Below are 576,716 nucleotides of genomic sequence, written 5' to 3'. Positions count from 1 at the left end.
TAAAACAAATTTCAAATTTGGGCTTTTTATTTATTAAATATCACGTTCATCGCACGTAAACCATAAAATTCAGTTCAAGAGCAATATCGCAAAATAGTTTTAAATTGAGCATATCTTTAGAATTTTCGATAAACACTCTCACGCGCTGGAGATGAAAATGTTTTTTTCTGTACAACGTTGCCATGGCTCGCTTTGAAATTCTTGAGTTTGTTAATCAAAAATTCCTTAAAGATTTACAAAATATGAAATCGATCATAAAACAAATTCCAAATTTCAAATTTGGGCTTCCACATGCCCATATTCGCAGTAGGACGACATCGTTCAAAATTGGATGGCTCTAGGTACCGTTGTTTTATCACAATGCGAAAAACATACATACATTTATGCAGATTCTTCATTATTTAATTTCTTCAAATATAATGCAGGAATCTAAATATAATGCAGGTGACAACAATTGGAAAAGAGATACTCGTTTATAGTGGTTCGACGCAAAATCGCAGAACGAAAACAATAGTCCTTCAGAGACAAAACCCCTTTGGACTAAAAATAGTCCTTTTCCCCCCAACAATTTATTAAAAAAATTTCCATTTTTTATCAATTTATAGTTTTTCATTTTATACCAAACAAAATATGTAATGAAGTTGCTAGGAACTGATCTTCTACTCCAGGTGCATCATTTTTAGAACAAAGTTGCATTAGACCCAAGGGGCTATTAGTCTCAAAGTGCATTTGGGTCGTTTTACTTTCTGCGTTGCTTCACTTTTCAAACTTTTGCCACCAAATATTGTCGCCCTGTATTAAAGAAACTAAATAGTGAAGAATCTGCGTGAACGCATGAATGTTTCTCGCATTGTGAAAAATCAACGGTACCTAGAGACATTCGATTCTGAATACCGTGATCCTCCACCCGAACATGGGTACTTGGAAGCCCAAATTTTGACTTTCGAATTTCTTTTATTATCTATTTGAAATTTTTTAAAACTTTAACGAATTTTTGAATAAGCCATTTAACAATTTCAAAGCGAGCGATGGCAACACTGAACGAAAAAAATATTGTATCTGCAGCGCGGGAGACTGTGTATCGGAAATTCAAAAGATATCCTGTTTTTAAATATTTTGAGATATTGCTGTTGTACTGAATTGTGGTTTAAGTGCGAACGTGATATATAATAAATAAAGGTAACACACAAAACGTTAAAGAATCGTCCTTTCGGGCGTAATATAAAATCGCTTTCAGATTTTATTCTTTTTTTGTAATCGCGAAAAGTTTCAGGCAGCATATTTCAACAAAAATATCCATTTTGACCATTATCGAATGCAATTTAACGATGTTTTTGCGTGATATCTGTACGTACGGACACAATAAAATACTCTTTTCCTTCAAAAAAATTATAAAACTGCTTTAAAATTAATTCTGAAGAGAATTTTTCGTGGCGTCTGTACGAACGTATGTACGTACGTGCGTACGTACGTATCTCGCATAACTCAAAAACGAGTAGCCTCAGAACGTTGAAATTTTGTATATAGACTGCTATAACATGGAGATGTGCACCTCGCATTGTGCTCGTATTTCGGTTGCAATCGGCCGCACCAAACGTATATATATATATATATATATATCCTATATCCACTCTGTTACCCGGCTCAGTGATCTCCGTTTCTTTACTCTTATATGTTGGTAAATTGTACATTTTTTTGCTTTAAAAATGATTGATTTATGTTGTTTTTATCTTCCGGTTAAGGATTTTATGCCTTTAGTAAATCTGTGAGCAATATTTTTAGAATTATCAGCAATTTTAAAGTTGTTTAATTGCCGCTAAGCCTGTTTTTAATGGCGGCCATTGATGTTTACATTTGAAAGAGGAGACTAGTGGATTCGTTGCCAATCTAGAGAAACTTAGATTCCTAACAACAAAGATAACGCTTTCATTTATTATTGCCGATTAAATCATGCTTAATTCTTTCTCTAATTTTTTCGAGGAAATAAGTGTTTGAGATTTACTTCGTAATTTTTAATATAGATATTTTGAGTTTTTATGTATTTTTGCCTTCTCGCGAAGTGAGAACTGAATTAATTAAATGAGAAATACTCAATCGTCTGTGAAAAACTGTTTCTTTTTTGTTTTGTTTGCTTAATTTCTTTTATACATCATTCTAGCTTTATTATAGTATTTGATTAGAACATACGGCAACGATTAGATAATTCTATTCTTTAAATGATATAATTAAATGATAAATTTTGTGCATTATGAGTTATAATATGAACGAAATATAATACTGTTAAGTGAATCTAGTGTCGCTATGCTATACAAATGGTAGAGTGAATTTTAAAGAATGCAATTATTCTATTGTATTTTATGCGTTGTCAGCGAAGTAGATTTAATTGAATCGAATAAGTTTAAATGAATAAGTTTAAGAAAAAATCCAATACAAGGAAGTCATGTGGTGTACACATCAGATTTTTTTCTTTTGACAGCCGTCGGACTTCTTACTTGAAGATTTGTCCTCGATGTATTTATAGGTCAGTTATGATGCCGAGCTGAACAACAGGTGCATAGAAGAGATGACCACATAAAATAAAGCTTTGACATTTATATTTAAATTTTCTGACGACATGTTATTTAATTAGCATCAGAGATGCTATTAGTTTCGAAAATCTCTTTTTGCCCGAAGCCTTTTCAAATTGCTGAGACCAAATGTTACCGCCATGTTTTATTTACGAAAAATAAAGAAGAACCTGCATGTATATTCCTCGCACTGACGAAAAACAACGGAGGCACCGAATTTTTAATACAGGGACACCTCCACACGAACATTGTTATTTTAAATATTTTAGTTTTGCATATTCTTTTCCAATGAAGGTGGCTTTCCGAATATTAATATTAGGAATACAGCATCGGTTAAATAAATAATTTCCAGAAATATTATAAACAGTTCATAAATGAACTTTTGCATTAAAAACGTTATGAGCAGTTCATAAGGAAGTTTTTGCATTTTATTAATGAGTATTATTCTGTTAAAGTACTTATTTATTACATTTCTTGTTGTATTTATAATAAACTGATTAAATTTCATTGTTGTTTCGAAGAATATTTTTGCAATCGTTTAATTTTATCAAAGCAGCGGTGGACAAGCGTTATCACACTAATCGGTGACTACTGTACCTCAGCCTCCAGTACTTTGATCAAGACCTAACAGCCGAGAGAAACTTAATCAGTATTATCTAAGTGTAAAGCGCACGTAATCAGTTCTGTGATTCCATCGTGTCATGTAGTCAGTTCTATGAATACATTGTGCTGCACGATCGTTCATGCAATTCTCCGAGGTCATATAACCCATTCTAGAATAATCTATGGTATATGGTGAATCTCCAATTATTCAGTTTCGTATGATGAGTTAGTTCTGTGAGTGACGATCAGGATACAATATCACATTTAACTGTTTAAATACTCCTTGATTTGGTTAGTGCCATGTTGTTTGGTAGACTGCCAACGGTTTATACTAACAAACTCAAACATAGATTCTGCCCATGTGCTATTGTATATTTTTAGTCTTTTGATGCCCAGATGGTAAGTGGTTAGGAGAGCCGACTACGATACCGAAGTGCCCGGGTTCGAATCCCGGAGTTAGCATTGTCCGTCTCTTTACAGGAAGTGGTGGTAGCCGCTTATTAAGTGCCTCCACAATAAAACGGCCACCACTTCGGGCCACTGGCCAATGTCGAAAAAAGATAAAATAGTTTCTGTCGTTCGGAAAAAAATTCTTTCGGTTAATCTTTGGATTATGGTAACTTGGCGATTTTTTTGGGAAAATTTGGCGATTAACCCTGCTACAGCAAACTTTTTTTTTTTTTTAACTCAACATTTTTTTCTAACAATCTGCTAGCCGAATTACACTTATGCTAGAACTTTTATGGAACAAAAGTGGTTCATGACAAAGATTAGGTGCGAAATTGGGAGAAAGTGCAGAATCGCAAACTGTTTGTCGCGTTTTTAAGAATTGCACATACACGGTATCCATGTACACGTCGACCTATTTTCACTTAAAAAATATCCCAGAATTGCACAAAAATGGCATTGCGCACACTCTTGACTTTATCCATGTACACTGCTAAAGTCCTAGCTAGTAACCTCTATCGTCTTACCAAAATGTCGCCAAACTACCTGTTACCATATTCCAAAGATTAGCCGAAATATATTTCTAATTCAATTAATTCAGTTCTCACTTCGTGATAAGGCAAAAATACATAAACCCTCAAGGTAGCTTTGTTAAAAGTTGAAAAGTATAGAATAATATAAAGCACCCAATACAGTTAAAACAATTAAAAAACAATTTTTACAATTAAAATTAAAGTTTCTACGCAAAAACAAGAAATTCGGCCTGCGGGCAAGAAAGCAAATTTTTCGGTGCACTAACCTTTCAGTTTTGTGAACCGAAAAATTTGTCCACTGTTTTGTGCACCAAAAAGTTTACTTTTGGTTCCATCCGGCAAAAAGAAGCTACTAAAGGTGCAGAAACTGACTTAATTCACTATTAAGTTTCAAATTTAACAAATGTGGCTGCTATGGCAAAAAATGTTTCCATGTGCTTAGCTGCATTTAAACAATTTTGAAATTGTTGATAATTCTACAACTATAGCATGTAGAGCTAAAAGCATAAAAACCTTAACCGGAAGTTAAGAACAAAATTTGGCGACCAACCCTGCTACAGCAACCTGCTAGTTTTTTTTTTTTTTGGACGCCATTTTGTTTTCATGGAGTAAGCGCAATTTTTTTTTTTTTTTTTTTAACTCAACATTTTTTTCCCAACAATCTGCTAGCCGAATTACGCTTATGCTAGAACTTTCATGGAACAAAAGTGCTTAATCATGACGAAGATTAGGTGCGAAATTGGGGAAAAGTGCAGAATCGCCCACTGCTTGCCGCGTTTTTAAGAATTGCACATACACGGTATCCATGTACACGTCGACATATTTTCACTTTAAAAAAACATCTCAGAATTGCACAAAAATGACATCGCGCACACTGTTGACTTTATCCATGTACACTGCTAAAGTCCTAGCTAGTAACTTTTATCGCCTTACCAAAATGTCGCCAAACTACCTGTTACCATATTCCAAAGATTAGCCATTCTGTCTTAGTTTTTCAATTAAATATTACATTTTTAATTTCATCAGCAAAGCGTTCTTAAGATGACCATCCACAGTTTGGTACTTCTCTTATCACCTGCGAAGGCGGTGGACTAAGAAAACAAGGCCGAAAGAGATAATCTTGAAATAATAATCAATTATCCGACACCGAGTACGGACCAATTAACAAACACCGAGTACGGACCAATTAACAACTCTTATAGGTTCAAATAGGTTCAAATAGGTTCCCCGACTTCAGTAAATTAATTTTAATGAAACATATTTAAGTACATAATACGACAACTGCAACAAGGAATCTGTTAACCATAAAGGCGAAGCTGGTGGACAATTTTGTAAAAAAAAAAAAAAAAAAAAACTGAAGAATTTATTTAAACTTCCTGTTAGAGTGTTAAACTAAAACAGTTAACTAAGTGAACTTCTTGAAAAATTCAAGAACGACAGAGATTCAAAGTATTTAAATTGCTAGCATAGCAAACTATTCTACAACAGTTAAAGCCCATCAACGGCGGAGTGGTACACTGGTAGTTCGGTTCGAGGTTCGAATCCCGCCAGAGGGCTGGCTGCATGGGCGTTTTCGTGGTTTTCTGCGTGCGTAACGTAGCCGTCGAGAGCTTTGGCATAATTAAATAAACCAAACCAAATCACAATAGTTAACGTAATTTTCATTTTTATTGGTTCCGATATTCCGCAACAGTTAATGTAATTTTCACTGAAAGGTTTGGTTTGGTTTATTAGATTACGGCAAAGCACTCGAGGGCTATCCTCCTTAAGAGAGGGATGCCTTCGTGGAGCACTTTTTAAGGGAAACTGGCTCGTATACTCGCTTTACATGGGAAAAACCACGAAAACACCCATGCAGCCAGCCCGTTCGCGGGATTCGAACCTCAAAACGAATTTCCAGTGTTCAGCGACGTTACCGCTCGGCCGCTGGTGGGCCACATTGAAAGGCAAACTCATCAGCTGGTAGTAGTGTCACCCGAGGTTGACAATAATTGAGGAATAATGAGTCATCAAGACATTCTGATATTGACAAACCATTCCCTAAAACTTCTGATCCCGTTCCTATTTGAATTGCATTTTAGAAGTAAAGGCAAAACAACAGAAATTCGGAACAGATTTTTACACAAAAAATAAAGTGTTAATAATTAAAATAAATCTTACAGTTTAAACATTGGTGGAATGTTCGCCTAGAAAACATTTCCTTAGTTAAGGTTTCAGTGAAAAGGGAAATGGTCTTGTTATGGCATTTAATCTAAATATAGATTTATAAAGGGTATTCCAATAAGAATGATATGATTTTAAAGCGAAATATATAAAATAAAATCTCTTTCAGATACTACAAAACTATTTATATTATTTTGAAGTATAATTTATGACATTATGTTTTGAATAAAACATCATTTACGAGTCCACTTCGATTTAATGCAAAACGGAAAATTCCATAAAAACAACTTTCGAATGACTGTATGGAATAACTCAAACTTAATGTTACGAATGCAGAGTTCGGTGTTTATTCTAAATGCTTCGAGAGTTTGTGGTTTATTCTTACAGGCCATTGATTTCAATAACGTCATAAATGCGATCTAAAGAAGTTAAACCACAACGTCTGGGAAGCCAAATTATCAGTTGCATTTCGTAAAATTATTTTTTACTGAATTTGTTTTGCAAGTGAGCAGTTGAACATGTGGTACTGTCTTGTTGGAACCCCATCCCCTCCAAATTTGGTCATAAAAAATTTGTTATCGTCAATCGATATCGCTCACCAGTCGCTGTAACTGTATCTTCTTCTTCGTTTTGAAAAACCAAAATGGTTTGATGATGCCATTATGTCAGAAACCGCATCATGGAGTGACGTTTTGCAAATGCGAGGGCTTCTCGAGCACTTCTTGTGGATTACTTTCACATTCGAAATGGCAAAACTGTTTGTTAATGTATTCATTCGGGCAGAAATGAGATTCATCAGAGAAGATATTTCGCCCAAGATTAACTTTCTTGAAGCGTGTGTTAACCATCATGAATTGACGCAGATTAAAGTTAGTGATCAGTAGTAATATTTTAAGCATTTCAGGGGTTTTATTTTATTTCGCTAATGGTTGTTTTATTTTTGAACGAGCCTTTCTATTATCTTCTAAACTTCCCACCTACGTTTTTCTGCTAGAATGAGTTTTTTTAAGTATTGCGTTTTATGCAAATAAGGTAATACGAGTATTTAAGCTGAAGTCTGGGTTACTTTGGTAGGAAAACGTGTTCTGCCTTTCGGCCACCTTGTTGCTATTAGTTAAAGCTTTCTATGCTACGGCCGTACTTAAAACGTGCCAGCTAAGGCCGAACTCTGCGAGTCTGATTCTAGGCAGCTACCGCTGAATAAATTTATATCTATCTGGTCGCTCAGACGGTATAGTGGTTAGAGGTGCCTGACTGCGATACCAAAGAGCCCAAGTTCGAATCCCGGAGAAGGCATGGATGTAAAATTGTCTGTTCCTTCATAGGAGGTAAAGTGGGCGCCTATTAGGTGCCTTTGCAATAAAATGGCTACCACTTCTGGCGTTAGTAGTGGTGGTGGTGTATTTAATTATGGTAAAGCACACTAGGGCTATCTGCCTAAGGGAGGGATGCCTTCGTGAAGAACTTTCTAAGGGAAACTGGCTCGTATACACGTTACACATGGGAAAAATCACGAAAACTCCCATTCAGCCACTCCGTTCGCGGCATTCGAACCTCGGATCGAACTACCAGTGTTCAGCGACTTTACCGCTCGGCCCTGGTGGGCCCGGCGTTAGTAGTGGCCAATGCCGTTATAGGCAAGTGTCCGCCATTGGAAAAAAATATCTGGCATTAATTTAGTTTTCATATTTTGGACGGCAGCGAACCCCACCGGCGGCTCTGGATAATGGCAGACGTGGTGCTGTACTGATTAACCATTAAGGTAAAGGGACAGTGCCCACGTCCTCCGTCACTTATCAATTATCACTTTCTATTTTGAATCACAGCCGAAGTGGAGGCTTCTTGTACGTCCAAAAGGAGCCATCTGTAAATGCATTTTGACTTAGAATAAAAGAGTGTTTTAATTTTTCTCTGGAGTTCAGAACTGAGTTCTGGAGTACAAGAACTCAGCGTACAAAAACTCCTGCAGTACATGAACTCAGCGAATAGTTGCTACATAGCTCTTCAATACTCTAGCTTTCAAGGAACTCTATTTTAGCTAGGTTATCACAAACTAACTGCCATTTCGTTTTAAATTAACATCATTATTATCGGAATACCCTTCATAAATAAGAAATAAACATTTTCATAAAATTAAGAGCGTTGCTATTTAACTTTTATATCATTTAAAGCACTAATAACTATTAGAAAATTCTCGTAGTTAAACATGCAAAAAATTCTTGTTATATCAACAGTGGTTATATTAGTCACAACGAATTCATTACTCCTGTTTAGGAGGAAAAGTTACTGACAGCTATTATATAATTTTAAAAGAAAGTTACAAGAATAGCTAATTCTTAGGAAATATATTCAAATTTTGTTGAAAATATTTTTATTTATTTTATACATATATGTTAATCTTGAAATTTTTATGCATCCCATGCTTACACAAGAATACTCTTAACTTTTATTTGTGTTTACTGAGTTGATAAAGGCAAAAATCGCAAAGAAAGTTCATTTTAAAAAATATTTGTAATAATTTTCGATTAAAGAAAATCCCTATAGCATTTTGAGATAAGACGATTGCAGAAAATTTTTGTATTTTACCGTCAAACTTTATAAAGTATTGTTATAATTATCATCTTAAACTGTAAAGTGGTATCATAATTATAATTTAAAATGCAATATTATTCTAAAAATTTTCACTTTTTATTTTAATTTCTGGTGTTTTCTAGAAAATTGATATCGAGTTATATACTATAAAATCTCGACAACTAAAAAGCAAAAGAAAGGTTCATATTTATAAGAACACTTTTCTTAATCTATGGCTGCTTAGAGAAATTTCGCGAAATCTTTTATTAACTGAAGTTTTTATAAATATGATTTGCGGGAAATCTTGAAAGTGTTATACGACCCCTAGGCATATAAGGTTAGCAGAAGTAGTATGGGAGGTCTTAATAGCTTATAGAAGAGCGTCAGCCAAAAATAAAACTTTAATCTTTTTTGTTCATTAAGAGGGTAAATGATATGAGGGAGCCATGCTTATCACGAAGGAGAGAAAGGGTTGCCATGTTTCCGATGGTCCACGCCAAACCAATTATAATTTCATTGTGGGAAAAGCGCGCCAAGGTGTCTCTCCTTGGCGACTTTTTCAAAGGATGAAATTTCTTTTGACGCTCGGAACCTAAGTAATGGATTTAAAATAAAAATTAATCAGCTTTCTTGAAGACCGAACTGAACACATTATTATAATTACAGCTTGGCGTCAGTATGTTTTGTAACAGTGTGTTACATATTGGTAAATAAACAATGAACTACATGTTTCATTTGCGCTATATCGTAAATAAGACAGTTTTTAACAAAGCAATATAATAGAGTAGTAATTCTATCCCATATAGCCCACCAGCGACCAAGCGGTAAAGTCGTTGAACACTGGTAGTTCGGTCCGAGGTTCGAATCCCGCGAACGGGCTGGCTGCATGGGCGTTTTCGTGGTTTTCCCCGTGTGTAACGCGTATAAGAGCCAGTTTCCCTTAGAAAGTCCTCCACGAAGGCATCCCTCCCCTTAGGCCGATAACCCTAGTATGCTTTGCCATAGTTAAATACAGGGGTTGAACAAAAATATGGAAACACCTTTAAAAAAACATGTTTCCTTGCTTAATATGGTGTAGGAAACCCGTTGGCATCCAAAACAGCTTGCAGTCTTCTCGGAATGAATAAATACAGTTCCTGTATGTTTCCCAAGGGAATATTATACCATTCTTCCTGCAAAACGGTGGCAAGTTCAGGTAACGATGTTGGCGGTGGATAACGAGAACGCACTTTCCGTTCCAATGTAGACCACAAAGGTTCGATAATATTCAGGTCTGGTGACTGTGGTGGCCAGGGGAGATGGGACAACTCATCCTCGTGCTCAGAAAACCAGTCCTGGACAATGTGAGCTGTGTGAACAGGGGCTTTGTCTTCTTGGAAGACACCATCACCATCGGGGAACAAAGTTTGTACCATGGCATGAACTTGATCGGCCAAAATGTTCACATAAGTCTTGGCACATAAGTCGTGTGCCCTGACACAGTTATCATGGGGCTAGCAGAGAACCACGATATGGCTGCCCAAACCATAACAGAACCCCCGCCATGTTTCACTCTTGGCAACAAGCAGTCTGTATTATAGGCTTGAGATGGCGTTCTCCAGACGTAAACTCGGCCAGAAGTGGAAAACAATGTGAAAGAAGACTCGTCAGACCATATTACTCGCTTCCACTGCTCTATAGTCCAGGCTTTCTGACTTAAACACCATCTTTTCCTGTTACGGGCATTAGCATCACTGATAATGTGGCTTCTCAATTGCAGCACGGCCAGCAATTCCCTGTTTATGAAGCTCCCTTTTAATTGTTTTGGTACTCACAGGGTTCGGTAACACAACATTCATTTCAGCAGTAACTTTTGCAGCTGTGCTCTTTTTATTTTTCGTCACAATTGCCCTTAATGATCGTCTGTCACGATCACTCAGGACACACTTTCGTCCGCGCTGTGATTTAGCAGATGATGTTTTTCCGCTTTTCAAATATGCGGAATAAATCTTCGATAGAGTACCTCTTGAAACACTAAACACCTCGGCTACCTTGCTTACGGAAGCACCTACCAAACGTGCTCCAACAATTTGCCCACGTTCGAAGTCTGTTAACTCTGACATAATGCAATGACAACCTCACATAACAGAACTCCGACAACAACTGAACTGTTTAGCACATTTACGAAGTTGTATAGGTGGCGTCAGTAGTCAAAAACGCCAGCGCCACCTACATGTTTCATTAAAATCAATCTTTCTTTTCAAACATGAATTTCACAAGGTGTTTCCATATTTTTGTCCATTCACTGTACATAACACCATCTGTCCCGGAGAAACAAGGCAAAATTCGCTGCGCGGTAAAGTGCCGAGAATTCACGAAATTGTGTGGCCTAGGATTTATACTAATTATTTCAGAAAAAAAAATTGTGGTAGAAGCTTATATTAGCTCTTCGTTGAAAGATATACCTACAGAAAAGAAGCAAAACAAAACAAAATAGCACATTAATTAAAGAAGCATTATAAATTATTATACATTTAAATGGAAATTTAGATTTAAAATTCACTCAAATTTTGAAAACGTTATATTACACACTTTTAATTGAAAATTAGATTTCAAATCACTAAAACTCTGGAAACTTATTTCTAGGAACATTATATTATATATTTTTTAACTGAAATTTCGATTTAAGAATCACTAATATTCTGGAAATATTATATTATACTTTTTAATTGAAACTTAGATTTAAGAGAAAATCTTAAAGCTTTTAAGATCTTAATCGCCTTAAAGCTCTTAATATCTTCAAATATGTTACTGTTGCCAGAATTGGGATAATTTATTTATTTAAAAAGCAATTACTTCCAACTTTTTACAGCTCATAATATAGCTCCTTTGGGAACTAGTAACCAAAACATTTGTGTTGCCACAAATATTTTTATAATTTAATCTGCTTTGTGACAAAATGTTTTATGCCTTACCACCTTGAGCACACAGTTTAAAACATTCTGTTGCTTAATTAAATTCCATATTTAATATGCAGCTTTTATAATAATTGAAAGCTACTGTGAACCAAAAATCCTAAGAATTTCATGTTAAATTCTTATTTTATTTGGAAATGAGCTTATAAAATGTATTTCATTAAAAAAATCTGTAATACTTTCATGAATCAAAATTTTTAATATTAAATTCAGTTAGAAGATAGTGCCAATATAACGAATTCTATGAAATTTCAAGTATGTACCGTTAGCCATTTTTAAAATATCATGCGCGCAAGGTGGAAACATGACGTGAACGCATAAAATATTTTGTTGCAAAGCAGATTAAATTATAAAAATATTTGTAGCAACACAAGCTTCCTGGTTACTAGTTCCCAAAGAAGCTATATTATGTAGTGAGCTGTAAAAGGTTGGAAATAATTGCTTTTAAAATAAATAAGATAGCCGAAGTCTTGCAACAGTAACATATTCGAAGATCTTAAGGGTGTTAAGGTGTAAGAGCCTCCTTAAGAATCACTAAATTCTGAGTGTTTCTGAAAACATTATATTATGCATCCTTTAATTGAAATAGAGATATATAAAAATCACTTAGATTCAGGAAAACATTGTATTATTTTTTTTTAAATTTAAATTTAGATTTAACAATCACTCAAACTCTAGAAAGTTATTTCTGGAAACATTACAGCATTTTCAATTGAAATTGAAATTCAAATTTAGCCCCCATCAGCTGCAGAGCGGTAAAGTCGCTGAACACCGGTAGTTTCGTCTGGGGTTCGACTCCATTGCACGGAATGGCTGCATGAGTGTTTCCCTGGTTTTTCCACTATGTGTAACATGTACACAAGCCACTTTCCCTTGTAAAGTTCTCCACGAACGCTCCCTTAGGCGGATAATCCTTGAGTACTTTGCCGTAATCGAATAAGCCATCAAAAAATCAGATTGAAATTTAGATTAATAATGACTCAAATTCTAGAAACTTATTCCTGGAAACATAACATTATGCATTTTAAACTGAAATTTAGATTTAAAATTTTCTAAAATTTTCAAAACATATTTTTCTGGAAACATTACAATATTATGCATATTTTAATTGAAATTTAGATATAAAAATCACTTAAATTCTGGAAATGTATTTCTGGTAACATTATATTATGTATTTAACTGAAGTTTTGATTTAAAAATCACTCAAATTCTGGATATGTATTTCTGGAAACATTACATTATACACTTTTCAACTGATATTTGTTCTGATTAATTCTTGAAAATTGTTCAGATTCTGAAAACGTATTTAGTACTTTTATTTTAGATCCGAAAATTACATTTATTTTGAAGACGTTTTTGAAAGCGTTACATTTTCCTAAATGCATTTTTACATTATATGTTCTTTATTAAATAGCACGTTTCTAGGAAGGTTTTTGTCAACATCGAAACTGTTTACTGGCAGCGATAGGTACTGGAAAGTAACTTTATATAATTTCGGGAAACTATTTTTATCTCGTGCTTTGTAAAATGTTCAGAAAAACTTGGGATAATTCATCCTTCTTAATATCCAGGGTACTGGATATTATCATCAGTTATGTAAAAATTATTATTACCATATTATTAATACTAACTACAATTACTGTATTGAATACAAAACATTTTGAAATCACTTTAATATCTGCAAAATGTGTATTAAAAGCGTAATACATACTGAAAACGTGTGTGTGTGTGTATTTAATTATGGCAAAGCACACGAGAGCTATCTGCCTAAGGGGAGGGATGCCTTCGTGGAGGCCTTTCTAAGGGAAACTGGCTCGTATACACGTTACACATGGGGAAAACCCTAAAAACACCCATGCAGCCAGCCCGTTCGCGGGATTCGAACCTCGGACCGAACTACCAGTGTTCAGCGGTCCGGTACAGTGGACCGAACTACCAGTGTTCAGCGCTCGGCCGCTGGTGGGCCCTATGTTCTTGAAGGATTGTATTTTATATTTCAGGACTTAATGAACAATATATTCAATATATTTGTGTGAAATGTAGAATGATGCAAAGGACCTTAATATACAAAGCTTTAACCAATAATATGAGCGTTTGGACTTCGAAACTGGCCTTTTTTCAGTCATAGTTTGTAGGGATTGAGGAATACAAGTAAGGCTGAAGCAAGGACGGTGGCTTTGCATCCGAATAGGTATATTAGTAGATATTGCAGGGCTTTGCTAAGTTTATGCCTAGATGGAATTCAGAAGGAGAACACCCCGGGGTACGGTTCAAAGCTCTTTCCCCCCTCTTCCCCTGCCATCAACCTTTCGAGAGGATTTCGGCTTACTTTGTATTTTGAGTGCACTCTTGCCGCACACACACTAGGCGTTTACAAAGATCCCTCCCTTCTCCGGGATTCGAACCCAAGTCTTTCGGTACGGGATTTAGCGTCACTAACCACTATCTCGCGTGGATGGCAGTGTGTTTAATATGGGATAGCATACATAAAACTATCACGAAAAAAAATTTTTATATTTTCGTGAAAAAATACTCTTAAGAGACGAAGAGATTATTCAAGGGCAGTTTTGTTTTCCCCACCTGTGTGAATGAGCATTTAAAAGAGTTTATGCAGTCTAGACCTTCGGTATAGAATTTGGTCATTTTCTTCCGGCTCCTCCTGCGCGATTAAGACACTCTTAGAAACTGAGCTATCCAAAGTCAGCAACAATCCTCTAGGACATTTGAAGGTTATATTATTTCAGTTCTGAAGAGAAGGTACATGTGAAAGAGGCCATACTTAATGCAGCGTTTTAATTCTAGAATTAAAGCATTGACAAGATATATTCTTATGGTTCTAAACATTATGAGTTATTCTGAGAAAGAGTTCCGCTAGTTGGATTTGTAGATAAAAGGAAAATAAAATAAAATCTGGTTTAACAAGAATTTAAATCAAAGTCACGGTTTAACAATAGTTTAAAAAAAAGCATAAGAAAGATGAGTAACCCATATTATTATTATTATTATTTTTACTAACAAAAAAATTCTTTAGCCTGTTATTTTAAAAGGGAAACTTCAAGGTTATTTTCACCCGGTCGATTTGACTTGTAACCAAGGAAACGATAAGGTGCAAAAAAAAAAAAAAAAAAAAAAAATGTCGAGTTTTTAAAAATGTTTACCCTACCTGACTTCCGTTTAACGTATTTCGCTTCATGAAATGCAGACGAATGAAGGCTAACTTGAACTACAGCCTCAAATGAGGTGCAGAAAATAAATGCTGGGCGGTGATGGAGACATGAATTAAGATCGCAAATGGGGGGAAGTCAATGGCCTTGAAATGCCTATTTTAAAGTAACAAGCTATAATAACAGAAAAATTTATTTGTATTTTTATCAGTTAATTTAGAAAATAATTTGATTACGTAAATTAAATCAGCATTCAACACAAGGACATTTAAAAACAAAAATAAAAATATTTTTGTTTATATTACTCATATATGTCGATATATATCAATAAGAAACAGAACATTAATTACTATACATTTAAATCATTTTTTACTATTTAGTAATATATTTAACGGATGGTTTAACAATATTCACAGATTTCAGGCTGTGAACAAGTAAATTAGGCTCTGGTATATATAAAAACAATTTTTTAAATTTTATATGTCATCTGTTTCCACTTTCCTTTGCGAAAAGTATTTATAGAAACTGAAAGAACTCTAAAGAAATTCCTATAGAATAGGATTGGCCAAACTTCATGTCAGTAAGAGCCGCATGTTCGAATTCAGGAATGTTCGAGAGTCGCATCTAGGTTTTATAAAAGCCACAGGTTCATATTTACTTCAATACAGAAGTAGTGGAGGATGTTTTAAATACAAAGAAATCCCTAATAACTTTGTAAAAAGAGTCTAAACTAATTAATTACTTCTTTTTGGCCACAAGAATAGTTTTAGTTTACCATATTTCGTACATACAGTGGTGGCCAAAATTGTGGACACTTTTGGAAATTTTTATGTTTTTGAACTTTGTATGCTTATAGAAAATGTTACATTTCTCAAAGTGCAAACTTCTATATATCATTTTAAAGAGAATTTATTACTGAATTCAATACAAAACACAAAATTCAATTATTTGCAATACAAAAAAGTTATATGTACTTTAATATAAATAAAAAAACACAGTTATGAAGTGGTTTGTAATGTCTAGCTTTCCTGGCCAATCAATGTTCTTGTTCTGAGAACCAATCAAATGTTAGTAACTGCCAGTAGAAGCTGACATCATGTTTACACTTGAAGCAATTCATTATTTTCCTTTGTTCTGTAGAAGGAGGACCTGTTTCTTATACACTGCAATTACAATTAGGAATTTTTGTAAAAATTTTTAATATTTAGTCAAGAAGCAACGACATCAAATAAAAGAGTAGATTGGACACCTAGAAAGAGATGTAATATTATTGTGTTACGAGAAAGTGGTCTTTCCTATGCTGAAATTGCAAGACAGGTGGGTGGTTCAGTGACTAGATCTGGAGTCCGAAAGTTTTGTTTACGATATCAGGAGACAAACTCAATAAAAAACAAAGAAGGAAAAGGCCGAAAAAGGTGCACCACATCTATTGATGACAGAAAAATAAAACGACTATGTCTCCAAGATAGAAAAATGTCATCAGCGGCCATCAGAAGTGATCTGAATGATGCTGGTGTTTCTGTCAGTTCAAGAACAATCAGGAGAAGATTAACAGATGTTGGACTGAGAGGTAGAATTCCACGAAAAATGCCTCATCTTAATTTTCAGCAACGAAAAAAAAAAAAAAAAAAAAAGACTACAGTGGGCAAAGGAACACATTAATTGGACAGATGATCAGTGGTCACTTATATGGAGTGATGAAACTAAGATATCGTTGTTCGGTAGTGATGAGCGAAAATATGTAAGACGTAGAATAGGAGAAGAGCTACATCCTGACTGCATTCAAGCAACTGTGAAGAACACAGTTAGTGTTATGATTTGGTCATGCATGTCAGCAGATGGTATTGGTCGCCTTCATGTCATCGATGGGACACTGAATGCCAGAAAATACATAGACACTATTCTAGAACCAAAACTTCTACCTTCCATCAGAGATCTCTTTCCCAACAATGCTTCGTTTATTTTTCAGTAGGATTCTGCTCCTTGCCACACGGCCAAAATATCGAAAGAGTGGTTTCGTACAAAGAGCATTAAATTGTTGTCACGGCCAGGAAACAGTCCTGACCTCAATCCTATAGAAAATTTGTGGCACCGTTTGAAAACTCTTGTCCGAATGAGGCGCCCATCAAATAAAAGGGAACTAAATGAGGCTATAATTATTTCCTGGCATCATGTAATAACGAAAGAAGAGCTTAAAACTCTTGTCAACTCAATGAAACGTCGATGTGAAGCTGTAATCAAAAATAAAGGGTACCCTACTAAGTACTGATAACTCACTATCTAATGTACATCGATAACTATTATCGTTTAATTTTTTTGTATTGCAAATAATTGAATTTTGTGTTTTGTATTGAATTCAGTAATAAATTTTCTTTAAAATGATATATACAAGTTTGCATTTTGTGAAACGTAACGATTTCTATAAGCATACAAAGTTCAAAAATATAAAAATTTCCGAAAGTGTCCACAATTTTGGCTACCGCTGTATATTTTATATGCACGAGCCGCACAAATTGCCTGCGAGAGCCATATCAAGCTCGCGAGCTGCACTTTGGCCACCCCTGCTATAGAATTTAATACGTGATCGCCTACAGAGTTCCTTCCTTATGAAAGTCTACACAAATTTTATGAAGGTTTTGCAGAGCAGATTTCTATGTAAATGTTGCTTTGCAAAATCATATGGAAATTTCATAAATCCGTTATAGGATAGTATGGTAACGAATTATGCAAAATATTCAATCTTTAACTAAAGCATCCTATACATTATACTGGGTAGAGAAAAGTAAAAATAAACATTTTGTATTCATAATTATTAAAGTATTTTTTAATAGAAATTTTTGCCTTTTTTCCCTAACGTATTTTTAATTTCTGTATTTATGTAACGTGTTCCACAATCTTTTTGTACAATATTGCTATTTAATGCAATATTGTAATCTTATAAAAGAGCAAAGTAAATTTAAATCGTAATATTAATTAAAATATGAAATTTATGTTGTTAATTACAAAATTGTACTTCCTCTAATTATAGCTTGTAATTAATATATGCATAATTCTGACAGCAGAAATAGCGGTTTTAATTTTAATTAAATTTAACTATTGTTTGAAATGTATTTATTTTTATTAAGTCACATCTGTACTAAAAGTTTTTTAATCCCTCCTCCATGACACAGTCCATCTCAAAATTTAGATAAGGTTAAAATATTCTGTTCAAAAATGAAAATTTTATTCATTTCCCTTAAATCCCCAAATAAATTTTTTAGCCCAAAGGACGTTAGCAAGAAGAGCTGTTAATTTCGTTTTGGCATTTTACATCGAAAACGTAAAGAGAATCACTTCTCAAATTGTTGCCATCAAATATTTGTGCCCTGTATTTTACTTAAAGAAATTAAATAATGAAGAATCTGCGCGAATGTATGTATGTTTCTCGCACTGTGATAAAACAACGGCACCTAGAGCCATCCAATGTTGAATAACGTACGTCTCCACCCGAATATGAGAATCCGAAAGCCCGAATTTGGAATTTGTTTTATTATCCATTTCACATTTTATAAAGCATTTATGAGTTTTTGATTAAGAAACTCAATGATTTCAAAGCGAGCAATGTTATCACTGTACGGAAAAAAAAAAAAAAAAAAAAAAAAAATTAACCCCAGCGCACGAGACTGTGTATCGGAAATTCTAAAGATATGCTCTTTTTAAATTACTATTTTGTGATATAATATAGAATACTTTTATGATCTAATGTAAAATTATTTTGTGACGTAATATAAAATCTGAGAGGTTTCAGATTTAATATTAAGCCCAATCTGAATACTTTTAGATTTTAAAAATTTATTTATTTATTTTGGATTTTATAATCTTTTCATCACAAAAAGTTTGTATAGGAACTTTTATAGAAATCTGTACGCATTATATAAAATTCTATAGGTGGGAGTTTCAGAAACTCTGCTCAAATTTTTAGAGAATCCCTGTACAAATTCGCATAGAATATCTACTCATGATTATATATTATGGACTCATTATAGAATCTCTGCCCAAATCTGCATAGAATACCTACTCATTTCTTTATAGAATCTAGGCCCACCAGCGGCCGAGCGGTAAAGTCGCTGGTAGTTCGGTCCGAGGTTCGAATCCCGCGAACGAGCTGGCTGCATGGGCGTTTTCGTGGTTTTCCCCATGTGTAACGTGTATACGAGCCAGTTTCCCTAAGAAAGTCCTCCACGAAGGCATCCCTACCCTTAGGTAGATAGCCCTAGTGTGCTTTGCCATACTTAAATAAACCAAACCAAACCAAATTTTATTAAATCTACAAACATAATTTTGTAGAACAACGTCTAAAACTTATAGAATTTTATAGATCTTTGAGTTAATTAACATAAAATTAGATCGCAATTCTAAAGCAAAGGCTTTTAAATGTTTTCTTATATGGAGCCTTTACAAAAACAGGGGGTTCATCGACCCTTTACATGAAGTTTTTTCTATAACATACAGTATAATACATAATCATAATACAAATAACTGTACATAAATAATTTAAGGATAAAAATTACTCGTAAATTAAGAACGTGAAAAACATTTCCCGAAAAAATAGTTTACTAGATCTACGTTTAAACGTATTTATCACTTTTTGCATTACTACTATTAATTTAAAGTTTACAAATATAATTATGTTTTCACAAACAAAATCATAGATTCCATTTTGCACAAAAGTTCGATTTTAATGGATGTGATGGCTGCATTTGATTGTACTGATGCAATAAATTGAATATTTGGCCTAAATTGTTTAACCCTTTGACTACGAATCTAAAAACAATTACCCCGTTTTCTATCCAAGTGAAAACAATATGTCATAAATAAGGTAAATTTAGCATTTGGCATTTGACAAACGGTTTTAAAACCAAAGACGGGATACATATGCCCACACGTAACGATCAGCTTACTATAAACACACCTATTATTCTGGAAAATTATGATGTAAAATAGATTTGCATCGTATGGTAAGAAACTGGAAAGAAGCCCACCCGCCTGGCATTGCTGCCTTATGGTTATAAGAACTTCTCCCATCAAACCACAAACGACGGCAACAAGCGTCCCAGCCGTGCTCAAAATCAAATTAAAGATTAAAAAGAACTTTAATAACGCTCCGAGAAACCAAAGGATGGGGCCGAGTAACTAAAAAGTTTAAAAAAAGGAAACTAAAGTAAACCTAAAAATTACAATTTCATCAGGAATTTTGCAAAAAGAAGGAATAACATGGCGTATGTTACACTGTATTATCCATCAGCAGGCATTATGTGGTTTATCCCTACAACTAAAAGACGTAATGAACAAGGTTTATCAGGACTTGTATTCCTCTTTACTTGCTTTGGAAACATGAATTGTCTTGACTCGGAACAGGGAGCTTACTAAAGCTATGTTCAATAAATTGTGAAGTAGACAATACACACAGGAAGGGTATACGAAACCCTATATTTTTCTATCTTTACAGAGATTTCCGGACTTCGGAATACAGAGACCAACCACTTGTGGTCTGAACGTAAGGATATAAAACTACTAACTAAACTAACTTTGGATTAATATACAAGTGCTTAACTTTAAGATTGGCCGTTATTTAACAAAATCCGTATGTAGTACAGAGAGCTGCTAACACTACGATACGTTTAAAATTATCAAGAAGATTAAACCTCTGGCCTTGAAGGCAACCAGCAACCGAGTAAAACTACTATGGCAAGGGGCCTGCTTCTAATAACTCCTTCCTCTCTCTTGCTTGGCTAAAAGCCACAACTTAAGTACTTGGCGTTAGCAAGACAAATTTGCATAAATAAGTTAAAGCTTTTAATTCTGGCCGGAAGTAGAAAATAAGAAGTGATAGTAAAGATTTAAAATAAAATAAACGTTAGTAAAACTTAGGATCCTTACAGATTTGCAAAATTACTAATTTAATTCGCGGTGGAAATCGTTATCTTACACACCGAAAATTTAAAACATTTTTGGATGAATTGGAAACTGACTATGGAGATCTGCTTTTACAAAGTAACGTTCGTTGGTTAAGTGCTGGAAAGTGCTTGAGGAGGTTCTTTACACTTCGAAAAGAAGTTCATCTTTTTCTCACAGAATTTGCCGTTGATGAAAATTTAACAGCAATTTTAGTTTGTAAGGTACCTCACTTTGGAATTCTAAGTTAATTTTGGAAGTGAGGAACCTAAGAATAATCGCTAGAGTTCGATGACAGGAAACAACAAGAGAGAAGGGTAACTAACCCTTTATTATTTCGATAAGATTCAACAAAACTCCGCCTGGGAGTGTACAAGTAAAGCCCGCACTTTGGACTTGAACTTAAAAGACTAAGAATTAAACTGAAACTAAGATTAACTAACTAAGTATAGCCAAAGCTATCAAGGTTCAAAGAGAGTTGGCCCCTTAACCTATTTTACTACGAAGCATAGCAAGGGCCTGAGTACGGCCGAGCGTAAAAACAGCTTTGAGAGAGAGAGCGGCCAAAAAGGCAGACGCGCGTAGTTCAGAAACTCTGATTCTCTCTCTCTGTCTCAGTAAGTAACTTCGTGGTTTAAATACAGCTCCTTCTCATTAAATATTCAGCAAATTCCAAAACTAGGTTCTGGCCGGAAGTAGTAAGTTGAAGTTAAGAATTTGACAGGAAAGGAACTTTAACTTAAAATTTAACTGTTAATAAAATTAACATACAGTGGATGGACAAAAATATGGAAACACCTTGTGAAATGCATGTTTGAAAAGAAAGATTGATTATAATGAAATATGTAGGTGGCGCTGGCGTTTTTGACTACTGACGCCACCTATACAACTTCGTAAATGTGCTAAACAGTTCAGTTGTTGTCGGAGTTCTGTTATGTGAGGTTGTCATTGCATTATGTCAGAGTTAACAGACTTCGAACGTGGGCAAATTGTTGGAGCACGTATGGTAGGTGCTTCCGTAAGCAAGGTAGTAAGCTTCATAAACAGGGAATTGCTGGCCGTGCTGCAATTGAGAAGCCACTCATCAGTGATGCTAATGCCCGTAACAGGAAAAGGTGGTGTTTAAGTCATAAAGCCTGGACTATAGAGCAGTGGAAGCGAGTAATATGGTCTGACGAGTCTTCTTTCACATTGTTTCCCACTTCTGGCCGAGTTTACGTCTGGAGAACGCCATCTCAAGCCTATAATACAGACTGCTTGTTGCCAAGAGTGAAACATGGCGGGGGTTCTCTTATGGTTTGAGCAGCCATATCGTGGTTCTCTGCTAGCCCCATGATAACTGTGTCAGGGCACAGGACTGCCAAGATTTATGTGAACATTTTGGCCGATCAAGTTCATCCCATGGTACAAACTTTGTTCCCCGATGGTGATGGTGTTTTCCAAGACGACAAAGCCCCTGTTCCCACAGCTCACATTGTCCAAGACTGGTTTTCTGAGCATGAAGATGAGTTGTCCCATCTCCCCTGGCCACAACAAATATCAATGGGGACATAAAAGATATTGTTGCTAAACCATTAAAACGGCCGCAATGTTCTCATTAGTATATTACGAATATTTTAAAGTTTTCTTTTTAGTATAAACAAAATATTTTTTAATTAACATAAACTGACTTTTCATTTATCAACATTCGTGGCCCCCGAAATGTTTGGTGAAGAAAATATGGCCCGCGAGCTATGATAGGTTGGACAGCGCTGTCCTTAGATAGCTATCTCTTGAGCTTACCGGACGTCCCGCTTTGACCGGGATTGTCGGAACTTGATGATGTGCTCCCCGCGTCCCGACCAGTTTGCATTTTGTCCCGGTCACTTGTTAAAATTTTAAAAATGGCGAATATGCAATAACTAAAAATAACGCAGCCTTGGGTAAAACGGTGATTTGGGAATTAAAATATTTCCTCGGTTACACTCACTGTTGCCAAGATAAGTATTTCGTATCTAGACTTATTATTTTGAATGTCGCTTAGATCAGCGGCAACCGTTTAGATATTATGGACCCCTAAATTCGCAAGTTAAAATTTCGCGAGCCATTAACATAATTTTCACATCCAAGACTCTAGATTTTGCCCTCCCCCCAAATGATGACAAACGTCTTTTTTGCACTGAGCTCTGAGAAAAACTGTATTGGTGGAGCAGAATCTTTTATTTGAATAAACAAACAACAGCGCGTTAACATAGTGTGCAATTGAACCTTTATGTAAAAAAAAAATAATAATCATGCTGTCGCAAATAAGACAATAAACATCGATTAATCTTTTGATGAAGTAGTGACTGCAAATTGTTTTGGTCACTTTGTAAAAATAAAAGTTCTGAAGAAAAATAAATTTAAAAAAATTGCTCAGAATTGAATGCGAAGCAATCCTAAAAGCTTTGCAAAGCTGAAAAATCAATAGTGACTGCAGTGACTAAATTTCTTGATGCCAGTAAAAAAAAAAGTGTGAAAGCTTTCAGATTTTATATTACGCCCAAAAGGGCATTTTTTAAAATATTTCCTGTGTTACTTTTATTTATTAAATATCCTGTTCTTCGCACTTAAACCATATTCCATTCAACAGCAACATCACAAAATATTTAAAAGAGCAAATCTTACCCGATACACAGTCTCCCGCGCTGGAGTAAAAAAAAAATGCTTCGTGCAATGTTGCCATTGCTTTCTTTGAAATCGTTGAGTTTGCTAATAAAAAAAACTCATAAATTCTTTCGAAAATATGAAACAGCTAATAAAACAAATTCCAAATTTGGGCTTCTAGATGCCCATATTTTGGGTGGAGGCGTACGTTATTCAAAATTGGATGGCTCTGGGTACCGTTGTTTTATCACTGTTAGAGAAACATACGTACATACATGCAGATTCTTCACTATTTAATTTCTTTAAATATAATTAAAGGCTCTACCACTTGGTGGCAACAATTTGAAAAGTGATTCGACGTAAACTTTCAAAGCGAAATTTATAGTCCTTCTGTGCTAACATCCTTTAGGTAAAAAAAGAATTCTTGAAGGAAGTTTATACTAGTAATAACTGCTAATAATTTCTTAATAATAAGAAATATTCAGCTGAATTATTAAAAGTTTATTTTAATTGACTAGTGTTTCCTGTTAAGGACTTTTTTGTTTAGATTTTTCAGTTGTAGATGTTTATCCTAGTAGGTTTAAATCTCTATTGCTAATATTTATTCAAAATTGTTTCTGCATGAGCCAAGAAATACTGTGATAAGCTTACCAATTCATATCAACATTTGCGGAAGTGTTTTACGTTAATTAAATCTCATTTTTTATTTTCTGACACTAACAATGCTCTGATGGGCGATAAGTCGCCAAATGTTGCAACTCTCTCCCTCTGCTGAGGAAGCTCTTAAACCCACCTAACACAAAACGGGACCATTTTACCGGTCGCTTTTCCCCGCAGTTGTTTTCGCTACTAACACACGCCGCTCAAATAATTAAATTGCTACGGGTTCCTTATTTGTCGCCCTCCTTAATTACAAGAAAAGGGGGGGGGGTTGCTGCTAGGAAATTCCGAGCTCACCTTTCATTGCATCAGAGGGGAAAGGATGAGAGGTGGGTTGCAAGGGGAGAGATAGAGAGAAAGAGAGAGAGAGCCTTTGTGTGCGCCATTAGAGAAATTGAAATTTATCTATTGACAGAGGCGTTATTAAGGAAATTGGCAAGCCGACGGTAATTGAACAATGTTGGGTAATGAACACACACACACATCTCCCCTTTCGTTCATGCACCGCTCGTTCGCTTGCTCTTGCCAACAGACGAAAAGGAAGTCGCTTGTGGCAGAAGAAAGGTTCCATATATCCACCGGGACTATCAACATATTACGCCCTCTGTTCTTTTCTCTTTTCTATCAATATATTATCTTACAGACATATAAATGCCCCATTCGTTAAAATAAACACATACTTCGATACGTACATGTATAACGTACGCCTATAGCATACGATACAATACAAGTGACTGGTAACATAAAATGGTCCGAGTCTGGCAATCTAAAGCAAGCAGGAGAAATTCAGAATTGAGTAAGAATCAGGCTATGTTGTTAAACGCTCTCCCATAATCTTTGAAACTTGAGGGTTATTTATCTTTTAACCTTCTAATCGGCACGGAGTTTCGCTAAGAAAGCCCCCATTTTCAAAAACTACCGTGTGCCTTAATTTCTTGGACATATTTCAAGGTATACGTATATATATATACTTTTTTAAAGACATCTCGAAACCATATTGGTACGGTTTTTGTATTTACTTAGCTATTTTTAGTAGAATTTGTAGTTAAAATTGTTTTATATTCCCGTCCATGGCAGCACGAGACTTATTTGGTTACAGCCGAAAACATCGCGGCAAAAACATCGCGGACGAAAACGTCGCGGAGAAAACAACGCAAGGCGAAAACGTCGTGCTACAAAACATCGTGGGAGAAGACATCGCAAAGAGAAAACATCGCAGTTCTAAAACATCCTGGTACAAAACATCGTCGTCGAAAATAAAGCGGTTCAAAAACTTCGCAGGTTAAAATCATCGCCGTCGAAAATATCGTGGTAAAAAATAAAGTATCTACAAATCATCGCATGACGATAACATCGCAGACATGCTTTTTTCAGGCTTTAATAACTGTAAATGGATATTCCCATAATGATTTGTGAACACAAGTGATGTAAGGAAGGATAATTTTTACTTTCACATTTTTTAACTAATAAATTTTTGCTGAAAAATAAGAAGGAAACTTAAGCATAGAAAATTAAATGCAACTTAATAGTTTTACTTTTTATGAAAAATTACCTGTAAAAACTTTATAAAAAATGATTTATTAATGGTCTTTGTTAGTTAACTATGTCGGTTTAAAATTCTATTAAGTGCTATAAGTTGCATTAATTTTCTATGCTTAAGTTTCTTTCTTATTTTCTCAGCAAAAATTTAATATTTAATAAAAAATATGAAAGTAAAAATTATCCTTCTTTACATCTTGCGCTCACAAATCATTATGGGAATATCCATTTATAGTTATTAAAGCCTGAGAAAAGCATGTCTGCGATGTTATCGTCATGCGATGATTTGTAGATACTTTATTTTTTACCACGATATTTTCGACGACGATGTTTTTAAACTGCGAAGTTTTTGAACCGCTTTATTTTCGACGACGATGTTTTGTACCACGATGTTTTAGAACTGCGATGTTTTCTGCCACGATGTTTTGTAGCACGACGTTTTCGCCTTGCGTTGTTTTCTCCGCGACGTTTTCGTCCGCGATGTTTTTGCCGCGATGTTATCGGCGGACACCGACTTATTTAGAGGAAAGCTACCCCCGGAAAAATTAAAATACAGAAGCACACGCATTTAACATTTTTATAAATAGATATCTTGTAAATGTACTCTTGCAATTCAGAAAAATCGACAAAATACGCATTTGAATAGCTTATAAAAGCTGGAGCAAAACATCTCAATTCGGTTGTTTACTAAGTTTTTGTTATTGATTGTAGCGAATTCACGGTAAGATCGGATTAGCTTTCTCTACTTTGAATTCGCTTTAGCAGTTTAAAATATAACTAGATATTACGGTATTGAAAGAATATCTCTGAGGAAATTTAAGCATTTTGTATTTATTCTTTGGATAATAATAAATTTTATTCACATTTCATCGGACTTGCGCATTCAATTTATTACGAACCCGTACCGCACGCAATAATATATTATGTATAGCCGAGTATATATAAACGTTATACACTGAAGTGACAAAAGTCATGGGATAGCAATATGCAAATATACAGATGGCAGTAGTATCGCGTAGAAAATGTATAAATGGGAAGTGCTTTGGCAGGGCTTTCATTTGTGTTCAAGTTATTTGTTTTGCACAGGCACTACACTATAATTCAATAAACTCAGGAACAATGGACTGTATTATATCTCACTTTAATTCTCATTAATTTACATCGTTCATGGCCACTCGAAGCCACGAATTCTCTCACACGCTCTTAGCTCACAATCTCATGTCACAAAACTCTAAGAGCTCAAGACGCATGCGCCGACGTTAGTAATGAAATGCGCGCGCAGGCGCAACATACCGCCCGCCTTGACATGATGTAATCATTCAAAATTAAATCTTACAATAAAAAATTACACAGAGTGACAATACGAAATACAGGTAAATAATTGTAAACATCAAATAATAACATCAACAAATCAAACTACTATAATAAGAAAATACAATAATTAATTACAAACATACTTTTTGTTTAATTTGGCATAGGTAAAAGACAAATTTTATTAATTGATCGCTTAAAAATACCTCCTTTCGTTTTCACTGAAACTACTCTAACCTTATTGTCTTTACCTAAGAATATCTCTACGATTCTCCCAAGAGGCCAATTATATACAGGAACATTATCAGTCTTTAAAATTACCATAGTTCCAACCTTGACATTGTCTTTTTCAAAGAACCATTTAGTTCTTCCTTGCATTGCACTCAAATAGTTATTTCTCCAATACTTCCAAATTGTTTGTACTATTTTAGTCAATTTTTGCCAGCTCTTTAATCTATTATCGTTAACGTTTAAAATATTAGGTTCTACAATAGCCGTGATAGGTCTGCCTATCAGGAAGTGGCCTGGTGTCAAGATATCAAAATCCTCTGGTTCGTATGATAAAGGTTGCAAGGGCCTAGAATTCAAAATGCCTTCAATTTGAGCAATTACTGTAAGAAACTCCTCATAGGTTAGTTTCAAATTGCCTACTACGCGTTTCAAATGAAACTTAACAGATTTGACACCTGCCTCCCAAAGACCTCCATGATTGGGAGCTCTAGGGGGAATGAACGACCAATCAATACTCTCACTCGATAAATAATTACCTAATTCATCATCTGGTTTGCTGACTAGCCTATTCAATTTCTTTAATTCTGCGTTACTACCAACGAAATTGGTTGCGTTATCTGAAAATATGCGTGCACACTTGCCTCTCCTGCTGAAAAAACGCTTTAAGGTTGCAATTAATGCTTGACTAGACAGGTCTGTTACCAACTCAAGATGACAAGCTTTGGTAACAAAACAAACGAAAATGCACACATACACCTTGTTAAGGCGACCTTTTCTCTGATGTGGGTATTTTATAAAATAAGGACCAAAAAAATCAACTCCAACACAATTGAATGGAAAATTCGGGCTGACTCTTTCTTGAGGGAGTTGACCCATAAGTTGTTGACAGGGCACTGGTTTTGCTTTGAAACATACGACACACTCATGTACTATTTTTCTACAAGTGTTACGCCCGTTTAAGGGCCAAAACCCTTGTCTAACAATAGACAGTAAGCCTCGTGGACCAATATGCATGTATTTCTTATGAAACATCACAATAATTAGATTAGTCAACTTATGATTCTTTGGTAAGATTATAGGAAATTTCCTATCAAAATTCAACTTACAATTAGCTAATCTGCCTCCAACTCTTAAAATTCCATATTGATCTAAAAATGGAAAAACACTTCTTACCTTGCTATCTGGAGGTATCTTACCCTCCTTTTCAAGGCTTGAGATTTCTTTTTTAAATTCACTATCTTGAATTAGCTTAATCAGTTTGAATTCAGCTAATTTTAATTCTGAGCTCTGAAGAGGACCTGAAACCTTGTCCTTTCCCTTGCAGTTGTTTACAAACCTAAAAATAAAACTTAAAATACGAATAATTTTAGTGTAATTTTTACTTAAATTTAAGAAATCCTCAATGAAAGGGTTAGCTTTCACATTAAGAAAAATATTAGAGTCACTAAGGATTTTAAGTTCGTCTGGAAAGTCCTTCACAATGACTTCTACCGGAATCTCTCTATTTGGGTAGTCGTCGTATCTCAGGAACAGAGGGCCTTTTCACCACATATCATTTTGTAGAAGTTTACTGGGATCCAAACCTCGGGATATAAGGTCACTCGGATTCTCCTTTGATGACACATGACGCCATTGATGACCATTAGTCAACTCTTGAATTGTTGCCACTCGATTTGCAACAAATGTCTTCAACTGGTAAGGCTCCTTTTGTATCCATGAAAGCACGATCATGGAGTCACTCCACAGATAAACGTTGTTCACAGAAATCTCTAATGCAGATATTACTCTAACCATCAACCTTGCAAGTAGGACTGCCGCACATAGCTCCAGTCTCGGAATAGTAACTCGTTTAATAGGCGAGACTCTGGATTTACTCGTCACTAGCCTTGTCTTCACTTCTCCATTTCTCGAACGGCACTTGCAATATATGGTTGCTCCGTATGCTACCTCAGAGGCATCTGCAAATCCATGAAGTTCTACACAGTCTTTTTCTGCAATAAGAATAAACCTTTCAATTTCTATTTTACTTAAAACTTCCAGTTCAGTAGAGAACTTCTTCCACTCATCAGCTTCCTTTTTTGGTAGTGGTTCATCCCAATTCAGCTTTAACAACCACAACCGTTGGAGGAATATTTTGGCTTTACTTATGATTGGCCCTAGTAAACCAATCGGGTCAAACAATCTTGCAATTGTGGACAATATTTGTCGTTTGGTAGCAACTATGTCATTATCGAGTTTCTCTCTAAAACAGAAACAGTCTCTTCTAGACCTCCAAGACACTCCAAGTGTTGTAGATTCTGCTTCATTAGGAAAGGAATAGGAGTGATCATCTTCCGCAAGTTCAGCATGATTACTGCACCACTTGTGCAGTGTCATTCCTGCACTCTTCAGTATTGCAGTTAACTGAGATTTAAGTTCCTTAGCTGTACTCAAAGATTCCGCTCCACTAAGCACATCATCCATATAAAAGTTTTTAAGTAAGACTGGCGCAGGTAATGGAAATTTTGGACCTTCATCAATCGACAATTGTTTAAGAGTTCTCATAGCTAAGTATGGCGCACTAACTGTACCGTAAGTCACGGTATTAAGCTCGTAGATTTTCACAGGTGCATCATTTTCTTTTTTCCACAGGATTCGCTGCAAGCATCTCTGTTCAGGGTTAATTTTAATCATTCTATACATTCTTCTAATATCCGCCGTAAATGCGAATTGGTACTTTCTAAATCTAAGCATGATTGAAAAGAGATCATCTTGAATAACCCCTCCATTACGTTGTAAAGAATTTAGCGAAATTCCATTTGATGTTAAACATGATGCATTAAACACTGTTCTCAATTTAGTTGTTGTTTTTTGAGGACGGTATATCCCATGATGTGGCATATAGTACACTACCCTAGGCTCATTTTTCTCTTCAACCTCAGTCATATGCCCTAGCTTTTCATATTCCTTTAAAAAATCCTGATACAGACTCAAATATTCAGGGTCTTTAATTAATCTTTTCCATAGGGAATTTAATCTCTCAAGGGCAACATCCTTTGAATTTCCTAAGCAAATAGGATCTTCCTTTAATGGCATTGTTACAATGTATCTCCCTTTTTCATCCCGCTTATGAGTTTGCACATAATGTTCTTCACATATTGCTGTTTCTTTATTTTTTGGAATGGCTATTTCAACATTCTCTATTTCCCAAAATTTTCTCATTGTTTGTTCTAAGTCATTAGATGTTTTCATTAACCCACAATGTACGCGGCTCTGTTCTTCTGATGTAACGCTTCCCGACACTATAAACCCGAACACGCTGTTTTGTAAAATAAGACCCGTGTTTTCATAGCGAATTTGTTCAGATTTTAATATCTCAAAGAAAACCTCTGCTCCTAAAAGCATCTCTATACGTTCTGGAACATTAAAATTCTCATCAGCTAATTTTATGTTACAAAAATCCTGCATTTTAATATCAATTTTCCTTGAAGGAATCATGTCTTGTGTGATTTTTGGTACTACTAATAAGTCTAAATGTCTTACGTAACTTTTATCTTTATTGCTAATGCATGCCGAAACTCTTTTCCGAATTGTAAACAAGGCATCATTTAATCCGGAAATGGCAATGTTTACCTTCTCATAATCAAAGTTGAATTTATTCGCACAGTCTCTGCTTATAAACGATGAAGTACTGCCGCCATCAAGTAATGTTTTGACTGGATGTAGCTTACCCATACTATCACTAATAAAGCAAATAGCCGTGCTCAGAAGAACACTTTTTTTGGATCTGTTTACAGTAGTCGCTGTAAGTAGAGTATTACCGCTGTTAGGCAGAAAGTCTGGCGCTAGGGGGGAAAACACACTGGAACTACTCGCTGTTTCGTTTTTATTTTTTTCCTTCTCTTTCGATGATTTATTTTCTACTGGAAAATGCAATGTCATGTGGTGTCTTTTCCCACAAACGGAACACGAAAACTTTGATTTGCAGTTTTTGACGGAATGGTTTAATGTTAGGCAATTAAAGCATAATTTATGACTTTTGATGATTTCAACCCGATCATTCACCGGTTGTCTCAAGAAATTTGGGCATTTTGCCAAAAAATGATTCTCCTCACAAAGAACACACTTTAAGCCTTTTACATCGGCAAGGAATACCTTTGAAACATTTTTCGACGTTTTGTAATTGTTGCGGGATTTTTGAAAACTGTCCACACTTGCGGCAAGGGACTTTCCGCGAGATGTGAAAAATAAATCTGCTTCCTTTGCCATTTGTTGAGGCGGAAACCAACTTTCAGCTTGCCTTATAGAAATATGGGCTGACGTTTCTCGATCTAATGTTTCAAACAATTTGTCTGATATTATTAACTGCTTCAGAGTTTCAAAATCAGACACTTTCATCAATTTTAAGTAATATTCGAAATTTGTGGTTAATCGCGACACGAACTGCACATGGGACTCATTTAGGCGTTGAGCCTTTTTAAAATTTTCTAAAACAATTTGTGGTGTAGGTTCGAATTCTTTTAGAATAATAGCTTTTACTTTTTCATAGTCACTTAGCTCCTCATCTCTAATATACACGATAATGTTCGAAGCCCGTTCCCCTAACAAGTTTAACAATATTTCCGCTTTAGATTTCTCAGGCACATTTTTTGTCACGAAAGCTCTTTCTAAAGACGAGAAAAAATAACTCCAGTTTTCAGGTTTACTCGGAACCTTCAATGTTAGTGTTCTTATACTTTTAATAAGAGAATCTAAGGAATCGGAACTTTCTCCTTTATTTTCGCTTTGATCGTTATTAACACTTTTGGTTTCAGCTCGCAATCGAGCAATTTCCAGTTCTGTTTTACATCTCTCTAATTTAATTTGTTCTAACTGTAATACTTTAGCTTCTTCAGATTTACGATGCTCTACTATGGAATTACCCAATTCTATTACCGAATTGGGATCGGATTTAAAAGCTTCACTACTTTTAATCGCTAAATTTAAATCTGTAACAGTTATCTTTTCACTTAACTCTATATTCAGTTCTAAAGCCAATAGCTTTAAATCCTCTTTAAGTGCACCTTTTATCAACATTGTACTCTTAATGAAATAACACAAGATAATAAGTAATTCTTCTCAATTACTTAAACACAGTAACACAGTATATAAATTTTCTCAAAACTCTTACACAGTATCTCAAAATAACAAAATGACACTTTATTCTTAAATCGAAACTGCTGACTTACTTGTAACTTGTAACTAACTCTTAATCCATAGATCTCCGGCTCGACGGACCACGATGTTTTGCACAGGCACTACACTATAATTCAATAAACTCAGGAACAATGGACTGTATTATATCTCACTTTAATTCTCATTAATTTACATCGTTCATGGCCACTCGAAGCCACGAATTCTCTCACACGCTCTTAGCTCACAATCTCATGTCACAAAACTCTAAGAGCTCAAGACGCATGCGCCGACGTTAGTAATGAAATGCGCGCGCAGGCGCAACATTATTCATGTGAAGAAGCTTTGACGTGATTATGGCCGCACGACGAGAATTAACAGACTTTGAACGCGGAATGTTAGTTGGAGCTAGACGCATGGGTCATTCCATTTCAGATATCGTTAGGGAATTCAAGATTCCGAGATCCCCAGTGTCAAGAGTGTGCCGAGAGTATCTAATTTCAGGCATAACATCCCACCATGGACAGCGCAGTGGCCGACCACCTGCACTTGACGACCGAGACCAGCGACGTCTCCGTAGAGTTGTCAATGTTCACAGACAAGCAACACTGCGTCAAATAACCTCAGAAATCAATGTGGGACATACGAGGGACGTGTCCGATAGGACAGTGCGGCGAAATTTGTCTTCCTTGGGCTATGCCAGCAGAAGACCGACTCGAGTGCCTTTACTGACAGCACGACATCGCCTGCAGTGACTCTCGTGGGCTCGTGAGCATATCGGTTGCTCCCTAAACGGCTGGAAAACTGTGGCTTGCTCAAATGAGTCACGATTTCAGTTGGTAAGAGCTGATGGTAGGGTGCGAGTGTGGCGCAGACCCCACCAAGCCATGGACCCAAGTTGTCAACAAGGCAGTGTTCAAGCTTGTGGTGTTTCCATAATGGTCTGGGCTGTTTTACATGGCATGCAATCGGTCCTCTGGTGCAACTGAACCGATCATTGACTGGAAATGGATACCTTCAGCTACTTGAAGATCACTTACAGCCATTCATGGACTTCACTTACTCAAACAACGATGGGATTTTTATGGATGACAATGCCCCATGTCACCGGGCCACAATTGTTCGCGATTGGTTAGAAGAACATTCTGGACAATTCCAGCGAATGATCTTTTCACCTAGATCGCCCGACATCGAACATTTATGGGACATTATCGAGAGGTCAGTTTGTGCCCACAACCCTGCACCGTCAACACTTTCACAATTATGGACGTCTATAGAGGCAGCATGGCTCAATATTCCTGCAGGGGACTTCCAACGACTTGTTGAGTCGATGCCACGTCGAGTTGCTGCACTTCGCCGGGCAAAAGGAGGACCGACAAAATATTAGGAGGTATCCCATGACTTTTGTCACTTCAGTGTATATATTCGGATTTGTCGGACAGAGAGCTAAACCATTTGCATTATTTTTGAAGCTGGCGAACGTAGAACTCAAACTGAAGAAATAACAGCTTTTAAAAAATTCTTTAAAAAAAAATCTGAAAGGTCTCAGGTTTTAAAAGAGGCGTTTTCTTAAGGGGGAATTTTTGAAAAGAGCTTTTTTTAGCATTTTGTGTGTTACCTTTATGTATTAAACATCATGTTCTTCACTCTCAAACCATAAAATTCAGTTCAAGAGCAATATCGCAAAATAATTTTAAATTGAGCATATCTTTAGAATTTCCTATACAGTCTCACACGCTGGAGATAATTTTTTTTTCTGTACAACGTTGCCACGGCTCGCTTTGAAATCCCTGAGTTTGTTAATCAAAAATTCGTTAAAGTTTTACCAAATACGAAATCGATAATAAAACAAATTCCAAATTTCAAATTTGGGCTTCCAGATGCCCATATTCACTCTGGATTTACTTCAAAAATTGGATGGCCCTAGCTACCGTTGTTTTATCACAATGCCAGAAACATACATACATTTATGCAGATTATTCATTATTTAATTTCTTCAAATATAATGCAGGACTCTAACATTTGGTGGCAACAGTTTGAAAAGTGAAACGGACATTTATAGCGAACCAACGCAAAACAAAAACAGTAGTCCTTCAGGGACAAAGCCCGTTTGAACTAAAAATGTCAAAATTAATTTGAATTGTTATCAGAAATATGTTTTGAAGATTCATTTGATACATTCAAAACGATTCGACGCAAAATCGTGAAACGAAACCAATAGTCCCTCAGAGCTTTTGGACTAATAAAAAGTCCGAAGGGGCTTTGTCCCTTTGGACTAATAAAAATCTGAAAGCTTTCAGATTTCATGTTATGGCCAAAGGGCCTTCTTCCCCCCATTCACACATACACATGAACGTTTCAAGAACCTTTGAGCTAAAAATATTTAAAAGCACTATATCTTAAGAATTCTCGATAGACTCTCGATAGATAGTCTCTCGATAGAAGCTGGAGATAAAAATGTTTTCCCCGTACAGCGTTGCCATTGCTCACTTAGAAATCGCTGAGTTTGTTAATCAAATATTCGTTAAAATTTTACAGAATGTGAAATAGACAACAAAACAAATTCCAAATTCGGGCTTCCAGGTGAGCATATTCGGGTGAAAGACTACGTTATTAAGAATTGGACGGCTCTAGGTACCACTGTATTTTCACAATGCTATAAACCATGTAAGGTTTATCCTAAGTTTTGAGCAGTTATCTTTAGTTAAAGTTGCTTTCCTATCCCTTCTAATTTCAGCTTCTAATTTCCGGCCAGAGTGAGTTTTTAGAATCGCGGTTAAATGCAAATGAATGGAGAGCAGTACTTAAGTCGAAGTTTAACTGTCGCCGTTTAGTTATTAACATTTAGAGGCCAACTCTTGTAAATTTTGATAGCTTCGGTTATATCTTTAGTTAAGTTTTGTTTCTTAGTATTCTTAAGTTCACGTTCTCTACTTCCTGAGAAAGGACTATCTGTAAAACCTTATTTTGAGCCATAAAGGGTAATTAAGCCTTATTGAGTTTACGTTTCTGTTTCCTGAGCTAAAGCCATTATTCGCTTACCAGTTCTCGAGGTTCCACACACTTAACTATAAATTCTAGGTAGGAACCTTATAACATACGTAGATTCATGTAGATTCTTCATTATTTAATTTCTTTAAATATAATACAAGGCAATAATATTTGGTGGCAACAGTTTGAAAAGTTGAACGGACATTTATAGTAAAGCGACGCAAAATGCCGTTTCGAAACTGATATGCCTTCTGGGCTTGTGCCATTTTGGACTAAAAATATTATTAAATCAAAAAAATAAATTACTAACAAAATTTTATGAATTACAGAGGAGTATTATAAGTATTAAAATCAATTCTACTAGCTATTTTTGAGCCTCGCCAGAAGAAATAAAACAGACATTTGGTTATTGTAATACTTCTGCCAAGCAGTAATTAACTTATGGTCAATGTTCAAATGGTCTTTAGGCTCAATTCTGTTTTGGTTAATAACTGCGCAACCATAATTGTTTTATTTATAGCAAGTACTATATTCAGTAAATTACACGTCAAAACATCGTATAAAGTTGGAATGGCATTAAATATTTTTTCTCCTGTTTAATATGATTTAAAATAAGCTAGATTTAATTGTGATGTCTGATGCTTGGTATGGTTGAATGTTTTGTTTCGGTTAGATTGATGCATAAGAGTGCTTAAGGGAAGGAATGCTTTCCAGATGATTTCAAGATTTCGTTATTTGTAGTCCTAGTTTAGATTGTTTCTATGACCACTAGAAAGGAACACAAATATCTCACCAGAAAATCTGTAAATGGAGATAATTAATTTGCTGTGTAATTAGCGTAATTTACAGTAAAATCTTATTCAAAGATCTGAAGATACAGATTTTATTAAACTTAATCGTACTTGTGAAAAGATAATATAAGCCCAGTAACGAATTTTTGCACTAAGAATAACGGGTTAGTTTGGGAATACATTTATATGTGAAAAGCTTTGTTCACAATTGAAAATTAAAAACACATGAACCTGATTGACCAAGAAGCATCTACCAAGTAATTTCTAGTAATTTATCTTACTAGAAAATCTAGAGAAAGTCTAGTAATATCTTTTACAGACTGCAAACTTTATCGGAATCAAGCTGTGATAAGAAATAAAGAAGTTTATAACTATTTACATACAGTGGTATGAACTTGTATTTTTATTCACAGATAAAAGATAAAATTTAAAAAAATTTAATAAGTTTTTAATTGGCCAAAAAAATCTGAAAGTTTTCAGTTTTTAAATTACGTCCAAAGCGGCGTTTTTTTAAAACGTTTTGTGTGTTACCTTTATTTATTAAATCTAGTGTTCTTCGCACTTAACTATAAAATTAAATTCAACAGCAATATCACAAAATATTTAAAACAGCCTATCTTTAGAATTTCTGATACACAGTCTCTCGCGCTGCAGGTAATATGTTTTCGTACAGTGTTGCCATCGCTCGCTTTAAATTGTTCAGTTTCTTAATAAAAACTCATAAATTCTTTACAAAATATGAAATAGGTAATAAAACAAATTCCAAATTTGGGCTTCCAGATACCCTTATAATTCGGGTGAAAACGTACCTTATTCAAAATTGGATGGGTTTAGATACCATTGTTTTATCACAGTGCGAGAAGCATACATACATTTATGCAGATTCTTCATTATTTAATTTCTTTTCTTATAATACAAGGCTGTAATATTTTTGGTGGCAACATTTTGAAAAATGAATCGAGATTTAAAATTTTCAACGCAAAATGCCAAAATGAAATTAATAGCTCTTCTGCGTTAACACCCTTTGGGTTAAAAAAAAAAAAAAAAAAAAAAAAATCTGAAATTTTTCAGATTTTAAATTACGTTCAAAGGGGTGTTTTTTTAACGTTTTGAGTGTTACCTTTATTTATTAAATATCATGTTCTTTGCACTTAAACCATAAAATTCAGTTCAAGAGCAATATCGCAAAATAATGTTAAATTAAGCATATCTTTAGAATTTCCGATATACACAGTCTCGCGAGCTGGAGATAAAAGTATTTTTTTTTTTATATATAACGTTGCCATTTCTCGCTTTTAAAGCATTGAGTTTGTAAATCAAAAATTCGTTAAAGTTTTACAAAATATAAAATCTATAATAAAACAAATTCCAAATTTGGGATTTCAGATGCCCATATTCGCAGTAGGATTTCGTCATTCAAAATTCGATGGCTCTATGTACCATTGTTTTATCACAATGCGAGAAATAGACAATCATTTATGCAGATTTTTCATTATTTAATTTCTTCAAATATAATGCAGGACTCTAACATTTTGTGGCAACAGTTTTAAAAGTTAACCGACGTTTATGAGTCCGACGCAAAATGCCAAAACGAAAGCAATAGTTCTTCGGGACTGAAATCCCTTTGGACTAAAAAAAAAAAAAAAAAAAAAAAAAAAAAAAAAAAAAATTACAATTTGTTTATGTTCAGTAATTAAATGAAATGTATTTTAAATTCTGAGTAATTCAATTCTTATTTAAACTTAATTTCAATGAGCAAGCGTCAGGACAGGTTCTTAATACTTCTGTTTAATTAAGCACTAAAATTTGTTGCAATGAAAAGGTAATTCTTGTACATCATATGTACAGGTATTTTTATTTTCTAAATCATAATGACTTACCTTATAACATATAGATACTTTGCTTTCTATTAATACACATAATTTATTTCTTAGTCTTGAAAACAACGCAAAGGCTGATTCAAAAGAATTGAGATTGTATCTATTTCTCTTTTCGATTTCAGTCGCGGAAGTTCTGCGTTATGTGAAAACTGAATCGATGTGTTTGAACCTCTTGTTGTCAGCCCGGCTTGCGAGCCTCTTGCAGCCTTCGCAAGTGAGTATTCTAGCTGTTATGGAAGTAAAATATACAGGAGATGTTCGAACATATTTAAGACGAATTTCATTATAATTACAGAAATATTTTACCTAAAATTTTTATGTTTTTTAAGATAATAACGTCTTTTGTAGCATTGGAAGAGATACTTTTTACTTCCTTGTACGAAGTAAAAATGACGTAATGTAATCGCGAAAAGTTTCAGGCATCATATTTCAACGAAAATATCCACTTTGACCGCTATCGAATGTAATTTAACGATGTTTTTGCGTGATATCTGTACGTAAGGACAGAATAAAAGACTCTTTTCCTCCAAAAAAATTATAAAACTGCTTTAAAATGAATTCTGAAGAGAATTTTTCGTGGCGTCTGTACGTACATATGTATCTCGCATAATTCAAAAACGAGTAGCCTCAGAACGTTGAAATTTTGTATATAGGACTGCTATAAGATGTAGATTTGCACCTCGTATTTTGGTTGCAATCGGCTGCACCAAACGTATATAAATATATTTGTATATATATATCCACTCTGTTACCCGGCTCAGTGATCTCAGTTTCTTTACTCTTATATGTTTGTAAATTGTGCATTTTTTTGCTTTAAAAATGATTGAATTATGTTGTTCTTATCTTCCGGTTAAGGATTTTATGCCTTTAGTAAAGCTGTATGCAATTGTTTTAGAATTATGAACAATTTTAAAGTTGTTTAAGTGCTGCTAAGTGAAATAATTTTTTTTTGATGGCAGCCATTACTTGTTTACATTTGAAACAGCAGAGTAATGGATTTGTAGCCAATCTAGAGAAACGTAGCTTTGCAACAATAAAGATAACGCCTTCATTTATCATTGCGAATTAAATCATGCTTAATGTTTTCTAAAATTTTTTCGAGGAAATAACTGTTTAAGATTTCTTCGTTCATATAGATAATTCATATAGATATTTTGAGGTTTATGTATTTTTGCTTTGTCGCGAAGTGAGAACTGAATTAATTGAATGAGAAATGCTGAATGGTCTGTGAAAAACTGTTTCTTTTTTGTTTTGTTTGCTTAAATTCTTTTATACATCGTTCTAGCTTTATTATAGTATTTGAATAGAGCATGTGGCAACGATTAGATAATTCTTTAAATGATATAAATTTTGTGCATTCTGAGTAATGAACGAAATATAATACTGTTAAGTGAACTTAGCGCCAGAGTGTCGCTATGGTAAACAAATAGAGTGAATTTTAAAGAATGCATTTATTCTATCGTGGTTTATGCGCTGTCGGCGAAATAGATTTAATTCAATCCAATAAGTTTAAATGAAATGCAAGAAAAAATGCGTATAATTTAATATTTCGTACAAGGAAGTCATGTGGTGTACACACCAGATTTTTTTAAATTATGAAATCAGTCGTCAATTAACCAGAATTAGTTTAACAACGTAACAGACAAATATTAAAATAGGAAACACTTATCGAAATTATTCCGGGAATAAAACGTTAATTTCTAAAACTTGCAGTGAATATTTACACCCATAAACCTAACGTGTGGACTTTGGAGCCATTAAAAGAAGACCATCTGGGATGTAATATCATCCCATCCGGAAACTTTGATAATCAGAAACATGCTGAGTAGCAAAGAGTCTCGCACATTCCAGTAATAACTGAACTTCTATCGTAAAAACGTTGATTTAGCAATACTAAACCTTATGCCTGTGTCATTCGTCCGCTTTCGATTAGAATGAAGCAGACATACTGTAAGCGGAATCTGCTCATTTAAATATCAGACAGACACAACAAATCGAAAGAGATTTCCTAAACGGTCACTTATAAAAGCGACACTGACTTGCATTAACCAGATGAGGATAGTTTGGGGAAGTTTTTATTTGGGTAATATATAATGATCTCTTCTGGTTTCTTTTCGTATTCAAGGTTTGATTTACGTAAGTTACCCTTTAGCAAATCCTGTATGAAATCCTGCAGAGCATGTGCCCTGGGTTGTAATAACTTTCAGATTTTTAAAATATGTAAAATTAAACTTATTGTCAAGTTCAGGTTTTAAAAATGTAAACGCCTGTTGTCTACGCCTTTCTGAATCATATTGACCAAGATGCTGATGTCAGTGCAAACGTAGAAGTAATTACTAAAGTAACAATAAAAACAAATCTGGGTACTCTTCTGTTTTGAGGGCCGTAAAAAAATTGCAGCGAAAATGTATGCGCAAAAGCGCCAAATCTAGCGTACGCGGTGGTTTCAGATTGCGTAAGTTTATATAGTTCTATATTTTTTAAGACGCCATTGAAATACTAGTTTAATTTTTAAATCCTTTTTTGATATCCTATGGATTTAACAATTTGGGAATTGCCCATGACGAAAAGTCGGCAATAGAATTTTGGGTAAAGTGCAAAATCACTCACTGCTTGACGCGTTTTTAAGAATTGCACATACTCTGTATCCATATGCACATCGACATATTTTCACTTAAAAAAAAAAAAAAAAATCCTAAAATTGCACAAAAATGGCACTGCGCACACCCTTGACTTTATCTATGTACACATCGAACTATTTTCACTTGAAAAGTAAAAGAAAATTGACAAAACTCCAATTGTTTTTACCCTTGTAAAAAGCGGCGAACAATTAAGTGAGCGATTCTGCACTTTACCGAAAATATATTCAAAGAAAAGGCATCATTCATTATAGAAAATTACGTTTGAACAACCAACAAAATGAAATTATGCTTTAACGATAAGTCGGTAGCGAAATAGCGATGCAGGCATCCATTCAGTTATGTTTAGCAATTTTTATATAAATTATAATAAGGATCTGAAATAGTTATTTACTCTTTTGCTTCCATTCAGTCATGTTTAGCCTTTTTCATAAAAATTACAATAATAAAAAAAGTATTATATGAAATTAACCTTTCATCTAAATTAAAGCATCAATCTTAAATAGTTATTTACTATTATTCTTCCTTTTTTGCTTCAATTATTAGGGTTGCCGCAATTATTTTTGGCAGCATTGGCATCAAGAATAGTTTGGCGATTTTTTACGGCCGTCGAAACTACCAATTTTTCACTAGTGAGCTCCCAATTCCGGTAATAATGTATTCCAGCTGAAGATGTTAAAATAAATTAAATAATTTTATTTATAGAATTTATGTACAGTTTTATATTAAAATCTGGGGGCGCCCATGGTAAATTAAAATAGATAGTGGCTAATAGGCTTACAAAGCAATTAGATTAATATATTTCGTTATTTAAGCGTCCCATGTAATTACAGTAGATCTACAATTATCCGAATCAATTGGGATCCCATTCGGATAATCGAAAATTCGGGTAACTGGATTTTTTCAGAATGTACTGCATGCTGAAAATGGGAGAAAAAACTATTTTTAAAGAAAAAGAGGTTTTAATTAATAAAAATGGAAATGCAACACTTTCACGTACATGTTGTACTATAGCGTACTGTACAGTACTTACAAGTGCTGAAAGGCATGCTGAACATCTCGGTCAAAGTAAACTGTTTGACGGACACCGTGACTGCACTTAAAATTTCTTAGACAGCCGTTACTTACTTTAAAAGGGATAAAAAACCAAGCCTCTGAGTTAAGATCTTAGCTTTTTCACAAAGAATCGGACACGAAATTGGGTTGAAGAACTTCCATCCTCGTTTTCAAGCAGTGACACGAAGTTTAAAAGTGTAGGTTTGCTTCTTTTAATACCCGAAATCGTTGACTGTCCAACATTACGTTTCCGTTCTAATTTTCTTCTTAAATGCTGAAAGCGATTCGGATAATCAGCGATTCGGATAATCGGAGTTCGGATAATTGGAGCTGTACTGTATTATGCATCGTTCGTTCTTTCAAATAACTTTTAACAAAGTGCGTGAGCCACATTTAACGTTATTATCGCTTATAAAAAATATGTGAAATTTCGAAACACGCCTATATCTTCACTCACATCAACAGATATCAAGCCCTGTTAAGTACATCATGTCAATTCGCAGCCGCCTGTTGAAAGGTAGGGGAAAGTCTTAAGCATTTTTGGCCAAATTTGGCCCTCGTGTACACACTTCTGAAACATTTTTCGAGCGATTTTAAATTCGTGTAAATACGTCTCAGGCATTGTTAAAGAACTCCGAAAACGTTTAAACACGTCTTAAACGGTTTGGCAGTCCTTTCCTTTGAAAATGTAGCAGCTAAAATCATACCTTTTGATGAAGCTTTGAAACCATTTTCAGAAGTTAAAAAAAAAAACAGTTTTAGCTTTTTGTTGACAAAAAAGTTAAAAGCATTTTTTTAATCATCAGAAATGGCAGATTAATAAGCTTTTTTAAATATATCTTTGTTTGCCTGGTGTAATTTTTTTGCCTTTAGTCTTAAGATTTTGTGTTTTCCAAATCATTTGAACTATTTAATTTTAATTAAATAAATTTTAATAATATATTTGTGCTGACGTTTTGCATAATGATAATTACAATAAGAGGTGATCCTGGAAAATTTCTGCCCGGGCTTCATAGTTACAGATCTATCTCTGTGCATTTACTCTAACTACACTGTATTAACTGTATACTATAATAAATATCGCATTGTAAATGTAATTTTCCCTCTTTAGAGTTTTCTTAGAAGATTTTGTTTAATTGAAAATTTTAAATCCTTGTGCACCACCACATAATACTAACAAGGCTTACAGAGATAAGTAAAAAAAAAAAAATACAACAACACAACACAAAATAAAATAAGCTTACAAATTCACAGATGACACGTAAAAGATAAATTTACAGAAGAAAGAGAAAGCCATTTTGTGTTGGACAAATACGTGAAGAGGGGGAGGAAATGTAATATTCACAGAGTTTAACCTAGAAATGAGTTCCTTTCGTCCTTGAGCTTTGAACAATAGAACAACAAATGTTCGACATTTTGTACTCCCCCGAAACTGCATGAACACAAGTCTGTACTAGATAATCTAAATCTCTTCAGATATGAATTGAATTTACCATGTTCAGTTAGAAATTGAGTAACTTCAAAATTGTAGAAAAAGTGTTTATTATTCAGTCTGTGAGGAATGGAAGGAAAATATAGTTTAGTCAAAGAGGCACTAGTAGAATTTCTGTATAGTTCATTCCACTCGAGTATTGTATCATCCCTACTTTTATTCTTGTAAAATTACTTGGGAAGTATCATTGGAGTAATTACTTGAAGATGTGTAGCTTGTTTTGCCAACCAATCAGCCCTTTCATTTCCTAGATTGCCAGTGTGGCCATGTACATGAGAAAAGATAACATCAACACCTTTATTATTAAGGTCTTTAAGAAGAGCATGGGAAGTGACAATTAATTTATTATATGAGAAGATATTTCTAAGAGAATATAATTTACATTTTTGTTAGAACACTACTGAAGTGTCCGTTGTATAAATAACGTACAAAATAGTTTTTTCCAGTCAGACACACACTTTTACCAAAACTATATATATATAAATTTATACTTTTAAAAATTTAATTAATTAATTAATTACACATAAAATTAAATTTACAATTTTATTTAGTGGTAGATAATTAGTATGCAAATGTACGCTGCAATAAAATATCTCCTGTCAAAGGTATGAATGTTTGCACAATGTTTTAAAATCATCTTTAAGAACATATTTTGAAAGCAATATATTTTCATATAACTTCGTTTATTTATTCATTTAAATTAAAGAAAAGTCGTAAATTAAACATAATTAGTTTCCCAACGTAACAGACAAATATTAAAATGGGAAACACGTATCGAAATTAACCGAGAATTAATGTTCATGTATAAAACCTGCGGTGAATATTTACAAAAGTCTTCGCAGATTTTGAATAAAAATTCTAATTGTTTGTGGATATGCTAAAAATACATCCTTAAAGTGATGGTAAAAATTTTATACGTTGTGAAAAAAAATGTTCGAAACCTTAATAAGAATTTCTAAAAGAATGAAAAAACAAATTTTAATGATAAATCAGAAAATATCTGGAAATTTCATTTGAATAAACCCAAATTTCGAATTATGAAAGGAGTCAAGTAAATTTAATGAATAAAGAGATATTAGTAAACATACACTAAATTCAATTAACGTTAAGAAGCTGAAATTTTAAGAGCTAATTTTTTAAAAACTATTTGTGCGTGTTTTACATGAGTTGGCACTTTGGCATAATTTGAGCTGTTGGGAATCGAAATATGGGAAAAAAAAAAAAAAAAATAGGAATTCCATTTAGGAAAATGTCGCAAATTTCTGACACAAATTTTCGATTTTGTGTCAGAATACCTATGCTAGAACAATGCTATCTATAAATCTAATATATATCCTAAATCGCTGTTTCAACTCATGAAAAACGCAAATTAAATTTCATCAATTGGCCGAGTACAACGGGAGATCTAGAACTGCCTTCTACTTTTTTTACTTCCTTGTACGAAGTAAAAAGGAAGTATTGTAATCGCGAAAAGTATCAGGCAACATATTTCAACGAAAATATCCCATTTTGACCTCTTTCAAATGCAATTTAACGATGTATTTCCGTGATATATGTACGTAAGGACAGAATAAAGCACTCTTTTCCTCCAAAAAAATTGTAAAACTGCTTTAAAATGAATTCTGAAGAGAATTTTTCCTGGCGTCAGTACGAACGTATGTACGTACGTACGTATCTCGCATAACTCAAAAACGAGTAGCCTCAGAACGTTGAAATTTTGTAGGACTGCTATAACATGTAGATGTGCACCTCGTATTTTGGTTGCAACCGGCCGCACCAAACGGATATAAATATATTTATATATATATCCACTCTGTTACCCAGCTCAGTGATCTTGGTTTCTTTACTCTTATATGTTTGTAAATTGTACATTTTTGGCTTTAAAAATGATTGAATTATGTTGTTCTTATCTTTCGGTTAAGGTTTTTACGCCTTTAGCAAATTTGTCTGCAATATTTTTAGAATTATCAACAATTTTAAAATTGTTTAAGTGCCACTAAGCCTAGTAATGTTTTTGATGGCGGTCATTGCTCTTGTTTACATTTGAAACAGCAGGATAGCGGATTTGTTGCCAGTCTAGAGAAACTTAGCTTCGCAACAACAAAGATAACGCCTTTATTTATTATTTAAGTCATGCTTAACCCTTTCTGGAATTTTTTCGAGGAAATAAGCGTTTAAGATTTAATTCGTAATTTTTAATACAGATATTTTGAGTTTTTATGTATTTTTGCCTTGTCGCGAAGTGAAAACTGAATTAATCGAATGAGAAATACTCAATCGTCTGTGAAAAACTGTTTCTTTTTTGTTTTGTTTGCTTAATTTCTTTTATACATCGTTCTAGCTTTATTATAGTATTTGAATAGAACATGTGGCAACGATTAGATAATTCTTGAAATGATATAAATTTTGTGCATTCTGAGTTATAATATGAACGAAATATAATACTGTTAAATGAACCTAGCGCCAGAGTGTCGCTATGGTAAACAAAGTGAATTTTAAAGAATGCATTTATTCTATTGTGGTTTATGCGCTGTCGGCGAAGTAGGTTTAATTCAATCTAATAAGTTTAAATGAAATGCAAGAAAAAATGCGTATAATTTAATATTCCGTACAAGGAAGTCATGTGGTGTACACATCAGATTTTGTTTTATGCAAGGGGTACACTATGGTTCATTTTAAATTATCACAATGTTTTAATTTCCTGTAAATTTCTTTCAAATTAGAGGTTAAAAGTATTTCAACAGCATTTTCTAGCGGTTGTTAAAAAGAAAAATACATGTTACCCATAAGTGTCACATTTATACTCTAGTTGAAAAACTGCGCATTAAAAATGATAAAAATTGCATGAATCTCATTACTTGCATAAATCTAAAATTACTGTTGAAAATTAAATTAAGAAAGAGCTAAGCGCACAGTACGTATGGAATCAAAAGTTTCTTTTCTCTCTAAAAGGAACTTGGCAAAACATATCATATGGGAATAAGTCGGTTAGCAAATATGCAAAGAAGATGATGACTTATTTATACATATATTCATTACTCAAAAGGGTATTTTTGTCCTTGCGTACAAAATGTCATCCCGAATAAAGGGCGCGTTTCCATTTTCTTAACAAGCTCAAGTTCGACTTGCCAGCTTCGTTGTAAATATTAGATTTCTGTATTCCCGTTAGAAAGTTTTCAGTATATATAGGATTTTTAGAAAGCTTCCAATTCCCTGTTGGAACACACTGCAAGCACGTTCCTGAGTATAATGATAAAAGAAGAACGTTTTGAAATTTATGGTATGTGTTAGATTTTCTTTAGAACAAACCAACTATTTCTAGTTCATAAAGCGGAAATAATACACTTTTCCACCAAGGTATGTACCTACATACAAGGCACTTTTTTTAAATACATGAAATTTTAATTAAACACACATGCTTTTGAGTAAGATGGGATATAAAACTATGAATTTAAATGGGATTTTATAGAACGTTCCATTAATTTTTTAAATATAGGCAATGCGTAGTAAAATTTTAGTGAACATTTTCATTTACGCCAGATCTCCTATAACAGATTCTAATGAATATACTTCAATAATCTTTACACAGTATATAAATAACATACTTACCTGTGTTCTGTAGCAAAAGATTTGCTGTACTTATAAAACTTTTTCAAATATTCAAAGCTTGCTACAAAAACTCAAAATTAAAACAAAAAAAAAAAAAAAAAAATCCTCTTTTCTTCAAAATATTGTCAATAAAATCAATTAATTAATTACAAATTAAATACAAAGAGGTCAGATTTTGATGCAGAACACAGCTAAAGATGAATAAAACATTTTGGCAAAATTTTATTTCAATATTCTTAATACATTTTGAGAAATTAACGAAATCGCAATCAAAAGTAACGAAAAACACAATTTCTCAGAAAATGCATTTAAAGATTTTAATACAGCACAAAAAATTTTGTAACCACTTTAGACCTTTAAAATTCGCCATATTTATATGTTAGGTCCTCTTTTGCTTCATTCTTAACTAATTTTGACTTTCTTTTAGCATTTTTCTGGATAACTTTGTTTCTTGTAGAGATTGACGTTTCGATTTCTGAATTCGCTTTTTGTCTATTCAAATGTATCTTTCAAGCATAATGGGATTAATTTCTATTTCTATATACTTGAAAATAGGTATAGTCCTACATATCTTGAATTAAATAATAATATAGCAATATATGCAGCTAAAAACAATATTTTCAGTTGGACAAAAGTTTCTTTAGGTAAAATAGTCTTCAAAAGGTTATTAAAACTCTCATTATTGTTTTGAGTCTTCCCATGTAGTCATTTTATCAGCAAAGTGTCACACAATGACAGATGTGTTGCTTTCACAGCTTTTATACTGTTTAATAATTAGAAAATAGTTGTTTAAACTTATTGTTTACATTTATACGACCATTTAAATGCCAACTTCTGGCATCCAAAAATTCACTTCCGGTTTATTTTTTATACTATAACGTTGCTTCTATTTATCGTAAAAACTAAAATAAAGCATTTTTGGAAACCTAAATGTATGGCCTATAAAATGAATAAATAAAAAAAATTTCGAAAATTTTCATCAAAATGACGAATTTAGGGTAGGCACATACTTTAACTCTTTGAGGGTCAGGAAAAGGCAATTAACTTTTTCAGCAAAACTCTTGTTTTATTTACAAATGGTTTTATTTGCAAAACTCTTGTTTTATTTACAAGTTTATCAGCTGTTACAATGAAATTATTTGCGACAATTACACATACTTTGTCCAAGACACGTGAAAAAAATGACCACTTCTAGTGGTTAGTACCAGTGACCATCGCCCACAGAAGACATCCCTAGAAATCATTTTCCATGGATCATTTTCATGGAAACAGCTTTTCTTTTTCAAGCAGAGTGCAACTTTGCACGTGCTGCATTCCCACACTGTTCTTACATGCTTTTTCTTGGTTCTTACATGCTTCTTGCCAGAGTCATAGCTAGGGTTTTCAGCGCCCAGGGACAACTGAAGATTTCGCGCCCCGTACTGCTTTCCAAGGATGGAAAACATTTAATTCTAAAATGTCGTAACATCAGTTTGGCGCCCCTTGGATTCTGCGCCCGGGGAGAGAAGCCCCCTTTGCCTCCCTCTAGCTACGCCCCTGTTTCTTGCTTGGTGTCCATCGAAGACATCGTCTTGTTGTCTTCGATGGCTGATGCTTGTTTTCTTGAAGACGAATTGTTGCACCAACTACTGGCTTACGTTTCTCGACTGGCTTATGTTTCTTGATTGTCATCTAGTGAGCTAGAAGGTAACTACAGAAACGGTTAGTCTTGAAAACCACTCACGAGTAAGATGTTCAATAGAAAAGTGAAAATGGTTACGGTAGGTAACCATCGCCCTTCAAAGAGTTAAACTAGTGATCTCAGTCTCAAATTGCATGCAGGCCAAATGCACAATCAGAATACAACCCACGTGCTGAATTTGTTTTTAGTTTAAAATTTCATTTATTAAATATTTATCAAAGCATACATAAAGGGTAAAGTAATACTGCAAAAGAAAAAATTCCAACTTACATTTACTATTTTCTGTTTAAAATCTTAACTTCGGGATTTGCAAGAAATTTCTGTTGGTTACACTTGGTTAGTAAATCAAAACCTATCGATAGCTAAATATTCAGTTTTTAGACTAACAATTATTTCAAATAATTCTAGATACTGTTCTGTTACCAGAATAGGATCTAAAAATGTATCTACACTGCCCCCCCCCAAAAAAAGGCGGTGGGCAGTTCTATATCTCCCGTTCCAATGCCGATTAACGAAATTCAACTTGCGTTTTTCAGGTCTCGAAAGCGCGACTTACGATAGGTATTAGATTTATATAGAGAAATGCTCTAATATAGGTATTTTGACACAAAATAGGTTTTCTTCTGAAATGACATGTCATTTTTTTTCCATATTTCCATTCTACGACTTAAATTATGCCAAGCTGCCAAATTTTATAAAAATCGTACAAGTATTTTTTTTTAAAAAAATTAACTCTGAACATTTTAGCTCCTCAATGTTAATTGAATTTGGTAGGTATTTATTATTCTCTCTCCCCCCCTTTTTTTTTTTTTTTATTAAACTTATTTGATTCTTCCTGTCACATTTCGAAATTTAGGTTCATTCCAAATAAAATTTGACCAATTTTTAAGATTTATTTTAAAAATTTGTATTTTAAAATAATTTTTATAAATTTTTCGAAAAAAACATTTGAATTATAACCTACAAAATTTTTACCATCATCTTAAAGTAGATGTATTTCTAAGTATACCTGCAAAAAATTAGAGTTTTTTATTCAACATTTCCGAAGATATATGTGAATTTATATATTGGCGCATTTTGAAATTTGGCATATTTGTTGAAAGCGATAATAACATAAAATGTGGTTTAGGCACTTTTTTAAAACTATTTCAAAGTAGGAACGATGTCACTTTTTTCCGCTCATGCCCCCAATGTAAAAAGGTAAGAACGATGTAACTTTTTCCCCACTCCTGCACGATGGAAATGAAAGGTAAAGGTAAAGGTAAAAGTATGGGGGACACCAGCGATGTACCATAGCTCAACTGGTAATGCCTTCCTATACTAACTCTTTGGGAGAAAAAAAAGGGGGGGTAATTGCAAGTTTTATAAGAATTTGCATAGACTGAAGCTTTTCAAAAGGTCTAAAGTTTGCCTATTATGGTACATCGTGCAATTCCACAGTACGCCCCGCATCCAGTATTTATTAAAAATAATGGTGTAGGGCATAAGTAGATTACAAAATAGTAGGAATACAATTTGAGATTCACAACATAAATTGAACATGTGATTTGGTGCAACAAAAATAGGAGATAAACATAATTAATAAACAAATAATCATAATGAGATAATTATAATTAGTACTGGAAACACAATATTAAATGAATTGTTATAATAATGCTAAAGAGGTAGGTGTCCATAGGTTATTTCAGATATATTGGTTTATTGCAGTTTATAAAGTTCACGAGCGGATCCATTTTGTCCATAATCACAGCATATAAAAGTTCACTAAGTTTAAACTGTATGTGGACTTACACTTGACAGAGATCTAGGCCGTAGGAAGAGAGTCGTTGCACAATTTTCTGAAACTTTGGATATTGATGTTTATCTTTAATTAAAAATCTTTGGAATGCCAGGAGGTCAGTTCTTGGGGATTTTATGTTAATATCCTCAGTTAAGGGGCATGAGAAAACGTAGTGATCTGGAGTTTCCTGTTCCCCACAATGTCAGAATCATTCATTCTGACATGTCAGATGTCAGAATTTGCCAAATTTCTTGCGTAGAAATATGTGGGGAAGGGTCCATGTCCTGTTATAAAGTAATTTAGGGAAGGGTTCGAGTTCAGAGATGCTAAGCTTACATTGGGCATCAAGTTATATGTGCATCTTCCCTGTGGAGCATTGTTCCACAAATCTTGCCAAGATTTTGAAGCAAGTTGTTTTAGTTGGTACTTGAAATTTGAGCGAGGCCACGGAATGATGATTTCAGTACCATCTTGATTAATAGCTGCTTCTTTGGCTAGTTCATCTGCCTGATCATTACCAAAATGGCCACTATGTCCTTAATAGGTTGCCATATATTAAGAAATTCGCCAAGTGAATTATTCTTGGGGCAAACGGAAAAAATGTTACAGAAAACAAATGGCTGTTAAATAAGACAAGGCTTTTAGTAAAATTTATAATTTTGACAGTGTTCTGAATCACTGAAGTATATCGCTCAATTCCATTAATGTTTTTACTGCAAGGGCCTCTCAATAGATCAGACAATAGTGTAAAAGTTGTAAGATCATGTCATGAATCATCTATCAAATCACGGAATTGCACCAGTTAACTTTTGCTAACTTTGTAAATCTCTTGCACGAAGTTTAATTTGATTAACCTTCTGCTCACAAGAAATACATGTGAAGCTATTAGTCTGTTACCCTCCGTAAGACTTATCAATTTCTTTTAGAAGTGGTGGGGAAGGTAATAAGATGTAACTACCAAATCCATACAGAGTAAGCCCCTGTCTGTTTAATGCATAAAAACAACATCCATGGCAGTGACAGCTTTAGTTTTGGTGAGCTCAATATATGTGGCAATATCTCTGATCACTTTCCAAGAAAGCTTTCAGTACTCCTCGAGTCTCCTCACAGATGAGGACCGAAATAGTCTTTATTTCATCACGTATCACCAAACGTCTGACTGTTGGCTTGGTGATACTCTGGATATTATCTCTCAAGGCCTTGCGATGATTTTTTGCAAAACTTTGCACTTGAAACTTCGTCCTTCCTTTCTGGATACCACCCCTGGCTGAGTATTATGCAATGACATACCCGTACACAGGCTGAGTATTATGCAATGGCAGTAGGCACTTTGGGAGGAACAATAACACAGACTAGGTTTCTATGGCCAGAAAGGGCAGCCAATGCTGTTAACAGTCGTGGCTTCGGCCATCCAGGTGGGCTAGCGGGATGGCCAGAGCTGCAGGTTTGTAGTATGCTTCCCTCAAGGCCATCGTGAGGTGGCCCTCGGCTTTCCGAATTTTCATGGTGTCCTGCGCGCCTGGGAGTGATTAACCTGAAATGCTGGTTCAACGTGGGATGCCGAGAGAAAATTTTGAAATTCGGCGGCAGTCGAATGGGACGTCATTGCGAACTGTTTGTGAGTACGCAACGAGGACTTCCTCTTGGGGCCTTTGGACGATTTTTCCAACCTTCCGCCTAATACAGAGGTGTGGAGTTCATCCGTGTAGTGCCAGAATCAAGCAGATGGCGGAACACGTATTTGTAAATAGATTTCTTTCTGGATCAAACACCAGCTCCTCTGTACTCGATTTTTACGACGGCCAGATGTTTCTGCTACTTCAAAAAAGATATGATATTTTGTATGCTGTAATGATGACAGGATAAATACGGCAAAACTGCATACCATTAAATATTAATATTAACGTACTATTGTACAATATTTCAATGTCCTCGTTCCAAAACTTATAACAGAGTTTTTAATCATAGGTAATATAAGAAAATTCAGTGCTAGGTTTCATTGAATCAACTCCAGACTGTTTGGTATAATTAAAAAGAAATATTTCATTCATTTTCCTTTTAACTTATAAAGTTTCCTCACCTATCCAATTCCATTTAGTAAATATTTAGCTAAAATTCATGTTAATCAAGATAAAATCCAAAAAACACCGATGCAGCCAACTGTATCTTTAACTGTAATCTGCATAATCGCAACAGGATTCGCGGAATTCGATTTGAGTTTCAGAACTCAATATGGGGGTGGTTCCCCTTGCAAAAAGGAAGGTGCTTAATGCGCGGAATGGAAACAAGGATGGACTTGCTTCGCTTGTGGAAGGTCTTCAGCTAGCAACTTCGAATGGGCAGAAAGCGGCTATCTACAGAGAATCTAAATTAACGCTCTTTCCTCTCTCCTAGTCACGAATGGTTGGGGGGGAGGAGAAGCTTTGTTACAAACTAAGGGGCTGCCCCGAACTTAAAGTTGCAGTTACTTTATCCAGGCTGCTGTCAGCGCAATCCGATGTTTTCGTGTAATAATACACGTGAAAAATGTTTTGAAGCTTATGCAAGGCAAGAGTATATAAATATCTGTTTATGAATATCTACGTTTTTGATTTCTGAAGCAATTTTGAGGTTTTAAAACTGGTTTCTAAAAGGAGGTTGGGCATTCATTTCATTCTTCCTTCTCTGCATTCCAGGATTTAATTTAACTAGCTATTTAATTGTGCCTGGTTAATATTCTCTTGCTATGATGCATTATTATTTTGGTAACTTAACAGAAGTGTCACTAAATTTCAGCAACTCTGACAAATGGTAAAACATTTAGAGACCATACGTATTTTTGAAGCAGGAGTACAAGAAAAATGTGTACTGCAGTCGCCGGGAGTCGGACTCTGGGCCACTCAAATACGCATCGAGTGTGCTTACAGTACACCACGAAGGCATGCAGAAAGAGAGAGAGATACCTTATATATCCCCCCCTTTTAAAGCGCGACTAGAGATTAGGGGACCCAATCACAAATCCTGGTGGTGAAGAATCATCATCTGTCACCTTTTAGTTCGGGCCCACTATAGATTGATTAGCATTTTTGAAGGAGGAGACCTATAAAATGAGCAGCCATTAACTAAAATATTTATTTAACTCATTAACCGCCAAAACTACAAGGAATGTTTCTTTTCTCATGAAAATAATAACAAATATTAAATTAAGCATTTATAACATAAATTTACATTGAAAATAAAAAAAAATGCTCTTACTTGTGGAAAAAGCGAGTGTTGCGTTCGCTCAACGTCAGCGGAATAAGACTACGGATGTTTAGTGAGTACGATTGTACTCGTGTGATGTTTCTTTTGAGTGGAGTGCAGGATTACTTTTTAGCTGTATAACGTTTTATAACTCTACAAATCACTTTACTTGTAATTAATTTAATATTAAAATATATATTGTATTTCTTTTACAAATGCAGATTATTTCATTTGAAAGATTCAAGCGTGAAAAGCTTCATTACAATCATGATGTAAAGTTACATTACATACTTTGCATCTATAAACAGTCTGGCTATGGTACTCTTTACAACAAAGTCTTTTGTTATCAAAGGACTTTACGATAAAATGTCCATCATCTCCATGCAATGGTTTTTGAACGCTGAATTTACTAGGTCTTCCTGTTGCTGATCTATTTCTGGCTGAGTCTACGCTCTCAATAGGAGTTTGCAAAAGGAATAATGCATTCTCGCGTCTGAAATCTAAAAGAGACATTATATTTCCAGTAGTAAAAAATGGTGATATTTAGTAAGTTTAGATACGGTCTCACCTCATGTAATTTATCTGTATTGTCAAATGCAAATTCTGCTTCATATTCCTGTACTGCAAACGTGATATCAATTCTCGTACAACGGGAACAGAAATGTCCTTATCAAAAGACGAAAACATTTTTTCTTGAAGTAAAGAATGATATCCTGTAAGCAATAATATTCCAATAAATCTTCTTATATAGGCTTCAGATGCGATGCAATAAATTCGGTTTTTTTTTTTTTTTTTTTTTCCTTCTTTCTTTCTTTCTTTTTTTTTCTTTTTTTTTTTCTGAGCGTATATATTTGTCTGTTCAACGAGAAGAGAGTAAATTTCTAAACCAAAAAGCACATTATCATCATCTGTTTCTTCATCAAAAAACCTTTGAAGGGCTTCTTCTAATGTAATATACTTCGTTCTAGGCATTTTTAAACAACCAGAACATGAACCAGAACATCGAGAGAAACGAGTGAAAAAGGAGATTGACTACTCGTTTCCTGCTGACGTTGCGTCAACGCAACACCTGTTTTCCCTTCCTTCTCAACACAAATGTAAACATCTGACTGATGTAATGTTCTGATAAACGGTGACCTTGAATAAAAATAGATCACTCATAAAGACGGCGATTCTTTCGTTAAATATTTTCAGCAAAAATACCCGGTCGAAATTTTGCTTAAATTTTGCTTAAAGTATGAGATTAATTATTATAAACAAAATGATTGTTGAAGGCAAATATTTTTTACAGAAATAATCTTCATAATATTCCCTACACAAAATCATCTGCTGGTATAAAATATCTTAGGTAGTTATATTTATATACGCATTTATTTTGACCGTTGCGTCAACGTAACACCAGCGGCTAATGGGTTAAAACCAGGTCATATGGTACAACTAGTAATTACTCGTAGCAGCTACTTGCCAATTCTATTTGAGGAATTTCAGTAATTCAAATAGTTAAATAAATACGCAGATCACAGATGCTAAGGTTCACGTACTAACTAGTACTCAGCTAATGCAGATTTTAGCACTATTCTGTAACTGATACACAATTCTCTCGCCAATCCACATACTGGCAAGGTGGCAGTCTCTTTGTTTTTAGACTAAATAGTATACTGGGTGTCATAGTTTGCTCCCTAAATTAAAACTCGGTTGATATTTGAACTCAATTTGCATTTTGGAGAAGGCTGAAGGAAGGAAAGTACATAAATGGATTTACATAAAAATAATGTGTTAACTAAAGTAAAACTTGTAGTATAATATGACGCACATCCGAATGAAATATTCATAAGATACTATTAGGTATTTTTTCCCTCTTATCGGTTACAGCCGAAAACATCGCGGCAAAAACACTGCAGACGAAAACGTCGCGGAGAAAACAACGCAAGGCGAAAACGTCGTGCTACAAAACATCGTGGGAGAAAACATCGCAGTTCTAAAACACCGTGGTACAAAACATCGTCGTCGAAAATAAAGCGGTTCAAAAACTTCGCAGTTTAAAAACATCGTCGTCGAAAATATCGTGGTAAAAAATAAAGTATCTACAAAATCATCGAATGACGATAACATCGCAAACATGCTTTTTTCAGGCTTTAATAACTATAAATGGATATTCCGGTAATGATTTGCGAGCGCAAGATGGAAAGAAGGATAATTTTTACTTTCATATTTTTTATTAATCAATAAATTTTTGCTGAGAAAATAAAAAGGAAATTTAAGCATAGAAAATTAATGCAGCTTATAGCACTTAATAGAATTTTAAACCGACATAATTAACTAACAAAGACCATTAATAAATCATTTTTTTAAAGTTTTTACTGGTAATTTTTCTTGAAAAGTATAATCTGTAAGTTGCATATAATTTTCTATGCTTAAGTTTCCTTCTTATTTTTATGGGAATGTCCATTTATAATTATTAAAACCTGAAAAAAGCATGTCTGCGATGTTATCGTCATGCGATGATTTGTAGATACTTTATTTTTTACCACGATATTTTCGACGACGATGTTTTTAAACTGCGAAGTTTTTGAACCGCTTTATTTTCGACGACGATATTTTGTACAGCGATGTTTTAGAACTGCAATGTTTTCTCTTTGCGATGTTTTCTCCCACGATGCTTTGTAGCACGACGTTTTCGCTTTGCGTTGTTTTCTCTGCGATGTTTTTGGCGCGATGTTATCGGCGGACACCCTCCTATCTCCATGCCTTCGTGGTGTAGCGGTAGCACACTCAGCGCATATTCGACAGGTTCAGGTTCGAGTCCCTCCGAAGGCATTTCTCATTTTTCATGTGTTCAAAATACCTAATGTCTCTACAATGGCGCCCGAACTAAAAAAAAAAAAATGATGGATGATGGGTCTTCACCACCGGGATTTGGCGATTGGTCCCCTAAACTCCAGTCGCCTTTTAAAAGCAGTTGTTTACTATTATTTCTTTCTTTTAAAAGCAGTTATTCTGCATACCTTCGTGGTGTAACGGTTACCACACTCGGCGCATATTCGAGAGGTAATCACGCTACAATGCAAAGGTAAATTTTATGTATTTTTTGTACCACATATAACTCTCAAAGTTTGCACATCACATACGTTCATAAAACTCTTAATAAATATATAAAATTGCACGCAACTTGTGTGGTAATAATTTATAATATCATTTTTAGAGCCAGTGCCGTATTTGCATAATAAATTATTTTGCAAATTTTGTATTACTTAACAAATTCAGCATCGTTCAGGGCATTAATATTTCAAATTTTAAATCGAGTATTCATTATAATTTGATGTTTAGAGCTTCTTTTCGAAAACATAATATTCCTTTTCCTTGCACGGAAGAAACTGATTAGCTAATTCAGAAATCAAACAACAAAAATCAGCGTTATATTTTCAAAATTTTCACAGGACTAGTTTCGATGGTTTTACCGAACCACCATCCTCAGCTGCAAAACCGCAAATGAACGAGATAGGAAATAGTGATTGGATAAGAAAAGAAAGCCTGGGCAAGAATAAGCAAGTGGCGCCATCTGTTGGTGGAACCAGAACTAAATAGATTTTTTTGAATTTTTTGAATGAACGGATTACCTGTTTTTCTCATCATGCCATGTTTATATAATTTTTATGGAACAATGAATTGTACTCTTAAGATTTTCTATAGAATATTTATTATAATAGCTGTTTATAGTAACACTACTAAGCCCTTGAGTCTCAGACGAATCGAATAATTCTATAAATTAAAATGACCAACCAGCGTATATGTTGTCTTGTACAAATTCAACCCTTATTTTCAATCATCAATGTTAATCTAGAATAATTTTTTTGGTTTGTTAATATTGATGTTAACTCGTAGACTGCATGGAGAGAGCTGCTCAGTGTTGATGTTAACTTACCTAACCCACACAGAGAAGTAAATGTTTTTGCTCAATAATCTCCCTCAGATTGTTTTTATTTATTGTTATTTTCGAAAATATTACTTGTAAGCGTGAGCATGGATCATCTGAGTGCATCCACTTCACGTAAGTGTCTTTTTCCTCTCTCTGCATTTTTTGTCTTTCGCCATCTGTTGTCTACGCCTTTCTGACTCATATTGACCAAGATGCTGATGTCAGTGCAAACGTAGAAGTAATTACTAAAGTAACAATAAAAAAAAATAAAAAAAAAAAAAAAAAAAACTGGGTACTCTTCTGTTTTGAGGGCCGTAAAAAAATTGCAGCGAAAATGTATGCGCAAAAGCGCCAAATCGAGCAAATGCGCCCATTTAACAGCGCGCCAAATCTAGCGTACTCGGTGGTTTCAGAATGCGTAAGTTTATATAGTTCTATATTTCTTAAAACGCCATTGAAATACTATAGTTTAATTTTTAAATCCTTTTTTGATTTTAAATCCTTTTTTGATATCCTATGGATTTAACAATTTGGGAATTGCCCATGACGAAAAGTCGGCTATAGAATTTTGGGTAAAAGTGCAGAATCACTCACTGCTTGACGCGTTTTTAAGAATTGCACATACTCGGTATCCATGTGGACATCGACCTATTTTCACTTAAAAAAAATCCCGGAATTGCACAAAAATGGCACTGCGCATGCCCCTTGACTTTATCTATGTACACATCGACCTATTTTCATTTAAAAAGTAAAATAAAATTGACAAAAATCCAATTGTTTTTACCCTTGTAAAAAGCGGCAAACAAACAAATAAGTGAGCGATTCAGCACTTCTGAATTCCGATTCTGAATATTTTCAAAGAAAAGGCATCATTCATAATAGAAAATTACGTTTGAACAACCAACGAGATGAAATTAGGCTTTAGCGATAAGTCGGTAGCGAAATAGCGATGCAGGCATCCATTCAGTTATGCTTAGCAATTTTTATATAAATTATAATAATGATCTGAAATAGTTATTTACTCTTATGTTTCCATTCAGTCATGTTTAGCCTTTTTCATACAAATTATAATAAAAAAGTATTATATGAAATTAACCTTTCATCTAAATTAAAACATCAATCTTAAATAGTTATTTACTATTATATTTCCTTTCTTGCGGCAATTATTAGGGTTGCCGCAATTATTTTTGGCAGCATTGGCATCAAAAATAGTTTGGCGATTTTTTACAATCCTCGAAACTATTTAAATTACTTTCAAAGGGTCGTTTATTTTAACGTTTTGTGTGCTGCCTTTATTTATTAAATATCATGTTCTTTGCACTTAAACCATAAAATTCACTTCAATAGCAATGTCGCAAAATAATCTTAAAATGCACATATCTTTTAAGATTTCCGATACACAGTTCCGCACGCTGGAGATAAAAAAGTTTTTTTTTTTTTCCCTGTTGAGCGGCTCACCAGCGTTGGAGCGGTAAAGACGCTGAACATTGGTAGTTGGGTCCAAGGTTCGAATCCCGGGAACGGGCTGGCTGCATGGGCGTTTTCGTGATTTTCCCCATGTGTAACGTGTATACGAGCCAGTTTCCCTTAGAAAGTCCTCCACTCCTTAAGCATCCCTCCCTTTAGGCAGATAGCCCTCGTGTGCTTTGCCATAATTGAATAATCCAATCCAATCCAATCCCTGTTGAGTGTTGCCGTTGCTTTCTATGAATTTGTTAATCAAAAATTCGTTAAAGTTTTATAAAATATGAAATCGATAATAAAAACAAATTCCAAATTTCAAATTCGGAAAATACTAAACTGAGACTGAAAATCGGTCTGAAATTGTAAAGAGATTTGAAAGTTATTTAATTCTGAGATTAAGTTCATTCTTCTGAACATGTTTAAGGAAAGGATTATTCTCCAAAACAGATGTTTTGTGAAAAAAGAATTATTTTGTCACCTGACAGGCAGACAGTATAGACAAAGGTTTCTACTAATACTTGACTGATATCTAAGGCAGTAAGTTTAGCATTGCATGAATTTTGGGAAATATTTTCGCAAATTTTAGAAGACTTTTTCAGTTTTACCGAATATCAGATATTTCCATAAATATTTCTTTTAGATTCTTTTCATGTTTGAATAATTTTGATTTTGCCTTTATTAGAATTTATACAGAAAATTTTTACGCAGTAATCGTCGGCTAAAATGCATTTAGAACTTTGAATGTAAACTTTTCGAGGTTCCAAGTTATTGTTACTACGAATATTAACTACACTTCTGGAATTAGAGAACATGCTAGAAGAAGGAAGAAGTACCTTACAGTTTCCAGATTTGGAGAATTAAAATCTCATTCTGAAACTTTAAACACATTCTCTTATAAGATTTATTGGTACTTTTCTGTTTTGCCGGCGCAAGCGATAAAGTCGCCAATAATGATACAACCGATGCCAAACAGAATATTCTCGCTGGTAACCTTTTACGCCTCATTTTCGAAACAAGTCGCAGCTTTTTCTTATCAGATTGATTGTTTCTTTCAATATTGGCATATAATTACATAGAATTTTTATCAGACAGTTCAGTTTTATGTCTAAGGCCATTTTCGGTAATTAAGTAAATTAGGATGCAATCACAGCGCTTAACCGAAGCCGAAAATATAGAAAAGGAAAGTCAAGGGTTAAATTCATCAATTCTAATAAGAATGCATTCGCGAAGTAAAGCACTGCAGTTTTACATAATTTCTGAGTAAGCTATTCGTACGCATTGAAATATTTCTTGCATTTAAACTTGTGTTCCAAATTAAAATTTAACTTGAAATTAAGATTTAACTTAATTACTGAGAGCATTAGATTTTTGTAGAGTAGTTTACGTGAGATGAGATCGCTTGGGGTCACGTGATATGAACCGGGGAATTAGGATGTTGAACCATGAAAGCATAGTAAATTCTTAAATTAATGTCTTTTTACAAATTTATTGTCTTTTTATTGGCTTTTTATAAAGTTTTAAGCGATATTAAAATGTTTATGCCTTCAAAAAAAGATTTCTTAGAACTAAAATTTTTTTAATATTTTTTATGTCTTTACTGTAAGTTGTCGCCAATAAAGTCTGCTTGGCGAGATTTGCGCCGGCGAAACGGAAAAGTACCGATTTATTTTAACTGACACATTATTTTTATGTTAAATCTTTTCGTACTTTTTGTTTTTTCAATTAATCAACTAACACATTATTTTTGCGTTTTTTTTTGCTATATATTGTTGCGTGCGTACGGGTTCGTTATGAAATGAATGCACAAGTCCGATGAAAAAGGAAGAAAATTTATTATTTTCACAACAAAAATGCTTAAATTTCCTCAGATATTCGTGCAATATTACAATATCTCACAGTAGTTATCTTTTAACTACTCAAACGTTCAAGAGAACTTAATTCAAAACAGCTAAAGAAAACTAATCCGCAAATTCGCTACAGTCAACAAGAGCAGTTTTAAAAACAAACTCTTAAAACAACAACAAACTGACTAATCATCGAATTGAGAGGTTTTCCTCCTTTTTATGATTTTTACATCGCGCGCGAGAATTTTCTGGAACTTTCTCGAAATCAAAAAGAGATATTTATTTATTAAATGTTAAATGCACGCGCTCTTGTATTTTAATTTTCCGGCTTAGCTTTCTTTTAATATTCGTCACGTGCTGCACTGCACGAGGAATAAAAAACAATTTTATTTATAATTCTACTAACATTTGCTATTTAAATACCAAATCCGTAACACTATTAAAAAAAATCTGAATTTTAAAAAGGTGCTGTAAAACAACAACTACTCTATTAAAGGGAAAAACTTATGTTCGTATGAAATAGGTCAAACTTCATGTACGGGAAAACCTACTAGCAGCTAAGCGAATGAGGCTAGACTATTTGAATATTACAAAGCACATCAGGGCTATCTGTCTGAGGGAAGGGAGGATTTTGTAGAGCACTTTCTAAGAAAAACTAGCACCTTACACAGGAAAAGAACGATTGAACCAACACTGCAACCAGCCGTTTGCTTAGGACTGAACTCAGGTCGAACTTCCAGTGTTCAGCGTGCTTAAATACTCGGTCACTGATGGTGTGCTAAGCGGATTAAGACAGCCTAATATTGGCAGATCGATTTGAGTTCAGATCTAGTGAGAGGGTTGCTTGCTTGAGCATTTACATGATTTTTCTTCTTATGTAAACTGAATATGAGCCGGTTTCCTCAGTAAATCCTCCATGAAGACATCTTTTAACAAAGTAGTATTCGCATACTTTGCCGTTACATTATTCAATGCCATCCAACAAATGGCCCGCCAGCGGCTGAACTATAAAGTCGTTGAACGCTGGTAGTTCGGTCCAAGTTTTGAATTCCGTGAACGGGCTGGCTGCCTGGGCGTTTTCGTGGTTTTCCCCATGTGTAACGTACAGTGGATGGACAAAAATATGGAAACACCTTGTGAAATGCATGTTTGAAAAGAAAGATTGATTATAATGAAATATGTAGGTGGCGCTGGCGTTTTTGACTACTGACGCCACCTATACAACTTCGTAAATGTGCTAAACAGTTCAGTTGTTGTCGGAGTTCTGTTATGTGAGGTTGTCATTGCATTATGTCAGAGTTAACAGACTTCGAACGTGGGCAAATTGTTGGAGCACGTATGGTAGGTGCTTCCGTAAGCAAGGTAGCCGAGGTGTTTAGTGTTTCAAGAGGTACTGTATCGAAGATTTATTCCGCATATTTGAAAAGCGGAAAAACATCATCTGCTAAATCACAGCGCGGACGAAAGTGTGTCCTGAGTGATCGTGACAGACGATCATTAAGGGCAATTGTGACGAAAAATAAGAAGACCACAGCTGCAAAAGTTACTGCTGAAATGAATGTTGGGTTACCGAACCCTGTGAGTACCAAAACAATTAGAAGGGAGCTTCATAAACAGGGAATTGCTGGCCGTGCTGCAATTGAGAAGCCACTCATCAGTGATGCTAATGCCCGTAACAGGAAAAGGTGGTGTTTAAGTCATAAAGCCTGGACTATAGAGCAGTGGAAGCGAGTAATATGGTCTGACGAGTCTTCTTTCACATTGTTTCCCACTTCTGGCCGAGTTTACGTCTGGAGAACGCCATCTCAAGCCTATAATACAGACTGCTTGTTGCCAAGAGTGAAACATTGCGGGGGTTCTGTTATGGTTTGGGCAGCCATATCGTGGTTCTCTGCTAGCCCCATGATAATTGTGTCAAGGCACATGACTGCCAAGACTTGTGTGAACATTTTGGCCGATCAAGTTCATCCCATGGTACAAACTTTGTTCCCCGATGGTGATGGTGTCTTCTAAGACGACAAAGCCCCTGTTCACACAGCTCACATTGTCCAGGACTGGTTTTCTGAGCACGAGGATGAGTTGTCCCATCTCCCCTGGCCACCACAGTCACCAGACCTGAATATTATCGAACCTTTGTGGTCTACATTGGAACGGAAAGTGCGTTCTCGTTATCCACCGCCCACATCATTACCTGAACTTGCCACCGTTTTGCAGGAAGAATGGTATAATATTCCCTTGGCAAACATACAGGAACTGTATTTATCCATTCCGAGAAGACTGCAAGCTGTTTTGGATGCCAACGGGTTTCCTACACCATATTAAGCAAAGAAACATGTTTTTTTAAAGGTGTTTCCATATTTTTGTCCAACCCCTGTATATAAAAGCCAGTTTCCTTCTGAAAGGTTCTCCACGAAGGCACTCCTTTCAATAGGTAAAATAGCCCTCGAGTGCTTTGCCGTAATTAAATAAACCAAACTAAACCAACTCACAGTTCTTAAATGAAAATTTTGCATATATGTAACTGCATTGCCTACATTAGCAGAATATTATTGACAGATGAAAAGGGTAAGCCATCAGTCGGATAATGCAATGCAAAACGGATAAATCGGTCGCATATAGTTAATGTTAAGGTTGCGAAATTTTTGTCGATTAACACAATATTCCCCGCTATCCTCCCATGAATTTTGCACTTTATTTTCACCACAGTTCACTTCCCTGTTTATAGAGTTTTTATAACAGGAATATACGGTTAGCGTAAATGAATAAGATAACTTTTTTTTAGTGAAAATTATCTTTGATCTCACAACAGGATAATTCAGAATAGTGAAGTAAAATCTATTGGAAAAAAAGAAAAACAGCTAAAATAAATATAGGTGCTGAACATTCTTAACAAAAGCTCTTACATATTAATATATTCAATAAAATCTGTCATGAATTATATCTTAAAATAATGCTGTAAGAAAGGAACTTTAAAATATGAGTATTACGATTAAGAAATATTAACTTAATTTTAAAAGCATTTTAATCACACGATGAATTTCGTAATTGAAAATGTTACATTTAAATAAATAAAGGTAACTAAAGGAAATGAATAAGATCTGAAATTTTATTCTTCTCAAATAATTTGTTACTTAGTGCAGTTATGATGAAAGAGCTGAAGATCTGAAGATACTGTTTTATAAAAATGGAATGACATTTTAGTTTTTCTTTGCTACCAGAGAAAAGAAAAGTATAATTTTAATCCTTTCTGATATACTGCCAATAATTAAATTCTGACTTCATTAATCGTAAGAAATGAATTAAAATGAAAATTCACTTCCCTTCAGGTAATATATAATAATTACATACAGGGTGATCAGCAAATAAGCCCTGATTTCAAAATTAAATATCTCTACAACAAAGATCGATAGAATTATGCGGTAAACTGTACGTTTATTAGCAAAGCTGTAAAAATGGTGTCCAAAAGTTTAGAAAATTTAGTTACGAAAGCCGTTAACAGATGGCGCTCTAATCGCAATGACCTATCAATAACCTTTAAAAATGGGCTTCGAATTCGAAAGTGATCAGTACGAGCGTTAGGTAGTGAAAAAAGGCTAGCGTAGAAAGTGAAATAATGTATTCCATTGAACAACATGTTTTTTTTGGTTCTGCAATTTCACCGATTAGAACACATCAAAACCGATTCAGTGTTCCATTTGAACCCGATGCGAAACCCATTCGCATGCTCTTCGTGAAATTCGAACGGACTGGCAGTGTGGCTGATGATTGAAAGGGAAATGTTGGGCCTAGGCAAACTGTAGTCACTCCTGAAAATGCAGCCAAAGTTTCTGGAATTGTAAAGTAAAATCCTAGGAAAAGCATCCGACGGATTGTATCAGAGACAGGTTTGAAGTACACGAGCACGCAAAAATTATTAAAAAATAGTCTATTAAAGTCTATTAAAAAAGCTTCTTTGTTAGGAAGTAGAAAGGATGCCGTTTGAAAGCATCTTCCGAGGCGAGACTTTTGTCTCTTTGATTTTGTATGGCTGTTTCCATACAAAATCCAAAGTCATCAGGCCATACCCATGAAAGCTGTGCAACAAAGGGTTGACTTTGCGAATCAGATTCCAACAATGGTCGAAAACGGCAGATTTCATGTGAGCTGCATCTGGTTCACAGATGAGGCACATTTTCATTTGAATGGAATCGTTAATAAAAAAAACTGGAGATTTTGGGGTTCCGTAAATCCTCATTCGTGTGAAGAAAAAGCACTGCATTCGCCTAAAGTTACTGCATGGGCTGCGGTATGCGTTAGAGGCATTATCGGACCCTTTTTCGTACGAGAACGTTACGTTACAATTTTGGAACAATTTGTCAGCACTCAACTAGCATTGGAGGATCGACCAGGTATCGACTGGTTCATGCAAGATGGGGCTCGACCACATCGAACAGATAAAGCTTTTCGCTTTCTTCATGAATACTTTGGGAATAGAGTAATTGCGTTAGATTATCCGCAATTTACTGACACAGGAATAGCTTGGCCTCCATATTCTCCCGATCTGAGTCCTTGTGACTTCTTTCTGTGGGGCGCATTGAAAGACCTTGTCTATCGAAACAATCCCGCTACTCTAGATGAGCTTGAATCGTTGATTGGTGTTGCATGTGATTCCATTTCCGTTGAGACTTTGCAAGACGTGATGTCAAATTTCATTGTTCGTTTACGCCACCTCATTGTTTCGAACGGTGACCATTTTGGAAAAACTTGTATTTTGATTGAAAAGGCTGCTTCACTTTATTTATTTATTTTTACTCTTTTCAGGAAAAGAGGTTTCAGCGCAGAGCGCCATCTGTTAACGATTTTCGTAACTAAATTTTCTAAACTTTTGTACACCATTTTTACAGTTTTGCTAATGAACGTACAGTTTACCGCATAATTCTATCGATCTTTGTTGTAGAGATATTTAATTTTGAAATCAGGGCTTATTCTCTGATCACCCTGTATGTAAGTTTTTATTTTTAAATAGCCAATTACATTATTGTTTTATATACCTTTTACTTTCATCAGGTTCCACCAGAATGTAAATTAGTTTAAACCTGTGAAGGCCAAAACGCCCGAGATGGCCTTTCATTCAAACAACCGCAACCACCCGAAACGGACGAGGTTGCAATGTTTTCTTCCCTCCCCCTAAGGTATGCAGTAGTAGGTGCAGTTTTCCTAACTGCATTGCGTCAGATTATTGCAGACGGATTGTCTTAAAAGGCTAATGAAGCTTCTTTGTTAGGAAGTAGAAAGGATGCCATTTGAAAGCATCTTCCGAGGCGAGACTTTTGTCTTCTTCCACCTGATCGGTACTCTCGCAACTCAGGAAAAATTATCTATCCACCTTTATTACCCTTTCCTGACAGTTATCGTAGTTTAGCCTGACCTTGTCAATGTCATGTGACTTTAGAGGCTTACATTTCTTTGCTAATTTATTAAGGCTTCTTCTCGGGCAAAATTGGCAACTTCATAATCCGCATACATATCTGTAAGCAGAGGAAGCTAGTCGTCTAGAATATTTAGTAGGGATAGCTAGTCGTTATCCCATTTCTGTTGCAAATTAAAGTATCAGCAAGGACTTTTGCTTGCTGTGACGTCTTAGAGCTTAGTCATGTGAAGCCAAGGTTTAGACTACGGTTTGTTCATATTATATTATTTATGTTCTCTTAACTTTGAAGATTTGTTAAAAGTTCTTTGTCCACTCATAATTTAGCGAAGATTTTTCTCCTGTTAATTTTTAGTTTTGCCTAACCCGTCAGATCAAAATTTTACTTTGACAAAAAATCAGACAGGATAGAAAATTCTAGGACAGTCTTCTATTACTACCCATAAAGCTACTTTAATATTAATAGCGTAACCATGCATTAATAGCGTCAATGTAAACAGTCATTAGGTTATTTGGAAGCAGAAGACGTGAAAAGTGGGCAGTGCCTTTGCCCAGACTCGAACCTTGGAGATATCGCGTCGAGAATGCTTTCAATTACACCACGAAGGAATGTGGAAAGAAGAAACAAAATAATTTATATATCTCCCCTTTTAAAAGGCGATTGAGATTAGGGCCTCAATCGCCAAATCCTGGTGGTGACGAATTACTGTCCACCACACTTTTAGTTTGGGCGCAACTTGTAGAATCATTATTTATATTAATATTCAATCCTTTATATTAATATCAATTATTTATATTAATATTCAATCTTCAAAAATATCAAATAGGATATTATTGAAGTATTGTTGTTGCTGAAGCAGGGAATGAAAATGTTCAGTGCCCTCGCCGAGACCCAAACCCTGAACACCTCGAATACGCGCCGAGTATGCTTACACTTACACCACGAAGGCATGCGGAAAGTAGGAAGATTATATCTGATAAATGCCGATGAACAATTTTCAGGTCGAATGATTCTTTTTTTAAAACGTGCTACATAATAAGGAGAATGTATGAATGTACAGATTAATACATAAAAGCACCATCTAATAAAATGGTAATCTGAATTAAAATAACGGTGTTCAATAATTTTCCAGAACTTAATCAATTGTAAATGCAGATTTCAATTAATATGCATAATGTAATTTTTATTTAATTAGCGTATTAATTATTTGCACTGTTGTTGCGTTTTGGGTCTGCATTTCTCTGTACTCGAAATATTAATGAAAACCTCTGCAGGGAAATTTAAAAGTGTTCACCCTTATCGCTCACATCTTATACTAGTGAGATCTTACTGCAGATTTTTTGGAATGATGTAATCAAATAGGTGGGTGGAATCTTATCACTTGCACAGAGCTTCACATTGTTATGAGATCACTTTCCGTGAGAATGCTTTCTCCTGTCACATTCTTCTCGACAGATACAATTGTATCGGCAGGGCATCGCGGTCAGAAAGTGCCAGACCCTTTTTGACCCCCGGACAACACTGGTTTGATCATGGAGAAAGATTTTTTTTAACGTGGAAATCGGAGATTTTTTTTAATTGAGACAAAAATGGCAACAAGTTGTTTGCCAAAAAATTGGAAATGTAAAATTATTCGAAAATTTCGATCGCAGAAACATCGAGGATTGTTCGATGGCGATTTGACTGAGCCGGACGTTTAATGCTCGAATGATGCGGATGTCCTTAAAAATATCCCAAAAACCGAAGAGGCAGAGAGTGATACTGAAAATACAAGCGAAGAAGATACTGGCAATTAATTACATTAGCCCTGAAGAAACAATGACTTCTTTTGAAACTCTACTGGACTTCGTTTATCAAAGGAGATTCGAATAAAGTGATAAAACAGCACTTCGAAAAATACGCAGAGAAATTCGACAAATATTTAAATGTTCTTAAAACAAGGTTTTCGAGAACTACTGATTTTTTTAAAGAAATGAACACTTATATTATGCATGAAAATTGACAGTTTGGATTACCCGTGTTTTCCAATTATCCATGTCCTGCTTCCACCGCAGTAGCCTGGATAATAAAGAGTTTCGGTTTATAAAAAAGAAGTACCATATCTGGTAACCTTAAAGGGGCTCATACACCTTAAACCCCTTATGATCTTCGAATATGTGACTGTTGCAAGAATTGGGATAACTTATTTATTTTAAAAGCAATTACTTCCAACTTTTTATGGCTGACTACATAATATGGCTGCTTTCTGAAATCGTAATCAGAAAGTTTGTGTTGCCACAAATATTTTTATAATTTAATCCGCTTTGTGACAAAAATTTTCGTCATGTTTTCAACTTGCGCGCACAGTTTAAAATTATCTGTTGCATTATTTAATTCCAGAGTTTATATATACCTTTTATAAGGTTTGAAAGCTACTGTAAACCAAAAAAACTGAGAATTTCATGTTAAATTTTTATTTTATTTGGAGTTGAGTTTACAAAATGTATTTTATTAAAAAAGTCTGTAATGTTTCCGTGCATGGTTCAGTTAGAAATTAGTGCCCATATAAAGAATTCCATCCAATTTCAAGTATGTACCATTAGCCATTTTTAAAATATCGTGCGCGCAAGGTGAAAAAATGATGAAAAATTTTGTCACAAAAGCTGATTAAATTACAAAAATATTTGTGGCAACACAAACTTTCTGGTTACTAGTTTCCAAAGCAGCTATATTATGTAGTCAGCTGTAAAAGGTTGGAGGTAATTATTTTTAAAATAAATAAAATATCTCAATTCTTGCACCAGTCACATAATTGGAAGCTCATAAGGGGTTTAAGGTGTATGAGCCCCCTTAAGGCCATCCATCTGAGACTGAATTTTTAAGCTAGCAAAATTACTCGTTATTTGTTGGTTTACAAATACCTTGAATTGATTCAGCCTCACTAAATTTGCATAGTATAAATTTATAGAAGGCAATTAAAATGCTTACAGGTAAACTCAGAAGACAGCAAACGCCTAATCTCATTATTTCACGACTCAGTTTGGTTAGTGAAAGAAAAATGCGATATAAAAGGGACGACGAAAATCCTTCTCAAATTATTTTGCACACGTTCCCCTTTTTCATCCTCTGAATTCCCCTTTACCGCCACCACCCACCGCCCTGGAGAGGGCGGGAGGCACCCAAGGGTGCCCACTAAAAGCTACAAGGCAATTTCTCGCTTCAAGAACTCAGACATGGACGCTGTAATGGACAACGGGCTGCAATTTCCGAGGGCCCACAGAAGCCCACAGAAGAAAAGGAACGATGTCGGCAGCGAAGAGGGAGAGAAGGCAGGTGGAAGCGGGGGGGGGGAGGGGAATGGACCTGGATCCCGTTCCTTCCTTCTATGAGGAGGCCTGGTCTCTACCTGGCGTGCAATCTGTTAAAGGACTGAGGCTGAAATTGATGAGATGTGAGAGGTCCTTTCAGCGGAAACGGGGAATGAGCAGAGGAGACCTCCCGGCGTTCTGCAGGGGATTCGCACGCAAATAGACTCAGGGAATGGATTTAGTCGCTTTGATGCAAATGGTCACAGTTGGGGTGGATGCCTGATGCCCGCTATTCTGGATTTTTATGGACTAAAAGAAAGGCCTTACATTCACAGAATCGACACTGCACAAGACAGACACTTCCTAGAAGTAATATCGACACAACATAGTATCGATACTGTTATGTAAACGAAGCTAATTACTGGCATACAATCTATTGGGTCAGTCCATAAATTCGTGCGCATTTTTTGGTAAATTTTTAAATGATATAAAAACACAATTTACCATTTTAATCAATTATACATTTTCCTCCACTATCTACAATGTCTCGCCATCTTACAGGAAGCTTTTTTACGACATTGCTGTAGAAAAACTCTGGTTTTGATGCAAAAAAACTTGAAAGTTCATTGCGTCCTTCCTGTTTAGAATTTAATTTTTTTCCAGTAAAATATGTTGTAAGACACGAAATAGTGAACATCACTCGGGGCAATATCTGGGGAGTGAGCAGGATATGGCAAAAGCTCCCAATTAAATTCACTCCTTTTTTGCAGCGTTGTTCGAGCCGTATGCGGTCTAGCGTTATCATGATGAAACAACATTTTCTCGATATTCACCCATCGTGGGCGTTTTTTCATCCATTCTGAGTTTAGACGGCAAAGTTGTTCACTATGAACTTCTGAATGAATCGTTTGATTTGGTTCTAATAGTTCAAAACGTCCTGAACGGGGCTCATCATCAATGCTGCTTTTTCCAACTTCAAATTTTTTAAACCATTTCTGGGCAGTCCTTACACTAACAGTGTGTGTTCACCATGTACATTATTAATTTTTATCGCCGCAAACCTGGCAGATTCACCACACGAAAATAAAAATGTAGCACGGAACGTTTGTACTGATTATCTATAGTCATCTTCTGTGGGTACTAAAATGCGTTCGATAATTACGAAAATTGGTGATGAACTGAATAATATGTTAGTCAAACGATGACAAGTTTCAACAGGTTCAAAACTGTATTGTTTTAGTAAATGCGTCATAGTGAATTCCACGCATACTCTTAATGTGCACGAACTTATGGACTAACCCGATATATATCCACTAAAGTGAATTTGGGTAATGATGTAATCAAACAATTATTTTTCTAGTATATACATATACCTACATACTTTTCTGTCTTGAACAGTACCTATATTTCACTTATAATTTCATAAATGAGCAGTTTTCTTGTATTCGTAGCCATCCTGTCAGCAAGATGACAAGGAGGCGACCATAGCTTTGGCTAGGTAAAGTTATTTGAATATGGAAAAGCACGTGAGGGATACTTGCTTAAGGTGAAGGATGCCTTCGTGGAAGACTTTCTAAAAGAAACTGGCTCGTATGCATGTTGTACACGGGAAAAACGCGAAAACTCTCATGCCGCCAGCCCATTCACCTGGAATCAAACCTATGTCGGAACCACCAATGTTCTGATTGGCTAGCCGTGACAGGAAGGGATACTATAACTTCAGAATTCGTGCTAAGAACTGCTACTTTTATTAACTAGAATAAAGTTTATACGAAGAAAACTGCTAATTTTATTAGCATGACGAAAAGGACCATCTTTGCGGGGGACTTGTGTTGCCATAAATACAAACGTAAAATCGGAAATTTTATTTAGCTTTCCAAAAACGGAGCATTTTTCTGTAAATAAGGAGCATACGTTTTCTGGGATTATTTTCAATACATAGCAAAAAATTTATTATTTTAAAGAAAAAGTTTCTTTTCTTTATATTACCTGCAGGTTTCTCACAAATTATTCTTTTATTCGAGAAAGAAAATAAAATGAATAATTTCCAAAGCAGTTTTAAGTGTTAGATAATTATTATTGAAGATGCATGCTATAAAAATTTGAAGCCCATATTTCTTTAATAAATATCAAATTTCTGTAGAATTATAGTTGGAGCAGTGGATTTACACCACCTATTTCATTTATCACACAATAACTGAAAAATAAGTCTCTTTATGTTTTCCTTGTTCCTTTTTATCTTTTGTGAGCGAAATGACATGCAAGAACTAAGCACATTGTTTGCGGCCTTAAAATCGTTACTCTTTGAGATGTGTTAATATTTCTTCGCATATGTTCTATATGGCAAACAGAAGGGTTAAAGCTAAATTAAAATGTAGTTTTTTGTAAAACGAGCGTAAGTACGATCTATACAAAAAATATCTTTTCCACTCATACGCTAAACAGGAAGAAATGATATCGTTCGATTAACATTTTTACAGTTGAAGTACATTTAACGACTTCTTACAAAAAAGATACTTGCTGCTGGTAGTTTCCCCTTTTTACTTCCTTGTACGAGTACATACGTAGGTATCTCGCATAACTCAAAAACGAGTAGCCTCAGAACGTTGAAATTTTGTATATAGGACTGCTATAACATGTAGATGGGCATCTCGGGTTTTGGTGGCAATCGACCGCACCAAATGTATATAAATATATTTATATATATATCCACTCTATTAACTGGCTCAGTGATCTCACTTTCTTTACTCTTATATGTTTGTAAATTGTGCATTTTTTGCTATAAAAATGATTGAATTATGTTGTTCTTATCTTCTGGTTAAGGGTTTTATGCGTTTAGTAAATCTGCATGCAATATTTATGGAGTTATCAACAATTTAAAAGTTGTTTAAGTGCAGCTAAGCCTAATGAATTTAGCGATGGCGGACATGTTTGTTTGCATTTCAAACTTGGCAAAATAGCGAATTTGTTGCCAAGCTAGAGAAACTAAGTTTCGCAACAACAAAAATAACGCCTTCTTTTGTTATTGCGAATTAAATCATATTTAATCCATTCTGGAATTTATTAGAGGAAATAAGTGTTTCAGATTTACTTCGTAATTTTTAATAATATAGATATTTTGAGTTTTTATGTATTTTTGCTTTGTAGGGAAGTAAGAACTGAATTAATTGAATGAGAAATACTGAGTCGTCTGTGAAAAACTGTTTCTTTTTGTTTTGTTTGCTTAATTTCTTTTATAAATCGTTTTAGAGTTATTACAGTATTTGAATACAACATGTGGCAACGATTAATAATTCTTCAAATGATATAAATTTATATGCATTCTGAGTTATAATATGAACAAAATCTAACGCTGTTAAGTGAACCTAGAGCAAGAGTGTCGATGAAGTAAACAAATATAGTGAATTTTAAAGAGTGCATTTATTCCATTGTGGTTTATGCGCTATCGACGAAGTAGATTTAATTCAATAAGTTTAAATGAAATGCAAGAAAAAAATGGGTATAATTTAATATTCTGTGTAAGGAAGTCATATGGTGTACACATCAGATTTTTTAAATCTCAGTTTACGATCTGACTGAACGGGCAATTTTATGGTATCCGTTACGTGTAACGCAATTGCGAAACAAGTTCCGTAAAAAAGTCCTCTACGAAAGAATCATTCCTCAACGGTTGATAGTATTGTGTGATTTGCCGTAAGTGATAAAAGAAATTTAAAGAAAAAATTCTTAAGATATGGATGAATTGAGCATATATATCTTTTATACATAAATATGGCAATAAAAATCGTTGACAAATGAAATTTCAGCTGAAATATATCTCAAAAAAGATACAGAATACTACGACTGTTAATACGACAAAGCCAGAAACTAATATCTAATCAAAAATACCATGGAATTTTAAAATCAATCGGGAAAAAAAATAATACTTTTCCCCATTAACTATCAAATAGGATAGCGGTCCTTTTTACACCAAGTTAAAGGGATATAACTTTGAGTGTATATGACTAGATATACATATCTAGTAAAAATCATATAGTTTGGGTGTCCAATGGTTCGGTGCACTAGATAATCCCTTTTTTGGCACCCATTTTTTTTCATACTCCTGTCGTTAGATGGCGCCACCAACATTTCATTCAGCAATATTTAAACAACATTGGCAGTTGCTTCATGTCTTTTTGCTATTTTCTCTTAGCCTTTTGTTTGAAGCATGGCATTTAAATAACATTTGATTTCTTTATCTATTTAGAATATTTCTAAAACTTGAAAAAAAAATGTTGATAATGGTTGGAACAGAAACTTGTAACTTTATGGTATATCAAAAGGTGAATAATAATAATCCAAACTATGGCTCACGAAATTATTGGAAACGTTAATTGTAAATATAGTTACACGTTGAGAAAAATGTATCAAAATCTATTGAGATTCAAGGGTTTTTGTTGAGACTTCAGGTTCTTTTTGAAGCAGGAAAGATGAAAAATGAGTAATGCCCTCACCGGGACTCGAACCACGGACCTCTCGAATTCGCGTCGAACGTGCTGACCGCTACATCACGAAGGCATGCTAAGAAGGCAAGAGACATACCCTTTAAAGGGGAATTCGGGTTTTATGGGACCCATTCGCCAAATCCTGATGGCGAAGAATCATCATTCACCACCTTTTAGTTGAGGCGGCACTGTAGAGACATTTGGTATTTCCAAACAGGAGAGATGAAAAATGAGCAATACTCTCGCCGGGACTCGAATCACGGATCTCTCAAATACGCGTCGAGCGTGCTGACCACTACACCACGAATTCATGCTAAGGTGTTTGGTGTATTTAATTATGGCAAAGCACACTAGGGCTATCTGCCTAAGGGGAGGGATGCCTTCGTGGAGGACTTTCTAAGGGAAACTGACTCGAATACACGTTACACATGGGGAAAATCACGAAAACGCCCATGCAGCCAGCCCGTTCGCGGGATTCGAACTTCGGACCGAACTACCAGTGTTCAGCGTCTTTACCGCTCGGCCGCTAGTAGGCACCTAGCAAAGTGAGAGAAATACCTTGTAATACTCTTGAATCAATTCTAAACATACTTTTAAATAATATTGCAAATACACCGCCTAGATTGCAAAGCTTTACATTTAGATGTTTTAGACAGGATGAAATTCATTTACGCAAATGTTCTGGAAAGAACTGGGGAAAATGCTAAAAATACACAAAAACACTCAGAGAAAGATTGGGCACTGTTTAAGAAAAATCATATCAATGAATCATACTGCTGACTGTTTGTTTCTGTCAGGATGTATGGTCTTTATTCATTAAAAATGAATCTATTTACTCAAAGCGCGAAATCTTCTCGAAACACAAATAGAAGGAGAGGAATTTTAATTTGATATTATTTGAACTGAAAGATTTTTTCGTCATCTAAACTTTCTCTCTATACAGATATTGTTTATTTTCACAAATAAGAGAGAAATGGGCATTATAGAGTCGAATTTTGTTTTCCTTTCATATAGTTTATTTAATGTAATAGATTTGAAATTTAAAAAAAATCTTTTAATATGCGTTTTCTCCTCTTCGGTGTTTTAAATCTGCGCCCAAAGAGTTCATCATTTTGAAACGAAAACTTCAAGATTACATTCAGTATAATAGTAAATAACGTATATTCCAGTGTATATAATGCGCACTTTTTATACAAAACAATAAGATCGAAATTTAGTTATACGCCAGGGATATAAAAAGAACATATTTAAAAATAAGACAAAGATAAGAAAAGATTTTCTAGGACCAAGTCCTCAAATCTTTTTCTCTAGTACAGACCATTTCATTGCTCATTGACGCATTTATTCTTTGGCATGTTAATTATCGTCATTTCATTTCTTTTTTACTCACTCATGGAGCTTTCACCACCCCCAAACGTCCTTGCTGCAGCACGATTTCCAGTTTCTCTTGCAAACTGAATGACTTTGCATTTGAAACCAGCACTACGTTTGTTTCGTTTGCCAGAAGCCATATTTAATATCAAAAGGAACGCTAAATCAACTGCATTTCCACTGAAACAGATACAGTTTACTAAAGCCTTTGATGTTCACTTCAAAATCACGAATTCAAATGAGTACAGAAAAGGTAAACATCTGATTCTTGGACTAGAAGAGAAACACGCTAATGTGACAATCAAAATCGTAAAATCAACCTTGTATTTAGCGAAAGTATAATGAAACACTCAATCGATTTCGAGGGCAGCTAAAGGTCCCTCCTCATCAGGAGAAAGAAATATCTAGAAAGAAGAAAATAAAGGAGAAGAAGTCTCAGAAACATGTGGTCCTTATCAGCACTGCACGTGGTTATAACTAGATTTTTAATCAGAGTTGCACTGGCCGCCTACTTTTACTGAGCCAGGCTAACTGATCAAGCATAAAGGACAAGAAAACTTAGGGAAGTTAAAATAGGGAGCGAGGGGCAAATGCACCTTCACGCTCAAAATCTGAACTTTTCTTGTCCTTTATGCTTGATCAGATAGCCTGGCTCAGTAAAAGTAGGCGGCCAGTGAAACTCTGATTAAAAATCCAGTTATAACCACGTGCAGTGCTGATAAGTACCACGTGTTTCTGAGACTCCTTCTCCTTTATTTTCTTCTTGCTAGATATTTCTTTCTCCTGATGAGGAGGGACCTTTAGCTGCCCTCGAAATCGATTGTTTCATTATACTTACGCTAAATACAAGGTTGTTTTTACGATTTTGATCTGATTCTTAATTCTTCAAATTGATTGGGGGTAGGAAGTGTATATTTGTATCCCAAAGTATGTCCCCCTTTTCTCAAAATCGTAGAATAACATTCTGGTGCACAGCTGCATTGAATACAACTCACCCTCTTTTCAGAATTATTTACTTCTTCAAGCATTTCCCTCTCCCACACATTTTATTTCCAATATCGCTTGTCATTTCAATATACCTTTGTTCGAAAGCCTAGGAAAAGGTCTTCGAATGAATGACTTCAAAAGATAAGAGCATTCATTGCACACGTTATCTTTCAGGTTTTTTTTGGCAAGAAAAGGGTGTGCGTTAAATACGGCGAATAAACTAAACTCAGCGGCGCAACAGCCTAAGTGTGCCAGGGCCTGCAGTGCCCCGAAATCTGTTGTTTTGACCATGGGCCCTGGGGTGCTTAAGCATATGCCCTGAACAAGTGGTCAGCTTGTCGCAGGACCCCCGGTGTTTAGTTCCCAAGCGAACTTGGTACTCATTTTATCGACAAACTCAAGGGATGAAAGGTTGAGTCAACCTTGCTTAGCCCGGAGATCAAACCCAGGACCTGCTGCGCGATGCGCTAGCCACTGCGTAACCGGCCCTTTTATATGGCGAATATACCTAAAAAATAAAGAATGTAGTTTGAAATTATAGATGCGAGATGTACGCTGGAATCTGTGGTAATTGTAACAATGTAATGTAGTTAGTAAATGCTAACTTCTCTACACAACAGATGCTGCAAACGCAATCATAGATGACATTCTTTACTTTTGTCAATCACAATGAAGGAAGTTCCTCAGGAACGATATTATTATCTTAAATGTCTTTATATGCTACGACAAATCAAAATTTAATTATCGTTTATGATTATGCCTATGGCTGTTTAATAATGCATTGATCGATTAGCACTTAAATGCATTTTAACATGGAACAAATAACAAAGCAACGGCACAGAGATTGGCAAACAAATTGGTATAAGGTAAATTGGTATAAACAATTGGTATAAGAAAAATTGGTATAAACAATTGGTATAAGAAAAATTGGTATAAAAATTGGTATAAGGTAAATTGGTATAAACAAATTGGTATAAAAATTGGTATAAACAAATTGGTAAACAATTGGTGTAAACAATGATTCGTATTTTTAACAAAACAACGGCACAGAGATTGGTAATGAAAGGATATTTTTTCATTCAAGACGGGACGCATTTTAATCAACCTTAAGTTGATTGTTAATGAGAACTAACAATCCTATCTTGCGAGCAAATACAATATTTTCGTAACTGTCATTTGCTCAGTTATATCTTATGCGTCCTCAGCTTGACAGTCCATCTCTAACAGGTAACTGAAGTGACTTCAAGCGCACAGGTAATCAAAGTGACTACAAGCACTTCAAAGACTATAAGAGTTTTGAGGATTATTACACCAGCATTTTTTCTTCACGAGGAGCTTCGGGGTTTCAAAAAGATCCAAAACTGAAACTCCCGAAACATTATCTTCATCAAATCAACAAGCAATTGTTAAAGGAAGCTAAAGTTTGTGTTATCTTCAATTGCGGGAATAATCACGTCTGAGAGACACTACTCGGAGTCTACACGTTCATACGCTGATAACTTTAATCGCAGACCTCATCATCACGTAAACTTCTCATTTATGCTATTGTCTGCTAATCTCTTCATGATTGTGTGTGTGGCAATTAGTTTAAATTATTCCCTGTACTTCCTTCAAGCATTTACTTTCTTAGTCCTAAAATTACAGTTCTGTTAGGCTTCATCATCTTATGAACTCGTCGTTTATGGCACTGTTTTTTACTTATTTCATTTTAGCTATGAGACAAAAAATCTGAATTAATAATGTATTTATTTGAAGCCATTGCATATTTCCTCCACTCTTCAAATGCCAGCTTTCTTATTCTTAGGGAATCCAAATTTTATGAAATGCTAACTACCAGATCCTTCTTAAATGATTACACTGAGTTAACAGTAGAAGATGCTTTTAGCCATAGTCTAACACAACAATTATGTACTGAGGTGTCATGACGAGAGAAGACACAGCATCTTTCTATTAAATAGAGAGCATGCCAATTAATGAGCTATTCAGATATTTAAGATATAAAAGGTATTTCTCCCGTCTTTTTGGCATGCTTTCGTGGTGTGGTAGTCTGCACGCTGGGCGCATATTCCAAAGGTCCGCGGTTCGATCTCCGGCGAAGACGTTTGCTCATTTTTCATATCTCTGGCTTTTCCAATTAACCAAATGTCTCTACAATGTTAGTGTCGAAAGCAAGTTCTTCTTTTTTTTTTTTTTAGCCCAAAAGGGGCGTTATCCCAGAAGGATAAGGATAAGGAACGGGGGACGTAGGCACTATGCCTCTACCATGCGGTTAATTAGTATAGCACCACGTCCACCATGATCTAGAGAACCCTTAAGACAACATTAATTCAAATACGTGAGTACATAATTGAAAATGAATGATTGATTACAAACAATTGTGGTATACCTTGGCAGTAATATTGTTGCATTTGTGTAAATAACAAGTTACGATACCTTTAACATAATACAATGTAAATACGAAGTCTTATATGTTATTGCAATAGACTTCTAACAAGTGATATATCATTATACTTAATACATGACACAGCGCGAGGATAAACTCCTGAGGAAAAGTCAAACATATAACTCTAGAGAGATTATAATATGATAAAAATACGGATCAGTATGATAAAAATCCAGTATAGGATGACAAAAGTACAGTAGTTTAGAGCAGATTACAGTAATGATGAATACAAAGGTATGGACTAATATGTTTGAGGTAAAATACATTGAAAATTTTATGCCAGTTAAAAATAGATGTGCATATGATTATACAGTTTAAACAATTGTAGTATACCTTGGCAATAAGGAATCGTTGCATTTGTGTAAATAGCAGATTACGATACATTTAAGGGGGCTCATACACCTTAAACCCCTTATGATCTTCGAATATGTGACTTTTGCAAGAATTGTGGTAATTTATTTATTTTAAAAGCAATTACTTCCAACTTTTTACAGATGAGTACATAATATAGCTGCTTTGGAAACTAGTAACCAGAAAGTTAGTGTTGCCACAAATATTTTTGTAATTTAATCCGCTTTGTGACAAAAGGTTTCGTCATGTTTCCCTCTTGCGCGCATGATATTTTAAAAATGGCTAATGGTACATACTTAAAATTTAATGGAATTCTTTATATGGGCACTATTTTCTAACTGAACCAAAAATTTGAGGAATATTGTAGTATTAGAAAAATTTATGCACGAAAACATTACACATTCTTTTAATAAAATACATTTTATAAACTCAACTCCAAATAAAATAAAAAATTAACATGAAATTCTTAGAATTTTAGGTTCACAGTAGTTTCCAAATGTTATAAAGCCCTGTATTACATATTAAATATGAAATTAAATTATGCAACATAATGTTTTAAACTGTGCGCGCAAGTTGGAAACTTGACGAAAAGTTTTGTCACAAAGCGGATTAAATTATAAAAATATTTGTGGCAACACAATCTTTCGGATCAGTATTTCAGAAACCAGCTATATTATGTAGTCAGCTGTAAAAATTTGGAAATAATTGCTTTTAAAATAAATACGTTATCCCAATTCTTGCAACAGTCACATATTCGAAGATCTTATGGGTTTTAAGGTGTATGAGTCCCCTTAGCATAATACAATGTAACTACGAAGTCATACATGTTATTGCTTAAGACTTTTATCCCAGAAGGGCTGTTAGTTACGAAAGGCCATTTTGCGTCGAATCACTAAAAGAATTGAATCACTTTTCAAATTGTTGTCACCAAATACTATCGCCCTGTATTACATATAAAAAATTAAATAATGAAGCATCTGCATGAATGTATGTAAAAAGTATTTTCTAAAGATATACTTTTATTAATTTTGCTTTAGCCCAAATGGTCCAAATGCTCTCGAAACGTGTATGTGTGGATAAATGGAGAAAACCCATCTTTGGGTATATTATACAATCTGAAAGCTTTCAGATTTTTATAAATTTCATTTTATTATCTTTTTGAAGCCCAATAGAGGCGTTAGCCCAAATAGGTTGCTAGTCCCGAAACGAGATTTTGCGTTGAATCACTATAAACAGAGTATCACTTTTCAAATCGTTGCCACAAAGTATTATCGCAGTGTATTACATTAAAAAAAATTAAATAATGAAGAATGTCCATTGAATGTGTGCATGTTCCTCGCATTTGGAAAAAAAGACGGTACTTAAAGGCCATCTGATTTTGAATAGCGTAGTCCTCAACCCAAGCATGTCCACCTGGAAGCCCGAATTTTGAATTTCGTATTTACTTTATAATCTATTTAATATTTTTTAAAACTTTAATTATGAGTTGTTGATTAAGAAACACAAGGATTTCAAAACGAGCAGTGGCAACAGTCTACGGAATGAAACCTTTTCATCTCCAGCGCGCGAGACTGTCTATCGAAAATTCTAGAGATATGCTGTTTTTAAATATTTTGCGAATTTGCTGCTGAATTGAATTTTGTGCGACGTAAGTGCGAAAAACGTGATATTTAAAGAATAAAAACATACAAAACGTTAATAATAAAACGATAAAAAAAGTTTTGAAAGTCCTTCTTACTAAGGAAACTCATCATTGAAATGATGAAGGGAGAAGAGACTAAAAGAAATAGAAATATATATACTGACACTTATCACTCCATCGGAAATTCTAAGCGTATACTAATATGCTGTTTTTAAAATTCTTAAAATTTTGCTGTTGAATTATGTATGGCCCAAGTGCGAAGAAAATGATGTTTAATATGAAAGTTAAAAAGACAAAGAAAAAAAAAAAGGTTAGCAGGAGCTAGTGAAACAGCAGGCTGACAGACAGTAATCTCAGCAACACGTAAAAAACCATAACAAACTCTTTCGGGCGACCGACAAAATCTGAAACCTTTATTTTTGCTGCCAGATCATTTGAACAGAATTAAATTTCATAGGGAAGTGCGTAATTAGTGTTCTGATTTCAGTAGTAAATAACTTTTTTATCTTGCACTTTTTTACTTCTTTGTACGAAGTAAAAAGGAAGTATTGTAATCGCGAAAAGTTTCAGGCAGCATATTTCAACGAAAATATCCATTTTGAACACTATCGAATGCAATTTAACGATGTTTCTGCGTGATATCTGTACGTAAGGACAGAATATAATACTCTTTTCCTCCAAAAAAATTATAAAACTTCTTTAAAATTAATTCTGAAGAGAATTTTTCGTGGCATCTGTACGTACGTACGTGCGTACTTACGTATCTCGTATAACTCAAAAATGAGTAGCCTCAGAACGTTGAAATTTTGTATAAAGGACTGCTATAACATGTTAATGTGCACCTCGTATTTTGGTTGCAATCGGCCGCACCAAACGCATATAAATATATTTATATATATATCCACTCTGTTACCCGGCTCAGTGATCTCAGTTTCTTTACTCTTATATGTTTGTAAATTGTACATTTTTTGCTTTAAAAATGATTGAATTATGTTGTTTTTATCTTCCGGTTAAGGACTTTATGCCTTTAGTAAATCTGTGTGGAATATTTTTAGAAGTATTAGCAATTTTAAAGTTGTTTAATTGCCGCTAAGCCTTTTTTAATGGCGGCCATTGATGTTTACATTTGAAACAGGAGACTAGTGGATTTGTTGCCAATCTAGAGAAACTTAGCTTCGAAACAACAAAGATAACGCCTTCATTTATTATTTAAATCATGCTTAATCCGTTCTGGAATTTTTTCGAGGAAATAAGCGTTTAAGATTTACTTCGTAATTTTTAATATAGATATTTTGAGTTCTTACATATTTTTGCCTTCTCGCGAAGTGAGAACTGCATTAATTAAATGAGAAATACTCAATCGTCTGTGAAAAACTGTTTGTTTTTTGTTTTGTTTGCTTAATTTCTTGTATACATTATTCTAGCTTTATTATAGTATTTGAATAGAACATGTGGCAACGATTAGATAATTCTATTCTTTAAATGATATAAATTTTGTGCATCATGAGTTATAATATGAACGAAATATATAAGTTAACTGTTATAAAATTATTGGATTATATAACAGTTAACTTAGTTTCCGTTATAAAACTATTATATAAGTTAACTGTTATATAATTATTAATACTTTTAAGTGAATCTAGCGCCAGAGTGTCGCTATGGTAAACAAATACTGGAGTGAATTTTAAAGAATTCATTTATTCCATTGTGGTTTATGCGCTGTCGGCGAAATAGTTTTAATTCAATCCAATAAGTTTAAATGAAATGCAAGAAAAAGTGCGTATAATTTAATATTCCAATACAAGGGAGTCATGTGGTGTACACATCAGATTTTTTAATTTTTATTTTTAGAACTACATACTCAATACTTTGAGGCTTTATTATGAAAAGATTTGCCATAAAGTAAAGGATGAATATCATTAATTTTTTTTTTTTTTAAATTTTTTTTTCTCCTTAAACTCAACATTTTATTATTCTGACGCCACGATCGTAGCGTAACTTCGACGTTGGATACTGATTGTATGTCGACTTTTTAACTGATTCTTCTTACTTTATATATAACTTTCTTTATGATCTTTTCCAACGATCCTATCTCGACTCTTTAAAAGTTCGAAACTGCTCCAACACTTTGAAAAATAATGTTCTCTGAATTAAATATTTAGAATTCGTATTATAATTTTCTGGTTTTTAAATTTTGAATCTTCATAACGATCGCCATGTTTAAATGTCGCAGGTTTTCATTTCTCAGGGAAGGTCGACCAGTGGCCAAGCGATAAAGTAACTTAAGGTTCGATCTTGGTTCGAATCTCAGTGAGTGGGCTGGTTGCATGGGCATTTCTTGATTTTTCTATGTGCAACGCGGATACAAGTGAATTTTCCGTTAGAAAGACATCCACGAAGGCATCCCTCTTCTTTAGCAGATAACCCTCTTGTGTTTTGCCATAACAAACGAAATAAAAAAAAAGTTTTTCGGGCTTACGTAAAATGGAAAATGTTCCCAAATGATCAAGGAATCCTTGAGCAATTTAGTCAGTATTATACAGGTATAAGTTGAAAAATGTCAGCATTTCCTTGGTTAAATTAGGTATCGCCGGGCCTTAACTGTTCAGCTTCGATTAAATTTGCATTTAAATTCTTAAAGAAGCTATTACTTCTCCCGCTTTCCTAGCATGCCTTCGTGGTGTAGTGGTTCTGCACGCTGGGCCGGTATTCCAGATGTCCGGGGTTCGATTCCCGGCGAAGGCTTTTGCTCATTTTCCAATTAACCTAATGTCTCCACAGTGGCGCCCGAACTAAAAGGGTGGTGGATGATGATTCTCCAAGGCCAAGCAGGCAGCCAACTGCACGGATATATTCGAAAGACCAACTAAACTTCCTTGGTTTCATATTAAGCGAACAACTTTGACAAGTCTGCTACAAAATTGGCAAAGTAGATGGACAGAGGCAGAGGTAGGACGAAGGACATTTCGCTTACTGCCAAAAGTTAACATGGAAATAAAGACCCACTGTACTAGCCTAACACAGTTCTTGACAGGTCATGGACCATTCGCAGTATACCTGAACAGATTCAGACTTAGGGATACTCCTTTCTGCGAATGCGGAGAGGAAGGCGACACGGACCATTATTACTTCCATTGTGTACATACAAGAACCTGGCACTTGAAGAAACCAGCGGACTGTGCCTGGGCAATGTGGACGTCTAACACACTCAAAAACGGAGTAGCCCTTGATAAAATAGAGAAAATCTCAAGACGCAAGTAGAAACAACCGTGAATAATATGTTTCAAATGTTCAGAACTTAAAGCAGATAACCAGAATAACGCTTAGTGCCTGCAGTTATCAAACTGTAAAAACTGTTATTAGTATGTGATATTCAACCTTGTTACTTTGGAGTCTTCCCCGCCATGATGGTATATAATTCCGTTTGGTTCATGTCCGTGGTCGGAAGCCATCATAGCGGTGCACTCACTCACTCACCCAGGATTTGGCGACTAGGTCCCCTGAAACCCTAGTCGCCCTTTAAAAAGGTATTTCTCCCGCTTTCCTAGCATGCCTTCGTGGTGTAGTGGTTCTGCACGCTGGGCCGGTATTCCAGATGTCTGTGCTTCGATTCCTGGCGAATGCGTTTGCTCATTTTCCAATTAAGGGGTCTCACGACCTTTAAATCCTCAAAAATATCGATTTTTTGAAAAACGTATATGTTTTAGTTTGAACATTTCTGCGCACTTAAAAAAAAAAAAAAAAAAAAAAAAAAAAAAAAAAAAAAAAAAAACCGTTTTAAAATATTCCGTGTAGTTTAGGAGATATCATTAAAAACGTAAAGGTCACTGACACGAGAATCCTTCATCACGTATCTAAATAAACATTTAACCTAATATCTCTACAAAGCTTAAGCATAGAAACTAACTTTTTAATCCAATTTCACAAGTTACCGCCAGAAAGCTTACTCAGTCAACACAACAAGCTCCTAAATTTTCTGTTAGTTACTGTTACTATTACTTACTGTTACTTTGAAATTATTCCGCTTGCCATTCAGTTTGCAAAATCCGTTTCTAGTCTGAACGACTATTTGTGACCAGGGCCAAGAAAAACAAGATACATTTTAATTCAAATTAGCTATTAGTAATGCTTAGGAGTAATTGTCACAACTTTAATTATGATCCACCTCGAAAACTGAGTCAATAATGTTTTAGAAGTCCTTTACCGTATATTTAATGATATGGACACAGCCCCCTCCAAACACTCCGAAAACCTCAAGATCTAGCAGAAAGAGAGAATGAGAGAGCTCCACGTGATGAGACTGAAAAATCGTCTGTTCTCCTGCTGCTGCAAGGGAAAGAAGGGGGTGTCCTCTCCTCCTGGAATGTCCCTTCATTTGTGAAGTCCCGGAGATTAGTTTGATGGAAAATTCCTGAGGACACCTTCATTTGTTGGTTCCGGCCAAAAGTGTGGATCTTCCGGAATTTTTTTATTTTTTATTTTCATTTTGCCAGAGTCTTTTTACTTGGACCCAAGTTTCTCTGAAGCCGAGCCGCGCTTTTGAAAGGAATGAATTAAAGTTGGCGTTTCTCTTTTCGCTTGCTCTCTATAGACAGAAGGAAATGATGAAATGGGAAAATTTCCCCGACCCCTCTTTCCACCCGCCCTTCGCTCATTTCACATATATGTCGTCGGAGTTAATTTATTTCTTCTCAGATTTACCACAGGGAACATTCGACAAAATCTTACACAAATCGCTGTCTTTTGCACGTTAATGTTTGCACGTTTGGGACAACGTTTGGATAATGCAGATTTTAAAAGTACGAAAGGACAAAAATTCATAGGTGACACATCGGGAGATTTAGGAATATTAGTGAAGGGTATGGGCCTTGATACCAGTTTTTTGTTCCATTTCTTTTAGGAAATTTATAGTGGATTGTGATGTGTGACTGCTAACTTTGTCCTGATGGAGTCTCACAGATGGATGGCACTGTGGGTAAAGCGATGGTATTTCGTTCAGAAAAATTTGGCGATAAAATATGTTCCTGATAGTATTTGGAGTTAATCTTGACATTTTTTTTTTTTTTTTTTTTTTCACTCTCTTTATTTTTAACTTGCCTTTATAAGAAAAACCAGCAACAATCATGAATCCCTTAGAAAAACTTTCTTTGAACCATGTACTTAAATATTTTTCTCCCTTTTTATGATAATAAATGGCTCTTGATTTTGTTACAATCATTTATATACACCCATGCTTCATCTATTGTCACAATTGTTTTCCATTTTTCTTTGGATAAGTGTTTCTCATATAGAATCCTGCAGCGTGTCCTGTGTTGAGCGATATGCTTTGGAAGAAGACGATGCCCATTGCGTTTTTTCGCTTTCATAAGATTTAAATCAACGTATATCTCTCCCTCCTTTCTGCACGCCTTCGTGGTGTAACGTTTAGCACACTCGGCGCGTATTCGAGAAGTCCAGGTTTAAGTTAAAAAAAAGTTAAAGTCCAGGTTTGAGTCCAGGTTTGCTTTAAACCTATCTTACACGTTTAATTCTCTCCCTCCTTTCTGCATGCCTTCGTGGTGTAACGTTTAGCACACTCGGCGCGTATTCGAGGAGTCCAGGTTTGAGTCTCGGCGAAGGCACTGCTCATTTTCCACAGTGGCGCCCGGAATAAAATGATGGTGGATGAGGATTTTTCACCACCAGGATTTGGCGACTGATCTCCAGTCGCCCTTTAAAAAGAGGAAGTATATAAGGTCTGTTTGAACACTTAGCAATCACCGGACCACTTCCCTCTTTTCTGCGTGCCTTAGTGGTGCAAGGGTTAGCACACTCGGCACGTATTCGAGAGGTCCAGATTCGAGTCTCGGCGAGGGTATTGGTTATTTTTCATTTCTTCAGCATCAATATTTTGATGCTGGAGGTTATTACCTAATTAGGTTATTGTCTAATGACTCTACAAGTTCTCACAATCACTCACTCTACAATTAGAGCGTGTTCTGCCTTCGGGCGGGCCACGTCGTTGCTTTAAGCCTTTCTTATTACGTACGGCCGTAGCCTTACGTACCTGTTAGTGTTTGCTGGTGAGGTTTAATTACGTGCCAACTCGATTAATTATCTTTGTACAACTTCGGCTGAAGTTTAGCTAGTTAAAATTAGTTAAATTTCTTATTTTCTGTCTTAGGTTAAAGCCCATGAGGAGGCTTCCCTGTAAGCCCGGGAAAGGGGCCGTCTATGAGTGTTTCTTTGAACGAATAAAAGGGTATTAACCCTTCTTTGTACTTATATTTTATAGTTGGAGGGATAGCAGCGAGTAGTAGCTAGACCCCCACGTAACGTTCTAGTGCCAAGGACACGTAAATTAAGTAGAACGTTATAACAGTTTCAAAAAAAAAAAAAAAAAAAAAAAAAGTCGTTGCTGTTTTAAGATTAATGTAATTGTTAGTATCTTCTTTAATTGTATTTGCAGTATCACTTTCTGTCATACTCTGTTCTTGTGACATTTGAAACGATATTCGAATCACTCAAGCATCGAAAACGCACCCTTCCAAATTAATCCATTTCATGTTTTCTTATGGAACCATGCTGTAGTGCGAACGGCTCTCGTTCAGTCAGATTAACCCCTTGCGGCACACCTAAAAATTTCCTTCTGAAATTGAATGAAAAAGGATTTATAGGTTACTATAGGTTACTCTGAACCTTCGTTACTTATAGTAGATGGCAGCTCAACACAAACCAGTCCATATATTTTAGCCATGTTTAGTGTTTTAAGACCCTCATTTTCAAAGAAATCCAGATTTTTTTAGGGTATAAAAGGAATTGTTTGAAAAGAAATTTCTATGCTATTTTTTTGGCTGTATGCTAATCTCCTTATTCTATATTAGTTTTAAATTTTTACCTTGAAATCTTGCCTAACATATAACGGCGAACCCTAGGTGTGCCCACATCGGGCTCACCGATAATCTAGGACAACTGAGAGTCTGTATTCTTTGTTTCTCCGCATCTAATCGGTCAGTTCATTGACAACAATGCTCGTTTTAGCACTCTTTTCGAAGCTCTATTCAATCAATGTGCCACTTTGGACACACCCACAGAATTAAAACGATAAGTGTTATCTTAACAAAATTTTACTTATGTACTCTTCTAGGCCTAATTAAGACTCCCTACTTTTTTTTTTTTTTTAATCAAAACTCCGACTTTAAAAGTTAGCGTGCCGGGAAAAAGATCAGACTCAACAGACACAACTGCCTACCTTTTTTTTAAAATCAAAACTCCAACTTTAAAAGGTAGCGTGCCGGAAAGGGTTACAGAAATGTTTAACTACCTTTTTCACGTTTTAATAAATGCCTGCTTTCTTTACCGCTTTCCTCTTCTAGTATATTAGCATACATCGCTCTGTTCTTCACTGTCTAGAAATGTAATAGGTTATGTAAAATTGTGTGGTACATAGCGTACCTCTAATAATGACATGGGATGATATTTGATCTGGTTTATTTGATTATGGAAAAGCACTAGAGGCCTATCTGCCTAAGAAGAGGGATGCCTTCGTGGAGGACTTACTAGGGGAAACTGGTTTGTATATACGTTACATGTGGGGAAAACCGCGAAAACGTCCATGCAGCCAGCCCGTTCACGGAATTCGTACTTCGGACCGAACTAACAAAGTTCAGTGACTTTACCTCTCAGCAGCTGGTAGGGTACATGGGAAGATGAATATGTGTTCTAAAAATTAGTTATCAAATAATAAAATTGTATGGAAATTACTGCCACGTCTGTCTTCAAGTGTCATCATTCTAACTGCGCAGTTAAGCCTCTCCATGTTATTACGACGCAAAGAACCATCGCCAGTTCATTGCAGCTAATTCCAAATCATGCCACTACACATATACAGCGGTTGGACAAAAATATGGAATCACCTTTAGGAAAACATGTTTCTTTGCTTAATATGGTGTAGGAAACCCGTTGGCATCCAAAACAGCTTGCAGTCTTCTCGGAATGGATAAATACAGTTCCTGTATGTTTGCCAAGGGAATATTGTACCATTCTTCCTGCAAAACGGTGGCAAGTTCAGATAACGATGTTGGCGGTGGATAACGAGAACGCACTTTCCGTTCCAATGTTCGATAATAACCACAAAGGTTCGATAATATTCAGGTCTGGTGACTGTGGTGACCAGGGGAGATGGGACAACTCATCCTCGTGCTCAGAAAACGAGTCCTGGACAATGTGAGCTGTGTGAACAGGGGCTTTGTCGTCTTGGAAGACACCATCACCATCGGAGAACAAAGTTTGTACCATGGGATGAACTTGATCGGCCAAAATGTTCACATAAGTCTTGGCAGTCATGTGCCCTGACACAGTTATCATGGGGCTAGCAGAGAACCACGATATGGCTGCCCAAACCATAACAGAACCCCCGCCATGTTTCACTCTTGGCAACAAGCAGTCTGTATTATAGGCTTGAGATGGCGTTCTCCAGACGTAAACTCGGCCAGAAGTGGGAAACAATGTGAAAGAAGACTCGTCAGACCATATTACTCGCTTCCACTGCTCTATAGTCCAGGCTTTACGACTTAAACACCACCACCTTTTCCTGTTACGGGCATTAGCATCACTGATGAGTGGCTTCTCAATTGCAGCACGGCCAGCAATTACCTGTTTATGAAGCTCCCTTCTAATTGTTTTGGTACTCACAGGGTTCGGTAACACAACATTCATTTCAGCAGTAACTTTTGCGGCTGTGGTCTTCTTATTTTTCGTCACAATTGCCCTTAATGATCGTCTGTCACGATCACTCAGGACACACTTTCGTCCGCGCTGTGATTTAGCAGATGATGTTTTTCCGCTTTTCAAATATGCGGAATAAATCTTCGATACAGTACCTCTTGAAACACTAAACACCTCGGCTACCTTGCTTACGGAAGCACCTATCATACGTGCTCCAACAATTTGCCCACGTTCGAAGTCTGTTAACTCTGACATAATGCAATGACAACCTCACATAACAGTACTCCGACAACAACTGAACTGTTTAGCACATTTACGAAGTTGTATAGGTGGCGTCAGTAGTCAGAAACGCCAGCGCCACCTACATATTTCATTAAAATTAATCTTTCTTTTCAAACATGCATTTCACAAGGTGGTTCCATATTTTTGTCCATCCACAGTATTTCGCTTTATTAACATTCAATACATTTTTACATTGGCTGACATTTGTTTTGTGACACTTTTATTATTGAAATTTGCTTGGATCCTACGCTAAGTATTGAAACATAGCCGCTCACTCGGCATAGCGGTTACTGAACTTGACTGGCGTAGCAATGGGCCTGGGTTCGAATCTCGGAGAAGGCATGGTTGTAACTGTCTATTCCTTTATAGGAGGCAAGAGTTGCCACATATTAGGTGCTTGTATAATAAAATGGCTACCACTTCCAGCCCTTGTGGCGTAAGGCTGATGGCGATTATTAGTTTGTTTGTTTGTGTAATTATGGCAAAGCCTCGAGAGCTATCTGCCTAAGGGGAGGGATGCCTTCGTGGTGGACTTTCTAAGGAAAACTGGCTCGTATACACGTTACACATGGGGAAAACCACGAATAGATGGCAATTATTAAAAAAAGTATTGAAATATGGACTCCAAATTTTTTCTAATCTGCTGTTTTTTCTCTGTTTTAAGCCTCTCTAGCTGCAAAATAAATATCATTCGAATATTTCCTGTAATATACTAACTTTTGAATAATTGTTAATAAGTAACTTGCATAATAATTTGAATACTCTAAATTGTTGTTGAGATGTTTTAATAGCAGATGTTTCTCGTAATACATTGTAGCAATACTAGGTTATTTCCGATGTCAGGAAGTTGAAGAAAATGACCTTGTCGGGACTCGAACCTGGATATTTAGATTAGTATATTACAGGAAAAATTCTAATCGTTACACCACGAAGGCATGCTGGAAGGAAGGAGAAAGCACCTTGTATAGTCCACTTTTAAAGAACGACTGGGGATTGGGGGACCCAGTCACCAAATCGTGGTGGTCAAACATATCATATTCTTAGTTCGGCTCCACTGTAGAGACGTTATGTTATTTTCGATGTCAAGAAGCTGAAGAAAATGAGCAATGCCCTTCCCGGCACTGGAACATGGACCTCTTGAATACGCGCCGAGTATGCTAACAGTTACACCACGAAGGCATGCTAGAAGGAGGGGAAAAATATCTTAAACCATTTTTGTTTGGAATGAAAATGCTTAACAATCAGTCTGCATATGAAAATTATTACTTATTTAGCAAAATATATTAACAGTTCCATATATGAAGTAAGCATGGCAAATAATTACAAATTAACGACATTCTCTTATAAATTTAAATATTCATGCTTTTAAAGATTGTAAAAATATTCGAAGTATTCAAAAATTCCTCGATGTGAAGCAGAGTTTCCTAATTAAGAGTGCTCTCCCCCTAGGGGTTGCGAAGTAGCATTCTAGGAGATGTGAAATAATTTTTTTTTTTTTTTCTGTGTGTGTGTGTGTGTGTGTGTGTGTAAAATTAAATAAATAACTTTTTAAAAATTGCACGTGCGATTTTTGTGAGCAAGCAAAACATATTTCCTGCGCATGCGTCGACAACAGATTTGCTGCATATGTTGCTAAAGTCAGTGCGTGATATGTATGTGAAGAAATTGTGGATCATTTGGATATGTTATTGAAGTCCTTTTTATGTGTATTTTAACTCTTTCGCATCGAGAGAGGGCAAAATCTCAATTCCCCAAACATCGAAAACGCCGTATCTAAGAATTTCTCCTGAAATGCTTTTCCTTCCCCCATGACAAGTTGAATACTACAGCGCTAACAATAGCCTTACTTAAGTAACGAGAGAACTTCTTTTTTCGACGCTTTGACACTGTGTGAAGTTCCCCCTTGGGACGGGATTGCAACTTCGGGCATCAAAAGCTAAACACTGACAGTAAACAAAGGAAAAGAAGGAACAAAGGAAACAAGGAAGCTACTTTTAGTAGCTTCAAAAGAATGATTGACATGTGATTTAACAACACCTGAAAGCAATGAGTAATGCAGTAACGTGATGGGGGAAAGCACTGGGTAGGAAATTATTCAGGCGTTTCGGGCGTCCAGCCGATGTCTGAATGCTCGGGCGTTTGGGGCGACTTCGATGCGAAAGAGTTAAAGGCGAAATTCTGAAAACTTATGGATTATAAGAGTATACTCTTTTAATTTGGGTAATATGTCCGATGATGAACTACTGAAGAATGATTTTTTAGAATTGAGCTCAAATATTGCTCTTGAAATGCAGTTTGAAAGCAATACTTTGGAACAATGTTGCCATTCAGCAATGAATGTATTCCCAGAATTCAGTGTAAAGGCACTGACTAACCTCATCCCATTTGCGACGACATACTTATGCGAGTCAAATACAGTGTCCTTTTGTCAATCAAAACAAAATTCACAAATCGCTTTAACAAACAAATATTGAATTGCTATTAGCAGAAAATGTCACGATTTTAAAAACTTTTATCCAGTAAACAAGGACGTGAATGGCGTTTTCTTTTCATTTATGCGAATGTTAATTTTTGTAATATATTCATATACTTCTATACTTCATTCTTTGGTTCTTTACTGTTAAAATTTGGATCCACACTTTTGTTTTCATTATAGAGGCTGTTTTAGGGAGTGAGAGTTCATATTAAAACATTTTAGATGTGTGAGAAAATATTAAAACTTTTAGAAATGCAGGACAAGAAAACATTTGGGAATCCATGATGTAAAGCTTGAACTATCTTTAATTTTATAAAACGATAGAAAACGCGTGAAACTGTTGAAAATGCATATGAATTATAAATTTTGGTACAGAAAATACAACAAAAATTCGAATATTTCATTATATTTGTGATTTTATTAAATATACGTTGTCTCACAAAAGTGATGGGACACTTGTGCTTTACAAAATGAAACTGTAATAAAATAAATTAAAAAAATATGTAAAATTTTTTGTGGATGTGTTTCATACTTAAATTTAGAAACAATTATTACATAACATACATTATTTTTCAAAATATTAAAATATTAATTTAATAAAAATACAACTGTTTAGATCGAAGCAAAAAAATGGCTCACATAAATGATGGGACACTTACTTTCCCATCAAATATTTCTTCAAAAATTTTACTTTTTAAAAGGTTTTAATATTTTATTGGATTTCCTTTTACTTTTAAAACATGATTTAATCTTCTTGGGATGGATTCGACTAATTTTTTTGAGATTTCTGGAATGATTTTACCCCATTCTTCTTGAAGCACCGATTTTAATTGTTGTTTTGAACAAATGGTGTGTTTGCGAATTCTTGATTCCAATCTTTGCCAAATATTCTCTATGGGATTTAAATCTGGAGATTGTGGTGGTGTTTTTATTATTTCAGGAGAGTTATACAGCAGCCAGAGTCTAACGGTCAAATCAGTGTGCTTCGTGCCATCGTTCTGGTAGAATTTAAAATCATTATGAAGGTTCAATTACTTACGAAGAATTTTTTCCTAGCTGCTCTACCGTGATATCCAGCAGATCGAATTGCTCTTCTAATAGTCTCAGGATTAGCAATTACTCCATATAATGCTTGCAAATCAGCAGCAACTTTAGGAGCACTCATTCTTGGATTTTTTTTTTAATATTTCGAACGATAATTCGCTTTATTCCATTGGATAGCTTTGATGGTCGGCCAGGTCTTCTTTTATCCTGAATCATATGATTCCTTTTATATCGTTTAATGATATTAAAAATTGTTGAATGACTCAAGTTAACTGTTTCAACAGTTTCTCTAATAGATTTTCCACGTTCAACATGCAAATTAATAACTAATTTTCGAATTTCAGCAAAGTTTCTTTTCCTTTAGCATTCATGGCTGCACAGAGCTAAAAAACACAAAAATTTCAAAACAAACTGGAGAGAAATACTGCAGACGATTTTATAAATTATTGCCAATTGCTTTTGAGTAAAAATAAAAACCCCCAAAAAATATTTTTATTGTAGTATCTAATGGTGTCCCATCACTTATGTGAGCCATTTTTTGCTCCATTCTATACAATTGTATTTTTATTAAATTAATATTTTAATATTTTGAGAAAATGTATGTTATGTAATAATTGTTACTAAATTTAAGTATGAAACACACCCACAAAAATTTTTACATGTTTTTTTAATTTATTTTAATACAGTTTTCTTTTCTAAAGCACAAGTGTCCCATCACTTTTGTGAGACACTGTAAACCTTTTGTTCAAAGTTTCCGAATAGTTATGTGAGTTTATTTTCAGAATATTTTAAATAAATTATTTTTTTTAGCTAAAAAAGTTTTGAATAAATTTTTTCAAAATAAACAGGTTTGGAAAAAGGAGATCGACAGTATATGTAAAAAAAGATAAAAGTTGTTTTGATAATATTTAGTAACTGATATTTGCAAATAAAACTGGGGGAAATAATTGTCCGAAAACAAATTCGAGCCACTGCCTGTGACAACACAAATTCATTCAAGTAAGTATAATTCCTTTTAGTAATAAAAACTTCAGATTAAATGCTGTTAGATAAGACTGTAATATAAACATGAAATAAAAACAAACTGCTCGTTTTTTTCCCTTGAAATAAAAAGAAAAACATATCGATTATTTTTATGTACTACGTTTCTTAGTTTTGTTATCGTAATCTAATATGTATAAGACCATAAATAATTCTATACAAATATTAGCATTCTATGAATTTAGCTTACAGCTAAATTTCATTTAATATATAATCAAAAAGCTTTTTTTTCGTTGACTAACTTCATTTCGAAGCATTATCATTATTAAGTCACTGCAAGGCAAAACTGCACAAGGGAATGAAATTATACGGAAAACATGAAATCATCAAGGAAAAATGTGAGTTCAAATTACGTCTTCTTCTTTTGTAATGATATTAAATATTTCATAGCTCGACATAAAGTCGTAGGGATAATATAATCAAATGGAATTATCAAATGTCTAATCTATAAATGCCTTATTTAGCATTTTTCTTCCTTGCCGTCTAACAGAAACATCATTTAGAAGGTTTTGATGAAGGATACCTTTTAAATAAACTTATAAATCTACTGTACGCTTGCTTAATAACGTCATCTTTCTTTTAAAACCAGATTAAAAATGGAAGGAATATAATTTTCATGTTTATAATTTAGTTAGTTTCTTATTAGAAAGATAAAAATCTCCCGAGTATTTCTTCATTTAAAGTCAATTTAGAATTCCACGTTTTTACAGAGAATCATAGATAATTTAATGGATTCATTCAAGTTCTTTCTGCTTCGTGCTTCTTACTTAATGGAACAAATAGTTGAAGTCAAACTTGTTATTTCGGAATATTTATTAGTCACTTTTAAAGTGTGTAAAATGTATGCACTTTAGAAATTCTTTTTATATATTAAAGCAGGGAAAGTTTTCTGATCAATTACTTGAAACTGCAAGCTAAAAGTTGCAATTTATTCTCTCATTATGCCATTAAAGTAAAAGTATTTTTTAAAGTCGTCTGCTTTCTTAGTGATCGATAGAACGCACTTCACTAGTACGAATTCAAAACATTAAACGATATAACATCGCTCCTTTTTTTTAACTTTCGAACTTTGAAGTCAATTATTCATTAAATGCAAAACAAGCGTAAAATTTACATCGCTATAACCTCTCGAGTAAATCGTTCTTTTTTAATGTTCGAAGCAGCTGCAAGATGGCTTTTGAAAACTCTTATTTATCAATTACGGCATGATCTACCGAAAGTGAGTTCGCGGTAAAGAAAAAGAAGGCAAAGACAGGAAACAATCATGGGTAATTTTAAATGCATCATCATATGAGATTTTTTTTTCTTTTTTAATGTGTAGTCATTAAACACACATTTCCGGCTTGAGAGTTATATTTCTTTTATTTAGTTTCTCGCATATATCAACATCTGAAGCGCTTCTAGCTTAATTATGTCATCAATTTATGGTAACACAGCGATGGCTTAATTAATATTTAGTTACTCCACGCTTCATATACGATAAACTCGGATGAATGCGTTTTCAGCAGAGCCTGTAGTGGGTCCGCCATTTTCCTTCATTTTTATTACTATAGGCGAATATGGCAACACGTTGCGACTGCCGCTTCGAAACGCCATCTATCGTGAGAAACTTTTTTGCCCTTTCGCTGTTTTGAAGAGTATCGAGTATTAATTATTTCTAAATTTCCTGCATCGAATAGAAAAATAGCGTCTTGACAGATTGCGTCAAATTTGCCTCATTCGATTGAAAAGTAATTACTAGAACGTGTTTTTTTTACGGCGTCTTTTCCCTAATTTGATTTCAATTCCGGTTGATGTATTGATTGGATGGCGTCACTAAGTTTTTCCCCTCTCTCGTGATCGAAAATTAATGACATTTTGATAATTAGTAATTTTTGAAAACATGCTTATGTTTGTTTATTCTTCACTTTTGATCAATGATCCTGCTGATGGCATTGAATTTGTTTCATTTTATTAAAAGCAGGTAGAACTTTAATAATTCAGCATTTTCCTGTGTTTTTGAAGCGGCTTGTATTTAAGGAAGAGGAAAGCGGGAGATTTTTTTTAATGAATGAGGCCATTTTATCGCATCGTAAGCAGCGATAGATTAGATCGTACTTTATTCGTTCGTTTTACAGAAGTGTTTTTTTCCCCAAAAATCAGCAAAAGTAATTTTTAAATAAAAGTAATTTTTAATTAATTATTAATACGATCAGTACCAGATTAACCGTCGGTGGATTAACTGAGTTGAGGATTATCTGGGACCTATCTAATAAATATAAAGATTTTTTTTATTGCACGGCGATGAAAAAATTACCATCGCAAATCATCAGCGCAAAACGCAAAATACAAAAAGGAAACTAATAAACCGTGGTATAAGAATTATGGTGTTTGGTGTATTTAATTATATCTGCCTAAGGGGAGGGATGCCTTCGTGGAGGACTTTCTAAGGGAAACTGGCTCGTATACACGTTATACATGGGGAAATAAGAATTATGATAGCAGATGTTATCTACCAAAAAACAAAAAAAATTCTAATCGACATTTTTACACTAGTTTGAACTAAATATTTTTCTTAAATGCCATTTATAGCTTAGTGTTCTCATTTTACGGTTTTATTTTTCTAACTATTTCTTATTACTTATACAGGATTTATTTTTAGCCCAAAAAAGGCTATTATTTTCAAACCAGGATTTTGCGTTTTTTCCCTTTTCATTTGAGTCGGAAAAACGTATGCATATATTTATTAGCCCAAAGATGGCTATTAGTTTCGTAACGGCATTTTGGCATCGACTATCTATAAACGGCAGTATCACTTTTCAAATTGTTGCCACCGAATATTATCGTTCCGTATTACACTTAAATAAATTAAATAATGAAAAATCTGCATGAATCTACGCATGTTTCTCGCATTGTGAAGAAACAATCATTACTACAACTATCAAAATTTGAATAACGTTGCCCGAACATGAGCCCCTGAAAGCCCAGATCTTGATTTTCGAATTTCTTTTATTATCTAATCCATATTTTGTAAATCTTTAATGAGGTTTTGATTTAACAAAGTCAACGATTTGACACAGACGGGCGGTACATGCAGCTGTCGGTTAATGATGCACCATTCAATGATCTTCTTCATTAAGCAGCCTGCTCTACTCAGGAAACGTAAACTCAAAACTTCAGGCCTTGGGACAGGACGTTTGCCATGTCACCTAGCGCACTACTGATTCCTGCCCAATCTTCAGTACTAACTGTCTTACTCGTGGGTGCTCGTTGTATCTATCGCATTGTGCTCTTGTGCCGCATGTTAGTGTGCTACTTTGTGGATGATGGAACCCTGTACAGGAACACTCTGAAGGAACTAACTATACATGTAACTATACTAATTCAGAAGTCAAACAACAAAAATCAGCGTTATACCTACAAAATTTTCACAGGACTAGTTTCGATGGTTTTACCGAACCATCATCTTCAGCTGCAAAACCGCAAATGAACAAGATAGGAAATAATGATTAGATAAGATAAGAAAGCCTGGACAAGAATAAGCAAGTGGCGCCATCTGTTGGCGAAACCAGAACTAAAACATAATTTCTCTAAAAGCCGAAGGCAAATTTGGATTGGAATTAGGATCGTTAACTAGAACAGAAAGATTTTTATGAATGTGAAATGCCTCTAGAAAATCCAGTTCTCCAATGGAAGATGTTTTTTGAATAATTTTGGCAGCAGAAAAATTGAAAGTGTGATTTTCGGACCAACAATGTTGAGCAACAGAAGACCTCTGTGTTTCCTTTTTTCTAACATATGCCTCATGTTCCTTGACGCGAAATTTTAAGGCTCTCTTAGTTTGGCCAATGTAAATTAAACCACACTGGCAAGGAATCCTATAAATACCCCAGGAATTCATATCCGGAATGGGGTCCTTGAGTATGGAACTCGGAATTTTATTGATGGGAGAATAAACAACCCGAAAGTTAAATTTCTGCAAAATATGTGCAACTTTATAGCTAATTGATGGAAAGAAGGGAATGACAACAGAATTTTTATAATCTCCTAAAACAAGATTGTGCCTTTTAGTGTGTTGAGATGAGAATTTTTTAACTGCTTGATTAATAATGTTGGGTGGAAAGCCCCTGTCAATAGCCACCCAACATTATTAATCAAGCAGTTAACGTAAATCGCCAAAAATCCGTGCAACCGTCTACCAAAGTAGCACCTCGGTTTGCCTTCCACCACACTTTAAATCATGTCATCTGACTAAACAAAAGTTAGCTTCATTTTATTCCTATGTTTTCCGTGCTCTTCAAGTTTGCTCCTCCAAACTAGCCCTTGATGAAGAACTAAATTATTTAAAAGCAATATCTATTAGGGGCTTTAAACCCAACATTATTAATCAAGCAGTTAAAAAATTCTCATCTCAACACTCTAAAAGGCACACTCTTATTTTAGGAGATTATAAAAATTCTGTTGTCATTCCCTTCTTTCCATCAATTAGCTATAAAGTTGCACATATTTTGCAGAAATTTAACTTTCGGGTTGTTTATTCTCCCATCAATAAAATTCCGAGTTCCATACTCAAGGACCCCATTCCGGATATGAATTCCTGGGGTATTTATAGGATTCTTTGCCAGTGTGGTTTAATTTACATTGGCCAAACTAAGAGAGTCTTAAAATTTCGCGTCAAGGAACATGAGGCATATGTTAGAAAAACGAAACACAGAGGTCTTCTGTTGCTCAACATTGTTGGTCCGAAAACCACACTTTCAGTTTTTCTGCTGCCAAAATTATTCAAAAAACATCTTCCATTGGAGAACTGGATTTTCTAGAGGCATTTCACATTCATAAAAATCTTTCTGTTCTAGTTAACGATCCTAATTCCAATCCAAATTTGCCTTCGGCCTTTAAAGAAATTATGTTTTAGTTCTGGTTTCACCAACAGATGGCGCCACTTGCTTATTCTTGTCCAGGCTTTCTTATCTTATCTAATCATTATTTCCTATCTTGTTCATTTGCGGTTTTGCAGCTGAAGATGGTGGTTCGGTAAAACCATCGAAACTAGTCCTGTGAAAATTTTGTAAATATAACGCTGATTTTTGTTGTTTGACTTGTACGAATTAGTATTTATTCGGCGTGTTATTGTGTCTTAGTTAAATAAAGTGTGTTTCGATACTTCATCAAGTGTCGTCGTTTTTCACTCCAAATCCATACAAACCCCGTACGAACGTGAAGGAAGAAAATAACGCAACAACTGGTGTCAGCAGAAGAAAGAAAAACGCAACAATATATATATATATATATATATATATATATATATATGCTATAATGTTGATGCGTAGTCGTGCTGGCAGAGTGGCAAGAAGAGACGAAGATGACGAAACTAGATTCCGACAAATCACCAACCTTTATTTTCAGACATATCCAATTAATTTGGCAGGCACTTATTCAATCATAATTAAATATGATAAATTTCGATGTACATTGTTTTTTTTTTAAAGAAACGACGTAGGCATTCCGGAGGAGGAAAGAAAGCAACGTGGATGTTCGCGTGGCGGAAGCTAAGGAAAGGAGTGACGTTGTTTTTTGTGCCAAAAGTTTTTATACCAAGTCTGATGTAGCTGTAGAGACAAGCTATGATTGGTTAATCTTAAGTTGTTACATAACATAGAAGGATCTCGAATTTGAGAGAACAGATGAATTTAGGGGGAGAGTACCAAATCTAGAATCGTTAATTTTGAGGTCACCAATCATTTCTAAAGTAGCTATCGTATTTTCTTATATCTTACATATATGTATGTATGTATCCTTGTAGAACTGGTCTATATAATAAAGAACAAAATCAGTATAAAATGTTTAACTATAAGTGTGAAATGTTTACGTACGCGCAACAACGTACACATGTGTGAAACAACTATTATTGTAACAATATATTCCCAGTATCTAAACCTAGGTGCACATTTGATTGATGCATAATATTTATGTAAAAGCTACAGTGTGTGCATCAATATACAATTACTGTGTGAGGCTCCAACCTTTTCTCTTATAGCTAAGTATGTGGGACCTCGAAGAATTGGTAAGCGAATAATCGCTTTAGCTCAGGAAATATTGGGTCAGTCCATCAATTCGTGGGCAGTTTTTGGTAAATCTTTAAATAATATAAAAAAGCAAAATTTAATATTTTAATCAATTATATATTTTCCTCAATTATGTACAATGTCTCGCCATCTTACAGGCAGCTTTTTTGTGCCGTCGATGTAGATAGACTCTGGTTTTGATGCAAAAAAACTTGAAAGTTCATTGTGTACATCCTGTTTAGAATTTAATTTTTTTCCCAGTAAAAAATTTTGTAAGGCACGAAATAAGTGATAATCACTTAGCAATATCTGGGAAGTAAGCAGGATGCGGGAAAAGCTCCCAATTAAATTCACTCCTTTTTTGCAGCGTTGTTCGAGCCGTATGCGGTCTAGCGTTATCACGATGAAACAGCACTTTCTTGATATTCACCCATCGTGGGCGTGTTTTGATCCATTCTTAGTTTAGACGGCAAAGTTTCTCACTATAAACTTCTCAATGAATCGTTTGATTTGGTTCTAACAGTTCAAAGCGTCCTGAACGGGGTTCATCATCCATGCTGCTTTTTCCAACTTAAAATTTTTTAAACCATTTCTGGACAGCCCTTACACTAATAGTGTGTTCACCACGTACACTATTCATTTTTATCTCTGCAAAGCTGGCAGATTCACTCCACGAAAATAAAAAATGTAGCACGGAACGTTTGTACTGATTATCTATAGTCATCTTCTGTGGGTACTGAAATGTGTTCGATAATTACGAAAGTTGGTGATGAACTGAATAATATGTGAGTCAAACGATGACAAGTTTCAACAGGTTCAAAATTGTATTGTTTTAGTAAATGCGTCATAGTGAATTCCACGCATACTTTTAATGCGCACGAATTTATGGACTTAGAAACGTAAACTCAAGAAGGGTTAATTACCCTTTATTTCTCAATATAAAAATTTACAGTCGGCTCTTGTCTTAGAATGTACTGGAAAGCCTCCTCTTGAGCTTGAACAGAAGAGTACCAAGAAATAAACTAGTTAGAATCTCTGGCTGTCTAACGCATTGGAACTTAGACATATCCATTGCTTTTCCTCAGTTGCATTAACCGCGATTCTAAAAACACACTCTAGCAGGAAATTGTAAGCTGAAATTAGGAGAGATGGGAAAGTAGCTTCAACTAAAGATAACTGTTAAGAGCTTACGATAAATCGTTGTGTTGTGTAAAATGTTTAAATACCAGCTTAAAATACTTAAATTTCAGTATACAGCGACAACAGTAGCTTAAGCTTCTGATGCCGTGCGTCTGGGGCGCCAAAGTCTTCTCGCGTTGTACAATTGCGGATTCCGGAAGACACCCGAATAGTCCTAGTAAGCCACCCTGGTGTCCGGATCCGCTCTCATCCGTCACTTGCAATTCTCTATTATTTGAAAGCCTCCATTCTCAAACAAATCAAATAAGCGACGCATAAACCTAGCTACGGTGTGGGAGTAACTCTGGAAATAATTACTAAACTAAGAATAAATAATAACTAAAATAAACAATAACTAAAGTAGATAACTTAAGCGTTAAAACTATTTACTTCATAATACCTTAAAACCATTATCAATATTTTTTTATAATCAAGAATAATACTGTTGTCAGACATTGTTACTGAGGGGTTTTTATAATCAATTTTGAACTTACTATCTGGCGACTGTACTTCAATTTAAAGAAAATTTATAAGGTACTTCTCCCGCTTTCCCAGCGTGCCTTCGTGGTGTAGTGGTTCTGCACACTGGGCCGGTATCCAGATATCCGCGGTTCGATTCCCGGAGAAGGCGTTTGCTCATTTTTCATCTCTCTGGCTTCGAAAAAAAAAATCCTAATATCTCTACAAATTATACTATAATATTTTGATAATATTAACCAAATCGCTGATCACAATAAGCTTTCCATGTTTTCCTATATAAACGGGCGGGACTTAATAACTTGAACAAAATTTGATAAAAATATCCGAATGATAACATTAATCACGATTACATTAAACGACGTCTACTGTATAATCAATATTGTTGCGTTTTACGGATTCTTGGATTTCGAGTAATTGATGATTACATTTGATTAAGAATCAAAACACAATTTATTCGCCAGTATTGCACAGGACAGCTCCAAAGACACGTTTACAGAGTCGTCTAAAAACTACGATAAACACGCTGAAGAAATCAGCAACACAGTCTTCAGGCTATAACGGTGAAGACAGCTTCACGGCAAAGTGTTAAGTACAGGTCCCGACTCGTTCGATCGCCCCCCCCCGCCCAAGCTTAATTTCTGAACTACTACTACTATATTGCTGACTACACTACTACTACACTATTGAATTCAAGCTACTACTACTCCGCGTACAGGCAGGATATATATATAGCTTTAATCTACCTTCGAGTATAGTCTCGGGGCAGCCGCTAAGAATGCGTTGTAGAATGTTCTCGCTCCATCTTTGGTTGATCACCCATTTTGTAGCCCACCAGCGGCCGAACGGTAAAGTCGCTGAACATTGGTAGTTCGGTCCGAGGTTCGAATCCCGCGAACGGGCTGGCTGTATGGGTTTTTTCGTGGTTTTCCCCATGTGTGACGTGTATACGAGCCAGTTTCCCTTAGACAGTTCTCCACGAAGGCATCCCTCCCCTTTGGAAGATAGACCTAGTGTGCTTTGCCATAATTAAATACACCAACACCCATTTTGTAGCCAAATGGGCGTTTTTACGCAAATATGGCCACCCTGCCATTCCCTGCCACTTTCTGGCAACCCTAAACTCGTTTTGCAGGGAAGCTACCTTACCGCAGCTGGTCATTTTGCAGTATATATGTATCTGACACCAAAAGTCAGATGTTTTGTATTGATGAGCGGCGATTCATACCCCAGATAAAAGTGACTGAAATATCATTGCATTAAATTATAAAAATCTAATTTCCTCATCACAGTATGCACCAAAGTAATGCAAAAAGATAAAAAGAAAGAAAGAAATGAAATGATGAGAAATAAAAAAATAATTTTGGCTCTTAAAATAGGATAAAAAGGGGCACACGGTTTGACATGAAAGAGTTATTCAATCAACATTTTGTAAAAGGATTATGCTATTCTAGATTGCTTTAACTTGACTTGTCATTCATTGCTTTATTTGCGAATGAGCATTGATACAACTTAATGGAAGTTTTTTTTTTTCAACATTTACAGCTATTCACCGAATGTGATGCGGTTACATACAGAAACATCACTTCAGGTTTACTAAAGCTGAAGAACAGGAAAAGTGACTGGTTTTAGCTTCCAGCCATTTAGGCGTTGAATTCGTTTGCAGTTAAAATGTTACTAGCTCTCTCTCTAGTCAAAAATTACTTCGAGAAAGTATTGAAGTATTAAGGCGAATGGTGGGGATAATACAATTAAGTTTGTAGGGACATTAGGATTTTTCGAAAGCCAGAGAGACGAAAAATATGCAACGCCTTCGCCGGGAACTGAACCGCGGACCTCTGAAATACCGGCTCAGTGTGCTGACCACTACACCACGAAGGCACGCTAGGAAGGCGGGAGAAATACCTTACAAGTTCTTCAAAAACTTGGGTTTGCTTTTATTTAACTGCACATACTTCTACAGAAGATTGTAGAGTCATTAGGTGAGAGATGAAAAAGAGACAGGAGAGATGAAAAATGAGTAATGGCCTCGCCGGGATTCGAACCTAGACCTCTCGAATACGCGTTGAATATGTTACCGTTACACCATTAAGGCATTCAGAAAAGAGAGATAAAATATATATACCCCCTTTAAAGGGCGATCCAGTCGCCAACTCCTGGTGGTGAAGAATCATTATCCACCATCTTTTAGTTCGGGCGCCACTGTTACGTTATATTGAAGTAGGAGCCACGAAAAATGAGCAATGTCCTTGCCGAGACTCAGCACCTCTCGAATACACGCAGAGTGAACTACTATTACACCAGGTAGGCATACAGAAAGAGGGAGGGAGTATCTTATACGGTTTAAACACATTTAGAAGGGTTTCAAAGCAATTTAACTAATGTTTAAAATGTAAAGAATACTTTTTTAAATGCTCGATCTGATAGCCATTTTTCTGTAACTGTACTCGTACATTGTGATTTCCGTGATAAGATGGGTTTTTGTTCAAATTTCAAGGGATATCCTATGAGTGTAAGATGTGTAATTTTAATGCAGGCAAGTGAGGATGCACTAAGAAGTGGTGTGGGAAAGATAAACAAGTTTTGGTTTCAGTATAAATATTCGGATATTCGAGATAATTCCCTGACGCGCAAAATATCGTATATCTGAATCGTTAAGATGTAATTCGGATAAGTTAAAATTGGAAAGAATTGTAAAACTGAAGGGAGATTTTTTGAAAATATGCCATTTTTTCCAGATATTCGAAATGCGATTTTAATGCATTGTTGATGGTTGCGTAGAGAGAGACAGGACAGGAACAAGTACAGGGGGCACCACGCCATCGCCATTGATTAAAATGGTATAGCCCCCATGCACTACCTCTCTAGCGCACCGCCCCTTCCACAGGGGACCTTATTACGGTATACATAGGACATAGTATTAACAACAAATAAAACATAGCACATCATACTGTTACAACATACTTCGACACATAGGACATAGCATTAATATATTGTTCCAGATTATTTACAGTGCAAAAAGTTATGTTCATTATAGAGCTTGTTGATTTTGGCACCGCCCCTTCCACAGGGGACCTAATTACAGTAAACATAGAACATAGCACTAATAACGTATAGAACATTGTAGATAGAGACATTAGGATTTTTTTTTTTTTTTTTTTTTTTTTTTTTTTGAAAGCGAGAGAGATGAAAAATTAGCAACCGCCTTCGCCGAGAATCGGGCCACGAACCTCTGGAATACCGACCCAGCGTGCAGAACCACTACACCACGAAGGCACGCTAGAAAGGCGGGAGAAATACCTTATATATCACCCTTTTAAAGGGTGACTGGGATTTTTAGCGGACCCAATCGCCAAACCCTGGGTGAGGAAAATCATCATCCAACACCCTTTCAGTTCGGGCGCCACTGTAGAGACATTATGATATTTTTGGAAGCAAGACAGATGAAAAATTCCTTATAGTTGAATGGAGAGATTCTAATTCCCTTTGTTAAGCTGTGATCTTTCCATGGAATCAGCAATAATTCTCTTATTTTATTCTTCTCTTTTACGTTTTAATTGGCATTTCAGTGCATTTATTTATAAATTTCAATTAATTATTGCCATAATAGTGCACATTAGCTTTCTAAACTTAATTATGGTAAAAAACATTTGCATTTTGAATTTCACCTCGAATTTCCTAGCAGATATCTACCATTATATTCTCTATAACTTTATTAAATTAAATATTATTTTTGCAGCAATAGCGCCGAATTAGTTTGTCCTTTTGAACAAATTTTGAAATTCACTAAGTTTTTCTTCTTGTTTTGTTTTATATACAAATATATGCATGCATAGAGAGAAAGAGAGAGAAATGATCTGCAAATTTATATTTTACACTATTATTTAATTAATTAATTTTTTGCATTACTTATTTATTTCTTAAAATGATTTTTTTTCATTTAAATTTCCCCTTTTATTTCTCTGTCTGTGTATATGTGTGTATATATATTTTCCCTTTCGCATTAATATTTTTAGAGTTTGTTCTACAATGAATTCTTATTTTAATTTTGATTTGTTTAGATATTGTGTTAAACCTTTTTATACACTGTTGCAATTATTAATATTGTTGAAGAATGATTTCAAATTAATATTAATTTTAGATGCTCTAAGTTTATTCTACTTCAATCCTGCAGCTATAGCACAGGACGGGTTTTAGTCTTTTTTAATTTTTTGCCTATTATTATATTTCTTTTGTATATAGAGTTATAGAGAGAAATGAAATCCAATTTTTTTAATTTTCACTTACGCTATTATTCAGTTAATTCATTGTTTTGCATTGCTTAGTAGTCCAAAGAGGCTTTGTTCCTGAGAGACCCTTGTTTTCGTATTGCAATTTTGCGTCGAATCACTCTGAATATCCGTTTCATTTTTCAAATTGTTGCCACCAAATATTGTCGCCCTGTATTATATTTAAAGAAATTAAAGTATGAAGAATCTGCATGAGTGTATCGTACTGTGAAAAAACAAGGGTACCCAGAGACATCACATTTTGAATAACGTAGTGCTCCACTTGTATATGAATATCTGGAAACCCCAACTTCGGAATTAGTTTTATTATCGATTTCATATTTTGTAAAACTTTAAAACGAATTTTTGATTAACAAACTCGAGGATTTTAAAGCAAGCAATGGCAACGTTGCATAGAAAAAAACATTTGTATCTTCAGCGCGTGAGACTGTGTATCGGAAATTCTAAAGATATGCTCAATTTAAAATTATTTTGAGATATTGCTCTTGAACTGAATTTTATGATTTAAGTACGAAGAAGAACATGACATTTAATAAATAAATGTAACACACAAAATGTCAAAAAAACGCCCCTTTGGACGTAATTTAAAATCTGAAACCTTTCAGATTGTTTTTTGTTCTATATTTATTTATTTAAATTATTTTTTATTTAAATTTCTCTTTATCTCTCTCTTGTCTGTGTATACGTGTTTGTCTTAGATAGATAGACACAGATATATTTGTCTGTGTATATATGTAATTCCAAACATTTTTCATTGGCATTGAATAAAGAAAAAAAAAAAAAAGAAAAGAAAGACATGAAGCAGCAGATATTTTACTCTAAGTAGCTAGTTGAGGGTCTAAAAACAAAGTGGAAAAAAAAAGTTCTCCTGAATTATAGGTCGTACCATTGCAAGGCCATTATAAAAAGTCCATTAAGTGGAGAATAAAGGACGACAGTTAGAAACGTGATATAAAACAAACAAACAAAAATGTGTAGGCCATCTTAGGGAGCTCCCTGACCGGCTCCAGGGTTCCGAACTGTTTTTGCCACCCTCCTTCCGTCTCTGAGCTCGAAATAAACCATGGGGGGCTATAATCACAACTTTGAATTCAGAATCCTCAGGGGTGCAGTAGAAGTTGGAAGGGTTCTTCTTTAGGTGCAGGAGTAAAAGGTAGCCCGAAGTTAAGAGTTGTGCGGGTGGTGTTTAATGACTTCAGAAAAAAGGGAAAAAACATACAAGAAGTAATGTAGGGCTACTACGAGTCAGTTCTGGATGAATGGAGTTTCCGGTTATTTCGTCATTCGATGCTGGCCATGGACAGAAACATTTAGTCCACAGTTTTCTGTTCTTTTGAAGTTTGTAAATATATTTTTTCTTATGTACATTTTGTATTAAATTCATTTCTCTTTCATCAAAATTAATTTAAAGATTAAAAATATTGTTTCAACATTAATTTAAATTATAAATGCGTATTTTTTAGTCCAAAGGGGCTTTGCTCTTAAAAGAACACTGTTTTCCTTTTGCGATTAAAACTTTAAGAGGCTGTATCACTTTTCAAATCGTTGCCACTCAATACTATCGTACTGTGTTATATTTGAAAAAATGAAATAATGAAGAATCTGCATAAATGTGTGTATATTTCTCGCACTGTGATAAAACAACGGTACATAGAGCCATCGAATTTTGAATGACGTAATCCTCCTACGAATATAGGCATGTGGAAGCGCAAATTTGAAATTTGGAATTTGTTATATTATCGATTTCATATTTTGTGAAGCTTTAATGAATTTTTCATTAACAAACTCAACGATTTAAAAGCGAGCAATGGCAACACTTTACGGGGGGGGGAAACCTTTTGATCTCCAGCGAGCGGAACTGAGTATCGGAAACTGTAAAGATATGCTGATTTTAAAAATATTTTGCGACATTGCTGTTGAACTTAGATTCATGGTTTAAGTGCAAAGAACATGGTATTTAATAAATAAAGGTAACACACAAAGCGTTAAAAAAACGCCCCTTTGGACATAATCTAAAATCTGAAACCTTTCAGATTTTTTAACTAGTTTTATTTATTAATTTCTTTCTTTATTTTATTACGAGCTTTGCTATTAGGCACTACACCAAAAGGGGAGGGAGCCCCCTGAAGGACATTTTAAGGGAAACTGGCTCGTATCCCCATTACACATGTTTTTTTTTTTTTTTTAAATTTATTTTGTTGTTGTTGTTTTGTTTCATTATAGCAAAACACTGTAGGGCTATCTGCCTAAGAGTAGGGATGCCTTCAAGGAGGACTTTCTAAGGTAAACTATTTCGTATAAACATTACACATAGGGAAAACCACGAAAACTCCCATGCAGCCAGCTCCTTCGCGGGCTTCGAGACTTGGATCGAACTATCAGTGTTCAGCGACTTTACCGCTCCATCTCTGGTGGGCCTTACTCATGCGGAGAAACACAAATTAGTCTATGCAGCTAGCCCGTTTGCCGTAATTCAAACCCCGGATCAAACTACCAGTGTTCACCGGCTTTTACCGCTCAGCCGCTGGGGAGCCTTAAGTGCTTATTTGGAGTTTCTTCTGTTTGCTCTATATTATTTGTTATTCTAAACTGGCTGATTAGAGTTTCAGGGAATTTTTGTGAGTTGTGTAAACATCATATCTGTATAAAATGACTAAGTATTGTGTTTCTGACGTTAGAGGGTGAAGAAATATAATTAAATTTGAAATCGTATGAAAATTTGGCTCGTCATTTTTCATTGCCTTTAATTAAATTATTACTGTTATTTAAGCAGTATTGTTTAAATATGTAATTATAATGCTTATAAATATTAATTGACAAATATATTGATGGTTTTTTCTTTATTAACATTGAGAAAATAATGCGCATTTCAGGATTTGAAGGTGATTTTATTTTCAAGTCAAGGTTTTCCATAACTGTATTTTTCCTAGTTGCACACATGATTTTTCTCACATTCTTGGTAAGTAGCTGAAGAATTTTTTTGAATTTAATTTGATAATCACTGTGTGAGTATACAGTTACCATTTATTATGATTCTCACGCAAAACACTTTAGAAATTACGTTTAATTTTATATTTAAAGAAATCTGATGTGGATACCAAATGATTTCCTTGCACGGACTATTAAGGGGACGGTGGACTTTAAAAATTAGTTTTTTAAGTTTTTGTCTTTTCAAGAAGAAATTTTATACATATACGTATTACACTGACTACCAATAAGTATTTGGACACCTATGCAAATGACGATATCTGCGGTCCCAAGGTACGTCACGGACTCCGCCGGTATATATCGTGTAGGAAACAGCATCGGCTTTAGTCGCATGCAAGATGCCTCGCAGTTCGGAGCTCTCTGATTTCGAGAAAGGTATAATTATCGGGTATCACAAATGTGGCCGATCCTTAAGGGGCATATCTAGCGATCTGAAGTATCCAAAATCGACAGTGGCCTATGTGATTAAGAAGTGGAAGGTGAGCGGTGATTGTCGGAATGTGCCCCGAGTCGGCAGACCAACGAAACTGGGAGATACGGACCGACGAGTGCTGTCCAGAGAAATTCGGAAGAACCACACCCAACCGATGGCCCTCATCCGCGAGAAGTTTCAACAGGCATCCGGGAGTATTGTTTCAATGAATACCATCCGTAAGGAAGCACATCTACTTGGTTTTCGTGGTCGTGCTGCTGCCCATAAGCCTTTGATCACAAAGTCCAACCGCGCTGCTCGGTTAATGTGGTGCAAAGCACATCGAAATTGGACCGTAGATCAGTGGAAACGGGTTCTTTGGGGTGACGAATCAAGGTTCACCCTCTACCGTTCGGATGGCAGGGTCTAGATCTGACGTCTACCTGGAGAACGTCTCCTGCTAGAATGCATTGTGCCAACAGTCAAGTTCGGCGGAGGAGGAATTATGGTCTGGGGGTGTTTCTCCTGGTATGGGCTGAGACCCTTAGTCCCCATTCATGGTAAGCTCAACTCCGATGCCTACTGCACTATTTTGGATGACAATGTGTTTCCTACGTTGTGGCAGTTTTACGGGTTGGACCCCTGTTACTTTCAGGACCACAATGCCAGTTGTCATGTTTCGACGTTAACCAAGGCTTGGTATGGTGCCAAGGGAGTTCATCGAATGGACTGGCCTGCCCAGAGTCCAGACCTGAACCCTATCGAGAACCTCTGGGATGGATTGCATCGCCGAATTCAGGGGTGCAAAACCCGTGCAAAATCGGTGAAGGAACTTGTACGTCTTCTCCAAGCCGAGTGGAAGAAAATACCACTAGCTGTCATACAAAGACTTGTGGAAAGTATGCCCCGGAGGATCCACGCTGTAATTACCTCTCGTGGAGGCTTTACCAACTATTGATTTTGAACAAACTTACCTTTTCTTTTCTATCACAGGTGTCGAAACACTTATTGGTAGTCAGTGTATAACATCAGTTTATAAAATATATGTTCAAAATTTCAATTTATTTTAAATTAAAAATTTTTATAATTATTTAATTAAAGATTTAAAATGCTCCTCGCGCTCTAATTTTCAATATATTTTCCTAAATTTTCCTTTTAGTTACAAAGACTTCACAAAAGTGTTTGTATACATCCGTTATTGGATATGATGGATAAAAAATGTTTAAAAAAGATTTTTGTGAACTTAAACCCAGTTTTCAGAAAAATGTCACCTTTTGTTAAACATTATCGCAAGTTTAAACTTCTTAATAACCTCATATCCAAAAATGCATACTTAGATCTACTGTAACATATAACAAGATAATTTCTTCTAAATATCATTCATTTTTAACTAAAAATGAGACGCATGGAGCATTTTCAAGACAAACGAACTTCGAAAGATTTTGTTGTGAGAAAATCGAATTTAAAGTTTTTCTTCAAACTTAACTTTAATACAGGGTCATAAGAAACAACAAATCAACTTTAAATATGAATATGTAGACACTAGATAACATTTTCGTATCATTTAACTATTTTTAATCTCATAATATTAAATATAAGAAAAATAAACATATCACAAATTGGTATGTCATTCGAAGTTAGACGTAGAAATAATTTATGCATTATATCCAATGAAACTTTTAAAATTCACTCGCATCGTATGTTTTATCTTCATTTGTTACATTTACATTACTTTTAATGGTTTACAATATTTTTTACTATTTCTATTTTTTTTCAAGCAGGTAAACTCTTCTTTTTGCTTTGGTTCAAGCAACGTTGATCAAGCTTTTTTGCAACGAGAAGGGAAAACGAGTTTGTTTCCTCCCGTTCTACGCGTATAGCATTCACATAACCAAACTTAAATTCATTAATAGTTGTCAATACTGACATTTCTAGCCTTTTTTTTTAGAAATAAACACTTCTTTTGGGCAAATATATAAATTATTACATCAATAAATAACTGTTGAAACACATTTTTTTTTTTTTTTTTTTTTAAACATTTTCTCCAAAATTTAAAGGGCAAAGTTTACGTTGTTTACATATTTGAAATGCTTGTAAATTCTTTAAAAATTAAAATATTTTAACTCGGTTTTTTGCATACGATGTAGATCTGTATATGGAATATTATGAGAGTAAAAAAACAAATTAAATATTTTGGCTGACTTTTAGCTATTTCAAAGTCCACCGTCTCCTTAAATTATACACATTTTTGCTGCACTTCATTTAAACGTATTTCCTCCAGTTTTATTAGAGATATATTTCTCATTCAACCAATTCAACTCTCACTTCTAGGCAAAGCAAAAATACATAAAAACTGAAAATATCTTCATTAACAATTATAAAATACAGAAGAATATAAAACACCAAACAGTTAAAAAAAGAAGTTTTCACAATTAAACTTGAATTTCTAAGCAAAATCAAGCAATTTTGGCCAGCGGGGAGGAAGACAGATTTTTCAGTGCACAAAACTGAACGCTTACTTTTGATTCCACTCGGCAGAAAAACACTGAAACAGCAGAAACTGATTTAATTCACTGTTCTACTAAGTCTCAAATGTAAACAAACGGCGACTTTGTTAAGTTTAGAAGCACATTAACAATTTTTAAATTGCTAATAATTCTATAACTGTTGCATGTAGATTAACTAAAGGCGCAAACGCCTTAACCGAAGCATAAGAACAACATATTCAATCACTTCTAAAGTAAAAAATGTGCAATTTACCGATATATAAGAATAAAAAAACTGACCTCACCGAGTCTGGTAACTGAGTGGGTATATATATATTTATATACTTTTGGTGTGGTCGATTGCCAACAAAAAAGGAGATGCACAACTAAATGTTACTGCAGTCGCATATGCAAAATTTCAACGTTCTAAGACTACTCGTTTATGAGTTATGCGAGATACATGCATACGTAAGTACTCATGTATGCAGAGACGTCACGAAAAATTCACATCTTCTGATTCCATTTTACAATCTGTTTTGGGAAAAAGAATCCTTTATTCTGTCCGTACGTACAGATGTCACTCAATCTTTCAAATGGATTCGAGAGCTGGATATTTTTGTTAAATATGACACCCGAAATTTTTCGTGATTACAATACTTCTTTTACTTCGTACAAGGAAGTAAAAGTGGATTTTGTGGCCTCAGATAAAGAAACGTTTTTAAAAAATATTATTTGATTAATTTTAAGTAGATCATTATAATAATATATTATTATAATTATATATTTTTATTGAAAATAAAATAACTGGTGATTTGTTTAACCTTAATGCTGAGCTGAAAGTGTGTTATAATTTTATGAGGATGTGTGTGTGTTATTTTTAATTTTATTGAAAATGTTTTAATATCCTGAACATTAAGGAAATGTCTCGTAACCATTATATTTGATATCGAAATACGTACACAAAACTTCTCGATCGTAATCCATTTTGGTAAAAAGATACTGAAGCTTCAAAGTGTGTTAAATTTTTATGCATATATGGCATTTTAAGCGTACCTGACCTCTTAAACATCTTCTTATCATTCTTCAATTCCATTTGTCATTATATCCGTTTATAAGATCCTACCAAAGTTTGAAGAAATGTATAATAAAAGAATTGTATTTATTTTGAAGTTAGGATGCTATTATTGCTTTTTAAACTCCCTTAAATGAGGTTATGGCAGGAGGCATTTAATAGTTTCACTTACAGGAAACATGGACAGCTACTTTTGACCTCGCCGGAATTTGAACTATGTATCATATATTTGATATCTGGATGTGCTAATCACTTACACCGCAATAACAAGAATAGGGAATGGGTTAATTCCTTATATTCTCTCCTAGTTAGAGGGCGACATGAGAGAGGCCAATCGACCAAGCATAAATGTTGACGAGTTATCGCCCAATGCACTTTAACTCAACCTCCAATTCAAAATCTAATCATCGTTCAGTGCAAGAAACATAAAACAACAGCTTTAGATCAGGCTCACTAGTGTCCAAGTGATAAAGTCGCTGAACACTAGTAGTTTGACTGCGTTCGATTTCAAGCGAACGGGTCGGCAGCACCAGTGTTTTCATGTTTTCATTATGTGTAACATAGATATGAGATATCTCTCAAATAGTCCTTCACGAAGGTAATCATCCCGTTATGTAGATACCCCTTGCATGTTTTCTCATAATCACATACACTAGATCTTGAACCGTGGATCTTCCATTTGTCAGATGAATGCATTAACCACATACTTCACAAGAGAAGGCATGAGGGATGTCGATAATTCTTTACACCAGAGAAATACATTTTACATGAATTCTGAAACTAAAAACAAAATAAACTCAAGTAATTTTACAATAAAGTAATTTAGGCTGCTTGAATAAGAAAAATAAGTTAATTATTTTTACACTGAGCAGTTGGTTACGAACAGCATCAACCTCTAAGCGGCAAGGCCGTATATATACGGCCTAAAATATTTATTGTGATATCTGTAAGAACGTATATATACGTGCATATTAACCCTTTAAGCGTGTAGCGTTTGCTCCTGCGCGTGCACTGATGACGAGGTGAGTTCGTCAAGCACGCTTAAAGGGTTAAAATATGTCAACGAAATTAAGGCAATATTTCAAAAGTAAACAAATCCAGGTATGAAATACCAGGAGAGGTTTTGCATTAAAGTCAAAAAAGTAATTTGTTCTCACAGTGGTTTTGGGAAATTTGTGCTTTCTTAGCAAAAATCCTGGCCACCCAGAGTTTTAATCAAAATTTGAAACAAATAGCAAAATGAGGGAAATATAATTGAAAGTTGTTATTAAAAGAAAGCTTAAACAAAAATAGATCCAGTCACATTAATCAACAATTAATTAAAGAAACAACATCCAGTTAACATTAAAGTCAACTGTTTTCATCCGTTTCAAATAAAAACGTTTAATTTGTTTGACATTTTGAGAGCTGAAGGTTGAACTGAAGTGCAATTTATTTAATATTATGACGGCCTTTGTTGATTAATTGGTTATACCTTGAGTTTCAATGTTTTCTTAGTTACTGACGAGTAGAAATCATTTATCATTTTTGAAATATATTTAGTTACTTTACGTAATGCCACTTCAGGCATGTTTAGTTTTATTTGACTTGAATTACGTTGCCTATATTTATTAATTCACATACTAAAATTCAACTACTACGAGTCTGAAACTCTAAAAAAAGAAGAAAAGAATATAGAAAAAAAGCACTGTGTGGAAATGACGATAGTCATTGCAGTTGCAAATACGAAAGACTGGCAACGACACTAAAGTGCCTATTAAAAAAAAAAAAAAAAAAAAAAAAAAAAATCTGAAAGCTTTCTTGTTTTATATTATGTCCAAAAGGGCGTTTTTCCAACGTTTTGTGTGTTAGCTTTATTTATTAAATATCATGTTCTTCGCACTTAAACCACAAAATTCAATTCAACAGCACTATCACAAAATATTTAAAAGAACATATCTTTAGAACTTCCGATAGACAGTTATAAGGTATTTCTCCCACCTTCTTTGGCGTGCTTTCGTGGTGTAGTGGTTCTGCACGCTGGGCCGGTAAAAATTCTAACGTCTCTACAGTGGCGCCCGAACTAAAAGGGTGTTGGATGATGATTCTCCTCACCCAGAATTTGGCGATTATATTCCGTAAAAACCCAATCACCCTTTAAAAGGGGGAGTATATAAGGTATTTTCTCCGCCTTCCTAGCGTGCCTTCGTGTAGTGGTTTTGTACTCTGTGCCGGTATTCCAGAGGTCCGTGGTTCGATTACCGGCGAAGGCGTTTGCTAATTTTTCATCTTTCCTGCTTCCACAAAAATACCTAATATCTCTACACGGTCTCTCTCGCTGGAGATGATTTTATTTTCCGTACAGTGTTGCCATTACTCGCTTTGAAATCGTTGAATTTCTTAAACAAAAACTCATAAATGCTTTAAAAAATATGAAATAGATAATAAAGCAAATTCGAAATTTGGGCTTCCAGATGCCCATATTCGGATTGAGACTACGTTACTCAAGATTGGATGGCTCTAGTGACCGTTGTTTCATCACAATTCGAGAAACATACATAGATTTATGCAGATTCTTCATTATTTAATTTCTTTAAATATAATACTGGGCGATAATATTTGGTGGCAACAATTTAAAAAGTAATTCCCCGTTTATAGTGAATCAACGCAGAGTACCAAAGCGAAATTAATAGCACCTGGGCAAATTGCCGCTTTGGGCTGAAAAACAGACTACAATGTGCGCGATCGTACAGTAAATTCTCGAAATTTTCAGAACTTACTTTTAAGGTAAATGGGACATAGTATCGATGCTGCATAGGATCGATAACTTTTTATTGGCCCATGATTTGTACGACAGCTCAAAAACTGATGTGGATGTCTCTTTCTATACCGGTGTCGATCATATGCAAGTACTCACAAAAATAAAAATTTAATCTAATTCTTTCTTGATTATTTCCTTTTCTTGTTTAATTCTTCCATTGCTAATTATAAGCCTTTTTAATGCTATGCCAATTACATATTGCCTATCGGAATCGACTCTCCGTTGTATTAGTTATATACTGGAGTCGATATCTTGCCATATGGATGGTATGCCGTGTGGATTTTACGCGATGTCGATGTTGTGTCAGATGTATGCAGGTGTGAAAGCGGCATAATTCCTTTCATTCAACATTCTATGATTATTAAAAGAAGTGTCAGTCCTACATCATGTCGATTCTGCACAGGTGTCGATCCTGGGTGAGGTAGAGAATGCTATGCCGGTGACGAATGCGAGCAGGTGTCAAATGCGCAATAATCCAATAATCCTCTTGTAAAGTTGCGCGCTTCCAACCTGCACGCAACAAAGTGGTGACTGCTGAGAACTGGAAATAGACCAAAGTCTTGAGAAGGGTTTAAATCCCTTTTTATTCAACTTTAGAAATTACAAATGCGTGCTCTTGACGCTCACAAACTACGCCGACCCGGCGGTAAAATAAAAATAAGAAACTAAAAAGAGATAATAACAAGTGACTAACTACGAGGCTCTCTAAACGTAACTAACCTCACCGCGTTCTAAAATACCGCTGATAATTCAGCAAACTTCTGAATATTACGTTGAAAGGTTAACAAACTGACGAGGTAAGCACACAAGCCGAAACGCGTGGTTCTTCAATTTCTAACTAGCCACCTCCACGCTCGTGAAGCAAGAAAGCACACCTTCGAACTCGTTTCCCTTCTATTTAACTCAGAATACTTCCGCTGATAATTTGAATCCTTGCGCGTTCTACTAAAATTTACATACTCTGACATTGCAATTCCAGGGGAAAGTAAGGCTTGACAGGAAAGATAATTTAAACTTAAAATAAATGTTAGTTAAAATAAATATAAACCCTACACTCTTATTGGACATTCCACAATTATGAAAAAATGCTTCGATCCTATGGTGATGTGGACTGTCTGCCATGCTACACAATGTCGATGCTATGCCTACGATAAAAGTATGCAGGTGTCCCATTAATCCTCTTATTCAAATCTGCTTGATTATAAAAAAGTCGATCCTATATCTTGCCGATTGGGTACAAATGTCGATTCTGTGGTTGAAGAGGCAATGCTGATGCTGTGTCTATGATAAATGTACGCAGGTGTCAAATATGCATTAATTCTCTTATTCAGTATTGCTTTATTATAAAAAAAAATGTGTCGATTTTATGTCGTGTAGATTTCGTACAGATGTCAACTCCGTGGTGAAGTATACAGTGTTCATGCTATGCCTATGATAAAAGTATTACAGAAGCCAAATATAGTAGATTAATCCTCCTATTCGGCATTGCATCAAAAATATGTCAGTTCTATGTCATGTCGATTCCGTAAAGATGCCAGTTTTGGGTAACATACTCAGTGCCTGATGCTATGCCAATGATAAAAGCATGAAGTAGTCAAATAGTCATTAAATAGCCTTATCCAGCATTGCTTGATTATCAAAAATGTATCCATCCTATGTTGTGTCGATTCCGTACAGATGTCGACTCTGTGGGGAAGTACCCAGTGCTGATGTTATGCCTATGATAACAGTATGCAGGAATCAAATATAGATTAGTCCTGTTAGTCAGCATTGCATGATCAGAAAAAAATGTGTGGATGCTATGTCGTGTCGATTCCGTACCGGTGTCGAATCTCTGCCGTGCTACACAGTGTAGATGACGTGCCTGTGACGCATGAGTGTAGGTTTGATGTGCGCATTAACCGTCTTATGCAAAATTGCATGCATATAAAAAAAGTCGATTCTCAGCAAGTGTCAGTTTTGTGGTAAAGTGCGCAGATGTTAAATAATCCTCTTACTCAGCATTGCGTAATTTAAAAAAAATGTGTCGATCCTATGCTTTGTCGATATTATGCCTGGGACGAATCTGTGCAGGTGTCATATGAGCATTAATCCTCTTATTCATCATCGTAAGATTCTCAAAAAGATGCCGATCCTATGCATAATTATCAAAAAAAACGTTGATCGTATGTCGTGTCGATTGCATTCCAGTTTCGTACGACACTACGACGATGACAATGAGCGGAAAAATGCCCACATGAAAAATGCTCACAGAATAATGCTCACAGGTACAAATGCCCACTGGAAAAAAGCCCACACAGAAATATGCCCATATAGAAAAAAGGTCACATGGAAAAATGCTTATTTAGAAATACGCTCACACGTAAAAACGCTCACATAGATATATGCTCACATAGAAATAAGCCCACTGAAAAATAAAAGACGTGGAAATATTCTTAGATTTTTATTAATCAATAAATAATTAATCGATTTGAACATCGCACACCTACTTCAATAATTCAAAGAAAAATTATTTAAATTATATATATATATAAACTGTATAACTTATATGTAGATTCAGTTGCTATATAAGATTAGTAAATGGGCCGTTTTAAATTAGGAAAAGGAGAAAAAGAAGGAAGAAAAATAACACAGAATTTACAGTAATAAATTATTATAATTTTAATCGTTAAAAAATAAAATAATAGTAAATATAAGTTATACATTTTATAATATAAACATTTAGAAGAATAAACAAACATATGTAATTATTTTATTTAAATTACGTAAAATACCTTATTATATATAAATCGTAAATATATATTTCAAAAAGTTATAATAAATATTAGCTAATATATGTATTATTATGAATTAGCTAATATATGTAAATATCATATACTGATATTAGCTGAATATTAGCTAATATATGTAAATATCAAATTTTATCGTCGATTTTATCATGGTTTCTTACATGATTCGAGATTACCAAATGTAAGTTTTCATATTTTTGCCCCCTTCAGTACGCCATGTATTTACAATAGCTAATAATAAACGTTGACAGGCTAAATCTTTTTTTCGGTCCGTCAAATAAAAACCACATACTGGGATGGCTACAATTAAGTAATGAATTTAGTACCTTATGAAAGCTTTCGTAACAATTTGTGGTTTTAGGAGATTTTTCGAAAGCTGCTTCATAATGATTCCACACTTCGATTAGAAATTGTGGTTTTCTAGAACTTTTTTGGTTCCAAACTTAAATAACCACATTCAAACATCAATTTCTGTGAGATACACATAAAAAATATGCAAAAATAGAGTACATAAACAAAAAAATTACTATTGCAGTTACAGGAATAAAAATGTTGTACAGGGGCAGTGGTATAAAATATTAAAATACATGCAAAATTTTACTATAGTTTTCAATCTTTTATATACCTCCCCTGAAAGTGTTTATGTGAGCATTAATTCGATAATTTTTTTAAAAGATCAAATAAGTTTTCTTTTAAAAATTATGTATGTGTACAATGTTCAAATCAATTAATTATTGATTAATTAATATAAGGATATTTCTACGTATTTTATTTATCAGTGGGCTTATTTCCATGTGAGCTTTTTTCTCTGTGGGCATACTTCTATGTGGGCTTTTTTTCCTGTGAGCATTTATACCTGTGAGCATTATTCTGTGATCATTTTTCCTGTGGGCTTTTTTTCCTGTGGTTTTTACTTCCTAGTACGAAATAAAAAGGAAGTATTGTAATCGCGAAAAGTTTCAGGCAGCATATTCAAAAAAAAAAAAAAAAAAAAAAAAAAAAAAAGAAAAAAAAAAGATATCCATTTTGACCGCTATCCAATGCAATTTAACGATGTTTTTGCGTCATATCTGTGCCTAAGGACAGAATAAAAAACTTGTTTCCTCCAAAAAAAATGATAAAACTGCTTTAAAATTAATTCTGAAGAGAATTTTTCGTGGCGTCTGTACGAACGTATGTACGTACGTGCGTACGTGCGTACGTACTTACGTACGTACCTCGCATAACTCAAAAACGAGTAGCCTCAGAACGTTGCAATTTTGTATATAGGACTGCTATAACATGCAGAAGTGCACCTCGTATTTTGGTTGCAATCGGCCGCACCAAACGTATATAAATATATTTATATATATATATCCACTCTATTACCCGGCTCAGTGATCTCAGTTTCTTTACTCTTATATGTTTGTAAATTGTACATTTTTTTCCTTAAAAATGATTGAATTATATTGTTTTTATCTTCCGGTTAACGATTTTATGCCTTTAGTAAATCTGTGTGCAATATTTTTAGAATTATCAGCAATTTTAAAGTTGTTTAATTGCCGCTGAGCCTGTTTTTAATGGCGGCCATTGATGCTTACATTTGAAACAGGAGACTAGTGGATTTGATGCCAATCTAGAGAAACTTAGCTTCGCAACGACAAAGATAACGCATTCATTTATTATTGCCAATTAAATCATGCTTAATTCTTTCTGTAATTTTTCGAGGAAATAAGTTTTTAAGATTTACTTCGTAATTTTTAATATAGATATTTTGAGTTTTTATGTATTTTTGCCTTCTCGCGAAGTGAGAACTGAATTAATTAAATCAGAAATACTCAATCGTCTGTGAAAAACTGTTTCTTTTTTGTTTTGTTTGCTTAATTTCTTTTATACATAATTCTAGCTTTTTTATAGTATTTGAATAGAACATGTGGCAACGATTAGATAATTCTTTAAATGATATACATTTTGTGCATTCTGAGTTATAATATGAATGAAATATAATACTGTTAAGTAAACCTAGCGCCAGAGTGTCGCTATGGTAAACAAAGTGAATTTTAAAGAATGCATTTATTCTATTGTGGTTTATGCGCTGTCGGCAAAGTAGGTTTAATTCAATCTAATGAGTTTAAATAAAATGCAAGAAAAAATGCGTATAATTTAATATTCCGTACAAGGAAGTCATGGGGTGTACACATCAGATTTTTTTTCCCTAGAACTGCCTATGACGAATCTGTGCAAGTGTCATACGTGCATTAATCCTCTTGTTCATCATTGCATGATTATCGAAAGATCATCGATCTTATGTCGTGTCGATCTGAGTCGACAGTGCCAAGAATCAGTCCAACATCTAGTCGATTTTATGCAGTTTGATTCTAGGCAATGTCGATCTTATGAATGTAATGCTTTTGAGGCACGCAGTCAACTAGCTGCTAAACATTCGTGTATTTAAATATAGTCTGTATCTGTAAATATTGTACAACTGTTTAATCACATTTGAGTGTTTGGTTCTGCATGATAAGCGAAATTAAATGAACGTGGTCTTTATTTCATTCGCTTTCCAGAAAACAATTAAAACGATGAATAGCAAATGGCGCCTGCACTAAAATATGGCCTCGGTAAAGATCAGTAGAGTCGTAAAGGTCACTTTCACAAGAATCCCTTCGAGAATACGATGCATAAAAAATTAACCGCGAAGCAATAGGTTCTACTTCGGAGAGATGACGCACTGAACGGCCGAAGAGGAAATACAACCTTCCGAGATCCACTCTAACGGGCCTCGAATTTCTTTTAATATCTGTTCGGTGCCTCGTATATGAGGCTCAAGTGTTTTTGATTGCTGGCCATTTGCCTCGCAGAGGAAGTGAGCTCAATTTGTCTTTGAAAGGGTATAAAAAGGGTTTTTCTCTTTATGGAAAGAAAGAAAGAATATAAAAGCAAGAGTAATTTTCTTTCAGCTTTATTTCCTGCTGTTGGAGTGGTTTCTAAGTACGTATCATGTTTTTATACTGAACAGAACTTGTCATCGAGGCAAGCTTATGCCATGGTCTCTACCTACGATCAAAGCTGCTGGATGATTGACACTATTGTCAAAGATTTGTTTGGAGCTGGTTTTGAAGCGTTATATTGGATCAAAGATTTTAGGGTAAGATGGGGGGGATGGAAATTGGTTAAGGATATTCACTGAGGCAATGTAGAGATGCCATGAAGTTTTTGATGACTAAGTGCTTCATAAAATGCTAGCGTCTGCGAGTTAATATGAATTTTAGATGCAATAAAAATGGCTTTCCGTTAGAACTAACCTCTTTCTTGCATCGATCCTTTTTTTTAAAAAGGATTCTTTTTTAAAAAGGATTTTTAAAAAACCATTCTTTTAGAATGGTTTTTCTTCACTGACCCTCTTTACACTTCTCGTCATACTACAAAACGTTTTTCCACATTTTTAGAACGAATTCGCGGCCGTTTAATTAACTAATGCTTAAACATGTACCAGTATTTTTTTAAATATTCGATATGATAGCTTTTTCCTGATCTATAAGCCTGTATCGTGATTTCCATGATAAAAGGGTGTAAATATTATTTAAATTTTCTAATAGTTATTTATTTCGAAACGCTTTCCTTTAGATTCTTGTTTCCCACCTACGATTCCATGCTAGAATAAGTTTATAAGGGGGCTCATACACCTTAAACCCCTTATGATCTTCGAATATGTGACTGTTGCAAGAATTGGGATATTTTATTTATTTTAAAAGCAATTACTTCCAACTTTTTACAGCTACAAAATATAGCTGCTTTAGAAAATAGTAACCAGATAGTTTGTGTTGCCACAAATATTTTTGTAATTTAATCCGCTTTGCGACAGAATATTTCGTCATGTTTCCTCCTTGCGCGCATGATAATTTAAAAATGGCTAATTTTACGTACATGAAATTTCATAGAATTTTTTATATGGGCAGTATTTTCTAACTGAAAATTTTGATAATATTTTAGTATTAAAAAAATTTATGCACGAAAACATTACAGATTTTTTTAATAAAATGCACTTTATAAACTCAACTCCAAATAAAATAAAAATTTAACATGAAATTCTTAGAATTTTAGGTTCGGTAGTTTCCAAATGTTATAAAAGCTATATATTAAATATGGAATTAAATTATGCAACAGAATGTTTTAAACTGTGCGCGCAAGGTGGAAACATGACGAAAAATTTTGTCACAAAGCGGATTAAATTATAAAAATATTTGTGGCAACACAAACTTTCTGATGACTATTTCAGAAAGCAGCTATATTATGTAGTCAGCTGTAAAAAGTTGGAAGTAATATCTTTTTAAATAAATAAGTTATCCAAATTCTTGCAACAGTCACATATTCGAAGATCTTATGGGTTTTAAGGTGTATGAGTCCCCTTAATATCGCGTTACATGTAAATAAAGTAGAAAGTGTATTTAAAGGAAGTTTCGCTTACTTCAAGAGAAGAGCTTAGGGGTCTTTAATGGCGCATGATTACCGTTGGGCTGCTTCGTTGTTTAAGCTAACTACGCTCCTCCAGCTTGTATTCGCCAGTTTATTTAATTAAGGGCCAACTACGTTAGACAATTTTGTACAGCTTCGGCTAAGTTCAGTTTACTTTAGCATTAGATTAGTTTCTTATTTTCTTATCTTGATTTAAAGCACAAGTGGAGGCTTTCTGTAAGCCCGAGAAAGGGGCCACCTGTACTTTTAGTTTGAGATGATAAAGGGTGAGTTTAACCTTTCTCTGGACTTTGTCGTTTACACAATTGGACTCAGTGATAAGTCGTTACACAGCTCAACCAGGTGTCTACGAAGTCAAGCATTGATAAAGTAGTTAGAAACATTGCAAAGGTTTTTCGTAAAATTTCCAGAGTTATTGATTTCCATTTCTCTTTCACTACTTTCCAGAGTCCTTTAAGCGTGGCGATATTGCGCTTAAAATTAGCTCTTTTGAAGAAAGCAAAGGCACAATAGTCAGGAGACTTCAGAAATTCGTTGAATATATATATATATATATGCAATACCTGTATCAGTCTTCACTTTTTCAAGGAATGCACTGGTGCTTTTAGAGTATTACTTATTGCTTTGTTTTCATGGAGTTTTACTCTTTTAAAGTCAATAGGGTAAGGAAATGGAATTTCTTTTGTAAACATCGAACATAAAACTTTCTCTTAATAGTACTTTGATTTGATTTTAACATTTTTAACAGTCATTTTATTTTTAATTTCTCACTGTAAGAGAATCCCTTTGCTGAAATTTTCTTTGCATTGACAAAAAGCAATCTGTGCAATTTTTTTCTCTTTATAAGGTATTTCTCTCGCCTTCTTAGCGTGCCTTCGTGGTGTGTGGTCTGCGCGCTGGGCGCGTATTCTAGAGGTCGGATATAAAGTATTTCTCCCGCCTTCTTAGTGTGCTTTAGGGGTGTGGTGGTCTGCATGCTGGGCGCGAATTCCAGAGAACCGTCGTTCGATTCTCGGCGAAGGCGTTGCTCATTTTTCATCTGTCTTGCTTTAAAAAATAACCTAATATCTCTACATCTTCGTTTTCGATAAGCAATTAAGTAAATCCACATTTTCTCTAAGGTCACAATATGTTTCCATTCATCTCTCGTTAAATGGCGGGATTACTGTGTTAAAACACGAAAGCCACCAAATTTTGAATAACGTAGTCCTCCACCCGAATATGGACACCGGAAGTACGAATTTGGAATTTGTTTTATTGTAAGTTTCATATTTTTAAAACTTTAATGAGTTTTTGATTAACCCGTGGGAAAGCGCGTGGGGTGTATCATACCCCAACGCTACATAAAAGTGTAATATTCCTAACTTGTGAAACTGAAATTCTGTGCTGCTTTCAGTAGCTGAGTTTCTAGTTGTGGTTCACTTTCAGAACCGCTTTTTCTTTGCCTGTGTGTTTCAGAAAAAGATTTATCGGTATTTTGTTGGAACTGGGGTATGACACACCCCACGCGCCTGTCCGTGTAAGTGTTTTTCTGACTGAATATTTAGTTCAGAAATTTATTTCTAGAGTGCAACAATAAATATTTCTACTCGCAAGTGATTTTAAAGTACTCGACATTAAATTCTTAAAAATTTCTAACTGCATTATGGTAAAAAGAATGCGTCCCTATGAACTGCAGATGCAACGCATGTGAGATTTATTAGAAATATTTGAAAGCGATGAAGATTGCATTTCGCAAACTGAAGATGAAACGAAGAATATTTTCTACAATGTTTTGGTTTTGAGAAAGATAAAACATTAATTCCTGATGTTCCTAAAAAAGGAAAAACTGTTCTTATGCTTTCAACATTATATAACGATCATACTATAGATGATACTATTGGAGAAAATAAAACGTCAGGAATTATGTTTTAATAATAGGACTGAAGGAGCAGTGGATATGGGGGATGAAATGTCAGCCAATTATTCAATTGCCAGAATAATAAGGAGGTGGTCAATGGTAATTTTCTTTCCTGCACTGAATGTTGCTGTAATAAATGCTTGAATTATATTACATTCAACTGCTAATCCACCAACCAGAAACAGGAGTCTGTTTTTGAAGGACTTAGCATTACAATTAATGAAAAAAAGTATTGAATAAAGACCAGAGATTAATACTTTTCCAAGAAACTGACGTACTGCATGCAAAACAAAAGCAGAAGTTTCGACGAAGAATTAAAACGAATACATGAAATTCGAAACAACTAAGTATGAAAGATGTGATAAATTTTTGGCCCTCGCGCCAAGGACAGAAGAATGGAATGTAATGTTTAAAATGTGAAGACATTCTGTGCCAAGAACACATGAATGTATTTCGTTCAAAGTGCGAAGTAATAAAATAAGCATGAAGTATTAGAGATGCAATGAAACTTAGAGGCATGATGTTTATTTTTTTATTATTTTCATTTATCTTAATTTTAACTGTAAGACTATTTTGGAAATTAATTTTTTGAAACCCAATTATTATTCACTTATTTATAATACACGAGAACAAAAAAAAAACAGTTTTAAAACTAAATAATACTATTTTTATTGTATTTTAAATATTGGGGTATGTGATACCTCACGCGCCCACTCTAGTAACTTTTCTTGGTGCGACTTCCGCCGGGTTAACAAACTCAACGATTTCTAAGCGAGCAATGGCAACACTGCGCGGAAAAAACATTTTTATCTCCAGCGCACGAGGCTGTCTATCGGAAATTCTTAAGATATGTTGTTTTTAAATACTTTATATTTTGTAAATTTTGAACAAATTTTTGTTAACAAACTAAATGCTTTCAAAAAGAGCAATTGCAACACTACACGGGGCGAAAAAGACATTTTTATCTCCATTGCGCGAAACTGTCTGTCAGAAATTCTTAAGACATGCTGTTTTTAAGTAGTTTTAGCCCAAAGGGAAGGTAGCCCAAATGCTCTAGAAACCTGTACGTGTGTAAATGGGAAGAAACACTCTTTTGGGCACAAGTAAAAATATTACAACCTCGATACAATTCGAAATTATAAAATTATTACAAACATAAAAAAAGATTTTGTTTGAAAATATGCATATGTATGTAGGAAAATGAATATAAACTGGTCATTTCTATTTTGAATCTCTATAGATGAATTCAGCTGAACAATGTTTATGTTGACAATTGTACAACTAATGTTCTTCAAAATGGAGAGTCATGTAATGCGAGAAAGCTCATATAGCTATAAAAAAATGTTAGTTCTCTCTGTGTGCTCCAGGAGTTAAATTCAACAATGAGCAGCCAAAAAAAGTTTAGTTGTCTGTATCCAGGACGGGACTTAACAAAAATAGTAACAAGTCAAAAAAAATTATTCAAGGCAGATCACTTGGGACTAAAAACAAAAGTTGAACGTTAGACAGGGCACAGGTTTCTCATTTTAATTTAAAGCATTATTCGATTACAAAATAGCGGTTCTAGTTCTATTCTATATAATACATAACACAATACATATCGAATGTACTTTTTAACATAGAAATGTGCATAGAGAATTACTTTCCTTTTGTTCGAGAGAGAATAAGCTAACAGAGTTTGTAGTTGTGTATTTTCCGAATTCTTTAATACACTAAACTAAAAGATTCACAATCAATATTTTAGAATGAATAGTTACGAAGAGTTAATTCCAATTTTTTGACACAAAGCGAATGAAGAAATTCCATACTTACAACAGAAGCACTTAAATACGTTCCCCTAAGTAATTCAATATGGAATTTAATTTTTCTTGATTGCCAAATGGTGGTCGTTCATTTAATACTCATCTTTTAAAAAATAAATTAAAAAAAAAACTAGAAGCTGTATAAAATAATTTAACTAATACCTTCGTCATTTCAAATAATCTCATAAAGATCAGTTTTTAAGAGAAATTTACATCACCCCTTCATCTTTAAAAAATTATTTCGCGATAATATTAAAATTTTATTAATTATGCATAAAAATGATATTTTTTCATATTACACACGCAGATGAAAAATTAATTTTTAACTCTGAAGTTATTTTTTTAAATTAAGACCTGAAAATAATTTATAGAAACTACGTTAGAAAATGAGCCCGAAACTATTGGATTTCAATTAATTTTACTTCAGATTTAATAACTTCATATACTTAATTCACTCGAAATTATTTTGCTCCATTGTTAATAATAATAAAAAAGAAAGAAACCTTTTTATAACGTCACACGCTCTGAGAAACGAAGAAAAAAAAGAAAATAATAATTTGCTTTTTAAATTTCTTCATGCTAGCTAACGGAATTAAATATCTTAATGGTTTGCTCGCTTTAGATTAAATTAAACATTCGGGCATAGCTTTAAAAAATCAGTAAAAAAATGGCGCTGAACAAAAGGTTGTTCTCTTCTTTCTTTCGCCGTTAACAACAGACAGCTATTTTGGCGACGGTTTCACAGTTTGACTTCCAGTGGCGAAGTTTTTAATGCGCCAACATTCATAAAAGTAATAAAAAAAATATCTTCGCCTTTCACCGCCAGATGGCAGTTTCGAGTTCTTGAGTGGAATGATACCAGTCGCGTGTCATATATTTTTTAGGACAACCATTTTTGGCAGCGCAATCGCCATATTTGAGATTTCAAGCACCGAAAAAGTTAACAATTTTTTCTCAGAATTCTGAATACTTATTTTTATATTTGATAAAATTTGTCTTTTAAGACAGTAACAAAAATACATTGACGTTATTATTAGCATGGTATTCTATTATTAAACAAGTAAGCTTTATTTCAATAACACTATGAGTTCTTTGATTACTTTAACATTCTGCTTAAATTAACTTACCATACGTTAAATTATTTCCCTTTTCCCCCTCCAAATTGTGTTTCGCAGAATCTTGGGTTCCAACCGATTTTTCTTAGTATTCTGGAAGTCAAAATTAAAATTCGAAGGAAACTTTTAATACCATGTAAACTGCAAAAATAGCCTTCTAAAAATGTTTCTTACACTTTTTTGGTCCCTTGTCCCCTTCGAAAGCAATTATTTTAGCACATGTTACTACCGGTATACTTATATTTTTAGAATACCATTAAGGAAAATCAGTTAAAATTTATACTGGTATTAAGTAATATAAAGTAATAGAAACAAATTTATATTTTTTTGTAATAATTAATTTTTATTAGTGTTTGGATAAGTTAACTTTAATTAACTTGTAGAGATATTAGGTATTTTTTGGAAGCAGAATTGAAAATTAGCAACCTTCGCCGGGAATCGAACCACGGACCTTTGGAATACCAGGCCAGCGTGCAGAACCACTACACCACGAAGGCATTCTAGGAAAGGTGGGAGAAATATTTATAAACTAAAAATTAAATAAATTTTTTTTACTCATATTAATGAGATGGATCGGTTCACCGATTGTTTTGCATAGCTGTTCTATGTTTGGATATATGCTGGTAAGAAGCACCACAGTCATGGTGCTTTGAATTTCTCTTGTTGTTAAGATTAAGTCTCGGGAAAAAAATGTGATAGACGAATGCCATGTGTAATTTCCAAACTCTGTGAGTTTCAGCTATGGTGTGCGCAATTAATTTAAATTTTATTTATTGTCTTTTTGGAAATCTACAAGAGCAGAATTAAGAAACCACTTGTGGCGATCCTCGAAACCACATAAAGACTACTCAAGATTCGAAATTCATTGAAACTATAGACTGAGAAACGCTGATCTAAAATAATTAAATGAATAATATCGTTTAATAATGTTATGCCTGTTTCCTAATGTAATACGAAATCTTTTTTATGAGTACAGCTGTAACGAAATATTGATTTTCTGTCATTTTCTACATAAAGTGCAAACAGAGTTTCTAAAGTTAAGCATTATTTTTACTTAAACTAAAGATTAATTAAATATCCATGAGCTGTGGACAAATTATCGTTGTTGTACATTAAACAAAAAAAAAAAAAAAAAAAAAAAATACTTACTCCTCTATTTGTATATGCAAAGTAACTTCATCAATGCTACTTGTTTGGTCCCGAAATACAAGTTTAGTTAGATACAGCACAAATTTTAAATTGAATATTACCAACCGTCTTCTAATTTTTCGGGATTTTTAAGCATATTAAATACTTGTAAATACAGAAAGGCAACGAAATCAGCGTGAATTATAGGTGTTCGGGAATCCCAGAGAAGTAACATTGATGGTTGTGTAATCAAACGCTCATTTCCTAAATCGTATTTTTGCTCGATGCCTAATTTACAGTTCTGGTAAAACTGGTGTAGGAAATAGAAGAGCAGGACAGAATGAACATAAAAAAATGCACTGAGGATCGATGATAGATTGATAAAATTTATTGTCCCAAAAGACATTTTCCCTTTACATTTCTGGAACTTTTAACTAATGTGCACGTACACCTGTTCTCAACATGACAGAACACAATTCTAAATAGTTACATTCTTAGTGACAGAACACAATTCTCAGTAGTTGCATTCTTAGGGACAGAACACAATTCTTAGTAGTTGCATTCTTAGGAACAGAACACAATTCTTAGTAGTTACATTCTTAGTGACAGAACACAATCCTTAGTAGTTGCATTCTTAGGGACAGAACACAATTCTTAGTAGTTACATTCTTAGGGACAAGACACAATTCTTAGTAGTTACATTCTTAGTGACAGAACACAATCCTTAGTAGTTGCATTCTTAGGGACAGAACACAATCCTTAGTAGTTGCATTCTTAGCGACAGAACACAATTCTTAGTAGTTACATTCTTAGTGAGAGAAAACAATCCTTAGTAGCTGCATTCTTAGGGACAGAACACAATTCTTAGTAGTTACATTCTTAGTGACAGAACACAATCCTTAGTAGTTGCATTCTTAGCGACAGAACACAATTCTGAGTAGTTACATTCTTAGTGACAGAACACAATCCTTAGTAGTTGCATTCTTAGGGACAGGACACAATTCTGAGTAGTTACATTCTTAGTGACAGAACACAATCCTTAGTAGTTGCATTCTTAGGGACAGGACACAATTCTTAGTAGTTACATCCTTAGTGACAGAACACAATCCTTAGTAGTTGCATTCTTAGGGACAGAACACAATTCTTAGTAGTTACATTCTTAGTGAGAGAAAACAATCCTTAGTAGCTGCATTCTTAGGGACAGAACACAATTCTTAGTAGTTACATTCTTAGTGACAGAACACAATCCTTAGTAGTTGCATTCTTAGCGACAGAACACAATTCTTAGTAGTTACATTCTTAGTGAGAGAAAACAATCCTTAGTAGCTGCATTCTTAGGGACAGAACACAATTCTTAGTAGTTACATTCTTAGTGACAGAACACAATCCTTAGTAGTTGCATTCTTAGGGACAGAACACCATTCTTAGTAGTTACGTTCTTAGTGACAGAACACAATTCTTAGTAGATACGTTCTTAGTGACAGAACACAATTCTTAGTAATTAGCGATTCCAACTATTAAGAACGCCAAACAAAGACAATGTAAAATTTTCAAAGTGTCAATTTGCACAGTGATCTAGAAATACTCTCAATACTCTGAGCTAATCTCTGACTCAAGCATGAGTTAAAATGAGGTGTGATGCTCCTCAGTTTAGCTCATAGTTGAGTTACAGTCCCCCCGTCCAGCAACAAAGACGGGGGACTGTATAAGTCTCCCCCGTCTTATACAGTGCCCCCCGTCCAGCTAGAAAATTCCAGTACCTTCGATCTTCGATTTCTCAAAAATGTTGGATGACACGTGCATTTACAGTTGCATAGGGCCGGGTGTAGGTACAGTTACATAGGAGTTGGACTACATACAGTTATAGAAGATCTGACCAAAATATCGCCAAGTTTGGCGAGTTTGGGCGAATTTTTTGCCAAATTTTGTGACAAAAGTAGTCGCCGAACCTTTGCTTGCTTGGCTCTATCTAGTCGAATTGGCGCGATAACCATTTACTTCAATTTTAAATAGACTTGCCCTGTAACCTTATTTTTTCGACGGAGCTTCGTTTCTTGAGAACTTTCATGTTACATTCTACGATAGATACTGCATCTTAAATATAATTTCGCTTACAAGTATATACACAATTTGTAACAATATGTATACATAATTTATTTTCTACAGGATTATGGAATATATTGGCTCCTTTGAAAAAAATGTTGTTAGAATTCTATTGAATTGAATAAACATATTAAAAATGGAATAGTTAAAAGCGAAAATGCAACTAACAAATTAAGCAATTATCGTCATTGACCGGAAACTAGTTGACGTTTCAAGGGAGATAACTAACTTCTGAGAAAATATATATTTTTAATACATATCGTAATGTAACAAGAATATGTACAATATGCTGAATTCTGTCTAATCTCCTTGGAGTGGACTCTTGCCTGACAGTAATTCGCAGAATGGATGAATCAGTAAGCCATGACTGCAGCATATGAAGAGGGAGTTCAAAATTAAACTACGAAATGAGTGGATAAAGTATGCTGTACATCAGTGTTTCTTAGACTGTGGGTCGCGGGACCTGCAGCACGGGGTCTCCAAAAATTTTAGCAGTTTTTATATTTCTTTAACTTATTATAATAATTTTACAATTACCAAATATTTTTACACAATGTAGCTATCTGAAAATAGATAAAGATAAGACAATACAGACAAAGAAAAAAACAAAAAACCTTTCGACGCATTTCTTTCTATAATATTAGCGTTCATTTTCCTTGCTTTGCACGTCACGCTGACATTTTGTCTGTCACTTATTTAAAATTTTCACATGGTTCTATGTCTTAAAATTAGAAATTAAAGTTAATGACCTAAAACTGCGATATTATACAGGGTATTTATAAAGTCCCGGACCCATTTTGATGTTTAATAACTCATAAAATAATGAAGATATAAACAAATTTATGGCATTTATTATTCGTTTTTACAGAAAAGACGGTCTCATCAGTCGTACACTTAGACATGTTTTAAAACTTCGTATTTTTCACAACTAGAAGAGCTTCAGCCACATGTCGTTTTGCAACAAGATGATGCACCACCTCATTGGGGTACCATCGTTCGTAATTGATGACCATTTTACAGGAAGATGGATTGGGCGAGGAGGTCCAATTCCTTGGCCACCCAGATCACCTGCTATAACGCCGCTGGGCTTTTTCCTTTGGGTATTTGTAAAGGACAACGTTTACAGGAGGAGAGTGTCGAACACATGGAGGTAGGAATCTCCATATGTTCGACCTACCTCCATGGTCGAACATGAATGACTTTAAAGCCAGAATTACAAACGCAATAGCCTCTGTGGATGACGACATCGTTGCCGGTACCTGGTGTGAAATTGAATATCGACTTGATATTCTCCGTGCGACGAAGGGGGCACACGTGGAAGTTCATTGACAAGGGTCAGGAAATGTTTTGAGTCTATCTAACCATTTATGTTATTAATTTTAATCTATCTTTATTATTTTATGAGTTATTAAACATCAAAATGGGTCCGGGACTTTATAAACACCCTGCATTTCAGTACAAGTGAAAAAATTGACAGTTTTATTCACACGTGTGTGGGATCTGTGCAATACTTATGGGGTCCTGGGGGTCGCGAAAAAATCTCAGTGTTGAAAAGCGGTCGCGATTGAAAAAAAGTTTAAGAAACCTTACTGTACATAAATGAAGTACTTCACATGATACCGTACATAAAATTTCGTCTGCTCTCTAGAATTAAAGCAATTTTTCAACATGCTATATGTAATTAATGTTCTATGTAATTAATGCTATATGTAATTAATGTTCTGTGATCTTTATCAATCAAATTAACACTCCTCGCAACGTTAGTGTCTTTTTTTTTTTCCACAATCATAAACACCATCGTACTGGGCCTACGGTATGCAATGGCCAAGTCCCGAATACGCATGCAATCTTCACACTTTTTAAAAATTTCCACATTTTTCATAACTGCTCCCCCCCAAAAAAAAATTAATGACTCTACAATATATATATTCCTCCACCTTTTTTTTAAATGTTCCTGAAACAAGGGATCTGGGATTGATCGTCTGCGAAACTGATAGATATTTATTTAAAATCTACGAGAAACCAAATTTTACATTGGTGTGGTTATGTGGGATTCTGCTTAAGATCACTTCGTTTAAGCTTTTATTTACTGCTGCAGAGGCGATAAAATAACTGTAATTTACAACATAGAAATACTCTACTTCAACTATATGTCAGAAATTCCTTACAGCTATCTTCATTTCCACGTTGACATGCCACCCTTCAGGGAGCGGATCAATACAGATTACATTTGGTTTTAAAGAAAACGAGCAACCAGTATTTAAAAATACCGATATTATATATTCCATGCATTTTCCTTGGGAAATACATATTCCTAGTTATTTATTTCCAGCATTAATATTCATAAACAATTCCACTTTTGCATGACGAAAATGTCCTCTTCTTCGTTCGATTCTGCCAACGCCGTATCATAAGAATTTTAGTATTTGTTTATTTCGAAAACATTGGCTGCTGCCTGCTTCTTCTTCTTCTTCTTCATCATTTACTTTACATTCCTAATCGATTTCTTTGTTCCGATTTGCATTGAAATTCTTTGTATGATCATTTGCAATTTATGAGGTATATTAAATGAGTTTGGCAACATCATCAGTGTATTGACGATGACTTATCTTTCTCTACAAGTTCCTGTTTTATATCCCAGATGAAAGAAGGAATAAAGTTCTTTTTTTTATTTTTAAATTCTGAGTTTCCCTTTCTAACGCTCTATAAATGAAGGGAACGGATTATTTTAAGTTATATCATTTGGTCCAAAACCCTTAACGATGTCATTGTGAATAAAATTGAATTTTTTAGGATGAAATAGATGTGTAGAAAGCAGTGAAGCATTAAGTTAGTAAGTTACTAAATATAGCAAATATGTAATTAATATGTTGACAAAATATGTGAAGATTCTGAAGTCCAGTACAATCTACTATAAATTTTTTTTTAAAATTATTAATGTTAATTCATCTCTAAATTCATTCTTTTACACATATAACATTCCATAATATTTTATTACAAACTGCGTTTTAATTATTTGCAATTTAATATTTGAGATAGACTCATCAAGGGGTAATTAGCTCAAAATTTAATAATTAAGGAATTCCAATATCTGAAGAGTTCTAAAAATGCATTTCATTCTTCTTGACAATTTGGGGTAACTAAATAAATACCTATAAAAAACCTTAAAAAAAAATATATACGAAAACGTTTTTGCACCGCATTCCCAGAGAGTCAAGAATATACCCCTGTACGTATATATGTACAGAATAAGTTTTAGGTTTTTTGAGTTAAACATTCTTTCCATAGTAATATAGTTTCTTATACATAAAGCACTTGATTTTTCGACGGCAGAACTGGAAGAAATATATTGTGTCTTCTCCAGGTTACGCACCAGGGATTCCATTTGTTAGAAGGGCATGTTAACCACTTACAATACGCATGGGTGAAGACAATGCATTTTTTAGCTTCTCATTCTCTTAAAGAGCGATTGCAGGGTGGCATGAAACCCAGTCGAATTGCCTGTGATTTATGTGGTTAGTTAGTCATGCTAATCACTTACACCACAAGCGCATGTAAAGGCCAGTGCGATAATTTCTTACATTCTTCCCCATTTAAAAGGCAGCTGGAAAAAAGGGAAGATGCCTAGAACTAAATCCAGGCGCTGACAAATTATAGTCCAACAGATTTTAATTCGAGAACCACTATGGAAAATATTAAATTTTTCGAATCATTTAACAGGAACAGTCATCTGTTATAAGGTATTTCTACCGCCGTCTTAACGTGCCTTCGTAGTGTAGTGGTCTGCACGCTGGGCGCGTAATACAGAGGTCCGTGGGTCGATTCCTGGCGAGGGCATTGCTCTTTTTTCATCACTCCTACTTTAAAAATAACCTAATAACTCTACACTGTGAAATCCCCAAGATTCGAACCCCGGATCATCAGCTTGCTAGCTGTATATGTCAACCACACCTACAGCACGCAGGTAGGAAAGGCTTATAACTCACTATAAATACGAATCATCATTTTTGATATAGCCATTTTAAAATGGAATAATTCAAATGAAGTTTCATTTACCAAATTAACTTAATAATCAGCTATGTTATCACACCTTAAAAAAATCAACGAAACGTAACTATGAAAAATGAACAGTAAAAAAGGATTTCTTAGGTAGCTGAATATTCTTGGTTGCATTTCAAATAAATATAAAATCACGAGAATTCTAAAACGAAGAATTTTAAATGAACAAAATTATGGGATAAGTGATTTAAGTGAATTAAATGTAATAATCTTTATGTACTTTTGTGTTCTGTAACTTCTATCGCTCTCGAAAATACTTCTAATATCTTGAAACCAATTCGCCTGAGGATTTAATTTTTAGTTGCATATGATCAAAATTCGTCATATGCGACTCAAGATTATTATTGGCATTTTATTGCATTTAATTGAGACTTGATAATTTTTAAATATTTTATATAGCTTATTTATATACATTTTAGTCCAGAGAGTATGGAGAAAATAATCCAGGAAAAAGTATTTACTCTAAGCTTTGGAAATATTTTCTTTTTAATTTGCGTAGCAATCAAGTGTGCGTGAAGTTATATTTCCCCCCCCCCAAACGTTTTTCAAATTTATTCGTAAGTAAATTTACATTCAGTTCATTAAATTTACAGTGGTGGCCAAAATTGTTGACACATTTGGAAATTTTTATGTTTTTGAACTTTGTATGCTTATAGAAAATTTTACGTTTCGCAAAATGCAAACTTGTATATATCATTTTAAAGAGAATTTAATACTGAATTCAATACAAAAGACAAAATTCAATTATTTGCAATAAAAAAAAGTTGTATGTACTTTAATATAAATAAATAAGATAGTTATGAAGTGGTTTGTAATGTCTAGCTTTCCTGGCCGATCACTGTTCTTGTTCTGTGAACCAATCAAATGTTAGTAACTGCTCGTAGAAGCTGACATCACACTTGAAACAATTCATTATTTTGCTTTGTTCTGTAGAAGGAGGACCTGTTTCTTATACACTGCAATTACAATTAGGAATTTTTGTAAAAATTTTTAATATTTGGTCAAGAAGCAATGACATGAAATAAAAGAGTAGATTGGACACCTAGAAAGAGATGTAATATTATTGTGATACGAGAAAGTGGTCTTTTCTATGCGGAAATTGTAAGACAGGTGGATGGTTCAGTGACTACATCTGGAGTCCGAAAGGTTTGTTTACGATATCAGGAGACAAATTCAATAAAAAACAAAGAAGGAAAAGGACGAAAAAGGTGCACCACATCTATTGATGACAGAAGAATAAAACGACTATGTCTCCAAGATAGAAAAATGTCATCAGCGGCCATCAGAAGTGATCTGAATGATGCTGGTGTTTCTGTCAGTTCAAGAACAATCAGGAAAAGATTAACAAATGTTGAACTGAGAGGTAGAATTCCACTAAAAACGCCTCATCTTAATTTTCAGCAACGAAAAAAAAGACTACAGTGGGCAAAGAAACACATTAATTGGACAGATGATCAGTGGTCACAAGTTATATGGAGTGATGAAACTAAGATATCGTTATTCGGTAGTGATGGGCGAAAATATGTAAGACGTAGAATAGGAGAAGAGCTACATCCTGACTGCATTCAAGCAACTGTGAAGAATGCAGTTCGTGTTATGATTTGGTCATGCATGTCAGCAGATGGTATTGGTCGCCTTCATGTCATCGATGGGACACTGAATGCCAGAAAATACATTGACACTATTGTAGAACCAAGACTTTTACCTTCCATCAGAGATCTCTTTCCCAACAATGCTTCGTTTATTTTTCAGCAGGATTCTGCTCCTTGCCACACGGCCAAAAATGATGCAAGTGTGAGTAAACATTACAGTACAGATCATCTTAAGTTACAATGCCGAATGACGGCCGGTATTTGGCAGTAACTGCCAAAAGAAGCAGACGGAGCACAGCATCAGACCTGTCTCGGCAGCTATCTTCGGTCACGGGTATGACAGTTTCAGGACAAACTGTGTACAAGCGTTTGGGACAGATTGGTCTACTAGCTCGCAGGCTGTCAGATGTTTTCCCCTCATGGCAACTTACTGTCGCCAGCGGTTAGCCTGGAGTACAGAACATGCAATGTGGACAACGTCACAGTGAGCTTGTGTGGTATTTTCCAACGAGTCCAAGTTTAGCTTGCAGTCTGATTCACGTCGGACTTTCATATGGAGAACTCCAAGTACCAACTACCACCAAGACAACATCATTGAACGACACCGTTACGGTGGTACGGAATTGCTCGTTTGGGGTGGAAATATACTGGGCTCCGGAACAGATCTGCATGTTCAGATCGGAACCATGACAGGCCATATTTATCGGGACATCATTCTGGAACATACAATATATTAACCATCATATCAACTATGTAATGTTAAGATTTTATAAGGGAGATATTTTTTGCAATTGCTCCCGGGAGCAAAAATCGTAGTTTTTATAAATGGTATCATACGTACATCATCATTTTTGTTCTTTATCCTTTGTTTAATAAACAGGCTTTATGAATAAGTCACGTTCGTTTTGTTTCTGAACCCTTATTGGCCGGAGCTGGCGTTATTTATGAACATGAGTGTACACGGGCTTGTGGATTGCAAACATTCAAAAACACTGTTCGTAGCGAATCAAGGCATCTGGTTATATGATTCACGTTAAAATGGCTCGATTATTACCGCTTTCGAAGCATCACAAATGAATGAGATTGCAATGGGACCGTAAGAAGGTAACATGTCATATTGTGGCAAATGGATCTTTGTTTATTTCAGTGATTAGAAAACATGGAATCAAAATGCCCTGACGGGTGTTCATATTACTGGCATGTGTTACTAAACGATCCTCGAAGCTATTTCAGTAGGAACAGTGGAGGTGAGTCTGTTATGGTGGAGACAGCTTTCGGGTCCAACGGGCGGTCGGCAAGATTCGTCTAAATGCATAGAAACACTAAGAGGTCATCTTACGTCATTTGTTGAAATCCGTGGAGGACAAAACTGGGTGTATCAGCATAACAATGCTCCCGAGATATGAATAATTACTTAGACATGGAAAATGACTCTGTTCTTAAGTGACCACCAATGAGTCCCGATTTTAACCCGATCGAGAATGTGTGGGATATCGTGTCTCGGAGAGTTTACAAGAATGGAAGGCAGTTTCCTTCCGTTAATGCGTCAGAAACAGCCATCGAGAGTTCATGGCACAATTTAGTTCTCTCGCCGGAGAAACGTATATTCGACGCCATACGAAATAATGGGGCGACTTTGAAGTATTAAATAATATGATATTGATCACAAGTTGTTAAAATGTAAATATTCTACGTAGGTGGGGGCAAAAGTCATGGCAACTATTTTTTTTCTTGAAGATACCAGTCCGGTTGGAAGATGTGACATATACAGACGAAAGGACAAGTGTGTGGACAATGAATAGCACTGAAATATCGTAACACACGAATTTATTACGGTAGTATGCAGAGCAATATGGCCTTCACCGTGCAAAAGAATGATAACACAATGCACATAAAGTTGACATGACAAACCTGGGCCTAAAGACCCTCAATGTGGTCCCTTGCTACTGTCACCACACGCTGCCAAGGATTCTGACGGACCTTCTGCTGCCTTGGTGATCCAGGATGTCGCCTGACGCGGACTGACGTTTCAGTTCTGGTTCGTATGCCCTGGTCCAAAATTCATCGATGGCGATTATTCGTGACAAGAATTGACCGCCGTTCTGTTGCCAGCTTGCGAAGTAGTCGGAGCATATTTCATAGCGCACCCACCTTTGAACTTCCGTCTGTGTATGTGGTACCCACTGCGAAGCGATTTTGCATAGCTGTAGCTCATTACGCAATATACTGTGAACAGTATGTTTCTCGATGTCATTTGCCCTCTCTAACTTCAGTAACGTCCATCGTCTGTCTTCATCCATGAAATGATCGATGACGGCACTTGCCAAGTCGGTCCGCACCCTCACCTGTCGTCCTGAACGTTGCGCCAAGTCGTCCTGAACGTTGTACCAAGTCGTCCTGAACGTTGCTCAACACTGGTTGACACTCGTCCTTGCTGAAACTTTCCTACCCACTGTGCTACTGTGCGATATGGTGGGGCATTATTCCCAAGGGCGTCTACTAATTCACTGTAACATTCCATCGAATTTCTCCCTCGGAGAACGGCTGTTTTGATGTAAGCGCGCTGCTCAATACGGGTTACTTCCAACTTGCACAACACTCACCAACTGACTGATTTCAGAGCTCTCTCTACCACAGAGTCAGCTATCACAGAACAATTTGTTGTTCTGCATACATATTATGCCTGCAGAACTTCCACACGAAACATATACGTTTTGTGATCCGTTCACATATCTACAAGAAAAAAAATAATTGCCATGACTTTTGCCCAAACACTCGTATAAACGTTTGGGACGCATATTCTTCCGTGTTTTTATTTTTTTCTAAAATACAAATTTCTATTTTAATCGAATATTTTCTGGAATGCCAGTCGCATATTACGTAAATAAATAGATTTTTCTTTGGTGTTTCTGTTCCTTCCCATTTTTCTAAAACGCGTAATATAGTTGAGTCTATAAACTTTTGGGACAGGCTGCACATATCTAACAAATAATTTTTTATTATCCCAAATAGCGTTAGCCCAGAAGGGCTATAAATTTCGGTTTGGCATTTCGCGTTGAATCATTCTAAATGGCGTATCACTTTTCAAATTGTTGGCTTCAAATATTATCGCCCTGTATTAAATTTAAAGAGATTAAATAATGAAGAATCTGCATAAATGTACGTATGTTTCTCGCATTGTGATAAAACGGCAGTACTTAGAGCCATCAAATTTTGAATAACGTAATCTTCACCGAATATGTGCATCTGGAAGACGTAATTTGGTATTTGGAATTTGTTTTATTATGGATTTCGTATTTTGTAACATTTAACGAATTCTTGATTAACAAATTCAACGATTTCAAAGCGAGCATTGGCAACAGTGTACTAAAAAAAGTCATTTTTACCTCCAGCGCGCGAGACTGTGTATCTGAAATTCTAAAGATATACTCATTTTTAAATTATTTTGCGATATTGCTGTTGAATTGAATTTTATGATTTAAATGCGAAGAACATGATATTTAATAAATAAAGGCAACACATGAAACGTTAAAAAACGTCCCTTTGGGCATAATGTAAAATATGAAAGCTTTAGATTTTTTTATAGTGAAGTGTTTTTTTTTTTATCTTATTTATTTATTTACTTTTTGCTCGTATGAGCTGTCCTTGTTTAAAAAATTTCAGTTACCTACGTGTAAGCGATATTACACTTGCCATATCATATAGTTTATTAGTTATTAAACTCCTGTCGCCCCAATGTATGAAAAAAAAAAGCGTCTCGCACTTTTTATTACCCGTACGGTGGCATCATAATTGAATGTAAAACTTATTCATCGAGGTCACTTCGGCTGTTTATTTTATACCCGAGGTGCATAAGTTTGTGGCATCCCATTTAAGTAACGATTTCTGCCTCTGAATTTAGTGGAGAAATGCGCATCACCTGTCAAGAAAATAAGCGAATGAATACTGATAATAAAATAATATTATTCATCATGGCTCCATGCATCATGACCAACAGCAGGTGTCATGATGTCATATTTGACGTTTCACACTCTGATGTCAGCTGGACAAATACGGGTTGTTTGTGCGAGTACGAGTTTTACTTTTATTGGAAAACTATTTTCTGTGTTTTTGCGACTTGAAATTTATTACAGTCAAAGTTCCAGTTTATTGCAGAAATGTCGGGGTAATGCCTGTTTCGATCTGAACAGACAATTTTTATTACCACCGAATAACTATGCAGCAAATACCGCATTTCCTGGCATATTTTTCACTTTAGATTTTTAGCGCTAGATTCTAAAAATTTTAAAAATATTCGCATAATTTTTGCCTTCCTCTGTCGTACGTAATTTTTCCCTCCGACGATTACTTTATCATTAAACTGAATTACCTTGATTTTTTTTCTTCTTTTATACAGTTAATTGAATTTGCATTTGCGTATTCGTATCAGCATTTTGCCCATTTTATTTTTCATTTCATTATTACTTGAAACATATTTTTGGAAAATTATTTGTTTCAGAATTTCTCCCACTAAAGAAACATTCCAAACATGTGGTGATTTCACCTTACTTCTGTTATTTACGTTCCAGCTTGATAGAGTCTTATTTACTACGGATGTGCTCGAGCTTTCGAAACACGGGTCTCTTTCCCTTCTCCTTCCTTCCTCCGATGTCCCACTTAGGAAATGAGGTCAAAGCTCATTCATGCGAGGTGCCCCTGAGGTTTTTACTGGGTAACTGAGGGAAACAGTTCATGATGGGCGAGATCTGCCAGATATCGGCGCATATATATATATCGTACTTTTTATATTATTATATGTTCTTATTCGAATGTAGGCTTCTTTTAAAAAAAGAATTTTGTGATTGTTATATTCGCATTATTTTCCCCTTCTTCAATGCTTTGGAAGAACGAGCTCCCATAAATTTTAAGAATGGATTCGTCCTTGTAGTGATTGTTTTCGTCTTACTAACAAAGACTAACTCCCGCAAATTGCCTGCGAAGGCCACGTCCAACCTTTCCTTTCTAACTGTTGAACTTCATATCATCCTAATACAAAAACAGGCCCATCACCATCACAGCGAACCAAATACAAACTCGCATTCAATGTACGTTTTCTATGCGTCAGCTGCACATTCTCTTTCTTTAATTATTTATGAATGACTTGAGGCTTAAGGAACAGCAGGGACAACAATAAAAACGAGGGATATTCAGGATGCAGGGAAATAGAAATGAAGATATCTTATTGGATATTGTAATGTTAATATTACTATGCATTCTTATTAGAATGTGAGTTTCCTTTAAAGAAATTATATTGTGATAATTACTAGTAGTTTATCCATGACTTCTTTTCTTTTGTTATGTTCTTACTGTAACCGTGCCCTTGAGAAATCAAATTATTTCTATAATTTTTCTCTCCCGATTTTCGGACGATAAAAAAAGTGATATCAGAGGAAATGCATTTTACTATTTACCAGAAAATTTCTATTAGTAATTTACCCTATTTATCCGTAACAGTGTAAGTTGAAGAACATTGCATAGTTTAAATCCGCGTTCAAAACAAAGAAAGAAGCAAAAAAATTGACTGTCAAGAATGGAAACAACGGAAGAAAAGAGTCAAAAGAAAATATGAAACTAGGATATAAATGTTATTAAAGAAATAACTATTCACAAGAGAACTTGAATAATGTTATTCAGTTCAAACACGCGGAAAATATTCAATTAGAATTTTATGCCTTTATAAATTGCTTATAGAGTTTGGATTACGTCCAATTAAATGATGTCCTATTCTGAATAAAAATATTTCTCAAATATGTCTTTTTTCTTTTCCCCTTCCATTTTTTTATAGTATTTTTTGCACATAATTTTGTTTTACACCCATTTTTTATGACAGTAATTTTTTTTATATCACCGCAATAAAATAATCTTTTTACTTCCTTGTACAAAGGAAAGGAAGTACCGTAATCGCGAAAAGTTTCGGGCATCATATTTCAACGAAAATGTCCGTTTTGACTGCTCTCGAACCCATTTGAACGATGTTTTTGCGTGACATCTTGTATGTACAGAAAGAATATGAGTCTTTTCCCCAAAACGGGGTGAAAAATGGATTCAAAAGAATTTTTTTCATAACGTCTATACGTACGTATGTATCTCGCATAACTTAAAAATCAGCAGCTTCAGAACGGTGAAATTCTGTAGTGGAATTACTATAACGTGTAGTTGTGCACCTCTCTTTTTGGTTGCGATTGGTTTAATAGACCGTACGAGGAAGTACTGTGGTTCCTATATCAGACGTTTTTACTTCCTTAAGTAAAAAGAAAGTATCGCGAAGTTGTAATCGCGAAAAATTTCGGGTATTATGTTTCAACGAAAATATCCCTTTTGACCGCTATCGAATGCAATTTAACGATGTTTTTGCGTGACATCTCTAAGTAAGGACAGAATAAAGGACTCCTTTTCATCCCCAAAAAATTGTAAAACTAATTTAAAATGAATTTTGAAGATATTTTTTCTTGGCGTCTGTACGTATGTATGTATGTAACTCGCATAACTCAAAAACTATTAGCCTCAGAACGTTGCAATTCTGTATACAGGAATGCTATAACATGTAGATGTTCACCTCCTATTTTGGTTGCAATCGGCCGCTCTAAAAGTATATAAATATATGCATATATATATATATATATATACTCTCTCTGTTACTCGGCTCAATAAGCTCAGTTTTTTATTCGTATATGGTGGCGAATTGTATATTTTTTGCTTTAAAAATGATTAAATTATGTTTTTCTTATTTTCCGGTTAAGGCTTTTATGCCTTTAGTTAATCTGCATTCAGTAGCTGTAGAATTATCAACAAGTTTTTTGAAGTGCGGATGCGTCTAAGTTTTGTTTAGCATGGCAGCCATACTTGTTTACATTTGAAACTTAGCAGAATAGTGGATTTGTTGCCAATCTAGAGAAACTAAGCTTCGCAACAACAAAGTCTTCTTTTATTATTGCGAGTTAAATTATACTCAATTCATTCTGGAATTATTATTTAAGTTATTAGCTTGTTTTTACGTAAAAACGTTAATTTTAATTATTTTAACTGTACTTGGTGTTATATGTTTTTCTATACCTTTCAATTTTTAATGAAAATATTTTAAATTTTTATGTATTTTTGAACCGAACCCAATAGTCTTACATTCGCCTAGTAATGTATATTTGACACTTTCTGGAACAGACTATAGCGCCGTTGGATAATCAGTTGGTTCATATTTGGGGATTGTAGGTTAGGATACTGCCCATGAATGTGATCCTGCTTTGATCAGAAGATAATGCCGTATTATGCGACGTGATTTTGAGAGTTCTATGGTAACTACTAACGAACTAAACTTTATACGTGCCTGGTCAACTTGTTGACACTACACGGCTGGTACTACCCAACTCAATCCACCGATATTAGGCACAAGACGGGTTAAACAGCAAAAGGCCACCTTGGAGATGGTCGTACACTCCAACTGAGGTCCCAGTGCCCACATCACCAGGAACGACAGCTTCAGAAAGAGCTCCACCTGCAAAGCAGGCCCACCGCTACAGTGGTCCACCAAGACCTCTGTCCTAGCAATCAGAGACCACAATGGGGTGGGCTAAATGCCTGGAGCTATGACTGGTCGTCAATGATGCTACCCACCAGTAAGTACTACAAGGGCTACCCCTCCTTCCAGGCCTTACATGGAATACTAAGGACAACGGTGACTGGACACTCAATGGCCCAGGCTCTATTTGGCTATGGATGCCCAAGTTACGGGAATTTACGCCACCCGATCCGTGAAGAGTGGAGATACGCCCCACCCCACAGATCATCAGGAACCGCCAGGCTTGTAATTATTATACCCCCGTGGTCGAGACTGTCTAGGTACAGATCCTAGTAGCCAGTACTTCGCAGAGTAGTCTACGTCGACCCCCGGGGGGGGAAGTGTTCTATGGTAAGTCGTTCTGCTCTGAAAAAAGTGAAATAATCATATAAACAGCCGAATGAGACGATCTGTCATGAAATATTACATCTTGTTTCTCTAACGTTAGACCTTACGAATGCTTATCATTGGGGGGAAGGGAGACATAAGAACTTGTTGAGCTCAGTTATTGAAGCAGATCCCGCGTCCAGCCATCGTAGAATAAACCAGGTACTACATTCGTCACGGAGCAAGAGCATCTACAGAACTTCTGGAATGTCTATTCATGCGGAACTTAGATACCACCAGGAACAGTCAATTCACAGTAAGGTCCAATATTCCTCCACCAAACAACTCCTTAGTCAGTAGGCAGAAAAAGGAATTTCCTCATTGAATTGTCATTGGAGATGATAAATAATTTCTGTACGTTAACACAAGAGCAAAAGTTAATGGGTTTCATCAAGTCAGAGGCCAATTGCAACACTTAAGTTTAAAAATTCAAACAGTGGTCAAGTAGCTTCAAAAATAACTCAACCTTCTTGGGCATGATCTCAAGCAAGTAATTTTTTATTTTTTGTTAAGTATTTGAGGAATACTGAAGGCATTAGAACCCGATCGGACTATTGTTGAAGACCTCTGTTGTTAGCAGGTATATCGTCTAAATCAAATTCTTTGTGATTAGCATCTCGTATAGGTTAACAAAAAAAGGAGCTATCCTGCTCTGTGAGAAGACAGAAAAGTCTGTATTTTGCACAAAAAGACTGCAGCAGAAAGTTAGAGAATTAAGTTGAGAAGTTTTATCTCATTCAATCTATGCATTAAACTTTTCTCATACAAATTATGGTTTGTCCTGGAGTTTAGAGCGCATTTTGAGGTGGGCATGGTTCCGAAATATTGATCAGATTAAAGCAGTTTTGCGAGCATATTCTCAGAGTTCTCTTTTTCACAAAGAGGGCATTGAGTAGGTTGTTTTAGATGAGTGAGCAGTTATTGACACTGGTTGCGATTGTGTAATTTATTAAGGCATTGAACATTTTATGTTAGTGCGTTTTTTTTTTCTGTTTTTCATCCAAAAGGCCATTTATGGGTAGCGTTCTAGTGTTGAAATATTGGTGAATCTTCGAATTATGGTAACTTGGCGATTTTGTGGCGAAAATTTGGCGACCAAACCTGCTACAGCAACCTGCTAGTTTTTTTTGGACGCCATTTTGTTTTCACGAAGTAAAGGCATTTTTTTTCCCCCCTAACATTTTTTCCAACAATCTGCTAGCCGAATTACGCTTATGCTAGAATAACGAAAGTGGTTTTATGGAACAAAAGTGCTTAATAATGACGCAGATTAGGTGCGAAATTGGGAGAAAGTGCAGAATCGCTCACTGCTTCGCGCGTTTTTACGAATTTCACGTACGCGGTATCCATGTACACGTCGACCTATTTTCACTTGAAAAAACATCCCAATATTGCACAAAAATGGTATTACGCACACTCTTGACTTTATCCATGTACACATCGACATATTTTCACTTAAAAAGTCAAAGAAAATTGACAAAGATCCAATTCTTAATTTTGTAAAAAGCGCCAAACAAATAAGTGGACGATTCTGCACTTTAGCAGCGAAATTGTTTCTAAGTGCTTATAGCTAAAATCACAATCGAAATTTTCCGGAAAATGTCACATGACATGTCTCATGATTTCTCATTTCTCTGAGACAAAATAATCTGTGATTCGAAATGTGTACTTTATCGCCTTACCAAAATGTCGCCAAACTAACTCTTACCATATTCCAACGATTAGCCTATAACATTTCTCTCTCTTCTCCTGTAGACGTTTAACTGAGTAAATGATGTCAGTTTGTTCTTAAATCCATAATTTTCATTCCTCAATTATGTTTACTTTTCATAACTTCTACTAAGAAAGAAATGTTTTTCTTTGCTTAAAATAATTTTCGTTTGTATGCGATGTTATTGAAATAACTGACGCATTTCTTTATAGAGTGAAGGAAGTATTTTAGTAATGAAAAATTTCGCGTATCATAATTTCAACGAATATATCCATTTTGACCGATCTCGAATACATTTAAACGATTTTTTCGAGTGACCTCTGTATGTACGGACAGATTAAAGGACTATTTTTTATGTAACGGATTTAAAATGGATTCGAAAGGGATTTTTTTCGGGACGTCTGTACGCACGTACCAATGAATGTATTTGGTATAACTAAAAAACGATTAGAATGTAGAACGTTGAAATTTTGCATATGGGATTCCTTTAACGTCTAGTTGTGCCCCTCGTTTTTTCATTGCAATCGATCGCACCAAACATAAATTATATATGTATATATATGTGTAATAATTTAAGCTATAGTCAGCTTAAATTATCAGACGATAGTTTTAAAAAATAGGATCCATTTATTATTATTCACGAGAAATAGCAGTTACAAAATCAGATATCCGGAGTAAATAAAAAAGAACTACTAATAACCTTTTGTATGAAGGATTTCCTGCATCGTGACATTTAAGAAAAAACCCCGATATTCCTTCGCGAGTGTTTTTATAGCCTCTGGAAAGGCGGAGCTTCCAAGAAATGACGTCAGCCTCTTCAGCCAATCCAGTTCGCTTTAAATACTTCCAGAACATTCTATAATTATTCTATATATTCTACGTGTAGAAAAGGCGGGAAAAACAACTTGACTACGGGGCTGTGGATTTAATTCCACGTACTTTCAAATAAGAGAACATCGCCATTAAAAATCAAAAGAACATACAGTTACTAGTTTGACTATGGAATTTTATTATTACATATATATATATATGTGTGTTTATGTGTATATATCCTACTAGTTTAAATTTCTTTTTTACTAATTCACAACATTTAGTTTTACTTTTGGTTTTGAATTTTACTATACCTTTGCCTATATGGATGACGAAACACGAATTGAGTAATCGAAGAGTTAGCTTTGGAGGCAACTTCCCCTTGATAAGTCTATCTCTCCTGCCTGCTCAACAATTATTCACTTAATGCAAATTAATTTGGTCTTAAAAATTCATTAAAATAATTTTTGAGATTAATTTTTTAGAATATTTAATTTTTTCATGGTTTTTGATATGTGCACTTAATTTACATATGCTTTTAAAATTTAAATGATAGCGTAAATTAGTTCGCAGCAATTATTAATCTTTAATTTTTTATTTTTGCAATTAAAATTTCTTAATTAAATTTAAAATTTATCTTAGCTTTTTACGAAGAGAGAATATATATGTATACATACATACACTCTGTTACCCGACTGCGTGAGCTCAATTTTTTTATTCTTATATGTTGGTAGATTGTGCATTTTTCGCTTTAAAAGTGACTGAATTATGTTATCTTAAGTTTCGGTTAAGATTTTTATGCATTTAGTTAATATGCATGCAATAGTTGTAGAATTATCAACAATTTAAAACTTTAAGTGAACAGTTAAGCGTAACAAATCGCTATTTGTTTACATTTCAAAATCAGTAGAATAGTGAATTAAGTCAGTTTCTGCACTTTCAATGTCTTTTTGCCGAGAGGGATAAAAAGTAAGCTTTCAGTTTTGTGCATCGAAAATTTTGTCTTCTTGCCGTTAGCCAAACTGCTAACTTTTGCATAGAAAATCTAATTTTAATTGTAAAAATTTTGTTTTCACTGTTGTTAACTGTATTCAGTGTTTGAGGATTTTTTGCATTTTACAATTTTTAATGAAGATGTTTTGAGATTGTTTGTATTGTGGGAAAGAGATAACTAAATTTCTTTTATTGAATGGGTAATATATCATCAATGAAATTCTGGGAAACATGTCAAAATTAATTGCAGAAAAATATGTATACCCCAGGACGTGGCACATTTGACTTTCTCATGCCCTACATTTGATGGCCCTAGATTATGTTTGCAGAACGATTTGAAAATGTTCGGAGTGACTTGGCCAGTGAACTTATCTGTTTTCGTGAAATCCAAACTGCTCGGCTTCTGTTAGCTTTATTTATGCATGTAACTAACTTTAACTGTTTTAGTTAACTTATTTCTGCAAGCCCCGTGTTGTGCATATGTGATGCACGGGGATTCTGTATGTTTTCAATTTAAAAAAAATCTGATGTGTACACCACATGACTTCCTTGTACAGAATATTAAATTATAAGCATTTTTTCTTGAATTTCATTTAAACTTATTGGATTGAATTAAATCTACTTCGCCGACAGCGCATAAACCACAATAGAATAAATGCATTCTTTAAAATTTACTCTAGTATTTGTTTACCATAGCGACACTCTGGCGCTAGATTCACTTAACAGTATTAATAATTATATAACAGTTAACTTATTATAATAATCATATAACGGGAACTAAGTTAACTGTTATATAATCCAATAATTATATAACAGTTAACTTATATATTTCGTTCATATTATAACTCATAATGCACAAAATTTATATCATTTAAAGAATAGAATTATCTAATCGTTGCCACATGTTCTATTCAAATACTATAATAAAGCTAGAACGATATATAAAAGAAATTAAGCAAACAAAACAAAAAAGGACAGTTTTTCACAGACGGTTGAGTATTTCTCATTTAATTAATTCAGCTCTTACTTCGCAAGAAGGCAAAAATACATAAAAACTCAAAATATCTATATTAAAAATTACGAAGTAAATCTTAAAAACTTATTTCCTCGAAAAATTACAGAAAGAATTAAGCATGATTTAATTGGCAATAATAAATGAATGCGTTATCTTTGTCGTTGCGAAGCTAAGTTTCTCTAGATTGGCATCAAATCCACTAGTCTCCTGTTTCAAATGTAAGCATCAATGGCCGCCATTAAAAACAGGCTCAGCGGCAATTAAACAACTTTAAAATTGCTGATAATTCTAAAAATATTGCACACAGATTTACTAAAGGCATAAAATCGTTAACCGGAAGATAAAAACAATATAATTCAATCATTTTTAAGGAAAAAAATGTACAATTTACAAACATATAAGAGTAAAGAAACTGAGATCACTGAGCCGGGTAATAGAGTGGATATATATATATAAATATATTTATATACGTTTGGTGCGGCCGATTGCAACCAAAATACGAGGTGCACTTCTGCATGTTATAGCAGTCCTATATACAAAATTGCAACGTTCTGAGGCTACTCGTTTTTGAGTTATGCGAGGTACGTACGTAAGTACGTACGCACGTACGTACATACGTTCGTACAGACGCCACGAAAAATTCTCTTCAGAATTCATTTTAAAGCAGTTTTATAATTTTTTGAAGGAAAACAGTATTTTATTCTGTCCTTACGTACAGATATCACACAAAACCATCGTTAAATAGCATTCGATAGCGGTCAAAATGAATGGATATTTTCGTTGAAATATGCTGCCTGAAACTTTTCGCGATTACAATACTTCCTTTTTACTTCGTACAAGGAAGTAAAAAAATGAAAAATACGCCATACAGTGAAGTCATCTCGTGTCCATATCAACTGTTTTTGTTTGTTTTTGTTTTCTGTATAGACTTCTGTATTTTAATTTTATCTAAATTAAATTATACAGATCTCTTAGAAACCGGTGTATTTTCTTTTGGAACAAGTCCATAACATCATGGAAGAATTTCGTTCGATAGCTTCATCAGAAAATGTTACTGGATTTTTTTTAAGGCCTTCAGAATAGCTTGGCTTTCGAACATTTTTCTCAATAAAAATCCATAACTCAGTTACTGAATCCTATTAATAGTTTTAAAACGGAGGCCCAGTATTAAAAAGTTAAAAAGGTAAAATAAATTTATTACAGTAATTAAAATAAATACTGATGTTAATTAAAAGAGTGAAATTTCAACCAAAGTACAAGCCCGTATTCAAGCCGAAAAGATTAAAAGTAAACTTTTTCCTTGCGTAATTTGAATTTTTCGTTGCATTTCTAATAAGGCATCTTTAGCAAAGCCCAGAATTCAACTCTAAATGAATAAAAAATGCAAATGCCACTTCATATCTGAAATATCTTTCTAACGAAAGAAAACAGAAACATGAAAAAGTAAAATAAATAGAAGAAAAAAAAAAGGAATTTTTATTAACGTATTGCGAAAGATATTAATAAATGATTACAACTTTATATTGCAATTTATATTTTTATTTGAAAAAATTAATTAGCCGAAAGGAGAAACGTAAGACATAAATGAGAATTTTTCGCTTTTTTTTGGTAAAATAAATTTTTAACGTCCTTAATTAACTATTAGGGCATCCACCGAATTTCAGAAATGATAGCCAAAAAATAAATAAACAAATTTGAAGTTTAAAAGAAGATATCTTCAAGTAAGGGAAAAAAATGCAAAGCAAGATGATAAGCTGAATGTATTAAAAAAAATTAAACGTTATATAGAACGAGATTTATTGCAAATGTTATCAAATAAGAAACAAAACAACTTTGAAGTCTTCTTCAAAACTAACGTTTAATTAATCTAGAAAGATAATTAAAACAGTGTTGTTTTTACGAAAATATTATTTTAAAGGCATTTTTAATCTTTGTTAGATAGTTCCATAACGATTCGTGGAACTTCTACGCCTTATTTTCTTGCGTGCGCTTGCGGCTAAATTAAGTTGTTAAATTTTATCTTCGAGAATAATAAATTACCATTAAGTAAAAAATTCTAAAATGATTCTTTCTGTTCGTTTATGTTTCCTTCTTTTCGCAAAGGAATACACGATTTAAACACATACCTATGTAAGAAATGAAATTTCAGCTATGATTTAAATTTCTGAGTTTTGAAGTTGTTGATTTTATTATCTTTAAAGATCTACTGAGTAAATTTAGTGATTTGAGTATAGATTTCTTACTGATTTCAGTTTACCTGTAGGTAATCGTACGTTACTTAAACAGTTTTTTATAATTTCAGTCTTTCCTGTAACTTCTCTTTTTTGTGTTCTTCACCAGAATGGAATTTCGAGTGGGTATTTAATCTGAGGTTTTTGGATTTGAGATAAATGGTGTTTCTCGCATGTCGTGCATGCTAGCTGGACAGTTTCCTGCGAGCTCTAATTGTTGCAATTATTCGACAATGCGGTTTCTAGCTGCCGACGCTTTAATTCTGATGCTCAGGTAGAGTTAGTGAGCCAGCTTCTAATAGTTTAGCGGTGCTGTCTTTGACTACAATTCAATGTTTCCGTTTATTTCAGCTTTCTGTTTATTTTTTATCAGCACAGTTTGTGGACGTAGTAGCATAACAGCGGGCATTTACGATCCTAATTCTGTTTAAACAAAAAATGTACTTTAACCGTCTCAAGGACAAGCCCGCAAGAAAAAGATTTCCAAAGATCCAATATATCAGCAGTAGATAAGGTAACAATGGCATGTAACGTAAATAACAGAAGTAAGGTGAAATCCCACGTTTGAAAGTATACTTAAATGTGAGAACATCTGCCACGTCTCGGTAACTTAGCGAAGAATTTGCACAAAATATTTTTGAAATAATAAACGCAAGAAATAATAAAATGGATGAAATGTTAAGGGGGCTCATACACCTTAAAACCCATAAGATCTTCGAATATGTGATTGTTGCAAGAATTGGGATAACTTATTTATTTTAAAAGATATTAATTCCAACTTTTTACAGCTGATTACATAATATAGCTGCTTTCTGAAATAGTAATCAGAAAGTTTATGTTGCCACAAACAGTTTTATAATTTAATCCGCTTTGTGACCAAATTTTTCGTCAAGTTTCCACCTTGCGCGCACAGTTTAAAACATTCTGTTGCATAATTTAATTCCATATTTAATATATAGCATTTGGAAACTACTGTGAAACTAAAATTCTAAGAATTTCGTGTTAAATTTTTATTTTATTTGGAGTTGAGTTTATAAAATGTATTTTATTAAAAAAATCTGTAACGTTTTCGTGCATAATTACTTCCTTGTACGAAGTAAAAAGGAAGTATCGTAATCGCGAAAAGTTTCAAACAGCATATTTCAACGAAAATATCCATTTTGACCGCTATCGAATGCAATTTAACGATGGTTTTGCGTGATATCTGTACGTAAGGACAGAATAAAATACTCTTTTCCTTCAAAAAGATTATAAAACTGCTTTAAAATTAATTCTGAAGAGAATTTTTCGTGACGTCTCTACAAACGCATGTACGTACGTACGTTCGTGCGTACGTACGTATCTCGCATAACTCAAAAACGAGTAGCCTCAGAACGTTGAAATTTTGTATATAAAAATGCTATAACATGTAGATGTGCACCTCGTATTTTGGTTGCAATCGGCCGCACCAAACGTATATAAATATATTTATATATATATATATCCACTCTATTACCCGGCTCAGTGATCTCAGTTTCTTTACTCTTATATGTTTGTAAATTGTACATTTTTTTTCTTTAAAAATGATTGAATTATATTGTTTTTATCTTCCGGTTAACGATTTTATGCCTTTAGTAAATCTGTGTGCAATATTTTTAGAATTATCAGCAATTTTAAAGTTGTTTAATTGCCGCTGAGCCTGTTTTTAATGGAGGCCATTGACGTTTACATTTGAAACAGGAGACTAGTGGATTTGTTGCCAATCTAGCGAAACTTAGCTTCGCAACAACAAAGATGACGCATTCATTTATTATTGCCAATTAAATCATGCTTAATTCTTTCTGGAATTTTTTCTAGGAAATAAGCGTTTGAGATTTGGTTCGCAATTTTTAATATAGATATTTTGAGTTTTTATCTATTTTTGCCTTCTCGCGAAGTAAGAACTGAATTAATTAAATGAGAAATACTCAATCGTCTGTGAAAAACTGTTTCTTTTTTGCTTTATTTGCTTAATTTCTTTTATACATAGTTCTAGCTTTATTATAGTATTTGAATAGAACGTATGGCAACGATTAGATAATTCTTTAAGTGATAAACATTTTGTGCATTCTGAGTTATAATATGAATGAAATATAATACTGTTAAGTAAACGTAGCGCCAGAGTGTCGCTATGGTAAACAAAGTGAATTTTAAAGAATGCATTTATTCTATTGTGGTTTATGCGCTGTCGGCGAAGTAGGTTTAATTCAATGTAATAAGTTTAAATAAAATGCAAGAAAAAATTATAATTTAATATTCTGTACAAGGAAGTCATGTGGTGTACACATCAGATTTTTTTTATACTAAAATATTCATAAAATTTTTGGTTCAGTTAAAAAAATAGTGCCCTTGTAAAGAATTCAAATTTCAAGTACGTACCATTAGCCATTTTTAAAATATCGTGCGCGCAAGGTGGAAACGTTGTAAGGATCTTAAGTTTTACTAACGTTTATTTTATTTTAAATCTTTACTATCACTTCTTATTTTCTACTTCCGGCCAGAATTATAAGCGTGAAGGAGTTTATGCAAAGTTGTCTGGCGAACGCCAAGTATTTAAGTGTGGCCTTTTTGCCAAGCAGAGAGAGAGGAAGCAGTGAGTTCGAAGCAGGCCGCTTACCTTAGAAGTTACGCAGTTGCTATTTGCCTTCCAGGCCAGAGGTTTTAATCCTCTTGATAAATTAAACGTATTGTAGTGTTCACAGTCTCTGTGCTACATACGCTTCCTGTTACTATAAGGCCAATCTTATTCTAAAGTTAAATTAGAGTTTAGTTTTATTTTAATATCTTTTACGTTAGACCCCGAGTGGAGGGTCATTGTATTCCGAAGTACGGAAGTCATTGTATATAAAGAAAAATAAAGGGTTTTGTATACCCTTCGTCTGTATCCTGTCTACTTACTACAATTAGTGAACATAGCTTTAGTAAGCTCTCTGTTCCTAGTCAGGTCATTGTATGTTTCCGAAGAAAATTAGAAGAAACATTGAACCTGATAACGTGACAAAATATTTTGTCACAAAGCGGATTAAATTACAAAACTATTTGTGGCAACACAAACTATCTGGTTACTAGTTTCTAAAGCAGCTATAGTATGTAGTCAGCTGTAAAAAGTTCCAAGTATTTGCTTTTAAAATAAATAAAATATCCCAATTCTTGCAACAGTCACATATTCGAAGATTATAAGGGGTTTATGGTGTATGAGCTCCCTTTATACAAAAGTGCAAATATAAATTCAATACACTGAATAAAATTAAAAATAATCAAGAACACTTTATTAATAAACAGTGCTCACAGGGGAATACTATGTAATTAGAGAAAAGGAAAAAGTTATGCTAATAATTAGAAAAATTTTAGAACCTAGCGCTAAAACGATAAGGGAAAAATATGCAAGGAGGTACAGATATTTGATTCATAGCAGAATTGTATGAATAGAAGAAACTTAGCTCACAAAAAATTTCAGTAGAAAACGCGGAACATTTCTAAAAAATCACCCTGGGGTCACATGAAAAATAAAGACAAATAGGCGGGTTAGGTATAAGAAAAATCTCCCTTCATTGAAGCGTAGAATTTCCAGGACCCATCGGACACGTTATAAGGTTCACATGCATTGGTAAACATTTCATAGTTTCCATGACAGCCGATATTTCAAGATCTTTTTTAATGTTGACCATCATCCATCAACTGCATTTATTAAACTTGAAACTAACATTTATTAATCCATTGCTCAAATATATATCTATGAGAAACAAGCCTTCATACATTTATATACTTTTTATGTCTTTGTACAACTGAGAAGTAGTATCTATTTAAAGCGCTGTTCGTCGTGTTTCGAATCATCCATTTTCTCAAATGGATTATATACGTATTCTCGATCAGTTCCAACAAGAAATTCGTGTGAAACAGATTCGGGAAATATGATGAATTGGGCCAGATCTCCTGAAAAGAAGCTTGAATCATATTTTAAGAACTACAGGATTGTGTTGTAGGTAACAAATGTACTTCTGTCATGAACACGGGGAAAAGCACCGAAATGTGTCTCTTTTTTATTGAAAAAAATAACAGTGATGAAAGATAGAGTTAGATACTCACAATCTAATTACAAAATTGTACCTATTTATAAATTACTAATCATCATTAATATATCATTACAGTAACAAGAAAAATTATCCAGTTAAAAGTTTTTTTTTCCCGTGAAATTACGATGGCCGTGCAACAAAGATGAGTTACTCTTTTAAATTTTTTGCCTTGCATATTGTAGAGGTTTTAGATTTAAAGAAACCGCACGTTTCTTTGATTCAGATACAAATTTTATATTTATTAGTAAAAATCTCATGTTTCATCAGCCAGATGTATGATATTTTTCCTAGCAGTTTTTGTACACCTTGCACAAACATGAACATGGAACAGTTATTTACCTTCTGTCCTACTCGGTCGATTGAAGAAATTTAAAACTTTCGTTTTTCATGTCTTGAAAGCGGGGCTTATGATATATCCACCAGGATTTGGCGATTGGGTCCACGAAGGCACGCTAAGAAGGGAGAAATCTTTCATTTCTCGTTGTTATTAGATTTAATATAGCATTATTCTAACGTAGGTATTCTAACACAAAATCGGACTTTTCTGAAGTAACATAATTTTTTGTTTTCCATATATAGGATTAGGATTAGGAACGGGGGACGTGGGCACCATCCCTTTACCGTTATGGTTAATTGGTTTAGCGCCACGTCCTCCAATATCCAGAAGAGGCCATAGTTGAGACTCGCACCAGACCCCCAGACCCAGCACCCTATTCATCCGGGTAGCAGTCCAGCCGACCAAAGTGCCCCCGAGGACTACTCTAGGCTAAAATACTGGGTCCAGTATTAATTTGTTTCCAGGAATAAAAAGTACAGTGCCAAACAAGGGCAGAATATTTACATAGGTTAACATACAATTACATAGTTGATCACAATAAGATTATAGAATTATGACATTATAAATACCTGGAATTATCCGTCAAACAGTAGGTCTATTACAATAATATACATATGCAAAATTTGGTTAAGAGTAGTAACAATTTGTGAGGATTATAGGCTACTCGTATTTGACAAACTACCTTTTAAGTATAAATATTACAATTGCACTCATATATGTCATGCTGTTTAGAAATAGATTACAAAATACAAATATGCAGACATTGAATATGAGTTATACAATTAATACATTATTCTGCAAATTAAGGGCTATTCACTTTGTACATATTACCGTTTGAAATTCAAATCCTACAAGTACGCTTATACATTACGTATTCAAATCATGCATGACGCTGCAAGGATACTTTACAAATACTTAACTTACCATTACATGTACACAAACACATTCACATGTAAACTCCTGTTAAGAATATTAACAATTTGTACAGATTATGGGCTACACGTGTTTGACGTATTACCTATTTTTAAAACTAAGCCTTACAATTACATTTAATTATGTCATACAAAATGATAAAACATTACAAGATACAAAATGCAAATATTGGTAATGAGTAGCAGCAGTTTTATACATTATTCTGCTGATTATGGGCTGCTCACTTTTACATATTACCGTTTTAAGTTTAAATCCTTCAAATACATTCATACTTTATAAATTCAGAACGCACAAAATGCTACATAGATATATTGCAATTACTTAATCAGTCATTGCATATAAATATACCAATACATATGATAACGTTTTGCTAAGTAAAGGGACAATTTGTACAGATAATGGGCTACTCGTATTTGACATTTTTCTTTACAGGTAAAAATTTTACAAGAACACTAATTTGTGTCATACAAATTAATTAAGAAAATATTATACAAATATGTAAACATTGATAATGAATAACGACTTAGATTCTACGACTCAAATTAGGCTTAAATATTAACTTTTGTAAGATTTGGTGAGAAACATATCGAGAAATTCTAAAATTTATCTTGGCGCACATTTTTATGTCTGCGCCAAGAATAATTCACTTGGCGGAATTCTTAATTTATCGTACCTACTTTTCTTTCCCCTTTCATTGTGCACAAAAAGAAAAAAAAGGTTTATCGTTCATTCTTTTAAATAATTTTTTTTTATTGATTAACAGAAAGTTGTCAAATTTCAAAACGCGGACACATGTAAATTCACGTATATCTTAGGAAATTTTGATTAAAAAACTTTAAAATTTAAAATTTTAGTTTATGTTAAGAAATACATCTACTTTAAGATGATGGTAAAAGTTTCATCTAAAAACAACTAAAATATTTTCAAAAAATTTATAAATATTACTAAAAGGTTCAAATTAAAAAAATAAATCAAATATCTGCGACATTTATTTGGATTGAACCTAAATTTCGAATAGTGAAAAGAAGAAATTAAGCAAGTTTATGAAATATATACGAAATTCAATTAAGATTAGATGCAATTTTGGAGCTAATTTATTAAAACTTGCTCGTGCAATTTTTACAGAACAATGCACTTTGACATAGTTTGACTCATTAAATCTAAAAATGAAAAAAAAAATCATTATTTAATTGCTTTTTGGTGAAAATGAGTATGGCATATGCACAAGAGAATACGGAAATGAAAAAAGTTACACAATTAGCTACCTATATGAAGAAGAAAGTCTGTGTGTTTGTTCGCTAATAACTCAGCTCTTCTATAGCTATCGTCACTACAATTCTTTTCTGGGTCCTGAAAGAGATCGACATCCACTTTTTTCCAAAAAAAACGAAATAGCTAAAATCAGAGCTATTGATTAAAAATCCTTAAAACGCTAATTTTCGCCTTCATTTTTCCGAGTGGCAACAGTGCTGATATCAGCAACAACGGCAGTAGTGATATATCAGCAGCAATGGCTGCGTGCCTTTGTTGCGGATATAATGAGAGAGAAATTAGTTTATTTTTTCTATCGAGATTTTTATGTGGGTTCCTTATCGCATCAGACTAAAAAATGCATGACTATGAATCGCATTTTTTGCTCAAAATAATGATGTATTTGTTTTTATTTTTGCTGGCCCAAATGGCAATTCCATATGTGATATGGGTATATATATATATATTTCTAATAATAAAATTCCATAGTCAAGAATACACTTAAATTCTAACTGTATGTTCTTTTCATTTTTAATGGTTCTCTTTTTCTTAAATGTCACGATGCAGTAAACTTCATACAAAAAGTTATTAGTAATTCTTTTTATTTACTCCGGATATCTGATTTTGTAGCTGCTATTTTCTCCTGAATAATAATAAATGGATCCTGTTGTTTTTAAACTTATCGTTTGATAATTTAAGCTACGACTAAAGCTGGTCCACCACATATATAATCAATTAATCAATACTGTTTAGGAAATAAATTATTATATATATATATATATATATATATATATATATATATATATATATATATATATATATATATATATGGATTCTGTTACTCGGCTCCGTGAGTTCAATATCCGTGTTATATATGTATATATATATATGATGAGTGAGTTATATATATATATATATATATATATATATATATATATATATATATGATGTACCAGCTTTTGTCAGGAATAAATAGATTGTTGAAGAATCATAAATGTAGTCGTAGCTTAAATTATCAGACGGTAAGTTTAAAAAAAAGGATCCATTTATTATTGGTCAGGAGAAATAGCAGTTACAAAATCAGATATCCGGAGTAAATAAAAACGAACTACTAATAACATTTTGTATGAAGGTTTACTGCATCGTGACATTAAAGAAAAAGCCCCGATATTCTTTTGCGAGTTCTTTTATAGCCTCCGGAAAGGCGGAGCTTCCAAGAAATGACGTCAGCCTCGTTAGCCAATCCACTTCGCTTTAAATATTTCCAGAACATTCTATAACTGTACGTGTAGAAAAGACGGGAAAAACAACTTGACTACGGGGCTGTGGATTTAATTCCACGTACTTTCAAATAAGAGAACGTCGCCATTAAAAATGAAAAGAACATACAGTTAGAATTTTAAGTGTATTCTTGACTATGGAATTTTATTATTACAAATATATATATATATATACCATATTATTCTATGATTACGTAGTCAGTCGTGGTACATGTATTGAATATTACTTTATTTCTTTGACATTTTTTACGCATTACAATGAGGCATCATATTCTTGACGACGTGTAATATTCTACTATACTAATTTTCAAATGATTTCATAAGTAAAATAATCCATTACTATCAATGTAACTTAAGTGGCATCGGGTTTGTACCGTTAGTAACTAATAAAAGTCACAGACGTAATAGACGAAATAAATATTTTTGTTAAGGTATGAGATATAACGACAGCTTATTAAACCTTTTCAAACATATAAAAACGCACGTGAAGGAAAAACGGCTTACAGTGTCATTAAAGAAAGTCACGGCTGGTTTCACTGATTAAGAGCTGTTGTACTACACCAAGTTCGCAAGGTATAAACCCCAGTTATCTAGATTTTATGCAGATATGCAAAGTGCTTATCTGCGTTATATCTATTTGAGTAATACTTCAAGCGACAACCTTTTTAGGTATTATCGGAAAGTAATTCTTGATCTTATCGAAGCTGTATTATTGTGATCTTATCTTAGTAATTGTGATCTTATCGATCTACGCCTTGTAAGTAAAATTAAATTAGTTGCCTTTGGGAAAAGTTCCTGTGAACAGAATACATACCTGGAAAGGCTGAAAAGGTAAACCGGATGGGATATGTTTAACGACAAAGAGATGTTCTTTCTTGGAGTTAAGGCATTTATCGAGGAGAAATAATAAACCATTTTTACTTCCTTGTACTAAGTAAAAAGGAAGTATTGTAATGGCGAAAAGTTTCAGGCAGCATATTTCAACGAAAATATCCATTTTGACCGCTATCGAATGCAATTTAACGATGTTTTTGCGTGATATCTGTACGTAAGGACAGAAAAAAAGACTCGTTTCCTTCAAAAAAATTATAAAACTGCTTTAAAATTAATTCTGAAGAGAATTTTTCGTGGCGTCTGTACGAAAGTATGTACGTACGTACGTATCTCGCATACCTCAAAAACGAGTAGCCTCAGAACGTTGAAATTTTGTATGTAGGACTGCTATAACATGTAGATGTGCACCTCGTATTTGGTTGCAATCGGTCGCACGAAACGTATGTAAATATATATATATATCCACTGTGTTACCCGGCTAAGTGATCTCAGTTTCTTTACTCTTATATATTTGTATATTGTATATTTTTGCTTTAAAATTGATTGAATTATGTTGTTTTTATCTTCCGGTTAAGGTTTTTATGCCTTTAGTAAATTTGTGTGCAATATTTTTAGAATTATCAACAATTTTAAAGTTGTTTAAGTGCCGCTAAGCCTAATACTTCTCTTGATGGCGGCCATTGATATTTACATTTGAAACAGGAGACTAGTGGATTTGTTGCCTATCTAGAGAAACTTAGCTTCGCAATAACAAAGATAACGCCTTCATTTATTATTGCCAATTAAATCATGCTTAATCCTTTCTGAAATTTTTTCGAGGAAATAAGTGTTTAAGATTTACTTCGTAATTTTTAATATAGATATTTTGAGTTTTTATGTATTTTTGCCTTCCCGCGAAGTGAGAACTGAATTAATTGAATGAGAAATACTCTATCGTCTGTGAAAAACGGTTTCTTTTTTGTTTTATTTGGTTAATTTCTTTTATACATCATTCTAGCTTTATTATGGTATTTGATTAGAACATGTGGCAACGATTAGATAATTCTATTCTTTAAATGATATATATTTTGTGCATTCTGAGTTATAATATGAACGAAATATGATGCTGTTAAGTGAATCTAGCGCCAGAGTGTCGCTATGGTAAACAAATACTAGAAATAATTTTAAAGAATGCATTTATTCTATTGTGGTTTATGCGCTGTCGGCGAAGTAGATTTAATTCAATCCAATAAGTTTAAATGAAATGGAAGAAAAAAATGCGTATAATTTAATATTCCGTACAAGGAAGTCATGTGGTATACACATCAGATTATTTTACTTATCAAGGCAAAAAAGAAGTAAAAACACAGGTCATAGAACTTCACCCTTAGTTAGACGGTATAGTCCCATTGCTTAACAATAAATGCATTACAAGGCGTAATAGTCCGTATTAGTCCGCACAGAAAATTAATTAGCACGCCTTGATTGTACAATGAATTACCAGAATGATATTCCGTATACTGTTGCATCAGGTCAAAGATGAGTGATTTTAGGTTACAGTATAAGAAAACAGCCTTGTTTGCATAGTGGTAAGAGAACGGGCTGCTTGTAGCCTTCTGTCCGTCTTCGAAAGCCAGAAAAAGTTTGTTTATTTATCAGTGGAACCTTGAGATACGGACACCTCTATATACGCGAAATTCGAGATACGAGGAAAGCATGAGCGAAAAATTCGACTCTAAATACGACCATTGACTCGAGCAACGAGCCAGGCTGTTGGTATGCGTGGCACGTATACCGATCCGGCTCGAATCGGGGAATCCCCTCGTCAGATCACTCAGTGTTCTTTGATCTTCGTGTTTGTACGCTTGCTACTTAATTGTTTACTTTTAATGTGAAGATAATTATTTTACGATGCCTACCAAGAAGATTGGTGCCTCAGATAGTTCTGCAAACAAAAAGAAGGAAGCCATGGGCCGTTGAAATTAAGAAAGAAATCATAGATAAACATAAGCGTAGTGTAAGCGTGACGGAACTTGCGAAGACTTACAGCCGTTCAACATCAACGATCGACCCAATTCTGAAGAAGAAGGAAGAAATTAAGAAACTTGATGTGGCCAAAGGAGTTACCTTTATAAGCGATAAGCAACGGAGGACGTGGGCACTGTCCCTTTACCAAAAGGTTAATCGGTATAGCACCACGTCCACCTATATCTAGAGCCTAAAGAGGAATCACAAGACGCCACGCACCAGGTGCCCAAACCCAGAGCCAAATTCAACCAGCGGGCAGTCCAACAGACCAAATGCCCACGAAAGACAGTCCCAACAACCGCCCAGGCCCCACATTTATTAAATAAAATAATAAAAAAAACATGCAGGGCCAAAAAGGGCGAGTTTTGACAATAAGCAAAAATTTTACAAAGGTGTAATACACACAAATATAGAATATACATAAGCTAAAGTACAGTCTGATGTTGGGCAGCCCAATAATATACAATGAGTAAAATATAGACAGTAGAATTAGACTTAATGACAATATAACATAAAAATAGAGAACATAGTGACATAATGAATGTAAATGATTACAGCAATACACAGAGGATATACCAAAAGAAATAAAAATAAAAGAATACAATATCCATCAGTGTGTGACTGGAAGTACTGATACATGGGAAATGCGTAAAGCATTCAGAATTCGACTTAATTCAGAAGACTAACAACTGGATCGGGATACATTGCATAGCCAAGTACATATATTTGACAAAGCAACGTATTGAAAGTCAGTGTAATAAACTAGATATTCGCTATGACAAAGTCATGTTACAATACCGCAGGTAGTGATGTCATACAGAAGAAGTAGGTAGCGTACAATATAATTTGATCTCGGTACGCATTCAATCCCTATAGTACAACAATAGTTAGGAAAAAGGAATATGTTATACAAAATATATTTAGCATGCAACTGTGTTTAAGATATACAAAGGTCGATACATTGGTTACTACCAATTATGGTACAGGATTCGTACCAAACTTAGTAACAGAATGCAATAGCGGTACAATACAGTTGATCACGTGGTATTGTGGGTAAAACATGCAATAAGGCTAATTATACGATTGTGAGGAATAAAATAACATATTTAGCCTGCATAAAAGTTAACGAATATGGGATACCATACAATACTATACAATATTACAATACAATGCAATACAAAAAAAAAAAAATTAACATATTTAACCTGAACTAAAAGCCAACTGATATAAGATACTATACAATACCACAATACAATACGATACAGTAGATACAATACCACAATACAATACGATACAGTAGATGCTATACAATACTATACAATGAAAATACAAAATACATTCAGTGTTCGTGACACAAAAATACATTTAAAATTGTCATGACACCAGTGATCCTAATGCAGCAAATAAATTGATGCAGTTACCTGCATAAAAGATAATATAAGATACTATACAATACTACAATACAATACAATACAAAAGCTAATTAAGCGATTATAATGAATAAAAATTAACATATTTAACTTGTATAAAGCCAACTGATATAAGATACTATACAATACTAAACAATACCAAGCACCGTCCAAAACTCCTAGAAGAGGCTGGGAAGCTGTTGTTGGTGTGGATTAACGAGAAGCAGTTAAAAGGCGATTCGGCGTCGGAAGTTATCATTTGCGCTAAGGCTAAGAAGCTGTACTTGGTTCTTTTCCGCAAAACACCAGGTACGTCGACTGATGATGAGATGGCAATGAGATTTTTGGGGGCGCGGAACGGATTAATTGAATTTCCATTATTTTCAATGGAGAAGTTTGTGTCTAGACACAAGAACTTCACTATACGAGCTCAATGCTGGAACAAATTAAACTCATATCTCGAGATTCCACTGTATGCAAGTTCTTTACGGCATGGCGACATTTGCAGAACCGTCGAGCAAAAACTCCTTTCGAAAGCTTTATGGTAGAGTAACAAAAGTATGGGACACTTGGATCCGTTCCTCGGAATATCCTCCACCAAAAGAGGGGTGGATATAGACAAAAATTGGTCTGTCAACTATTATAAGTTGCCCAAGGACCCTCTTAAATGAAAGAATTTCACTACTTGTTGACCATGATGAATTTATGTGCATGGTCAAGATTCTCTTAGGTCTGTAGAATAAGAAAGAGTAATAATAATACTCTATGAGAATGTATTAGAGTTTACGAAAATAAATGCTTAAAACAATTCTTCACGTACATATATTTGCGATTTAACAATTGTCTAATTAATTTGTACAAATTGGTACTTCATCATATGGAACTTCATTGGACACTTTGTTAGTGCTTGGGCTTCGTCGGTTTTTGTCTCAAACGTCGGTTTTTGTCTCAAACGAAAACAAAACCGTTTGTTTTCGTTTTGCGATTTTGCGTCGAATCGCTTTGAATGTCCGTTTCACTTTTCAAACTATTGCCACCAAATATTATCGTCCTGTATTATATTTTAAGAAATTAAATAATGAGGAATCTGCATATACGTATGTATATTTCTCGCATTGTGATAAAACAACGGTACCTAGAGCCATCCAATTTTGAATGACGTAATCCTCCTGCGAATATGGGCATCTGGAAGCCCAAATGAGAAATCTGTAATTTATTTTATCATCGATTTCATGTTTTATAAAACTTTAAACAAATTTTTGATTAACAAAATCAAGGATTTCAAAATGAGCAATGACAGAAAAAAACATTTTAATCTCCAGCGTGGGGGGACTGTGTATCGGAAATTCTAAAGATATGCTCCTTTTAAAATTATTTTGCGATATTGCTCTTGAACTGAATTTTATGGTTTAAGTGTGAAGAACATGATATTTAATAAATAAAGGCAACACTCAAAATGTTAAAAAAACACCCCTTTGGACCTAATTTAAAATCTCAAACCTTTCAGTGTTTTTTTCCATATCTTTTATAAAGAAAAGTTTAAAAGAAATTGAAAAAAAAAAATAATAAATGCGAAACTCCTTGTGAATATCCTGAAATATGATTTTATCACATTAAAATAACTACGGAAACGAAATTCCAAAAACTGAAATGAATTATACTGTTACGAATTTGGCATTTAAATAATTAATGTTAGTTGAATTGTAAATTAAATGGTTTTATTTCCCGCTCAGTGCAGCGCGTGATGAATATTAAAAGATAGCTAAGCTGGAAAATTGAAAATACAAGAGCGCGTGCATGTAACATTTAATAAATATCTCTTTTTGATTTAGAGAAAGTACTAGAAAATTCTCTCACGCGATTTTAAAAATCTTATAGAAGGAGGAAAACCTCTCAGTTCTTGGTAGTAGTTAGTTTAGAAAACTGCTCTTGTTGACTGTAGCGAATTCGCGAATTAGCTTTTTTTTTAGCTGTTTTGAATTAAGTTCTCTTGAACGTTTGAGTAGTTAGAAGATAACTACTGTGATATATTGTGATACTGCACGATTATTGGAGTACATTTAATCATATTTGCTGTGATAATCATAAATTTTTGTTCATTTTTCATCGGATTTGTGCATTCATTTCGTAACGAACCCGTACGCACGCAACAATACATTGATAATTTTTTTTCCAATATTACTATTCTTTATTGAAATTATTTCACATTAAACTGTTCAACTTAATCGATCTTTCCATGTTTAGTGCAGAACCCAGGCATTCACATTCGCTCAAGTATATTTTACTTTATATTACAAATTTTATTTGAAAATACGTAATAAAAATATCATAATCGGTATCCGAAAAATTGTCAATTAATCTAATATTTTTAATAATGATTGTTAAACTTCAGTTATTGAACGTAATATATTGGTCGTTCTCAATTTTTTGCTCCTTCTTTCCTAACTTGAAAAATACATACATACATTAATTTAGATTCAGCTTATTTTCTAATATTGGGAGTAACACTAATTCCATTTTTCCGAGTGGCAACAGTTTCGCAAGCTGAAGATGAAAATCTGCTTTATTTCGAAAGTTGTTGCCACTGCTCGCTTTCAAATCGTAGAGTTTGTTAATAAAAAAAATAAGTTTTACCATTATATATAAATAGCATTGCCAAATATTAAATACATTTTTCCCGATTCCAAAAATTCGTGGAAAGCCATTTCGAGTGAGTACGACATTATATTTCGAGTGAGTACGAGATATTAATTAAAAACACCGAAAACATTAATTTTCGCACTCATTTCTCCGAGTGGCAACAGTTTCTCGCGTTGGAGATTAAAATGCTTTATTTAACACTTTTCGAAATAAAGCTCGCTGTCAAATCGTAGAGTTTGTTAATCGAAAAATTTTTAAGTTTTACAAAATCTATACATATAAAAAAGAATGTCTGCTTGTGCGTTTATTTGTTTGTTCGCTTTATTGATTTATGATCAATTACGATCAAATTTTTGCCACATTTAATCGACTCAAACTGAATATAAGTGAAATATTGGATGGAACTTCAGCTTTTACGCCCATTTCATTAGAAAGACGAAAATCATTAAAAACTGCCTGCCATTGTTGCTGATATAATGAGAGAGAATTAGTTACTAATTTTTCTATTGAAAGTGTTTGTGTTAGATGCATTACTTCCAATCTAATTTAACTGCCATCGGGTACCTTCGCTAGTGTTTTATAAATTAAAAAAAAAAAAAAATATATTTAGAAATTGTTAGTAACTCCCAAAGCCTTATAAGATATTTCTCCTACTTTCCTTTCCTAGCGTGCCTTCGTGGTGTAGTGATTCTGCACGCTAGGCCGGTATTCCAGAGGTCCGAGGTTCGATTCCCGGCCAAGGCGGTTGCTAATTTTTCATCTCTCCTGCTTCCAAAAAAAAAAAAAAAAAAAAAAAAATACCTAATGTCTCTACAGCCTGAATAAAATAAGATTTTTAAACTCAGAACTAAATCTAAATATTTAAGGGGTATCAGAAACTCCTATACCGACAATAATAAATTGGCCATTTTCGATGTACTTTTTCTCAAAATCTGCTGTAGATACAATCTTGAATTTTTTTCTGTAATTAAAGTATACCTATCTGATTATACTGAAATGAGCTTCTGAAACATTTGAATTTTAGAGTAAATTACAGAATATTTTGTTAGGCATAGTAAAATTTAGCACTTTTCTCACACACACACAAAAAAAAAAAAAAAAAAAATTAAATTTTTTTTTCTAATTACAAAAAGTTCATTTCGGTAAATATTAGGGAACCTAATAAATAAACCATAAAAAGTTTAGATACCTGTGAGCAGTAGTTCCTGAGAAAAGGTAATCGAGTATAAAAAAATCACGTTTGGAGAAAAACGCGTTTTTATGTAAAAATCCCCATTGATCAAAGCAGTAGATGACAAATTAAAACTAGATTTCCTACAGTTCTAATTTTCATAGAGATTAAAGAATGGTATTTTTAGAAAGACAAAAGTGTAGAGAATTTGAAAATGCAAAAATCCGAAATCACAATTTTTTGAAAAATTTGGGGTTCCAACACCCCTTAACAGCTAAATAAAAGGCTGAGGTATTCCTGAAACTATAAAAGGGGGGGGAATTCTTCCTTGTTGAAAACCCCTATAGTACATCAAAGGTTATATGTTTCATTTTGTATTTTCAGAACAGTCCCTGTTGGCGAAGATTTTGGCATCCAAATTTGGCGACTTTATTTCTTCCTCATTGGCAACCCTGCCTTCGTAACGCAGTGTATCGCCGCTCGCAGCGCCGTTCGGAACACGCGGATCGCAGCCAACCAGAAAGCGGGAGATCACCGCTTGGGATGTTGTTTTTTCCAAAGCAGACGATCCGAGCAAATATCCATCGTTTGATCCACACCTAAATATTCAAGAATCTCCCGACCTCCTCCACCAAATCTCCAGTTCGTTTGTGCCAACTAATGATTTCGTGGACATTAATTCCTGCGTCACTGTAAATAAGAAGGAAGGAGTTTTTCCCCTTTCCAAATCGAGAGAGAAGATCAGGTAAGGTTTCTTTTCATCGTTTGACCGCTTACCACTGGTCAGTTCTTTGCGCTGCTGCTTACTAGCGTTGTAAGGTTGCTCTTTTTCAGTGCCCGTATGGCAGTGTTATGGTTTCTTCACCACGGTTTATACTAGATTCCATTTACGTCATGTTGTTTTTAAAGTGTGTTACTGTTCGTAACTCGTGGTTTAGCAGCTGGGTTTTGTTTATATATTTGTTTGTTATTTCTAGGAAGGAAAGTTCGCTCAACACAAACCCTAGCGGCTTATGCTACAATTAAATGGATACTCAGCAGCAATCTGTTTCTACATTCTTATTGCTTTCGTTTTAGATTTCCCCCTAAATTATGAATTAATACTGAATTATAAAGTAAGGAATTATTTCACTTGAAAGTTACATGAAGTGGGAAGATAATTATCGTTCCTTTAATTAACAAATTAATTTATATTTATTTATTTACTTAAATCTAAAAATAAATTTTTGTTAGATAATTAATGTAAATTAATGTCTGTTTGTATATATATATATATATATATATGTAATTAAAAATAACATTAATTAATTGCTAGTTTAATATTAATGGTAGTATATTTTAAAATGAAATGTAACTTGTTTATATATAATCTAACATAAAAAAATTGAATAATTATCAATTAATAATTTCTAAGAACTCATTGTGCGTTAGTATTTAGTGTTAAATAAATATTTAAACATCAGATATTGAAAAAATAAAAATATATCTATTCCTTATGCATTTTTGTTCAACTGTGTCTGTAAACTCGCTTGTAAATTTTAATAATCTTTTAACCCTAAACTATTTTTCATGATGCTGAAAATATTTTAGTGGCTTTAACGAGGAAATTTCTGTATTTTTCAAGCATGGTTTGTTATCTAAAAATGAGTTAAAAAATAAAAAATAGATAAATAAAACTAGATTAGAAAATTATTTTGAATTTATCACTTGTTGTATTAAACGCTCTGTAGAAGTCTTTAAAGCTTTACCAATATTCTGCCGCGAAAGTTTAATATTAAAACTTTCTGCTTTATATTTTTTATTCCTAGGGACTACTTTTTACTTAAAAGTAATTTTCATGTTTTAATATAATATTGTAAATGAAATTTGACTGATTGTAATGATATATGGCTTTCATGGAGATAACCCGAATTTTAAAGTAATATATTATATATATGAAAATAATTTGCATAGTAAAAGTAATAATATACGACATTTATGTAATTAATAATAATTAAAAACTGGATTGGTAATAGTTAAATTTCTTATGGACGTAATATGTTATGTTAATTAGGCTTATCGCTGTTGAAAGTATCGTAGAAAATATTTAGAAATTCTAAATTTGGTTAAATTTTTAAATTCTTATCCAAGTTAGAGAGTTCGAACTATTCTAAAATTTTCTATGCTGAAAAATAAACACCAGTGCAAATATCATCTATAAATTCAGAAAAATTTATTGATGTTATTTATATTACAACCATTGGTATTTTATCTTTCCGCGTGAAAATTTTTAGAATAGTTCGAGCTATGTACATATTTTAGCTTTATATGTATATATGTGATAGAAGAGTTGGCGGATCAAAACATTCGAACAAAAATTTCCAGTTTTTGTTTCTTTTTCTAAACATTTCTTTGCCAGGAATTTGCATATTTTTAGAAGATGCAAGATTTCAATTTTTTTTAATCGTAAATCTAATTTATACATTTTAACTGTAAGCGAAATTTGAGAGTTTAAATAATTTAGTATCTTAAAATGATTGTGGGTTGGGTTATATGAAAACTTATAAAAATGAAATAATAAGATATATATATATATATATCTTTTTATTATTATTTGAAATCAACGAAGCAGTTATAAAAGTAATTCTAAGCTATGTTTTACAAAAATGGCGCGCCTTTCGAATCTACACAGCAGCCAACTTTGCCTACATAAGTTTTTTAATGGAAAAATCAGAGCATATAGATTTAAATTAAATAAAAATTAAATGCAAGTCATTTCATTTGCTGAAAATTCTAATTTTATATAAATTACAGAAGACTTACAATCATGTAAGTTAATTTGTCATTTCTCTTTGTCAACAGGAAAAAAGACTGTCAAAAACGCAACGTACACTCAACTTTATCGTCTGCAGCATATACAACTAATTTCTTCTAGGGATTTTATGTTAATGTATCTTACCGAAACATATTACGACAACTATACTGGAATAAGATTCCAATTATCCGTATATATTCTGTTCTTTCCAACATAATATACAATGTAAACTTGTGCTGATGCAATTACATATTAGAATTTTCCGCTGATTTTGAAGAAAGGGAGAACAATGTAGTATAGATAATTTTAAGAGCTTTTAATTTAATTTAGATGAATATCTATCTATTTCCCAACCAGATGCATGAGATTTGCAGAAAATCTATATATTTTATAATTCATAAAATGCAAAAATAAATATCTCGTACCTTTAAAGTTATTTTAATGTTTTAAAGCAATAGTATTTAAGCTATGGGTCCATGTGTAACGTTTATACGTGCCAGTTTCCTTTAAAACGTCCTCCACAAAGGCATCCCCAGCTTCAGGCAGATAGCCCTCGTGTGCTTTGCCATAATCACATAAACTAAATCAGATTATGGATTGCAACCCCGCTTGGGGTCGCAAAAATTTATAATGGGGGTAGCAAAGTGGATAAAAATCCTAAAAAGTCTGAGTTTATTGTATATAACTAAAGATCAACGCTCTGACCGGGGTCGTTTTCGAATGTTTATGGGGTCGTACGTCCATTAAGTTTGAATAGCACTATTTTAAGGCAAGAATAAAATATAAATTTTGCTAAGAAATATTTGTATTATTAAACAATAAAAATATTATTGAGGGACATTGAAAAATTAGCCTGAAAGGTATGGAAATCTGGGCCGACATTCGATATAAGTTCTCACGAAACTATAATTTCTCCATTTCAAAACCTATATTTATCAAATATACTTTTAGTCTTTGACTATACCTAAAAGTATAAAAAATAATTAAAGAAAAGAGAACAAACGATAATATTCAAGTGTTTATATTGTTTATTTAATCTTTATTACACATTTTATTGCACTTTATTTTACTTATGTTAATATTTTCACGGAACCACAGTATCTAAGCAACTTTTTGGGCGTACGAAGTAGGAATTTTCTTTTAACTAAAGTATAAAAAACGTATACGAATTATATATATAAGCTGGAATGTAACAAAAGTGAGACTTTTCTTAACCAAAACACAACAGTTACTCCTTATTTTTGTAAAAGTTTAAGGATATTTTGTGCAAAGAAATTTTATAGCTCAAGTGCACTTGTCAGCTCTTGGGATACTCCTGGAAACAGGTCGGAATCCTGAAATCATTTTTAACAGGCGTCCCCAACATGCTCAGTTGGGTTTTGTAGCGCAGAGGTTTTGGTTTGGTTATATGAGATTACAGCAAAGCCTCGAATCTGTCGAAGGAGAAGTATCACTCCGTGGAGGACTTTCTAAAATGGCTCGTTTACACGTTCCCACGTCGGGAAAACCACGAAAACCACCATGCAGCTAGCCAGTTCACGGCATTCGAACCTTGGACCTAATTACCAGTGTTCAGCGACTTTACCGCTTGGCCACTGGTGGGTTGTAGTGGAGAGGATCAGGCAACCTTATTCTCTGAGTAATAATTATTTTTCGATTACTTAAAGGGGAGTATCGTTAGTTGAGGTCATGGATTATATACCGTCTATTAAGTAAAATTCTAGCAGGACATCTTTTCTCAAATATTTTATGTATGTTGTAGCATCCTCGGTATCTCTCAGAATTTAAAGAACCGTTTTAAACAATAAGTACGTGTGTGCGTCTACTTACATAAAACTGGTTGAAATCGTCGTGTTCTCTGCCCTTTTATCTATGTCATTCAAAGACATTATTGCAAAATACGTCTTTGTTTCGGCCTTTCTCCAAAGAAATATACGTCTGGGAAGCAAATACATGAGACATATTCCTAGCAGCACCCTAATGAGACAAGATACTTTCCTTTCTAGGACATTATTGCAAAAATGCTTTATCTTTAGTTGTTTCCGAAGAAATATATGTCTAGAAAGCCAAAGATGCAAGACATATTCCCAGCGGTATCCCAGAAAGGTATGGATTTGAATGTGGAGAAATTATCATTTGGATCTGTGTTAAATGCCCATAAAGAACAGCGTATTTTTTAAGGTGGCTCTTTAAATATTCAGAGATATAATGATAACATCCGTGATTCATACGGAAATCTTTCTAGGGGAGTTACTGAAGATGAATTCTTTCTGGTGGATGTTGATGCACAGTTAGAGGCTGGTTGGTATTTGTTTCTAAAGAGATTCAGAGAAAAGATTAGTGGGCAATTTCTTCTGACTTTGTTTCTAAGGCAACGTATTAGCTTGAAAATTGCATTTACGGACCAACAGAACTTTTCTCAGTAAAATCTTTTCACAATTATGTAAATAGGATGAAAATCTGCCACTTCTGGTCTTTCTGTCAGGACAAATTTTGTTTCTTTGATTCTGATTTTTTTTCATATTTTTCGAACAAGTTACTTACTTAATAATTTTGTTCTTTTTGTTCTTGAGTTGTAGACCTTAATTATGTTGAAAATTCTATAATGTTTATATTTGCATTCCATGAATTAATAGAAATTTAAAGATCTTGTGAGAAATTACCCTAGTTCGCTTCACATTAAATCAAAAATCTCGTAAACTGTAAGCTTTATTGATGTTGGATCCAAATACAGACGTGTATTGTCTTGCTAATGGATAATGTTGGATTCACAAAAGCTGGTTTTGATATTTGTATCCTACATATATATTTAACAAGTGCAATAATACTTCTGAAGTTTTAAAAGTTGAGATTTCCTAACTAACCCTTTATTCCAATATGAAATGTAGCTCTATTGTTCACGCACATGTCTATATCTTTATTACTTACGTATTAAGCATTCACTAATTTAGAAAGGAACCAGTTAAATCTCAGATTTTATTTCACGAATGTTTACAAAATGGTGTCAGCAGTGTTTCTATGTTAATCTATGTATTTTTGAAATAACAGAAAGCAAATACAAAAAGAGAATTATACAAGTAATTGCGCGCTGAACTCATTCTTCAGATTCCTTCTGTATAACTTTATTGCTCTGTATACCGTCTTTATCTTTATTCTCTTCATCGTCATCATCATCAGTTTTCTCTTTTCCCAGTACATGACCAATTATTTCGTCGTCATATTGAGAGAATTTGATGGAAACCGCACTGTTTACATTTTCATCCAATCTGAACATCCTCTTCACTAATGTTAAATTTATCATACTAACTTTCATTATTATTTGAACAATTTATATTTTATAATATTTGAATTTTAGCCCATCATACATTTTTTTATCTTATAGGTCTAAGTTTCGATTTCAATTTAAATCAATAATGCCATAATTTTGATATTGCCGTTTATTTGGGTACCGTATAAGGTATTTCTCCCACTTCCCTAGCGTGCCTTCGTGGTGTAACGGTAGCACGCTGGGCCGGTATTCCAGAGGTCCGTGGTTCGATTCCCTGCAAAGGCGGTTGCATATTTTTCATCTTTTCTGCTTCCCAATTAACCTAATGACTCTACAACCGATTAAGAGAAGCTTTGCTGTGTATATCACTTCTACTTGTAGAATAGTAAGGTTTATTGGATAGGTTAGGTTAATTGATTAAGGTAAAGCAAATTGGGTACATATGGGGAGGGATGCCTTCGTGGAGGGCATCTAGCCCATTCGCCAGGATTTAAACCCTCGTCAAATTTAAAGCACTCAGCAAATTTTTTGCTGGTGAACTCGATACGATTTCTTGAAATTGGGAATACAGAGACATCAACTGCACCCTTCAAGTTTCAGACCGACGTTTTGACCGCAATTAAGCACGGGAGAGTATTTAATTTCTTACATAATCAGTTGCTGAATACGTCACAAAAACCCGTTAAAATATTTTTGTTATTTAAATGTCTGAAAATATTAAATTATTGACTTTAAGCAGTTACACTACTTAAATTCTTCATAAACACGTTTTTATTTAATTTAAACTACTGTGTGTATCCTTGATCAATTACTATTTAACTATGGTGGTCTATGCCCAAAATAACTGTAGCTATATAGTTTTTACGATGCCTTTCCGTAATATACTTTGTTACTGTTAAATTTCCAGTATTATTATGTTAAATTTCAAGTCATCGGTATCCTTTCATAGTGAAATGTGATAAAATTGCTGAGATAAATGAGTATATATTTTTTTTAAGAAACTGCACATTCGCTCTTAAAAATTGCAACATAGTTTTTCGAAAATGTCGAAAATTGCAGTCTAGCTTGTAAACTAAGATAACTGAATATATATTTTAAGAAATGTAAATTTAACATTATTGCTTGTACATTAACTCGTGAAGAACAGTTCGTGAAAGAACAGTTTTATCAAGCTCTTCTCTCACGAAGAGAATTCTAATTAAATAACATTTTGTGTGTCACCTTTATTTTTTAAGAAGTATGTTCTTCGCACTTAAACCATAAAATTCAATTCAACAACAATATCACAAAATAATTTAAAAAGCGCATATCTTTAGAATTTCCGATCCCTAGTCTTGCGCTCTGGAGATAAAAATGTTCTGTTTTCGTACAGTATTGCCATTGTTCGCTTTGAAATCATTGAGTTTTTAATCAAAAACTCATAAATGCTTAACAAAATATGAAATGCCCATATTCGGGTGGAGGCTTAAGTCATTCAAAATTTGATATCTCTAGGCACCGTTGTTTTATCGCAATGCGAGAAACATACATACATTTATGCAGATTCTTCATTATTTAATTTCTTTAAATATAACACAGGGCGATAATATTTGGTGGCAACAATTTGGAAAGCGAAAGGGACATTTATAGTGAACCAACGCAAAATGCCAAAACGAAATTAATGGCCCTTCTGGACTAACAGGAATCTGTGGAAGAACTGTTTACCATTAAATCTGTTCCTAATAATACTGTAATATTATTTAATGGCGTATTAACAAAAGTGTTAGTTACGAAATAACTATTACATAGTATTATTTAACGATATCAGTATAAAACTATAAAGGGGATTATATATCTGTAATATATTTACTCTATAGTATAAATTATATGTTACTGCTTAATGGTTTATGAACAAAACTATGCCATGCTTTGCTTATACAATTGTACGAAATAACATTGTTTATAAAGTGCAGAGGCTGTTCGCACATTTTTTAGACGACTTTGGTAAGCGGTAATAAAACATCGTTTGCTGCAACAGAAGTAATTGCAATTGTACCATGTTTTTAAAAGTCAAAATTATCGTCTGTGGCTTGAAAGTTTTGTTTTTATTCAAAATGGCGTATTTAACAAAGCAGTGGTTCGAAAGCTACATTTACGTTCTTTCCGAAGAGAAATATGCATACTCCGTTATCCAAAAACGATGTGAGAGTCATGGTTTTGGGATATCTAAAGGCGTCGATAGGTATTATCATCAACAAGAAAGGAAAAACACGTCAAATTGGAGCCTCACGTGGGACAATAATTCCAAACAAACATCCAAGGAAAAAATGGACATCTTCGACTATTGCAAAGGTACGTTGTTTAATGCTAAAAGAAAATCCCCCTAGTCAAAGGACAGTTGCAAAATCATTAAAATGCTCGGTTTCCACTGTAAACAAAATGATAAACCTTGATTTAAATCTTAAGAAAGCGAAAAAACGCAATGTGCATCGTCTTCTTCCAAAGCATATCGCTCAACGGAGGACACGCTGCAAAATTCTATATGAGAAACACTTATCCAAAGAAAAATGGAAAACAATTGTCACAATAGATGAAGCATGGGTGTATTTAAATGATTGTAACAAAAAAAAAAAAAAAAAAAAAAAAAAAGAGCCATTTGTTATCATAAAAGGGGAGGAAAAAAATTAAGTACATGGTTCAAAGAATCGAAAGAAAATTTTTCTAAGGGATTCATGCTTGTTGCTGGTTTTTCTTATAATGGCAAGTTAAAAATAAAGAGAGTGCAAAAAAATGTCAAGATTAACTCCAAATACGATCAGGAACATATTTTATCGCCAATGTTTGTGAATGAAATACCATCGCTTTACCCAGAGTGCCATCCATCTGTGAGACTCCATCAGGACAACGCTAGCAGTCACACATCAAAATCCACAGTAAATTTCCTAAAAGAAATGGAACAAAAAACTGGTATCAAGGCTTACCTTTCACTGATATACCTACTAAATCTCTTGATGTGTCACGTATGGATTTTTGTGCTTTCGGACTTTTTAAAACTGCATTATCCAAACGTTGTCCCAAAACCCTAACAGGAAAGCTTTTCGGGAGGAATGGGATAGAATATCTCTTCTGCCACTTCAAAAGGTATTATTATCATGGAAATTGCGGTGTCGAAAGATAGTTCAGAATAAGGGATGTCAAAAAGAACATTTAAAACACAAGAATTTTATGTAATTTCGTTTTGTGAATACAATATACGTCGTCTAAAAAAATCTGTGAACAGCCTCTGTATAAAACATTAAATAAAAAATTAAGCATAACTTTATCTTTTAGTGACATGCTTTTGAAGGAATTAATTCGAATCATATTTTTAAATTGCATACATAATTTTAGACATACGGAGGTTGTTATTTTTCATAGAAATGAATTAATGTAATAACTAATGACGCGAGTAATGTTACTCAAAGAATAGAATTGTCAAAGTGATTACTCAGTTTATTTATAGATTTTGTGAACATTTTCTCCTTGTGCAACCAAAATATATTTTTTTTCTTAAAGAGAGCGAAAAAAAAGAATTTACTCTTTTATGTTCTTTCAACGAGAAAACTAATTCGGTGGAAATTTTCCTGGCGACAGTTTTCCGTCGCCAAATATTGACGTCGGACTTAGAATGGCGTTGGAAATAGGCGGCGAGTGGCTTTCACAGGTGAGCACACTCTTCGTCTGAGTTATGAGAACTCCCCCTCCCGCTTCCTTCTCTTCCCTTCTCACCCGAGGACAGATTGAGAGCGTAATTGCGGTCTTAGGGATGTTGTACAAATTGCAAAAAAATAAAAACAGCTACTTGAAAAAACCATGTTGCGGGCATTACGCGAAAGTTAGATAATTTAGTTGTTTGACATCGAGTCGTGTTACAATCGCAGCCATTATTTTTAAGAGTGTTATGTTATACGCAAGTTATTAAAAACAAATTATTAAATTCGTTAAGTGACGGATGTTAATTTATGTTGCATTCGAAACCATTACTTATGAGAGTCGGTAAAAATTATGCAAAAATTATCAAATCTAAATCATTAATTTCATATAGTGACTAACGATAATTTATGTTGCAAGTTATAGATATTACATTTGAGAATGGTATATATCATTCGAAAGTTTTCATATCTAAATTATTCAATTCATTTAGTGACTAATCGTAATCTATACTAGTAGATGAAGCCATTATTTGCAGAGTGGTAAAAATTATACAAAATTATCAAATCTAAATTGTTAATTTCATATATTGACTAACGTTGATTTAAGTTTTAACTATAAATATTATACTCGAGAGCAGAGTAAATTATTCGAAAGTTTTCATATTTAAATTATTCAATTTATTTAGTGACTAACTAGAATCTACAATACTAGCTGAAACCATTATTTTAAGAGTGATAAAAATTATCAAATCTAAATTATTAATTTCATATAAATACTAACATTAATTTATGTTGCAAGTTATAGACATTTGAGAATGGTGTAGATCGGGGTTTCTTAAACTGTGGGTCGAGACCCCCAAGGGGGTCGCAGGATTTATAATATGTATTTAATAAAAATAAGTGGCAACAGTAAGATAGAGATCTAAAGATTTTTAAAGTGTATGGAATTAAAGAATTGTAGTTTTATACAGATGCGGATGAAATTAGAAGCGGATGTAATGTCCATTTAGCGAAAGTTCTCCCCATATTTATGTGTTAACGTGCTAATAATATATGTTTAAAATATAACCCTTTAAAATGCCCCTTGCTTCGCAAACAAAGAAAGCGAAAAGAAACTACAACACAACGCAAGCGACGATTAGAGAAAGAATTACATTCACAATGTAATTATTGACAATGAAACAAAAGTAGATTATGCGGTAATTTATCTAGGACGAAACCTCTTCGCAGCAGGTATGTTTATACGTCGCCTTGAGTCGTGTGAAATCATTAGATGGAATATTAATTGAAGAACTGGACTGCTCGAAACTCATTGGAAAAGATCCTTGCAACAATGAAGCATTACAAGAGATGGATAATATGATAAATTATAGACCACCATCAGCTGCATATATTAGAAACGAAAAAATGTTGATAATATTAATAAGAGTAACTAAAATAAAATTTTTCTTTGTTACGTAAGTAGGAATTGACTATATTTTTTTATATTACTTGTTTTTTACATTTTGTCACCTATTCTACGGCTTCTGCACACATCGGTTTGTGCCCTGGGGTTTGTTGTTCTAAACGCAGACGACAAATTTTCCAATGAGAAAAACCATGCTTTCTACTTCAATGGCCTCACTAACATGCGTGGTATTCTTCGTTGCGAGAAATCCATTAACATGTGAGTATGACGTATACAGGTGGATTGGAGATATCTGGGGCGATTCAGGAATTGTGGTTGCTGTCATTTCTTTAGACTGTCTGGATGCTATCCAGAATCCTTGATTTTTAGGGTATTTCCAATCTCTGTCATGCAATTTGACATTCGAACAGAAGTTTTTTTTTAATCAATAAATTCCAATAAAGGCAACACGTTTTGTCACCAAATGTTCTTTCAGTTGCTTGTCTTCTACTCTTGTCTAAATATTTAAAACGCAGCTGCATCAAATATGAGCTTTATTTGATGGACAGAATTTAAATAGATGGGAGGGTTTGTTTTAAGAATTCACTCGGAGATGGGTAAAAATGTTGTAGTGATATTTTTATTACATAGCAGGAAATGTGGTTATATTCTTGAAGAAGATGGGATGTAACTGTATGGTAATAATTATTATTTTTGGACAACTTATGAAACTTTGAAGATTATGATGTAGTTTCTCGTGTTTTAAATATTTGTGACTGTCATAAAATTATTAATCTTTTAATCGAAACGTAATGTTGCTTATAGAAACCTGTTTTAAAGCTGCAGGGGTTTTATTTTAATTCGCTTATAATTATTTTTATTTTTTAACAAGCCTTTCCTTTACATTCCTTTACATTCTAATTTCCTACATACGTTTCCCTGCCAGAAGAGTTTTCAGTATTTCGATTTAGGCAAATAAGGTAGTTTATTAGATTACGGCAAAGCACTCGAGGGCTATCTGCCTTAAGGGAGGGCTTTTTGAGGAAAACTGGCTCGTATACACGTCACACATGGGGAAAACCACGAAAAAACCCATACAGCCAGCCCGTTCGCGGGATTCGAACCTCAGACCGAACTACCAGTGTTCAGCGACGTTACCGCTCGGCCGCTGGTGGGCCGCAAATAAGGTAGAAACGCGTTTATAAGCTGAAGTCTGGGTTACTTTGGTTAGAAAGGCCGTTAAGGGCAAACTCCGCAAATTGTATTCTGTGCAACTTCGGCTGGTTAAATTTATCTAGCATTAAATTACTTTATAATTACTATTTTGAGTTAAAGCCCAAGTGGCAGCTTCTTGTACGCCCAAGAGTAGCCACCCGTAAGTATGTTTTGAATTGGAATGGTGGTGGCGTCGCGAAGAAACTAACCTTCCCTCTCCCACTTTAATTTTCAATCAAATTATAAATATGGCGTACAGTGAGAGGTAGCAAGCATAACGCTAAGAGAGTAACAAGCGCTCGTTTATAGCATACTGTTTAAACTACGATTAAACATTCAATAACATCTACAGTGAGCTCTGGCGTCGCGACCACCATTCCTAGATGACCACTTCTGAAAGTGACCAGTATTTCTGAAAATTTTAAAAAACATCAGTATTGAATCTCACTTCTCTTGGACGACCATCATGTAGAGCAAGGATGTCAAACTCGCGGCCCGGCCAATATATCGGCAAATAATAATATATAATAATAAAATAACATATCGACGAAGAAAAAATGAAATGTTTACTGCTAAGTAATTAACGATAATTTATTCAGTGTTGTTAGATTACTCACAGCGAGCTGACACACACACTAATTAAATTACAAATGCGTGTGAGTAGCAAATGTAGCTACCTTCGGCTTTTGGGGGACACGACAATACAACAGGCAAATGGAGGTGCAAATGCAAATGGAGGTGATCGAGATTCAATGCAACTCAAATTTGAAAGCAAAATTCATTGAAGTGGGCGTGCCTGAATTTTACAAATATTTACCAGCCAGGTTTGAAAATACTCGAAAATTCGCATATGAAATTATTTCCATGTTTGGTAGCACTTATCGGTGCGAGCAGTTATTTTCAGTCATGAAAGGTAATAAGTCTCCTATTAGAAACTGTATTAATGATGCTCACCTTGGGTCAGCGTTGAAAGTTATCACTGCAAACAAAATTTCTCCCGAAATAGGAAAGATAATAGCAGAGAAGAGATGTCAAGTATCAGGACGTAAACATTAAATTTTTCTTGTTCTTTTCTATATAAATATATATATATATGTTTATTATTGTATTATTCGAAATAAATCTACGTTTCTATAAATATTGATTTTTTTTTTTTTTTTTTTTTTTTTTTTTTTTTTTTTGCGGCCCGCCTAAAGTTAAACCTTGTTTGTTTGGCCCAAGTGTACCTATGAGTTTGACATCCCTGATGTAGAGACTTCAGGTTTCTGGGACAGAAAAAAATTAACGATTGGGTACTCTTTCTCTACGACAAGAACTATTCTCACGACTCTCATAATCTATTGCTTTAAAATAGACGCTTCAAGGTCGCAGCCACCCTCCTGTCATTTACGATTGTAGATTGTGTTGTATCTCCACTCGGAAAATTTAGGGGTTTTGACAAATTATAGGATTCGACCATTTTTCCGCAGGAATGGCCATGAGTCACGGTTGGCGGGGGAGGGGAAGAAAGTGACTTTGAAGTACCTTTTTTTTTTTTTTTTTTTTTCAAAATAACAGACTATAACTGGAGGCAGTCACTATAGAATTATATCTTAAACATTTCAAGTGAGGGTGAGTCAAATGAAGGTTTTGTTAACATTTTAATTTTTGACGAATATTGTAGGCGGAAAAGCATTTTTATAAAGAGTATTTTATTTAAAGCAAAAAATCAAGAAGCATATATTATCAGTTCGTCGTTAAATGCGTAAATTTAAAAGCATTTTTGAAGATACTGCCGGGAGATGTTCTTGTGGTATACAGACAGTGTACTCTTGCCAGGAGTCGAACCTCCCATTTACGATCGATTGGATCTCGTGCCTTTCCCATCCTCTAAGTAGGGATATGATTATAATATATTCCGCATTCTTCCGTCCACGATTTTGCATGCAAAAGGGTTTATCTGGCTGGCAACTGAAACATCCGCGGTCCAAGGCATAGCTGACACTTCATATGTTTGTTCAAGATTTAAAGTATATTGCCTCATTATGCAAGCAGAAGGATTTGAAGCGTAGCTTATTATTCATGCAGAGGAACTGTTTCATTCTTCATACACAGCGATTTGATAAGAATCATTATTTTGTTTCTAGGCACGATATTTACATGTGGTTTCAAACTGGTTACAGCCGAAAACATCGCGGCAAAAACATTGCGGACGAAAACGTCGCGGAGAAAACAACGCAAGGCGAAAACGTCGTGCTACAAAGCATCGTGTGAGAAAACATCGCAAAGAGAAAACACCGCAGCCCTAAAACATCGTGGTACAAAACATCGTCGTCGAAAATAAAAAGCGGTTCAAAAACTTCGCAGTTTAACAACATCGTCGTCGAAAATATCGTGGTAAAAAATAAAATATCGACAAATCATCGCATGACGATAACATCGCAGACATGCTTTATTCAGGCTATATTAACTGTAAATGGATATTCTGCATAATGATTTGTGACCGCAAGATGGAAAGAAGGATGATTTTTACTTTCATATTTTTTATTAAATAATAAATTTTTGCTGAGAAAATAAGAAGGTTTGGTTTGGTTTATTTAATTACGGCAAAGCACACTAGGGCTATCTGCCTAAGGGGAGGAATGCCTTCGTGGAGAACTTTCTAAGGGAAACTGACTCGTATACACGTTACACATGGGAAAAACCACGAAAACGCCCATGCAGCCAGCCCCTTCGCGGCATTCGAACCTCTGACCGAACTACCAGTGTTCAGCGACTTTACCGCTCGGCCGCTGATGGGCACGAGAATATAAGAAGGAAACTTAAGCATACAAAATTAATGCAACTTACAGCACTTGATAGAATTTTAAACCGACATAGTTAACTAACAAAGGCCATTAATAAATAATTTTTTATAAAGTTTTTACTGGTAATTTTTCATGAAAAGTATAATCTATAAGCTGCATTTAATTTTACTATTTAATTTTACTAATGCTTAAGTTTCCTTCTGACTTTTTCAGCAAAACTTTATTAGTTAATAAAAGAATGTGAAAGTAAAAATTATCCTTCTTTACATCTTGCGCTCACAAATCATTATGGAGAATATCCATTTACAGTTTCTGTAGCCTGAAAAAAGCATGGCTGCGATGTTATCGTCATGCGATGACTTGTAGATACTTCATTTTTACCACGATATTTTCGACGACGATGTTTTTAAACTGCGAAGTTTTTGAACTGCTTTATTTTCGACGACGATGTTTTGTACCACGATGTTTTAGAACTGCGATGTTTTCTCTTTGCGATGTTTTCTCCCACGATGTTTTGTAGCACGACGTTTTCGCCTTGCGTTGTTTTCTCCGCGACGTTTTCGTCCGCGATGTTATCGGCGGACACCTTTCAAACTTAATCCGAAACCGTGTTATATAAATTAGTATTGTAACGCATACCGATCGTATGCCAGTATCAATCTTTGCCAAAGTCGATTCTGCATTGTGTCGATCGAAGCCTTATCCTATGGGAGGCAGTCGATCATTCTGATATTCACTTGACTTTCTTTTACTTTTGCGAAGAGCTAGGTATTGTTTTTCAAACGGAGTAATTCCTAAAATGGCCGTTTTCTTACCTGCGTCTTCCCACGATGAGTGAATGAAATTGTTATTACACAGTTACTCTCAGAAAACGTCATACATTGAGGTCCTTGTTTGACTGAAGAAAAGGAGTGATCCTAAAATGGCCATTTCCTTACTTGGTTCTTACTATGATGTATGAATGAAATTGTTATTACAGAGTTACTTTATGAAAACATCATATACTGAAGTCCTTGTTTGACTGAAGAGAGTTTTGGATCTTCTTCATAATTTTCCTTAGGCTGCGTGGTTATATATCAGGAAGGGTTATATTGGGGAATGCCTCATAGCATACACGAATATGTTCATGACCTTTTAAAGCAAGCACAAATTAAAAATTCTACGTATTTTCAAAATCCGTCAGCCATGCATTCTGTTTAATGCTAGACAAGAGAAATGTTTCATTCCACAAATAACCTGATCCGACGTTTTTTGAGCGCATCGAATTCTAGTGTCATTCATCAAGCATTGCATGTCACGGGAGCGAATCATAGAAATTGGATAAGCGGAAATTCGGAGATGAATATTTTGCCATAAGCTGTTATGGACAAGCATTGCAGCAGGAAATTTAGCACGGATGGGTGCATGCATACCTGAAATACTCAAATAAACGTCGTTTCGAAAGAATTAACCCATAGCAGATGTTTTTTTAGCTGTATTGTGATTTTAGAGTGGAATATTAAACAATGATGAGTTTTAATTCTATTTATTGGCAAATAATGTAGCTTTAGCAGCGGAATAAATTTTCTGCGGATGAAAACTTTAAAATTATCACAAAGAATTCTACGTCAACGATATGTTTTTACCTATTTAAAGTTCTTCTTTTTAATGTGTACCTGTTTTTGTGTGCGCAATCTAATATTTGTAAAGCATATCAAAACATTCTATACCGTCGTCCATTAATTGTGACGTTTATAGAAGTCACATACTTCATTTCCTCACTTTTTCGCCTCCTATGTAAAAATAATGGCTGACAGAATAATTTAACGCGCAGGAAAGTCTCTGGTTGGTATGAAACCGGCGAGACAAAGCTAAATGGCTTGAAGCGTTCAAAGCCACAGAATCAAATCTCTAATAATCAGGACACAACGTGACTTGGAATAGGCAGACACGCTGTAAAACTAACTTTAGCTTAAATAGTACTTCTTTCTACCTTAATCTTAATAAACGTTCGCTTTGATATTCTGGCATGAAATGAGAGTAATAAGAAAGTCTAAAACTTAAATTTAACTATTAGCTAAAAATAAATAGATAAACCTCACAAATTCTATTTAAATATTTTTAATATACAAAGAAAAAATTAAGGACATTCCACAGAATATGTTTACATATTTATCATAAATTTATAAATATATTTTTGAATAAATATGTTTGTAAATTCAGGCGTATTAATAATGGTGAAATTGTTTTTAAAATTAAATAAATAAATGTCCAAAAATAAATACAAAAATTAATACAAAACGTAAACAAGAAAATGTAATTTAATTAAAACATATTGTAAAACACATCTGAAAGTTTTCAAAGTTTATTTAAGCCCAAAGGGGTGTTTATTTAACATTATGTATGTTACCTTTATTTATTTAATATCATATTCTTCGCCCTTGAACCACAAAATTCAGTTCAATAGCAATGTCTCAAAATAATTTTAAAAGAACATATCTTTAGAATTTCCGATACAAAGTCTCGCGCTCTGGAGATATTTTTTACCCATACAGTGTTGCCATTGCCTCGCTTTGAAATCGTTCAATTTCTTAATCAAAAACTCATAAATGCTTTACAAAATAAGAAATGGATAATAAAACAAATTCCAAATTCGGACTTCCAGATGCCAATATTCGGGTGGAGAAGTACGTTATTCAAAATTTGATGGCTCTAGGTATTTGGTAGGTAAAATTTGATGGCTTGTTTTGTTACGTTGCGAGTATAATACATCCAGTTATGCAGATTCTTGATTATTTAATTTCTTCAAATACAGTACAGGGCGATAATATTTGGCGGCAACAATTTGAAAAGTGATTCAGACTTTTAAAGTTTTCGTTTCAAAATGCCAAAACGAAATTAATAGTCCTTCTGGGTTGACGCCATTTGGGATGATAAAAATTGCCAAAAATAAATAAACAACGTAAATAAAAATAAGGAAACATATTTAGTAAATATATATGTAGTATTTTATATAGATATATTTATTTATTTAATAAGCTGGTTAAATAAAGTGGCTGAGAGTAAAGTTAGCAAAAATATAAATTTTTAGAATACAAACTTGCTTTACTGTAAATTTTCTGCGTACATATGTTACGTGAAAGACCGAAATTGGTGAATGTCGACGATCAACGGAGAATATCAACATTCACCAAATACGTCGGTGAAAGACCGAATATTTCACTACATTCTTGTATATTCGGACTCTCACCGGTGTATGTCGACAATCATAGATATGCTCTGGTGAAAGTCGAAAAGAGAGGTCATAAAGTGCATACTAGTTTAAGTTGTTGCAATAAATACGATTAGAATCACATAATTTAGTAAGTTTTTTATGACTGTTATTTTATTTTCTCATTTAGAACGTACTGTATAATTAAGTAAGATTTTAACTTCTATTATTTTCCTTTCTCATTTTGAATGTATTGTGTGTTTTAGGTTCTCATGTTCTTAAGTTCTTATTTCAAGTCTCAAGTGCGTTTATTCGCGACTGAATTACGGAGAAGAAAATATAATATTCTTATATGTTCAACATTCACAACATACATGGTGAATGTCGACATTGACCGGTGTAAGTCAGAAATAAGAGTATTTGGAAAATGCACTGGTGTGCAAAAATTAAATACGAAGTCGAAAAATTACCATATCAGCTGAACGAAGAGGCAGAGCGGACAGAAAGACCAATCAGGAGATTACGTAAGGTGATGTACGGTAGCACACGCGCAGATATGCAGGTAGACGTAATGGGGGAGTGTCTGAGTAGTATAAAGCATGTTGTCGGTGTAAGATCAGTATTTCTGGCAAAGCGATTGCACGCCGTATAGCAGTTAAAATCACACCGAGTTGCTGCCTCAGCGAGAAATGCGAATAATCAATCTGTTAGACGACATCTGGATGCTTTTACCCGAGGTCGAATCATTGGGAAGTTGGAGGAAGGCCGCAGTGTGACAAGTGTGGCTGCAGAGTTCGGAATTGCTCAGAGCCTCGTTTCAGGACTTTGGAGACAATTTCAAACTACAGGAACAGCTATCCGGGGGTTTAGTAGTGGTCGTCCACGAGGAACCACACCCGCAGATGACCGGTATATTGCCTTACAGGCCAGAAGAAACAGGCGGCAGACAGCGGGAGAAATCACTAGACACACGACACAGGCGACTGGACGACCGATATCGCGTTTAACTGTGGCCAGAAGACTGCACGGTGGTGGTCTGTTTGCACGACGCCCTGTACGGTGTGTACCTCTAACGCCTGCCCATCGGAGAAGGCGTTCTGTGTGGTGCCGGGAACATCGGAATTGGAGAGACAATGAATGGAGACGAGTACTCTTTACAGATGAGAGCAGATTCAGTCTGAGTAGCGATTCTCATCGCATACTCATCTGGAGAGAGCGGGGAAGCCGCAATCATCCCTCGAACATCATTGAAAGGGACAGGTATGGAGGTGGTGGTGTTCTCGTTTGGGAAGGCATCATGCTTGGTAGTCGTACAGACCTTCACATCTTCGACGCAGGTTCAATCAACGGGACCCGTTATTGTAACGAGATTCTTCTTCCATATGTGCGTCTTTTTAGAGGCGCTATGGGTCCGCAGTTCCTTTTCATGGACGACAATGCACCATGTCATCGCACAGTAGCTGCCGAACAGCTCTTAGAGAGTGAGGATATTGAAGGTATGGATTGGCCGGCACGATCTCCGGATCTCAATCCCATCGAGCATGTATGGGATTTTCTAGGCAGACGCTTGGCAGCTCATACCTTACCACCAGTAACGATTCCGGAGCTTCGATTGGCGCTGCAAGACGAATGGGCAGCAATGCCTCAACAACTCATTGACATCCTCATTCTCAGCATGGGCAGACGCTGTGAAACCTGCCTAGCCAGTCAGGGGAAATCATATCCCCTATTAAAGACCGGATGTTTCTTGCTGGACACCCATCACAGGGATGTTTCGGCCTTCAGTCACATTGCGCTCCTTGCTACTTTTTCAATAAAGCTTCTTTTTATCTCTCTGATTTCTCTTTTAGCAAGTGTTGCTTACATTACTCATGTCCTTACGTATTGGGGATCTTACGGTATTAAATGTGTTGATTTAGAAAGCTTTTGTACAAAGTTATATTGAAAATACCGTCTCGTCCTTAATTTTTGCACACCAGTGTATTTCGGACATACACCAAAAGACTATGTGAATGTTGACATTCACCGGTGAAAATCGACATTCTCCAGATTCCGGTGTTTCACCGTAATATACGTTTATATTAAACGCACTTCAAAAATTCATAAATTAATAGATTTTTAACTTTGGAAAAATATTATACCCTTTGTTATCATGGCTTTTGCCAGTTACAGATTACGAGTCGATTCGAAATAATTGCTTCTTTCTTTAGTTTTATCAGATTAGAAGGGTTAAACTCTCCGCATCATAAATGTCAATGAAATGTGTTCAGAAGCGCGAAGTGCCGTCAAATAATAGTTTCCACGAAACAAGCACACTTCGCCAGTCTCGCGTTGAAAGACTTGCTTGGGTAATCGGCAGCGTTTCCTTGCTATTGAGCGTCTCTGTCTTTCGTTGGTGACTGAATTTCCTTGATTTATGCAAGCTTATGCAGATGATTCTCCTATTGGGGTGATATCAACCGCGTAGGTCTTGTTTTCTAGTTGTTTCTGTTTCTTGTTTTACAAATGGGTAAATCTGAAATATTTATGCTTTCTGTTAAGCATTTTGCGGATGCTCACAACACGGTGTTGCCTGAAATGTCGTCGTTTGTATCACGTCATCTTTATCTGATTCGTGAAGCTTGAAAATTTCATGTCTAGAGGTTGTTTCCATGTGTGTTATTGTGAGTTCAGTAACGCTTCCCGCCTCCAGGATTGGCTAGTTAGCGACGAGACTTTTCCTTCAGGTGTTATATTTATCGAAATGATTTAACGTCTTTAGGCAAGTGACCTCAGCAGGATGGCGTAAATCATGGCAGGTTTCTGGATGACTGTAATCTTAGTCTTCGGCATGGTGGCTTTAGGACGTTGCCTAGTTTGCGACATGAGCGATTGTTTCTTAGTTTGTGACAGACATAGTAAAACGTAGACCAGTGTTACGAATTTTGTAATTACATATTTAATTTTAGCAGAATTATAATTAAAATTGTTGTATTTTCACGGGCAATGCAGCGCGAGACAAATTTTAAGAGAAAGCTATGCCGGAAGACTAACAATGCAGGGGCACGTGCATTTAACATTGAATAAAAATTCGAGATGATAATCCAACTAAACAGCTAAAATCTTTCCAGTATTTTTACCTTTTACTGTTTACTATCTAAGAATAGGTCTAGGTTTTTGTATTTGTTTGTAATTACTTACTTATTTTGAATTTCAATTTTTGTAATTGGACAGCTGAAACAGGTCGGGGAAAAAAGACAATTCAATGATACTATAAATTATTCTAATTACCTTAAACGATTTAATTACGTTTCTGCGTGCTAAAGCTCAGTGAATTAGTCGGAACGAAACTTGTTTTAACTTGTCTAGTTAATCAACATTGTTTGATGCTTCAAAACACATTTCCCTTGACAAGTTCTGTTTTGAAGCTCTGAATAAAGGAGATTAACCTATGTTTTGATACTACGTGTTTGCCATTTATGTTCTTCAACATTTTAGTACTTAAAAAAGTTTTTATACACTTTTAATTATTGTTGATTACCTTTCTATTATGATGTATTTCGGAAACAGAGCTAGGTAGGATCCAGATATTCTTACTGTGAAGTTGGATTATCATCTCGACTTTTTAAATTTATTTAAAATTAAGCAGCACTTAGCGATAATTTTGTACTACCGTACTTTTTATTAACGGAACTTCGACTGCATTCTAGCATTGAATAAAGAAATATCTCGGTAATCTGTATTTTAATTGAATAAATAATTAACCACTGTGTTACCATATATATATATACATACATTTATATACTTTTGGTATTTCTGATTGCAACCAAAATGGGAGGTGCACATCTACATGCTATAGCAGTCCTACGTACAAAATTTCAACGTTTTGAGGCTGCTCGTTTTTGAGTTATGCGAGATACGTTCGTACAGACGTACAGACGCCATGTAAAAATCTCTTCAGAATTCATTTTAAATCAGTTTTATAATTTTTTCGGGGGAAAAGGGTGTTTATTCTGTCTTTACGTAGAGATGTCACGCTAAAACATCGTTAAGTTGTATTCGATAGCGGTCAAAATGGATATCCAAAATTACTAAATATACCCAAAATTTTCCGCGATTACAATACTTCCTTTTTACTTCGTACAAGGACGTAAAAACATAAAATGAGCGTATTAACATGTACCAAAACGTTTCAAACAATTCAAATACAAACTCTTAAATATATCCATATAATAGAAAATGGACTTACACCACTTTCAAAGAAAACGGCTGAATTATAATGATGTATGTATATGTAATCTTAATTAATCATTAAGCCTAAAGAGCACAGAACTGCTCCCCAGAATGCATATGTATATATGATTTATTCTGAAACTGTTAATCTTACTTTACTACTCATAAATGGCAAGCTTTTGATTATCTGCTCCATATTGTATCGAATATAAAAGACGATTTAGTAGTCTGTGTATGGTAGATAAGTATTTTAAGGGATTATTTGCTTTATAATTGTGTGACAGACAGCATGTCAGTCTTGACTGTCTAGTCGTCTACTCCGTGAACACTCAAAAGTACCATAATCCGATTACGATTACGATTATCTGGTTAAGATCTTCAGCGATATGTGGCGTTAAGTTATGTTATTCTAGGAGCTTCTGGTTTCTTCAACAGAATCAATGAATCATGTGAAAGAAAACCATAATTTTAAGGCTAATTGGATCTGAGATTGGTCTTCTTCTGAGCTTGATCTTGAACTTATCATAAAGTGTATCATAGTGAGAAGCTGTAAATGCAATTTCGGTTTTGTGCTATTGTTGTACAGTAGAACTCCAATTGTCCGAATCAATTGGTACCGAACCCCATTCGGATAATCAAAAATTCATATAACTAGACTTTTTCCGAAGAAAGGTTCTACGCACACTTTAATTAATTACTATATGTACTGTATGTTGAAAATGGGAAAGGGAAAACTATTTTTAAAGGAAAAGAGGTTTTAAATGATTAAATTGAAAAGGCAACACTTGTACGTACATGTTATATAACGCACTCTATAGTACGTACAAGTGTTGAAAGTCATTGCTTGCTGAACATCTCGGTCAAAGTCAAAGTAAGCTGTTTGACTGCCTTCATCCGTTTTCGCGCAGCCAATTTGCGCGTTCGCTTGACAGTGAAAAGTTGCATGTGGTCACACTCAGGCTGATGCTCCATCCAGGCTGACGCTCCATCCACTTCAGTTGGCCCACCAGCGGCCGAGCGGTAAAGTCACTGAACACTGGTAGTTCGGTCCGAGGTTCGAATTCCGCGAACGGGCTGGCTGCATGGGTGTTTTCGTGGTTTTCCCCATGTGTAACGTGTATACGAGCCAGTTCCCTTAGAAAGTCCTCCACGAAGGCATCCCTCCCCTTAGGCAGATAGCCCTCGTGTGCTTTGCCATAATTCAATACACCACCATCCACTTCAGCGCAGTTTCAAGGCCGGCAAACGCTTCACTAGCGGATGGTCCCGTGTCTACTTCAATTTCAGCATTAAGGTCATCATCTCTCACACTTTCAATAAGTTCATCATCATTTAGAATTTAAAACCCAGGGTCTCTCGAATCACGCACCATCCATTCTGCTGTATCCTCATGACTAACTTTTGAACATCCAGGAATTTTCAAAAGAATAATTCTTAATTCGTCAAGTGACACGTCATCCTCGTCTTCTGTCTCTCTCCTTGCCTTTGAGCTTCTTTTCCCTTTTTCTTCTCTTCTTCAGTTGAAATTCTGAAAGCGATTCGGATAATCAGCGATTCGAATAGTCGGAGTTCTGATAATTGGAGTTGTACTGTATCTGCTTATCATCCTATTCTGATATTTTATTAGATCAGATATTCATCATATTCAACAGGAAGACAGCGCCTGCCGTTGGCCGAAACCTTAGGCACTGTAGGGTAACAAACAACACGGTTTTCGCTCGTTTCCATTTGAATTTTGATGGAAAACTCCATGGAGGACGGAAGTCATATTTGTATTGTGTCCTGCCGCATCGATAAGGGCACTTACACGGATTGACCCCTTGCGTTCGTATTAGGGGGAGGGATTTCTTGTTCAAAAGTTCCAAAGACCGAGAAATAGGAGCTATAAGCCATTATCTTCATATATATATATATTTGTAATAATAAAATTCCATAGTCAATATTACACTTAAAATTCTAACTGTATGTTCTTTTCATTTTTAATGGCGACGTTCTCTTATTTGAAAGTACGTGGAATTAAATCCACAGCCCCGTAGTCAAGTTGTTTTTCCCGCCTTTTCTACACGTACAGTTATAGAATGTTCTCGAAATATTTCAAGCGAACTGGATTGGCTGACGAAGCTGACGTCATTTCTTGGAAGCTCCGCCTTTCCAGAGGCTATAAAAAGACTCGCAGAAGAATATCGGAGTTTTTTTCTTAAATGTCACGATGCAGTAAACTTCATACAAAAAGTTATTGGTAATTCTTTTTATTTACTCCGGATATCTTGATTTTTGTAACTGCTATTTCTATTGAATAATAATAAATGGATCCTGTTTTTAAACTTATCGTCTGATTATGTAAGCTACGACTAAAGCTGATACATCACATATATATATATATTATTTTCATATGTAAATATATTCAATAAGCCATTATTCATCTTATACTTATCTTCCCGCACGTTTTATTTTTCCCAATAAAAAATCATAGATAAATTTTGTAAAGAGAATTGTTAATATATATTTCATATTAAACTAGAAGATGTGTTTTTTCCTACTTTAAGATCATTAATTATTTTATGAGTTTTAAATAAAAGCTTATTTTTTTAAAACCCCTTTTTTAAAAAATATTCTTTCTAGAGATGAGTTTTTAATGAAGAAAGTGTGTGTATGCTTCGAAAAATATATCAAAATATCTTCCAATCTTTATCTAAAAGAATGATGTTGAATAAATCTACAGAATTTGATTTGCCTATAAATATAATTTTAATACATGAAGATAAGCTATAATTTTTATTTACGTCGATTTTCGAAAATTTTTAGTCTAAAGGGACGTTAGACCCAAAGCGCGCTATTAAGTCTCAAAACGGCATTTTTTCACTTTCTGCTTTGGTTCACTTTTCCAGCGTGTGTGTGTGATTATGGCAAAGCCTCGAGGGCTATCTGCCTAAGGGAAGGGATGCCTTCGTGGAGGACTTTCTAAGGGAAACACGTTACACATGGGGAAAACCACGAAAACGGGCATGCAGCCAGCCCGTTCGCGGGATTCGAACCTCGGACCGAACTACCAGTGTTCAGCGACTTTACCGCTCGGCCGCTGGTGGGCCCACTTTTCCAGCTGTGGCCGCCAAATATTATCGGCATGTATTCTATTTAAAGAAACTAAATAGAGGAGAATATGCATGAATGTATGAATGTCTCTTGCATTGTGAAAAATCATCTGTACCTAGAGCCATCCAATTTTGAAGTCCTTCATGTGAACATGGGCACTTGGAAGCCCGAAATTTGAATTTCGAATTTCAAATTTGTTTTATTATCTATTTCAAGTTTTGTAAAATTTTAGCGAATTTTTGATTAACAAACTCTCCGGTTTCAAAGCGAGTAATTTATTTATCTATTTGTATTGCCAACGATGTATTTTATTTATTTATTTATTTTTTCAGGTATGCATTCTGCGTATAGTTAGTTTTATATATTCTATATATTTATATATTGTTAGTTCTGCGTATAGTCTGCGTATAGTTCTTTTAATCTTAGGCCGCGACATTTTCGCGAATTTTCGCCACTTTATCTTAATGGGACAGACTTGTGAATTTTTTCTCGCGACAAAATTACTGCCCTAACTATATGTTTCACCAAACGATTCCTTTTTGTTAAAAAAAAAAAATTGTTCTAACTTTTGGGTTCATGCGACACTCTAAGTGTTTCAGACATACATCATGAACGATTCAATGACTAAGGTTGTTTCTGTTTGTTGGATGTATTCAGTTCCCAGGAATCTGGGCCTAATAGTTTGTTTGGGGTCTCACGCCGCGTCAGTTCAGAAGCATTAAAGTTTTTTTTTACTTGTTTTGTCTTTGGCTGTAGTTCTCATGATTAGAAAAGAGAGAAAGAAACTATCGCATCAACTCGAAAAAGAAATCAGTCCGGTATCATACTATCTGAGTAGTTTTTACAGGAATAAATTTTGTGTATTTTTCTTCTAATATGTAATTGTCATTTGGTACTATATGAAGAACTGATATTTTATAATTACTTTGAAGTTAGCAAAGTCAACTACCACCACATATTTCTTAAAAAAGGAAAAAATATATATATAAAGAAATCTGAAAATTTTCAGATTTTATATTACTCCCATAGGTATACTGCGAAAACACGGGGGGGGGGGGTGCAGTCCTATATCGTTCTAGTGCGCCGATTGAAGAAATTCAACTTCCGTTTTTCATGTCTAGAAAGCGCAACATTGAAATTTGGCGTATTTATTATAAGCGATAATAATGAAAATGTGGTTCACGCACTTTCTTAAAATTATTTGAAAGTATGAACGGTGACTTTTTTCCTGCTCGCAAGACAGTGAAGAAAAAGGAAAGGAAAATAGGTTGCTATAAATTAAGAAGTTCGCCAAGTGAATTATTCTCGGCGCAAACTGAAAAAAATTCGCCAAGATAAATTTTTAAATTTCTCCATACATTTCTCACCAAAAATTACAAAATTTAATATTTAGGCATAATGTGAGTAGTAGAATCGAAATATGGAAAACAAATTGGTATGTTATTTCACAAAATGTCCGATTTTGTGTTAAAATACCTATGTTAGGAAAAAGCTATATATAAATGTAATATAATCAATGCTAAGTCGTGCTTTCGAGATTTGGAAAACGCAATTTCAATTTCTTCATAACCTATGTTGGAAAAAAACTATATATAAATCTAATATATATATCCTAAGTCGCGCTTTCAAGCCATGGAAAACGCAATTTGATGACGTCGCATTTCCCCCCCCCCGCAATGTATATTTTTTTTAACGTTTTGTGTCTTACGTTTATTTATTAAATATCATATTCTTTGCACTTAAACCATAAAATTCAATTCAACAGCAATATAGTAAAACAATTTTGAAATGAGCATATCTTTAGAATTTCTGATACACAGGCTAGCGCGCTGGAGATAATGTTTTTCCCTCCCCCCCATAGTGTTGCCATTGTTCTCTTTGCAGTCTTTGAGTTGGCTAATCAAAAATAAAATATGAAATCGATAATAAAAAAATTTCAAATTCCAAATTAGGGCTTCGAGATGCGCATATTCGACGGAAGATTACGTTATTTAAAATTCGATGGTTTTATCACAATGCGAGAAACATACATACATTTATGCAGATTCTTCATTATTTATTTTATTTAAATATAACACAGGATTCTAATATTTGGTAGCAACAATTTGAAAAGTGAACCGACATTTATAGTGAACCAACGCAAAATGCCAAAATGAAATTAATAGCTCTTTGGGCTTTTTAAAAAAAAAAAAAAAAAAAAAAAAAAACTTTGTATAAGTTTTAAAACACACTTCTGCGTTTGATTCCAAACGAACAGATTGGCTGTATGGCTGTTTTAATGGATTTCCCCATGTGTAATATAGTATATGCCAGACAGGTTTTCTTAGAAAATTCTCCACGAAGGCATTTCTCTCTTTAGGCAGATTGCCTTAGTGTGTTTTGCTATAATCTATCGAAACAAACCAAGACACTGTTCAAATAAGAACGTGTCGTGACCTGATGAAATACAGTTCCTTAAACACTCCTAAAACTCTCTTCTCATCGCGGGCCCACCAGCGGCCGAGCGGTAAAGTCGCTGAACACTGGTAGTTCGGTCCGAGGTTCGAATCCGGCGAACGGGCTGGCTGCTTGGGTGTTTTCGTGGTTTTCCCCATGTGTAACGTGTAAACGAGCCAGTTTCCCTTAGAAAGTCCGGTTTAATGGGTGTGACTTCTTGGGGGGCGCTTTTAGTCGGTTGGAACTGCACATTTGATGGTCCGGGCACTGTGTCTGGCCACCTTGTGCAAGGCCCTAGTGTGGCCCTACCATCGGCTCTGCTCTGGATAAGGGTGGACGTGGCGCTATACTAATTAACCTTAATGGTAAAGGGTTAGTGCCCACGTCCTCCGCCACTTTTCACTTGTCAGTATGCTAAAACATGAAAAATGTGTAATGCTTCAAAACACTTGACAAGTTCTGTTTGAAGCTTGGAATAAAAGAGATTAACATATATATGTATTTGAAAATCCTATGTTTCCAATTTTTATGTTTTTAGCATTTTTGGTTCAAATGTTGTTTGTTGAAATTTGTTTATTAAACATGTTCTTTTGCGATGTAATTCGGAAATTGGGATAGGTGTAGAGTCTAAATATTCTTACGGCTTTTAACTAGGTATTTTAATCTTGACTTTTAAAATTTATTTATAAAATTCAGCAGCAATAGGCACTAATTTTGAACGTGTTAGTTCTTTCGTAATTTTTATAAGTTGCACTTTATCTACTTTTCTAATTTCTTATATTTTATATATATATATATATATTCTCACTCTGTTACCTGGCTCGTTGAGCTTAGATTTTTATTCTTATATATTGGTAAATTGTGCATTTTTTGCTTTAAAAGGTGATTGAATTACGTGGTTTTTATGTTCTGTTTAAGGTTTTTATGCCTTTAGTTAATCTGCATGCAATAGCTGTAGAACAACCAACAATTTAAAAGTGGCGAATGACGAACCGCCATTTACATTTGAAACTCAGTAGAATAGTGAATTAAATCATTTTCTGCACTTGCCGATTTGGATCAAAAGTAAACTTTCAATTTTATGCACTGAAAAGTCTGCCTTCCTGCACGCTGGCCGAAATGCTTGCTTTTTGCGTAGTAACTGTAATTTTTATTGCAAAAATTGTTTTCTTAAGTGTTTTATGTTTTTCTTGTATTTTACAATTTTTTAATGAAGGTGTTTTCTGACTTTTTATGTTATTTTTGTTTGCTGCGAAGTGAGAACTGAATTAATTGAATGAGAAATCTACCTCTAATGAAATTCGAGAAAATGTGATGGAATCAAATGCAGAACAAAATGTGTAAGGTTAAATAGGCCATAGGACGGAGTCATATGCTGTTCACATAAGATTTTTTTGAAAGATATTGTACAGGAAATGAATACCTTAAGGGATTCTTAAAATCTTTGTTCTGATTCAAATTTTTTTTAAATCTAGAACTGAAAAAATACAAAAAAAACCGGACATATTTTAAATAATTTAAGAGTTTTGGGAGGCCCCCTCTGAGAGGGAAAGCCCAAGCGAAAACCAGGCCATTAATGGGCATTCATGGGCCATTCATACCAATGGGCCATTCATGGGCAGTTAGTTATCTGTGCTAAGCTGCTTGAGGATTGCAACTGATTTTCAAATTTGTAATTAAATCGTAGAGATTATATAATAATCGCGTGGCTTATTTCCCATATCATTGAATTCAAAAGCATTCCATCGTTCGATGCAAGTTCCACGGCCAACAGCATTAAAGCAAATTATTTCCTCGTCCAGGCTTCGCGACTGGACAAAAAGGATATTATTAATGCTCATTACTTGGACAACAGACAATTAGTTTCACGCCTCCAGCATAATAGATACCTCTCATATCGCCGAAATTAAAAACCAGTGGGCGTAACTGTAACCGCAACGGTGTAACTCTGGAAGCTACACCCAACTTCTATTCACCCGCGCGCTCGAAAATGACGCGCAAGGACGATTACGTGTCGTCGCTTTTAATGCTATGCGCAGGTGTTTCGAAGTGATCCATTTTTCGCACCTCTACACTTTTATGCAAATTGCACCCGCATGTTCCCGTTTCTGAGATGTAAAAGAGAAAGCATCTTAAGGTGAATAAAGGACACATTTTAAGCAATGATATCGAGAATACTTCCGTTCTTCCGTCTGGTGCTATTAAAAACATCACGATTTTTTTTTCCGTTGTAGCACAACAAGCGTCACATAATTTACTACAAATAATCTATGCTTCAACGGGGCCTATTAACTTCACCTGATTCAGTTCTTGCACGAATGTTTCTTACACTAATTCAAAATAAATATTTAATTCCCTTTTTAGAGGAGCCATTTTGAATTAACACCGAGCCAATTTCGAAGAATTTTTTGGCTTAAGGGGACTCATACACCTTAAAACCCATAAGATGTTCGAAAAGGTAACTGTTGCAAGAATCGGGATAACTTATTTATTTTAAAAGCAATTACTACCAACTTTTTACAGCTGACTACATAATATAGCTACTTTCTGAAATAGTCATCAGAAAGTTTGTGTCGCCACAAATATTTTTATAATTTAATCCGCTTTATGACAACATTTTTCGTCATGTTTCCAACTTGCGCGCACAGTTTAAAACATTCTGTTGCATAATTTGATTCCATATTTAATATATAGCTTTTATAACATTTGGAAACTACTGTGAACCTAAAGTTCTAAAAATTTCATGTTAAATTTTTATTTTATTTTGTATTGAGTTTATAAAATGTATTTTATTAAAAAAATTTTTAATGTTTTCGCCCAAAAAATTTTTCATTATTAAAATATTCATCATATTGTTGGTTCAGTTAGAAAATAGTGCCCATATAAAGAATTCCATCGAATTTCAAGTATGTACCATTAGCCATTTTAAAAATATCATGCGCGCAAGGTGGAAACACGGCAAAATATTTTGTCACAAAAGAGGATTAAATTACAAAAATATTTGTGACAACACAAACTTTCTGGTTACTAGTTTCCAAAGCAGCTATGTTATGTAGTCAGCTGTAAAAATTCGGAAGTAATTGCTTTTAAAATAAATAAAATATTCCAATTCTTGCAACAGTCACATATTCGAAGATCATGAGGTGTTTAAAGTGTACGAGTCCCCTTAAATTATAATAAAAACAATTTGTATTTGGCTCATAGTACTATGCAGCCGTAGATTGCTCAACAGCTAGTGGAGGAGAAAGGAAGTTTTGATTTAACCCGAGCAGGTCAAGCCTGTTTCTAACAATTATTAGTCCAAAGGGGCTTTGTCCCTGAAGGACTATACTTTTCGTTTTGCGATTTTGCGTTGGTTCACTATAAATGTCCGTTTCAGTTTTCAAACTGTTGCCACCCAATGTTAGAGCCCTGTGTTATATTTGAAGAAATTAAATAAGGAAGAATCTGCATAAATGTATGTATGTTTCTCGCATTGTGATAAAACAACGGTACCTAGAGCCATCCACTTTTAAATGGCGTAATTCTACTGCGAATATCGGCATCTGGAAGCCTAAATTTGAAATTTGGAATTTGATTTATTATCAATTTCCTATTTTGTAAAACTTTAACGAATTTATGATTAACAAACTCAAGGATTTCAAAGCGAGCAATGGCAACATTGTACAGAAAAAACATTTTTATCTCCAGCGCGCGAGACTGTGTATCGGAAATTATAAATTAAAAACCAGTGGGCGTAACTGTAACCTCAACGGTGTAACTCTGGAAGCTACACCCAACTTCTATTCACCCGCGCGCTCGAAAATGACGCGCAAGGACGATTGAAATAATGTTATTTTGTAAAACTTGAACGAATTTATGATTAACAAACTCAAGGATTTCAAAGCGAGCAATGGCAACATTGTACAGAAAAAAAAAACATTTTTATCTCCAGCGCGCGAGACTGTGTTTCGGAAATTATAAAGATATGCTCATTTTAAAATTATTTTGCGATATTGCTCTGAGACTGTATTTCATGGCTTAAGTGCGAAGAACATAATATTTAATAAATAAAGGTAACAGACAAAATGTTAAAAAAACAGCCACTTTGGACGTAATTTAAAATCTTAAAACTTTTCAGATTTTCTTTTCCTTTTTCTTTCTTTCTTTTTGTTTGTTGTTGTTGTTTTCGAGGCTCGGTGGCGTAGGACGTGGTAGCTAGCGCGTTCCTCAGCAGCACCATAGGTCCAGTGTTCCATCCTCGGGCTGGAGAAGGTTGGCTCAGCTTTCCGTTCAGTGGGTCGATAACATGACTATCAAGCCCGTTTGGGGACTAAACACCAGGAGGCCTGCGACAAGCTGACCACTTGTCCAGGGTCCACTTGTATATGCTGAGGCACCTCGAGGCCAACGGTAAAGAAAGTGGATATCAGTGCACTGCAGACTATAGCTCACTAAGGGCTTTTGCTCCACTACTGAATTTAGTTTATTATTGTTTTCTAGCAGGGTGTGTTCAGAATTTGGATTTGAAACCGAAGTTTTGTAAACTTAGCGGTCATTTAGTATGTGTAGATGTTTCAGAGTGAAAGAATCTTGAATGAAATTCGTGAACATTCTTTTGCAAAAAAGAATGCCCACGAACTCTTTTGCAAAAAAATCCTTTATACTCTTTTTCAAAAAAATCCAAGCACCATGAAGAGAGTAACTGTTTTTGATGAAATTGAATATGTATATAGCTCATACACAGATAATAAAATGATTAAAAAATCAAGGTCATAGTACCTGAGGGCTCACAATCACCCATTGAGTGTTCAAATTAGTAGTTGGTCGAACCACCCCTGGCAGCAATGCATGCTTGAATTCGGTGAGGCAAGGAGTGGTAGAGGTTCCTAATGTTATCCTGCGACACATTTTGCCAGGCATTGATCAGTTGTTGCTCCAAATCTGCGATATTTTGTGGTGCCCGAATCTGACGGCCTACCATGTCCAAGACATGTTCGATTGGTAAAAGGTCTGGTGACCTTGCTGGCCAAGGAAGAGTATCAACTGCACGGAGACAGTCCACAGATATGCGAGCGATATATGGCCTGACCTTATCTTCTTGGAAAATGGCCCCAGGATGACGTGCCATGAAGGGTAATGCAACCGGCCGCAGGATGGTATCAACATATCGTTGAGCTGTTAAAGATGTACGGAGGATGACTAAAAATGACTATCTGTCATAAGAAATAGCACCCCACACCAGGGATTATGCCTTTGTAAAACAAACGCTGATTGGGATCGCTGCTCCCACGACCTTTCCAGACACGCACACGGTGGGCATCTGCATTCAAGAATGAAGCGGGATTCATCGCTGAACACTATACGTTGCCAGTCTGATGGAAGCCATGATGATCGGCTGCGACACCACTCCCGAAGACTCCGCCGATGTTGTGGGGGTCTAAGGCAAACGTCTTAAAGGTCTCTGTGAGCCTCAGACAAGCGCCGTGAGATGGTGGACGGTACCATGGGAGGTATAGACGTGGCTGTAGTGAGTTGAATTGTCGACAGTGATACTGTTGGGGCGGCTCGGACCTGGTGAACAATCATCCTATCTTGCCTCACATTTTTGCTCCTTCGCCTTCCAGAGCTTTGATTTCGTCAACAACTTCCTTGTAACAAACATTGCTGCCATTATCTTTGCACAGCAGTGTCTGTACGCTGTAGGCGGCGGCTTATTGCTCGGTATGACCACCTAGCTTCAAGCAACTCTACAATGCGACCACGTTCGAAGTCGTTTAGTTGTCTGTAAGGTCTTCGATATCGTCGTAATGGCATCTTTAGTTGCTCCGTTACGGAATTGCAATGTCAGCAACAAAAAAAGATAAATTTTCCGCCTCTGAATATAGCATCTTTTTATTCAAAAAAAGATAAATTTTCCTCTAGATAAATTTTATACTCTGCAAAATGCGCACTAGAAATGCGCGCGCTATAATTGCAATTTCTGTTCATTTGCCTTGAAACTTTGATCATTTGCGTGTTCGATCAAGATTTTTTTTTTTGGGGGGGGGCATATCAAATTTCGTCACGATCACAAATTCCTTCTTGGTGCTTCGATTTTCTTTTTTGCAAAAGAGTGTACATTTATTAATTTTGCCGAAAACTAATCCTGGGAATTTTCTACGTGAACTGAAGTTGTTGACAGCTTTTTGCAGAGAACTGTGTAACTGTCTAACCAATAGACAAAGTCAAAGATTAATAACTGAATTCGTTCGTAAAACCGATGAAACATCAGCACCAGAAGACTCTCGTGTAATTTTGCTCGAGAGATAATGCAAGTTTTCATCTATTTTTCATGCAAGTTTCAAAGAGATTCATTTAGTTTTCAAGTAAGGATTTCAACATGGAAGTAGAAAGTTGTAGTATAAGCATTTTCAGTGACAATGCCATGTATTCCTTTAGAAACATTTTAAAACCGACAGTAACAAATCTCATTGGAAAAATTTACCTTAGACACCTTAGTACCTAGAAGCTTTAGACACAGTTTATAAATGAACTTTTGCATAATGCTTGCATGATATTTTTCACAGTTAAAATGGTATGAAAATAAGCATTTATATGTTTCTACTTTAGCGAAAGTACCCGATGCCAGTTAGATTGAGAATAATGTATTGTTGCGTTTTGCTTTTCTGACACCAGTTGTTACGTTATTTTCTTCCTTCACGTTCGTACGGGGTTAGTAGATTTGGAGTGAATAACGACGACACTTGATGAAGTATCGAAACACACCTTATTTACCAATATTTTCAGGACAGCTCTAAAACACGTTTTTACAGTCGTCGATGAACTACTATAGACACGCTGACACGATCAGCGACACAGCCTTCACACTATCAGGCAATAACAGTGGACACAGCTTCCTGCAAAGCACCCGACTCTGCTTGGTCATTCTCGAACTCCACTTGATACTCTCCACGCTACAACTCCCGATGCACTCGACGACACACAGAGTACAGCTCCCGACTCTACGGTTCAGTCGTTAACGGAGCTTAACACACTCTCTCGACGATGCACTAAAAGCGATAGACTAAGGGACTCTTCGATGCACTCGACTACCCACTCGGCACTCGCTGCCCGGCTGTTAACTCGATCGACTCCGCACAGACTGACTCGCTAGATGAGACCTGCGGACCAGCAGGGTTTATATAGCTTTCGGCTTGTGTTCAAAAACATTCTGGGCTAAACCGGTAAGAATTCGTTCCAGAAGGTTCTCCATCCGTCCATGGTATATTGCCAATTTTGTCACCCAAATGGGCGATTTCTCGCCAAATGTGGCAACACTGCCTTACATTGTCATTTTATGGCAACCCTAAAACTGCTTTGCGGGAAAGCCATCTTACCGCCCCTGTACATTTCGTAACAGTATCTAACTACAAAATGAACGATACCGCTGTAATCCTTCTCTAATAACGACGCGAAAAATACGAGTCATACATTTTTCAGTCTGCTGCGATACGGAACTCACATAAAAAATTTTAATAGAAAAATAAACTAATTTTCTGTCATTATATCATCAACAATGGCACGCAGTTTTTTAATGATTTTCGTCTTTCTAATTAATTGGTCTTAAAAGCTCAAGTTCCATCCAATATTTCACCTATATTCAAATTTAGTCTATTAAATGTGGCAAAAAATTGATCATTATTGATCAGAAATCAATAACGCGAACAAACAAACACACAAACAAACAGACATTCTTCTTTACATATATATAGATTTTGTAAAACTTACAAATTTTTGATTAACAAACTCTACAAAAAAGCGAGTGGTAGCAAAAAGTTTCGAAATAAAGCATTTTCATCTCCAACTGTTGCCACTCGGAAAAATGAGTGCAAAAATTAGCGCTTTCAGAGTTTTTAATTAGCATTTCGGCTGATTAAAGTCGAACGAAGATGGGAATAGTCGAAATGGCTTCCCACGAATTTTTGGAATCGGGAATAATGTATTTAATGTTTGGCAATGATATTTTTATTGCATCGTAAGAATTAGAATTTTTGTATTAACAAACACTAGGATTTGTAGGTGAGCAGTGGCAACAACTTGAAATAAAGCAGAATCTGCTTCGTGAGAAGCCATTTCGACATAAAAATGGTCGAAATGGCTTCTCACGAATTTTTGGGATCCGGAATAATATATTTAATGTTGCCAATGCTATTTTCATTTCATATTTTATAAAACTTAAAGTTTTTATTAACAAACTCAACGATTTAAAAGCGGGCCGTGGCAACACCTTTCGAAATAAAGCAGATTTTTATCTCCAGCGCACGAGACCTGCTACCACTCGGAAAAATGAGGACGAAAATTATTTTCAGAGTTTTAAATTAATATCTCGTCTAATTAAGGTGGTATGAAGATGAAAATGGTTGAAATGGCTACCAACGAATTTTTGGAATCCGGGAGGAGGGGGGAGAACTGTCTCTAAACACAACTTCCCCCCCGTTTCGGAGGAGGTAATTCCACAAACAAGCAAACAAAGAGATGAGCGCAGATTTTAATAGTACAGATATAAAGATTTTGAGTTTCCAGGAAGTTCGAGGCGCATGCTCTGTTTAACCTTCGGCTTTGGAGGGTAACCAAAGGTTAGCTCCATCTCTGAATTATGGAACTGCCCCCACGAAAGTCGATGCGCCATCCTTGCAATTTGTGCTTAACAAGTGAAACTAAAGAAGGACATACTACAAAAACAAAATCCTCTTCTCAAAGCATCTCCTGGATTTGAAAAGACCAATAAAAACATATAAAAAAATATCATTTTCTGAGAAATAAAATAAAAGCCAGCAGCAAAGGCAGCTAGCTCTCCTTGCTGTTACAGAATGAAAATAGAGAGCAAGAAATATACCTTCTCACAAAATGTTGAAAGCAGAAAAGAACACCACTCAACAACTACCGGTAACAATTGTTTTTCCTCTTTTTTTTTTTCCACCTCTCTCTCTCTCTTTCCATCCTTTGCTTTCTCGGCATTTCTTGATGGAAACGTATACTATGTATAAGTTTCTTCCAATCTATTTTCTATATCGCCAAAAAAAAAAAAAAAAAAAAAAAAGGATGCTGAACGTAGAACTGAGAAAGAACTCACATAAAATACTACTAGAAAATAGGCTCTCAACGTGCGGGCATTGAAAAACACGTTTTCCGTAGATTTCCGAATCATAGAAAACAGGAATATACACTACGGTCAACGAAAAGTAGAGGAATTTTTTATGTCCACAGAAAATCGAACCTATTTCTGCGTAGCATTTTTCTTTCTTCATCTTCGAATGCGATGTTATATCCATAAAAAGCTGTTTTCAGAAGTACTTCCTTGTATTAGTCTTTACATTTTGCAATATTTGCAAAAGTGTTTTCCTCCCTCATCTTATTCCGTTATAAACATATATAGATATATGTATTCGAGTGCGTATATTTTTTGAAAAAGGAAGGACATTTATATTATTTCGTTTCGTGTTTTGAAACATTTCCCAGAATGCGTCGTGTTTTACAGTGAGAGAGCATTATAATAAAATGCGCCGTCGATAAAAAGTGCAAGGGGTCCATCCCTAATTGCAAAGGCAAAAATGTTTATATACCAGTAGAGAGATTTTAACACAGTAAGCGGCGCTTAGCATAATTTTTATAACTTTCACTGAATGATAAAACACTAAACGATGCCTCAGAATAACAACAGGATTTAACTAATCTCTCTATATATAAAGTCTGTGTGTTTGTTCGTTCGCCAGTAACTCCGTCACTACTATAGCTATCGTCACCAAACTTCCTATTCTTTTCTGGATCCTGGAAAAGGTCGACGTCCACTTTTTTTCAAAAACATGTAGCTAAAATCAGAGATATTAATTAAAAACTCGGAAAAATGATAATTTTCCCTCACATTTTTCCGAGTGGCAACAGTCTCGCAAGCTGGAGATGAAAATCTGCTTTATTTTCTTATTCGTGAGATTCGTTTTATTTTCTGATTCGTGAGAAGCCATTTCGACCATTTTTATCTTCGTATAACTTTAATCAGCCGAGATATTAATTAAAAACTCTGAAAACGCTAATTTTCGTCCTCATTTTTGCGAGTGGCAACGGTCCCGCGCGCTGGAGATAAAAACCTGCTTTTTATTTGTTGCTAAACGTGTTGCCACTGCTCGCTTTCAAATTGCAGAGCTTTTTAATAAAAAATTGTAAGTTTTATAAAATATGAAATTAAAATTGCGTTGCCAAACGTTAAATATATTATTATTATATCAAACCATGTTCTGACGTTGAAGAAAACACGCGATTTCACGTGACGTCATTGTATGTCAAAACATTTTCGTTAATGTCAGCATTTTTAAATCATTAGTTACTGTTGGGAACTTTATTGTTTCCAATTAAGACAATTGACACGGTATGTTATTTTCATGTTAATTCTTTCATTGATATTGAAGAAATCTTCTTATACTATATTAAATTTAAATCATGACATCATACGTATATGTATTAACCTGAAGTGTCCAAAGATTTTATTTCCTGGTTTGGCAACAAAATTATTTACGAATGCGTTCTTGCCTGGAAAGAATGAACTACAGGGTCTCACAAAAGTGATGGGACACTTGTGCTTTACAAAAGGAAACTGTAGTAAAATAAATTAAGAAAACATGTAAAAAATTTTTGTGGGTGTGTTTCAATATTTTGTGGGTGTATTTCAAAGGTTTTAAAATTTTTAAATTTGAAAACTTAAACTAAAATTAATTAATTTAAAAACTTATATAACTCACAGTTTTACAGCACTTATACTCGCTCAATATTTTATAGCGAAATTGATAAATATCTTTACAATATTACTTTAAAGTATATATACAATATAAATAATAAATAAATTAATATGCTTTAAAATATTATGTGGTATATAATTGTAAGATTTTCTTATATTACAATTAAATCCAAAATAACAGCTTCATTAAAAACACTTCTTTAATAAAACCTTAAACTTCTATAATAAAAAAATATTTTTATAATTAATAATTTTTTACGAATAATTTTATGGATAATAATAATAATCTCAGATTTAATTATAATTCGAATACTTTTTTGTTTGGGATTTTTAAAGAATTGATGACGCTTTTTTCATCTTTCCGTAACAGTTCAAAATTTCATATACAGTGTCTCACAAAAGTGATGGGACACTTGTGCTTTACAAAATGAAACTAGTAAAATAAATTAAGAAAACATGTAAAAATTTTTGTGGGTGTGTTTCATACTTAAATTTAGTAACAATTATTTAATAACATACATTTTCTCAAAATATTAAAATATTAATTTAATAAAAATGTAATTGTTTAGAACGGAACAAAAAATGGCTCACATAAGTGATGGGACACTTACTTTTCCATCAAATATTTATCCAAAAATTTTACTTTTTAAAAGGTTTTAATATTTTGTTGGATTTCCTTTTACTTTTAAAACATGATTTAATCTTCTTGGGATGGATTCGACTAATTTTTTTGTGATGTCTGGAGTGATTTTACCCCATTCTTCTTGAAGCACCGATTTTAATTGTTGTTTTGAAGAAATAGTGTGTTTGGGAATTCTTGATTCCAATTCTTGCCAAATATTCTGTATGGGATTTAAGTCTGGAGATTGTGGTGGTGTTTTTATTATTTCAGGACAGTTATACAGCAGCCAGAGTCTAATGCTCAAAGCAGTGTGCGTGGGGTCATTGTCCTGGTAGAATTTAAAATCGTTATGAAGGTTCAATTTTCGCGCTGAAAATTTCAAATTTTGATTTAAAATGTCAATATACTTGTACTAATCCCTTATGCTGTTAATAAAAACAAGAGTACCACCTCCAGCGGACGACATACACCCCCATACAATAACTCCTCCTCCACCATGTTTTACTGTTGGCACCAAGTTCTGTTTTCGAAATTCTTCCCTGGGTTTTCTCCACACCAAGATTCTACTGTCAGAACGAAATATATTAAATTTACTCTCATCAGCAAATATAACTTCATTCCAGTAATCAAAATATGTTGGATTTTGCGAAAGCCAGTCTGAGTTTTCTATTCTTTTCCCTTACGAAGAATTTTTTCCCGGCTGCTCTACCGTGATATCCAGCAGATCGAATTACTCTTCTAATAGTCTCAGGTTTAACAATTACTCTATATAATGCTTGTAAATCAGCAGCAACCTTAGGAGCTCTCATTCTTGGATTTTTTTTTTTTTAATATTTCGAACGATAATTTGTTTTATTCCATTGGATAGCTTTGATGGTCGGCCAGGTCTTCTTTTACCCTGAATCATATGATTCTTTTTATATCGTTTAATGATATTGTAAACTGTTGAAAGACTCAAGTTAACTGTTTCAGGAGTTTCTCTAATAGATTTTCCACGTTCAATATGCAAATTAATAAGTAATTTTCAAATTTCAGGCAAAGTTTATTTTCGCTTAGCATTCATGGCTGCACAGAGCTAAAAAACACAAAAGTTCCAAAACAAACTGGAGAGAAATACTGCAGACGATTTTATAAATTATTGCCAATTGCTTTTGAGTAAAAATAAAAATCCCAAAAAATATTTTTATTCTAGTACGTAGTAGTATCTAATGGTGGCCCATCACTTATGTGAGCCAGTGAGCCGTTTTTTGCTCCGTTCTAAACAATTGTATTTTTATTAAATTAATATTTTAATAGTATTTTGAGAAAATGTATCTTATGTAATAATTGTAACTAAATTTAAGTATGATACACACCCACAAAAAATTTTTACATTTTTTTAAATTTATTTTATTACAGTTTCCTTTTGTAAAGCACAAGTGTCCCATCACTTTTGTGAGACACTGTATTTTAACTCGTACTGAAATGTTTTTACGGACTTTCTTTTCAGGTGTACAGAGAAATCAAAAATTTTGCTTTGTGAGAGCTAGCAACTTTGTACACAGTATATTAAATGAATAGTTCATCATTTTATTTTCAGTTTTTCAGTACAGAGAATTTATAAATATATCTTTGGCCGTAGTCCACTCATCTAGCGAACTCTCCTGCTAATATTTAAAATGCTAGTATTATACTGAACAAACTCGAATTTCTTTTAAGAATTTAAATTTCAGAAACTCAAAAATTAATATAAATGATAAGTGACGGTGGACGGGGGCACTGTCTCTTTGCCGTAAAGATTAATCAGTACAGCACCACGTCCACCTTTATCTAAAGTTGGCTACAGAGGAACCTCATGAGAGCCACATTTACATGTATACTATACTTTGTACTTGGCATTACTTGGTAATACATTAAAAAATAAAACTGTACACAAATTCTATCTGTGTTTACATTGTTGGGAGTGAATTTACATAAAGCTGCGTATTGGAACATTATAATTGCTCCGGCAATTATGCGAATGTGAAAAATTAATATAGCAGCATGTCTTGTGATTATGATTGAAGACATCATTTTCAGTACATTTTTAGTTTTTGTCAAAACACTTTTGGTTTGTAATCTTAGCGCTGCCGTCTATTTTGCATGTTGGCCAATCAAACGATATAATTGTTATAGGAATCTGATGTCGATAACTCATGATTTCCTTGTATGGCTTATTAAATTCCACACATTTTTTGCTGCACTTCGCGTAAGCTTATTTTCTCAAACTATTCGAACTTAATTAACCGATCTCTTAAACCAAGTAGAAAATGACATCAAAAGTTGCAAATTGTGAAATTAAATATTCCGGTTAATTTTTATTTTAGTCAAACTTCCTCCGCTTTATTTTTTCAAAACGATTCTAAAGCTTTCCCAAATATAGGTAGGAACTGGGAAACTACATTATAAGTTAGATTTCGTTATCTGTCGAAAAAAAAAAAAAAAAAAAAAAAATTTAAACAGGTTTTGAATACAATGATAAAGTAGCACTTCCAAAAATTTTTTACTGAAATTCAGCAAGTATTTAAACGTTCTCAGAAACAAAGATTACTGATTTTTTTAAGAAATAAGCAAGTACCATAAGCATGAAAACTGATAGTTTGGATTATTCCGTGTTTTTCAATTATAACTACTCCCGCAACATTAGCCAGGATATTCGAGAGTCCACTGCACTGTATTTATTTGCGTATTTTCACTCCTTCCATTTCCTTGTACGAAGTAAAGTAAGTATCGCGAAGATTTCGGATTATATTTCAAGATACTGGAAATATTTTTCAACGGAAATATCTGTTTTCATCATTCCCGAATCCATTTTGACTATTTTTTTTTTTATTTATTAGCGCAGAAGGGCTATTAATTTCGTTTTGGCATTTTGCGTTGATTCACTATAAACAGCGAAGCATTTTTTAAACTGTTGCCACCAAATATTAAAGCCCTGTATTATATTTAAAGAAATTAAATAATGAAAAATCTGCATAAATGTATGTAAAGTGTTTTTTTTTTTTTTTTTTTTTTTTTTTTTGCATTTTGATAAAACAACGGTACCTAGAGCCATCGAATTTTCCATCGAATTTCCCGAATCCATTTTGACTATTTTTTTTATTTATTAGCGCAGAAGGGCTATTAATTTCGTTTTGGCATTTTGCGTTGATTCAATATAAACAACGAAGCATTTTTTAAACTGTTGCCACCAAATATTAAAGCCCTGTATTATATTTAAAGAAATTAAATAATGAAAAATCTGCATAAATGTATGTAAAGCGGTTTTTTTTTTTTTTTTTTTTTTTTTTTTTTGCATTGTGATAAAACAACGGTACCTAGAGCCATCGAATTTTGAATAATGTATATCTTTAATCGAATATGGGCATCTGGAAGCCCAAATTTGGAATTTGTTTTATAATCTATTCATATTTTGTAAACCATTTATGAGTTTTTGATTAAGAAATTCAACGATTTCAAAGCGAGCAATGGTAACACTGTATGGAAAAAAATAACATTTCTATCTCCAGCGCGCGAGACTGTGTATCGGAAATTCTAAAGATATGCTCATTTTAAAATTGTTTTGCGATATTGCTGTTGAACTGAGTTTGGCGGTTTAAGTGCGAAGACCATGATATTTAATAAATAAAGGTAACAGACAAAACGTTAAAAAAAGTCCCTTTGTGCGTAATATAAAATCTGAAAACTTTAAATTTTTTTTTTTTTTTTTTGTGAGGTCTGTACGCAAGGACAGAAAACGTACGTAAGGACTCTTTTTTTCTAAAACAAATTGTAAAATGGATTTAAAATGTATTTTTATGTATGTAATGTGTCTCTACCTATGTACGTGCGTATGTATCTTGCAGAACTCGAGCCTTAAGAACGTTGAAATTTGTATGGTTATGCACCTCCCCTTTTTATTTCAATCGGCATAACCAAACGCGTATCATGTATATATAATATATGCATACATATATTTGGTTCATAAGTGTTATGAAAGGCCCACCAGCGGCCGAGCGGTAAAGTCGCTGAACACTGGTAGTTCGGCCCAAGGTTCGAATCCCGCGAACGGGCTGGCTGCATGAGCGTTTTCGTGGTTTTTCCCATGTGTAACGTGTATACGAGCCAGTTTCCCTTAGAAAGTCCTCGACGAAGGCATCCCTCCTCTTAGGCAGATAGCCCTCGAGGCTTTGCCATAATCACACACACACACACATAAGTGTTATGAACAAAATGTAAGTTTCGTGACTAATCACACACACACACATATAAGTGTTAGGAACAAAATGTAAGTTTCGTGACTAATCACACACACACACGACTAAAGCACCTCTGATGCTAATAATGATTTCATAGTAAATTAAAATAAAACCAGCTGATACAAATATTTTGGAAGCTATGTGAGCGGCTAAGTTGTACAGTCAGGGGCGCCATTGAGCAAAGAAATGCAAATACTGAAAGAATTTTGACCATTTACCTTCAGAATCATTCGTTCCTCATTCAGAGAACATAAATTTCTCCCAATGAAAAGAAAAGAGGCAAATAGCAGTGTTAGAGTATTAGATTAAACTCTAGCATTCCGAATTATCTTAAGTGAGTCTAAACTAAATACTTTTTCATGGCAATGCTCACTTTCGTCTTGATTGATGCTTGGATTCTTATCAACCTCTTATTTTTCAACTTCAGTCATTAGATGCGCTGATGTATGCAAAGAATGGTACTAATGAAGGTTTCTATATGAAGGGGAGGGGATAACAAAAGAAAACAATGTTGGTGTTAATAAAATAGAATTCATTTGCATTTTACTGTAGATAACACGTGCCGCATATTTCTTTAGATTCTATTTTATCACCAAGACATTGTTTAATCACCTTTGAGCACTCGCTGTGTGCCCTTTTATTTTTAACATTCTGCCATGGGTTTAGATATTATTTTAACATTCTTCTATTTTAGCACTTTGCATATGGTAACTGTATATCCAAAGTGTCAAATTTAATTTAGACTGCACTTAAGTAAACATAATTTCGGGTTAGTTTCCATGAATGTGGCGCCACTTAGCGGAAAACATAAATATTGGCGAGGAAGCTGATCAAATGATGGCAACCCTAACGATACGCAAACCTTTATGTAAAAAATGAATTTGTAATAACAGTGATTATATCATAATATATATATTGTTTAACGCTTGCAGTGTCGTATCTGTGCCCGATGCGTCATTCTCCCTATGTACACAGCGATTTGTTTTCGATTAAAAAAAACAGAGAATTGCAGAAATTTGGCAGCGCATGCAGCCTTGGCATTGCGCATATTAAACATTCCGCAGCTATTCTTAATTACATGATAAACTACTCGTGATAAACAGACTACCACATTTGGCGCTTTGGCCCACATTTGGCGAGTGTCGCTGTTTAACAGAAAGGTACCTAATTTTGTGCATGTGCTTTCAGTGATTCTAATTCCTACATTGTTCCGTTATGTGTAAGAAACTGATATACAGGTTTGCTATGGTAAGAATGAATTCTTTCAGAACCACAAAGTAATTTCTTGAGCGTTTTCTAGACAGCAAGTTTTCAGCACTATCATATTATGTGCCACGTGTTTGGCTATTGTTTCGTAAGTGCTTTTTCAGTTTACATTAAGTGTTTTGCATAGATGTTTGTCTTTCTGACTATCTATCTCTAAAGCCAATTTGCATCAGTAATATACCAGTAATGTATCTTGAATATTAATCTGTAACTCTGTAACATGTTATATTGTATGTCTTGCCGTGCACGTTGATTACCTTTCAGGTGGCATTTTGTATTTTGAAGGGTTGCTATAGATAGTACAATAGTACAAGTAATGTAACACTAGTACATTCATTTGTGATATTTTAATTCGCAATATTTTGAGTCTCTGTAACGTAATATTTCGTGGATTTATTTACCGACTTATGCAAAATCATTCCCATTTAATCAGTAATAATATGCAGTGTTATATCAATGTATCAGTACTGTAGCAGTATTAATCAGTGTTGATATTAGTATTAGATATGCCTTTTATCAGTTCAGCATCTGTCATGTTTGTATCAGTAATGTACCAGTAATGTATCTTGAATATTAATCTGTAACTCTGTAACATATTATATTGTATGTCTTGTCGTGCACGTTGAATACCTTTCAGGTGGCATTATGTATTTTGAAGGGGTGCTATAGATAGTGGTGGACGTGGTGCTATACTAATTAACCGTTTGATGAGGGGATAGTGCCCACGTCCTCCATTCTCTCTCTCTCTCTCTCTAAAGCCAACATTATCCAAAATGGATCTCTTACAGTTTGCAACTTTTTATCGAGTGTCTTCGCCATCTTGCTAAAACTAACGCTTAGTGTGCCTATCGAGGCGACGAATAACCAGGTCGTTGTGCTTCTAAACAATCATAGATGCTGAGAACTATCAAGAAACTGTCTAGAGGTCCATTGCTTTACCGCACGAGGAAGAATTTCAATCTTGTATATAGGAAGATGTACAGCACATAACACAACAGATTCTGCCATGAAGATGTTGGAGCAGTTTTTTGGTGAATGAATAATAATTAAAGCCATTTGTTACTGAGATCAGTTCATACTGCTCGAGAGGCTACTTAAAACAAACTGCAACAAAACATAAATATTATGCACGTACCTTGAAAGATGTGAAAATAAACCTCGCTACTGGCGAAGGGTGGAAATTATCCTTTATTCTGATACTCAAAATGACAGTTGTTTGTAAAGCAGTTTAAAATGGAATCCTAAGTTTTAAAACTTTTGTTTCGGAAAACAGGTAAGATATTATTTTTAAAGTCCTGAATTTAAAGATTTCAGTAGTACAATCAAAAGGATTATATGTCTTTTCATTACTTTTTCTTTCTTGCTGTCTTCGAATTATTTTGATGTTAGTTTTAAGATATTATGAAATGCCTGAGCTTCAGGCAAGTCTTGAGGAGTATTTTAGTTATTGTTTACTTTAGTTATTATTTGTTGTGTCTTACCGTATTTTTCGCCATATAAGACGCACCCAATTTTAAAGGAGGCAAATCTAGAAAAAAAAAGATAATGAACCAAATTCTGTAGTAAAATATTTTATATCAACTGTATAAAGTTAACAGCAGTTTAAGAAAAATTTTATGTCAACCATGTAACATACTAAGAGCTATCTTTACTCTCATAAACAGTCAGCAAACAGTGAAAGTAACAAAAATAAGGCTGTCATGTTTTTATTCTAACCCCAAGAATTCCTCTTCTTCGCTGCTATCAGAAATGAGGAAGGACAGATCCACGCAGTCATTGTCATCACTTTCTTCCTCACTGGTGTCAAATAAGACGTCGTCTTCTGTTCCATCCAAGGCATTACTACTGCCACACTTCTTGAATGATTTTACAACATCTTGAATGATTTTTCTCTTCTGCTTCGACATCTTGATGGGGTGGTATGAAATATGATATATTTCATTCAGATATACCATACTATATCACATATATCACACATATATCACAGCTCACAGCTATCCGCGCCTCCGCTTGCTCCCGCACTGCGATTGGCTGAGCGAAGAGACGCGTGCCTTCACCCGCTCCCGCGCTGGCTTACGAGACTCTACAAAGTGCACAAAGCCAGCGCGGGAGCGAGCGAAGGCACGCGCCTCTTCGCTCAGCCAATCGCAGCGCGAGGCAGAGACCGTCCAAATACAGTGCGAGGCAGAGCGGGGCTTCCTGTTCTCAGACGGCGCCAAGAGGTGGAAGGGAACGGAGTGGCCGAGTATTCCTGCGGTAAGGTATGTATGCAGAGGTGGAGGGGCAGCGGAGGGCCATGGTGGGCTTTTGTATTTTTAGGTTAACCTTTTAACTGTCATGCCCGAGATTATCTCGGGCACAGCACTGGTGTTCGAAAATGTCACGCCCGAGTATTTCTCGGGGTAATTTTTTTTTGAGTGCATCGTATTGTCATACCCGAATATATATCGGGAGATGTTTATTTCGGCTACATTTGGTTTTTCCAATAAAAAAATTTGACAATTTGTGTACCCAAATCATCAAAATAACTTGACAGTTAAAGGGTTAAGTTAGGTTACGTTATTTAATTACGGCAAAGCCTCGAGGGCTATCTACCTAAGGCGAGGGATGCCTTCGTGGAGGACTTTCTAAGGGATACTGGCTCGTATACACGTTACACATGGGAAAAATCACGAAAACACCCATGCAGCGAGCCCGTTCGCTGATTCGAACCTGGGACCGAACTACCAGTGTTCAGCGACTTTACCGCTCGGTCGCTGGTGGGCAATTTGTGTTTTTAAATAATTCTTATGAATTTTTTTAAAAACGTTTGAGCCTATAAAATTTTTACCATCATCTTAAAGCGGATGTATTTCTAAACATGTCCATGAAAAACTAGTTTTTTGTTTAAATGTTTTTTGTTTGTTAAAAATTTCCTAAGATACATGTGAATTTACATATTCGCATGACTTGAAAGTTGGTATATTTGTTACAAGCGATAATAACGCCAAATGTGGTTTACGCAGTTTGTTAAAAATTACTTGAAAGTATGAACGATGACCTTTATTTTTCGCTCGTGTACAATGAAAGAAAGGAAAGGAAAATAGGTTGCTATAAATTAAGAAGTTCGCCAAGTGAATTATACTTGGCGCAAAGAAAAAAATGCGCCAAGATAAATTTTAAAATTTCTCCATAAATGTTTCGCCCAAAATTGCAAAATTTAATGTCTAAGCACAATTTGAGTCGTAGAATCGAGGTATGGAAAGGAAATTGGTATATTATTTCAAAAAAAAAAAAAAAAATCCGATTTTGTGCCAGAATACCTATGTTAGAACACTGAGTGCTATATATAAATTTAATAGATATCCTAAGTCATGCTTTCGAGACATAAAAAACGCAAGTTCGTATTTCGGCAATTGGTTTAGTAGAATGGGAGATATGTAACTGTCCCACTTTCTTTTTTTCCTTTTTTTTTTTTTTTTTTTTTCTGCAATGAGTACGTTGGTTGGTTATTATAATTTAGAGTTATTATTCAATTCGTTGGAGAATTGAGGGCTGACTAGAGACTAGATTTAGATGTAATGTGTTTGTTCTGTGATTGATTGAACGTCTTGGCAAAAGTTAAGAATAAGAAAAGAAATCTATAACTTCGTTGCTAGATACAGCAATATGTGTGCGGAGGAAACTTTTGAACCAAGTAGCAATCCCAAACTTAAGATGCATGCCCGAGTAAAAAATAGAAAAAGAGGGCAGCGATGTGCTTCGTCCAATCACTTTTACAGAAAATCGTAAAAAAAGGAAAGGAAAAGCTAAGTTTCTTCGGTGAAAAATGATGGTTTGAGTACATAAAAAAAATATTTCAACTTTCTATTTCTCATCTATAATATTTCTTTTGAAGAGAAGCAAGCGGCTGAAAAAAAATAAATAAAAATAAAATAAAAAAGAGTGCTTCTTCAAATCGCTAAGTCACGACAGTCAATAGTGAAAGGACCGTATTGTATCGGGATGTTACGCACAACACGCACTTATGTAATATAAGGTATAGCAGGAGAGGAGGAAAAAAAGAAATGGTTTCTTCTTCTTTACGTATATGGTAGTTTCCAGATATAAAACTTGATTGAAAACTTGGGAAGTTTACGATTGTTTGTTGGCGAGTTGTAAGTTTGTCACGTTAAGAGTTGATTTGATGATCGCTTATTGCCTTGTTCTTTTGTTTAAGTTGTACAACGTGGGGTGTTCGTGAGGCTTGTGTCTTACGGGCAGAAAAGAGATTTATCGAACTATATGCTTTGGTTGCTGCTTTCAATTTCTTTCTCTCACGACAGTATTCATCGATAAGTTCTATTGTGTTTTCGGTCAAGTACGTAACATAGTTTTCTGAAAACAATAAATATAAATATTTTCGTAACTGTGATTCTACTTCGGTGAATTCTTTGTTTCGTGAAATATTTTTACTAGACTTTTATTGTAATTTTAGTGTTACATTTTAGATCGAAATGACTACATTGGAATTGGATTCTTTTAAAGAATATTATCAAAGTCATAAAGTTTCAAAAAGAAGGCGGGAATTGTTTGGGAATAAGTTCAAATTGCTTTAGATCGTTTTGATTTTTTAAAAAATGTATATTGAACTTAATTCTTTTTCCAGTGTTACCATTTTTAAGAAATACGTGGGGGTTTCTGAATTATTGTCAGTGTTTCTAATTTGTATTTTCTTATTTTTACCTTCAACATTTATATATTTGATTAGAAAATCTTTCTGCTTCCCTTCCTCTATGAAATCCACAGGACACTCGGAATTTTTGCCGTTTTATGGTACAGAAATCTATATTTACAGCTATTTATAATTTGTTTTCTTACAAAAGAATATTCATCATTTTTCTGTCGTTGCCACTACATCTCAATCAACTCATCCGCAAAGCGGTAAGAAAAAATAATAAACAAAAAAATCTGGTGTGTACAAAACATGACTTCCTTGTACGGAATATTAAATTATACGCATTTTTTTCTTGAATTTCATTTAAATTGATTGGATTGAATTAAATCTACTTCGCCGACAGAGCATAAACCACAATAGAATAAATGCACTCTTTAAAATTCACTATATTTGTTCACTATAACGACACTCTGAATGCACAAAATTTATATGATTTGAAGAATTATCGTTGCTACATGTTCTATTCAAATACTATAATAAAGCTAAAACGATGTATGAAAGAAATTAAGCAAACAAAACAGAAAAGAACAGTTTTTCACAGACGATTTAGTATTTCTCATTCAATTAATTCACTTCTCACTTCGCGACAAGGCAAAAACACTTAAAAACTCAAAATATCTGCATTAAAAATTACGAAGTAAATTTAAACACTTATTTCCACGAAAAAATTCCAGAAAGGATTAAGCATGATTTAATTCGCAATAATAAATGAAGGCGTTATTTTTGTGTTGCGAGGCTTAGTCTCTCTAGATTGGCAACAAATCTGCCGTTTCAAATGTAAACAAATATGTCCGCCATGTTATTTAAAACTTAACCGCACATAACAGCTTTTAAATTGTTGATAATTGTACAAATATTGCTTCCAGAATTACGAAAGGCATAAAAACCTTAACCGGAAGATAAAAACAACATAATTCAATCATTTTTAAAGCAAAAAAATGTACAATTTACAAACATATAAGAGTAAAGAAACTGAGATCACTGAGCCGAGTAACAGACAGAGTGGATATATATATAAATATATTTATATACGTTTGGTACGGCCGATTGCAACCAAAATACGAGGTGCACATCTACATATTATAGCAGTCCTATATACAAAATTTCAACGTTCTGAGGCTACTCGTTTTTGAGTTATGCGAGATACGTTCGTACGTACGCACGCACGTACATACATACGTTCGTACAGACGCCACGAAAAATTCTCTTCAGAATTCATTTTAAAGCAGTTTTATAATTTTTTTGGAGGGAAAAAGTCTTTTATTCTGTCCTTACCTAGAGATATCACGCAGAAACATCGTTAAATTGCATTCGATAGCGGTCAAAATGGATATTTTCGTTGAAATATGTTGCCTGAAACTTTTCGCGATTACAATACTTCCTTTTTACTTCGCACAAGGAAGTAATAAAAAAGATGCGCCCTCTCATCACCAGCAACATGAAACTGTAATAAGGGTAACCGGTTCTTAATGTTGTATATTAATTAAATTCAAAACTAAAATTGCAGAGAAATTAGGTTATTTTGAAGCAGGAGATGTGCAAAATGAGCAACGCCCTCGCCTGGAATCGAACCACGGACCGCTGGAATACGCGCCCAGCGTGCTGACCGCTACACTACGAAGGCATGCTAAGAAAGTGGGAGAAATATCTTATAAACTGTAATAATGGAAGTTGTAAGAAAGTAGAAAAGTTAGTTCTACCTTCTAAACTAAATTCAGTATGGCAGGCAATAGCCCTTCGTCAGCCATGGCCTGCAATGCCCTGATATATTCTTTTTTGATCGAGGGTTCCGAGGTGCATGAGTGTATACCCGGACAATTTTCCAACTTGTGGCAGGATCCCCGGGGTTTAGTCTCACGGTAAACTTGGTATCCATTTTATCGACCTACTCAAGGGATGAGTCCGCGCGCCGGGATCGAACCCCGGACCTGGTGGTGCTGTCGACGCGCTAGCCATTGCGCAACCGGGCCTCTGATTCTATCTTCAGCTATTTCATAGCTGCATTCCCATTGCACGAAGCACAGCACACGAAGGAACTCCATTTATTCTAACCTCCTCGTAATAGCCCACTTGCGTAAACACCTTTTTTAGGCTAATAATAAGTGCCGTTAAATATCGCTTGGTAAATATGCTGGAATTTAAGGAAGATTTTTTCTAAAATTTTGTAGACGCATTATGTATATTCATTCATACACAAATCTGTATGCGTAAAGATGTATACAGGTGTCATTTGTCAATGCGCTAATATAAAAACAACGCCTGTAATATTAATATTACGGCGGGAGCATAATTGGAGCGGCCAAAGATTAAAAGCCGGCTCATTTCCTTATTAAAAGATGGCTACTCTTTCACCGACGGCATGAACGAGAATGAATGTACTCGGTTCCTGTATCTCAAAGAATTCTTCCTATATTCTGCCCAGACCGGGTAAATTTACTCAAACTAACATCACTTAATGACAAGGGCGCCCCGAGTGGCCCCTGTGTCTCTAGAAACACAGGATACCCAGTTCTTATCTTATTACAGCTCGCTGAAAGAACACGCATTAACGAAATTCTTTCATTCGTCCCATCTCTTGTTATGTGTTAGAAAAGAGGATATGTGACTAAAAATGATGGTGTTAGGGTTGCTGCGCGTAAGTGGGTTACTTATCGCCAATTGGCGATAGCGGCGGTATATTTAGTTGAACCTTCTTTTAAGTATTTTCGTAGATTATTTTAAGATGAAAGGTGTTATTTATATTAATAGGTTGGGTGTAAGCAGACAATTAGGCACTTGCTACAGATGATTTTGACAAGGCTGCAGTTTTTGGATCCACTTCAAAGTTATTACATAAGCATTATGCGCTATTAGGGAATATCTAAAGACGATTTTTGGTATTTTTCAAACTTTTTTCGAATGGAGGTTGTGTAACACAACAAAGTTTTAATTTGTAGGTCATTTAGGTTTCACTAGTTAACAAGCATAATCTTAGTCTTCTTAAAAATTTCATATATAACTTTATTTCTTTTACATCGAATGAAAATTTGGTTGTATTAACCGTAGACATTCGTAACATTAACTGACTTCTTGAACTTTTCACATAAGCTTTATTTCGTTTACATACTTTAGATTTTGCTTAGCTATTAGCATAAGTAATGCTATAGTTTCATCTTAAAATGTTCACATAAACTTTATTTCCCTTAATAAAATTCATTATCTCCTTAAACTTTAATTACCTCTTTTTACTTCCATTGTACGACGTAAAAGGAAGTATAGAAATCGCGAAAAATTTTGGGTATCATATTTAAAAGAAAATATCCATTTTGATCGCTTTCGAATTAATTTGAGCGATGTTTTTGCGTGACATCTGTACGTAAGAGCATATTAAAGGACTCTTTTTCCCAAAACGAATTATAAAACTAATTTAAAATGGATTCAGCGGAGATGTTTTTCGTGACGTATGTACGTGTGTATGCATGTATCTCGCATGATTCAAAAACGAGTAACCTCAGAGCTTTAAAACTTTGTGCACGGGACTGCTATAACATGTAGTTGTGCCCCTCCCGTTTTGGTTGCAATCGGCCGCAGCAGTTTCTTTATATATGTACTCACTGTGTTACCCGGCTGGGTGAGCTCAGTTTTTTTATTCTTATTTGTTGGTAAATTCTGCATTTTTTGCTTTAAAAGTGTTTGAATTATATTGTTCTTCTCTTCCGGTAAAGGTTTTTATGGTTTTAGTCAATTTGCACACAATAGATGTAGAATAATCAACAATTTAAAAGTTGTTTAAGTGCTACTAAGCCTAACGTAGCCGCCATTTGTTTACATTTGTAACTCTTTAGTAGAACAGTGAATTAAGTCAGTTTCTGCACCTTCAGTGTTTTTTTGCCGAATACGACCAAAAGTGAACTTTCAGTTTTGTGCACCGACAAATTTGCCTTTTCGCGGGCTGGCCAAATTGCTTATTTTTTTGCATAGAAACTCCAATTTTAATTGCAAAAATTGTTTTTTTTTTTTTAGTGTTTTAATTGTATTTGGTGTTTTATGCTTTTCTTGTATTTTACAATTTTTAATGAAGATGTTTTTAGTTTTTGTGTATTTTTGCCTTTCCGTGAAGTGAGAACTGAATTAATTGAATGCGAAATATATCTCTAATGAAATTTGATGAAATAAGTTTAAATGGAGTGCAGGAAAAAATATTTATAATTTAATAGGCCGTACACGAAAGTCATGGAGTGTCCACATCAGATTCTTTTCATTTTTCAAATAATTGCATTTATTATCTCCTTTATTAATTTTTAAGGCGACAGAATTAATTATATCTCCAAAATTATCACACAAGCATTATTTTTCTTAATAACCTCAGTTATCTTCTTACAAGTTTTTACCTTCTTTTTAAATTTTAAGGATGTTTTATTAGTTGTATAGTTTTTTTTAATTTTACGAGCTAACATTAATTACCTCTTTAAATTTTTAACATACGCCCTTTTTTCTCATTAGCATTAGGCACTCCTTAAACTTTAATTAACTCCTTATTTAATTTCATATGAGATAACATTGCTTATCTCTTTTTTTAAAGGAATTACGTTAATTATCTCCTTAAATGTTAATTACTTCCTTTTCTACGTTGAAGGAGCCAACATTAATTATCTTATTAAAATTTCAGCTTTAGCTTTATTTTTTTCTTCTTAGTAAAGTTTATAAAGTTTGCCGTATTCGTGCATCTTAATATTAACGTATAGATTGTGCAATTATTAACGTATAGATTGTGCAATTATTTGTAGTTCTTTATCGCTTTCAAATTAAGAGATGTAGCACTTACTCTGTATTATGTAAATTATAGATTATAACTGGCTTCACGCGAATTTTCAAATCTGAACAAATGTTTTGCTGTATGAAATGTATAAAATGAAAATTTTTGTCATCGTTATGTACGCTAATGGGCAGTGCAATTTCTAGATTTATGGCTACGGAAATCACTAATGGTATTTTAAAAGTTTATCTGCAAAATGCAAAATATGGTACATGTTATGTTAGTTGCGCATTCTGTGAAAGAAAAGAAGTGAAAAGAAATTATAAATTTTAAACAGGAAAGAGAAAGATCTCATTAGAACTAGACATTTCTTCCATGATGATTATGTAATGTAATGATCAACTTATAAATTCGGGAATATGAAATCCTTCATTCTAGTCCAGGTTAGAATACGGTAATTTTTCAATACATTTTGATTTCATAAATCATAATTTCTCCTTAGTGCAGCTTGAACCATACCTAGTTTCCGATAATTCGTCTATGGGTTCAGAGTCGTAGCTAGGGTTTTCAGTGCCCAGGGACAACTGTAGGTTTCGCGCCCCCTACTGCTTGCGAAGAATGGAAAACATTTAATTCTAAAATGTCGTAACATCAGTTTGGCGCCCCTTGAATTCTGCGCCCGGTGACAGATGCCCCCCTTGCCCCCCTCTAGCTACGCCCCTGTATGGGTTGGTCTGCTTGGCGTCGTTTCTGATCCGAATCGACTTCTAAAAGAGTAGGGCTTACCACCGGTTGGGTAGTCACTGAACATGGGTAGTTAAAATCCCGAGAATCTGTTGGCTGCATGGACGTTTTCGTGGTGTTCCCCATATGTAACGTGTATACGAGCACTTTCGCTTAGAAAGTCCTCCTCGAAGGCACCCCTCTCTTTACGGAGATAGCCCTCGATTGCTTTGCCATTATCAAATAAACCAATCTAAAAGTGTGGGCAATACTTTGTCCTTCTATGTTGTTGTGCAGTGGCCAACATATTAGCTTGTCAAACTGCAGACTTTGATTCGATTTTTACCAAAAACCTAACCATTTTCTTAAGATTCTTCCCCTATCTGTTTATAATATTTTCATATCATGGCTATCTGACAGCTATTTTGTACACAGTACACCAAAGTACGTCCTTATTTTGAAAAGAGCATTAGGAAAAATTATCCACCAATTCCATGCTTCTGAATAAACTGCTTGTAATATAGGAAGTTTAATGCAGAACATCAAACACTATATAAAAAAATTCACTGAGCTTCATAGTTTGCTCCAGGTTTGAAAAGGCCTTTCGTGAAAGCCTTTTAAAAGAAAATTAGATCTTAGTGTCTTCTCACAATCAGTTCCTTCAGTGCTATATAATTCCATAGCTTGTGGCTTCCTAAAAGATAAGTTTTATTAATTTTGTATGCAATTGTTGTCACTCTAAAAGATCATTAGCTGCAGAAACAAAGACTTAATTTTCCAAATTAAGAAATGAAAAGAATTCGTAATTGCTTTATAACTGTATTAATGTAAAATTATGTTTTGAAGTTGGCTGTTTTGTGTACTTGTAAAGCTACAGTTACACAGCTATTCAAAGGCTATACCAAGTTTGTTCGAGATTTAAAGACTTTGCTTTAGCTTTCTGTCTCATGTGTTTAGGAGCCTAAACGTTAACTTGCGTAATGACTTAAAAAATTGGGTATTGAACACAAGTTGCTGTAAATTAGCCTAGTATTAAGGTTCTCAGTATGAGAGGGATGTCCTCGTCTCTGGGGCGAGAATACGTGACATGCGACGGAGGACGTGGGCACCACCCCTCTGCCAATACGGTTAATCAGTATAGCGCCACGTTCACTTTTACCTAGATAACCATACGTAGTCATTGTGATAATACACTAAGACATAAACATACATACAAATTTGGTACTTATACCGGGGTTAAAGCTAATTAATGTTAGACACTAGATAATACATTGTGCCATGCTACAAGGTGCATGCAAAAGCATGGCTACGGTAGCATATATACATGTGTATTATATGTTGGGCACACTATGATCCTTTGAAGCATTATCATTAGATACACAAGACATGCATATACTGAAACATTAGGTGCACAATGTTATGCTAGAATAAGTAATTAGTACAGTGCATTAAAAGTTAGACCCTAGATCAGTACTGTGTGGTGAAGTGTCTTGCTGCTGGATTATTTGTGCTGTTTTCTAGGTACATTAACCTATGTACAAATATATTAATACACGTGTATTAGGTACACAGTAATCAGTGGGTACCCAAGCGTTAGGTACGTGCTACTTTAACATACATTAACAATACTATCAATTACGTACCAATTATCTGTTCAGCATTGTATTTAATACAATGCTGAACAGATAATTGGTGCAATTAATTTTAGAGTGGGAGTCTAGTTTGATTTTTGCAGTACGGTGCCGTGTTACAGGATAAAATGTGCAGATGCATAGTTACATTATCATATGTAAAGTACATAAATTCATATACATTCTATTTTGATTTTGATTTTAATTTTACATTGCTCGGAGTTGCAATAGCTTTTGACACCTTAATGTGTATTTCAGCGGACGCGTCGGGAAAAAGGAACAAAGCAGTGAAGCTCAAAAAAAAAAAAAAAAAAAAAAAAAAAAAAAGGATTTATTCCAAAAAAGATATATTCGGAAATACTAATATTCTTTTATAAAAATTTTTTCGCATTAAACAAGAGCTTCAATGGTCTGTTTCGGCGAAACGCGTAATGGTATTTAACCTAGTTCGACAATCAGTTTTTTTTCCCTTGAATAGCCAATTGAGAGTATGAGTGGGTTAATTTACCATTTTCCGCTATTTAATTAGAGTATATTATATTGTTGCATTTTGTGTCTTCATTTTAACTTTTAAATTTTTGCTTTTTATGTATTGGCATTTTTAATCTATGTTTTTTGTACTTTCCTTATATATTTTTTTCCGTCGATCTATTTTTCATGTGAGTTAACTTTTCACATATCACAACGGTCAGATTAATTTTTTCGTGCATTAGCAAGTCTTCCAGCATTAATTTTGGCTGTTTTTTTCGCGTGTTTACAGTTTTTTTCCAGTTTTTTAAGACAAATTTCTTCTTATTTATGTAATACTGCGTTAAAATATTTCGTGGAGCTACAGCTCCTGGTAACTTTTTAGCAAGATCGTTGCAATGTTTCTACCTACTACTATTAATTCATATACATGTATACAGACATTCTGGGTACACGCACATTAGATACATGAGAGAATACGTGACAGAATTCCTAGGAAGGGAAACAAAGAATGTCTCGTATCACTGAGTAAGGAATCACAAGGCTTATTGTCATGTTGTTACATATGGATATTGGAAATATCAATCCAGACATATAAATGTTAAATGAGTAACAGCTATGGCTAAGGAGTTCTTTTTTATTATTTACCATTGTTCGTGTGTGTTACTAGAGGTGTTTTATATGTTTATTGTCATTATTATTGGCTATTGATTACGATGTGTTTTCTTCTTCATCGTGGAGAATGTTCTACGCTGTCATTTTGAATACACAAATCTGTGGAGTATATTCATGTGGAATAAAGCGGAGTGAAGTAAAAGCCAAGCTAAGTCATATAAAATATGGAGGATATATCGTGAAATATAGTCATAAAGGTCATATGGGATATACAGAGACATGGAATATAATCATGTGGAATAAAGTAAAAGTGAAGTTGTAGATATGTTACCGTGAAAGACCGAAATTGGAGAATGTCGACTTTCACCGGAGAATACCAACATTCACCAAATACGTCGGTGAAAGACCGAATATTTCACTACATTCTTGTATATTAAGACCCTCACCGGTGTATGTCGACAATCACAGATATGCTCTGGTGAAAGTCGAAAAGAGAGGTCATAAAGTTCCATAATAGTTTAAGTTGTTGCAATAAATAAGATTTGAATCACATAATTTAGTAAGTTTTTTTATGACTGTTACTTTATTTTCTCATTTAGAACGTACTGTATAATTAAGTGAGTTTTTAACTTCTATTATTTTCCTTTCTCATTTTGAATGTATTGTGTGTTTTAGGTTCTCATGTTTTTAAGTTCTTATTTCAAGTATCCAGTGCGTTTATTCGCGACTGAATGACGGAGAAGAAAATATAAGATTGTTATATGTTCAACATTCACCATTAGTACATGGTGAATGTCGACATTGACTGGTGTAAGCCAGAAATAAGAGTATTTGGAAAATATTTCGGACATACACCAAGAGACTATGTGAATGTTGACATTCACCGGTGAAAGTCGACATTCTCCAGATTTCGGTGTTTCACCGTAACAGATACATTAGGTTAATTGGAAGCAGAAAAGATGAAAAATATGCAACCGCCCTCGACGGGAATCGAACCACGAACCTCTGGAATACCGGCCCAGCGTGCAGAACCATTACACCACGAAGGCACGCTAGGGAAGTGGGAGAAATACCTTATAAAGTCACATATAATAAGCATGAAAAATATGTCGTGAAAAATGTTGTGGAATCACATGTCATAAAAGTCGTTATGCCATATGGAATATACACAGCCATGGACTATAATCATGTGAAATAAAGTAACGCGAAGTAAAGTCATAAACAATATTCGTGAAATGTCGTGGAATCGTACGGCCATAAAATTCGTATGGAATATACAAAGCCGTCGAGCATAATCATGTGAAATAAAGCGAAGTGAAGTCATATATAATATGCGAGAAATGTCGTGGAATCATATGGCCATAAAGATCATATTTAATATACAGAACTGTGGAATATAATCTTATAGAATAAAGGGGGGTAAAAGAAAAGCGAAATAAAGTCGTACAAAGTAGTGTCGTGAAAAGTCATGGAATCATATGGACTTAAAAGTCATGTCATGGTCATAGGGTGAAAAAGTGATGCATATGTTTATAAACGTCGTAAAATTATATATATATAACACGTCACAGAATAAAGTGATGTTGAATATACTACCAATATACGTACTACGTTTGAATAATATCGTTTTCGTACATTATACAAACAAAACTCAGACTTTTTCTAAGGTTGTAAGGTATAGGAAAGGTTGGCGTCAGGTTTACTGAGTTATTTCTGTAGTTTAGAAAACCTTTACTTCCGCCTTTCGCAATGGAAGCAAGTATGCAGGTTTGATTTTAGATTGCTATATATTGCATCGCTGCTAGCTAATGTTTACATTAGGGTTAACGCAATAAATTTGTATCAGTTGTGCTTGAGATATTAGAGATATGTTCGATATAAGAAGCGTTTTACCATGGCAAGGAATTCATGTGATATAAAAAGCTGTTTGCAATTGTGAAAGAGGAAGACTTGAAAGAAAAGATTTAAAATTTAGCTCACCAATCTTCAAAGACATTACATGAGAAGGGCGATACTTCGCCAGCTAATGGTAACCCTGCCATATCCTGGTAGCAAGTGGATAGCGAAGAGTTGAGAGGATGCTTTTAGGCCGGCTGTATCCGCCGTCACTTGAGTAAATGTGTCCGAGGTTTTAGGTCTTAGAGTACCTCTTCCTTTCACGTAGATGGAATGGGGGGGGGGAAGTATAAAAAATTCGTTCTAAGATGGACGGTGAAATTCTTACGAGTCCTTCTGGTTTGGTTGTTGAAGTGTTTTTCAATGCTGCAAGTGAGGGAATGTGTTTTCTTCTCACTTGAGGTGACACTCCCCGAGGCGACTTTGCAGGTTTTTCTTAACTTCATCAAAGAGAGAGAGACTGCTGAAGTGGAAGTCCTTTTTTATTATTATTATTTTATTTTCATTTTATTCTTTGTGAAGGACTTTTGCTTTAATACTCTGGAAGCACTTAAAAAAAAGTTTCAACTGAGTTTAAATTAAATTATCTTCATGGGGTTCAACATTGTTTCCTGGTTTTATTCGTTGAGTAAAGAAGGAATAGCAATTAAAAATTTAGGTCATGATTGCATAATTCTTTCGATATTGCTTGAAGTAATAAATTTTTCAGTAGTCTGTGCCATTCAGTATGTTTATTAGTCAAAACAAAAGAGAAACACGCCAAAGGAAAACGTATAATTGTTAGTAACAATCTTGTGTTTGACATAGATGTTATTCAAGATACTATATTAGATTACACTGTAGAGTCATTAGGATTTTTTGGAAGCCAGAGAGATGAAAAATTTGCAACCACCTTCGCCAGGAATCGAACCACGGACTTCTGGAATACAGGCCCAGCGTGCTACCGTTACACCACGAAGGCACGCTAGGGAAGTGGAAGAAATACCTTATATACTCCCCTTTTTAAAGGGCGACTAGGGTTTTAGGGGACCTAGTCGCCGAATCCTGGGTGCGGAGAATCATCATCCACAACCCTTTTAGTTCGGGCGCCACTTGTAGAGTCATTAGGTTTATTTATTTATTTATTTATTTATTTTGGAGGCTGGAGAGATGAAAAATATGCAACCGCCTTCGCCGGAATGGAACCACGGATCTCTGGATACCAACCCAGTGTGCTACCGTTACACCACGAAGGCACGCTAGGGAAGTGGCAGAAATAACACTTTGCCGATTTCTTTGCTCCTGATGAAGAGGGACCTGTACCTGTTTGCCCTCGAAATTGATAATGTCTTAACTAAATTCTACACCAAACACAAGATTGCTTTGCTAATTTTATTAGTAATGTTGTATGTGCATTCCTAAAAGTGCAAAATACAAAAACACTTGCTTGCGCAATAAATAACAAATACAGAACATTTTAATCGCAAAGGTCACTGAATTTATGTATTGCTTAGTTCGAAATTAGTAAATAAACGTCCAAAATTTAAAGTTTGGCAGAAGTGCTTCCTTATATTGGTACAGATTTTAAATAAAACTGATGATATCGTTGGTGATCAAACTCTTCTTTGGGAAGAAAAATAACTTTTGCAAAGACGCGAGGAGCAATAGCAATATTATACGGTAGTCACTGAACGCGAGAAAGCGAAACTAAGTAACTTAATGAGGGAAAATGTAATATGACACGTGAAAGAAATCTAAGACATTTGAATGCAAGATGGGATGATCTGGAATGAAAGTGATTTCATAAATTACTGAACGGTCTCAATTAAATAAGTATGTATAAATAACTATATTTTTAAAATTTAAACGCTTCAGCATTTCAAAGCTTCAGCAGTCCGTTAGGATTGAATTATTAATTCTTAAGCCATATCTAACTCTAATGACTCTGTATTTTAATAAATTTTAGTTTAATTTATTTAAGGTTCGCAATATATTTAAACTCATATGTTTGCACATATACTGTACGCAAACAACGACAGAAGACGACGCAAACAACTATACGCAAACAAGCATTTTCAGTATTTTCAATTTGAAATTGAAAATACGCAAATTTAAACAACGAATTTCATAAAAAAAAATTAATTCCTGGTTTTATATTAGTAAAACGTGTCGTCTTAAAAAAAAAAAAAAAAAAAAAAAAAAAAAAAATCTGAAATGTTTCAGATTTTAAATTACGTCCAAAGGGGCGTTTTTCAACATTTTGTGTGTTACCTTTCTTTATTAAATATCATGTTCCTCGCACTTAAACCATAAGATCCAGTGCAACAGCAATATCGCAAAATAGTTTTAAAACGAGCATATCTTTAGAATTTCCGATACAGAGACTCACGCGCTGGAGATAAAAATGTTTTTTCTGCACAACGTTGCCATTGCTCGCTTTGAAATCCTTGAGTTTGTTAATCAAAAATTCGTCAAAGTTTTAAAAAATAGGAAATCGATCATAAAACAAATTTCAAATTTCAAATTTGGTCTTCCACATGCTCATATTCGTTGGAGGATTACGTTATTCAAAATTCGATGACTCTATGTACCGTTGTTTTATCACAATACGAGAAATATACATACATTTATGCAGATTTTTCATTATTTAATTTCTTCAAATATAATGCAGGACTCTAACATTTTGTGGCAACAGTTTGAAAAGTGAACCGACATTTATGAGTCCGACGCAAAATGCCAAAACGAAACTAATAGTCCTTTGGGATTCAAATCCCTTTGGACTAAAAAAAAAAAAAAAAAAAAAAAAAAAAAAGCCAAAAAAAATAGTTTTTCTTTTTCGAAATGTTGAATTTTGTTTCGGACATTTAAAAAGAAATGAACCGGAAATGAAAATATTTAAAAATTTTAATGACTTTAAATTTTATATTTATTTTATGACTTTAAATTTTGCTTGCGCAATTTTTTATTCTAAATCTAAACACTTCGAGGAAAAAAACATTAATTCCTAAGTAATTCTAATAATTCTTTAATTTGAATTTTTACTTAATTAATGGCACTTTCGTAAACGTTTAGTGATTATTACAAAATAATTGTCTTGTTCGCTTGTTTGAAATCAGAGCAAGTCTACGAAATAAGATTTCGCCTGTCGTTGGAAAAAGCTTGGCCGCCATACATGTAACATAACTACTTTGCTCAGTACCCCCCCCCCAATTTTGAAAAAGAGCACCCCAGGCGGGAGAGGCGTTCGAAACTTTAATAATAATAATAAAGGGAAAAGGGTATCTGAAGTTTTCAGTTTGACAACCACATAATTATAGATAGACAGTCCCAAAATTACTTCCCATGTAGCCTCTGATTGTGATTTCGTAATGAAATTTACAAAATAAATTTATTAAGATGTAACAGGTGGCAAAAATTTAGAAAAGCCATTATTTCTTTCTTTTTTCTTCCACCTTCTCTCTCTTTCCCCCTTTTTAAGCCCAAAAGGGCTGTAAGTCTCGTAACGGCATTTTGCATTGAATCATTTTAAATGTCTGAATCACTTTTCAGTTTGTTGCCACCAAATATTAGCGCCTTGTATTATATTTAAAGAAACTAAATAATGAAGAATGTACATGAATGTATGTTTCTCTCATTGTGAAAAAAACGACGCTACCTAGAGTCAACAAATTCTGAATAACATAGTCCTTCACCCGAACATAGGCATCCGGGAGCCCGACTTTCGAATTTTTTTTTAATTGTCTATTTCATATTTTGCAAAACTTTAACGATTTTTTTTATTAACAAACTTAACCATTTCAAAGCGAGCCGTGGCAACACAGCAAAGAATAAAACATTTTTATCTCTAGCGCGCGAGACTGTGTGATACGATATGCTGTTTTTAAATATTTTTAGCCCAAATGCTCTTGAAACGTATATATGTCTGTAAACGGGGGGGGGGGACAAAAACGCCCGTTTGGACAAAATATAAAATCTTTCAGATTTGTTTACTTTTTTCAAAAAAATTCTGTTCTGGACTCTTAAAAACTAATATTTTTTTTAACATATTGGCGGGTAATGAGTTAGCCTATTCGACATTGGCCACACCTAAGGCCAGAAGTGGTGGCCATTTTATTACTGAGTCACGTAATAGGGGGTTTCTGTTGCTTCCTATGAAAGGAGGGACAGTTACAACCATGCCTTCTCCGGGATTCGAACCCGAATCTTTGCATAGAGCTTCCCTATCCGCTATATCGTCTGGGCGGCTTGAATCTAATATTGATTCAGAGTAAACAACTTCAATTGAAGGTTTATATAGGGACAATTTTTAAAGTGTGTATGAATTGTGGAATAAAAAAAATGGTGCTTAACTGTGTTATTCTCACCATAACTATCAAGTATTTTAAACTGTGTTATTATTGTTATTAAAATGCGTTATTTTAAACTGTGTTAGTACTTTAAACTATATAATTTTAACTGTATTAAACTATGTTATTCTCACTATGTATCAGTAGTGGACGCAGCGCGACCCATCTAACCGAACAAGTTGGTCTCATCGTCACAACAGGCCACGCCCTTATTCTTAGTATGTAGAGTCATTAGGATATTTTCATGTAGGAGACATGAAAAATGAGTAACGCTCTCGCCGGGATTCGAACCCGCATCTCTCGATATGCGCCGAGTGTGGTAACCGTTACACCACGAAGGCATGCAGAAAGGCGGGAGAAAATACTTTTCCCCTTTAAAGGGCGACTGGGGATTAGGGGACCCAATCGCCAAATCCTGGTGGTGAAGAATCAACATCCACCACTTTTTAGTTCGGGAGCCAGTGTAGAGTCGATGACCTCTTCTTACCTGGGTGCCAGCTCGTGTTGGCATACTGGACAATGAAAAAGCAGGTACTTTAGCTAAATGGGCTGCTAATGATATCAACAGAATTGAAAATCCAACGAAATTGCCTTTTTCACACTTGAAGAGCAAGACTTTAAATGCACTGCTTGTGAAATGGCAGGAAAGTTGGCTCCAGAGGAAGACGAGTCTTCTCTTTCTTCCCAAAAGTTTCACTCAGTCAAAGAAGCACATCGAATTTTTATACTCAATTTTTCACCAGTCATGGACCTTTTAATACATATCTCTTTCGATTTGGACTACGTACGACTGAGCTTTGTTCTTAACGGGCAGTTGGGAGACCCTGAACACTTTATCTTTCACTGTTCATTTATTAAAAAAATTTCATTTGAATAAACCTTTAGATCAACATAGGCCAAAATGGGCTGATCTGATATTAAAAAAACTCTAATGAGAGTAAGAAATTAAAGAAATTATGCTTTTCTGTCAGGAATTAAATTTTTCTGTAAATAATTCTCTCAGATCATCTCTATTGGAAGTGAGTAATTGACTTTCAGCGACTGTTAGATTTTTTCTTTTTTTTACTGCATTAGATTTTGATGCATATAGGTAATTGTTTAACTTATTGTGTTTACTTATTGTGTTTGATGCTTATAATTGTTCAGTTTTGTTGTTTCCACTACTTATGTTACTGATTTAAAATTGGAAATGATTTTACGTAGAACGGACGTTATCTGACATTGAATGCATCTATGCTTTTATAAATTGTAACGGTTACTTGTAGCCTATTACTTTCTTATATTGTACAAATAGTCGGTTTTATTTGTGACGCACATAGTATTTGTTGTATGGTACTGAAATCATTATTTTTGAATGCATTTGGTTTTTGAATTTGAAATTTTTCATATCTTTATGTTGGCATTATTCTTGTACTGTATTTCTATCGCGTTGCCAGCAAACCTGATGTAGAGGTTTTATATTACTTGGAATGGTTTTGTTTTTAAACCAAATTTATGTTTTGTATTGTAGTAATATCTCAGGTTCAGAGTATTTTATGATAATATTATTCATTTATCAAAGTTATTGGTTCTTAATTCTGAATTCATATGAAAAAATTTTAGTTGGCAGTTTATTATTGTCTTAGTTTACCTTTATGCATTTTTTCTAAATTGAATGGTTCTTCTTGATATTGTAAATCTAATTGAAATTAATTGTGTATAATACAGTAATGGATGTATTATATTTTGTTTGTTTGTTTGTACCATAGTTTTTTATTTAAATTAGTTGGATTCAGTTTTGAAAGTATTTCGTATTTGCAATATAAATTATGAATGTATACTCGGTTTATTGTTTGAATGCTATAGGTACTACATGTAACATGCTTTCTTTAGGGTTTATTAATGACTATGTTACTTATGTCCTTGTGTTCTTGAAGGCTTTGTATGCCACTGTAAACTTATTTTGCTTAGTGACAATAAATAGCTTCTGGAGGCAGGGGCTTTATATTGTGTAAGGCAGACATCATGTCAGCTAGGTAATGGAGCCCCTGTTCTCTGGTTAACAGTCATTACGATTTTTTAAGCAGGAGACATGAAAAATGAGCAATGCCTAGCCGGAACTCGAACCTGAACCTCTCGAATACGCGCCGAGTGTGCTAACAATTACACCACCAAAGCGCGTAGAAAGAAGGGAGAGAATCAAGTACTTTAAAAATGTATCTATTATGTTGCTATGCACTTTCAGTTATTTGGAAGTGTAATTTCTGATTTTAAAATAAACAAAGCTCGCCTTGGTTTACATCGACTTAACAATTGGAGTGCTACAAAGTTTCATAATTTTTCCCCAGTGTGATGTAAACGGCATCAGTTTCTCTTACCAAATATTGCGGAAAATGTCCCTTCAAAGTCAAATAGTCCTCGAGTGCTTTACCATAATAATCAACTTAGAAGCTCAGTGTAATTACCATAATTGGATAATACTACCTAAATATATATTACAAACTGTTCTCCAATGAATAATTATATTAGCATAGAGACGCATTGTTTCCATTTAGAAGATAATAAGACAGATTCATTTAGAGAATTTCTGATTAATTTTTAATGCTTAATTAAAGAAGACGAAGTATTTTACGTTGTATTTTGTATAGAAAAGGTATATTAGAATATATCTGCTTATTTGATTTAGACATGTTATAATCCTATGTTTGGATTAATCTTTCCAGTAAAGCCATATGTAATAACATATTATTATCCTACAAATTTTACAGGATGAATTCATTTAATTGAGGCCTTTCTTGAACTGGTATGGCTCGGACGTTTGAATGAAATGTTTTTAAGCCAGTATAAATTAGCATTTCCAAAATTAACAAATAGTCTACAACTTTTTCGTAGCCTGGCTTAATCAATCTTTATGTTTTAATAGATATTGTAATTGATACTAAAACTATATCCTAAGACTATGTAAGATGCCGCTTAGTGTGATTGTGGTTAGTGTTATCATTAGGATATTTTTATCTGAAATTGCCAACGACCCCCCCCGTTTGTGTTATATTATAACGCTTATTATATTAATTATAACGCTAATATATTATAATTATAACGCTTATTGCGATTAATATTTCGGTTCATATTTTCAAAGTATTATTGAATAATTATTTTAAATTAAGTTGGAGAATCATTAGGTTATTTTAAAACAGGAGTACATGAAAAATTAACAATGCCCTCTTCGGAACTCGAACCTGGATCTTCCAAATACGCGCCGAGTTTGCTTACCGTTACACCACGAAGACACGCAGAAAGGTGGGAGAAACTACCTTATAAAGTAAGGTAGCGAGATAAGGTCAAAGAAGATCATACCAATCACCAAGGAGCAGAAAAAATATCGCCAATTAAGGGATTAAATGGCCAAACAGCCTGTTTTCGATTTTAATAAACTGTTTAAAACTAAGAAAAATAGCAGTTTCAGTTTGGTGTAGATTTTGAATACCTGTATACCGATTTTGAGGATTACCAGACACAGATCCCTCTGTTCCAGAACAAAAAAAAAAAAAAAAATCTACAGAATTTTTCCTCTTGCTCCTGGGGGAGAAAAAAGTCCCCTCAAAAAAATATACACTACGCAAAGGTTGCTTATTTTGCTTAATTTTTAAATTTTAGATTTGCATATTTTTCCCAGTGAGTGAGAAATGCGCTTATGAGTATGAAAATTAGGAGTGTAGCATCGTTCGAGTAATTTCCAGAAATATTATAAAATATTCGTAAATGAGCTTTTGCTGTAAAATTATTATGAATAACTCATGAATAATTTTTTTCTGTTTTCCTAATTACATTACCTTATAAATTCTGTAAAAAGTTATTCTATAAAAATTGTTTCCTTACCGTCTAAGCTAGCCCCCCTTTCTGCATGACTTCATGGTGTAACGGCAGCACACTCGGCGTATTCGAGAGATTCAGATTCGAGTCCCGTCGAGGGTATTGCTCTTTTTCCATTTCTCTTGCTCCAAAATAACCTAATGATTCTACAATCCTTTGGTGTTCTCAAAGAAGCCGTTGAGAAACGGGATCACATTAAGCGTAGACTTGTACACGAAAAGGTTAAAGTTATAGATAATTAAGCAGCATTTAATGTCAAGTTCATATTTCTATCAAATGTAATTATTAATTAAATGCTTTTTTTAATATTTGTTTATGTTAAACCATATTATGTGGCGAAGGAAATTAATATCAATTTTTGCATGCGGGATTTTATCTTGTACATTTTTATCACAGTAAATTGAGTATTTTCACTAAAATAATAAAAGAATTTCCTCGTCTAGTGTAGAATTGGGTGCCCCTTCGTTTGGTTTCAATTTTTTTTTTTCAATTTTGGTGATGAAACCCAATTTCTGGCTTCCATAACAGTTTTAACTTGACTTTAACTTCCTGATTTTTTTTGAGTGGAAATAGATCCATGTGTACATGGACAAAGTCAAGGCAGTGCGCAATGCCGAATTTGTGCAATTCTCTGATGTTTTTTTAAGTGAAAATAGATCGATGTGTACATGGACACCGAGTTTGTGCAATTCTTTGACTTCTTATTTTGGTTTTGTGTAGCGGCCATCTTGAAAATATGTATTCCTGACGCCAAATTTGGCGTCAAAAAAGAATCGCCATAAAAACAAGGGGCGCCCAATTGTAAACTTGCACCGAATTTCCTTATTGAAATTTGCTACTGCGCTTTCCTAGCTTTTAGTTAATTCTGTTTTGAAATGTTTCTTAAGGGCCCACTTATACATTTTTAAATGCATATTATTGTTATTCTTGATTTTTAAGTGCATTCTTTTTCAAAGTTTGAAATTTTGCTATTCATGATTTAAATTCAAGTTCCCTTAAAACTTTTTTTTTTTCGTGATTTACATTCAAGTCACTTTAAAACACAATTTTCGGAATTAAACTTCCTACATATGGGTTCCCTCTTTTTTGATACATTCTACTAAATTTATATATATATATATATATATACATTCTACTAAATTTGACCAAATAGGTCTTACATCTCATTACTTGTTAGCTTTTCAATTTCTATTTCGATTATATATATATATATATATATGTAATAATAAAATTCCATAGTCAAGAATACACTTAAAATTCTAACTGTATGTTCTTTTCATTTTTTAATGGCGACGGTCTCTTATTTGAAAGTACGTGGAATTAATTCCACAGCCCCATAGTCAAGTTGTTTTTCCCGCCTTTTCTACACGTACAGTTTTAGAATGTTCTGGAAATATTTCAAGCGAACTGGATTGGCTGACGAGGCTGACGTCATTTCTTGGAAGCTCCGCCTTTCCAGAGGTTATAAAAAGACTCGTAAAAGAATATCGGGGATTTTTTCTTAAATGTCACGATGCAGTAAACTTCATACAAAAAGTTATTAGTAATTCTTTTTATTTACTCCGGATATCTGATTTTTGTAACTGCTATTACTCCTGAATAATAATAAATGGATCCTGTTTTTTAAACTTATCGTCTGATTATTTAAGCTACGACTACATTTATGATTCTTCAGCATTCCATTTATTCCGGACAAAAGCTGATACATCATATATATATATATATATATATATATATTTAGTAGAATGTATATACATATATGTGTGTGTGTGTGATGGACCAGCTTTTGTCCGGAATAAATAGATTGGTGAAGAATCATAGATGTAGTCGTAACTTAAATTACCAGACGATAAGTTTAAAAAACAGGATCCATTTATTATATTTCAGGAGAAAATAGCAGTTACAAAAATTAAGATCTCCTGAGTAAATAAAAAAGAATTACTAATAACTTTTTGTATGAAGCTTACTGCATCGTGACATTTAAGAAAAAGCCCCCGATATTCCTTTGCGAGTCTTTTTATAGCCTCTGGAAAGGCGGAGCTTCCAAGAAATGACGTCAGCCTCGTCAGCCATTCCATTTCGCTTTAAATATCTCGAGAACATTCTATAACTGTACGTGTAGAAAAGGCGGGAAAAACAACTTGACTACGGGGTTGTGGAATTAATTCCACGTACTTTCAAATAAGAGACCGTCGCCATTAAAAAATGAAAAGAACATACAGTTAGAATTTTAAGTGTATTCTTGACTATGGAATTTTATTATTAAATATATATGTATATTTATCTCTCTCTGTCTCTCTGTTATATATACATAAACAGCAGCGCCGTTCTCTCTCTCTATATATATGTATGGTTCCAAGATACATGAAGATTTTTCAGCAAGTAAAAGGATTATACTTCCCCCAATAATATACGTCTATTTTTAAGTCATGTACCTTGGATCTTTTATATTACATATATATGTGTATACAGGTGCCATTTTACGCAATTTATAAGCAATGCGATTGGCAATTTATCATGATTTTTTTAACCGGCATCCGTCGCGTTGTTTGAGTTATGTCCTTCCCATTTTGATGCTAAAAGCGCGTCATCCCAACCTTAAAGTAACGTCGCCCAAAACCAAAACACAAAAGCTCATTGTCCTAGCAGAAACGCCTGACTTATTCACGAGGACGTCATAAATTATTTTATTGCGGGTTTCTTCTCCTACAAATTATCTTTTGTAGTACTTTCACCTAAAGGAAAAGAGAAAAAGAATTAAAAATTAAACACATAAAAATAAAACTGCCCACTTTCTTCTTAAAACGACGTGACGTCAAACTTTAAAAATTTTTGTTGTTATTTCTGTCATCTTTTTGTTCAAGGCAAAGTTTTTATTTCCACGTCCCATCAGCAGCAATAGATGCATCAAACTGCAACCGCCCTAAAACGGAACAGACAAAAGAGGGGATAGAAAATTGGCGGGAAAAGTGACATTTGAACTGCCGGCATTCGCTGTGGGTGCTTATGCTTCAACAAATATGTATACAGAAACACAACCATGAGTCTCCTCTCAACCGTCGGTGAACTAATAGAGGAATTAGATGGAGTTCCTTCTCTGTAACCGCCGCCCCGACGGCCCTTCCATCCTGCTCCACCAACCCCTCTTTGTGTAAGCGACTCACGCATACAGACGAATTGTTCGCTGTGGAACTCAATTTCAGATGCCTGGCTTACTCGTATGGCAATTCCATTTTTTATGTCATTTTCCCGCTTTTTTTTTCTCATCTTTTTATGTAGCCAAACGTAAGTGTTCTTATTTGAATTGGGCTAAATTGTTATGGCTTCACGAAACACGATTGGGAAGGAAATTGAAATAAAAAGCACGAAAATAAAGGAAATGTTCAATAGATTATGACTTTTTCATAGAGTCATTTATTTATTTTTGCGAATTCAGAGCGAGGAATGACAATAGTATCTCTGTAGTATGGAGTTCTTTTCTTGTTGCTGTTGTTGCCATTTTTTTTTCCAGAATTTTTTGGATTGCTGAATAATGCAAAGAATAAGCAGAGAAGGAATTCTTTGTTCACTTCACAAAATACATTTCGAATGAAAAAGGGTAGTAATTTTATCAAGCAGCTTTAACTCTTTATATTTAAAATGGCATCACGTAAATGCGTTTTAAAATGTCGGGAAATTCAGTTCTTTTCAGATACCAACTAACGTGCTTGAAATTTGAACAAAGGAATTTTTATTTTAAGCTTGTTTTTCGTTCGGTACATTTTCATCTACAAACTTCTGAAAGAATTAAAAGTAACTAAACGGAAAGAATGTTTTTCAGTTAGAACTTATTCTTGCGTAAAATGCATTGTCTAAAGATCTTAGAGCTTATTTTAGAACTCTTATCCACTCTTGAAAGTAGAAAAGAAATTATATACTGCATATATCAGGAGTTATATTTCTTCTGTCGGCTCTGCTGTATTGCCGCAAATGTGACTTCAACTGAAATAAGAATTCTGTTGTAATTATTTCACACTTTTCATTTAATTAATAATTATATAACTCTTCAAGCACAAAGTAAAGGAAGAAAAAAATTCTGAAAGATTTCAGATTTTATATTACGCCCAAAGGGACTATTTTTACGTTTTGTGTTTACATTTTTCTTTACCTTTATTTATTAAATGTCATGTTCTTCACACTTAAACCATAAACTTCAGTTCAACAACAGTATAACAAAATAATTTAAAAAGAGCATATCTTCTGAATTTCCGTTACACAGTCTCGCGCGCTGGAGATATTTTTTTTTTTTTTTTTCCGTACAGTGTTACCATTGCTTGCTTTGAAATTGTTGAGTTCCTTAATCAAAAACTCATAAATACTTTACAAAATATGAAATAGATAATAAAATAAATTCCAAATTCGGCTTCCAGATGCATATGTTCGGGGGGAGATATACGTTATTTAAAATATGATGGCCCTGGGTAGCGTTGTTTTATCACAATGCGAGAAACATACATACATTTATGCAGAATCTTTATTATTTAATTTCTTTAAATATAATACAGAGTGATAATATTAGGTTGCAACAATTTGAAATGTGAAACGCCACAAAATGGTAAAACGAAATTAATAGCCTTTGTGGCTATTTAGACTAATAAGTAAAAGTACTTGTTAATTTTTAGTTCTTTATTATAGTTTTATTCGGTTTCTTTTATACATACATACAGCAAACATTCACATGCGGAAACGCACATTTAAATGTGAAATTCCGAAGGTATTAAAGTTCGTAAAAAAACACTGTATCCTGTCGGGGTTGCTTAACTAATGAACAATTTAATCAAAGATCTTTAATCTAAAGTTTTTCTTAATTATTTTATTTTTTGTAATTTACTAAATTGTTGGTTGGTTGTCCTAGAAACTGGCTATGTTTTCAATTCAGGACACCAAAATCCTGAAGATGGCGTCACGAGGAACGTAAAATTTCTTTTTGGTTTTCATGATCGTATGAAATGTGGATCTTTTTATGAACTTTTAAGTTTCAGTTTCGCATATATCTGTTTTCTGCAGTGGCCGTATTTTGATGATTCCAATGTTATTATTATTTTTGTTGCTATCTCAATGGGATATGAATTTAAATTAATACTAGATTCTTATGATTTTTATATAATATTTTACTCCATTTGCAATTATTAAAATTTTATTTCTAATGAAAATAATATATAAATATATGCATTTTATTAAGCATTGATGTATACATGCGTGCATATCTATATGTATGTAAGATAAAAATATGTAAATCAGGTTTGGAATTTAATTTAGCAATAGCCTCTTAATTCCTCATTTTTAATCTGGGTATTTCCTCTCCAAACTTCCCTCTAATCTGTGCCGTCGAGTACTAATTTTTCGAAAGTTGTGCACCCTCTACAATTATGGCCCACTCGAAGGCTATCTGCCTAAGAGGAGCGAAGTTTTCGTGGAGGGCTTTATAAGGGCTACTGGCTGATATACGCGTTACACATGTGAGAAACCACGAAAACGCCCATACACCCACCCCATTCGCCGGAATTGGAGCCCCGGACCAAATTACCAGTGTTCAGCGACTTTACCATTCAGCCGTAGGTGGGCTCTCATCGATTAGGTAAAGCCACAATAAAAATGATTAAGGAATTTCTCATAAACGTAACAGGAAAACAATTTTTCTCGTTTTTTTTAATTTTGAATATAGCTTTGGTAAATATGAAAGCTAGTATTTTTATTGCGTTAGAACTGGCAAGTCAACAGGTTTGCCATTTTTAACTCGGTATTGATAATAAAGCAACCTATTCAGCTACTACATTTGGCAAATTATCGCACATGTCCTTGGCGGTTTCCATATTAAAATGCGCCAACCATGCGAAAAATTAACGCACGGTCAAATATGCTGAGGAAGTGAAATTACAAGTGGTTGGTTGAAAAAGGAATCGTGTCTCTCAAAGCATATCGATGTCGGCAGACGAGTTTTTTCCCTCTCACCCCCCTTTTTGTATTATTTTTGCCCCATTAGATAAATATTACCACGGCTAAAGCGTAATTACAGCTTTCCCATTAATTTCACACACTAGACTTATTTGAAATGCAAATGAAAAATGGCTTTCATCACATCTCATTAATTCTTGCCTCTGATTGGTTGTTTTCTTCACTTTGAGTAATATATTTTGCCACAAAACTTAACCTGAGTAGAGAAAAAGGGTCCAAATTACATGAATATTAATACTTAATAATAACCAAGTGTATGTAAAAAATAAAATATGTTAGGCATGGCATGGGAATGAAATTCGCTAACAGCATGAAGTGTGTTTGAATTATCCCCCCCCCCTTCTTGCTCTTTATATACTTATGCATTTTATTTTAGTTTTTCATTTCATTCCATGAGAAAAAATTTTGCGTGGGAAACTGCTTCCATTTATATTCACTAAAGCAATAGTATCAAAATGGCGACCCCCCTCAAGCATTTTTATATCGCTCGTGAATGCATTTTAGTTATGGATTTGTTGTTAATTCGGTATTGAAGAGATTTCAAGATTTAGTTATTTGTAGTCCGAGTTTAGATTGTTTTTATGACCACTAAAAAAGAACACAAATATCTCACCCGAAAATCTGTAAATTGTTCGTAATTCAAAATTAATAATAAACGAACCTGATTGACCGACTTAGTAATTTCTCTTACTAGAAAATCTAAAGAAAGTCTAGTAATTTCTCTTACTAGAAAATCTAGAGAAAGTCTAGTAATTTCTATTACTAGAAAATCTAGAGAACGTCTAGTAATTTCTCTTGCTAGAAAATCTAGAGAAAGTCTAGTAATTTCTCTTATTAGAAAATCTAGTAATTTCTCTTACTAGAAAATCTAGTAATTTCTCTTACTAGAAAATCTAGAGAACGTCTAGTAATTTCTCTTACTAGAAAATCTAGAGAAAGTCTAGTAATTTCTCTTACTAGAAAATCTAGAGAGAATCTAGTAATTTCTCTTACTAGAAAATCTAAAAAAAGTCTAGTAATTTCTCTTACTAGAAAATCTAGAGAAAGTCTAGTAATTTCTCTTACTAGAAAATCTACATAAAGTCTAGTAATTTCTCTTACTAGAAAATCTAGAGAAAGTCTAGTAATTTCTCTTACTAGAAAATCTAGAGAAAGTCTAGTAATTTCTCTTACTAGAAAATCTACATAAAGTCTAGTAATTTCTCTTACTAGAAAATCTAGAGAAAGTCTAGTAATTTCTCTTACTAGAAAATCTAGAGAAAGTCTAGTAATTTCTCTTACTAGAAAATCTAGAGAAAGTCTAGTAATTTCTCTTTCTAGAAAATCTAGAGAAAGTCTAGTAATTTCTCTTACTAGAAAATCTAGAGAACGTCTAGTAATTTCTCTTACTAGAAAATCTAGAGAAAGTCTAGTAATTTCTCTTACTAGAAAGTCTAGAGAATGCCTAATAATTTCTTTTACAGACTGCAAACTTTATCGGAATCGAAACGCTATCAAGCTGTGTTAAGAAATAAAGAAGTTTATAACTATTTACATACAGTGGTATGAACTTGTACTTTTATTCACAGATAAAAGATAAAATTTAAAAATTTTAATAAGTTTTTAATTGACAAAAAAATCTGAAAGCTTTCAGATTTTATAATTACGCCCAAAGGGGCTTTTATTAACGTTTTGTGTGCTACTTTTATTTATTAAATATCATGTTCTCCATACTTAAACCATAAACTTCAATTCAACAGCAGCATAACAAGATAATTTAAAATGAGCATATCTTTAGAATTTCCGATGCACAGTCTCGCGCGCTTGAGATAAAAATGTTTTTTTTCGTACAGTGTTGCCATTGTTCCCTTTGAAATCGTTGAGATTGTTAATAAAAAATTCTATGTTTTACACTATATGAAGTAGATAATAAGACAAATTCCAAATTTGGGCTTCCATATGCCCATATTCTGGTGGAGACGTACATTATTCAAACTCTGATGTCTCTAAATACCGTTGTTTTATCCCAATGCGAGAAACAAACATACATTTATGCAGATTCTTCATCATTTAATTTCTTTGAATATAACACAGGGAGATAATATTTGGTGGCAACAATTTTAAAAGAGAAACGCCGTTTATGGTGAAAAGCCACAAAATGCCAAAACGAAACTTAACGCTCTTTTGGCTTATAAAGTGTTATCGTAATATTTATTACACACATAAATAAATAAATTATTGTAATACCAATTGCATTAAATATTCATTATTGTAAAACTAATTGCATTGTAATTAATATGCTGTTATAAAACTACATACATACATAAATAAATGCCTGTGTATAATACTAATTACATACATAAATAAATTTAATAAAATGTTAATATTGTGATACTCAAGAGGCTAAGAGGAATATGTTCCGCTTTCGACAGAGTATAGTGTTCGACAAAATTTTATACATCTTGAAATTTTAGCTTACATTCTTGTTAAATTTATAAGGTATTTCTCCCGCTTTCCAGCGTGCGTTCGTGGTGTAACGGTAGCACGCTGAGCCGGTATTCCAGAGGTCCGTGGTTCGATTCCCGGCGAAGGCGCTGCTAATTTTTCCTCTCTCCAAAAAAAAAAAAAAAAAAAAAAATTACCTAATGTCTCTACAAATTAAGCCAACATTTTTAGCGGAAAGAAAAGTAATAGAGTTTCGAAAGTAATTGTAAGGAAAATAACTAATAGACACAAAATTTGAGTTGGTTTGTTTTGATTTATTGTGAATATTTTATGCCTATTACTGTCCTCACTTCTGTTCTTGTTTGAATGAAGTTTATAGTGCATTCGAAATTCATTTTCAGTAGTATATGTGTCAATGCATGTAAAATTAAGCAAAACTACAGCACAATTATACAAGACTACAATACAATTATAATAACACAAAACTACAATTACAATACGTAACTGTTTTGTAATAATTGAATTAATTCCGAATCTACAGAGTTCATCGAATATGATTCAACCAACATTACATATCTGATGCTTTTAGTTGTATGCTACATAGCCAACACGCAAATATTCCGAAGCACGTATTAGTCATACCATTATTATAATTGGCCTAGTTTTTAACAACTGCAACAACCGGGGGGGGGAATATTGGAGTGAGCAATTTCCTCTACTACCCTTCCTTTCTTGTTTCAACCATGATATGGGAATCATTCTATGAAGGCGTCTTCCACGCAAATAACCGGAAAAGGGCTCATCACAAAAGCACTCAAACTATCGATCACACGCTAATAATCAATGATTAGAGAACGAATCGTCTGATCGCTAATCACGCTACCTAGCAACGCGAGCTAAGGGGAGGGAGGAATCATCAGGAAATAACTGGAATCGTTTGGGAACCGTCGTCACATCCGTTCCCTGATACACTGTTCTGATGAGCTGGTACTATCAGATCGAGAGTTTCAATGAAGCTCCTAACTAGGAACCTCGGTGCAGGGGCCAATAGAAAAGGGTTGAATGTCAGTTTCCAAGCCAACTAGTATCTAATCAATGCAGGAATTTAGGTCCTTTGATTCGTAATCGAATCGAATGTAATTGGCAATAGAAGTCAGCTGACGACGATGATTGGTCTGGGCTTGTTAAGTTCCAAGTTCTTCTCCTTCTAAGCTGCTGCAAGAGAGTCCAGATAAGGCTGTTGGGATGGATACTGTTGGCATTCAGCTGGTGATTAAAGTATTTCTCGCAGCAGAATGCGATTGATGTCAGTTAGGGAAGTTCTAAAACGAAGAAGATTGTTCTATAAATAGGTATGTTACGAAATAAAGGGAAGTGGTACATTGATTATAATGGATGTAGGCGGGCTAATTCAAGACAACTTACGAAAAGAAAATTTTAGCGCTAAAAAAAAAGCCTTAGAATTTTTAAGGTGGCTCATACACCTTAAATCTCTTATGATCTTCGAATATGTGATTATTGCAAGAATTAAGATATTTTATTTATTTTAAAAGCAATTACTTCCAAATTTTTACAGCTGACTACAAAATATAGCTGCTTTGGAAACGAATAACCAGAAGGTTTGTGTTGCCACAAGTATTTTTGTAATTTAATCCGCTTTGTGACAAAATTTTCGTCATGTTTCCATCTTGCGCGCATTATATTTTAAAAATGGTTAATGGTACATACTTGAAATTTGATGGAATTTTTATAGGGGCACTATTTTCTAACTGAACCAAAAATCTGATGAATATTTTAATATTAAAATCTTTTATGCACGAAAATATTACAGATTTTTTTAATAAAATGTATTTTATAATCTCGGCTCCAAATAAAATAAAAATTCAAAGTGAAATTCTTAGAATTTTTGGTTCACAGTCGTTTCCAAATGTTATAAAAGCTATTTATTAAATATGGAATTAAATTATGCAACAGAATGTTTTAATCTGCGCGCACAAGGTGGAAACACGACGAAACATTTTGTTACAAAAGCGGATTAAATTATAAAAATATTTGTGGCAACACAAACTTTCTGATTAATATTTCAGAAAGCAGCTATATTATGTAGTCAGCTGTAAAAAATTTGGAAATAATTGCTTTTAAAATAAATAAGTTATCCTAATTCTTACACATATTCGAAGATATTCGAAGTCACATATTCGAAGATCTTTTGGGTTTTAAGGTGTATGAGTCCCCTTAAATTGAAGCGACTAACAAATTTTGACATGAAGCAAGGCGAAAGTAAAGAGCTTGATCAACAGATACTAGCAATACTGAAATGTAAACTGCGTTATTAGTAAATCTTCTGTAAAAATAGAGATGCTACGAGTACATAGTAATAAAACTACTAATTAAAATGTAAAAATTGATAATTTTTAATCCTAAAATATCAGCACTACAGAAAAAAATTACAAAAATTTATCTCCCATTCCTTCCTCCTTCTACAAGTTAATAATGTATTTATTTATTTACCATTAGATGAGCAGCTGCACCGCCTTTAAGACATTCAGCTTTTATGCTCAACTGATGGAATCATCTACCAACTGTGTTGTTATATATAAAATACGATAAAGTTTTAGAATTTTGATAATTACCTAATAAAAATTAAATATCATAAAATAAATATATAAATACATAAATAGATACAATAAATAAAAATTAAAAATTTAGGATTTGATAAATACCTAAATACAATGTTGTTATAAATGAAATCAATATAGTATTAGAATTTTGAGAATTATATAATAAATTTTTTTAAAAAATTAAATATATAAATACGTAATATCTAAATAAATGAAACATAAATACGTAAGTAAATACTTAAAAAGATCATTACAAATTTTGAAGGGCCCACCAGCGGACGAGCGGTAAAGTCGCTGAACACTGGTAGTTCGGTCCGAGGTTCGAATCCCGCGAACGGGGTGGCTGTATGGGCGTTTTCGTGGTTTTCCCCATGTGTAACGTGTATACGAGCCAGTTTCCCTTAGAAAGTCCTCCATGAAGGCACCCCTTCTCTTAGGCAGATAGCCCTCGTGTGCTTTGCCATAATTAAATACACCAAACTACAAATTTTAAAAATGAACAACATTATGTATGAGAATAGTAAGGGGCTGAGAATGTAAGTTTTGTAGAGAGTTTAGAATAAAAGTATAGTTTTTCATTATGGAGAATGAAGAGCAGTAATTTAATAAAAGTTGATGAGAAATAGAATAGTATTTGAATGAATTAGGGTGACTTGAATGAAAAGTTCTTGGAAATTCTTGATAGAGAGTCATTCTTGAGTAAAAGTCTTGACTAATAATCTTGAGTTGAGACTTTATTAATATATTTAAGATTAATATATTAAGGAGATGGATTAGAAAATATTCTTAAATTCCTGACTGAGGTTAGGAGATCTTGAAGACGTACTTAAATAAAGATGGTCTTGAGTGAAAGCATTAAAATGAGGTAGCAAAAAAATGGCGTATTAAGTAAGATAAATGAACATAGAAATAATATGATTTCATACAAGTTAATAATGCCTTCTACAATTCTAAAACCACTCGATTCAAAATTCAGGACTATTTTCTTATCCTGAACATGGGCCGTGGTATAATCAGAAACGCCGCCCAACCGGTATAGTGGTTTGGGACACTGACTGCCGTACCGCAGGGCACGGGTTCGAATACCGGAAAAGGCATGGATGCTTGTATATCTGTGCGGCATGAGGATACTCTAAACATGTGGCAACCCGAAAATCCTCTGGTGAGGTTATCGGTAGGGGAAGAGGGATGGGAGACTTTCGGATCCGTCCCCTGGAGTGCTATCCATCAAAATTGGGGGGGGGGCGGAGCTGAGCAAAGTCGTACTGTCACCTGGATGGTGCTCAAGGATGTTACTGTCAAACAGGTGAGATAAGTCACAGCAACAATAATCAGGAACTTACGTCCCTTCGGCTCAATTCCGCAGGTATGTTAATCATAATTATAACGATGCTGATAATTAGGATTACCGTATGTCCGGAATCGGGCCGGAAGGTCATGGGTTCCTAATTAATTTTGTTGTGACTTATCTCACTTGCATGTTGATAACATAAATAAAAGCGAAACTGGTTTTAATTTTCTTTATTTGCAGAAATAGAACCTTGTTAGTGACGAAAAATTTAGATTTTGAAAATGTAATGGACACATGTATATACACACTAGGACTGCTTACCTAAAGCAGGCAAGTAATATTTGCTTAAAAATATTTTATTTTCTCGCATTATTTATGCTGTAAACGTGTGACCACCATTGAACCTGATAAATCCAGTGGACACTGGTAGTTAAAAGCAAGTTCGAGCACCATTGAATAGGCTAATTCCATGGGCATTTTCATGGTTTTTATTTAGTGTAAGTGGAATTGGATCCAATTTAGCTTAAAAATTCTCCATGCAAATGACACAAGGCACTTAGGTCTTGTATTCTTTCTTGTATTTGATTAAAACAAACGTGTTCTAAAGGGAAATTCCCGTAACTGGCTGATTTCATTCGATTGGTCAGTTTTATTCGCCCATTTTACATGATGTAAGTGGTTAGCACATCCAACTAAGAGTCTGAAGATTCATGATTAGGATCCCGGCAGGGATGCAATCGACAATCCACGTTGTCAGCTTCATACATGTCATAGTCTCTCTAGCGCAGCCCGAGTTAAAATATAGCGGACGATATTTATATTTTAACTCGGGCTACACTAGAGAGACTATGACATGTATACGTTACAATCTGGATCTAGTCAGTGGGTATCGTGTCTCTCCCCAGTCGTATTCCCGTAACTAGCTTATTGTTGCCAGTGATGGTATGCTTAGGTACTTTTATGCGCATAAGAAATTGCCGCGACGTTGTTCTTCAAATTGAAAAGATGCCTTTACTGCGCTATCAAAACCATCGACTATTTTTCTTAAATCGTACTTGAGGTATTTGGGTACAAAATATCCTTACAATATCAACAAAAGCATAAAGATCAATGTAAATACATATACATGCAAGAGGATTTTAAAACACATTTGCTACCTTGTAGAGTCTATTAGGATTTTTCGGCACAGAAATTATTAAAAATCCATTTTGCCCTTATCGGGGCTCGACTGGATTGGATTATTAAATTCCAGCATTCCGTTTGATTGGATTTATTTAGATTGCAGAAAAGTGCTATCTAATAAGGGAGTGATTTCTTCATGGAGGAATGTTCTGTTAAAAATGTACTCATATTTACTCTACACATGAAGAAACGCGCAAAAATTCCCTTACAACCAGCCCATTTGCCACTATTGAATCGAGGTCGAACTACCAGTACTCATCAGGCTCATTGCGTAATAACTTGTGAAATCTCGTCGAGATTCGAACGAGATAACTTCTAATTGTCAGCAGGATATGCTAATCACTTACACCACGAATGGGTCGATACCGGCGACGAGGTGGGAGGTCAATCTTTGCGTTTCCCTCCAGGTTAAAGATGACTGGGGAGAGACACGATACCCACTGACTAGATCCAGGATTGTAACGTATACATGTCATAGTCTCTCTAGTGTAGCCCGAGTTAAAATATAAATATCGTCCGCTATATTTTAACTCGGGCTGCGCTAGAGAGACTATGACATGTATGAAGCTGAAAACGTGGATTGTCGATTGCATCCCTGCCGGGATCCTAATCATGAATCTTCAGACTCTTAGTTGGATGTGCTAACCACTTACATCATGTAAAATGGGCGCTGGAGAATGTAATAATTTCTTTTTATTTGCCTCTATGCTTAGAAAACTTGAGAAAATAACTGTTTAAAGTCTTACAAACATCCCTCCTTTCTGCATGCCTTCGTGGTGTAACAGTTAGCACACTCGACGCGTATTCTAGAGGTCCAGGTGCGAGTCCCGGTGAGGGCTTTTCTCATCTCCTGCTTCAAAGAATCCTAATGACTGCACAAGCTTTAATCGTTCTATTCAAATATTTACGCATTATCGTTAGCAAATCCACCAGTCAAGCCACTTTAATTTCTCACTCTAATTTCTCAGGGTTTCTTAATGTTCTTTTATTGTTGCCAGTGATTTTTCATTGTGAATTAGTCATAACTGAAGCCCAGTCATCGACATAATCATAACAATAAAAAAAAGTCTTATTGTAAAGGACAATGTCATTAAATGGCCCAAAAGCACGGCGAATTCTGACTCTCACTGTACAATGGAATCGAGAAAAAGAAAAGAAAAAAGAAGCTTTCTGCTCCATTTAAGCCCTATTATGCCTTGTCAAGCCCTGCGCCTTGTCAAGAATATTACCTTTCGGGAGGGGCGGGGGAAGGGAATTGCTTTTCAAACGAACACGCCATGCGTTTAAAGGCTAAATTAGAGTAAAACACACAGCATAAAATATCGAAATTCAGTCTTTAAATTATGCAGTGTATTTATGAATTTTTTTAATACCTTCTAAAGATTTTTGTTTTGTTAAATGCTGATTTAAACAAACTAATATCTGTTTCATTTTTGTGATAATTTTGCTTACGGTTTGTTCTTGTGTTATTTTAATTTTGTTTTTCGATTTACCTTTTATTCCATTTGACGTATTCCATTTCATTCAAATCACCTACTTCACGAAAGGGTGATATAATTAAAGTGAAAACCAATCCTTTCTTTAGCTGATAATCATCATTTCTGCCCATTCGTACAGATCATCATCATGATAGTTAAGGTAAAAAAAGAGCAAAATTTGCGTTTAAGTAGTGAGAATTAGCGAAAATTTCGCAATCTAGAATAATTAATAATTTTGCGAAAGGTTTCATTGTCGCAGTTTTACGTTAGCATTTTTCGAGGGGGAGGGGATGAAGAATTATACCAGAAACTAAGAAATGATACAAACTAATATGTAGCTAAATAAAAATTACATTATACAATCTTAGTCATAATTTACAGTTACAAACCAATCTGTTTCTGTAAATATATTCAACATCATTATTTTTGATAAAATTATCATTCAGTTGGGGCCCACCAGCTTCCGAGCGGTAAAGTGGCTGAACACTGGTAGTTTGGTCCGAGATTTGAATCCCGCAAAAGGACCGCCCGCATGGGCGTTTTCGTGGTTTTGCCCATGTGTAACCTGTATACTAGCTAGCTGCCCTTAGAAAGGTCCTCCATGAAGGCATTTCTCTCCTTAGGCAGATAGATACATGGTGGCTTTGCCATAATTAAATAAATCAAAAAACCGAAACCATTTAACTGGGCGACATTTTCTACATCATACGGTACTTACGTGTTATCACAACCTCTTTAGCAGAAGTGAACCCACCAGCGTCCAAGTAGTAAAGTCATTGAACACTTTTAGATCGATCCAAAGTTCGAATCCCGCAAATGGGCTGACTGAATGGGCGTTTTCGTGATTTTCCCATGTCTAACATGTATAGAACCAGTTTCCCTTAGAAAGCCCCCCACGAAGGCATCCCTCCCCTCTGGCAGATAGCCTTCGAGTGCTTTGTCACAGTCAAACCAATCTTAGTAGATGTTGCCAAATTTTTAAAATGTGCAAATTCAGGCAACTCTGCGTATAACAATTTTTCGGTACACAAACAAGTTTTCCTAAGAGAGTCCTCCAGGCAGGCATCCCTCTCCTCAGGCAAATACCCTTCGAGTGCTTTGCCGCAGTGAAGTAAACCAAACCAACCTTAGTAGATATCTAGAAATTTTCAGTATGTTCTAAATTCAGGCAAACACGCGTGTAACCATTCTTCGGGCAACCATACTTATAACGATCCTCCGGCCGAGCAATGCCGCCATTTTTGTATGCGTTCTTGTTTTGGTACGCCAAAATGTAATTAATCGAAGGCTGTTGCTAATTTTTCGTGTCTCTGGCTTCGAATAAAATCCTCCACAGTGGCGCCCGAACTAAAAGGGTGTTGGATGATGATTTCTCCCCAACCAGGATTTGGCGATTAGGTCCTCTAAAAACCCCAGTCGCCCTTTAAAAGGGGGAGTATTTCTCTCGCCTTCCTAGCGTGCTTTCGTGGGGGAGTGGTTCTGCACGCTGGGCCGGTATTCCAGAGGTCCGGGGTTCGATTCCCGGCGGAGGCGGTTGCTAAATTTTCATCTCTCTGGCTTCTAATAAAATCATAATGTCTCTAAAATAGAAAGCAGTTCATGAAAGCTAAGTGCAAAATTAATGATTTTCTCTGATAATTTATTGCAAATAAATTTCCTCTGTCTTTTAATCCAAAACTAAAAGTTATTGTGCCTTTAACTTCGCAAACCTGGTTTGATAATTGTTTCTGATAATAAGATGGGTTATCATGTTCTTCGTTCACGTAATAAATTGTCAAGATGTAATCGTATCGTTTTCAAGATGTAATCGTAATAAACGTTCAAGATGTAATTGTAATAAACGTTCAAGATGTAATCGTGATCGATGTAATCGTTCAGGATGTAATCAAAACGTACGAAAACCCCCATTTAATTCTACCGTTGTTGTTGCTTTTATTGTTGCTAAGGCTCACTTGTCTGACCTAGCCCAAGTCCACGAAATTGCTCCTGGCAAGGAGCGCATGTTTAAGCCTGTTGTTGGCAACAGTCTTGAGCACCTTCCAGATGACAGTGACATTTAGCTCAGTCTGCCTCCGAATGTTGATGGAGAGCACCCCCCGGGGGGGAGGGTCTGAGGATCTCTCACTCCTGTTCCCCCACTCGCGAAGGCTTTCGGCTCACCGCATATTTAAAGATTCGTGGAGGACTTTCTAAGGGAAACTGGCTCGTATACACGTTACACATGGCGAAAACCACGAAAACACCCATGCAACCAGCCCGTTCGCGGGATTCGAACCTCGGACCGAACTATCAGTGTTCAGCGACTTTTACCGCTCTGCCGCTGGTGGACCGCATATTTAAAGTACCCCATGCGGCATGGACACTATATATTTACAAACATCCATACCTTCTCCGGGATTCGAACCCGGGATCTTCGGCACAGTAGTCAGTATTCATCGAACAAATAAAACTAATAACTGTCCAAACTTTTCGGAAACTTGGTTGAAATCTTCTTTCAGGTGCATTAGTCAAAAAATACAGCAATGAAAAATAAGAAGGTTTTCAATAGTTACCTTTTGTCTGCAGAAAATTGTATCTTTCCAAAGCGAAGCATATGTGCAAGAGCTTGAACAAGAATGAATAGGACCAGCCTTCAGGTTTTGGTAAAGTGCCAAAATTCAGCATATGATATGAACTACGTGAAATAAAAGTTATGTCTGTGAATTGTAACAAGATAGTTGAGGAAGAAATAAGTGAAATGAATGACCAAAACGTATCCCATCTCTAACGGAATTCGAAACACTTTCATTTGGGCTTTGGCCAGTTATCTTCAAACTCTGCTTCTCAGGACGCTGGGATTCCAAACAAGGAGTTCCGCATATCCAAATCAAAATTTGCAGGAATTTTTCAACTCTCGAAAACTGAAAAACTAATTATATAAAATAATAATTTAAATAATATTTTTTATTGGCCCAAAGGAGGGCAATATGCTCAGAAGGGCTATTAATTTCCTTTTGGCATTTTGCGTCGTTCTCTATAAAACGGCGTTTCACTTTTCAAATTGTTTCCACCAAATATTGTCGCCCTGTCTTATATTTAAAGAAACTAAAGTATGAAGAATCTGCATGAATGTATCGTACTGTGAAAAAAACAACGGTACCCGGAGACATCACATTTTGAATAACGTAGTGCTCCACTTGAATATGAGTATCTGGAAGCCCCAAATTTGGAGTTTGTTTTATTATCTATTTCATATTCTGTAAAACCTTAACGGATTTTTTTTGGTTAAGAAACTCAACGGTTTCAAAGCGAGAAACGGCAACACTGTACGAGGGGGGAAAAAAAAAATATTATCCCAGCGCGCGAGACTGTGTATCGAAAATTCTAAAAGTATGCTGTTTTTAAATATTTTGTGATATTGCTGTTGAATTGACTTTTATGCTTTAAATGCGAAAAACATGATATTTAATAATTAAAGGTAACACAAACGTTAAAAAACGCCCCTTTGGGTTTAATAATCTGAAAGCTTTCGAAATGTTCTTTTTTATATTATTCTTACCTAAAGTACTAGGAAGCCGATCTGCTTTTATGAGCAAAATTGTAATGAAATAAAAATTATGTATTTTCTTAGGAGAGGAGAAAGAAAAATGTTGATTGAAAAAAGTGGGAAAGATTCTTCGAATGCGCGATGTTTTTCGTACTGTTTCGTATACACAAAGTTTCTGTTAATTTTTTTTTCAAAACATGTTCTACCCTAATCTGGGGTTCCAGAGATAACTAAATTCCGTAAGAATTAATGAATATCATTTGGACCTCAAAATAAATATCTAAAAATATAATTGAATAATTTATTTGTATTTTTATATTTTTATTATTATTTCTACTGCCATTGTTTGGTAATTTATAGTCTGTTACTTTAAAATAAGTACTTCAAGGTGTTCTTCCTCTCATTTACGATCATAACAGGCGTCGTCATAACCACACAGAAGGAATGAAAGGATTTTAGCAAATTAGAGGATCTGACGGGGAGAAAGAATTGGTCTTGAATTGCCTATTCTAAAGTAACAGACTGTAATATAAATTGGATTTGTTTTTATGAATAAAGGGGAAATGAAATAAAGCTTATGTATTTTCTTCTAAAAAGAAAATAAAATTGTTGATTTAAAAAGGTGGATTATTATTATTGGATTATTAATTTATGGCAAAGCACACGAGGGCTATCTGCCTAAAGGGAGGGATGCCTTCGTGGAGGACTTTCTAAGGGAAACTGGCTTGTATACACGTTACACGTGGGGAAAACCACGAAAACGCCCATGCAGCCAGCCCGTTCGCGGGATTCAACCCTCGGACCGAACTACCAGTGTTCAGCGTCTTTACCGTTCGGCCGCTGGTGGGCCCTTAGAAAGGTGGAAAAATACTCGGAACACATTGGTTTAATGTTTTTTGCACTGTTTTGGAATAAACAAGTTTCTGTTAACTTAATTGTCTACAAACTATGTTCTACAGAAATTTGGGATTCCAAGCAACTCTTCTAAGTCTTCCAAGAGCCAAAGCCAAAATGGTATCACGCAGATCTCAAGATTCTTTTTAGCCCAAAAGACGTTAGCATAGAGGGGCTATTCATTTCGTTTTGGCCTTTTGCGTCGAAAACTTTAAATCTTCGTTTCACTTTCCAAATTGTTGCCACCAAATATTATCGCGCTGTGCTATATTTGAAGAAATTAAATAATGAAGAATCTGCATAAATGTATATATGTTTCTCGCATTGTGATGAAACAACGGTACCTAGAGCCATCCAATTTTGAATGACGTAATCCTACTGCGAATATGGGCACCTAGAAGCCTTAATTTGAACTTTGGAATTTGTTTTTATTACCGATTTCATATTTTGTAACTCTTTAACGAATTTCTGATTAACAAACTCAACAATTTCAAAGCGGGCAATGGCAACACTACGTAAAAAAACAAAAATGTTTATCTCCAGCGCAGGTTAAAATCGGAAACATTTTTATTTCCGATACACAGCACCTCCAGCTGTGTATCGGAAATTCTAAAGATATGCTCATTTTAAAATTATTTTGCGGTATTGCTGTTGAATTGAATTTTATGTTTCAAGTGCGAAGAACATGATATATAACAACTAAAGGTGTAACCTACAAAATAACACACAAAACGTCTCTATGAGTGTAATGTTAAATCTGAAAGCTTTCAGATTTTTAATCCAAAAGATTTGTCCCTGAAGGACTATTGTTTTCCTTTTGCGATTTTGGGTCGATTCACTACAAACAGCGAATCACTTTTCAAACTGTTGCCACAAAGTATTATCGCCCTGTGTTATATTTAAAGAAATTAAATAATGAAAAATATGTATAAATGTATGTATATTTCTCGCATTGTGATAAAACAACCTAAATAGAGTCATTGAATTTTGAATGACGTAATCCTACTGCGAATATGGGCATGTGGAAAACCAAATTTGACATTTGGAATTTGCTTTATTATCGATTTCATATTTTGTAAAACTTTAACGAATTTTTGATTAACAAACTCAAGGATTTCAAAGCGAGCAATGGCAACGTTGTACAGATAAAAACATTTTTATCTCCAGCACGTAGTCTCTGTGTCGGAAATTCTAAAGCTATGTTCGGAATTTTATGGTTTAAGTGCGAAGACATGATATTTAATAAATAAATGTAACACACAAAATGTAAAAAAAAAAAAAAAAAAAAAAAAAAAAAAAATCTGAAATGTTTTAGATTTTAAATTACGTCCAAAGGGGCGTTTTTTAACATTTTGTGTGTTACCTTTCTTTATTAAATATCATGTTCCTCGCACTTAAACCATAAGATCCAGTGCAACAGCAATATCGCAAAATAGTTTTAAAACGAGCATATCTTTAGAATTTCCGATACAGAGACTCACGCGCTGGAGATAAAAATGATTTTCTGCACAACGTTGCCATTGCTCGCTTTGAAATCCTTGAGTTTGTTAATCAAAAATTCGTCAAAGTTTTAAAAAATAGGAAATCGATCATAAAACAAATTTCAAATTTCAAATTTGGTCTTCCGCATGCTCATATTTGTTGGAGGATTACGTTATTCAAAATTCGATGACTCTATGTACCGTTGTTTTATCACAATACGAGAAATATACATACATTTATGCAGATTTTTCATTATTTAATTTCTTCAAATATAATGCAGGACTCTAACATTTTGTGGCAACAGTTTGAAAAGTGAACCGACATTTATGAGTCCGACGCAAAATGCCAAAACGAAACTAATAGTCCTTCGGGATTCAAATCCCTTTGGACTATAAAAAAAAGAAAAAAAAAAAAAAAAAAAAAAAAAAAAAAAAAACGCCCCTTTGGACGTAATTTAAAATGTGAAACATTTCAGATTTTCTTTTCTTTTTTTTTTTAAATTTTATGGCTGGAATTAGCCATTTTTAGTACACACAATTCACATTCATGCTTTCTGCGGGATTCGAATCCTTGCCCTTCGGTACAGCTTCCAGAGTCACTAACCACTTTCCCGTCTGGGCGGCTCAAATCTAAAGATGTAAAAATTGATTAAATAATTTCGCTGCTATGTTTTATTTTTATTGTTATTATTGTTGCCATTCATAGACAAATAGGTTCTTTTACTTAAAATTGACACTTCAAAGCCTTCGCGGCTCCTCTCTCGTTTACGATCCTAACGTATGTCGTCATCACCACACAGAAGGAAAGGGGGTATCTTAGTAAATTAGAGGATTCGACCTATTTTCTGCAGCAGTCTTTACCATGACTGTGAGTCATGGTTTTTGGGGAAAGAAATGGCCGTGTATTGCCCGTTCTAAAGTAACAGATTATAATATGAAGTGAATTTTATTATGAATAAAACTGAAATGAAATAATCATTTTTTTTTATTATTATTATCCACATAATGAGTGCGCAACATTTGCACATTTTCGGTTCCTCTTTTTCTCCCACTCGCTTTTCTTTACCGGAGGGATTTTACTAAGCAAATTATTATAATTTTAAGGTTTTTACTTAGGAAGTATTGTAATCGCGAAAAGTTTTAGGCAATATATTTCAATGAAAATATTTATTTTGACCGCTGTCGAATGCAATTTAACGATGTTTTTGCTTGACATCTGTACGTAAGGACAGAATAAAAGACTCTTTTCCTACAAAAAAATTATAAAACTGCATTAAAATTAATTCTGAAGAGAATTTTAGGTGGTGCCTGTACGTACGTACGTATGTTTCTCGCATAACTCAAAAACGAGTAGCCTCAGAACGTTGAAATGTTGTATATAGAACTGCTATAACATGTAGATGCGCACCTCGTATTTTGGCTGCAATCGGCCGTTATATATCCACTCTGTTATCCGGCTCAATGATCTCAGTTTTTTTACTCTTATATGTTTGTAAATTGTGCATTTTTTGCTTTAAAATGATTGAATTACGTTGTTCTTATCTTCCGGTTAAGGTTTTTATGTCTTTAGTAAATCTGCAAGCAATATTTGTACAATTATCAACAATTTAAAAGTTGTTTAAGTACGGTTAAGCGTAATTTTTAAATAACATGGCGAATATGCTTGTTTACATTTGAAACAGCAGAACAGTAGATTTGTTGCCAATATAGAGACTAAGCTTCGCAACATCAAAGTTAACGTCTTCATTTATTATTGCGAATTAAATCGTGGATATTTTCTGGAATTTTTTCGAGGAAATAAGTATTCAAGATTTACTTCGTAATTTTTAATAAAGATATTTTGAGTTTATGTATTTTTGCCTTGTCGCGAAGTGAGAACCGAATTAATTGAATGAGAAATACTGAATCGTCTGTAAAAAACTGTTTCTTTTATGTTTTGTTTGCTTAATTTCTTTTATACATCGTTCTAGATTTATTATAGTATTTGAATAGAACATGTGGCAACGATTAGATAATTCTTAAGATGATATAAATTTTGTGCATTCTGAGTTAAAAAATGAATGAAATATAACGCTGTTAAGTGAACCTATCGCTAGAGCGTCGCTATGGTAAAAACAAGATAGTGAATTTTAAAGAGTTCATTTATTCTATTGTGGTTTCTGCGCTATCAACGAAGTAGATTTAATTCAAACCAATAACTTTAAATGAAATGCAAGAAAAAATGCGTATAATTTAATATTCCGTACAATGAAGTCATGTGGTGTACACATCATATTTTTTTTTTCAAAAAATGTACAGTTTTAGTAGTTTTCCAAAAGGAAACTGTGTTTTTAGGCGTTTGCCGATTTGTCAAAGTTTGAAATCCACTGGACTAAACCAGGCCTTCATTTCAGATTTCGTGCCACACTGTTTGTATTACACTAGACCAAGCCCGCAGTCGTCTGTTTTGAATTTAAACTTCCCCTTTTGTGTGTATTTCTGTTAACTCTTTCCCGCACTGTTGACTCGATCCGTTAGCCTTAACGAGCCAACATACTCTTGGCGATTTTCAAAATTAGGGTTCGCTAATCAAATTGCAGCAACCCTAAAATGTCCCATTTAGTTAGCGCAGGGTCCAGTGTCAATAGTCTATGTGTAAATCGTTAGCTTAGGCCGTCACCATTACTCTAGAATATTCAACGTAAATGACGACGGTGTGCGTTTAAACTAAACTGGACAAGGACGGTGTTCTAGCGAGGGTAGGCGAAAGGGTGGTGCTCAATATTAATGACATTTTACAGTTGCCTTTAACGTAACATTTGTCATAGCTCCATTATCAGTGCCGATTCACGTGGGCGTTTCGCTCATGGGATGTTGAGAAGATCCATCCTGGACCTGATTGGGATATTCAGATCTTGGTTATGATAGTTTGGGGCGCCTTCCAGTGTGATGGCGCGGCGACGACGAAGCGTGCATTGTGAGTTAATGGCATGACACGCGACGGCCGGGATCTGGCACGTGCAATCGAAGTGCACATTATATTAAGCCCTGGAGATGTCGGGATGGGCACGTCTGTGTGCGCAAAGGGGTGGGAGAGTGATTGGATGCTGCTTTCAGAACATGTTCTGCGGAGTTGCAGGATATCTCCGGAATCCAGGCGAAATGAAGGTGATACCATACTGTTATAATAGGCAAGCTGTAATTACAGAGTGATACGGCTGGAGTTGGGACGTTGTTAGGAGCTGGTGTATTATGCATTTGGCTGGGCAGTGATCTTGTAGCTTGTGTATTTTCTTAATGGCGATACTGAGAAAATGTTATCTGCAAGCAATATCTGTCGGTTATCTTTGTAATTCAAACGTATTTGACAGCTAAATATTAAATTATCACACTGACATCTATTCGTAAATTATATTGAATTAAACACTTAAAAAAAAAAAAAAAAAAAAAAAAAAAAAACTTACTTAAAAGTAATAGCGAAAACTTCCCAAACAGGGACAAAACTTGAGAGAACTTCATGACATTGTCTTTGTTTTAATTATTACGTCTTCTTTAAAAAATAAATGCATATATGTATGTAAATAATTGTGAATTTCTTTACTTTTTGTTACAACTTTCAGCTACAGCACCTGATGGCGTTTCGATTTTGATAAAGTGTACCTTCGAGAAGCTGCCCAACCTTTCTAGTAGTATATTCGCTGTCTGCCCTGGACCCCGGCTCGAATCCCGGGGAAGGCACGGTTGTTTGTAAATGTATAGTATCCGTGCGGCATGCAGACACTCTAAATATGAGGCGAACCGAACGTCCTCTCGAGAGGTTGATGGTAGGATGTCCTCGGACTCATCCGCCCTAGGTGTTCTCCATCAAAATTTTGGGCGGAATTGAGCTAAATCGCACTGTAAGGTGCGTACTCAAGGCTGTTGCCAATGACAGGCCCTCCTTGCCAGGAGGAATTTCGTAAGAAGCTTGGGCTGACTGTAGGTCAGACAAATGAGCATTAACAACAACAACAGCCTTGGAGAAAAATTACTAGAAATTATCTTCATCACGGATTGTAAATGATTATCAATCAATCGGTGTTCTTTTTTATTAATTTTCAGTTACGAGGGAAAAAAATATTCACATCTAAGTGTAGTTCTAAACTAAGCGATTATTCACATAACAAAAATTCGTAACTAATATGGTATTTATCTTTTGACAAATGTGAATAAACGTTAATCATATTTATATCTTCATATCTTTGAGTTAGATTTATATCACATTGTGAATTAATCAACTCCATTTATAGATTTTCTGGGGCATTACGTTTTTAGTAATGAAAATACTGTAAAACTGGACTTCAAGTCATTAAAATAGGGCCCACCAGCAGCCAAACGGTAAAAGCCGCTGAACACTGGTTGTTCGGTCTGGGGTTAGGCGAACGGCGCTTTCGTGATTTTCACTACGTGTAATGTGGATATAGGCCACTTTCCCTGTTTTCCTTAAAAAGATCCCCACGGGGTATTCCTTCTTTTCCGTGTAGTGCCTAAAAGAGAGCACTTAATAAGTAAAAAAAAAAAAAAATCATTGAAACTCATAAGTGTTTTCTTTAAATTCTTTCCATAATAATGCTAATTAATTTACGGGAAATGTATTGCGCGGGCCGTGTAAAATTGCTTTGGGGGCTGCATGTGAACCTGCCACTTTGAACCGACTGGTGTGTGAGACCACGAAAATTACTTTACAATTATCATAATTGAAATATCAGTTGTAGATCTGGCACTTAACAAGTTGATGGATATTATTTTATTATTTAAAATGCTTTTATTATTTAAAATGCTGTTTATATACATAAATGTATATATATATATATATATATATATGCCAATTAGTACAGAAAGTTATACGGTATTTCTCCCGCTTTCTTAGCGTGCCTTCGTGGTGTAGTGATCTGCACGCTGGGCTCATATTTCAGGGGTCCGAGGTTCGATTCCCGGCGAAGGCGTTGCTTATTTTTCATCTCTATTGCTTTAAAATAACATAACGTCTCTACAGTGACGCCCGAACTAAAAGGGTGGTGGATGATGATCCTCTACATCCAGGATTTGGCGATTGGGTCCCTTAAAATTCCAGTCTTCCTTTAAAAGGGGGAGTATATAAGGTAGTTCTCCCTCCTTCTTAGCGTGCCTTCGTGGTGTAGCGGTCTGCATGCTGGGCGCGGATTCTAGAGGTCCGTGGTTCGATTCCCGGCGAAGGCTTTGCTCATTTTTCATTCTTCCTGATTAAAAAATTACCTAATGACTCTACAGTGGCACCCGAACTAAAAGGGTGGTGGGTGATGATTCTCCACACCCAGGATTTGGCGATTGGGTCTCCTAAAAACACCAGTCGCCCTTTAAAAGTGGAATATGTAAGGTATTTCTCCGTCCTTCTTAGCGGGCCTTCGTGGTGTAGTGATCTGCAAATTGGGCGCGTATTCCAGAAGTCTTGGTTCGATTCCCGGTGAAGGTGTTGCTTATTTTTCACTTCTCCTGCTTCCAAAAAACGCCTAATATCTCTACAACTTAATGTTACTTTTTTTTAAAAAAAATTTAAAGCTGGATAAGAAAGTTTCTTCTAAAGAGCAATTAAAGTTATAGAAATGTAGGAACTGGAGTAAGAAATAAAAATAAGCATGAAAACTAGTTAATTAGCTTATGCTTAATGTTTCAAACAGAATTTTTCAAGGTGTTAGTGTTTGTAATATGAACCCTGGATGATTAATTAGTACCGAACACAATTTCATTCTTCCTGATATTATGAGACTTAGTTAATTGTTCGCGAGTGTAAAATTGTATTTCTAGTAGTCTTACAATGCCAGAGAACTGTCCCGACTGTTGTTTACAAGCAAAGAATAAAAGTAAACTTATACTCAAACTAAATTGAATTAGAAAAAACACAAAAACGTAGTATAGAGAAAGAAAAATCTAAGAAACTGTACACGAATGTATTCGAAAATGTTATTCTTTTTGAAAATTATGAAAACATACGAACGAGTCTTATAGCTATATTTAGTAGGTTCTGCTGTAATAGTCATTCAAAAATAATAAAATCTGTAGTTTAAAAATATTTTTTTTTCTTCCGTCAGATGAATTACTTTATCAATAGAAACTGTAACTGATTTCTTATTTTATTCTCTATATAATAAAAAGTGGTGGGCATATTTGCTTAATCCTCTGATTGGCCAGGGTTTCGCTAAAAAGTACAAATTTCCCAAAATTACTATGAAAAAAAAAAAAAAAAAATTATTGATTTTAATGTAAAAATTCGCCTAATATTTTATACCTGGATTTGTATACTTTTAGTATATTGCCCTAATTTCTTTGATATGTTTTAACATGCACGTATATATACGTTATCGCAGATACCACAAAAAATACCACAAAAAATAATCCGTATATATACGACCTTGCCGGTTAGAGGGTTTTAATTCTGCCGTTCAATGAGGGAGGCATAACACAATCTTATCTGCTGCCATCAAATTAGAATAAATTTTTTTCCCTAAAAACTTTATTCTAAAAATCATGAATACTCCACCTTTTATCAACACTTCAATAGTTTGTAAAGTTCCTTTCTTTATCAAACCTTAAATAAAATCATAAAATTTGAAGCAAGTTGCATTGCATTATGGGAAAAGTTGAAACCAAACATGTTAAACTAATATCGCGATCTAAATGAAGACAAATGGCTCAACTAAGTGCAACAGATTAGCTAAACAAAATATTCAAATTCATCATTGCTGTAAAACACAGATTGGACAGTGGTAGTCAGGTGGGCTTTATCAATAGAAATTGTAACTGATTTCTTATTTTATTCTCTATATAATAAAAAGTGGTGGACATATTTTGCTTAATACTCTGATTGGCTAAGTTTCGCTAAAAAAGTACAAATTTCCCAAAATTACTGTGAAAAAAAAAATATTTTCTTGATTTTAATGTAAAAATTTGCCTAATATTTTATACCTGGATTTGTGTACTTTTAGTATATTGCCCTAATTTCTTTGACATGTTTTAACGTGCACGTATATATACGTTATCGCGGATACCGCAAAAAATACCACAAAAAATAATCCGTATATATACGACCTTGCCGGTTAGAGGGTTTTAATTCTGCCGTTCAATGAGGGAGGCATAACACAATCATATCTGCTGCCATCAAATTAGAACACAGTTTTTTCTCTCTAAAAACTTTATTCCAAAAATCATGAATACTGCACATTCTATCAACACTTCAATAGTTTGTAAAGTTCCTTTCTTTATCAAACCTTAAATAAAATCATAAAATTTGAAGCAAGTTGCGTTGCATTATGGGAAAAGTTGAAACCAAATATGGTTAGGCAAAACAACGCCATTTTGTTTTCTTCTAGTTAAAGAAATGCCATATCACCAACTTGCGAACTGAGACTACGAGCAAGGAAATAAAATTCTTATAACATGAATTATGCTTCATTACTGAAATGTGAAATATTTTAATTAAGTGACTATTCGTCATTGTATTGGACGTCCTAAAAATGTCACAAAACGTGTTTACAAATTACAGTAAACCTAATAAAAGATGGCTATTAGTATTAAAATGTGTACATTTTTCATTCGTTTTGTGATTGCAGATATTTTGCAATGCTAAAAAAGTGCTTGAATAGCAAAGAAGTTTATATGCATTCGTTATTGCCAATGAGATTACATGAGAATGGAATTTTAGGAATACAGTTAAAAACAGTGAAAAGAGAGGGAAAAAAGAAAAGTAGGAAAAAAAACGAAAATCGTGCTTGTAACAACTGAATGCGACATATGATGAACTGAAAGAAAATGAAAATGCCAAAATCATATGTTTAACACTCATGTTCTTGATGTTATTAATATTCTATTATTATTTGAAAACAAAAAACACCGAATTTGTTCATAAGCATATCAGAATACTAAAATTGTATAAAATGTAGATGATCAGACTGGACAAGCATCTGTTTTTCTAAATGGATTATAAATGGACTGCGAAGAGATTTATTTTGTGATGTCTGTACGTAAGTATGTATTTATCTAGCATAATTCAAAAAAGATTAGCCGTAGGATATTGAAATTTTATATGTAAGACTGCTATAGCATGTAGTTAAGCAACTCCCTTTTTTGTTGCAGTTGGCTGCATCATATCTATATATATAAATAATTAGAAAACTTTTTATACGCCATCTCCAAGGAATGGAAATTCAACCAAAACCATGAATTATTTAAAAAAAGGTTTTAGTCAGCATTTTAATTAGTATTTTAAATTAGTATTTTCTAGACCTCTATTACTTTAAAAACATAAAAATCTGTAAAGAAAAATCCTTAATCGCGAAAGTAAAAATTTGAAGAATTTAAAAAGTAGCTATTGTCATTGTCATTGATCGCGGATTAATCGACTTGCCAAGGGAACCAAACCAATCTACTATCAATTAACAACAACTTAATTAAGTAAGAATGTTTTATATATGTATATATATATTATATTCTCATCCTCTAACCCGGCTCAATGAGCTCTGTTTTTTATACTTATATGTTGCAAACTGTGCATTATTAGCTTAAAAATTGATTAAATTATGTTGTTCTTATGTTACCGTTAATATTTTTATACCTTTAGTTATTCTGCTTGCAATAATTATAGAATTATCAACAATTTAAAAGTGTCGCTAGGCCTAACGAGGTCCTCATTTGTTTACATTTGAAACTCTTAGTAGAACACTGAATTAAGTCAGTTGGTGCACAAACTTGAGTGTTTTTTTCCCCAGTGGTGCCGAAGTAAACTTTAAATTTTCTGCACCGAAATTGTGGTCTTCCTGCTCGTTTGCTAAATTACCTGTTTTGGCTTAGTAACTTTAATTATAAAAATTGCTTTTTATTAAACTGTTTTCAGCTGTATTTGATGATTTAGATTTTTCTGTATATTACAGTTTTTAATGAAGATGGATTTTGAGTTTTTATGTATTTCTGCCTTGCCGCGAAATGAGAACTGAACTGAATTAATTGAATGAGAAATATATCTGCAAAACAATTCGAGGAAATAAGTTTTAAGTGGAGTAAAAAAATGTGCATAATTTAATAGGCCGTACAATGAAGTCACGTGGTATCTACATCAGATATTTTAGGAAATGGGACGGCGAATGGGCCTGACGAAAATGAAATAAGTAATATATATCTAAATGAAAATGGAATCGGAATCTTTGACGTCATTATGATGGCGTCTGCGAAACAAACGATGCGAATTCCAGATCTTGGCAAAACCTTCTGCAATTGAATTATCCCTTCCGTTCCAAACAAAAACATCCTCTCACTGGCTCCTTACTTCCTTGCTGGAAATCCGCTCAATTTCAAACATATATATCCTGACGATTGATAAGGAAAGAAAAAATAAAAGGAGTGCGGCACATGGTAGACACAGCAAGTCTTTTTGCGGCATACTATTAACATGTTATATCAGCATATTTTATTTCGTAATATATCTCCGGTCATGGCCTCTTCCCACAATGATATAAATTTATCAACCACTGATCTTTGTATATGTGGGTAAAGCGATATCGTCTTATTATGATCTCTTACCGAGATCTTTCGCATTAGATACACTAACGGTGGTAATCAAATTTAAAAGATTCTTGGTAACCATCAAGGAATACGATATTTAAACCTATTATTAGCTATTTGTATCAGCAACGCTTCAACCAGTGTCACCCATAAACTTTTATCTCAAAATGTGCTTTCAATGATTTCATGACAAAGATCTTGCAACATTTCTAAAGTTATAAATAAACTGCCATTTGTGGGGGAGGGCTGAAGCGGTCAGATGGGCTAGTGTGTCACAGCTTTAGCAGTTTTTTTCTGTGATATTGTACCTGACCAGCCTGATCGAAACAGTAATATGGGCATGTATTAATATGGCAAATTCAAGAACCGGTTTGGATCCAATATCGGTGCCGGTTCTGTGCTGGTAGCAGAATTCTGAACTGCACATTCCTATTGCAACTGAAGAGGAGAGGCTTTGGAAGAGGACCCAATGGGCTTTTGCTGTTTAGATTTATTTAGCATTTGTTTCGTCGTATCCAGTATGGATTCCTTTCAAATTCTTTCAAGCAAATAGTTAAATATTTACAATTATTGTATATCTGATCTAGTTTCAAGCTGGAAATTTTCACAGGGAATGTATGATGTTGCAATTATTTTGCATAAAAAACTGGCCCGCAAAAAAATTTCAGCTGATTTATTTTAAGCGCAGAAAAGATCACGTGACATAATATAAACTATTACTGCAAGTCTATTGGTCAGTTCTAGAAGTTCCTCCCCCCCCCGGTTGCGATACCGATGTGCATTTATGAATTGTGCGTACCATCAGAAAATAGTGATTTAATTAAGACCTTTTGTTTATTTTATTTACACGTCGTTATTAGTTATAAGCGTTTTCTGCGGTGTTATATGTGTCGTACTAGTGTCTGGTGCTGTCTATCTCATGCCACTGTTGTTTCTATGGTGTGCCATTATCGACTCTACGTAGTGTCGATGGTATACCTGTGACGTCTTTGTGGATATAAAAGCAGCATATTAATTCAGTAACTCATTATTACATCATTATCAAAATTTCCTTTTTATTGGTGCCGATTGCATTGGTCGACGGTAACTAGTGTCGGCTGTATGCTGATGTCGATCATATACTAGCATCGATTGTATGCTAATCAGTATCGAATCTACACAATGTCTATCCTTTGCAATGTCGATTTTCAACAATGTCAACTTCATAAATATAATTAAAAAAAAATCGTATTCAAATGCACCAGTTTTCAAAACCGGCAGGAGCAAAGATAACAATAGGAAAAAAAAAAAAAAAAGAGGAAAAGTCGTTTGATACTTTATTAAAACAATGAAAACTGTATTTGTCTTTCGAGTGGAGGGGGGGACAAAACTGTGTTTGTTCCCCCCCCTCCACTCGCTCACAGCACTTCTCTTGTCTCTCTCCACCGATGAGTAATCCAGGCGTTCACATTCGGTCGACATCTTACGCTTTATTACTTAACCTTAATCCCGAGCCTAATCAAAACAACGAGCCCGAATGTAAGACGAAGGCGAAAACCCCATGGCGGACATTAAAACGAGATCCTGAATTTCATAAATAAATAAATAGTCCCTTAATGAGTGTGGAACGCGTCAATAACACGAGGCGCGGGACGACGCGCGCGCTCTCTAGAGCGGGTGGTCCTGACAGATAAGAGAGACCCCGCTTTTAAAAGCGGAGAAGCGCAGCCGGAGCGAGGCCGAGAGAAAACTTGCCGGAGTAATCATATTCATTGGGAAGCGACGGGGTTGCCAGAAGGAAAACAAGTTTTTCTGCCGCCAAGCTCTTACGATGGTCGCCAAGGCGATGTGCTGAAGTTCTGCGGGAAAACAACATTCTCTGTCTTAGTATGGTAAAGAAAGCAAACCGAATAAAAAAAAAAAAAAAAAAAAAAAAAAAAAAACAAATTTCAAATTCAAATTAGGGCTTCCACATGCCCATATTCTATGGAAGATTACGTTATTCAAATTTTTATGGCACTGGGTACCGTTGTTTTATCACAATGCGAGAAACATACATACATTTACGCAGGTTCTTTATTTAATTTCTTTAAATATAAGACAGGGCGATAATATATAGTGGCAACGATTTGAAAAGTAATACAGCCTTTTAAAGTTTTCCACGCAAAATGCCAAAACGAAATTAATAGTCCTTTAGGGCAAACTGCCCCTTTATATTAAAAATCTGAAAGGTTTCAGATTTTAAATTACGTCCAAAGGTACTTTTTTTAACGTTTTTGTGTGTTACCTTTAATATCATGTTCTTTGCACTTAAACCATAAAATTCAGTTCAACAGCAATATCGCAAAATAATTTTAAAATGAGCTTATCCTTAGAATTCCCGATACAGTCTTGCGCGCTGGAGATAAAAATGCTGTTTTTCCTGTACAGTGTTGCCATTGCTCGCTTTGAAATTGTTGAGTTTCTTAATCAAAAAGTCTTTAAGGTGTTACAAAAAGTGAAATCGATGATGAAACAAATTCCAAATTACGGATTCCAGATGCCCATATTCGGCGGAAGATTACGTTATTCAAACCTGGATGGCTCTAGGTACCGTTGTTTTATCACAATGCGAGAAACGTTCATACATTTATGAAGCTTCTTCATTGTTTAATTTCTTTAAATATAACCCAGTACTTTAATATTTGGTGGCGACAATTTGAAAAGTGAGACACACACTTAATGTTTTCGACGAGCGAAGTTAATAGCCCTTCTGGGTTAACGCCCTCTGCGCTAATAATTACGATAAAAATTTGTGAGAGAGTAGAAGGAAAAGTATTAAAATCTATTAAGCAGGGGCTATCAACCCGGGGGACGGCAGCCTCTTATTTACCTGTTAAGTATTTAGCTTTAGTTTATGAAGTTTAGTTATTTAACAAAATTTTCTGTACTTTTTCTTGTTTAATTTACAAAAACAGTCTAAATTTAAATTAATAGATATACAGTGGTGGCCAAAATTGTGGACACTTTTGGAAATTTTTATGTTTTTGAACTTTGTACGCTTATAACAAACGTTACGTTTCACAAAATGCAAACTTGTATATATCATTTTAAAGAGAATTTATTACTGAATTCAATACAAAACACAAAATTCAATTATTTCCAATACAAAAAAGTTAAACGATAATAGTTATCGATATACATTAGATAGTGATGATTGCAGTGAGTTATCAGTACTTAGTAGGGTACCCTTTATTTTTAATTACAGCTTCACATCGACGTTTCATTGAGCTGACAAGAGTTTTAAGCTCTTCTTTCGTTATTACATGATGCCAGGAAACAATTATAGCCTCAATGAGTTCCCTTTTATTTGATGGGCGCCTCATTCGAACAAGAGTTTTCAAACGGTGCCACAAATTTTCGATAGGACTGAGGTCAGGATATTTTCCTGGCCATGACAACAATTTAATGCTCTTTGTACGAAACCACTCTTTCGATATTTTGGCCGTGTGGCAAGGAGCAGAATCCTGCTGAAATAAACGAAGCATTGTTGGGAAAGAGATCTCTGATGGAAGGTAGAAGTTTTGGTTCTACAATAGTGTCAATGTATTTTCTGGCATTCAGTGTCCCATCCATGACATGAAGGCGACCCATACCATCTGCTGACATGCATGACCAAATCATAACACAAACTGGGTTCTTCACAGTTGCGTGAATGCAGTCAGGATGTAGCTCTTCTCCTATTCTACGTCTTACATATTTTCGCCCATCACTGCCGAATAACGGTATCTTAGTTTCATCACTCCATATAACTTGTGACCACTGATCATCCGTCCAATTAATGTGTTCCTTTGCCCACTGTGGTCTTTTGTTTCGTTGCTGAAAATTAAGATATGGCTTTTTTCGTGGAATTCTACCTCTCAGTCCAACATCAGTTAATCTTCTCCTGATTGTTCTTGAACTGACAGAAACACCAGCATCATTCAGATCACTTCTGATGGCCACTGATGACATTTTTCTATCTTGGAGACATAGTCTTTTTTTTTCTTCTGTTATCAATAGATGTGGTGCAGCTTTTTCGGCCTTTTCCTTCTTTGTTTTTTATTGAATTTGTCTCCTGATATCGTAAACAAAACTTTCGGACTCCAGATGTAGTCACTGAACCACCCACCTGTCTTGCAATTTCAGCGTAGGAAAGACCACTTTCTCGTAACACAATAATATTACATCTCTTTCTAGGTCTACTCTTTTATTTGATGTCATTGCTTCTTGACTAAATATTAAAAATTTTTACAAAATTTCCTACTTGTAATTGCAGTGTATAAGAAACAGGTCCTCCGTCAACAGAACAAAGCAAAATAATGAATTGTTTCAATTGTAAACATGATGTCAGCTTCTACTGGCAGTTACTAACATTTGATTGGTTCTCAGAACAAGAACAGTGATCGGCCAGGAAAGCTAGACATTACAAACCACTTCATAACTGTGTTTTTTATTTATATTAAACTACATATAACTTTTTTTGTATTGCAAATAATTGAATTTTGTGTTTTGTATTGCATTCAGTAATCTTTAAAATGATATATACAAGTTTGCATTTTGCGAAACGTAACATTTTCTATAAGCATACAAATTTCAAAAACGTAAAAATTTCCAAAAGTGTCCACAATTTCGGCAACCACTGTATGTATTTGTCATGTTTTTGAAACAGAGGGGTATGATCGTCTAAAAATGGTGAAAGAGCTTCATGGGGGAAAAAAGTTGAGATACACTGCGATTAAGGGGCAAATCTTGCCCAAAGGCAGTAAGGCGGATTTGGGTTTTTTTTGGCTTAGAAATTACTAATATCATAAAGATGCTTTTCTCGATTTATTTTATTTATTTGAGGGGGGAAAAGAGATTATAATCTAGCGTTATAACGAGGTTTAAATTAAGTAAAAAAAGCAATTTTAAACTGGCTGCACTTTGAAGGAAGTAATAAAAATTGTTTAGGCAAAAAATGTTTGCTCTGGAAAAAGAGAAACACTTCTCTGATTGTTTCGTTCTCTGATTGTAATGGCGTTTCAAAATAATTTCTTTACTAAATGCCTGTTAAAGATTTGTCTGAAGTTTCCGTCTGAGAAAAATAAATCAAGGTAAGTTTTCAGATTAGAACAGTTTTGGTTACGTAACAAATTTTAGTAAAATTGTGTGAAATTAAATGATTTTACGAAAACAAAACCAACAACTTACTCACTGGAACTTTTTTTTGTGAAAGAAGTTAGCAAATTGTTTCTCATTCTAGGATAGATCTTTTTCTTTGGGAGGCGGGAGGGGAATGAAGGGAAGAAAATTCTGTGATATGTAAAATTGACCGTGGGGTACTGACTGCTAAAGATTTTAAACCACTTTGACTCGAGGAAAACAATGCCAAAAATATTGGTTTTCCGAGTCGTTTAAAAATTGAATTGCGTCATAAATAAAATTTGGAATTTTCCTGTTTTTAAAAATACTAATTTGAATTTTTAAAAATTAATACTAATTTATGTTTTTATGTTAATTATTTTCTAGAATAAAAAATATCTTTATATGTCCATTCTAAAACTGAAAAAATCCTAATTATCTTTAACTATATTTGTGTATAATTCTTGAAAAATTAACTAACAGTATCTTGTATATAAGAAATCGTACAAGAAAATATGTTTTTATTTGCTGCATTTGGTTGTGAGAAACAAATTTTCTCATTGAAATATTTTTGTTTAGGATTCAGTTCGAAAATTTTATCTTCTGACTTGGTTACTTATCATAATTATTAAGCGTACCTTATTTGGTTCATTTTTCAATCTGGAATCAGGCATTTTTGACAGGAAACCGATTTTGAAACAATCTGTACTTGGCATCAGTTTTGACGCTCGATAATTCCTCAATGATTTGTATAATTTCAAAGCTCAAGCTCTGTATGTAGTGTATTTAATTATGATAAAATCTATCTATATGACAGAATTTGATTGAATTTATCTATATGACAGAATTTGATTGAATCTATCTATGTGACAGGATTTTTCGCAATCATTCACTTTATATCAAGAAAAATATTTTCAATGATATATGCATTTATATAATTAATATTTGAGAATTTTTCTGTGAAATATTCCTAATCTGTATCCCATATGAAAAATATGAAAAGTATTTGCTATTTTATTCGCACTACAAGCGGAAGTATATCCATTTTCCGAGACGAAATTTTACTAGTTTTTCTGTAGTACATTACTAGAGTGTACTGTCGAATATCCGTGCAAAAACTAGGGAAGCTGGCCACGGATAACAGAAAAAGACGGATAATCCAAACTATCAATTTGCATGCATATTGTATGTATTCATTCCTTTAAAAAATCAGTAATTTTATTTTGTTTGAAGCTACCTGGACGGTATAGTTGTTAGGGAAGCCAACTGAGTTACCAAAGAACCCGAGTTCGAATCACGGAAAAGGCATGGTTGTAGTTGTCCGTCCCCTCATAGGAGGCAAAGGTGGCCCACCTATTAGGTGCCTCCATAATAACTTGACCTTCGCTTCTGGTTTTAGTAGTGGCCAACCTTTGTGAACGGTTTGGGCCCTCCATTGGGGGGGGGGGATTTTTTTTTACTTTTTTTAGAAAAAAAAAAAAAAAAAAAAAAAAAATTTAGAGCGTTTAAATATTTTCGAATTTTCGAATCCGTTTGGTCGACGAATTACAGTAGAGTTTCAACACAAGTCATTGTTGTCTCGGAACTAATGTAATTGTCAGTATCTTCTTCGCTTGTATTTTCAGTATCATTCTTCATCTCTTCTGTTCTTCTGTTCGTTCTGACATTTGAAACGATATCCGTAACAATATCCCTAATTAAATCTCTTGATATCCCTAATTAAATCTCTTGATATTCCTAATTAAATCTCTTGATATCCCTAATTAAATCTCTTGATATCCCTAATTAAATTTCTTGATATCCCTGATTAAATCTCTTGATATCCCTAATTAAATCTCTTGATATCCCCAATTAAATCTCTTGATATCCCTAATTAAATCTCTTGATATCCCTAATTAAATCTCTTGATGTAATAGCCATGGATGTTTTGCGCTTCTGAACTTTAAAATAGGGCCCACCAGTGGCCGAGCGGTAAAAGCCGTTGAACACTAGTAGTTCAGTCCGGGTTCGAGTCCCGGCGCATGGGTGTTTTCGTGGTTTTCCCCATGCGTAACCTGGATACGAGCCAGTTTCTTACGAGCTTAAAAAGACCTCCACTGGGCATCTCACCCTTTCCGTGTAGTGCCTAAGGACGGAGTACGTAATAAATAATAAAAAAAAAGAACTTTTAAATAGTGGATTGTCCAAACGTCGACCTATAACCCCTCTTTAGACTTGGTTCGGAAAGCTGTTCCAGAGGATTGGCATAAAATACCTCTTCCGATACTACAAAACGCTTTATTGTCTTAGAAATTGTGATGTAGAACGGTAGTGCAGAATTAAGATTATCATATAGAGCTTTTAAAACACGAAAATTTTAGGTAATATATTTTTGTAAATGCAATGAAAATCATCTAAAAGGTGCAAACAGCCTGTGTATTACGCATGCGCATTCCTTTCGCAATCCAAGAGCTAAATTGCTCTCACAACTGCGTGTTTTACTTTCCATATGGATTCTATTTATGTATTCTTCAGTACAATAGAAAGTTTTTTATTTCCTTTACGAATACTTATTACTTCCGTAATCGCCATTCAGAATTCATCCAAAGTCACACAATTCAGTTTCCGCTAACACAATTCATGCTTGGCTTCGAAGTACATGGAAAGGGGGTGATATATACATCATTATTCTGACAAACTTAGGGTATAGCTTTATAACTGAAGTTTCCTGCCAGAAACACGAACAACATAAACTGAGAAATCATATAAGATTCGGAGTAGGATCTGAGAAATTAATGTTTTTATCCTGAATCTATTAAAGATTTTACGAAGAAGGAATTAAATAAATTGTATATTTCGAGAAGAATTTCTTTGCTTAACCCTTACCGGCACGCTACCTTTTAAAGTCGGAGTTTTGATAAAAATACGGTATGCAGTCTAATTAGGCCTAGAGGAGTACACAAGTAAAATTTTGTGAAGATAACATCGTTTTAATTCTGTGGGTGTGCCCAAAGTGGCACACTGATTGAATAGAGCTTCGAAAAGAGTGCTGAAACGAGCATTGTTGTCAATTAACTGACCGATGAGATGCGGAGCAACAAAGAATACAGACTCTCAGTTGTCCTAGATGATCGGTGAGCACGATCTGGGCACACCTAGGGTTCGCCGTTTGATTTTAGGCAAGATTTAAAGGTAAAAATTTAAAACTAATATAGAATAAGAGATTAGCATACAGCTACAAAATAACATAGAAATTTCTTTTCAACAATTCCTTTTATACCCTAAAAAAAGTCTGGCAGATTTCTTTGAAAAATGAGGGTCTTAAAAAACTAAACATGGCTAAAATATATGGACTGGTTTGTGTTGAGCTGCCATCTACTATAAATAAAGGAGGTTCAGAGTAACCTATAGTAACCTATAAATCCTTTTTCATTCAATTTTTCTGTGCGTACAGAAGGAAAATTTTAGGTGTGTCCAGACCGGACACACTGTGTCGCAAAGGGTTAATCGGCGCAATAACAATCGTGTTTCATTGTAGCCCACGCCTCAAAACTCTTAACTAAATAAAAGACTTCATATAATGAATAAAATCAAAATATATATTTTTGTAAACATGAATGTCAGCTTAAGATTGGTCTCAGGCTGAATAATGTTCCTTCTAAACCAAAATTAGAGCACGTAGTAATGTAGTGGTCTGCTCATATTTATTTTATTTTAAATTTTAATGGATTTGTAATTGTATTTTAAATTCTAATGGATGCTTCGGTTGCAAAGCTTGTGCAGTCATATACACCTGCGCAGAAGTTTTCTACAGTTTGTGCTATTTATTTTATAACCTTAATGGTAACTTGTGTTCTTCAGAAATGATCAACGAATGTTCGGCATTCTTTGATAAAGGATAGTCCGCCAATTGGCGGCAGATGCTGCAAATCAAAATTATTAGACTCGAATAACTCTCCCAGGCGGGAAAGTTGGTAACGACTCTGACTAAATACCAAATGGCAGAGGTTCGAATCCAAGAGAAGGCCACGGATGTGAATTGTCCGTTCCTTCATAAGAGGCAGCGGTGATCTTGCTTCCATAATAAAATGACCACCGCTTTTGGCCTTAGTAGTGGCCAAAGCCTAAAATGGCTAGTGCTCACTATAAAAAAAAAAGAAAAAATAAGCTAAAAATCTGAAAAGTTTTATGTTTTATATTACTCCCACAGGGATGTTTTTCTAACGTTTTGTGTATTACTTTTTTTTTTCTTAATAAATATCATGTTCTTTGCACTTGAACCACATAAAATTCAATTCAACAGCAATATGACAAAATATTTAAAAAGCATATCTTTAGAATTTCTGATACACAGTTTCCCGCGCTGGATATATATATATATATATATATATATATATTTTTTTTTTTTTCCGTACGGTGTTGCCGTTGCTTGCTTTGAAATCGTCGAATTTGTTAATCAAAAATTCGTTACTTTTTACAAAATGCGAAACAGATAACAAAACAAATTCCAGATTCCAAATATGGGTTTCCAGATGCCCATACTCGAGTGGAGGACTATGCTGTTCAAAATTAGATGGCTCTAGGTACTGTTGTATTTTCACAATGCGAGAAACATACATACATTCATGCAGATTCTTTATTAATTAATTTCTTTAAATATAATGCAGGGCTCTAATATTTGGTGGCAACAACAGCTCTAATAATTGGTTTTGAAAAGAGAAACGACATTTTATAGTGGAGAACGCAAAATTCCAATACGAAATTAATAGCCCTTCAGGACAAATTGCCCCTTTGGGCTAATGATCTAAAGCTTTCTGATTTTACATTACGCCCAAAGGAGGCTTTTTTTTTTCACTTGCACTTTTTTTTTCACTTTTTTTTTCACTTAGACACATTTCGAGAGCATTTGGGCTAACGCCCGTTTGGGCTAAGAATAGTATTTAGAAACAGCATACCTTTAGAGTTTCGGATAGACAGTCTCGCTCACTGAAGATAAAGAAATGTGTTATTCCTTACAGTGCTGCCAAAGCTCTTTCTCAAATCGTTCACTTTTTTTAATCAAAAATTCGTTATATTTTTTTACAAAATATAAAATACTTTGTCGTTTCTCAATAAAAATCATCTCGAAATTCAAAATTTGGCTTCCAAGTGCCTATATTCGGTTGGAGGACTACGTTTTTCGAAATGTGATGGCTTTAGGTACCGTTGTTTGTCACAGTGCGAAAAACATATATACATTCATTCAGATTCTTCATGATTCTTTAAATGTAATACAGGGCGATAATATTTGGTGGCAACAATTTAAAACGTGATTCAACGCTTTTAGTGATTTGACGCAAAATGCCATTTTGAGACTACATAGCCTTTCTAGACTAACGGCCCTTTGAGTGGCGAAAGAAAAAAAATTGCATAAAATTAAAACCGAACTCGGAAAGAATTTCATTTTTAAAGCTCCGTTTGTTTCGCAATTTCTGAGAAGCGTAACTGGAGTAATTGTAAACTGGTGAAAACTCGAAAATATTAGGAAAAAAGTATTGTCATTTAAACAAAAAGGGTTTTTAAAACATAAAGGAGGGGTTTAAAATTTGTACGTTATTGTATCCATCATAACCATTTAATATTGTTCTGGACGCAGGCGATAGCATACAGAAGAAACATTGTTAGAAATTTTGCTATAAATCAATTACACGATCTTTAAACGTCAAAATAATTAATGTACGATATTAAAATACTATTGGAAAAAGAAGTGCTTTTTATATTCTTTCTTTCATAGATTCGGGAAAGGAAAACAGTCGTAAAAAGTGTCAGTAAATCACTAGCTAGACTGAATTCGTAAGTTTTATTATTCCGTTTTTCGACAGTTCGTATAAAATACGTAAAAAACGTATGAAGTAATACGTAAAACGTTATGAAGTCGATTCTTTTTCAGTTAACTTTCGTTTCGTATAGTTTCTGTAAATCTAACATTTAAACACTACGGTAGATGTTATTTACATATTCATGCTTTTACATTCCGTATAATTTTCGTGAAAATAGCGTAAAAAACATCATATCCTTATATCCCCAAAATGTATATGCATACTGTTTATAGCATGCTGCCTGAGCTTTATTTATGATCCTCTTGATGGTATTAAATAACTTTTACGGGGAGGGAGCAGTATATTTTAAAATATCAAGGCAAGATCAGGTCGACTGGGTCTAGTTCCTCTTTCCATTCGCCTTTTAAGTGTGAAAGTATGTGAATAATTATTATGCGTACTCCTCGAGAGCATTCTTTTGACGCACGTACAATTAACAAATGGAGTATATCCCGACGAAAGCGCAGCTGATATATTAGTTCCCTGGTTTTTAAATAAATTAAATTTAAAAGCTTAGTAAATTTTTTAAATTTCATTTAAAAATTCAGTAATAATGTTTAAAATTTATTCACAAACATTATAATCTAATTTTAAAAATTAAAATTTTGAAATTAAAATCAAAGTGGTCTATATATAAATAACTGTTAGCAAACAGTGTTCATAAATGCAGACATTAATATATGTTCATGTAACTGCAAACATTTTATATAATAACAGTTTGTGTACACAGCTATAAAATAACAGTAAAATAGTAGGGACAGGGTATATATGCATTGATTAATTTTCTGCCTTTTGTAATAGTTATTTCCAATCAAAAAAAAAAAAAAAAAAAAAAAAAAAAAAACAGAGTTTCATTTATTTCTCAAAAAATTAGTTTCAGGCCTTTACAGAAGAAAATTGTAATTTTAGAGGTTCCCCGAGTCAACTAAGTTTTAAGAACTAGTGAAGCACTCTTTTTTTATATTTCGCCAAATCGGCGATATTCTGCCAAACTTGGCAACCCTTTCTCCGTCTCCATCATCGTGGAAGTAGTGTAGAAGGAAGGGATCAATGGATAGCAGGTAGAATATGTGCTCAATCACTCCGCCACAGATTTGTTACGTACCCGGGCATTGCGCCACCAGGCTGTGACCCGGCTCTGACGTATGGGGGAAGACATTATTACCTGAATACCCTCTTTCCGTTCCACATAGGTTGGACCTGTATAATACGACATTTGACGTGTAAGGGTTATATTGGCATGCCATGGTGCGGGCATTTCCTGTTTAAGATCGCTTTGCCTTATTATTGCCGGGCTTATGCGTTGGCGGGAGGGGATGACTCGAATGTGAATCCGATATTGAATGGGCAGGGACTGTAATTAAATAAATTCGCAACTGAAGAGTTAGGGATAATGGATATTGTGTCCGGGTTGTGACTGTGAAAACTCCTGCAAGAACAAATGGTGTGTTTCGTAGTTAAAAACTAGGCTGGGAAATGAACAAAATTGCAGTTCATGTAATTTTCACATTTTCACCAGCTGTTAAAAAAATTTAAACATTGTTATATAATTAGAAGGAATCAGTCTATTTTCTGTGTATCTACAATTTTTTTTTTTTAAACTGAAAGTATCTGCAAGAACCAAAGTATGTGTTTAGGTTAAAAGAGTTATAAGGTACTTCTCCTGCCTTCCTCGCGTGCCTTCGCGGTGTAGTGGTCTCCATGCTGGGTGCGTATTCCAGAGGTCCGTGGTTCGGTTCCCGGAGAAGGCGTTGCTCATTTATTAGACGGGCGCTTAATATAAAATCAATTTTAAACAATGCTATCGGTCGCCAAGATGGTATAGTGGTTAGGAAAGTAAACCGCTGAGTTGGCTTATGACCCAGGTATAGATATATCCATGCAAAATTGGTTACCAACTCAGCGGAAGTTAACTACTAGCTGCCAGGCTGCAGCCCTGGGCAGCCCCGGCTGAGCAGACGAAATTTATAAAATGGAAAAAAAATGTGCATACAAGGCACTTGAAGAAGAGTACAGTTAAAATATATACATATAAATACCAACTCAGATACAGATATATACGCAATTACATACATATATATTCCGAAACAAATAAAGGTATACATATTCTCACTCATATCCATATATACAGTGGTGGCCAAAATTGTGGACACTTTTGGAAATTTTTATGTTTTTGAAATTTATATGCTTATAGAAAACGTCACGTTTCACAAAATGCAAACTTGTATATACGTATAATTTTAAAGAGAATTTATTACTAAATTCAATACAAAACACAAAATTCAATTATTTCCAATACAAAAAAAGTTAAACGATAAGAGTTATCGATATACATTAGATAGTGATGATTGCAGTGAGTTATCAGTACTTAGTCGTGTACCCTTTATTTTTGATTACAGCTTCACATCGACGTTTCATTGAGCTGACAAGAGTTTTAAGCTCTTCTTTCGTTATTGCATGATGCCAGGAAACAATTATAGTCTCAATCAGTTCCCTTTTGTTTGATGGGCGCCTCATTCGGACAAGAGTTTTCAAACGGTGCCACAAATTTTCGATAGGTTTGAGGTCAGGACCGTTTCCTGGCCATGACAACAATTTAATGCTCTTTGTACGAAATCACTCTTTCGATATTTTTGCCGTGTGGCAAGGATCAGAATCCTGCTGAAAAATAAACGAAGCATTGTTCGGAAAGAGATCTCTGATGGAAGGTAGAAGTTTTTGTTCTACAATAGTGTCAATGTATTTTCTGGCATTCAGTGTCCCACCAATGATATGAAGGCAACCAATACCATCTGCTGACATGCATGACCAAATCATAACACTAACTGGGTTCTTCACAGTTACTTGAATGCAGTCAGGGTGTAGCTCTTCTATTCTACGTCTTACATATTTTCGCCCATCACTACCGAATAACGATATTTTAGTTTCATCACTCCATATAACTTCTGACCACTGATCATCTGTCCAATTAATGTGTTCCTTTGCCCACTGTAGTCTTTTTTTTTGTTTGCTGAAAATTAAGATAAGGTTTTTTTCGTGGAATTCTGCCTCTTAGTCCAACATCCGTTAATCTTCTCCTGATTGTTCTTGAACTGACAGAAACACCAGCATCATTCAGATCACTTCTGTTGGCCACTGATGACATTTTTCTATCTTGGATACATAGTCTTTTCATTCTTCTGTCATCAATAGATGTGGTGCACCTTTTTCGGCCTTTTCCTTCTTTTTTTTTATTGAATTTGTCTCCTGATATCGTAAACAAAACTTTCGGACTCCAGATATAGTCACTGAACCACCCACCTGTCTTGCAATTTCAGCATAGGAAAGACCACTTCCTCGTAACACAATAATATTACATCACTTTCTAGGTGTCCAATCTACTCTTTTATTTGATGTCGTTGCTTCTTGACTAAATATTAAAAATTTTACAAAAATTCCTACTTGTAATTGCAGTGTATAAGAAACAGGTCCTCCTTTTACAGAACAAAGCAAAATAATGAATTGTTTCAAGTGTAAACATGATGTCAGCTTCTACTGGCAAATACTAACATTTGATTGGTTCTCAGAACAAGAACAGTGATCGGCCAGGAAAGCTAGACATTACAAACCACTTCATAACTGTGTTTTTTATTTATATTAAAGTACATATAACATTTTTGTATTGCAAATAATTGAATTTTGTGTTTTGTATTGAATTCAGTAATAAATTCTCTTTAAAATGATATATACAAGTTTGCATTTTGCGTAACGTAACATTTTCTATAAGCATACAAAGTTCAAAAACAAAAAAATTTCCAAAAGTGTGCACAATTTTGGCCACCACTGTACATCTATGCATATACGTTAGCATGATAGTTAAAGTTTACATGAAGCATGCCATTGAGGTACGCGTGATTCTTAGTATAAATTAGGTACAATAAATAAAAATTATAAACATGTACAGTTACAGTACGAACTTTATGTATGAGTACCTGGCACAGCATAAATACAAAATTACATATTGAACAATACATATCACATACTCTGTTGCTGACATATTGAACTAGCTTATATAGACGTTTATGGCTACTATCTTCCAGCGTCAGAAGAGTAATTGCTAGTACAGTAGACAATTATTGTTTTCAATTTCCGCTGGGCAACTCTGTTGCTTTGTAGATTCTGGAACCAATTTGGCCAGAATCTGGCTCGTGGTTGCTTGAGGCTGTTAAGTGCTGCTTGTGGGCAGGAGAACACAAAATGGTCTGGATGACCCTCCTTCCCACATTCACAGTTACCATTCTCTCTCAAGCCAGAGCGGCAGAGGTATGAAGGGAGGGTCCCATGACCAGTGAGAAAATACGTCATGCAATTGCTATTAGTTTGGATTGTTGTCTTGACCTTGGGAATGAGATTGTAAACACGTCTCCCTGTGGAGGCTTGAACCCAACGTCCTTGCCATATTCTTAGAAGCTGATGGAATGTCCGACTCTTTAGGTCCGAGACTGGCCAGGGTCGGGACTTCTTGCAAAGTGGATGAATCCGCTGCTTCTTTTGCGACAACATCTACTCTCTCATTTCCTTCTTCACCCAGATGAGTGACGGTCTTTGCGAAGTAGGCATGTGGGTTAGAATGTCTCTAATGTTGCTGACGATAAGGCTTCGAGAACGAATTCCAGCTATCGCAACGAGGCTTGAGGCTGAGTTTGAGCCTACTACGGTACCGAAGGTCCCGGGTTCAAATCCTGGAGAAGAATTGGATGTTTATAAATGTACGATGTCGGTGCGGCATTGCGGCACTTCAAATATGCGGCGATCCGAAAATCCTCTCGTGTGGACTGGTGGAAGGGAAAAGTGGTGAGACTCCCGGATCTTCCCTGGGGTTCTCTCCCTCAAAACTGAGGTGGAAAATAGAAGTCCAACCTCTCTTTGGAATAGGATCTGGCAGTCATTGTTCCATGTAATATGAACAAGGCAACAATAACAATGTTATCTAATTAATGAAACTATAACTATAGGCTGTACCAATGAAAGCGTCGGATTTGTGGTCCCCCTAAATACTTTATTTTAAAGAAAATGGGAAATATCTTCCAAAAGAAGCAGGTCTTTCCCAAGAAGGCGAGTTCCTCACCAGCTTCCGAAATTCCCAATTATGACAAATCCTAAACAAACATCTAAGCCACGAGTGGCAAGAAGAGTGGACTAAAAAAAAAGTCCATACAATCAAGACAGAAATTACGAACTGCAAGTCTTCCTAACTTATTACCTCACCGGTCATAGCCCATATCCAGATTATTTGCTCGAAAGGAACTTTTCTAATAGCAAAAATTCCGTCTGTTAAGTCAAAGGAGATGCAGACTATTGCCTTTTTGCAATTGACATTCACATCCAGAAACCCACTAAACGCCATTATATCCAAAAATCCTGACGGCCTACCAGCGGCCGAGCGGTAAAGTCGCTGAACACTCGTAGTTCTGTCCGAGGTTCGAATCCCGCGAGCGGGCTGTCTGCATGGGTGTCTTCGTGGTTTTCCACATGTCTGACTTGTATATACGACCGCTTTCTCTTAGAAAATCTTCCACGAAGGCATCCCTCTCCTTAGGCAGATAGCCCTCGAGGTTCTGCCTGATCACATTAACCAAACCAAACCAAAACAGCCAAAAATCCTGAAAATACACCAAAAGCTCAGTACTCTAGGACTGGACCTATGCCAAATGGCACCTTAGGACCGAAAGCCAAAAAGCGGGAAGATTAGTGACTACTAGGTTACCCCCCAATAATTGATTCCCCGGAATATCGACAATTTTCATAATGCTTCAAAACACCAAACGTACTGAGCTAAACCCGTGAACTTAACGAACTTTGAAATGAAAGATCTGAGGTCAGTAGTCATACCTGTAACAAATATCTTCACATAACCAAGAACCAAACATTCCATATATTAGCAAAATCAAATCCCATATGTTTTTTTTCTACTTACATAAAAATGCAAAAATTCCAGAGCAGCGGTCTCCATTAACTACGACAATGGACCACGTGGTTTTAATTATTAAAATAAAATTCAGAAACAATCAGCTGCTATTTGCTTTTGATTTTAGTAACATAATTTAGGTAATAATAATTCATGCTCCATTACCATCTTGGGTAAAAAAGTAATCACCAAAAAGTGATAACTAGTTATCTTCGTTCGTTGTAATAAAAACTTATTCCAAGACCTGATTAATTTTGCTTGGTTGCGTACGCATGAGCCGACGTTAATTCCTTCTTAGCCCACACCGACGTAAGAAGAAATATACGTCGCAGTTAAATCTCTTCTGCCATAATTTAAGTGCCTTAATCAGCAGATTACTTCCCCTCAACTCAACTCCCGCAATGGCTGTTAGATGAACAGCTGATGCCATTATTTTTAAGTCAATGTCTGTCGTTATCGGATTAAAGTCTAACTAATTCAGAGAATATTCTTGCTTTGCAAAAGGATTTGAAGCAAGAAGTAATCCGATGAATTCCTAATTGCGATATAATTTACATTGGAATAAAGACGTCGAGACGTGGACTTAGATATGTAGTTTTACGCAGTAAATAACCTCTTAATCTAAGCTTAAGCATATATTACCGAGGATATGTTCCGGTTTGTGCAACTGTGTTAAATATGTACTTGAATGAAGTCTTTTATTAATTAAGCAGTTCTGAGTAAATTATATTTTCATTTGGAATATTTTTGACCTGTTGTATCTTATTGTATTCGTTAACAAAGTTAATTTTGTTAAGAGCGTTTTAAAGATTTGAAAAGTTCCCTTGTACGTGTAAATCTTTTTATATAATTTCCAAGTATTTTTAGTCCAAAGGGGCTTTGTCCCTGAGCGACTATTATTTTCGTTTTGCGTCGAATCACTCTGAATAACCGTTTCACTTTTCAAACTGTTGCCACCCAATATTATCGCCCTGTATTATATTTGAAAAAAAATAAATAATGAATAATCTGCATAAATGTATGCATATTTCTGGCATTGTGATAAGACAACGGTACCCAGAATTTTGAATGACGTAATCCTCCTGCGAATATGGGCATCTGGAAGCCCAAATGACAAAATCTGGAATTTGTTTTATCATCGATTTCATGTTTTATAAAACTTTAACGAATTTTTTATTATTAACAAACTTAAGGATTTCAAAGCGAGCAATGGCAACGTTGTACAGAAAAAAGCGTTTTTATCTCCAGCGCGTGAGATTGTGTATCGGAAATTCTAAAGATGTGCCCAACTTAAAATTTTGCTATATTGCTCTTGAACTGAATTTTATGGTTTAAGTACGAAGAATATGATATTTAATAAATAAAGCTAACACACAAAATGTTAAAAAAAAAACGCCCCTTTGGACGTAATTTAAAATCTGAAACCTTTCAGATTTTCTTTTAAATGTTTTCATTTCATTTATTTATTTACTAAATTACTGTGTCTGCAAAGTCCATTCGAATTAGTATCAGGTTGTCTGCGAAAATAGAATACCATATTTATTCGCATATTACCCCTCCCTCTCATGTGTTCCTCTCTAGCTTTTTAATGCCAGATTCTGAACATTTAAAAAATATTCGCTTAATTTTCCCCTTTCTAAAAGCTTTCAGAGAATGACCTTCATTAAATTTGTAAATGGATTCTTTCATGCACTGATTGTTTTCGCCTTACTAATAAAGAAAAATCCTTGTAAAATATCTGGCGAAGATCATGCCGAACCTTTCCCTTCTAAATGCTGAACTTCATACCAGCCTGGCACAATAATTGCCCCAGCATAGAAAAAAAAACTATCCAATATTCAGCTTATGGTTTTGCTGAGTCAACTGGACATTCGCCTTGAATTATTTATGGATGTGTTGGAAACGGTAGCTAAAGTACCTGAAAACAAAAGAATATAGCTGGCTAAATGTTCATACAAAGAAGATATGTCATGTGAGCTAATAATGAAAATTCTTGAAACACTTTTCCCTTCATTTCACGAGGTAAATATTTAAAAATGATATAGCAAATTTATAAAATATTTAACGGCAACTGTACATTAGAAATTTTAGCTTGAAGTAAAAAGTTTCAGAATTTGTCTCGCCAGTGTTTTTTTGATGGTTACCTTTTTTAATCTATACGCAACGTAAACAAAAAAAATCTATTATATTTTCATTTGGAATATTTTTGACCTGTTGTATCTTATTGTATTCGTTAACAAAGTTAATTTTGTTAAGAGCGTTTTAAAGATTTGAAAAGTTCCCTTGTACGTGTAAATCTTTTTATATAATTTCCAAGTATTTTTAGTCCAAAGGGGCTTTGTCCCTGAGCGACTATTATTTTCGTTTTGCGTCGAATCACTCTGAATAACCGTTTCATAGTTGTTTACCATAGCGACACTCTGGCGCTAGATTCACTTAACAGTATTATATTTCGTTCATATTATAACTCATAATGCACAAAATTTATATCATTTAAAGAATAGAATTATCTAATCGTTGCCACATGTTCTATTCAAATACTATAATAAAGCTAGAATGATGTATAAACGAAACTAAGCAAACAAAGCAAAAAAGAAACAGTTTTTCACAGATTATATAGCATTTCTCACTCAATTAATTCAGTTCTCACTTCACGAGAAGGCAAAAATACATAAAAACTCAAAATATCTATATTAAAAATTACGAAGTAAATCTTAAACACTTATTTCCAAGAAAAAATTCCAGAAAGGATTAAGCATGATTTAATTAGCAATAATCTTTGTTGTTGCGAAGCTAAGTTTCTCTAGTTTGAAAACAAATCCACTAGTATGCTCTTTCAAATGTAAACATCAATGGCCGCCATAAAAAAGGCTTAGCGGCACTTAAACAACTTTAAAATTGTTGATAATTCTAGAAATATTGCATACAGATTTACTAAAGGCATAAAAACCTTAACCGGAAGATAAAAACAACATAATTTAATCATTTTTAAAGCAAAAAATGGACAATTTACAAACATATAAGAGTAAAGAAACAGATCACTGAGCCGGGTGACAGAGTGGATATATATATAAATATATTTATATACGTTTGGTGCGGCCGATTGCAACCAAGTTACGAGGTGCACATCTACATGTTATAGCAGTCCTATATACAAAATTTCAACGTTCCGAGGCTACTCGTTTTTGAGTTATGCGAGATCCGTACGTACATACGTTCGTACATACGCCACGAAACATTGTCTTTAGAAATCATTTTGAAGCAGTTTTATAATTTTTTGGAGGAAACGAGTCTTTTATTCTGTCCTTACGTACAGATATCACGCAAAAACATCGTTAAATTGCATTCGATAGCGGTCAAAATGGATATTTTTGTTGAAATATGCTGCCTGAAACTTTTCGCGATTACAATACTTCCTTTTTACTTCGTACAAGGAAGTAATAATTAACAAGAAGAGGACTTCTAATAGATGTCTTGAGGCCTAATGAGTAGCATAAACAACTAAAGGCTGAAACAAGTGATGTTGCCGTCATGTAAACGAGAACATGTTTTGAAAATAGCCCACGGTGTTCCCTTAGCATGACACAGAAGTTAAGGGAACAAAAACTTAGACAGAAGGAGTTATGACGCGTAGAAGTTAAGACAAATCAACGGATTAAAAATTCGTTTTTTTGGCCACTTGGTAAGATCTGCGAATCCTACCGTAGTACTGAGTGTAAACTGTATTGGTCCACTAGAACTACCGTTCCATTGAGGGTACATATTTGTTATTTGTGCCTCAGATTAAAAAATCAATCTAAATACATCTTTATATAAATGAAAGAGCGTATTAGCAAGCACACACTTTTTTTAATTGGACTAATTGGACAAAGGGTATACGCATAGTAACGCGTCAAAAATAATGAAGTTTTGATGATGTCAAAGCTCCGTGCCCATGCGCGGCGTGCGTGTTGTAAGGTCGTCTAGTAGATTGCCGCGCATGGACAGTTAGTGTGTTCTGGTGGTGTTTGCTGTATTTTACTTTATTTCGCCAGAAATAATGAATAGTGAATTCGAAAAAAGAAAAATTCAAGCAATCGAGGCAAAGAGAAGCAGACCGAAATAAACGGTACGACAATGTTCAGTAAACAAAAGGAGAACGTAATCTCAATATGGTGCCATATAACTATCCATATCATGTAACTATCAGCCTTTGATGGGTCCGAGAGCAATCAAAGCATGCTGGAAAAATAAATATCCCAAATCATCGTTAACAGAAAAGAACTGTTAACAATTAGCTGTGTTTTCAAGCTGATTAATCTGGAAAATATTTGATTGATTTCTTTACGTAAATTAAGCTAGTATACATAATAAAAAGAACACGTCGTACGTAATGAAAAAACGTACATAATTAGGCATACAGAAGCTGAGTTATAAATAACTTTGTAAGGATCTTAAGTTTTACTAACGTTTATTTTATTTTAAATCTTTACTATCACTTCTTATTTTCTACTTCCGGCCAGAATTAAAAGCGTTAACCTACTTATGCAAAATTTGTCTGGCGAACGCCAAGTACTTAAGTTGTGGCTTTTTTCCAAGCGAGAGAGAGGAAGGAGTTAGTCGAAGCAGGCCGCTTGCCTTAGAAGTTTTACTCAGTTGCTGGTTGCCTTCCAGGCCAGAGGTTTAATACTCGTGATAATTTTAAACGTACTGTAGTATTAACAGTTCTCTGTACTACATACGGCTTCCTGTTAATATAAGGCCAATCTTCCACGTTTATTATTTCAAATTTAAGTTAGAGTTTAGTTATACTTTTTATATTCTTACGTTCAGACCACAAGTAGTTGGTCTCTGTATTCCGAAGTACGGAAATTATTGTAAAGAGTGAAAAATAAAGGGTTTTGTATACCCTTCTTGTGTATCTTGTCTACTTCCCACAGTTATTGAACATAGCTTTAGTAAGCTCCCTGTTCCGAGTCAGGTCCTTGCATGTTCCCAAAGAAAGTAAGACGGAACATTGAACCTGATAACTTTACAGAGAAATATTTACAAGAGAACTTTAGCATTGTAATCAAATTCGAACTCGCATAAAACTGTCATAATTTTCCGCGAGCGGTTTTGTTTAATGTTGGTAATTCGTGGTAGCCATTTTTTCATTTGAGAGGGTCCGGTTAGCCGAACTTGGCTATATGTTGTGTTTGTTTCTGAACTGTTTATAATTCAGATCTTTTATAATATGTTGTCTAGTCATACATTTTTTTTTTTTATGTCGGAAAACACGAAAAGTCAGCATTAACTCTGGACCTCCTGATTGCCAGTTAGACAGGTTTCTAATTTCACCTCGAAGGCAGACATCCGAGAAGGAGAAAATTTTTTACATTCTCCCCTCCTTAAGTGGCAGCTAGAAAGGAAGAGACCCATTTGCCTAATCCAGGTGATGACGGATTATCATCTGCAACATTTTTGTTCGGGCGCCATTTGGAGAGACAATAGGTTTATTACAAAGCAGGAAACAGGAAAAGTGAGGAATGTCTTCGTCGGAATTTGAACTTAAGGGGACTCGTGCACCTTAAAACCCATAAGATGTTCGAATAGGTGACTGTTGCAAGAATTGGGATAACTTATTTATTTTAAAAGCAATTACAACCAACATTTAACAGCTGACTACATAATATAGCTGTTTCTGAAATCAGATAGTTTGTGTTGCCACAAATATTTTTATAATTTAATCCGCTTTGCGACAACATTTTTCGTCATGTTTCCAACTTGCGCGCACAATCTAAAACATTCTGTTTCATAAGTTAATTCCATATTTAATATATAGCTTTTATAACATTTGGAAACTACTGTGAACCTAAAATTATAAAAATTTCATGTTAATTTTTATTTTATTTTGAGTTGAGTTTGTAAAATGTATTTTATTAAAAAAATTTTTAATGTTTTCGTCCATAAAATCTTTCAGTATTAAAATATTCATCAGATTGTTGGTTCAGTTAGAAAATAGTGCCCATATAAAGAATTCCATCTAATTTCAAGTATGTACCATTAGCCATTTTTAAAATATCCTGCGCGCAAGGTGGAAACATGGCGAAATATTTTGTCACAAAAAGGATTAAATTGCAAAAATATTTGTGGCAACACAAACGTTCTGGTTACTCGTTTCCAAAGCAGCTATGTTATGTAGTCAGCTGTAAAAATTTGGAAGTAATTGCTTTTAAAATAAATAAAATATCCCAATTCTTGCAACAGTCACACATTTGAAGATCATGAGGGGTTTAAGATGTATGAGTCCCCTTAAAACTTCCAGAGCTGGTCGGACGTATGTCTAATTATACCGCAAAGACACGCCCTAAGGAAGAAGAAGGTTTCTTATATTTTTTCAGGTTTACAAACATATTTGAAAATAGGATTAATAGGTAAAGGTAAAGGTAAAAGTATGGGGGACACCAGCGATGTACCATAGGTCAACTGGTAATGCCTTCCCATACTAACTCTTTGGAAGAAAAAAAAAAGTGGGTGGTGGTAATTGCAAGTTTTATAAGAATTGGAATAGACTTAAGCTTTTCAAAAGGTCTAAAGTTTGCCTATTATGGTACATCGTGCAATTCCACAGTACGCCCCGCATCCAGTATTTATTAAAAATAATGGTGTAGGGCATAAGTAGATTACAAAATAGTAGGAATACAATTTGAGATTCACAACATAAATTGAACATCTGATTTGGTGCAACAAAAATAGGAGATAAACATAATTAATAAACAAATAATCATAATGAGATAATTATAATTAGTACTGGCAACACAATACTAAATGAATTGTTATAATAATGCTAAAGAGGTAGGTGTCCATAGGTTATTTCAGATATATTGGTTTATTGCAGTTTATAAAGTTCACGAGCGGATCCATTTTGTCCATAATCACAGCATATAAAAGTTCACTAAGTTTAAACTGTATGTGGACTTACACTTGACAGAGACCTAGGCCGTAGGAAGAGAGTCGTTGCATAATTTTCTGAAACTTTGGATATTGATGTTTATCTTTAATTAAAAACCTTTGGAATGCCAGGAGGTCAGTTCTTGAGGATTTTATGTGAATATCCTCAGTTAAGGGGCATAAATAGGATTAATACAATATTGTAATACATTTTACGGTATTATAAAAATCAGGATGTTCGTGAAATGTTTCATTTTGTTTAGTGAAGCTAACTGCTACGGCGCACTTTGATTTTATTCTTAAATAATGTTTTGATTTTATTCTTAAATAATGTCCTCTGTTTCATGTCTGAGCGAGAGAACAGTTTATTCTAGTTGCTGGCAAACAATCGGGTCTAATTTGTAGAGTCTTAATTTTCCGGTCGACCCCTCGAAGTTTTGCATAATGGCTCCTCCTGGTCTCGGAATCGTCATTATTTCACCATCTCGCCAAATCGGGAAAAGGCACAGAATCCATTTTACAGCGAGCGCAGTCAAATAACTCTCAGTCCGTTCTTTATCCCGAATAAATCGCCGGGATTTATCCGGTTTTTCTTTCCTTTCTCTCTCCTTTCCCTTCTATCTCTCTGGGAGGTGAAAAAAAGATTTCCTGGACGTATCGGGATACATTCTTTTCCACTGCCAATGTCGGTGGCTCGAATCATGCAGCTTTTGAAATTTTATGTTTGGCTTTTCTGAATGCGTGTATTGCAAATTTTATCCCGAGTATACGGGATGAATTTTAAATTTTTTGTCATGCGCTTTTATTCCATTCGATGCTTTCGAGTTCCAGTTCGATTTGTAGATTTATACAAATTTATACTGATGGTTGGTTTGCTTTCCGAATAATTTTTGTAGTTTGTCAGAATGCTGTTTAGTAGAATATTGAATGGTTTTGACTTTTGTAGAAGCAATGTGAAAAGTAAAAACATAAAAAAGGAGAATAATAAATTACACAGGAGAAACATATTCGAACAGAAAATTAGTTCGCCATGTCGCCTTCATAAATATTTATGCTACTGTAAAACATGCAGTTAAATATCTAGTAAAACAGTAATCCATTTTAAGTTAAAAATGCGCTTGGTTTGGTTTATTTGATTACCTCAAAGCGCACGAAGGCTGTCTGCTTAAGGGGAGGGATGCCCTTGGGAAGAACTTTCTAAGGGAAATTTGCTCGTATGCACTTTACGCATGGGTCGTTCATGCAGCCAGCTGGTTCGCCGTTATTTGAGCTCCAGACCAAACTACCTGTGTTCAGCGAATTTACCACTCGGTCGCTGGTGGGCCAATTAAAAAGGAGGGGAAACAGTGTAAAAGTTTTTAAAATTTAGTAACACAAATGTTTTGATTTATACATCAAAATTTACGAAAATAAGACAAGAAATCTCAATTAAAATAGAAGAATAGCAGATTATTTTTTTCTTACTGATGTAGAGAGTAAAAATCAATAACCACCTTCAATCACCTAATCGATATTTGTATTAATGACAAAATTTTTTTCCTGTGGACAACAAGTAGCTGATCCACAAAATAACGATCAACACACATGTTTTGTCACTGTATGTTTAAAAACATTCCATTTGCACAAACAAAATGCTCTACATCAAAACATAATGTTCTCTTGATACACTAGAAATTCTTTCCTAGAAATTCTTCCTATCGGTAAAAAGTAACTTGATCCGCAAAATCACGATCAACACACATGTATTGTCACTGTATATCTAAAAACATTCTATTTGCGCAAAAAAAAAATGCTCTACATCAAAACATAATGTTCCCTTTATACACTAAAAATCCGTTCCCGGAGATTCTTCCTATCGGTAACAAGTCACTTGATCCATGAAATTACGATCAATACACGAGTATTGTCACTGTATGTCAAAAAAACATTCTATTTGCGCAAACAAAATGCTGTACATCAAAATATAATGTTCCCTTCACTAAAAATACGTTCCCAGAGATTCTTCCTATCCATAAGAAGTAGCTGATACACAAAGTCACGATCAATACTCAAGTATTGTCACTGTATGTCTAAAAACATTCTATTTGCGCAAACAAAATGTTCTACATCAAAACATGATGTTCCCTTGATACACTAGAAATCTGTTCCCAGAGATTCTTCCTATCGGTAACAAATAATCCACAAAATCACGATCAATGCACGTGTATTTCACTGCATTTTTAAAAACATTCTATTTGCACAAACAAAATACTCTACGTCAAAACATAATGTTCCCTTCATACACTAAAAATCTGCCCTCAGAGATTCTTCCTATCCATAACAAGTAGCTTATACACAAAATCACGATCAATACACAAGTATTATCACTGTATGTCTAAAAACATTCTATTTGCACTAACAAAATGCTCTACATCAAAACATGATGTTCCCTTGATACACTAGAAATCCGTTCCCAGAGATTCTTCCTATCGGTAACAAGTAACTTGATCCATGAAATCACGATCAATACACAAGTATTGTCACTGTATGTTTAAAAACATTCTATTTGCGCAAACAACATGCTCTACATCAAAACATGATGTTCCCTTGATACTCTAGAAATCCGTTCCCAGAGTTTCCTCCTATCGGTAACAAGTCTTGATACGCAAAATCGGGATCAATACACATGTATTGTCACTGTATGCCTAAAAATTTCATGTGTGTGCTAAAAAATGCTGTATTTCAGAAACCTATCAGCCAATGATATTCTATAAATACTTTCAGGAAAAGTGTTATTCTTATCAATAAGAAGTGACCTATCAGCCAATGATATTCTATAAATACTTTCAGGAAAAGTGTTATTCTTATCAATAAGAAGTGACTGATCCACACAGATTCACGACACGTCCCATAATCAATACACATGTCTTTTATGATGCTACGACTGTTTTTCTAACGTTAAACTTTTTAACACACCATAATCACATTCTTATTCAAAAGTGAATTTTAGTTTATGCAGATAGAAGGATTTTAATGTTAGACGCTCAACAGCGGCCGAGCGGTAAAGTCGCTGAACACAGGTAGTTCTGCTCGAGGTTCGAATCCCGCGAACGGGCTGTATGCACGAACGTTTTTCGTTGTTTGCCTCATGTGTAACATGCATACGAGCCAGTTTCCCTTAGAATGCCCTCCACAAAGGCATCCCATCCCTTAGGCAGATAGCCCTCGAGGCTTTGCCATAATCACATAAACCAAACCAAACCATTACTTTCTAACCACTTACGGTCGTAAGTTTAATTTAATGTTAGGTATGGCAGTCATAATCCCTATCAAGTGTATTTATTATGAGAAACTTCGCGATTTTATGCCACTAGTTATCCATATGTTGAATGCTAGTAACCCTTTCCGGCACGCTAAATTTTAAACACGGAGTTTTGATAAAAAAAAAAAAAAATGGTAGGCACTCTAATTAGGCCTAGAGAAGTACACAAGTAAAATTTTGGGAAGATAGCATTATCGTTTTAATTCTGTGGGTGTGCCCAAAGTTGCTCTCTGATTGAACAGAGCTTCGAAACGAGTGCTGAAACGAGCATTGTTTTCAGAGAACTGACCGATGAGATGCGGAGAAACAAAGAATACAGACTCTCAGTTGTCCTAGATTATCGGTGAGCCCTATCTGGGCACACTTAGGGTTCGCCGTTTGATTTTAGGCAAGATTTTAAGGTAAAAATTTAAAACTAATATAGAATAATGAGATAAGCATGCAACTAAAAGATAACATAGAATAATGAGATAAGCATGCAACTAAAAGATAACATAGAATAATTAGATAAGCATGCAACTAAAAGATAACATAGAATAATGAGATAAGCATGCAACTAAAAGATAACATAGAAATTTCTTTTCAAACAATTACTTTTATACCCTAAAAAAAATCTGGAAGGTTTCTTTGAAAAATGAGGGTCTTAAAAAACTAAACATGGCTAAAATATATCGACTGTTTTGCGTTGAGCTGCCATCTACTATAAATATAGAAGGTTCAGAGTAACCTATAGTCACCTATAAATCCTTTTTCATTCAATTTTTATGTGCGTACAGAAGGAAATTTTTAGATATGTCCAGACCGGACACACTGTGCCGCAAAGGGTTAGGAGCAACCAAAGAGTTGGGAGTAGAAACTTCCACCAGACAATAACTGCTATTTGTATGAAAGATCTGAATTTTAAATCTCTTTGAAGTTTTAAAATGCGCACTATAAAACAATTGATTATTCTGCTGTTTATAATGGATTGTTCCATAGCATCAAGGAACTGATAATTCTCGGAAAGCTATATGCGATGTCTGGGGAAGATATCAGGAATATTGTTCTAAGAAAGGACTGTATCTAATAAGTATCTAATAAGGGAAATTTATTTACAATATCAGCACATTGGATTGCTATAACATGTAGTTGTGCACCTCCCTTTTTGGTTGCAATCGGACTCAGATTTTCTATTCTTATATGTTTGTAAATTGTTATTTTTTTTGCTTTAAAAAGGGTTGAATTGTGTTGTTCTTATCTTCCGGTTAAGGGTTTTATGCCTTTAGTTAAATCTGCATCCAATAGTCGTAGAATTATCAACAATTTAAAAGTTATTTAAGTGCGACTAAGTCTAACTTTTTTTTTTTTTTAACCATAGCATAGCAGCCTTTTTTTTTTTTTTTTTTTTTCATTTGAAGCTTAGCAGAATAGTGAAGTAAGTCACTATTCTCTAAGTATCTGCACAATTTAGTCTTTTTGCCGGGTGGGACAAAAAGTAAACTTTCAGTTTTTTTGCACCGAAAAATCTGCCTTCTTACCCGCTGGCCGACTCGCTTGTGTGTGCAGAGAATAATCCCCTGCGTCTTTAAAATGATTTGCGAGCAAATTTTACACATGCACAGTTCTTGGAATAAATATTATTCAAAACAGGAGATGCTTTTAAGCGAATTCAGGATACTTTTATTTTTATTTTCTGTTTATTTTTCATTATTCTGCTGTCTGTAATGGATTGTTTAACTTAATTGTAAGACAGTTAAAGGGGAATAGCAAACGTGAATATTTGAACTGAAACAGCCTTTGTAAAATATGCCAGGTGAAGGTAGGGACTGTTTACGACATGCTGATAAAACAATCTAACGACCCAAATTTCGCCGGTGTAATTGAGTAGTAAAACCAAGCTTAACGATGTCATGTCATTCGTTAGCTTTCTGGATAATATTCATGTAACTTAACAAGCTCAAACATTAAGCATTTTTATAAGCTTTTTTTTTTTTTCATGCCCTGAGATGATTATCTATAATTCTAGTCTATTTTGGCCTGACGCAAATAGTGATGAGTCGGTACTACCGAACCGGGTATTTTGTAACGGGTACTTAGTTGTAACGGGTACTGAAAATCGATACATCCAAGTACCCGTTACTTCAGTACCGAAATCGGTACTTTTCGGTATTCGTTACTTCTGTACCGAAACGGGTACTTTTCGGTATTCGTTACTTCTGTACCGAAACGGATACTTTTCGGTATTCGTTACTTCTGTACCGAAACGGGTACTTTTCGGTATTCGTTACTTCTGTACCGAAACGGGTACTTTTCGGTATTCGTTACTTCTGTACCGAAATGGGTACTTTTCGGTATACGTTACTTCTGTACCGAAACGGGTACTTTTCGGTATACGTTACTTCTGTACCGAAACGGGTACTTTTCGGTATTCGTTACTTCTGTACCGAAACGGGTACTTTTCGGTATTCGTTTCTTCTGTACCGAAACGGGTACTTTTCGGTATTCGTTACTTCTGTACCAAAACGGGCACTTTTTGGTATTCGTTACTTCTGTACCGAAGCGGATACTTTTCGGTATTCGTTACTTCTGTACCGAAACGGGTACTTTTCGGTATTCGTTACTTCTGTACCGAAACGGGTGCTTTTCGGTATTCGTTACTTTGTAACGAAAATATGCGTCTCTTCTCGGTATTTCGGTATTCGTTACTGGAGGATCGATGAGGGTTCAGCTTCGGTTTTGGTACGGGGACAGTAGTATCTGGTTGTATTTGCGAAATGGTGATATGCACTCCTTGTGTCCTTGAATGGTCTGCTCCTCAGACACTTCCGTAGTTGACATGTTTTCTGATATTCAAAATCTTACTCCGTACAGATAAAATCAAACACGTGGTGACGTGGCAGAGTTCCTTCAGTGCGCAAAATCGTTAGCTGCGTATTTCGGTACTCTAAATCGTTACTAGGACACTTCGGTACTCCAAATCGTTACTAGGGTACTTCGGTACTCCAAATCGTTACTAGGGTACGCCGATACAGCAAACCGTTACTAGGATACTCCGGTACAGCAAACCGTTACTCCGGTATTTCGTTACTCCAAATCGTTACTTGGGTACTCGGTATTTGAAATCGGTTTTCGGTACTTTTCAAAGTAACGGTTACTTGAGTAACGGGTATTTTGTACCGGGTACTTGTCTGTACCCGTTACTCTCGTACCGGGTACAAGAAAGTACCGAAGTTGCCCATCACTAGACGCAAAGGTGATCGCTTTGAGAGAGATGATATTTAATTTAGTCCTGCAGATCAGACCTGAAAATTTATGAATATTACGCTAATTCTTGTGCCTTTAACGTCTCCAATAATCGTTATTCTTTGTTTTATTTTAACTCAGGTATCTTTCAGTATATTTCCATAGGGCTGTCAACTATAATATATTTATTTTATTGCTTTCTTACATACACTATGTGAATTCTTTATCTATAGTTATTTTTACTTCTTTGTACGAAGTAAATTAAGTATTGTAATCGCGAAAATTTTCGAGTATCATATTTTAACGAAAATATCCATTTTGACCTCTATCGAATGGAATTTAACGATATTTGTGCGTGACATCTATACGTAAGAATTTAAAATGGATACGTCTGTATTTACGTATGTATTTACGTATCTCGCATAACTCAAGAACCAGTAACCTCACAATGTTGAAATTTTGTATATAAGATTGCTGTAATATGTAGTTGTGCACCTTTCGTTTTGGTTGCAATCGGTCATACCAAAAGTGTAATATTGTGGCAGGTCGGGCACATGAACGAAGCTTGGCAATCTGGTCACATCAGAATTCCGGACATTGTTGTGGCTGAGTGTAATCCAATGACGACACGGAAGAATTTAACTTTTTAGCTCCCTATTTTTATTCAGTGTAAATGGCAGATCATTCAAGATTACATATGCGATTGTAGTTTAGACTGAATACGATTAACTTTAAATTTATTAAAGAAAGAAAGACATTGCAGCAGCAAAAAGTGTTTCAACGGCAGGCGGGAAAAAGCAAACTCTGACGCAACTTAGTTTCCGTTATATAATTATTATATAAGTTAACTGTTATATAATTAGTGAATTTTAAAAAATGCATTTATTCTCTTGTGGTTTATGCGCTGTCGGCGAAGTAGATTTAATTCAATCCAATAAGTTTAAATGAAATGCAAGAAAAAATGCGCATAATTTAATATTCCAATTTTATATCCCAATACAAGGAAGTCATGTGGTGTACACATCAGATTTTTATCTTTTGTGACATTATTATCATCTGTTTTAAACATCAAAATACAAATATCATTAGGGATATACCATAGCTATTATATGCAGCCACGAGTAATGCTATTTTTATCTATATGTTACTTTCCCTAAGGAACATAACTAGAGGGTAGACGGACAACTATTCATAGAAAATGATAACTTGATGATATGTTCAGAAAATGATAACTTGACCAGACCTCCAATTAAATACATTGAAGCTATCATTTGCTTAGCTACGACATTTCTTGGGATGTGTTAGGGACAGAAATCATATTACTACTTTCTTAAATGAAGGTCTTGATCATTTGCAATTTTATTATTGCTTCATGATTCGTGTAAATTACCTGTTAGAAGTAGAAACGTTTCCTATTGAATGTTATTAAAATACAGTATGTGTTTCATTACGTCTAGCGCATTATAGTTTATATTATAGTTTAATACATGTGTGGGTAAATAATAAGTGAAATTTTTTCCAACCTCTGTACTTTGCTTCAAACATATCATAAATGTATCGCAGATATATGCATAACGTCCAACAGTAATGATTATAATAATATGCAAATAAAGAAGTGCAGCGTAGATATTAGCTTGGAGATTACGTATATTAAAACTTATAAGATCTGGTTTTCTTGGCTATCATAAATTTAACGTGATCTTACTAGGAAATCTGGTGACTTCTAGCACAGGCGTGAATAATAACAGCACAGAAGAAGGGTATAACAATCTCTTTATTATTCATCTTAGTCTTAACACAAATGCACGTACTTCGTCCTCACAATTATACCGATGACTTGCGGTGAAACTTAAGAATATTTTTACAATGAATTCAAAGATGTAGTGCTGGACTGAAAATTTAATTTAAGGCTAGCTGGACTGACAAATTACCGCGCGATATACTTAATAACTGAGCAAAAGGCGTATGAGCAATTCAGCGTAACAGCAGCAAGGACAGACTTATAACGTGCGCTGGCTAGCTAAATCACGCTGTGAATAAACTACTAGTTTCGTCTGTTTTTATACTTTCTTCACTTAACTTTGAATTTGTATCCTGGCGAGGAAAGGCGAGGGGAAAATGAGAGGTTCAGGAAATATACCAAACTTAAAGTAATTTGTTATGCAAACTAAGGGAAACTTTACAAACTGCGAATATGTGCATCTGGAAGCCGAAATTTGGAATTTGTTTTATGATCGATTTCCTATTTTGTAAAACTTTAACGAATTTTTGATTAACAAACTCAAGGATTTCAAAGCTAGCAATGGCAACGTTGTATAGAAAAAACTTTTTTATCTCTAAAGCGTGAGCATCTGAAATTCTAAAGATATATTCAATTTAAAATTATTTTACGATAACGCTCTTGAACTGATTGTTATGGTTTAAGCGCGAAGGACGTGATATTTAATAAATAAAGGTAACATACAAAATGTTAAAAAAAAACGCCCCTTTGAACGTAATTTAAAATCTGAAACCTTTCAGACTTTTATTTATTAAAAATTTATTAGTCCAAAGGGATTTGAATCCCGAAGGACTATTAGTTTCGTTTTGGCATTTTGCGTCGGACTCATAAATGTCGGTTCACTTTTCAAACTGTTGCCACAAAATGTTAGAGTCCTGCATTATATTTGAAGAAATTAAATAATGAAAAATCTGCATAAATGTATGTATATTTCTCGTATTGTGATAAAACAACGGTACATAGAGTCATCGAATTTTGAATAACGTAATCCTCCAACGAATATGAGCATGTGGAAGACCAAATTTGAAATTTGAAATTTGTTTTATGATCGATTTCCTATTTTTTAAAACTTTGACGAATTTTTGATTAACAAACTCAAGGATTTCAAAGCGAGCAATGGCAACGTTGTGCAGAAAAAACATTTTTATCTCCAGCGCGTGAGTCTCTGTATCGGAAATTCTAAAGATATGCTCGTTTTAAAACTATTTTGCGATATTGCTGTTGCACTGGATCTTATGGTTTAAGTGCGAGGAACATGATATTTAATAAAGAAAGGTAACACACGAAATGTTAGAAAACGCCCCTTTGGACGTAATTTAAAATCTGAAACATTTCAGATTTATTTTTTTTATTTTTTTTAAAATTTTGTCAATAAAATATTTAAATTTTGTCCGTCAGCTGTTATCACATTCGTGCATTCACATTCATGCATGCATGTAATTTGAGTTTTCAAACCACTGTATTTAAACTTTGTCATATGTCTTAGACCATTTAATGATCATTGTCAAAAATATTCTTTTAAAAATTTATTCAGATATTCTAAATCTGATATTCTTATGATTTTCAAGAACCGAAAATATGAACACTGTCTTTTTGAAATAAACTTTTCATGCACCTCCTGAACGTCGATCTCTTATCTACATTCCTACTGACAATGTGTTGAGTCAGAGAATACGGCAAGATTTATTCATAACTTAATTTGATCTTAATACTTCGAGTAACAAAGCTTTCGTATAATTAATGACTCCAGAATCCATTAAAAATATTTATCAGATCGCATTTACTCGCTTATCGTTTAAATAATGAGTAACAGAAGCTATTGTGTGACCTATTGTGATATTCTTAAACACAGAACGTACCACCACACGTCTTTCTATTGCAATAGCTTTGATGGAGATACTACGTGGTATCGTACTAAAGATGCCTTCAGCAGCGGAGAACAACAATTCACAGCTTTTCAGCTGGGGAGATTTCATTTTTAATGCCCATAAACACACAACCTTCATTTCGGTTCTCTAACTTTCAAGAAACATTTATTATTTCAAGAGAACAGATCTTTCGAGAGGAGGGCTGTTTAACTGATGGGCTTATTTTCCATTCATGAAGGCTTTTACATCACGAGGAAAATTCAAGCTAAACGAAATGTATTAGAGTGTCTTGTTACGTTAACGAGCCTCTGTGAAACCTGCCTTGTGTATTTAAATTTGTATGTCTCTGAAACCTACTTATGTGTGTAATTATCTTAGCTCATTTATCCGCATGTGCATTCCTGTGTTATTTCCGTCTCACCCTGTTCATTATACAGGAAACTTTTGAGCAAATTGGTTAGTTGCTTGGCATTAGTTTTGAAGCCTGCGCTGAAGTTCTTTATTTGAGTTTGTGTGTAAATAAAGAGCTTTGGTATATGCAATTTCGTCCATTGTTAAGGAGTTTTTAAGGACCGTTATGGATCTTTAATAATATCAGACATCCAGATCCAAGTAGAAAGAACTCAATAATGCTGAAAAATTTGCATTTAAAAGCATATTTAAAATAATTGTGAGCGTTTTCTTTTTCTAATTTTAAAACCATCATTTGTTTTTTTTAATACGGTTAGTTTATTCAATTACGGCAAAGCCTCGAGGGCTATTTACCTAAGGGGAGGGATGCCTTCGTAGAGGACTTTCTAAGGGAAACTGGCTCGTATACACGTTACACATTCGGAAAACCACGAAAACACCCATACAGCCAGCCCGTTCGCGGGATTTGAACCTCGGACCGAACTACCAGCGTTCAGCGACTTTACTGCTCGGCGGCTGGTGGGCTGTTTTTTAATACGATAATGTTGTAAAGTATTTTTTTCCTTTGTACCGCGTGCTTTCTGGTGTAATTGGTTTGGTTTATGTAACTAAGGCAAAGCCTCGATAGCTATTTACCTAAAATGAGGGATGCTTTCTTGGAGTAATTTCTGAGGGTTGGTTTGGTTTGGTTTGGTTTATTAGATTACGGCAAAGCACTCGAGGGCTATCTGCTGTAAGGGAGGAATGCCTTCGTGGAGAACTTTTTGAGGGAAATTGGCTCATATACACGTTACACATGGGGAAAACCACGAAAACACCCATGCAGCCAGCCCGTTCGCGGGATTCGAACCTCGGACCGAACTACCAGTGTTCAGCGACGTTACCGCTCGGCCGCTGGTGGGCTAATTTCTGAGGAAAACTGACTCTTATACACGTTACACATGGGGAAAGCCACGAAAATGCCCATGCAGCGAACCCGACCGCGGGATTCGAATTTCGGACCGAACTACCAGTGTTTAGCGGTTCTACCGCTCGGCCGCTGGTGGGCCTTATTAGAAAAAGGAATTAATTTTTTAATTATTTAACTATTATTACTATGCTATTAATTTAAATAGTGTAACGCCCATGCAGCCAGCCCCCTCGCGGGATTCGAACGTCGGACCGAACTACCAGTGTTCAGCGACTTAACCGCTCGGCCACTGGTAGACCATGATGTAATTGGAAGCATTTCTGGTTAGCAATTGGGAATTCGAAGAGTTCGAATCCCGAGGACAGACTTGCTCTTTTTTTCACTCTTCCTACTCCGACAAGTGCATAATTGACTCCACAGCGGGTGTGTTTATGTATATGCAAGTACTTTATAAAGTTCTCTCTAAGGAAAACTGCTTTGTACTCATCTTACAGATGGAGAAGTCCTCGCAAGGTCCATGCAGTCAGCCTATTGACCACGATAATTATGCATAAAAAACTATATTACATAAAGATTAAAGTTTATTTTAATAAATTCGTTGTTTTTTATATTGGTTTAGTTTTTGTTTGGGGGGGTTATGTGATTATGGCAAAGATTCAAGGGCTATCTGCCTAAGGGAAGGGATGCCTTTGTGGAGGACGTTTTAACAGAAACTGGCCCGTATACACGGTACACATAGGGAAAACACGAAAGAAAACACGCATGCAGCCAAGCCGTTCGCGGGATTCGAACCTCAGACCAAACTATTTTTGGTGGGCTCGGCTCTTTTTTATATTAAATCTCCTTCCTAGGCTTTATATGTTCCATTGGCATGGATCCAGTTTTAGTATTCCGTCTGCATCTGTAAATGAAACAAATTTTAAATGGAAAGAAGAATCTAAATGTAGGATAGAGAATTGGCATCGTTAACCTTGCAATAATTAACTTCTGTGTTAGTGTCTACTTTTAGTGGTTGTGCTTTGAGTTAGTGATTTAATGAAATTCAGTTAGTAGTGTTGAAATAGCGTAGCGAAGGATTTAAGCTTTACATTCAAAATTTGACATGAAAATAGTTAGTTTCGCTCTGCACTGCGAGAAACGGAAGTTAATTCCGGAGTTAACTGAGTTTTAGTTTTCCAACTTCGATCTGAAATTAAAATAAGTTGTTTTACATTATTGCATATTCTGGTATTGAAATGTGAAGAAGGAACTATGATTCCTACTATAGTCTGGATATAGTATTGGGTTCACAGTGTGTACAGTGTTCGATAAAGTAATGTTCAGTTTAGCCTGAAATAGGTCAAACTGAGTTTAACCTTATAAATTTGGCCCACCAGCGGCCGAGCGAGAACGTCACTGAACACTGGTAGTTCGGTCCGAGGTTCGAATCCCGCGAACGGGCTGGCTGCATGGGTGTTTTCGTGGTTTTCCGCATGTTTAAAGTGTATACGAGCCAGTCTCCCTTAGAAAGTCCTCCACGAAGGCATCTCTCCTCTTAGGCACATAGCCCTTGAGGCTTTGCCGTAATTACATAAGCCAAACTAATTAACATTCTCCCGCTTGAGTTGTAGAAATTAGGGTTGGGTTATTCAATTATGGCAAAGCACACGAGGGCTATCTGCCTAAAGGGAGGAATGCCTTCGTGGAGGGCATTCTAAGGGAAACTGGCTCGTATACACGTTACACATGGGGAAAACCATGAAAACGCCCATGCAACCAGCCCGTTCGCGGGATTCAAACCTCAGACCGAACTACCAGTGTTCAACGTCCTTACCGCTCGGCCGCTGGTGGGCCTGTAGAAATTAGGATGTCGCGGCAAACGCCACCATCAGGTCTCGATGTTAACGGTCGTATGTGAGAATTCGTGCTTATCAGATGAGACATCTAACAGTTAATAGTGAAGACCTCTAGATATGAAGGTGGTGAATGCCACCAACAGGGCCGAAAATGTTAATGCCATTTATAACTTAGCTTCTTTCTTCATTTCTAATATGGCTTTCCATTCGCCGTTTAGTTTGCGAAGCGAACTGTATTTATTTTTCAGAATCAGCTTTAGAAAGTACATGTAAATTGTAACAGTATTTCTCTGTTAATTATAATGTGGATTATTCCTCTTCCTGTGTCTTTTTTAACAACCGCCCCCTCCCCCCACGGCTTAACGAAAATTTCTTGAGTTAGCTGCAAACATTCAGCTTTGGTATTACCTCGGCAAATGGGCAGTTGACTGTTATTAAAATACCGTTAATGTACAGAAAAGTACAGTAAGACTCCGCTTTACGCTGTTTAGTTTAGCGCTGTTTCGGTTTAGCGCTCTTTTTTTTCAACCCGGGGATTCCACGAAATCGCTCGCAGCATACGGGGATTCCCCGAAATATTATGCAGCGATAGGTTTCAAATACATATCCGAAAGAGTGTACTTGTATTTCTTGTTTGGTGCGGTATTGTAAAGACATATTTTGAAGGGGTAAATGTGGAAGATGTCGAAGAAATAATTCAAGAAGCAGCGGCTAGTCTTTCTAATGATGAGCTCAAAGAATTAACTGAACAAGAAGAAAACAAAAATGTTGACAGCAGTGATTCAGAAGAAGAGCAAAAAGAACGTTCGATGGTGTTTGTAGAAAGGAGTTTGGCTACCATAACTGAAATAATGGATCAATTCATTGAAAATGATCCGAATTTTGACAGGAGCTCAAAAGTAAGGCGTGGTGTTAGAGATGCTCTATCCGTTTATGAAGAACTTTTAAGAGAACAACGCAAAAGAAAAAGGCAAACAAGATTAGATGCTTTTGTCACAAAAAGGCAGAACACTGAAAATGCGGAAGGCTAACTAAATATGACTGACTTAGAATTTTATTTGTTTTTTTTTAAGAATATTCGTTTTGTTATTTATATTTTGTTTTTATTTTTGCAGGAAATAATAATGTGGTATTAATTTGGGCTTTAAGAAATAAATGTTTGGTTTTATTTTTATTAAAAAAACATACTTTTTAAATTTAATACCTAACCAATTTCCTAGCCATCTTCCCCTAACCCCAATATTTACATGTAAAGATAGCCTCGTTTAGCGCTGTTTCGCATTACGCTCTACTTCGCATTACGCTGATGGAACGTATCCCCCGCGTTAAGCGGGGTCTTACTGTACAGAGCTTTTGTTTTTCTTCGCGAAAATTAACTTGTGGGCATTAAGGCTCGGATAGACGTAGGCTGTCTTGACTTGTATAGTTGTAACAGCATAATCATTATGCAGAGAATTAATTTCTTCCTTGCAGGTGGTCTTTGCTGTTAGATTAAGACAGCTATTTGGTACACATCCCAAAAGTCCGTGATGTCGCAACCGCTTGAACTCGCCAATTTGAGCGATAAATCAGCCATCCTGGGAGTAAGGCTTAAAGATCGCCGCGCCTACGTTATGAGGCAATTCATTCCGGGTAAGAAAGATCGGTTCGTATATGGTAGGGTCGCAAGAGCCTAAATCTTCCCGTTTTCTCCTAATCCTTGGCCCGCTAAGAGCTTTTCCTTAATGCCTTTCCTGCCACCCTTGGCAGTTACTCTTACTTTCCTCTGATGCTATTTCCTAAATGTAATTGCTATGATAAATCTTAGGGATAGCTGTTTAAACACTGGAAGAACCTTTTCTCTTCTTTTTGGGAGGATAAGCCTTTGAAAGATTTGCCTGCCAAACCGGCGTTGTCCTATATGTAGAAGAACCTAAGGGTTGTTTATGGTTGTGTGGTATTTAATGGTTATTTATCTATCGCAATATCAATAAAATCTCGTTTATTAAGAACTTTTCACTGTATCTGAGTTAGAACGAAATAAAATTTGCATATGTATTCTTGCAGATGCTGACCTGTACTGATTGGGTCTGATGTAATCAAAGAGACAGGTCCACCAGTCCACAGATTTTTGCCAGATTTATTTATGTGAAAGAATTAAGACGATACAAGACTAAGAATGCATACCAATGAGCTGCACAAAGACGTGGATTTAACAGCATTTACATTCAGTTGAAAGTGCAGTTTTCTTTAATAGTCCTAAAGCAATATAAATGGATTACGAAGACATTAGGTAGACCCAGAAACACTTTTTTTTTTTTTTTTCCAAGTAATAAAACATGCTGCTGTTTTACATGCAAAAGAGTAGCCGAGAAAAAAAATAGAGAAAAATACGAGCTTGATAAATAAAAGCATTAAGTTAAATTTGGAACTGAGAGTTGATACTGGCTTAAGGTATCTAGCTCCCTACGTTCGGAGCACTTTTTTTAAAAAACATAGAATTCTGATGAAATATATATTTATTTAATCAAAATATGATATCAAATCATGAAAATAGGTAAATTTTTAGGAATATTTTCATAAATTTTTGAAATATATGCAATTTTATGCACATTTTTAGGAGAATTTAACGCTTACGTTAAATGTCGTATATTTTTTTCCACATCATATATTTCAATTTTATTTATACTGTATACTACTACAACACTCATCTGTGTTATGAACTAAAATGTTTATGATATTTCTAAATTTTACTAAAATATGTGTAATTACATGAAAAAACACAGTTTTTTGTAAAATATTTCTTATCGTTTTATATAGAAATACTTATAAAACAATCAAATTAATAAATATACTTAGATTGTAGCTTAAAATCTAGTAAATAATATAGAAAACACTATAGTGAAATTTAATAGAGATACCTTTAGAACATTTTGAGTAATTACATTTCTTGTATGTAAAACCTAGAAAAATTAGTTTTCCAGAAAACGCATTTAAAGATTTCACATTAACAGAAAAACTGTTCTGTTGTATTTACACATTTAAAATTCTCCACATTTGCACATCACACCCTCCATATCTTTATACTTAAGTAATTTTGATTTCCTATTTGATTTTAATTTTTTTCCTGGCTATTTTCGAAATGAGCGACGAATGAGGTTTCGAGTTCTTTATTCTTTCGTTATCAATTCCACAGTAATATTTAATCATTTCTTGTTCAATTTATATGCCTAAATGTTCAAACACAGGAAGTAAACCAAGCTACCCTGAATTAAAAATTAAAACTGCTATATATGCACCCAGCAACATAGTCTTTATACCTAATTGCAATGTTGCCTGACGCATGTTCCTGACCCAGTTCAAAAAACCGCAATGTTGCCAGTCCCAGTTGAAAACATTAAGCCAAATAATTATTGCCAGAAACAAAAAAAGTACCCAGAATTAAAATGAAATGTTTTAGCACAATTTTACACACAAACAGGTAAAAAAAAACTCGGATAACAACATTGTTTACCTTTAAGTTGAGCCTTTTAAATGGCACTTCCGGTCTTTCTGCTTGCACTTCCAGTGCAGTTAATTGGCTATATCTTCTCTTCTAATTATCACAAACGTAAAAATGAACCATTTTCGAAATCCTACAAAACTGACCTTTCAAATTGGACAATTAAAAAATCGAATTTTTTCGCCGAAATCGTGTTTTTAACGTAGGCCTTAAGGAAACATTTAAATAGAAATGAGGAAACTGATCATTAGGCAAAATATAGCAGATCCACCAGAATTATGCCCCTTCCCCAACGGCATAGTGATTAGTGACTCGGACTACCATACCGAAGGGACAGAGTTCGAATTCCGGAGATGGCATGGATGTTTGTAAAGGTATAGTATCTTTGCGGCAGGGGGGCAATCTAAATATATGGCGAGCCGAAAAATGTGGATTGGTGGTAGGAGAAAAGAGGTTGGAGAGTTTCAGACTCATCCCCCGGTGTCCTCTCCTTCAAAATTGTGGTTGGAACTGGGCAAAATAATTCTGTCTGAGTCATCTATTTTCTAAAATTATGGTAATTAAGGTGGTCATATGTGGTGGTCAAGGCTCTTGCCAAAGACAGGAGAAATCTTATACTCCTTGTGCTCTTCGGCTTGTTCTGCTGCCAGACGATCGAAGTTTGTCACAACAACAGCAAAAACAACAAAAAATTTAATAAAAAAAATCTGAAAGGTTTTAGATTTTAGATTACGTCCAAAGGGGCGATTTTTTTAAACTTTTTGTGTGTTACCTTTCTTTATTAAATATCATGTTCCTGCCTCTAATGCGGCAGCGTGACAAGATATGATTCTGGTACCTCATGAGCAAACCTGATATTCTACTGGATTGTCTTTCTCTAATTTAATGCTTCGCAGTATATTCATACAGTACAGTAGCACGGCAGGACTATAGCAATATCGCTAAAGTCCTGGTGTCCAGTTATGTTCTGTGGTAAATTTTCTTTAAAAACATAAGAAATATATCTCATAGATTAACTATTTTAATAAATTAAGTTTGGTTTGGTTTGGTTTATTAGATTACGGCAAAGCACTCGAGGGCTATCTGCCTTAAGGGAGGGATGCCTTCGTGGAGGACGTTTTAAGGGAAACTGGCTCGTATACACGTTACACATGGGGAAAACCACGAAAACACCCATGCAGCCAGCCCGTTCGCGGGATTCGAACCTCTTTAATAAATTAAGAAACAAGATGAATAGTAAATTTAAACACTATTACTGGCAAAAAAAGAGAGAATTATTATAAGAGACAAGAATAACAAATTCGATTTAATGATAGGCCAAGTTGGCACAGGTCTTCAAAAATTATTTGGCGCGTATTATCTTATAACGTAAAATGTCTTAACAATTTAAAATTTAATTGACTCTGTCGCCGTTCATAACAATGGTTTTATATTGTAGTTCCTTAAAGAAAAAATTCAGAAAAAAAAAAAGAAAAAAAAAATCTGAAATGTTTCAGATTTTAAATTACGTCCAAAGGGGCGTTTTTTAACATTTTGTGTGTTACCTTTCTTTATTAAATATCATGTTCCTCGCACTTAAACCATAAGATCCAGTGCAACAGCAATATCGCAAAATAGTTTTAAAACGAGCATATCTTTAGAATTTCCGATACAGAGACTCACGCGCTGGAGATAAAAATGTTTTTTCTGCACAACGTTGCCATTGCTCGCTTTGAAATCCTTGAGTTTGTTAATCAAAAATTCGTCAAAGTTTTAAAAAATAGGAAATCGATCATAAAACACATTTCAAATTTCAAATTTGGTCTTCCACATGCTCATATTCGTTGGAGGATTACGTTATTAAAAATTCGATGACTCTATGTACCGTTATTTTATGACAATGTGAGAAATATACATACATTTACGCAGATTTTCATTATTTAATTTCTTCAAATGTAATGCAGGACTCTAACATTTTATGGCAACAGTTTGAAAAGTGAACCGACATTTATGAGTCCGACGCAAAATGCCAAAACGAAACTAATAGTCCTTCGGGATTCAAATCCCTTTGGACTAAAAAAAAAAAACATTACATTTAAAAGTTTCCTTATGTGTTTAAAAGTTTCCTTTAAAAATTATAAGCGTAATGTTAAATGAATGTTCGAATTTTTTTTTTTTTTTTTTTTTCTTAGTCCAAACGGGCTTTATCCCTGAAGACTATTGTTTTCGTTTTGCGATTTTGCGTTGGTTCAATATAAATGTCCGTTTCACTTTTCAAACTGTTGTCACCAAGTGTTAGAGTCCTGCATTATATTTGAAGAAATCAAATAATGAAAAATCTCCATAAATATATGCATATTTCTCGCATTCTGATAAAACAACGGTACCTAGAGCCATCGAATTTTGAATGACGTAATCCTACTGCCAATATGGGCATGTGGAAGCCCAAATTTGAAATTTGGAATTTGTTTTATGATCGATTTCATATTTTGTAAATCTTTAAGGAATTTTTGATTAACAAACTCAAGAATTTCAAAGCGAGCCATGGCAACGTTGTACAGAAAAAACATTTTCATCTCCAGCGCGTGAGAGTGTTTATCGGAAATTCTAAAGATATGCTCAATTTAAAACTATTTTGCGATATTGCTGTTGAACTAAATTTTATTGTTTACGTGCGAAGAACGTGATATTTAATAAATAAAGGTAACAGACAAAATGTTGAAAAAAAACGCCCCCTTTGGGCGTAATTTAAAATCTGAAACCTTTCAGATTATTTTAAAAAAAAGTGTATTTTAACAACTTCAAAAGATTAAATTATCACAAAATCAAAAAGCAAAATCTGTATAACGTTTATCAACGTAATAGCTGCCAGAATGTGTTTTAGAAAAACCTAGTCGAGTTGAGCTGTTCGTTTGCTATTTCATATTTAAATCTGTCGTAAAAATGAAGATTAAATTTTTTAGGCAGTATAGAATCCTTATAATAATGTCTTATACTAGACGCGGTTGCTATCTAATTTAAGCTGTTGTAAGTAATGAAATCTTCAAAAGAACTTATCTGACAGGAAGCCAAAATTTCTATTCAGTCAAGACTAATATTGAACATTTCCAGGAGTGCTTTCAGAACATGTCAAATGTTAGCTCCCATAACGGAATAGTATATATATAAGACTGGAGCATATTGTTTGAAATATTGCTTGAAATGTATCTTAGATGTGATGAGAAGCTTCAGCGTGTGTTGTAAAATTGTAAAAGAACTATTCAAAAAGCAAGAATTTATAAAATCACTTTAATAAAGAAAAAGAAATGCGAAATGAGTCATCTATTTTCTAAAATTATTCGGTAGGGTCAGCAGTGTCTTCTATATATTCTAAAGAAATTACTTTTTTAAAAAAATTGAATTTATTTAGCTGAAAAGCTCTTTCAAATAGTAAGTTCCACAATTTTTTTATCAATTTTAGTTTTTCGAATTTCAAAATAAAAATAAAATGTGTCTTTACGTAATAATAAACTGATCTCATAAATTTCATAGCGATATTGTAATTTAAAGTCATTACCATGTTTTCATGTCATTCTTTTTTAAAAGAAGGCAAAGGGAAAAAAACGGAAACAGATGCGTTAGGATTTGGGGAAGGATGTTAGAATTGCCTATCTGCTTGTAAAGGTTGCTAAGACTAATTTAAATGCAGTTTCTCTAATGAGCATCTTTAATTATTTTGAATGATTTAAAAATTTTAAACGAAAAAGAATCACTCATAAAGATCACTTCGAATTTTTTCATATCTTGTTTCTAAGAATGCACATTAAAAAATTTAGTACTTACCACTTCGACGGGCCAAGAAGTGCGATGTAGCGCCAGTTATGGATGACCATTTCCTTTAGAATTCCACGGTAACGATCGGTGGTTGGCGACCGTTGTGAAAATTTCAGTCAACGGTTCATGGGATTAAACGTAAGAATTAAACATTTTTTTTCTTTAGATGCCTTGTGTTAAATAATTAAAATATATATACAGTGTCTCACAAAAGTGATGGGACACTTGTGCTTTACAAAAGGAAACTGTAATAAAATAAATTTAAAAAACATGTAAACAGTTTTTGTGGGTGTGTTTCATACTTAAATTTAGTAACAACTATTACATAACATACATTTTCTCAAAATATTAAAATATTAATTTAATAAAAATACAATTGTTTAGAACGGAGCAAAAAATGGCTCACATAAGTGATGAGACACCATTAGATACTACTACGTACTACAATAAAAATATTTTTGGGGGTTTTTATTTTTACTCAAGAGCAATTGGCAATAATTTATAAAATCGTCTGCAGTATTTCTCTTCAGTTTGTTTTGGAATTTTTGTGTTTTTAACTCTGAGCAGCCATGAATGCTAAGCGAAAAGAAACTTTGCCTGAAGTTCGAAAATTAGTTATTAATTTGCATATTGAACGTGGAAAATCTATAAGAAAAACTGCTGAAACAGTTCACTTGAGTCATTCAACAGTTTTCAAGATCATTAAACGATATAAAAAGAATCATATGATTCAGGATAAAAGAAGACCTGGCCGACCATCAAAGCTATCCAATGGAATAAAGCGAATTATCGTTCGAAATATTATAAAAAATCCAAGAATGAGTGCTCCTAAAGTTGCTGCTGATTTACAAGCATTATATGAAGTAATTGGTAATCCTGAAACTATTAGAAGAGTAATTCGATCTGCTGGATATCACGGCGGAGCAGCCGGGAAAAAATTCTTCGTAAGTGAAAAGAATAGAAAACTCAGACTGGCTTTCGCAAAATCCAACATAAATAAGAATTCTGATTACTGGAATGAAGTTATATTTGCTGATGAAAGTAAATTTAATATATTTCGTTCTGACGATAGAATCTTGGTGTGGAGAAAACCCAGGGAAGAATTTCGTAAACAGAACTTGGTGCCAACAGTAAAACATGGTGGAGGAGGAGATATGGTATGAAGGTGTATGTCGTCCGCTGGAGATGGTAATCCTGTTTTTATTGACAGTATAATGAATCGGTACAAGTATATTGACATTTTAAATCAAAATTTGAAATCTTCAGCACGAAAATTGAACCTTCATAACGATTCTACCAGGACAATGATCCCAAGCACATTGCTTTGAACGTTAGACTCTGGCTGCTGTATAACTGTCCTGAAATAATAAAACCACCACCACAGTCTCCAGACTTAAATTCCATACAGAATATTTGGCAAGAATTGGAATCAAGAATTCGCAAACACACCATTTCTTCAAAACGACAATTAAAATCGGTGCTTCAAGAAGAATGGGGTAAAATCACTCCAGAAATCACAAAAAAAAAAAAAAAAAAAAAAAAAAAAATTAGTCGAATCGATTCCAAGAAGATTAAATCATGTTTTAAAAGTAAAAGGAAATCCAACAAAATATTAAAACCTTTTAAGAAGTAAAATTTTTGGATAAATATTTGATGGAAAAGTATGTGTCCCATCACTTATGTGAGCCATTTTTTGCTCCGTTCTAAACAATTATATTTTTATTAAATTAATATTTTAATATTTTGAGAAAATGTATGTTATGTAATAATTGTTACTAAATTTAAGTATGAAACACACCCACAAAAAATTTTTACATGTTTTCTTAATTTATTTTACTACAATTTCCTTTTGTAAAGCACAAGTGTCCCGTCACTTTTGTGAGACACTGTATATGAAATTTTGAACTGTTACGGAAAGATGAAAAAAGCGTCATCAATTCTTTAAAAATCCCAAACAAAAAAGTATTTGAATTATGATCAAGTCTGAGATTATTATTATTATCCATAAAATTATTCGTAAAAATTATTAATTATAAAAATATTTTTTTATTATAGAAGTTTAAGGTTTTATTAAAGAAGTGTTTTTAATGAAGCTGTTATTTTGGATTTAATTGTAATATAAGAAAATCTTACAATTATATACCACATAATATTTTAAAGCATTTTAATTTATTTATTATTTATATTGTATATATACTTTAAAGTAATATTGTAAAGATATTTATCAATTTCGCTATAAAATATTGAGCGAGTATACGTGCTGTAAAACTGTGAGTTATATAAGTTTTTAAATTAATTAATTTTAGTTTCAGTTTTCAAATTTAAAAATTAAAATTTAGTTTTTGAAACTTTCGTATAGCTTTCTTATAATTACCTGCTAAAAATCTTAAGAAAAATGGTAATTATAAAGTAACTGAAAAAATGCTGTTATTGTTTATTTTTTATTATAATTACAGGCTTTTTTATATTAAGAAAAACCCTTTCAAAGCAAAGAAAAAAAGTTTGAAATAGATTGAGAATTAAAAAAAAAGGAAGAATATTAAAAAACATTTACGCCCAAGGGGGCGTTTTTTAATGTTCTGTGTGTTACCTTTGCTTATTAAATATCATGTTTTCTGCACTTAAACCATAAAATTCAATTCAAAAGCAATATCACAACATATTTAAAAGAGCATATTTTTAGAATTTCTGATGCACAGTCTCGCGCGCTGGAGATAAAAATGTTTCTTCCCTTAATACCCCCCCGTACAGTGTTGCCATCGCTCGCTTTGAAATCGTTGAGTTTGTTAATCGAAAATTCTTTAATGTTTGAAAAACTATGAAATAGATAATAAAACAAATTACAAATTTGGGCTTCCAGATGCCCATATTCGAATGAAGGGCTACGTTATTCAAAATTTGATGTCTCCAGGTATAATTTTTTTTCCACAGTGAGAGAAAAACACATATATTCATGTTGATTCTTCACTATTTAATTTTTTTAAATATAATGCAGGGCAACAATATTTGGTGGCAACAATTTGAAACGTGAACCGACATTTATACAGAGGCTGTTCGCATATTACTGCTTAACGGTTGATGAACAAAACTATGCCTTACTTCGCTTATAAAATTGTATGATAAAGTACAGAGGCTGTTCGCACATTTTTTAGACGATTTTGGTAAGCGGTAATAAAAAATCGTTTGCTTCAAAAGACGTAATTGCAATTGTACTATGCTTCTAAAAGTCAAAATTATCGTCTGTGGCTTGAAAGTTTTGTTTTTATTCAAAATGTCGAATTTAACAAAGCAGTGGTTCGAAGGCTACATTTACGCTCTTTCCGAAGAGAAATATGCATACTCCGTTATCCAAAAACGATGTGAGAGTCATGGTTTTGTGATATCTAAAGCTTCGATAGGTAATATCATCAACAAGAAAGGAAAAAAGCGTCAAATTGGAGCCTCAAGTGGGACAAAAATTCCAAACAAGTATCCAAGGAAAAAACGGACATCTTCAACTATTGCAAAGGTACGTTGTTTAATGTTAAAAGAAAATTCCCCTAGTCAAAGGACAGTTTCAAAATCCTTAAAATGCTCGGTGTCCACTGTAAACAAAATGATAAACGTTGATTTAAATCTTAAGAAAGCGAAAAAACGCAATGTGCATCGTCTTCTTCCAAAGCATATCGCTCAACGCAGGACACGCTGCAGAATTCTATATGAGAAACACTTATCCAAAGAAAAATGGAAAACAATTGTCATAATAGATGAAGCATGGGTGTATTTAAATGATTGTAACAAAAAAAGAGCCATTTATTATCATAAAAGGGGAGGGAAAAAAATTAAGTACATGGTTCAAAGAATCGAAAGAAGGTATTTTCTAAGGGATTCTATTTTTTCTATTTATTTATTTTCTAATTTTTAAGATTTATTCTATTTTCTAAGGGATGTTGCTGGTTTTTCTTATAATGGCAAGTTAAAAATGAAGAGAGTGCAAAAGAATGTGAAGATTAACTCCAAATACTATCAGGAACATATTTTATCGCCAATTTTTAGGAACGAAATACCATCGCTTTACCCACAGTGCCATCCATCTGTGAGATTCCATCAGGACAAAGCTAGCAGTCACACATCAAAATCCACCGTAAATTTCCTAAAAGAAATGGACAAAAAACTGGTATCAAGGCCATACCCTTCACTGATATCCCTACTATATCTGCCGATGTGTCACTTATGGATTTTTGTGCTTTCGGACTTTTAAAAACTGCATTATCCAAACGTTCTCCCAAAATCCTAACAGGACTCTGAAAAGCTGTTCGGGAGGAATGGGATAGAATACATCTTCTGCCACTTCAGAAGGCATTTATTATCCTGGAAATTGCGGTGTCGAAAGATAGTTCAGAATAAGGAATGTCAAATAGAAAATTTAAAACACAAGAATTTTATGTAATTTAGTTTTGTGAGTACAATATACATCGTGTAAAAATGTGTGAACAGCCTCTGTAGTTAACCGAAGCAAAATTAATAGCCTTTCTGTGCTATTCTGTATCTAAATAAAAATATACAATAGCATTCTTTAGTACCAGCAGTCTGTAAAATAAAAAAAAAAATATATATATATATATATCGAAAAACTAAATAATTTGCCGATTAAGATAAGTATAGTTACAAAAGAGCATTTGTATTTCAGAAAGCTCTTAAACAAATGAGACAATAATGTTTGTTATGTTCTTATAAAACGAGAAGTACACGATAAAAAGAAAACCATTATATTTCTTTTAAGATGAAAAGCGTTGATTCATAGCAGCAATTACTTTTAAAACTGAATATTTAAATTGCTACGACTCTCACACTTACAAAGATTAATTCATTTTATTCGTAATTCAAAGACCGTGGTCATTGTTGTTTTACAATAACGACCCTGTCATAAATCCCAATTTACTACTAATTATAAACAAGACGCGAAGAAGAAAATGTCGCATTACGACATCGTTGAGCGGGAGGATAAGTTTGAAAGAAGTCGTCACGGGGGGCCATGTGAATAATTCCCCACTCCAAGCAATTACTTTATATATATTTTTCTCTGCTCTTCCTACACGGGGTGGAGTGGATTTGAAAAGAGTTCTTTTTCTCCTTCCTTCAGTTAATTAAACATTGGGTGTGGTATCCGGATTTGTTAAGCATTACATGGGTGTTCCTAGGGTTTCATTGAAGATTGAAGTTTTCCCTAAGTACGGTTCTTCTCTTGTGATTGCGAGGTTGAATTATGTTTGTGATTACTTTTACCTCAGAGACCATTTAGCTTTTGGGGAATTATTATTGTATGGTTTTGGTGGTGTCTCTGAGCGGTGCTTGAAAGAAAAGGGATTTTTGGAGGTTTTGTTTTTGACTGAAGCTTTGGTTTTAAATTTCGGTTCTTTCGCTATTAGCTCGGAGATGATTCTGTGATATATTGACACCCGCATAATATTACAACCTTCAAAACGTGAGTCACATTTTTAGGTTTCTTATTTCATTATAGCTTTTGTATATTATTATAGTAAATTATATTATTTTAATATATAATTATAGTTTATTATAGTATATAACTATAGTTTACTATGTTGTATGATCTCAAATTCACTTAGTGCGAAATAAAGTTATTCTACTACTTCCGCAATTGCTGCAAAGTAAGTTAATAATAATTTATTTATTAAATAATATTGATTATATTATCTCCTAAGATTAACGATAGTAGAATTATCTGAAAAGAGTGAATCCATATTTAGTAAGTTCTATTTCGAAAGATGTTTTGAAGTAACTTGAATGTAAATTGTTAAAAATGTTTAACGGGGACTGGAATTAAATCATGAATAACAAAATTTCAATTGTAGAAGGAATAAAAGAAATAAAGCAAATTAAGAGTTAAATTAAATGCAAGTAATCATTGCCATTTATTTCTTAATTATTGTTCATTGAACGGGAGTTGGTTTGTTCCCCTTGAAAAGTCAACTAATTTCCGATCAAATCAAATAAAAACAATTTAGATTACATTTCGAAATAGAACTTACTAAATATAGATTCACTCTTTTCAAATAATTCTACTATAATTAATCTTAGGAGATAATATAATCAATATTATTTAGTAAATAAATTATAGTTTATTATAGTATATTTTATTATTACAGTATATACTAATTATAGTTTATTATAGTATATTTATTTATTATAGTATATAATTATAGTTTATTACAGTATATTTTATTATTATAGTGTATAATTATAGTTTATTATAGTATATTTTATTAATATAGTTATGAATTTAACAAACATTCTCTATTCGTAAAAAGCAAATTAAAAGCAAATTTAAAGTTAATTTAAGTTAAATTTAATGCAAACAAATAAATGATTAATGTTGTTGCGAACTAATCTACAATATCATGAATGACGAAACACGAATTGAATGATTGAAGAGTTAGGTTTGGAGGCAGCTTCCCCTTGATAAGTCTTTCGCTTGCCTGCTCAGCAATCATTCACTTATGCATTTTTCTAAATAAGTTTTTTAGGATTAAATAATTTTTAGAATTTTATATTTATTTATGAATTCGATACTTGCACTTGATTTACATATGCTCTCAGAATTTAAATGATATTGTAGATTAGTTCGTGACAATATTAATCATTTATTTGTTTGCATTAAATTTAATTTAAATTAACTTTAAATTTGCTTTTAATTTGTTTTTTTACGAATAGAGAATATTTGTTAACAATTCAAATTTCATTCCTTGCAGCAATGGCGCAAGAGAATTATTTAAAATTAAATTTAACATTACTTTATTCTTTAGAAGCAATTTTATTATTATAGTATATAATCTTAGTTTATTACAGCCTAGTTTATTATTATAGTATATAATTATTGTTTATTATAGTATATAATTATTGTTTATTATAGTATATTTTGCTTACAACAGAATTTTCATATTTTTAAAAATTAAAATAGCTTTATATGAATGAGATAATATTTTTGTGTTTGTTAAATGTATATTATTATAATATATAATTGCAGATTTTTACAGTATATTTTATTATTATAGTCTATTATAGTTTTTGATATAGTTTGATTTTCTTATATTACTGAAAATAAGTAGGTCGTAGGACAAGTCGTTCTTAGCTAGATGCTCAGCAAACAGATTGAGTTTTATTAAGTTTTAAGTTAAGATAATTAAGTTGAAATTCAGTTTTTTTCAAAAGAAATCTAATTCACCTATATTGTATTCCCATATGTCTGCTCGAGAAAGAGATAAGCTTTGTTGGCGCCAATAAAGAATTTCCGCTTTTAAGGGGTCTCATACACCTAAAAACCCATAAGATATTCGAATATGTGACTGTTGCAAGAATTGGGATAACTTATTTATTTTAAAAGCAATTACTACCAACTTTTTACAGCTGACTACATAATATAGCTGCTTTCTGAAATAGTGATCAGAAAGTTTGTGTTGCCACAAATATTTTTAAAATTTAATCCGCTTTGTGACAACATTTTTCGTCATGTTTCCAACTTGCGCGCATAGTTTAAAACATTATGTTTTATGATTTAATTCTATATTTAATATATAGCTTTTATAACATTTGGAAACTACTGTGAACCTAAAATTCTAAAAATTTCATGTTAAATTTTTATTTTATTTTGAGTTTATAAAATATATTTTATTAAAAAAATTTGTAATGTTTTCGTCCATAAAATTTTTCAATATTAAAATATTCATCAGATTGTTGATTCAGTTAGAAAATAGTGCCCATATAAAGAATTCCATCCAATTTCAAGTAGGTACCATTAGCCATTTTTAAAATATGCGCGCAAGGTGAAAACATGGCGAAATATTTTGTCACAAAGAGGATTAAATTACAAAAATATTTGTGGCAACGCAAACTTTCTGGTTACTAGTTTCCAAAGCAGCTATATTATGTAGTCAGCTGTAAAAATTTGGAAGTAATTGCTTGTAAGATAAATAAAATATCCCAATTCTTGTAACAGTCACATATTTGAAGATCATGAGGGGTTTAAGGCGTAGGAGTCCCCTTAACACTTTACCGATTGAAAGCTGCCTATGCTAATTTTGTAGAACAAAAATAGAGAAAGTAAAAAGATCATCAGTCCTTTTAAAAAAGGGAAGAAAAAATATATTTAAAAAATATATTTAAGTAGAAAAGGAGATGGATATATAATATATAAATATATACTTCTTTTCATTTGCCTCTGACCGGCAAATTAAAATTCTATCCGCGGGCAGGATAGAAACTTTCAGCGGGCCGTAGTTGGCCCATCCGTGGTTTGGTTAACTACGAAGCTTTCGAGGGCTATCTGCCTAAGGAGAGGGATGCCTTCGAGAAGGACTTTCTAAAGGAAACTAGCACGCCCATGCAGCTACCCCTGTCCCGGGATTTAAACCCTGGACCGAACTACCAGTGTTCAGCGACTTTACCTGTCGCTACTGATGGACTTCCTGTAATTATGATTTGAACTTTACTGTAACTTCTTATTTCCGTAGTCCTCGCAAAAATGCAGATTTGCTGTTGTGAACTTAACCCGAGGGTTTGGATGTTTTAGGGTTAGGGTCGCAGTTATGTAGTATTGCCAGCTCTGGCAAAGTTATTTCCGCCTTTATCTTATGTTTCAAATACACACCGTTAATATTCTTGAGGTAGCTTGAATAGTGTATTGTGTGTGTACTTTCAGACTACGTTACCTACCCATGAATTTATCTTACGTTAATTTAAATGCCTGCAGTTATCGGAGGCTCGTCTGTAGCACTGGCAGTGCCTTCTGATCATTTAAGAGTTAAATAAAAATTGTTATTTTTGCTTTCTTACGACCTTTCTGTACTTCGTTTGTTTCAGGCTAAAGTGATTACTAACTCCAGTCTAGTGACTACCTGCCTGACGTCGAGACAGGCTTATAGACAGAGCAGAACCGTACAAGATAAAAACCCATTTAAACAGATTATGGTCTACATTGTTTCCCATGCAATGTATTTTTCTTATCTCCTTAATGCTATTCGTGTCTTCAAAGTTGGCATTGTCAATAGAAAGTTTTTAAAAAGTGCTATTCTGTTTAGTTATTTACGTATTGAAATAACTATCCTACAGCCATACTTATTATTGTTTTCTATATACATAAAGAAGAATGGGTACTTTTCTGTTTCGCCGGCGCAGATCTCGCCAAGCAGACTTTATTGGCGACAACACACAGCATACACATAAAAAAATGTTGACAAATATTAATTCTAAGAATTTTTTATTTTGAAGGTATAAACATTTTAATGTCGTTTAAAATTTTGTAAAAAAGCCAATAAATTTTCAAAAAAAAAATTAATTTATGAACTTACTATTCTTTCATGGTACAACATCCTGAAAGAATAGTAAGTTCTTAAATTAATTTTTCTGTACCAAATTTGATTTTGATTTGTGAGATTTCTGATTATCACTATCAATCTAATATATATATATGTACGTACAAATACAGAAAGGAAAGGGTATATAACGGTCAAAAAATTTTGAAGGAATGTGGCCTCAATCTGAAACGAACAACTCAAGATTCTAATATCAAAAGTTATGGAGGAAATAAAATTAAAAGCACAAATGTTCAATGATTTCTAATTTCTTTTGAAACAACAATATATAAAGCTGAATTTGTTTCGCGACTGTTTCAACTGATTTCGATTATGATCGATTAAATGTGACCACAGAACATCGATTATTTTTTTGAATTGTTTTATATAATAAATTTTTCCCCAATTTAATTGATTAAAATTTAATATAGGCGAACTACGCTAGCGGATATTAAGGCTATCAGAATTTTAATAAAAATTACTCATAACAGAAGAAAGCACTCTCACCCGATTTTGTTACATCAACGATCAATAATTAGGGGGCCCACCAGCGGCCGAGCGGTAAAGTCGCTGAACACTGGTAGTTCGGACCGAGGTTCGAATCCCGCGAACGGGCTGGCTGCATGGGCGGTTTCTGGTTTTCCCATGTGTAACGTGTATACCAGCCAGTTTCCCTTAGAAAGTCCTCCACGAAGGCATCCCTCCCCTTAGGCAGATAACCCTAGTGTGCTTTGCCATAATTAAATGCACCAATAATTAAGGAAGGATTATAGCTGTGTAGTTCTGTCTGTTGTTACATACCTTACTCTCAATTTAACTTAACTGGCAATGGGTAATTCTGCTAGTGTTGCCAATAATAGTAGGAGTGCAGATAAATTTATATACGCACAGTACATTACGGTAGTGATTTGGTCTTAGTTACCAGTACTGTTCTTACAGTAATCTACTAGTACTGTACTTACAAATTCGAGAAAGTCCTCTCAAGTGGTTGATGGTAAAAAAAGAGGGGCGGGAGAACCTTGGACCACCCCCCGGGGTGTTCTCGCTCAAAACTGGGGGGGGGAAGTTTAACAGTTAGCTAGGTTCAGCAATACCTCAATTACCTGTGGTACTACGGAGGTGCTGGCCTAGCTTCTACCTGTACCTGTACCTGTCCGTAAGATACCTCATTATGAAATGTCCACCTGTCGCATAGGTCATGCCACACTGCGAATTGTATGTTGTAAATATGTAACCACAATATGTTCTGTCGCTATGTCTTATCTATGCTTAACCATGTTATGTTGCTATACTATGTCCATCTGTAAGTTACATTACGTTGTGTATTTAATGTTGTAAATATGTTATGTCAATATGCAATGACTGTATTCTATACTATGTCCCGTCGAATGCTATGCCATGTTATGTCTGTGCTGAGCTATGTTATGTCGCCATGCAATGCTCTCCTGTCGTGTAGGTAATGCAACGCTAGGTATTTTATGTTGTAAACATGTTATGGTCTAGATGGAGCGGGTCCCGGACTATACCCGATTAGTCTCTGAAAACCGTCCGGGTGTCCGGCCCTGCTGTCACCTGTCACCCGACCGTAAGATACCACATTACTGCCAATACATGATTTTTATTACTGTTATAAGATTCTTAACGTTTCTTAAAGACATTATGTATTTTTTGGAAGCAGGAGAAATGAAAAATTTGCAACGCCTTCGCCGGGAATCGAACCGCGGACCTCTGGAATACGCGCCCAGCGTGCAGACCACCACACCACGAAGTCATGCGAAGAAGGTGGAAGAAATATCTTATAATATAAGTTAGGAAATGCTATTCAACACTAATTTAATTAAGTGCTTATATTTAGTACACGTTTCACTAAATATTTCGCGTTTTATTTCGTAGTTCAGAAAATGAATGCTTATCTTTAAGCTCCCATTAAAGTCCCAAAAGTTATCTTATTTATAAAGTAACGTTAACACGGCAGTAGTAAATGAACCATTGAAAGGCAGCAAAATCATCTCTACCCAACCTTGGCGCTGTAACGGGAGCTATTCCGAAATAAATTAGCGACTTTCTTGCGAGGTAAATGTGCTCACGGTATCCACCGGTTTGATCATCACAAAGCGAGATGAAACAAACTAAAGGTTGTTACAGCCGATACGATCTTTATGTTCCTAAATTTTCTCGCTACCTGCCGGAGTATATTTTGGGTATACTATACACATCTGCATGCAAAGAGAAAGAAAAGTGGGAGATATTTTCCTTTTTTTTTTTCTTTCTTTACTTCTTCTCTTTCTGCCTCAGCATTTCGCGCCTTTAACGTTTTTATTGCACCGGAGGTAACGGGCCGTGATGCGGCGTCGTTTCTAATGATGCAAGGCGTAACGGGTACAAATTACGTTTGCCCCATTTGCGGTGCTTTACGCACATTTAGGAAAGCGGCAGCGGTTTATGACGGGTCCAAGTCCCTTATGAGACGAATGGATGGGGGATCTGCATATACATTGAAAAAATGTAAATAAAGGTCGAGTTTCTGATTATCCTGATAGAGTTAAAAGCTGATAATTGAATATGGCAGTTAAATATTGTATAGTGGTGTACTAGAACTTTTGCCGCTCGGGGTAGTCTTTGAGTTTGCCGCCCAAGGCGGTCCCAGAATTTGCAACAACTTTTTAAAGTATGACAAAAAGTCATGTAGGGAAATAAATTAAAATTGTATATTTACTTTTGGAAGAAAAACATTAATTATAACATTTAAAAATTGTATTTTTGTTTTGCTTGCTGTTTTGTTCGGAAAACTATCATTTACACTGCAGAGATTTACGTGACTGCTCTTGCTGTTATGTACATGTTACCGTGAAAGACCGAAATTGGAGAATGTCGACTTTCACCGGAGAATATCAACATTCACCAAATACGTCGGTGAAAGATCGAATATTGCACTACATTCTTGTATATTCGGGCCCTCACCGGTATATGTCGACAATCACAGATATGCTCTGTTGAAAGTCGAAAAGAGAGGTCATAAAGTGCCATAATAGTTTAAGTTGTTGCAATAAACAAGATTTGAATCACATAATTTAGTAAGTTTTTTTATGACTGTTATTTTATTTTCTCATTTAGAACGTACTGTATAATTAAGTAAGTTTTTAACTTCTATTATTTTCCTTTCTCATTTTGAATGCATTGTGTGTTTTAGGTTTTCATGTTCATAAGTTCTTATTTCAAGTTTCAAGTACGTTTATTCGCGACTGAATTACGGAGAAGAAAATATAATATTCTTATATGTTCAACATTCACCATTAGTACATGGTGAATGTCGACATTGACCGGTGTAAGTCAGAAATAAGAGTAGTTTGAAAATATTTCCGACATACACCAAAAGACTATGTGAAGGTTGACATTCACTGGTGAAAGTGGACATTCTCCAGATTTCGGTGTTTCACCGTAACATAGACACTACCGAGAGATTTCCTAAACGTAAAATATATATTTGTAGTTGGTAAATTCTCTTTAAATGATTTTTATAACTAGCAGCTCTTATAGAAATTGAGAGAAATTTTTGCACTAGTATTATAATATTTGGAACTTTGTTCTGGAAATTGTATTTTAGAATAACTTACAAAATATTTTTTGAAAAAAGTAAATAAAACATTTGAAAGTTTCCAGATTTCGTATCACGCACAAAAGGACGTTTTTTTAACATTTAGTGTTATTATTATTAAATATCATATTCTTCAATTATCATACCTTTATTTATTAAATATCATATTCTTCGCACTTGAACCATAAAATTCAGTTCAACAGCAATAACATAAAATCCTTAAAAAGAGCATATCTTTAGAGTTTCTGATACACAGTCTCGCGCGCTGGAGGTAAAAATGTTTTTTCCGTAGAGTATTACTACTGCTCGCTCTGAAATTGTTGAGTTTGTTAACCGAAAATTCGTTAAAGTTTTACAAAATTTGAAATAGATAATGAAACAAATTCGAAATTCAAAATTGAGGCTTCTATGTGACCATGTTCGGTTGGAGAACTATGTTGTTCAGAATTTGATGGCTGTAGGTATCATTGTTTTCTCACAATGAGAGAATCTTTCATGCATTCATGCATATTCTTCATTATTTAGTTTCTTTAAATATAATACAGGGCGATAATAGTCGGTGGCAACGACATGAAAACTGATTCAATAAATGATTCGACACAAAATGCCGTTTCGAGATTAATTACCCTTCTGGGCTAATGCCTGTTTGGGCTAAAAAGAGGGGGGGGGGGACATTCTGTGATGTTTTGATAATATTAACCGACTTCTTGATCGCAGCAAGTGATATATTTTCCATGTTTTCGTATACAAATGTGTTAGCATTCCGCAAATCGATAACAATATCCGAATGAAAACATTAAACGCGATCACATTAAGCGGCGCGTTCTGTATCTCGCCCCAAAACAGTTTTTAATGTGCAACACTATTTATAAAAATATTTAGAGGTACGGATATAAAACCTGTGTAAAAGAAAATTGTAAAATATTGAATAAAAGAATTTGTTTTTACACATAATGACCTGAATCTTTAAAAAATAAGTTCATACGATCACCGTTTATCCGAACTAATGAGGTTAAAGCAATTTCGCATGACGCTTTTTTTCCGGATAATCAACCATCAAGTTTCATTTTCAACCACGTTTAATTAAATCAATTACGAGTGGAAATTTCTTTTTTTCTTTGCATTCATCAGTTACGCTAAAAATTTCAAATTATCAAATCCTGGTCGTTTGCTTGTTTTCGTAAGAGAAAAAAAAAATGCCTTATGTCTGTACAAATCAGTTTTATCAAAATATGCCAAAAAAAGATCATGAAAGTGAGCTAATTGTGACAAATCATGGAGGAAGGAAGTAAGACGGAGTCGCCCTAAACAAGTTTCTCCCGTACCCTGCTCTGAAGCACCGGCGATCCCTACGTGGTGACCAAAACATTGGGTCATTTGCCATTGAGTTCAATGGGATTTGACGCGTTCGGGTGTAAATATTTTGTAATTACGTCGTAAATATACATATAAATGTATATATTTTCTTTTTCTACAACACTTCAGAGTCCTAAGTATGTGAAAACAACATATTTTTAAACAACATTTCATTCTGAACGGAATTAAATGCTATACTTTTCACAGGACAGTTTTCTCAGAATGGTTTAATTTGAATGAAATATTTTCCCAAGTTTTCGTTAATTACATTAGAAAAAAAAATTAAGGTAATTCGATTTTATTCGGTTAAGGTACAAAAATTAAGAACAAAGTTTATTGTATTATTAATATTAAAATTATGCATTATTTCTTTTCTATTTATAGAGCTTCTTCCTAAAATACTTTCTTAAATATGACATGATTTTTTGGCTTCTGAGGCATCTTTTAAATCGAAAAATGTAAGTCAATTTATAATTAATGCTCTATTCGGTTCATTTTAAATTAGAGAATTATTAGGAATTAGCGAAATACTTTAAATAGTACTTGACTTTCTCTGAACATTTCTGAAAGGGAATAAAATAAGTTTTTTTTTTTGAAGTGTTATTTAAAACTTGTAACTGAGTTATTATAAAATGTAAGGGGAATTATTCTTTTAATTATACTTATCAGATTTTTTTTACCCTTCATTTCAACAATACATAATCGAAAACTCTTTATTACGTTCTTAATTGCGCATCTCATAGCATTTGCTTTACAATACCTTTTAACAGATTGCTTTCCAATACGAACAATTCTTGCTTAAATAGTTTTATAACGTATTTGTCAACAGGATTTCAATTTATGTTTACAATTCAATATTAAGGTTATTATATATTTAGATAACATTTATAATTATTATAAATTAGATACATTTAATAATTAGATTTCTTCACAGTACTTTCACAGTTGTTTATAAGTGAATAAATTCTTCATTTCAAATACATTTATAAATAATTTAATGAATATTTATGTATTTTGTCAAAGGCAGATACATGCTTTTTGCAGTAACATGCAACAATAATATATGGATGTGAAAAAAATTTGTTTTATTTAAAACATTTTGGCGTTTGGAAAATAAAATAAAAGTAGCGAATTCTCTATCAAGGGTATCGAAAAACGTATACGATTTTAAATGTACCGTAAGGTATTTTTCATTCTTTTAAGCGTAACATTTTTCTTAAAATCTATATTTTTGTAGTTCAACAGCTTAGAATTTTATAAAACAAATTCATAATCAAAATCGCTGTTGTTAGTTATCGAAAAATAACCAAGATGTGATTTGTGCGTAAATGTCACTATACAAATTGCTATTATCCATCACACTATGAATGTTTCTTTCATGCGAAAGTGTCTCTTTTTCGATTTGTATGGAACAGTCGTGTGTCGAAATACTATCAGAATCCTGTCAAGCGAGCTTCTGAATGTAAACAAAGAACACCCCATCTGGTGACCCAAGCTTCAAGGCAGTGCTTCATTTCTAGTGTCGATTGGCCCCTCCTTCCTTTCCTACCTCCATGTGTCAAATAGGGGGGGGGATAAAGTATTAAAGAAAAAAGTATTTTTTTATGAATGCGAATTCGCTTATCTAAAAGCGAAACTTAACTGATTTTGATTGATTTTTAAGAATGTCAAGCAAATTTTAGTCCAGTCTGTTTTATTTATTGCTTTTTCCCCGTTTCTTCGATTCATCGGATAGAAATAATAGCATTCAAAAATAAAGAATAATTGTATTTTACTGAAGGATAACCATAGTAACGGCATTGGCCACTACTAAGGCCAGAAGTGGTGGCCATTTTATTGTGGAGGCACCTAACAAGCAGCCACCGGTATCTCCTATGAAGGGACAGACAATTTTAGGGGATTCGAACCCGGGCCCTTCGGAATCGCAATCAGGCTCTCTTGACCACTATACCGTCTGGGTGGCATTGATCTGCCAATTTGTTTTATCTCAGTAGATATCTATAGTACAGCGCGTCCGTAAAGTCATGGTGCACTTTTGATTGGTCACAGGAAAAGCAATAAAACAAGATAGCAATATGAAATCTTCACCAAACAAAAGAAAACCTCTTGAAGTTTCGTACCAATTCAGTGCAGTTTAACTCTTCCATATAGTCACTAGACTCGTCAATGACCGATGGCCTGACAAAACGGGATTTGTCCGACAAACTGCCAGTATCCTTCAACTGCTTATCCCATCGATTAATGCTATTCCTATGTGGTGGCGGTTCGTTGTACACGCGGCGATATTCACGTTGTACTTTGGTCACTGATTCGAGTTTGTCAAGCAACAGAACACACTGAACTGTCCTCTTTACATCCATATCTCGCATGGCGTGCGCGTGGACAGACAGATGATCTGCTTCACAATTCGCGGTGTTTCGTCATCACCTGTGTGCGCACATGCTTGCACATCATACTACGGAAACTTGGAGAGTTTTCCTTTTGTTTGGTGAAGATTTCACATTTCTATCTTGCTTTGTTACTTTCCTGTGACCGATCAAAAGTGCACCATGACTTTACAGACGCACCATATATGACCCCACCTACAACAGAGCCTTAAAATCGCCTAACAATGGTAGTTCCGACTTCGGTTGAAATCCAGGAGAACGGGCTAGCTGCATGGGCATCTTCGTGGTTTTCCTCATGTGTAAACGTGTATACGAGCTAGTTTCTCATAGAAAGTCCTCCGCGAAGGCATCCCTTCCCTTAGATAGATAACCCTAGTGTGCTTTGCCATAATAAACTAAACCAAACGAAGCCAAAACCATCTATATTTCTTATCCTCCTGTAGTATCTAGTAGAATCTATCCTTCGGTAACTGTGTACTTTGTACATGCTATCTGTAAACTAAATAGAGGATTAAAAAAAAAGGATGACTAGTAATTGTTCTGAACTTGAAACATGGTTATTTTTTTATCAATTTATTAAGTAAAAAGATGTTTCCTTTATAAATAAATTTCACGCATTTCTGTACAGCCTTGGATACAAATGGTTTCACATATTAAACGAGTTTTCAAATTAAACGTCAAGAAACACATAAAAGTAATTTTTATGAGCATTGCATTAAAGTTTTTTTTGGGGGGGGACTACGATAACTTTGGGGGGGGACTACGATAAGCTCAGCAGCTGTAAATAATGTTTACTTTCGTTTGGAATAAAAATAAAATTTCACGAATTTCAATTTCCTTTTCTAAACGTGAATTTAGGTTAAGTTTATGAAGCGTAAAAACAGCGTGCAAAATTTGTAGCTGGTTAATAACGCAGATAATTTACAACTGTGAATAAAATATTTGCAACTTATTTTTATTATTCTGATTCTCCCGAACTTATTTTGATGTTTCTGTCAGATCAACTGCACCACTTTTCGTAATAAAACCAAAACATGAACAGTAAATGTAATCTTAGAATATACCGTTCTTTGACAAATTCAGGATTAAAGCGGCAGTACTAAATATTTTGAATATTTATTCAACAATTTCTCTCAAAAATATCTGGCATAAAAGCAGACTTATATTTGCGCAGGATTCTGCGTAGTGTAATACATACATTTTGCACGAAAATTGGGAGGGGGGCCAGTTCTATATCTCCCATTCTACTGAGAAGATTGATGAAATTTAACTTTCATTTTCCTAGTCTCGAGATTTAGAAAGTCCTCCACGAAGGCATCCCTCCCTTAAGGTAGATAGCCCTCGAGTGCTTTGCCGTAATCTAATAAAACCAAAACAAAAAACCTTGTCTCGAAAGCGTGATGTGGATTGTGTATTAGATTTATACATTAGCTTTGATCAATCATAGGTATTTTGACACAAAATCGGACTTTTTTTGAAATGGCATATCGATATTTTTCCATATTTCGATTCTACAAATTATGCCAAAGTGCCAAATTTTGTAAAATTCCCACGAGAACTTTTTCAAAAATTAACTCTCAGTATTAAATGAATTTGGTACATATTTATTAATATCTTTTTACTTCCTTGTACGAAGTAAAAAGGAAGTATTGTAATCGCGAAAAGTTTCAGGCAGCATATTTCAAGGAAAATATCCATTTTGACCGCTATCGAATGCAATTTAACGATGTTTTTGCGTGATATCTGTACGTAAGGACAGAATAAAAGATTCGTTTCCTCCAAAAAAATTATAAAACTGCTTTAAATTTAATTCTGAAGAGAATGTTTCGTGGCGTCTGTACGAACGTAGGTACGTACGTACGTACGTATGTCGCATAACTCGAAAACGAGTAGCCTCAGAACGTTGAAATTTTGCATATAGGACTGCTATAACATGTAGATGTGCACCTCGTATTTTGGATGCAATCGGCCGCACCAAACGTATATAAATACTATATTTTTTATATATATCCACTCTGTTATTCGGCACAGTGATCTCAGTTTCTTTACTCTTATATGTTTGTAAATTGTACATTTTTTGCTTCAAAAATGATTGAATTATGTTGTTCTTATCTTCCGGTTAAGGTTTTTATGCCTTTCGTAATTTGGAAGCAATATTTGTACAATTATGAACAATTTAAAAGCTGTTTAAGTGCGATTAAGTTTTAAATAACATCGCGGACATATTTGTTTACATTTGAAACAGCAGAATTGTAGATTTGTTGCCAATCTAGAGAGACTAAGCTTCGCAACAACAAAAATAACGCCTTCATTTATTATTGCGAATTAAATCATGCTTAATCCTTTCTGGAATTTTTTCGAGGAAATAAGTGTTTAAGATTTACTTCGTCATTTTTAATACAGATATTTTGAGTTTTTATGTAATTTTGCCTTGTCGCGAAGTGAGAACTGAATTAATTGAATGAGAAATACTCAATCGTCTGTGAAAAACTGTTTCTTTTCTGTTTTGTTTGCTGAATTTCTCTCATACATCGTTCTAGCTTTATTATAGTATTTGAATAGAACATGTGGCAACGATAAGATAATTCTTCAAATGATATAAATTTTGTGCATTCGTTATAGTAAACAAATATAGTGAATTTTAAAGAGTGCGTTTATTCTATTGTGGTTTATGCGCTGTCGACGAAGTAGATTTTATTCAATCCAATCAATTTAAATGAAATTCAAAAAATGCATATAATTTAATATTCCGTACAAGGCGGTCATGTGGTGTACACATCAGATTTTTTTGTTAAACTTACGTGATTCCTTCTTTAACACTTCGAAATTGAGGTTCAATCCAAATAAAATTTACAGATATTTTCTGATTTACTTTTGAAATTTGTGTGTTGTAGTAATTTTTATATGTTTTTCGAAAACATTGAATTATAAATTTTTACCCTCACCTTAAAGTAGATGGATTTTTAAGCGTACCTACAAAAATTTATATTTATTCCCAAGATATACGTGAATTTCTACATTGGTGCGTTTTGAAATTTGGCATATTTGTTATAAGCGATAATAACGCTAAATGTGGTTTACAGTCTTTGTTAAAATTATTTGAAAGAATGGACAATTCACCTTTTTTTCCGTCGTGCGCAATGAAAGGGAAAGAGAAATGGGTCACAATAAATTAATTTCGCCAGTATTTGCTGGAAAATATTCTATAACTAGTACCTCTCACAGTACAGGTCGCGATCTACAATGGGTCGGAAGACTTGCTAATTGGTAGTGCAAGATTTTGAAGCATTTTTTTGATTACTGCGTAGTTATATATATATATATATATAGCGGCTCGTAATTTCGTATTTATTATATTTACTAATTAACCGTTGATAATTATATACGCTTATTACTATTACTTCCTTTATTTTTTTTCAGGAGTCTTCTACTTTCTTACAGAGTAACTTTATCAGTGTGCACTTATCGCGATCCATGAGTGGCAATAACCGTAACTATGTATATGCATGCTTGTTACGAGATTAAAAGATTTCTGAAATTCTGCTTTACAATTATACTGAAGTGCTCTTCATAGTTTTAATCGAAGATTTCGATATTTCTTCACAAAATTTTGATTTATTTTAATTGTTTTTATTATGTTGTTATTTTATAAACATTATATTTTAATTTAATTTTGTTTGTTTATTTTTATAATATATTTTTATTCTTTTCTTTTTTTTTTCATTTATTTATTTATTTTCACTTAAGATATGTCTATTAATCTACAGATGGACACTTTAAATGGCGCAGCTGTGCTAACGATTGAAAATGAAGCAGTCTACACAATCGTCAGCCCGAATGCACAGGTATTTTTGAAGCCAATATTTATTTAATCACTATTATGCACTACCGCAACATGGCACAACTTATATTATATATATATTTCTAGCCGATAAGATTAGAAAACTTCTGTACGAACTCCGTTGGTTTGCCATGCAATATCTCAGCAGGCCGCATCAGATGGTAAAGTGGTTAGGGGAGTAAACCGCTGAGTGGGCTTCCGACCCAGGTATAGATATATCCATGCAGAATTGGTTACCAACTCAGCGGGAGTCAATCACTAGCTGCCAGGCCGCAGCCCTGAGCAGCCCCGGCTGGAGCCTTCTGCGGTACCAAAGGGCTAGTGTTCGAATCCTGAAGAAGGCATGGGTGTTAATAAATGTATAGTGTCTTTGAGAAATGTGGGCTCTCTAAATATAGGACGGACCGAGCGTCCCTCAAAAGCATATAATGCCAAACAAGGTTAGCTGTATAATGTTGCTAAGAAATTCAAAGGAATAATATTTGCTGATTGTAGACAGGTGGTACCTGAACACGTCTACAGGGTTCAGTACACTGTCCACAGACAGTGTACTGAACTCATATTTTTTTCACTGCCCACAGATAGGTGACAGGTGATACCAGGGTCCGGACACCCGGGCAGCTTTCACTGACTATTCGGGTATCGTCCGGATTCTGCATCTGTCCAGAAAAACAACTTTGCCAAACAGGGGCAGATGGTAGGAGACAGACGTATTGTGGATGCTTACGATACCAATGCTTATTATACAATATATGACAATATAGAGATACTTTCATCAAAAAGTGATAATACGTTACACTACGTTGATTTCTATGTTACTGCCCTGTAGACAGGTGACAGGTGACAGCAGGGCCGGACACCCGGACGACTTTCTAAGATTACTCGGGTGCATTGTTACAAATGGAAATAATACTATGCTTTAAAGTGAGAAAAAGCTTTCACGTGTACAGGCCGTAGCTAGAAGACTTTGTGGGCATGACTAGCGCACAAGAATGTCAGCAGACTCCAAGGCAAACATACTATTATTCTGGACGGCAAAGGTCCTGCCCCAGCGCCTCTAGTTTCGTCATGATACTATGCCCTGTACAGGTAGAAGCTAGGCCAGCACCTACGTACTACCACAGGTAATTGTAAAATATGTCAACAGCATACGGTGTTCCCAGGTGGTCACACTCCCAAGTACTGACCGCGCCCGATGCTGCTTGACTTCGACCCAAGGCGTTTGTCTTCCGGAGTACCTTTGCAACTTAATGCAATTACCTCCACAACTTCGATAAGGAAACTGAAGTAATTAAGAAAGAGCATAGGCTAAAGGAAAAATGAACGAAACCGCTAAGGGTTTACTGCGAAAGAAATGAATAAGAAGTCCGCGTAAGGGACGAGTAATTCTTTCTGCTTTCAACTTGTTATCCAAGATTGAAAGAGAGAGAGGTGATGATTAAGGCGAATTCCTGAACGCATTGCGTTAATGGAATCGGAAAGGTTGGAAGAAAACAGCTGGGAAACATATTGTTCCAAGGCTTGGGAAAGGTAAAATTAGGTAATACGGACAGCCGCAGTGATTGCTAATGCCTTGGGGATGAGCGGGGGGGGAAGAGTCTTGCGACTAAAACAAGTATCCAGGGATGGAAGAGCGAAGAGAAGGGGGGGAGATAGTCTATTGCTTGACTTCGGTGATCGGACGAGAACCGGTACTTTCAGCATGGTATGGCCGTTGACTGCCCTGTAGACATCAGGACCTTAAAAACCAGCTTCTTCAAACTGGTCAGCATGTGCTACTAACATTAGTAGTAACGGATACTTAGAAAATAAAATTGCCTCATTCTGTGCACTGACTACTCCTTCGCTGGTGTGATGATTACACGGGAACAGGCACCTAGGCTGTATAAGGCTCATCCTGGGAGAAGCATGTTGATGGTGAACATATCTTTTTGTAGTAGCATAGTAAAACTGCCGATGCGGAAAGAACAAATTTTCCTTTTAAAAGAGTTCGTAGTGATGTAGAACAGCGAAGGTAGTAACTGATTATTGTAGGGTGAGTTGGATGTGATAACAATTAGTGTCAAAATATGCCATAAAAGTTGAAGAAAAGTCGACTATGACCGACTACCAGATGCAGCCTGCCCCAAACTTAAAAGTTTGTACCTGGCTTGACGTTGTCAACAACTTATGTTTCCCACAGTCAACAAGAATACAGCGACACACTCCCTCTCATTGTTCAACGTTGTTATGCATTCAGCTTTGCACATAACTCTGCATATACTGATGTGTATATTTTCAATTTGATTATTTGTTCACCAACTGTCCATATGTTTAGAGGGCATGCCCTCCTACATTAGCTTACGCACTAACTGCAGTTTAACTTTGTTCATACAAGGTCGTTACAATTTTGTCTTTCGCTGATTACATGTGCTCAAATCTTCTGTAAATCAAATTGTCCCGTCATCATTAACTATCTTCCAAGCTGTAGGGGGTGAGTTCAATAGAACTCATTGTCACAGTCCTCGTGTCTTCCTACGAGTTGGCTTTCGGACGGAGACAACTCAATTGGTGGCTAGTAAATATCATTCCTCTTAAGATAACCATCTCCGTTGGAGATACAATCCTCTGGGACATCTGATGGTCATTTTGGAGAGGTTTTGTTAGATTTTGTAATCACAAATAAGATTTTAAAGGGATATATTTTCATCTATACGTTTCCTTACATCTAGAGTTGAAGTTTTTTAACCATAACGTATATAAAATTTACAGTAAATTTTGAATATATATAAAATTTACAGTAAATTATTAAACAGTAAATTACAGTAATTTACAGTAAAAAAGAACCATAATATATATAAAATTTAAAGTAAATTTTAGTTTTTTTCTGAAAAGAGTAATGAAGTTTTAAAAGTTATGTAAAATCTAACATTAGATTAAATCAATCATAATCGTATAATATTACATTTGGAGGGGCAAATGCAGTTTTTGAGGATATTCTGTTGTGTTTTTATTCCATTTATTTCTACGAGTATTATAATAACGAAATTCTTTTCACACGATTGTTTTGTTCTATAAGATTTCTGCTTCAAGTTAGCCCTTTTTTCTTCGAACCTTTTCGAAAATTTTCGAATAATCATATCAATGCAGTGAATATTAAAATCAGACAAACCAAACTATAAGATATTTTTTGCTCATTTACTAGCAAAATTTCATCCCACTCTCGAAGGTCATTAAACTCTAAGTATAAAATCCCTCCAACGCCCGAGCGGTTGGAGTCGCCGAACACTGCTAGTTCGGACAGGGCTCGATTCCAGGCGAATGGGCTGGTTGCTTGGGCATTCTCGCAGTTTTCCCCGTGTGTAACAGGAACCAGTTTGCCTTAGAAATTCCTCCACGAAGACGTCCCTCTCCTTAAACTGATAGCCCTGGATCGCTTCGCCATAATTATATAAACAAAGTATAAAAACTAGTATTTTTTTAAATGGTTTCCCTAGCACCAAATAGTATACAGGTATTAATTAATAAGTAAAATGGGACAAACCTAACTGTGAAATATTTTTCGCTCATTTACCAGCAATCTTTCATCACACTCTTGAAAGTCATTAAACTCCAAGCATAAGATCCCATTAACATCCGAGCGGTTAAGTCGCTGAGCACTGGTAGTTCGAAAAGAGCTCTCATATAAAACAAGTATAAAAATTCTATTCAGTTTTCAGGCCCACCAACGACCGAGCGGTAAAGTCGCTGAACACTGTTAGTTCGGTCCGAGGTTCGAATCCCGCGAACGGGCTGGCTGCATGGGCGTTTTCGTGGTTTTCCCCGTGTGTAACGTGTATGCGAGCGAGTTTCCCTTAGAAAATCATCCACGAAGGCATTCCTCCCGTTAGGCAGATAACCCTTGAGGCTTTTCCATAATTACACACACACGTTTAAGACATAATAAAAACATACTTTAAAGTAGGTGGCCCGCTGAAGATATTTTGGTGGCCCCACATTTGAATTTGAAGAATTTCAAGAAAAATTGCTTTGTCAGCTTTTTGTCGTAAAAAAAAGCTTTTTTTCTCTTATTCATATTTAAAACATTTTATTGACATGCCTGATATTTGAGATAACATTTACTGAAAATGACGAATTTTTCAAAAATTTCACTTTTTCTGATGTAATTTATCGGCTAATCTTTGGAATATGGTAACAGGTAGTTTGGTGACATTTTGGTAAGGCGATAAAGGTTACTAGCTAGGACTTTAGCAGTGTACATGGATAAAGTCAAGAGTGTGCGCAATGTCATTTTTGTGCAATTCTGGGATTTTTTTAAGTGAAAATAGGTTGACGTGTACATGGATGATACCGTGTATGTGCAATTCTTAAAAACGCGGCAAGCAGTCTGCAATTCTGCACTTTCTCCCAATTTCGCACCTAATCTTTGTCATGATTAAGCACTTTTGTTCCATAAAAGTTCTAGCATAAGCGTAACTCGGCTAGCAGATTGTTGGAAAAAAATGTTGAGTTAAAAAAAAAAAAAAAAAAAAAAAAAAAAAACTTTACTTCGTGAAAACAAAATGGCGTCCAAACAAAAACTATTAGGTTACTGTAGTAGAGTTGGTCGCCAAAAAATCGCCAATTTACCATAATCCAAAGATTAACCAATTTATCTTATGTAATATTGTTCCAACTCAACTGCAGTTAGAATTTATAGATTTACAGTGTGACTCTGCAGTAAACTGCAAGTTTCTTGAAAATCCTACATTAATTGATTTTTATTCGAAGTATGTGACCGAAGACAAGTATCCAGGAATTCGTAAACATGCACTCTTCATGCCTTCTATCTTTGGCAGTACCTACATATATGAACAGCTTTTTTGTAAAATAAAAATCCTTAAATCAAAACCACGGCTGACAGACAAACATTTGGAGGAAACTACAAATTGCAGCAACACAGATTTAACCGGCTATTGAAGCTTTAATGAAGCAAAAACAATGTCAAATTTCACATTAAAACTAAAGTAACTACCATCTCTTGTCAGATTTTAATTCAATTTCCACAATTTCCAGTTTACGTTTTGGAACCAGTGTATATATATACAAATTTGTAACACTATCTCTTCGCTTAGAATTAATTGTAGTCTTGCAAAACAAACCTCCCTTTTTTATATAAATTTTCTGACAACACATTTTTTTTTTTTTTTTTTTTTTTTTTTTTTTTTTTTTTTTTGACAGACATGTGGCCCGCGGATCTTTGTGAATTTATTGACGTGGTTTTCGGGCGTAAAAGGTTGAAACCCCCTACTTTAAGGGGGCTCATACACCTTAAACCCCTTATGATCTTCGAATATGTGACTGTTGCGAGAATTGGGTTATTTTATTTATTTTGAAAGCACTTACTTCCAACATTTTACAGCTGACTACATAATATAGCTGCTTTAGAAACTAGTAACCAGAAAGTGTGTGTTGCCACAAGTATTTTTGTAATTTAATCCGCTTTGTGACAAAATTTTTCGTCATGTTTCCACCTTGCGCGCATGATATTTTAAAAATGGCTAATGGTACATACTTGAAATTTGATAGAATTCTTTAGACGGGCACTATTTTCTAACTGAACCAAAAATTTGATGAATATTTTAGTATTAAAAAAATTTATGGACGAAAACATTACAAATTGTTTAATACATTTTATAAACTCAACTCAATATAAAATAAAAAATTAACATGAAGTTCTTAGAATTTTAGGTTCACAGTAGTTTCCAAATGTTATAAAAGCTATATATTAAATATGGAATTAAATTATGCAACAGAATGTTTTAAACTGTGCCCGCAAGGTGGAAAATTGACGAAAAATTTTGTCACAAAGCGGATTAAATTATAAAAATATTTGTGGCAACAGAAACTTTCTGATGACTATTTCAGAGAGCAGCTATATTATGTAGTCAGCTGCAAAAAGTTGGAAGTAATTGCTTTTAAAATAAATAAGTTATCTCAGTTCTTGCAATATTCACATATTCGAAGATCTTATGGGTTTTAAGGTGTATAAGTCCCCTTAAAGTATTATTTCTTACGACTAAGGTAAAGAAATATAAGTGGTTAAATGCTAATTAAAATATAATTAAATTCCATATTAGAAAACGACTAATTAATATATAATTAAATTTTAAATATGCACGAAATTTTTAATCCTTTGAAAAGTGTTAAAAATTTCGAGGAAAAACTAGCATTCAAATCTGCCTGTTAAAAATTTAGCTTCTTTTTCTCGATTGTTATTGCTAATTATAAACTTCTACATCTACCGACAGTATAAATTAATATGGCATAACCTAATATTGATGCTAACGTGTCTTATAAAAGCATATTGATGAAAAATGGAGTAATATGCCATTGTTTTTTTTATAGTTGATAAATTTAAAATATACTTTCCAGTTTCATTCTTGGGGAACTGTCATTTTATTATTACTAATGTTCCTCTATTCATTAGCTATTGTATTATTTTCGCTTGGTTTTTAAATTTTAATTTTGGCAACATTCTTTTTACGTGCCCTTAGCGGTGTATATTTCAATGGCGTATTTATCACGCCATTATTTTGTCTATTCTTACCACGTTTCGGTAGTGCACTTAAGAACTGGCATTTCTTCCCACTTGGGTATATATTGCTGTCAATGCTGTCCATTTATTGTCTCGTTACGCTTGTCGATATGGAGAATGCACGCCTCGAGATAACTTTCCCGTCGAGAGATCACTGCGTGCCGAGTTTCTTGAAGACTGCAGAAACCTATTTTATCTACTGTGAAGAACAAATTTGTTTTGCCATACTGCAAGGCAAATAAGAAGTATGAGTATTATGGCTGAAAGAATAACTGATTTGCTGCGTAATCCATAATTGAATTTAAAAACTGAAATATTTCTATTAAATAGATTGTACAAATGAATCTTCATGAGCATTTTCAAATATTCTAATTAATAATTACTAAATGAACAGCAATTAAGCATTTTAAACTTTAAAAGCTCAGTAGGGCGTAATAATGAAATTCTGAAGACATCCCCTAAATGTCGCAAGTGGTATATCAAAAATTCTCACAACAACCATAATGAGCAGGTAAGCTGGTTTTGAGGGTATACTTGGAAGGTGGTAAATATGAATTTTTAAGTCCTCAGAACATCCTCAGACAGTGTGAGATGAACTTGAAGAGTTATGCCCTTTGGATATACTGCAACATGACATTAAGAGGAAGGGCATCAAGGAAGGTGGACCTTGGAAGGATATGTTAGGGAGATATTCTGTAACTGATATCTTCCTAACACACCCTTTGATATTCTGTATCCTATTTATGAGGAGGCGGTAAACAGGTGTTTAAGTCTTCTTGAAATCACCTTACACTGCCGACTTAGCGAGACATAGCGAGGATGTCTTAGAGATATACAGAAAGGTGACATTTAGCACTTAAATATGTTTTTGGAAGGTTATAGGCATGATCCAGGATTCTTTAAACTCAAGAATACTGAAAATTCGTAAACCACAAGAAACCAACCCCCTCAAGCAGTTTCGGGGTCTATGTATGTGTCATTTAGCTCTTGAAAATGTGTTTGGGAGGTTAGGAGGACATTTCAAGATATTCCAGGATGTCTTGAGGATGTACACTGAACTCGAGAATACTGAAGCACAAAAAACCTCCTTGAACTATCTCAAAGAGTTGGGGTCTAGGTATAGGAGATGTGTCATTTAGCACTTGAAGATGTGATTGAGAGGTTACGAGGACATTTCAAGGACGAGGACGTCAATTCCTTCAGAATTCCGCAGAAACGAGTGGCGCAACTTTAACAGGATTGTCGCCAAATTTCCTGGTTCAGTGGCATCCAGCTTTCACGGTCGACCAGATAATATGTAAGTACCGTTCTTTCACTTTTCAATCGGACATGAAACCTTGCTGATTAATGGCGGCCATGTTACTTAGTTCAGTGCATAATAAAATGTCATGATTTCAAAGATATTGTGCGAAATGTTATAAAATAACATCCTACATAATTTCCTAACATCCATCCTACATTACTATCCTAACATAATTTATAAGGAAATAATACTTCAGCCTTCGTACTGCTAGATTTCTTCGATGATCAGAATAGGCTACTGATTCGATATAAATTTTAAAATCAGTAATATTTTTTTTTCAGTTGCTTTAACACTGTCGCTTTGTGCCTTAACTTTTTGTCATCTGTGAGACATGTTTAGATAAAATCAAATCGAAAATAAAATGCCTCTCTAATTGGCCCATCAGCGATGAAGTGGGTAACACCGCTGAATGCTGGTAGTTTGACCGGGTTAAAAGTCCACCGTTTATAGCGGCAGTTTGCATACATCATTCTTTGCATCATCATGACTTGCATTCCGTTTGCATCATCATGACCGAGCGGTAATGTCACTGAAAACTAGTAGTTCGATCTGTCTTCGAATCCCAACAAACGGACTGAAACGCAGTCGCATGGACTTCCGACCTAAGGTTCTACACCAATCAGAGGTATATGTCCATGCGACGGAAAAGAATCTACCATCCACCATCGCCAGCGGCATTCACTGAATCAATGATAGTAATATTACAATGCTAAATTGACAATGTCATCTATACAATAATTGTTACATAATAATCCGCATGAAAAATAAATATACGATCAATTAACAATTACATTGTCATGGATAGAATCTATGTTGTGGAGAGTGGAACTTATATATTAACCAGTTTTTAAACCTATGTCTGCTTCAATACGTCATAACTTCATGTTCTTATCAGTTACACACCTAATGATGTGTGTCCGTATTATTTTTGCAGTTATCCACAGAGTAGGCCAGTCACATCAGTTCAGGCAGCTGATAGTTCCATAGCCCAAAGTATATGATGTTGTGTAGGCTATTTTATGTTCATATAAACTGAATTCTAAGTTAACTTTTGATAAATTCGAAGTACACTTTTGTTAAGTTCATTGTTCAAGTAAATACTACTTGTCCACTTCGATACATCATAACTTCGTGTCCTTAACAGTTTGCACACCTCATTATGTGTGTCCATAGCAATTTGCACACTGTGTCGCAATTATCCACAAAGCAATCACGAAATTGCAGTTGGGAAGTTCATTGTAATATGTACACTATTTTACTATTATCCACAGAAGTAGCTGCATGGGAGTTTTCATAGTTTTCCTCGTGTATAACGTATCTACGTTTCCCTTAATCCTTCACGAAGGTATCCCTTACCGTTGGCAGATAGCTCTCAAGTGCTTTGCCATAATAAATAAGCCAAATCAGTCAAATGCAAGCAAGTTGGCTGCGTGGGAGTTTTTATGCTATCCCAGTGTGCAACGCAAATACGAGCTGGTTTTCCTTTGGAAAACCTCTACGAAAGCATCCAACTAATGCATGAGTGTGTGAAATAGCTTGTAAACTAACTGTAACTGTCGTTGAATGCCGTGGGGCCCACCGGTGACCTGGATTCGACTTGGCTGCAGCGCCGTGGTGGTCACCCCGACCAACAGTAAAATGACATAATTAGAGTAAATATCGATACTGATAAATTTTTAAATAATGCCATTGTTACTATAATAGTCTGAAGAATAATCTTTCTCAAAAATTTAAATAATAAATAGAAAAAATTATCTACAGCACCTCGGGGATCACTAGTGAACCCCCATCAGCAAATATTAAATGCATCGAACACGATTATATAACTCACCTTATCTTCTGTAGATAATACTTAAAACTAACTTACATCGCATAAAATAATTCATGTCGCCATGGGAAAGACAAACCACGTAAAATGCGAGCAACGTGTCGCTTTCGTGTTGATTTGTATTCCAGTAAAGTTACTTTCCTAGTATTCGAATGGTTTTACATTAAAACATATACAGAGTAAATATTTTTCCTCGTAAAAAGAAGAGGGGGGGGGGAGGAAAGGAAGAAACTGTTGTTTTTTAATGGGCTTTTGATAGGAAACTTGTCTGCGGTTTTCTTTAATCTGGATCCTGGAGAATCAAATTTGCTATTTTTATCCGAAACATTGACAGCTTCTCATGCATCTCTGCATTTCTGTTTCTTTTATTACACGCTATCCCTTCCTGTCTGCATATTTCTGAAGTATGCAGTATGATAGTAAGAAAACATATTTACATTCCAAGGGATTTAGACTCAGAATGGTTACTTTTCTAGATTATAGTCGAGTCGTCATACATTTTTATACACCCCCGTCCTTCTATATATCGCGAAAACCTCTAAGTGGAAACGGCAGCAGGCAATGAAACCGGAGTCTTTTCAAAATCCTATGTATTAAGAATGACAGGCATTCGGTGTATAGCGGCCGTATGCATACATCATTCTTATCAAGAACACCCCAAAACCTTTACACTCCAATTCGGCACATCCCCTTCCAGCGCTTTTTCGTCCTCCCCCCTTTAATCTCTGCCGTTCCCCTTTCCCTGCATCATCTTTGTACTGAATTCGCACATCAACCATAGTGCCCTGGTCAGGCTGATACGTGATGGGGCCTTAAGGCCTGTGCTTAAGGGCCTGAAATTGATGAGGCTCGTTATTTGCGGCATGTAAACATACCCTACTCCAACCCGTACTTCAACCCTCCTCTCCTTTTAGACGAGTAAATCTTTAGATTTCCCTTCTTTGCTACGGAGATGGGGGCGGGGAGGATTTAAGCTTAGTAGTTCGTTACGAAGCTAAGTTTAGCCACGGATGCACAAATTGTGTAGCTACTCTCCGTGTGGCTGGGTGATTAAAAGTCCTTCTGAGATTGGAGGGTTTTGGATTCGCCTGGTTTTGGGAGGAGGGAGAGGAGTGGGAAATGGGGCATTGCAGAGATATTAAAGCTTTATTGCACCGATGCGTCAAAAAGTTTTAGATCTTTGGATTGAAATGAGCGAGACGGGCGCATCAACCGGGAGTGATATTTATGGGGAGGTCGTTATTTCTTTTAAGTAGCTCGCCAATCCGAAGAGAAAGGTCGGAAGAAAAAAGTAAAAATATTGCAGAGATAATCTTTGTAAATGGAAAGTTTGAACTTTTAATGACAGAAATGAAAGCGGGAGATTTGCATTTGGAAGGCTTTAGTTTCGCAAGCTATTTATCTGGATCAGTTCCTCTTAGATACAGCTGACAAATAAAGCATGCATGCGTCGTGTCATGGGCTGCGTCATCTGAAATGTCCTCGTTAAGGTTTCTCGGAGGATGAGTTCGTCCAATTATCTACAAAAATCTGTGAGGCTAACAATGCGCGAACCATAATGGTAGCTGAGTTTTATTGTTTCAGGAGAGAAATGTCATCCCACTTGACGTTTCACCGAAATGGTATTTACCTAATGTCTGTGAGGATTTCCATACGTTATGTTACGATTAAGTTTCATTCACAAGCAAAGGAAAATTCTTTCTTTAATATTCTTATTTCGGAAAAGTTGCGGGGAAATGTAGGGTGCGACTGGAAGAAAAAAACTATGCTGGAATTATTCTTTAAAAACAATTTAATGAAAAGATATAGAAAGAACGTTCGTTCTGTAATTGGTAGAAGACAGTCATGCCTTTTATAGTACAAGACTGAATTTAACCATTTTTAGCAGTTGTTTATCAAGAATTGGATATTTTATGTGGTTGAAGGAACTGGCAGTCAAATTAAAGATGTCATTTGTGATGGCAGTTTTCCGGTTGATATTGTCAATTCTTTATTTATGCATCTACCCGGTGCGCTTGCAAATATCAGTTTAGTATTACAACACGCTGACAATCGCACCTCTGGAAGCATAAAATACACTAACCTGGCTTCTAATACCTAAAACGGCTGCCTATGCTGCTACTACCTGGATAGTAGTGGCATAAGCCATTCGAGTAAGTAGCACGGCGGCCAGAAACAGTTCTTCCACTAGCCGCTTCACCCACCCTTCATGCTTTCTGTACGTGCGGGAGTGATGATTGTGAGAAAGCGGTGTACTGTTGGATGACGAGAGATATTCCTTGGCGGTCACTAGCCATTACAGGCTGTGGCCATTGTTAAGGCCAGAGGGGGTGGTCACTTTATTATGTAGGCACCTTATGTGTGGGCCACCGTTGCCTCGTATGAAAGGATAGAACAATTTACATCCGGGATTCGAACCCGGACGCTTCGATACCGTCTCGGCTGCATCTTGGTTGGGGTGGCTGATAGGTAGTAGTTTTTTTTCTTCCTGTGGAATGACATATTCTGTTTGTTTTCTTTTGAAATCTTAGGTCAGAACTCATTCCATCGGGTTGAGTGGTACCCGAAGTAATGCTGCATAAATACGTAATTAAACCTGACTTGACTTTCTTATATATCTATACTGTACTGATGATATGCTGAAGACAGTAGTCCGTTTACAACAGCATGTCCATCAATGCCTTTGTATTACCAGCTTCAAATCTGTAAATAAAGTCGCAATAACTTCTCTTAGAAGGAAAACTCTGTTAAGAAAATTTTCTTCTGTAGTTCTTCTCTTGCACAGTTTTAATTTTTCTGTAAGATAGGTAATCCGTTTGGTTATATTTGGGTATGACAAAGCACACAAGCGCTATCTGCCGAAGAGGCCAGGTGTCTTCTTGAGACTCTTTTTGACAGAACTGGCTAGTATTCATGTTGCACACGGGAAAAACCATGAAAACCAACCATGAAGCCATTCATTCTTCTGGGTTCGAACCCAGGACGAACTACCAGTATCCAGCGTCCTTTAACCGCTTCGCTACTGATGGGGACCAATGACAGGTGATAATTCTGAATTAAAAATGTCCTCCCTCCCCCAAGCCTGATGGATATTATATTTTCATCTTAATTTCAAACACTGGAATGGAGGGGAAAATAAATTAATCCTTTGCAAAATTCTGTTTTGATTAACTATTCAGCAGAAGATAAAAAGTAGAAGATTATTGCAAAAGCTACAAATTTTAGATTTACACATAAATTTAACTCAAAAGAAAGAGGAAAAATAAACTTATCCTTTGCAAAATTCTGTTTTGATTAATTATTGGGCAGAAGATTAGAGCAAAAGATTACTGCAAAAGCCACAAATTTCAGATTCACATATAAATTTTATATAATTTTATATTTCACATACATAAATAAACACTGGAATCAGCTTCATAAAGCGACTTCTTTGTAAAGAGAAGCCCAAAACTATGTAGAATCGTTAGTCGTCATCTTAGTATTTACTCCATTAAATAAATTACATTTTATGAAATTCACAGTGCAATATTTACCCTTTCCGGCACACTACCTTTTAAAGTTAGAGTTTTGATTTAAAAAAAAAAAAAAAAAAAAAGGTTGCCAGTCTAATTAGGCCTAGAGGAGTACACAAGTAAAATTTTGTGAAAATAGCACGTATTGTTTTAATTCTGTGGGTGTGCCCACTTTGGGCACACCCACAGAATTCGAAGGTCTATTCAATCAGTGTGCCCACTTTGGGCACACTGATTGAATAGACCTTCGAAAAGAGTGCTGAAACGAGCATTGTTGTGAAAGAACTGACCGATGAGATGCGGAGAAACAAAGAATACAGACTCTCAGTTGTCCTAGAATATCTGTGAGCCCGGTCTGTGCACACTTAGGGTTCGCCGTTTGATATTAGGCAGGATTTCAAGGTAAAAATTTAAAACTAATATAGAATAAGGAGATTAGCATACAGCCAAAAAAATAACATAGAAATATCTTTTCAAACAAATCCTCTGATACCCCAAAAAAATCTGGAAGATTTCTTTGAAAAATGAGGGTCTTAAAAAACTAAAATATATGGACTAATTTGTGTTGCGCTGCCTTTACTATAAATAAAGAAGGTTCAGAGTAACCTATAGTAACCTATAAATCCTTTTTCATTCAATTTTTCTGTGCGTACCGAAGGACATTTTTAGGTGTGTCCAGACCCGACAGACTATGCCGCAAAGGATTAAAAGCTCAATCCCACCAGCGGTCGAACGGTAAATTAGCTGAGCACTGGTAGTTCGGTCCATGGCTCGAATCTCAGTTGCAGCGGCTTTTTCGTGGGTTTCCTCATGTGTAACGTAAATGCGAGGCAATTTCTCTTAAAAGTCCTCCACGGAGCATCTCATCTTTTGGCTGATACCACTGTGTGCGTCACCGTAATTAAAAAAATTATATACTGAAAGCGTATAAAATGCAGAAGTTATCCTTTGCTTGAATTTTCAATAACATTGCACTTACTTACGATGATGCAGTGCAGGCTTTAGTTCTCGATGACAGAATTCATTCAAACGTCTGAGAGATATTTAAGCACAGGTAACTAACTCTCTCTAAGACGACCACACATGATTACTCTAAGACGACCACACACTTACTTACTATGATGCAGTGCGGGCTTTAGTTCTCGACGACAGAATTCATTCAAACGTCTGAGAGATATTTAAGCACAGTTAACTAACTCTCTCTAAGACGACCACACATGATTCCATATGACTTTGGTCTGCCTACGGAGGAGATCATTTTAAAGAAGTGACGCTCTCTACCAGTGTTTATTTATGTTTCCAGAAATGGTGATCATTTTCAGATGTGTTCGTCTCAGAGAGGTGGTCGCCCCCAGAGGTTTGGTGTCATGTATATTCTGATTGCGTTATCAGAATTGGAAAGTAATTGCGTTTCATAACCTTTGCATATATATTGGTATGCGCCCCAACACAGATATCCATGTATTATATATAAAAATTTTATTCCTGCGCTTATTTCATACATTTCAATAAAAGCCGAGAAATTCATTGAATTTTTCACGTCGACTTATGGGGATTTTCCAATATACTTCCTTTCTATTGGCAGGAGAGAGAGCAGAGGGAAGGCAAAAAAAAAAAAAAAACCTGGTCATCGTTTCGCCGGATATTACCCTTTTCCAGTCTCCTTATTTTCCTACACGTAAGCTGACACCCACAGAACCAATAAATACTAGCAATATATGGCAGCGGCGTCTCGCGGGAAGGACAGGCGAGCACCATGACCAATATGCTGCTGTTGGAAAGTCTGACAATCCGTCCTTCGAGTTCCCAAACTTCCCATCTTTCTAGGAAATTGTCCAATGGGAGGTTTCTTTTTTCTTTCCATTTCCTTTTTCCTCTTCCAGAAGTCATTTACGTTTGGTGCGCAGACAGTACAACTCCTTTTGTGCGTACTGGCATGAATTGAAATGAACAGATATTGTAAACGTGAGTAAGTTACAGGAGTAATTAATTAACCGTAAAGAGTATTATGTACAGTAATTATACAAGCTTCAATTAACCTATTAAATGCCTTGATCTCCATTTGCGGATTAGGCCTAGTAGCAAAAATTTGGAAAGTTTAATTAGGTCGGTAACAATGGTTACTTTTTTACATTATTGTTTAAACCTGTATAGACATTAGGCAGTTTTTTGAAAGCAGACAAGATGAAAAATATGCAACCGCCTTCGCCGAGAATCGAACCACGGACCTCTGGAATACCGGCCCCGCGTGCAGAACCACTACACCACGAAGGACGGTAGGGAAGTGGGAGAAATACCTTATATACTCCCCTTTTTAAAGGGCGACTAGGGTTTTAGGGGACCTAGTCGCCAAATCCTGGATGCGGAGAATCATCATCCACAACCCTTTTTAGTTCGGGCGCCACTTATTGCAGACATTAAGTAGTTTTTTTACGCCGCTTAGAGACATTAAGTAGTTTTATAAAAGCAGACAAGATGAAAAATATGCAACCGCCTTCGCCGGGAATCTAACCATGGACCTCTGGAATACCGGACCAGTGTGCAGAACCACTACACCAAGAAGGCACGCTAGGGAAGTGGGAGAAATACCTTATAAACCTTTCTCAAGCTTTTGCCTGAGTTGTTGAGTAGTAGTTGTTAAATGAATGAGCTGGAGAGTATTATTTGTGAAAAGAAGTAAACATTTTTGCGAGTTTCAAGATTTCAACATTTTCAAAACGCGGTATGTCGTATTATTATGTAACATCATTTCCAACTCCCGTCTGCTGCCGTGTTCCTCTAATGGTTTTAGAATATATTTACTAACTATTTATTGTCAATGTGAATTTTATTTTCCGGTGAGGGCTGCTTGAATGTCGATCCCCATTTAGGGCTCATGGCAAATTACATTTAAATTCCGATTTCCAGCGTCTATGTCAATCTAGACACCCAGAAATAAATTGAGTAAAAAAAAAAAAAAAAAAATTGGCAGTTAATGGGTTAATCCAGTGATCTTCAAACTTGAGGAAGTTATCCACATTGCAATTCTTTCTGTGGAACCCTTTCCATTTCTTATGGAATCCTTAATATACCCGAGTCATTGAAAATGTATCAACGTTAGGTAAATGTTATATGTTAAATGATGAGAAAATCATTATTTCGTTCTAATATTAGTCAAAACCTTTGCATTTTTATGGAATCCTTATCTCTATTGACCCGAGTCATTGAAAATGTATCAATATTACATACGCGTTATATGGTAAATGAACAAAAAAACATTATTTCGTTATGAATTTACTATTAAAAAATAGATTTATTTTACATTATTGTGGATTGGTTACTTAAATTGTAGCAAAGAATATGACAGCTATTTGGCTAAGGAGAGGGATGCGTTCATGTAGAACATTTTGAGGGTAATGCTGCGTTTAAATATTGCTCGGAAACCTTTCCATTTTTATGGAATCCTTATGAGATCTAACCGTCTTGGCTATCATACGGTTAAAGTGATTGTTTCCGTACTTGTAAGTACATTTTTTTACTTTCTTTGCATTCTTTATATTTTTGAAGTAGAGCAGTTTACAATAATTTAGCGTACATCAGAATTTTTGCTTAATAAATATGTATAACTATAAACCGAATGAAATTTACTTTCATCATTTTAATACACACTCAAAAAGGGTCAGTTTTCCTTAGAAAATCCTCCAGGAAGGCATCCCTCCTATTATTTTCATATACTTTGCATGTTTCCCCGTGTTTAAAAAACTGAATCTGACATAGAACGTTAACCTTTTGAGGCCGGGTCTTTGGTAGCAGTAAAAGCTACCAAAGGATGGGGAATCTTGAACCGAATGCTTTCCCCCTTTAAGAAATCACCTCCTATTTGCAACAAAGATGCTTGTGTGTAGTTTAATGAATTCTCAGAGGTGTGCATCTATGTCGCAAAAGGAAGACCTTTGAAAAAGATAAGCGGTTAAAACCCTAGGGACGTCAAATTTGACATTTCACCCCACTATTTAGCCTGGAAAATGGGGGAAAAAGACATGGCCACTAAAGTGGACAACCCCGTCTTTTCAAAGAGAGGACTCTATGGCCACTATAATGGCCATCCCGTCTTCTAAAGGTTAAAACAAAAGTGACAAATACACTATAAAAGACATCGAAAGAAGGATACAAATTTTCATGTTATACCAGTTAGTTACATGGAAATTGAGCTTTAAAGTGTGTTATATTTTTGCCATATTTTGACATTTTAAATGTACCTTAAGGTAATTATCATTCTTTACATATAACATAAACATTTTTCTGAAATCTATATTTATATAGTCCTGCACCTTAGAATTTTGCAAAACAATTAATAGTTAAAAGTCGCTGTTGCAAGTTATCGGAAGATAACCAAGGTGGGATTTGTGTGGAAATACCACTGAAGTATATAATGTGCTAATACCCCGTTCATACAATAATGTTTCTTTGCGCGGAAGTATCCCTGCTTTTTGATTCGTGCGGAATTGTAGTGTGCGGAAGACATGGAGGTAGGAAAGGAAGGAGGGGCCAATCGACACTAGAAGTGAAGCACTGCTTTGAAGCTTGGGTCACCAGATAGGGTGTTCTTTGTTTACATTCAGAACCTCGCTTGACAGGATTCTGATAGTATTTCGACCCACGACAGTTCCATACAAATCGAAACAGGGACACTTTCGCATGAAAGAAACATTCATAGTGTGATGGATAATAGCAATTTGTATAGTTTAGTGACATTTACGCAAAAATCACATCTTGGTTATTTTTCGATAACTAACAACAGCGCGATTTTGATTATGAATTTGTTTTATAAAATTCTAAGCTGTTGAACTACAAAAATATAGATTTTAAGAAAAATGTCATGCTTAAAGAATGAAAAATACCTTACGGTACATTTAAAATTGTATACCTCTTTCGATACCCTTGACAGAGTATTCGCTACTTTTATTTTATTTTCCAAATGCCAAAATGTTTTAAATAAAACACATTTTTTTCACATCTATATATTATTGCATATTATTGCAAAAACCATGTATCTGCCTTTGACAAAATACATAAATATTCATTAAATTATTTATAAATGTATTTGAAATGAAGAATTTATTCACTTATAAACAACTGTGAAAGTACTGTGAAGAAATCTAATGATTAAATGTATCTAATTTATAATGATTATAAATGTTATCTAAATATATAATAACCTTAATATTGAATTGTAAACATAAATTGAAATCCTGTTGACAAATACGTTATAAAACTATTTAAGCAAGAATTGTTCGTATTGGAAAGCAATCTGTTAAAAGATATTGTAAAGTAAGGGTATGAGATGCGCATTTAAGAACATAATAAAGAGTTTTGGATTATGTATCGTTGAAATGAAGGGTAAAAAAAAATCTGATAAGTATAATTAAAAGAATTATTCCCCTTACATTTTATAATAACTCAGTTACAAGTTTTAAATAACACTTAAAAAAAAAAAAAAAAAAAAAAAAAAAAAACTTATTTTATTCACTTTCAGAAATGTTCAGAGAAAGTCAAGTACTATTTAAAGTATTTCGCTAATTCCTAATAATTCTCTAATTTAAAATGAACCGAGTAGAGCATTAATTATAAATTGACTTCCATTTTTCGATTTAAAAGATGCCTCAGAAGCCAAAAAATCATGTCATATTTAAGAAAGTATTTTAGGAAGAAGCTCTATAAATAGAAAAGAAATAATGCATAATTTTAATATTAATAATACAATAAACTTTGTTCTTAATTTTTGTACCTTAACTGAATAAAATCGAATTACCTTAATTTTTAGTCCAAAGGGATTTGAATCCCGAAGGACTATTAGTTTCGTTTTGGCATTTTGCGTCGGACTCATAAATGTCGGTTCACTTTTCAAACTGTTGCCACAAAATGTTAGAGTCCTGCATTATATTTGAAGAAATTAAATAATGAAAAATCTGCATAAATGTATGTATATTTCTCGTATTGTGATAAAACAACGGTACATAGAGTCATCGAATTTTGAATAACGTAATCCTCCAACGAATATGAGCATGTGGAAGACCAAATTTGAAATTTGAAATTTGTTTTATGATCGATTTCCTATTTTTTAAAACTTTGACGAATTTTTGATTAACAAACTCAAGGATTTCAAAGCGAGCAATGGCAACGTTGTGCAGAAAAAACATTTTTATCTCCAGCGCGTGAGTCTCTGTATCGGAAATTCTAAAGGTATGCTCGTTTTAAAACTATTTTGCGATATTGCTGTTGCACTGGATCTTATGGTTTAAGTGCGAGGAACATGATATTTAATAAAGAAAGGTAACACACAAAATGTTAAAAAACGCCCCTTTGGACGTAATTTAAAATCTGAAACATGTCAGATTTTTTTTTTTTCTAATGTAATTAACGAAATTCAAATTAAACCATTCTGGGAAAATTGTCCTGTGAAAACTATTGTGTGTGCATTTAATTCCGTTCAGAATGAAATGTTTAAAAATATATTGTTTTCACATACTTAGGACTCAGAAGTGTTGTAGAAAAAGAAAATATATACATTTATATGTATATTTACGACGTAATTACAAAATATTTACATCCGAACGCGTCAAATCCCATAGAACTCAATGGTAAATGACCCAATGTTTTGGTCACCACGTAGGGATCGCCGGTGCTTCAGAGCAGGGTACGGGAGAAACTTGTTTAGGGCGTACTTTCATGGCGGAAGTAGTGCTAAACCATTGTCAAGGTAACGTGTTCTAGATGTAAGCAGAAGTGCCACACCCCCTTAGACTGTCAAAGCTCGGCAGTATTACGTCATCCGTGGTGGAAAGAAGGCGTCTCTTTCTATTCCTTCCTCAGTGACTATAAAAACTCAGTGACTATAAAAAACTATAAACCAAATCGATGCAATTCCGACCCCAACTGTTTCGACCAACAAGGATCTACTTACTGCATGTAATTTAAATGCATGTTTAAAGAAGTAAACAAATTCATTTCCATCAAATAATCAGTTTGAAAAACTAAGCATTACTTTCACGTACATACTTATATGGGTAAAATAAAAATCGTAGGAATCTTTCTACTTGAGGGAATTGCAAAACGACTTAATTCATTTTTGCTGTAAACTATCCACTTATATTTCGAGGCTTGTGAAAGAGAAGCACTTTCACCCCTTTTCCATTTATTTATTTCATATATATATATATATATATTTACGTCCCCCAGACTCTCTTTCAATGTGGATGGTGGGTGCAGTGGGCATGATGGAAGCCAACCTGACGGAAGTAGCGACCCTCATTTCCGGGAGAGCGGCCACGTGGAGCAATAAATTGTGGTACAGGGTCGCGTGCAGGGTTGCCAGACCGTCGCCAAATGATTGGAATCGCCAAGAAAAAAGGAAAATGACGCCAATGTTAGTTTGCGATATTTGATGGACAATTTCTTCGAAATGGTTGTAGAAATTTCGACAAAGTTTTCTGCGTAATATGAAAGCAATTTATGCACCTTGAAACTAAATATTAGAAATTTATTTTCGCCTGTAACATGTAACTTTTTATTTTTCTTTTTAAGAAAGGAAATTTAATGTTGAATGGGCAGCATGAAGATTTCAGATTAAAAGAAGATAAAGTTTGTTAGGTTAGGTTAGGTTAGGTTATTTAATTACGGCAAAGCCTCGAGGGCTATCTGCCTAAGGGGAGGGATGCCTTTGTGGAGGACTTTCTAAGGGAAACTGGCTCGTATACACGTTACACATGGGAAAAACCACGAAAACACCCACGCAGCCAGCCTGTTCGCGGGATTCGAACCTCGGACGGCACTACCAGTGTTTAAATACAACGTAACTATAAACGCTTATTGTGAAAAAAGTAAAAATGGCATTTTTTCTTTTCTTTGCATGTGAACATCTTATACTCGAAAAAGTCGTATCATTTTGACCGAAATTATATCTTAAAATATCAGCAAAGAACATTAAAATATTTTCAGATTATCGCAGCATTTCGTCTAAGAAGTAACTCAACTACCTTTCCTGTATTATTCCTATTTTATATTATTCTATTTTTACTTCCTTGTAAGAAGTAAAAGAAGTACTGTAATGACGAAAAATTCCAGGTACCATATTTCAACGAAAATATCCATTTTGACCGCTATGGAATGCAATTTAACGATGTTTTTGCATGGCATCTGTATGTACGGACAGAATAAAAAACTCCTGTAACATGTAACTTTTTATTTTTCTTTTTAAGAAAGGAAATTTAATGTTGATTGGGCAGCATGAAGATTTCAGATTAAAAGAAGATAAAGTTTGTTAGGTTAGGTTAGGTTAGGTTATTTAATTACGGCAAAGCCTCGAGGGCTATCTGCCTAAGGGGAGGGATACCTTTGTGGAGGACTTTCTAAGGGAAACTGGCTCGTATACACGTTACACATGGGAAAAACCACGAAAACACCCATGCAGCCAGCCTGTTTGCGGGATTCGAACCTCGAACCGAACTACCAGTGTTTAAATACAACGTAACTATACACGCTTATTGTGAAAAAAGTAAAAATGGCATTTTTTCTTTTCTGTGCATGTGAACATCTTATACTCGAAAAGTCGTATCATTTTAACCGAAATTATATCTTAAAATATCAGCAAAGAACATTAAAATATTTTCAGATTATCGCAGCATTTCGTCTAAGAAGTAACTCAACTACCTTTCCTGTATTATTCCTATTTTATATTATTCTATTTTTACTTCCTTGTAAGAAGTAAAAGAAGTACTGTAATGACGAAAAATTCCAGGTACCATATTTCAACGAAAATATCCATTTTGACCGCTATGGAATGCAATTTAACGATGTTTTTGCATGGGATCTGTATGTACGGACAGAATAAAAACCTCCTTCTCCAAAACGTATTATAAAACTAATTTAAAATGGAATCCAAAGAAATTTTTTCGTGGCGTCTGTATGTATATCGTATAGATCTCGCATAACTCAAAAATAAGTGGCCTCAGAACGTTGAAAGTTTGTATATAGGGGCTGCTAAAATATGTAGATGTGCACCTCCATTTTTGATTGCAATCAGCCGCGCCAAAGTATAACTCATTAGACAGTAGACCAAGCTTTCTTAATACCCACTCTGTTACTCGGCTTATCGGCCTTGGTTTTTTTTAATTCTTATACGTTAGTAATCTGTGCAATTTTTGCTTTAAAAATGATTGATTATGTTGTTCTTATCTTCCTGTTAAAGTTTTTATGCCTTTAGTTAATCTGCATGCAATAGTTGTAGAATTGTCAGCAATTTAAAAGTTGCTTAAGTGCGGCTAAGCTTTATTTTTTTTAACCATAGCAGCTGTATTAGTTCACATTTGAAACTTAGCAGAATAGTGAATTAATTCTTTCTGCGCCTTCAGTGTCTTTTTGCCGAGTGGAACCAAAAGGATACTTTATGTTTTGTGCACCGAAAACTGTGCCTTCTTCTCCGTTGGCCGAATTGCTTGTTTTTGCGTAGAAACTGTAATTTTATTTGTAAAAATTATTTTTTTAATTGTTTTAACTGTATTTGGTATTTTATGTTTTCCTATATCTTTCAATTTTTAATATAGATATTTTGAGTTTTCATGTATTTTTGCTCTGCCGCGAAGTGAGAACTGAATTAATTGAATGAGAAACATGTCTCGTATGAAATTCGAGGGAATAAGTTTAAATGAAGTGCAGGCAAAAATACGTATAATTTAATATTCTGTACAAGGAAGTCATGTGGTGTATACATCAGTTTTTTTTTAATACTGCCAACATGGTAAATATTTTAATATCGTAGCTGTTCGTCCAGGTTGACATAACATTCAATGCCGGCAGGCATTTTTCCCGTGGCATACCACGGGTTTGTGAATTCCATTCCATTGTTGACATGGACGAAGCTTAAAGAAAAAGTTATTCTCTTAAATATTGTTGCAGAATCTTCATCTTGCGTGTCGAGTCGAATTAATGGAAGACGAAAGACACCAGAAGAGGAATTCTTAGTATGCAATATCTTTCAACGCAGGGTACGCGTGTTTGTCAGCAACTAATAAGTTGACATAGAAATCTTACCACCAGTGCATTGTCAACGCGCTCGGTTTGGATTGTGGGCGAAAACAGTTTCCTGTCGTCTTTCTCTTCCGTCCCATACAAAAAAGACAAATTAAACTTCCTCAGAACTTCCCTTCTACGTAATTTTTATTCACTTTCTTCGAGATTCTTTCTCTGTTTTCGAGTACGGTCGGAATCGCAAGGACTTTACCAACTTGTCTTTTTTACTTTTGCTGTTAGTTTAGTATTCAACACCAGCACAGCTATCGGAATTTCTCATATGGTAATATATTCTGAAAATCCCGATCGGCACAGGTAATGTTCTTTTTCTTTGCTTTATGTGGCTGACGTTGGAGGTTGGAGCACCTATAAAATGGAAGGGACAGATGAAGATCGTAGTTTGATTGTTTACTTGCCAAAAACGCGAAAGAAATTGCTATAAGGTCAGCACGGTACATTCATTCTGTGACATCAACAATTATTGAAACGTTGCTTTTATTTAAGGAATTCTTCCCCCGGCATTTACATTTTACTGTCCTTGAATAAGAAACACTCTTACGTTCCTTAGAATGCATCTTGGAAAGAGTTTGGATTTTAAAAAGAATGTTCGTGTTTCAGTCGGTTGCGGTATTTCTTATATCGTTCTTTGAATGTTTGGCTGCCGATATACGTATACAACAGAAATAAATAAATAATCAGAATATTTTATTACATAGAATGTAGAACTTTTTGTTGAATGCTTGTGCTTGAACTATGCCGTCTTGTTAAACAACAGAAAGTTTTAATTAAAGAAGGTTTGGAGCTTTGTATGTAATAATTTATCAATATTAATCTGATCGAATCGAATTCAAAATATGATCAAAGTCTCTCTCGACGTATGTGGCAACAAAATACATACAATACAAGTACGGAATGATCACTACCCTTAACAACCTAGCTTAAATGAAGCGTTCAAACAAGCCTTATTATGGATTAAAAATACCTTATTATTTACACTGACTGCCTGTCACTTCTCCATGCGCTCTCCCGCCCAGACAATTTCAATCCATTAATTGTCAAAATTAAGAGTCATTTAGAAACTTTGAGTTCATATTTAAATAGACTAGAAGAGAAACACGCTAATGTGACAATCAAAATCGTAAAAACAACCTTGTATTTAGCGTAGGTATAATGAAACACTCAATCGATTTCGAGGGCAGCTAAAGGTCCCTCTTCATCAGGAGAAAGAAATACAGGGGTTGGACAAAAATATGGAAACACCTTTAAAAAACATGTTTCTTTGCTTAATATGGTGTAGGAAACCCGTTGGCATCCAAAACAGCTTGCAGTCTTCTCGGAATGGATAAATACAGTTCCTGTATGTTTGCCAAGGGAATATTATACCATTCTTCCTGCAAAACGGTGGCAAGTTCAGATAACGATGTGGGCGGTAGATAACGAGAACGCACTTTCCGTTCCAATGTAGACCACAAAGGTTCGATTATATTCAGGTCTGGTGACTGTGGTGGCCAGGGGAGATGGGACAACTCATCCTCGTGCTCAGAAAACCAGTCCTGGACAATGTGAGCTGTGTGAACAGGGGCTTTGTCGTCTTGGAAGACACCATCACCATCGGGGAACAAAGTTTGTACCATGGGATAAACTTGATCGGCAAAAATGTTCACGTAAGTCTTGGCAGTCATGTACCCTGACACAGTTATCATGGGGCTAGCAGAGAACCACGATATGGCTGCCCAAATTATAACAGAACCCCCGCCATGTTTCACTCTTGGCAACAAGCAGTCTGTATTATAGGCTTGAGATGGCGTTCTCCAGACGTAAACTCGGCCAGAAGTGGGAAACAATGTGAAAGAAGACTCGTCAGACCATATTACTCGCTTCCACTGTTCTATAGTCCCGGCTTTATGACTTAAACACCACCTTTTCCTGTTACGCGCATTAGCATCACTGATGAGTGGCTTCTCAATTGCAGCACGGCCAGCAATTCCCTGCTTATGAAGCTCCCTTCTAATTGTTTTGGTACTCACAGGGTTCGGTAACACAACATTCATCTCATCAGTAACTTTTGCAGCTGTGGTCTTCTTATTTTTCGTCACAATTTCCCTTAATGATCGTCTGTCACGATCACTCAGGACACACTTTCGTCCGCGCTGTGATTTAGCAGATGATGTTTTTCCGCTTTTCAAATATGCGGAATAAATCTTCGATAGAGTACCTCTTGAAACACTAAACACCTCGGCTACCTTGCTTACGGAAGCACCTACCATACGTGCTCCAACAATTTGCCCACGTTCGAAGTCTGTTAACTCTGACATAATGCAATGACAACCTCACATAACAGAACTCCGACAACAACTGAACTGTTTAGCACATTTACGAAGTTGTATAGGTGGCGTCAGTAGTCAAAAACGCCAGCGCCACCTACATATTTCATTAAAATCAATCTTTCTTTTGAAACATGCATTTCACAAGGTGTTTCCATATTTTTGTCCATCCACTGTACCTAGAAAGAAGAAAATAAAGGAGAAGGAGTCACAGAAACACGTGGTCCTTATCAGCACTGCACGTGGTAATAACCACGCTAAATACAAGGTTGTTTTTACGATTTTGATCCTATTTAAATAATAAGCTACATTGGGCTAAAGGCTATGTAGGCTTTATTGGCAATGAGAAGGCCGACAGCCTGGGCAAGCAGGCGTCTCAAATGTCAGTGCAATGGATATTGAAGTAACAGGTTCGAAGAAAATTGCTATTCGAAGAATGAAAAAATTTTACTTTAACAAATAGAAAATACAGTGGTTCTCTTCACCTAAAAACAAAGGATTTATGGAACTAATTAAAATCACAAATAAAATGAAATGTATGAACAATATTGATGTTAATCAGGTTTTAACTGGACATGGTAGGTTTCCGTTCTATTTCAACTGATTTAATCTGCAGGAAAACAAATTATGTAATAGTTGTGAAGTTGATGGTGATGCTAGGCACTTTGTGGTTGATTGTAGTTTAACAGCCCCTATTAGACAGATTTTTAACATTACTGATTTTAATGTAAGTGTCATTAATTTTAAAGTTTTTAAATCATATTCTATTGCTCTAATGAAGTTTATCAATGAAAATAGGGCGCTGGTAGGAATCTTCTGTTAAAATTGAATTCTGTGTTAGTGTGGGTTTTAGATGTCTGTGGTTTTCCATTCCTTATGGAATATTTTTTTTTTGTTTGTTTGTTTGTTGGTCTGTATAGATGTGCTTACTTATTTTTGATTTAGTATTTTGTTTGTTGTTTGGGGGTGGCTGGGTTACTAGCTGCCTTCGTTTGTGGAGATACGAGGCCCCTTCTTTTGAGCTGTGGGGACACTCGTGTCCAGGTGGGCTGAAGGTAGCCTCCAATTCTTACAATTCTTACCCTTAACAACCTTCTATAGGAATTTTTTTTCAGTGTATTATCATCCAGCACATGCTATCGCATTTATTTATTTATACAAAATTTTTACGTAGGCACAAAAAAGATAATATATCGAATTTCACAACAAAGCCAGTTACACAATTAAGCCCCAATAACGATTAAAAAAATCTTAGTTCATGACAAAATACTGAAAATGTTAATGTTTTTAGCTAAATTTAAAGCTGAAAGACTGCCCACTCAATAATTCATATTATAAGAGTTTCTCTTTCATTTTATATCCAGGCAGTTGGACTTCTAGTTACTACTGTACAAAACAGCATTTCTAAACAATCATATTCCACGTACATTTATAATATTATCACAGACAGATATAGAGCTTTTAAATGCACAAAATTCTTTTACTTTATTTTCTCCCTCCTTCCAGCATGCCTACGTGGTATAACGGTGAGCACACTCGGCGCGTATTCGAGAGGTCCAGGTTCCAGTCCCGGCGAAGGCGTAGCACACTTCTGCTTTAAAAATATCTCCTGCTTTATCTCCTGCTTTAAAAAATAACCTAATGACTCCAGAACTTTTTAGGATTATCCATTTCAGATGCAAAATTCACTATTGCTAATTTAACCAATTTTTAAAATAGGTATTTATATTCTTGTTATCTACAAATAAATTCAGAAACTATTATAAGCTAAATATGGTGTTCCATCTAACTCCGTATAATAACTAACTCCGTGCACAAAATGTACTATTTGGACATATTTTTATACCTGGTATCCATTACCGCATTTTCGAAACATACACTGTGCTGTAATAATTGAATACATGTATTCCATTTAACCCTTTGAGTACTAAAAGGACAAATATATCCCAATAAAAGTTTAAAAATTACTGCTAGGTACTTAGAATCTCCTGAATGTTGGGGATCATCTTCCAATAGTTGGAAAATCAAGAAGCCGCTGTGTTTGTTGCACATAAATTAACAGAGAGAAAAGAACAAATATGAGTTGTCCAGTGTGTAATGTTGGGCTATGTAAAGAATGCTCCAGAATAAAAGGTGTGCTTATACTAAGTCGATCGTTACGTGGGACATATGTATCCTACCATTAACTACGGCTGGGACATAGTGTCCCAACCTTTCGCTTAAAAACCGATTGTCAAAAAAATCCCAAATGCTAAATTTACTTTATTTATGATATACTTGTTTTCACGGGGTAATTTTTTTTTTTTTTTTTTTTTTTAAATTCGTAGTCAAAAGGGTAAAAAGAATAACATACAAGCGCCACAGCGGTACAATTTATACTTTGTCGCAATATACTTTCAATCTACATAGATAAACTTAGAGGTAATAATTACTTCATAAAATGTTACTTACATTTTATGAATATTTCTTTCAAAATTCAAATACACTAATACACAATACAGAAGCAAAGAGGAATATAGTTAATTTTAAACCAATAATGCAAGATGTCATAGTCTACCTGATGCCGCAAAACAAACTAAATATTCGCAATTTATTCACTTTAACAAAATATATTCTCGAGAAATGTACTTAAAAAATACTAAACAAACAAAATGAAAAATTTAGTACCTCCCCAAAAGCGGGCACTTGCCTATAACGGCATTGGTCACTCCTACGGCCAGAAATGGGTCCATTTTATTGTAGAAGTCACCATTACCTCGTCACCATTACCTCCTATGAAGGGCAGGCAATTTTACATCTATACCTTTTTCGGGATTCGAACCCGGGTCCTTCGATATCGCTGTCAGGCTTCCCTAACCACTATACCGTTTGCCCGGCAAAAATTAGTACATGGAAGTATTAAAAACTGAGCTACTATCAAAACTCCTCAACATCCCTGTAATTTCGAAAGATTCACTGTTCTAAATTATATGAGTAATATTAGTACCAAATTAAATAAAAAAATACAGTTGCGATACTTTTTTACTATGTCGTTTTTAAACCTATTTGATCAACAAGTCATCACATAAGAATTTAGATGTAATAAGTACACAAAATTAATGAACTTTGTAAGAATAATTGGTACTTACGTACAATGGGGACTACCTTGACAGCATTTGCCGATAAAAATCTTCACTGGCGTTTTTTGGTTTATGTTTAAAAATTCTTTTGAAAATAAAAGCCCTAATTATAAAGGAACAAAAACTTAAAAACCAGAAATCCCGAATATATATATATATATATATATACATATTATAAATAAACGTATATATATAAACTATATACTAAATACGAATTAAAAAAATCAAAATTAACTTTCTTAAAACTAGCTAAAAAAAGTTGGAAATTTGTGGGAAGGAAGTTGGAAAATGTTGATATCCATTGGGAAAAAAATTATAAGGTATTCCTCCCACTTTCCTAGCATGCCTTTGTGGTGTAGTGGTTCTGCACGCTGGGCCGGTATTCCCGGCGAAAGCGTTGCTAATTTTTCAAACTCTCTGCTTCCAAAATACCTAATGACTCTACAGTTGCACTCGAACTAAAAGGGTGTTGGATGAGGATTCTCCACACCCAGGATTTGGCGATTGGGTCCCCTAAAAACCCCAATCGCCCTTTAAAAGGGGGGAGTATATAAGGTATTTCTCGCGCCTTCCTAGTGTGCGTTCGTCGTGTAGTGGTTCTGCACTCTGGGCCGGTATTCCAGAGGTCCGTGGTTCGATTCCCGGCGAAGGCGTTTGCTAATTTTTCATCTTGCCTGCTTCAAAAAAAAAAAAAAAAAAAAAAAAAAAAAATTACATTTAATGTCTCTACAAAATAATCACAAAATGTTTCACATGTTTAACCTAAATACATGAAACCTACTTATAAATAATCATGTGAAACCTATTTATAAATAATCCACGTAAATGTAGTATAAAAAGGTGTGGTAATAGCAAGTGCGGGATAATACTCTTTATTTTAGCGCCCTCTATAACCTATGTTAGGGTTAACCAGTATAACTTACAATGGTTGCCAGTTTTGGCAAGATATCTAGGTAGTCGTCATAATACGTAAGTACTGAATAATTATATCAGTTATCAAATTCATGTTCATTAGTATAAAGTATAACAGCAAATAGTAATTTTTTTTTTTTTTTTTTTTTTTTTTTTTTTTTTTTTTTTTTTTTTTTACCTAACAATATAATCGGGAAACATTCTATGCTAGCTGTGATATTGTAAAATTTTCTGTACAAAGCAAACAAAATAGTTCCAATTTATTAAGTGGACCAGGTTATGTAAAGTACTGTTACGAATTTGGCATTTAAATAATTAACGTTAGTTGAATTGTAAATTAAAAGATTTTATTTCCCGCGCAGTGCAGCGCGTGACGAATATTAAAAGAAAGCTAAGCCGGAAAATTGATAATACAAGAGCGCGTGCATTAAACATTTAATAAATATCTGTTTTTGATTTCGAGAAAGTACTCGAAAATTCTCGCGCGCGATTTTAAAATCTTATAAAAGGAGGAAAACCTCTCAGTTCGTAGTAGTTACTTAGTTTGTTGTTATTTAGAAAACTGCTCTGGTTGACTGTAGCGAATTCGCGAATTAGCTTTCTTTAGCTGTTTTGAATCAATTTCTCTTGAACGTTTGAGTAGTTAAAAGATAACTACTGTGAGATATTGTAAAACTGAAAGAATATTTGAGGAAATTTAAACATTTTTGTTGCGATAATAATAAATTTGTTCATTTTTCATCGTACTTGTGCATTCATTTCGTAACGAACCCGTACGCACGTAACAATACTAATAAAAATAAACAAATAAGAAATCTGAAAACGTTTCAGATTTTAATATTACAACCAAAGTTGGCTTTTTTTTTTCACGGGGGATTCAGAACGGGGTTTAAAGTGATACTGACGTTCAAAGTCATTGAACGCAAAATACCGTTAGGCAATTGAAAGAAAAATATCCATCAAAATAATAATTTAACTATCTTATAAGGTATTTCTCCCGCCTTCTTCGCATGCCTTCGTGGTGCGGTAGTCTGCACGCTGGACGCGTATTCCAGAGGTCCGCAGGTCGATTCCCGGCGAAGGCGTTGCTAATTTTTTAATCTTGCTTGCTTCCAAAAATGCCTAATATCTCTACAGTGGCGCCCGAACTAAAATTATGTTGGATGGTGATTATCCACACCCAGGATTTGGCGATTGGGTCCCCTAAAACTCCAGTCGCCCTTTAAAAGGGGGAGTATATAAGGCATTTCTCCCGCCTTGTTAGCTTGCCTTCATGGTGTCGTGGTCTGTACGCTGGGCGCGTATTCCAAATGTCCGTGGTTCGATTCCCGTCGAAGGCGGTTGCTCATTTTTCATCTTTCCTGCTTCCAAATTGCCTAATGTCTCTGCAACCTTAATATAAATATAGCTAGAAACATATAAATACTTACATTCACAGGATTTTAATTAGGAAAACTGTCATTAATAAATTATTATCTTTAACTATTACGCAAAAGTTCATTTATGAATTGTATAATGCATGAATATGCATAATGTTTCTGTAAGTTATTTGATTGGCTGTGTGCTCCTAGTCTGAATACCCGTTAGGGCATCCTTTATCGCTACATTTATAAGAAATTAACCGATTACATTATATTTCTTAAGAAGTACAAAGAACTGTGCTTTGAAAGCACAATAAGATGTGCTTAGATTTGTGCCAGAAAATGGCTGGCGCATAGCTTCTTCTTTCACTGATACTGGAACTTGAAATTTTTTTATAAAATTCACCCAGGCGTTTTAAATTCGTCACGATATACGTTAGTTGTAGACATTCTTAGTTTTTCATCTTTCATTGTTTCATCATTTATAAAGAGGTTAACAGGCTTAAACAGTTCTTTATTGTCTTAATCTGATTGAATCTTCACTGACGGCTCCAAGTTGTCTCTAATCAAAATCAAAGTATTTGCTGGCTTAATCTCTTGCTTGGTGACACGTATCTGTCATTTGGGAATTTTGTACTCTCTTTCAACCTTATTTGGAGACTTTATTTTTTTTTCTGGCGGCATAATTTTACTTTAAAAAATTCATTTTGTAATATTTTGATAAAAGTAATCGACCAGTTAATTCGAATGAGTGATATATTTTTCATGTTTACTTGTACAAACGAGCGGTCACATAACAGCGCATCTTATTGTTTACATTTTATACTTGCAGTACGAAATGTTTACTTGAATTTAAGGGGACTCGTACACCTTAAAACCCATAAGATCTTTAAATATGTGACTATTGTAAGAATTGGAATAACTTATTTTATTTTAAAAGCAATAACTTCCAACGTTTTACAGCTGACTACATAATATAGCTGCTTTCTGAAATAGTGACTGGAAAGTTTGTGTTGCCACAAATATTTTTATAATTTAATCCGATTTTTGACAAAAATTTTCGTCATGTTTCCAACTTGCGCGCACAGTTTAAAACATTCTGTTGCATAATTTAATTCCATATTTAATATATAGCTTTCATAACATTTGGAAACTACTGTGAACCAAAAATTCTAAGAATTTCATGTTAAATTTTTATTTTATTTAGAGTCGAGTTTATAAAATGTATTTTATTAAAAAAAATCTGTAATGTTTTCGTCCATAAAATTTTTTAATATTAAAATATTCATCAGATTTTAGGTTCAGTTTAAAAATAGGGCTCATGTAAAGAATTCCATCAAATTTCTAGTATGTACCATTAGCCATTTTTAAAATATCGTGCGCGGAAGGTGGAAACGTGACGGAAAACTTTTGTCACAAAGTGGATTAAATTACAACAATATGTGTGGCAACACAAACTTTCTGGTTGCTAGTTTCCAAAGCAGCTATTTTATGTAGTCAGCTTTAAAAAGTTGGAAGTAATTGATTTTAAAATATATAAAATATCCCGTTTCTAGCAATAGTCACATATTCGTAGGATGTCAAGGGGTTTAAGGAGTATGAGTCCCCTTAATTTACTTTGGTGACTTTATTTTACCTTTTTTCCTGAATATGTGCAACTGACAGTTCATTTTGTACGTTTGCCATTTCTCATATCTTTGAGGGATTAAGATTCTTATAGTTTCCATTTGTTCTTCTTCTGGAATCTTCGAGAGACACAAAGAAATGTGCCATGTGTGAAACAAACATTAGGAGTCAGTGCGTTAAATAAACCTTTAGGTTTTATGTAGAATACTTTGTATAGTGACATAAAAAAGATTGGAAATTGCATCTTCTCCAAATATTCACCTTTCAAAGAATTATATATATATACTTTTTACTTCCTTGTACGAAGTAAAGGACCTGTTGTAATCACGAAATATTCCGGGTATCATATTTCAACGAAAATATCCGTTTTTGACCGCTATCGAATACAATTTAACACCGTTTTTGCGTGATATCTGTACGTAAGGACATAATAAAGGAATCTTTCTCCCCAAACGGATTATAAAACTGATTTAAAATGGATTCAAAAGAGATCGTCTGTACGCACGTATGTATCTCGCACAATTCATAAACGAGTAGCCTCAGAACGAGGGAATTTTGTATATAAGACTGCTTTAACGTGTACTTTGTGCACCTCTCTTTTTGGTTGCAATCGCCTGTAATATATATATATATATATATATCCACTCTGTTACTCGGCTCATTGAACTTAATTTTTTCTATTCTTATATGTTAATTGTGCATTTTTTTGTTTTACAAATGATAGAATTATATTATTCTTACCTTCCGATTAAGTTTTTTAAACCTTTAGTTAAACTCCATGCAATAGTAGTAGAATAATCAGCAATTTAAGTGCGGCTAAGACTAATTGTTTTTTACCATAGCAGCCATATTTGTTTACATTTGAAACTTAGCAGAATAGTGAATTAAGTGGTTTTACACTTTAAGTGCCTTTTTGCCGAGTGGAGCTAAAAGGAAACTTTTAGGTCTGTACCCCGTAAAATCTGCCTTCTTGCCTGCTGGCCGGATTGCTTGTTTTCGCGCAGAAAGTGTAAGTTTAATTGTACAGTTTTTTTAAAAATTTATTTAACTGTATTTGGTGTTTTATGTTTTTGTATATCTTTCAATTTTTAATGAAGATATTTTGAGTTTTTATGTATTTTTGTCTTGCCGCGAAGTGAGAACCGGATTTATTGAATGAGAAATATATATCTCTAATGAAATTCGAGGAAATAAGTTTAAATGAAATGCAGGAAAAAATACATATAATTTAATGTTCCGTATAAGGAAGTCATGTGGTGTACACATCAGATTTTTTTTATGAAGTCCCAGTGGTGTTTTTATGAAGTAAAAGAAACCTGTTTTTTTAAGGGGACTCATACACCTTAAAACCCATAAGATCTTCGAATATGTGACTGTTGCAAGACTTGGGATAACTTATTTATTTTAAGAGCAATTACTTCCAACTTTTTACAGCTGACTACATAATATAGCTGCTTTCCGAAATAGTAATCAGAACGTTTGTGTTGCCACAAATATTTTTATAATTTAATCCGCTTTGTGACAAACATTTTCGTCATGTTTCCACCTTGCGCGCACAGTTTAAAACATTCTGTTGCATAATTTGATTCTATATTTAATATGTAGCTTTTATAACATTTGGAAACTACTGTGAACCAAAAATTCTAAGAATTTCATGTCAAATTTTTATTTTATTTGGAGTTGAGTTTATAAAATTTATTTTATTAAAAAAATCTGTAATGTTTTTGTGTATGAAATTTTTTAATATTAAAGTAATCATCATAATTTTGGTTCAGTTCGAGGATAGTGCCCATATAAAGAATTCCGTGAAATTTCAAGTATGTACCATTAGCCATTTTAAAAATATGTGTGCAAGGTGAAAATATCACGAAGAATTTTGTCACAAAGCGGATTAAATTATAAAAAATATTTGTGGCAACACAAACTTTCTGGTTACTAATTCCCAAAGCTATATTATGGAGTCAGCTGTAAAAAGTTGGAAGTAATTGCTTTTAAAATAAATAAAATATCTCAATTCTTCCAACAGTCACATATTCGAAGATCATAATAGGTTTAAAGTGTATGAGCCCCATTAAACAAAATTTGGTTTAAAAGAGTCTGGTTGTTAATTAATTAAGTTGAAAAGCTAAAAAGTTAAACAAAAAGTTAAAAGTTTAATTTTAAAAAGTTGAAACACTTTAAAGACGAGAAATATTATCATTTTTATTATTGTGCTAGAGATTTGTGGATTTATTTAAACTTTTTTTTTAGTCCAAAGGGGCTTTGTCCCTGAAGGACTATTGTTTTCATTTTGCGATTTTGCGTCGGACTCATAAACGTCGGTTCACTTTTCAAACTGTTGCCACAAAATGTTAGAGTCCTGCATTATATTTGAAGAAATTAAATAATGAAAAATCTGCATAAATGATTGTCTATTTCTCACATTGTGATAAAACAATGGTACATAGAGCCATCGAATTTTGAATGACGAAATCCTACTGCGAATATGGGCATCTGAAATCCCAAATTTGGAATTTGTTTTATTATAGATTTTATATTTTGTAAAACTTTAACGAATTTTTGATTTACAAACTCAATGCTTTAAAAGCGAGAAATGGCAACGTTATATAGAAAAAAAAAAAATACTTTTATCTCCAGCTCGCGAGGCTGTGTATATCGGAAATTCTAAAGATATGCTTAATTTAACATTATTTTGCGATGTTGCTCTTGAACTGAATTTTATGGTTTAAGTGCAAAGAACATGATATTTAATAAATAAAGGTAACACTCAAAACGTTAAAAAAACGCCCCTTTGGACGTAATTTAAAATCTGAAACATTTCAGTTTTTTTTTTTTTTTTTTTTTTTTTTTTTTAAATTCTACTAAAAAATATTTCTTATTCTTATTTTTACTTTTGTTATTTGTTTTTTATTTATTCGATCACGGTCTCAAATCGAAATTTGTCTGTATAAAAGAAATGCATACAGTAATATCAACAGAATGATGCAGTCTTTTAAAAATCTCTTAACCCTCTAAGCGGCAAGGCCGTATATATACAGCCTAGAATAATTATTGTGATATCTGTAAGAACGTATATATACGTGCATATTAAAATATGTCAACGAAATTAAGGCAATATATCAAAAGAAAACAATTCAAGGTATGAAATACCAGTAGAGATTTTACATAAAAATAAAAAAATAATAATTTGTTCTCATAGTAGTTTTGGGAAATTTGTGCTTTCTTAACGAACACCCTGGCCGCCCAGAGGGTTTTAATATGCATGTTCAGATTTGTATTGATTGTGTGAAACAAATTTCTTTGCAGAAGTATCCGTTTTATCGCCAAGCGGTAGCTAACGTCGCCAAATATAGCAGCCTTTTTCTCCTGTCCACTGTCAAATAGCAATATCTGGCGAATTTTTCCCTCCTTCGCTATTTTCGAGTGGTCAGGGTGCGCTCTCGAGGCATCTGTTTTTTTCCCACGTACGTTAGGGCGAAACTTCATCTCTTGATGGAACACACGCATACATAAGGGACAGGGCCATTCCAGGCACTCCAATAAAATGTCATGCTACCAAATCATGGGGAAACATTTAAAATAATAGAAAAACGGTAAAAGGTCCGGGACTATTTCCATACAGAAAATTGACGTCGGTTTCGAGTTGCTGCCTTCCCCGAATGGTCCGAGATTAAATAAATAAATAAGGGAAGAGAGGGGAAATTTGGCTCTTTTTGCATTGCCCAATGTCCACATTATTTTGTTTATATTTCTGCATGCCTTCCTTTTAAATTATGAAACAGTACGAAGAGAAATGGGATGGTATTATTTGGATCAAATGGTAGCGAGGTTACGAAATTGCTTTTTATATTGTTATTGTTATTTCGTCTCCCAACTGTTTATATTTGTTTACTAATAATTATAGGTTTTAATTTTTTCTTACATCTGAGTACGCTTTTCGAAGAAAACTATTTATTTTCTTGAGGAAAATAATGGAAGATAATAACGGAAAATAAATAACGGAAATAATAGAATAATAAATAATGGAAATAATAGAATAATAAATAATGGAAATAATAGAATAATAAATAATGGAAATAATAGAATAATAAATAATGGAAGATCTTGATAATGGAAATATAGTGATATTTATATATTTTTTCTACTATGCCGTTTCTGTTCATTATTCAACGCCATTTCGACTGTTATCTTATAAGGTATTTCTCCCACTTCCCTAGCGAGCCTTTGTGGTGTAGTGGTTCTGCATACTGAGCCGGTATCCAGAGGTCCGTGGTTCGATTCCCGGCGAAGGCGTTTTTAATTTTTCATCTCTCCGGCCTCCAAAAAAATCCTAATGACTCTACGAGTGGCGCCCGAACTAAAAAGGGTTGTGGATGATGATTCTCCGCACCCAAGATTTGGCGACTATGTCCTTTAAAACCCTAGTCGCCCTTTAACCCCTTCGCGCCGACTGTCACGTATACGTGCCAGCAACGAACGCACTTACCTACCGGCCGACACGCAGGCGTGCCAGAGGATTGTTCCATTCTCTACCGACTGTCACGTATTTGTGACAGTACTTTGGAACGTTTTTCAAACTATAATTTCTGCCACAAGATGGCACTGTATGTCCATATGGTTTCAGATACGTGTAAATTAGACCTTCTACTCGAAATGAGAGAAGCATGACTCACATACACGTGTTTTTGATTATATAAACAAACGGGGAAATAAATGTTTCCGAATGGCGTGACTTATGACGTCTCTCTAAATCGCACTTTATTCGCACGTGGTAGTTGTTTACTGTAAGTAGAGAAGTTTTCTTTGCTCTAAAGCGTTGGGTATTTCGGTTTGCTGTTCAGTTTTTAGAAAATAATTAGATCTTGTTAGACGTGAATTCTTTGTTTTTACCGTTGCAATGTCGAAGCGTCGAAAATGTTTAACAGAGCATGAAATAGCAGAAATGATGCAAAATATTTCAGATATTGATTTTGAAATTCTGATATTCTGATATTGATTCTGAAAGATTAACTGAAAGACATTTTCCAAAACTTTGTTCAGAAGAGACTGATAAGAAAATGAGACGACGATGCTTCGTTTGTTCACATTCCCGGAAAATACCTCTAAAACGGCAAATGAGTTATTACGAGTGCAAAGAATGTAACGTAGGACTGTGTGTATATCCCTGTTTTCAAATTTTGCATACGAAAAGAGAATTTTAAGTACTATATTTAGTTTTCAGATGTATAATGTTAAAAGTCATAAAATGGTGAGTAATTAAAATAAAATGTGTAAAATATGCATTTAAACAAGAAATAAGGTAATTAAAGTATATATATAAAAATATTTATAATGCATAATCCTTTTAAATACTCTATAGAGCATTATTAAACAATGCGTTGATACTTCGGAAATTTCATGGATTTAGGCTTATTAGCAAAAAAGCCCCCGGCCCTGGAGAGACGCTCGCGTAAGACACTGCCGGCCTCAGCGATAAGCGCGCGTTTTCGCTACCCGACTCGAAGGGGTTAAGGAGTAGAGTATACAAGGTATTTCTCCCATTTTCCTACCGTCCTTCGTGGTTAGTGGTTCTGCACGCTGGGCCGGTATTCCAGAGGTCCATGGTTCGATTCCCGGCGAAGGAGGTTGCATATTTTTCATCTTTTTTGCTTCCAGTTAACCTAATGACTCTACAAGTGGCGCTCAAACTAAAAGGGTTGTGAATGATAATCCTCCACACCCAGGATTTGGCGACTAGGTCCCCTAAAACTTTAAAACACTTTTGCCCCTAAAACCCTAGTCGCCCTTTATAAAGGGGAGTATATAAGGTATTTCTCCCACTTCTCTAGCGTGCCTTCGTGGTGTAACGGTAGCACGCTGGGCCGGAATTCCAGAGGTCCGTGGTTCGATTCCCGGCGAAGGAGGTTGCATATTTTTCATCTTTTCTGCTTCCAATTAACCTACTGACTCTACAATCTTTACAGTCTATATTTAGGCTGAATTATTTTACATTTGTATTTCCTATTTTTTTTATTTTTTTATTTTTTTTTTATTTTGGGCAGAGCCGGTTTTGGGATTGGAGAGTTTTTTTTTAAATACTGCAAATAGTCTTACTGTAGTTGGACAGTAAGACTATTTCGAAGACTGTCACTTAAGTCCTGTAACCAAGAATAATAATAATAATAATAAAATAAGAATAATTCAGATATATTAAAAACACGTAAAACATGCTGGTATTTTCCTTTTTTTATCGTTTATTGCCACAAAATATACTATAGAGTATTTAAGATTTAAATATTTCCTGAATATACATATGACATTTATCATGTTTCGTACGATATAAAACGTTATTAGTATAAAAATAATGGTTAAATACTGTACTTCTTAAGTTTTAATTTTCTGTTTAAGGTTTAATTATTCCTGGTTTTGTTAGTGCGAACGATACTAATTCTTTTGAAAAAATTACATTCCTCATAATAACAGCCGTTGAAAATTTCCTAAAAATGAATAAGTGAAAGTAAAATTATACATTCCTTGTTTTGACAAGTCGGCGTGATAATATTATCTCAACTTACTAGTTTTCGATACTAGTTTATTAGTTTTCGCGCAGTATAAAATTATTTAGAAAATGAATAAAGTGAAACAAATAAATCACTATTTTGGTTTCGCATCGACAATATTAGTTCAACTTATCAGTTTTCACGTAATATCAAACATCGAAAAATAACTAAGAAAATGATTAAATCAAAATAAAATTACGCATTTCCATCATTTTGACGTCATGACGAAGATAGGACGCAAATTTATTAACTTTCGAATAGTATGAAATGTCGAAAAATAACATAGAAAATTAAGAAGTGAAAACCGAATGCAGGTTCATTGTTTTGGCATTGAGTCGACGATATTATACGAAGTTAGTATACTAGACGCCGCTTGATATGGTCACATTTACCGCGGCTATTCCGATAAAATTAACCGAATGATAACATTTAATGATGACAATATATATATATAAATATATATTTTGAATGATATATATATATATATGCAGCCGAGCGGTAAAATCGCTGAGCACTGATAGTTCGGTCCGAGGTTCGAATCTCGCGAATGGGCTGGCTGCATGGGCGTTTTTGTAGGTTTTCCCATGTGTATCGTGTTTACGAGCCAGATTCCCTTAGAAAATCCCCCACGAACGTATCTTTCCCTTTAGGCAGATAGCTCTCGTTGCTTTGCCATAATCACATAAAACAATAAAGAAAAATCTTTTTAAAACGACAGTTTTAACTTAACTAATTTAATATAAATATAATTAGTTGATTTGGTTTATTTAATTATGGCAAAGCACACTAGGGCTATCTGCCTACGGGGAGGGATGCCTTCGTGGAGGACTTTTTAAGGGAAACTGGCTGGTATACACGTTACACATGGGGAAAACCACGGAAACTCCCATGCAGCCAGTCCGTTCGCGGGATTCGAACCTCGGACCGCTCGGCCGCTGGTGGGCCATAAATATAATTAGAAACATACGGATATGCATTTTCACAGCTTTTAAATAAGAAAAAAAAATCCAAACGTTTCTTTATTAACTGTTAAGAATGTCTTTAAGGCAATAGCTCATTTATGAACTATTGATAACATTTTTGGAAAATATTTGACCGATGTTGTTTGACTGACCCCCTAATCTTAACACATGGAGGGCATCTCTCGTTCACCGAAGGAGAAGTTGCAAATGTAAATTTAAACAAAACAAAACAAAATAAGTTAAACAAAAAAAGCAACCTTAGTTGGATATAGCTATTTTCTGAAATTCTGCAGATTGTTTTTTTTTCCTCCTGAAGAAGAGGGACCTGTGTTTGCTGCAATCATAATCAAATAGATTTATTGAAAATGTCCGTCAGTCTAAGCTTAACTAAAATCGAAACCAAAATATCTGGCGACTAAATCCCTTACTTGGCGACATTTCTCTGTAACTCGGCAACTTTTATAATGCATTTTAAGCTTATTTGGCAATTTTTTCTTCGGGTAAAAAAAAATTCGCTATAATATTTTGATAATATTAACCGATCTGTTGATCACAATAAGCTATATATTTTTCTTCTTTTCGTACAGAAAAAAAAAAAAAAAAAAAAAAAAAGAAAAAAGGCGGAATTTCAGCAATTAGATTCCAATATCCGGATAAGATTAACCGCATCTATTGTAGTCAAAGAGAGTCAGTCATCTTAAAACAAGCATGGAACAGATTTAAGAAATGTTTGATTTAAAAAAAAAAAAAAAAAAACATCAAAATGTATGAATCAAAAGCACACAAATCATATCACACTTATAAAAAAGCTTATCTAAGATGGGGGCCATTAATTCTCATTCACCAATTTTGTGCTCGTCCTTCTTTTTTTTTCACACTTTTCGCCGAAATATTTATCAGGGTTTTAGAGAGTACTAATTTTGAGCCTAAGTAGTGTTTGAAATGCGTAATGGCGATCACATTGAACTCTTTGGAATGGGGGGGAGTGGCTGTCACCCCCTCATTTACAAAGTAACCAAAACGTACTCAAAAGAAAAATGAAAGTAAAAAGGTTTTTTTTTCACTATTCTAAGTACCTGTGGTTGATTAATCCACCCCACCCATTAAGGGATCACTAAAAAACTTCTTTCTCTTTTTTTCTCTTTCCATTTTCCTTTTTTTAAAAAAGGTAAAAGACCTTAATTAGCGCACGGAAACCAAGCCGTGAATTGTATCTGTGTCGACGAAAGACTAGAGGGCGAGTGAGAGAGAGAAAGACTTAAAGGGGTGGGGAAAAACTATAAAGGCGCCGAGAAGAAACTATCATTGCGTTAAAACGTCATTGTGCCATCTGATTTGAAAGATTTTTTTTATTTATTTAGTTTTTTTTTTTTTTTTTTTTCCTTCCGTTTTCTTCATTTTTCCACTCCGCCAGCTACGATGCGGTGATGAGGCGAGAGGTAGAGAGGGAGGGATGTCAGGAGGGGAGAGACGGGGTGTGGGAGACTTAATTTGAATGTTGAAGGAAGCACTTCATGCTGTAGTTAGTGTTCATCAGGGGGCCGATTCCATTCTGAATTTACAATTACGTCGGTTGCGCTTTGAATCGTAATCGGATTGTCGTAACGAATACGGTTAGATGCATAGCTGGCACCTTTTATTTTGTAATATCAGAAAGATAAAAAAAAATTAAAATAAATTTATTTGTAGCTATCATGAATTGTTTTAGTGTTTTGATGATTTTTAATATATTTCTCTGGTGTTAATTATTAAAAAGAGATAATTTTAACAATTTTGATTTCATGATGTATTTTGAACTTGTCGGGCCTTCGGCTGTAGAGTTGAAATTGTGCTCGTAGAAAAGTGATCAGTATAAATATTCTAAACTATTTTGCAAGGCATATAGTTCATCAAGCGATATATAAATTAATAAATAATGCAAATGGAAGAGGAATTTGTAACTCCCTTAGCATATGTACCAAATGCATGTTTCTCTGGTGTTGATTATTAAAAAAGAAATAATTTTAACAGTTTTTATTTCATGACGTACGTCACGAAGCATACATGTACATATGCTAAACTTCCTGCTTAGCACATGTACCAAATATATGTAGCCTTACTTAGTAAACCATCAATTCTCTAATAATTCGAACAGTAAAACCGCTGAACACTGGTATGTCCGATTTGGATTCGAATCCAAGCGAACCAGCCTGCTGCATGGGCGTTTTCGTGGTTTTCCCCATGTGAAACGTGAATACGAGCCAGTTTCCTTTAGAAAGTCTGCCACGAAGGCATACCTTCCCCAGGAAAATAGCTCTAGTGTGCTTTGCCATATGCCATAATAAACTAAACCAAACCAAAACCAAACCTCTAACGAATCGAATAATGTTTTAAATTAAAATAACAAATCAACTTACCTCTGTCCTGTCTAGTATCGAAATCCTCCATCTATCTCTATATAATGTTGAATGATCTTAAATTCACTTAGTTCGAAAACAAGTTTTTCTAATACTTGCGCAATAGCTGCAAAGTAAGATAATAATAATTTATTTACTAAAGAAATATTGATTATATATGTTAAATTTAGTAGAAGTATCTTTTTTTTTATACTTCTACTAAATTTATGTTAGGAGATAATATAATCAATATTTCTTAAGTAAATAAATTACATATATATATATATATACATTGTGACGTATTTGCGTTGCTACGCTACCACATAATTCCACTAAGAAATGTAAGTTACCGCAGACGATTATCCGCAAAGAATATCAGCAGACGATGCGCGCGCTTAAAAATGTTTTTCAGTTATTCTGCAAGTTTTGACTAATGAAGTTTGTTGTTCGTTCAAATATGGAGAGATTTCTTTAAAACTTTATTACAATATATATATATATATATTAATGTATAATAGAATAGGAGATAATATAATAGAATAGAAATGGCTCACTAAGAGAACTAGACTTTTGGGTCTGCTCAATGCTGATGTTAACTCGTCGCATGCACGGAGAGAATTTAATTTTTTTGACTGCTCAGTAATCTAATCAGATTGTTTGCTATTATTCTCATTTCCAAAAACATTACTTGTAAACGTAAACATTGATCAGTTGAGTACGTCCACGCCACGCGCTTTTTTTTTTTTTTTTTTTTTTACCCATCTTTTTCTCTTCGCCATTTTTTGCCGTTCGTCTTTTTCATTTGTATTAACCGAGATGCTGATGTGACTGCTAACGCTTGAAATAATAATTAAGTAGCAATAATTAATAACTAAAGTAAAGAATAACTAACTCAAGCAACAACTTAAAGCTCATTCATCTCATAATATCTTAAAACTAACGTCAAAACATTTCGCAAAATGCAGATCATAAAATTAGATAATAAAAAAATCTTATTGATTGCAATGTTAGACATTTAAAATTCATAATTTTAAATGTTTAAAAAGTATATCATTTTACCTATTTTACAAAATAAAGGTTTTAAAACTTAGGATTCCATTTTTAATTGCTTTACAAATCGTTGCCATCCTCAGTTACAAAGAATAGTTAAATTTACATTTTGTTATTTTACATTGTTTTTAAATACTAAGTTAGTACTTTTGTAAATTAATAATTCTTAACTTTGTGAGTAAACACACCAGACGAACCCCCTCCCCTCCCAAACAAATTAAACCATTTTAGAATTTTAAGCTGTAACAGTTTTTACAGATGAAGATATCTGAAGCAAATCTAGATAGTCTGATATTTACATCCCAAATATTAATATTATAACGAATATAAAAAGAGTATGGCAACACTTTGTAAATGTGAAAAGTGATCAGCTGATTGCGTCCAAGGTGCACACATTTTTTTTTCCCTCTTTGCGTTTTTTAATATAAGATATGGATTTTAGACATTTTGGAAAACGTAGAAGTAAAATTCACTCACTAAATTTAATATGTTTGATTAATGAACAAGAAATTTTTAACTTAATTAGATTTAAATAATTAATTACTTTTTTTTATTTAGATGGTGCTTCATGAGGCGCATTGCTGAATTCGTCAACTACGCGAGGTTAAAGAAAGGTGAAAATAATTTAAAAAAACCAAAGAAATAAAATCAGCATTTTTCTAAAGATAAAAAAGAAAAGATAATCAATGTAATTTTATTATGGTTCAATTAAGCTCGTTGCAAGTAGCATACTGTTTTCTGTTTATTTAAAACTTATCAAGATTTCAATACTTTAAATTATCTTCTTTGTATTATTTATTCTGTACCTGCATTTAATTTCTTCATATACCAAAAATTTAAGTGGGCCCCCCAAAAAATGTAAATAAAGCTATATTCTGTTTTCAAATTAAACTAGCAGAAATTTCTTCAACGCTTAGTAAAACTAAATATACAACTCTAATTTTCAGCTAATAGTGAAATTAAATATTCAACTCTATTAATTGCAATTTTCGGTAATAATAATTAGTAATTAAATTAATACCGTTTATGCTTAGAAATGCAACATTATGTAACCGATTTAAACTGAGTAACTGGTACTAAAGTTTCTCTAAGTCAAACCCACTTTGTTTTCCAAAATGCATATTTTCGTCAAGTTGAAGGATTGGCTATGGGTAATCCTCTCAGTCCGGTACTTGCTGACATTTATATGCACTATTTTGAGATGAAATTATTTGATAAATTATCTTTTCGTCTTTGGATTCGGTATGTTGACGACACTTTCGCACTTTTTGACGGTTATAAAGAGGATTTATCCGAGATTCTATCTATTATGAATTCAATTGATCCAGCCATCCAATTCACTCTTGAAATTGAATCCAACAATTCCCTCCCCTTCCTCGATATTCTTATAATCCGCAATGAAACCGATTTTAGCACCACTGTGTACCGTAAACCCTTTGCAGTTTGTTTACCACCCCATGCCAAGTCATGCCACCCTGTTAAGCAAAAAATGGCTTCTTTTTACTATTATGTTTTCCGCGCGCTAAAAGTTTGTTCCTCTGAATCTTTGCTTACCAATGAACTTAATTATTTGAGAGCAGTTGCGATTGACCGTGGATTTTCTCCCGTGATTATTGATAAAGCCGTCAAAAAATTTTCAGATTCCCATCAAAGAAGACATTCCACTGTTAGAAATAATATCAATGACCTTGTCGTGCTTCCATTTTATCCTTCTGTTAGCTATAAAATTGCACGGATTCTCCAGAAATTCAATTTTCAAGTCGGTTTCTCCCCTATTAATAAAATTCACCCTTCGATTCTAAAAGATTGCGTTTCTGTCTTGAATTCTTGGAGAATTTATAGTATATCATGTCAGTGTGGTTTAAGATATATTGGCCAAACAAAAAGAGCGTTGAAGTTTCGTATCAAGGAACATGAATCTTATGTCAAAAAAGGGGAAATTAACAAGTCTTCAATAGCGTATCATAGCTGGACTTTTAACCATAATTTTGATTTTGGGTCTGCAAAAATCATCCAAAAGGCTTCTTCCATAGGCGAATTGGATTTTCTTGAGGCTTTTCACATTCACAAAGATTTAGAAAGTTTAGTTAATGATTTGAAGTCCAATCCAGTCCTTCCTAATGCCTTTAAAATTCTACTGTCTTAATTCAATTATTTTTGCCGATAGATGGCGTTACCTCCTCGCACTTGGTACTACCAGAGGGTATAAAAATCCGTTCAGTGGTTGCTTTCCATTATTTGAAGTTCAGATTTTGAGCGTAATGTGCATTTGCCCCTCGCTCCCTATTTTAACTTCGCTAATATTTCTTTATGCTTGATCAGACAGCCTGGCTCAGTAAAAGTAGGCGGCCAGTGCAACTCTGATTAAAAATCTAGTTATAATCACATGCAGTGCTGATAAGCACCACGTGTTTCTGTGATTCCTATTTTCTTCTTTCTATGTATTTCTTTCTCCTGATGAGGAGGGACCTTTAGCTGCCCTCGAAATCGATTGAGTGTTTCATTATACCTACGCTAAATATAAGGTTGTTTTTTACGGTTTTGATTGTCACGTTAGCGTGTTTCTCTTCTATTCTAGTCTTGAGTAACTGGTTATTTGCTACTTAATTAAAAATAAGGTGCAGGTTAACTAACTAAAAATTAATAGCAATTTAACTTACCGCATGCTAAATTTAATCTCCTTCAACTGATTTTTTAATTTTGCATTTATTTTTATTTCGTCTTAAGGATTAAAAAAAATCATGCATTGGCTAAACACCAGTGGGCGACAGCCTAAATCAAAATTTAAATTTAAAATTAAGTTTAAATGAAATTTAAAAATTGCATGCTGGCTGCATGCACAGTCTGTAAACAACTGAAGGCCAAAATTTTTTTAGTCCAAAAGGGTAGTAGCCCAAATGGGCTATTAGTCTCAAAACGGCATTTTGTAGCGTTTCAGTGTAAAACGCGAATCACTTGTTGTCACCAAATATTATCGCCCCGTATTATAGTTAAAGAAATTAAATAACGAAGAATAGGCATGAATGTATGTATGTCTCTCGCATTGTGAAAAAACGACGGTACCTGGAACGAACCAATTTTGAATAACGTAATCCTCCACCTGAACATGGGCGTCTGGACGCCCGAATTTCTAATTTGTTTTATTATCTCTTTCATATTTTGTAAAACTTTAGCGAATTTTTGATTCACAAACTCGTCGGTCTCAAAGCGAGCAGTGGCAACACCGTACGGAGGAAAAAACATTATCTCTAGCGCGCGAGACTCTCTATCGGAAATTCTAAAGATATGCTGTTTTTAAATATTTCGCGATATTGCTGTTGAATTGAATTTTATATGGTTTAACCAATTAACTGTGGCGCCCTCGTTTAAGAGTGAGCACCGTTTTGTCTCGCCATAGTCGAGCCATGACGAGTATATTCGTCAATCACAGAGTATATTGCGCTGTTAAGATATTGGATGAAAAAGACAATTTTATTACTAGTATTTACTTATTTGGTTATCGTAAGAATATATTACATAAATATTCAACTAAAAACGGAATAAATTAAATTAAATATTATACATATAAAAGTAAGAATTTAAATTCCTGCTGTGGAGTGATATTCAGCGAAACAGGGTACTATACACAATGGGATTTTGCAAATCGAACACCAGTGACGCGATTCCTGATCTTAAGCCCACCAGCCAGCGGCCGAGTTGTAAAGTCGCTGAATACTGGTAGTTCGGTCCGAGGTTCGAATTCCGCGAACGGGCTGGCTGCATGGGCGTTTCCATGATTTTCCCCATGTGTAACGTGTATACGAGTCAGTTTGCCTTAGAAAGTTCCCCACGAAGGCATCCTTACCCTGAGGCAGATATCTCTAGTGTGCTTTGCCATAATTAAATAAAACAAACCAAACCAACCTTCCTGATCTTACATTTGTAGCAATGCGAACACCTTTGCGTAGGTTTTTTTTTTTTTTTTTTTTTTTTCCGATATTCCGAGTATTTAATCCAGAATGTGATTCCCGTCTGATTGGCTTATATTAGGTCTTAAATGGCCGAGTTTCTGTCGATGTAAATATTTCTTTCAACTCGATACGTTGCAAAAGTGTCTTCAATAAATTTGAGCAAAAAGTTGATACGCGATCATGTTCCATTATTTTTTTATATAATATGAATGCATTCAGACAGATAATATCTAAGAAATGGAGAAAAATCTTTTTTTGTAATACTTTTTGAGTCGTTTTCTTGCTGTGGAGTACGCTATGATAATTCCATCGCTCATATCCACTCTACCCATTCTTTTATTATAATCAGTCCCTAGCTCCGGTTTCTTTTTTATTATTTTTCTTTTCTCTGTTTCTATTACGCTGTCATTATGTACAGTACTTACTAAATAAAACACATGATAGTATTAGATTCTGATAAAATTTGTAGCCTGGGAAAGAAATCACTGGAAATAATCTATATAACGGATTGTATGCGCTCATTGGTCAATCGGGTTCTTTTCTGACTGTGAGAAAAATGCCTTTCACATAGAAATAAATTCATTAATAAAGGGATTATACTTGGTGCAAAATTTCGTAACTCAGCTTATTTATTTTTTGCCAAAGGCAAATAAACGTTAATGAAATGTGTATCCTGAAATCTTTGGATAAGATTTATATCCCAGTGTAAATTAATTAATTATATCAATAGGTTTTTTTAGCGCGTTGTTCACATTCGTTTTTAATGGAAATGAAAATAACATAAATACGAATTTGAATAACTGTAATCTCGAAATCTTTGCAACGCTATACATACACTGTACACAAAACACGGTGCATACCTATGAAGTGAGGTTTCTAAGCAAGAAACAGATGATTTAACTGTAAATGTTGTAGCCTTGGAGACTATTCATGAATTGCACCCAGATAATGAATGGCTACATGTGTTTACAGACGGCTCCATGTTGAATGATCGTATCAAAGCTGGCGTTTTTGGCAGGCTCTACTCATTTTACAGTCCTGTCGGAAGGTTTAAAACAGCCTTTGACGCGGAGATCTCTGCAATTCAAATCGCCTTGTCAAATCTCCAATGCAAATCTGAACATTTTTCAAGGGCTGTTATACTATCAGATTCCAGGGCTGCCCTCCTGACCTCCTGACCACTGCTTCATGAATGAAGCTCCTATTTAAGCAGATATTTTGAATATTCGTCTAACCCTTAATGAAAGAAGACAACCAAAATTGCTCAAACAACAGATAAAACAATTCCTTTTTATACCGCCAAACAGTTAATTATATATATATATATATATATAAAAAAAAAAAAAAAAAAAAACATCAAAGAGGCCATAGACAAGAAATGGATTGAGGAAATCGCACATATTCCACTACAGCCAAGGAACAGATCTGGTGCCCTACTGGCCATGATTGCCTCTCCAAGCATCTATATCATATAAAAATACTGCCAAGTCCTCTTTGCCAATTGTGCAACTTTCGTGAAGAAATGTAGACTACAGTTGTCTTCTAATCTGCCATGGAAATAAAAAACAGACAACGCGGGCAACCTAAAATGGTTTTAAGGGCTACCTGCTCCCAGGCCTACGTGCTGCTCCAGGCCCCCAGGCTACGTAGACTACAGAAGACTACAGTTGTCTTCTAATCTGCCATAGAAATAAAAAAAGACAACGCAGGCAACCTAAAATTCTTTTAAGGGCTACTTCCTCTTAGGTCTACGTGCTGCTCCAGGCTCCCAGGCTACATAAACTACAGAAGACTACAGTTGTCTTATAATCTGCCATGGAAATAAAATCAGACAACGCAGGCAACCTAAAATTCTTTTAAGGGCTACTTGCTCTCAGGTGTACGTGCTGCTCCAGGCTCTCAGGCTACATAAACTACAGAAGACTACAGTTGTCTTATAATCTGCCATGGAAATAAAAAACAGACAACGCAGGCAACCTAAAATTATTTTAAGGGCTACTTGCTCCCATGTCTACGTGCTGCTCCAGGCTCCCAGGCTACATAGACTACAGAAGACTACAGTTGTCTTATAATCTGCCATGGAAATAAAAAACAGACAACGCAGGCAACCTAAAATTCTTTTAAGGGCTACTTGCTCCCAGGTCTACGTGCTGCTCCAAGCTCCCAGGCTACATAAACTATAGAAGACTACAGTTGTCTTCTAATCTGCCATAGAAATAAAAAAACAGACAACGCAGGCAACCTAAAATTCTTTTAAGGGCTACTTACTCCGAGGTGTACGTGCTGCTCCAGACTCCCAGGCTACATGGACTACAGAAGACTACAGTTGTCTTATAATCTGCCATGGAAATAAAAAACAGACAACGCAGGCAACCTAAAATTCTTTTAAGGGCTACTTGCTCTCAGGTCTACGTGCTGCTCCAAGCTCCCAGGATACATAAACTACAGAAGACTACAGTTATCTTATAATCTGCCATGGAAATAAAAAACAGACAACGCGGGGAACCTAAAATTGTTTTAAGGGCTACCTGCTCCCAGGCCTACGTGCTGCTCCAGGCTACATAGGCTACAGTTGTCGTATAATCTGCAATTGAAATAAAATCAAGCAACGCGGGGAACCTAAAATTGGTTTAAAGGCTACCTGCTCCCAGGCCTATGTGCTTCTCCAGGCTTTCAGGCTACATAGACTACAGTTGTCTTCTAATTTGCCAAGGAAATAAGAAACACAAAACGCGGGCAGCATGAAATTGTTTTAAGGGCTACGTGCTGCTCCCAGGCCGCCACTTTCACACCTCTGGCTTAAAGCCATCGGTCATTAGGCATTTATGGCCCATCAGCGGCCGAGCGGTAGAGTCGCTGAACACTGGTAGTTCGGTTCGAGGTTCGAATCCCGCGAACGGGCTGGCTGCATGGGCGTTTTCGTGGTTTTCCCCATGTGTAACGTGTATACGAGCCATTGTCCCTTAGAAAGTCCTCCACGAAGGCATCCCTCCTCTAAGGCCGATAGCCCTCGTGTGCTTTGCCATAATTAAATACACCAACACCATTAGGCATTTATGCCTGAAGCCATTTATCCCTGAACATCAGGCATTAAGCGCTTTCATCAACTAAAATGTTGTTTTGCAGAAATGCTACAGGAAAGTGTCATAGAAATTTTTCGAAATTCCTTTTAAAAAGCGGGTTTATTTGATAATGAGGGGAAAATCTGATATTCGTAAAATCTTATAAAATTCTCTAAATTTTTCGAAATCAATCGGATATTCTCACTCCACGATAAAGTTAATGAAACTGCATAGCTACCTGAGAAATATTTGGGAACTGATCTAAAACTCATTTTTATTTTTCAACTCGTAAATTGAAAAGACATATTAATTTTAGTTTTTACACATGGATTTTGAAATACTGACTAAGCTGCGTGTATATTTTTCTTCAATGACTATTCCTCAAAAATGTGTAAAACGAGTGTTACAAAAAGATTCTTTTAGCTCGTCGTGTTACATGATAGAACTTTATTATACTTAGAGATTGCAATTTAAATTATGATTTGTTTCTTTACTGGCTAGGCTCCAATTGTTGGAGAATATTCCTTTAACATTAGGAGGTTTTCTAACTAGAAAGAAGTAATTAATTAAATTGAAACTATAATATTTAGTTTTATATTTATATTTACTTATGATTCCAAATACTTCTTGGGCCGATAGAAACTAAGAGAATTTACGCCTCAAGGTTCGCTGTAATTACAAGACCATAATTGCATTACATGAAAATTTTTTTGAATGTTTATAAAACAAAATAATAAAGAAATGCACAGAAGATAATTGTACGATATTTAAATAAATTATAATTCGTATTTTTCCTGGGAACAAAATATATATAAAAAAAATACTCGAGAAAAATATTTTGTGCTAGTACCGAAAGAATAACAATTTATTTTTCCTTCAAATATTTCTGGGGAAATATATGTCATTCATTTTAATACGAGCTCCAAAATGTCAGTTAGTTTTCCAGAACATCTCTAATTTCAGTTCAAAATTATTAAATTTTAATACCAAATAGGAGTTTCGTAAAATTTATTTGAAGAAATGCTAAGCTTTATAGCAGTAAATCACTTATTGCTATCACTTATTTGCTTAGTTGAGGGCTATTGTAACAATTACCGCGTCTTAATGAAGGCAGTAATGGAGGAAAAAAAAATATTCAAATAAACGTAACATTCGGCTTATTTTTGAAATGAAGATATCAGAAAACTGTTCCACTGTGATTTAAAGAGCAAAATGTTTTGTATATAATATCCATGTTAGCTTAAAAAAGTGGGGTTATTAGACATCCAACAAAAACATATTTTCTTAAATGACTTCGAACAAAGTTCATTTTTCAGTCGGTAGATGGCAGCAGTTATCAACTTTCGTTCTTTTGTTTGAATTAAGTTATGTAAACAGAGTGATGTTGACATTTTCGCTCCTAATTAATTTACCGGTTTAAAGCCATCGAATCAAATTACCTGTGGAGATGACAATAATTACCAGAATAAGGCATTTAAGGAAATTAATTGGAAATATGGAAAATCAGGTATTAAAGTGAAAAGTGAACATATTTCAAAGATTGTTAATGAAGGATTTAAAGTAATTTGAGGAATTTAATGGAAATATAATGCATTGTATCACTCGTTCCGCGGAATAAAAATAATTTCAAATATAAAAGGCTGTTTGATGAAGGTAGAAATTGTAAAGTAATTTAATTTGTGCATATATGTACTTGTGGTATTTAATAGATGTGCGTAAATTTGATAAACCAAATTAATTATATTTAAGTATCTTTTATGCATTTCTAAGCTCTAATTATTTGTCCTCATCGTTAAAACAGGAATTTTGTTTTTGTTTTGACAAATATTTTGCTCCTTTCAAAAATGTAGAAAAGGAAAAAGTAAAAGTAAAAAACAGAACTGAAGTTACCAGCTGATTAGATTTTAATGCAGTTTATACGCACTAACTTAAAAAAAGAAAAAAAAAAAAAAAATTACCAAAGATTACCAAAAAAATTTACTGAATTTTTTTTTTTTTTTTTTTTTTTTTATTGAAGAACTACAGAATTGGTGTCTAAAACAACTATTTATGTACCCCTCTTCAGTGAAGATGTGTCGTTTTTCCCCTTTTGTTACTAAATTAATTTCTCGAAAATCGAGATAGGAAAATCGTGAGAATAATTTAATTTCCAAAATGCGCAGTTAGAGTAAGAAAATAAAAGGGAAAGTTGTCATGAATAAACTACAGCTAATAATCACAATATAATTTCTTTAAAAGAAAACTATGTTCTAATAAAAATACAAAACAATATTAACATTAGAATATCTAGTAAGATAAATTCATTTCTGCTTCGCTATAACTTGAATCTCTTCCGTTCTTATTGTTGTTCTTATTGTTTGTCCTACTCCTTAGGCCTCAAATCATCTATAAATGCTTAGAAAAGGTGAGTGTGCAGCTGACTCAGCGAAATCGTAAACTGAATGCCAGTTCGCTTTTGCTTCGTTGTCAAAGGTCAGTTCTTAAATTAGGCTAGTTGAATTAGTGTTAGGCTAGTATAGGCTAACCTAATACTTTAATAATATGAGCTTCGTGTTCAACATTTAGAAGAGAAGGGTCTGGTATGACCTTCTCAGGTTGTTTGCAAGGGTTAGTCTTTATTAGTAAGACGAAAACAATTACTATGTGGACGAATCCGTTTTTTTTTTTTAGTCCAAAGGGATTTCAGCGCCGAAGGACTATTGCTTTCGTTTTGGCATTTTGCGTCGGACTCATAAACGTCGGTTCACTTTTCAAACTGTTGCCACAAAATGTTAGAGTCCTGCATTATATTTGAAGAAATTAAATAATGAAAAATCTGCATAAATGATTGTCTATTTCTCGCATTGTGATAAAACAATGGTACATAGAGCCATCGAATTTTGAATGACGAAATCCTACTGCGAATATGGGCATCTGAAATCCCAAATTTGGAATTTGTTTTATTATAGATTTTATATTTTGTAAAACTTTAACGAATTTTTGATTTACAAACTCAATGCTTTAAAAGCGAGAAATGGCAACGTTATATAGAAAAAAAATACTTTTATCTCCAGCTCGCGAGACTGTGTATATCGGAAATTCTAAAGATATGCTTAATTTAACATTATTTTGCGATATTGCTCTTGAACTGAATTTTATGGTTTAAGTGCAAAGAACATGATATTTAATAAATAAAGGTAACACTCAAAACGTTAAAAAAACGCCCCTTTGGACGTAATTTAAAATCTGAAACATTTCAGTTTTTTTTTTTTTTTTTTTTTTTTTTTTTAAATTTTGAAAAGATCTTATCTGAAAGCATTAACCCTTTGACTACGAATTAAAAAAAATTACCCGTTTTCTATCCAAGTGAACAAAATATGTCAGAACTAAGGTAAATTTAGCATTTGGAATTTTTTTGACTAACGGTTTTTAAGCCAAACGGCGGGATACATATGCCCCAGCCGTAGTTAATGGTGGGATACAAATGTCCCTCACGTAGCGTTCGAATTATAACCATACCTATTATTCTGGAAAACTTTATGAAAAGATTGCACATTGGGTAACTGATATTTGTTCTTTATCTATGTTTGTTTGTGTACAAAGAACACAGCGGCACCTTGATTTTCCAACTATTCGAAGATGATTCCCAACATTCAGAAGATTCTAAATACTTTTTGACCCAGCACTAATTTTTAAACTTTTAGGATTTAGGATTTAGGAACGGGGAAGACGAGCACCACGCCTTTACCATTTGGTTAATTGGTTTAGCGCCGTCTCCACACTGCGTGATCCCAGCCGTTTATTGATATTAGCAAACATATACATAATTGAAGTGAATACAAAATTTGCAATGATACATAATTGAAATGAATACATAATTTGCAATGATACACAGTTTGGAAGGGGAAAAAATTGAAGCATAATGTATAAAATAGCATAATTATAAACGTACAGAATTTTGAATGTAATACAAAAATTTTTAACATAATATATGACATAACTCTTTAAAATATGTGCGGAATTTTGAATATAATATGCGACGAAAAGAAATAGTAGTGATGAAGAGTAGTTTGTAGTTCCAACAAAAGTCTATAGTTCAAAGTCTATATTCAGAATTCACAGTTCAAAGTCTATAGTCCAGTTAAAGGGTTAAGAAAGTAGAAAATTACGCGAATATTTTTTAAAAGGTTCAGAACCTGGCGCTAAAAAGCTAGGAGGAAAATACGCAAGGGCATGCGATACTTAAAGAAATCGGCGATTATATTTCGGATTTTATCGTTTAAGTAATTTAATGAGCTTGCTCTTGATTATTATAAAACAATGCAAAGACATGCTCACTTCCACGTAATTTACGTTTCTTTGGGATTAGTTATTTTGAAATGCCTTTCAAGGTGCCTTATTTTAGCTAGTCATTGTACTGTTCGAACTAGCTAGCTATTTAACTGGAAATTTTCAGTCTTCCTTTGTTTCAGACGAATTTCCGTCTTTTTCACACTTATTTTAGTAACAAAGGTAAAATTAAACGAAAAGGTTTATTAAGAATTACGTTTTATAGTACTGCTAAACAAACACTAACCACCGATATTACCGAAGTCTCTTTAATTCGAATATTTAAATTTATACAAAGCAAAAACCAACTTCCAACTATTTTATAACTCCGCTGCAGCTAGATCAGATTCTAACTCAGTGCACTAAAAGTATGCGATTCATTGACCAAATACATTGTGCTTGGTATTTAAATTCAACGCAATTTGCATTATAGTGGCGGCGGACGAAAAAAATAGAAGGTACAGGAAAGATTTAACATACAAAAATCTGAAAAGGTTTCAGATTTTAAATTACGTTCAGGAAAGGACGTATTCAAGAATCACCATTGAGACTTAAATGCAAGATATTAATGAACTCACTTGTTATAAATCAAAGTCGTAATGTGGGGCAGCTGCTTTTATGTAATATTTTAAAGTACTGCAGTCTTATTGTATTGCATTACAGTCTTATTGCATTGGGTTAACAATCTTCAAGAATTCCGAATAAAATTGCTTATCATTGGTAGTTTAAGAGTTCAATTCTAGACGAAAGTGAGAGGTTTCGAGGTTTTCCTCTTGTGCCGAGTGAATAAGAGACCGTTTCCCTTAAAAGGTCGCCCACGAGCGGCCGAGCGGTAAAGTCGCTGAACACTGGTAGTTCGGTCTTCGAATCCTGCGAACGGGCTGGCTGCATGGGCGTTTTCGTGGTTTTCCCCTTGTGTAAACGTGTATACGGGCCAGTTTCCCTTAGAAAGTCCTCCACGAAGGCATCCCTCCCCTTAGGCAGATAGCCCTCGTGTGCTTTGGCACAATTAAGGGGACTCATACACCTTAAACCCCTCATAATCTTCGAATATGTGACTGTTGCAAGAATTGTGATATTTTATTTATTTTAAAAGCAATTACTTGCAACTTTTTACAGCTGACTACGTAGCTGCTTTGGAAAATAGTAAACAGAAAGTTTGTGTTGCCAGAAATATTTTTTGTAATTTAATCCTCTTTGTGACAAAATATTTTGCCATGTTTCCACCTTGCACGCATGATATTTTAAAAATGGCTGATGGTACATACTTGAAACTTGACGGAATTCTTTATATGGGCACTACTTTCTAACTGAACCAACAATCTGATGAATATTTTAATACTGAAAAATTTTATGGACTAAAACATTAAAAATTTTGCTAATAAAATACATTTTATAAACTCAACTCAAAATAAAATAAAAAATTAACATGAAATTTTTAGAACTTTAGGTTCACAGTAGTTTCCAAATGTTATAAAAGCTATATATTAAATATGGAATCAAATTATGCAACAGAATGTTTTAAACTGTGCGCGCAAGTTGGAAACATGACGAAAAATGTTGTCACAAAGCGGATTAAATTATAAAAATATTTTTGGCGACACAAACTTTCTGATGACTATTTCAGAAAGCAGCTATATTATGTAGTCAGCTGTAAAAAGTTGGTAGTAATTGCTTTTAAAATAAATAAGTTATCCCAATTCTTGCAACAGTCACCTATTCGAACATCTTATGGGTTTTAAGGTGTATGAGTCCCCTTAAAATAAACCAAACTCTTAAAAGGTCCTCCATAAAGCAACCCTTCCCTTAGGTAGAGAGCGCTTGCCAGTTTTGTCCCAGTCTATAGCCGATGTTCACAAAACGACGGTTTGGTTTATTTGAGGGTAAAGCAAGCGAGGGCTATTTACCTAAAGGAAAAGGCACTCTCGTGGAGGACTTGCTAAAGGAATCTGGTTCGTAGATGTCAAGGATTAATGCTTTTTAAGCAAGAGCTATGAAAAGTATGCAGTGCCCTCGCCTCCGGACGTTTCGAATATGCGCCAAGTATGCTTTCAGTGGCACCACAAAGGCATGTGGAAGGAAAAGGGAAAATACCTTATAAACTGCAACTGTGGCTACGCGGGCTTGAACTCTTAGCTTAGCTAAAAACATTAACACTTTCAGTATTTTTTAATCGATTAAGTTTTTTTTATCGTTATTGTGCTTAGTAACTGCTTTTATTGTAAAATACTGTATATCCTGATTTTTGTGACTATGCACAAATTTTATATAAGTAAATAAAGGCTAAATCTGCCGGGGTGATAATACATTGAAAGATATTCCAATTACCATGCGGAAAGAGGCGAAAAACATTATAAAGTTGCACATGAAGAAAACCACAAAGTAACAATCAATAATGCTATGATTACGAACATATCCAGAGCAACAAATACAATTTTTTCCAGCCTAATGAAAATTTACAACTCATGCTCTAATATAATGATTTATGATTTAAACTGCAGGTTCCAAACTGTGAGATGAAAGCAAAAGATACGCAGAGTAATGTCAGTTGCAAACGTTTTGTTTGGCCTGACATACCAATAATATTTTCATCCATTGTTAGCAATCTCAGCTTCAGAGTAATTAATTAATTTAAGGCAATTATATACAGGCAATGCGAATGATAAATTTCCACACAAAATACCTTTGCTCAATGGCAAATTCCAGGAGCAAATTAACATTAAAACTTCCGAACAGAAATTAGCAAATTATAAATCTTCATCTTCGGCAAACCTTCAATTGTAAACACCCAGTCTCGAAAACAGTCCCCATCCGGAGACAACAAAGTCTCCAATGGCGTAATCATTCACCGACGGCGATCTTTATTGCCAGTGGGCATCAAAATTCCCCCTCGCATAAGGATTAACAAACTCCAGCCATCCAGCCTGGACAACCTTCAGTTGTAATGAACCAAATCCCATCAATAAAAATACCTCGAGAAAACCCGACAGAACAGCCAACGATTCTTAGCCCGTCCCCGCCTACGTTAAGCATTCACCACGCGAACGGAGTCGGAGTGCATTTAGGAAAATTGCTTAATTCCATTGATTGACTAAACCAATTTACTACTTTGGGACATAAAATTATGATGAATGGCTTCACTAAATTAATAACTGCCTTTCGGGGGGGCAAGGGGAGGTGCCCCGGATATAAAGGAGAAATATGTACGGATATATATCGCTGGCGTTTTCGCAGTCGCCGACGACTAATTGGGTAGAGCGATCTTTTTTAATCTTGAGTAATTATTATGAGATGGAAAGCTGGTTTGTGCCCGAAAGCGGAAGGCTTCACTTTTTGGGAGATATGGGGAATGCGTTTGGAGGGCCCGTCTCTCGGTTGCGGAAGAGTTGTTTTAAGGTTGCCTTTTGAGTTTACGATTCAGCAGTCCACCGCTCTTCTGATGATATTAAACGATGAGAAAAAATATCCTCCCACTCATTAATGGAATTCAGCTATTTTAATATAAATCAAAAGATATAAAAAGGTACACTACGGAAAAAATAGGACAGTTTTATATCTCCCGGTCTACTGGGCCGATTGACGAAATTCAAATTGCATGTTTCATGTCTCGAAAGCGTAACCTAAGATATATATTAAACTTATACATAGCATTGTTTTAAACTTATACATAGCATTGGCATTGTTTAGGTATATTTAGCAGAAAATTGGACTTTTACTGAAATGACATGCCACGGTTTTTTTCATATTTCGATTCTACCACTAAAATTATGCCCAAATATTAAATTTTGTAACTTTTGGTGAGAAATTAAAAAAAATTATCTTGGCGCATTTTTTTAAGTTTGCGGCAAGAATGGCGAAATTCTTAATTTACAGTAACCTACTTACTTTCCTTTTTTTTTCATTGATGTACGAGAGGAAAATTGGTCCATCGTTCCTTCTTTCAAATAATTTTAACAAAAAGTGCATAAAACACATTTTCGTTATTATCGCTTATAATACGCAAGATTTCAAAACGCGCCAAACTGGAAATTCAAGTATATCTTAGGAAATTTTAAATAAAATCTCTTATTTTTTCAAGGTGTGCTTAGAAATACACCCACTTTCAGATAATGTTAAAAACTTCATAGTGTTTTCGAAATAATGTAATTTCATAAAGACGTTTTTCGAAAAATTTATAAAAAATATTTAAAAATACAAATTTTAAAGATAAATCATAAAAAATAACTAGCTATATTTAGATAAAGCCTAAATTTCGAATTAGGGAAGAAAGAATTAAGTAAGTTTAATTAAAAAAAAAAGGAGATATTAATAAATATATATCAAATTCAATTAACACTGAGGAGCTAAAGTTTTGAGAGCTAATGTTTTAAAAACTACTCGTGTGATTTTTACAAAACTTGGCAGTTTGGTATAATCTGAATCGCAGAATCGAAATATGGAAAAACATTGGTATGTCAATTCAGAAAAAGTCTGATTTTGTATCTGAATACCTATATTAGAACAATGCTATGTGCAAATCTAATACATATCCTCAGTCGCGCTTTCGAGGCGCGAAAAACGTAATTTGAATTTCGTCAGTCGGCCCAGTAGAACGGGAGATATCGGAACTGTCTTTTTTACTTCCTTACAGGAAGTAAAAAGGAAGTATAGTAATCGCGAAAAGTTTCAGGCAGCATATTTCAACGAAAATATCCATTTTGACCGCTATCGAAAGCAATTTAACGATGTTTTTGCGTGATATCTGTAAATAAGGAGAGAATAAAAGACTCGTTTCCTACAAAAAAATTATAAAACTGCTTTAAAATGAATTCTGAAGAGAATTTTTCCTGGCGTCTTTACGAACGTATGTACGTACGTACGTATCTCGCATAACTCAAAAACGAGTAGCCTCAGAACGTTGAAATTTTGTAGGACTGCTATAACATGTAGATGTGCACCTCGTATTTTGGTTGCAATCGGCCGCACCAAACGTATATAAATATATTTATATATATATATCCACTCTGTTACCCGGCTCAGTGATCTCAGTTTCTTTACTCGTATATGTTTGTAAATTCTACATTTTGTGCTTTAAAAATGATTGAATTATGTTGTTTTTATCTTCCGGTTAAGGTTTTTATGCGTTTAGTAAATCTGTATGCAATATTTTTAGAATTATCAACAATTTGAAAGTTGTTTAAGTGCTGCTAAGCCTTTTTTTAATGGCGGCCATTGATTGTTTACATTTGAAACAGCAGACTAGTTGATTTGTTGCCAATCTATAGAAACTTAGCTTCGCAACAACAAAGATAACACCTTCATTTATTATTGCCAATAAATCATGCTTAATCCTTTCTGGAATGTTTTCGAGGAAATAAGTGTTTAAGATTTACATCGTAATTTTTCATAAAGATATTTTGAGTTTTTATGTACTTTTGCCTTCTCGCGAAGTAAGAACTGAATTAATTGATTGAGAAATACTAGTATGTGAGAAACTGTTCTTTTTTGTTTTGTTTGCTTAATTTCTTTTATACATCATTCTAGTTTTATTATAGTATTTGAATAGAACGTGTGGCAACGATTAGACAATTCTATTCTTTAAATGATATAAATTTTGTGCATTATGAGTTATAATATGAACGAAATATAATACTGTTAAGTGAATCTAGCGCCAGAGTGTCGCATTGGTAAACAAATACTAGAGTGAATTTTAAAGAATGCTTTTATTCTATTGTGGTTTATGCGCTGTCGGCGAAATAGATTTAATTAAATCCAATAAGTTTAAATGAAATGCAAGAAAAATTGCGTATACTTTAATATTCCGTGCAAGGAAGTCATGTGGTGTACACATCAGATTTTTTTTTTTTTTTTTTTTTTCCGCAGTGCACACTTAGAGCTGTTTAAGTAGGAAAACAAAATGCTGTATGATTTGTTCATAATGTTGTAAAGACTTATTTAGTTTTAAATTAATCAGTACTATTCAGTTACTTACCTTTTCTACTTTTTGTTATATTCGTTTCCTGCCAGACTGATATTTCAGTTCTGCGTGTTATCCAAAGTGGGGTAGAAAGATATTGTTTAAGCTGGCATCTGAATTACTTCAGACAGAGCGTGTTATGCCTTTCGGCCACGTTATTCGAGTTACAGCGAGCGAATATTGGTTAGGTCTGTAGGCACCACGAGTGCCGACTGTTAAGTCCTTTCTAGAGTTGAATAAAATGGTCTTTTCACTCTTCGCACCCTTTTGTCATGGATACAGTTGTAATTAACGAATAGTCGATACGTGTTCCGTGGACAGCATAACACATTTGAATGAGGCGTTGTGAGGGCTTTCAGTATCGTGGTCCTGGAGCGTTATCGAAAATTAGGAGAACTTTTACACTCAGACTTACCTGTTGTAAACCAGTCATTAACCTCTTCGTTGTCCGTAACGCGTCCAGCGCGTTCAAGTGAAACTTCCGCAGGGCGGCCGTAACGCGCTTCAAGCGTTCTTCTACATTTTAAAACTTTTAAACTTTTAAAACGCTTTCGAAATGTTTACTTGTTTGAATTTTTATTTTTGGTTGTTCTAATACGCCTAGAGGGCAGTACTAATCAGGCATTCTATTTCTAATTAAATTTGCCCCGGTTTTCTGAATATTCGCGCCACTTTACATAAGATACAGGACAGTGAGAGATGGCTTCAACGTCTACTCAGCAGAAAAAGAGAAAAAATGAGGTTGGGAATTGGAAAGACAAGAAGGATATACGTTTGATGAGTGCAGTCCATAATAACTCTATGATTGATGTTGGAACACGGAAAAGAACTGTAAAAAAAACCAGTAATTGTGAAAGATTACAACAACAAAAAGGAAAGGAGGGGACCGCTTGCATCAGATGTTATCAAATTATTCTGCTGTTAGAAATAAGCAGAGATATTATTATTTTCCCATTATGCTTTATTTCCTTATAATTAATATTCATTGACATTCACCCACTACGAAAGTCATGCGTGGAAAGTTATGATGTACAGAGAACACATCATTACACTCTACGAAAAACAGACGAACGTTGGGGGGGGGGATTTTCGAGGACAAGAGAGGACGGCGAAAGGGTTAACCCTCCAGGCGGCAAGGCCGTATATATGCGTTCGAAAATAATGGCTCTCATAGCGGCAAGGCAGCATATATGCGTCCAAATATTTTGGTCCTCATAACGGCAAGGCAGCATATATGCGTCCAAATATTTTGGACTATAATCTACTTAAAACGATTTTTTGCAAACATTTACGCCATTAGTGTTATCGCCTGTACGAACTGGAGGCTCCCTTCAGCCCACCTGGCCACGAGTGTCAGTTTAACTCAAAAGAAGCCACGAGTGTCAGTGTAACTCAAAAGAAGGGGCCTCGTCTTTCCACAAGCGAGGGCAGCCAGAAACCCAGCCGCCCCCAAACAATAAATTAAAAAAAAACTAAATTATAAATAACGAAACACATCTAACACAAAACTAACAAACAAAAACCACAACACAAAATCACAATATAGAACACCAAAGATATTTAAAACCCATGTAAATACAGAATTCAATTTTAACAGAAGATTCCAATAAGCCCCCTATTTTCCTTAATAAACTTCATTAGAGCAATAATACGTACATATTACGCACCTTCTTATAGAATAATACTACTCTACATCTAAATACCTAATATTTATGTACGATATTGTTTTCGGTCGCCTGACACTGATACCTTTCTAATCTATTTCTGCGTTACTACGTTTAGTAAAGAGTCATTAAGGACTAGATTGACAATCTATAGATATTATAGCAACAGAACTATAATTTGGTGAGAAGCGTACGAGTGTATTTAAAAGACGAGAAGTTACACAGGAATCTGCTAGCATTAATCTTATGGACTGCAATAAGTAAAATAAACCAACTTTGAAAATTCAATTAATGAATTAATTAGATTACAACAAAGCGCGCGAGGCCTATTTGCCTAAGGAGGAGGGATTTGCGAACGTCTTAAGGAAAAACGGCTCGTATTTACATTCCATATCGAAAAATCCACGAAAATATCTATGCAGACTGTTCACACAGGGTACGAACTACCAGTGTTCTTCGGTCTCAACATGCAGCCATTGTTGGATCTCAGCTTTAAATTAGGCAAAGTTAATTAATAAAAATTAGGAAAAGGAATGCAAGGTTTCTTTTAGCTACACATTATTTTTTAGTCCCTGAAGGACTATTGTTGTTTTGCGATTTTGCGTTGGTTCACTATAAATGTCCGTTTCACTTTTCAAACTGTTGCCACCCAGTGTTAGAGTCCTGCATTATATTTGAAGAAATTAAATAATGAAAAACCTGCATAAATGTAAGTACAGTTCTCGCATTGTGATAAAATAACGGTACAGAGAGCCATCCAATTTTGAATGACGTAATCCTCCTACGAATATGAGCATGTGGAAGACCAAATTTAAAATTTGGAATTTGTTTTATTATCGATTTCCTATTTTGTAAAGCTTTAACGAATTTTTGATTAACAAACTCAAGGATTTCAAAGCGAGCAATGGCAACACTATGGAGCTTAACACTTCATCTTTCGAACCAGAAAGCTTTGAAAGAAAGGATACAAGACTAAAATGGGGAATGCAACCTTATGCACAATACGTATGAAATTAAAAACCAGAATTTTTCAATAGTGTAAGGAAAAACATAAAAATAATCATCTTTACTTTTTAACATGCAGTTTTAAGTTTTACGATATAGCATTACTAAATATAGGGTGGGGCAAATAAAAGTGGCCCGGAGTTACTTTACCCGGAGTTAATGTGGCCCGGAGTTATCACAAAGTTACTTTGTTTTCTGGGCCGCTTTTATTTGCCCCACTCTATATATATCTAATAATTATAGAAGTTAATAGTAGCTATTTTTAACAGTATTATTAATATAATATTACTAAATAAATCTCTTATGATCGTAATAGTCAATAGTAACTATTATTAATAGAATCAGTAATATAATATTACTAAATATATCTCTTATAATTATAACAGTTAATAATAACTATTATTAATTATTAATTAATATTACTAAATATATCTCTTATGATTATACTAATTAATAGTGAATATTATCAATATTATGAGTAATATAATATTACTTACAGAGTATCATTTAAATTAACCAGTTATTTTATGTTAACTCACTTTTCTATCTAGTTCCTGTCAGAATGTAAGTTTCTAGCGCACGCGATATTCAAATTAGGTAGTCGTAATGGCAGAGGTAAAATTTAACTGACGATAACTTGTTGTCATTTACATTTAGTCGATTGGGTATCGCTTGTCTCACCAGTCGCACTTCGAAAATTAAATAATCGCATCCCATTTTAATAATGTAATTGGTTACCCCTTCCAGCTTGGAAAATTTGTGCCTTAAATCCCAGTAAGGTAGAATTGATTTCTCACGTTTTATGGGCCCTGAAAGATGTAAAATAGTTTCTATAATGCGCCTTTTAACGTTAATTACAAAGAGCTTTGAAAAACAGCTATTTGTTTTCAAGTTATTAGTTTGTCTAATTATATTATTAATTTTCTGCATGTAACATTTAACGTAAGATCATTGGTTGTGACAACAAAGATGAAATATATAGATTTAATAGCGACAAGATTTTACAAATTTCCTATTTCAGAAGATAATTTGTAAATGGTTAATAAGCTATAGTAAATTAATGTTTTCTTATAAATGTAACCTTAAATGCTATGCGTCGAACTTGCATTTAAATTTAGCTTTTTGGCTTAATGTTACGAAAGGAAGTTAAAAGAATATAGAGGAACATAAATACCCATTTCAATGTCAGATCCACTTTCAATGGTTTTCAGCTTTAAGAAATAATGACATTTTACCGTTGCATTTGGCAGCTACACCCGCGAGCTTCTGCGTAATTTTATACGACATTGCTCATTGGAAAGTCAGAAAATTACGAAAATTGAAGAAGAGAAATTACTCTTTTCTTTTTACAGGAGAGTTATTCGTTCGTTAGTGTTTAACATTTTGTAAAGTGATTATTTTTCTGCTGTCTCTTTCACTCACATGTTTACTTCAGTTTTGAGGTATTATTCTCGCAAAAAGCGCAGCTTGTAGCTTTTAAAGACAAATTATTTTCATATAGAGTCACCTGCAAAGTGATAAAGACACGCATGTAAATTTATAACTCGGTGGTCTGCTTGAGAAAGGAGACAGTTTTCTTTGAGTTGTATCTGAATGAGACAATTAGAAAATAGAAGAATAAAAATGTAGATTATTGTGAAGCAATCGAATAATACAAGAAACTTGAGGAATTGCAAATACTGGGGTCAGTGTATCCAGTCTTTCTTTATTTTATACATATATAAGATAAAAAATAATTATTTAGACACATTAATGTTACTTTTAATTAGGAAACCCTCCTTTCATGTTCCATCTAATTTTGTCACATACCATATTGTTGCATTCTATGGGATCGTGGATTTGGAGTGACTTGATGAAGTATCAAACACAGTTTGTTTCCCAATATTACTCAGGACAATTCCAAAAACACTGTAGAAACATTAAGATTTTTTATGCTGAGAGACGTGAAAAATGATCAGTGCCCTAGCCGGGACTCGAACCTCGGACCTCTCGAATACGCGCCGAGCGTGCTGACCATTACACCATGAAGGCATGCTAAGAAGTCGGGAGGAATACCTTATAACACGTTTGCAGTCGTCGAAAAACTACAAACACGCTGAAACAATCAGCATCATAGCCTTCGGGCTGTAACGGTGAAGCACTAAAGTACAGCTCCAGACTCGGTTCTGTCGCTCTCGAAGCTCAAGACACTACTACTGAACTCAACGTATTCTCGATACTCTCCAGGATGCAGCTCAAGATACATTGCTACTCCGCGTACAGGCAGTGTTTAGATAGTTTTTGATCTGCTCTGGAGAATATTCTGGTTCAAACCGGTGAAAATTCGTTCTAGAATGTTCTCGCTCCGTCTACGGCATATCGTCAATTTTGTCGGCAAATGAGCGATTTGGCGACAAATATGACAACACTGCCTTCCCTTGCCATTTTCTGGCAACCATAAACCCCTTTGCAGGCAAGCTATCTTACCGCGGCTGGGCATTTCGTATTAATATCCCGTTTTATTTTAATTAAGCCTTCTTTGAACAATGCTTAATCACTTCGCAGTTTTGCCCGAACACCTTTCGGGAGCCGCGAAAAGGGATTTCTCCGATTTGCCCGAGCGGCGCACGGGGAACTGTTTTTTTGTGCACCAATTCTCTGCCCTTTTTTTTCACTTTTTTTTTTTTTACTTTGCAGTGTTTCTACGAAATGTCTATAGTCCAGGAGATACTCGATTGTAAAACGTGCTCAAGGACAGGTGTTTCTAGTAAATGTCTGTAACAATCCAGGAGAGACTGGATTGTAAAATCAGTTCAAGGACAGGTTTTACTACTTTTTGTTTAGGCTTCATTTGGGCATGTGGGTTGGAAAAAGAATGACAGCGGAAGACATATCACAAAAAAACCAGATATTTTTGTTCCGATTGGGATACTGGGCACTGCTTATCTCCGTGTTTTAAAATATATCATACCAAAAGCTGAATTTTGAAAAGAAACAGAAATGGGAGCATTTTAAAGATGTATGTTTTTTTCTCTATCTCCTGTAAAGTGGTTTTCTGTTTCTTGCACCTTCGTCAGAAAAAAGCCAACGTTAAGTAAAAATGCCTTATTTGCGCCGTAATTAAAAATTATTTTAAATAAATAAATGCAATACTTGAAATTCTTTTGACTGTTGATTTGAATTAAAATTTTTTATTTGTAAACTATATCCTTATTTTTGGCCACAATATGGCAGAAAAATGAAACTGGTAAGTGATTAAGCTCGTGATAATGTTTCTAAGCATTGTATAATTATCATTGACATTTGGTTTCTTACTCGCAAAACATGTATCAAAATTCTTGAGAATACTATAAGAGGCGCCAAACTTTCTTCCATCCGCATATAGGCTGCCATCGGTAATAGCCAGTTGCTTCTGAAGGAGAGTGATTTATGTCACATCTCCGTCGAAATCGGTATAATTTTATTTAAAATCTATACTAATGTCAGGATGCCCTTTTTGTCCAGATTTAAATGTACTTTAACGTCTTTGCCTTCCAGTTAGACAGTTGGACAGCGTTTGATTATATAGGTGGAGGCCGGGACACAAGAATGAACTAAATAAAAGCTTATAAAAGCATTTTAAGATGCTTGAGATAACCGGTAGAAGCAATGATTAAGCTAAAATAATTGAATGCGAAACTGCAATGTCGAGAATAAAGTTTTGTAATCTTATAATCTCCATAACTATCGCTTAATTAGAAAGATCAAAACAGTCATGTCAAATGGAGTAATTCAAAATAAAACTGGATAACATATGAAAACAAAAAATTATGAGTATGAATAAATAAAAATTTAAAAAAAAAAGATTATAGAATAAAAAAATGTGGCTCGTTTTCTTATAAAATTTATTAGAAAGGGATTACGTGTTCTTAAAATATAATATATAGTTTTTTATGGAGTAAGAAATTTAGGTATCTTCAGAATTTTCTTTCTTCCTTTTTCCTGGGTGCGTGTTTAAGCTTAAATATTTGACGACATTCTGCCATTTATAGTAATATAAAAATTTTAGATAAAACTGAAAAAAATATGCCTTAATATACTTTAACAGATGTTAAGAAAAGAGAAAGAAAGATATATGCTAGGAACAACGTAGGGGGGAAAACCATATGTAGTACTTTTTGATCTTACCTTTTGAGATTTATCGATAACTCAATCATTTAAATCGTTAAGGGGAGTCGTACACCTTAAAGCCCATATAAGATCTTCGAATATGTGACTTTTGCAAGAATTGGGATAACTTACTCATTTTAAAAGCAATTACTTTCAACCTTTTACAGTTGACTATATAATATAGCTGCTTTCTGAAATAGTAATCCGAAAATTTGTGTTGCCACAAATATTTTTATAATTTAATCCGCTTTGTGACAAAATGTTTCGTCATGTTTCCACCTTGCGCGCACAGTTTAAAACATTCTTTTGAAAAATTTAATTCCATATTTAATATATAGCTTTTATAACATTTGGGAAATACTGTGAACCAAAAATTCTAAGAATTTCATGTTAAATTTTTATTTTATTTGGAGTTGAGTTTATAAAATGTATTTTATTAAAAAAATCTGTAATGTTTTTGTGCATAAAATTTTTTAATATTAAAATATTAATCATATTTTTGGTTCAGTTAGAAAATAGTGCTCATATAAAAAATTCCATCAGATTTCAAGTATGTACTATTATCCATTTTTAAAATATCATCCGCGGAAGGTGGAAACATTACAAAAATATTTGTGGCAACACAAAATTTCTAGTTACCAGTTCCCAAAGCAGCTATGTCATGTAGTCAGCTGTAAAATGTTGGAGGTAATTGTTTTTATAATAAATAAAATATTCCAATTCTTGCAACAGTCACATATTCAAAAATTATAAGGGGTTTAAGGTGTATGAGCCCACTTAAATATTATTATAATTGCTAGATTGTTATCACCACTTATGCAAACAACCTTCGATCTGGTATAAAACAAAGAAAGTTATACTTGCAAAATTTTGAATTTAGTAAAATAAATTAAAATCAGCTTTATTTTGGCTTTGATAAACTCTCTGCCCAGCAAGAGTTTATAATATAATTATTGTATAGTATACTTTCTTGTTACACTTTCTCGCAACCTAAACTGTGCAAATTTTAATACTTTCTTGTTATAGTTCTTCGAAATGTGTTATAAATTTAGAGGAAATGTTATTACTTCCTTGTACGAAGTAAAGGAAGTATTATTATCGCGAAAAATTCCGAGTATCATATTTCAAAGAAAATATCCGTTTTGACCGCTATCGTATGCAATTGAACGATGCTTTTGTGTGACATCTGTACGTAAAGGATAGAATAAAGGCCTCTTTTCCTCCCGAACGGATTATAAAATTTATTTAAAATGGATTCAGGAGAGACTTTTTTTCGTGACCTCTGTACGTATGTACCTACGTAACGTATCTCGCATGACTCAGAAACCAGTAGCCTCAGAATGTTGAAATTTTGTATAGGGCTGCTATAACATGTACTCGTGCACCTCACTTTTTGTTTGCAGTCGGACCACCCAAAGTGTATTATACACTGAAGTGACAAAAGTCATGGGATAGCAATATGCAAATATAAAGATGGCAGTAGTATCGCGTAGAAAATGTATAAATCCGAAGTGCTTTGCCAGGGCTTTCATTTGTGTTCAAGTTATTCATGTGAAGAGGCTTTGACGTGATTATGGCCGCACGACGAGAATTAATAGACTTTGAACGCGGAATGGTAGTTGGAGCTAGACGACGGGTCATTCCATTTCGGATATCGTTAGGGAATTCAACATTCCGAGATCCACGGTGTCAAGAGTGTGCCGAGAGTATCTTGTTTCAGGCATGACATCCCACCATGGACAGCGCAGTGGCCGACCACCTGCACTTAACGACCGAGACCAGCGACGTCTGCGTACAGTTGTCAATGTTCACAGACAAGCAACACTGCGTCAAATAACCGCAGAAATCAATGTGAGACGTACGAGGGACGTGTCCGGTAGGACAGTGCGACGAAATTTGTCTTCCTTGGGCTATGCCAGCAGAAGACGGACTCGAGTGCCTTTACTGACAGCACGACATCGCCTGCAGCGACTCTCGTGGGCTCGTGAGCATATCGGTTGGTCCCTAAACGAATGGAAAACCGTGGCTTTGTCAGATGAGTCACGATTTCAGTTGGTAAGAGCTGATGGTAGGGTTCGAGTGTGGCGTAGAACCCACGAAGCCATGGACCCAAGTTGTCAACAAGGTACTGTTCAAGCTGGTGGTGGTTCCATAATGGTCTGGACTGTTTTTACATGGCATGGAGGACTTGGTCCTCTGATGCAACTGAACCGATCATTGACTGGAGATGGATACCTTCAGCTACTTGGAGATCACTTACAACCATTCATGGACTTCACGTACTCAAACAACGATGGGATTTTTATGGATGGCAATGCGCCATGTCACCGGGCCACAATTGTTCGCGATTGGTTAGAAGTACATTCTGGACAATTCCAGCGAATGATCTGGCCACCTAGATCGCCCGATATGAATCCCATCGAACATTTATGGGACATCATCGAGAGGTCAGTTCGTGCCCAAAACCCTGCACCGTCAACACTTTCACAATTATGGACGTCTATAGAGGCAGCATGGCTCAGTATTCCTGCAGGGGACTTCCAACGACTTGTTGAGTCCATGCCACGTCGAGTTGCTGTACTTCGCCGGTCAAAAGGAGGACAGACAAAATATTAGGAGGTATCCCATGACTTTTGTCACTTCAGTGTATCTCTGTTACTCGGCTCGGTGAATTCAGTTTTTTTTAATATGTTGGTAAATTGTGTATGTTTTGCTTTAAAAATGAGTGAATTATGCTGTTCTAACTTCCGGTTAAGGTTTGTATGCCCTTAGTTAATCTGCATGCAAGAGTTGTAGAATTATCAACAATTTACAAGTTGCGGCTAAGGCTTTTACCATAGCATCATATTTGTTTACATTTGAAATTTAGCAAAGTAGTGAATTCAATTTTTGCACTTCCAGTGTCTTTTTGCCGAGTGGTACCAAAAGAAAATATTAAGTTTTGTGCACCGAAAAATCTGTGTTTTTACACGCCGGCAGAATTGATGGTTTTTTAAATAGAAAATCTAATTTGAATTGTAAAAATTTTTTTTAATTGTTTTAACTGTGTTTGATGTTTTATATTTTTCTACATTTTTAAAGTTTAAATAAAGATGTTTTGATGTTATGCATTTTTGCCTTACCGCGAAGGGAGAACTGAATTAATTGAATGAGAAATCTATCTCTAGTGAATTTGAGGAAATAAGTTTAAATGAAATGCAGCAAAAATGCATATACAGGTAAACCTCGTATAACACCGTATAACACGGTAGATAGGTTCGTAGAAAATGCCGTGTTGTGTGAAACCGTGTTATATGAGACCTAGAGGCAGTATAAAAAAGGGGGTTACGTTTCGAAAACTTATTAAAAACAAATATTTTTTTAATTGTGCATAAACAACTTAATTTTTATTAAAAAATATATATGTATGTACAACACAAAGCAAGAAATATTGCATATTTTAATCTAACGCAACTTTAGTTTAATAAATTTCTTCGTTGTCATTGCTGAGTATAATCAACAGAGAACGTTTTTCGGCGGAATGAGATGGCTTTCATTTTCAGAATTTCTTTCTTCATTTAAAGTTCTGGCATTTTCTTCCCTCTTTAAACATTTCGAAGTTCACTTTGTTTGCTAGTTCTTACCGGGTCATTTTAAATTTCTTGATGTGAAATTAGACAGTTTTGCAGCTCCCTTTTGACTTTTCGGCTTATTTCAGCGGAAGGGTCTGCACTCAAGAAAAATAACTCGAGATTTTCAGCTAAGCGTAAGCCTTCTTTTAATTTTTTTAATGTTAAATTATTAACTTCACAATCTTCAGCAGTGCTAGTGTCCTCAGAATCGATTTGATTTACAGCTTCGGATGCCATTTCTATCAAATTTCGTCAATTTCTTCTTCCGCTAATAAATCTTGAACGTCCTCAATAGCCATGCTCAAAAACCATCGCCTCCGATTGATTTAGCAAGTTTTAATATGCCACCATTTTCATTTTTTTGACGATTCACGCACGTTTTCTGTTTCAACTGAAGAGGGCCATATCTTCTAACATGCATTTAACGTTAATGCTTTCAGTTCTTTCAACGACAAAGATACGATGTGGATTCAGTTCTTGATTGAAAATGTCTTCCAATGCTTCCATTACATTAATCGATTTTGAATCGGTTACGTCTAAAATCTACCGTAATGCTCTTCTTATATAATATGTTTTAAAGGTATAAATAATACCTTGATCCTATAGTTGGAGTAACGAAGTAGTGTTAGGTGGTAGGAACAGTGTTTTGACATTGGAATGATTCAAATCTTGTGGGTGACTTGGAGCATTATCTTATAGTAATAAGCGCCTTGAAGCTCAAATTTGTCTGCCTTAAATAACGTTCAGCGTCTGGCACAAAACAATTTAAAAACCAGTCTTTAAGTATATTCCAAGCTACCCAAGCTCTTGGATTTGCTTTCCAATATACCGGTAAGGTGTTTTTGTTTACGCCTTTAAGTTCACGAGGATTTAAAGATCTATAAACTAACAAGGGTTTTGTCATAAAGCCCAAAGTCATACTGCACAAAAATAGCGTTAGACAATTTTTAGATACCTTAAATCAGGATGCAATTTTTTTCTTTTTTCGATATAAAGGTTCTAGTGGGCATTTTTTTCCACCAAAGCCCACTTCTGTCGGCATCGAAAACGTGAACTGCTGTGTATCTTTGTTCTTCTATAATATTTTAAAATCTTTCAGGAAACGTCCTTCATTGCCGAAATATCGCGCTATGCACGATTTGTCTGGCTCATGAAAAATAAAGCCCAGTGGGCACTTGACATTAAGACTTCATGACAGTTTGATAAATGTCTGAGGTGAAACTTTTGGGATAGAGTGTATATATGTAAGATATAACAAAATACGATAGCTGCTTTAAAAAAATAATTGAGGACCTCGTAATTAACATTCTAAATTTGGTGTTCTTCCCCTTAATTCATCTGTTCCTCCAAATTCAAGATTTGTTTACGTTATGTAACGCTACTGAAAAGGTCAACCAAAACTAATATTAACCAATCATAGCTTGTCTCTAGAATCGCACCTACTCGCAGCTTCATAATCAGCCGATGCAGATTCTCCTTGTGTTCTTATACTATGAATTGCAAAACGCTTTTTGAAATTTTCGAACTAACTTTTACTTACCAGAAAATCTGCGTTGACAGAAGGTTCTCCATGTTCTTTGAGGTGCTTGAAAATTTTGAGTACATTTTGTTTAATGATATTACCATTCAACGAAATTCGTTTTGACAGCTATCGTCAATCCAAATGCTGAGTGCCTTTTCCATCTTCTCAATTATTGGCATCCCCGATGTTTCGTGGATGTCGAAAATCCTGCAGCAACTGCACTTCTTATTTCTTTTTAATTTTAACTGTTTTTAACTGTTTCTTCATTTCAATTAAAACTTTCCAATCTGAGATGCATTTTCTTCTTATAAAAGGCAGTCCAAGATTTGTATCTGTGCTTCTAAAGAAATGAATTTCCTCTTAAACGTTGTTTTTTTATCTTTATCGGACATGTTTTGGGAGTGAAACTTAATGTCTTAAAGACGTAAAAGTTTAACAGACTGTGGCTCGACGCAGATTGCCGTCCAGCAGCGTGAGACACTTTTGTTGTCAGGCCATGGAGACGAGGATTCGAATTTTGGAAGCCGAACGTGCAGGTTGTGCGTTCTAGAGCACTTATTGTGACCTCATGTTGTTCACCTTCTGCGATAGTGAGGTTTCTTCATTGTTATCTGGAGAAATTTGCTCATACGGGTCATGTGAGGACATTTGTTTTTACGGCTATCGGATCTTGGAAGACAACTGGTAGAACTTACGACGAGACAAGGATTCTTATGTGTTAAATGACTATACGGATGCTTTGCACAATATGGAGAAAGTTCGTGCGGAGTTCTTTAAATTCCTTCGCATTGATTGGGCAATTTTCTTATCGTGTTAGAGAGAAACCGTGTTATAGGAAAACCGTGTTGTAGGAGGGTTCTCGCAATTTATGAATCGGGTTATAGCGAAACCGTGTTACAGGATGCCGTGTTGTAGGAGGGCTACCTGTAATTTAATATTCCGTACAAGAAAGTCATGTGCTGTCCGCATTAGACTTTTATTCTTTGTGGAGGAAAAAAAAACAAACTAAACATTGAATTTGATGTCTTAAAGTAAGGTTTTGAATTATTGTAGTCCCTTTAGTTAGCTTTTATGGTATAGATAACTATAAATAATAATGGTGATAATTTTATGATATAGATAACTAGTACTTTTAGTCAGCAAGTGGGAGATCCATGATTCGAATCCTGGCAAGGCCGCAGTAAATACTCTCTATCCTGAAAGTTTATAGACTCGGGTAAATTACATATTTAAGGAAACTCGAAATTTATAAAATTAACCAATTAAAGTATTTAAAATACATGTGGCTTGCATCTGCGTAAATATTTAAAAAATATCAATTTGTCATTTAGAAAAATAAAAAACAGAAAAATGTGCGTTCCAAAAGTTTATAGATTCTGATTTTGTGCAAATTGGTTAGCAACAATCATGATGGGGAACTTGAGGAAATTGTTCACAAGTTGTTTATATATTAATGTTCTCTAAACGTTTGGGACGCATATTCATGTGTGTTTTTATATTTTTCGAAAATATTTACTGGAATGCAAGTCGCGTGTGATCTAAAGAAATAGGTTTTTATTTTGAGTTTGTGTTTCTTTCAAGTTTTTTAAAAGACGTAATAATTAGTCGAATCTATAAACTTTTGGGTCTAGTCTGGTCTGCACAGTTATTGCCGAAATATCGCGCTATGCACGATTTGTCCGGCTCATGAAAAATAAACCCCAGTGGGCACTTGACATTAAGACTTCATCACAGTTTGATAAAGGTCTGAGGTGAAACTTTTGGGATAGAGTTTATATATATATATATATATATATATATATATATATGTAGGATATAACAAAATACGATAGGTGCTTTAAAAATAATTGAGGACCTCATAATTAACATTCTAAATTTGGTGTTCTTCCCCTTAATTCATCTGTTCCCCCAAATTCGAGATTTGTTTACGTTATGTAACGCTACTGAAAAGGGCAACACAAACTAATATTAACCAATCATAGCTTGTCTCTAGAATCGCACCTACTTTGCTATAAATACCTCTGGCAGCTAATTACGTCATCCTTTTCCTAGCTTCCGCTGCTGTTAAAGTATTCCTGCTGCTCTGCTTCTACGTCTAAAATGCCTGCGTCATAAATTTAAGAACCAATGTACATAGCAATCTATCATATTTCATTATGATTGATTCATAGATTCTTGGATTTCATTATTTTGAATGGATAAACATCTATGGAGATGATTTTTATACGCGCGGAAATAAAGACTGGAAATTCGTCAAGTTCATGTTTTGTTATCTTCATCTGTAAGACTTCATCCTCAGCCTCAAAGACTGCAAGCTAATTTCTCTTCTATGTTTCAGAACTATTACATATATACATATGTGTGGGATGTACCAGCTTTAGTCGTAGCTTAAATTATCAGACAATAAGTTTAAAAAAAAACAGGATCCATTTATTATTATTCAGGAGAAATAGCAGTTACAAAATCAGATATCCGGAGTAAATAAAAAGAATTACTAATAACTTTTTGTATGAAGTTTACTGCATCGTGACATTTAAGAAAAAGCCCCGATATTCCTCTTGCGAGTCCTTTTATAGCCTCTGGAAAGGGGGAGCTTCCAAGAAATGACGTCAGCCTCGTCAGCCAATCCAGTTCGCTTTAAATATTTCCAGAACATTCTATAACTGTACGTGTACAAAAAGCAGAAAAAACAATTTGACTACGGGGCTGTGGATTTAATTCCACGTACTTTCAAATAAGAGACCGTCGCCATTAAAAATGAAAAGAACATACAGTTAGAATTTTAAGTATATTCTGACATGGAATTTTATTATTACATATATATATACATTATGTTTCCTGGATTTGAGGAATCTGTGTCCAAAGTAGTGTGCGGATTAAAATGTGATATATAACAACTCATCCGAATTGTGTCAGCAGGTTCTTGTACTTTATTTCAATCATCCTTTACGTGAGAGTTATAGCGTAGTAAGTTATGTAAAGAGTTGTAGCAGTACCTCATGCATCCTCTGGTAGTATAAGCATTTAAACCTTCCAGCTAGCCAGAGGAAGATCTGCAGTCAGAGTAGATTTTTCACTTTCCTAGATTTGAAGAATCTAATGATTTCTAAGAAGTTATCAGTACAGGGATACTTTGCGATTTCGTTTTCGGTATTTATTGAATTATATGCTTCAAAATTTTCATTCATATGTGCGTGCATCATTCGCATAATTTATAATTCTATTTTTCAGGTAATGGACCTGAAGACTGATGTTTCACAGCGGAAGCGAACTCTTCCAACCGTGATAGGAACGTCCGTTGTTCCCAGAGAAAATGTTGTGGATTGTGCTTCCTGCCAGAAGCCCATCCGGGAACGTTACTTGCTAAAGGCCCTTGACCAGTTTTGGCATGAAGACTGTTTGAAATGTGCCTGCTGCGACTGCCGTCTGGGAGAAGTTGGGTCCACACTCTTTACCAAGGCCAATCTCATCCTGTGTAAGAGAGATTATCTCAGGTAATACATCTTCACTATCAGAGGATGTCTAGTTTTGTTTGAAAAACTTACTCTTATACGTTTACCACCATTTGTTGGTCTTTTCGTGATTACTTTCTGGATGGAAATGCTAGCAGGAAATTTTAGTACATTCGCTGTACACGCAACCTCTTAAGTAGACCAGTGTCAAGGACGCAGAGAAATGACCAATTCAAGTTAGTAGTATTCAAGTTAGTCCTTCCATAAAGTAGTCTGAAGCAGAGCAGTTGAAAGACCTTATGAAAAGGACAGACTTGGCAGTTGTAAACTGCTACGTTGTCAAAGACAAGAAGAAACGAACAGCTCGAGTTAGTATTTCCTTCCATTCAGGAGTCTAAAGACGATCACAGAATAGTACACTCATGTCCATAAATTAAGCATAATGCAAAATCAGGCAAGGGAAGAGTTAGAAGCAAAACAAATTTGACTTATTTGTAAAGCTTATTTATTAAACAAAAGGTAAAGAGCAAAAAAAGATGCTATATGTTTGATATTATTAAAAAAATTAGCTATTTTTTCTCCCAGGAGAAAATTACAAAAAAAAAAACCTATTTAAAAAAAACAATATTACATGGTTGGTATGATTGTTAATACATTGTATGTCTCCCAGACGATGCAATACAGTCCCTACAACGCCTAGGCATGCTGAGTATCAAATTATCCATCTGATCTTGGGGGATATTACACCATTCAAAAAGCAATGCTCTCCGAAGTTCCGGTAGACATGTAGGAGGAGGTTGACGGGCTACAACTCGTCGGCCAAGCATGACCCACACGTGCTCTACTGGATTCAAGTCCGGTGAGAATGCTGGCCAGTCCATACGGGTGATATCCTCCAATTGAAGGCATTCGCTTACGATGTTTGCACGGGGAGGACGGGCGTTGCCATCCATAAACACAAATTGTACTCCCATGGCGCCCCGAAACAAACGTCCATGTTGTTCCAGAATTACTTCCCGATAGATTTGATTTGTTATGGTTCCAATTTGAACATGCAGCTCAGTTCTGGAACCCAGAATAATTCCACCCCAAACGAGCACTCCTGCACCACCGTAACGGTGTCGTTCAGTGATGTTTTCTTGGTGGTAACGGGTACCTGGAGCTCTCCATATGAAAGTTCGGCGAGAATCAGATTGCAAGCTAAACCTGGACTTGTCGGAAAATATCATACAAGCCCACTGTTGCGGTGTCCACAATGCATGCTCTCTACTCCAGGCTAACCGCTGGCGACAGTGAGTTGCAGAAAGTCTGATCACCTGAGATCTGAGTGAGTTGCATCTAACAAGTCTACGAGCATATAGACCAGTCTGCCCTAAGCGTCTGCCTTGAAATTGTCGTAAAAGTGGCTGAAGAGAGCTGAAGAGACAGGTCTGAGGCTGTGCTCCGCCTGTTTCTTTTGGCAGTAACTGCCAAATACCGGTCCTCATTCGGCGTTGTAACTCTGAGGCGACCTGTGCTGTAACGTCTACTGACATTACCATCATCTTGGAATCGTTGCCAAAGCCTGGAGATGACACTCTGGGCAATTCCAAGTTCGTCTGATACTTCCAGTTGGGCACGCCCACATTCCAGACGGCCGATAATTCTACCACGTAAAAAATCATCCGAACGCGTCCTTTGTGTCATAACTATTCGGTTATCGCACTGAAATGCTTATAAAGCGCCTGCGAACAATTTTACTTCTTTGCCTGTATTCCTTATATATCACTCTCTTACACTCTCGTCATTGTGACGTACCATCGGTGTCATCTGGTTACTTCCTGAAATTTTCATATGATTCTTGAAGATGTGTGTAGTGATTTTACAGGTGATATATTTATTTTAGAATTCGATTTCCGCGTGACTCCGAATTTTCCTTAATTTATGGACATGAGTGTAGAATAGCTTTTCAGAAATGGTAAATCTCGCAGACTAATTGCAAACTTTCCAGTATGGATGAGAATGAAAAGAGACTGTCATTTTGACTCCACTATTTCCTTCCGTTAGAGTAATCCGAAGAAGAAAGGCCTCGGGATGGTAGAAATGCCTTTCGAAGTTGATTAATCTCGCGGACCAATTATAAGCTTCCAGCGCTGTTCCAAGCCGGCCCACCAGTGGTCGAGTGGTAAAGTCGCTGAATACTGTTACTTTCGATTGCAGGCGAATGGGTTAGCTGCATGGGCGTTTTCGTGGTTTTCTCCGTGTGTATACGTTGCCCTTCCTCTTAGAAAGTTTTACACGAAGGTATCCTTCCCCTTAGGTATATAGCTGTTGCATTGCTGTAGATGGCTGGTTCGATTACAGGCGAACAGGTTAGCTGAATGGGCTTTTCGTAGTTTACTCCGTGTGTAACGTGTATACGAGCCCCTTTTTCTTAGAAAGTTTTCCACGAAGGTATCCTTCCCCTTAGGTATATAGCTGTTGCATTGCCATAATTAAATAAACTAAAGCATCAGGTAGCTGATACTTCGCCATAATTAAATAAACCAAACCAAACCAGCGTCTAAGGAGAAATTGTCATTTCGAGTCCAGTATTTCCTTCTATAAATTAGTCTGAAAAAGCCCATAGGGTAGATCATACACCTTATAAAGACGACAAATCTATGAGTGATGTTTAGTAGGTATGTTTTTATTTCGATCATTCCAATTCAATATTTAATATTCTCACATTGTCGCTCAACCCGGATATGTGATTAGCCGTGTTTACTGCCGTACCGGTTTCGAATCCCGAAGAATGCATGGATGTTTGTTTGCAAATTTATAGAGTTTGTGCGTCACGGTGGCCCTGTAAATATGCGGTGAACCGAAAGTCCTCTAGAGAGGTTAGTGGTACCCATGGACCTGTCTGCCCGGGCTGCTCTCCATCAAAGGTGGTGGCGGAACTGAGTAAAGTCGTACTGTAGAGTGTTTTTGCTCTACAGTAGTGGTACTGTAGAGTGCTCTTACTAACTACAAGCGCATTTCGTGGGCTTGTTCTGATGTTACTATCAGACAAGTGAGATAATTCACAACAACAACATATTCTCATTACCCTTAAAGTTCAAGTAATCAAAAATTAAATTACCCTTAAAGTGTGTCATATGAGAAGACATTTCGAATCAGGTTTCTTGATAGATATAGCCTTAATCCTTGCGCGGAAGTTAATCTTTTCCAGTTATGCAAAGGAACACAAAATTCAATGCACAATTAAAAAAAAGTAGTTATACCGTGGATTTTGATATATTGCATGTATAATTGTGTTCCCAAGTACTTTTAGAATATTATATTGTAGCCGAGATTTCTCTTAAAGTCACGGAATCTATTTTAATTCCAATTTATTTACTTACGCACTGGAAACATCATATTGCGTACGCGCTGAAGAAACGATCTCAGCATTCCCTACAGAACATTATCAGGGATTTAATTGAGAAACGCGTATAAAATTAGAATAAATTTCGGCTCCTTGCTGCATGGTGTATGTTGTGAAATAAAATATATGATACAATAGATGTCGGCCTGTTTAAGAATTACTGAACTGTGTTTTGAATTCATTCGCTATAACGCGGATAGCAATGAGGTTTCGTGATGCTAGCGGTAAAACGAGTTTTTCCTGTACTAATTTTTTATAACAGATTTGATTGCGAAAGAACAATAAATTTGCCAAATAAACCTTTTTTTTTTTTTTTTTTTTTAGTCCAGAAATGTCCCGAAATGGCATTTTGCGTTGAGTCACTTATAAATGGGATGTATCACTTTTGAAATTTTTGCCACCAAATATTATCGCCCTGTATTATATTTACAGAAGCTAAATAATGAAGAATCTGCATGAATGATTCTCGCATTGTATAAATTCTCGTACTGCTAAAAATGTATGTATGATTCTCGCATTGCTAAAAAACAATGGTACCTAGAGACATTAAATTTTGAATAATGTAGTCCTCCACCCGAGCATCTGAATATGAGCATCTGGAAGTCCGAAACTGGAGTTTGTTTTATTGTCAATTTCATATTTTGTAAAACTTAAACGAATTTTTGACTAAACTATTCAACGATTTCAAAGCGACCAGTAGCAATACTGTACGGAATGAAATATTTTTTATCTTCAAAGCGCGAAACTGTATATCAGAAATTCTAAAGCTATGCTGTTTTTAAATATTTTGTGATATAGCTGTGTGGTTGAATTTTATGCGGGTTAAGTGCGAAGAATGTAATATTTAATAAATAAAGGTTATAAGGTATTTCTCCCACTTTCTTAGCATGCCTTCGTGGTGTAGCGGGCAGCACGCTCGGTGCGTGAGGTCCGAGGTTCGAAGGACATTTCTCATTTTTCATCCGTCCTACAAACCAAAAATACCTAATGTCTCTACAGTGGCGCCAGAGCTAAAAAAGGTGGTGGATGATGATTCTCCACTACCAGGATTTGGCGACTGGGTCCCCTAATTCCCATTCGCCCTTTAAAAGGGGGAGTATATAAGGTATTTCTTCTCACTTCTTCGCATGCCTTCGTGATGTAGTGGTTGAGCCGTTCGGCGAGTATTCGAGAGGTCCGCGGTTCGAGTCCCGGCGAAGGCATTTTTCATCTTTCTTTCTTCCAAAAAATCCTAATGTCTTTACAAGGTAACAAAAAACAGGGTTAAAAAAAGCCCCTTTGGGTCTTCCTCTCACTCCTAAAGGGGCGTAATATAAAGCGTTTGGAATTTTCGTTTTCGAGAACATTTGGGCGAATGTGTCTTTTGGATAAAAATATTTAAAAGCGGCACTTCTTTAGAATTTTGGACAGTCTGGAAAGTCTGGAGCGCTGCAACCTCCTTTCCCCCCCGAAAAAAAGCAAGATAAGCTTCTCGAGACAGCTGAAAATTGCTAAATCGAAGGCTAAATATACTAAAAATGCGCGTGGAGTATCATTCTGATCGAATAGTTTCTTTTCAGTTTGCACTAGAACTTAATTAGTTTTATCATCAGGAGAAGATAACTTAGGATACTTCCAATAATAACTCACTTGCTTGCTTACAAATTTATCGCTTCTCTACGTACGTATATTATTTAATCGTACGATTATTTAATTGTTCACAATGCGAGAGTCATACATACATTAAGGGGGCTCATACACATTAAACCCCTTATGAGCTTCAAATTATGTGACTGTTGCAAGAATTGAAATATTTTATTTACTTTAAAAGTAATTACCTCCAACTTTTTACAGCTGACTACATAATATAGCTACTTTGGAAACTAGTAATCAGAAAGTTTGTGTTGCCACAAATATTTTGTAATTTAATCCGCTTTGTGATAACATATTTCGTCATTTTTCCACCTTGCGCGCATGATATTTTAAAAATGGCTAATGGTACATACTTGAAATTGGATGGAATTCTTTATATGGGTACTATTTTCTAACTGAACCAAAAATCTGATGAGTATTTTAATATTAAAAAATTTTATGCATGAAAACATTACAGATTTTTTTTAATAAAATACATTTTATAAACTCATCTCCAAATAGAATAAAAATTTAACATGAAATTCTCATTTTTTTTTTGGTTTACTGAAGTTTTCAAATGTTATAAAAGCTACATATAAACTATGGAATTAAATAATGCAACATTTGAAAACATTTAAACTGGCGCGCATTTTAAACTGTGCGCGCAAGGTGGAAACATGACGAAAATTTTTGTCACAAAGCGGATTAAATTACAAAAATATTTGTGGCAACACAAAATTTCTGATTATGATTTCAGAAAGCAGCTATATTATGTAGACAGCCATAAAAAGTTGGAAGTAATTGCTTTTAAAATAAATAAGTTATCCCAATTCTTGCAACAGTCACATATTCGAAGATCATAAGGAGTTTAAGGTGTATGAGCCCCCTTAATGCGGATTCTTCATTATTTAGTTTCTTTGATTTATCCGTGCGTATATTATTTCATGTACAAATATTTCAGCAATAACCTAGTTTCCAGTTAATAATGAGACGATACTTATAATTATATTTATATTAATTATAATTAATTTATATTTTTTATAAGTTATTAACCATATATCATCAGGATTTGAAAAAATAAAGTTCTGATTTTGATATTTTTCCTACTATAACCTCTAGATTATTTGGTACCACGGGATTATGCTCAGCGTGCAATAAGACGATCCCGGCGTTCGAAATGGTGATGAGAGCCAGAGGCAATGTATACCACCTAGAGTGCTTCGCATGCCAACAGTGCAATCATAGGTAAGAAACTTTAAAAGAATTTTCTCAGTAAATAATAATGTTCTAAAATAGGACAAAAATAGCGCTAAGATGAAGTTTCTCGAATTCCTGATTAGTTCTAATATAAATGTTACCGTGAAAGACTGAAATTAGAGAATGTTAATTTTCTCCGTTAAATATTGACAAATACGATGATATTCTTATACATGCGGATCATCGTCGGTATATGTCGACAAGCATAGGTAAGTTCTGGTGAGGGTAAAAAAAAAAGTAAGGATTATTGCACAATTCAGAATGTCATAACAGTTTAAGCTGTTGCAATGTATAAAATTATACAGGGTGTCCCATATATAACGCCCAAACTCTGCACAGCTAGATTCCTAGTTGAGAGTACATAAAAAGTGCCCAAAGAACTGTTCCTGTACGATTCTTACTTTACGAGAAAAATACATCACAACCGGTGCCATTGAAAAACACTTTATTTGACACATCAACATCAAGATTTGGGCATTCCTTGCTCCGTGAACTCAATCACACTACAGATCCACTCCCCCCTTTGGGCATTTCGTGGAGGTACGACCTCCACTATTACCCTTCCAGGGGAGCAGCGCATCACCTGGATAAGACACCAGGCAGCACTGGTCGTCAATTGCTCCTGCCAATCGCATGGGCGAGCACGTCGCAGAGGGCCGTTACCCAGCAAAACGGGGGGGGGGAATATCCCGGCTACGGATCCAACCGCTCAGGACATGCCAGACCCCGAGGCCGACTAGTGAGTGACCTTTCCCGGGGCCTTCAAAACCACCAAGTTCATAAATTTTATACCCCCGTGGCCGAGACGGCCTAGGTACAGATCCTAGCCAGTAGCTTCGCAGAATTCTCCACGTCGACCCCCCCTCCGGGGGGAACACATCAACATCAGTATTTATAAAGGTAGATGTTCATAGTGTCCGCCGTGCATATCGAAGCAGGCTTGAGCGCTCTGTGGAATGGATTAAAAAGCATGTAACAGACCGCACTGCTGTATGCAGTCATAAGAAGAATAAGGCATAAGAAGTATAAGCAGTATGCAGACAAGCATCTAAGTCCGTTTGTGTAGTCACGACGTCTCGATACACCAATTCCTTGAGATGAGAAAAAATCCTAGGCAGTGAGATCTGGCGATCGTGGTGGCCATAGAACCGGACTCCCACATCTAATCCAGCGGCCTGGGTATTCCATATCCAGCCAGTGACGTACAGAAGCGATAAAATGCGCCAGAGCTTCAACATGCTTGAACTATCGGCGATATGACGGATACGACGTCATACTTTTCTTTTGCGTTTTTATCGAAAACTATGGATCGCACAGGTACAGTTCTTTGGGCATTTTTTATGTAATCGGAATGAGGAATATGGCAGTGCAGAGTTTGGGCGCTTTTTATGGGACACCCTGTATAACGTTAAGTTAACACGTTAATCATGACAAAAATTGACCTTTCAGATTTCGCAATTTTTGATGTCATTTTTGGTTAATTAAGTTAAAATAATTGAATAATTCACGCGAAATTTTACAAAATTCAATATTTATTCATAATTTGAGTCGTAGAATCAAAATATGAAAAACAATTGGCATGTGACTTCAGAAAAAGTCAAAAGATTTTGTGTCCAAATACCTATGTTAGAATGATGGCTATTTTTAAATCTAATGTATATCCTAAGTCGCGCTTTTGAGACATGAAAAACGCAATTTAAATTTCGTGAATTGACCCAGCACAACGGGAGATATAGAACTGTCTTTTTTTTAAATAATTTAATTTTCAATTTTTATTTTTTTTCCCAGTGTACATTAGCAAAATATTCCCAGTGTACATTTAAAGTGGAGAATGAACCAAAATTAGTTTAGAAAATTGTGTTATAGAGGAATATAAAAATGTAAGGCCGATCTTAAGAATTTTACCGCCCCTTTGATAATTAACTGTGCGTTTATTTTAAAATTGAGGCCAGTTTTCCTCCTTTTTACAAACTTTGCTGCACTGCCAAACACGACAATTTAAGAATGACTAAACGAGAAGACATATAACTTTCCTAAAGTATACGTCAGTGCTTATAATTGCAAATACAATTGATACCAAAGTTAATTATTTTGAATTTAATAATTCATTGTGATGGAATGGAACATAACAAAATGGAAAGACAGAATGAATTACGTCAGGACTTCGATGATCATGTTATCCCTAGAAATCCTTTGATCCCTAGGCCCGTGTCTGAACTGGAATTTGTGCTTTTCGGGTTTGCATGAAATGGACAGTTTACAACAAGAAAACTCTTGTGTTCGCTTTTCCTTCCAATGCTCAATATTGAAAGAAGCACTTCAGACAATCAATGGTGAAGCTTTTGCTCTTTGTGTCCTGCCAAAGTGTATCAGTGGGGGAATTTCCAACTTCAAAAAAGAAACAGTAAATGCTACCAGCATGTCCTGTGAAGGAACTTCTGCACTAAAGTAGGTACTACGCTTTCCTCTTTACCGTGCCTTCCATTCCATCACAGTAAATTATTAAACACATCCGGGAATCTTTGATGTACGTTCTATAACAGATTACCTTTCAGAGTGGGTAAAGACAGAACTCAGGCAACTTTCAGGAATACTTACTGTTTTAGAACGCAACAGTCAGAATAGAAGGAGTATACACATTCTTTCAGCAGTTATTTTTGTGCAAACAGAATAAAAGCTTCTTCTCGTAGACCTTTCATGTACAGAAATGAGAACTTAACTAAGGTATAATAATAAAGTAAAAAATTTTAACAGGGAAAATGAACCAAAGAAATGGTACAATATTTAAGGGGACTCATACACCTTAAACCCCTTAACACCCTACGAATATGTGACTGTTGCAAGAATCGGGATACTTTATTTATTTTAAAAGCAATTACTTCCAACCTTTTACAGCCGACTACATAACATAGCTGCTTTGGAAACTAGTAACCAGAAAGTTTGTGTTGCCGCAAATATTTTCGTAATTTAATCCGCTTTGTGACAAAATATTTCGTCATGTTTCCACCTTGCGCGCACGATATTTTAAAAATGGCTAATGGTACATACTTGAAATTAGATGGAATTCTTTATATGAGCTCTATTTTTTAACTGAACCAAAAATCTGATGAATGTTTTAATATTAAAAAATTTTATGGACGGAAACATTACAGGTTTTTTTTAATAAAATACATTTTATAAACTCGACTACAAATAAAATAAAAATTTAACGTGAAATTCTTAGAATTTTTGGTTCACAGTAATTTCTAAATGTTATAAAAGCTATGTATTAAATATCGAATTAAATTATGTAACAGAATGTTTTAAACTGTGCGCGCAAGGTGGAAACATGATGAAACATTTTGTCAAAAAGCGGATTAAATTATCAAAATATTTGTGGCAACACAAACTTTCTGATCACTATTTCAGAAAGCAGCTATATTATGTAGTCAGCTGTAAAAAGTTGGAAGTATTTGCTTTTAAAATAAATAAGTTATCCCAATTCTTACAACAGTCACATATTCGAAGATCTTATGGGTTTTAAGGTGTACGAGTCCCCTTAAGGTCATCAAAGTAAGGCTTTAAATATGGATATAACTCAATATGGAATTAAAGAATTTATAAACTCAGATGAAAGTAAACCGAATAGATATTTAGGTATGATAGCAGTGTGCATAGGCATAACTAGAGAGGAGCGGTCTATTTTTGGAGACTTGGAAAGATTATTTTGTAGGGGTTTATCATGTGGATAGTCGAAGCACGCAGAGAATAATAATGTTCGAATTGCGTACTGAGTTAAACAGAAAAAAATCGTTTTACCTGGAGGTAAAATAGTCAAAGAAATCACCAAGTGATTTCAACAGCTACATACTCTTGTTGTATGTTTTCTATTTCATCAAAACTTTTGAATGCAGTAGTGTTTTCTTCTCCTTTTCTGCATGCTTCGTGGTGTAACGGTTAGCACACTCGGCGTGTATTTGAGAGGTCCAGGTTCGAGACCTGGAGAGGGCATTGCTCAATCATATCTCATGCTTCATAAAAATTTTAATGACTCTGTTATAAACTAAATTATGATCATGGTGAAATTAATAAGGAAGAATTCTTTATTGACAGAGAATTATTTCGGGAGTTTTACTTCCGTTACTGCTAGGGACAACGAAACGAAAACCTAGAATGGAGATCGTTTTGAATTTTTCTAGCTTTTGCTAAAATACAATTTCCAAAACATAGCTCCTAATATTGTAATATTAGTACGAATTTTCCTCACATTTGCCGAAAGCGCTGCTGGTGGCGAGAAGAATTTTCGAAATGGAAATACTTAGAGTGTTTCTTAGAACTGTAAATGCTTATTTTACATTTAAGAAATATTTTAATAATTTCTACATTGCAGCAAATGGAGCAACCTCTGCAATGTCATCGATGCTTTTGAAAACAAAACACACACACAGAGCGCACAAAAAAAGGGGCGAAGAAAAATAATTAAAAAAAAAATCTAAAAGCTTTCAGATTTTATATTACGCCCAAAGAGGCTTATTTAACGTTTTGTGCGTTACCTTTATTTATTAAATATCATGTTCTTCGCACTTAAACCATAAAATTCAATTCAACAGCAATATCGCAAAGTAATTTTAACAAGAACAGATCTTAAGAATTTCCGATACACAGTCTCGCGGGATGGAGACAAAAATGTTTTTTCCTTCCGTACAATGTCGCCATTGATCACTTTGAAGTCGTTGAGTTTCTTAATCAAACACTCATAAATGCTTTACAAAATATGAAATAGAGAATAAAACAAATTCCAAGTGGGCATTTAGATGCCCATATTCGAATGAAGGACTACGTTATTTAAAATTCGATGACCGTTGTTTTTTTCACGGTGCGAGAAACATACTACATACGTTCATACAAATTCTTCCTTACTTAATGTCTTTAAATAAAATGCAGGGCGATAATATTTGGTGGTAACAATTTGAAAAGTGAAACGCCACAGAATGCCAAAACGAAATTGATAGGCTTTCTGGGCTAACGCCCTTTTAGGTTAATAACTTTAAAATTTTGGAATTATTTTTTTTCTCCTAAAAAAGCAATAGAGTTTTAATTTATTTCTCTATATATCATTCTGACCTTCTTTATTTGTTTCGGCTGATTCAGGGACCGCCCCGAAAGGCAAAACTCTAGCTACGCCACTGTCTGATAGTCGTAGTTGAAATATGAGTGCACCCGACACACGAAATAAGGAATGAGGGATCGTATTTAAATAGTTAAAAATGTGTGAAGTCTCACATTTTTTGATAATATACCCTAAATCAAGACTCCTACTTAAGCGACCATTCGCTACGTATTAGATTTGCATCAGAGCCGTATGAAGGGTGTAAAAGACCCTTTTGTTTAAAACTAAGTAAGGTGAACAGATGACCCGGCCGGTGCTTACAAATCAGCCAGCATTTATGGTGTGAACTCAAAAGTAGATTTTTATATCGAGCTAAGTAGCTATCAGACAAAGTCTAGACAGAGATTTAAACTCGGAAGTTGGAGCTTAACCTACACCGGCGTGGGATAGCACGGTCGGTAATAATAGAGCAACGCCATAGCTTAACTTGGAATAAGAACTAGTAACGTGGTCTTCAGCAGGCGGGACACGCTCTGGCTAAAACAATCTCAAACCCTCACTTAATACATGCGAGCTAATTAGCATTCTGGAAGGAAAAGGGAAAGAAATAAAGATAGAAGTGACGGTGCAGATTCGTAGCATAAAAGGACTGGTTAATTAACATAAATATATCTTACGAATGAAGTTAAGTAAACCCAACTACAGTAATCAAGAGTGATTGGATTTAAAATGTTACAATTGGTAGACCTTGAGCTATTGGTAGACCATGTACCTCGAGATCAAAAGAAAAGCATGCAAAAGAGCTGACATGGAATATGTAAAAGGGTAGACATGGAATATGTAAAAGGGTAGACACGGAATATGCAAAGGGCAGACATGGAGTATGCAAAAGGGCAGACGTGGAACATTTAAATTTGTTTAAAGCAAAAGTAATTTTTTTATGTTTTATTTTTAAATTATTAAATTAGAAGCTTCCACATATTAAGCCATGGTTTTATTTTTTTGGGGGGAAAAGCAAACAAAACTGGGACTGGGGGGGGAAATAACTTAATTTCTTCTTTTGGTTTCTGGGGGGAGGATTAGAAAGCGCTCTCGGATTTTTTTTTTTTTTTTCCTGTTTAGAATTTTGAATTTCCTAAAACTCTAAATTTTAAAAAATATAATATATTTTAAAGCAGGATAAGTATGAAAGCAAAAGCGGGTCATCAGCCCTGTTGCCCTTTTGCATATTTGCATGTCTGCCTTTTTGCATATTCCATGTCTTCCCTTTTAAATATTCCATGTCTGTAAAAGGGCAGACATGGAATCCGTAAAAGGGCAGACATGAAATATGCAAAGGGTATGCAAGCAAATATGCAAAAGGACAGACATGGAATTTTTAAAAGGGAAAACATGGGATATGTAAAGGGACAGACAATGGAATATGTAAAGGGGCAGACATGGAATATGTAAAGGGACAGACATGGAATTTGTAAAAAGGTAGACATGCAAATACGCAAAAAGGCAGACAAGACTGTTGCCCCGCCTTTGCTTTCATACTTATCATGCTTTAAAATATATTATACTTTTTCAAATTTAGAATTTTAGAAAATTCAAAATTCTAAACAGGAAAAAAAATTCTGAAAGCGCTTTCTAACCCCCCCCCAGTAAACAAAAGAAGAAATTAAGTTATTTTCCCCTCATTCGCAATTTTGTTTGTTTTTTCCCCAGAGAAAATAAAATCATGGTTTAATATGTGGAAGCTTCTAATTTAATAATTTAAAAATAAAGCATAAAAAATTACTTTTACTTTAAATCAATTTAAATGAAGGCAATTACACGTACACGTCATCTGTGACATCGCTACGTTAAATAATCGCGACAAAAGGTCCTGTATATGAGGTTTTGCCCCACACATTCAGTTTTGTAAATGGGGCCCTACTTGGCAGAGCAGAACAGGCTTGAGATGGTTTTGTTACAATTGAAAAATTTCCAGATATATATAAGATGGTATTGCAAAAGCTTCAGAGAATTTTTTGGGATGTATTTCTCTACATAAACTTCTTTTTTGTAAGTCAACATAACAATTTTTCGCAGGTGATTTACAAACCTGAATGCATCTGCAAAATCAATCAAACCTAAGTTATCAACCAAATTTATTTTATGAAATGCGGTGAAACTTCTCAATGATATCTGCCTACAGTTCCAGAGAATTTCTGGTCTCCTGTCGCGAGAGGGTTACTTTTGAAATCAGGGCTATGGGTGATGTTCAAACTCGTTATTCAGTTTTGTTCTCAAAAATTTTAGTTACTTTCAGAGGTGTGAACTTAGAATGCTTGCCGTCGTAAAAGGTTTTATATTAGCTTCAGCTTTTTATCTGAGGTAAGTATATACAACTCGGAGATATATTGTTTACGCTCAATGGAGTTTCCTCTTTTTTTAGCCCAAAGGGCTTTAACTTAGAAAATCTATTAATTTCGTTTTGCCATTTTGCGTTGATTCACTATAAATACCGGTTCACTTTTCAAATTGTTGCCACTAAATATTAGAGTCCTGTATTATATTTAAAGAAATTAAATAATGAAGAATCTGCATAAATGTATGTATGTTTCTCGCATTGTGACAAAACAACGGTACCTAGAGCCATCCAATTTTGAGTTGCGCGCGTTTCCACCCGCATATGGGCATCTGGAAGCCAAAGTTTGGAATTTGCAATTTGTTTTATTATCTATTTCATATTTTGTAAACTTTAACGAATTTTTGATTAACAAACTCAACGATTTTAAAGCGAGGAATGGCAGCATTTTTATCTCCAGCGCGCGAGATTCTGTATCGGAAATTCTAAAACTATGCTCATTTTAAAATTACTTTGCGATATTGCTGTTGAATTTTAGGGTTTAAGTGCGAAGAACATGATATTTAATAAATAAAGATAACACACAAAACGTTGAAAGCTTTTAGTTTTTGCTTTAAGAAGAAAGCCCTTTTTTTTAAGACTAAAATTGATCCCTAAATATTAAATAATTCATTGTCAGGCTTCTAAATCTAACTTCTATAAGACTGAGCCAAGTTGCAGAACAATATAAGCATTAATTATATTGGAATCCATGATACTCTACGTTGAATCGCAGGAATACCAATGTAAGATCCTTTACATTGGTATGACTTACCTTTCCTAGAAGATCTAGCAGAAAAGAAATAAGAAAGAATAAACGTAAAATTAATAAAGCGACAATCTTGTGTTTGGTTTGCATTCTTAGTCAAAACTCTGTAGAGTTCCTCACTTTGGAATTCTGAGTTAATGTTGGAAGTGAAGAATCTAAGAACTAATAAGCGAATAACAGCTTGAGTTCGGTGACAAGAAACAACAAGATAGAAGGGTAACTAACCCTTTATTATTCCAATAAGATTTAACAAAACTTCGCCTGGAAGTGTACAAGCAAAGCCCGCACTTGGATTTGAACTTTAAAGACTAAAAATTAAACTAAAACTAAGATTAACTAAAGAAGTATAGCCGAAGCTATTAAGGTTCAAATCGAGCTGGCCCCTTAACATATTTGACTACGAAGCTTAGCAAGGGCCTGAGTACGGCCGAGCGTAATAACAGCTTTGAGAGAGAGAGTGGCCAAACAGGCAGACGCGCGTAAATCAGAAACTCTGATTCTCTCTGACTCAGTAAGTAACTTCGTAATTTAAATACCGCTTCTCGTCATTAAATATTCAGCAAGATTCCAAACTACGTTCTGGCCGGAAGTAGTAAGTTGAAGTTAAGAATTTGACAGGAAAGGAACTTTAACTTAAAAATTAACTGTTAATAAAATTAACATAATCCTTACAACTCTATCGATTTCGAGGACCAACCTATACAGGTCCTTCTTCATCAGCAGCCAAAACATCCGCGACAAAGGTAAAGCCACGATTGTATTTACATCCAAGAAACGTAAAGCGAACGTGAAAGTTGCACCGTCTGTGGAAGCAAATAATGATGAAAACTGAAAAATTAAGTTGATAGAATTTACAAAGCGTAGGGAGGTTTAGAAGTCTGAAATAGGACGGAGTGTCTCAAGTTCGAGAGACACTATTCATTTACAAGTATCTGTGTCTTCTCGAAATTCGAACCTGTGTCCTTCGATACCGTAGTTCCGCTTCACTAGCCACTTCACTTCCGTTTGTGAGGCAAAGAATCAGGTAAACCTGATTTATTAAACAAATAAGTCAACTGCTTATTTATCACAAGGAAATGGAACCAACCGTAATGATATATATAGAATAGTGGGAAAACCCTTTGGTGTGTAAAGAATAATTAAACAGATGAAATCGCTAACAAATATAGAATTATAGTGCAGCTTTTATTTTCTCTAATTCATTAGTTATAAATTTAGCTTCAAACTATAAATCTTTTAAAAATGATAATATTGTTGCGTGCGTACGGGTTCGTTATGAAATGAATGCACATGTCCGATGAAAAATGAACAAAAATTTATTATTATCACAACAAAAATGCTTAAATTTTCTCAAATTATCATGCAGTATTACAATATCTCACAGTAGTTTTCTTTTAACTACTCAAATGTCAATAGAACGTAATTCAAAACAGCTAAAGAACGTTAATCCGCGAATTCGCTACAATCAACAACAGTAGTTTTCTAAACAACAACAAACTAAGCAACTACTACAAACTGAGATGTTTTACTCCTTTTATAAGATTTTAAAATCACGCGCTAGAATTTTCCAGCACTTTCTCGAAATCAAAAAGAGATATTTATTTATTTAACGCAGGCGCTCTTGTATTTTTAATTTTTCCGGCTTAGCTTTTTTTTAATATTCGTCACGCGCTGCACTGCGCGAGAAATAAAACCATTTAATTTATAATTGAAATAACATTAGCTTTTTAAATACCAAATTCGTAACACTGCCCCCTTCCCAAGGACTGCACGTCCCGGGCAGTACAATCCCTGGACAGGAAGCTAAACTTACAACTGTGGCATAAATGCAACTGAGGCATAAACATTACATTACAATATCAAACAATATAAACAATAAATGCAATAACTAACTTAAACAAATAAAATCCTATCAAATACTAAATACAAAACAAATACTAAATACAAATCAAATACTAAATGCAAATCAAATACTAAATACAAATCAAATCAAATACACATTTAAAAACAAAAAGGACCATGGTTTGATACTATTTACAATTATTTACATTAAGTACTATGGCCATAGTAATGAGCTAACCTGTCGTAATGAACGACTTTAGGTTTAGAGTTCGAAGACTTACGAATCCGAACCACGACGTCATTCAGCCTGTTTAGGACTGTGTACGGCCCATCCCAAGGTGACTGTAATTTCGGACAAAGTCCTTTCCGTCGAGTCGGATTCCACAACCACACCTTGTCTCCTTCGTGGAATTGATATTCAGTAGCTCTTGTGTCGTATCGGGTCTTCATCTTCTCCGTCGCCAAGTTGACTCGCTCTCGTGCAAAATTGTGCATCACTTCAAACCGGGCCTGGAGATCTTGAATATATTCCTCAGACGATGAAGGAGCATCCGGAGGGCGGCCAAACAATAGATCACAAGGCAGACGAAGGTCAAGACCGAAGAGCATCTGTGATGGAGAATAGCCGGTAGTCTCGTGGACAGCACTGCGGTAAGCCAGTAAAAAGAGTGGTAATTTCTTGTCCCAGTCCTGTTGGCTTCTGGAAACCACTAATGAGAGGTTATTAAGGATGGTTCGATTGAACCTCTCTACCATGCCGTCCGACTGGGGATGCAATGGCGTCGTTTGAGTTTTGTCAATGCCAAGTAGTTTGCATAGTTCTTTGATTACTGCCGAGGCAAAATTCCTTCCCTGATCGGAATGTAACTGAAGAGGCACTCCGAACCTGGAAATCCAGTGCTGTATCATTACCTCAGCTACTGTGACTGCCTCTTGATCAGGAATAGGATAAGCTTCAGGCCACTTGGTGAAGTAATCAATGACAACGAGTATGTATTTGTTGCCATCAGCAGTTCGTGGCAGAGGTCCCAGGATGTCAAAGGCGATACGTTCAAAAGGCGCACCTACGTTGTAACGTTGCAGTCTGTCTCGGCTGCGTTTCCTCGGTCCTTTCCGACCTGCACAGGCATCGCAAGATCGGCACCACTTTTGCACGTCATTCTTTGCATTATTCCAGTAAAAGCGCTCACGAACTCTCTGTAAGGTCTTCATAATTCCAAAGTGACCTCCTGTAGGGCTGTTATGTAGTTCTTTGAGGACATCAGGAATCCGGGATCTTGGAAGTATCAGTTGCCATCGGAACGTCTTCCCATCATCCGACTCGAATTTCCGGTATAAGACACCGTTTCGAATGTGAAGTGAATCCCAGAGTGCCCAGTATTGTTTTGTTGTAGGACTACAGATAGAAATGTCCTGCCATGTAGGTTTTCTGTTTGATGACTCTATTAAATCAAGTATGGGTTTAATGTCGCGGTCTTCCAGCTGGTCTTTCCTGACTTCATCATCACTCCACGGGTCTCGAGCAGCCGATGTTGATGTTGTAATTTGTCTTGCGACCGGAGTCAGCAGCTCGTATTTCGCTTCCACCCTGGAACAATATCGGCAGTTTTCTTGGCAAGGTCTTCTAGACAGGGCGTCGGCGTTTCCGTGTGATGATCCCTTACGATGACGGATAGTGATGTCATATTCTTGGAGTCTCTGTATCCACCTGGCTATTTGACCCTCAGGATTTTTGAAATTTAAAAGCCACGCCAATGAGGCATGGTCCGTGCGGAGGAGGAATTTTCTCCCGTATAGATAATGATGGAAATGTTCTACAGCTTTGACTATGGCGAGCAACTCTTTCCTTGTGACACAGTAATTCCTCTCCGGTTTAGACAGGCACTTGCTCCAGTAAGCTACTACACGTTCTTGGCCGTCTATTTCTTGGGACAAAACAGCACCGACACTTTCATTGCTCGCGTCGGTGTCGAGAATAAATGGTCTGTCGAGCTGAGGATACGTCAGGATTGGAGCAAATGTCAAAGCTTCCTTTAAGTTGTTAAATGCATCCTCGCATTCCTTTGTCCACAAGAATCTTTGCTTGCTCTCTGTCAGCTTGTGAAGTGGTCTTGCGATGGAAGAAAAGTTCTTCACGAATCTCCTATAGTAGGTGCAAAGCCCTAGGAAGCTTCTCAGCTGATGGACATTTTCGGGACGCGTCCAGGATTTAACCGCTGATACCTTTTCAAGATCCGTGCGCACACCTTCTGCAGAGATGACATGTCCCAGGTAAGTCACTTCCTTTCGAAACAATTTGCATTTAGCGGGAGTCAGCTTCAGATTGGCCTCTTTCAGTTTCTGAAGCACCTTTCTAAGATTTTCTAGATGCTCTTCAAAACTCTTTCCGACGATGATTATATCGTCCAGGTATATCAGACAGGCTTCGTAAGAAAGGCCTTTCAAAACAGTCTCCATAAGACGTTCGAATGTTGCCGGCGCATTACACAGTCCAAACGGCATCACTTTGAACTGCCAAAGTCCTTGTCCCGTAGTAAATGCCGTCTTTTCTCGGTCATCAGGATGGATTTCTACCTGCCAATACCCACTCTTTAAATCAAGTGTTGAGAACCACTTGCTTCCAGAAAGAGTGTCTAGAATGTCATCAATTCTAGGAAGAGGGTAACTGTCTTTCTTCGTAACCTCATTCAACCGGCGATAGTCAACGCAAAATCTTGTTGAGCCGTCTTTCTTTCTGACGAGAACGATGGGAGATGCCCATGGACTCGCTGAAGGCTCGATGACATCGCCTTCTTCCATATCTTTTAACAGTGTTCGCACCTCTTCCTGTTTAGCAAACGGTAGACGTCTTGGATGTTGCTTGATCGGGGGATGATCGCCAGTATCTATTCTATGTTGTGTCAAACTAGTTCGACCCACGTCAGAAGACGAGCGGGAGAAAACAACTTGAAGATCTTTAATGACGCGATCGGCAGCATTTTTCTCTTTATCGTTTAATTGTGCATTCTGCAATAACTCCGATGTAATGCTCTCTGAGGACACGGATTCTGGGATGTTACTCTTTTTTTCAACGCTGGTTACTGGAGTACATGTTGCAACCACTTCACCTTTCTTAATAACTCTCGACTTTTCAGTTACATTGGCGACTCTCACCGGGATAACCGTTCTGGATAGGTCGACGAGTGTTGAGGCTACTAATACTCCTTTTGGGATATTACAGTTATTGGGATATTCTATGATGCCGTAGCGGAAATTTCTATTTTCGGCTATGGATCCAGGAAGTAAAATTTCTGTTCTTGCCGGTATTGTAATATAGTCTTGTGCTATGATTTTATGGACAGATTTAACTTCTTCATCATTAACGAGAAATAACGCTATGTCCTCAGATGTAGAATGCAATTCGTTATTTTTAAAATCCAAGGAAAAATTGTATTTCCTTAGAAAGTCCAATCCGAGTATGCAAGAATCAGTGATCTCTGCTACATATGCCGTGTGATGGTAAGCGGCACTTCCAAACGTGATGTTAACATTTACTTTTCCGTCGATGTCGATCTTCTCACCGGACACAGTCTGGAGGGTAACGCAGGGCGGCGTCCAGATAAGTTTGTTTCCTAGTTGTTGAGCCAAATCTTTTCGGATGATGGTGACGTTGGCTCCTGTATCTATAGTCATATTGCACGGAACTCCATTAATATGTCCTATTATGAAAAGTCCATTACTGCCGCCTCTCACTGCAGAAATCTGAAGCGCTTTAAACGGGGGCTTTTCATTATCTGGCAACCTCCGCCCCGCGAGATGGCCACTAATTAGTTTCCCTGCTGCTTGTTAGAAGCGGTCTTAACATCAGTACCCTGGGGTGTTTTGCAGTTTCGTCGTATGTGTCCTTCAGCACCGCAGTTCCAGCACTTAACGGTCGGTTTCTTCTCACCAATATTCCGTCTCAAGGCGTTCAGTTGTCTAGTTAAATCGTCAAGTCGAGCGGTGACTTGATCCCCTGGCTCCTGGACTTGAGCAGCTCTGACTGGGTGGCGGTCTCGACGAGTGGCTTGCTGGGCTGCCTCAAATTTCATGGCGTACACTAGAGCACTTTTTAAATCTTTTACATCCGCCATTCGTAGAGCTTCAGTATCTCGGATGCCGTCGATAAAGTATTGCAAGGACAGGATTTCCCTTGTTTCTGTCGGGCATTCCGAAAAGGCGAGATGGGACAGCCTTTCAACATCCGTGGCGAGCTCCTGAAGTGTTTCGGTAGGCTTCTGTTGACGAGATTTTAATTGGAGCCTGCTGTAGTCTTTTAAACACTTCTCCCCAAAGCGCAACTCCAAGGCGCCGGACAGAGCTTCGAAATCTAACCTTTTGTTTTCGGGAAGAGTCTGAAGGATATCCGCTGCGTCGGCTCTTAAAGAAGCGGCGAGATGACAGGCCTTAGCTTGGGAATCCCATCCATTCGCATCCGCAACGATAGAAAATTGTGTCTTATACACCTGCCAGGAGGTCTTCCCATCATATGTGGATAGCTTCAGAGGTGGACGAGCAGGCATTGGTAAGAATTTAAAATCATCACTCCTGCTCCCTGCCGACGCTACGAATTTCTTTGGCAACGTATCCATTTCTTTGGCAACTGCAGAAACTCTCTCGTCAATTTGTTCTTTTACAGAAGAAACTCTTTCTTCTATTTCTTCTTTCACCGAAGAAACTCTTTCTTCAATATGTCCAACTTTATTTTCAACTGCGTCAATTCTGCCTTCCATACCTTCAAATTTATTTTCTATTATGCAAGTAATTTCTCTTTTCATTTCTTCTTGACCAGCTTGAACGGCTTTCATTTCGTCCTTAACGGATTCCTGGCCCAATTTCATTTCTTCCTTAACGGATTCCTGGCCCAATTTCATTTCTTCCTTAACGGATTCCTGGCCCAATTTCATTTCTTCCTTAACGGATTCCTGGCCCAATTTCATTTCTTCCTTAAATGATGCTTGACCAGCTTCCATCTTTTCTTGGAATGCAGCAAAAGCACTAATGAGCTGTCTCAATTGTTCTTCCATCGCTCTTGTTATTGGCATTCAAATCCCACTTCTGACACCAAAAATTGTTGCGTGCGTACGGGTTCGTTATGAAATGAATGCACAAGTCCGATGAAAAATGAACAAAAATTTATTATTATCACAACAAAAATGCTTAAATTTTCTCAAATTATCATGCAGTATTACAATATCTCACAGTAGTTTTCTTTTAACTACTCAAATGTCAATAGAACGTAATTCAAAACAGCTAAAGAACGCTAATCCGCGAATTCGCTACAATCAACAACAGTAGTTTTCTAAACAACAACAAACTAAGCAACTACTACAAACTGAGATGTTTTCCTCCTTTTATAAGATTTTAAAATCACGCGCTAGAATTTTCCAGCGCTTTCTCGAAATCAAAAAGAGATATTTATTTATTTAACGCAGGCGCTCTTGTATTTTTAATTTTTCCGGCTTAGCTTTCTTTTAATATTCGTCACGCGCTGCACTGCGCGAGAAATAAAACCATTTAATTTATAATTGAACTAACATTAGCTTTTTAAATACCAAATTCGTAACACTATTTTTTAAAGGATGCCAATTTAATGGTTCAATCTTTAACAATGAAGCTTAGCGATGGCTTAAAGTTTTGGAATCATACATAATAGCTATGCAGGATTATCGCAATAAATATGATGTAACGTGGTATAATTTATCCAACTGATTTGTTATTAATGGCAATAATAAAAATTTTTCAGGGTCCGTCAGAAAAATGTATGCGCTCTTCAACGAAAGAAAATTCTTTGTTGTGTGTTAATGCCGAACTTAATTATAGGTTAATATAACTACTATACATATAATGGACTAGGTTAGCCTTAATACCATCTTCCTGAAACTGTACTGGTACAGCTGCTTAGAGTGCTCGAAGTGTCAGAATGGTGGCCTTTAGCACCCGGACACGTGAACGGCTAGCGTCTGCTTAAAAGGGGACTCATACACTTTAAAGCCCATAGGATGTTCGAATAGGTGACTGTTGCAAGAATTAGGATAATTTATTTATTTTAAAAGCAATTACTACCAACCTTTTACAGCTGACTACATAATATAGCTGCTTTCTGAAATAGTAATCAGAAAGGTTGTGTTGCCACAAATATTTTTATAATTTAATCCGCTTTGTGACAACATTTTTCGTCATGTTTCCAACTTGCGCGCACAGTTTAAAACATTTTGTTTCATAATTTAATTCCATATTTAATATATAGCTTTTATAACATTTGGAAACTACCGTGAACCTAAAATTCTAAAAATTTTATGTTAAATTTTTATTTTATTTTGAGTTGAGTTTATAAAATGTATTTTATTTACAAAATTTGTAATGTTTTCGTCCATAAAATTTTTCAATATTAAAATATTCATCAGACTGTTGGTTCAGTTAAAAAATAATGCCCATATAAAGAATTTCATCAAATTTCAAGTATGTACCATTAGCCATTTTTAAAATACCATGCGCGCAAGGTGGAAGCATGGCGAAATATTTTGTCACAAAGAGGATTAAATTACAAAAATATTTGTGGCAACACAATCTTTCTGGTTACTAGTTTCCAAAGCAACTATATTATGCAGTCAGCTGTAAAAGGTTGGAAGTAATTGCTTTTAAAATAAATAAAATATCCCAATTCTTGCAACAGTCACATATTCGAAGATCATGAGGGGTTTAAGGTGTATGAGTCCCCTTAAACAACTTTGGCCAGTGTGCCCGCGAGGATTGCTGCACACGTCGCTGCAATTTCTTGACAAAGGACCTCCAGCATAACCGGTTTCCTGAGCTACACGACAAAGTTCCTCAAGCACTAAAGTATCTTTAATAACCACAGGTCACATACCCTCATCTTCTGAAGTAACTTTATAAATTCCACTACAAATTTTTATATTCTATAGAGATTTTTGACACGCAAGGTGAAACGGGACAGCTTCTGTCCTAAGGCTGCCTCTAGGCGCCAATCAGAATTATGTGCCGTCCCGCCACATGATCAATCTACAATGTGGCGACCCCACAGAGCAAGGGCAGACAGTACGGTCCCTGCCGAACCTTACTCTGTCCCGAGGACCCTCAGGCCTTCTATGAAGTCTGTTTGTTTGCCCACGTGGTTGAGACTGCCTAGGTAAAGATCCTAACGAGTACTTCCCAGGGATTTACCTGCGTCAACCTCCGGGGGAAAGGCCTAGAGACAATAGAATGCTCCTCCAATTAAGTACAAATGCTGATAGTCGTATAACAGGCGAGACAGCAACTCAGCTGGTGATAAGTAAGGTCCGCCGAGACCATTCTGATTAACTGCCATACATCATGTGCTACTCACGAGAATACTGACTCACATTGAACAAACACCATGCTACAGATTGAAAAAGCAATTCAGTTCAACTCCGAAACAAATACGTAGATAATAACTGCATTTTTCTGATGGACACTGTGTATCAAGATGATCCATGTATGTAAAGTGTGTTTGACAGAACAATGTTCTTATTCTTTCTATAGGTTTTGCGTGGGTGATCGGTTCTACCTTTTCGACAACAAGGTGCTATGCGAGTACGACTACGAAGAGCGGGTTCTCTTCGCCTCGTTGCCCAGCTATTCCACCTATAATAGTCTTGACCAGATCCAGAGACAAACAGACAGTCTCACTCCTTTGTCGCCGACTGTGGACGACGCTTCCAGTGGCTATGGAAGCCCGAGTTCTCTCAGAAGTCCAAGTTCTCTCATCAGTGATGGGCACTAGCCTGTGAACTGTTTGATCCACTGTTGGACTTTCTTCAGAAATGTTTTACGCGCTTAAAAGAGGCATTATTTTATAAAACAAAAAAGAGGTGAATCTCAGATGAACATTATTTTGACCATTTGCCACTTGTAAGCCTCGCTTGTAATTCGAAGTGGCTAACGTATCGAGAATTACTACATTGACAAGCAAATATCACGGGGAAATAATAAGGTACAACTCTGGTGGTGATTCACTGGGAAGAATCTAGAATTTATCTTCTACCACAAGGAATGAGCATTTTAAAATATTGTAATTCTTATTTGTTTTAATCTTATTGTTTTACAGCTTCTTATCTTCAATAATCATTCTTTACATAGTAAAAGAAACCAGCATTATACATATGCGTTACCGTTGAAACGATTTTCTGAAAATACAAATAAAATTCTCTGCTTAAAATTTATTAAAACATAGGCATATTAATTGACCTATGGCTTACAAATGCAAATTCGCTAAACAATTGGTCATAAATGAGGAGGAAAAGTAAAATTCAGTTTAGACAAAATAATTCTGTAATTATAAACATACCGTATAAGTCGAGATATTTTGGACACAAAAAAAAAGACTTCAAAGTGGGGGGGGGGTCGACTTATACGCGGGGCCATAAAAAATTAAAAGAATCGGAAGTTCAAAAATTTCTTTATATATTGCAGTTTTCTTCCCGCACTCAAATTGGACGACTTATCAAATAAGTCACTTACTTGAAGTAATTTCATGACTTAAATTATGCGACGAACTAATCACAGAGTTTCATACTTTAACTATAGTAAATTTTGATTAAACCAAAGAATTTTCGGCCCCCGAACAACCGATCAATATCCAGCAATAAAAAAAGTTTCGCCAACACGCCAAGAAAAGAGAATTGCAGATAGTTTTTACGTACGTATAAGTCTTTATAATAGTTATTGTTCATGCGTACACGTCAAAATTTAAAAAAATAGCCCACGCAATAACTGAACAGTTTTGAATATTTCTTTTAACTTTTAAAAAGGGAAAATGCAGATAGATTTTACGTACGCGAATCTTTTCCGGAACAAATTCTAGAAGGCTACTATATAAGATCATTTTTCCCCAATTATCCAGTTATCCCAATATGTATGATGACGAGCCAATGACGACAGAAGAGTTCTATGAAAGGTTTGGTGAATCTGACCATGAATCGGACGTTGAAGGATTTTGATTTTGTTTATTTACCAAGGTATTTTTTATCGTAGCTTTTTTTTTCTCAGATGATTTTGAATAAATGTAGTACTTAAAAATTTTTTTTTGAAGTTTCTCGATCGATTTCGGAAGTGGGGGGTCGACTTATACGCGAGTTTCTTATATTCTATGAGTTTTGTATGTCGAAGTGGGGGGGTCGACTTATACGCGGTATCGACTTATACGCGGGTATATACGGTAGATAGTTAAATATTTTAAAATTTCCTCCTAAAAACTAAAATTCTGAGATTTAAAATCTCAAATTTAATCAAATGCAGACAATCTAAAAGAAATATATTTAATGTGTAGTTTTTATATAATTTTAAAAAAGGAGGGAATCTAATATTCATAGGTTAATATTCTAAATCTAGCACGAAGACCACAAAATACATTAGCCAATGAGCTGAAATAATGATAACATTAATAATAACGATAACACCTATAATAGAATGAACCCTCCCTAAGACGACCACCTATGATTCCAGTCGATTTGGGTCGTATTTGGAAATGGTCATTTTAATAAGGTCTCATATTTAGTATCGGTGTTATAAATAAGTCAACTGCTTATTTATCACATATTAAATATTATATATTATTGGAAATACTGATCACTTTTGGAAGTGATCGTTTTACAGAGGTGGTCGTCGCGAGAGGGTTCAAAGTATATCCAGTTGGGGAATATCTTATGTAGTCCAATTGACTTTAAGATTCGTATTAAAAAAAAAAAAAAAAAAAAAAAAAAAAAAGAACTAATGTCACTTTTAGGTCAAATTTTACTCAGTTTGGAGTATTTTTCTTTCATCTACAGAAAATATTAAAATTTAATTCTTACTAACCTCATAAACAATGAATATGAAAATTAGCAATGCATAATGATAGCATAATCTTGTTTAGAGTGTCTCTAAAAATTATATTCTACTATAAATTTATTTAAATTTTAACAGCCAGTTTAAATTTTAAAAGTCCAACATCATTGTCAGGTAAAATTTAAAGAAATACAAGTGATAAATTCTCATGAATCTGGAAAATGAGAGACATTTCTTTTAATATTTACTACATTTGCGTAAAAAAAAAAAAAAAAAAAAAAAAAATTCAAATTTAACAAAAACTAAACATAAACTAAACATAAAACTTTAAGAAATGTTTTTTTAAAAAATAAAAGATTAGTGACATGTTAAACATAATGTAAAAATGAATGGATTAAAAACTATTATTAAGGAAAGAAATGCTGGTAAATGAAATTATTGAATGCTCATAAATGAATATAATTAAATAAATCAGTAAAATAAGATGATAAAATAAATCAGTAAAATACGACATGAGAATACTACCACAAATATAAAATAAAGAAAAATAAACAACCTAATAAACATTTACTGAAAGAAAATAATAAATATGTATTGATAAAATCTTGACATATTTTATGCTTTTAAATAAATAAATCTGAAAATGAATTTTAAAACATAAACGTATAAAAATAAAACTTATAAATATGAACTAATTCGTTATTGAAGTATTTCAATAATTATGTTACTCACTTTATCAGTGCGTGCTTATGTAAGCAAAAAACATTATTTATATATTTATTTAATACCACAAGAAAGAAAATTTCGTCAATATAATTGAACTTGCGTTTTTTTTTTTTTCCAGAAATAGCATTTTTAGTGACTATAATGCTGATAAGTACACATCATGTGTTTCCCCAGCTTGTCCTTGTGTATGATAAATGCTTGATCAAAAACAGCGTCAGCCACTGATATATTAGTCAGTATCAGTGTATGTATTTGTAAATGGAGGATAGAAAAAAAAATTGGAATGCCACATTCAAGTTAATATAGTCATTGCCTCTATGTACAAAGCTGAATTTATTGAAAAATATTAAACTGTAAAGTAGAGGTTGCTTCCACAAAATGTATTGTAAATATATTTGATGGTAAATGTGTTAATAAAATAATTGGATGAAAATATATATTCTTATTTCATTTATTTCAAACACGAAGAACCACAAATGTTAACTGAACTCACATACCCTTCACAAGAACTTTTTTAACATTTTGTATAAAGATTAGGTATTTTTGGCTTACAGATTGTCTTAAGTACTGGTAATCAATTACGATTATTTATTGTTTTAGTTTATTTAGTTTATTAGTACTATAACTTATTTGTGCAAGCCTTTGTGAAACACGCAGAGTTGAAATTAGAGTTAGTGAGAAAAAAAAATGCCGGTAATTTAACGACATATTTTCAGTCCAAAAATCTTAGTAAAATTGTAAAAGAAAATAGCACAAAAATGGCCAAAATTATGGCCAATCTTAAAACTTTTTTTTATTTCTAATAGCCAAACATTTTACAACAAAACCAAAAAAAAAATAAATATCAGCAAATATTAGCAGTTGGCAGGACAGAAGCAAGAGTGAAAAATGTGACGCATTCAGAAATAAAAACATGGAAGAAAGGGGAAAAAATACGGTTTCCAAATTTTCCTTTTGGCTAATAAAAGTTTCCGTGCTGAGTTTTGGATTCAGTTTGCAAGCTATCTGTGTCACTAGTTGTTTAGTTTAATGCCTCTTGTAATTAATTTACATCTGTTCATTGCCCTGCGTTGGCAACACATTTTCCAGTTATCGTCTGTAGAATTCGATCGTTAGAATTTAGTTGGCGTGTAACTGTTTTAAAACTTATTCTTAATTGAACGACGTTGTTGGATTACTATTAGATGTTTACGTATGGATCTTTAATTACTATTTGTTTACAGTTAGATTTGTATAAACTGGGAGTAGCTGAATTCATTAACATTACTTCGAAAAACGAAACTTCTCATTCAATTTCGGCGCCATTTGATCTACGGCCAATAAACACTTGGAAGCACAGCAGCGAGATTGGAAGTTCGTCAGCAATTAAGAGACAGATAAGTGCATATTTATTTTCCATTTTTCATTAAATTTTGACTTTTGACGCTTATATATATATATATATATATTATATTGTTTTCATTTTGACTTTCGATACTTCGATTACTTATTATCAAGCTAGCAAAATTAAACTGCGTGGTAGAGTAAAAGCGGCCTTTACAATGCTTCAGAAATAGTGTTACTTCCGATTTTATCAAAAAATGAATTAGTTTTATATATGGAGCGCAAAGAAAGGATTTATTCAGATTTTGATAAATTCGATAAGTAATTACCAGAGGAGCAGTCAGAAATTGGAATTTGAATAGAAGTATTGATACTATTCCGTTTTGAAGACCGTAAAAAAATTGCAGCGAAAATGTATGCGCAAAAGAGCCAAATCTAGCAAACGCGCCCATTTAACAGCGCGCCAAATCTAGCGTATGCGCTGATTTCAGATGGTTTCGTTCTCTCTTTTTTTTTTTCATTAAAAACAACTTTCTTTTTCTAATAGTTTTGTTTTTATTTTAAACTCGCTCTCTAAATAATTTAGTTTAATTAACTTAAATAGTTTAATACAATAGTTCATTTTTTTATTAATTTAGCGAATTAATTAGCAATAACATTTAAATTCCCAGTTTTTTACTTGATTTGCTTATGCTTCTGCATTTAAATGATATTGTAGATTAGTTCGAGAATTAAATCTTTTATATGTTTGCAGATTTTTTAAAAAGATTTTTTTTTAAAATTATTTTGGCTTTTTTTCTTTTTTTTAGGCTTTAAATTTGCTTTTTTACTTTTTTACCTGTTTGTTAAATTTTAATTTAAATTTGTTTAAATTTAAATTTCATTCCTTGCAGCAATGGCGCAAAGAATCTTTAATTAAATTTGTATTTAAATTTAATTTTTTTAATTAAATTGAATTTATTCTTATGAAACAATTTTGTTTGTACTTAGCAGCTTTAGCGCTAATTACCTGGTTTGTTTCTCTCTCTCTCTCTCTCTTTTTTTTTTTTTATTAAAAAAAACTTTCTTTTTCTAATAGTTTTGTTTTTATTTTAAACTCGCTCTCTAAATAATTTAGTTTAATTAACTTAAATAGTTTAATACAATAGTTCAGTTTTTATTAATTTAGTGAATTAATTAGCAATAACATTTAAATTTCCAGTTTTTTACTTGATTTGCTTATGCTTCTGAATTTAAATGATATTGTAGATTAGTTCGAGAATTAAATCTTTTATATGTTTGCACATTTTTTTAAAACATTTTTTAAAAAATTATTTTGGCTTTTTTTTTTTAGGCTTTAAATTTGCTTTTTTACTTTTATACCTGTTAGTTAAAATTAAAATTAAAATTTGTTTAAATTTATATAATTCTATATTTCTTAAGACGCCATTGAAATACTAGTTTAATTTTTAAATCCTTTTTTGATTTTAAATTATTTTTTGATATCCTATGGATTTAACAATTTGGGAATTGCCCATGACGAAAAGTGTGCAATAGAATTTTGGGTAAAGTGCAGAATCACCCATTGCTTGACGCGTTTATAAGAATTGCACATACTCGGTATCCATGTACACATCGACCTATTTTCACTTTAAAAAGTAAAAGAAAATTGACAAAAATCCAATTGTTTTTACCCTTGAAAAATCGCAAACAAATAAGTGGGCGATTCAGCACTTTACGGAGAATTTTTTCAAAGAAAAGGCATCATTCATTATAGAAATTATGTTTGAACAACCAACGAAATGAAACTATGCTTTAGCGATAACTCGGTAGAGAAATAGCGATGCAGACATCCATTCAGTTACGTTTAGCAATTTTTATATAAATTATAATAATGATCTGAAATAGTTATTTATTATGCTTCCATTCAGTGATGTTTAGCCTTTTTTATATAATTTATAATAATAAAAATGTATTGTATAAAATTAACCTTTCATCTAAATTAAAACATCAATCTTATAAATAGTTATTTACTATTATACTTCCTTTCTTACGTTAGAGTTGCCACAATTATTTTTGGCAGCACTGGCATCAACAATAGTTTGGCGATTTTTTACGGCCCTCAAAACCGAATAGTACCGAAGTATTTTAGTTTGAAACTTCAGCATTCAAAACATGTTAGATTCATTGAATATGGCTAACGAACCAAATGTTCCAGAAAATTCCAATTTTGGTAAAAGTTACCAATATTGGAATACCAGGTTGAATATTCCTATTAGTTTAATGGTTTTATGAATTTAAGGGTTTATTCTTTGTTACAGTGCATAGTATTTCTTTATTGAATATTCAGAAATTTCAGTATTTGATTTAATCACTTGCTGATGAACCGGCTTCGTTAACTGAACATATTCCGTTATCAAATAATTCTTATGAAGAAGCATGAGCTAAATTATTCTCTAGGCACGATAAAAAGAAACAAATCGTACAATCGTTAAAACCATTTCTGGGTAAAATCCTTGTATACTGTTCGGCTTTCCTTGTCGCTCACGATTATGCCAAATTTAGAGTGCACCGTATATCAGGATTTAACCTAACTTTATCGCTTACGAATTTCGCCGGTACTTTTCCGTTTCGCCGACGCAAATCTCGCCAAGCAGACTTTATTGGCGACAACATACAGTATACACATAAAAAATATTTAAAAAATGTTAGTTCTAAGAATTTTTTATTTCGCAGGCATAAACATTTTAATATCGCTTAAAATTTTATAAAAAGCCAATAAATAAAGACAATAAATTTGTAAAAAGACATTAATTTATGAATTTACTATGCTTTCATGGTTCAACAACCTGATTCGCCGGTTCATATCACGTGACCCCAAGCGATCTCATCTCCCGTAAAATACTCTGCAAAAATCTAATGCTCTCAGTAATTATCTACATTAATTTCAAGTTAAATCTTAATTTGGAACACAAGTTTAAATGCAAGAAATATTTCAATTCGTACGAATAGCTTACTCAGAAATTATGTAAAACTGTAGTGCTTTACTTCGCTAATGCATTCTCATTAGAATTGATGAATTTAACCCTTGACTTTACCTTTTCTATATTTTCGGCTGTGATTGCATCCTAATTGTCGTAATTACCGAAAATGGCTTTAGACATAAAACTGAACTATCTGATAAAAATTCTGTGTAATTATATGCCAGTATTGAAAGAAACAATCAATCTGATTAAAAAAAAAAAAAAAAAAAAAAAAAAAAAAAAAAAAAAAAAAGCTGCGACTTGTTTTAAAAATGAGGCGTAAAAGGTTACCAGCGAGAATATTCCGTTTGGCATCGGTTGTACCATTATTGGCGACTTTATCGCTTGCGCCGGTAAAACGGAAAAGTACCATTTCGCCAAGTCTCCTGTGTACCGTATACTAAAATTAAACGCATTTCTGGATCAAAAGTGTATTTCATAGCTAGATGAACTTAATTTACCGCAAATAGCTGATACTTCGGATGAAGTTATTAGTCTTAAAAGTTCTTGGTAACAAAGCAATTTCTAGGAATCCATAATATTTACCTTGCTTCAAAACGTAGATTCGGAAACTCGAAACTTAATGGCACAGGAAAGAGAGGAAGAAGTTTTTCCTACACTGGAATCCTTTTTTGAATTTTTATATTTAGGGTGTTCTTTCGAGATTAGAGTAAATAAAGAAGCGGAAACTGAGGTTGTTTATAAATATATATATAGTAATATTAGTTCTAAACCCTCACAGAATTCTAAATTTTGTAATAATAAATTTCCGAAATGTAGTGGAAGTAATGCTGGTTAGTCTTTTGATTATAGTAACTTGGCTATTTTTTGGCGAAAATTTGGCGACCAACCCTGCTACAGCAACCTGCTAGTTCTTTTTTTTTTTTTTGGACGCCATTTTGTTTTCACGAAGTAAAGGCATTTTTTTTTTTTTTTTTTTTTTTTTTTTTTTACTCAAAATTTTTTTTCAACAATCTGCTAGCCGAATTACGCTTATGCTAGAACTTTTATGGAACAAAATTGCTTAATCATGACGAAGATTAGGTGCGAAATTGGGAGAAAGTGCAGAATCACCCACTGCTTGCCGCATTTTTTTTAAGAATTGCACATACACGGTATCATCCATGTACACGTCAACCTATTTTCACTTAAAAAACATCCCAGAATTGCACAAAAATGGCATTGCGCGCACTATTGACTTTATCCATGTACACTGCCAAAGTCCTAGCTAGTAACCTTTATCGCCTTACCAAAATATCGCCAAACTACCTGTTACCATATTCCAAAGATTAGCCGTAATACTTTATATAAATGAGTTAAATTTAAGAATTTGGATTTGTACAACGATTTGTGAGAAAACAAGGATTGAGTTTTTTTATGTTTAAATTCGCATTTCACCAAAACCTGTAATTCTCAGCTGAAGTGTAATTTGTGTAATTCAAAAACATATAATAGTTTGTTGCATGAAGACCTTAAAGCTAACAACGTATAGCTTTTAAAAGCGCAACTGAAAACGAAAGTACTTCAGAAGGGATTTTTAATTGTTTTAAGTATGTGTTTCGCTATCAATTGTTAAGCACTACACGGAATGGACACAGTTGAGAAGCCTGCATGTTAGGTAAGAGGTAGGTCATCTAGTCAGCGGTCTCTTTCGAGAGGTAAGTTGTATGCTAATCATGCTACCGCCCCAGGGCCTCCAACCTGAGGGCGACATACTTTAAAAAATTCTCTCATAACCATTGCTGAACTGGGTAATCGAGATTACCAGCGTCAACACTCAGACGCTGGTACACACAGTGGAGTGAATAATGGAAAGCTGGAGTTGTTACTGATTGTCAAGGTGCTCCTACCAGTACTACGTGGGCTAGGATCCATCCCCTGTGGGGCAACTACATCAGACGAAGTACAGAGTTATTACTTTTCTTCTGACCAAATGTTCCACCCAGGCCTTTGAGGGGCAACCGTTTGACAGTTTAAACAGCTACAGAGTTTTTAACCTCTCTTCTTCAGAAGTGCGAAATCTTCGCCAATTTCCCCTTGGTCCAACCGTATAAAATGATTTACCTTTTTAGTTCTGGAACAACCAGGCTCATATTTTTGTTTCCCCAGTGAGCCTGTAGGTCAAAGTACAATTTTCGGTTGGGTGATTGCTGGAAAAGTCGGAATTAATATGGAAGGTTCCAAAACATCTAATTCACACTTCATAAACCTGGAAGATAATTTAAATATTGATTAGAAACTTAAACGTTTATCAGGAAGTCGAGGTAGGGAAGAATGAATTTCTGACACCCGGAGGAACAATTTTGTGAATCACATTTTCAAAACACCTATTATTTTAAACTAGACGTGATATTTGTTTAAAACTTTCATTTTAAAAAACGCATCTGAAGTTGGATGATTCGAAGTCGACAGCAATTTCTATGTTGCGTTCCATGGAACGAAATTCCGGAATCTCTCTTTATCCATTCCGGAAGATAAACCGGAAATTGAGAAAACAGTATAAAATTTTTATATATGAACTTATGCAATTAGGTAACATGACTGTGGTTAATGATAGTTTATCTAACAGATCGGATGCAGAAAAATTTTATCTTCCTCATCAAATTTTATCTTTAAGCACAGCAAAACAATTAAAAGAAGTCTTTGATGCGTCCTGTGAATCGGAAAATAGTATGCCATTAAATTCGCTTTTATAGGTAGATCCGAAATTGCAAAGAGGTATTTTTGAGATTTTGATTGATTTCTTATTTCTTAAAATTGATTTCACAGGCGACGTGGAGAAGATGCATCGTTAGATGATGGTAGTCCGTGAAGATCAGAATTATCAATATATACTATGATGATACAATTTCAGTGGTGGAATACGCTCTTATAACTTGAAAACCGTTACATGTGGTCTTTGCTCAGCTTCATTTTTAGCAACCTCATGTTTGATGCAGATAGCTATAGATTCCAAGGAGGAAACCGACGTATCGCATATTTTGGAACGGGATATGTATATAAACCACTGATTATCGGGTGAAAATACAGTTAATGAAGCAGTATCAGTCTGCAAGAAAGTATCTTCGGTTTTACTTGCACATGCTTTTGATTCACTGAATTCCGATTTGAAAGGACTCATGTCTCCGTACACTGATTAAAACATTCTACCAAAAACTATACTTAGTTAAGGGTGGCTGGGATTCACTCAATTCCCAACACCTGTTAGATATTTGGATGAAATTTCACGGAACGTTTAGTCAAATCAATAATTGTAAAATTTCAAGATGTGTCGTACTTTCAATTGACAGTTTTATTCTTCTATATGGATTTCGTTATGCCTCTTCATCAGCCTATGCAGCAGCCATCTTTTGTCGCCAAAAGTACAATGATACGATTAATGTTTATCTTTAGGTTTTAAGATTTTGTATTAAGATAAGTATAATCGTTAATCTTTCGGTAAGACTTAAGTCGCACCTATAAAGCAATTAATATCCTTCGATTAGCATTTTGTGACGCGTATTTGTTGACCAGGTTATTTCAATCTCTTTTGAACACTTTAAAGAAGTTTCATTTTGAAATTAATGCTTGGACAGATTTCAGAATAGGTCTATCTTGAGTATCCGTTCATCCTTGTAAGTGAAAAACTTTTGTTGCAAACAGAACATTTCAAAACATAAAAGTGATACTTATCAAAGACTGAAATCACGTTCTAACTAAAGAAAGTCTTGCAGGCATTGCATCTTGTGATATTGATCTCAACTTCTACTGAAATGTAGTTTGTGCTGGTATGAACTATCATAGCTCCGTCATGTTGAATAAAAATGGCCTAAATATGAATTAAGGTCTGAAGTTGATACCGAACTGGAGGCTGAGGAAAATCTGATCTTAATTTTATTTGTCATATACGTGAATCGCAAGATTTATTAGTTAATTTATTCGAACATTATTCTTCTTGTTGTAAAATTGTTCGCATTGTGGCTTGCTGCCAAAGATTTATTACTAATTCCAAGAAGCATATTAATTCTCAAAACATTTCGAGTAGCGATATTCACTCCAGCTACCTTATGCTGCCATATCTTTTAGAGATTCGAGTAGCGAAAAAGATCATTATTCGTTAGATTCAGAATCTTTACTTCTAAGAAGATTTGGAATGGTATCAAGGGGGAAAAAACCTTTACCCAAGAAGAGCCAAATGCGTTCTCTTTATCCATTCCTACACAAAATCGTCTCTTTATGGGTGGAAGGATGTCGTCAAAACTCATCTTTTGCATTTAACATCGAACACCCTGTAATATTTCCTTTCCAACTTAGATTAGTGAATTATTAGTGAAAGAACGTCATATTACTTACTACTTTCATGCTGGTTCTTCTTCGTTATCCCACCTCATCAGGCAATCCAACCGGATAATTGGAAGGGGGCGGAAGACTGATACGCAGTTGTGTTAACCACTGCTTAATATGTCATCGATTTAAAGCTGTTTCAGTTGCTGGGTAACTTACCTGAACATCGTGTGACTTGGAACGACGTTTTCGCATTTGGTGTGAACTGTGCTCTTCCTATTACCCTCAAATTCATTAACGGTCGAGGTTCTAAAACCATGAAAGGTTGTATAGCTTTGTTTGGCAACTTAAGCTGTGCAGAGAAGCAGTAAGTGACCTGACGGTTGACCCTTTTACTGCTCCAATCAGATGCTTCATTTCACGTGGTATTGTATCACGACGTATTTGCAGAGACAATGCTTTGTGGGAGTATGTTGAAAACTGTGGAACCAAGTCAAATTTTGTCTTCTTTGTATGCAACAGAATCAGTATCACGAGAACTAACTCGGTCATCTATTTTGAAGGGCATTTTATACCACCTGATTCCTGATTAAGTAGTTCCTAACAGGATACTCTTTCCCCGTACAACATCATCCAAGCTTATATGTAGACTTTATGAGGCTCTTAGCCGTCTATTCGGCTGCGTTCCCGGAGCAGGATGGAGCAGAGAGTAGATAGTTTCTGCCAGGAAGATAACACACTGTGAGGCTAAGGCCAGATCAGTGGTCTTTTTTGGTGGCGCTTACTCACTCACTCACCACCTGATTCCCCACACACTTCGAAGGAATATGGGAGAAGTATTGAAAGAGACAGTTTTGACCTATCGAGGCTATTTTGAATTCGCGATTCTGATATTGACTTCATGTTTTAGCCTCACTGTATTGCTGGCGATGCTTTGACTACCACTCCAGACACTCATTTACCTCCTCGTGCAATGATTTCGAGGTGGGAACTTAATCAGAACCTTCGACGTCAATTTCGGAATCGCTGTAAAAACGAATATTTGCTTTCTTGTTATCAGCGAGCCAAGTGGAAGCACTCCAAATCTAATTTGACGATCTACATTATGTTTCTTGTCGAAGATGGACCTCTACCTTTAACATGGGTTTTAGAGCGTGACTTCGATGTCCATCAGGGCAAAGACGGGTATTTGTTCGCTTAGCAACAGTCAAAACTAAGACTGGCGCCTTCAGAAGACCTACATACGGCCATTAAGCATTCCTGTTACATATGATTTACATGATATGGGATTAATTTTAAAATGGAGCAGTGTAGAGATGTTTATTATGAACAGTTAATATTTTAGGTTGCAAAGAAGGAATATTCAGATTTAAATAAAAATATTGAGCGGCTAATGCTAATTAATGTTGCATTCAGCTTTAACGAAAACAAACCGTTAAATTTAATTTTGCTATTTATAATTTTTATTGTAAATTTTTATAATAAAAATAATAAATCCTAAATAGTAAAATTAAATAAAAGATTTTAAGGGGACTCATACACCTTAAATGCCATAAGATGTTCAAATAGGTGACTGTCGCAAGATTTGGGATAACTTATTTATTTTAAAAGCAGTTACTACCAACTTTTTACAGCTGACTACATAATATAGCTGCTTTCTGAAATAGTCATCAGAAAGTTTGTGTTGCAAAAAATATTTATATAATTTAATCCGCTTTGTGATAACATTTTTCTTCATGTTTCCAACTTGCGCGCACAGTTTAAAAAATTCTGTTTCATAATTTAATTCCATATTTAATATATAGCTTTTATAACATTTGGAAACTACTGTGAACCTAAAATTCTAAAAATTTCATGTTAAATTTTTATTTTATTTGGAGTTGAGTTTATAAAATGTATTTTACTAACGCAATTTTTAATGTTTTCGCCCATAAAATTTTTCAATATTAAAATATACATCAGATTGTTGGTTCAGTTAGAAAATAGTGCCCATGTAAAGAAGTTCATCAAATTTCAAGTATGTACCATTAGCCATTTTTAAAATATCATGCGCGCAAGGTGGAAACAGGGCGAAGTATTTTGTCACAAAGAGGATTAAATTACAAAAATATTTGTGGCAACACAAACTTTCTGGTTACTATTTTCCAAAGCAGCTATATTATGTAGTCAGCTGTAAAACGTTGGAAGTAATTGCTTTTAAAATAAATAAAATATTCGAATTCTTGCAACAGTCACATATTCGAAGATCATGAGGGGGTTTAAGGTGTAGGAGTCTCCTTAATACATATTCTTTTGAAACAGAGGCTTCGTAATAAAAGACGAATAAAGCACAATAAATCATTGCAGAAAAAAAAATGGTAAACAAAAGTAGAAACTTTAAAAAAATCAAATCAATACAAAAAAACAAAAGAGCTTTTTATATTTCGTATGACATCTATGGCGTTTTGTGGCCCTGAAATGTAAAAATATGAACCTGTTTCTTAGCTAACTAATGAAACATTTACTACAGTCAGATGATTCAATAATCTTTAGATAAAAATTTGATTTAGATTAATTAAATTGTTCATTAGTTGCCTAACCCGGTAGATTATGAGTGTGATGAAACAGTATTTGGCTAACTATTTTTGTAAGTAAAGAAAATAAAAACAATTAAGTTTATGAAAAGATACATCTAAAATACCAACTAAACCCTATTCAAAAAGCAAAAATCATTGTACTACACGTGTTCAAACGCTTTGCAATATGTGACTGTAGTTTGAAATACACTGCATTAAAAAGGATATAGTTTTGCACTGACAGCAACAATAAGATGAAAACTTAAAAAAAGACAACAAGCATACTGATATTAGGCTGAAACATATTAGCTTATAAACAAGTGGCGGACTTTAATCTATTTCCTAAGCCATAAAAATTCTCTTTCAAAGGACACTTTTTATATAAGAATACGTGCAAAATAAAGTACATGTCAAAACAGGTAAAAAGGTGTACATAAGCCAGGCACTTAGAGGTATTAAAAGCCAGCCGATCTTGTGAAAACTAAGAAAAGCTGTATCGTGCGATTGAACAAGTAGTCACAATCTTCACAGGCGTAAATATATAAAGAAAATTAATATACTAGTATACATCCTAAATTATATATAGCACATAAATATGTATAACAAATTAGCAAATTTCTGGAATGAAAGATTAATTTTTCAATCGAATTTTTATTTGATGCAATCATTCGAAATCAAATTCATTTGATGTGATCATTCAAAATCAAGAAAAGAAATCAAATCTAAAAAATAGTGTTATAGACAGGTGACAGGTGACGGAGGACGGGGACGCCTGGTGTTTAACGGAGGTAAACGGGCATATGTCCCACGCCCTCTCCTATATAGATACAAGAACTCCCTGGGGTCCCACAAGGGCGCACCGGGAGTTACTGAGCCTTCATGAAAACGTTTACATGGCCATACAGGGCCTGTTCCAATTTGACATTGGTTCTGTACAGATTCTTATGTTAATGGTTGACCTGGGTGTTCATAGGCCATAATGCATACATGAAACATAACATTACATACATGATATATGACATGACATTAAACTTATACATAATACTTGCATGAATTAGTACATACATACTTCACATGTCACACTTCACATGACATTAGACTACACATACATAATGCATGACATTAATCTACACTTATTAGAGTTATAACCTGACTGTATACTACGTTAAGCTAATTGTATTGCGAACTTGTTAAGTTACTTTATAACTCGATTACTTATAGTTTACATTATTGCTCTTACTTCTTAAATAACATTATGCTATATAATAAGATAGGCACACATACTTTGCCTTATAATCATATATGCGTTACTTAAAATAATACACATGGGGCACGCGTTACACGCGCTAATGACTACATTACCGATTACGTTATGTTTAAAGTACACATAGTACGACGTATTACACTCATTGATTAAATTACTTACATTACACTATTACTTGCATTACTTACATTACACATTTACTTATACACTTACATATTTACAATTTTAGACATAACACCTGCTAAGTTACAATAAAGACATAGAATTATTGCGCTGTGTATGCTATTATTCCTATGTTGGTTGGCAGACATCCTGCCCTAGGGCGCTCAGCTGCATAATAGTGTTATAGACATATATATCCTAGATTTCGTACAATTCATCAGTGTGGATAAGAAACAAACAGCCCATCAGCGGCCGAGCGGTAAAGTCGCTGAACACTGGTAGTTCGGTCTGAGGTTCGAATCCCGCAAACAGGCTGGCTGCATGAGTGTTTTCGTGGTTTTCCTCATGTGCAACGTGTATACGAGCCAGTTTCCCTTAGAAAGTCCTCCACGAAGACATCCCTTCCTTTATAGCAGATATATAGCAGCCTTTATAGCAGATAGCCCTAGTGTGCTTTGCCATAATTACCTAAATGCACACACACGTATAAGAAACTAACTCACAATTTCATGGAATAAAACAGTATATCCTCATTTGAAATTTAATTTCATGTAATTATTCAAGAATCTACATTCGAAGTCAAGTACATTTGATACGTTCATTCAAAATGAAAAAGAAGAATCAACTAAATCTTAGGAAAACAGTTTTACAGGCATAGAATTAAAAATTTATTATCTGCATATGTTTTCAGTGGAAAGAAGAAATTTTTAGATGATTTGATGGTATCGTGCAAAATTAAAGAAAAATAAAATCTAGAGTAAACAGTTTTTACAAGCACATATACAAAAACTCGCATTTGTCTGTATATTATTATCTTCGGGGAAAAAAAATGTTAGCATAGTTTCAAGCAGATAAGGCTTTTGTTCCTAACCTCTTCTTTCTATGTTTCTAACTTCTGACAAGAAAGTGAACTGTGGGATCGTTTCTTGATTCCTGAAATATCTTTCCCGATGCCTATCATTTCAGGCCACCTGCTGCGCTTTATCGCTCAATCAAGTAAGAACCGCAGCTGAGGTAGAAAACAGAAAAGCAAAAAAGAGCTTTTTATACCTGCAACCCACATTAGCTTGTAGAAATTAGATGCTCCAAGTTCAACACAGACCACTCCATTTCTATATTTAAACATCAGTAAAGATCGCGTATTTTATGTCTCTTTCTGGCAATCAGAGAGCATTTGGGAAGTTTTTTTTTTTTTTTTTTTTTGGATTCATTATTAATGACGTAAAATCTATGGGAAATGCGTTTAAAAGACTATATTATCAGACGCATTTTGTGAATATTTGTGAATACAGATAAATAGAAGAATGAAAGACATCTAATTTGGACAAATAGTACTGTTTCTTCATAATCTTTCTCTAAGATAAAATACTTAATTATTGATTACATTCTTATTAGCCGCTCAGACGAGAAAGTGATTTGTGACTCTCACTGCCGTACCGAAAGGCTCGAAAGACGAATAAAGCACAATAAATCATTGCAGAAAAAAAAATGGTGAACAAAAGTAGAAACTTTAAAAAAATCAAATCAATACAAAAAAAAAAAAAAAAAAAAAAAGAGCTTTTCATATTTCGTATGACATCTATGGCGGTTTGTGGCCCTGAAATGTAAAAATATGAACCTGTTTCTTAGCTAACTAATGAAACATTTACTACAGTCAGATGATTCAATAATCTTTAGATAAAAATTTGATTTAGATTAATTAAATTGTTCATTAGTTGCCTAACCCGGTAGATTATGAGTGTGATGAAACAGTATTTGGCTAACTATTTTTGTTTGTTTTGGTTTGGAGAAGGCATGAGTGTAAATTGCCTGCCCCTTCGTAGGAGGCAACATTGGCCCACCTGGGTTAGGTGCCTCCATAATAAATTGGCCATCACTCCCGGCTTTAAGGGGACGGTGGACTTTAAAATTGCTAAAAATCAACCAAAATATTGAATTTGTTTTTTTGACTCTCGTAATATTCCATATACGTAACTACATCGTATGCAAAAAACCGAGTTCAAATATTCTAATTTTTAAAGAAGTTACAAGCATTTAAAACGTGTAAACAACGTAAAATTTCCCTCTTTAAATTTCGGAGAAAATGTAAAAAAATATATTTCAACAGTTATTTACTGATGTTATAATTTATATATTTGCCCAAAAGATGTGTTTATTTCTAAAAAAAATCTGATGTGTACACCACATGACTTCCTTGTACGGAATATTAAATTATACGCATTTTTTCTTCCATTTCATTTAAATATATTAGATTGAATTAATCCTACTTCGCCGACAGTGCATAAAACACAATAGAATAAATGCATTCTTTAAAATTCACTTTGTTTACCGTAGCGACACTCTGGCGCTAGGTTTACTTAACAGTATTATATTTCACTCATATTATAACTCAGAATGCACAAAATTTATATCATTTAAAGAATTATCTAATCGTTACCACATGTTCTATTCAAATACTATAACAAAGCTAGAACTATGTGTAAAAGAAATTAAGCAAACAAAGCAAAAAAGAAACAGTTTTTCACAGACGATTGAGTATTTCTCATTCAATTAATTCAGTTTTCACTTCGCGACAAGGCAAAAATACATAAAAACTCAAAATATCTGTATTAAAAATTAGGAAGTAAATCTTAAACGCTTATTTCCTCGAAAAAATTCCAGAAAGGATTAAACATGACTTAAATAATAAATGAAGGCGTTATCTTTGTTGTTGCCAAGCTAAGTTTCTCTAGATTGGCAACAAATCCGCTACTCAGCTGTTTCAAATGTAAACAAGAGCAATGGCCGCCATCAAATTAGGCTTAGCGGCACTTAGACAACTTTAAAATCGTTGATAATTCTAAAAATATTGCACACAGATTTACAATGGCATAAAACCCTTATCCGGAAGATAAAAACAACATAATTCAATCATTTTTAAAGCTAAAAATGTACAATTTACAAACGTATAAGAGTAAAGAAACTGACATCACTGAGCCGAGTAACAGAGTGGATATATTTATAAATATATTTATATACGTTTGGCGCGGCCGATTGAAACCGAAATACGAGGTGCACATCTACATCTTATTGTAGTCTTATATACAAAATTTCAACGTTCTGAGGCTACTCGTTTTTGAGTTATGCGAGATACGCACGTACGTACATACGTTCGTACAGATGCCACGAAAAATTCTCTTCAGAATTCATTTTAAATCAGTTTATAATTTTTTTGGAGGAAAAGAGTCTTTTATTCTGTCCTTACCTATAGATATCACGCAAAAACATCGTTAAATTGATTTCGAAAGCGGTCAAAATGGATATTTTCGTTGAAATATGCTGCCTGAAACTTTTTGCGATTACAATACTTCCTTTTTACTTCGTACAAGCAAGTAAAAAGGCTAGAAATATCAGTATTGACAACTGTTAATGAATTTAACTTTGGTTATGTGAATGCTATACGCGTAAAACAGAAGGAAAAAACTCGATTTCCCTACTCGTTGCAAAAAAACCTGATCAACGTCGCTTGAACCAAAGTAAAAAGAGAAGTTTACCTGCTTGGAAAAAAGAAGAAATAGTAAAAACTATTGTAAAGCATTAAACGATAATGTAAGTGTAACAAATGAAGGTAAAGCATAGGATGCGAGTGAATATTTTAAAAGTTTCATTGGATATAATGCACAGATAGTTTCTCCCTCTAACTTCGAATCACATACCAATTTGCGATATGTTTATTTTTCTCATATTTAATATTATGAGATTAAAAATAGCTAAATGATACGAAAATGTTATCTAATGTCTGCATACTCATATTTAAAATTAATTTGCTGTTTCTCATGACCATGTATTAAAGGTAAGTTTGAAGAAAAATTTTAAATTCGGTTTTCTCAAAACAAAAATTTTCGCAGTTCGTATGTCTTGAAAGTGCTCCATGCGTCTCATTTTTAGTTAAAAATGAATGATATTTGGAAGAAACTATCTTGTTGTATGTTACAGTAGGTCTGTGTATGCAGTTTTGGATATGAGGTTATTAAAAGTTTAAACTTGTGATAATGTTTAACAAAAGGTGACATGTTTCCGAAAACTGAGTTTAAGTTTACAAAAATCCTTTTTAAAAATTTCTGCTCCATAGTATTCAATCACGGATACACAAAAACTTTTGTCAAGTTTTTATAGCTAACTTAGCTTAAAGAAAAAATTAGGAAAATATTGAAAATTAGCCCGCAAGGAGCATTTTAAATCTTTAATTCAAATAATTCATTATTTGTTTAAATTTTTTTTATTTAAAATAAATTGAAATTTTGAGCATATATTTTATAAACCGATGTTATAATACGTATATGTATAAATTTCTTGTTGAAAACACAAAAACTTAAAAAACTAATTTTTAAATTCCACCGTTCCCTTAATAGTGGCCAACGTCTATGATACTATTGCCATCCATTGGAAACAAGTATTCTATTATTGTACTAAGTCATTTTACTAAGCATTTTTTACTTTTCATTATGTTTACACAATTCTAAATCTAAAGCTGAAAATCAGATATTGCACTTTAATGAGTGGCGAATGGTCTTCATTTGGTGTGTCTTTTTTATCTTATACAAACTTTCCCCTTCACAGCAACATTTGCTATTATTATAACCATTATTCATTTTACAGAGCTGCTATTATGATAGTAAGCATTTTATTAAATAAACTATAAGGAATGCGGCGAAATTTTGAAGAAGAAAAAGCTGCATGGTTCATATCTATGGGTTTTAGAATTCCGTACCGTAGAACTGGAGAAAACAGTCATTAGGTTTAATTATTTTGTACTTCATTTATCTGGTTTCTACTAGGTACTTCTTGAAAGCTAATAAGTCTGTCGCTTGGAGTTTGTTGAGATGTGCAGCTATTAACGGGCATTTCAAAATATGATGATCAACATCTTCTCTTTTCTTGCATATGCAGTTTCCATTAAGAGGAAGATTTCTTTCGCTAAAGTATATCAGGAAAGGTCCTTGTCCAGTGAAATATTGATTTAGAAGAAATTAGTGCTCTCCTTATGGTATTTTACTTGTGGTCACATCTCATATAGTCTTCTGCTGGTTTACTATTGTTTGTTCTCTGTATTATTCATTAGTTTGGTAAAATATGATCTTGGTTATCTTACACTCATGTCCATAAATTAAGGTTAATGCAAAATCAGGCAAAGGAAGAGTTAGAAGCAAAACAAATTTGACTTATTTGTAAAGTTTATTTATTAAACAAAAGCTAAAGAGCAAAAAAAGATGCTACATGTTTGATATTATTAAAAAAATTAGCGATTTTTTCTCCCTGGAGCAAATTACAAAAAAAAAAAAAAAAAAAAAAAAAAAAAAAAAAAACTATTTACAAAAAAACAATATTACATGGTTGGTATGATTGTTAATACATTGTATGTCTCCCAGACGATGCAATACAATCCGTACAACGACTAGGCATGCTGAGTATCAAATCATCGATCTGATCTTTGCGGATATTACACCACTCAAAAAGCAATGCTCTCCGAAGTTCCGGTAGACATGTAGGAGGAGGTTGACGGGCTGCAACTCGTCGGCCAAGCATGTCCCACACGTACTCTACTGGATTCGAGTTAGGTGAGAATGCTGGCCAGTCCATACGGGTGATATCCTCCGATTGAAGGCATTCGCTTACGATGTTTGCACGGTGAGGACGGGCGTTGTCATCCATAAACACAAATTATGCGCCCATGGCGCCCCAAAACAAACGTACATGTTGTTCCAGAATGACGTTCCGACAGATTTGGCTTGTCATGGTTCCAAATTGAACATGCAGGTCCGTTCTGGAACCCAGAATAATTCCACCCCAAACGAGCACTCCTGCTCCACCGTAACGGTGTCGTTCAGTGATGTTTTCTTGGTGGTAACGGGTACCTGGAGCTCTCCATATGAAAGTCCGGCGAGAATCAGACTGCAAGCTAAACCTGGACTCGTCGGAAAACATCACACAAGCCCACTGTTGCGGTGTCCACAATGTCTCTCTACTCCAGGCTAACCGCAGGCGACAGTGAGTTGCAGTAAGTGGAACGCCTCTGACAGGTCTACGAGCATATAGATCAATCTGCCCTAAGCGTCTGTACACGGTCTGCCTTCAAATTGTCGTACCAGTGGCTGAAGAGAGCTGACGAGACAGGTCGGAGGCTGTGCTTCGCCTGTTTCTTTTGGCAGTAACTGCCAAATACCGGTCCTCATTCGGCGTTGTAACTCTGGGGCGACCTGTGATGCAACGTCTACTCACATTACCATCATCTTGGAATCGTTGCCAAAGCCTGGAGATGACACTCTGGGAAATTCCAAGTTTGTCTGATACTTCCAGTTGGGTACGCCCACATTCCAGACGGCCGATAATTCTACCACGTAAAAATTCATCCAAATGCGTCCTTTGAGTCATAGCTATTCGGTTATTGCACTGAAAGGCATATAAAGCGCCTTCGAACAATTTTACGTCTTTGTCTGTATTCCTTATATATCACTCTCTTACACTGTCGTCATTGTGACGTACCATCGGTGTCATCTGGTTACTTCCTGAAATTTGTATATGGATTTTTGAAGATGTGTGTAGTGATTTTACAGGTGATATATTTATTTTAGAGTACGATTTCCGCGTGACTCCGAATTATCCTTAATTTATGGACATGAGTGTGTTTCTAGTTCCGTGGCAATGATATTTTAGGCAGCTTCTTTTGCGAGATGATCTGCGTATTCATTGTTGGAGACACCTGGTGAGCTTTCACCCAATCAATTGTAATATAAATTTGAGGGCTATTGAAAAAAAATTTCTGGAACTATTGATGAAGAATGTTTCATGTTAGGAAAGCGCTTATACAATGTCGAATTTTATCTTTAGGTTTTGGAAATGTGTGTGTTCGGCATAAATAAATGCTTATTTTTGTAGGGAGGTACGACGTAGTTTGGAAACTGCTTTGCATCATGTCATCCACACAGATCCATCTAACTGGGATAAATATCTACCGTATTTGCATTTTGCGTACAGAGGAGCTTCTAATTCTATTACAATAGTTTATCATTTCAAGTTAGTATATGATGGATACATATGTTGTCCACTGAGTGTTCTTAAGTCCATTTGGAGTAGTGAGATACCGAAAACCATAAATATGAAGCAACCAATTGTCGTTTATTTACGGGGAATGAAAATATACTTATAGCGAGCAGCTGATAGAGCATCGTTTATACCATGTGAGAAACAAGCACCTAATTCAAATTACTTTAATTGCGGAAATATTTCTAAAGAATTTAAAATAGGAGTTAAAATTTATTTGCTCATTGCTGTTTCATCTAGTAACTTTTACGCAAGATGAACTGACCCAGTGAAGATCATAAAACACTGTTCACCTCATCCATATAAAATGACTTTCTGATGGGAAAATAAGACACGTTCACATGGATGTAAACAGGAAGTATATGGTCAGAGTAAACGTCGAAGAATTATTTTCGAAAACGAAGAAGGATTTTGAGATTTGTCTAATTTCGCAAAGCTTCACCTCAAGGTATAGAACGTTTTCTTCAGAATTTAAAACTTGTACAGTGGTCAACAGCATCAAACCCAGCAAAATCCAGAGAACCAGCGATCAACAGAAGCAAATCCGAGAGCTCTTAAGAAAGCACAAATCGTTCATTACAGGCAAAGTGAAAATTCCAACAGGGAATTATCATACAATAAAATTAAATCCCAAATAAAGAAAGGAAAAATAAAGCCCACGTATTTACTAAATTCTTGGATCTTTAAAAGCCAAAGTTGATGAATAAATTGAAGAGCTGTTAGAACTTGATTAATGGAAAAAGTAGTGCTCAAATTGTTTATCCTATAGTTTGAACAAAAAAGAATAAGGAATTCGATTGTGTGTTGATTATTGTACATATCAAATGCTGTAACAATTACTGATGATTTTCCTATGCAAAATACAGCAAAACCTATATATTCAGTAAGACAAGCTAATATAATACCAACACCGGATTTATTTCGATGATATTGGGCTATTTATGTGGATCAGGAAAGTCCCGACTCATTTCGTTTAAAATCCATTGACAAAAATATAGATTAAAAGTTATGAGTTTTTTTCTGGAAAACGCTGAAGAAATATTTCAAAACGAAATCAATCGAAAGGCTTTCTACAAATCAGACAAAAAAACTTCGCGAATTTTTCAAAAGACACTCCATCAGGTTCTTTGTTCCGCCTTACTTGCTTGGGGAACATTCAAGAACCTGACTCGGAACAGGGAGCTTACTAAAGCTATGTTCAATAAATGTGGGAAGTAGACAAGATACACAGGAAGGGTATACGAAACCCTTTATTTTTCACTCTTTACAATAATTTCTGGACTTCGGAATACAGAGACCAACCACTTGTGGTCTGAACGTAAGAATATAAAAATATTAACTAAACTCTAACTTAACTTTGGAATAATAAACAAGGGCCTACGTGGAAGATTGGCCGTATATTAACAGGAAGCCGTATGTAGTACAGAGAACTGTTAACACTACAATACGTTTAAAATTATCAAGAGGATTAAACCTCTGGCCTGGAAGGCAACCAGCAACCGAGTAAAAACTGCTAAGGCAAGCGGCCTGCTTCTACTAACTCCTTCCTCTCTCTCGCTTGGCAAAAAGCCACAACTTAAGTATTTGGCGTTCGCCAGACAGATTTGCATAAATAAGTTAAAGCTTTTAATTCTTGCCGGAAGTAGAAAATAAGAAGTGATAGTAAAGATTTAAAATAAAATAAACGTTAGTAAAACTTAAGATCCTTACAACTCCACAAATGCAAAGGTTTCACCAAAGCATAAAATGGCGACATCACAGTTTTCCTAAAGGACTGGAAATCTCATATGATTCATTTAGATATGACACTTACTAAACTGGAAGTGCTTTACTTTGCAGTAAATATCAGCAAATACGATTTCGATAAACTGATTAAATATTTAAGTTATGTAATTGGCTCTGAGATCCCAAGAAAATAAAAACAATTTCAATATAATCAAAATCGAAGACAAAGAAGCAGCGCAGAAGTTTAAAGAAGAGCACGATATTTGCTTACCTTTGAGGAAATTAAGGATGCACTAATTAAAGCTGCATCGTTATATGCACTAGTTTTGTGACAATCGTTCGTTATACATTGTGCTGCCTCTCAAATAGAGATTGCAGTATGTTTATCTGAAATAGTCAATGAACACATTTTCCCCATAGCCTACGCGAGCCATAAATTAACTCCAGCTCAGGAATTGTTGTCTACTATTGAGAGAGAAGCAAATGGAGTTTAAAAAATTTGAATTATGGATTTTCGGATCCAAAGTTGAACTATAAATCGACCATAATCCAGCATCTTAATGAAATGTGCTCCACAATCATCTGGGTTACAGCGTTGAGATTTTGCCGTACAAAAAGTGAAACATCCATATGAAAGACTGTCTAGGAGTCAAAACTGGTAGCGCAGATGCCTTATCCGTACTGATAGAAGAATGAATATCCTTTTCCTTACACAGGCAAAAAAGCGTTTTAAATACCGGATGATATGGACAATTAAGGGGACTCATACACCTTAAACCCCTCATGATCTTCGAATATGTGACTGTTGCAAGAATTGGGATATTTTATTTATTTTAAAGGCAATTACTTCCAACTTTTTACAGCTGACTACATAATATAGCTGCTTTGGAAACTAGTAACCAGAAAGTTTATGTTGCCACAAATATTTTTGTAATTGAATCCTCTTTGTGACAAAATATTTCGCCGTGTTTCCATCTTGCGCGCATGATATTTTAAAAATGGCTAATGGTACATTCTTGAAATTGGATGTAATTCTTTATATGAGCACTATTTTCTAACTGAACCAACAATCTGATGAATATTTTAATATTGAAAAATTTTATGGGCAAAAACATTAAACATTTTTTAATAAAATACATTTTATAAACTCAACTCGAAATAAAATAAAAATTTAACATGAAATTTTTAGAATTTTAGATTCACAGTAGTTTCCAAATGTTATAAAAGCTATATATTAAATATGGAATTAAATTATGAAACAGAATGTTTTAAACTGTGCGCGCAAGTTGGAAACATGACGAAAAATGTTGTCACAAAGCGGATTAAATTATAAAAATATTTGTGGCAACACAAACTTTCTGATGACTATTTCAGAAAGCAGCTATATTATGTAGTCAGCTGTAAAAAGTTGGTAGTAATTGCTTTTAAAATAAATAAGTTATCTTAATTCTTGCAACTGTCAACTATTCGAACATCTTATGGGTTTTAAGGTGTATGAGTCCCCTTAACAGAGAATTTAATTTTAGAGATTAGATTTATTTGTTAGTAACACACACCACGAGAATATACTATAAGGTATTTTCCCCATCCTTTCCATAATGTCCATAATGTAATGGTGTAATTGGAAGCATTCTTGAAGCATATTGGAGAAATCTAGGGTTCAAGTCCCTGCGAGGGCATTGCAGATTTTTCAAAGTCTCCTGCTTTTTTTTTTTAAAGTTAGGTCTTTTTTTTATAGTTTTTAGAGTATAAAAACATGTATAAAAACCCCTTCTGTTTGTTTTCGACGTTGCTTATTTTGCACTTAGAAATTTTAATACTATGCAATTCACATCATGGACACTTTTGGAAACTTTTATGTTTTTGAACTTTGTATGCTTATAGAAAATGTTACTATTCGCAAAATGCAAACTTGTATATATCATTTTAAAGAGAATTTATTACGGAATTCAATACAAAAAACAAAATTCAATTATTTGCAATACAAAAAAAGTTATATGTACTTTAATGTAAATAAAAAACACAGTTATGAAGTGGTTTGTAATGTCTAGCTTTCCTGGCCAATCACTCTTCTTGTTCTGAGAACCAATCAAATGTTAGTTACTGCCAGTAGAAGATGACATCATGTTTACACTTGAAACCATTCATTATTTTGCTTTGTTCTGTAGAAGAAGGTCCTGTTTCTTATACACTGCAATTACAAGTAGGAATTTTTGTAAAAATTTTTAATATTTAGTAAGCAATGACATCAAATAAAAGAGTAGATTGGACACCTAGAAAGAGATGTAATATTATTGTTTTACGAGAAAGTGGTCTTTCCTACGCTGAAATTGCAAGACAGGTGGGTGGTTCATTGACTACATCTGGAATCCGAAAGTTTTGTTTACGATATCAGGAGACAAATTCAATAAAAAACAAAGAAGGAAAAGGCCGAAAAAGGTGCACCACATCTATTGATGACAGAAGAATAAAATGACTATGTCTCCAAGATAGAATAATGTCATCAGCGGCCATCAGAAGTGACATGAATAATGCTGGTGATTCTGTCAGTTCAATAACAATCAGGAGAAGATTAACAGATGTTGGACTAGGAGGTAGAATTCCATGAATAAAGCCTTATCTTAATTTTCTTAATTTTTAGCAACGAAAAAAAAAACGACTGCAGTGGGCAAAGGAACACATTAATTGGACAGATAATCAGTGGTCACAAGTTATATGGAGTGATGAAACTAAGCTATCGTTATTCGGTAGTGATGGGCGAAAATATGTAAGACGTAGAATAGAAGAGCTAAATCCTGACTGCATTCAAGCAACTGAGAAGAACCCAGTTAGTGTTATAATTTGGGCATGCATGTCAGCAGATGGTATCGGTCGCCTTCATGTGATCGATGGGACACTGAATGCCAGAAAATACATTGACACTATTCTAGAACCAAAACTTCTACCTTCCATCAGAGATCACTTTCCCAACAATGCTTCGTTTATTTTTCAGCAGGATTCTGCTCCTTTTCACACGGCAAAAATATCGAAAGAGTGGTTTCGTACAAAGAGCATTAAATTGTTGTCATGGACAGGAAACAGTCCTGACCTCAATCCTATCGAAAATTTGTGGCATCGTTTGAAAACTCTTGTCCGAATGAGGCGCCCATGAAATAAAAGAGAACTAATTGAGGCTATAATTGTTTCCTGGCATCATGTAATAACGAAAGAAGAGCTTAAAACTCTTGTCAGCTGAATGAAACGTCGATGTGAAGCTGTAATCAAAAATAAAGGGTACACGACTAAGTACTGATAACTCACTGCAATCATCACTATCTAATGTATATCGATAACTATTATCGTTTAACTTTTTTGTATTGCAAATAATTGAATTTTGTGTTTTGTATTGAATTCCGTAATAAATTCACTTTAAAATGATATATACAAGTTTGCATTTTGTGAAACGTAACGTTTTCTATAAGCATACAAAGTTCAAAAACATAAAAATTTCCAAAAGTGTCCATAATTTTGGCCACCACTGTATATCCTTCTATAAGCAGTTTGTTTGCAGGCGATATTTTGAAAGAAGAATAAATTTAAAAGCGGCAGACAATATTTCACATTTTAGATACAAGCTGTTACGAGAAATTGTTATTACAAACATTAATTTAAAAATATTCTTTATGGAAATCGTTCTAGAAGCGTGTAAACATCCCCTGTATATCACCATGCTCTGCATACTGTCATGTATACTCTATATGTGCTGTTATAAATGATCATCAATATAATATAACTAGAGTTTAAAATATATAACAAACATTTCTGCTTGTTATATATTTTTAGTATACGTTTTCGGTCTTTATTTCTCAAACGGAGAACATGGCCGAGTACGTAAGAAAGCTATACAAAGATGTCTGTGTTAAGATCCATTCTTTCAAGCTATTCTTATAAAACTTTAAGACTAGCTAATTTGGTTGCCTTTGTAAAAACAACACTCTGGAGCTAGGTTCACTTAACAGCGTTATATTTCGTTCATATTATAATTCAGAATGCACAAAATTTATATCATTTGAAGAATCATCTAATCGTTGTCACATGTTCTATTCAAATACTATAATAAATCTAGAACGATGTATAAAAGAAATTAAGCAAAACAAAAACGAAACAGTTTTTCACAGACGATTGAGTATTTCTCATTCAACTAATTCAGTTCTCACTTCGCGACAAGGCAAAAATACATAAAAACTCAAAATATCTATATTAAAAATTACGAAGTAAGTCTCAAACGCTTATTTCCTGAAAATAATTCCAGAAAGTATTAAGTATGATTTAATTCGTAATGATAAATGAAGGCGTTATCTTTGTTGTTGCGAAGCTTAGTCTCTCTAGATTGGCAACAAATCTACTATTCTGCTGTTTCAAATCTAAACAAGCATGTCCGCCATGTTATTTTAAGTTTATTAACCTTTCCTATCTCTTCTAGCTTCAGCTTACAATTCCTTGCCAGAATGAGGTTTTAGAATCGCGTTAAATGCAAATGAGAAGTAGAAAGTATTTAAGTCAATGTTCCACTGACTTTGGGAGAGAGAGAGTTAGGATTCCTGAATAGCAGGCGTTTGGCTTTTGGCTATATCTCTTCAACTATTACTATGCTCGACCGTATTAAGTGCCTTTTAATAGCTTCGTTGGCTAGTTTAATATTACGGGTCAACTAGGTTAGAATTTGTGCTAGCTTCGGCTAAATCTCTTTAATTAGTCATTAATCAGTTCTGATTGCTTGCATTTTAAGTTAAACCCAAGTGGAGGCTTTGTTGTACGCCCTTAGAAAGGGGCCGTATGACATCTTTATTTGGAGCAAATAAAGGGTAGTTAACCTTTCTTGAGCTTACATTTCTGTTCTTGGACTTAAAAGATTATTCGCTTAGTAGTTCACTAAGTTCCTCAGCACTTAATTTAGTAAAATAAAAGGGAGGAGCACTACGGATTTATTTACATAAAACTAACACTAGTGAAGGTAATGCTGAATAATCCTCGGTTACCTTCATACTCTTAATGTTCTTCTTAAACTCTTCACGAGAATGGGGGGGGGGTTAAAGTTGTAGACCAATCACAGATTAGATATTTTTCACATGATTTGACTCTTATTTAGGACGTCAAGTATTACTTGCTAGACATTTGACAATTTATTGTCATTTCAGCTTAGCGTGCATTTCTAATCTTAGTCCCAAGATTATTTCTAACAGAAATAATAATTAATAATTTCGATAATAAAATGGCATATAAATTTCACGATATTTATCAAAATGTCATTTTAATAGTAGCAAAAGAATTCACATCGCCGGTGCAATAAGTACAACTGCATTCCATGAGAAAAAGTAGAAGCATATTTGAATCAGTTAATCGAAGTCAATTAAAAGTCTTACTCACTTTCAAAGCTACTCGGGACTTTCTAAAATTGCAACTGTATTAATTAGGAAGAAATGTTTCAAGCTTGGTAAGAAACAGGCAATGCCCAGTTAATTACCACTTTAATTCTTAGGATTGCACTCTTCAATTTCCGTAATTGGTCCTTAAGCTTCGCTTGGCATTTCCATTCAGTAGGCTGAGTTTTCCTTTTAATTCCACAATTAAAGATGTACCAAAAAGGTTTTGTTTCTTCGTGTTTATTCCTTTGAATAAATCTGATATCTAAGTAGGGAAATCAAGAGATTGGTAACAATTTCTAATAGAGCTTTCCTCGTGAGATTCTGTAAGACACAAAGTGACAGTAGATTAACTGCGTCATTCAATGAAGTCATTCAATGAAGCAAAATCTAATACTTCAGTAATGCATCAATAGATAAGCATTATCTCCGAATAAAATGCAAGTAAGTGTATAAAAAATACTATATTAGGCTGTAAACAACATTAAAATCAGGACGAAATGCGTACGATTGTATGTCATTAGGTTAATTGGAAGCAGAAAAGATGAAAAATGAGCAACGCTTTCGCCAGGAATCGAACCACGAAGCTCTGGAATACCGCCCCAGCGTGCTGAACCACTACACCACGAAGGCACGCTAAGAAGGTGGGAGTGATACCTTATATAGTCCCCTTTTAAAAGGGCGACTAGGGTTTTAGGGGACCTAGTCGCCAAATCCTGGGTGCGGAGAATCATCATCCACAACCCTCTTAGTTTGGGCGCCACTTGTAGAGTGATTAGGTTTATTTGAAGCAGAAAAATGAAAAATATGCAACCGCCTTCGCCGGGAATCGAACCACGGACCTCTGGAATACCGGCCCAGCGTGCTACCCTTACACCACGAAGGCACGCTAGGGAAGTGGGAGAAATACCTTATAACATATTAACTGCTATTTTTTTCCTTTCAATTTACTTTTATTTCTGGGTGCCGAGATTGACATAGAGACTGGGAATTTGCCATGATCGCTAAATGAGGATAGATATCCTCATTTAGAAATAAAATTCACATTGACAATAAAGAGTTAGTAAATACGAGGGTAAGTTGAAAAATAAGTTTCCCCTGTCGACTGTGGTCAGAGTTGTGTATGAAAGTCAAAAAATAGAATGAGACATTAAAGATATGACATACCTTTATTTTTCCACATAGGTACCAAGTACATTGAGACATTTGTCATATCTCTTGATAAGCTTCAAAAAGCCCTCCAGGAAAAAAGTCAGGGCTTTGCATATGGAAGAAGCGTTGAACGGCTTCTTTCATTTCAGTATTGCTAACAAAGCGCCTTCCCCCGAGATTTTTCTTCAAAGCCGGAAACAGATGGAAGTCGCTTGGTGCGAGATCAGGACTGTATGGCGGATGGTGTAGGCGCTCCCAACCAAGAGTATGGTTGGGTGTAGGCGCTCCCAACCAAGAGTATGGCAACGCAAAACCATATTGGTTTTGCGTTGCCGTCGCCGAATGTGGTCTGGCATTGTCATCTAACAGCAGAACGCCAGATGTGAGAAGGCCAGGCCGTTTTTTTTTTTTTTTTTTTTTTTTTTCCGAATCGCCTCTTTCAATTTCGACAGGGTGTCACAGTAGCGGTTAGCATTGATGGTTCCAACCTCCAAAACGTCCAGCAACAAAACACCTTGGGCGTCCCAGAAAACTGTGAGGAGCACTTTACCTGCAGAGAGAGTCGTCTTTAACTTCTTTCGGAATAGAACGTTAAACTTGTTAGTTAATTAACAAAGGTCATTAATCAATGATCTTTTTACTTCCTTGTACGAAGTAAAAAGGAAGTATTGTAATCGCGAAAAGTTTCAGGCAGCATATTTCAAAGAAAATATCCATTTTGACCGCTATCGAATGCAATTTAACGATGTTTTTGCGTCATATCTGTACGTTAGGACAGAATAAAATACTCTTTTTCATTAAAAAAAATTATAAAACTGCTTTAAAATTGATTATGAAGAGAAATTTTCGTGGCGTCTGTACGAACGTATGTACGTACGTTCATGCGTACGTACGTATCTCGCATAACTCAAAAACGAGTAGCTTCAGAGCGTTGGAATTTTGTATATAGGACTGCTATAACATGTAGATGTGCACCTCGTATTTTGGCTGCAATCGGCCGCACCAAACGTATATAAATATATATATATATATATATCCATTCTATTATCCGGCTCAGTGATCTCAGTTTCTTTACACTTATATGTTTGTAAATTGTATATTTTTTCCTTTAAAAATGATTGAATTATGTTGTTTTCATTTTCCGGTTAAGGATTTTATGCCATTGTAAATCTGTGTGCAATATTTTTAGAATTATCAACGATTTTAAAGTTGTCTAAGTGCCGCTAAGCCTTTTTTTTTTTTTTTTTTTTATGGCGGCCATTGATTGTTTAAATTTGAAACAGCAGACTAGTGGATTTGTTGCCAATCTAGAGAAACTTAGCTTCGCAACAACAAAGATAACGCATTCATTTATTATTGCCAATTAAATCATGCTTAATTCTTTTTGGAATTTTTTCGAGGAAATAAGCGTTTGAGATTTACTTCGTAATTTTTAATATAGATATTTTGAGTTTTTATGTATTTTTGCCTTGTCGCGAAGTGAAAACTCTATTAGTTGAATGAGAAATACTCAATCGTCTGTTAAAATCTGCGTCTTTTTGTTTTATTTGCTTAATTTCTTTTATACATAGTCTAGCTTTATTATAGTGTTTGAATAGAACATGTGGCAACGATTAGATAATTCTTTAAATGATATACATTTTGTGCATTCTGAGTTATAATATGAACGAAATATAATACTGTTAAGTAAACCTAGCGCCAGAGTGTCGCTATGGTTAACAAAGTGAATTTTAAAGAATACATTTATTCTATTGTGGTTTATGAGCTGTCGGCGAAGTAGGTTTAATTCAATCTAATAAGTTTAAATAAAATGCAAGAAAAAATGCGTATAATTTAATATTCCGTACAAGGAAGTCATGTGGTGTACACATCAGATTTTTTTATAGTAATAAAGCATCACATAGCATACTTCTTCAGATATTTCACTCATGTTAAAATCAATATAACTTTTACACGTATAACGAATTAGAATACTATCTTCACAAAGAAGGGAAGCTGAATATCACCTTTTAAGCACATGTTCGTTTGAGACAATCGCGTGAGTATTCTCGGATATATAGGCATCAATGCCATCTACTGGCAAAAAACGGCGGAGACTTTTTATATGACCCAAAACTATGTAGGAGATCAAAAATATTTGTAGGGATTGTGATTTTAACTATATGTAACTGGTGGCAAATCCTTAATAGACTTGTAAGCTACTTAGATAAAATGGTTACAGGCGAAAATATCGCAGCAAAAACATCCCGGAGAAATCAACACAAGGCGAAAATGTCGTTATAAAAAACATCGCGGCAGAAAAGAAAGCAAGGAGAAAACATCGTGGTGCAAAACATCGTCGTCGAAAATCAAGCGATTCAAAAACTTTTTCGCAATTTAAACACATCGTCGTCGAAAATGTGGTAAAAAAGTAAAGCGCCTGCAAATCATCGCAGACATGGTTTTCAAAGTTGTATGCATATGCACATAATGATTTGTGCGAGCAAATTGGAATGAGGAATTTTTTTTTACTTTTATATTTTCTAACTAAGGAGTAAATTTTTTTGAAGAATTCAGAAGGAAACTTAAACATTTAAATACTGAAAATGAGTAGAAAATTAATGCCACTTATAGCAGTTAACATGATTTTATAAGATGATAATTAATTAAACAATTTTAATAAAAGTAACCACATGCAATTTACTCATGTTCCTTTTTCTAATTTTTTTGGACTAAGTTTTTCATGAAAAATTACCAATAATACTTTATAAAAAATCTGATGTGTACACCACATGACTTCCTTGTACGGAATATTAAATTATACGCATTTTTTCTAGCATTTTATTTAAACTTATTAGATTGAATTAAACCTACTTCGCCAACAGCGCATAAATCACAATAGAATAAATGCATTCTTTAAAATTCACTTTGTTTACCATAGCGACACTCTTTAAGAGTATTATATTTCATTCATATTATAACTCAGAATGCACAAAATGTATATCATTTAAAGAATTATCGAATCGTTGCCACATGTTCTATTCAAATACTATAATAAAGCTAGAACTATGTATAAAAGAAATTAAGCAAATAAAACAAAAAAGAAACAGTTTTTCACAGACGATTGAGTATTTCTCATTTAATTAATTCAGTTCTTACTTCGCGAGAAGGCAAAAATACATGAAAACTCAAAATATCTGTATTAAAAATTACGAAGTAAATCTCAAACGCTTATTTCCTCGAAAAAATTCCAAAAAGAATTAAGCATGATTTAATTGGCAATAATAAATGAATGCGTTATCTTTGTTGTTGCGAAGCTAAGTTTCTCTAGATTGGCAACAAATCCATTAGTCTGCTGTTTCAAATTTAAACAATCAATGGCCGCCATAAAAAAAAAAAAAAAAAAAGGCTTAGCGGCACTTAGACAACTTTAAAATCGTTGATAATTCTAAAAATATTGCACACAGATTTACAATGGCATAAAATCCTTAACCGGAAAATGAAAACAACATAATTCAATCATTTTTAAAGCAAAAAATGTACAATTTACAAACATATAAGTGTAAAGAAACTGAGATCACTGAGCCGGATAATAGAATGGGTATATATATATATATATATATTTATATACGTTTGGTGCGGCCGATTGCAGCCAAAATACGAGGTGCACATCTACATGTTATAGCAGTCCTATATACAAAATTCCAACGCTCTGAAGCTACTCGTTTTTGAGTTATGCGAGATACGTACGTACGCATGAACGTACGTACATACGTTCGTACAGACGCCACGAAAATTTCTCTTCATAATCAATTTTAAAGCAGTTTTATAACTTTTTTTAATGAAAAAGAGTATTTTATTCTGTCCTAACGTTCAGATATGACGCAAAAACATCGTTAAATTGCATTCGATAGCGGTCAAAATGGATATTTTCTTTGAAATATGCTGCCTGAAACTTTTCGCGATTACAATACTTCCTTTTTACTTCGTACAAGGAAGTAAAAAGATCATTGATTAATGACCTTTGTTAATTAACTAACAAGTTTAACGTTCTATTCCGAAAGAAGTTAAAGACGACTCTCTCTGCAGGTAAAGTGCTCCTCACAGTTTTCTGGGACGCCCAAGGTGTTTTGTTGCTGGACGTTTTGGAGGTTGGAACCATCAATGCTAACCGCTACTGTGACACCCTGTCGAAATTGAAAGAGGCGATTCGGAAAAAAAAAAAAAAAAAAAAAACGGCCTGGCCTTCTCACATCTGGCGTTCTGCTGTTAGATGACAATGCCAGACCACATTCGGCGACGGCATGTATTTTTGCCTTCTCGCGAAGTAAGAACTGAATTAATTAAATGAGAAATACTCAATCGTCTGTGAAAAACTGTTTCTTTTTTGTTTTATTTGCTTAATTTCTTTTATACATAGTTCTAGCTTTATTATAGTATTTGAATAGAACATGTGGCAACGATTTGATAATTCTTTAAATGATATACATTTTGTGCATTCTGAGTTATAATATGAATGAAATATAATACTCTTAAAGAGTGTCGCTATGGTAAACAAAGTGAATTTTAAAGAATGCATTTATTCTATTGTGATTTATGCGCTGTTGGCGAAGTAGGTTTAATTCAATCTAATAAGTTTAAATAAAATGCTAGAAAAAATGCGTATAATTTAATATTCCGTACAAGGAAGTCATGTGGTGTACACATCAGATTTTTTATAAAGTATTATTGGTAATTTTTCATGAAAAACTTAGTCCAAAAAAATTAGAAAAAGGAACATGAGTAAATTGCATGTGGTTACTTTTATTAAAATTGTTTAATTAATTATCATCTTATAAAATCATGTTAACTGCTATAAGTGGCATTAATTTTCTACTCATTTTCAGTATTTAAATGTTTAAGTTTCCTTCTGAATTCTTCAAAAAAATTTACTCCTTAGTTAGAAAATATAAAAGTAAAAAAAAATTCCTCATTCCAATTTGCTCGCACAAATCATTATGTGCATATGCATACAACTTTGAAAACCATGTCTGCGATGATTTGCAGGCGCTTTACTTTTTTACCACATTTTCGACGACGATGTGTTTAAATTGCGAAAAAGTTTTTGAATCGCTTGATTTTCGACGACGATGTTTTGCACCACGATGTTTTCTCCTTGCTTTCTTTTCTGCCGCGATGTTTTTTATAACGACATTTTCGCCTTGTGTTGATTTCTCCGGGATGTTTTTGCTGCGATATTTTCGCCTGTAACCATTTTATCTAAGTAGCTTACAAGTCTATTAAGGATTTGCCACCAGTTACATATAGTTAAAATCACAATCCCTACAAATATTTTTGATCTCCTACATAGTTTTGGGTCATATAAAAAGTCTCCGCCGTTTTTTGCCAGTAGATGGCATTGATGCCTATATATCCGGGAATACTCACGCGATTGTCTCAAACGAACATGTGCTTAAAAGGTGATATTCAGCTTCCCTTCTTTGTGAAGATAGTATTCTAATTCGTTATACGTGTAAAAGTTATATTGATTTTAACATGAGTGAAATATCTGAAGAAGTATGCTATGTGATGCTTTATTACTATAAAAAAATCTGATGTGTACACCACATGACTTCCTTGTACGGAATATTAAATTATACGCATTTTTTCTTGCATTTTATTTAAACTTATTAGATTGAATTAAACCTACTTCGCCGACAGCTCATAAACCACAATAGAATAAATGTATTCTTTAAAATTCACTTTGTTAACCATAGCGACACTCTGGCGCTAGGTTTACTTAACAGTATTATATTTCGTTCATATTATAACTCAGAATGCACAAAATGTATATCATTTAAAGAATTATCTAATCGTTGCCACATGTTCTATTCAAACACTATAATAAAGCTAGACTATGTATAAAAGAAATTAAGCAAATAAAACAAAAAGACGCAGATTTTAACAGACGATTGAGTATTTCTCATTCAACTAATAGAGTTTTCACTTCGCGACAAGGCAAAAATACATAAAAACTCAAAATATCTATATTAAAAATTACGAAGTAAATCTCAAACGCTTATTTCCTCGAAAAAATTCCAGAAAGAATCAAAGCTAAGTTGTTGCGAAGCTAAGTTTCTCTAGATTGGCAACAAATCCACTAGTCTCCTGTTTCAAATGTAAACATCAATGGCCGTCATTAAAAACAGGCTTAGCGGCAATTAAACAACTTTAAAATTGCTGATAATTCTAAAAATATTGCACACAGATTTACTAAAGGCATAAAATCCTTAACCGGAAGATAAAAACAACATAATTCAATCATTTTTTAAAGCAAAAATTGTACAATTTACAAGCATATAAAAGTAAAGAAACTGAGATCACTGAGCCGGGTAATAGAGTGGATATATATATATAAATATATTTATATACGTTTGGTGCGGCCGATTGAAACCAAAATACGAGGTGCACATCTACATATTATAGCAGTCCTATATACAAAATTTCAACGTTCTGAGGCTACTCGTTTTTGAGTTATGCGAGATACGATCGTACGTACGTACGTACATACGTTCGTACAGACGCCACGAAAAATTCTCTTCAGAATTCATTTTAAAGCAGTTTTATAATTTTTTGAAGGAAAAGAGTATTTTATTCTGTCCTTACGTACAGATATGACGCAAAAACATCGTTAAATTGCATTCGATAGCGGTCAAAATGGATATTTTCGTTGAAATATGCTGCCTGAAACTTTTCGCGATTACAATACTTCCTTTTTACTTCGTACAAGGAAGTAAAAAGTAAAAACGCTGCAAAAACATGCCTAAAAATTTGTGAAGCGTACAGTAAGAATGCTGTGAGAGAACAGGAACCAGAAGTGGTATGCTCTATTCCGTTCCTGAAATTTCGATGTTAAAGATGCACCTCATTTTGGTCAGCTAGTAATTGAAAATGCCGATGAAATTTTGAAACTGGTGAAGCAAGACTGGCACGCAAGCGGTCAAGAAATAGCAGAGGCACTAAACATGAATCACATGACAGTTTGGAACCATTGGAAAGAGCAGACTGCAAAAAAAAGAAGCTTGATGTTTTGGTGCCACAGGAATTAACTTAAAGAAACTTGATTGATCGAATTACCATCAGTGAAGTGATGCTGTAATGTAACAAAATCGAACCATTCTTAAAGCGGATAATTACTGGCGATGAAAAATGGGTGAAATACGAGAAAACCAAACCCAAGCGATCATTGTCAAAGGCTGGTGACCCTCCACAAGCGACATCAAAGTCTGGATTGTCTCTAAATAAGGTTTGGTTGAGTGTTTGGTGGAATGGGAAAAGAATTGTCCATTATAAGCTGCTGCAACCTGGCGAAACCCCTAATTTGGCCCTGAACCGTGCGCAACTCGAACCGTCTGAAAGAAGCGATCCAGAAAGAGCGACCAGAATTTGCCAACAGAAAGAAAGTTAGTTGTGTTCCGTCATGACAATGAGTGAAACAAATTGACGGAACTTGGTTGAGAAGTTTTGATGCATCCATCGAATACGCCGAACCTTGCTCTATCTGACTACCATTTGTTTCGATCTCTGCAGAACTCTCTTGTTGGTAAAAATATTGGCCGATCGAAGCACCGCTGAAAATCACTTAGCCAAGTTTTTAGACAATAAACCACAGAATTTCTACACCGGTGGAATTATAAAGCTACCTTAAAAATGGCAAAAGATCATAGCTAATAATGGTCAATACGTATTTGATTAAAATTGATTTCCAATAAAGAAACTTTTGTTCAAAAATGTATAGAAAAACCGCGGAAACATTTATTATGGCCCATTGTATTAATACAGAATAAAAGAACTATATATAACAGTAGATAAAACTACAAATGTTGTGGCTTGGTTTACCAAACTTTGAAATTTTAACCTGACGCCTAGCAAGCAAACTTAACTATTGCATTTATTATCGATACACATAGTAAACAATTTTTCTTTTTTATTATATTTAAAGAAAAAATTCTAATAGTATGCAATCTTTTAATCTGCTCGCCTCAATGATTAAATCTGACCTGACTAAAGTGCCAAAAAAAGTCCCCAAATGCCCAACTTTAATTCATTTACTGGTGTAACCTAAGAATTTTTTTTCCTTCCAACCTAACTATCACTCACGTCCAAATTAATGAACATGGGCCCTCGATTTAGTCATTCAGATAACAAGCAAACGCTCGAAATCTTCTTTTGTTTATACGTTGGCTTCGCGACAGTGTAAGATCCAGCGATAGGCACTACCCGTAACCGGAGAAATCTCCTGACAGCCTCGGGGAGATTGATGATGACGTCCTCGAGACGTGAAATAGATATCCCTTAATCTGATCCCGAATTCGATAGACGCGAACCGAGGCAGGCTGGATTAGGCAGGTCCAGCTTCACTGTTTATTTTATATTTCGGATGTGTGACTCTTGAGGAGGCGAGTAAATCGTAAATCAGTTGAAATAAGAGGTTAACGGATAGTTTATTATCGTCTGTGATGGCCTTGTCGAATCTGGAATGGGAATCGAGAGAGAGGTATGGGAAGATATTTGTATGATAGCTCAAGCACGGGAAGGTAATTCGAGCGAAGAACTTGAGCTTCCAATAAAGCTTATGAATAATATCACCTGACGTCAAGAACAGAAGTACGATCTTGAGGGGGGCAAATTTTAGTCTACGCCAAACTGGTGGCCCCGAAGCAATTCTATGTGGTCCGCGAAGGCATTTGAATTATGTATTTGTAGTAAATACAGCATTGGAAAGATTACAACGCCAAGATTCATCAAGCGTTTAGTTACTGACGTCCGAGTTTAGTACATTGTTTTCATTTCCATTAAAAGGAAACAGAAATAACGGAGTGGAAACTTATAAATACAGCTAATCAATTATATCAGTGTGCCATTAACCTTATTCAAAGATTTATAGATACAGATTTTAATGGCCCAAAGGATTTTATTGCCTAGAAGTGCTAATAATTTCTTTTTGGCATTTTGTGTCGGTTCACTATAAATGGCGGTTCACTCTTCAGATTGTTGCCACCAAATATTAGAGCCCTGCATTATATTTAAAGAAATTAAATAATGAAGAAGCTGCATGAAATTATGTATGTTTTTTGTTTTTTGAACTGTGAAAAAACAACGATACCTAGAGACATCCAATTTTGAACAACGTAGTTCTCCATTCGAATATGGATATCTGAAAGCCCAAATTCGGAATGGAATTTTTTTATTATCCGTTTCAAATTTTTTAAACCTTTAACGACTTTTCGGTGAAAAACTCAACGATTTCAAAGCGAGCAATGGCAACACTGTACGTAAAAAAAATAATATCTCCAGTGAACGAGACTGTCTATCGGAAATTATAAAGATTTGCTGTTTTTAAGGGGTGTTGGAACCCCAAAATCTTCGAAAAATTGTGATTTCGGATTTTTGCATTTACAAATTCTCTACACTTTTATCTTTCTAAAAATACCATTCTTTAATTTCTATGAAAATTAGAACTTTAAAAAAATACAGTTTTAATTTGTCATCTACTGCTTTGATCAATGAGAATTTTTACATAAAAACGCGTTTTTCTCCAAACTTGATTTTTTATACTCGATGTACGTTTTCTCAGGAACTACTGCTCACAGGTATCTAAACTTTTTATGGCTCATTTATTAGGTTCCCTAATATTTACCGAAACGAGCTTTTTGTAATAAACTTAGAAAAAAAATTAATTTTTTTTTGTGTGAGAAAAGTGCTAAATTTTACTATGCCTAACAAAATATTCTGTAATTTACTCAAACTCAAAATGCTTCAAAAGCTCATTTTAGTATAATCAGATAGGTATACTTTAATTACGGAAAAAATTTCAAATTTGTATCTACAGCAGATTTTGAGGAAAGGTACATCGAAAATGGCCAATTTAACATTGTCGTTATAGGGGTTACTGATACCCCTTAAATATTTTTTGTGGTACTGCTGTTGAATTCAATTTTATGTGATTTAAGTGCGAAGAACATGAAATTTAATAAATAAAGGTAGAACACAAAACTTTAAAAAGGCACCCCTTTGGGCGTAAAATAAAATCTGAAGGCTTTTAAATTTTTTTATTTATTTTTATCTGTATATATAAGAAACTAAGTATACTGAATTAAGAAATTTTGCACTAAAAACTGATCACTTTGTTTGGAAATCGAACAAGTCTTTTGCGCAGTTGAAAATTGCGAGAATCGAACCAAATTATCCGATGAGAAACTATAACGCGTGACGAAGGTAATTCCTAGCAAATTTTCTCTCTGGTGATGAAAAATTTATCAGAATTGAAACATCGTTGAATATGAAGCTATAATAGGAAATAAAGAATTTTATAATTATTTCATATAAATATACGTATTTTTTTATGCTTCGGAGAAAAATTTAATAAACAGGAGAAACAGGCTAGATATAGTTATAATTTATTTTCAAGTATTGTCCCACTTGTTAAATGTTTTCTGAAAATTTAGGTTGTTGCCAAAATTTGCTTATTTTTAATTTAAATTAAAATAAATTATTCGATGATCAATTAAACATGTTAGAGTTATTTGCAAGAAATGGCAGTTATTGAAAGAATTTAATATCTAACTGTCAATAGTTTTAAATTAAAAAGTGTAACCAACAACATATAGACGCCTTAAAAGTACCAAATTGCAGATTTCGTATAGGAAATAAATGTCAATTTAAATTTTTTTCCTTTTGTGACATTAGTATTGTTTATGCATATTTTGATAAATAATCCGCATCTTTTAAATATATTTAAAATATTTTTAGCCCAAAGCTGCCTCGAAACGGCATTTTCGTCGCCAAATTGTTGACAACAAAAATTATCGCCCTGTATTATATTTAAAAAATCTGATGTGTACACCACATGATTTCCTTGTATTGGAATATTAAATTATACGCATTTTTTCTTGCATTTCATTTAAACTTATTGGATTGAATTAAATCTACTTCGCCGACAGCGCATAAACTACAACAGAATAAATGCATTCTTTAAAATTCCCTCTAGTATTTGTTTACCATAGCGACACTCTGGCGCTAGATTCACCTAACAGTATTAATATTTATATAACAGTTAACTTATATACTAATTGTATAACGGAAACTAAGTTAACTGTTATATAATCCAATAATTATATAACAGTTAACTTATATATTTCCTTCATATTATAACTCATAATGCACAAAATTTATATCATTTAAAGAATAGAATTATCTAATCGTTGCCACATGTTCTATTCAAATACTATAATAAAGCTAGAATGATGTATAAATGAAATTAAGCAAACAAAACAAAAAAGAAACAGTTTTTCACAGACGATTGAGTATTTCTCATTTAATTAATTCAGTTCTCATTTCGCGAGAAGACAAAAATACATAAAAACTCAAAATATTTATATTAAAAATTACGAAGTAAATCTTAAACACTTATTTCCTCGAAAATATTCCAGAAAGGATTAAACATGATTTAATTGGCAATAATAAATGAAGGCGTTATCTTTGTTGTTGCGAAGCTAAGTTTCTCTAGATTGGCAACAAATCCACTAGTCTCCTGTTTCAAATGTAAACATCAATGGCCGCCATTAAAAAAGGCTTAGCGGCAATGAAACAACTTTAAAATTGCTGATAATTCTAAAAATATTGCACACAGATTTACTAAAGACATAAAATCCTTAACCGGAAGATAAAAACAACATAATTCAATCATTTTTAAAGCAAAAAATGTACAATTTACCAACATATAAGAGTAAAGAAACTGAGATTACTGAGCTGGGTAACAAAGGGGATATATATATATAAATATATTTATATACGTTCGGTGCGGCCAATTGCAACCAAAATACGAGGTGCGCATCTACGTGTTATAGCAGTCCTATATACAAAATTTCAACGTTCTGAGGCTACTCGTTTTTGAGTTATGCGAGATACGTACGTACATACGTTCGTACAGACGCCACGAAAAATTCTCTTCAGAATTCATTTTAAAGCAGTTTTATAATTTTTTTGAAAGAAAAGAGTCTTTTATTCTGTCCTTACGTACATATATCACGCAAAAGCATCGTTAAATTGCATTCGATAGCGGTCAAAATGGATATTGTCGTTGAAATATGCTGCCTGAAACTTTTCGCGATTACAATACTTCGTTTTTACTTCGTACAAGGAAATAAAAATTAAGTAATTAAGAAACTGCGTGAATGCATGTATGTCTTTTGCAATGTGATAAAACGACGGTACCTAGGGCTATCCTAGGGCTATAAGTTAATCCTGCACTGGAGCCTGGGCACCTGGAAGACCGAATTTTGAATTTAAAATTTTTATTCTTTATTTCATGGTTTGTAAAACTTTAAAGAATTTTTGATTAAAAACTCAACGATTTCAAAGCGCGCAGTGGCAACATTGTACAGGAAAAGAAAAAAACACTCTTATCTCTTTCGGGTGAAATTATCTATCGAAAACTCTAAATCTATGCGATTTTAAATATTTTTAGTCTAAAGACGCATTAACTCAAATGTTCTTGATACATGTATTTGTGTAAATGAAAAGAAATCCTCTTTGGGCGTAATATAAATTCTGAAAGTTTCTGCAGTTTTCAGTTCTTAAATGCTGATGCGTAATACTTAATTTCCCAGTTTACGTTTAAGAAGACGGAATACTGTAAAAATCTATGTATAATATTTAAGTTATATGTGTGAATGTTTGAGCCCAGAGTCAGAGAGATTTACATTTGTCATTTCATATATAATAATATGAAATCTTTATTTATGTTAGGGTCTTTTGAGTCAATATTCGAACTCAAAGGGCCTACAAATGAGAACTGATTTACCAATTTGTGACTAAGAAAAGGAATGATAAGGAGAATTATAGGTGACATCAGGATCTTTTGGAGTACATTTTTAAACTTAGAAACGAGTTCTGTAATTGGGAATTAATTTATCAGTTCATGACTAAGAAAAAAAAAAAAAAAAAAAAAAGAAGATTAATAAATCTTCGGTAATATTAGAATCAAGATGCGTACAGGTTTTAATTTAGAGGCGTTATAAGTGGGAACTAATTTACCAGTTTATGTTTAAGGAAAGTGAATGATAAGGGGATATATAGATAATATTAGGGTCATTTTGAGCCCACTAAAATGTTTTACGCTGCAGAAGTGGTCTGATGACCCTTCTAACTAATGAGGCAAGTGAGAATTAATTTACTGATTTGTATCCAAGAAGAAAAAAAAAATTATAGATTTTATAGGTAATATTAGTGTTATTTTCAATTGTGAATTGTTAAGAACAAACTCTTAGATCCTGAAAGATAAAACCTTTTTTTTTCTTTTTACCTCTGAATTCCTCATGAATTTTGTTTCTACTTCCTTGTACGAAGTAAAGGAAATATTGTAATCAGGAAAAATTTTGGTTATATTCAGGTAAAATATCCATTTTGACCGTTCCCGAATATATTTTGAACATTTTGTTGCTTGACGTCTGTACGTATGGACAGAAAAGGACTGTTTTTTTCCCAAACGGTGGTGTAGGGGTGTATTTAATTATGGCAAAGCACACGAGGGCTATCTGCCTAAGTGGAGGGATGCCTTCGTGGAGGACTTTCTAAGGGAAACTGACTCGTATACACGTTACACATGGGGAAAACCACGAAAACGCCCATGTAGCCAGCCCGTTCGCGGGATTCGAACCTCGGACCGAACTACCAGTGTTCAGCGACTTTACCGCTCTGCCGCTGTTGGACTTTTTCCCAAACGGATTCTAAAATAGATTCAAAAGGTTTTCTTCGTGACGTCTGCTCTTACGTATGCTTATATTGTTGCGTACGTACAGGTTCGTAATAGATTGAATGCACAAGTCGATAAAAAGTCAACAAAATTTATTTTAAACACAAGAAATAAAAATAAAATGCTGAAATATTTCCTCACAGATATTCGTACAATATCACAATAATAGTTATATTTTAAACAACTTATGCGTTAAATAGAACACAATTCAACGCGCAGAGAAAGCTAATCCGATTTCAAAATAATGACAGCAATTAAGCAAATGACAACAACTGAACTGAGATGTTTTTCTCCGGCTTTTATAAGCTTTTTAATCAGTCACGAGAAGCTTCTGGTAATTTATTGAGGTTTCTGGAAAGCAAAAGAGTAAAATTACAGTTACAGCTAACACTCAATTGCATTTTTTCAATTTAAATATAAATTCCGAGATATATATTTATTAAATGCGCGGGCTCTTGTATTTTTGCTTTTTTTGGCGTAGCTTTTTCTTAAAATTCACGCGCTGCATTACACGGGGAAGTAAAACAATTTTAATTACAATTCTACTAGAAAATAGCCAACTAAACACAAAATCCGTAATAATATGTATGTATGTAACTCGCATAACTCAGAAACGATTAGCCGTAAAGAACGTTGAAATTTTCTACATAAGACTACTATAACATAGAATTGTGCTCCTCTCCTGTTATTGCAGTTGGTAGAACCAAACGTATTTTGGTAAGGGGGTGGCTTAAAAATAATTATTCAATTTATTTTCCAAATCGTTGGTCGTAGTCATATACTTCCAGATACAGAAGTGTCTGAAATAACAAAACGTTCATTTTACGCAAAGTCAAATTTAGAAAATAATAATTTGCTACACATAACGAAAATTAACTTTTAATGCGATCTTTCGTTTTCTACATTTATAGCATTTATAGTTGGGAACGTTTTATACTCTTTGAGACAAAATCAAATTAGAAGAGGTTTGACGCCCGTACGACAGAAATTGGCAGGGATATTTAGTTTCAAAATCTGCCATCTCTGATGTCTTTCACAACTTGCGTTCAGAAATCGGTTAATTAAGTTAAAATAATTGGAGGAAAGAAGTTTAATTGAAGTGCATTGAAAAATGTCCATAATTTATTAAATTAGACCGCATATGAAAGACATGTGTTGTTCACATCAGATTTTTTACTTCCTTCTACGAAGTAAAAAAGTATTGCAATCGCGAAAAGTTTCAGGCAGCATATTTCAACGAAAATATCCATTTTGACCGCTATCGAATGCAATTTAACGATGTTTTTGCGTGATATCTGCACCTAAGAACAGAATAAAAGACTCTTTTCCTCCAAAAAAATTATAAAATTGCTTTAAAATGAATTCTGAAGAGAATTTTTCTTGGCGTCTATACGAACGTATGTACGTACGTACGTACGTATCTCGCGTAACTCAAAAACGAGTAGCCTCAGAACGTTGAAATTTTGTATATAGGACTGCTAATACATGTAGATGTTCACCTCGTATTTTGGTTGCAATCGGCTGTCACCAAACGTATATAGATTTCTCTACAGAAATTGCTTTTCACTCAAAATTGAATTGGCTAAAATGCTTCATAAGAATAAGTTCTTCAAGTATCAGCATTGGTTGATAATCCCTTTTATTCGCGGAAATATTTGGCCTGACTAGAATTGCTAATTTGGCTTAAACTTATTACTCGAGTAAAGACGAAACACCTTCGTATTTACGTATTTATTTATTAATTATTGTTCATTGAACGGGAGTTGGTTTGTTCCCTTTGAAAAGTCAACTAATTTCCGATCAATGACAATGATTACATGCTTCTAATTTAATTTTTCCTTTTACAATTGAAATTTTGTTCTTCACAACTATTTAATTCCAGTCCCCGTTAAAACATTATTAACATATTACTTTCAAGTTACTTTAAAACATCTTTCAAAATATAACTTACCAGTATGGATTCCCTCTTTTAAAATAATTTTACTTTAATTAAACTTAATATAATCAATTAATCAATATTGTTTAGGAAATATATTTATATATATATATATATATCTAATATATATATATATATCTACTCTGTTACCCGGCTCAGTGACCTCAGTTTCTTTAATCTTATATGTTTGTAAATTGTACATTTTTTGCTTTAAAAATGATTGAATTATGTTGTTCTTATCTTCCGGTTAAGGTTTTTATGCCTTTAGTAAATCTGTATGCAATAATTTTAGAATTATCAACAATTTTAAAGTTGTTTAAGTGCCGCTAAGCCTAATAATGCTTTTGATGGCGGCCATTGCTTGTTTATATTTGAAACAGCAGAATAGTGGATTTCTTGCCAATCTAGAGAAACCTAGCTTCGCAACAACAAACGCCTTCATTATTACGCCTTCATTTATTATTGAGAATTATATCATGCTTAATCCTTTCTGGGATTTTTTCGACGAAATAAGTGTTTAAGATTTACTTCGTAATTTTTAATATAGCTATTTTGAGTTTTTATGTATTTTTGCCTTGTCGCGAAGTGATAACTGAATTAATTGAATGAGAAATACTCAATCGTCTGTCAAAAACTGTTTCTTTTTTGTTTTGTTTGCTTAATTACAATACATCGTTCTAGTTTATTATAGTATTTGAATAGAACATGTGGCGACAATTAGATAATTCTTTAAATGATATAAATTTTGTGCATTCTGATTTATAATATGAACGAAACATAATACTGTTAAGTGAACCTAGCGCCAGAGTGTCGATATGGTAAACAAATAGAGTGAACTTTAAGGAATGCATTTATTCTATTGTGCTGTCGGCGAAGTAAATTTAATTCAATTCAAGAAGTTTAAATGAAATGCAAGGAAAAATGCGTATAATTTAATATTCCGTACAACGAAGTCATGTGGTGTACACATCAGATTTTTTATTATTGCGATAAAATAACTGCTCTAAAGATCATATTACATGCTTTTTCTGCATCCTTAATTTATAAACTGAGCCATTATATACTATCTGTTTCTTTTCTAAGTATCTTAGTAAGCTTTGCTCATAAATTCATTTTTTAGTTTTGCATTTTTGATGAATGTAAATTCTTGGTCGTTATGGTGTTTTAAATGAAAAGTTGTAAGTCTCTTAAATAACGTGACAAACAAGTGACAAAAATGGGAAATCTTGAATCACAAATCACTCAAGGAAAAAAAACGCTTTTAATGCTATAGATTAGTTTATAAATATTTTTTTTTTATATTACAAAACACACGCTCACTTTGTTTGCCTTCGTTTCTCTGTGATTTAATAGGCGTTGTCTCTCATTTTTTTTAACCAACTCAGAATGCATTTTTTACTTAATACTCATAACAAATGACGCAGAACTCGGATTTTCTGAACGCACTGCTTTGGCAAAGCGATAAAAAATTTATTTACTGCCAAGTTGGCAACCCCGATGTCTTCCTGTGTAACATAGATAAGCAAAGTTTTGGCTTAAAAAGAATCGTTAAAGTCTTTCTTCCAATATATACATGCAAGGTTAAGGAGAAAAAAAGAGTCTTGAAGCTTGGAAAAAAAGTAATTAATTAAATTTGTTTAGATCGGAACACTTTTTGCGAAAGTGTAGAGAGTGCGAGTGTAGTAATAGCGGCCATTTTGTTTAGCTAGTGGAGTGGAAGACCTTAGAAGTAAGTATAATCAAGTAGCGGCGGTCAGTAACATAACTAAGGAGAAAATTTGGCGTCAAAAGTTTCATCATTGGCGATTACGACTTTTTTTCTCCTTGAAAATATTTTGAAAGAAAAAAATTCAAAGTTCTTGGCCTCTGTGGACAAGACATTTCTGAAAAATGGTATCTACAAATTACCATCACCCTGGCAAGTGGTAATAAGTAGCGATGAAAATTGTACTGTATAATAAATATTCTTAAAGGTATGAAATATATATTATTTTCCTTCACTTTCCAAAGACGAAACGTCGCTGAATACTGGTAGTTCGGTCCGAGGTTCGAATCCCGCGAACGGGTTGGCTGCATGGGTGTAACGTGTAGACGAGCCAGTTTCCCTTAAAAAGTCCTTCACGAAGGCATCCCTCCCTTAAGGCAGATAGCCGTCGAGTGTTTCGCCGTAATCTAATAAACCAAACCAATCTTATCAGTAATTAGCTGACGCAGAATGCCAGCTGAGTTTAATAGGACTCATACACCTTAAAACCCATAAGATATTCGAATAGGTGACTGTTGCAGGAATTGGGATAAATTATTTATTTTAAAAGTAATTACTACCAATTTTTTACAGCTGACTACATAATATAGCTGCTTTCTGAAATAGTCATCATAAAGTTTGTGTTGCCACAAATATTTTTATAATTTAATCCGCTTTGTGACAATATTTTCCGTCATGTTTCCAACTTGCGCACACAGTTTAAAACATTCTGTTTCATAATTTAATTTCATATTTAATATATAGATTTTATATCATTTGGAAACTACTGCGAACCTAAAATTCTAAAAATTTCATGTTAAATTTTTATTTTATTTTGAGTTAAGTTTATAAAATGTATTTTATTAACAAAATTTTTAATGTTTTCGTCCATAAAATTTTTCAGTATTAAAATATTCATCAGATTGTTGGTTCAGTTAGAAAATAGTGCCCATATAAAGAATTCCGTCAAATTTCAAGTATGTACCATCAGCCATTTTTAAAATATGCGCGCAAGGTGGAAACATGGCGAAATATTTTGTCACAAAGAGGATTAAATTACAAAAATATTTGTGGCAACACAAACTTTCTGTTTACATCATGAGGGGTTTAAGGTGTATGAGTCCTCTTAATTTTTTGGTGAGCGATATAGGAAGCCTCCATTCTGCGTGTCAATTTTTTTTTTTCGCTTTCGAATGCTAAGAGCAGTTTTCTCTTGCTACTTTTAGGTGTAATTGACTTTGAATAAATTCATTATGGTGTTTAACGGTATTTTACGTATTATACCAACTTCCTTAGTAGAAATCGCCAAATTTTCAGGAACTCTAGCAATCCCGCTGAAAACAGTTCTTCGGGCAGCCATATTCATTCTTTAAGTTTTAATAACTAATACCGTCATTTTCGTATGCGTTCTTTTTGTTGTGTTCAAATTTCCAGCAGTTTTTATAGACAAATAGTGATATTTTTTGGCTTAAACTCAATTTTAAAATATTTGCTTCTTTGATTTTCCTGCGCTTTAAGAAACGGTGGTAAAATTTCTGCAGGAATTCAGCATTTTGTAGCAAAATCGCTATGTATATATGTTTATATATATATTTGTGTGCACAGTATGGACTTATTTTTTACAAATTTCGTGCGCAAATGATCCATTGGTAAAACAAATGTATATCTGCATCTACTATAATAATAAAATTTTAATTATGAATTTATGGAAATTGTTTTCTTCATGTTCAAAACTATCTTCGTCAATGTGCAAGCACCTTCATGCCGGATCATCCGTGTAAATATTTATGTCTTTTCGGGAGGTAACCGACTTGCGTTAAGATGCCTGCACTTTTATGACGGGTCACCGTTATGAAGTAATCTCATAATATCGGGCGAAACTATACATGTTATAAAGTTTTTATAGAAACTACACTGGTGTGCAAAAATTAAGGACGAAGTCGAAAAATTAGCATATCAGCTGAACGAAGAGGCAGTGCGGATAGAAAGACCAATCAGGAGATTAAGTAAGGTGATGTACGGTAGCACATGCGCAGATATGCAGGTAGACGTAATGGGGGAGTGTCTGAGTAGTATAAAGCGTGTTGTCGGTGTAAGATCAGTATTTCTGGCAAAGAGATTGCACGCCGTATAGCAGTTAAAATCACACCGAGTTGCTGCCTCAGCGAGAAATGCGAATAATCAATCTGTTAGACGACATCTGGATGCTTTTACCCGAGGTCGAATCATTGGGAAGTTGGAGGAAGGCCGCAGTGTGACAAGTGTGGCTTCAGAGTTCGGAATTGCTCACAGCATCGTTTCACGACTTTGGAGACAATTTCAAACTACAGGAACAGCTATCCGGGGGTTTAGTAGTGGTCGTCCACGAGGAACCACACCCGCAGATGACCGGTATATTGCCTTACAGGCCAGAAGAAACAGGCGGCAGACAGCGGGAGAAATCTCTAGACACACGACACAGGCGACTGGACGACCGATATCGTGTTTTACCGTGGCCAGAATACTGCACGGTGGTGGTCTGTTTGCACGACGCCCTTTACGGTGTGTACTTCCAACACCTCCTAGAACTAACTTAGTTCTAGGAGGGAACCCACCAGCGGCTGAGCGGTAAAGACGCTGAACACTGGTAGTTCAGTCCGAGGTTCGAATTCCGCGAACGGGCTGGCTGCATTGGCGTTTTCGTGGTTTTCCCCATGTGTAACGTGTATACAAGCCAGTTTCCCTTAGAACGTCCTCCACGAAAGGCATCCCTCCCCTTAGGCAGATAGCCCTAATGTGCTTTGCCATAATTAAATACACCACACCACCACACCATAGTTCTAGGAGGTGTTGGTACTTCTAACGCCTGCGCAGGCGTTCTCTGTGGTGCCTGGAACACCGGAATTGGAGAGACAATGAATGGGGACAAGTACTCTTTACAGATGAGAGCAGATTCAGTCTGAGTAGCGATTCTCATCGCATACTCATCTGGAGAGAGCGGGGAAGTTGTAATCATCCCTCGAACATCATTGAAAGGGACAGGTATGGAGGTGGCGGTGTTCTCGTTTGGGAAGGCATCATGCTTGGTAATCGTACAGACCTTCACATCTTCGACGCAGGTTACGTCAACGGGACCCGTTATTGTAACGAGATTCTTCTTCCATATGTGCGTCTTTTTAGAGGCGCTATGGGTCCGCAGTTCCTTTTCATGGACGACAATGCACCATGTCATCGCACAGTAGCTGCCGAACAGCTCTTAGAGAGTGAGGATATTGAAAGTATGGATTGGCCGGCACGATCTCCGGATCTCAATCCCATCGAGCATGTATGGGATTTTCTAGGCAGACGCTTGGCAGCTCGTACCTTACCGCCAGTAACGATTCCGGAGCTTCGATTGGCGCTGCAAGACGAATGGGCAGCAATGCCTCAACAACTCAGTGACACCCTCATTCTCAGCATAGGCAGACGCTGCGAAACCTGCCTAGCAGTCAGGGGAGATCATATCCCCTATTAAAGACCGGATGTTTCTTGCTGGACACCCATCACAGGGATGTTTCGGCCTTCAGTCGCATTGCGCTCCATGCTACTTTTTCAATAAAGCTTCTTTTTATCCCTCTGATTTCTCTTTTAGTAAGTGTTGCTTACATTACTCATGTCCTTACGTATTGGGGATCTTACGGTATTAAATGTGTTGATTTGGAAAGCTTTTGTACAAAGTTATATTGAAAAAACCGTCTCGTCCTTAATTTTTGCACACCAGTGTAATTTTATGTGCAGTTGTTTTTTTACAATCCCATGTCATAAAAGTTTGGAGAAAGGAATGTCAAATTTTACTAATTGAAAGAATACAAATAAGCTGAGTAGTATTTTATAATTCATACGTAAAATGGAAAAGCTAAAATAGTTCAATTCCGATGCGTTCGGCTAGAATTATAATTGCTGCGAAAAGAGATGAAGCTCCGCAAATGAGAGATGATGTGTTCTGGTTAATATTCACTGCTCAACTTAAATTAAAGCAGCTGCACACTGTCTGATGGCAAATTATTTGTCGAGATGTTTAACAAATCACCAGCAAAAATCGCTCTATGTACTATCTTCTGTACTTGAAATTAAGCAAGAAATTAATACCTCTCTTGGTATCTTTCTGATTTAACGTGATCATCTGGTTTCATTCTAAAGTTTATTACACTTGGTATGCTTGCTTAAGCATGCTCACATTATCCGGTTGTTTGTTATTCAAAGAACAAATCACAGGCATTAGCGGATGCGTCAGAAGATCCCAACTCTGGTGAATTTATGTTGACAATGGAAAGACTTATACTATGAAATAAAATGAGGTCGCTAGAGATATATCTACAAGACATATTTATTTCCGTCAGCTGATCTTGATTATCCGCTTTTTCATCTGCCTACGTTTAACTGTAACTGTCTGTTCTTGTCTCCTCGATTGCTATCTGAATTTTTGGCGTTTTATGCAGGATAACTGCTCGTATAAAAAATTCTGATGTGTACGCCACATGACTTCCTTGTACGGAATATTAATTTATACGCATTTTTTCTTGCATTTCATTTAAACTTATTGGATAACATTAAATCTACTTCGCCGACAGCGCATAAACCACAATAGAATAAATGCATTCTTTAAAATTCACTCTAGTATTTGTTTACCATAGCGACACTCTGGCGCTAGATTCACTTAACAGTATTATATTTTGTTCATATTATAACTCATAATGCACAAAATTTATATCATTTAAAGAATTATCTAATCGTTGCCACATGTTCTATTCAAATACTATAATAAAGCTAGAATAATGTGTAAAAGAAATTAAGCAAATATAACACAAAAGAAACCGTTCAAAGACGATTGAGTATTTCTCATTCAATTAATTCAGTTCTCACTTCGCGACAAGGCAAAAGATAATTCTAAAAATATTGAATACAGGTAAAAACCTTAACCGGAAGATAAGAACAACATAATTCAATCATTTTTAAAGCAAAAAATGTACAATTTACTAACATATAAGAGTAAAGAAACTGAGATCACTGAGCCGGGTAACAGAGTGGATATATATATATATATATATATATATATATATATATATATATATATAAATATATTTATATACGTTTGGTGACAGCCGATTGCAACCAAATACGAGGTGCACATCTACCTGTTATAGCAGTCCTATATACAAAATTTCAACTTTCTGAGGCTACTCGTTTTTGAGTTATGCGAGATACGTATGTACGTACGTACGCAAGTACGTACATAGGTTCGTACAGACGCCATGAAAAATTCTCTTCGGAATTAATTTCAAAGCAGTTTTGTAATTTTTTTGGAGGAAACGAGTCTTTTATTCTGTCCTTACGTACAGATAACGTAAGGACATCGTTAAATTGCATTCGATAGCGGTCAAAATGGATATTTTCGTTGAAATATGCTGCCTGAAACTTTTCGCGATTACAAAAAAAATCAAACGGCAATTTATCAAATTTTGATTTAGACCAAGGGTTCTTAGAGGGATAAGAATTTGATGAAATTATTAATGATGATTGAATTAAGATGAAATTTTAAAGGGAGTCAGTGGCGATGAAGGAGTATGTACCGGTAATTCATCGGCATAATTAAGAACTCATTTGATAAAAAAATATTCATGAAACTCATAATTAATGTTTTATTGATATAAAATATTTAATAAATTTATCATAAATTATTTAATATGTTTTAAAAACCAATATTTTTTTAATATATAAATTTTTTGTGAAAGGAACGCGACATAAAAAAGCAAAACGCGAAAACACAACAAAGAACACATAAATGTAAAATTAACACAAGAAACAGGTTAAATATTTTTGAACAAGGGTTTTGAAAAATTAAATTAGACCAAAAACAACCAAAAAAAATTGCATCAATCAAAAAAACAAAAGCAGCCATATCGTTGATTAAAATCGAGTTATTACGAAATTAGAATCTTTGATTTTGTTTTTGCTAATCTTGTTCATATTTGTAAAATTAAAAACATTAATATCGAAACTAATTTAATAGAAATCTAATGAATATTTTTTACCAGTTTTGCTCATATTCTTAATCCAATTGTTAACTTTAAGGTACTTTATAAAGTATTTCCTCCCATCTTCCTGCATGCCAACGCGAATTCGGGAGTTCGAATCTCGGCAAGGACACTGCACATTTTTCTCGAATCCAGCATAAAAAAATATCTGTTGCGAAAACCGCATAACTTCCTTGTATAGAATATTAAATTACATGCGTTTTTTGCATTTCATTTAAACTTATTTCATTAGAGATATATTTCTCATTCAATTAATTCAGTTCTCACTTCGCGACAAGACAAAAATACATAAAACCTGAAATAAATTCATTAAAAATTGAAAAATATAGAAAAACACGAAACACCAAATACATTTAAAACAATTAAAAAAAAGTTTAAAAAAAAGTAAAAAAAAGTCTGAAAGGTTTCAGATTTTAAATTACGTTTAAGGGGTTGTTTTTTTAACATTTTGTGTGTTAGATTTATTTATCAAATATCACGTTCTTCGCACTTAAACCATAAAATTCAGTTCAACAACAATATTGCAAAATAGTTTTAAAAATTAGCCTATCTTTAAAATTTCCGATACAGAGACTCACGCGCTGGAGATAAAAATGTTTTTTCAGTACAACGTTGCCATTGCTCGCTTTGAAATCCTTGAGTTTGTTAATCGAAAATTCGTCAAAGATTTACAAAATATGAAATCGATGATAAAACAAATTCCAAATTTCAAATTTGGGCTTCCACATGCCCATATTTGTAGGAGGATTACGTCATTCACAATTCGATGGCTGTATGTACCGTTGTTTTATCACAATGCGTGAAATATACATACATTTATGCTGCTTTTTCATTATTTAATTTCTTTAAATATAATGCAGGACTCTAACATTTTGTGGCAACAGTCTGAAAAATAAAACGGACATTTATAGTGAACCAATGCATAATCGCAAAAGGAAAACAATAGTCCTTCAGGGACAAAGCCGCATTTGAACTAAAAAAACAAATTTTACAATTAGAATGAGAGTTTCTACGCATAAACAAGCAATTCGGCCAGCAGCAGGAACGCAGAGTTTTCGATTCACAAAACTGAAAGTTTACTTTTGGTTCCACTCGTCAAAAATACGTTAAAGGTGCATAAACTTAATTCACTATTCTGATAATTTTTAAATGTAAATAGGCTGCTATGGTTAAAAAAAATAGGCCTAGCCGCAGTTTAAGAACTTGTAAATTGTTCATAATTCTAGAACTATTACATGCAGATTAATTAGTAAGGAAAAATTCCTCGTTAAAGGAGAAGTATTTCAGATATTTCTTCGTTATTGTTAAGGAAAACGAAAAATGAATGTGAAAGAACGGTCATCGTGAACTTTCGCAGCTTCTCAGCAATACGGTCTGCAGAACAAAGTTAATACAAAATATCAAAGGAAATACAATTCCTACAACAGTGTTAATAACTTGGTATAGCCTTTGAATAGCTGTAAAACTGTAGCTTTACAAGTACACAAAACAGGTAATTTCAAAAAATAATTTTACATTAATACTGTTATAAAGCAATTACGAATTCTTTTCATTTCTTAATTTGGAAAATTAAGTCTTTGTTTCTGCAGCTAATGATCTTTTAGAGTGACAACAATTGCATACAAAATTAATAAAACTTATCTTTTAGGAAGCCACAAGCTATGGAATTATATAGCACTGAAGGAACTGATTGTGAGAAGACACTAAGATCTAATTTTCTTTTAAAAGGCTTTCACGAAAGGACTTTTCAAACCTGGACCAAACTATGAAGCTCAGTTAATTTTTTTATATAGTGTTTGATGTTCTGCATTAAACTTCCTATATTACAAGCAGTTTATTCAGAAGCATGGAATTGGTGGATAATTTTTCCTAATGCTCTTTCCAAAATAAGGACGTACTTTGGTGTACTGTGTACAAAATAGCTGTCAGATAGCCATGATATGAAAATATTATAAACAGATAGGGGAAGAATCTTGAGAGAATGGTTAGGTTTTTGGTAAAAATCAAATCAAAGTCTGCAGTTTGACAAGCTAATATGTTGGCCACTGCACAACAACATAGAAGGACAAAGTATTGCCCACATTTTTAGATTGGTTTATTTGATAATGGCAAAGCACTCGAGGGCTATCTCCTTAAAGAGAGGGGTGCCTTTGAGGAGGAGTGTTCGTATACACGTTACATATGGGGAACACCACGAAAACGTCCATGCCATGGAGGTAGGAAGTAAGATGGAGTTGCCCTAAACAAGTTTCTCCGTACCCTGCTCTGAAGCACCGGCGATCCCTACGTGGTGACCAAAACATTGGGTCATTTACCATTGAGTTCTATGGGATTTGACGCGTTCGGGTGTAAATATTTTGTAATTACTTCGCAAATATACATATAAATGTATATATTTTCTTTTTCTACAACACTTCAGAGTCCCAAGTATGTGAAAACAACATATTTTTAAACAACATTTCATTCTGAACGGAATTAAATGCTATACTTTTCACAGGACAGTTTTCTCAGAATGGTTTAATTTGAATGAAATATTTTCACAAGTTTTCGTTAATTACATTAGAAAAAAAAATTAAGGTAATTCGATTTTATTCGGTTAAGGTACAAAAATTAAGATCAAAGTTTATTGTATTATTAATATTAAAATTATGCATTATTTCTTTTCTATTTATAGAGCTTCTTCCTAAAATACTTTCTTAAATATGACATGATTTTTTGGCTTCTTTTAAATCGAAAAATGTAAGTCAATTTATAATTAATGCTCTATTCGGTTCATTTTAAATTAGAGAATTACTAGGAATTAGCGAAATACTTTAAATAAGTATTTCGCTAATTCCTAATAATTAAATAGGTATTAAATAGTATTTGACTTTCTCTGAGCATTTCTGAAAGGGAATAAAATAAGTTTTTTTTTTTTTTTTTTTTTTTTTTTTTAAGTATTATTGAAAACTTGTAACTGAGTTATTATAAAATGTAAAGCGAATAATTCTTTTAATTATACTTATCAGATTTTTTTTTTACCCTTCATTTCAACAATACATATTTCAAAACTCTTTATTACGTTCTTAAGTGCGCATCTCATAGCATTTGCTTTACAATACCTTTTAACAGATTGCTTTCCAATACGAACAATTCTTGCTTAAATAGTTTTATAACGTATTTGTCAAAAGGATTTCAATTTATGTTTACAATTCAATATTAAGTTTATTATATATTTAGATAACATTTATAATCATTATAAATTAGATATATTTAATAATTAGATTTCTTCACAGTACTTTCGCAGTTGTTTATAAGTGAATAAATTCTTCATTTCAAATACATTTATAAATAATTTAATGAATATTTAAGTATTTTGTCAAAGGCAGATACATGCTTTTTGCAAGCACATGCATAAATACCCATACATATTACCTATTTTTCATTTCCGGCATGTGCAAATCTTTAATTTCTGTGCATTCACTATATTTTTCGTGTAAAGTAATTTACACTATATTAGCATACACCCGAAAGTTTTACATAAAAAATATATATGAATATAATTTGAATGAAAATGATAAGTATTATTTTTAATACCCACTCAAAGGTCAGGTTTTCTTCAAAATTCCTCCATGGCATCTCTCTCTTTAGGCAGATAGCCCTTGCATGCGTTACTCTATTTAATAAAAACTTAATCTGACCTATGTGCCTAATTACAAATATTTTAACATACATAATTTTATATTTACATTTAGCTATCAAGTTTCAAACATTTCAAATCTTCTAGAAAATAAATTTTGGCAGATCTCTTTTAGCAATTTTCTTAAAATCTATATTTTTGTAGTGCAACTGCTTAGAATTTTATAAAACAAATTCATAATCAAAATCGCTGTTGTTAGTTATCGAAAAATAACCAAGATGTGATTTTTGCGTAAATGTCAGTAAACTATACAAATTGCTATTATCCATCACACTATGAATGTTTCTTTCATGCGAGAATGTCCCTTTTTCGATTTCTATGGAACTGTCGTGTGTCGAAATACTATCAGAATCTTGTCAAGCGAGCTTCTGAATGTAAACAAAGAACACCCCATCTGGTGACCCAAGCTTCAAAGCAGTGCTTCACTTCTAGTGTCGATTGGCCCCTCCTTCCTTTCCTACCTCCATGAAATATAGTGCCGAAACCGCCATTTTTATCCCACTCTAACTACACCACTGTTAGCCATTTCTGCTTTTATAAATTAAACCTTAACTATATCCTGCATTTGGTGAAATATCTGCCATACTCTTCTAGTTTTCCTGTGCCTCTTTTCATCACGAAAATACTCCTAAAATATTATTCCATGAAAAAAAAGTATTTCAGATAATATTAGATAAGTATTAAGTCCGCCTGCATCTTTCGATGAATTATTACCCTCCTGCTTCGCAAAAGAGACTACAGAGCGCACAAAAACATTCTCATTCTTTTTTTCGACATGAAACAAAAATAAATAAAATACATAGGAAAAAGTCCTCTGAACCCTCGCATACGTCACTTTGTATTTACAATGCGCGTAGGCCATAAATATCCTCCTATGCCGTAACTCAGTGCTACGCATGCGCTAACGGAACAAAGAAGCCCGTTTAAGGTCTCCGTCACGCGTGTTTCTTTTCAAATGTCGCCGTTTTTAGGGTTTTTAGTCTAAGGCATTAGGAATAATGGTGGGGGGGAAATTTATGGCCTAATAGGCAAACGGGCGTTATGCGTTCGGGTTTGATTTTTATAATGTTATCTTTATTTCCTTTTGGTACTTTTCCTACGAACTGAGTGAAATCAGGATTTTGAAGAAGAAAAACTCGCTTTATAGAATGAAAAAGTACATAATTACACTCTTATTAACAATCTAATTGCCACCGACTGATTTATTTTTATCGAACTTTCTTTGCATTGATGGAACCAAGTTTCTACGCAGTTAGTTTCTTTCTTTTCGGTAATAAACAGATCGTTTTTGAGATTCGGTCATTTAGGTAAACCCCTGCTTCATCAAGAGATACGATGTATTTTCATTTATTATCTCTTGGTAAATAGTTTTCTTGTTGAGTTCTGAAAACTATTCTGCGATGAACTACATACCTTGGCTAAAGCTGGTGAACATTATAAATCTAGCTTTTTTAAACTGTAAATCTTGTTTATTTATTTGCAAATGTATTTAGAAAATTTGCAATTGATTTCTGCTTCGGCAGATTTTCTCTTGTAACTATCGATTTAACTTTGGACATAATAGAAACAGTGTGTACCTGTTTCGGGTCTTTCCACGTAGAAGTAACAACTGATGGTTTTCCCTTTCCGATTAATGATGATGCTTAGTTGGTGGTGAGGTGGTGTATTTAAAAATGTCAAAGCACACTAGGGCTATCTGCCTAAGGGGAGGGATGCCTTCGTTGAGGACGTTCTGAGGAAGACTGTCTCGTATACACGTTACACATAAGGAAAACCACGAAAACACCCATGCAGCCAGCCCGTTAGCGGGATTCGAACCTCGGACCGAACTACCAGTGTTCAGCGACATTACCGCTCGGTCGCTGGTGGGCGTGATGATGCTTAGTTTGCTGTTCGAAATTTTAATATTGTGAATTTCAAGACGTTTCTGGAGTATGGAAACATGAATATTTCTCTTCGGAAAGCTGAAAAACGAAATAATCTAATGCCCAATCAATTTATTAACCATTACCTTAAAAGAGCAGGCGTTAAATACTCACTCTAAATCATTTAACTGATAGGGATATGATAATTTGTTCCTAAACCTGAGAAGGCGGTATAAGTTGGATGAGTATCAGTTGAAGTATTTGTACATAGTGTAATTACAAAGCTGTATATAATGTAAAAAGCTAATTGTCTTCAGACTTATGCTGTTACTAAAAAAATGGGCCTATTTCATAATCTTTAGTCTGTCAAATAGCTCTTTGACAATGAAAATTCCTTTTTTTCCTTTCTTAAATTCTTCATCGTTACGACACGACAATTAGCCAGAAATTAATTAATTTCCATTCACTAGTATTTACAAAAAATTTTAACAGACGGTTTCACTCATATAAGAGCTCCACAGCATACATCCCTCAAGAATTCCTGGTCCCTCCCACACCATAAATTACTTCACACAAGTCTTACCGACTGATATAATTCAAAGCCCCATTTGCCGCTAAAGAATTTTCTGAACGCTACCATTCTGAGTCAGACGCGAAGAGAACACTTTGCCCACTCCCAACTAGAAAGAAAGTAAGTTAATTAATGCTTTTTCTAGCCTTTATAGCTTCATGTACATTCACTTTTCTTATTATATATTTTTTATTTTTAGATTAGTTTTTACAAAGATTGCATTATTTTTCTTATATTTTGTAATTTTCTAATGTTTATTTCAACTACTTTGAATTATATTTCATAATGACAATTTCCAATGTTTAATTTTTCCAATTAATATTGAACTCAAATGCATAAACACGAGGGTATCAGGGAATGCGTACTCGAGCAAAATCACTTTTACTGCAGAAATTGCTTTTCACTCAAAATTGAATTAGCTAAAATACACTCATGTCCATAAATTAAGGATAATGCAAAATCAGGAAAAGGAAGAGTTAAAAGCAAAGCAAATTTGACTTATTTGTAAAGCTTATTTATTAAACAAAAGGCAAAGAGCAAAAAAAGATGCTATATGTTTGATATTATTAAAAAATTAGAGATTTTTTCTCCTAGGAGCAAATAAAAAAAAACTATTTACAAAAAAGCAATATTACATGGTTGGTATGATTGTTAATACATTGTATGTCTTCCAGACGATGCAATACAGTCCGTACAACGCCTAGGCATGCTGAGTATCAAATTATCGATCTGATCTTGGGGGATATTACACCACTCAAAAAGCAATGCTCTTCGAAGTTCAGGTAGACATCTAGGAGGAGGTTGACGAGCTACAACTCGTCGGCCAAGCATGTCCCACACGTGCGCTACTGGATTTAAGTCCGGTGAGAATGCTGGCCAGTCCATACGGGTGATATCCTCCGATTGAAGGCATTCGCTTAGGATGTTTGCACGGTGAGGACGGGCGTTGTCATCCATAAACACAAATTGCGCGCCTATGGCGCCCAGAAACAAACGTATATGTTTTTCCAGAATGACGTCCCGAGAGATTTGGCTTGTCATGGTTCCAATTTGAACATGCAGGTCAGTTTTGGAACTCAGAATAATTCCACCCCAAACGAGCACTCCTGTACCACCGTAACGGTGTCGTTCAATGATGTTTTCTTGGTGGTGACGGGTACCTGGAGCTCTCCATATGAAAGTCCGGCGAGAATCAGACTGTAAGCTAAACTGGACTCGTCAGAAAACATCACACAAGCCCACTTTTGCGGTGTCCATAATGCATGCTCTCTACTCCAGGCTAACCGCAGGCGACAGTGAGTGACAGTAAGTGGAACGCATCTGACAGGTCTACGGGCATATAGACCAATCTGCCCTAAGCGTCTGTACACGGTCTGCCTTCAAATTGTCGTACCAGTGGCTGAAGAGAGCTGTCGAGACAGGTCTGAGGCTGTGCTGCGCCTGTTTCTTTTGGCAGTAACTGCCAAATACCAGTCCTCATTCGGCGTTGTAACTCTGGTGCGACCTGTGCTGTAACGTCTACTTACATTACCATGGAATCGTTGCCAAAGCCTGGAGATGACACTCTGGGCAATTCCAAGTTCGTCTGATACTTCCAGTTGGGTACGCCCACATTCCATAATTCTACCACGTAAAAAATCCTCCAAATGCGTCCTTTGTCTCATAACTATTCGGTTATTGCACTGAAATGCTTATAAAGCGCCTGCGAACAATTTTACTTCTTTGTCTGTATTCCTTATATATCACTCTCTTACACTCTCGTCATTGTGACGTACCATCGGTGTCAGCTGGTTACTTCCTGAAATTTGCATATGATTCTTGAAGATGTGTGTAGTGATTTTGGAGGTGATATATTTATTTTAGAATTCGATTTCCGCGTGACTCCGAATTATCCTTAATTTATGGACATGAGTGTACTTCATCGGAATGAGTTCTTTGGATCTCTGCATTGGTTCTTGATCAATTCTATTCACGGAAATGTTTGGCCTGACTTGAATTGGCGGTTTGGCATCGCCTTATTGCTCATGTAAAGGACGAAACACCTTCGTATTTATTTCATAATTATTGTTCATTGAACGGGAGTTGGTTTGTTCCCCTTGAAAAGTCAACTAATTTCTGATCAATGACAATAATTACTTGCATTTTATATAACTTTTGCTTTTAATTTATTCCTTTTAAAGTTGTTATTCATAATTTAATTCCAGTCCCCGTTCAACATTTTTAACAATTTGCATTCAATTACATAAAAACGTCTTTCGAAATAGAACTTGCTAAGTATGGATTCACTCTTTTCAGATCATTTTACTATAATTAATCTTAGGAGATAATATAATCAAGGCCATTTGCACAACATGTTGGCTATTTGTATTAAATATGCATACATAAAAATATTGGATTCGAAATTGGTTACCATTTTAACTATCAAAATCGAAGTTAAAATTCTTTAATTCTGAAATTTATTGTTTAAGAGAGATCAATTTGTTTGTCTGGTCATATTTCACTTAGCTTTAATTGTAAATTAGATCCGCTTTTATTTTTTTATGTATTTTTTCCAATATAACATGGAAGAAAATCTTTGTTACGCAACTCGGTTGGGCAAAAAGGCAATAAAAATTTAATAGCTTTATTTGAAATGCCTTTAAATTCTCTTTTTCAGTTCAGCCTAAAGTTAATAAGTGTGCCATTTTTGAAATCTTCAGTTACAGTTCATTCGCAGGAAATTTCTATTAATTGTTATCTTTCTTCACGGGATTTTTGAATTTAATAGTTAAAAATACTTTGTTTCTTAGCATATCACATATTTTTCTCTTGCGTGCCACCGCCTGAGAATCGCTGCCTTAGAGATTTACCCCTTTCCCTTCAAGGATAGCGGTGAGTGCAGCTTTCCGTTGTACTAATGGCGATAAAATAAGAATTCAGCATCCAGCTTTTTCTAACCTGTGAAATGTCTGTATGTAATGAAGAATCTTGCAAACAGTCACTTATACCTTTCTACAGATTCGCCATCATTTGCCCAACAATACAAGTTGCTAATGCAAAGACATTGTCCAAAGTGCATCTTTCTTCTGTCGCCAATTGAAACAACATACTTATGAAACGTCTTTTTACTGTCGTAAAAATTCGAAAACTCCTGCTGTCATAAAACCACCACCAGCCTATCACTATATATTCAAAAATGATTAAAAAAATTGTATAAGGCATGATTTTCCTTTTCTTCCAATGGCTTGGCGTTGGTTAGAATGCTTTCGGGGAGAATGGTCAAACTATTGCTCATTTAATCATCTCATCGCCAAGAACGCTGTCTGGGAAGGAAAGAGGGCTAGGCACACACACACACACACTCACACAACCAAACCTTACGCGAGGGAGGCGAATGTGTAGCTTTGGTTTGGTTCCGAAAGAGGTGTAAGCCTCAATTAACCACTAGACCATTCCAAGGATCTGAAAGCTCAAGACAAGATATATTGTTGAAAATTCCACTGTCTTCTGGCCTGCCAGTGGCCGAGGTTTTAAGACTTTTAAACACTGGTAATTGGATACGGGCTCAAATTCCGACATAGTAAACATTTTTGTGGTTTTGCCTACGTGTAATAAATAACATGAGTCAGTGTCCTTTCGAAAGTTTTCCACGAACGAAGCGTTTGTTCAGACACATAGCCTTGGTGTGAACATAGCCTTGCTATGATCAAAACAGTCCAATTCTCATTATTCAGCAAGGATTACATTATTTACCCTCGACCTTTTAATATGACGATATCAGTGGTTTGGTTTTGGTTTCGATTTATTAGATTTTGTAGTCGAGTGTTGTGGAGGCATTTTCTAAAGAAAACTGGGTCATTTACATGTTACACATGGAGAAAGCCACAAAAACGCCCAAGCAGCCAGCGCAACCGCGAGATTCGAACCTCAGACTGAACTACCAAAGTTCAATGAATTTTGCCGCTTGGTCGCCGATATTCATGGAGGTAGGAAAGGGAGGAGGGGCCAACCCGCGCTAAAAGTGAAGAACTGCTTTGAAGCTTGGGTCACCAGATGGGGTGTTCTTTGTTTACATTCAGAAGCTCGCTTGACAAGATTCTGATAGTATTTCGACACACGACAGTTCCATAGAAATCGAAAAAGGGACACTTTCGCATGAAAGAAACATTCATAGTGTGATGGATAATAGCAATTTGTATAGTTTAGTGACATTTACGCAAAAATCACATTTTGGTTATTTTTCGATAACTAACAACAGCGATTTTGATTATGAATTTGTTTTATAAAATTATAAGCTGTTGAACTACAAAAATATAGATTTTAAGAAAAATGTTATGCTTAAAGAATGAAAAATACCTTACGGTACATTTAAAATTGTATACGTCTTTCGATACCCTTGATAGAGTATTCGCTACTTTTATTTTATTTTCCAAACGTCAAAATGTTTTAAATAAAACAAATTTTTTTCACATCCATATATTATTGTAACATGTACCTTTTAAAATTTTTTAGAGGAGAGGCTTTACTGCTGCTCATTTTAAACCCATCGTTTTAATTTTATATATCTGAAAAATAATCACTTTGGGCTCACACGTTTTATAAATATAAAATTATGTATGTTAAAATATTTGTAATTAGGCACATAGGTCAGATTAAGTTTTTATTAAATAGAATAACGCATGCAAGGGCTATCTGCCTGAAGAGAGAGATGCCATCGTGGAGGAATTTTGAAGAAAAACTGACCTTTGAGTGGGTATTAAAAATAATACTTATAATTTTCATTCAAATTATATTCATATATATTTTTATGTAAAACTTTCGGGTGTATGCTAGATTAGTGTAAATTACTTTACACGAAAAATATAGTGAATGCACAGAAATTAAAGATTTGCACATGCCGGAAATGAAAAATAAGAAATATGTATGGGTATTTATGCATGTGCTTGCAAAAAGCATGTATCTGCCTTTGACAAAATACTTAAATATTCATTAAATTATTTATAAATGTATTTGAAATGAAGAATTTATTCACTTATAAACAACTGTGAATGTACTGTGAAGAAATCTAATTATTAAATGTATCTAATTTATAATGATTATAAATGTTATCTAAATATATCATAACCTTAATATTGAATTGTAAACATAAATTGAAATCCTGTTGACAAATACGTTATAAAACTATTTAAGCAAGAATTGTTCGTATTGGAAAGCAATCTGTTAAAAGGTATTGTAAAGCAAATGCTATGAGATGCGCACTAAAGAACGTAATAAAGAGTTTTGGAATATGTATTGTTGAAATGAAGGGTAAAAAAAAAACTGATAAGTATAATTAAAAGAATTATTCCCTTTACATTTTATAATAACTCAGTTACAAGATACTAAAATAAATATGTAAATACTGGGGTATTCCCATAACAGTGTAGTCTGTTTTTTCAGTTACATTAACTTAGAGGGGGGAGGGACAAATTACTTGCAGCAACCTGCTATAAAAGCAGGCAGTAATTTTACCGTGTTTTTATTCTTTGTGCAAGTTTTGAAGAATGCACTTAGATTTTAATGGTTATTTTTTCACAGTTATAAAGAAACATATTCATCATATTTTGCTTAACGATTTCAATTAAATAATTATTAATAGTATATCAATATCGTACTGTAAAGTGTAAGCCAGTGTGAGCGATTATTCGAGGAACTCCGAGGTGGAAATTCCGGCTAAACTGTCGTGCCTCATCCTGGACGGCCTGCGAACCCTGGTGGAGCAAAATTCTATCGTAACTGTTGAGGAAGTACGAGAAGATGACGAAGAGTATATTTTAGATAAAAAAAAGAACTTTTTTTAGCTTAACTTTGAAGAAAAAGTATAAAAAAAGCATTATTTATTGAATGACTTACTAGATAATGAAACTCAAAAATTATCTGATCGCATCAATAAAGGCTCAGAAAAATGAATAAATGAAAAGTATATTATGAACAAAATATAATAGGAAAATTTTATGACTTTTTTTAATGCCATAAACAGTTTTTTAGAAAACATATTTGCCATTGTTGTCTGCATGTGTATCAGTGATTTTGTTCACCGAAGTATGTGTGTGTGTGTGATTATAGCAAAGCCCCGAAGGCTATCTGCCTAAGGTGAGGGATGCCTTCGTGGAGGACTTTCTAACGGAAACTGGCTCGTATACACGTTACACATGGGGAAAACCACGAAAACGCCCAATTGTTCACCGAAGAAATTGTTGCACCAGTTGACTTAATTCGCTATTCTATTAAGAGTTTCAAACTTAATAAATAACAACCTCGTTAGGCTTACATCGCCACTTAAACTTTTAAACTGTTGATAATTCTACAAGTATTGCATGCAGATTAACTAAAGGCTAAAAAATACCTTAACCGGAACGTAAGAAAAACATAATTCAGTCACTTTTAAAAGAAAAAAATGCACAATTTACCAACATATAAGAATAAAAAAAAGACCTCAACAAGCCGGTAACAGAGTGGGACTATATAACACCTTCATACATACATATTATACATTTACGTTTAGTGTGGCCAACTACAATGAAAAATGGAAGTGCACAGCTGCATAGCCCACCAGCGCCCGAGCGGTAAAGCCGCTGAACACTGGTAGTTCGTTCCGAGGTTCGAATCCCGCGAACGGGCTGGCTGCATGGGCGTTTTCGTGGTTTTCCTCACGTGTAACGTGTATATGAGCCAGTTTCCCTTAGAAAGTCCTCCACGAAGGCATCTCTCCTCTTAGGCAGATAGCCCTAGTGTGCTTTGCCATAATTAAATACACCATACACACGCACAGCTGCATATTATATCAGTTTTATATCAAAATTTCGACGTTCTACAGTTACTCGTTTTTGAGTTATGCGAGATTATCATACATACATACAGACGTCAAGGAAAACAAAATCTCTTCTGAATCCATTTTAAATCCATTTTATAACCCGTTTCGGAAAAAACTGTCCTTTATTCTGTCTGAACGTACAGATGTCGCGATCGCGACATCTGTACGTTCAGACGGAATAAAGGAGTGTTCTGTACGTTCTGTACTTTCAGATGGATTCAAGAGACGTCGAAACGGATACTTGGTTGAAATACGAGAACCGAAATTTTTCGCGATTACTATACTTGTTCGGGCAGTAAATAAACATTTTTCTAGAAGACATCATTTTGGGTTTGAAGCAGCTGCTTGATATTGGCATTTTGTTGATGTTGTTTGATTAGTCTTATTTTCAGTAGTTTATTGATGAGGGGCATAAAGGAAGATTATATAGTATAAACTTCTATATAAACTATAAGATTATATAGTTTTTTACTTCCTTTATTTCGTTTAAGGAAGTAAAAAACACAGAAATATTTCACATAAATTACAACAGTATGCTTGTATCTTTTCAGTATATGTTTCATCATTTTCTAAAATTTATTTTTCGTATAATTTTTAAATTTCTTTTAAAACGTGCTCTTGCATAAAGACATATTATCATGTTTGTTATTGGTTATTGTTATTATTAATTTTTAATTTTTCTTTAGCGGCCGAGCGGTAAAGTCTCTGAACACTGGTAGTTCGGTCCGAGGTTCGAGTCCGGCGAACGGGCTGGCTGCATAGGCGTTTTCGTGGTTTTTCCCATGTGTAACGTGTATACGAGCCAGTTTCCCTTAGAACGTCCTCCACGAAGGCATCCCTCCCCTTAGGCAGATAGCCCTAGTGTGCTTTGATGTAATCTCAATAAACCAAACCAAACTTTTAATTTTCTTTGGCATGTTTTTTCAATTTACTTTATGGCTGATATACTCGTATTATTCTATGTTTATAATTTTTTTCTTTTTTTTGACACCTGAAAATTTCTGAATTTTCTTTCACATGAATATGCTGATGTTAATAAAAATTTACAGTCAACCCCTGATAACTACAGGTGGAATAACCGGTTTGCGAATTAAACGGACTTTGTCTAAAAATGTCTCAGTTTATTTACTGCAGAATGATGAGAATACTGTTGCCATAAATCATCATCATGAAAACTGCAAAAAGGAAAAGAGCCCACCAGCGGCCGAGCGGTAAAGTCGCTGAACACTGGTAGTTCAGTTCGAGGTTCGAATCCCGCGAACGGGCTGGCTGCATGGGCGTTTTCGTGGTGTTCCCCATATGTAACGTGTATACGAGCCAGTTTCCCTTAGAAAGTCCTCCACGAAGGCATCCCTTCCCTTAGGCAGATAGTCCTCGAGGCTTTGCCATAATCACACACACACACACACACAAAAAGGAAAAGAAATTTTGTGAGATAACAGAGTAATAACAAACGATATCAGAGATTAGGGAATTATTTTTATTAAAAACAATAATTAATTTAATACTGATTGATAAGAATGTAAAAACATTGTACAATGAATTATAAGAAGTTTTAACCGACGTTTTTACGCGAGTTCGAATTGAAGTATTCTCAAAGTTCGCTTGTAAGTATTATTCTATAATACCATTATGACTTTTCTTCGTTTGTTTTTATTTTATTATTCCGCTAGCCGCTAGGCGGCTTTTAAATGTACGTAAAAATGCCTAAAGGGAACACGACAAACATTAAATTAAAAATCTGCACGGAATTTTACTCTGCAGAACAATTTTATCAAAAACATTCCATAAAAATGTATCACATATTGAAAAAAAATACAACGAAATAAGCAATATCCCTTAATACTAATATTAATTATCCTAATAGATAAATTAACCAATTTCCCGTTGCAAAATCTTAAGAAATTAAATGGTTAAGAATTTAGTTTCCTGGAAAAAATCAAACAAAACTTTTTATATAATTAAAATTATATATAATTAAAATTATATATAATTAAAACATAATATAAAAAATTACAATGAAACAAGCAATAAATCTCATATTTTCAAGAGAAAACAGTCAGCAGTCCAGTATCGAAAGCAATGAATGAAAAACTGTTGCCAAAACCACATTTCTAAAAGAATGAAACTATCATCAGAAAGCAATAACCAATGAAAATTGTGCTTCGTGGATGACCATTATTCAAAATATACAAACCTCTTTACCATTAGCTAATAAAGTGAGAGAGAGAAAAAAGGAAATTCTTTCTGTTGTGCCTTGCGAGTCCATTCGCGTCAGGATAAGAAAATTGCGATGTGCGTGTTGAGCGTCCAAAAATCAAAAGAAAATAAGCAGTATTTTATCTCAAATTTTCAACAGCCAGCAGTCCAGTATAAAAAGCATTGAATGAAAAACTGTTGCCAAAACCACATTTCTAAAAGAAGGAAACAATTCAAAATGATGCGATTTCATCAAAAAAAAAAAAAAGATAAAATAAAAAAAATCTGATTCGAATTTTGGAAAAAAAAAAAAAAAAAAAAAAAAAATGGCTTCGAGGTGCACTGGCTCTTGTCTAGATGCACCTATGTACCAAATTTCGTAGCCCTGAGGTAATTAGCTTACGCGCAAGCACGAACGAAAAACACACACACACAGACAAACTCTTTTATTATATGTAGAGCTTATTTAAAACGGGTTCTTTCTGTTTCATGTACTGATTTAATTTAGGTAACCGCATGGCTTTATTTTTAATCTAAAGCAGCCTCTGTATACTCGTACAGGCAGATTGCTAATAATATTTTCTCTTAATTATAGTATCGATTGCTTCTCTTCCGTACGTTTTTTAATTTCTCTCATATTTTACCATGATTTCGAGTTACTCGCCAGTTGATCAGTAGTTGTTTAATACAATGCTACAGGACTGTCAGAGAAAATATGCAAAGTCTTCCGATAGATGGCACGACATGTCCTTATTGGAATATGAAAAAGAGTGGGTCTTTTTCCCGTGTTTTCACCTCAGCTAATAATTAGAAGAAAAGTGCTATTTTTGAGAATTATATTTCAAGCCAGGCAGAATTAGAAGCAAAACAAAACAATTCAAGCCGTGAAAATTGTTTTTTATTGCATATAAATGAAATCAATTCGTTGACATTATTCAATAAAATTGTTTATTAAATTTTACTGATCATTTAACTATTTGAAGATTTTTTATATATTAATTTCTCCACTTTGCCATTTCTATATGTCATTGTATTATTTCATTTTCGAGGTTACGGCCTTCTTTACCATCCTTTTTACTTCCTTGTACGAAGTAAAAAGGAAGTATTGTAATCGCGAAAAGTTTCAGGTAACATATTTCAACGAAAATATCCATTTTGATCGATATCGAATGCAAGTTAACGATGTTTTTGCGTTATATCTGTACGAAAGGACAGAATAAAAGACTCTTTTCCTAAAAAAAAAATTATAAAACTGCTTTAAAATGAATTCTGAAGAGAATTTTTCGTGGCGTCTGTACGTACGTACGTACATATCTCGCATAACTCAAAAACGAGTAGCCTCAGAACTTTAAAATTTTGTACATAGGACTGCTATAACATGTAGATGTGCACCTCGTATTTTAGTTGCAATCGGCCGGACCAAAAGTATATTAATATATTTATATATATATATATATCCACTCTGTTACCCGGCTCAGTGATCTCAGTTTCTTTACTCTTATATGTTTGTAAATTGTATATTTTTTGCTTTAAAAATGATTGAATTATGTTGTTCTTATCTTCCGGTTAAGGTTTTTATGTCTTTCGTAATTCTGGAAGCAATATTTGTACAATTATCAACAATTTAAAATCTGTTTAAGTGCGGTTAAGTTTTAAATAACATGGCGGACATATTTGTTTACATTTGAAACAGCAGAATTGTAGATTTGTTGCCAATCTCGAGAGACTAAGCTTCGCAACACAAAAATAACGCTTTCATTTATTATAGCGAATTAAATCATGCTTAATCCTTTCTGGAATTCTTTCGAGGAAATAAGTGTTTAAGATTTACTTCGTAATTTTTAATGCAGATATTTTGAGTTTTTATGTATTTTTGCCTTGTCGCGAAGTGAGAACTGAATTAATTGAATGAGAAATACTCAATCGTCTGTGAAAAACTGTTTCTTTTCTGTTTTGTTTGCTTAATTTCTTTCATACATCGTTTTAGCTTTATTATAGTATTTGGATAGAACATGTGGCAACGATAATTCTTCAAATGATATAAATTTCGTGCATTCAGAGTGTCGTTATAGTAAACAAATATAGTGAATTATAAAGAGTGCATTTATTCTATTGTGGTTTATGCGCTGTCGACGAAGTAGAATTAATTCAATAAGTTTAAATGAAATGCAAGGAAAAATGCGTATAATTTAATATTCCGTACAAGGAAGTCATGTGGTGTACACATCAGATTTTTTTTTTTTTTTTTTTTTTTAGCTTCGTTCTTTCCAGCCCTGGAGCGACCTCTTAAGGGGTACGCTTCTCGGTCAAGGGAATAGGAGACCTTCCATTCCTCACAGACTGAATAATATACATTTTTTTCTGCAATTGTGAAATTACTAAATTTGTAACTGGACATGGTAATTTCAATTAATATATGAAGCGATTCAGATTATCCAGTACAGACTTACGTTCATGCAGTTTTGGGGGTGTGCAAAATGTCGAGCATGTGTCGCTCCATTGTTCAAAACTCACGGAAGGACGAAAGGAACTCATTTCTAGGTTAAAATCTCTGTGAATATTACATTTCCTGTCCCTCTTCACGTACTTGTCCGAGATAAAATGGCTTTGTCTTTCTTCTGTAAATTTATCCCTTAACCTGTCATCTGTGAATTTGTAAATTTATTTTGTGGTGTTGTTGTATTTGTTTGTTTTTTTACTTACCTCTGTAAGCCCTGTGTGGTACACAAAGAATTTAAAATTTTCAATTAAAAAAAACTGTTTGGAAAAGTGTATAAAGCTCTTGTATGTGATCAATTAATTCGGTTTTAGGAAAAATAAAATAATAATAATAATAATAAAAAGAAATATCCGCAAGTTTTCAGATTTCAACTGTCGCCTAGAAAGATTTGTTAAGGTTTTATACGGTGTCGCTGAACTCGCAACCTGCCAGTCAACTGTTACACTCATTCCTACTAAACTATTTCTTATTGTCTTTTTAACTTTACTATTAAGCACCATTTTCTTCGCACTTACGCCATATACAATTCAGCAGCAAAATAACAAAACTCTTAAAACCAGTATAGTAGTATACGTTTAGAATTCCTGATGTAGCATTACGTTTTGGCCTACATTTTGATGTTTTTATCAGTCTTTCTCAGTTTATTATATCAATGTTCAGTTATCTTACTAAGATGGCTTTAGAAAATATTTTTTGCTCTTTCCATTATTAACAATTTGTGTGTTTATGTTATTTATTAGATATCTGGTTTTTGGCGTTTAGGCGTTTTTGGCGTTTGAAATGCTTATATGGAAATTGTTATAACATGCAGTTGTGCACCACTCCTTTTTCGTTGCAGTCGGCCGATCCAGATAGTTTCGTTTGAACTTCTTCCTCTCGCCGTACCACTCACACCTTTACGTGCACCTTTTATTGCTTATTTATACTTTTTTGCATTTGCTTTGTCATTGGAAATTTAAAAAAAAAAAAAAATTGATAATGTTTGCCAAATTACGATAAACATCAATAGTTTGGGTCTAGTTTTTTAAAAAAAAGTGTAGCAAAAATCGCCAACTTGCATTTCGATAAATATTTATTACCTTGGTATTTTCTAGAAACCTATGTGCAGTGTTATTATACGGATACCTGTATAAAAATTTAAAATACGTTTACCAATGAAATATATTTTCTGGAATACAGGGCAAGAGCAATTACAATTACTTATTTATATTTATAGTAAATAACCACATCTGTTGTAAAATGTGATATTATTATTAAATTACTTGAAACATATCTTCAATTCAAAAGCATTTTATTGTTTTTATAATCATATAAATAATACTTGAGACCTCTTTCCAAATGTACGTAGTACCTTTCAATTTTCTGAAACTCTAATTTGCATTTTCTACCAACAAGAAGAGGTGGCCTCCTAAGACTACTGAACATTGCGCAATTTAACCCAGTTTTAAACCTTGGTGAAGTATTGACTGAATGAGCATTTTCAGGGGTTTTCCGTACTATTCAGTGAACCTTAAAAGGTCCTCCCTGGAAGCATCTCTCCCCTTTGACAGGTCCCACCAGTGGCGAAGTGGGTAAGAATACCGGTATTTCGACTTGGTTTCGTTCTCAGGCGAACGGGCTGACTGCATGTATAGTTTTTGATGTTTCCCCATGTGTAACGTGAATACCAGCCAATTTCTATCGGAAAGTCCTTCACGAAAGCATCTCTTCCTCGAGACAGATAGCTTTCGTGTGTTTTGCGATATTACAATAACCTAAGCCAATCTAACTCATATAAAAATACTTAATGTCTTGTTCATACTGCCATCTGCAGTATAACACTTTTCCGAGTTTTAAGTTCTTCAAAATGTTAATATCTGCATGCGATATAAAAAGCGTACGATGTGTTTTTCATACTGATACCTTCAACGTATCATCTTTCCGAATAAACTCTATCAACAGCATAGCATGGTCGGATATTATCATAATATCTAGAATTCCATAATTTTCTATGTAACTTCCGTGTTCTTCGCTGACAAATAATTTTACTAATTTTACTTATCTAAGTAACATGACATTTTCGAAATATAATTAAAATCTTTCGATTTACCCATAACTCGATAATGGTATTCATTATAAAATATTTATAATATAAGATATATTTATTTCGTGAATAACAGCAATAGAAAATCATAATAAAGCTTCGGAAAAATTTTGGATTACTGAAGCCATTTTCCTTATACAATCCTCCACTAAGGCTTCTCTTTCCTTAGGTAAAAAGTCCTCTTGTGCTTTGCCATAAACAAGAAACAAAAAATTTAATATACCTAAAATAGGGGATCAAAAACCTTTGTGTCATGTTAGTCAAGGGGACTTCTGAGGATTTTGTTCGGTAATGTTTTTTTTTTCTTTCAAATTTCCCGCTTCAAAATTTTCTGTTTTTACAACCAAATAGACAAATAGACTTTACACAAATAGACTGAGAATGTATGCTTTTAATAGCAGAGTTTTATCCGAGAAAAGAAGTATAAATATCGGTATACAATGTAATCAATTTAAACATTGCTGTTTTCTAAATTTCTGAGAAAAATTTATTTAAAAAATAATTACTCCTAATTTCTAATTGCAAAATCATTGCTTAATTTCTTTCTTTGAGTATTATTCTTTTCAAAGAAAGTTTTCCGTAGCTTTCGTCTTACTAGAAGTGATTAAAAAAGAAGGGGAGAGAAAAAAAGTTAGATTTGAAACCCTATTATACGTGCTCTTTTTGCAGCTTTCCTTAATTAGAAGACAAGAAAGTCGTCTTCAAGAAAACTACAAAGACGAAAAATTTCTTTTTTAATACCCAAAACTTAAATCCAAAGTTCTAAACCAAGGCGAATTGCTGGAAACACACCTTTTCATAACAAAACATTAATCCCACAGTGCGACCAAGTTCCACCAATTCTTCTAATTACTAAAACCGGGGATACATAGACACAAAAGGGCGCCCGAAAAGGGATGGGGGAGAAGAGCAGGGATAGGGGGAGACAATGCGAGAGATAAATTGATTTTCTATAATTATGACGAGTTAATTAACGAAGAATTCGTTAATTTCTTGCATCGGTCATTAATTCAGCAGAGTCTTGGCATTGTCTGTCCAAAACCACTCCAAGAAAGTGGCGAAATTTTGGGTTTTGGAAGAAGAAAACTTTTGTATCGGTACCAATTAAGTAATTGCTCTAGAATGTTCGTTCGTTAGCGTTTCCGTGAAAGAGCGCTCGGGAATTATTTATTAGTGTTCGGATTGGAACTGGTAGTACTGCAGCGCGTTAGGGATTTGTTAAAAATGATAATAAACGAAAACCCGTCTGTTCGTTTCGTAATTTATGATTGCATTGTTCCCACACAATTTTGGAGAAGTCGTTTTGTTTGCGACGGCATTTTGACAAGTTGTTATTTGCCGAGAACTCAATGTTCAAGAGTTCTTGTTCACCTCTTTGTTGAATTTCTTGATAAACTTAGTTACGCGTGAGATTTGTAAGTAAGTTAAAGCAAAGAGTGTAGAAAATTCGAACGAAAGAATTGCCGTTGTTTCAAATTTATTCATCCTTTTATCACCATACATAGATATATAAAACCTTGAAGAAAGAATTAAATTTTTGGTCCCTTTCACGGGTTCTAGAACCTGAAGAATAATTAATTTCCTATAAATTCAAGAATTAAAGAATTCTATCATTTCAAATACGTTTTTTAGAATTTCTAAAAAATAACGTAGTAGGTAAAATTATTCGGTTTCGAGGGCCGTAAAAAATCGCCAAACTATTGTTGATGCCAATGCTGCCAAAAATAATTTTGGCAACCCTAATAATTGCGGCAAGAAAGGAAGCATATAGTAAATAACAATTTTAAGATTGATGTTTTAATTTAGATGAAAGTTTAATTTCATATAATACTTTTTTATTATAATTTATATCAAAAAGGCTAAACATGACTGAATAAGAGTAAATAACTATTTCAGATCATTATTATAATTTACATAAAAATTGCTAAACATAACTGATTGGATGCCTGCATCGCTATTTCGCTACCAACTTATCGCTGAACAATAATTTCATCTTCTTGGTGGTTCAAACGTAATTTTCTATAATGAATGATGCCTTTTCTTTGAAAATATTCTCGGTAAAGTGCAGAATCGCTCACTTATTTGTTTCCCGCTTTTTTTACAAGGGTAAAAACAATTGGATTTTGTCAATTTTCTTCTACTTTTTAAGTGAAAATAGGTCGATGTGTAAAGTCAAGGGTGTGCGCAGTGCCATTTTTGTGCAATTCTAGGATTTTTTTTAAGTGAAAATAGGTCGATGTGCACATGGATACCGAGTATGTGGAATTCTTAAAAACGCGTCAAGCAGTGGGTGATTCTGCACTTACCCAAAATTCTATTGCCGAGTTTTCGTCATGGGCAATTCCCAAATTGTTAAATCCATAGGATATCAAAAAAGGATTTAAAATCAAAAAGGATTTAAAAATTAAACTAGTATTTCAATGGCGTCTTAAGAAATATAGAACTATATAAAGTTACGCAATCTGAAATCAGCGCGTACGCTAGATTTGGCGCGCTGTTAAATGGGCGCTTTTGCTAGATTTGGCGCTTTTGCGCGTACACTTTCGCTGTAATTTTTTTACGGCCCTCGAAACCGAATAGTACCAATAATTCTTTATGTCAGCGTTTCTCAATTTTTTTCAAGAGTTTACAACTTTTATAAATGACAATGTTCTGCAGACCATTTTGTTTTTGTCCTCTTCGAAAGAAAGTTCTTTAGCCTATGTTATTAACAGACTATTTTTATTTTTAAAATAGAGTTCATTAAACTTAATTTATTTGTTTATTAACATGAGTAATTAAGTTAATATTAGAGTTCGGTAATCTTTACAATATTAACTAAAAATTAAATAAATATTGGTATGGGTAGGATTAAATGTCGTATTCTTGCGTTGCTAAATGTATGCTGGTAAGAAGCACCATTTTCAAAGTGTTTTAAATCTATTTGAATGAATTTTGACAACAATGAGAACTCTTGTGTGTGTGTGTAGGGGGTGGTTGTGACTTGTCTCACAGAAAAACCAGAAGAAGTCACGAAATTCATCGTGGCAAATAGAGCAAGATTGCGAAAATAAATAAGAGAAGAACCCGATTGACCGATGAGCATGTACAATCAGTGAGGAAGATAATTTCTGGTAATTTTTTCTTACGGCTACAAACTTTAACAGAATCTGAATGCCATCAAGAATCTGAATGAATCTGTTGCAAAATATAAAGAAGTTAATAATTATTTATATACACAGGTATGTATTTTTATTTATACGTCGAAGAAAATTTAAAAAATAAAAATGTGGACTAGGTCAGGGGTCGGCAACCTGCGGCTCGCGAGCCAGATGCGGCTTTTTGGATGTGAAGCTGCGGCTCTTTAGTTTCATACGCAAATATTATTTATTTTATATATATATAAACAAGTTCAGGGAATACCTATGGGCGGGAATTTTTCAACTTCAGTTTGTGAATTATTCCTGTTCACTAAAGAACTAACCTATGTACGTTCACTCAGAACGGAAGAAAGTCTCTTTTTCCAACACATCTATAGATATATTGATGATGTCATAGCATTTAATAACTACAACAAAATAGAAAACGCTAATATCTACCCTGCTTGCTTAAAACTTAATAAAACCAATACAGAACAGCATGATATAGTCTACCTTGATTTACATATTATTGATTACCGTTTTATTAAAGTTTACGATAAAAGAAGAGAATTTAATTTTTCCACACTTAAACTCACTAACTGGAATTCAAATATTTCCAAAAGAGTAATAATCAACACAATTTATTCACAGCTACTTAGAATGAAAAGAATTTGCAATACTGCGGATCACTTACAAGAAGAAATACTATACTTCGTAACTATTTTAAAAAGTAACCAAATACCACATAAAATAATTAAAAATTCCTTGACCAAAGCTGGCATTAACCTTACCTAATTATAGATTTTTTGAGTTAGATAATGATTTTTTATACCTAAAGCTACGGACGGTTTAAGAAGGATGACTAATTCAGAGAATCTATTGTAAAAATGTACATAAAATTCTTGTTTATTCATTCTCTTTCCTCCAAAAAAAATTTTGGCACTTTAATCTTAAATACTATTATATATATATATATATATATATATATATATATATATAACTGAAGAAGAGCATCGAGAATTTAATCGGTATTGGACGCAGTCGTTCGCTTTCATGTGCAACTCAGATGGCCTTCCGACTTGTCTCATTTACCTCGAAAAACTCGCACACAATAAGAAATCAGATTTAGAGAGACACTTCACTAAAAAACATACTCAGTTTGCTAGTAAATATCCAGCCGGCGAAGAACGAAAAAAAGCTGTCGACGAGCTCCAAAAACAAAAACAGCAATCAAGTTCCATGTTAAATACCTGGACGCAATCTACAAGTAATATTAATCTGGTAAGCTTTCGCGGTATCATTAGAAATTGCAAAAAAGGCAAACCATTCACAGATGGTGAGTATGTCAAAGATTGCTTCATACGTGCATCTGAAGAACTGTTTTGTGATGTCAAAAACAAACCAGAAATCTTGAAAAAAATGAAAGATTTGCCACTATCTGCTAAAACAGTACCAGACAAAATAGCTAAAATGTCTTCCAATGTAACATATTTGCAGATGGAAGATATTCAGCTTTCTTCTGCCTTATCACTTGCTGTAGATGAGTCTTTCGACATAAAAAACACGGCACAAGTTGTCCTTTTTATCAGGTATATGTCTTCCCTAGATCCAAAAGAAGAACTTACAGGATTACTACCGCTCTCGGGAAAAATAGAGGGGAAGATATAGCGAATGCCGTGAAAAAATGCCTTGAAGACAATAAAATCGATTTAAATAAAATCGTTTCAATAGCAACTGATTAAGCCAGACGTATTACAGGAAAAATAAAGGGGCAACAATGATTCTACCGAGCAAAATAAACCACGAAATTCTTACGTTTCACTGCATAATACACCAAGAAACGCTTTGTGCCCAAAAATTTCGGCCGAAATAGTTGAGGTCATGAATTTGGTAATCAAGATTGTTAACAGCATTTTGTCAAAAGCACTCTACCATCGTCAGTTTAAAAAATTCTTAAACAAAACGGGGACTCAGTATTTTGACCTCCTTCTTCACAATAATGTGCGATGGTTTTCCAAATGAAAGGTGTTGAAATGTTCTGCTTTGTGCTTGAATGAAATAAATACATTCCTAAATGAAAAAGGGCATTAATCACCTTGAATTAGAGAACGACAAATGGTTGCAAAATTTTTATTTTATGGTGGATGTCACAGCGAAATTAAATGAGCTGAATCTAAAACTGCAAGGAAAGAAAAACCCAGCCTATGTTTTAGAAGAGGAATTGGTTTGTTTTGAAGAAAAATTAATTCTTTTTGCAGAAGATATTCAGAGCGGTAAATTACTTCATTTTTCAATTTCTAAAGCAATATCGCGATAAAACCAGTGTAACTGTGTTGACAAGAATTACTTCAGCACAGTTACAAAAAAATTAAAGATGAATTTGCTGACACATTTGAGCAATTCAAAACCAACAAAACCACTACGTCATGCAACAAATGTGGACAGCTTTAAAAGAAATGCCGCGAGTTGAGGTACTTATATTCGACGCATGGAATAGTCTTCCAGATTGCTACAGTGAGGTGAAGAAGTTGGCTATCTTCGGATCGACATATTCGTGCGAGCGTCTCTTGCATGAATATAATTAAAAGTACAGTAAGAAGCCAAATAACAAGGAAACCTTTCTTACTTCCATGCTTTTGGATTCCAACCAGTAGTCAGTCTCCGCTGAACAATATATCACTTAGGCAATCTCAGATTACAGGTCACTTCGAGAGGCGGTAAGCTTAAAGAAGGGATCATCATGAAATATTTCATTCTATTTTCTCGATTTAGACGGCTTTTAAAGTTAAAGTGTGAGTTGTTTAGAGGATAGAGGTTTTTATATGAGTATTATGAACGTAAATGTATGCATGTCTATGTGTTTGTAACTTAATTACTTAAAGTATTGATAAAAAAAAAAAAAAAAAATGCCTCGCATGCTTTTACTGGGTAGGGTTATTAGAAAAAAAAAATCAAATTTCCTTTTAACATTTCGAATACAGGCAATTAATTATCTTGCCCTGAAGCAGTTGCCACCTCATCATTTATAATATAATTAATCATTTCCCCCCTCCCATATTGTTGACGAACATTTATTATTCATTCTCGAATGCCACTTTTAATGCATATAACACCTCCTCCCAAATGATACCCCTCCAAACAAATGTGACAAAATTCTGCTGGCTAAGCAAAACTGTGCTAATTACCCTCTTGATGGAATATATATATTTTTTTCTGAAGCAGGTCCCCCAGGCGACGGAAGCTAATGACTCAAAGAGGTCATTAAAACCTTAAACATACTTTAAACACCCTTGGAGTTTTTAAGAAGCAAAAAATATCCTTCGGCATCTTTCAGCCTCACTGCCCCGTCCGAAGAAACCCGAAAAGATACCATCAAACACCCATTAAGAAATCGTTAGCCTCTTATCTGTGCAACCGCCCTTAACCCTCGAACAGATCGGGAGATTAGGCTGTGGAGGACAGGCTGGTACCTGTCCACGATAGGTGGTGTTGAAAGGTGGAAATATGGTTGATGGATTGTGCGATGTCGACTTCGATTAACGCAGCGTTTGCTGTAGGAGGTTTCTTGAACGATACTCTCCTAACGTTCCTTGCATTTAATATGAAACATCTTGAAGCTGTAGATTGTAAAGTATGCATCACTATTTGGAGCAACGAAAGGGATTTAAACTTTGCATTATGTGGTTTTCTGAAGTAAATTTGGACAAATTTTTGTAGATCTCGGATGTTTGTAGTGATAAAGATTACTAGTAATTTCGACCTAATTTCCACAGGGTAAAAAGGGCACGTGTCCCTGGGCTAAGTTTTCAAAGGTCCTCTTAACTCGGCGGAAGGCGCACCAAGAAAAGTTACTAGAACGGGCGCGTGGGGTATCACATACCCCAATATTTAAAATACAATAAAAATAGTATTATTTAGTTTTAAAACTGTTTTTTTTTTTTTTTTGGTCTCGTGTATTAGAAATAAGTGAATAATAACTGGGTTTCAAAAAATTAATTTCCGAAATAATCTTAGAGTTAAAATTAAGATAAATGAAAATAATAAACATCATGCCTCTAAGTTTCATTGCATCTCTAATACACCATGATTTTTTTTATTTTTCACACTTTGAACGAAATACATTCATGTGTTCTTGGCACAGAACGTCTTCACATTTTAAACATTGCATTCACGTTCTTCTGTCCTTGGCGCGAGGGCAAAAAAAATTAACACATCTTTCATACTTAGTTGTTTCTAATTTCATGTATTCGTTTTAATTCTTCGTCGAAACTTCTGCTTTTGTTTTACATGCAGTACGTCAATTTCTTGGAAAAGTATTAATCTCTGATCTTTGTTCAATACCTTTTTCATTAATTGTAATGCTAAGTCCTTCAAAAACAGACTTCTGTTTCTTGTTGGTGGATTAGCAGTTGAAAGTAATATAATTCAAACATTTAGTGCAGGAAAGAAAATTACCATTGGTCACCTTCTCGTTATTCTGGCAATTGAATAATTGGCTGATATTTCATCCCCCATATCCACTGCTCCTTTAGTCATATTATTGAAACATATGATTCCTAACGTTTTATTTTCTCCAATAGTATCATCTATAGTATGATCGTTATATAATGGTATAATGATCGTTATATAAAGCATAGGAACAGTTTTTCCTTTTTCAGGAACATCAGGAATTAATGTTTTATCTTTTTCGAAACCAAAACATTGTAGAAAATATTCTTAGTTTCATCTTCAGTTTCCGAAATGCAATCTTCATCGCTTTCAAATATTTCTAATAAATCTCGCATGCGTAGCATCTCCAGTTCATAGGGACTCATTCTTTTTATCATAATGCAGTTAGAAATTTTTCAGAATTTAATGTCAAGTACTTTAAAATCACTTACGAGTAGAAATATTTACTGTTACACTCTAGAAATAAATTTCTGAACTAAATATTCAGTCAGAAAAACACTTACACGGACAGGCGCGTGGGGTGTGTCATACCCCAGTTCCAACAAAATACCGATAAATCTTTTTCTGAAACACACAGGCAAAGAAAAAGCGGTTCTGAAAGTCAAACACAACTAGAAACTCAGCTACTGAAAGAATTTCAGTTTCACAAGTTAGGAATATTCCACTTTTATGTAGGGTTGGGGTATGATACACCCCACGCGCCTTCCCGCGGGTTAATACTCCTATAGCATATGAAACGTATAAAATGTTATCTATTTTATATTTTTCAATTCTGGGTGTAAAATTATACATTTAGACGTAGAACCTATTAAAAATGATTTCATGCACATTTGAAAGAAATTAAATGTTTTTAAATGTCCACATTCTACCTGTATATTTGGCTACTGAATTGATAAATGATTCAACTGCTTTCATTGTCGTCCAACAGAGACAGTGGTTAGTGACTGCCGTACTGAAGGACCCGGGTTCGAATCCCAGAGACGGCATGGATGTTTGTATGTGTATAGTGTATGTGCTGTTTGAGGGGGCTATAAGTATGATACGAGCCAAAAGTCCCCTCGAGAGATTGATGGTAGAGTAAAAGGTATGGAAGACCCTCGGACAGGTCCTGAAATTGAGGTTATAATATATTTCTCCCGCCTTCTTAGCATGCCTTCGTGGTGTAATTGTCAGCACGCTCGGTGCATGTTTGAGAGGTCTGAGGTTCGAGTCCTGGCGAGGGCATTGCGTATTTTTCCCATCTTTTTCTTCAAAAAAATAATCTAATCTCTCTACAGTGGCGCCCGAACTAAAAACGTGGTGAGGTATTATTCTCTACCACCAGGATTTCTCGCTTGGGTCCCTTAATCACCAGTCGCCTTTTAAAAGGGGGAGTACATAAGGCATTTCTTCCGCCTTCTTAGCATGCCTTCGTGGTGTAATTTTCAGAACGCTGAGCGAGTATTCCAGAGATCCCGAATTCGAGACCTGGCGAGGGCATTGTACATTTTTCCCCTCTCTTTCTTGACCCAATACTTCTACAAGCTAAAAGGGCGAGGGCGGTAAGCTGTGGGTGGAACTGAGCTAAGCCCTTTCAGACCGGGGGGAGATTAAGTAATTTTTATATTGTGACCAAGGGCAAAACCACGTTCGACAAAGTTACCTTTCCATGGGAAAATTGCATTAGGTTATAAGGTATTTCTCCCGCCTTCTTAGCGTGCCTTCGTGGTGTAGTGGTCAGCATGCGAGGGCATTGCTCATTTTTCACATTTTTCCTGCTACCAAATAACCTAATATCTCTACAGTGATGCCCGAACTAAAAGGGGGTGAAAGATGATTCTTCACCACCAGGATTTGGCGATTGGGTCTCCTAAAACCTCAGTCGCCCTTTAGAAGGGGGTATACAATGTATTTCTCCCGCCTTCTTAGCATGCCTTCTTGGTGTAGTGGTCAGCACGCTCGACGCGTTTCGAGTGGTCCGTGGTTCGAGTCCCGGCGAGGGCATTGCTTATTTTCAGATCTTTCCTGTTTCCAAAGAACCTAATGTATCTACAAGGTTATAATTCAGATTCAAATTTCTGCGAACCTGAATATTGTAACTAAACGAAGGAAAAATTTTATTGATTTTAATAAGGGTTTATTTGGGGGGGGCTTCGGAACTGAAATAGTGACTAGTGAAACTGACAGCCGTGCCGAAGAACTCGAGTTCGAATCCCGGACAAGGCATGGTTGTTTGTAAATGTGTAGTGTCTGTGCGACATGGGGGGAACTCTAAATATGCGGCGAGCTGAAAGTTCTCTCGAGAAGTTGCTGGTAGAGAAGAGGGGAGTGAGACCCTCGCACCCGTTCCGCCGGGGTGCTCTCTCTTAAACTGGGGGAGAAATGAGCTAAAGTAGGGCTGTCTTCTATATGGTGCTCAAAGCTGTTGTGAACGACAAGCGCATTTGACTATGTTACGATGTGTTGTGGGATTGTGCTGACCGTTGTCAGACAGATTATAAGGTATTTCTCCCGCCTTGTTAGCAGGCCTTCGTGGTGCAGTGGTTAGCACACTCGACGTGTATTCAAGAAGTCCGGGGTTCGAGGCCCGGCGAGGGCGTTGCTCATTTTTCACATCTACGGCATCAAAATAACCTGATTATTCTATATACATATATACATATATATACATATATCTATATCATATGCTTAAATTTTTAATCAGGATTCCACAGGATCAAGTTTATACCGAGAAACATCAGGCTAATTCAAGACAAAGTGCTGAAAAAAAAAATTAATTTTGCAAGCCGGCCCCTAAAAGCACTGTATTTAATTTTAAGCTAAGGTAAGAGACATTTATTAGATTTGCAAAATATGTTTTAAAAAACAAAGAAAAATAAAAAAAAAAAATAAAAAAAAAAAAAATGACTTCCAGAAAGGTAAGCTAATTATGTTTTTCAACCGAAAAGTTTTAACATTTTAATCTTAAATTAAAAACCTAAAACTGCTCTTTCAGGGTACTCCATACTTCATTAGCATTGAGTATAATAGAGCTTGTGATAAGACTTAAATCTTGTTAGGATACAGTAAAAAATTAAGGAAGTAATCATTAAAAAGAGATTTTGAAATTTCCACTTTGTGTACACCACTGAATCGCATTAGACGCAGCATTTTCCTAGTATGAAAAAAATTATTCCAAGAATGGTTTTTAAGTTGCCCAAAATAAATAGGAAAATATTATTTCTGAAAAAGAGCAATACCATTGTTTTCCAATTATTAAATAAACAGTTTACCTAGTCGCCATAAAATACCACGAATCATGGTATTAGTAACGTTTGGCTGAGAGCTGAAAGATGTGCTAAGAGTATGCCCAAATTCGAGAAAATTTTTGTAGATAAAGCTGGATTAATTTACTTAATGTACCTTATATTTCGAAATACCTTTTTCATTTACCTCTATAAAAATTAAGTACTGTTTATCACCTTGTATATTGCATGTGCAAGAATAATTAATCTTACTTTATACATATTTCTTTATTTTATCTATATATTATTCTTTTCAGACCTTTTTGTTTTGCTTTGTTTTATTATATTTTCTCTCTATTCTTAATTTTTGGCCAAAAGCGCGTTACCCTAGAATAGACATTAATTTCGTTTTCGCATTTTGTGGCGTTTCACTATAAACGACGTATCACTTTTTAAATTGTTGCCAACAAATATTACCTCCCTGTATTATACACTCATGTCCATAAATTAAGGATAATTCGGAGTCTCACGGAGATCGAACCCTAAAATAAATATATCACCTGTAAAATCACTACATACATCTTCAAGAATCATATGCAAATTTCAGGAAGTAACCAGATGACACCGATGGTACGTCACAATGACGAGAGTGTAAGAGAGTGATATATAAGGAATACAGGCAAGGAAGTAAAATTGTTCGCAGGCGCTTTTTAAGCATTTCAGTGCAATAACCGAATAGTTATGACACAAAGGACGCATTTGGATGATTTTTTACGTGGTAGAATTATCGGCCGTCTGGAATGTGGGCGTACCCAACTGGAAGTATCAGACGAACTTGGAATTGCCCAGAGTGTCATCTCCAGGCTTTGGCATTCCAAGATCATGGTAATGGGAGTAGACGTTACAGCACAGGTCGCCCCAGAGTTACAACGCCCAATGAGGACCGGTATTTGGCAGTTGCTGCCAAAAGAAACAGGCGTAGCACAGCCTCAGACCTGTCTCGTCAGCTCTCTTTAGCCACTGGTACGACAATTTCAAGGCAAACCGTGTACAGACGCTTAGGGCAAATTGGTCTATATGCCCGTAGACCTGGCAGATGCGTTCCACTTACTGCACACTCGCTGTCGCCTGAGTTTAGCAGTAGAGAGCATGCATTGTGGACACCGCAACAGTGGGCTTGTGTGATGTTTTCCGACGAGTCCAAGTTTAGCTTGCAGTCTGATTCTCGCCGGACTTTCATATGGAGAGCTCCAGGTACCCGTTACCACCAAGAAAACATCATTGAACGACACCGTTACGGTGGTGCAGGAGTGCTCGTTTGGGATGGAATTATTCTGGGTTCCAGAACTGCCCTGCATGTTCAAATTGGAACCATGACAAGCCAAATCTATCGGGCGTCATTCTGGAACCATGACATCATTCTGGAACAACATGTACGTTTCTTTCGGGTTGCCATGGGCGCACAGTTTGTGTTTATAGACGACAACGCCCGTTCTCACCGCGCAAACATCGTAAGCGAATGCCTTCAATCGGAGGATATCACCCGTATGGACTGGCGAGCATTCTCACCGGACTTGAATCCAGTAGAGCACGTGTGGGACATGCTTGGCCGACGAGTTGCAGCCCGTCAACCTCCTCCTACATGTCTACCGGAACTTCGGAGAGCATTGCTTTTTGAGTGGTGTATTATCTCCTAAGATCAGATCGATAATTTGATATTCAGCATGCGTAGGCGTTGTACGGACTGTATTGCATCGTCTGGGAGACATACAATGCATTAACAATCATACGAAGCATGTAATATTGGTTTTTTGTAAATAGTTTTTTTTTTTTTTTTTTTTTAATAGGCTTCAGGAAGAAATAATCGCTAATTTTTTTAATAACATCAAACATACAGCATCTTTTTTTGCTCTTTACGTTTTGTTTAATAAATAAGCTTTACAAATAAGTCAAATTTGATTTGCTTCTAACTCTTCCTTAGCCTGATTTTGCATTATCCTTAATTTGTGGACATGAGTGTATTTAAAGAAATTAAATAATGAAGAGTCTGCATTAAATGTATGTATGTTTCCGCATTGAGATAAAACAACGGTACCTAGAGCCATCCAGTTTTGACTAACATAATCCTCCACCAAATATGAGCATCTAGAAACCCTATTTTGGAATTTGTTTTATTATCGATTTCGTATTTTGTAGTATTTTAACGAATTTTTAATTAATAATTCGTAGTACAGAAAAAACATTTTTATCTCCAGTGCGCGAGACTGTGTATCGGAAATTTTAAAGATATGCTCATTTTAAAATTATTTTGGGATATTGCTCTTGAACGGAATTTCATGGTTTAAAGTACGAAAAACATGATATTTAATAAGGTACCACGGGAAACATTAAAAAAAGTCTCTTTGGGCGTAATATAAAATTTGAAAACTTTTAGATTTTTTTACTTTTGTTTCATTATATAATCATTATTTTTATTTTATTATTTTATCATTCCCCCCCCGGCAAATTATAAATGTCGAAATAAAAAAAGCACAGAGCAACATACACTGGTGTGCAAAAATTAAGGACGAAGAAGAAAAATTAGCATATCAGCTGAACGAAGAGGCAGAGTGGACAGAAAGACCAATCAGGAGATTAAGTAAGGTGATGTACGGTAGCACATGCGCAGATATGCAGGTAGACGTAATGGGGGAGCGTCTGAGTAGTATAAAGCATGTTGTCCGTGTAAGATCAGTATTTCTGGCAAAGAGATTGCACGCCGTATAGCAGTTAAAATCACACCGAGTTGCTGCCTCAGCGAGAAATGGCGAATAATCAATCCGTTAGACGACATCTGGATGCTTTTACCCGAGGTCGAATCATTGGGAAGTTGGAGGAAGGCCGCAGTGTGACAAGTGTGGCTGCAGAGTTCGGAATTGATCACAGCATCGTTTCACGACTTTGGAGACAATTTCAAACTACAGGAACAGCTATCCGGGGGTTTAGTAGTGGTCGTCCACGAGGAACCACACCCGCAGATGACCGGTATATTGCCTTACAGGCCAGTAGAAAAAGGCGGCAGACAGCGGGAGAAATCGCTAGACACACGACACAGGCGACTGGACGAACGATATCGCGTTTTACCGTGGCCAGAAGACTGCGCAGTGGTGGTCTGTTTGCACGACGCCCTGTACGGTGTGTACCTCTAACGCCTGCCCATCGGAGAAGGCGTTCTCTGTGGTGCCGGGAACACCGGAATTTTAGAGACAATGAATGGGGACGAGTACTCTTTACAGATGAGAGCAGATTCAGTCTGAGTAGCGATTCTCATCGCATACTCATCTGGAGAGAGCGGGGAAGCCGCAATCATCCCTCGAACATCATTGAAAGGGACAGGTATGGAGGTGGCGGTGTTCTCGTTTGGGGAGGCATCATGCTTGGTAGTCGTACAGACCTTCACATCTTCGACGCAGGTTCAGTCAACGGGACCCATTATTGTAACGAGATTCTTCTTGCATACGTGCGTCTTTTGACATGCGCTATGGGTCCGCAGTTCCTTTTCATGGACGACAATGCACCATGTCATCGTGCAGTAGCTGCCGAACAGCTCTTAGAGAGTGAGGATATTGAACGTATGGATTGGCCGGCACGATCTCCTTATCTCAATTCCATCGAGCATGTATGAGATTTTCTTAGGCATACGCTTGGCAGCTCGTACCTTACCACCAGTAACGATTCCGGAGCTTCGATTGGCGCTGCAAGACGAATGGGCAGCAATGCCTCAACAACTCATTGACACTCTCATTCTCAGAACGGGCAGACGCTGTGGAACCTGCCTAGCAGTCAGGGGAGATCATATCCCCTATTAAAGACCGGATGTTTCTTGCTGGACACCCATCACAGGGATGTTTCGGCCTTCAGTCGCATTGCGCTCCATGCTACTTTTTCAATAAAGCTTCATTTTATCCCTCTGATTTCTCTTTTAGTAAGTGTTGCTTATATTACTCATGTCCTTACGTATTGGGGATCTTACGGTATTAAATGTGTTGATTTGGAAAGCTTTTGTACAAAGTTATATTGAAAACAACCGTCTCGTCCTTAATTTTTGCACACCAGTGTAGACTTTACTGTGAATAAAATAAGACTCTATTTGAAGTACTAACTTGTGCACCATGTAACATTTTATGGAACATTATAGTGCATAACCTGTAATGCTTTTTTTTTTTTTATATATATATATATATATAAATGCGTGTCTGCGTTTTTTCATTGGGATGACATCAATCCGTTCAGCCTTAGGTCGGATGTCATTTCGAGAACGACAAACTACGAGAAGTTATTCTTTATTATTTCTTTGGTTATTATTTTCAGCGTTAGCTCTGACATCAGCTTCTTGGCTAATACGATTCAAAAAGGCGAAAAGAATAAAATTTCAAAGAAAAATGAACGGCGAAGAGAAAAATATGTATATGGGCGTAGACGCACAGCTGATCCATGTTTACATTTCCTAGTAATATTTTCGAAACAAAGAGTAATTAAAAATCAGTCTTCGATAGACGACTGAGGAATCAACGTTTCTTTTCTCCGTTCGCTTGATGAGTCAACATCAATCAACATTGAGCAATAAAAGAAGTTTATTTCTTTCTTTGCGCTCGGCAAGTTAAGGGGACTCATACACCTTAAAACCCATAAGATGTTCGAATAGGTGACTGTTGCAAGAATTGGAATAATTTATTTATTTTAAAAGAAATTACTACCAACTTTTTACAGCTGTCTACATAATATAGCTGCTTTCTGAAATAGTCATCAGAAAGTTTGTGTTGCCACAAATATTTTTATAATTTAATCCGCTTTGTGACAATATTTTCCGTCATGTTTCCAACTTGCGCACACAGTTTAAAACATTCTGTTTCATAATTTAATTTCATATTTAATATATAGCTTTTGTAACATTTGGAAAATACCGTGAACCTAAAATTCTAAAAATTTCATGTTAAATGTTTATTTTATTTTGAGTTGAGTTTATAAAATGTATTTTATTAACAAAATTTGTAATGTTTTCGTGCATAAAATTTTTCAGTATTAAAATATTCATCAGATTGTTGGTTCAGTTAGAAAATAGTGCCCATATAAAGAATTCCATCCAATTTCAAGTATGTACCATTAGCCATTTTTAAAATATCATGCGCGCAAGGTGGAAACATGGCGAAATATTTTGTCACAAAGAGGATTAAATTACAAAATATTTGTGGCAACACAAACTTTCTGGCTACTATTTCATAAAGCAGCTATATTATGTAGTCAGGTGTAAAAGGTTGGAAATAATTGCTTTTAAAATAAATAAAATATCCCAATTCTTGCAACAGTTATATATTCGAAGATCATAAGGGGCTTAAGGTGTATGAGTCCCCTTAAGATCAAAATTAACAAATAAAAAAAAATATTCGAGACAGATCATTGAAGATTGAATGCGGATGTTGAACGTTGAACAGAACACATTGGTAGGTCATTTTCAACAGTTTGTATGACGTAAAGGAAGTATTGTAATCACGAAAAATTCCGGGTACCATATTTGAATGAAAATATCTATTTTGATCGCTCTCGAATGCAACTTAACGATGTTTTAGCGTGGTAAGGACAGAATAAAGGACTCTTTTTTTTCCCAAACAAATTATAAAACTGACTTAAAATCGATTCAGAAGAGATTTTTTCGTGGCGTCTGTACGTAGGTACGTACGTACGTATCTCGCATAGCTCAAAAACGAGTAGCTTCAGCATGTTGAAATTTTGTATGTGGGATTGCTATAACATGTCGCTATGCACCTCTACAGGGCGTACCATATATGTGCACTATGTTGTAGTTGTAGAATTATGAACAATTTAAAAATTGTTCAAGTGATGCTAAGCCTAATTTTTTCACCATAGCAGCCATATTGGTTTACATTTAAAACTTAGCGGAATAGTGGGTTTGTTGCCAATCTAGAGAAACTAAGCTTCGCAAACAACAAAGATAACGTCTTCTTTTATAATTACGATTTAAATCATGCTTAATCCGTTCTGAAATTATTATAAGTTATTAAATTATCTCATATATTCACTTAGTGTAGCATCCACAACACATTAAGTCAGTTTCTACGCCTTTAGTGTCTAGTTACCAAAAGGAAACTTTTAGTTTTGTGCACCGAAAATATGCCTTTTTGCCTGTTGGCTGAGTTGCTTGTTTTTGCGCAGAAACTCTGATTTTATTTGTAAATTTCTTTTAATCGCTTTAACCGTATTTGGTGTTCTATGTTTTTCTATATCTTTCAATTTTTAATGCAGATATTTTGAGAGTTTTATGTATTTTTGCGTTGCCTCGAATTGAGAACTGAATTAATCGAATGCGAAATATATTTTTAACGAAATTCGAGGAAATAAATGTTTCGTATTAGTAGCAAATATTGTTGCCAGTCTGCCTAGGACACAAGAGAAATGTTTATGTGTAGCACATGAACATTAGTTAAGTGGCAAAACGTTTTTATGCGTTTATTAAATCTGTATGCAATATTTTTAGAATTATCAACAATTTTAAAGTTGTTTAAGTGCCGCTATGCCTTTTTTTTTTATGGCGGCCATTCATTGTTTACATTTGTAACAGCAGACTAGTGGATTTGTTGCCAATATAGAGAAACTTAGCTTCGCAACAACAAAGATAACGCCTTCATTTATTATTGTCAATTAAATCATGCTTAATCCTTTCTGGAATTTTTTCGAGGAAATAAGTGTTTAAGATTTACTTCGTAATTTTTAATACAGATATTTTGAGTTTTTATGTATTTTTGCCTTTTCGCGAAGTGAGAACTGAATGAATTGAATGAGAAATACTCAATCGTCTGTGAAAAACTGTTTTTTTTTTTTTTTTTTTTTTTTTTTGTTTGTTTCCTTAATTTCTTTTATACATCGTTTCTGATTAATTATAGTATTTGAATAAAACATGTGCCAAGGTTTAGATAATTCTTCAGATGGTATAATTTTTGCGCATTCTGAGTAATAAAATAAATCAAATGTAACGCTTTTAAGTGGACCTAGAAGCAGAGTGTCGCTATGGTAAATAAATAGAGTGAATTTTAAAGAGTGCATTTATTCTATTGTGATTTATGCGTTATTAACGAAGATGAATTCAATAAGTTTAAATGAAATGCAAGAAAAAATTGCGTATAGTTTAATATTCCGTACAAGGAAGTCATGTGGTGTACACATCAGATATTTTATTTAAAGTATTATTCGATTTTTTAAAGAATTAAGGGTTTACTAATATTTTAGGTAAAGGATTTATAGAAAAATTATAATTCTTCACGAAAAATATGGCAACAATGGAGAGACAATTAAGAAATACCGGGAAGTTGATTAAGAAAAATGTTTTAAATTACATCGCTCGGTTTAAAAAAAGTCGCTACGAAATAGAATAATGTTGCTGGAAATACTTACTAATCCATTGCAGGTTAATCAAGTTTTGATCTGCGCAAAAGAGAGAAGAAGAATTTGTTATAACCTGTTTTTCCTTTTTTCTCTACAGCTCAAAAAGGCAGACAAAAGGAGGTTCGCCAAGACCACCTTCACCAATAATGCGGCAAAGAACGAGTAAAAAGGCTTAACAAACAATAAAGCAGACGGTTAATACCCAGTAGTTCCCGAGGGATCGTCATTCTTTAAGAGCCGCACGACTCACAATAGTTATTTGAAGCGAAAATATCCATTTGGGGTATTTGCTTATCTATTTAATTAGGAGAGCCTAACCCAATTACGTTGTAAGCACCCCCCAATTTACCAAAGATCTCTCGAGGCTTCGAAAAAATATATTTTTCCCTTCCCATTGTTTTGTGTTTCTTAAATCTCTTTTAATTATATCAGCAAAACAAACGGGTTTTAATATTAATGAGTAATTTGGCTGGCGCTAATATGTTGTAAAGAAATAAGATCTTAATTAGGTCGGTGCACAAAAGAGATTGCCTGTACTTTTGCTCATTTAAAAACTTTTATTTGCTGCTGCACATTCAAATAAGTTAATTAATTTTCTAATTAAACAGAACAGCGCAGGATGGTTTTATTTTTGTGGACTTTTTTTTTATCCCCTTCTCTCTTGCTTGGCTCTTTTAGATCGTGAGCTGGCTAAACCCTCTCTTCCTTCAATACCAAGTTAAGGAATTTTCTTTTGTTTTGCTGTTCTTATTTTTTCGCCGCCTTCTTATTTTCAAAACTGCGCAGGACTTTTTTGAAATTCTTTCTCTTTTTGGAACACATATGCATATATGCGTTTACCTGCTAGCCAGCTTACGGTTTTCGCTAGAAGCTTCGTCACTTCGTAGCTGAATTCTTTCCCCGTTTCTTTAAGAGCAGCTGTTCATAGATTTAGTAGAGATTACGTAAGTTTGTTGCCTACCACGAAACATTATTTTCATTAGTTTCATTCGTGGCCAACAGATGGCGATAGTTACACCGGTTTTTCATGTGGGAGAAATCGGGAGAATTAAATGTAAAATCCGCTTTTCTAAAGTTATTCTTTTGTAGAAAACGAACTTCTTTTTCTTCTTTGTCGCGCTACGTAAAATATTTTTAACAAAATTAAAATAAATGCAAAATCGGATTATGCAAATAGTCTAGTAGTAAGGATAAAAATCTAACAACGGAAATTCTAAATAAGTACTATACATGAATTTAAGAATGAAATAAATAAGCGCAATGAAAAAAGAATAATTAAATACAGGTCTTCCTCGAATAACACAGTTTCCTATAACACGGTTTCGCTTTTACATGATAAGGGAATCGCTGAAACCCTCGCATAGCACGGCAAAGCGATTTTATTTTAACTCGTTGATGAATATGCGTAAACACTCTTATACAGAGGCTGTTCACGCATTTTTTAGACGATGTATATTGTATTCACAAAACTAAATTACATAAAATTCTTGTGTTTTAAATGTTCTATTTGACCTTCCTTATTCCGAACTATCTTTCGACACCGCAATTTCCAGGATAATATTGCCTTTTGAGGTGGCAGAAGAGGAATTCTATCCCATTCCTCTCGAACAGCTTTCCAGAGTCCTGTTAGGGTTTTGGGACAACGTTTGGATAATGCAGATTTTAAAAGTCCGAAAGCACAAAAATCTATAGGTGACACATCGAGAGATTTAGTAGGGATATCAGTGAAGGGTATGGCCTTGATACATGTTTTTTGTTCCATTTCTTTTAGGAAATTTACAGTGGATTTTGATGTGTGACTGCTAGCTTTATCCTGATGAAGTCTCACAGATGGATGGCACTGTGGGTAAAGCGATCGTATTTCATTCGGAAAAATTGGCGATAAAATATGTTCCTGATAGTATTTGGAGTTGATCTTGACATTTGTTTTCACTCTCTTTATTTTTAACTTGCCATTATAAGAAAAACCAGCAACCACCATGAATCCCTTAGAAAAACTTTCTTTCGATTCTTTGAACCATGTACTTAAATTTTTCTCTCCCCTTTTATGATAATAGATGGCTCTTTTTTTGTTACGATCATTTAAATACACCCATGCTGCATCTATTGTGACAATTGTTTTCCATTTTTCTTTGGATAAGTGTTTCTCATATAGAATTCTGCAGCGTGTCCTGCGTTGAGCGATATGCTTTGGAAGAACACGATGCACATTGCGTTTTTTCGCTTTCTTAAGATTTAAATCCACGTTTATGATTTTGTTTACATTGGACACCGAGCATTTTAATGATTTTGTGACCGTCCTTTGACTAGGGGGATTTTCTTTTAACATTAAACAACGTACCTTTGCAATATTCGGAGACGTTCGTTTTTTCCTTGGATACTTGTTTGGAATTTTTGTCCCACTTGAGGCTCCAATTTGACGTTTTTTTTTTTTTCCTTTCTTGTTGATGATATTACCTATCGAAGCTTTAGATATCACAAAACCATGACTCTCACATCGTTTTTGGATAACGGATTATGCATATTTCTCTTCGGAAAGAGCGTAAATGTAGCCTTCGAACCACTGCTTTGTTAAATTCGACATTTTGAATAAAAACAAAACTTTCAAGCCACAGACGATAATTTTGACTTTTAAAAACATAGTAAAATTGCAATTACTTCTTTTGCAGCAAACGAGGTTTTATTACCGCTTACCAAAATCGTCTAAAAATGTGCGAACAGCCTCTGTAACACTTTATGTGTGACATATTTCTATAATACAACTTTTGTTCTAAATATTTACAAAATTAAGTTACGTACCATGCCTTCCTGCGTAGTACACAATACCAACCGTTTTATTTATACACACGAAAATAAAATTATTTCGGGAAATCTACGCATTCTGTAGCCTCGAAATTCTTTTGAAATTGAATCGTGCCCATCATTTACACATGTATCTCGTGCTCCAATTGTTCATTTGGGAGTCTGCATAAATTACGTAACTGCGAATTTGGAAAAAACCCTTTTTGAAAAATGTTGGTTATGTATTTGGTTACTGAATGTTAATCAAATGGCGCCGAAGTTGATTGAGAAGTTACGTTTGAAATAAACTTCCACAAATTCAGTTACTCCCAGTTCATACAAGTCAAACTGCAAACATATAAGAATTAAATATCCATACATAAGCATCTAATAATAATCTGATTACGTAGTTAGGTTAAAAATAAATATTAAAATAGTTATAGGTCAGCTACATTCTGGAGACCGAATTCTATGGATGACAATTTCAAAGCGTGTTGCCAACGCATGGCAACTAATAGATGCAAATTAATGACCAGAGAAGTTAAAGTAAACAGTGTTACTAATTAGCTTTGCCGTTTTTTAGGAGTAATTATTGCTAAATATATTTCAGTCCAAAAACAACTTTTGGAAGGAAATGTATTATATTGAAGACGAAAATACAAATTATGAATTGTTTATTAAAAGGAGAAAAGACATCTGACGTTGCAAAAAGTCTCTAAATTTAAATGAGGTAGCAATGAAAGCCACTGAAAATATTTATTGTGTTTTAAAAGGTTTTCGTAGCGTATACCTGTATTATGTACTGGCCGTTTTTCTCGCATTCACGATTTCCCACAGCACAGTATTTTCTTGGAACCTACGTACCATCTAATAGGAGGGATATCTGTAATTAGAGAAGAGTGGGTAGCAATGCAAAATTTTATTACGTTGCCATTCCATGTTATTAAATAATTGGCTCAAAATATTCAATGATATTTTATATCTAATATGTGAGTTCTTTTCATGCTGTTATATATTTGGTTTTTGTATGCAATAAATAAAAAAAAAAGGATTTGACAAAGCTAGAAACGGCAATTTCATCTATCAAATGCGAGTTTGTTAGTCACTATGTCATTAGGCTGTGTATTGTTCCATATTTTTCCGCAAGACAATTTAAATGAGGTAAAGCGGAGCATTCGCCAATGTATGCAGCTGTTTATCTTGTCCAACCGAACACAAAATGTGCACAAAAGAGAGCCGACGATAGCTATAACAGATTTTGCGTACCCAGGGTGCACCACGAAGAGGCCTGGTATGTTACAACCCGCTAGATAACGCTAGATACTGTAAAATGTTTTCAAGGAATTTAAAAATATTTTTAGATACATCATTTTATGTATTTTAAATGTACATTACCAATCTCCTATGAAAAGAATGCTTGTTTAACACGTTGACCGCCGACATAAGAGTGAAATTTATGTATAGGCCACAATAATTCTATAGAGTCATTCAGTTTTTTGAAGCAGGAAACGTGAAAAATTAACAACGCTCTCGCAACGACTCGAACCTGGACCTCTCGAATACGCGCCGAGTGTGCTGCCGTTACAACACGAAGGCATGCTGGAAGAAGGGAGAAAATACTCCTCCTTTTAAAGAGCGATTGGCGGTTAGGGGACCCTGCCACCGAATCCTGGTGGTGCTAAATTATTATCTACTACTGTATTTTAAATCGGATGCTACTCTAGAGTCATTAGATTATTATTTTGAAGCAAGAGGGATGAAAAATGAGCAATGCTCTCACCGAGACTCGAGTCCTGGACCTTTCGAGTACGCGCCGAGTGTGCTAACCATTACACCACGAAAGCATGCAGAAAGTAGGGAGAAAAACCTTTTATATATTTCCCCTTTTTAAAGGGCAATTGGCGATTAGAAGACTCAGTTGTTAAATCCTGGTGGTGAAACATTATCCACCACCTTTCTACTCCAGCTCCACTGTACAGTCATTAGGTTATTTTGAAACAGAGGACATGAATATTTAGCATTGTGGGAATCGAACCTCGACCTCTCGAATACGCTACCGTTACATCATAAAGGTATGTCGGACGGAGGAAGAAAATACCTTATAATTTCATTGGTCAAGTGGTTTCATTGGTAAAGTGTTCCAAAAATTATTTAAAAAATTCCAAAAGATGTCATCCGAAAAGTCATTCTAAAAGACTCAATACCTTATGTTTAGTTGTGTGACAAATATTACCGTCTTCTATGTTTCAATCGGGAACATGCAAAAAAAAAGTAAACATTATTTACCACATATAACTATTGTTTTTACTAATGGAATTTTTATTAGTTGGTTCATGTACATGCTAGTGCAGTATGTGCTTGTGCTGGACATTCATGTACAGGCTATCACCTTCATATATAAATCGGCTTCTGATCAGTACGCTTATATCATATTTCTCTCGAAATACATATATACAATATTTGTATTAGATCATTCCAAATATCAAGCGTAAGGATACTTTTAATTCATATGATACGTCCGAAAAAAATAACTGCAAGTTATTATGCAGAGGACGTAACATGGTATTTTATATCATTTTTTTGCAGAATATCGCAGCACATATTCATATATTTTGAACACCTTTTTGTCAGAACACAAAATGAATATTATGTCCAAAATTTTAAAACTTTGTGTCATTTTTACGATTAATAAAGAAATACATTTATGAAATTGCATACGTTCGTAATTTGGGGCCACTCTGTGCAGGTGTTTTGGAGGTCGAAGAAATTTCTCTTTCGGTACAAATCTGCAGAAAAAGTGACCCACCAGTGGCCCATGCGGCCACAAAATGTGAACGTTGCTGTAACCCACCAGTTGATTATGAGGCCCCAAAAACAAACTTATCATGATCCACCGGTGGGTCATGCGGTAGTTAAGATGTTAAAAACCTTCAGAAGCTTACAGTGACTGAGCTTTTACTAATAAAAAAAATATTTTTTTGATATTCATCGAATGTTTATACATAAAATCATAAATTCTTCAAAATATGAACTGGAAAGCTTTGTATTTAGAACAAGTAAGGAAACTGAAGCCGTCAGACTGCAAAAACAGGGCTATTTAGTTGTAAAAGTTACATTTTACAATGCGTCCAAGACGTTTTTTGACAGACATATGTAGAGTCCAGGTGGATTAACTTCTATCTGTATATTGGAGTAGCAGAAAACTACACAGAAGAAGGGTTCAAACCCTTTATTAACTCTTTAAAATTTACAATGCGTCAACTTACGCTTATAAACTTCGCCTCTACTTGGGAGGTAACTGAAAGTCAGATAATTGAAATTAAAAGTTGAAATGTTTAACAAGTGATAAACTAGCCTACAGGGCTCGGCGATATCGCGAACTTCAAGCCCCTTTGCTAGTGGCACCAAAGCAATGTAATTAACTCTTAGCGCTCCTTTGGCTCCGTTACGGAGCCTTCCGTCATTTGTTCCGTAACTCCGTAGGCTCCGCTGCGGCGCCCAATGTTTTTAGCATGATTAGGCTTAAGATTTTACGGAATCGTCGCCGTTGGCAGTTGTTATCTGTAGTTAAAACGTGCTCAGTCTCGCTACTGTTACGATTCAAACATTATTTGACCCATTTTATGGTTAGCAACATGGAGAAAATATTTATTGTAATGAGAATATAGAGTTGAGTGATAGTGAAGATGTGTTTGATTTTTCATTGTTAGAAGATGTTGTGGAAGACAATACTGATTATAATTCTGACACTTCAAGTAGTGGTTCCGAAATTATATTACCAAAGAGACGACGAATGGTAGTTATCGAAAGTGAAAGAGTCGCCGGAAGACTTAAATGAATGGCGCGATGTCACGGAAGAATTAGATATTCCGGAAAGAATACATTTTAGCATATCGCCAAAGGTCATTGGACCACAAAATCCCACAAATATTGTACAGCCGACACAATATTTCAAATTATTTTTCACAAACGAACTGGTAAATGAAATTATAAAAGAAACCAACAATTACGCAGAAACTGATCTAAAGAATAAAGAAATATCTAGTAATTCTATTTGGAAAACGTGGCGTGCGGTGGAAGAGGATGAGTTTTGGGCTTTTATTGGAGTTATTATCAATATGGGTACGATACCCCTGGCGAATACGCAGGATTATTGGTCAGTTAAGGAGAATAGTCACATCCCTTTCTTTGGTAAAATATTTACAAGAAAGAGATTTATGCAGATATTCTGGATCTGCATTTAAAAACACCGGATCGTGCGAAAATGTGGCGGAGTTGCTGGTAGGCAGTGGTACAAAAACATGCGGAGCCACTTCAAGTGGTTTAACTTAAGGGTTAAGCCACTTGAACCAGCAATAAGCAAACGTACCTAAGGCAGAGACGGCAGCTAGTCCCCAACTCTCTCTTTCTTCTACCGAAACTCGGCTTTTAACTACTTCCTTCAACATAAAATACTTGCATACGTTCACGCGCGCTACATCATGTAACTATTCTAGCACTGACAATTAGGGGAATTGAAGGCTTTCAGAGAGTTTCAAATAAATTTTTAAATTATTATTTAAAATAAATATATATCCCTGCTGGAATAAACAAATTCCAGAAAACCTGCTAAAGATTATTGACAGCATTTGCTATTATACTAGCTCGCATTTGTTTTGGGACACTTGTTTTTTAGATTTATTTGGAAATATTATAAGGTATTTCTCCCATTTCCCTAACGTGCCTTCGTGGTGTAACGGTAGCACGCTAGGCCGGTATTCCAGAGGTCCGTGGTTCGATTCCCAGCGAAGGCGGTTGCATATATTTCATCTTTTCTGTTTCCCAAAATCCTAATGACTCTACAAGTGGCGTCTGAACTAAAAGGGTTGTGGATGACGATGCTTCGCACCCAGGCGACTAGGTCCCCTAAAACCCTAGTCGCCCTTTAAAAAGGGAAGTATATAAGGTATTTCTCCCACTTCCCTAGCGTGCCTTCGTGGTGTAACGGTAGCACGCTGGGCCGGTATTCCAGAGGTCCGTGGTTCGATTCCCAGCGAAGGCGGTTGCATATTTTTCATCTTTTCTGCTTCCAAAAATCCTAATGACTCTACAATATCATTTACTAGATATTATTGAAATGATCATATTTATCTTTCATCTATACTATCGATGATGTGTTTTAAAATCTTCTAGCTTTGATTCATAACTTTATGAAAATGAACTCACATAAATATTCGGCCACTTTTAGTAAAGAATTTATATTTAATGTTTCGTTGGGTATCCTTTAGATAAAATTACATTTTCCATGCACTTCACTCCATGCATTTTTCATACACGATTACTTTCTTCAAGCATGGATTCAACTAATGTTTTTATGCAAGAACATTCCATTTTGTTACATTCCTCCGTAAAAGTCACTCCGCAGTACAGCTTTCAAAGTAGTACTATGTTTCTTTATTCTTTTCTTCAACTCGTTCTAAACGTGTTCCGTAGGACTTAAGTCGGGAGAATATGGAAAAGATTTGATACATTCAGAACATTTATACAGTAAAACAAGCAAACATTTAGGACTGTATGTTTAAAATCGTTATTCTGATAGAACTTGAATCCATTCTGCATTCCAAATTTTCTTGAAGACGCTTTCAGGTTTCATTAAGAATATTTATATATTTATATCGATCCATATTATTTTCTATATGAATTAAATTTCTCATCCCAGAGGCAGCGAAATATCCCAAAAACATTATGCCTCTATCTCTATGCTTTAAACTAGGCAATAGTCTTTTTAGATTAAGATTTTCAATTTGGCTTTCACCTCGCGGAGATGGGCAAATCGGACCCAAATATATAAAAATCTGAGTGCAGTGAGGAAAGTATTATTAAAATCAGTTTTGTCCTCTAAATTACTTTAATTCATAAAGATGCATGACCTAAAGCCCCACTAGTAGTTCGAACAGTGGCTTTCCCGATGTTTAATGTGAATGTGAGCCGGTTTCCCTTCGAAAATTCTCTACGAAAGCAATCCTTCTTTAAGGTCCATATTCAGATAAATTATTCATTCTCTGAATTTTTAGACTTTGAATCCCGAGTGCATTAAAGTAAACTTTGGTAACAAATTTTAAGAAAATAATAAAAATTACATCATTTGTATTTGTTTCCGTGGGCAAAAATTGCCGTATTTCTCTAAAATAAGCAGCATCCTTTTAGATATAAATTTTAACATCCAAATTATCAATACTATTAAGGAAATTATTAATTTTGCATAATATAAATTGATTCGACTTATAAGCTATTTTCTACTTCCTTTCTGCATGCCTTCGTGGTGTACCTGGAAGCACACTTGGCGCCTATTCGGGAGGTCCGAGTTCGAATCCCGGCGAGGGCATTGCGCACTTTTCACGTCTCTAGGCACAAAGAAACATAATGACTCTAATGTGGCGCCCGAGCTAAAATGTGGTGACAATAATTCGTCACCATCATAATTTGGCAACTGGGCCCTCCTCATCCCCAATCGCGTTTAAGGGGAGTAAATAAGGTATTTTTTCCCTTATCTCTGCATGCCTTGGTTGTGTAAAGGGAAACGCACTTGATGCGTTTTTGACATGTCTCGATTCCCTACGAGGGCTTTGCACATTTTTCACATTTCCAACATAAGAAAACCTAATGATTCTACAAGCTTGATTATAAATAAGAAAGTTAATAACAGCATCACTTTACCTGAAAGTACTATAAGATATTTTTCCCGCCTTCTAATATGCCTTCGTGGTGTAATGGTCAGTACACTCGGTGTGTGTTTGATAGGTCTAGGTTCGAGTCCCGCGAGGGCATTGCTCATTTTTCATGTCTCCTGCAAGAAATAATCCGAATGAGTCTACAATGGCGCCCGAACTAAAAAAGATGCTGAATGATGATTCTCCACCACCAGGATTTGGGGATTCTCTTCCCTGATCCCCATTCGCCGTTTAAGGCGACTCATACACCTTAAAACCCATAAGATCTTCGAATAGGTGACTGTTTCAAGAATTAGGATAACCTATTTATTTTAAAAGCAATTACTTCCAACTTTTTACAGCTGACTACATAATATAGCTGCTTTCTGAAATAGTTACCAGAAAGTTTGTGTTGCCACAAATATAAATTTTTTAAAATTTTAAAAAAAATAAAAATTTAATATTGCCACAATATTAAATTTTTATTTTTTTTACACCTTGCGCGCACAGTTTAAAATATTCTGTCGCATAATTTAATTCCATATTTAATATATAGCTTTTATAACATTTGGAAACTACTGTGAACCTAAAATTCTAAAAATTTCGTGTTAAATTTTTATTTATTTATTTATTTATTTATTTATTTTTTTGTAGTTGAGTTTATAAAATGTATTTTATTAAAAAAATTTGTAATATTTTCGTCCATAAAATTTTTCAATATTAAAATATTTATCAGATTTTTGCAGTTAGAAAATAGTGCCCATATAAAGAATTCCATCCAATTTCAAGTATGTACCATTAGCCATTTTTAAAATATCATGCGCGCAAGGTGGAAACATGGCGAAACATTTTGTCACAAAGAGGATTAAATTACAAAAATATTTGTGGCAACACAAACTTTCTGGTTACTAGTTTCCAAAGCAGCTATATTATTTTGTCAGCTGTAAAAGGTTGGAAGTACTTGCTTTTAAAATAAATAAAATATCCCAATTTTTGCAACAGTCACATATTCGAAGATCATGAGGGGTTTAAGGTGTACGAGCCTCCTTAAAAAGGGGAGTATGTAAGGTATTTCTCCTGCCTTCTAGCATGCTTTAATGGTGTAATGGTCAGCACAACACTTAAAAAAAACTGCATTTTGCCGCAAAATTATAGCTACAAGCGGCTTCATTAACATGTTGATAAGAAATATTCTGTGAATTCTAATAATAACATTGTTCAGTCCATTTACCTAAATCATTATTAAAATTTAGCGTATAAAGACAAAATGAAGAAGTGGCAGATTATAATAAATTTCTTTAAGACAAAATGTAGATGTAAAGCTTTGAGATCTACGAGGTCATAAGAATAAATACTTCCAACTTCGTAATTTAAGGAAATTTTCATGATAGCTTTGCTTTGCGGTTTACGGTTAACAAAGTTAGAATACATTAAGTAAAAATCGTTATAGTTTTGTTTGCATGAGAGGAAATTGAAGTCCAAACTTTTTTTATATACTTTCTGTTCAAAGCATTATGCATTGTATTTTGGGATTATACATCTGTTATTAGTAAATCTGAATTTAAAAGGCTTTTTACGAAATTTAGATTGAGAATTAATGGAAGTAAGTTTCGCGAAATGAGACCTGAAAAACGAGCGCATTTAAATTTTGCGTAATACATTAAGGATTTTAACTGAAAATTTCTTTTTCAGTGAGAAATATTTGGCATCGATGCTATTAAGCTCTTTTTCAGTGTATATTTTCATAGAACGTTTCCAAACAATATCGAAACGAACGATGGAGTTAATTAAAACGTTACTTAGCTTTTAAATTTCAAAAAAATAATTCATCGAAGTTAATCATGCTATTACTATAACTAAATTAAAATATTGTTAATGGATTTAAAAAAGAAAGATATTTCAGTTTATCTAAAATAATGATTGAGTAACTGTAAATGGGTTTACATTTTAATGACTAGAAAATTAATATTGTAAGTAATTTTTTTGAAAGGACAAATGGTTAAAATTATTCATACGCTTGTTCTTCCATGTATTTGAAAATACAAGGTATGCAAAGAAATGAATTTAAAATAACGAAATTGTATCTCAGTTATTTACTACATACGTTTCCGATTTATGCCATTGCAAAGAACAATTATCATTTCTTCTCTATCACTACATGGCGGTTACTATAATCTGCTACTTTAAAATATGAAATTCAAGGTTATTTTCCGACGCTCGGTTTGATCCGTAATCATGGCAACAACAGATGCTGAAAGAAAGTCGACTCGCTTAATATTTTTGTCCCAACGTCGTTGTTATTTAGCGTGCTTCATTTCATGAAACGAATGCGAAAGAAGGCTGACTTGAATTTTAATCTCATATGACATGGAGAACGTAAATAAACATGAGTAATGACGACACTAGTTACGATCTCAAATGGAGGAAGGCTGGCAACGGACTTGAATTTTCTGTTTTAAAGTAACAGGCAACAGGCTTGGAGTGAAAAACGTGACCAATCAGTTGCAGCGTTACGAGAACTCGAGTCATAATTTTCCGATTACCAGCTGGCCGTTCTAGGGTTAACCACACATTACTAAGGAAGGCAATAATTCCTTGCATTCTCTTCCCATTTAAGGCCCACCAACGGCCGAGCGGTAAAATCGCGGAACACTGGTAGTTCAGTCCGAGGTTCGAATCCCGCGAACGGGCTGGCTGCATGGGCGTTTTCGTGGTTTTCCCCATGTGTAACGTGTATACGAGCCAGTTCTCTTAGAACGTCCTCCACGAAGGCATCCCTCCCCTTAGGCGGATAGCCCTAGTGTGCTTTGCCGTAATTAAATAAACCAAAACCATAAACAATCTCTTCCTATTTAACTCTTTCGCATCGAAGTAGCCCAAAGATTCAGATATCGGCAGGTCACCCGATCACCTGAATCATTTTCTACCTGGTGCATGGCTCATTGCTTTTGAGATTTGTTAAGTGACATGCCAATCATTGCTTTGAAGCAACTAAAAGCAATTCTGTTACTTAAACGCAGCTTCTTTCTCCTTTGTTTAGCATCAATGTTCAGTTATTGATGCTCGAAGCTGCAGTCCTGCTTCGAGGAGAAACTGCACACAGTGGTGAAAGCATATAAAGATTTACTTAAGAAGGTTATTGTTAGCATTGTAGCATCCTACTTGACATGAGGGAAGGAAATCCATTCCAACAAAAAATACACGTAATATGGGCGTTTCAGTTGTTTCAGTGAAACAGATTTTGGTCTGTACCGATGCGAAAGAGTTAAAGGATGACTGGGGAGAGGAATGAAAACCAATGAGCCAAATCCGTCTCGTAACGATTTATTGTCTGTCGGATTTGAATTGCGTTATTATTCTAGACATCACTGTGCGACATTCGGTTTTGTTTGGTTTATTTGAGTACGCCAAAGCATTCGAGGGCTATCTGCCTGAGGGCTGCCTTCGTTGAGGATTTTCTAATGGAAGCTGGCTCATACATACGGGGAAAGCCACGAAAACTCCCATGCAGTCAGCCCGTTCGCGAGCTACCAGTGTTCTGTTGCTTAGCCGCTCCTGAGTTCGTGCGGGTTTCGGAAGCGACACGCTTAAAACATCAGCTTTTTTCACACCGGTATTCGAACTCTGAACCTTCCTGTTGCCCAACGATTGTACTAGTCACTTATACCACTAAGCACACACAAGGGGAATGGGATAATTCCTTAGTTTTTTAGTTACACTGTTGGCCATTGAAATTGCAACACCTGGAAGGAACGATCTAACGAACGTCAAAATCGCACGAAAGGAAGAAGTTGGGATATGCAAATGATTAGTATTTCAGCGCATTTAGACGAAGCCGGAGGGAGAAACGACATCTGAAGCACTGCATGAAGGAGAAGTTGTATAATGAATTTTTCATTTGGAAATGTGCTTTGTAAGCTTGGATTTTGCTCCGAATATCGTGTTATGCCTCGAATAAGAGGAAGTGCTTACCAGCAAGGTTCGAAATTCGATAGAGGCAGGAATGTTGCCTATCGAAAGTATACATTATCGTTCCGTGATATCGCCGGTCGCACTGGTCAACAACTAACCACTGTCATGCGAATATGGAATCAATGGTTTGCTGAGGGTCATACTAAACGGCATGCAGGATCTCAACACCATCTCATGATAAACGCCAGAGAGATAACGCCAGGATCAGCCTTGCAAAGCCCTACGACTACATTACGGACCATTAGTTAGGAAATGGACATGTTTGCAGCACGCCAAGTATCAGCGCGTAAGGTTGCAGCAGTGTGGGCTATCAGCAGGGAGACAATTACTTCGTCTTCTCTTCACAAAATGAAAATTTCTATTATGAACATAATAAATTCAAAATATCAACAATTCAGGATTAACTGATATGTACCTAAAGCACTGAATTTTATTGGGATCTTCAAGAACTAATCCTAATATTAGACTTGGTAAAACAAAAACCCATTAATTATATTAATTACATTAATTAACGACTGTTTAATAGTTATTTAGAATTAAGTGTTTCAAATTATTCATTTTTTATTTATACATAACCTAACTGAACGTTTAAAAATATTTATTAACAATAAAAGCCTAATTTGTACGTTTGTTTTATTTATTATTTTTTAAATGTCCAATACTCAGGCTTATATAAAAATTGTACTATCTGCGTAAAAATTCCAGTAATCAGCCTTTAAATAACATTTTTCACCTTTTCATATTTTTTAGTATGTAGGAAAAGTTGGAAGTGGCACGCATAAAGTTTTTTTTTTTTCTTCAGATAGTGGCACTGTTCCCAAAAAGGTTGGCCTCCACTGATACAGAGTACTAAAACACATGTTCTGCACCTTTTCAATTTTATAATCCAGAAGTATGCGGCAACAGAACTGCTAACAGCTTAAGTCCAAAAGCCGTGTAGTTTTAAGCAAAATGCATTTATTACTGCACAGTGTGGAGAAGCATTGGTGCTGCATTTTCAGAGAGTCTCTTCTCCCTTGTCAATGACGAGCACTAGCCGTTATAGGCATTGGCCACTACTTAAGTCACGTGTGTACTGGAAGCGGTGGTCGCTTTATTATGGAAGCACTTAAGTAGGTGTGCCGCCGTTACTTCTTCTGAACGATTGTGAATTCACCGTGGTTTGTGAGGAACTCTCAAATTCAGGAGGATCTGAATGTGAAGACCATGCATGAACAAATTTTGATCACTTCACATAATTTCTTTGAAAGCCTTAGAACCTCTTCCCACGCTTCTATTAGAAGCCTGTGGGACTATGACCCTACTGTTGAATATGTGGTCAAAAGACCCCGCACCATACATCACAACCCGTCTTGGTAGTTGTATTTATGTAAATAGTTTTCAGCTTTTTTCTATGTTTTATAATTACGACTTTTGTTATTTTTGAATGCAACATTTGCCACCACGACCAGGAATGCCAGTCCCAAGGTCTGAAAGTTTTTTACGCCTCCGGGTGACAGATGTACCTAAAGTACATCTCTTTTATTTTACTACCGTGATTGGCCTTTGGCAATTCTGAACTTTTGGTAATAACTCTGTGTAGTTGAAACCAAGTGCGAGCGAAAGCAATTGGAATTGGAATTGAACTTCTTCTGAAGGGAGAGACAATTTGCATCCATGTCTTCTCTGAGATTCGACCCGGGCCCATGGCAGTCGGAATCATTAACCACTTTCCCGTTTTTGCAGTAACGTTTCGATAAAATAGTAGGCGATTGCAAAAGTTTTTTGGTCACCTAACTATGAAACTGAGAAAAATACAAGTTGTGAAGCAAAACATATACAACTTTTCAATCATTTCGAAGAAAAAACATTTTATTATCCAATTTATTCAAACTATAGAACACATTTCCAGCGCGCCAGTCACATTTCCACCAGTCGAAAGAGTGTTCTAAATGAATATACAATGTCTGTTCGTGTGAATTGTAAGGATTGTATGAAAGCAAACCGTGTTTCAAGCTTTCCACCTTTTGCTTATGGCAACAAGCGTAGTTCGGTAGAGTGTTGTGTTCATGGCAGCCCTGCTGAATGGCTGGCTTGGGTTATTCTTCGTACCGCTATTTTTCGTGTAATTGTAGCTATTATTCGTATCTATTAGTGTAATTGAATAAAAGTGAAAGATAAATGTATTTATATGCTGTGAGAGTTACTCAATGAATCAGCCAGTTACTCAGTGAAACTTTTAAAGTGATATGTCATTTTTGTTCAAGTATAGTTCCAAAGAACTGGTGCAGATAGTGAACTGATTGTTTTAAATGCATGGTACGTAAGTTGGCGGAGAGAATTATTTCAGCTTATGAGAGGTAGGCGAATGTTAAATATTCTATTTAAGAAGAATTTGTGTGTGGGAATTGAGTAATTATAAATGAACTTATAACTTTTTACGCAGGAGTTTTATTAAATAGATTAAGATAATAGAGGTAATTATAACAGCTGATACAATTAATTTAGTAAAGGAATGTGTTTAATTATTGAGACGGAAAGGAACCGAGTTAAAGAAGCTTGATGTTGGAATCGCATGTACGGATACTAAAAGAAGAAATGAATTCCGTTTCTAATGCGCAGATAAAACTTATTTACAGAAATTTAGAGGTGAGAAAGTATAAAAAAATTAATCTGATGCTCTAATTTCAGAAGAGGTTAATGACAGTATTAACCCTTAAATGCATGCGAGTTGCCATTTGTCAACATACTCATATTTAGTCATGTAAATCAAATCAAAACACAAATTTTAGCTTGCAGCATAGTGTAACCAATTGGATACATACTGTTTACGTATTAGTTTTGAAAATTTCAGTGTAACACTAATGGTGTAGCGGTCATTATTGTGAGTTAATGTACAGGGTGTGGACGTTATTTTGTGTTTACGAATTTTTTATTTTGTGTTTGTTGTTACTTTGATGGGCACTTGCGGAAATTCCCGTCGACCATTTTTACCTATTAAAGAAAAGACGCCAAACTTCTCGATTTTTCGCCAAAAATGGAAAAGTCTTCTTCAAACACTAAGATTAAAGTTTGGTACCTGCCTACTACAGAAGAGCATGCTGTTGGCTATTTCCAACGTTATGGAATCTTGCCGGCGATTAAATTAAAACCTAGCGAAAATAATTGCTTTTACAGTACATTTCCTCAATAAAAATAATTGGAACTTTTAATGAAAAATTAAGTATAAATTAATGATAATATAATAAATTTGAAAGAAAAATAAGAACAGAACTTTTTTTCTTGTATTTAGTAAATTTATTTTTTGTTTGTTTGGCGCGATTGGGCGCCGTCTCTTGTGGTCGACGGGATTTTCCGTAAGTACCCTTTAATGTATTATTCAAAGTTTTAAAATTGCTTGAACAAGTTTGGGTTTAATCCTAGTATCCGGTGCAAATAGGATTTGGCTACTTTTGGCGACTTTATGATGAGCAGTAAAAACAGGACATATACGATGAGTAGTTAACGGGTCATTCAAAGAAAATATATAGTTAAACATAGTATATACTATGTATATAGTATATATACTATGTATATACACACATAGCATATAGTGTATAGTATATATATACAGACTTTCTTTGGATCATTTTTGGTGTTGGTGATAATTTTCAAAGTCACGCCAAGGCTGCACCGTATACTAGGATTTTACCCAAGTTTGTAAGGTATGTATTATTGCATAAAATTGTTAGTAAAAGCAAGTCAACTAATTGAAAAGTCAACTAATTTCCGATCAATGCCAATGATTACTTGCTTTTAATTTAATTTCTTTTCACAATTGAAATTTTGTTATTCATGATTTAATTCAAGTCCCTTTTAAACATTTTTAACAATTTACATTCAAGTTACTTTAAAACAATTTTCGGAGTTAAACTTACTAACTATGGATTCACTTTTTTTAGATAATTCTACTAAAATTAATCTTAGGAGACAATATAATCAATATTTCTTTAGAAAATAAATTGATGGTACTATAGTGTACTCAAACTGTTGGTAAAGCTCTAACACTGGAGAATTAAGAGAGGCCGATTTAAACATTTCTTGCGTTAACAATTAAAATAATTTCATCGATTCCGATACTGGTTGTCATACGCAAATTATTGAAAGGTTATGTGGCAGTGCTAAATGTCGAAATAACTTCAGCGCAGCATTGACGAAACCAATTAGGTTCTTATTTAATTGAGTTTATGAGGTGGCAAATGCGTCATAAAAGCAAATGTTTCCAGACATTTTTAAATGATATCCGCAGTTTCATCATTGGTCGTAGTCATTTATTTACAGTTACAGATGGGTTTTTAATGACGAAAATATCCATGTTTTGACAATGAGAAATGAAAAATAAAAATCAATTTTGGGCAAATCTAACATTTAATGCTGTCTCCCGGTTCCTGTATTTATATTTAGTCCTATATTGCTTATTTTTAATCCTTTATTAGTTCCTATACTTACATTTAGTCTCCCGGAAAATATTATACTTGTTATGAAAAAATAAAATACAAGAAGTTTGACTACCGCCAAAAATTGTACGCCAAAAAATTGACTTGGGTATTTAATTTCAAAATTTACAGTTTCAAAATTTACAGTCATTTTCAGCTTGCCTTGAACGATCGGTTAATTACGTTAGAATAATTCGATGAAATAAGTTAAAATGAAGTGCAACAAAAAATATATATAATTTAATAGGAAAGTCATTTAGTATCGTCATCAGATTTTTTTTTAATTTTAAATGATCGATTAAAAAGCTCTTTAGCCACTTATTGGAGACACTTTTCTGTCACTTAAAAATTTTTATAATTACTTCTGATCTTATTTGGCAACTCCGTTTCAGTTTTAAAATGTTATTTAATATTTTGTATTTATTTTAATTGTAACTGAATCTTTGATCACAACATGCCGTGCATTTTCCATGCAAACGGGCAAGTCTTCGGCAATTCAGTAACAATATCCAAATAATAACATTAACCACGATCACATTAAGGGTCATATACCGTATAATAATATTCTTGATTGTGGGCTATTCCTAATTATAAGACTTATTGTTAATTATTTACTCTACTGCAATGTCGATTTTATACGATACGGCAATATCGATTACGATATTCATTCTATGATCGTGTCGATTTTATATAGTACCTATTCTGTTTCTAAGACGGCTCTACGTAGCTACCGACTCAGGGGTGGATGAAGCTGTTGAGAATTCTGGAAATTTTCGTGACTCTTTGTGATGCTGTTATGTTATAATGCTACACCTGGATGGCTTAAATAGATAAAACATTCATCATAATCGCAGAATTCCTGTCACATAAAACGATAAGCTAATAAAAAAAATTAATGACACTTTAAACAAATTGAATGATAAATGAATAAAGAAAAAATCTGAAAGGGTTCACATTTTAAAGGTCACCCAAAAGGTTTTGTTAAGGTTTCTCACGCTCTTGCTGAACTCTTAGTCTACCAATCTGCTCTTGCATTCATTCCTGCTAACCTCCTTTTTTTCCTTTGTAACTTTATTACTAAGCATCGTTTTCTTCTTACGCCATATATAGCAAAATCACAAAATTTAAAAGCAGCCTATGTCTAGAATTTCCGACACAGTGGTGGCATATTTTTTTTATTTATTTTTTCAGTCTTTTCGCTGTTCGTATCAGAGTTCCTTTTTCTTAGTAAGATGGCTGACAATTTTTTTTTTTTTTTTTTTTTTTTTTTTTGTTAATAAGTTTTGCGTTTTGACTTTATTTATTAAATATCACTTTCTCCATAATTACGCCACATAAAATTAATTTCAACAGCAAACTCACAAGCTATTTAAAAATGGTATATTTTTAAAATTTTCGATAGACTGTTTTGTGCGCTGAAGATAAAAATGTTTTATTATGAAAAGTGTTGCCACTACTAGCTTTGAAATTGTGAAGGTTGTTAATCAAAAATTCATTTAAATTTGACAAAACATGAAACAAATAATAAAAAAATATAACAATATTCTATGAAAATATTGAATATTCTTAATTAGATAAATCATGAATAAAATGCATTTTTAGTCCAAAGGGATTTCAGTCCCGAAGGACTATTGCTTTCGTTTTGGCATTTTGCGTCGGACTCATAAACGTCGGTTCACTTTTCAAACTGTTGCCACAAAATCTTAGAGTCCTGCATTATATTTGAAGAAATTAAATAATGAAAAATCTGCATAAATGATTGTCTATTTCTCGCATTGTGATAAAACAATGGTACATAGAGCCATCGAATTTTGAATGACGAAATCCTACTGCGAATATGGGCATCTGAAATCCCAAATTTGGAATTTGTTTTATTATAGATTTTGTATTTTGTAAAACTTTAACGAATTTTTGATTTACAAACTCAATGCTTTAAAAGCGAGAAATGGCAACGTTATATAGAAAAAAAAAATACTTTTATCTCCAGCTCGCGAGACTGTGTATATCGGAAATTCTAAAGATATGCTTAATTTAACATTATTTTGCGATATTGCTCTTGAACTGAATTTTATGGTTTAAGTGCAAAGAACATGATATTTAATAAATAAAGGTAACACTCAAAACGTTAAAAAAACGCCCCTTTGGACGTAATTTAAAATCTGAAAAATTTCAGATTTAAAATTTTTTTTTTTTTTATTAGTGTTTAAATCATTTCGATTCAAAAGTAAAAAACAGATATTCTTAAAATCTGCATCTCTTGCTTTCAGATAGCCCAGTTTGTTAATCCACAACGGACAGAATAGTCTGAAAGATAAATATCTTACTTTTTGCTGAATGGCAACAGAGACGAATGAAAAGTGAAACGACACGATATATGGTTTTATTTATAGCAATTCGACGCAAAATCTTATTTCGAGACAGTCCTTTTGAGTTAGCCTAATTCGCCAAGCTAGGATTTTCACAGTGGTATTCCAGCAGCTTCATGATGGTGGCTTTCTTCGTGAGGATCCTATCACACTTTTCGCTTTTATGCCATGAGGGCACCTTTATGCCTAGGTGAGTGATTATCGAATTGAAAGAAAGATGCCAGAACTTTTGGCCAAGTTAGTTACTGTTTTTTCAAGGTTAACACTTATAAAAACACATGTTCGTTATAACGAACAGATGCACATGCGGTAATTTTTGACTGTGTATGAATTTTTAATGTTTCTATTTTACTTATTTTACTATTTAAAAAACATCGTAAGGCGATAAAAATTGAAGAATATTTAAATTAACGAACAAAGATTATTAAACATGACTGTTAATAAATGTATTACAATTTTGAAAGTTTTACAAAAGCATAAAACATTTTGTTACCAAACATTGACATATTATATACTGGTGTAATGTTAAGTTCCCAAGCTCCCTCATTTCATTTCTTCAACCAGTGTTGACAAAATCAGAACGTAAAATTGCCCACCGGACAAATTGACCGATGTGTACTAATAGGTGTTCAAACTTTCACTCGAGTGTCTCGGCAGCCTTAATCCTTTCCGGCACGCTACCTTTTAAAGTCGGAGTTTTGACTAAAAAAAGAGGTAGGCAGTCTAACAAGGCCTAGAGGAGTACACAAATAAAATTTTTTGAAGATAGCACTTAACGTTTTAATTCTGTGGGTGTCCCCAAAGTGGCACACTGATTGAATAGAGCTTTAAAAAGAGTGCTGAAACGAGCATTGTTGTCAATGAACTGACCGATGAGATGCGGAGAAACAACGAATACAGACTCTCAGTTGTCCTAGATGATCGGTGAGCCTGTTCTGGGCACACCTAGGGTTCGTCGTTTGATTTTGGACAAGATTTCAAGGTAAAAATTTAAACCTAATATAGAATAAGGAGATTAGCATACAGCCAAAAAATAACATAGAAATTTCTTTTCAAATAATTCCTTTTATACCCTAAAAAAATCTGTAAGATTTCTTTGAAAAATGAGGGTCTTAAAAAACTAAACATGGCTAAGATATATGGATTGGTTTGTGTTGAGCTGCCATCTGCTATAAATAAAGAAGGTTCAGAGTAACCTATAGTAATGTATAAATCCTTTTTCATTCAATTTTTCTGTGCGTACAGAAGGAAATTTTTAGGTGTGTCCAGACCGGGCACAGTGTGCCGCAAAGGGTTAATGATGATTGCTTTGCCCGCAATACTGAATTTCACAATGACATTATCACCCCTGTGCCTATACGCCATGGCGCCCTTGCAAACATTAAGAGTGCCAGCTCCTTTTCTCACGTTGCCAGCAGCAATGAGACCAACCCATTGGCGCTATAGCCAAATGTGAGTTGATTTGATTAGTCATTAATACATCCTTATTTAAATTTCCTTTTTATCCTGCCGATTGTATTTTGGTAATCGATCGTGTGTAGCATATCGACGTCGGTAATCGATATCTTCTACCGTATGTCGGACGTAGCGTCGATTCTGTGCCGCTGTCAGTTCTATGGAGCATCGAACTATGTTGTGTTGTAGCGATTCAAAGCTTTTTTTCGATCCTGTCTATGTTCGACTTCAAAGCAAACGGTGTTGTTTTATTTTCGGAAAACCCATGTATAACATTCTCGCTTATTTTTTACTTAGCTACTTTCGGAAAACCCATGTTTAACATTCTCGCTTATTTTTTACTTAGCTACTTTCGGAAAACCCATGTTTAACATTCTCGCTTATTTTTTACTTAGCACAAAAATGTTTGCGTGGGATAATTGTTCACGTTTGCATAAAGACAAAATAACGCAGCCCGTTTTTTTCGTTAAGATTTCGGCGGAGATTATTTTATTTCTTCATTTTCTGTTTATGCAGCTATAACAAGAATTCGTTTTACATTTATTAAATCTATGCTTGTGTATCACTTGCAGAAAATGAAAAGCTGAGAGATGTAAAAGAGATGAGCTGTTTGGTATTTACAGGTGGGGATCGACGCGGAAAATAAAGAGCTCTGAGGGAGAGTGATACACTACTCTAACAACCTCTCCACCCTCTCTCATTGTAATTGACTTACTTCCTGCTTCAACTGAACACATTTTGCCAAATTCACGGTGACCAATCACCGTTCAGACTCCCAAAGCGCACATTTCCGAGCAATTACACACATCCCTATCTGGTCAATTGCTCAGAGGGGTGTCTGAGAGCTTCCCCGACGATAGGAAACAGGTAACCGACCCCCACTAACAGAAACTGAACCCCCAGAAGCACCTGAAGATTGTGTGGGAGAACCGTTTCCGCCGTGGGCCGTCACAAACTCCGGGTACACGGGGGTCCCCCCTCTCGCCGGCTATGTTAATTACATCCGTAATTACTCCGGTCATTAGTGGATAGGCACGGGCCCTTAATGAGGGCCATAATTACAAGTGGCTTCTCCCCCCGCATTAATCGTGCCCTAATTAGGGCTGCGAGTTTAAAACGTAATATTAATTAATCTTTTCCCCCTTGTTCCTTCCCGTTTCGTCAACTCCGGTCTCTCCAATTTTCTTCGCAAGAGAATTATTATTATTATTACTATTATTACCACAAAGCAGAAAGAGTGAGAAGGTTCATGTTGGCGTATGATTTTGAAAGAGGTTCGAATTCAGAGGAGTGCAGTTGTAATAAATAGCTTATGTCTGGCTCATTTCATTGTTTACAGATGTAGCTTTCGGGAGTGTAATCAAGAAATATGCAAGTTTTGGGAAAGGGATTCGTATCTAGTTTATAATTTCCCTAGCAATATAAGCATCCATTTAAAAAAAAATTGTTTCTAAATTTTCAAGGTGATTTCATAATATATTATAATATTTTTTTACGGTTTAAAATAAAAGGAAGTAAAGAATAAAAGACAATTTAAAGAATGAATTAATATTTAAATACAGGATGACAGGTAGTTTGGTTTATGATTGAAATAGTAAATAGCTCTTTTCTGGCATCGTATTTGTTCTTTTTAGTTACTTATAGTCAACACCTAGACATTTAACTTTATTCTGAAAATCAGCAATTTATTACTTTCTCACAACTATCACACCACAGCGTTTTTAGTGTTTTGAACGAGTGAAAGTGCTTCAGTAGTTCACCGTTTACCACTCCTCATACAACGCAAGAAATGGGTTGAATGAGGGAAATTTTCGGTACTTGCATAATTTCCTTTTCTGGTTTTGAGTGATAAAATCATTGAATACTGGAAATTAGTCTCTGGTTAATGTCCCGGCGAGCAGGCTGGTTCCATAGGTGTGTTTTCATGGCTTTCCTTACGTTTAACGTGGATACAAGCCAGTTTTCCTTAAAAAGCCCTTTACGAAAACATTCTTCTCGTTAGGTAGATAATTGTTCTCTGCCTTGACGGATTCAAATAGCTTAACCAAATTTTCAAATTTTAACTGTTCATCGTGATCGACAATTTTAATGGCAGCATTTTTTTTTTTTTTTTTGTCTTGGTCTGCTTAAAAAGAAAGATGTATACAAATAATCCATAAATAATAAAATAGACTGAAGCCAGTATTCAATGAGCACTTAGAGTTAAGACTCGAAATTCTAACAAGAGTTACGAGGAATTTTCTGATCAAGGCTGATTTCTGATAGTCAAATCAAGGCTGGGTACTTTTCCGCTTTGTCGGCGCAGGCGATAAATTCGCCAATAATGGTACAACTGATGCCAAACGGAATATCCTCGCTGGTAACCTTTTACGCCTCATTTTCAAAACAAGTCGCAGTCATTTCTTATCAAATTGATTGTTTCTTTCAATACTAGCATACAGTTTTATGCTCTAAAGCAATTCGCGGCAATTAAGTCGATTACGATGCAACCACACCTCTCATCCGAAGGCGAAAATATAGAAAAGGCAAAGTCAAGGGTTAAATTCATCAAATCTAATGAGAATGCACTAGCGAAGTAAAGCGCTGCGGTTTTACATAATTTTTGATTAAGCTATTCGTACGAATTGAAATAATTCTTGCATTTAAACTTGTATTCCAAATTAAGATTTAACTTGTATTCCAAATTAAGATTTAACTTGAAATTAATGTAGATAATTGCTGAGAGAATTAGATTTTTGTAACGTAGTTTACGTGAGATGAGTTTATTTGGGATCACGTGATATGAAACGACGAATCAGGATGTTGTACCATGAAAGCATAGTAAATTCTTAAATGAATGACATTTTTACAAATTTATTGTCTTCATTTATTCTCTTTTTATAAAATTTAAACGATATTAAAATGTTTATGCCCTCAAAATAAAAGATTCTTAGAACCAACATTTGTTAACATTTTATATGTGTATGCTATGGGTTGTCGCCAATAAAGTCTGCTTGGCGACATTTGCGCCGGTGAAACGGAAATGTACCCAAGGCGGACATTCGTTAGTTCATGTTTTTAAAGTATAATGTAAACATACAGTTAGTCAATAAAATCTGCGTACATCAAGAAAAGTAATATCAAGTCCAAATTTTAAGGTGCGAAAAGGGTAGTTTCTTAAAGTTTTATTTTTTAAATTTTTAGTTTCAATAAGGGACTTTGAAATTATTTAACTGTAATATTTTCTGTTATGTAGAGAAATTATCTGATAGCGTTGTAAAAACTATGTGAATGATTTTATGATTTATGGAAATTTAAATTTTATTTAGATTCTGAATTATTTAATTTAAGGCTTTAATTTTGGGGAGAAACAGATGCTTCGGGAAATATTATTTAGTATAAATGAATATTATTTATTTTCTTTTATTTGCAAATCTTGTACAAACTTTTATTCATTGTGAAAGAAGCAGGGAAAGGGAGGCAATTTTCGCCAAGTCATGATTTCGCGCGCTTTAGAATGTTCGAGAAAGAATTTTCATTGTTAGTTGACCTTAAGAGAGGAAAGTACGTGACGGAAAGGTCAAAGGTTGCTACTTGTCTTTCAATGTAAGTCATTCAGGTTTTTGGCGATTGAGGGTCCGGTTGTTGGCTAAGTGAAGAAGGGCGCGCATGCGCGATCACCCTTTTTTCCGCATTCTGGAGTTGAAAACGAAGATTTTGCCATAATTAAGGGGGAGATAAGTGAAGCCATAGTGGGAGCCCGTTTGGTGAAGGAGACGAAGGAAATTCGAGTTGGATACACACTTACTCTGGACACTCTTACTTTTGGACTCGCGCACTTACTGGTTGGCTGGACTTGTGGATGTTACTCTGGAACTTACTTGGGACGTTACCCGTGAAGCTTGCTCTTGGGATGAGTAAGAACAGGCGAGCCGTAATTTCCTAGCAACAACGTTTCTGACCGGCGAAATTTGAACGAGTTACCTGCGTGTTGACATAGGACTTTCAGGACCAAGCGGATAGCCGTCCTGGGCAGCAGTGCTCCTGTTTCTGTTCTACAGTAGTGAAGTGGGTCTACATTTTTAGAACCAGTGTCAAGATGAGCCCGGCCGACATCAACGCGGGATAAGATAAGAGTCCTCCGCTTCAAGATGTCCCTTCAAGATAAGTTTTATTTTTTTTTTGGTGTGTTTGAACTTTAGGCAAGCTTTTCAAAAACGTCCTTAGCAGAAAAAAAACAACGTCCAATCTAAAATTTAACTCTCAGGCCTTAAATTGTTTCCCTTTCCTTTCTTTTAAATCACCAGACAAACCTTAAGTTTTTTTATGAATTTAAATGAACAGACTCTCAGATGAGGTTAAGATTTTTCTTATTGTGTTGTAATTGAATAAACTGATATTTAATCTGGAACCTCTTACAGTATGTTTCCTTTATATATTTAATATGAACTTTTCCTTTATATCTTGTATATGTTTTATGTTTTCGATCCTCTCACGGCGCGGTCCTGGAATGCATTTTTTTCACAACGCAAAAATGCTGTACACGTTTCACTATACGATTACTGCCTTTTACGGCAAGTAGTTTCATATTTAACATTTAACAATATAGGAATTTCAGATATAACATGGTACCTAGAAGTAAAACTATTTAACCTTGGTGTCGAAACGTTTTCTTCATAACATTGGTGCCGTGACCTCTGCTTAGTGAAGGATCGAATCAGTAACTTATTTTTTTGAATTTATTTACTTTGTATAACTTACTGTTTTATGAAAGTGTTAAATTTTATGTGTGAGGACTAATTAAGGTTTTGCTTTGAATTATGTTTGCTTACTGGTTACTGCAGGATATTAATTCTCTAATTTAATTTAAGACTTGAATTTAAGATTAGTTAAACTGTTTTGGTATAATATTAACTAAAAAGATAGTGTTTTAGTACGTGTGATTCAATGATTTCATACTGTGCATGTTAGGTTGTTTACTAGTACAAAAGTATTTGGTTTTAAGAAGGCTTGTGAATTTCAAATTTTGAGGCTTTCGAAATACTCAGTATGTTTTAGATGTAATGATCGATACTTATGTTTTCTGTAAAAGTACCGGAGTTGTCAATGAGTGGAGGTTCTTTTAAGTTTTGCGCGTAACTGGCAGCTGATTAAATTAGCTTGACAATTTGGAAACTTTTTGAATGATTCAAAACTATTAGAGGGCGATATGTCGAAGAAAACGCGCCGTTCTACTAGACAGCCTGACCCATCAGTAGAGATGTTGGAAGAGACAGCCCCGGGCGTAAAGGGTACTTCAGTTTTTGGCTTGGACCCACTGGAGTCAGTTCCTATTTTTACGGGAGGAGAAAATAGCATTAGCCTAGCTGATTTTTTAGATAGACTCGAACTGATAGCATCACATGTAGGATGGACGGAGTCAGATAAAGTTACGGTAATTCGGGTTAAACTTGGGGGGGGGGGAAGCCGCGGAATTTGTTAGGAATAATCCGCGTTTGAGGAGCGAAGCTGATTTTTCCTACCTGGTAGGTGCCTTGAAGGACAGGTTTACAACAGTTCAAAGTCTACATTCCCATATTCGCTCCCTTATACAGGCATTTCAAAAGCCGCGGGAGTCAGTCAGACAATTCGCTGCGCGTATCGAAGCTTTATCTTATAAAACAGTGCCAGTAGAAAGAAAGGATGGGCGATCCGGCAGCAGAGACTCAGAGACAGGAATTGCTATTATCTGTTTTTCTAGAAGGATTGCATTTGCACCTTAGACGTCTGCTTTTGCCCCATAATCATAAATCATTTGTAGCAGCGAAAAACCACGCAGTTTTGGAGGAAGAGATGTGGATAAAAAACCATGCTGAGGCAGATTTTCAGTCAGCGGAAGTTAAGGCGGTCCATACTACGGGTACGGTAAATTCCAAGGACACTCTTTGTGTTTCGGGTGATAATGTAGAGCTTGTAGAGGCTATTCGATTGCAACAACAGAACTTAACCCAGTTGACACAGATGATGAATACTTTGCAGAGCCAAATGCAATCTTTGATGGTGCATAATCCTCGGTCGAGATCCTTACAGCCTAGATGTTTCCGTTGTAACCGGGTAGGACACATAAGCAGAAATTGTTATGTAAATGGCAGGTCTAATAACGAGCAGGGTAGATCAGATCACAGATTTCGACAAAGAGAGGCAGGAACGGCGAATACACTTAATTCTCATATGACACCCGAACATTTGAAGGTAGCATCTCAGGATCGAGGTGCAACTGGTAGCAAATTGAATCACCAAGCTCAGACATTTAATTTAAACTAGAAAAGGGTGTGGAGAAACACGCTTCCATTTCTTCCTCGAATGCCCTTTTGGAGGTGCCATCCGTCTTTGTAGTCACTACAGGAGAATCTTCATTACCAATAGTAGAGGGTTCTATATTACAGACAGAAATTAAATTTTTGATAGACTCGGGGGCAACGGTTAATATTATAGAGGAAAAAATTATTGCAGGGTTAGGGGATAAAGTTTCATTTTCTCCTTGTAAACTTTATTTAAAAGGAATTTCTAATCAGAATGTTCTAATCACACGGAAAGTTTCACTTCCCGTAGTATTGCAAGGCAGGATTTTTCCTGTTGATTTTCTCATTAAGGACAAGGATTTTTCTTTGCACTATGGTGCCATTTTAGGAACACAGTTTTTACTTGATAATGCCCTCATGCTGGATTTTAGCACTAAACAATTACTTGGGCAAAATTTTGCTTTACGTTGGTGTGACAGTTCAAATTGTCTCTTTCCGAGACCGATAGATTCCTTGGATTATTGCTATGCAGTTCGTAAACATAAACTTTTGCCGTTTTCTGAGAATATAGTAAAGGTAATTGCTCCTACGTTTAATGATTCGCATGACACAGTCCTATTAGAGCCGATTGATAAAAACTCTCATAGTAAATTCTCTGTGGCAAGATCAGTTAATTTAAATAATGATTCTAAGACCTTTAACGTTAAGATAGCAAATTTTACTCCACAGACTATTCATATTAACAAAAGAACTAAGTTAGCATCTATTCTTCCTGTTACTGTGTCTTCAATAGAAACTGCTTGCGTGAATAACACGACGACCATGGAGAAAGGAGAGGATTTTGAGTCGTGGGGGGGAGAATTTGACCTTTCTCACTTGTCACCGGATCAGCAGCAGCACCTGACTAAGCTTTTAAGCCATTACAATGACATTTTCGCTTCTTCTGTAACTCAGCTAACGGGGTGCGATACAATTCTACACAATATTAACCTTAAGGATAGTATTCCGGTTCGACAAAAGCCATACAAAGTGCCTTTTCATCTTCGCGAGGAATTAGATAGGCAAATAACAGAATTATTGGATTCCAATATTATTCAAGAAAGCGATAGTCCATATAGTGCGCCGGTTCTTTTTGTAAAGAAAGCTGATAATACGTATAGATTAGTGACGGATTTTCGGAAACTTAATGAAAAAACTGTTGAAGATTCATTTCCTCTTCCCAATATGCTCGAGCTTGTGGAACAATTGGGTGATGCGAATTGGTTTTCAACGTTGGACTTAACTTCGGGATTTTTCCAAATGAAGATCCACCCGGATGACACATTTAAAAGTGGTTTTTCGACCCCTTCCGGGCATTACGAATGGCTTCGGACACCTTTCGGAATGCGCAATGCACCCAGTTCCTTTCAAAGGCTCATGACTGTTGTCTTAGCCAATCTGTCCCCGTTAAAAATAGGCATATACATAGATGACATTGTGATAGCTTCGAGTACTTTTGACGAACACCTTGAAAAGCTTAAAATAGTTTTTGACAGACTCAGAAATCATAATCTTAAGTTGAAACCGTCCAAGTGTCATTTTCTCAAAAGCCAAATAACTTATCTAGGATTTAAGGTATCAAAAGGTATCTTACAACCAGATGACAGAAATTTAAAAGTTGTACAAGCATTTGTTCCTCCTCGGAATAAAAAAGAAGTTAGAAGGTTTCTCGGGCTTGTAGGGTTTTATAGAAGATTTATACCTAATTTCGCACAGAAGGCTCTTCCTCTTACACAGCTAACAAAAGACAAAGTTGTATTTAAATGGACCAATGAAGCTCAAAATTCCTTTGACACTCTTAAAAATGAACTTTTAAAGGAACCTATTTTAACTCTACCCAATTTTTCCAAACCGTTTTCGCTTTGTACGGACGCTTCCAATTTAGCCTTAGGAGCTGTTCTTTGTCAGGAGGATGATACTCGGTTCTGGCATCCAATTTGTTACGCAAGCCGGAAGTTAAAAGATCCGGAGACCAGATACAGTACAGTTGAAAGGGAAGTTTTAGCAGTAGTTTGGGCTACTGCCTTTTTTCGCCAGTACCTTTTAGGGAAAAGGTTCACAATTTATTCAGATCAGGCTTCGCTGTCTCACGTGCTAAAATTGAAGGATCCCACTTCTCGGATAGCTAGGTGGATTATGAGCTTGTCCCAATTTGACTATACAATAATACATAAACCAGGGAAATTGAACGTAACAGCTGATTTCTTGTCTAGAGCAGTAAATGTAACGCACCTTGTTCAAAATTCTGTCAGTCCAGACTTATTACAGACGTTCAAAGAAGAGCAGGGTTCAGATATGCATTGTAAGCAGATTATTTCAGATATAAAAAAAAATTTGACTCCTAGTCCTCGTTTTTTGAAATTTTTTATGCGTAATGGCATTTTATATTGTGAATATGCTAAGCAACGTACCCGTTGGCAAAAACTGCACAGGTTGGTTGTTCCACGATCTTTAGTTTCACGTATTCTGCAAGAGCACCACGATTCGCCGGTGGCGGCACATTCCGGGTTCCATCGCACACTGCAACGTATTCAAAAATCCTTTTATTGGAAAGGCATGTATAGGGACATTCATAATTATGTAAAATCTTGTCATTCCTGTATCGGAAGGAGGGGTCACCGGCCTTCTCACAAGGCTCCTCTTCTGAGAATGCCTGTGGCTTCCCGTCCGATAGAAAGAATAGCCATGGACATTGTTGCTCCCTTACCCATTACTTTACAGGGAAATAAATACATCTTAGTTATCACTGATTATTTTACGAGGTGGCCCGAGGCTTATCCTTTGAAAGACTTTACTTCTGAATCTATCATAGAAAAACTGGAACTTTTTATTTCGGCTCACGGTGTGCCTTTACATGTAGTTACTGACAGGGGCTCGAATTTTATTTCACATGCAATAAAAGAAGTATATCAGAAATTAGGCATCACTAAGCACACCACCACCAGTTACCACCCGCAGTCTGACGGAGTCGTTGAACGCTTAAATGCTACTCTAATAAATTCTCTCAGCCACCTTGTGAGTGAGACGCAGGAAGATTGGGACAGACATTTGCCTTTCGCACTTTTAGCGCACAGAACTGGACGGCATAGCGCATTACTGGACTACCCAGCATTTTTTCTTTATGGAAGAGATTTAAATTTACCTATTGATTTGTTGACACAAACAGACTTTAAGACTTATCGTGACACAGACACTTATTCAAGGGATTTAATTTTAAGACTCCGCAGGGTTTTCTCTTTAGTAAATAAAAACTTAACGGAAGCGGCTGAAAGACAGGAAAAGATTAGAGACAAGGTTGTTTTTTCAAAAAATATTAAAATAGGGGATATGGTGTATCTTTATACTCCTGTGTTGCGGCCTGGATTGACTAAGAAATTTGCGAAGTTTAATAAGGGTCCATTTAGAGTGGTCGAACAGGTCACCAAAGTGAATTTTAAAATTGAGTCAGTTACGAGCCCACAGCAGTCGCAGGTAGTACATGTGGATAGATTGACAAAGGTACCTGAACGTATAAACTTTCCTTCATTGCAGGCGTGCAACTCTGATGCTCCAGAGAGAATTCATAATCAATGTGCTGATATTCCTTATAACCTGAGACGTAGGGATTCGCAGGGTTTTGTTGCTTACTAATGTAGGGCTTTGCAAACATTTATTTTTGGACTCAGTAAATCAGACTTTAGCGAAATATATACATATAGATATATATTTTTTTGTTGTATATAGTTTGACTTTTTCAGTTTGGCCAAACGTTATTTTGTATATGCATTAGGTTGTATTATTACTATTATTTTTGTGTGTCTTGGATAAAATTCTAATGGGTATTTGCACAGCGTATTCTGGATGCTATTTTCGGAATTGATTTTGGTTGGATTGAATTTTTGGACAATCACGTTTTCTTTCTTTCTGATTTTTTTTGTGTGTGGGGTATTTTCGGCTGGTTCCGAGGTTCCTTGTGTTGTAACGTTCTTTTCTTTTCTGATGCTGGGCCCTGATCAGGCCGCTTCTGTTCTTAGACGTGAGTGTTTGGGATTCATTCCGGGAAGTTATTCAATTTCGTAGTACTTAGGGGGATCTTTACTCTTTGTTTGAATACGTTCATGTGACATATTTTATTTGGAATTGTTTGAATTATTAGTGTATTATTTTCTCAGGAATGTATTTTATGTATCTGCGGCGCGTTAATTATCTTATTTTTATTTATTTCATTTTTTTTGTGGTGTGAGCAATTGGATTAGATTATTTCTTTCTTCAGGTGTGTGTATTCGAACACATTCAGTGGCTTATCTATCGTAAGGGAAAAATTAAAAGATAAAGTCTTCTTCAACTTTGAAAGAGTGATTGTTCTTCCTTGGTAGAAGGTGAGACGTAGGAGGGTGAAATCTGGTTTCTTTTAAGGTCAAGTTCCTCTACTAAGGAGTATTGTGGTGCTGAGTTCACATTCCGGGGTTGGTTGCTTTCATTTTCTCGCGTTGAAGGCTGCAGGGGGGGAGTTGCTAACACAATGATTTCTAACTACAGGGTTTTCCCTCGATTGCATTGACAACTCCGTACTCATTTAATGTACTCCATGATTGTGCTCAGCAGAAATTATCACAATAGTAGAATGTGTTCGACCTCAGGTGAAATTGTTCACATTAATGGACTGAAATGGAATGAATAGATAATTACATGTTCAGAATTGTGGCCACACAGAGACTGCAACACTAGTGTGATGCAATGAACTGAAAAAAAAAAATTCTTTTTGTCATTATTGATTGATCTTAGACATATTTTGTTTGTGATTAACGCCTTATTTTTATTTTTATTTTTGTATGTGTTCTGAATATTTCTATGTAATTAATTAAGTGATTTAATTGATGTTTTTGATTAATTATTTTTGATGATCTTCCTTGAGTATTTTAATTAGTAATTGCTTTGATTAATCTTGTTGTTTTACTTGCACATTTTGGACTTGAAATTTAATGTGTCAGTAATGTCACTGTACCAAGTAGTCGTGTGAAATATTGTTACATTATGTTATCCTTTAGCCTTATTGCACAGTATGAGTCATGGTATTTCAAGAAGTGTCTGTCTGCTAAATTTTGGTAAACCAAAATTTAATTCCTTAGGGGAAAGGAATGTTATGTAGAGAAATTATCTGATAGCGTTGTAAAAACTATGTGAATGATTTTATGATTTATGGAAATTTAAATTTTATTTAGATTCTGAATTATTTAATTTAAGGCTTTAATTTTGGGGAGAAACAGATGCTTCGGGAAATATTATTTAGTATAAATGAATATTATTTATTTTCTTTTATTTGCAAATCTTGTACAAACTTTTATTCATTGTGAAAGAAGCAGGGAAAGGGAGGCAATTTTCGCCAAGTCATGATTTCGCGCGCTTTAGAATGTTCGAGAAAGAATTTTCATTGTTAGTTGACCTTAAGAGAGGAAAGTACGTGACGGAAAGGTCAAAGGTTGCTACTTGTCTTTCAATGTAAGTCATTCAGGTTTTTGGCGATTGAGGGTCCGGTTGTTGGCTAAGTGAAGAAGGGCGCGCATGCGCGATCACCCTTTTTTCCGCATTCTGGAGTTGAAAACGAAGATTTTGCCATAATTAAGGGGGAGATAAGTGAAGCCATAGTGGGAGCCCGTTTGGTGAAGGAGACGAAGGAAATTCGAGTTGGATACACACTTACTCTGGACACTCTTACTTTTGGACTCGCGCACTTACTGGTTGGCTGGACTTGTGGATGTTATTCTGGAACTTACTTGGGACGTTACCCGTGAAGCTTGCTCTTGGGATGAGTAAGAACAGGCGAGCCGTAATTTCCTAGCAACAACGTTTCTGACCGGCGAAATTTGAACGAGTTACCTACGTGTTGACATAGGACTTTCAGGACCAAGCGGATAGCCGTCCTGGGCAGCAGTGCTCCTGTTTCTGTTCTACAGTAGTGAAGTGGGTCTACATTTTTAGAACCAGTGTCAAGATGAGCCCGGCCGACATCAACGCGGGATAAGATAAGAGTCCTCCGCTTCAAGATGTCCCTTCAAGATAAGTTTTATTTTTTTTTTGGTGTGTTTGAACTTTAGGAAGCTTTTCAAAAACGTCCTTAGCAGAAAAAAAACAACGTCAAATCTAAAATTTAACTCTCAGGCCTTAAATTGTTTCCCTTTCCTTTCTTTTAAATCACCAGACAAACCTTAAGTTTTTTTATGAATTTAAATGAACAGACTCTCAGATGAGGTTAAGATTTTTCTTATTGTGTTGTAATTGAATAAACTGATATTTAATCTGGAACCTCTTACAGTATGTTTTCTTTATATATTTAATATGAACGTTTCCTTTATATCTTGTATATGTTTTATGTTTTCGATCCTCTCACGGCGCGGTCCCGGAATGCATTTTTTTCACAACGCAAAAATGCTGTACACGTTTCACTATACGATTACTGCCTTTTACGGCAAGTAGTTTCATATTTAACATTTAACAATATAGGAATTTCAGATATAACATGGTACCTAGAAGTAAAACTATTTAACCTTGGTGTCGAAACTTTTTCTTCATAACATTTCATATCTAATAATTTATGCACCCTAATTTTTGAAAGATAAGTGGCCAGAAATCAAAGCCAATAAAGTTTGCGTACAACGCGAAGGAGGCGGGAGATTTCTTATCTAACTTTTAAACTTCAAACTTGAGAATGCAAAGAAGGTTACACTTTCAAGGTCATTGACTTCCGAAGCAAATTTGACGTTGATTGAAAGTTGCTATTTCTATTTTCTTTGACGAAAATGACAACCAATAAAGAAATTCCTTTAGTTACGCGACAAATAATTATCAAATTGAGAGATGAAGGTAAAACTCTTCGTTATATTGGTAAAGCCATTGGAAAACCATTTTCTAGTGTGCAAAGAGTTATTCAAAACTTACTTGACTCTGGTAGTCTTGCTGTAAAACCAACATGTGGGAGACCGAAGAACTAAGCGGAAAAGAAAGAAAAATTCTTTTAAAGAAGAAAGAAAGAAAAATTCTTTTACGAATTAAACAACATCCTAAACTTTCTGCTGCAAGCATTGCAAAAGACATTTTTTTTAACTTGCAGCAAGGAAATTTCTCCAGAAACTGTACGAAAAGTTCTGCGAAAGTCCGATTATCATGGACGCAAACCTAGGTCTAAGCCATACATTTCCGAGACAAATAGAAAGAAAAGAATTGCTTTTGCCAAAACATATTTAAACTCTTCGCAGGACTTCTGGAACAATGTAATTTGGTCAGATGAAAGTAAATTTACAATATTTAAAGTTAATGGCCACCCTATTGTATGGAAAAAACCAGGAACAGAACTGAATCTGAGAAATTTAAATCCAACTGTCAAACATGGAGTTGGCGGTATGATGGTATGGGGGTGTATGTCGTCGAAAGGAGTTGGAAATTTTCACATTATTGATAAAGTCATGAATAGGTATGTTTATCTGGATATCCTGAAGAAAACTTTACGAGACAGTGCCCGAAATTTAAACCTTTCTAATACCTTTATTTTCCAACAAGACAACGACCCGAAACATACAGGTAAAATTGTGAAGGAATATCTCCTCTATCACACTCCAAGACAATTGCGTACTCCTCCACAGTCACCAGACTTCAATCCAATCGAACATTTGTGGGCAAAATTGGAGAAACGAATTCGAAAACACAATATTACGTTAAGCTAATTAGTAAATTGCAGGAAGAATTGGCGAAATTTACGTCGGATGACACTGAAAAACTATTTCAGTCAATGCCCAGACGTCTGCAAGCTGTTTTGAAGAATAAAGGATATCCTACAAAGTATTGAAGTAATGTAAAAAACTTATATTTTGCTTTTTTTTGAAAGTGTACGCAGACTTATTGGAGGGAATTTCTGAGTTTTTTTGACAAAATACATTTTTGAAAAAATTAAAAAGTACTACACTGATATCATTTACTTTTTATTTAAGCTTACAATTTTAGCTAATAGATAAAAAAAAGCAATGAGTAAAATACATTTTTCTATGCTTTAAGTGTTTTTTAATTTACAATTTAGTCTGTACGCAGACTTTTGTGACTAACTTTATGTAAACAAATGCGTTAAAACATAATGTAAAGATTTGTGAACAAATGCTTTAAGATATAATGTAAACAAATACTTTAAAACATAATGTAAACATATAAATAAATGTTTTTAAAACATAATGTAAACATATGTTTCCATAATACGCTGTATTTAATGTAAAATATATGGGCTCGGCAGCGGCCGAGCAGTACCCCTGAACACTGCTAGTTCGGTCAGGGGTTTGAAACCCAGCAAACGGGATGGCTGCATGACCGTTTTCATGGTTTTCCGCCGTGTATTCCTGTCAGGCATATAGCCCTCGAACGCTTTGCATTAACTGATTAATTAAATAATGAAAGAAATGATAAAATAAATAAAGGGAAAAATATTCTTTATCTATAATATAAGGGTATACGTCATCTTAAAGACTGACGAAATGATGTAGTAAAAATTTCGTGTGTTGAATTTGACGTATTTTCAGATAATTTGTTTCAGAATATTAGAATAATACATTCGTGACACAGTGCATATACTGTTAGATGTAAGTTTAGTTAGTCGTCATAAACTCACGGTGCACTGAAAATAACGTTAAGCACTGAAAATAACGTAATGTATGTAATACATCTCTTAATCGAAAACCATAATTTAATCCTTTATCTGCGCTCAGAAGACTTTAGTTGGCTAACCATTGTTTAAAAACCCTAAACGCAAAGTCTATTTTATTCTTAAGTTTAGAATTTCTTCAACAAGTCATGAAATCATGCACAAAATATGGTAAGTACGAGCTCATATGGCAAGTTCATCATTCATGCATGCAGCTGAAAGCTTTAAGGCCTGTAGAAATATTAAAAAGTTATGTTCAAATTTATTATTTGGTAGCAAATATGTTACAATAAGAAACGTTATCAATTTCATTGTTTTCTAAAGAATTCAGAAATCACGAAACATGTTCAAACGTAAACAAGAAATTATCAGCCAAACTTTTATTAAACCAGAAAAAGATTATTACAAATGACTTGCTTATTAGTTTTCTATTCAGCACCTAGTTTCTTAATTTCATAAGAATAAGTCTTTTGATTTCATGATTAACTATTCTTGCTCAGCATCAATAACCTGCTGGACTCTGAATTTCTTATTCCTTCCTAAAAATGAGGCTCACCAGCGGGCGAGCGGTAAAGTCGTTTAACATTGGTAGTTCGATACGATGTTCAAACGGTCTGGCTGTATCGGCGTTTTCGTGGCTTCCCCATGTGTAACGTGTATACGAGCCAGTTTCCCTTAGAAAGATCTCCACGAAGGCATACCTCCCCTTAGGCAGATAGCCCTCGAGGCTTTGCCATAATCATTTAAACCCTCCTGAAAATGACTCTAAAGTGAAACAATGAGCCCATGTTTCGTCATAGGTTACTGTAAAGTTTAAAAAAAAAAAAAAAAAAAAAAAAAAAACTGCTTTACAATAAGTTTTTAGAATTATGTGACTGCAACTACTCGCTTAGAAATATCTTAAAACAGTTTAAATTTATTACTCACATAGCAATGGCTCGCCTCCGCATGGAAAACGCTTATCACCCCCCCCCCAGATAATATTATTCGTTTTCTGTTTAAGTTCATAAAATGAACTTGAAGACAATGAGTTTTATGATACCTCAGATTCCACTGACGTGTGCTGAATATTCAGCAGTTAGTAAGATAGTTTTCACTTGTAATCTGCTGTTCATATTTATAGAGTTATAAATTAGTTCTATTTTCTCATACGTAAGCTTTGAACTGTAGGAACAAATATTGGGCATTTTGGCACTCCCCCTCGACTCTACAAGAACACAATTAGAGAACCCAACTCTCTTCGGATATGAGTTGAAATTACTATGCTCAGTTAGGAATTTAGTGATTTCAAAATTACAGGAAAATTGTTTACTATTCAGTTTGTTACTAAAAATAATTGTCAAAGAGCCTGTAGAAGACTTTCTGTATAGTTTATTCCACTTGAGAATTGTTTCATCCTAGCTTTACTTCATGAAGAATGATTTGCGCAGTGTCATTGGGGTATTATGCTGAAGGTGTGTAGCTTGTTTTGCGAACTAATCAACCCTTTCACTTCCTATATTGCCGAGTCTGGCAACGTGCATGAGAAAAATGACGTTAACACCTTATACGTTAACAGATGACGTTAACTGCTCTACATTTAAGAAGAAAATTCTAAGTCTTCACGTCAATATTAAACACAGATATTGTTTAAGATGGCCAAAGTTTTGCAAATGGTCATTCGTTTCAGAGCGAACTGCCCCATCAAACGCTTTGGCATCTGTCACTGAAAGCTTTGTTCAGGATGCATCCGCTGTGAGTAGAAGCACTGGATAGCCGGTTTAGTGCATAATGGCACTGACTGCTGTACCAATGGGCCCCAGGTTCCTTTTCATTAGAAAGAATGGATATTCCTCTCTTCAACGTATTCCTATGCATGTGGAGAAAGGGCTAACCCAGAACCTTATCTTTTTTCCTGCCCATTAACAGTGTCGCTTCATCTGAAGAAGCCAAATTCAGAAGAGGATTTATTCCCATTCTTTTGATATGCACTCAAAAATAAGGAATAAAATTGTGAAAGTTCTTGCCTTTGCAGCTGCTAGAAATCAAGAGCTATGCAGCACAAATTATCCGCCGAAAAAGTGCTTTAGTTACAGCGAAAGAAAGCAATTAAACACAGATGCAGCATTTGCTCGTGCAACTCCACAGGAAACCAATAAATACCGCTAATAATATGCAATAAGACTTGAAGCGCGCACTGTAGTACAAGTGGCTAAGTTTATGTATCTCTAAGCGACGAATTGCCGGGTTTGATGAAAATGAAGTCATTTCGTACGCAGTTAAATGTAATGCCCCACCAGTCCAAGCAGGTCAACATATTACTTAAGGAAAAGTATAATGTATTCATTTTATAACTATGATAATATAATATTTAATGTATAATCTAGGCAGTGGTGTAAATGCCCATCTACCCAAGTCCGAACTTAAAATGGGACATCTCATAAGCTGTGGTAGAGCTTGCAATGTCGGTTGCAGCAAACAACAGTTGCATTTTGGCAGCAGAATGACACCGTAGGCCGTTAATCCTATTAGATAGTGAATTTGGCCTATACCTACTTACTCCAGAGTAAGAAATATGTGGCTACTGGATTTATATCTAATCTAATCTAAGCCTGTACTGTCTGTGTGGTTTGTTTTAAGTCAAGTGACAGCGAGTCGGAAGTTTCTCCAACAGATGGATGGTTAGGAAGGAAGTGTGGGAGACCTTCAGATCGAACCTCGGGGCTGTCTTGCCCAAAATTAGGGCGGAATATGACAGTTATTGCGGCTTAACTATACTTGTACGACCAATGGTAAAATCCTGGTGTCTCCCACTTCTACCAATACCTACGAGTAGGAACAAGTTTACTATACCACAAGGTTTGCTCTTGCATGACATCACTTGTTCATAGTCTGTTCAAAAGCGAATGCTCCTTGCCCTCCTTCTGTAAGTAAGTGACGTCAACATTGGAAGGAGCCTAACTAGGTTTTTCTGCTGATCTGAAATGAGACGGATCCATATCTCATACGCGAACTGAGCCTTCGTCACAAAGAGCCTTCAGTAACTATTTGCAAATTTTAAAACTGATATAAAGCTTTCCCCTTTAACTACCCATACTATATTTTTGGCAAAAGATGGAAAGAAATATTCAAGTAGAAATTTTGAAAATATTCCGACTGAAACGGATGACAGACGGAACCATTTACATATTAACAGTTATTTCAATCACAACAAAGGATTTTATGCCGACAGAGCAAATTCTCTTAGACTAAAGAAAGTGCTTAAAAGCGACAAAAATGTCATTATTTATAAATTTAAATATTTGCATCTCATTCAAACGTAATCGCAGAACAAATAATTCTTTTTCACTGTTTGCATTGAAGAAGTACAAAGAACGATTATGTTCGAATAGGACAGAAATCGAATTTTATATATATGAATTCCATCATTTCCAATCTATCCTGTGAAGTTAATTTTATTTCTGAACAAAATATTTATTTCGACGTTAAAGGATGGACTACTACATTTACAATGAAAACATTCGAAATAGAAGAACTAATTTGGGGAAAAGGAAGCATCGATTGTGCTAGAACATGCAAGATTAAAGCAAAAATGCAAGAACAAAAAATGCATGCAATTTTCTATCATTTTGATTTTTCCTTCGTTTTATGAGTAGAAAACTTTAGTAACTGTATTAATGAGTTTATATATTATATATGAGTGAAATATGAACTCGATGGTATAATGCACAAAATCTTGCGAATATGTAATCAGGGTCCGGTCTCAGTTTTGGCAGTTAGACGTACAAAACATTTCAAGGTTAAATATACTTTTTACAAGTTATAATACGTTTTACAAGTCTTAACCTGATGAAAAAAAAACAGCTTAGTTGGGACACGATCATTCCAAAAATTAGTGCAAATATGAATGATCGATTCGGACTGATGCTATCGTCCTTAGATTCAATAACGTGACTTTTCTTGCTCCATCATTCTTTGAGACTGTGCATAGCTATTAATTTATTACTATTACACACTTTTTCAAAAAATCGAAGCATCAAGAAGGACTTTTGTGATCTTGAAGAATTTGGTATGCAAAAACATCTTGCTCGAACATGCAAATGATCAAAGTTTCGAGACAAATGAACAGGAATTGCGATCATAGCGCGCATTTTTCTATTGTACAATTTGCAAAGTATAAAACCAGTAAAAAAGGTGGAAAATTTATCTTTTTTCTGTTGCTGCCATTGCAATTCCGTAAAGAAGCAACTAAACATGCCATTACGACGATATCGAAGACCTTACAGATAATTAAACGACTTCGAACGTGGTTACATTGTAGGGTTGCGAGAAGCTGGGTGGTCATACCGAGCAATAGGCCGCCATCTACAGCATACAGACACTGCTGTGCAAAGATATTGGCAGCAATGGTTGCTACAAGGAAATTGTCGACGAAATGAAGGCTCTGGAAGGCCAAGGATCAGAAATGCGAGGCAAGATATTGTTCGCCAGGCCCGAACCGCTCTAACGGTATCATTGTCGACTATTCAGCTCACTACAGCCACGTCTATACCTCCCGTGGTACCGTCCACCATGTCACGGCGCTTGTCTGAGGCAGGGTTACACTCACAGAGATCTTTAAGACGTTTGTCTTTAACCCCACAACATCGACGGAGTGGTCTGGAATGGTATCGCAGCTGATCATCATGGCTGCCATCAAATTGAAATCGTACAGTGTTCAGCGATGAATCCCTCTTCATTCTTGAAGCAGCTGACCACCGTGTTCGTGCCTGGAGAGGACGGGGCCAGCGGTCCCAATCAGCCTTTGTTTTACAAAGGCGTACAGCCATAACCCCTGCTGTGATGGTATGGGGCGCTATTTCTTATGACAGCAGGTCATTTTTAGTCATTCTCCGTACATCTTTAACAGCTCAACGATATGTTGATAGCATCCTGCGGCCGGTTGTATTACCCTTCATGGCACGTCATCCTGGGGCCATTTTCCAAGAAGATAATGTCAGGCCACATGCCGCTCGCATATCTCTGGACTGTCTCCGTGCAGTTGATACTCTTCCTTGGCCAGCAACTTCACCAGACCTTTCACCAATCGAACATGTCTTGGACATGGTAAGCCCCCAATTTCGGGCACCACAAAATATCGCAGAGCTGGAGCGACAACTGATGAATGCCTGGCAGAATGTGTCGCAGGACGACATTAGGAACCTCTACCACTCTTTGCCTCGACGAATTCAAGCATGCATTGCCGCCAGGGGTGGTTCGACCAACTAATAATTTGAACACTCAATGGATGATTGTGAGCCGTGTACCTGATTTTTTATCATTTTATCATCTGTGTACATATTCGATTTCATCAAAAACAACCACTTCCTTCATGGTGCTTTGATTTTTTTGCAAAAGAGTGTATTTATTGTCATTGTGACGTTTCGCTTTCTTTGTTAACATACAATGTTCGAAACGTTGTATAGACTAGTAGTGAATTATTATTATGTCTTGTAAGTACCATAGAGACAGGGAAAGGGCGCAAAGAACCTTTTATTTGACTCGAATAAAAGTTAACAGACGACACCACTCGTGCTTACAAAAGGCAGCAATTATGGCTTAAATTAAAGATAAAGGATTAGCTGAAATTAAGAAAATTAAGTTAGCCTAGTGGCTGCACAATTAGCATAACGCGCGAGCTGGTTCTGCTCTCATAAGGTCGGCGGTCTCCGCAACAAATGTACTAGCGAGAATAACAACGCCGCAGAATACTACTAGCTAGATAATCAATATAACAATGTATCTTCAGCAGGCAAACATGCATTGATTCTATCCTGTGACACTTTCCCTTAAATAATTTCTTCTTTCTACCTCATTTGAGTACCACATGAGCTAGAAATTTGCATTCTGGCAGGAAAATGGAAACGAGGAGGAGAAGAAAGCGTTTTAACATAAAAATTAACTGGTTAAAGAACTAAAGACCTTACAGAAGAATTCTAAATCTAAATAGCTATTAGCCAAAGGCTATGCTAAAAGGCTAGATATTAAAACGCGGGAGCTGGCTTTCAAATTACACCGGTCTGACAGCATTGCGGCTGAGAATAAGGCAACGCCCTAGACAAAAAGGCTTATCTTAGAATAACAGCTAGTTACGTGGTCTTCAGCAGACAGAACACGCTCTGATTAAAGAAATCTCAAACCGTCTAGCAGCGAAACGGAAAGAGAGAAGTGACAATATAGATTCGGAACATAAATAAACCTTACACATTCGAACCATAAAAGTAGTTTAAATATCAGTATCATATTTCACTGCAAAATGTAGTCATTCTATAGTAACACTATACTTCTACAAGTAAACAATTTTAGAATTACAATAAATGATAAATCATTTACGAAATTTAAATAATTTTTTTTGATTGCATTTCCATTTGCAAAAGCACTTTGCTGTAAACTGAAAAACTTAGATTAATGAAAACAAAATAATCCTCAAAGAAATCAAAATATCGTCAAATACGACTTTTGATACGAGAGATTTTCAGTATTTACTTATTAAGAAAATTATTCATTAACTGAAATAATGTAAGAAGTATGGGTAGTAATAGTGTATATTTGGGGTCTTTAAATTCTACCAAATAAAAGGAACAAAATGACCAGTTGGCAGGGATGAAGTTACCACACCATCAAATTGGAACACTCCCGATCAAAGCGGGACGTCTGTTAAACGTGTTAATTTTTTGTTTTGATTTATTATATCTAAATATATCTAAGGTATTTTGGATTAACAAAGGCTAGTTTTATTTGTGTGCTTATTTCCCGAATGCCCATACAAATTCCTTTTATTTTAATTTTCAACCCTCCCCTTAGTAATTACATACTTGTTATGTAAAATCTCCTGTAGACTATATTTGAATACTCACAGTGATTTCATAATTATGTATTATTAGGTCTATATCGTAATCTTCGTATTCAGTTTGGAACTCAGCTTCCTCAGCGCCATCTTTCGCCCCATTACGGAGTGCGGTATGCGGGAGTAGCATATGTCGCTATAGCAACGGGAAACTGACTCTAAATAACGCGTTGCCATCGTGAGGAAGATAGCATTTAAATCACCGTCACCCCTAATTAACTGATTGGGCCTTTAGCTCGGTTTCCAACTCCCTCTGCAGTAATGAAACTGCTGGTATGTTTTTACTGACGCATGCAGTGGAGAACTAAATTAGATATTTGTTTTTCATTTGTGCTTCAAATAGAATTAAAGATACTTTGTAGTACTTTAGGGATTTTAGAGCTTCTGAGATGCAGATAATCTGAAATATCGGAGGAAGCTCCTTAGAGATGTGTTGGAGTTTTTACTTTGGCATGAAAAAGCAAGTAAACTTTGCAGCACTCGATTTCGTTTATTCAGTCTTTTAAGGGAGATAGGAGTATTCGTGCTTTACAAAAGTCATTTAATTGTAATGAGTAATAATTTTTTTAACTGTAACTTGAGACTAAGTTTTAATTAGAACTAGATGGCTGTTATCGTTTTAACATCTTTAACTATTACTACATTTCGTAGCGTAATTTTCGTCTTTTTGCTTCCTTGTACGAAGTAAAGGAAAAATTGTAATCGTGCAAAATTTCGGGTAGCATAGTACAACGAAAATATTCATTTTGACGTCCATTGAATCCATTTGAACGATGTTATTTCGTGACATCTATACGTACGTACGTTCGCATGAATAACGTAGCTAATTCGGAACCTGAACTCAAAATTTCGAGAACCGAAACCTTTCTAATCTAGACCATAACCATAACCACCTTCGTGATCCTCCATATTGGATGATTGCCCACTTTTAGCTTCAGCTGTCCTGCACTCAAAATGCCACTTCTCACTTTGCTTTGTCGTGCTGCTAACTACGCCACTATCTAAAACGTTATATACTATGGAAAACTGTGGGTGTGTATTGCGCCCATGATCATGTGTGATAAAAAAAAAATTGTTTTATTAGTCCGTGGCTAGAAATAAAAGTTATATTTCATTCGGCCACATCTATCTGCAAGTCTCTTGAGTGTCATCTTTTCAATTACGCAGTAAAATATCTAAGTTATAATGCAGATAACCATCGTCGGTCCGTTGCAGCTTTCTCCAAGTTATCTTATTACAATTGGTTTTTATTACCATATATATATATATATGTAATACATACTTATCATTTCATGTTTCATGGTATATGACTACATTTGATATGTGAAGGAATCAAATGAGTATAACATTAAGAGGTTCGACTGAATCAACAGGTGAATTCCATAAGAAAGTAAGGTAATCTCTTACGCTTTAGACCAATCAGATCATCAGATCATAAGCGTTGGTCCAGTAAGGTTAACTACAGACTACAAAGTAAAATGGACTTTGAGAAGATAGCGAACATTAGATGAAGGTTTATCGTTCATTGGAGCTTCGCATACCCAATAAAAGCGTATGCACACAACTTTTATGAATGGATTAATGAAACAAAAATACTTTCATCTAATGTTTTATGTAATCCGTACTTCAAGGAAATTTCACAAAAACTCACCATTCGTTCCCGGAGACTTTGTATATAAAACTCTGTAATCAGTTTTACTTACAATAAAAAGAATATTAATAGCTTTTGCAGCTGAACAAATCAAATAAAAATGATTCTAAATTAAATTTTTTAAAATTCTGAGAAACGATGGTGAGATAACTGTTCAAATGCAAGTAGAAGTCCTGAACATCAATCACATATTATTAGAAAAATGGCTAATGACTTCTGAGTACGATGGCAACCTTTGTTTGTAAATTAGTTGATGCTACTTTTGTGTCCCGGTAGACTTGTGTCTCGGTGTTTCAGACCTTGCTAAGTAGTATTCGATTAAAATTGGAAAGCTTGGAACCAGTAGATTCTCCCATTACTTCATGCATAAGTTAATGCATGTCTCCTCAACGATGGGATGATTATATTCAATCGTATAAAGTTCGTATAGTAACGATGAAACCATAAGTTAACTACAGATTTTCGAATTCATTGGTCACAATAATATCTGTAAATATGTCACAATAAATTGGTATGACTCTGAGTCCCATTTGAACTCGAGACTTTATGGAAGTGCTCGGCTGAAAACAAAGACTTGGAAACAGGAGCCTTCTTGACATATATTTCATAGCTGGGACAGTTTTCGTTTCAAATATATACATATAAAAATGGAACTGCCACACTTCGTGAGAAAGTTGAAGTTAGCAATGGCAATATTTGACGGTATAAAAAGGAAATAGTTTATCTATTGTTTGAGCAATTTTGGTTGCCTTCTTTGCCAGGAAGTCAGCTATTTCATTACCCTGGATTCCACAGTGTGCTGGTATCCACTGCAAAGAAACCTCTTTATGGTTTTCGATTAAATCATTAAGGGTCAGACTAATATTCAAAATATTTGCTGAAACAGGAGCTTCAGATGAAGCTCAGGTCAGGAAGGCAGTTTCAGAATCTGATAGTATAACAGCCCTTGAAAAATTTTCTAATTGGCATTGGGCCTGCGATTTGAGCTCCAGAGATATTCTCGTCAAAGGCTGTTTTAACTCTTTGAAAACCATAACGCCCCCGACGGCCTTTCATTCAAACGACCACAACCGCCCCAAACGGCCGAAATTCAGATGTTGTTTTCTTCCCTCCCCTAAGGTATACAGCAGCAGGTGCAGGTTCCTCAAATGCATTGTATCTGTTTATTGCAGGCAGCTTGTCCTAAAAGGGTTTATTTGTGGTTTCTTATCTTTATTTGTTGGGAAATAGACAGAATGACATTTGAAATCTTCACTCTTCTTTGTGCGTTAATGGATGGGGAGGGGAGGAAATTACTGTGACTCTCGAAAACCTTTTCGGTTCGGTATTTTATGCGTACAGGTTAGCGAAAACTTCGGTTTTCGAAGAGTTAAACTTTCTGACGGGAATGTACGTAAAATGAGAAGAGCCTGTAGAAGACATCAGCGCCAGCATTGATTCGGTCATTCAACATAGAGCCATCAGTAAACACCTGCAGCCACTCTTTATCTCGTTACACTTAATGGATAGTCTCCAAGGCTACAGCATTTAGAATTAAGTCACTTGTTTCTTTCTTAAAAGAAACTCACTTGATTGGTCTATCCTAACCATGTACTTCCTTACTTCAATTGGACACACGAGGAGGTGGAATCAATTAGAGATATAATTTAACTAATTTAATATAATTAACCTAGAACCATATAAATACTTATTTCACAGCTATCTTGGTGAAAAGCTGTTACTAGTGGGTTTTCTGCAGATGCTCCTCAAAGTTGATTGATGAATTGTTCCTGATGCTTCTAGAGATTACTTGACCAATGCTGTACACGTATACTTGATACTCCAAGGCCACTGCTGATCTCAGCATTTGTAAGGGATTTGTCGGCTTCATCATTGTCTTCATTTGTCGGAAAGGTTATAACATGATGTGCTTGGATTTTTTTTCGGAAAGTGACTGTACGATAATTTATTCTTTTGCCAGCAGTGTTGCAACTTAAATTATTTCCTTAACCTTTTGAAGACGGGATGGTCATTATAGTGGCCATAGAGTCCTCTCTTTGAAAAGACGGGGTTGTCCACTTTAGTGGCCATGTCCTTTTCCCCATTTTCCAGGCTGAAAAGTGGGGTGAAATGTCAAATTTGACGCCCCCTGGGGTTTTAACACTTATCTCTTTCAAAGGTCTTTCTTTTGCGACATAGATACACCCCTCTGAGAATCCATTAAACTACACACAAGAATCTTTGTTGCAAATAGGATGTGATTTCTTAAAGGCAGGAGAACATTCGGTTCAAGATTCCCCGTTCTTTGGTAGCTTTTACTGCTACCAAAGTCCGGGCCTCAAAAGGTTAAGTTCGTGTAACAAGAAACAACAAGAAGGAAGGGTAACTAAACTTTTATTATTCCAATAAGATTTAACAAAACTCCGTCTTAAAGTGTACAATAAAAACCGAAACTTGGGCTTGAACTAAGATTAACTAAAGAGGTATAGCTGAAGCTATCAAGATTCTAATCAAGTTGGCCTCTTAACTCTATTTGACTACGAAGCTTATCAAGGGCCTGAGTACGGCCGAGCGTAATAACAGCTTTGAGAGAGAGAGAGAGTAGCCAAAAGGCAGACGCGCGCAAATCAGAAACTCTGATTCTCTGTAACTCTGCAAGTAGACTTCGCGGTTTAAATACCTCTCCTCCTCATTACGTATTCAGAATGATTCCAAAACTACGTTCTCGGTGGACGTAGTAAGTTGAAGTCGACAATTTGACAGGAAAGGAACTTTAACTTAAAATTTAATAATCCTTACATCTGATACTGGATCAGAAAGCGAATCTGAATTTCCAGCAAACGATTCTGGTAGTCCTGAACGTTCTTTATCGGAATTCTCTAGTGATGATGAGGAAACGGATAGTTCAGATGATCTAATGCAGGTTCGAGAACTAGTTAGCGAATAATCGCTTAACCTTTTGAAGACGGGATGGCCATTATAGTGGCCATAGAGTCCTCTCTTTGAAAAGATGGGGTTGTCCATTTTAGTGGCCATGTCCTTTTCCCCCATTTTCCAGGCTGAAAAGTGGGGTCAAATGTGAAATTTGACGTCCCTGGGGTTTTAACCACTTATCTCTTTCAAAGGTCTTTCTTTTGCGACATAGATACACCCCTCTGAGAATCCATTAAACTACACACAAGAATCTTTGTTGCAAATAGGAGGTGATTTCTTAAAGGGGGAAAGCATTCGGTTCAAGTTTCCCCGTCCTTTGGTAGCTTTCACTGCTACTAAAGCCCAGGCCTCAAAAGGTTAATATTCTCCCATATGTTCGTTAATTTCCTCACATTTCATGTTAGTTAGATACATTTTTCTTTCTTTACACCATCGACAGCTAATCCACTAGGCTAGGTGTCATAAGTCTGTTGGATACCGACGAAGGAACAATAGTATAATAATGATTTTTTTCATGACGGACTCTAGCTGTTTACAGGCATTAGCCACTCATAAGGCCGGAAGCGGTGGTCTCGTTGTTTTGGAGGCGCCTAATAGGTAAACCACCATTGCCTCCTATGAAGGGGCGGACAAATTACATCCATGCTTGCTCTGGGATCCGAACGCGGGCTCTTCGGTATGGCTGTCAGCGTCAGTAACCACTTTTCCGCCTACACCGCATAATATATAAATAAATAAATAATAAAATCTAGAACTTAGTACGATAGCCTCCGAAACTGGATTATATAAATATTATTTTTAAATATGTTAGAAGGACCAGGATAAGCAAGAAAAGTATATGTTTTCTTCTCGAAGTTTATTTTCCATTTAGTGAAACACTGGTTATTTATAAAAGTTCTTTATTATCGTTCGGAGACGATTCCAAGACGTATTCAATAAATATCATCCATCAAGCAGATTATTTTTTGGGGGAGGCTAGTTCGTTTGTACTTATATAATCCATCCATGCCATACAAGGATTCCACTCAACTCACGGCAATAATATTCTTTCATAGCTCTAAAATACATTAACAACATAACTGTGGTATTTCCTGGTTAATATATTATTTCAATAAGAGAGTTGTTTAAGAGATATGTTTCAAGTGGTTAAGTGGAATGGTGTAGCACCAGGCTATCTGAGTTAACGAGAACTCTACTCCTTGTAGAACGGCTATGTTGTTTCGAATTATACCGTAAAATAACCAACGCATAAATCGAACATGAGAAGCAAATTATCTCACTTCCAAATGAACAAGTGAAGAACTTTGTCCATGATCATGATAATGAAGCCTACTAAGATGCACAGAAATAGTCCTCAGAGTCCTAACTAAGCAGTTGCAAACCTAATTTTCTTCTACGATTTTCATCATCGCTAATGCTGCCTGGAATCCAGCTATCATCTTCTCAGCTGTATTTTTAGCTGCCCTGATCTTCTCAATATGCTCGATAACTGTGCTAAGGAAGCTCCTAATTTTTGGATACTGCAACCAGTTGCTTGCAGCAATCATCTCTTCAGGTGGCGGCTGTATTTTCTTTTTGACTCTAGAGCTGCAAGTGGGTCTTGCTTCAGTCTCAGGCTTTGCAAGTTGCGGGAAGTCTTCAGGGGTGGAAACTTTCATCTGCTGCTTCTTCAAGTTATGTTTCCGAGTGAGCTGATTTTCTCGAATCTCATCCTGTACTCAGGGCAATCACGATATGAACTCACGTGTGATTCCCTACAAAACAGACAGGTAGGCTTATCCTCCGCCTTTAGCATGCACTGATTACTGGAGATGTGTTTCAGTTGTCAGTATGAAAAAAAGGTATTCTTCAGATCGTTACTCCAGTTTGAAAGCTATTCATTAAAACTTACGGACGTCATTCATGCCTCAAAAGGTGGCGGCTTACAGGCCGTAACAAAGCCTACAGACCGTTTCTTCTACTGTTTGCTTCGATTGGTTGAAACAGGAAACGTAGGTTACAGAATCTTGGTACTTGGCGATTTTTGCTTCATCTTCTTTACCATTTGTGAGCGGGGTGTACCGAAAAGTGTGCGAAAGCTAACGGAGAAACCGAAGCTCAGCAGTAACTAGCACGGAAGAAATTCTCGAACTTCTAGATCGCTGGTTCTATCTCCGCTCGTGACTTTTACAAACTCTGTCCTGCTCGGATTTATTTTTATCCTCACCTTATCGAATGACCTTTTCATTATTTGTGAAGATGCAGGTGACTGTACGATTTAGCTCAGTTCCGCCCCGCCCCAATTTTGATGGACAGCACACCAAGGGGGCGGGTTCAAGGGTCTCCCACACGCTTTCCCTTCAATCAGCCTCTCCAGAGGACTTTCAGCTAGGCCGCATATTTAGAGTGCTCCCATGCCTCACAGACGGTATATATTTACAAACATCCATGCCTTCTCCGGGATTCGAACCAAGACCCTTCGGCACGGAAGTTAGCAAGGCTAACCGCTATACCGGGAAGGCGGCTTTGACAGCTGATATAGCAAGACTTGTTTGTGAAACGTTCGAATGTTAATTCTACGCAGAAGTTTTTGGTGGTGCCCTTTCAAATATGGAAAGTGAAAAGCAGCATTTTCGGCATAGTTTACTGTTTTACTAACGAAAAAGTAAGAATGCTGTTGAAGCAAGAAAAAAAAATTATCTGATGCGTGTGGAGATGGTGTATGGATAGAATGCCAAAACTGGTTTGTAAAACTTCGATCCCGCAGTTTTAATCCTGAAGATGCATAACGTTCTGGAAGCGAGCCAAAAGTCAGTTGAAGCTTATAAAGACACAAAAAAGGCATCAATTGATGCAAACTGGCGAATAACAACTCGTGAGATCGGTGAGAGATTAAATTTATCGAATTCACCGTTCATGATCATTTGAAATGTCTAGGTTTAATCTCAAAGCACGACATATGTGTTCCTCATGTTCTCACGGGGAGAAATTTGTGCCCTCGCATTGACGTTTGTGATTTGCTTTTCAAACGTCAAGAAAATGACCCATTTTTGAAGCGTACCATCACTGGGGACGAGGAGTACGTTGCCTGCAACAATGTTCAAGGCATCATGGAGCAAAAAAGATGAATCGGCTCAAGGCACTTCGGAAGTTGACAGCCATCAAAAAAGATGATGCTATCCGTTTGGTGGGATTTCAATTGTATGTTTTTTTTTCCCAGATTCTACCGGAGAACGGAACGATCAATTCTGAAGTGCACTATCATCAGCTGGATAAACTGAATGAGTCACTTAAACAGAAGCCGCCAGAATTGATGCGAGATCTCATTTAAGTTGGGTAACTCGCCAAAAGCTTTTACAGCTTGGTTGGGATATACTGCCACATCCACCATATTTTTCTGATCTGGCTCCTTCTGATTATTATCTGTTCCCGTTTCTACAATATTTTTCCAACGGTAAAATCTTTACTTCAAATGAGGAGGTCAAAAATAAGTCTAATGAGGATCAGTTTCAAATCTTCAAATGAGGGTCAGTATTTTGCCAACAATAACAACAAAAAAATAATAATAAAATAAAAAATATGAGTATGGAATCCTGCTGCTGCCAGAAAAATGGCAAAAGGTATTGGACCAAAAGGAACAATATACGAGTATAATTCAATAAAATGTTTATTCACTATAAGAAAATCTTCTTTCATTTCCATAAAAAAACGAAATTAATTTCCAAACAACCCAATGCATACGTATTTCTATAAAAGGATTTTTATTCTAATCTTTTAAAACATTAATTTATCTGCTATACCATCATGTGTCGGACACAATACCAAGCTATTTTTTATGTACAGAAAAATAAATAAATTCTGGGAATACCTTCATTTTTTCACATCAAAATTCTTTTGAAATTCAGTTGTGCATAGTAAGTATCTTGTGCTCAAATTTTCAGTTGGAAGATTGCACAAATTACGTAACTGTGATTTTGGGAAAGGTGTTTTTGAAAACATGTTGGGTACGTGTTACTAATTAATTAACTTTGTCAAGTTTAGAAGTAATTATCTCGAAACTGTGTTTCATTCCCAAGCTATGACAGAAAATAGGAAAGCCAGTTTTAAAAGAAAATTTATTTCTTTGGCGAAACCACTGTTTTGAATCCTGTGTTAAAGGACATCTAACATTGCAAAAAGTCTCTAAATTTAAATAAGGCAGCACGAGAAAAACCATTAAAAAGTATATTTTGTTTGTCTCTTATAACGCTGTTTCATGCAACATAGTATTTTATAGGAACCTGTCTAGAAGGGATGCTGTATAAAGGAACCATCAAAATTAAAAAGTGTGAGGCATTAAAACTTGAACGACGAAACAGTTGTGCTACATGCATATTAAACAAGACAGTACCGCTTCTATTTTAACCCTTTCGAAATTGCACCTCTAAAGCCATCCATTGCCGATTCAGTCTCTCTTGCTTTCTGCTCTCTCAGACAGTTGTGAATTTCCTCTCAATGTAGCGAAAACGAAGACGGCTGTGAGTGTGTGTGGGGGGAAGTAGTGGCGTAGGTGGTGGCGTCAAAAACATTTTCAGCTTAAAAGCTCCGAAAAGAGAACGAAAAATGTGAAGAAAGGAAGGAAACAATTTTATACCCCCCTCATTTCTCCCTTTCTCGCGATGGATTAAAATATTCGCAGTGCCACTCTCGAGCCCTCACTCAACCTCTATTGCCATCGCTTTCAATCATTATCAAAACCTTCGCTTCGGCATTGCGTTTTACTCACAAGTGGAAAGCGGATTTCGAGGGATCGTCTCCAAATTGAACTCGCAGAGGATAAAGACAATGGATAAGCCATAGCCGTTAAATACCTCCGACCATTTAATAGCTGCAAGTTTATTTATTTATTTAACTGCTTGTTCTTAAACTATTTATGAACATAAATTACTTCTTTCACTTGTAATACCATCTGATGTACGTATCAGCTTTGATGATGACTAAAGCAGTAACTTTGTAAAGTTTATTTTAATCAACAAAGCGTTTATTTCTTATGTTGGATCTTTTACTGCATTTCTACTGGACTCTAAATAACCGAATATGAATGAATGTGCGTAAATTTAGGAAAATGAGATGGCAACTTCAGCCTTCTGTGTTTTAAGTCCTCTGCTTGCAGTCTGGCTTTGTCCTACAAACTGACGAGTTCGTTTTTAATTTAAGTTTAATGTAGCAGGGCCAAAC

General features: G+C 34.7%; 1 protein-coding gene across 2 annotated transcripts; it reads left to right on the top strand.

Moving 5' to 3' along the window:
• The first annotated feature begins 168,132 nt into the window (after positions 1-168,132).
• LOC118191873 (LIM domain only protein 3-like) lies at positions 168,133-433,261 on the top strand. 2 transcript variants are annotated; one of them, XM_085822808.1, is made up of 5 exons: positions 168,134-168,466; positions 330,918-330,995; positions 406,943-407,205; positions 413,282-413,407; positions 431,036-433,261. In XM_085822808.1, exons 2-5 carry the CDS (start codon positions 330,918-330,920, stop codon positions 431,274-431,276), a joined length of 708 nt encoding a protein of 235 aa, XP_085678934.1. In that variant the 5' UTR covers positions 168,134-168,466; the 3' UTR covers positions 431,277-433,261. The 2 variants fall into 2 exon arrangements, with proteins under 2 accessions (XP_085678935.1, XP_085678934.1); XM_085822809.1 differs by lacking the exon at positions 330,918-330,995 and having other exon boundaries at positions 168,133-168,466.
• Positions 433,262-576,716: the final 143,455 nt, after the last annotated feature.

This window comes from Stegodyphus dumicola, chromosome 8, assembly GCF_044657685.1.
Source record: "Stegodyphus dumicola isolate Sdum_Otavi_A_Nest chromosome 8, ASM4465768v1".
NCBI classification, from domain to species: domain Eukaryota; kingdom Metazoa; phylum Arthropoda; class Arachnida; order Araneae; family Eresidae; genus Stegodyphus; species Stegodyphus dumicola.
This window is presented reverse-complemented; position numbering and strand designations above follow the sequence as displayed.

Bases quoted from the DNA above. Each gene is read 5' to 3' on its own strand.
- LOC118191873 (XM_085822808.1), top strand. From the start codon at position 330,918: ATGGACACTTTAAATGGCGCAGCTGTGCTAACGATTGAAAATGAAGCA. The intron at 407,206-413,281 runs GTAATACATCTT...TATAACCTCTAG, and splicing joins TGTAAGAGAGATTATCTCAG to ATTATTTGGTACCACGGGAT. The intron at 413,408-431,035 runs GTAAGAAACTTT...TTCTTTCTATAG, and splicing joins TGCCAACAGTGCAATCATAG to GTTTTGCGTGGGTGATCGGT.